At 37.7% G+C, this 570745-nt stretch overlaps 2 protein-coding genes and 2 long non-coding RNA genes across 4 annotated transcripts in view; all 4 read right to left on the reverse strand.

Moving 5' to 3' along the window:
• Window positions 1-13852, reverse strand: part of ETNPPL (ethanolamine-phosphate phospho-lyase) — a 19103-nt gene extending 5251 nt beyond the window's left edge. The window contains exons 1-8 of the mRNA XM_026499156.4: window positions 13646-13852; window positions 10481-10599; window positions 10049-10208; window positions 8160-8234; window positions 4684-4774; window positions 3645-3761; window positions 1660-1742; window positions 841-1066 (exon numbers count right to left, since the gene is read on the reverse strand). Of these exons, the coding sequence (XP_026354941.2) occupies window positions 841-1066; window positions 1660-1742; window positions 3645-3761; window positions 4684-4774; window positions 8160-8234; window positions 10049-10208; window positions 10481-10599; window positions 13646-13851 (1077 nt within the window). The 5' untranslated portion in view covers window position 13852. The remainder of the gene's footprint in view (window positions 1-840; window positions 1067-1659; window positions 1743-3644; window positions 3762-4683; window positions 4775-8159; window positions 8235-10048; window positions 10209-10480; window positions 10600-13645) is intronic.
• An 8848-nt stretch (window positions 13853-22700) lies between these two features.
• LOC130543325 (uncharacterized) lies at window positions 22701-25080 on the reverse strand. The gene is made up of 2 exons (XR_008958595.1): window positions 24996-25080; window positions 22701-24884 (listed from the first exon to the last, which is right to left on the reverse strand). It is a non-coding gene; the product is annotated as an uncharacterized LOC130543325 (long non-coding RNA).
• An 18729-nt stretch (window positions 25081-43809) lies between these two features.
• LOC130543326 (uncharacterized) lies at window positions 43810-51575 on the reverse strand. The gene is made up of 3 exons (XR_008958596.1): window positions 51432-51575; window positions 49035-49073; window positions 43810-45014 (listed from the first exon to the last, which is right to left on the reverse strand). It is a non-coding gene; the product is annotated as an uncharacterized LOC130543326 (long non-coding RNA).
• A 3192-nt stretch (window positions 51576-54767) lies between these two features.
• On the reverse strand, window positions 54768-481603 carry COL25A1 (collagen type XXV alpha 1 chain). Its single transcript, XM_057310227.1, is given in 35 exon segments — window positions 54768-54874; window positions 54877-54952; window positions 55851-55877; window positions 57313-57366; window positions 62078-62131; window positions 63700-63735; window positions 66448-66528; window positions 69577-69603; window positions 71723-71773; window positions 72410-72472; window positions 73585-73665; window positions 76566-76610; window positions 79890-79934; window positions 87218-87295; window positions 88221-88265; window positions 90619-90687; window positions 95185-95247; window positions 108605-108649; window positions 113368-113403; window positions 113832-113864; window positions 120590-120634; window positions 123011-123037; window positions 125114-125167; window positions 141256-141300; window positions 143326-143352; window positions 158549-158584; window positions 160923-161030; window positions 162588-162647; window positions 192118-192144; window positions 192291-192317; window positions 216600-216617; window positions 246377-246384; window positions 248370-248414; window positions 479533-479602; window positions 480690-481603. Coding segments are annotated over 35 exon segments (2010 nt in total). The 5' UTR covers window positions 480987-481603.
• Window positions 481604-570745: the final 89142 nt, after the last annotated feature.

Here is a 570745-nt window from a genome sequence, read left to right on the forward strand (position 1 = left end):
TACATAAGCAGGTAAAGATATAATTTCAATAAATTTTTCCCTTGTGCTGTAAACTTTTTAGTTTTAGAATATAATGTGATTCTATTTGTTTACGACTGAGTAAAAATTCATTCCAAATTACATTCTCCATGCTGCATAATTGGTATGGAGGACTATCAGGGAATTTATTAGTTCATCCAAACAAAAACCAGATACTGCATTGGGAACTGAGGATTTCAGAGTGTGGTTCAGTGAGGGGGATAGGGGCTTCTGTCCCTGAACAATTGTGTGAAAACAGCTAAGCAATGACATTTTCTCCAAATAATTTATATCCTTAGATTTGAATCTTACTTTTAGTTGTCACAAGTCCTATTACATATACGGCACAAACTATAATAATTTTTCCAAGCTTAAAGTTCATGACTTTTGGGGGTAAAACCAAGGAAATAAAATTTCCCAAAGATAGAAAATTTAGTATCTCCTGTGACAGCCATATAACATTTATAGTACTGTATCATCTAAACACTTTAGAAATGTTTGGGGAATTTAAATGTGATACAAAATAAAGAAGATCATATCATCTGTGGATGAAACATCATAACCTCTAGAGCTTAGCAAGGCAACCATCTATCACTGGAACAATTTATCATTTTAGAAAGGGGAAAGATACACAAGGAAAAATACAAGGAGAATTTATGCCAGATAGGATGAAATATGGTTAGATCAAAGTTTGGCTAAGATCCTGGGGGTGGTTAGCTGGCAATACTGAACTTTATTCTTTATTCTTTACTACATTGGCAAGAAGTGTAAGAACACACAGTATTTTTCCCTCTTAGCATAAACCAGGAGGCCAACACGTACCGTATTGAAATATTCCATCCCGGAACTGCTGAAGGCTTCTGCAATTTCTTTGGTTGTTACCACACATGCCATTGGGTGGCCATTGCCCATGGGTTTTCCCATTGTGACAATGTCTGGAACAAAGTCTTCACCATGCATTTGGAAGCTCCAGAAATGCTTCCCAACTCGGCCAAAGCCCACCTGAACTTCATCGGCTATAAACACACCTCCCGCTCTGTGTACGTATCTGAAAAGCAAAAGGGAAGTCTAACGTCTTCAGGTCACCGAGAGTCCCCAAACCCACCCACAAAGATACAGATTATGGAGGACTTAAAAAAAAATGTTAACTTGAGATCTGGAATCGTTGTCAAAAACATTTCCGTGCTCAAACCCCCAGTGACATCTACGTGATGTCACTGACTTTGAACTATAATCCCATAATTTCCAGAGTTGACATATTCTTATTATTTAGGTTTGTGCTGCTTCAAGTAAGCTCAACTGTGGCATTTTAAGTGGGAAGAGAAAGAAGTGAACAAGAGGTAGTGTTTCGCAGGGTTAATCTTCAAATGTTTCCTCATCGGTAAGGCACGGGCTGGAGAGGATGCCAGCTGGGGACTGGAGCAGAGCCCCGGAGGCCCCCCTCCACTGGGCCACGTGTAAATCCTTTATTTGCTGGATCTTGGGAAAGTGGAGGGTTCTGGGGAGCCCTGGTGTGGCAGGCATGCCGAAGTGGCTTTTGCCAGCTAGTCTGGAAGCACTTCAGTATTTTAAGCAGTACGGCCTCGCAGAACTGTCACAGAGCCTTCAGTCTGCCCAAGAGTGCCCAAGTCAAGTACATACTCCGCCACTTTCTGGAAGTAGCCTGCTGGAGGAATTATTTGTCCGCCACAACTCTGCATGGATTCAGCAATAAAGGCAGCAATCTATACAAGAAAAGATGGGGTCAAAGTCCATTAGGTCCCCCTTGAACCCCCTAGAAAAGAGGACTTCTTACAGAGCAGGTTATTTTCAAAATGGTTGGGAATGGCCCTGTGGCAAGTGGCAAATAGACACTTGATAACAAAGAAAAGAAGAGATGTCCATGCTGGAAAAGCAACTGATCTGAAATTCACCCGTTTCTGAAATTCTAGAGTACCAGTGAAACTACCACGAGAAACAGAGGAGAAGGCAACCTCCAGTTCCCCATTATTAATTCAAATGCAGTGTTTTCGGTAGGGTCAACTGAATGAGAACGATGTTTTGGTCAGTCTTTGACATGAACTTCTAAAAAATCACCCAGGTTCTAAACCCATTATCCTGGTGCCTGTTTCCTCAGCTGGGTATTAACTGCCTGAGCCTGAATCTGCTCTCAGGAAAGGGGAGGGTGACTGGTGGCCACACGCGTCAGTTATTGTGCTGTATTTCTAGTTCTTACCCTGAACCAGACTTAACGGAATGAGGCAATTCACAAGAGCCATTGCAGAGCAAACGCTCTAGAGGGAAGAAAGGAGGAGTAGAAAAGAATCAAGAAGAGAAAGCATAGATGAGATGAGATATGAAGTCAAGAGAACCGAGGTTTTCGTCCGGACTATAGCTCAGTAGCTATATTACCTTGGCTTAAGCTCTTCACTTTTAAATATTTCATTTATTAGCTATCAAATGAAGCCAGTGGACTTAAGACATTGCTTCTCTAAAAGCCCCTGACTTTGCGAGCACATCTAATATCCTGAAGCATCTGTCTTATATTTGCTCATTGCTTTCAGAATTGTTAACAGGACAGCATCGGGTCATAACTACTGAATGCTAATGTTCTCAAAAAGTTATCCAAAGCCTTTTAGCAGCAAAAAGACCATGTGATCTTGGGAATGTAAACGTTTTTCTGGAAGCACTCTTTACCATTTGTGTAAGGAGGTATGGGTTACCCATGAAGAAGAAAAGCATATGAAGGCCCCCATACCAGGGGCGGTCAGGGCTAGCTACACAGATATCACATCTGCAGACCCGACAAATGAACGGGATGGGAAGAAAACAGTTAAGAAATGCAAACGACTCTCCAGTCACTCAGATAAAAATATTTGCATTGGAAAAAGCAAGCCTTCATTTTTATCTCAGTTAAGATTTTTTATTACTGCCATGTTGATGCTATAAGCCAGTTTAAAGGCGAAGCACGTCTCAAATCTCTTTAAAACTCCACATAAGTAACCCCCAAACGGGCTGAAAATCTGTGTTAGGCTGAAGAGAGTAGGGTGAAGACTGAGAAAATGGAAACTCTTGTTCTTACTCTGGAGGATTCTGGTTCTGTCTTTGAAGCCCAGGCTCAGCTTGGAGAAGCGTTCGTTCTGCCTTAGCTAACCCAGGCTCTGCGGCTTCAGGCACATTGAACCAGTCTGAGGGCAGCAGCGAGGCTTCCCGAGCCCAGGAGCCCGCACTGGTTCAGAGGTCCCAGGGCCACCGTGCTTCCTCCTTTCCCTTCCTCATTTATCAGCGCCCCTCCCTCCATGCTACTTTCATTTGGAAGAATCTGTCCACGGGCCGTCGCCTTTCCTAACTCCCTCTCCCCCTACCGCTTTGGACCAGAGTCTGCATCCCACTGGGAATGTGAGAATTAGGCCACCAGTTCCGGAATAGGCATAGTGATGGTGTTTCCAGAATAAATAAAAATGCATAGTCTTAGAGGCATGATCATATTAATGCACTTTCTGAAATACGAACTGAGTGAAAGGTAAGCAGAGAAAAACAGAAAGGGAATGGAGATCTAATCCTTTTCCACCTCTCCAGTGTGTCACGGTGATTTCCATCCACTTTATAAAAGGTGCTAAGCTGTTTCCAAAGCTGTAAATACAAACCTTCCTTCCACTGTTATGAGCTTCTTCAATAATTTCCTTTACTTCATCTGCGTAAGCGCTGGCTGGGTCTGCGTGATCTTCCCTGTATTTGCCTCTGTAAGTATCTGGAGTTGGTGCCTGGAAACAACCAAAAGGTGGAGTTTCTCAAGATTTACCTTGCGGACGAATGAACTTTAAAAAAAAAAAAAGGCATTTCCCCACAAGAGCATATTGGAAAGGTGACCGTGCGGGTTTAAGTGACTCTCGGTTCTTTTGTTTTTTTCCCTTAACATTTCTGAATTCTGTGAAAACTAAGGTCTTTGCATTGTGACCAGGAGCCTGGATTTGCTCTGAGACCTCTGTAAGTCAAGACTACATCCCTGTTCGAATCAAGAGCAAATTCAAATCAACAAGTGTGATTATTGTTTTTGAAAATTTCAATGGATGAAAATTGTATTAACTATTCTACACTGAAGATAAACCAACACTTACCAACTATACAGCAAATTCTAATCATTCCAAAAACTAGAATGCCTTCGCCCTGGTGCCAGGTCTCACCATTTTGAAAGAAGGAATTGATTCTCTTAAGAGAGTCTACTGATCCTTAATTAAACCAAAGGAGTTTGAGAGTTTCAACAACAACTCGATTGGTTTCTTTATTTTCTTTACTATTTATTTGACTTCATTACTCTATATGATACTTAAGCGTAGAGCAGTTTAATTTTGGGACATGCATACACACTAGATTCAACTCCAAATTTCAGGCTGGTATCAGTAGACGGGAAAAGTAATTGAAGACCAAAAGGCGAGAAAAATAAAATGATAGCTGTGAATAATAGCCTTCACTACCACCATGCTAATTTGCTAATTGCGATACTCATCAATGGATTTTAAACCACATCCTGTCATTAACCGGATTTTTGACTTTAGTAAGTCACACAACCGTTCTAGATCTTAGTCTCTTTTTCACAGTTTCATTTTGATGAAAGGATTGGACTGGAGTATCGTTAGGCATCCTCCCAGTGCCAGCTTTCTGATTCTTGGACTCTAAGTTACTTACCACGTGCACAAATGCTTTCTTGACATCTTTGCCCTTTCGGAATTTATATGGACTGATCTCAATTAAAGATGATAGGTGACCATGATAAGCACTGAAAAGAGAAAGAACAGTAACCAAAATCACTCAGAGAAGAAGTTTTTGGAGTATAAGAAAAACAGCAGTATGCATCATCTAGGAGAATCTCAACTTTAGTGCCAGATTTAACTACACAGGATCTAATTCTTCATGGCAAGACTGGCCTTAATTTGTCCAGTTCTCCTTATTCATATAATAAAACACATAGGAAACCAAGTATGGATCCTCATAGACAATTTTTTTTTAAGCAGGAAAAAAAAAACTTGATTTCTTAGGATGATATTAGATGTGCTAAATTAGATAGTCTAAATGCAAAAATTATTTTCTATAGCATCGTGGAAAACTTGTTAAGTATGTGTTCTTTAAATGTATTTGACAGTTACATCTTAGTGTATTTTAAAAACAACTTTATATCACAGAATAGGCTGTGTTTCTGTCTGGAATGGTTTCTATGGGATATCGGACTGCATATGCTGGGCAAACACAAGTTGGTAAGAGCAGAAGGTCTCTTCGGAAGAGCTAAGATTGGGACATGACCAAGTGGCTATGAGATTCCTTTCTCTTGCTTAAAATACTGGTGGCTATGATATTTCCTTTCCTGTTTCTTGCCCAGAGGCATAAGTGGGAGATCTGGAAAGGAAATTTTTAAAAGTCCATGAATAGATAAAACAAAGAGAGAGGACTTCCATTAGCAAGATTAAAGATGCTACAGAACCACAGTAAGTGTCAGAAGGATACGTATGTATCAGCAAGTATGTGTCAGAATGAGAACAAAGAGAAAACTGGGCAGAAGGCCAGCACGGAGACACCGCCACACATAAATGTAACACAGTGGACACCAGGTGGATTTCATATGAGGCAGTAGAAGATAACGAAGAAAACATCTTTGTGATCTGGGGGCTGTGGTGGGTGTAGGGGGAGCTATATTAACAAAACTTAGAGCACATAAACCATACGACAAAAATTTTATCTATTTGATTTGATGAAAATTAAAGATTTCAGTTGAAGGATACCATGGACAAAGCTAAAAGACAGATGATAGAGGGAAAAGACATTTGAAATGTTGCAAACTAAAAGAGATTAATGATCACAGTGGTGGTTCTCAACTCTGCCTGCATAGTAGAACCACTTGGGAAACTGCAAAATATATACTGTTTCCTGGGATCCACCACTGATTTTCTTTAATTGGTCTGGGGTGGGGCTTGGGCATTGGCATTTAAATAAATCCCCCCCCCCCCCAGATTTTAAGATACGGTCAAGGTTGAGATCTTTTGATCTAGACTATATAAGCAAACACAAACCAACAAGAAACAGATGGAAATCTCAATAGAAAAATGGGCAAAGAATACGAACAGGTAATTTTTAGAAGAGAAATCACAAATGCATGTAAGTATATGACAAGATACCCAAATTCATTATTAGAAAATTGCAAATTAAAACAACATTGACACCATTTTATAGTTATTGGACTGTTATTTTTAACAAAAGAAAAAATGAGGAGGCAGGATAGTATAAGTTTTCGGTGAGGATAGAGGAAAATGGGAAATTTCATGCACTGTGTAGTGTTGCAATCATTCTGGAGACTGATCTGGCAATATTTAGTCAAATTAACAGTGTTTATAGGACCCCTATGGCCTAGCAATCCTGTTTCGGGGTGTTTATCCCTAAGAACATCTTAAAAATGTCCAGAAGGTCACATATACAAGGATGCTCATTGCAGAGTCACTTGTGGTAGCAAGGAGGAAAGGACAGTGACAGTGTCCATCTGTAGGGTGGGGGGAGTTCAATAGTTTGAGTTGCGTTGTCCCCTATGGCAGCCACTGGCCACATGTGGCTACTGAGTGCTTGAAATGCAGTTAGTCTGAATTGAGATGTGCAGTAAGTATAAGACGCACATTAGATTTTAAAGATTTAATTTAAAAAAAGGAGAAATCTTAATATATTTTACATTGATTAACTGTTGAAACGATATTTTGAATATATTGGCTATCAGAAAATTTTAAATGCCTTATGTGGCTCACATTATATTTCTAAGAGGCAGCACTGTGTCAGAAGAGTGGATGTACATCCAGCAATATAGTCTTGAATAGTGTTGAGGGAAAAAGGTTCGCAACGGAGAGAGATTTATAGCAATTTTTGTAAAATTAAAACAGATTCACATAAAATAATATACATTAATAAGAATACAAAAATAAAAGGTCGACATTTGACGCATTAGAATAGTCGTCCATAGGCGGGGGAGAATGGGAATAAAAAAGAACCAGAGGCAGCTGTGGTAGGCAGAACACGCCACCTCCTAACATGCCCGCACGCTAGTCCTGGGGACCTAGGAATAGGTCACATGGCAAAGGGGCCCTTGCAGATGTGATTGAAGTAAGAATCTTGAGATGGAGAGATAATCCTGGAGGGTCCAATGGGATCACAAGTCTTTACAAGTGAAAGGAGGAGGCAGGGGAATGGCGGTCAGAGGCAGGGGAAGCGAGGTAAGGGTGGCGCAATGGCCGCTCTGAAGATGAAGAGGGGAAACCCCGAGCAAGGAATGCAGGCAGCCTCTCCAAGCCGGACAAAGCAAGGAAACAGAAGAAGCCTCCAGAAGGAGCACAGTCCTGTTAACACCTTGATTTTGGCCCAGTGAAGACCCATTTTGGATTTCTGACCTACAGAACGGTGGGGAAATAAATTCTTGTTCTTAAGCCACTGCGCTTGCTGTAGTTTGTTATAGCAGAAATAGAAAGTGAATAGATGACCCGAAACAGAAAACAAGAGAAGCCTATGTAAGGGCAAGAAGTGAGTATGTGTTCAATTTAACCCTCTGTGTCTGACATTAGTGTGGTGGAGACGTAGAAAAAAAGGTAAAAGAAAAAATCTTAATAAAAATGGGGGTTGTCAGCTTTCTTGTTTAAAATGTACTAAATTCATGTTAAGGAGATGAGATTAAACAATGGCTGGTAATGGTTGCAAACTAATGAGAAAGTACTATCTTTTACTTGGTTTCTTATTTTCTTCAAACTTTTCTCTAAATTGTTATCTTTTAAATTGATTACAGTGGATAACCACAACACTGACGTGAACGTATAGAGTTTGAAGAAATCAATTACATTTTTATTTTGGAAAATATTGGGTTACTCACTATAGTGTCTCAATAAACAGTCGATGATTCATGCAAAGCCCATGAGGCCACGATAAGAGTGTCCAAGAGAGCCTCCCCTGTTTGCAGGAACTTGGACGGAATTAAGTATCCTCCGAGCCTCGGTTGGCCTTGATACCTTACTGCCTAATAAGATCGTTGTGCCGCATACCCGCCCTCCTCCCCGTGTGCTCGTAGCATCAGTATGGACAGGATCAATACAATGTTGTCTCTTGAAGGAGCTTCTGGCTTAGAAGTCTTGCCCCAAACTTACTGGTCAAGGGTGATCACGTCTTGGTGGCCTCTGAACTGCCGAGCCAAACGTAAGGCTAAGTCATTGGCTTCAGATCTATTAAGAGAACACAGAGAGGGGGCAAGGTGCCATAAGCTCTTTTTAAAATACTTGAAAATGTTAATTACAAAAGTTGTAAGATCCTGGTTTTTCAGAAATATATGGGGGGAAGAAGTGGAAGTCCTCTCTTTCCCTTTTAGTCTGGTCCACCCAGCAATCTCACTCCATCCTTCTAATACAATGTCTTTGATAAAGAATGAGACACACAGAACAAACCCAATTCAAAGGATACCCTGCTCGTTTCAAACTTCTTCCCAATTCAGCCCCATGAGTAGGTGACTAACTTTGAGGATGTTAGGAAGCCCGCATTAAGCCTGATCTCAAAGGGAGGAATGGGAGTGTGAGAGCCCATCAACTCGACCACTACACTATGTTGTACTGACCCAATATTTGATCGGCTCCTTCTCGATAAAATAAAAATCATAATTTTTCTATGTGGCTTAGATAGCCCATATATAGGACTCAGACACAGAAGAAGAAAATAATCATTCGTGGGATGTTGACTATCTGCCAGACAGCGTGCTGAGAGTTTTGCTTGCATTTATTCTCATAAGTCCTTGCAAGGCAAGTGCTGCCATCTCCTTTTTGTGGATGAAGAAAGAGCCTCAGAGAGGTTCAGGAGGCAGGTTAAGCTCTCACAGCTAATAAGAGGTAGAGGCAGCATTCTGCCTGAAGTCTATTTAACTTCAAGATTACCCTTTGTACCAGTCCAGGCTCTATCCTATCCAGTCTCTGGCGACTGTTCTTTGGGGCAACCCCACTTTGACAGTATAGGATTCTTTAGAAATGAAAGTCAAATGTTATGGTATTTAATTTATTGAAGGCAAAAATGCTTTATAACAACATGTTAGATCCTAAAATACCTTAATTCTTTACAAAGAAAAAGGGATGATCTTCTCCTTATAAATTTGGTTTTAAAATCTCATTGCAAACATGAAAGTGAATCACAGAATCGTATCCTCGAACATTCGCAGAATCTCTAATCGTTTTATTACATTTATACATATACATAATTTTAAAAATGAGTATACACTGTATGCACAGCTTTCCTCCCCATAAAATGTTGCATTGCGAGCTTTTCACATCATTAGACGTGTATTTCCAAAAACATATTTTTAATGTCTGCATCATATTCCACAGAATGGATATATAACTTGAATTTACAGAATTTAAAAGTTGGCACATATCTATTCTTTTGAATTTACTTCTTCCTTTTTTGTATTTGTGTTGAGGAAATGTTCAAGTGCCTAAGAAACAAGTCAATCAAAGGTCTTACGAAAGTTACAGCTCATTTAGTAGAATTCTTTCTTCGCTACAACCCCTCATTCATGCCTTAAAGAAACCATGTAGGCCCACTGATTCTCTAGCTACTTACTCCGCTTCCTGGGGAGGTGGGGCCATTTGACGGGTTGGGTTTTCTCGCTTGAACCCCAGGCTTGGATATTTTTGCCATGGTTTCCACCCAGGCACCTACCGTTCAGGGCTGCTGCAGCATGCCCGGTAAGCTTTCCCCATCTTTGCCCGAGGAAGCCATGGGAATAAGAAGTTGAGTGGCATGCACGTGTTAATCCTGAGTGGCCGGGTCAAAACCCCTAGAACACGCTGTTGGGGACCCTATGGACCCCAAGCTCATGAAGTGAAGCCAGAGGAACAGAACCATTAGGGCCCCATCGTGTGGTCACTTAGTAAACGTCGAGAACCTAGGGAAACCTTCCTAGATGTCTGGGCTCCACCAGGAATCAAGAAGAAAGGTATGTGTGAGAGAGTGAAAAACCAGATTGGTGGGAATGGGGGGGGACCTGGAAACATACCCTGAATTTGTAAAATAGCAGACAGAGAGTTTCTCCGGCAGGGTTGCCGAGAGGCGCCTGGCATACTCCACAATATTGTCGTGGAGGAATCGAGAATTTGTGTTTAGCAGTTCCATCTGTTTCAGGGCAGCCTTGACCACTTCTGGGTGACAGTGTCCCACTAAAATGCAGAAGACAAAAACCCAAAAAAGGAATTAGAATTCTAAATTCCTGAAGTGAGGGGGATTCTGAAGCAAGGGAAACGGGAAAAAGAAAAAAGCAGAGCTTCTCTGCCTCCCGCGCTGTGCTGTCACCTTTCCGGGCTAGGACTACTGGGCCCGTCCAGCCCAGGAGCAGCAGCCACTGCACCTCCCGGGGCAAACAGTAGTGGGGCTGTGTCTGCCCTCCTCCACAAACGCGCCCTTCGCAGCACAGCAGGGACAGGACACTCACCGTGGGCCACGTTGTTGACGCAGTCCAGGTACTGCTCACCTCTCTCGTCAAACATGTACTGGCGCCGGGCTCGCACTATTTTGATGGGATCCGCAGCAAAGAAAACTTTGCACGAGGGTCTAGAAATAATGAAAGGAAACACTTTGGTCTGGAAGGACTGCTCAGTGTTTTTCCTTCTCAATGAAGGTCAAGATCTGTGGAAAATTACAGTTACAAAACAGAAAGGGAAAACACAACCTAGGTGACATACGTTATTCTTTTTTTAAAATTTCATATTAGCCTGGAACCTTTTACCTTAACCCCCATTGGTGACCCGCTCACATTTCATGTGCCTCTATGTCAAATTGGCTATGGTTTGACAATGCTGTTTAGAGGCACACGGATCAACTCTGACAACTCTAATTACACAAACCAATAACTGATTTTCCTCTGGGAAGTTTCGTTCTACCAGAAAACAAAAAAAAAACAACAACTTTTTTTGAGGTTTACTATGTGTCAGGAATTGACAGATATTACAAATATCATATCATTTCATTTAATCCTCCCAATAATCTTATGAAATAGGGGTTTTATCATTCTCATTTTTATAGGTGAGGAAACTGAGGCACAGAAATATCAAGAAACTTGTTCAAGATTACACAGCCAGTAAATGAAAAAAACAACAACAGAATTTGAAAGTAGACTGTCCTATACCGCAGCCCAAGACTTGCTTGCTGGCTTGCTTTCTCTGTCTCCCCTTCTGATCTAATAGGTTAAGAAACGAATAGCCCTGAAAGCTAAATACAAAGAAATTGGGTATAAATACCAAAAAAGAGATTTTATAGGAGACCATTTCCAAGTCTTTTGAGTGACATTTTTCCTGTATCAAATGGATTTTCCATTCTTAATAATGAAATCCAATTATTGTTCTAACCTCTTCATCCATTATTTTGAGCATAATAAAAAGCCATCCATATTTTTGGTTATTTGGATGAATGTCTGTAACATAAATTTTAGCAACATAGAAACATCACAAAGGTTTCTGATGTTGGCCCTACGGACATGTAGAAACAAAATGGAATATAGCATTATTATTATTAGTAGTAGTATTTAAAGATTTTATTTATTTATTTGTCAGAGAGAGAGAGCACAAGCAGGGGAGCAGCAGGCGGGGGAAGAAGCAGGCTCCCCGCTGCGCCACGAGCCTGTTGCTGGACTGGATCCCATTACCCTGGGATCATGCCCTGAGTTGAAGGCGGATGTTTAACCCACTGAGCCACCCAAGTGTCCCTGAAATATATTATTTTTATTATGGTGATTTTGCATGCACACACACACACACACACACACACAAAGCCACATGCGTTGGAGGTATTTTGGAGGGACACTGGATGCTTCTATATTAAATTCATATGCAACTGTTTAGAAAGTATTTGAATTATTGTGTATAGGTAATCTTAATTTAAAATTGCCTCAGATTAAGCATCATCAGTTAAAATGAAAACAATAATTAGTGAGAATTTCTAATTGGTTCAATCCCAGCTGTTAGTTTATACCTCTAAGTTAAAAGCCAAAGAAAACCTTTGTCATGAATGTGGGCTGTTAACTGCAGACTTCACCTTCCCTTGCTAAGGGTACTTTCCCACCTTGCCACTCAGACTTTAGGTAAAATTCTTTCAGGTTGTCCATGGCTACATTCCTCCTTTCACAGAATTTCTTCAGTTCACGGTACAAGTCATTGGGTTTGCATTGGAATCAATGCAGGCTTGAAAACTAACAGAAAGGAGTGGTGACTAGAAAAGGACAAGGCGGTGACTGGGTAATGAGGGAGGAATTGGACCATTTTGGCTTTCCCTATGCGGGGATGAGAGAGCTCCAACCAGTCTCCTAAACGGCCATCTAGAAACCTCCCTGGCTGAGACCAAGAGATGAGTATGAGCAGCTGCCAAGCATTTCTCGGAAGAGGATACCAACTCTTTTCTTTCTTTTTATTTTATTTTATTTTATTTTATTTTATTTTATTTTAAGATTTTATTTATTTATTTGACAGAGAGAGACAGCCAACAAGAGAGGGAACACAAGTAGGGGGAGTGGGAGAGGAAGAAGCAGGCTCACAGCGGAGGAGCCCGATGTGGGGCTCGATCCCAGAACGCTGGGATCACGCCCTGAGCCAAAGGCAGACGCTTAAGGACTGAGCCACCCAGGCACCCCTCTTTTCTTTCTTATGTCCCCCAGTCCTCTCTCACGTTCACCGCGACACTGCTTGTTAATTACGTGTGACTATTGCAGGCCTTTGATTTGACAGTGGCCACAATCATCATTGATACTTACATGTGCCTTTTTAAAAACCAGATCACGCTTATTAATCTCACTTGCTTGCTCCTGTGAAGCAGAATGTTACTTCTACTTCCACAGAAGAGGAAATTAAAGTAATTTGACAGAGGTCACACAGGTAACGAGACACCCTAGTAGGACCAGAGCCCAGGTCAGACTTAACGTTCAGTCCTGTAGGCTTACCAGTGTTTTACCGAGGCGTTTATAACACGAGCAGAACAAAAGTAGACGGGAGAGAACGCTGCACTTTTTAATCGTAATGAGGGCACAGCTGGGGAGACCAAGGTGGGTAAGCGGCATTTTACCCTTAAGAAAGTGGTTTTAAGGAATTTTTTTTTTTACTGCCTGCGTTAATTAACCCCTTATCTAACCAAGCACGCAAGAAGAAAAAGTTCACCTTAAAACAAAAGCTGTCAGAATTAGTTTTCACAGACATTGTCAAAAGTATTTTTGAGTTCCCAGTTTGGAGAAACGTTCGAGTTGGTGGGATTTGGCGGAGAGCTACCCATCTTCCCTGGCAGCGCCCATCCCTGGACTGGAGCTCCCCTCCTGGGGCTATTAACCCTCGCGGGGCCACTCTTCCAGCCGCCGGCAGCCCCCACTCGTCCGCGGGGTGCCGAGCGCCGGGACCGCGCGGGTGGGGGGCGGCGAGCGCTAAGGGCGCGGCGGCACGGGCGGCGGGGGGCGGCGGGGGGCGGCGGGGGGCGGCGGCGCGCGTGCGCAGGTGCGGCGCGGTGGGCGGTGGCGTCGCCTAGCCCGCCGGGCATAGCCGCGGCGCCCAGCTTCAGCTCCCCGCCCCCGCGCTAGTTATTCCCCCCTCTGCGCCTTTCCTCGCGGCTCTGGAGCCCTCACCCGATGTGCTTCCTCCGCAGCGCCAGGGTGTCCTGCTTGCTGTACAGCTCGCACATGGTGGCGCGGCCGCCGGTCGCTCCCCCGGGCTCCCTCTCGCGCGTGTGCGCTCCCTCGCGAGCCCGCGGGCTGCCTCCGCGGCGGGCCTTTCCCGCCTCGGTCCCTCCTGGGGTCCCTTTGCCCTGGACGTCGGAAGTCACCGGTGGCATCAACTAGCTGGGGTCATCCCCCTTTTAAGTCTTGCCCTGCCTTTGCCCTTCGCCAAGCCCCACCCTCCCGTCCCCTCCTCCGCCCGGTGCCGGCTTTGGCAAGTCGCCGGACTAGCCGCTCGTTCGCCACCACCCTTGCCCCTGGTCTAACTGGCTCCCGTTCCTGCCTTGCCCTTCCCATTTCCCTCCTAATACTCGCTACTTCTTCGGACTCGCCTTTTAGTTCCCTCGCTTGGCCTTGCCTTCGCCTTGCTTTCTCTTCTGCCCGAAAATTCCTTCCTTCCCCCTTTCTTTCTCGTTTCTTTTTGGTGTATCCCATTAAGTTCTTGTAAACGTTCACAGATGGGCGCTCCCTGGAGTTAACCCAGCCTCTACAGTTGTCTCCTTTCTCACACTGAGCGTATTTCAATACCATAACCTGTAACTCAACAAAAGTTACAAGTCACATGCCCTAAGGATAAATAACAGGGGACTCAGCCCGGTACTTGTTGGGAGTGATTGTGTATACAGTATTCCAAAGATCCACTTTAACAGTAATTACACCTCTAATTTCTCTACCACTATACAGACTATAAAACATATACCTTACCTGGTTCAGTCCTTGAAACAATCCTGAGAGAGGATCAGATTTATCATGCCATTAATGTATAGGGAGAGTGAGGTTATTCCCCCCCCCACCCATGATTACATGTCTACCTGGTGGTGCCCTTGGAATTCATTCAAACCTGGTGGTTTCTTGACTTCCTTTGGGATGATCTTCACACACTGATTAAATTGGAAGTTCAATATCTGGACGGAGTTAACCCTAATTAACTATAACATTAAGACATGTTATTTTAAGAACTAGACATCCTCTGATTGAATTCCTCCGAACAGTGGGGCACAGGAAAGGTAGTCTTATTCAAGGTCATGCAACTACTTAGCCTTAGAGTTTAAACTACTTCATTTCATTCTTTCTGTGTTTTGAAAGGCAGCGAAGAAAGCTTAATTTACCTATGAACAACACACTTGAAAAGTGTTTGCAGACTATCTTTCTCCTGAATGAAGTTATTAATTGACATTAATGCACTGCGGAAGCAGTATTACTGCATTGCCTAAGATGAGTTGAGAAACCGAGTCCTATGAGGAACAGTGTGGTAAGAATTTTAGGTATTATAAATGAGGCCAGAAGGCACTTCGGAGACTTGCAAGAAATCCCGATCATGTAACCTTGGTCTAGTTCCATACTTGAAAGATAATGCCAAATGTACATGTATTCTCAAAACACCTAAACTTGGGGAAGTCACAGATAGCCACACTTTGTCTATAAACCTCCACGGTTTCTTATTATTCCCGGTGCTTTAAAATATGTTCTGTAAATAATGCTGGACCAAGAGGCTTAGGGCCTTGGGACGCCTGGGTGGCTCAGTTGGTTAAGCGTCTGCCTTTGACCTTGGCTCAGGTCATGATCCCAGGGTCCTGGGATCAAGTCCCACATCAGGTTCCCTGCTCATCGGGGAGCCTCTTTCTCCCTCTCTCTCTGCCTGCCGCTCCTCCCCTCTGCTTGTATTCTCTCTCTCTCTGACAAATGAATAAATAAAATCTTAAAAGAAAAAGAAAAAGAGTTTTAGGGCCTAGATCTGGTTCTTCCCTAAACCACTTGGGCTTTTGGAGGCCAAATGTCTTTGTACTAAAAAAAAAAAAAAAAAAAACTCTCTTTGACTCAAAGCATTATAAGGAGGATTTAACAGAGGTCATGACTGTGGAATATGTGGCAGGATCATCGTTAAGACCTCGATGCACCTACTTTTTTTTTTTTTTTAATACTTGACCTCTCAGCAGTTGACCACTCCTTTCTCCTTGAAGCATTTACTCTTTTGATTTCTCGGCACCACCACACTTCCCTGATTTTCCTCTTCTGTCACTTAACATTGAAATGTTGGTATCTCTGAGGGTAAGGTGTTGGGCCCTTTCTTTTCTGTGTGCTCTTTCCCAAGGTAATCTACCATGATTCCTTTGGATTGAAGACCCATCAGGGTGCCAAATTTACATCTCCACCCAGATCTTCTCCGTCCCAGACTCTCATATCTACTTCCTTTCTTGACTTCTCTACTTAGATGCTTCACAGACACCTCAGACTAAACGAGTCCAAAATGGAAGCTTTGATTCCCACCCCCAAAATGACTGCCTCTGATAGGGCCCCCCAAACCACGCATTCACGGGCTCATTCAAAATACATCAAATGCTCACTGTATGCCACTGAATGTTTCAGTTGCCGGAGCTGACAGTGAACCAGACTGAATGGACACACCCTTGGTGGCTCATACTTCGATGTGCACTGTCCAGCATATGGCCACCAGCCGCGGGTGATTTTTAAGGACTTAAAAGGCTCATTTTTGCCCCCTCCACGGTATTCCTTGTCCTTAATGACTTCAAAGACTGCATCAGAGAGGTCATTCTTCACTACTCTGCCTCAGATAATTTTCAGTTAATTAAAAACACGAATCTCTGCACTGTTTCTCTGTCTGAGTCCCCTCTTTGGTCTTTTCTGCCTTGTTCATCAGTATACTTCAGCACTGTCACAGCGCTTGGCCTATGGTAGACTGATGAATGTTTGTTGACTGACTGACTGACTGACTGACTGACTGAAACAGGAAAGACCTATTTAAAGACTTAATACCTTGTTTTGAAGATGAAAGTTCTTACCAGCCATATAGCCCTCGAAACTGTTCCCTCTATTTGCTGATTGATGGCCAACTTACATTTTAACCATTTCTTTAGGAGAGAGATGCTCAGATTCATATTTTTTTTGGAAAAGCAAGTTACTGTTGCAAAGAAGAATGACTTCCCCGTTGTTTCAGTTATTTCACGATGTGGATACATATTAAAGAAGTACCAAGGACAGTCTCCAAATAAAGAGCAAACATATCATAGCACCAAAATAAAGAAGGGTAAAAGTCAACAGCTCACCCTCTACAATGTGTTGTCAAAAAACAAATTTTAAGGTATTTTGGGGGTATTTTCTCATGTACTTCTCTATCGTATGACTATTTGGTAAGAGTGGGTGCTGCAGTGCCTTTCCTCCCAGAAGTAGACCTTTGCTCAGTTTTGGTCAAGATCCTATTGATTGGATCACCCTATTGAGTGAGTTCTGACCTGAAGACCACAGATTACTCACCCATCTAGGCTTGGCCAAACACACCAAACTCTGCATGACTGAAATGAGAAGACAGAGCATGCATGAGCTTGGGACAATCAGAATTCCACTCAGTAGTCCGATGAGAAGAGTCTAAATGGCAAGTTTCAATTTTCTCGTCAGTGAGAAACATGCAAAGGTGAGTGAACCCTATGTCCCCAACAACAGAGGCTCTCCAGCTTATTATACCATACTCAAGATGGAATGTGGGCATTTGACTAGTCCTCGCTCTTTCCTGTTACCCCGGCCTGCCCTGACCTACCCTGCCCTTCATGGAGATTTGTCTTTCCTGAAATCACACATCATCTGGGACAAATGCTGGGTGCGATGCTTCTCTGACATGACACATGATATCCACAGAGTGTCTCCTTTGCCCCGACAGACCTTGCATGAGCGTGCAGGTCACACATATTAACTTCCCCTGAGCGTCCACACGGATGTCCGCATGTGCGTAGAATTGTGCACACAGCCCCTAGTTCACATCAGGAAGAACCTGACAGGCCCTTCCACCCCTGGGACTTCAATGCCACTTTACTGGAGCCATTCGACCACTCACGATGTGTGTGTGTGTGTGTGTGTGCCCCTACTGTATACCTACAGCACATCAGGCTCATACAAACCTATTCCTCTCCTCTTTCCATCCTGAGGTTTCCCCCCAAACTAAGTCCACAGGAGTCTTCCAGGCTTGTGCTTGAGTGTAGCAAGGGGAGTCTTCTGAAGGGTGCGTGTGGTAATGGAGTAAGGGGATATTTTAAGTACCCGCGGTTCACCGTACACTTACTGGTGCTGTAGTCAACCCGGAAACCACGTAAGCGCGCAAGAGGCGGGGCTGGGACTTGTGACTTCCTGACGCTGTAGATGCAGACGAGGATCCGGAATACGGCCTCCGTTTCTTTCTAGTGAGCTTGTTTCTAGCGATGAAGGGGTCCAGAATGTGCCATTGTGGCTTAAAAATTATTTTGAGCTGTAGGCATTTGAGAAACAATAGAAGCAGGAGGGTTTTTCCCCCTGAACTCCCTTGATCCGTCCAATGGCAGAGTCTCGCCCCGCCCCCACCAGCCCGCAAGAGCTCAAGTGTCACGAGTCACCGCTTCGTCTTCACAAGCAGGGAAGCAGTCTTACCGCAGTCTTACCGCTTACGAGACCACCCGAACAGACACAGTCACAAAACTACCATATATGCCATCTATTCTCCTAGGGGCCCATTTAGCTTTCCTAAATGTCATTTGTTTTCCCATAAGTACTCTTTCTCCCCTTCCCTTTCTCCCATGAGGATGGCCTATAAGGTCTGGGGCCCCTGGGTGGTGCAGTTGGTTAAGTGACCGACTCTTGGTTTCGACTCAGGTTGTGATCTCAGGGTCGTGGGACCAGGCTCCATGCTCAGTGCAGAGTCTGTTTAAGACTCTTTTCCCTCTCCTTCTGCCCCTCCACCCTCTCTCTCTCTCAAATAAATAAAAAATCTTACAAAAAAAAAAAAGATGGTAGGGGCACCTGGGTGGCTCAGTCTGTTAAGCATCTGCCTTCAGCTCAGGTCATGGTCTCAGAGTCCTGGGACCGAGCCCCGCATCTCTCCCTCTCTCTCTCTCAAATAAAAAAATAAAATCTTTAAAAAAAGAAGAGATGGTATATAAGTTCCAGATTCTAACTGCCCCGTTGAGTCACATTTCCTGTGTGCTTCCCCATAAACGAATACAAATTTGTCTTGAGCGAATTGGTAGAGAGGATAACTGGATAGACTGCAAACGGGTTCCTTCTTACTTCAACTGGATAATGTGCAACCATGCCAGGACCGAAAAGAGTTTTCTAAGGACACAATCCATGTGAAGTCTTGATATTTTCCTCCAAGGAGCTGGCAGGGGTTGGGGGCAAGTAACAAAGTCCCAAGTTCAACCACTTTTGGGCTAGGGAGGTGCATTGCTCTGCAGGACGCTTCCAGAATGTAGAATGAAACCAATGTTCCATTCCGTTGCTCTCCGTTCCAGCTGCCCCTGGAAGCTTTTGCAGTCAGAGTGCCCACTTCTTGCCTCTCTTGGCAGCTGTATATCTGTCGGTGCTCAAAAAACTCCTATTTCAAGAAACACATTTTTAAAAAAACCACCATTATAGGTAATCTGAACGTTGAAAATATAGCAAACGAGGGGGGGAGCAAGAGGCGGTGGGGCTGGAGGACTCAGGGCTGGCTGGCCTGGCTCAGGAGCGTGGATTGTATTCCTAAGGAGAGCGGAAAATCATTAGGAGCTGCTGGCAGGGGAGCGGATGAGCCAGCTGTCACATGAAAGTGTCACTCTGGCTGTGTCACCGTGTGTCACCTGGTGCTTGATTTAGTTCTAATCAGGGAAAGTATCACGGGAACTAAGAGTTTACACCTGGGTCCTCCACTGGTTGGGGTCACAAATAGCACCATTTCTGGAAGGACCTGTTTCTTTTCCATGGGAAAGGACGGTATATTTCTCAGAGTATTCAGCAGGGTAGCGCCGGACACACTTGCTTAGTAAGAAGAATCACCGAGGAACCTTGTTTAAAGGACAGCGTCCCAGGCACCCTGCCAAGAACCACTGAAATGAGGTCTCCAGGGTGGGAGCCTGGGAACCTGTATTTTTAACAAGCTTCATAGGTTGCAACCCTCAGGCGAGTTTGAGAAACATTGTAATAGCAGGTGGGGTAAAGCCCGGGGCCATCTCAGCAGACGTCTGTTATTCCTGCTCTAACACGTCACTGTCTCTTGCTGGGATTATACCTCCAGCCTCGCAATGCCTGGGGCGGGCTTCTGCTTGGGTCCCCCTCCCGGCCCGTCCTCAAAGCAGCCTCATTGACCGTGAAAGCTGGGTCTTCCCACTGTCCTACAAATACTTCTAAATAATTTCCTGCTGGTTTTAGGAATACAATCCAAGATCCTGAGCAAGGCCTGCGAGCCCTGTGTCCTCCAGCCCCGCCTCTTGCTCTCTCTTTCTTGCTCACTCAAGCCCGGGGCCCTGGCTCTCCTCGGAGCTACCTTGTCCGGCCCCTCGGGCGGGAAACTGTCTTGAGGCCCAGGCTACTCCCCTTCTGCCCCTTCCCTCAGGCCTCAGCTTCTCAGGGTCAGCCACTGCCCCAACCCACCTACCCCTGAGGAAATCCTCTCCAGCCAGCCTATCTCTGTTTGGTATTGCCACAGGATCCCCTACTGTCCTCAGGAGCCCTTGTCACAACAGTAACTAGTTAATAAATGAGCTGTATCATTCCATGTTGAGGGTCTATTTTTTCTTGCTGAAATTAAAGCTCCCTGGGCCGGGGTCTGGGTCTGACCTTTTCCCACCGTACCCCTTGTTTAGTCCAGGGCCCGGCACATAGTAGGAACTCAGTGAATACTTCTAAAGTAAAGATCATATTTGCTTCCCGGGGAAACGGCAGTTACAGCTACAAATTATTACCTCCATTTTCAGAGAAGAGACTGGAGACTCGGGCCCTAGGATAGGCTCCAGGCCACAAGGCTGCCCTGGGGTAGAGTGAGGGCAGGATCGTGGCCCTGTCGCTCTGCCCAGCTGCCTGGAGCGCTACGTGGGGCTCCGGAGTTACCGACCTTCTTCTCGGAACTCCTTGCTTAGGACTCCCGGGTTATTTGCTTCCTCGCACTGCCAGTCTAGGCTGCGGAGCGAGGTTAACGTGGCTCCTGGCGGCTTTGCTGAGCCTGAAAGCAGCAGCTGTGTTTCCTGGAGAAAGTCTGTGTTGGAGGTCACGGTCACACCGAGGGACAATCGTGGAGGCCATCACTGGGGCAGCATTCAGCTGAGGTGTTAGCTTGCTTTTATGTGAAAAAAGTCCAGAAACATCAGTAAGTCTCTTGAGTCACAATTCGGGTGACCCTGCAAGAATAGGCATGGGACACAGGAGCACCGAGGCTTCCAGGCGGGCTGCCAGGACTCAGCCTCCCTGGGAACTGGCAGGCCTGGGAGCCACGTGGCTGCCAAGTGCTTGGCCAACAAGATTCCTTTCTTCCTGACTTGCCTCTGAGACGGAGGCCGACGGGGGCAGGTCAATCGCAGCCAAAGTTATATAAGATGTATGTTTAATTTTAGCAGTGGAGATAAAGCCGTGTCGAGCTTGATGTTATAGGTTTGGTGTTACAAACTTGTAAAAAGCGAAGTATCCTGAGGTTTCTGTGACACGAAATTTCTGTAGCCCTGACGTCACTCCCCAGCCCCGCAGTTTTCCTGATGATACAGACCTGCGGTCGGTTTGGGAGCAGGCTGTGATTGCCACTGTCAAAGCCAGGGTTGTGCCTCCTCTGGGGAAGCAGAAACCCCTTGACAGCGTTTCTAGATGTGAAATGATAGGCCTCAGGAGGGGGTCTTAAATAGGAGGGGCCCTGAGACTGAATGGCTCTGCCTGGCAAAGGGGAAGGAGTCCTTGCTCCGGAGACGGGGACCCCAGGAGAGAGGACAGGAGGGTGAAGAAGAGAGACGTGAGCATCCTGATGGGAAGCTGGGGCTTGAGAGGGAGAGAAGATCTGGGAACTGTTTTATTTTTAAACAGAAGAACAGGGCTGTCTGGTACATACACGCGGGACCACTGTGGAGCTCGTGGAGACAGGACTGGATTCCAGAACTGTGCCCACAGTGGAGAACGGGAACAGTGGTCAGCAGAGGCAGGACACTGGAGGCCAAGATGGCCGGGACAGAACGGCACCCCCTGACCTCTCCTGGGGCTTCTCCGAGATGCGCAGAGGGGTTTGTAGACATGGCTGTCTAGATTTTGCGGGGCAGGAGAAACCCCACTGACATCTGGGAGGCGTCCATAGAGCTTGTTCCCCAGACTGTCTCTTGTCTCCATCTTTGACACCTCATTTCTTTTTAGGGAAACTGGAGTAGAAGGAAGGGGGTTTTGGAGATAGACTGACTGGAATTTGAAGCTGAGCTCTGTTTCAACTGCTTAACCCGTTTGAGGTGCAATTTTGTAAGCCATAAAAAGGATCTTAGAGGATACAGGATTTTGGGGACATTCAAATGATCATATCTTTCTTTTTATTAAGTAGGCTCCACACCCAGCATGGAGTCCACTGTGGGGCTTCAACTTATGACCCTGAGATCAAGAGCTGAGCTGAGATCAAGAGTCGGACACTTAATGGACGGAGCCACCCGGGTGCCCTGGGGACGCTCAAATTAAACGGCATATCACGCTTGGGTTAGAGCTAAGGACCTGGAGTCAGACTGCTTGATTCCATCATTTATTGGCTGTATGAGTTCTGGGTGAGTTATTCAACCTCCTCTTATGGAAAATAGGGCAAATAGTAGGTCGTTGGGAGGATCAAATGAGATAATACAGTAAAGCATTTAGAATAGTGCCTGATATTACAGCAAGAGTTTAGTAAGTGCTAACCATTCCTATTGTTATCATTATTACATATATAAAATGTCTGGTCTTGGTAGGATATTAATTGCTGACTTCTGTTAATTTTATAGAAATAAAGATCTGAGAATTCCTATGCTACCAACACTTCTTTTCCCCAAAGGAGTAGCTAAAAGAGAACCGAATGATTGCAAACATCAGTGATGAAGGTTCATAGAATGCTGAAACCTCTCTGCCTTTACCTGAGCCTGTGTAAAGACCTCTGGCCATATAGATATATAAATATATTATACACACACACACACGTAATGCTGTTGACATGTAAGTGTATTTTATTTGCAAAAAATGCCATGAGTTCTAAGAAATATGCTTTCTGTTTTTCCTTGAACTTCAACAATATCCCTGTAAATGGAATCACCAGTGTCTGGCCCCTCCCTGCGAGAGGATGCTCTGACTTCATGCTCCTCAGTTTTCAACCACGTACATTCGTTTTGTTAGTATTGCTTTAGGTTGATTGTTAACTGCTTTCCATTGTTATCTGCAGCATACATCCACAAGCCAGAATTTTGAGTGCCATACTAAATAAAGGGGTTTAAAAAGTAGGTTCTGTAAAGTCGCTGTTCCTGTAGACCTCTGTTCCTTTCTGGTCTTTGTTAGTTTTGGGCTCTCTCCGCTCATAGGATCCCCTTTAATATTTCTTGCGGGGCTAGTTTAGTGATCACAAATTCCTTTAGTTTTTGTTTGTCCTGGAAACTTTTTATCTCTCCTTCTATTCTGAATGACAGGCTTGCTGGATAAAGTATTCTTGGCTGCATGTTTACCCCATTTAGCACGTTGACTATGTCATGCCAGTCCCTCTGGCCTGCCAGGTCTCTGTGCACAGGTGTGCTGCCAGCTTTATGTGTCTACCCTCGTAGGTTAAGGACCTCTTATCCCCAAGCTACTTTCAGGATTTTCTCTTTATCTTTGTTTGAATGCACATAGACGATGCACTCTGGGATGCATGGGATACTACTCAGATGGGATACTACTCAGCCATCAAAAAAATGAAATCTTGCCATTTGCAATAATGTGGATGGAGCTAGAGGGTATTATGTTAAGTGAAATAAGTCAGTCAGAGAAAGACAAATACCATATAATTTCACTGATATGTGGAACTTAAGGATTTAAGAGATGAAACAGATGAACATAGGGGAAGGGAAGGAAAAATAAAACAAGATGAAAACAAAGAGGGAGGCAAACCATAAGAGACTCTTAACCATAGGGAATGAACTGAGGGGAGAGTGTGGGGGGATGGGGTAACTGGGTGACGGGCATTAGGGAGGGCACTTGATGTAATAAGCTCTGGGTTTTATATGCAACTGATGAATCACTAAATTCTACCCCTGAAACTAATAATAATAATAAAAAAAAAAATAGAGGTGCCTGGGTGGGTCATTGGTCAAGCATCTGACTCTTGATTTCAGCTCAGGTCATGATCTCAGGGTCATGAGATCAAGCCCCACGTGGGGCTCCATGATCAGCGGGGAGTCTGCTTCTCTGCTTCTCTCTCTACCTCTCCCCATCCTCCTGCTCACACACACTCTCTCTCTCAAATGAAAAAATAAATATTTAAAAAAATAAATAAATAAAGGGGCGCCTGGGTGGCTCAGTTGGTTAAGCATCTGCCTTTGGCTTGGATCATGATCCTGGGGTCCTGGGATTGAGCCCCACATTGGGCTATCTGCTCAGTGGGGAGTCTGCTTCTCCCTCTCACTCTCTCTCGCTCCCTCTCTCTCTCTCAAATAAGTAAATAAAAAATCTTTTAAATAAATAAATACTTAAAAAAAAAAAGCAGGTTCTGGAAAAGAAGCTTCCCAGCCCCTTGTCTCTGTGCAGCACAACTGTTTAGTGCTGATTTTGAGGCACCCTCGAGGTGGAGCACAGCTGGGTGGGAGAGTTAGGGCTCTGATGGCAGGGGATCTGGGTTCAAGTCCTGGCTCTGAGCTTATTTATGCATGTGATCACAGTCAAATCATTTAATTTTTGTCTTTTTGTCTTTGGTTTTCTCAGTTGAAATAGAGCAGCTGATATCTATATCAGACGATATCTATATCGTCCTGACAAGCGAAAAATGCTCTATAAGGGCTGGTTCTTACTGCTTACTTGCTAGGATACTTCAGTGAATTATTTCAGGCTCCAAACCAGACTCTTTCCCACCCCTCGTTCAGGAAATAATTAAATCCAATAGTGCTGAATTACTGGGCAGGGCTGAGCACGGGTGACGGGTTGCGTTTCCCCCGCTATGAAAAGACGCCACGCAGCACAGCACTGTGATCTTGACTCAGTGGTTCTGAATCCCCGGTTAGAAGCGCTGGGACTCCTGACTCCCCGCCGACTGCTGCAGGAGAAAGATGCCGACGGCTGCAGGAGAAAGATGCCGGCAGACATCGGAAATCCCTCCGCCGGGTGCTGGATGCCAGTCCCCACGCCTCACTTTCTAGGGGGGACTTACAGCTGGGCCTTCACTTTCCTGAGTTTGTTTTTACTGATTCTGTAAAATTCAGCAGACATAATAGATGTGAGACGATTTTTAAATTGGGGGATATTAGAAAGATAAGTTATTTTGTAATAAGTTGATATGAATGTTTATAGAAATAAATACCTGGGCTCGCCTAGAACTTTTCTTTCCTCTGGAATGATGCAGGTGATCTCAGGCACCTCGTCTTTTCCTTTTACAGAGTTGCGACGTTTGGGCAAGAGCCTAGAGACAAGAAAGGCTATAACACACATATTTGCCAAATTTTGCTAATTATTAGCCACAGTAAATGATCTGAAGGAGAAAGAGATTTTGGGGGAATTACATGTGAAGTTAAACTCTCCATGTGCTTTCATTCAGATGACTTTGGAGAGTGTAGAAGGGACTTCATATAAGGCACAGTATTATAGATCCTTGATTTCAAGCTCAGAAATGAATGAAAATATACTTTCCTTTATTTCCGAATGTCTGGGTTTTTTTCCTGAATTCTCAATCCACTTTCTCTTTGTACCTCAGGAAATACAGCTAATAATTAGCTGAGGTCGAGGGAGAAAGTACATGAGGTTCACTTAGTCTAACTGTACTCTTGTCCTGGAGTGTTCGGAAGTTTGAGCGGAACTACTGGGTGCTCCATTTGCTGGGAAACCTCCTTACAAGTTCTTCTGGCCTTGGGGGTCACGAGGCCCCAGAGTCCAGTCCACCCCTGACAGGTCTCTGCTCTGGCCCTACAGTGTCTGACAGTAATGGATCGCCATTCCTTTGTTCTTCCTGTCTTTCCCTTCCTTCCTTCCTCCCTCCCTTCCTTCCTTCCTTCCTTCCTTCCTTCCTTCCTTCCTTCCTTCCCTCCTTCCCTCCTTCCTCCCTCCCCTCATCCTTCCCTTCCTCCCTCTCTTCCTTCCTTCCTTCCTCCCTCTCTTCCTTCCTTCCTTCCTTCCTTCCTTCCTTCCTTCCTTCCTTCCCTCCTTCCTCCCTCCCCTCATCCTTCCCTTCCTCCCTCTCTTCCTTTTTCTTTCTTTCTTTCTTTCTTTCTTTCTTTCTTTCTTTCTTTCTTTTCTCTCTTTCTCTTTCTTTCTTGTATTATATGTTACCATGTAGTTGAAGCCTCCTTCGTTCCAAACCCGTTCCCCCAATTCCTCTCTCTCACTCCTGGAAGGAACTCCTATCTGAACTCCAAGACTGTCTTTACAGCCCAGTTTTTATACTCTGCTTTATTCCTTATCCATAACAGTATAGTATTGCTTTGTGTTCAATTGTTTATCAATACCAACATCCAATATATAACATTCTGTAACGTTCTGCTTTTCCGCAGCATGATGTTTTTGAGATTTAGCCGTGTTTTACATGTAGAGCTAGTGAATTAATTTTAACTGCTGTACAGGATTCCGTCATATGATTACACTCCTATCCTACGGTAGCACGACACTATCATACTCAATAGCGTGGTGCGTCACTGCGCTCCTTCTATAGCTTTGTTTCTTTTAAAGTTAAGAGTTTTACTATTTTACATGTAGGTCATTAATCCACATGGAAGTTATTTTCTATATGCTATGAGGCAGAAATTTTATTTTCTTCCATATGAGTTGTCCCCATATTTTTTCAATTCTTTGACATTATGTATAAGAAAACTGAAGCCCCGAGAGATGGAGTGACTTGCCCGAGAAAACACAATGACCCTGTGGTGGGACTGTGTCAGAGAAGACATTTTCTTTTCTTTCTTTGTTTTTTTCACCTGAAAAATGCAGTTATTTTTATATTACACGATTCTTTATGAATTAGTAAAATTAACACGGCTTACATTCAAATAACTGAATTTTTAAAATTGAGGTATAATCGACATACCACACTATACTGGTTTCAGGCGTATGGCACAATGATTCAATATTTGCGTGTACTACGAAATGAGCACCGCGGCAAATCTAGTTAACACCTGTCACCGTAGGTCATTACGAAAATTGTTTTGTTATAAGAACATTTCAGATCTACTCTCTTAGCAACATTGAAATATACAACACAGTATTATAACTATAGTCACCGGGTTGTACGTTATATCCCCGTGACTCAGCTATTTTATAACTGGAAGTTTGTACCTTTATCCCTTTCCTACATAACATTTGTATATAAAGGTTTACATGTAGAAACAAACTGATTGGCAAGTGTACCGGAATCTCTGCTAAACTCTCGAGAAAGTCCTCGCTTGCTAAGAAAAGCCTGATTCAGGACTTAAAAACCATGACGATAATATGAAAGCACTTTTCTTCTGCTTAGGACCCATGAGTTCAAGAACTATTTAATATTCCTCCTTGGTTTCCCCCACAACACCTTCTTCGTGCCATCCTTACAGGATTTACTGTATGCTGCCCAGGGCATCGCAGTGGGTGGATTTTGTTGATGTAGATTGCAAATAGCTTGAGGGCAGGAGCCTGTTGTGTCCCTCATCTCCTCGAGGCTCATGTGTGATGTGTGCTAAAGGGTTTTTGACTTGAGAAAGTGTGTGGCTGGGGAAGCTAGATCGAGAAATATAGAGAAAAATATTAAACAAATCTCACTTTTGGAACCTAAATAATATTATGTTAATCAAATTGTTAGAGTTTGCTGTCCAATAAAAGACTATCAAATGTACTATTACTGTTTTTAAAAGCACTTACATAATTCATTTAATTTTTAAAAATCAATGAATTCATGAACATTAGGGCAAGTTCTTTCCATTGGTTTTCAAATACGTGGGCTTTTGGGGGGCAAATATTTTGTTTAGAGTTTACTTTAAACTGAAATATAAATCTTTAGGTTAATTAGCACACGGATTTTTGGATTTCATCAAACACACATCTTTCCTTGGATTTCCTGGGAAAACCTGCTAGTTGCATACCTAAGGTTTTGTACCAGTTCTTGTGTTATTTGGATTTGGGTCTTGGAGAAACACTTAGTTTGCTTATTTGCTTGCTTTGTGATACTGTTCTCTTAAAACAAGAGACCATTATATGAGAGAGAAGATGTGTTTATAAAGGAACTACATTTCAGATAAGTAAATTAGATTAGGGGTCGCTAACATAATCAGAAAGACTCGCAGCTGTAATTCATTCGTCTGTGAGTTTATGAGGAAACTGGTACAAGGGCATTTAAGGATACATCACTGTTCTGGGCATTCAGGGTCTGCCCTCTGTTGGTGAGATGTGTTGGAAAAAATGCCTTAATCCCTCAGAATTCTGCATGAGGTTGAAATAAATTTTATTGATTAGGCATTGATGGGAAGTCAGGTATGGATAGGGTAGAAAACTCTTTAAAAGCTCAAAATTGGATTTAATTTTTTCTTAGTCTGGGACTTGTTAATACAGGAGGAAAGATGGTGGGACTGCTAAAGAAAAATAAACAAATTATGGGAAAATTTCTTCACATTTAGAAGAATATCTACTTTGAAATCTTGAATCAAATGAGGGGTTGGACACCTTTACTGAAGGAGGAGTAAAGTTCACTCCGTTTACCTCCATGTACCTAATACACTATTATACTTTACATAAATACGCCTTGATCTTTCACGCATACCAGTTATTCCCTAATAGTAAGCCCAGTGCTCTTGTTACCAATGAGACTCTAAATATTTTGAGATACAAAGTTATTTAGTTCATTGAGGAATACCCCCAATTTAAGGGTTTCTAATTTACACTGAAGTTATAACTTCATGGAACAAAGTTAAATATAACTTCATTAAAAAAATTAAAGTTTAGTGGGCTCATTAAACAAGAAAACAGTGCAAAAATATTAAAATTATATACTATTTTTACCATTTTGCCTTCTATTTTCCTCTTATGTGATCTTTTTTTTGCATTCAAAAATTTAATATATATGAGAAGCTTGGAAGAAGAAAACCCATTTTTATTTATTACTCTTATGGAATAAATGCTACATGAGTGGGCTCAGAAACCAAACTAGGTTTACACATAGACTTTTTCATAGTTGAAAAACTGTCTTTTGTGATTACCATGCAAAGTCGTGAGTCATTTACCTCTTTGTTCCAGTTGTTGGCTTGTAGACTTTGGTGAAGTCTGAAGAAGTAAATTCCTATGTCAGCTCTATAAGAATCTCTTCCTCTTCTTCTTCTCCTTCTTTTCCTCCTCCCCTCCTCCTCCCTCTCCTCCTCCTTCTTTAAGCAGGCTCTACACCGGCGTGGAGACTACCATGGGGCCTGAATACACAACCCAGAGATCAAGTCGTGAGCCAAGATCAAGAGTCAGATGCTTAGCCCACTGAGCCACCCAAGCGCCCCAAGAATCTGCTCTTGATAAACAACCTCAGAGAATACCAAAACTGAAGTGTCTTTATTACGAAACCCCCTCTTTTTAAAAAGCATCCATCAGAAACAATGTGCTGTATGCCAAGCCCTTTATTTTAGAGTATCCATGCCACTCCCAGGACGTTACTCCAACGGTCACAGTAGTGTGCAGGCTGCCGTGATTCTTGGGCTGGAAAAGCCAAGCTCCCAGGGTGATACCTGTTATATTTGTATTCAGCTTATCTTTGTCTGTTCTATCTCCTGTTAGGGGATGAATTCTGTCCCCCTAAAAGATATTGCAGTCCTAATTCCCCCTCCTTGTGAATGTGATTTTATTTGGAAATAGTCTTTGCAGATGATTAGTTTGCGATGAGGCCATTAGGGTGGGCCCTAATCTAATCTGAGTGAGTCCTTGTGGAAAGGGGACACGTGGCCCCGGAGACAGACCTGTGGAGAGGGGAGACCATGTGAAGCCACCGGAGGAAAGTCATCCACCGCCACGGAACACCTGAGATGACCAGAAGCGAGGAACTCCTTGAAACTGTCACGAGGCCAGTTTTCTCTCTGTATGTTTTATTAGTGGTTCTCGCACGGGCCCCAGCATCCATTCATCTCTTTTACCTCTCATCTCCCTACTTCTCTATGAATCAGATTTGGATTTCTGAATGTCGGAATGTTGCATTCACTGGTGTCCCGAAATCCACTGCAAAGAGTTCCTGCTTACATTTCACTGACGCTCTATTTCCTTTCCCAGGTAGGTTCTGCTTGCTTCCGTCTTATATGTGAAGGTGCCCTCAGCACTTTAGAAGGCAAGTGCAACATGAATCCCAAATGGAATTATTCTTAAGAGATCCTCTGCAGGGAAGCACTGTGGCCCAGGGAAGGCTGGGTAATGGAAGCTTTATTGTAATGACCGGCCTCGCACGGGACATTGCAGTTACGTGTTCTAACTCAGAATACTGTCGGCGTTAACTAAATGCATTCTGAGCATCAGCTTTTGCTTAGGCATCCCTTTCCATTATCTGATTCACAGCTTTCATTCGTGATTTTCGTGCGGATGACTGAATATTCTCTGAGTATAGTAAAGATAACAAAACTAGCACCTTAGTCGCGTAATGAGACTTGTTCTTTATCGTCTTCTAGCCTAATGTTATTCTTGTGTATCTGGGAATATGGATTAGCTGCCGCTATACCTCAGGAGTGGTTTTTGTTGTGTTTCCAGCTATCCTGAGACCCCAGAACATGCATGTGGGTGTACACACACACACACACACACATTTACATACAATATTTACATATAAGCTGGCATTTGATGTCTGGGTTTCAAGTTACAGTTGAAGTTTGTGTCAGTCTAGCCACTCTAACTGGCTTCTTTCTGCTCTCAGATTTACTCTGACAAGAACTAGATGGTATCATACGGAAGGAGAGGTGTCATGGGCTATGGCTAGTTTTTGGGAAACTCATCAAGAGAGCGTGACACAATTTACTGCGGGATTTGATATGTGCAATGGAGGGCACAGAAAACATTTTTAGAGAGTATCATGAATTTTAATTTGGGTTATGGTCTTAGGAAGGGGAAGTTCATCCTCCAGTTCCCATATGGACCAATTGCAGATACTGGGAACAAACGTTTGCGAGGCCTCAGGGTTCTGGGTGGATTTTTTTACCTCCTCCCATGAAGCCAACCACAGCCTTTTTTTTTTTTTTTTTTTTTAGCATTCTTGAGTTGTAGGGTGAGAAATGGAGTTGGTTTGGCCAAATATTCCTCCCTTGCGCCAGGCTGTACCCTGAACACCCCTCTGACTTGGCACCAACAGTAAGGCCATTGGTTTTAACATCGTGAGAGAGGGTGTAGAGTCGGCATTTTGTTTCCAGTTCTGGCTCTGCTACTTCCTAGCTGTGTAGACCTGGAGAAATCACTTAACCTCTCTGAGCTTCAATTTTCTAATGTGAAAATGAGAACAATAAAGTGTCTAACACATAAGGTGGTCGTTAGTATTAAATGAGATAATATGTACCACGAGTTAGCATAACAGTGTGTGGCAAGCGCTCATTAAATGGCATCTATTACTATTACCTCTTAACCCGCATAGATCGTGAAGTTTTTTGTGTCTTACTTTCAGAGCTTGGCCGCGGCCCTCCGCGAGTTTGCTGAGCTGAACTAATTGATTGGAGTTTGATCACACGGTGCCCATGTTATATAAAGCCAAGGAACGAGTTAAGTTTGGACCTGTGAGCGGATTGCTTAAATTCATGCCACTGGCCTCAAAGGACCTTGAATAAGAGCATTTTCTTGGTTCATTGCAAAGCCATCACTGGTGCTCGAAAGCAGCTCAAGTGCATATGAGGAAGGGTCCTGACCGCTGTCCAGGAAGCATCCCCAGCGGTACTATTGACTGCTTGCTGTAATTCAGGGCTAGGCAGATTTTAGTCAGGTATCTTTAAGAGTCAGTGCCTTTAAGAGAACACAGCCCCAGGCGCGGTCGCTGCGGAGTGACGGGGCAGAAGAAAGGGTGCTGGGGCGTCTGCGATATTTTTCTGAGTTTGCTTTTACTGAGTGTCGATGAAGTCCTGCGCTGTTGAACTTAAACAGGAAGAGACTGGTCATGAAAAGCCCATTCTCCTGAGCTAGGTGTTAATAACGTCTTTGTCTGGGCTAATGCTGTAATATGCCGCATGGTGCCGGGCTCGGAGCACAAAGCGTCGGGGGTATGTAAGCGCTCTGGCGTGTGCGACCGCCTGAGAGACACTCGGGGCTCTACTTGCCCGGCGGTCGAACAGGACTGTGGGAACGACGTGGGTGAATATGTCGCAGAACGCCTCTATTTCCATGGCTCCTAATACAGCTGTCTTTTGATGTCCTTCCCTCTAATTGTTCCTTCCTGAGAGTCCCGTATCTCTCTCCTGTTAATAGTTCAGCATCTCTGCGCAAGGAAACATGCTAAGTGTGTTGGGGGGTGGTGACATTCACAATTTTTGAACTCAAGGTATTAGAAGAAAACCACTGTGGTATTAGTCACAGTAGCCAAGACATGGAAATAACCTAAGTGTTGTCAGTGGATGAATGGATGAAGAAAAAATATATATCACTTGGCCTTAAAAAGGAAAGAAACCCTGCCATTTGGACAACATGGTTGAACCCGGAAGATGTCACGCTAAGTGAAAGAAACCAGATACAGAAGGACAAATACTACATGATTTCACTATATGTGGAATCTAAAACAGATCAACTCCTAAAAGTGGAGAGTAGAATGGTGGTTGCCAGGGGCTGGGGGGTGGGAAAAATGGGGAGATGTTGATCAAGGGACCCAAAGTTTCAGTTATGCAGAATGAATAAGTTCTGGAGACCTAATGTACAGCGTGGTGACTATAGTCAAAACTATATTGTACACTTGAAAAATTTTTTTGGTGGAACAAAATATATTTTATTTCAGTGATACTGGTACAGTAAGGCCCAGAAAGGCCATGGGGTTGTATACTTGAAATTTGCTGAGAGAGTTGAGATTAAGTATTTTCACCACATTCACACACACAAAATGGCAACTATGTGAGGCGATGGATATGTTAATTAGCTTGATGGTGGCGATCATTTCACAGTCTACATGCACACTGAAACAACACATTGTGCACGTTAATGTATACACTTTTTATTTGTCAGTAATACCTCAGTAGAGCTGGGGACACAAGAAGAAAACTACGTAGATCCCACATTAGCTTTCCTTTCCCGACTGGTGCTTATGCTGTGTACATGGGGTGTACAGAAGCTTTTGGGACAGTAAAATAGTCACCGAAATGCAAGAAAAAACATTTACTTTTTAAGAACAAATGGCTCATGTTCTTAATATAGAATGAAACCTTCTTATCACTGCAAACTTTCCACTACGATAACAGATATGCAGAGCTTTTGTTCTGAAGAGAAGAATAGCTAGTGGTGTAAAGAGTACTTATCAGTGGAATTAATTAATTATTATTAATTAACTTAGTGTAATTATAATTACGTATTAAGGGAATGATTATTGTCATTTATCACATAAGGAGTTTTGTCATCTCAGAGCTGGAGGAAATGGTAGAGGCATCGACTCCCTCCCAGAGGGCGGACTGTGAAGCTGTAAGGTGGTAGAGCTTTCCAGAGCTGTAATATTTGTCCTGCATTGAAATCCTTGCTCAGTCACTTATTGCCTGGATAACCAGTGATCCAACTTCTCTGAGTCTCAGCGTTTTTTGTTTGTAGAAGAAGGAGAATAATAGTAATTTTTCAGTGTTGTGAGGAGTCAGTGTGACAGTATGTAATAGTATCCTGTAATACGCTCTCTCAGGAAATCCTCAAATAGCTTAAAACAACACAAAACAAACAAACAAGCTTTCCAGTTTAAATCAATAAAAACAACAAAAATGACACACCATAATATTTTGAAGATAAATAGAAGTCAATACATATTTAAGTATTAGCATAATGAGAAGAATTTCAAGTATTCTTAGTAGCATAGGATGTGAAACATGGGATGTGCATAGCATTTTTGCTTTACCTAAAAATATCAATGCTATGTTAACTGCTTATGATTTTTAGAAGATGTCAATACTACAAAATCTGATAATATGTAGTTTCTTTAGGTTTATCTCTATACACAATCAAATAACCTGTGAATAATGGCGGTGTGGTAGGCAGAATAACGACCCCCGCCCAAAGATGTCCATGTCCTTGTTCCTATGGTATGCTGTATGCTGAAAGAGAATTAAAGTGGCAGAAAAATTAAGTTTGCTAATCAGCTGACCTTAAACTAAGGAGATTATCCTAGATTACCCAAGTGGGATGAAAGTAATCACAAGTGTCCTTAAAAGAAGGAGAGGGAGGCAGAAGTGGAAGAACCAGAGAGGTGGCAGCATCAGAAGGACCTGGTTTGATGTTGCTGGTTTTGAAGACAGAAGAAGGAGCCAAGGAATGCAGGCAGCCACTAGAAGCTGGAAAAGGCAAGGATGTTGATTCTCCCCTAAAGCCTTCTGAGAGGAATGCCGCCCTGCCAGCAGCTTGATTTTAGCCCAGTGATAGTCATTTAGGATTTCTGAAATATGGAACTGTAAGATAATATATTTGTGTTGTTTCAAACCACTAAATTTTGGTAATTTGTTACAGTGGTCATAGAAAATGAATACAGGCGTTTTTTTCTTTTCTAATTGCATTGGCTGATATTTTCAATACAATATTTAATAAAAGTGGTGATATTAAATATCCATTTCTTGTCTTGATTTTAAAGGGAATGTTTCTAACTTTTTGTTATTAGGAAAGTTGTTTGTAGATTGTGATGACTTCATGAGTGTATATGTATCTCCAAACTGAACAAGTTGTAAACATTAAATATATGCAGTTTTTTGTATGTCAATCATACCTTAATTTTTTTTTTCAAGAAAGATGTTTACTATGTCAGGTTAAGGAAACTCCATTCCATTTCAATTTTTATCAAGAGTACCTATTGAATTTCATTAAGTCCTATATCTTAATTGCCCCTTTTTAATGTTTTGTATTTCTCCCCCCCTTTTTTCTATCAAGATCATAATATAATTAGGCTTTCTTCCCTTTCTTGTATTTTTGGGAAAGTTGATGAGCTAGGGAGGAAAACAGTCTTTCAAAATTAATAAATCCTTTAGCCCTGAAAGTAGAAATGATACCTTTATTGTTGTGGCATTCTCAGAGCAGCACCAAAATTGTTAGATGAATTAAAGAAAAGAAGTGAGAGCTTATATAGTTATGCACAGTAAATTATGGGTAGTTAGTTTAAAACAGTAAATAGTGCAAAATATGTGGCTGAAATTTATCCAAGGATAACTTCTCTTCTCAAACATCTTTACCCAGTTTTCCCACAATCACTTGCTTTTGTGTGTGTTTTTATTTTCTGAATGGAGGCAGACTAGACCAGGAAATTCCATGGTTATTGAACCGCAACATGCCTAAGGTATTTGATACTTTGTCCATCTACCAACGTTTCAGCCACAGGAAGAGTCAACAAGTATTTCTTCCACAATCTGACCATTTCTGTATTCCTACTTTCTCAATCAGTGACTTGATATATTGGCTCAATATAAATATGGCCCACCTTCTTTCCCTTTCCTCGTATTCCGACCTCCCCTTTAATTTGCAAGCACAAACTCATAATTTAGCAAGGAACACTGATTTCTGGTTGACTGCCTATTATGTACTCTGCTGAAACACATTTCCCAAATGGAACTTTATTACTCTTGGAACTTGTCATTGTCCTTGAATGATGGATTTGGGTCAACACTGAAATCAGGTTCCAATCCAAGTTAAGAAATGAATCCTAGTACATTTTAGGGTGGAGATATGAAAGGGGATTGAAGGTAGCAATGGGGAGTGGATAAGAGTGCCAAATAATGAGGCATTACCACTGAAGATAGCTTTGCATAGAGTCGCTCTTTGGAAGAACTCCTGTGACAGGAGTATAGCCTGCATACCTGAGCTGTGGCAGGTTTTGGGTGAATTAGGTCAAATAATGCTGTAGAGTAGCAGTGTCCAAACTGTGTTCTATGGAAGCTGTATCTTTTATCCCTTTCCTAGACATTCCGGTTCATATTCTTACATTTAATGACCTTATATAGTCACTCCAATTTCAACATGAATTTTATGCTTACTGTTGTATTGCATGTTCTCACACTCAGTTGTTTATATTATCCTTGGATAGCTTGTTCTGCAGTCCTTTGGGTAATTGCTTTCCTTCATTTATTTATTCAACAAATATTTATTGAGTGGCAGCTATATGCCAGGCATCATGTTGGAATGAAGGACATAAGAGCAAACAACAGAGACATACCTCTCTCTTTATAAAGCAAAACCATGTAAAAAGTGCTGTGATAAATGACAGACGAGATGTAAAGGGAGCACAGAGGAACAGTGCCTAATCAAGATTTGAGGACCTAGAGAAGTTTCCCTAGAGCTGGCTATGTCTAAACTGAGACTTCAAGAACTGTTAGGAGTTAGGGAGATAAAGTGGATTTTTAGTTTAAAAAAAAAAAGATGAAGAAGTGGCACAGATAAGACCTGGAAGTGATAGAGAGCCTGGATGAAGAACTGAAAAATAAGTATAGGCTGTTTGATAAAGTGCAAGGGAAAGAATGATGAGAGGTAAGCCCGGAGAAGTAGGTATGGGCTGAGGCTAGAGGACCTTATAAATCAAAACAGGAAGTCTGAAATTTACTCTGAGAGAAGTGAAGAGCTTCAGTTTAAAGAGTTTTAAGCAGGGAGAGATCATTCTGCTATTGTGTAAGGTAAGACCAACTACAGTTGATCCTTGAACAACACAGATTTGAACTGGGTGAGTCCACTTACATGTGGAATTTTTAAAATATAGGTACTGTAAATGTATTTTCTTTTCATTAAGATTTTCCTAATAACATTTCCTTTTCTCTAGTTTACTTTATTGTAAGAATACAGTATATAAGATCTAGAACGTACAAAATATGTAGTAAGTGTTTATGTTGTTGGTAAGACTCCTGGTCAACAGTAGGCTATTAGTAGTTGAGTTTTGGGGGAGTCAAAAGTAATACAGAGATTTTCCACTATGAGGAGTTTGGCACCTCTAACTCATGCCTCGTTCAAGAATCAACTGTATTGTAAGCTTTGCTACTATAGTAATCCAGGTAAGAGATACGAGTTACCTGATTCTCACCATGCAAATGCTACGAAGATGACAGGTCTGGTATATATTGAGCCAGGAGAATCAGTTGGCCGTGGAGAGTAACTAGGAATGGTGAGGGAGAGGGTTGAGTCAGACATCACGGGTAAGTTTTGGTCTTGCCGACAACGTGAGTGGTGATCCCATTCCCTGAGATATGGAGCACAGGAGGGAGAATACGGTCAGGAGGTAGAGGGCAAGTTCAGTTCTGTTTGAGGTGCACATCCGGAACTATGCAGTTGCAATCAAAACTGGAGTTTGAAGGGAAATTGGGGCATATTGATGGTAACTTAATTTATAGGACTTTAGGAATTCACTGTGGGAGAAAATAGTTAGGTGGACTGGTGGGGCAGAGCTTATAGGTGGATTGAGGAATTAATGAGAAGTGAAGAAGTGGGTAGGCTGGGCATATCATCAACTTCCAAGCTCTGAAGGAGAGGCAGCAAAGGGGGAGGGCAGCAGCTAAAGGGGTACATGGTATTGAGGAAAAGCTTTTATAAACATAGAAGATGGCTGAATATATTTAAATGTGATTAGGATGGAGTCTGAAGAGAAGAAGTTGGTCTAACAGAACAAGATCCCTGCAAAGCCTGGGGCGGAAGTGAAGCATCTGGAGCAGAGGTTAGCCTTAAGTGGGAAGAGTGACATTATTTTCTATCATAATAGTAGTGAAGAAAGAAATTAACGGTGAAGATAATTAACGGGTGCATTTTCAGTCTTGGTAGAAGGATTTGAGGGAGTCTGTTCTGTGGATTGTTTTTCTTTTGTGCATGCAAGACCAGCTACAGAGAGCAAGAAGGGTGGAGATTAGAGAAGAGAGGGAGAAGTTTGAATTACCCGTCTCCACTAGGGACACACAGACAGATTGTTCATTGTTGGTAGTTGTCAAATGCACAGGTGACTTCAAAGACTTTGAGTTTATGGTGAGAACAATCTGTACTACCGTGTGATTTTCTCCCATGGCACTAAGCGAACTAGACCAGCTAAAGAAAAAGAGAAGATGGACACATGGGTTATTATAGGAGTTGGCTTTTCTCAAGTGGGCAAATGGAAAAACCATTAGATAATGAAGTTATCGGCCTTCAAGGCAGATGAAAATTTGAACTGTGTAACCTAAGTCCAAGAAGAGAGGCAACGGACTTGTGTGGGACCTCGTAGGGAGGGGGCTGAGAGATAAAGGGATAAATATCGATATACATATTGAGTAAAGCAGTCCACACAGCGAATTCCTAGCATTCCAGGTTGTTCTTAAACTAAAGATGCGTTGTAATCTTTTTCGAGTCTAAATTAAAAATGTGCATGAAGTAGGTACGTCCTCAAATAGCTTAAGATGGAAAACCTTTGGGTGAGGGTCTCTGATCAGCAAGACATGATGTTACAAACTGCAGTAGAGAGTGATCCCAAAAGGCTGTGCGTTTTATACCAAAGTGAGTATCTGCATGATAATGGGGGACTGCTAGAGGATTTTAAGCAAGGAATGGCATGATTAATTCTCCTGAAGAGCTGTTCTCAGTGAAGTTGGTTCTTGGCACGCGCACTTGGCTTACCTTGAGGGACATTATAAAAATCTGCTGTTATGTTTATTGTAGGGATGCCCTAAAAGACAGTATTTTGTATAAGAAATCTCACATAAGCAATTACTTACCAATAGGCTTTGATTCTTTTGAGAAAGTACTATGGTATGCTTTTACTTTACAGATGATGTAAACATGTTACTGACTTATTTCTCTTTTTTTCAATGGACACTGTGAAGCTCAGAGCCATACAATTTTAAACCTTATATCTTTTCATCACAACTTTCTTTGTGATCTTGAACTTGGTTTAGACATGATTTTCTTGGTTATTTTTCAACTTATATATTTTACTTTCTTTATAAACATTCTTTTAATTTGCCTCAAATTCCATGTGAAATGAAATGGGAGGATGAACTCATAAGTAAATAAGACATGGTCACATTTGCTTTCTTTGAATCACCACCTTCAGGGTGACACAGAATATGAGCTGGAGAGGAAGTGGTTATTAGAGACAGGGAGGCCAATTAGAAGGCTTTTCTAAAAGTCAAGGGGAGGGCTGAACCAAGGCAATGGTAATAGGGATAAAAAAGAGGGGGAAGTGGATCTGAGAGCCATTGAGGAGGTAGAATTGAAGGGATTGGTAATGGATTCGATGCTATGTGAGGGAACGGGTGGGTGACAAGAGGTAGGCAGTATCCAGAATGATTCTGAAGTTTCTACCATGTTTGTTTAGATGGCAGGTGGGGATCACATGTTCACTCTAATATGGAAGTCTGGAAGAGAACCAGGGGTGCAGGTGAAGGTGATGAGCTATGTGGAACATCCAGCAGTATATGCCCATGACAGCTGGTCTGGAAGTTGGAAAGAAATCTGTGCTGGAGATAAAAACTTGGATTCCACGGGAGTGAACAAGCTTTCCCGGCGAATGTGTCAGAGAAGAGCAAAAGCGAAAGAAGGACGCAGGTCAGAGTTCTGACAGTCATCATTTAATAAGCAGGGAGAGGAGGCTGAACTGGCAAAGGAAAATGAGGAAGAAAAATAGGAGGAAATGATGAGTCGAGGGCCACGCAGACTAAAAAGAAGGGTGTTTGAAAGGACAGCTTCGACAACGACAACTTGTGGTGCTGGTGAGGGGAAAGATGAGGACTGCAAAGTACACCCTTTCAGTCAGGGCCGGGAAACAAGTGCTGATTTTGGAAGAGGGACTCGGTCATTCGTTATTCAATACATTTAGGTGATTACTTTGTACTGCCTTTTACTCACACAGTAATGATCGATTCAGTGCGGTACAGCCAAGAGTCAGTTGGGTATAAGGAAGCTGAATTCATCAAAATGGAGAATCCTGGAAAAAAAGTGAGTTTGGAAGGGAAGCCCAACCTAGAAGCAGAACCTAATAAACAGAAAGGGCTAGTTGTTGTTGTTGTTGTTGTTGTTGTTTTTTAATAGAAAATCACCATAGCTAGTTATGTGCACTAAGTTGAATGGTGACATCGCAATATTGTAGAAGAATAGAACAAAATTCTTTATGGACTGTGTTTAAATCAGAGAAAACAGGCCAAGGTGTTCATGAACATCAATAAAGCTTTATAACAATACAATTCAATACCATTGTTTGGATTAATATTGTAATAATTACACACTTTTTACATTATGAAAATAAGTCATAAATAGTGTAAAAATAATTCTGAAGATCAACTTCTCACAAACTAGGAACCCTGAAAACAAGTTAAAAAAGCAAATAAAAACAAATTAGAAACGGAACACAAGGCAATTATCTCCAAACTGCACATCAAAAACCTCACGTCTTTTAATTCAGCAATGTCAGCTGGAGAGATAATAGTGAAATTGAAATAAGAAATCAAACAGAAAGAACTTAATCCTTCAGTTATGTACACTATTGAGAAAAACAGGTTTGTGCCATATTTACAGTGATAAGACACAACACATTCATAAAATAATCAATTACATGAGACTGGCCCACAAAACATTAAGAAAAATATGCAGTGTAATGCTTGCCAAAATATTTTTTTTTTGCATTTTCCTCTTATTTTGTATTTATGTGATTTTTTGGCAATATAAAAATAGCTGCACATAGAGATGAACTTTAAAATGTAAAAAATACAAATAAAAATATAATATTTTCTAATGGAAATCAGATACATACATCTTTTTAAAATGTTATTAAGTTGCATGAAACATTTACAACAGTATAAAGAATATTCACATAAATGTCAACAACAGGTAAGACATTCTTTTGTGAATCCAATTTATTAACATTTCTGAGATATGTGAGAATATCTACTGCATTTTGAGAAATGTTGGGACTTTATCAATAAATCAAACATAACAGGTCAGGTCAGGTTGAAAAAGTCTTCCTATTCCCCAGAGGACAGTTCTGTCAATAAAGCAGCAAGGGAATCTTATGCATTAAATACATAAAAAAAATGAGAAATGCCATTAAAATGTTTCAGTCTCGGATTAACAAAACAAAATCCACCAAAAGTTTAGGTTGGAAGCTTATCTCTGCTACGGCATAAAGTAAATCTAGCCAATATGAAGTTATGTCCAAAAAGTGGGAAAAAGTAGTGATGGAAGGTCCTTACATTTAAAAATAATTTTAGCAGAATCATAATCGATCAGGTATGTTAATTCCACTAGAAATGAATGATTTTTTAATCATCAGAATCACATGTGCTTGTTCTTAATCATAATTTTTGAGAACGTAAGATTAGGTTGCTATGGACTTGACTTTTCAGAGATAGAGTTTTTTTGTTTGTTTTGGTAGAAATTAAAAAAGCTCATTTTAGGGTAATCACAATATAACTTGGTTATGAAGACATAGAGAAAAACAAGGTTTCAAATATCAATCTCCGCATATTCCTATGATCGCTTACTAGAAGATTAAAACACCACCCGCCATTCAAGCATAACTTATTTCTGGGTAAGATAATATATAGTGGCAAAAAAAAAAGGATGAAAAGCAGTATTAGCTTTTCATGGTACAATAGTAACATTTAAAAAAAACAGCCTGGAAAATTAAGCACATTTTTTAACTGATAAAAACATAAGATCCTGGACAATTTTTCCATAGGTCTTGACATGCTGATTTGACCATTTTCCAAACTAGAAGATATATGTACACATTGTAGACAGAGGACACGTAGAGAGAACTACGGATGCATATGTTCCTACTGTCCCATCAGAACATCAGGCACAGAAAGTAAATTCAAGAACAGACTTTTTTGTTTTTGGTAGAAATCCAAGATATTCTTATGTTTTCTATAAAATCAAGCAAGAAAGAAAAATCCTCCCCGACAGCTTCTCATAATGAAAATGAAAGCTAGAAGAAAAATTGGGGCATATTTGTGTATCAAGTACTCTATGAATGTGTTAGACTTCTCTAACATTGGTTTTATCAGACTTAATCAAATGAAAGAAGCTAAAAAATGAGGATGAAAGTTGATAAAGGCATATGGTACATGAATGTACACGAAATAAAAGGATCCATGATCCAAGTAAACACACGTCACCTATAGGTACACTGTTTTGTTTTACATTAGGAAAGACCGGTCATTGAACTTATTACAGCAAATTCATGACCTTTAAAAATAAAATCACACACTAACAGTTTAGGAATGCTATTAAACAGAAAAATGAAATTATCCATAGTAGAGTTGCATTGTCCATAAAGAAAAAAAAATGCATTAGCACCAACATGAATGGAAAACAATTTTAAAGCTAAAACACATACCAATTTGGCATCCTTAAAAGATGCTTATCAGAAATAGAAGTAGCTCTTGACTTATTTCCAATGTGTCTTTCATGTATTTTTTCTCACTCCTCTATTCAACAATACAAATTAAGGGTTGGAAATCTTGAAGAAAAATAGATATCTGCCAACGCATATATCAGCAGACATAAGTTATTAGTTCATTCAGCAATTATTTGAGGATTCTCTATATTGGTGACAAAATGGATGATGAAAATATTTAAGTAACCAAAAGTTTGAGATTATCCATGGTGGTTAAGACCTAATAATTCCACTGAACAAAGAGGAGTGCTATCATCTCTTTGTTTTTCCCAAGGAAATAAATGTCACAGGAGTCTACAGCTTCCTTTACTCATAGAATAAAAATCAATGTTGTCAAATCAGTTTAGAGCAAAAAACCCAATATATACATAGGACAGAAGAATATTCTTAAAGGTCTATGTTCACAATTTTTTTTTTTTGTATATAAAGTGTTTCTCTTTGATGTTGAGGTATTTTGTTTTGAAGCTGTGCAAGTTTTCAATAGTGATTCATCTCAATACCTTTTTCTACCAGAGGAGTAGAAAGAAAGATAAAAAGAAATATAGCCACCAGATTTTTCTCAAGACACTGCTGTTTGTTTTCCTGAAGAGACAGTAGTTCTACCTGCTTTGGTTCATTTTTCCAAACCATGTAAGACAAATTGCTTCAGACACTGGACAATACTTTTTCCTAACCACATACAACAAGAGGTGGTAAAGGCCCTCATTGTTTTAAAAATGCCGAACTGGCTTCAAGTGTGGAATGTTACTAGAAATGTTACCAATTAGATTGATCTAATAATTTGGACATCTTTCCAGTCTTGAAAAACTTATCAGAAATAAAAAGAAGGCATTTTGTATAATTGAACGTCTGGTTATATAATATGAAAGAGATCACAAGCATCTTAGGATCTTTGTCTTATAGTCATATCTTAACTGTTGTCCCCATAAGCCAGCGATGAGCTATTTTCCCCTCTGGTGGTGAAAAGTTATGAATGGAACTAGACATTTTCCCACAAAATGGCATCAAGTCAGGAGAGAAAGCATATTGTCCTATGGGCTGAAAGAGTGACTACTCCTCCTTGATGGTGTTTCCCCTAATGTAACCCTTCCACTCAGAATAAGCATTTCAAAACATATTACCAACTCTTCACTGTGCAAAGAAATGCTCAATCTAATACAATTCAGTAAGTTTTGAGCAAGTAGATGAAAAAATACTCTATGGCAACTATATTTCACAGCTTTCTGAGATACAGATTTGGTCTGTGCGTAAGACAAACATTTAGAAATATAAAAAAAGGTAAATCTCAATATGGACAAATCTTAGCTCTTAAAGAGAATGATAAGAAATAGAAATGAGTTAATACTATCAAATGTAACCAAATCTTGACGTAACTGATGATCACTATGTAAGTTACAGTCATCATATGAAAAAAGTCAAAAAGTACTCAAGAAATTGTTTAACTTTGATGCTTTACTATGACTGAACTGAAAGTGGAGCTTCTTTTATACTCTCTTCAATTATTCAGAACAAGAGAGAAGTTAGTAAAAAGTCATCTTGACTATTGCTACCAAGTTATTAGGATTTGAAGACTTTCTTTAAAAAAATTGTTCAAAACAAATGTGACAAAAACTGAAACAAATCTTTTCTTAATATTCCTGGGACTAGAAAAGAAAAGCACAAAAAATAATGAAAAATCTCTTTCTGTTTCTAGAACTTTGTAGAAAATGTTTGAAATGGGTTGGATCTCAGAGGGAAGGAGAACATCAGCTTCAACAGAGCTTGTAGGGTGAGCTCCCCTACAATTTCAGAAAAGGTTATTTCAGCCAACCTATTCTTGAGAGTGGTACCCCTTCTCTTTGGTGGGATGTGCGCATCCTTTGTCTGCAGGAACAGGGGCTGCCATTCCAAGAATCTCCTACCCAAAAGAAGTGCTATATGCCTCTGTCAGTTTCCAAAAGCACCCATATTAACACTTGTTGGAATTCAGTTTAATTTTTTCAAGTCTGTTGTTCTGGGCGCCTGCATGTGTAAACCTCTTTCCTACTTGGTCACAGGAGAGACAGCGCAGGATGCTGAACGGTACTCTTCCCTTGTCTTCACTGCCAAGGGCAGCCCAAGGAAAAATTGTGGCAGCAAGCAGCTCAACCCCTTGATGTTTCAACCAAGGTGGCCACGTGAGCGCGCAATACCGGAAGCTGGAGGTCTGCAGTTCGAACTGCAACTCCCTCAAAATACAAGACCGTGTGTGTGTGCTCTCCGCCACCTTATCTCTTTTTGGCAATAAGCCATGGTGTAACCCCCTTGAGATGACAAAAGAAATAAAAGCTCAGATGTGATCAAAGGACTCATTACGCGGCATGCTAGCATCTGAACAACAAGCAGGCTTGGCACACGTCATGCTTTTTTAGTCAGGTTCAGTGGGTGGTGTGGGCACGAATCAGTGCTAACAGTGAATGTGAGTAGGGATGCGATGATAAACTCTAAAATCAATAAAATACATTTTCATAGTTTTGAGTCCATATTTGGTCACAATTTCATGTAAACTATTTCATGGCACTTTTTGTCCATGCAATTAACAAGCCCAAGGTCAGAAAAGAGCAAGAACAATCATTCTGTATCACTGATGTATCCATTTAAATACATATCTTCACATAAGATAAAGAGATACTGATTTATATTTTTTTTGCAGGCTTCTTACTGGTTTCACATATTGCCCAATTTCAGATGTAAGTGGAGAAAAGATGGACACGTGTACTACTGCAAACAGGAAGAAGCAGCTATATGTAAACATATCTCAGATTTGTAAAATCTGCAATTCGATTTTCAACTATAAATATAAAAGTGGACCATCACATATACAACTTCATGCTCGGAAGGTTAGATTCATCACTGCAGAAAAACAAACAACAGAAAAGACGTACATAGAATTAGTGGTCTAGAATAAAAATTCCAAATTAACATTTATTTTAAGAAAACTGGTAGAACCCTGAATATAGTTTTTTTGTTTTTTAATTAATGAGCTGAACGATGTGTGTCCCAGACATTACTTTTCTAAAACTCCAGGGTGTTATTAAAATTTCCATCCTGGGTTCAACCCACATTTTTCTCTTGCCACTGAGAAGTTTGCGGTGTTTTTCTCAGTAATGATTCTGGGAAAGCAGAAAATTAGGATTTTATCACATATGGGCCATAATTTAGATACATGTTCTGAACTTATATGATCTTCTCCAAACATTAAAAGCCACTGGGGAAGAGGCTGAGGAGTCTGCCCTTGGTGGCACCGTTTACTTCACCCAACTGACTCTACTACTACTCTCCTTCGGCTCTTGTTTCCTCTTTCCTTTTGTTAGTTCTGTCCTGCTGTGGATGGTGTGCACTGCGGTAAACCTGCCTGCTCTCGGGTCTTCAAGCTGTACTGCAGGTTCCACGGTGACCTAAGGCACCCTAAATCTCTGGGTGCTCCTTTTGGACCGCCATAATTGTTAAGGTTTTCCTAGAACTAAAGTCTCAGAGAACTGAGGGACCATGGTCTTTGAGATATAAACTTATGGAGCAGATCTCGGGTACCTTGACTTTGACTCAAAAAACAAATAAAACAAAGCAAACCCAATGAGAAAAGTAGAATGCCCAGTTCATTAATTAAAAACATTTGTTTTTCTCTCTCCAAGAAAAATAGACGCTATAGTAGATGGGATTAAGAGGCCAGATACTTGTGATCTTTGAAGATGGCGTTCACTCAATGTTTCTGCATGTCGCCAACACCAGAGAATGTGCCTATGGAAGTATTCTTTTCCCTCAACCCTCACTTAGCTCAAAATTCAAACAGATGTATTTTTTTGAGTACCAGTGTTTTGTAAAAAATCTACAGAATTTTAAAGATTCTCTCTTTTTTCTTCTTCTTCCAGATTTTAAAACCTAACTTAAAAAAATCTGTCACCTTACTTTAGGAAGGTTTTGCTGCAAACCTGTCATTCCTACCTCACAAAATAAAGTTTAGTGAAACATTAAAAAATATGAATAAATAAGTAAAGGAATCTGATGGATAAAAAATATGAAGCCTATAGGTATTTTTCCTGTTACATAGTTTTTAATCTCTGGATGAGGATGGATAACTTTAATAGCCTGAAAGTACTTTCTTTTTTCTTTTTATTTAAGATTTTATTTATTTATTTGAGAGAGAAAGAGTGAGAGAGAGAGGGCACGAGAGCAGGGTGAGGGGCAGAGGGAGAAGCAGATTCCCCACTGAGCAGGGAGCCCGACTCGGGGCTCAATTCCAGGACCCTTGGGATCACGACCTGAGCTGAAGGCAGACTGCTTAACTGACTGAGCCACCCAGGCGCCCCCTGAAAGTACTTTCTTAACATAAATTCTGCCATTTATTCACTGTATGAATTACACTGTGAACTGGTACATCATTATTCTTCAACATTTAGAAAACAGAACTATATCTAGAAAGAAAAGCCATTTAAACAAACATCAAACCATTTTGCGTGAAAAAAATTAGTATTGAGGGTAGCATGACCCCTTCAGGAGACTTGCTCATTAATCACAGTAATTCACGTTGCTACCACACTCTGAATTTTCAAACATTCACCACCGTGCTCTAGAGGCTAATAACCATGTGTTTAACAGGGTAGTCCATGTAAAACAGGACTAACTCAACGTAATCTACTAGTCTTCTTTAAAAAATATCGCTTAAAAAATAATTTGAGATAGCTAAGTTGACCACATAAGAGATTTTTGAACATTTTATTTTTCTAATTGTTTCTTCTTCTTCCTCCTCCTCCTCCTACCCTTCTTCTTTCTTTCTTTTTTTTTTTTGGAGTGAGATGGTGTCGGACGAGGTTGATCGCCATCATGTGCATTTGTGGGTGCTGGAGAGCGCGGTAAGCAGTACTGAAGTGCTCGTATTAAGTTCTTCATAGAAGAAGTTAGAGGGCGCGTGGCTGAGTCACTTAAGCATCTGACTCTTGATTTCAGCTCAGGTCATGACCTCAGGGTCATGATCTCAGGGTCGTGAGATTGAGCCCCACGTCAGGCTCTGCGCTGGACATGGAGCCTGCCTGAGATTCTTTCTCTTCCTCTCCCCCTGCCCCTCCCCTTCTTCCCCCCCCACACTCACTCTCTCTTTCTAAAAAAAAAAAAAAAAAAAAAAAAAATAGTTGTTAGATTTAAGAAGTCCTTAATCCTATGTAGAATATAGTGTCTATTCTGTGGAAGAATGAGTCCTTAAAAGGGAAATTTCTGACTTTCTAATACTATTCGGATTACTAGTAGGTTTGGCCATTTCATGAACCAAAAAGACGAGTCCTTTGCTTAGTGACATGATTACTATGCCCTCACAAAAAGGAAAAGATTTAGAGGAAGCCGGTAATGATGTAAACTGAAGGTCTGAGTTCTGTCAGAAGGCTGGATAGAGTAAGCCTTTCAACATCTCCCTCTATGTAAAGTGTACCTAGGACTGTATTAAAAAATCATTACAGTATTAGATTACAGGTCAATGGTTAAAGAGTAAATGGTAATTCTAGCTCAGGATGCTATTCAAGATTCTGAGAACAGGGGTTCTGATGGTGAAAGGATACGTTCCTCAGGTGAAGAATATGATGAGAGGCCCACCTTCCTGAGAACCCCCTGACCCCAGCTGTGATTGAGCTAATTCTCTGACAGACCGAAAGTGAGTTTGGGGAGCTGCTAAGTAGATGCGTCTCCTGACAGAGGAGGTTTTCTTTCCCTGGCCGAGTGGGGGGATGCCGTGAAGCGGGAGAGTGAGCTACACAGGATCTCCTCACCAACAGAGCTGAGGAGATGAGACACACCGAGGAGAGTCAAGTTTCCCTTCATCTCTCTGCAACCCTAGACTTCAGTATAGTTTTGCCAATGAGGCATGCCTGTCAAAAGTTACTCAACAAGCCACAAGGTGTTAGAGAAAAAAACGTCAAAATGATCAAAGCAGCATGATACTTCCCCCTAGCTCATTTTTCCATCGGTGGAATTCCTTTATCTGTCAGTAGCATATATACGGTTCTTTATAATTAAGTTCACACCGCTATTGTGTACAGGGTCGGTATTCTTGGACTAGGACAGCGCCTACAGACCTCCTCCCTGCTTCAAGTCCTGCCATTGCTTTCCGCCGCCCACTTCTCCTTCTATCTGGGTACAGGCTCGTGCCCTTGGAAGCCACTTAAACTCTCTGAACTTCAGTTTCTTCATCAGCATCACTGAAGGTAATATACCCTCTAGGGTTATTGTGAGGCTTAAGTAAAATGCCATCCCCCGATGAAAGGGCTCCTCATACAGCCTTTGTACAGAGAAGGTTCTCTATAAAGTTCCCTTCCATACTGAATATATACATAGTGCCCATGGGTAGCCATACGAAGAGACGAGAATAAATGGATACCTTAAAAAACACCAACTTAAACAGTTTCTCCTAGATAAATCATCACTGAAGAAAAAAAAAATCATGCTTACACTTTCTGCTTTCTCAGCTTTATGTTTAATACTGGCAGGGTTCTACCATGTATTTGCATGTTTGCCTACGTAATTGATCATAAATAGAAAAAGAACACAATTAAGAATAGTTTTAAATAGTAGGAGGATAAGGAGTTTATTGATGTAAGCAGACCGTTGTCAAGATGCACTGCCCCTTTCCATTCCACAGGAAGGATTAGATAGGGAAGGTTTCCAAGTTACAATGTTTGTTAAGAACGGTTTTCACTCATCAGTTTAGAAGGAAATCAGCAGTAAACATATTAATCAAAAGATATTCTGGAGACAGAATCTTTTGCTTTTTAATGCCCAAACAACTTTCAAGAATGTCAAATTCAAAAGGTCTATTCTAAATGGAAAAAAACTCAGCCAGGGAAGAGATAGGGGGGGTGCGTCTTTTGGAGATAATTCTGTAAAGCCTACCTTTTGCCAACAGCCAGGCATGGGTAATCCATCTGGCCCCTGTTTTAAAGAGAAGAGTAAGAATTCCTCAGGCTCCACAGAAGTGAACGTACTTCACAATTCACATGCTCAGTGCCTGTAGTCATAGGCATTTTTTTCCTAACTACCAACTCCCAACAGAATACCCAACGTTAGTTAAAAGGAAGAAAATTCAAATGCTTTCTAGAGTGATGGCACATTTTGAAAATACATATAGAAAAAATTATGCCTAATTTAGAAAAAGTAATTTACAAAGGACAGGGGCCTACTCAGTTCTACCTTTAGACAATAAATCTGTACTATTCCTCTTAATTGCATTAAAACACATTTCACAATTATCTTTATTAAATAAACAAAAACAACTTCTCTTCCTGGTCCCTGTGATCTATGGTTGAATGCATGATAATGATGAATAATCAATGATGAACCATTTCTATCTGAAGTTTTTTAGCTCTTCACATGCCAGTCTCTTTTATTTTTCCATACTAAAAGCCAATATAGTAGAACGCATTCAATTAATTGAATTAAAAGACAGGCAGCCCATCTATGTCTTTATAGTAAGATGTTATCTATAGCATTCATCAATTTTTTAATTAAAAAGTCTTTAGAAGCCCATTAACCAATTCTGAATCAACAAGAGATTCCTAAACATCACACAATTTACTTTCATTTAAAGTGCAAGCACTCTTCAGATACAAATGATAGAAATAAGGCGGGGAGAGTCGATATATTATGAGGCATGCTCGTGTTTTCCCCTAACAAAGTGATTGTAAGATATTACTTATTATTAACAAACAAATAAACTAAAAGACTAGGCACTCATATTGAGATTTTTAATTGTAATTATTTACCAAATACATTTTTCCTATAAATTTAATCTCTTAAAAGGCTTAAGAAATATAACTTTATCTTTAAAGGATCATGCTTAGCATTGAAAAATAATATAAGAACATGCAGACCAAGAATAACCATCAGTAAGTATAAAACAACCCTAAAAAGTGTTCTTTGATACCTCAGAAAATATGAATAGACGTTCTTTTTAAATGTAAAAAAACCGACTTTGAAATAGCTTTCTATCTGGGAAAAACTTGGTAATGCCAGATTGGTACAAGGAGAGGATCACCCAGTAGAATTTTAGATTTTAGTATCAGAGGATTTTGAGTTCATGCCAATGGGGATAGGGGAGCTCTGTCTACTTTAGGAAAGTGAGTTTCAAAAGGAGAGACCATTAAATTGAAAAGGTTATGTGACAAAGAGGAGGGTTGGGCTGCAGACTATTACCATCTCTAGAAGCTCAGAGAAGTTTGGTTTCCTTCCCTATGGTCTCTTAACAGCATTCCCTTGAATGGTTAACTCTTGACCACAGATGCTTAACTCTGTGGGTCTGGCCTTATTTACGGCCTGACAGAAATGTAGTGGAAGAGGCAAAAATGCCTTTATTTCTTTCAGAAAAAGGGGGGAAAAAGAGCTAAATTTAGGGATAGAACCCGAAGTTATGGCCTAGCAGTTCCTTCGCGTAGAAGATGTTTATGTCATTTGAATGTGCTCTCCATATTTATCGAATAGGTTAATATTCCCCCAGAACGCAGACACGGCAGTGGGGTCAGTTGTGAGGACAATGTCAGGAGGTTAATTTGGAAGGGCGTGCTTGCTCTCTTCACGCTGCAGAGATGCCGAAGGAGCCGTTCATGCACATGCATGTAGCGTGTTTATCATGTAAAGCTTGTTCCAGAAGTACCACTTTACACTGATAGAGATGAATATGTAATAAACAAAGGAATTGCATGCAGGGTGGTAGGAAAGAGAAATACTGTACCAATTGGCAAGGGGCATCCAGCCCATCCAGGCCAGGCTGGCCTGGCTCCCCTTTTTCCCCCTTAACGCCACGGAATCCCTGTTTGTAAAGATTAACTCATAATGTTACTAACACAAGAAATCACTTAAGCACACATTCTGCTAAAGAAATAACTACAATACCAAAAGGCTGGGAGAGGAGCAACTCTGAAGGACAAAGTAACATCCACTGAAGTTGGATAAAATAAGAGCTCAACCTTTCCCTGTAATCAGGGCTTCTCTCGGAACCGTAACTTTCTCTTTTGAATGGTGTGGAATAGCACTAAGTCCTTTTCAGATGCTACAGTCACGTGCCAGTTGCACATCAATATCTGAGTGTTAAGAAACCAGGCAGAGCTGGTGGCCAGAGAGGAGGCATGGAATATACCGGGAGAGCCCGTGAAAGATGTGTGTGGTTCTTCGAAGTCTCTGTTAAACAACCCCAATTGGAACCCCTGCTGTTACGGGTCCCTCCAGCTTGCTCTTCTCCCAGTTTATTCCTTCACGCATGATATCTGGAGACAGAGTTCCATGAGTCAGACATACCAACGGGCAAGGTGCATCTAATCCAGGAGCACCCTGTTCTCCTTTCTCCCCTTTAGGCCCCTTTTTGCCTTTCTTTCCCTTTTCCCCCTGTGGATATAAGGGTTTAAATAAAAGACAGGTTTTATTTGGGGGGCGAAACAATGGCGAGTCAAAAGATGGTTTAGCCAATAAATGTCTGGAAGGGCATTTACCACTGTTTTCTTGTTTAGGTAAGGCATGAGATTATAAAAGATAACTTATACTTTCAGAGTGACAATGGATTCTGGGCAGTGCTAGGTGGGATTTTACTTAAGATACTCAACAAGATGAAAGAAGGAGATTTAAAAAGCCAACACATCGAGTGCTGACTTAGACCCAGCACCATAGTTTTGGTGAATGAGGTGTTTCCGCTGCAGATCTGGTGAGGATGACGGATCCCAAGTGTATGGGAGCCAGCCAGCGGCGGGTCAAATTCAGAGGAATAATGAATACTTTACCCAATTTTCAATACCTTGTCAGCTTACTTTTTTTGTAATCCTGTAACAGATGAAAGCTACACTGAGCCGGACGAAAAGGACAGAATATTAACAGCTTCTTTCTTTTGGAAATGTATCCAATTTTATGACATTATTTTTAGTAGCTCTATTTAAAAAATATTCAGTATATTAAAATATGCTTCTTTTTTTAACTTTTTTTAGGAAACTAAAAGCAAATGTTTTCTTTACTATATCAGGTAAACAAATTTTAAAAGTGCTAATACTTCTCAGCAATGCCAACTGGAGAAACGGACTTATTTATAAATCCAGGGATGTTCTTTAATTCACTCTTACAGATCTCATGCCAGGTGTTCACAATGGTAAATGGGTTTCCAGCTTACTCACAATGAAACAAAAGCCAAAAAATTAAAAATTCTGTTCAAGAGAGGAAAAGCAGTTTGGACTCAGTTGAGCTAATACTAAAAATGAGGTAGGCAGGATAATTACATAGTGGGAATGTAGCCACGGAAATTAGTATTTAGGAATCAAGGTAGAGGTTGTGGAAATCTGCATGGATCATGGGAATGGAGGAATTACGGAAAGGAGGCAAAAGGAGGAGAAGGAAGGAATGCACCTCAGCTGTTTCTCATTAACATAAATATCTGCATATTTATAGACAAGAAGTTGGTGCTGTACAGAATACAAAATACGGTGCAATACATATTTAAATTAGTGTATTCACTCTGCACTCAGGAAGGCAGTTACAATAAAAGTGAATAATTTCAGAGGTGAAACAACATGAATATTCAAAGACATATACATAAGATATATACGAGATAAGCATTCAAATTAACGCATTCATTCTGACTGTGTGAGTGAAAGCTCTTCATTTGTCTCCTGTGTGCCAAAAACATTGCATCAGAAGGCTCAGAATCAAGGCTCTTGGGTTTCTTGAATACCGGGGAAAGAGAGAAATTCTGTGTGGTTTAGTTAATCATGACCAAAGACGAAGACCTGAGAATCCAGGGTGAAATGAGAGCAGGTGTGACAGGAAGTAAGATGGGAGGAGCGGTCAGGACTAAATTGCTCACTCATGCAAGATCGGTCAACATCCTCAGCAAATAACTTCAATGCCATGATGTAAAATTGATTTAAACTTGTTTGGGTGAGCTCTTCCCTCCCAGGAGGCAATGGGCTCTTCTTCACATAGGTGAGACAGGTGTGTTGGGTATTAATTAATTTAGAATTCAATTCATTATTTGGTAAATCAACTGAAATGAATCACTCCACAGAAAAGTGCTGTTATATAAATGTTGACTCTAACAGGCCATAGGAATCATTGTTCAGTAATATGTTAGCGGACCTCAAGCTTTATGGAAAACAGACACTACTATACAAAGAATAATGAATCGGCGTTATTATGAACCGACACAGTTTTGTAACAGTTAGTGATTCCCTATGCAACACAAAACCATCTGCCCTTGTGTGTATGAGCACATGAGGGCTCTTGCTAATTTTTATCTCCCCTGTTAAAGAATGATATATATAAAGAATTCACATTTGGATCTAATTTTCCTAAATATAAAACTTCTAATCATGGAATCTGAAATATGGAAATATTTTTGCATGAGTCATTAACATTATTCTGAGGATTAAATTTATAGCTTCGTGTTTTCATAAGTTACCATACTGGTAATTTCTTCTTTGTTTGAAACAAGATCATTAAAATGAGTATCCCCATAACGGTGACATACTTCTGAGTGAATAAGATTTTAGACTCATACAACCCATTAAGTAAGTATAAAATAATGTCTATAATCTTCAAAGCACCTCCACCTTGGGCTAAAACCTTGCATGTACAATTTATCTCAAATCAACACATGTATATTTTATAGTTATCATTTATACTTTGGAATGAACTGTTTTTTATGTTTCAGTTTCTTTGTGAAATGAGGACATATAGTAAGTGTTCATAAAATGTGATGATAATGACGATGGTGCTTTTACATTACTGACAGGAGCTCCCCTACCAGCGGGAAGCCAGGTGATGTCTAAAGCCTAAGGAACACACAGCAGGCTTAATACCCTTCTTTCTTTGACAATTCTAATTTGGCCTTGCTTTTCAACAGCAATCAACTTCACTGTTACAGGGAATTTATAGGGTTTTGAAAACTGTGTTGTTAAGTACAGCAGGACATAAATTAATCTGAGAAACGGAATTGGTTTAAATTTGAAGTGGGAAGGTACAATTTCAGCCACTTTTACTTCTTTTGCTGTGTTCAGTGTAAAAGATTATTGTTCAAGGATCCAAGCAAAGGAAGAAATGATTTCAAAACTCCGTAATCCAAATTTTGCTTTCAGACATAAAACCAATTTGCCCGATATTGGCCACTATATACCCTGGGGCGGGTGGTCGCAAGATAGGACCTAAACACCAACCTCATAAAATACAGGAATATCTTCATTTAAAAATATCTCCAGCACCTGAAAGTGGCAAGTCCTAGTCCCTGAAAAACTCACTGGGGTTTATCAGTCACACTGCTTGCCCTGCATTTTCCAATCAAATAATCAGAATACGGGACACATCTTCTATCTCTCTACTGGGAATGTTGTGCATAAAACTGAGATGCTGGCTTTACAGGGTTGGATGAGCTCTGCCACAAGACCCTTGCAGATTTGTGCTATTTAATTTTACTTTAATGTAATAATGCCTTTTCATTTCACTTTCTAAGAATCCCTGGACATTACATCTTTCAACAAATTGGTGTCAGGTAAGCCTGGCTATCAGGCATTACAATTCCTTTCTTCTATGCTAGACTGTGCCTTTATTTCTAGCCCTGTAGCCTTCTTCATTCCTCTGCGAAGACCTGGTTTTTTTAGATCAGGCATTGGTGTGTTTTTGGAGCACAGGATGGAGAAAAATTAGATATATGAAAGAATCGCCTAGGTTGAACAGCAAAGCACACGGCATGAGAAAAATCAAACAGGCACATGCTGGAATGGAGAGGTCACCTTTTCTCCCTTTTCTCCTACATCACCCTTCTCGCCTCGTGGACCAGGGAAGCCCTGGAGGATAAAAAGCAAACCAAAAAGATCTATTGATGTAACTGTGGCCAAATCACATTTTAAAAAATGTAAGATTCCGTGCTCCTGAGTGCAAATATGAAGAAAAATGGCATGACCAAGATTCTCAAAACCTAGATAGTTCAAGTAGCACTTAGTGGTAATAATTGTTTAACAATTCAATTATCTAATGAAACACATTTCTTGCTTTTTCTCCTAAGATATATATAGTGGAAAGTATATCAGGATCCTAGTTTGAATCCTAGCAAGGACACTGGCTTGGGCGGCCTTGAGCAAATCACTTACCTCACAGCATTTTAAGCTTGCAAATAATAGGTGCTCAATAAAAAGTCAACTATTATTACTTTTGCTATTATTATTCTTCAAATAATAAGGCTGCTATTACAGTCACAAAAGAGAGATCATTTCAAGAGGCATTTACTTTTGCCATTCTCTATTTTTATAGAATTATGTTATTATAAAACATATAGATACTTTATGCTAAAAGGAAAAAATATTGCATAACAGCTTTGAGAATAAACATAGTATACCGTTTCCGAAGGTTGGCACGTGAAACATATTTCAATTTTATGCATATTTTTAAATAAGTGGTTCAACTACTGCTGTCCAGGGTGTCCCTAATTTGGGGAAGCATTTTGAAGTGCCATTATCAACTGTTAGTTATTAACTTTATACTAATTATGTGTTTTGTTTTGTTTTTTTCTGTTTATCTCATGCAGACACTAGTGGTGTGTTTTATATTGCGGTCTACACACACAGCAATATATGCCGTATGCATAACTATGTGCACGGAAAAAAAAGTATTCTTGCTGTTATTGATGATGGAGACCATCAGCATCTATCATCATAGGAAGACGTTCACTGTACATGTATTACTTACATCAAGACCAGGCTCTCCATCTTTCCCCTGCCAAAGAACCATAGTAGCTACGTTAGTGTTCCTACGTTTCATGAATAGGTTATTGTTATTGTCTTATTTAAGGCTGCCTGGACATGCAACACTAGTGTTAGAACTACTTCAGAAATCTGAAAGAGTCTTTATTAATTAGTAATGCAAATTTCTTTCACCAAATCAAGTGAAGTGACCGTTGATGCTGCAGTTAAGAGTCATGAAAAATTTTGTATTATAGATTAGTTTACATAGTCTGATATTTTGTTGAAGTTTAATGCGTGGCATCCAATTGTTCAATCCAGGAATAAGTTGAAAGCATAAATACCATTTAGTTGGTTTAAAAACATACCAGCACTAATGAACTATGCAAATCAGTACTGCTTCAACTTGATAACTTAGCACTTGGCTCATAAATGAGTAAAGAATGTGAAAACTGTTTATTGTTAAGTATAGTTTTCACTTGGCTGACTATTGAGGGTGTGAAGGTCACAACTGAAAAGCTGTTTTTAAGTAAGCTTTGTCAATAAATGATCCCCAGATACAAAGGAATCACCAGACTGTTGTGGAAGGATTGATAAATTCACCCCATGGTGTAGATTATCCGGGCCGTAATCCTATTGTGTCACACAACAGATCCATCCAAGTTACTGGGACGTTGCTTTAATTCTGACAATTAGATTTTGAAATTTATTTCAAAATCAGCATCTCTTTCAGCCAGCATGAATCCTGGCTTAAGTTTATTATTTTCGTTCACAAAAGCTGTAAGGTATAAAGCATGTGGTCGGTATATAGGGGTTAAAAACCTTGATACACTACATGTTTCTCTTGTAATCCTACCCGATCGGATCTCTTATAATTATCCCAAAGACAATGTTCTGAAGCACGCCTACAGCCTCAATTTGAAGACTGTATAACTGAGAATTTTCAGAAGACAGACCACTATCAACATTCTATGTTAAGATGTCTTGTCATTGCAGTGTGTTAGAAAGGTCAGAAACATCAAAGTCATTGTAAGCATCCTTTTGAGAAATCACTTTTATTAGCAAGATTAGTTTTAGTAAGTAACCTATGAGAACACTTCCACACCCGCTTTTACCAGTGACCTTCCCAGGAAGTGTCCATTCTGGGTGTCTAGTCAGATGGCGCAGGGAGGGTGTTTTCTGACAGTGGGAATCCTGCTTTCAGGGTAGTTCTGTTCATCTTGTGGACAGTCTCTGATCCTCTCAAACTCATGAAGTGTGTGTATGTGTGTGTGTGTGTCTGTATGTGAGTGGGAGAATAGGTGTGACTATGACCCATGAAGGACATGGTAACACTGGTGTTGTGGAGTATTAGTGGATAGTTCTTTGCTACTCTAACGTGATTAGTCTGTCCTACCAGGGAGGGGTTAACCGTGCCGGCGTCAGGCCATCTACGCATGCTGATGGTGGAGACAAAAGACACAACTCACAGGCAGACCATAGGGTCCTCTGGGTCCAGGCTCTCCCATAGCTCCTTTTTCACCCTAAAATGAAAGCCATAAAGTTCAATTCACATACAAATGCCTATATTCACACACTTTTCCTAATGGCCTGTGTATAAAGCCTCCAGGTGAGGTGCCATTCTATCAAGATTCCAATGATGCAGGCTCTTCTGGGGTCTCTGTCAGTGAAAAGGTGAAAGAAACCCACATTTGCATATTTTACTAAATTACCTCTGAAAGAAGGGCAGTAAGTAAGAGTGCTGCAGCCCAGTTGTGCAAAGGACTTGCCTATTCTCGGGTGCTGTACTTGGGTTTCTTTGGCATCCATGTGAAGCATTTACTTGTTACTCGTCATTTTAAGTTACTACATTTTTAAAATATAGGGATAAAATGTCTTTTTTTTCCTATCAAATGTCTCTTGTTTGGCAGCCTCTTCCTTGGCTGCCCTGGCCCTTTACAGAGGTGTATTTTACTTTATGGCCGCCCACAGCAGGAGACACCGGCCAGTTTTAGTCTCTGTGGAGCTCCTCACTGAAATATGCACACTGGGTGCCAGGGCCTCTAGTTGGTTCCCTCCTGCATCCTCACGGATCCTAGTAGTGTCTGGTGCATGAGGAAATACTTGTTGAATGAATCAAGTCAAGTCAGTACAATCCTGTACATGTTTTGTTTCCTTTCTGAAAAAAAGAGTTTAAAAACTTTAATGCCTTCTTCGAAATGCCTGAAAAGGTGGGTATATATTCCCTTCATCACCTGCTCTCCATGTGCCTATTTAAATAGAATATCTTGCCCCAGCTATAACAGTATATGTGACAATGATAATCTTGAAGACTTATTAAAGAATAATGTGAGATTGGAGGTGAGATTAGAGGTCGTCCCATGAACACGAAATAATTATAATAAAGAAATGTTCTGCATTTCAAGTAGTGTTTTCTTCAGCTGCTATCTCTAAAATTAGTGTTTATCAGGATTTAGCAGGGAAACTTCAGGAGTAATGGTGATATTTATATCAGGGGCCAGGAAGAAAATGTTACCTTCCCTTATCACACCCTTAAAGTTTAAAGGTTAGCAAACCTTTTTCATGGCTAAAATGCGAACTTCTGCTGGTAGCTGTGTGTGCTGATGTAATCAGTATTATGCTCTGTGTCTCCGTACTCCTGATTCCCGTGTGAGCAAACTTCAAGTCACTACTCACATTCTTCTTTCTAAACATAGGGGTTGGTGGAACTAATTAGCACTGTCACCTAGAGGCACATATCGTGTAAAGAGAGTACTGAAAATAAATACAATAAAAGCTTGTTGAACTTCTACTCATTACTTTATGTTTATTACCGGGACATCAGCAATCCCATTCAGTAAGGTGGCCAGCCTTTGAAATGAAACAGATTTAAATTTGAATTCCAGTTTGGTACTTACTGACTGTGTGGTCTTAGGTAACTTTCTGAACCTTTCTATGCCTGAGTTTCATTGGCTGTTAAATAAGAATAATACATATTCTTCAAGAATTTTTCAGAAGATTAAATGTGATTATAAAACATGAAATATGTCACCAAATAATATGTCCCATAAATAGTAGCTACCGTCATTAATATACAATTAGAGGTCTTGTTTTTAATGGAAAGAGTTTGGCAACCCATTCAAATTAAATTTCTTTCAGTTTGATCTGGCAGTGTGATTTATGATGTTTTAAAGATTTCATTTATTTCTTTATTTTAGAGAGAGAGTGAACAGAGGGAGAGGAAGAGGGGAAGAATCTCAAGAAGATTCCACGCTGAGCACAGAGACTGACGTGGGGCTCGATGGACCTGAGCTGAAACCCAGAGTCCGATGTTCATCCACCTGAGCCACCTCGGCGCCCCATTAATGATTTTTTTAAATGGTGGTGGTGGTGGTGATGGTGTACGTGTGTTCATATGTGGGGGAGGGCTGGTGAGGTGGGGGTTTAAAAGGAAAGGTCACGTGACCTGGAGTGTGTCCGCAGATTTTTTTGATAGACCTGTTCCCTTCTCTCTCCTCTGAGTACTTTCAGCTTTATTGTGTTTTTAAAATGAATATACCATGGCTTGTTTGAATTAAGCTGCCAGTAAAACGTTTGTCTGTGGAACTCCTCTGACAGAATTGCTCACCGCAAATATTTGCATTAAGGTCATGACAATTGCATTTCACTGGGCAGTGAATGCTTCAGGAGTGGACATAGGCCCCAATTCTGGCCGATGGGGAGGGTTTGCTCACTGCTAAGGAAGAGACACAGGAGGAGATGATGTCTGTTGGTTGTCTGCGGATGCCTCACTGGAGGTGAGGTGTGTAGGGACTGTGACCAGCTTGCCTGTGAGCAGAAGACCAAGCCAGCGTGTGGAAAGGGCACAGAAGCAGAGGCAAAAGTCCTTCCTTTGAATATTTTGTTATGTAAAACACTGAATTTCTCTATTGTTTAGGCCATTTTGAGTTGGGATTCTGTCACTTAGAGTCAAAAGCATCCTAATGGTCCCAGCTTGAAAACTTTTAATTTGAATATGTAATATGAAATGAAATAGGGATTTGAATTCCTCTCCTGGATTAAATAATTCCTGAAAAACTTTTGAACCTCTCAGATTTAACACCCTTCACGGAGTTCCTAAGCAGTTACAAGGCCGGGTGAAGAAATCAGCTCTAGGCATCAGGACCCATCAGGTCCTTGAAGGGCTCACGTGTCACTCATGCATTTAACATTTCTTAATGACATTGTCTGTGGAATGCCTGGTTTCTTTTAGGCCCATCTCATTTCTTTCAGGCTCTTTAATTTGCATATCTACACTGAGGAATTCTTCTCCAGTGGATTCCTGACTCCTTCCTCTTTAAAACTGGAAACTTCTCCAGGAGAGTCCAGATGGCACCTCAGTCAATTAACTTTGAGAATCGCACTCCAGTTTGGCACTTGGGGTGAGGGGTACGTGGAGAGCACTGATATATGATCCGGTTAAGATAGTTAACGTGCTGAGTAAATACAAGTGTAACACTTTACACTGCACACCATTTGACTTAAACTATGTCTTCAAAAATTCTTAGTGATTTCATTTGCTCTCCTGGTTAATTCTGCCCCAGCGCCGAGACCTGATACTCTTGTGACACTGTGGAGCTATCGGAAGTAGCAGCTGATTTACCAAACGGTAAACCCTCTTGAGCCCCAAGGGCATCCTGCCAAAAGACGACTTGAGATTTGCTGCTCCATTTTTAGTACATGGGCTGGGTTTCTTGATACAATGCTTGAGTGCGTCAGCGGCATGAGGCTTTTCGCTTTTAAATATTTTTAATTAAGATGATCTTCATAAGTCAGTTTGATTTTAGAATTAAGACAACTGCAGATTCAGATGATTTATTCCTTTAGGATTCACCTCTTTCTAGAAGCATTCTTGGATAAGCCAGACTTCCTCATCATTGTACGTACAGTCTGTACTCTTCGTACTCACTTTGGCCTCATTATCTGGCTATTTCTTGCTGATATTTTTCCCCCTCTGCAATTAGGTGTAAACTCTGCTAGGTCACAGAAAATAGCTGCTTCCTTTACGGTATTGAGTAAATATATGTAGTGTATTAGTCAAAGGTTATAGGATCACGAACCAATTATAATGCCATTATTCAATTCATGGCAGCAAATTAGCAAAATAGACTACACAAATGGGAGGAGAGTGCTTCCATTTCACACTAGGAATACACTGTGTTTTATAGATCATAAAATGTAATAAATATTTACTGAATGAATGCATTTTATAGAACACAGAATTATGGAATTGGGATGGATGCCAAAGAAATCACTCTGTGGCCCTCTATTTTTAAAGCAAATTACCCCAGACTGAAGAAACCTTATCTAGTTTTAAAAGACCGCAGCTTGCACAATGAATCATCCCAACATTTTGAAGCCCTTACTCTTAGGATACTTTCTTTACAGCCTCTCCTGGATGGTGGGGAAATTGATGACACAATTCTGCTCAGACACAGAAAAACTTCCAAGTTTCCCAAAGTGAAGAAAAGAAAAAGTGGGAGAAAAACAGAGAACAAGGGGAGAAAAGTTCCAGACAGACGACCAGCTGCCGAGGCTGCAATACATTTTTTGGTGTCAGATATTTATCTTCCGCTCTGAAGGTCTTTTTTCTTTTCTTCTTCTTCTTTTTTTTTTTTTTTCCTCCCAAGGATATGGAAACAGGGCCCAGCAATAGGGAGGTTAGTGGAAGGTTTTGTTCTATAGTGCACTGAAATTATTTCCTTATGGCTAAAGAAAGGCGGCCTATTCTTTTGCTAAAAAAAATAAATAAATAAAGGAGCATGTGTAACTGTGTGGAGAATACTTAGGTTTGGTAATTTCCTTTAAAAAAAAAGTTATAACTTACTCTGAAGGAATACAGTAGCTTTATATAAAAGATTATCAACCAGAATACATAGTCCTGGATATTTTAGCCCCATGGACTTCAACTTTCTGGATTGAGGCCCAGTGAAAATATCTTCCTTATGGGTTGAGAAGGAATGGTCTGAACTATTTATTTTAGCTATTTAGAGGTATGCATGATTTTTTATTAAGGCAGCCACATTCTATTTTAATACTTGGTTGTTCTCCCCAGTGTGATAACTCTGATTAGGACCTAAGATGGCATATTTTCATTTAACATTTTAGATGGTCCTTTATTTCTTCCAGGAAATGAACAGTTCAGTTCAACTAAAACAGAAAAGCCACACTGTGTTGTCTTTAGGTCACAGCTCAATAACCTTAGAAACAACTTACTCTTTCTCCTTTGGGACCTGCGGGGCCATGGGGTCCCATAGGGCCATCTGTACCCTGAAAAAAAAGATAAAAATAATTTGAGACATAGCCCAAGGGCCATAAGAAAAGCAGTTATAACTTATCCTGGACTTTTCCCGGGTGAATGATGCCTTCGACTTAGAGTGTCAGTAAGACGACTCATCTCCTTCCAAAGACCTTTATACTTGATTCTTTCAGGCCAGCGGTTTTCAAGAAACTCACGCAAAAAGGATGAGTTACATAAGTGCATATTTCAACGAAGGGCACACAGGAAAAGCTGGAAGTCATATGTAATTATATACCTCCTCCCTGACTTCACAGAACATCTTCAGGAGAGAAATGGAGTTGTTTCCCTTCATCTCACTTCTCCAAGGCCATTCCCCACCCACTTTCACGCCCAAGCTCCTGGGCCACGACGCCTTGTTTTCAGCTGGTTAAGAGGCTTCAACAGTTACACAAGTGGAAAAGAACATGAAATAAACGAGAACAGTGTTGAACTGTGCAAACCAAACTTCCTTGGCTCTGCGGGGAGTAGCAGGGGGCTTAGAGGGAAGGAATTATTCTCACAGGCTCTGCTGCGGCTTACAGGGCACAAACCGGCAGCGGCTGATTTAATGGCGTAATTGCCCTCTGGCCTCCAGGTTCAGGATTAGGATTTCTGTCTCAGACTGAATGGATATGGGAACACTAGGTCCAGTGAAAATAATGACTGCCTGAAGCAGGTTTTTAGAATTGAAGAGCTTGGAATTTCTTTTTGATTCTTAAACATGTAGCAAGGACTTCAAGTAATTTGCTCATTTTCAGGAAGACTGCGCTTATTTGCAAAGACTGTCCTAATATTTGCAAACGTAGGAACTATTCCGGCACAGGTTTTTAACATCGTCTTCCTATTTACGTTCTGCGGTTCTTGTTTCTTCTATCAGAGCTCTGCGCTGTGAAATCATTGAGGGCTTCAACTCATTCTGATGTTGGTGAATTCTCGGCACCTTATCTGATCTTTCTCTTACTGCCTGAACTCGAAGTTCATCTTCAGAAGACTTCTAGATACTGATTATCTGTAGCTGACATTTAAGAGATGGGGTTGTTAAGAACCAAAGAAAAGAGACAAAATGACAGAAGACAGACAGGTCATTTCCATGGACAGAGATTTAAAAGTTAGTGTCAAGGAAGAAGTTACCTTTTCCATGCGGACAGAAGCATCAAAGGAAGAGCAAGTTCAGACAAATTCACATTATTTTGATCCCTTCAGAGGAACTTGCTCATGGAACCGTAGGAAATGTCCATTAGTTATGGGGGAATTTGTCTGGGATTCTAGGACAGTGAGGCTAGTTAGACTGGTCATTCTTGACGCCTAGCAAGTTCTCCAGACTGGAACTCGGGCTTCAGAAGGATGTCCTGCCATTTAGGCTGTGAGGCAATCAGAGCTGCAGCCTCCGCTCTGCCACCTTTCCCTTTTGTACCAGATCTTTATACACCTTCTCCCTTCACTCCAGTCTTATGTCCCCCTCATCACTTGATGGGAGTACATGGGGCAAGACAGTCTGTCCCGAAGCACAAATTCATAGCCACAAAACATGCTGGAGCAAGATGAGGTGCTGACTCACCCGGGATCCTGGCTTTCCGTCTAAGCCAGATGCTCCCTGTGTATTTGGTTGGTAGCAGGGTTGGTGGGTATAACACGAAGGACAAGAACAGAGATTAGTATGAGGTGCTGATGAACAAATGTAACGCTTCAAACAACATCATACACAGTCACAGGGTTCTGGGATGAATATCAGATCGCTACAAATTGTTAGTTTCAAAAAAAAAAACACGTGACAATAAACACCCCACAGATGATGGCATTTTAATGACATTTCCATTCGACAAACTCTTATTTAGAAATCAAGTTTATAAAGTGGGCTTTAAAGTAGTTTCTGGTAACACTCACAGACTGCTAATTTCCATGTGATACACATTTTCTAAAGACTATACTATTGACAATACATTTCTTTAGGTTTTGAAAAAAACATAATGGCCAATATTCTAAGAAAGGGCTCATTAGAATAATCAATCAAAGATAGCATTTCAGAGAAGAAAAAGACTCTAGCTTTTCTTGCTAAAACAGCACTTATGCATAACAAATGCAGAATTTCACCATGCCAAAATGACTCTGGATTTTACATGAACAATTCTCATTGTTTCCTGGGTTTTCTTACTGTGTTCACATTAGTTACCACTAGAGGGACTTCTAGGAACAGGAAAAAGCAGGAAAATTTTCGTGAGTCCACAAACAAAAAATAACTGTCCCAAACAAAATTGTTCCTCAATTCACTTCGAACAATCATTGCATCAAAGTCTGAAGGGGAGATGCTTTAAAAATATAATGTTATTCTCAGGCAATGCATGCTTTTTTTTTTTTTTTTGCCTTGAACTCCAAGCTATGTATAGTGTATTATTAAAATATGACATTTTCAATGCTTGTTTCAAGAATAAGCACAATTACTTCTTTGAATATGTCTTTTGTATCTCAAAACTCAAATACTGATTTATAGTACTTTAAAAATATTGATTAAATCAAGGAGTATTTAAGAAAGACGATACACTAGCCCTATAAATTCTCTTGGCAACGTTGCAGAACTATGTTCCCATTTTATGCTTCAGATACAGTTAATAATAAAAAATGGGAGAAAAAAATCTATTCCAGCTGCAAACTCTACCAATAATGCTATACCATATCTACTTGAGTGTTTTTAGTTTTTATTTTACAATTTCTTCTGTATAGTTCTATTATGAGTCAGACTATAATTGCAAAATGCACCTTTAGTTAGCAATTATTAGAATTCTAAAAAATCTGTGTTGTTGTTTAATGCTAACATATGTAGAGCTTTTGGCTAAATGTTGCATAGAAATTATCACTACCCCTAAATCTGAAGTTAGGGAAAACTTTAAAGAAATCAGATTGAGGGTTTAATAAAACAGAAACCCAAACTTTTTTTTGCCTTTTGATACTTTGTTCAGAGTCACCATTATTATAGCATTTAAAAACAAATAGGGAGATGGCAAAATTTTGTACTGATAGTATAAGATTATATTTGCCTGGAATGCAAATTATGACTCACATATGTTACAGAGGTTTTGTGCCTTTAGTCCATTGGTCTAATTGGTGTGATTTAACCTATACTCTAATACACGGCTTATATCATTCATTCAGTAAACAAGTACATACTGAACACCACTATGTGTCTGATCCATGTGAGGCACTGGCTGTCAAGTAGAATAGTTTAGAACTTAAACTACCAACATTTTTTAATATGTTAAAATATGTGTATAAACTGTTTTCTACCAATTTTATGTCGTATTTTGATATTGTAATCTATCATGTTCTTTACTGACTTTTATCTGCATTCACTGAATAGTTAGCATGTTAAAACCTTGAAACTAAAACCTCATATTTAGGGGCGCCTGGGTGGCACAGCGGTTAAGCGTCTGCCTTCGGCTCAGGGCGTGATCCCGGCGTTATGGGATCGAGCCCCACATCAGGCTCCTCCGCTATGAGCCTGCTTCTTCCTCTCCCACTCCCCCTGCTTGTGTTCCCTCTCTCGCTGACTGTCTCTATCTCTGTCAAATAAATAAATAAAATCTTTTAAAAAAAAAAAACCTCATATTTAACAATTATTTTTAAAAATCTCTTTTTAGCTGTGGGAAGAAGACTGGCATACAGTGCATGGAAGATGAAAATTCCCTTTTCACTAAAAATAAAAATCTCAAGAAAAAAAATCTCAGAACTACTGCAAAATACTTCTTCCATCCTGTCCACTGTTGCCAAAAGAGCCATGTAAGAGGGCATTTTCAAAACAAACAACACAAAACATTTAGACCACGATTTGACTGATTAACGTGAGGAGCCACAGCACTGACCTCACACCATCAGCAATGGCCAATTGCATACCTGCCACCCAACAGAGGGCTACAATTTTTGGTATCAAAAGAGAAAAAAAAATTGAGGGAGGATTCTGAACTGCACTAAATTATAAAAATATTTGGCAGAAATTATGACACAATCAGCACAATGCTTTTTTTTTTTTTTTAAGCGCAGGGTGATGGGAGAGAATCATCCGTCTTTAAAGAGGAAGGTTGGCATGTATGTAATTGAACGACAGAACACTTACAGCATCGTTTGTCATGGGGTCTTCCTCTGACACAAGAGCAGGCATCAAACAAAACTGGGCTGAGCTCTGCTCTAACAGCATATGTTTTCCAATCACAGAAATCTCAAATGTCAGATCGCCACCAAGTAAGCCAGAGTTGTTACTTAGGGTAGAAAGCAAAGTCTGAGATTTGCACTGAAATGGAAAGTTTTCTTTACTTACTGGAAGACCAAGGGGTCCTCTGTCACCCTTTTGACCTGGTTCACCCTTCAATCCTTTAACACCATTTAACCCTGGTTCACCCTAAATGCAAAAGCAAATGCCAATTTTGGTTGCTATCATGGGTGTTTCAACTGCGAGAGAAGACAGCCAGTCTCTGAAATGGTTGCAGATTCCAGTTCTAGGTAACAGCAGAGTCGGGCTACACTTGTCTTGCATCCATTCAAAAGTCATTTCAGACATTTTAAAAAATTAATAAACTGAAATTGACAAATAATATTCCAGGAAGCAAAACTCCTGAGCAAGTGTACTCCTTACAACTGAAATGGGTATGACTGAGTTCCACAGTTTTCAGTTCTACATCAAAGAAACTGGTGTTACGCTACCTTGTTCTCGCCAAGCAAATCAAAGACAGAGTGGAGGATGTTGAAGGAGGTTCAGTAGGAAAACCCACTCTGCTGGAATGAAAAACTGGAATATGCAGGACAGTGTTATATACAGACATTTTAAGCCTTTAAGCATTTTGCCCTGGGGAATGAGCTCAAAATGTAGCAGCTGATGTTTGAAGTACTGCCATTTAGTGAGTCCTCATTCACGGACATTGCCAAGTCAGATCCCTACATGGATTAATGCACAGCATAGACAGCAAATAGCCAATCCCAGAAGAGAATATGAAGACTACTGTGCTTAAATGCAGTTTCACTAACTGTCTGTCTGTCCAATGTTAAAATAAAGGAGGCTGGAATTTAACCTCAGGTGACATTACAAAAGTCACAGTAAGTGAGAAATTCTCTTGACTCTGATATTTAAAAACCTAAGAATACAGTACAACTGTTTTCTATCAGCAGCACCATGTTAGAAATAAGAGTTCTGGCCTGTTCACGTTTCAACTTTTAAGTAAAGGCATTAATTTCATCACAAAAATCTGGAAAGATCTATGAAAGGAAGATGCAGTCCCAAATGCCCTATAGAGTCTCGCTGGGTAGGAGCAGGAGTGGGGAGAGAGTGTGCTTACATGGCAGGAGGAATTACTAACCTGGGCAACATTTTCCCCATTTGTTTGATTAATGAAAGTCAGTGTGATGTTTGTTAAACACAGAGTCTGGGGAGCCACTTAGCATTCGAACTTCCAAAGGGTCACAAAGTAATGAACACACTGGCATGGCCTAGTGGGTTGTGGGGATTCTGAAGGTAGGATGTTTGCAGTGCTACCACTATAGGAAGTCCACATGTGCTGTGGTGGGTAAGTGTGATCCTGGGAATGTCCCAGAGCTAAAGGCAATGTGAGGTTAAAGCCAAGGCTCAAGAGTCAACTTGAGTTAATTGGTCTCAACTTGAGACTGATGGCTTTGCACGTGTGTGGACTTTCAGCTAAAGGTCTTGAGATGATGAACAGGCAGGGCTGCCTTGCTGGGCCATGAAGTTCTGTGGTGAGGAATCATACATTGGCATGAGTGGGCATTAACTGAGAAGGTGAATTTATAAACAATTAAATGTAGTGGCAGAAAGACCAAATCTCAACTCTGGACCTAAGTTCTAGTCCCAGATCAGTCATTTAATTAGCAGTGTAACTCAGGGAAAATAATCTAAATTTCATGGGCCTATAGTTTATCACCTGTAAAATCAAGGAATGAGCACAGGTAATCTACAAGGTCTTTTCAACTTTACAATTTTCTGAAATCTATGATTTAAGTGGTGCCTTGAAACCCAAGGAGAAGCCCAGAATAGGAACTACTGATTTAGTTCAGAGCGGGAAAAGGGACCCAGAGAGGTTTAGATAACAACCAAGACCACAAAGCTGATAGATGGGCTCTCTCTTCTGAACCCAGAAAACAATGCCCTTACCCCAAACTAGAATCCACACTTCTGAGACACTGTCACTCACTGGCCCTCCGAGAAGATAGGGTGTTCTATGAAGAATAAAGAGATGTGAACTCTTCCTATTCTTAAGTTAGTCACCTGTCTGACCCCAGAAATGAAACTTAGGTTTCTGGGTTCAGACCAATACTTCTACACTCCTAAAGCTGGGTGGGCCAATGGGAGCCCCTAGAGGAGAGGGTGGACTGAATCTAAGCTTTCCGATTTCCAGCTCTTGCATTTATGTGTTCCCCTACCCCTCACCATTTAAACGTACCAACTCACTATCGAGGAGCTTTCAAGAGTGCTTTAACCTTCTCTCATGCATTTTTCCCCTGAATTCTTAAATTCAGAACAAAGCAACAAATCACGAGATACTAACAACTGACATTTTCTGGGTGTTTTATCGACAACTGCACCAGATATTTTGCTTAAGTATCTTATAAATATACCTCATTGAATTATCACAACACTAGGAGGTAAGTTGCCTAGTTGAGTAAGCGAAGGATCAGAGCAGGTAAAGAGTCTGCCCAAGGTGACACAGCCTGTCAGTAGCAAAGCTGAGATTAGAACATAGGAATTCACTACATATGGTCTCTAGAAGAAGGAACCTTTCTTTTAGGGCTTTTAGGGCTCATTTTAATCTTCCAAAATGTCTTCTTGGTCTACACAAAAGCAAAGAACAGGTGCAAACCATCCTTACAACATAAACTGCACTAATTCTGACAAGGAGGGGTATTCTCTATTGTTCTCTTGTTAATCCAGAGTATAAAATACATGTAAGTGATGTAATCTTCTCTTCACTAGAGCACACCTGATCCACCCCACCCCATTCTAGACCAGTGATCTCTGGGGGAGTACAAAATTAAGATGTTGGATAGTCAAAGCATTTATATGACAAACAAGGAGTATCAATAACATCTGAATCTGCAACCAACAATACATAATAAGAAAGAGCATCTGGACTAGTCTGAGAATCTCATCAGATTTACTTCTAAATGGTTATTTTGAGTGTATTATGATTAGTAGCTTAAGAAACTTACATAGTGTCATGGAAAAAGCAAAATGAGGAATAATTCATCTCCAGGTGATATCACTTAAATTTGTTGTAAGTCATTCTGTGTTGTGAGATTTAAACATCTGGATACTTAAAGGCTTAAAGATTATCAACATTACTTGACAGATAAATAAGACAGGACAGACATGCTTCCGTCATGCTTCTCCATGATTAACAGGGAAACAGAAATCAAATAATCAAGGGATTTTTTGGATTACCTTTGGTCCGGGAAGTCCATGGGGTCCCTGAAAATGAAAAACACAGATTTTAATTACGAATTGATTCACTATTTCCTAGCAGAAGTGATTATTGTATAGAGTAACCAAAGAGATATAAAACAAAAACCCTCCTGTTTGAGCTACAGCTAGAGGCAGACCAGTGAATGCTAACACCTAGTGAAAGTTCCTTTTAGCTCTCGGATTGTTCTGTAATTGGAAATTCATTAACGGCAGTTCTTTCTGCTAAATAGCTGTGAGAGGGAGGGAGAAATCTGCCAGGGATATATGGAAGAAAAAATTCTTTTTAAGTATTGTGAAACCACACTACTCCTATTTCTCAAATCTACATTTTAATAAAATGTAGGTGGAAAAGGTGAAACACGTTATTAGTTTATATGGAATAGAGGTAGGTCTTAAAATACAGAAATTTGCCAAAGAAAAGTTCCAGACTTTAAGTACCAGTGACTAGGAAACCTTTTGCATTATTGAGTCCTCTAGACCCAAGAGGAATCTAAAGGAAGAAGGAATGAGGAGATGACAGTCAAGTTTGGAACGCTGTTGCAATTTAATTAATTTAACTAATTAATTTAAGACTAAGGAAAGATTCTAATACAGGAGCACTAAGCATTATTAGTTAGAATGCACTTGTTCTTACAAAGATGAATTCTTCAAGGCTCTCACAACAGTTGTTTACCAATAGAAAGAAGTTATAACGCATACATGAATCAGGGCTTTTCCCCTGTATTTTGTGGAAAATCTAACTATAGAGACTAATTTCCAACCTAAATTACCTAAAGCTTACTGTGGATTGCTTTAAACTTTTCAAGTGATTTAAATGAACTTTTTGGAGAGAGGAGTATTTAAATACCCAACAGCGAAATCATACAACAGTACGAAAAAGGTTTTTTTATCAAGCAATATGCAGATATTTGTTACATATTTAACATAATATGTAATATTATGTTGAGTTATCAAAATATTGGAATAATATTTTCCCTTTAGGTAAGTGGTGGATAAGCATTTTCAGGAAATGGCTGTTAATTTATCAAGTAGTCTTGTTTTAGTAATGGTGTAAAATCCCTTTAAACTAATTAATTTTATATGAACAGAATATAACATTTTAAAATTTAATTTTCTAACTTAAAGTGGAGGGAGTATAAAAAAAGCCCAAAGTATGCCACTTGCTTAATTCTTAATGAACTGTTTAGTTTTAAGAAAATAGGGTTAATTATAACTGTTGTGTGGTATTAAATAGAAATGGCAGTTAGTAAGAAATAGATGATTGGGTCTACGGCTATGCTTTATGGCTTAGATCATTTAAGTGACACTCTTTCTTAGAGCACAATAGGAAGAAATTGACCCATGGTTTATTTAATCTGTATGATTGAAGACATGAGGTTTATTGAGACACCTTAGAGATGAATGTGACCTTAGAGGCTGCCTAGCTTGTCCAAGTCCTGTCCAGTCAAAGGCATTTGAAGCACTCTGCCTTCTACGTTCTAACCTTAACACTCATGCTGTTAGGTGGACATTATAAGAATTACACTGGTTTAATGGCTGCCTTCAGCACCAGACATGAGTTCTATGAGGGCATGGCCATTGACTCTGTTGGTCACTGAGGGATACTTGTAGTAAACACTGGATCCACCAGAGTACCATAAAGATGAAAAGAAAAAGAAGTAACAACATATGCCATCCGTTCAAGTGAGCTTCAACTGTTACCATATTATTTTAGAAATGTTCCTATTAAACATCTCATTAAAGGATTTCAACCAAAGTTGGTTAAATACATTCATTAATGGCTACAATTATTAATCTTGTTATGCTACTAATGATCTAAACAGTGGTTGGTTAAGCTGATTTTTTGGTGTTCATACTGTAGGTTGGAGGTTGGAGTAAAGCTTATTAAATCTATCTTTAAGTCTCCTATCACAAAACTACTCAATCTCTTTTCAAGAGATGTGTTTGGGGGAGTGAAAGACAACACTACAAATTCAGTATATCTCAAAACACCTCGTATTTTCTGTCCATTCCATGGAGAGTAGCACAAAATTCAAACTGGCTGTTTTGAGGGATGTGTTCATGTTTTTTTCTAGTAGCATGCTTGTAAGTAAATTATTACATTTTGTAGAGAAGAAAGGCTTACCATGGGGCCTGGTGGGCCATGGGGGCCTGGTGGGCCTGGTGGGCCTATGATCTGTATGTCCAAAACATAAACATGGATTTGGTTACTTCATTTAGATAAGGCAGTTTGACTTGAATCTTATGCTGGGGTTCTGCTAAGGTCATTAACAGCTGCAGTGGAGGACTACTAGCAGTGATGCATTTGATTCTTTACGTTTAGAAATTCTTTCATGAGAACAACAACAACAACAACAAAACACTTAAAAAAATACAGTTGTTTTACAAAAGCCAGAATAAACTTAAAGTACATTAAAAGAAAAGACAGCAACTGATTACCAAGAGATGCCATAATGCCACAACCGCTATTAAACTCTCAAATTATTTCACCGAGTAGCAAGAGGGCTCTGGAGGAAAAAGAAGTTATGTTCTAGATTCACAAAGCTCTACCCAAAAGCATTATGGGAAAACCATTGATTTTCTCCTTAGGGTTAGAGAGTCCCCTAAAAAACTGTTTTTAACTAAGACCTCTGATACACGTTGTCTCTCACTGTACAAGGCCGACAGACATATTCTCTACAGTTTGACAAACAAAGAGGTTCACGGTCTTTCTACTGTTGACAAGCCATCTGGCACAGGTCGAACAGGGTAAATAATAGGCCTGTTTCAGAGCTCCGTAGGAGCCATGGGAATTCAGCAGCTACGGACTTACAGAAGGGCCCTGAGGACCTGGCAATCCGGAGTCTCCTTTTTCTCCTTTCATTCCATTGGCACCCTACAAATAACCAGTAAGAGTTGAGCCGGTAAAGTTGTTCCCAAAGTGTAATAAACTACTGAATTTTCTCCCCAGACCCATCATTCTTTTGAAATTTATATATTATTGATATATAAAAGAAGGATTTATCCTCTTGCATTTTAGTCTCAAGCAGCAAGCTTCTCCCAATCTCTGGGATTGTGGGTGATATGTGGAATAATATATAAAGTAAATAAAAACTAGGTTAGGCTTGATTGGTTAAACTTACACACTGTTAAATATATCAGATTTTAAATGTTATATTTTTTATGGTGGTGCTCACTTTAAATAGCAAAGGTTAGTCTTTTAAAATTTAGTTTTCACTGACATTTATTTATACACTTCCTTGTTCTAAAATAGATCTAGGGCAGTGAAGTTTTCTACACTTTCTTCTATTTTCCCTTCTAAATTCTCGGTAACAATTACGGGGTAAAACCATAAAAACACCATTCCAAACACACAAAGAGAGCACTTTCAAGAGTAACTTGTTTTTAAAATGTTTTATATTTTTATTTTTTATTTTTTATTTTATTTATTTTATTTTTAAGATTTTATTTATTTATTTGACAGAGAGACAGCCAGCGAGAGAGGGAACACAAGCAGGGGGAGTGGGAGAGGAAGAAGCAGGCTCCCAGCGGAGGAGCCTGATGTGGGGCTTGATCCCATAACGCCGGGATCACGCCCTGAGCCGAAGGCAGACACTTAACGACTGAGCCACCCAGGCGCCCCATAAATTGTTTTATATTTTTAGTTTAATTTTTTATTATTATAGTTTATTTAAAAATGACCAGTCACCACCATTTTGAGCGTACAAAATAAAGTGATCACCTATATTTATTTTGCTATCATCTGATGAAAATAATTCAGGAAAACATGAAGGTTTGTTTTATAATTCATTTGGTTAGATGCTTTAAAATTTGTTTTAGTGGCCCAGTTGGAGTAATTAACCAATAATACCTCAAATATTTAAAAATAAAAATATTACATTTTAGTGTAATATTAACCAATAGATGAGACTTCAGCTAATCATATAACTCTTTTCTGATTATTTAATTTATCTTAATATGAACACATTCAAAAAAGTATAAACGTACCGGTAATCCAGGAAGTCCGATTCCTCCTTTTTCACCTGGCATACCTGGGTCCCCCACGTCTCCCTTTGAGCCTTTAAGTCCCTACAAATAAAATGGTTCGCATGTAAAAATCATACTCCCCCTTGATAGTAACATCCTAGGGCAAACAGAATTCCAGATCAGTTTTGTCAATGGGTGGTTCTATGCTGAGATGATTCGGCTTTTCACTGTTAGGTAGAGTTATTTCTTACAGCTCTCCTACATTGAATCAATACTATTTCCTCATGTAATGAAAGGCATTAAGTTCTACTACGTGGGGCATTTAAATATGAAAATCATGAATTCAGGTGTTGACATAATCTATCCTGATTCTGTATTTTTGCCTGTCAGCTAATTCAATACCACTGCTCCTGACAACAACTTACAGGATTGAATTCTCAGCAGTACTACATACATTTTGAACCAGGGCTAATGTTATAATAACAAAGGTTCAAATAAATTTCTCCTATCTCTATCCATGATACTCCCCTATCCCTCTCAAAAGCAGATGGAAGTTCCAGTCACCATCAGTTTCAACGGTTCAATATAGAGAAAGATAAATAATGTAGGCACCAATCATTAGGTGTCTAGTCGTTAGGCACCAGTGCTCAATTAAGCTTAGAAATACTTCAACTGTTCCACAATGTTCTTATTTTATTCTCACAACATCCCTATGAGGTGATCCATGATGTTATTTTTTTTTTAAAGATTTTATTTATTTATTTGACAGAGATAGAGACAGCCAGCGAGAGAGGGAACACAAGCAGGGGGAGTGGGAGAGGAAGAGGCAGGCTCATAGCGGAGGAGCCTGATGTGGGGCTCGATCCCATAACGCCGGGATCACGCCCTGAGCCGAAGGCAGATGCTTAACCACTGTGCCACCCAGGCGCTCCCCATGATGTTATTTTTATTCTTTTGCAGTGAGGAAATAGATACATGTATTTTTTGAGTGCTAACAAATCTGAATTTTGTAATAATAATACGGAAGTTAATTTATATTGTTTAGCATTTTCATCCAAGGGGCTTCACTATTGTATGACAGATGGCCCATTCTTGAGCAGGGATGATCATAGTTTTGATAGTCAGGGGCCCCTGGCTGCACAAACCTGTTCATCTTTTCCATACTACAAACTACTTAAGGACAGGAACGCGTCTCTTCTTTACTTATACCTATAGCACTTCGTTCAGAATCACTCACTAGGTGGTTGGGTAGGTGTCTGAATGGGTAGATGGATCTTACTGGTTAATCAGTCCCTGGTTGGTTTTAGGAATCTAGTGATGGAAAGCAGCAAGGTAGCCAGTCTCTGCTATTGGACTTAATAGCAGAAGAAGACCTTGTAAAGTCTATAGAAAAAATCTATCTATTGTAAATGTAGGGACCACGTAGTATGTTATTTTGCTCGATGTCGAATTAATTATTTTTAATGAATAACATTGGGAAAGGTAATACAACTAGCTTTTTTTTTTTTTTTAAGATTTATTTATTTATTTTGAGAGAGAGAGAGAGAGCATGAATGAGAGGGGTAGAGCAGGAGGGAGAGAGAATCCCAAGCAGACTCCAAGCTGAGTGCAGAGCCCAATGTGGGGGTCTATCTTAGGACCTTGAGATCATGACCTGAGCTGAAACCAAGAGTCAGACATTTGAACAACTGTGCCACTCAGGTGCCCCAATACAACCAGATTTTTAAATTCTAATGTGATTTCTGATTAATAACAGCAAATCATCTAAAGTCTCTTACTTTTTAAATTATCACATTTATTTAATGTGACATTAGAGGATTTCACTCTACAATTCTGATATTAAAACAACTTCTCTTAATTTCTTTTTTTTTTTAATAAAACAATTATATGTAGTACGGATGGGCTGATTTATTTATTTATTTATTTATTTATTTATTTATTTTCTGGTTTTTAAAAAAAAATTTTTTTATTATATTATGTTAGTCACCATACAGTACATCCCTGGTTTCCAATGTAAAGCTCGATGCTTCATTAGTTGTTCTCTTAATTTCTTATCTAATACTGTTCCTGAGGAGCATACTTTGCCAGCTGTATAAAGAGTCCTTTTGATTTCTTATGATAGTATTGATTTTAGCCATTTCTTGAATAAACAGTGGAAGCCCAGAAAACATAAAGTATCTTGAAGCTAACCATTGTGACTTGACTCTGAATTTCCCATAGTGTCCACATTCTCCTAGTCAGATTCTTTTTGGCCAGAGATAAACCACAGCTTCTAGGCCAAATCCAGTCTATGGATTATTTTTGCACAGGCTGAATCTTTGAAAAAAAATTTAAGGGGTGTTCAGATAAAAAACAAATGTGACAAAGACTTTGTGTGACCTGCAAAGCCTAAAACATTTACTATCTGGTCCTTCATAGAAAAAGTCTGCCAACCTCTGTTTTAAGGGAAACCCTTGGAGTACCACCATATTCTGTGAAGGTACAAATGCCCCACTTGTTTCTGTTTTTTCTAATGATCTTGAAATTTAGGTGTAATCTTTATTGCGGAAAAAAATATTGACAGACGAGATCGGGCACGTTCAGGGTAGTATGGCCGTAGACAAAAAATATCATCAAAATAACATATATAAGCAATATCTAATTTTGTGGAAGCTTTTAATCTTGAATGATTTGTATTCACTGACAAAAATTAGCCTATGCTTACTAAATTGGTAATGATCTTATAAGTCTACTAAAAATTTACTGAAGTGCCATTGGTAGACTGATAAGGAGTATTAAGATAAAACTAAAATGTCATATTGCTTGTACGTTTCTGCAAAGAAAACTAATGTCTAATTTAAAACCAATTGCTTTTTAAAGTTAATGTAATCTCTACAACAGATGGTATGAAAAGAGAGAGGCTATCATATATCAACACTCATGTCTTTCTGGCTCCAAATCTATAATAAAAGCAGTGATCCATTATGATGCTATAAATGACAGTATGTATCTTTGAAAATTACCTGCTCTCCATCAACTCCTGGGATTCCTGGAGATCCTGGCTCTCCCTGTTAAGATAAAAAGTGATGGCTTGCCTCCATTTATCATTGCTAAATAAAAGTCACGTTAGCTGGTGACAGCACAATTTGATTTTCAGCAAATGCATCACAACGCAAGAACAGTTCGTTACATCATACACATATCAAAACTAAGTGAAATAACATTTTCTTAAAGATTATTTATAACAATACTTATATGTAGCTAAGATCCAATGTTTTTATTTTTTGCCTCAAGTGAGATGTAGGCTAAAGGAAAAAATGGTGAAGAAAGTTGAGAGAGATCATTTGGTGGCTGACCTTATTCTAGAACAACCTACATGCCTTAGTTAATTTTTTTCTCCTTAAAAAATCTGTATGATTTCTCTTCATTTTCCAACTTGAGAAAAAAGCAAAAACACAACAGTTGACTTAAGAACAGAATGCAAAGCCCCATAAGTTTACAATATTTTAACTGATACCAATTGAACAATGGATACAAGTTCATGATTGTGAATGTGCTATTTCCAGATAAAATCAATCCGATAATATCTTAACCCACACAAAATTACTTTTGGATTGATTCAGTTACCTAGACTATGCTGGAAATGAATTAAAGGTTACTATTCATATGACTTATTAGAAACCTTGACAAACCCAAAATCCATTTATTTTTTCTTAACTGAAGATGTACCATTAAAAACAAATGTAAACAATGTGCTAGATATTTATTCAAACAACAAATGCCCAGTCACTTTTCATTTGGAAAGGTACTGAACAAACAAATTCTTTGAAAGGTAAGATACCATTTTAGATCAATGCATCACTTTTGTAGATCCCATTATATTGAAATTGTTAGAGATCCTTTCCCTGGTAAAAACTTTAAGAGCTATCAGCCGCAGCATGAAATTTGAGCTTTCCAATGTTTAAAGAAAGCCTGACAGACAAATGCAAAAAAAAAAAAAAAAAAAAAAGCCTGTCCTTACTCCTGATTTCCCGCTCTTTGTGGTAACAGCGAAGTTTATTTTGCCACAAACAAGTCTGCTGAGGTTGGATGCACCTGGCCAAGACCTAATTTCATTCAGTCTGAATATTGTCGGCACTCTGGGTCCTATAATGATTGTTTTGCTAAGCTTTTACCTTCAAAATGTGACCTGTGAGTGTTTAAAAGAAAACATAACTCATGACTTATGAATTTATCTTTCACTCATCAAATGTAGTTTGTAAAGAGTTACTTGATGTGTAAGAAGTCAACTGATCCTGGTTTGATAAAGGAAAGAGAAACACAAATTGAATAGGTTCCCATTCAGTCTGAGGTTGTGAGTCCCCAGTGCAAATGGGTTCTATATTTGACTCAGGCTGCATTTGCTGATTCTTGGTCGTCGGCACATTTCACCTCAATTATCCCAACTTTCTCAAGGAGAGATCATGGAAAGCATTAAAGACTATATCAGTCAGTCCAAGAGCTCAATTATGAGATCATTGTGTGTTGTGGGGGTGCGGAGGAATGATAGCATAGTGGGCAGGCTGGCAGGGATGAGAGGTAAGGGAGTCTGACCAATCCCTTCCTACAGCCCACTTGTCATGACATTCATTTGGCCAGCTTCCTCCTATCTCAGTTTCGGCTCAAAGTCATCCTTGATTCCCAAGACTGAGAGCAGCTTTCCCATATGCACATGCAGAGCATGTGCTCTTCATCAAAGTACTTACTCTATTTATTAATAATTGTGCCTTTACTTGCCTATCTCCTGTTCTAAACTGTAAGCTCCTTATTGAAACCCCTTACTATATCCAGGTATCTCTGTTAGATTTTAGTCCTTATCACAGAGTAGAGGCTCAAAAATTACTTACTGAATAACTGAATTAAAATGAAGAGCAATTGAAGTATAAAACAAGGAGGGGGTATAGGTTTTAACACTCCATAGACCCTTCATGGCTAGGTGGTTCTTTTTGTCTCTTAGGACAAGGGATGGGTACCCTTTGGAATCTGTAGATCCTTTGGACTTTAAAGAAGGGTAAAATCCTAGAAGCTTTTGAGGTATGTTTAGCACTGGGGCCAATTTTGGTTCTGAAGACTTAGTCAAGGGAGGAGAAGAACACGGAACTTAGATCCTAGTCGACTCTACACAGATGAAGAAGGAACTGCCGGTTTCCTTCTTGGTTGTCTAATCCAGCTCACCAAGATATTAGAGAGTAGGGATCCAGGCTGACTTGCTTACCAGGAACAAAAAGCTGGAGCATTTTTGTGTTACATTTCTTAGGGACCAGAATGGGATAGAGAAATAGAAAGTTAACAAATCCCGAACCTTACATTAATGTTTTACATGAGATCTGTTTGAAATTAGGCTCCATGTTCTAAATATATGGGTAAGGACCTCAGCAATATTTTACTCCTATACTCCTTTTTTTATAACAGAAAAATTACTTTCTATGTGCTAGCTTTCTGTTTTTAAGTATCTTGAAAAAGGAGGGTACAAAAGCTGGTGGGCGGGTGTGTGTGTAGACAGACTTAACAAATACACTGCCTTAAAAGGCACCAACAAAAGATGGATTTCAAAACCACTTGAATCTCCTACAGAACTCCAACGATGAAAGTCATATTTCAACAAACATAGCTCAGTTCTGAAAAGCTACAGACATTGGCCATGTGTTAACTGTCAAATGTGGTTAAACAACTAAGTTTAAGTTTTGAGGGATAAAGTTAACACCACTAATAAATTTGAGATATAATCAAGTAATTCTAAGTTTCTGCTATCCATAGGTGGTATGCTTCATTAGGTAAGATTTACATGGCAGAATGTCTGAATCAATATAATAGGATTTGTTATAAAAATAACTCAAAAATGATTCCTCAAATTGTCATCTGTGAATACATCATGCTCAAGCTTCTCTTGTTCTTTTTATTACAAATGAATTGAAGGGAAAAATCTTTTTTAGTGTTAAATTTTTCTTCAATCCTCCTCTATAGAAATATTTTCCTTTTTTCATACAGTACATTTAGTGGTTCTTTTACCTTTATGATTTCTGTAAAACTTGTTTTTCTCTTGTTTAATACTCTGTTTTTCTCAGGGTCCCCCCTCTAAATTTAATGCTATTCTCATTTCTCTCCCTTCTTTACTAATTTTCCTTTTTTTTTCCCAATCCCGCTTCCTTCAGCCCAGACTTCCATGTCTATTCTTAGCTCTCTTAAGCAATACTGCTGATCTCAGCTTTCCAGCAGTTTGTAAGAATGATTTTTCGAAGGTACATCTATTTAAGGTGGGATTCTCTGTACCATACGTGGTAAAGGAAACAATTAAGATAAAGAATAACCTTTGGCCCTTGTAGTCCTTGAGGTCCAGGTGGTCCAGGGGGGCCCTAAATCAAGAAAAGACAAAGTTTTAAAAAGTAGTAAGTATATGTATTACAATTTATGCTTTAAATAAAAAGTACACTACTTCCCTTATTTCTGTCATAATCAAACAACCCCCAATATTAATTTGCAATGAGGACGAATTTCACCAGCCATGGAATTATAAAAATGACCTACTTATATGCAAAAATATCAATACATTTAGGTAAAGTAATACTGAAGATGCTTTTGAGTTGATTCTATAAGATAAGGCAAAACTGCTGCTGTGTCCCACATTCATCTCCTTGGGAAGAGTTAGCTTACTAATATTACCCATGTTTCTAGACACCTGGCCTCCCCCATGACACAAAGGATTTGATTTCCCAAATACTAAGCCAAAAAGCTATACCATTACAAGGCCAAAGACTTTGAGAAACTTAACAATAACTTTTTTTTGGTCTTTTTCACTAAGCAAACAAATGATTTAATTGGGGCAAACGTTGTAAAAGGTTATTAATATAAGGAAGCATAAAACTAAATATCAGACAAAGACAAGTGCTACATTAGTACCATTATGACTGCATGCATCAACACCAAACATGAAGTCACAGACCACAGAGATCATGCAATAGGAGTTACCGTGACAGTTAAGGTGGTAATCCTCTGTTGGGAAAATGTATTGACAAAGACAGCGTTACCTATTTTGTATGCTTAAGTACAATAATACACTTCTGAAATAATCAATTTTTTGAATATGTTCTGGCAAGCCTGATGTCTTATAAGGAACTGACAAGACACTGAAAACATATTACCCTATTTTTAAATGAATATAGTATAGTTATAAAGATTTTGGGGGGAGCAGGGGTCAGAATGCCATTCATCACCTGATAGATTGTTTCTTAAACTATTTTTAGATTTTTCCTTAAAAAAAATCCATGTGTAAAGAAAAAAGAAAATGTCAAAATTTTAATTCACCTGATTAAAAAATTTATGTAGTAGAATGGTGTAACATAGAGCTTTGCTGGCATGACTGTGAACTGAGAAACTGTTATTCACAAGAGGTCCATTCTAGAGCGCTTCAAATAGAGAAAACGGAAATATTCAATTGTATGTGTAAGTAATATTTTTTTTCTTTTTTAGACTTTGGCTTATTTGTTGCATTATAATTAGCTTTTTTGGGTGCTATGGCTACAGATAGGAGTTGACGTGGAATTCATCCAGTTTCTTACTGTAAAGTACTAGAGTACGGTAACAAAATTTATTCTGTCAAAGTATGAATCTCCACAACATTTCATCCTTAATCCATGAATTATTTCTGCATTAATGTTTTCTAGTCTAAGTCTCACGCTAAAAGTTCTTTTTGTGTGTGTGTGAGAGAGAGAGGGAGAGCACGTGCAACCAGAGGGGTGGGTAGTAAGGAAGGGCAGAGGGAGAGAAAGAGTTTCAAGCAGGCTCCACACCCAGCTTGGAGCCCCAGGTGGGTCTCGATCTCACCACCCTGAGATCATGACCTGAGCTGAAATCAAGAGTTGGTCATTCCAGGTGCCTGGGTGGCTCAGCTGGTTAAGCATCTGTCTTTGACCTGAGCCAAAGACTCCCAGGGTCCTTGGATCGAACCCCGCATTGGGCTCTTTGCTCAGTGGAGAGCCTGCTTCCCTCTGCTGTTCCCTCTGCTTTTCTCTCTCATGCTCTCTCTCTGTCAAATAAATAAATAAAATTAAAAAAAAAAAAGAGTTGGTCGTTCAACCAACTGAGCCACCCAGGTGCCACTCGTGCTAAAAGTTCTGTAGGGCCCATAACCACCTGATGTGGTCATAGAGAGATCACATTTTTCATCAGCAAGCCTGGTCACAGAAAAACATTATCCAGTGGCATGTAAACTTGTGAATATCGGCTTAAGACCTCCTTTTTGTTTTCCACTCCTCCATTCCAATTTCTGATTCAGGTTGCTGCTCTTGTTTATTATTGTTGTTGTAAAAAATAATCTTAGTATTACTGATCTTGCTTCAAACACTTGGGTCTCTAGTGATGTGGCATCATCATTCCTTAGAAAACAATATATTTATGCATGTGTACAAATGGTTGAAGTTTGTATTCCATGATAAAATCAGTCATGGTCGCTACAGTCTCATGGAAAACACAGTAGGGAAAAAAAAAACAGCACCAGTGCTTCTAAGACAAAAGGAAAAGTGGTCACAAACTGGGGGCAAATTAAAAAAAAAAATCAAGGCCCAGGTTTTTATACTATCATATTTGTGTAACATAAGGCACCACTTACTTTATTCGTAAGGGATTCACCTGGAGCAGGAGTCAGATTTACGGTTATGAGAAAGCTACTTCTTTGCTCCTATAAGTTGGTGAGTCATTTTAAAAAAGGCCATTAGACTATTATAGAGTAGAAATAATTTCTTTATCACTGCCTTCCAATTATATATTATATTTTTAACTACAAAGCAGAATCATAAAACCTTAGAAAGGGAAGGGACTTTACAATTTGAACTCTCTGAGGTTTTCCAAATGTACCATATTTGAATTCATTTTCCACCTGGACACAAAATAGTTTGTCTTTTTAAAATGTAAGGATAACAACATGTTTTATAATGAGTTGCCTAATAAAGGCATATTATTAATGGTAACTGAACTATGTAACAGATGGAGTTTATGTCATCTTGTTAAATAACTATATTTTGTGAGACCTAACAGTTACATAAGGTGAGTTTCATCTAGCTAATAATAAAAGAACAAATGACAAACTAAGCTTAACTTCTCAACAACATAGTTTTTACCACCATCCTGAAGTACCCATGTGCAGACATACAGACACATCCTCAAGATGTTGGCTCCCTCTGGATTTCTTCTAACTGGTTCCTCTAAGTTAAACCTGGGTGAACTTGGCAGCGTTCTCTCTTGAACTCCACAAATGATTGGAAAACCAGAATTTTTGGTAGTGATGGAGAAAGAGATGTTGTTCTCTATGAGGCACGATGTGAACTGGGAGGCATGAACTGAAGCAACTATAAACAGATTGAAGTCTCACAGCTGTTTTATTCCATGAGATGCTTTTGTGAGTCTCTTTAGAATAAAAGGTTATTTACTTTAGTTTATCATAAAGATGTGAGCTGAAAATCATCCATATTTACACTAGAAAACAGGTTTAAGTTAGATGGTATTGAACATTTTTAAAAACTCGAGTTAGGAAATAGAGAGGTTTTACTGCTAATTTTGGAAACTTAAAAATCAAAATAAATGGCTTATGGCAGATATTTATGTAAATAACAATTTTCAATAGAGGCAATGGTAAAATTTTGTATTTCTAAATGTGATATTTTTATAATTGTAATATACAACTATTAACCTAATTATTTTAGATTTTTTTTGGCAGATTTATTTTTAGAGGAGGTGATAATAAAATGAAATCTGTGGGGCACCCGGGTGGGCTCAGGTTGTTGAGTGACTGACTCTTGATTTTGGCTCAGGTCCTGATCTCAGGGTTGTGAGATTGAACCCCATGTCAGGGCTCCACTCTCAGTGGGGAGTCTGCTTGAGTCTCTCTCCCTCTCCCTCTGCTCCTCCCCTGCTTGTGCTCACTCTCTCCCTCTCTGAAATAAAAAATAAAATTTTTAAAAAAATGAAATCGGCAAAATGGTGACTATCCATTGCTGGTTAAGAATAGAAGAAAAGATGTCTACTACCTCTTCTCAGGCTAATGGCTTAATTAATTTTATTAGGGGCCCTTGTTCCAGTAGAGTACTATATTAGGGAAAAATAGTTTTAAAAAATAACTATAAGCTATTTACAAGCATAACACATAGTTGCCCTAACATCCCTATTAAAACAATAAATCTTTAGGCTGAGATACAAACACGAACTAGTTGCTCTGATGGATATTGACTGGTTTACTGTCGTACAGAACTTGAGGTAGAAGAAGAAACAGCACATATACCATTTCATATCAAGACCTAGATGCCAATTTCTTAAAAAGTACAGTGCTTTTATGCATATCAGCCAAGAGTGTTCAGAAGCTCCTAAAAAGTGACCCTAAGCATAATACTATATTATATGGACTCTTAGAAAAAATCTATTCCAAAACATCTTTACTTTACAAATAAGATCAATGAAGTATAGATACACTAAGTGATTTCCCGGAAGTGACTCAGCTAGTTGATAGCAGAGGAGAGGTCAAAACAGATTTTGGGTTTTAGGCTGAGAGTAGCTTGCTTCATGCTTGGCTCTGTTCATGCAAAGGATACTTTAAAAGACACAATTTTTCCAGAAATGGCCATAGCCTATAATATCAGAGCATTTCTTGGAAGCCAAGAGAATGTATGCCTTTAAAAAGTGGTAGTAGGAGTTATAGTGTCACTGAAAAAAGTTGAAGGGAAATTTATAACATTGCTAATAAATGAAGTTAAAAAATATGTCCTTATATTTTATAAGTAAAAGCTTTGAAAATATGGTAGGTATATCAAAACTCCTTATTCTCTTTCCCTCTTTCCTTCCACGTGCAGTTATCAATTTGTGGGAAAAAAGGAACAATTTAGAAATCTGGTTCTAGAACTTGACAATAGCCTAGAGGCTACTGCTTATGTCTAAACTACTTGCATCAGGAGCATTATTTCAAGCTGTTGACCGAACATACTAACCAAGCAACATACCTCCAAGCAGTAAGCATGCTTCTCTTTGAATTTTACCAGAAGAAAAAGAATGAAATGAAAAGAAAAATAGGCTGAGGGGCTCCTGGGTGGCTCAGGTGGTTGAGCATCTGACTCTTGATTTTGGCTCAGGTCATGATGTCAGGGTGGTGAGATGGAGCCCTGCGTCAGGCTCTGCGCTCTGCATGGACTCTGCTTGTCCTTCTCCCTCTGCTCCCCCGCCCCCGCCCTCGTGCTCTCTTTCTCTCTCTCAAATGAATACATAAAATCTTTTTTAAAAAAAGATTTTATTTATTTATTTGACAGACATAGAGACAGCCAGCGAGAGAGGGAACACAAGCAGGGGGAATGGGAGAGGAAGAAGCAGGCTTCCAGTGGAGGAGCCTGATGTGGGGCTCGATCCCAGAACGCCAGGATCACGCCCTGAGCCAAAGGCAGACGCTTAACGACTGAGCCACCCAGGCACCCCAATAAACAAAATCTTTAAAAAAAAAAAAAGAAAAATAGGCTGAGCTGAAGGCAGATTCTGCAGAAACTATTTAATAGATGCTTTACTAGTTAAAAATGGTAGTTGTAGCAAAGGACCCATAGAAATGTAGATCTACCATATTAGATACTGGGAGTGAAATCATAAAGATGGGGGAAATAATTCAATCAAGTACAAAATGGCAAATATTTAATACTAATTTGGCTTTCAAGGAAAGAAATGGATTGTACATATATGCTAAGTGTACTCACTCATCAATCAGTAATTGTTCAATTTTTGTTCAATATTTACATGCCCAGACCTGTGCCAGGTGTATTGGGGCATATAAAATAAGCACGAGACATATTTCTGTCACCAAGAAACTTACAATCTGGTAAGAGGCAGGACTAAAATAAATTATGTGATTTGAAAACAATTAAAGGTTAAGCTACTGGGCCCTGACTGCTAATGTTTGAAAGGATTAAAAGGAGGAATCATCTGGGAGGCAGCAGTATATTGTTGGATGGGATTTAGATGGAGGAGAGAAAGGGAAGAATGGGATAAACCAGGCAAAAAGAGGGTGATTTTTATGGATATGGTAAATATGACCACTTTTGGGTAAAATCTGTGTTGCAGAGAAATAGAAAATTCTATACAGGAAAGGCAGGATTATAGAGCTTTGACAGTTAGATGAAGAAGGTCAGACTTGATAAAGGAGGTAAGGGGTCATTGAGGTTTCTGAACAGATCAGAGCCATTGAAAAAGTGATAGTTTAGGAAAATTAGTCTTAGAGTGATATGCAGGATGGGTTAGAAAGGGCAGGAAGGCACCCGGGCTAGAAGAATTGGTCAAGGGCCTGTTGCAGGGTTAGCCCTGAAACAAGTAGGATGTGGACCAAGTTGGGAATGCAGAGCATGAGACAACCTTAGGAGACACTTTGAGAAAGGAAATAGTAGCATGTGGTGAGATGTAAAGGACGAAGGACTGAGAATGGTTGAAAATGACTCTAAAGTTTCTATCCCAAGAAAGTCAAAGAATTATAGTATCACTAACAGACAATGATTAGTTAAAAAAGGGAATCATTTGATTGGTGGGAAAAGTGACCGATATAATTGTGTGTGTTGGTAGGAATTGATAAGGCAACGGTGCATCCCTAGTGGAAATACTCTTAGACAGCTGGAGGTACTCGCAGCTCAGACCTAGAGGTGCAAGATTTGGAAGCCACGACACAGAGGAACACGGAACTACTGAACCAAGAAAAGAGCAGAGACTTGAGGATACCAAAAATTAGGGATGACAGAGAAACCGGAAATACTAACATAGCATGGATCTATCAAAGAAGAAATCTAGAAGAAATGAGAGCAGAGGATTAGAAAAACCAGACAGAAAAAATTTCAAAAGGAAGGTGGTTGAGTAGAAACGTCACAGAAAATCAAGGGTGAGGAGTACAACGGGCTTGACCTAGAGGTCACTGATGGCTTTTATAAGAGAAGTTTCAACACAATGTTGATATAGGCTAGAATGGAGGAATCCAAGCATGAAAAGGATGAATAGGAAGCAAAGGTGATGGAGACAAGCCACATGGTCTACGGATTTTTACTCGCTAGGCATTTCTCTATGGTAATACATTATATTATGAATGGTAACAGTAATAAGAAATACCTTTAGAGGACTTAGTATGTGCCAGGTACTTCTCCAAGTGTATAATATGTATTTAGCGATTTCTTTCTTATAACAACTCTTGCGATAGGTACTACTACTATCCTCATTTTACAGATGAGGACGCTAAAGCACAGAGAAGTTAAATAACTTGCCCTCAGTCATGCACTTAGTAAGCAAGATATTTGCACCCAGGCAGCTCTGACTGTAGAGCCATGGGCTCTTAATTGCTTTGCTAGGCTTGCTTTTGGAGCAAGAAGACAAAGACTGGCAAAATGAGCACAAGGTTTAAACCAAATAACACTAAAGCATATCTGAAGGCCGAAGGGAAAGAAAAGGAAAGATTGAAAAATGCTAAGAATAAAGAGGATACACTGGGGTATGGAGAAGGGGATGGGCTCAGGAGGAAGATGTACTTTCAGCGGTGAAGCCCTCAGGGATCCTGGGGCGGGGGGTGTGGAAGCTGATATTTATGCATATTACATGGGTGTTCATTAGTGTCACTGTGTCAGGGGAGGGGGCAGTCACTTGCCTGCAAGGCTTCGTGGAGGTTGCCATTGTAGTCTATGATCTCAGTGGCTCCCTGATCTCCCTTTTGACCAGGTGGACCCTGTGAAGAAAGCCAACAGAGGGAAAATCATGGAAGTTAAGCTAGGCTGTACAACCGACTGTGGCAAAAACAAAATAGCCACGTGCAGCTCTCTCTGACCATCCATTCCGTTGTATGGCTCAACTGCACTCCAGAGTAATCGTGTTCAAATTTTGTCCTTATTGCAAAGGAGACAAACACTTTTAGCTTCCTATGGATTATAGATTAAAGATACAAAATCTGATTTTCAAAAAAAAAAGAGATGATTCAATCTCTGAAACTGTTTTCTGAAAATTAAAAAATGTAGGCTAATCTGATTTTACTTGAGACATTTTGTTGGCTTTAACAATATTTATCAAAGCAATCTTTAATAATCTCTACTCTTCTACATCTCACCGATTGTTTCCTTATTCTTTAAGAAGATAGAATACTGTTCTGTAGGAAATGCTTGGCTTTCTCAATAGGAACAGAATTCCATTAAAATTAAACCAAATAGGGAATCGATATAAGATGTCTACCCTACTCATTAGCTCTGCCACTGAATTTCCATTAGTTATGTCCTAATTCTGTCTTTAAAAAAAGTCTTTGAAAATATGGGCTATTGCTTTCTTTATAATTGGCTTAATTGAAAAATGGAAACTTCTATTAGCTGGATGGTTATGGGCTTGCTATTGCTCAGTTAGTAGAGGGAAAGTAGATAGAAAGAGTTCTTTAGACTTTCTTCTTGTGGAGCTTATTTCATGTGTTAGGATTACACACTCATTGCTCCTGATGACTAAAATAAAAAATAAGAAAAAAAAGGGGGAGCAGCAGAAATAATCAGTATTCCACCTTCAGTGCTATTATTGAGTAATATTAGTCCAGGTGGTTTGTAAAAAGCCACATGGACACATGAGTCAGATTGGGGCTGGTAAGGGCCAAAAGCTTAGATGAGAAATGTACTCACCCTTGGTCCCAGGGCTCCAGAGTCCCCTTTCTCTCCACGATCACCCTTTCCCCAGTGAAAAGAGAAAAAACTGAATTAGTAGTGGGGCCAACGGTCCAGAAATATCTCAAATCTAAGGATGTATTTAATTCCATGCAGCAGCACCTTTGACGTGAATTTCTGAAGTGGAAATAACAACTAGAAGAACAGTAACTACTGACATAGTAAATGCTTCTTTAAGATGCACCGTAAATTCCCCTTGTAGATGACAGAGGATCTTGGAACAACAATATATATGGAAACTCTCTTACTAGAGATTTTCAAAAGCAAAGCACGTGGTTTCTATGATGCCCAAGGTAAGCTTTTACCTCTCAGATTGAGCCATCTTCTTGTTTTTATATGAAGAGATTTGGGGCAAAGGGAAAAAGAGCTAACCAATTGGGTTGTCTGTTTTCCGAGAAAAAAAAAAGTGTGTACATAATCTGGACAGAGAAGGAATGGAGAGCTCAGTCTAGGGAGGGTTAGAAGGGAAAGGTAACCGGTGAGGCCTCTCTTTGATGATGATGAAGATCTAAGGAAAAGACTATAAGGCCTTATAACACTCAGAAGGTGCTGAAGTGGACAGCAGCTAGCTAGAGCAGGTTGGCAGGGCTGAAGGTCAGGGGTAGGGCAAAGCCAGCTTTGTTTTTCAAATGTAATATGAAAAATCTCTAAAATTCCATTCATGGTGTTATTACCCAACCTGGAGAGAAACCAGGAGTAGTCCAAGCATCAAACCACATGGGCATCACTCCAAGAACACTCCAAATTCTCATAAGGCTAAAGAGAAACTTTGGAGAAGAGATTTGAACCTGTGTAGATTTGAAAGTTCTTTAAGACAGCCTTAAATTTGTAGTGACCTTTTCCGAGGTGGAATTTAAAGCATTTTAATATGCCTTTCTACATATTTCATAAAATGGATGTGGACCAGTGAAAGTAAGCAGGAAAAAGGATTTTAATTTTTTTCTATCCACATTACATTAATAACATTGACGATAATAGTTAAATTTGCTATGAATAGAGATTAATAATTTCTGCTCTCTGTTTTCCTCATTTGTTATCCATGTTTTCATGTTATTAGCTGATAACATCTTAAATAACATGATTCTGCTAATAGTATATAGATTATGGCAAAGAGCATGATAAAGGAAAGAATTTCAATCGGTGGTGAAATTTTAATGCCATGGAGAGAGTCAACAAACTTAAAAGCAAAGTATAATTTGAACACTTATCATAAAGACAACCAGGAAATAAATAAGATTATACTCCACATATTGTAAATTGAAGTCTTTTTTTCCCCCAAAGAAGCTATTCTTATGAAATAAGAAACACAACTTCTCTCAAAGAACAGTCTGAAGCACAATAACACACAAAAACAAGATGAAACAAACCAATTGTTTTGAGATAGTATCACAGGGATGCAAATAATTCGATCCCAGTGTGTGAGAGTTTAAAACATGATTCTCTGTGGAAGAGGCAAAAGACACAGCTCTTGAAGGCCTCATGTGACATTAAAATCGTTACTTGGTTACTGACCTTTGACCCCTTTGGGCCTCTAGTTCCTGATTCACCTTGTTTCCCCTATTGTAGGAGAATATGAAGATGGAAAAGAGAAATGACAGAGGAGATAAGAACAGAAAAAAGAAATTAGCAGTGACTCAGAATAACGAAGAAGAATGGAAACACTTTATTATAACTGTCTCAGTATATGGCTTTAAGTAACTTTGGCTATCATAACACAAAGCATAAGTAGTTATCACCATATCACTAGCTCATTCTCTGGTCTCACCACCACCTTCATTCCATTATAATTCTGAAGACTGCCCACCCGTCAGTGGATAGGAAGAGTTCTGTGACTAATCCTCATTAGTCTCAACAGTGTTGGCATAAACTTCTTTTTCATCAAAGACTAAACCATTTCCTGTGTCTCTAGGATGGTTATTAGGTTATTAGAATAAAGTGTTACCATATTAGTTTGCAGGAAGTTTGGAGGAATAAAGACTGAACAGTGAAATAAATCCTTAGCTCTGATATTTTCAGGGTGTTCCACACCTTCAAGTCAGCACAGAAACTAACACAGCGTGTATCAACATTTTTCTAAGTTTTAATACACACTGAGTGATAACATGTTAATATGACTGACCTTCCCCCCCCTTACATTTGGAAGTGTTATTAAATTTGTTTACTGGACAGAACAAACTGGAAAGGTTAAATTGTAAGATTCCTTTTGAAAAGAACCAAACAGTGTGCATTTCAATAAATTGTGATTTTTGCTGTTTTAATACCTGTTGAGGAACTGTATTTTAGTTTCATGTTCCAAAGTAAGTAGGACACATTTCCAAACCAAAGAAAGCTATCTTCCAATGCAAGAATAACTGACCTTTGGTCCAGGGGCTCCAGGCTCCCCTCGCTCACCTCTTCCAGGAGGACCTGCCTCCCCACGTTCACCCTGTCACAAAATACAAAACAAGTAAATGGCAATTCCTCCTTCCCCCCAGGCTGGTCCCTGTAGATTAACAAGCGAATTCAATAAAATCAAGGAAAGCACAGAGTTGCCATTTATTCACCATTTATCCTGCATTGTATTAATCTCAACATGGATTATCTCATTTAATAATCGAAGCAATTGTTCGATGTTTGTATTACCATTCCTATTTTATACACAAGGAAATGGTTTGGTAATGCCTATCTGATACCTATGTTGGTAAATGGAAAACCTTTAAAGGGAATTGATAAGAGCCATCATTATATCTCAAGACAGACATGAACAGTTTTCATTTTGTAGCCACTTTTTAAGATCTGCCAGGGAGAAGCATGGTAAAGTGTCTAAATGCCAGGTTTTGTAATCCGACGACATCCTGAGCGTTAATCCTGGCTCTGTTATTTACCAGTTCTGTGTTTTGGGACAAATTAGTTAAGCTCTGAAAGCCTCAGTTTTCTCTGTAATGTGAAGAAAAGTATAGTACTGATCTCAATTTATGGGGGGCAAAGTGCTCAGAATGGTGCAAGATACATAGGTATTATAGCTTTGAACTATATTCATAGCTCTATGAAGTATGAACACGATCACCGCTCTCAAGGAAAGACAAGAGCCACATGAACAAAATACTTAAGAATTAAGGAGTAATGTAAGGCTAAGATGTGAAAGAGGAAATCCCATAGGGTTTTGAATGGTCCAGATTGGCTCCCTGGAGGTGAGATCTGAGTCATGTCCTAAAGAATGGGTAGGGTGTGTTTTAGAATTATTGTTATTTATGACTGCGCTGTTGATGAGTCCAGCAGCTGCCTAAAACACTTCACATGCATTATCTTACTTAATCCTTGGGACAAAGGAGAAAGGCGTTGGTTCCCAGAGTCTACGGATGAGGAGACTGCCTGAAGCTCAGAGAGGTTAAGTAATTTGGCCAAAATCACAAAGCTTTTAAAGTGGGAGAGCTGTGATGTTAAACTGATTATGCTCAATCTTCAACTTTTGCATAAATATTTCTATATGTATATCTTTTGCACATGTCTGGTCATTTTCTTTTTTTTTTAAGATTTTATTTATTTATTTGACACAGAGAGAGAGAGAGAGAGAGAGAGAGAGAGAGAGAGATCACAAGTAGGCAGAGCGGCAGGCAGTGGGAGAGGGAGAAGCAGAGTCCCCTCTGAGCAGAGAGCCTTGATGCGGGGTTTGATCCCAGGACCCTGGGATCATGACCTGAGCCGAAGGCAGACACTTAACCCAGTGAGCCACCCAGGCGCCCCTGGTCATTTTCTTAGGATAAATTCCTAGTTGGGGAATTACTGGGTCACAAAGTACAAACATTGGAAAAGCTTGCCACATGACTCTCTGGGAAGACTGTGTCATCTTCCATTCCTGAACACAGAATGGAGAGTGTCGGCTTCCTGCGTGATGGGTAGAATTGCAATAATCAAACGGGTTTGGAATTCAGACATAACTGGTGATGGCTTGTTGATGGGTGAGAAAGTCACCGTCCTCACCGAAGGAACTGATTCATCATGGAAAGGAGATCCGTCCTGGGTGATTTTGGGTTCTGAATCCCAAGGTCGTTATCTGTATCATGCCCATTCTGGGAAGCCTGGGGGGTTTTGCGGGGGAGGTGGGATAGATTAGGGCAACCATTAAAGAAGACTCAGCAGGTTGTTCAGCATGAACTGAAAAGAATGTGAAAGTGGAAGAAAGGCAAAGACCTGTCTGGATGGAAGAGATGGAGGGGATCTTCCAGAAGGGATTTTCCAGGGATTAGAGATGGAAAGGCCTCTGTTGATATATGGAATTTTAATTTTTAAAAAATGTACCTTATTGGGTCTTTCTTTTAATATTTTACAGAAGAATTCTAAAAGAGTAATTATAAGCTTATTTTAAAGAAAAGCAAAAGCCTGAGAAAATCTTTGATCTATAGCGTACTACAGGAGTGAGGCCTACATATCTTTACCCAGAATCACATTTGTCACAATGCCCCTGATTAGCTGCTTGCCATCCTATGGAATTATACTATTTATGTGTTTACTACTATCTCTCCTTCCACCTCTGTCTCACACATACTGGAATGGAAGCTTCAGGAGAGTAGAGACTTTTTGTTGCATTTACTCTTCATCCTCAAATATTAGAAAAACATCTGGCAAAAAAAAAAGTGCTGAATTAATGAATAAACATTTTATTCAAAGTATTCTGAATTATTCATAATAAAACCCCATTTCTTTAGACTGATACAAGTTTCTCTCCGACACCTGATACAGATGCTGAGGATGCAGCAGTACATAAAAACAGGTTTTTAGACAACATTACCCATCTTCCTTCCTTACAATCTCTTCACTGTGTTGGGGATAAAATATGCAGGATTAGTTTTTTTTTTTTTAATCTGAACTTAGTGGTACAAATCCAGACTTGCCTACACAACTGGAAAAAGGCCACTGTTCAGCTGAGAGAGAATTTTAAATAAACATGACTTTCCCATTATGATACCAAATTCATGTTAGGCAGTTCAGCCGAAAATTGCTAACATTGTTAATATAATTGTTAAAATATTGTTAATAAATTTCCTGTCCGCATCCCTTCTGTGACTATACGAAACAAGTACAGTACATTCTTTACTTTTTTTGGGAATTCAGAGCAGTATCTATTAAAATCAGGCTGGGATCTTCATGAACAAAAATCAATGTTGATTCGGCAGGTTTACATCTGGATTTTTTTTTTTTTTGAAACTCCAGAGTAGTTTATTTTTTATTTTTATTTTTTAAAAAGATTTTATTTGTTTATTTGAGAGAGAGAGACAGAAATAGCAACAGAGATAGCGAGAAAGCACGAGCGGGGAGGAGAGGAAGAAACAGACTCCCCACTGAGCAGGGAGCCCGATGTGGGGCTCATGTGGGCCTCATCCCAGGACCTTGGGATCATGACCTGAGCCGGAGGCAGACACTTAACCGACTGAGCCACCCAGGTGCTCCAACTCCAGAGTAGTTTAAAGATTTTATTTTTAAGTAATCTCTATACCGAACGTGGGGCTCAAATTCACAAGCCTGAGGTCAAGAGTCTCATGTTCTACTGACTGAGCCAGCCAGGCGCCCTGAAACTGCAGGGTAGCTGAAAATCAGTGGACTAAAGAAATGATATTTAGGAATGAACTCTATTCCCTACTACCTGTGTTTCTTCTACTTCCCCATTTTTAGCAAACAAAATGCCACAAACATTTGAAGATCTAGTTCACCCCTGGTTCTCTCTGACATTGACCAAGTTTTCTATTTCTTTGTGCTGATCTCTGAGGCTGGCTTCTTTCTTTACCTGGCTCTGAGGCTGCAAACCTGAAGAAATACAACAGTTCTCATATGAACACGGAATCCTCATTATTCTCTTGCTTCCTCTCTCTTTATTCCAGAAAGCACATTTCTTGTGTGAATCTGTTCAGGCTAAAAGAGGCATTCCTCATATTTTGTTAATAAGCCTGACAGCTCATTATGTGAAAAAGAAATTGCTTGAGAAAACAGCCATTTTGCATAAATTCTACTGAATTTCAGTCCCCCTTAGGCCACACATAGTTTCCATTTACTAGGATTAGAGTTATTTTCTCTCGATCAGCGGAAATGAGGACCCGTCTGTCAAAACAGGCCATGAACATATTTCCCTAGCTCTTAGAAATCATCCTGGCTTATTTCTGGTGAATGCAATACACATTGAGGCAAAGAGTTCTACGGTTTAAGAATAAAAGAATGTAGTTTGATCTAATTTTGCCCCTTCGATTCGTGAGTCTGTCATGAGTAAAGTTCCATCCTCAGAGCTGTACCTTTTTATGTCTTACTGAGTAGATAAAAAGAGAACTATGGGTCCAACTACATCCGCCACAACATAATTTTTTATATGGTGGCATATAGATTTTGCTTTTAGGGCCCTCTCGAGGGTTGCCAAGTGGAAGATCATGACATGGTTTCATTACAGGTTCCTTCTGCAGACATTATTCAGGAAAGATCCTTTTGAGATTAGACACTTAGGAATCTATATGACATCAGTACTTGCCTTTGAAATCTAGGGAGTGTGCGGGGGGAATAGTAATAATGTTTGATTTACAAGTATATCCTAAAATTGGTGATAAGGAGCAGAAGTTAATGTGTTCTATCTCTCATCAGAATCCCCCCACTTTTTCATATGGTCAGGAGGCAAACAGCATCATATCAATTTAGGAACAATTTGGGGGACAACAGGAGCAACTAATATATTTCATTATCCTGTTGTCTTACCTGAGGCTTTCTGGAATTAAATTCCTATTACTCCATTTAATGTGGTATTCCCATTAGAAGTGTTAATAGATGATAGGTGATTTAGTTCTCTATTAGGCAAAAATATCTGGTCACCTAAACAATAAAATCACTCTACACTTCTTTCAACGCAATGGACTAAAATATATAACAAGATACTTCAGAAATAAAGGAAGGAGAAAACCCCACTTACCTTTGTTCCTGGTAACCCTGGTAAGCCCGGTTCTCCTTGAGGACCAATGAAACCTGGTTCTCCCTTTAAAAAAAGATGGACATACGAGATTGTTATTCATTTGGCAGTAAATAAGTAAAGTTAAACTGATTTACTTTCACTGGGATTTTACTCCTTTGATTGTATGCAGCTTTCCTGCTGAGACCCAGCTACTGAGTATAAAATTAATCGGAATTTGTTTTGGTCAGTGAAAATACTCTAAGCAAATGTTTAGAGAAACTTGAGAAAGTAACAGTAAAAACCAGACAGGTGTCTTTATGTTAGGGTGGATGTGGTAGGTGGCCTTTAAGATAGGCCTCAATGATCCCACCTCCTGGGTATTCATGCCCTTGCGTAGTCCCCTCTGCTAAAGTGTAGATTGGACTTACTGACTCATTTCTAATGAACAGAATATATTGGCTGATGTAATGGGATATCACTTCAGAGACTAAGTTATAAAAAGACTGTGGCTTCCGTCTTGGGGGACCCTTCTTGTTCTTTCTCACTTGGATCACTTGCTTTGGGGAAAGCAAGCTGCCACGGCAAGCTGCCACGCTCTGAGCAGCCCTATGGGGAGGCCCACATGGTGAGGACCAAAGTCTGCCAACAACCATGCGTGTGAGCTTGGGAGTAGACGGTCCACCCGGGTGTAGTAGAGTCTTCAGATGAAACCACAGTCCCGGCTGCCAGTTTTGACTGCATCCTCGTGGGAGACACTGAGCCAGAGGCACCCATCTGAGTTGTGCTCCAATTCCTTTTCTTCCAAATCTGTGAGGTAGTTGTTTGTTGTTAGTTTTGGGGGTAATATGGTAGGCAGCAATAGATAACTGATATACAGGTGTGGCTAGGGAAGAGATTCAGGAATGTCCAGCGTGAAAGGAAAAATATCTCTCCTTGCTGTACCTCCACAACCTCTTCCCCACTACCTGCAGGAAACCAGGTTGTGATATAGTAAAATATATATTTAGTCTTGTTCCTGGTTCCTTGCACAGAGCTCCCCTGGAATTTCCTGAGTGATAAAGAGTAATTGGAGTATCTTTTGTTATTTATAACAAACCCCTTTCAAACATACCTGAATTTATGCTAATGAGGTGACTTGGTGGGTTCTTAGATAGCTTCAGGATGGGGGCTGTGCTAAAGTTGGAAGTTTCCGTCTTCCTCCCCTCACCATCTCCAGAGAGGGCAGAGGGGTTGGCGATTGAGTTCAATCACCAGTGGCCAATAATTTAATCAATCATGCTTACGTAATGGAACTTCTATAAAGATCTTTACATGGTAGGGATTGGAGAGCCTCAAGTTGGTGAACACGTCAATGTGCTGGCAGGATGGTACATCTCAACTCCACGGGGACGGAGGCTCCTGTGCTTGAGACTCTTTTGATCTCACCCTACCTAACTCTTCATTTTCATCTTCTATAACAAACTGTAATAGCATGGCATTTTCCTGAGTTTTGTGAGTTATTGTAGCCAATTATCAAACTTGAGTGGGGTTAAGGGTGGGTTGGTTGTTGGTACCCTCAAATTTGTGGCCAAGTCAGAAGTGTAGATAACCAGGGGACACAGTACTTGTGACTGGGCTTCTAGACCATCCTTTATATAGAGGGTGAGAGTGAGGGCAACTTCGTGGGACTGAGCCCTTAAAACCTGTGGAGTCTGATGCTAACCCTTAATAGTTGTTGTCACAATAGGATTGAATTGTAGGACACCCAGTTGGTGTCAGAGGATCAGAGAATTAGAGAACTGGTGTTGGAAAAGATACCATGTGTTTGATGTCAGAAAACACCTGAGACCAGGGTTCATATTTTCTTCAATATCCATAAAGTTTTATTTTCTTTTTAACGATGTGAGCTCAAATGTAAGGGTCTAACTTCCTGAAATCCATAAAGAAGTTTTAAAGCAAAAATGTACTTACTGCTTCCCCCCTCCCCCCAATTTGGATTATTTCTGGAGCAGTTGCTATGTTATATAATACATTTGATTTTTTTCTAATGTAGTGATATTTCAACATTTGTTTTTTGATACTTAGAGTTGAGCAGGAAGATACAAAGAGGATGTTTTATGGAAAGTGCTTAAATGTCATCAAATATTTTGAAACATATGAGTTTTAAAAATAGGTGTATAAAACCTTGGGTACTGGGTGGGGAACAAAAGGCTACAATAAGATAATAAAAATAATAACAGTTAACAAGAAAAAAAGGCTATCACTACCACAAAATGTATAGAACTCAAATATATTTATCTCTAGCTCTGATGCTCATTGTACTGGTTTAAAAAAAAAAAGGTGGAGGCTAAGTAATGCTTTAGGCTTATTGTTTGTGAATTTTTTGTGACTCTAGTCTACCTGTTCCCATACCCTTACACATAATGGAAAGGAAACTCTGAACAAATAATTTTTAGATGATCTCTTAATGGTCTAAAATGAAAATCAACAATATTCGGAGAAATCAATGATGACCATTCTACTTAAAAAAGTTTAACTTATTATTTTAAACAAAAAAATCACATGGAATACATTTATTTACAAGATACTTCTCTCAATAAAATTTCATATACAAATACATAAATAAATATTCTCTGTCCACCCTCAAGAAAAAAGTTATAATAAAGTCAATGTGTATCATTAGTAATGACTTACTGTCATGAAAATCTAATGTGAGTTAATAGGTTGAAAATTTATAGGTAGAAAAGACTCTTGAATATCTTCAAGTAGAAATAAACTGATCTCACTATTTAGCAAAGCAAATAGAACACCGTTAAAGCGTACTAGTAAAAGAGAAGAAGAAAGAGTAAATGTTGAAAAAAAAATGTACTTCTTATTCATGTTAGTGTTTAGTTTATAAAAAAGATGAAGCATGCAGTTTCAAAATTCACAAATAAATAAATAAGGCTTTGTGATCTCAGTGGTCAGACAAAAGTGATTTTTCTTCCCTTAAAAAAATAGAATATACATTAAATTCTCCTGAGGAAAGTATAGTAAGTTCCCTTAAATAGAATGTTCAGGGAGAAATTTTTTATTTCAAGATACACAATTAACAATGCATTTGATAGTCACAATGATTTTAGCACTGCTAATATTGGCTAATTTTAAAGACTTTGAGTATGATTAGTTTTACCTTATTTCACTCTAAGAAAACATCTATCATATTGATGTATTCATTTCTTATTTCAGTTTATTCAAGGGGAAAATAGCATACTTAACTTTAAGATCACAATTTTATGTTTACTTAATTCCAGAACTCTCAACCACTATGGAGACACTATCTTAATCCTCTCTGTATTTTGCAGAATGGGGAGGAAATAATCATTGGTCTCTTTTCTGTCTCAGGCTTAAAAGACAAATTGTTGAAGTAAATCATGCATAAATATGTCTACTCATAGTCTTGAGTTGGTCGGGTTGTTTCTTAACTTCCTAAGCTAATGCCAGAGGTCCTCAAAGTGCCTTTTCATTTACCTGTATTAGTGTACACAGTAGGAAAAGTTTACTGATATGGTTTCAGATTCCACATTTCATTTAACCTTTAAGAAACTACCATTTGTAGAGTTTGGGGTAGTACTGAAGAAGAATATCCACAATTTTATGAAAAGTCTATTAAAATACTCTTCCCTTGTCCAATGACATATCTGTGTGAGGCTGTTTTTCTTCATACACTTCAACTAAAACAACAAATTGCAGCAGATTGAACGCATAAGCAGATATGACAATCCAACTACCTTCTGCTAAGCCAGACATTAAAGAGATTTGCCAAAAAAAAAAAAAAAGTATAACAATGCACTGTTCTTGGTAATTTTTTGTTTTGTTTTGGAAAATTCAGTAATATTTCATTAAAAAATGTTATTTTATTAACAAATAATGGGTTTCTTAAATTCCTTAATTTTAATTTCTAATAGGAAAACATCAACAAATATAAACCTACATAAATGAAACTGAATTAAATTCTTTCAATCCTTGGGGCGCCTGGGTGGCTCAGTCGTTAAGTGTCTGCCTTCGGCCCAGGGCGTGATCCCAGAGTCCTGGGATCGAGTCCCACATCAGGCTCCTCTGCTGGGAGCCTGCTTCTTCCTCTCCCACTCCCCCTGCTTGTGTTCCTTCTCTCGCTAGCTGCCTCTCTGTCAAATAAATAAATAAAATCTTTAAGAAAAAATTCTTTCAATCCTAGTTCTTAGGTGTGTAAAGGAGTTTTGAGACCAAGATTTTTGATAACTATTGGTACAAAGGTACAGAATTGAGTTAAAGCCTGGCTTTGCAAATTGGAATCCTGAGGGGCCCAATAATGGAAGATTCTGCTGTTGTTAATGGGTGGTATGCAAAGTACTTAGTGCTGTCTCTAGAATAAAGTAGATGAACAATAACTGTTTGTTATTATTGTTGCCCTCATCTTACAGTCTCAAAAATGCTAGCTATCATTATTATTGTTGTTGTTAGTAATAGTATAACAACATCTCTGCAACTAATTGGGGATACACAAGGTGACTTCTTCTTTCTCTATAACCTGTATGGAGCTATACTGAATACCTTTCCACTTTCTTCCAAGAAGTAACCCTAAATTTTCTCATGTGAATATATTGTCGTTTCATGAGACAATATCCAGCTGTCAGAGACTTTAGGACTGTAAAAGCAGAAGTGTATAAGGTAGAGAGGTGACAGGTGTACTAAGAATGAGTTTTCTTCCTGTAAGGAAGGAAAAAGAGAAAATGGTCATACCTACTGAATTTCTCTAAGTAAATGTAATCCTTTAAAAAAACATCTTGCCACTTTGACAAGGACTGATTAAAAGTTCTAACCTCCTAAAATGTTTAGGAGAAAAGCCATGACAACCTATGGTTTTGTGGCAAAAAAAATTAGCAATTGGTTTTTCTACTATAGTCACATTTCTAGTTAACCAGAATAGAGGAAGGAGACTGGGTTAGGGGAGGTAGGGGAAAGCAGCTGAAATATGATCCAAGCACAAAACACTTTTGGGAAAAAAAAATCTCTGGAGAAAATCAGACTATACAAAAATGAGGTTATATAAGTTTTCAGGGCAATGAGCAGGAGAAGTAACTTTTTCTTTTTTGGACTATATAATAATTCTCAGAGCTATTTTTATACAACTAATCTGATTTAATCAATGGGAAATAAGATTGCTAAATTGGAAATTATTCACACACATTTGTTTGAGTACACAAGGTAGGGGAGAGAGACGATAGAGAAAGTAGGAGCCACAGTGCAATTAAGCCCTTACACTACTTTTAATGAAGGGGCAACTAAATGTAGAGTTTAAAAAAAATTTATAAGACAATTAATTGAATTAGAAAATCCAAGTTAGAATTTCTATGAGCCATTTCAGGAATAACATGCAAACATGAGGCAGAGATCCTTTGAAAAGGGCAGATGATGCCTGTCATAATCAGGGAAAATGTATTTACACAGGTAAACAGCATGTAAAATAGCTCCACCATTGAAGTAAAAACAATAAAATATGACATTTTCTGAAGCAATATTAATCTTTTCAGTTTATGATGTGCTAGTGCTTTTTTAAATAAATGACAACAAAAATATCTAAGGAAAATAGGGGAAAGGCAGAGCTTTGAACATTGGTTTGTCTTAACACCAGGGCCTCAATGAACAGCATAAAAATGAGTTGAGAAGATTCGTTACTTCAGAGCCACTTTAATCTGTTCTCCTCTCAAGTTTCATATATATATTTATTTTCTCTCATTTCATATATATATACATATATATATACACATTTACATTTTCCTTCATCTCTCTTCTCACTCACCATCTCTAGTGAGATAGCATTTTAGGTTTTTACTTTTGTTCCTATTGAGAACAAGATTACAAAGCCAATTGGGATCCCCTTGCTATTGGTGCTGCTGACCCTGCATGGAAGGAAATCAAGAGTGAAGGCAACCAACTGACAGATCTTACAATGTCATTGCTTGTAAAGTTAGTGCCCAAATACAGGGAAAGAGAGAAGTAAAAATTAGAGAGAGAAGGAGGAGAAGGAATCATGGAAGAATGTAGGGACAGAGCAAGGAGAAGACAAGAGAGAAAAGAAGAAGAATGGAGAGAACAAGCATCTTAAAATTTTCTGTTCTTCTACCATGACCGTTAACTATTAAATCCAGGTTTAATCTGTTATTTTTGTCATTGTGTTTTCATGGGTCCTGGAAACATCCAACTAGATCTATGCCTGAGACAGACACAGGAAAATAAAACAATTTAATATCTAACTCCTTTTTTAATTTTTTAATTTTTATTTTTTTATTTTTAATATTTTTTATTATATTATGTTAGTCATCATACAGTACATCCCTGGTTTTTGATGTAAAGTTCTATGATTCATTAGTTGTGTATAACACCCAATGCACCATGCAATACATGCCCTCCTTACTACCCATCACCAGCCTACCCCATTCCCCCACCCCTCTCCCCTCTGAAGCCCTCAGTTTGTTTCTCGGAGTCCATAGTCTCTCATGCTTCATTCCGCCTTCTGATTACACCCCCTTTCTTTATCCTTTTCTTCTCCTACCGATCTTCCTAGTTCTTATGTTCCATAGATGAGAGAAACCATACGATAATATCTAACTCTTAAAGGAAATACAGAGCTCTGATTTAACCAAAGCTTGGAGATAAAATATAGACAGCACTATTTATCAGAACCCCTTAACACAACCCAGAATTTTCACTACTGAAACACAATTAAGAGCTGGCACAATATTCTGCTACCCAAGCCACATGCTAGCCAGTGATTAAACGGTTGTCAGAGAAATAGAAATCTCAGCTTTGTTAGTGCTATTGTAACATGGCAATAATGCAGCATTGAATTCCAAAATAAAGAAAAATTTGGTTTAATTTTCTGCTCTTGTCTTAGATGTTGCATCTGATTTCTTCCTGAGTTGTTTCATGAGTTTTGTCCTTTGTTTATTCTTTAATTAATTAGCTCACCACCAATGAGTTCAAAAATTAAGTCTCAATACCAAAACCGTAACATGTTTCCCTGTGTTAAGCTGGTAGAAAAAAATCAATAATAGAGTAGCTGTGGTTTTGGCAACTAGACTGGGATTTGGGTTGGGCAGAAGAAATGCTATTTATTCAGAATATAGCACAGTATAGGCCTAGTAGTACATTGCTGGGAACAGCAGCGACAGCAGCAAGCAGTCCCATCTGAAAATCTGACACAAGTTGCTAATTTGAATGAAAGTTTTAAGCAGCCAGGGCACATAAAGATGCAGACCCAAGTCTACAGAGAATAGCTGTAGCTTAGATCAAAGATGTATCTTCACATGACCAACTTTGGAGGACCTAATGGTCTCACATTGCCCTTTCCAACTGTAGCTAACCATTTCAGCAGCCACAACTTTGATCTTGTAGTATGAAGCTCAGTGAAAATAAGTCACAGTAGCTAGTGAGTACTGTATTCAAACAATTACCCTGTTTTTGCATCAAAAAGTTTCCTCGCTGATGAGGGTGTTAGTATTAGATCTCTCTTTTTTTCTCTCTCTCTTTCTTTCTATCCACCCAGAATTCTTTCATAAATTGGCAATGTGTGCATAAATAAGAAAATTAAGCTGTAGGTAGGTGGGATCTATTCACTCTATAAGATTAAAAAAGATACAAAGAAGGTAAGATTTTTGACTGAAGCCACTTCTGCTTAACTCATTTGTTGTTACTTTTAAAAACTTTAAATAGCCTAACGAGTTAGCTTAGATTCTGTATATTCTGACAACTCCCCCCCAAAATGAAACTCCCTAAAACAAAACAAAATACCCCAAAACAATGCAAACAATTACTTTCTTTAACAACAAAGAGGGTAACAAAAACTGGCCTCTATGTTACAACAAGGCAAAGGAAAGGTAGAAAATTCCCTAAGAACATGACCTTTCTGAAATCTAACAATAACCATTAAAGGTCTCATTAAGTCTCAGAATTCCATAATAAAATTCAGACTGATTTTCCTTCAAGCTCACATTAAATACATGGCAATAAAGTATTTGAGATCACCTTCCTTTATCTTCTAAATGGCTATTGGGACAGTCCACTGAATGCTCTTCTGTCAAATGTACATAAAGAATCCTTCGTATACGTGAGAAGAGTCAACAAATACATAGATGGGATTACTGGTCAGGGTCAGAAAGGAAGAGACAGCTTCATTCACACAGAACTGGCTCCCCGGGTGTTTCCCTATAAACTTCCAGAACTTACCATCTGTTAAATGGAATGGTGGCCAGAAAGTCCTAACTGATTAGCTCTTGCCCACAGAAAAATCTCTGGTTTTTCATTTATAATCATTTGTTTTATTTTTATGTCATTATCAATTAAAGCAGTAAAAGATATTATTTTTTTAACCTGTCTAAAAAAGCCTCTAACATACCAGCTTAAACCAAGTCATGTTTTCCATGATATTTAGTACTCCCAAGCAGAACTAATTTTCATTGCCCAAAAAATAGTACAATAGGGCTTGAAAAATATATGCTGGTTTGCCTGGGTGCTAAAGCATCACCAATAATCTTGATTAATGTGTCTTGACACTGAATGCATTAGCCATACAATATTCTCCTTGCGTAAAGGCTAATTAGAATTCAAGTCAGCATGATACCTGCTTCTGAGGATTACAGCAAGAACATTTGCTGTAATAAGAACGTCCAGGCAGCTAGTTTTTGTAATGATTGATTTGTAAAATTATTGAGGGGAAAAAAAAAGGAATGAGAAAATAGAGTCTGTCCCCAAAACGCTATTTCCCTTAAGGATAAAATTTGAGTGTAAATTAAGACATCTTGGTGATATGATGAAAATGAACTGCAACAGCAGGTTTATTTAAAACTCAGAAAACATACCTTTCTTTTTTTTTTAATTCTTAACAGGATTACATCATGAAAACACATTCAGCATATTTATTAGAGGTTTCATTGTGGCTGCTAAAAATCTCTGATTTCTGGTTGTATGACTTTCCTAATTGGATTCTTAAGCTACTCAGCCGCTCAGACACGCTCTGTGCAGGCAGGAAATAATTCTAAGTAACAATAACACAACCTTATCCTTTTAAGCAGTATTTCTTCCTTTTCTTTTTTCCTTTTAGGAATACATTTCACATCCTATGTTACTTCCAAAAACTCTCCCCTCCTATTTTTAAAATGAGATTTGGTGTTTCTGAGGAAGGAACGTTCTCTCCCGTGGATTTAGTTGGTAAATTTCTATTAGATTATTGAAAACTGTAATTAACCCTAAGAATGCCAAAGTAAATGTTCCTGCCACCTGTAAAACTTAGCCTTTATATGATTTGGTGTCAAGGATGATTTCATATAATGAGGTATAAAGAACTGGTTACTGTCTCATACCCTCCTAATCTTTAAATTCTTAATCTGAATGTCCAATTTTCACTAATGTGGAAGCCAGAAGAAAACTATCAAGTTTGAGGGAAAATACTTAAAATTTTTTTGCCACCTAAATGATTTTTTTCATTTGATGTAATTTCTACTGTATTATGTTTCCCTACTCTATTAATTTTACTGTGTTATATAAATTTTTCCCAATTTACTTTCTGAACATGATGAGATAAACTGGTGGTCTCTGTTGAAAGGAGAAAAGCAAGCATTGAAAATCCATATTTGTAAAAAAATGTCTTGGTTCAGGCAACACTATGACTGGGGCCTAGAAAATTTTCCTCATTACATGTCCAGTTTCTTTTGTGAACAGTGTAAGGAGAATTTTGACAGTACTATGTCTGATGCCCAGAAAGTTGTGTTCCTTCATCCTTTGTTCCTGGAATATATTTGGATTATAGGAAAAGGGGAATAGTGTGATGTTACAAGAGAAATTAAGGTTCCTTACTGCTCTTAAAGGTAACATTCATCCATCACTGCAAAGGAGTTTTCAGAATCTACCTCTATTAACCCACAGAATGTAAATGGCTTTACATTCTCCAGGTTAAAATGACTCATATGAGGAAAGACTATATTGAACATGTACAAAACCAATATTTCCAATATTCTGAGCTGCTCCAAGAGAAAGAAAGAGTAATAGCTAAAATGTATATAGGACTTACTATATGCTTGGCAATATTTTAGGAGCTGCACATGTATTAATTCACTTAATATGCACAACTCTCTAAGTTATATACAATAATGATTCTCATTTTATTAGGAAACCAGAGGACAGGGAGATTACTGTAACTTGCCCAATGTCATGATACAGCTTCATTAACTGGTGAGGGGTAGAACCAGGACCTACACACTGGTGGTCTGATTCTAAAGTCAGGTCTCTTGATTACTGCTCTATACTGCTTCATTACTAGGATAATGTAATCATAAAAGGGGTAAGTAATGTATTTACATTTTTCAAAATAAGTGTGGAGAAAAAAAATTTTAAATATGAACTTCAGATCTTACCCTTTTATGTGATATCAGAAAAGCTTGTTACAGTAAGTTTTACCCATGAAAAATATATTTGAAGGTTTGTTTATAAAAATCATTTTCTGAGCTCAAATCCTATTCCAGAAGATCAATGTCTGCATGGTACATTGTGCATAATTTAATTTTCCCAGTTGAACATCTTGACACTATATGAACCATGAATGCATGAAATAGGAATTCCAAATGTCTTCCACATGGTGAGAGAACCTTCCAATACTTGTGCAGGAAACTGAAGAGTAGTTTGAAATTAAGTTATGCCTGTTCTTGGTGACTTTTATTGTGTATGCCCAAGGTATCAGCACTTTTCCCTGAGTAGGACTCTGAGGTGATAGATAGATGAGTCTGCTGTCTGTATTTAGGCTCTTTGCTCATTTCCTGAGAGCTGTGTGGAAGGCATTTGGGTGCTTATTAAGTTCCCCACCATTCCCTGGGAGCAACAGGTGGCGAATCAAAGCTTCCCTGGTATGTCATGGCTGGTTTCCTCAATGTCTTCGAAATAATGGATGGCATTTGCATGCTCTCTGTAGTACCAGCAGATAAGAAGGGGATGAATAGCAACAGGAAGTATTTCCAAAGCATGAATTCTCACACAAGTTCTTGCTACCACACGTTCTAAATCCATGCATGTGGTTTCCTCTTTTAAATATTGTTACTCATTCAAACTATGAAATTACGATTAACTACCCTGCGGTTAGCAACCAAGTAGAAGCAAGGTATATCAAAGGAATAAAGAACATCTCAAGTTAATGAAGCCATATCGTAAGGTTATAAACTTGAAACTCTACCTTTATAAATACCCAAAGCCTGCTAACGACTATGTGTTCTTAAATTGTCTCCTTCACAAAATGACATCTGTATTCTGAGCACCTACTACGTTATAAAGAAAGAATATTGCTCACATCCTGAACTAGAGCAAGAAGACAAAGCTAATTAAACCAAAACCAGAATCTGTGATTTAAATCAAATACAGGGTAATTCCCCAACAGTACTTGATAACTGCATAGAAAAGTATCTGTAGTGAAGGATAAAAAGATTTTGTCACTTGATAGCTTCTTGTCACAACAGTTACAGTCAAGGTTTAAAAAACAAAGGAAAATATCAGCTATATTATCTGGACAAAATACTTCTGGCAACGTCCTAGGACCCTCGGAATAAAAGTGTCTGCAGGAGGTGGCAAATAACTCTTCCCAATTTGAAAAAGTTCAAAACATTTGAACTAGTTCACATATGACTAGGGAAATTCCATGGGGTATTTTTCATGGTGGAAGCCATAAAAGGAATAAGAGGTAATGATAACAAATAGAGTAATTCAAATTGGGTTTTGTTCATTTTGGAGGGAAAAACCCCAACACCTTCACCCTTACATAGTCTTTCTCACCCAGACTGTGCCTCAGGAGAAGAAAGCACATTTCAGTGCAGCCCTGAGGTTCCTGCCACAGGAGCACAGCCCTGCTAACTTACAAGTAAGTGCTGCAAGAAGCCCTGCCCCAGCCCTTCCCAAATGTCCCTCCTTTCCAATGCCTCCCCCCGTATTTATAGCGAGACCAGGTTTGTTTTTTTTTTAACTCATGTTGAGTATAATTTTCTCAAATTTGTTTTTAAAAATCTAGGATCTCCCAGTCACTTGTAAAAAAAACTATTTTTTTTAAAGCATGGGAATTACTAAGGAACTGCCATAAATTAACTCTACAATATGAAATCACATAGTTAATTAAATTATTTTGCTAAATATCAATTGATAAGGAAAAGACTTTGACACTTTAGTAAGCTGTTCTCATACATACTGAGGAAGCCAAAGACAAAATATATTAAAAGGACATATCTGAATGTCCATGATACTAATCTGGAAACATCAAACAAAAAGTGGAAATTTCTGACTGCCAGCCTGAAAACCAGTTTTCATGTCTGTTACTTATACGAAGTACAGTCATAAAATATATGATACCATATGATGTCTGGGGAACTCAATAATTTAACGTGTTCATTCTAAAGCCATATTATTTCATCCGCCATACTTCAAACACAAACTTCATCAAACAGTATAAATAACCCTCACATTGAAACTAGGATTATTAATTTTGGAATGGTCTAATGCACACCAAAGATTGATTCAGAATCTATGAGAACAATGAAGGAAAAATATACTTGCATTATGTTACTCTGTCAAACGGTTCTAGAATTTAAAAAAAACTAAAACTTTGAAGCTTTAAAAAGCAGATCTTAAAGGAGTCAGTACTGCTAAGGCAGAAGAACTTTAAGCCTTGTCAGTTGCCCTGTGAAAAATTTTAAGCATTTAAAAAAATGTATGCTTCTTAACATTTCTGATGGTTTTGAAACATGTAAAACAATGTTTTCAAGCTAAGCTTTAAGCAATTATTTCAAAAGATACACACAAAGTTTATGGAAATAGTATATGGGACAGAATAGTTTAGTCATCTGATTTGTCCTTTGCAGTGAGAGTTCTTGACAGGAAGTGGAAGGAGAAGATATTTTAGAGTGATTGTTATAACGAATGAACTACAAAAACAGCTGCCTAAGTGTTCGATTTATGGGGATATGAAGACTCTGATTCCAGTCAGAATCTGATAGGATGTTACGAGTAAAATTAAAACGTGGAAGTAGACATTCTAGACTTTAAAGAATTCCTATGTGGCACTTACATTTTCTCAAGGGGCATAGTAGGTTCTAATAGCAGAATATACAGCCCAGATAGCAGTGGCAAATGTCAGCAATACCTGTGCCTAGTTTGCAATTTAAAAATGCCAACGCAGGGCTCAAACCCACGACCCTGAGATGAAGACCTGAGTTGAGATCAAGAGTCAGATGTCCAACCGACTGAGCCACCCAGGCACCCCTTGATTTAAAAAATTTAACTGATTGAGATGGCTGGAGAGTATTTAAATAATAGCATTGTATTTTTAGTTTTCATTTTTTCCCTACTTTCCTTTGATTTCTGTGGCTTCACAATTACAGTTCTATGAAGCTGAGACTGTCAGTGCAGTATTTACCTTTATCCCCGGAAGTCCAGGAAGCCCAGGAAGCCCTGGTTCACCCTACATAGGAAAATCACATAGCATTATAGAACAATAGTCACTCAGTCACAGTATCTGGAGAAAAACACGGCAAATGTTCCTAACTGAATACTTGCTGCATATATATATATATACATACATAAATACTGTCTAGTTTTAAGAACTTTGGTGAGATTATACAGTTCAGTCAACTCTTGATTCAGGAATTGGTTGACCATTTTGCAGATTTTTCAGGATTTTCTCTCTTCCTGCCATCTCACTGCTCATTGGCATCTTGACCACAAGGTAAGCAAGAGAAGGAAAAGGAAAAGGAACTCCTACGTTTTATTATTCCCTGGTAAATGATTTCTCTCAGAAGCTGAAGCTCTTTGCTGAAATGAGGATTATGTATGCATTTGAATAATGCATCCTGTTCCCGGGCTCTCTTACCTCAGATAATCAAGAGTTGGCTGTGTGAACAGATGGTCACATCAAAACAATATACATTAAAAGTCTTGCTCACTTAAAAGTATAGTAAGATTTCTTTTCCATTCCTGAATGATGAGAAGATAAATGCATGGTTAAGATTATACTTAACTCCAGCTTGTATCTCTGACAATTGTTGAGTCTGGGTAACCCTGCTTAGCAATTTAGGGCTAATGGTACCAAGCGTGCAGCTGTTCCTGAATACAGGTTTGAGATTAAGTGGCACATTTTGTGTGAGCACACTGGAGTCAAGCTAAATCTCATTTTCACAGAATTGTCTACATTATTTTAAGTACAAAGCATAGTGACAAGAGGTTACATTGCTTAGAAAATCTCCTGAATTCCACTAAAGAAGCATAAAAGAATCGCTGAGGAAAGTGAAAGTCCATCCTACGTTGGACTGAGGTGACTATTATTTGTGGAAACAACATTTGAGGGTAAAAGGCACACACTGTTTCATAATGGTCAGTCAGTGAGGCATTAAACTAGATATAAGTGGTAAAAGGAGACATTTCTTTTAATCTAAATGCTTTAACAATCCTCATTCCAAGGAAAACCTACTAAGAACAATCAGATATTTTCTCTTTAATAGTAGTACTTTCATATCATGAAGAGACAGAATTTGCTCTGGTATTATCAAAAGAAGAATCCAGATACTGTTTATTAAGCTGTAGGGTCAGACATAGAGGGGACAATGACTTTCCTGATGGTTTAGGTCACAGGTGCTTCAGGAATGCAAAAGAAAAACTATGCTGTTTGAAACTATATAACTTAAATTTTGTACTGTGAACAGTAAGACTAAGATGAAGTCACGCCAGAGAAGAAAGAATGATCATTAAGAATTTGAGGTTACATTCAAAGAATACTTGTCCAAGTAGATGAACTTTCCAAAGAAACACTACATATTTGATTTTCTTTTTTCTTTCCCCTTTGCCCTTCATTTGATAAATTTAAGAAGATCCAGTAAATAGGGCTGCTTCCATATTTTACTGAAGATTCTTTTTTACTTAAAAAAAAAGTACAAGGCCTTCGAATATACAGTAAATTGCAGTAGAATATACAACCAATAAAGTAAACCTATTGGTGACAAATCTATACTTTTGTATTGTTTTAGGAAAGGCCCTCAAAACTCAGGGCATCCTATTCGAAATGTGTGAAAATACAGCAGTCATAACACTGTTTCCCTGCAGGAGTTCTCACCATATAATGCCCTCCCACCATATTAAAAGGATTGTATGACTACTTTGAAAAAGGTATTTATATACACATGTATACACAGACACCCATCCATGTTTTCTAACAATGAGAACTATGTATGAGACATTATGGGATATTTTATAATGTAGATTGAATACTCAGAGACTTTAGCATTTAGCTGTTCCCTATATCACATGTGTGTGTATGTAGGTATGTATTTATATTACATTATTAAATGGACTTTTTAAAGAAAAATATTTCAGGAACACATATTTCATAGTCTCGGATTTTTGTAAATTTGACCTTTCCAAATTTACGTTTATTTAATGTAGTAGTCAATGCAATGAAAGATGATAAAATATTTGTTACCCTTTGCAGAACATCTCAACATTCTTAGGAAAACTTTTCTTCCTACATAACTTCCCTATATTTATACCATGAAGGCTTGTCTTCCAGTAAGACACAGTTTTTGTTGACGTTCACTCTTTCCTATCTCTCGGCCCAGGAGCTTCTCTGGGTTGAGTTCTTGGGCATGCATGGCCCAAGGTCAGATCTGGGTCATAATTAGGAATTGGTTTGTTATTCCATTCAAAGAATACTTGTCCAAGTAGATTAAACTTTACACACTATGCTTTGGGTTCTCTTTTTTCTTTCCCTTTGACTCTTGACCCTCCATTAAAGGAGACCCTTATTGCTGTCAAGTTTGGGACTCTGCTTTTGCCCCCAGTGCCTTGTACTTTTAGATATACTTCAACAGGGAGGGTCCCTTCAAATGGGGAAGAAAGTATTTTTATTCCTTGAAAACTAAAAAATATATTTTAAAACGATACGGAGAAGTTAGAAAGAAAGAACTATGTGATGAAACACAATACCTATTTTTATAAATCTACACATTCAGTTTACAAACATAAATACACACTCAAACTCATGTATCAATCACACACTTTACTGCTGAATCTATCAAAGGAAAAAAAACTATGATGAAGTCATTCTACATTATGACTGTTACACTAAATAACAAATTTTCATATTGGACAACACCAGACAGGGGAAAGCTCATCAATGGGCTTTTCATTCTGTCACGATACTCTACATTTCTGGAATGTCCCTCACGCAGAAGCTTAACCACGGACTCCACAACACAGTTCTTCTGAGGAAAATGCCATGGAAGATCTCTTGAATTGATTCTGTACTCAGTTCTGCTTGTCATTTTCTAATCTTAAGTAAGCAGCAAGCATGGGAATACTCTATTTTTAAAGCAATGTTGGGGTAAATATTGCCAAATCCTAATATTAGACAAAGGAAGTCATAAATACTGTGGGCAAGTGAGTTGCGTCAAAGGCTAGAATCTGGCCTGAATATTGATGGAAAAGATGCTGTTCATTTCAGGGCACGTACTCATCCAGATAGGTTGTGAGCTTTTAATGAATCCACCCCTTCTCTCGATATAATTTAGAGCAGATTTTTAATGAAATACAAAGGAAATCCAATGTTTCCATATGTAAACCTGTAAACTTCCAGGAATGAATCTAAACTGTATTTCTAAATAATCATGATAAGACAATATTTTGTTAAGCAATTGAAAATCATTTTGGATCTTCCACTCTGAAAACGGTGGAACCTGTACAAAATTATAGCAGATTTGTTTTGTTTTGTTATGTTTTATTAAAAAGGCATAATAGTCTTACAGACATTTCTTTCAGTATATCACAGATGTGGAGAGCAGTTGAAATTCAGTTTTTAATTTTTAAATTTTTTTAAATTTTTAATTTTTTAATTTAATTTTTAAATTTAATTCTTAAAGATGAGGGGACCTAAAATTAGATCATCTGAGAAGATTATTTGCTTTTTCAAACCAAAGCAGACCACAGATCTCTGATGATACCACTAATTTCAAATTTTTTACATAAAGAATCGGTAGGAAATCTTAGGAATTAAATAGCAAAATTTGCAGAATTCTGCTGGGCTCCTTGGAAAAATCTGAACTTTACCTAAAACTGGGCCTGATAAATCATTACTCTTACAGCCTGAGTTTCAAAAGAAAACTCTATTTTTAAATCAGAGGAATTTTAAAAGAACATGAAAGACCTTCTCAAAAATTACTTTGATCCTAAGTGTTTAAAACAAAGCAACCATCCGCTCAATGACTTCAAGAGTGTGGGAACATTATTTTACCACGTCTCAGGATTCCAAACTCCTCTAATGAGATTTATTCTTTCTCTTCCTTTACACTAATGAGGTAAATTCTATGTCTCTAATCATATTTTTTCTACAACATCAGCTATTGCTAGATAAAGGTAGAGTCATGATCTTCAGAGATTTGACCTAATGTGGAATTCACATTTACTCGTTAGCTACAACACATCTGTTACCTGAAATCTGACGGCACTGGGCACTGATAGCCAGATGCTCAAACTATAAATGGCTAACAGTTGTTTCCTGCATCAGACTCAAATGAGAATATGAATCTAAACATAATCACTGCATATCCTCTAATTTATCACTGAGGTGAAGCACAAATGATTAAAAAAATTCATGTACGTGTTCAGGGATTGGTTACAGTGCTTGGCTAGTGTCTCCAATGAAAACTTCGTTTATTAACAAATCTGGTTTGTATAACATTCACTGCATAGGTAGATAAGATTCACATAAAAGATTATCAGTAGGGAAGTATTTGAAATGAAAGGAAAAGGAGTATAAGAAGCTATCATTCCCAACTGAAACAGTTTAGTAAACATTCATTTCTTCTCATGAATGATAGAAACATGCAGAGTAGCTTTAAACATGCAAGATAAGTTGTTGGCATTCCAACCCGACTGATTTTTGTTAGCCTCAGACAGCTGAGTATATGCAGACCTTAGTTTATAAAGCATCTTTTTACATGTACGGAGTGTTTCATATTTTGCCATGGTCAGCATCAACCCTTTTAAATTGCAAAACAATCACTAACACTCTGCATGCAAAGCACGAAAACTGCATCATTTTCCAATAATTGTTTTCATATCACACAGTGGATAGTAGGTATAAAATGGCAAATATGAGCCAGTACAAAGAACACACTAGAATAGAGGTATTACCTTTTGTCCTGGACGACCAGATTCTCCAGGCTCCCCCTGGCCAAAAGAAAACCAAAGATGATAAAAACAATCTTACAAGAATTTTCCAAAATCTTTAGGCCTCTGGGCACTTTCACACAGATGGCCTAGCCTTCTTGATCACATGCGTTTCGTTCACTATTTTCTATAGCTCTACACCTCACCAGAGACAGGAAACTGTTTTTGCTGTGAACGTACCTAAAGCTCACATACAAATCCACATTTCTTTAAAAACCAACTGCAGAGAGAAGTGATGGCAAGACCTCTTATTTAAGCCTTTATCAGATTTCCAACAGATACTCCCTGTTGTGTTTGGAAGCTGATAATTGCAGAAGAATAGAAACAGTTATAACCAACAAAATTGGTACCAAAAAAGAGAAAGCAGAGGCTTATAAAATTCAAAACTGTAACTCCGGGGCTACAAACACTCTCAGGGTTATAGTTACCTTAATTCCTGCAGCAGATGATCCAGGGTCACCCTAAAAGAAAACCCATGAGAGATTATTCCACAAGTTATGAGAACAGGAAACATACAGACAGAGAGAGCCGTTATCAACATGGCACTCAAAGGCGCCCCAAGACTAACCACACCAGGTCAGCTGTTAAGATGTCAACAATTTCCAAGGTAAACAATGCACTTTCTAAAAACACAGGTTTCTTTTGAATGCAAAATACTTAAGGACTATATTCCTTGAATACAATAGAAATCTGTAGATATGTATCTCTTCCCTAGATACAGTGCTAAAAGTGTATTCTAAAGTAAGAAATTACAATGTGGAGACCTGGAATTTGGGTTTTCTCTATTTCTGGAATTTATTAATGTCACGGGCTCTCAGTTACTGGGAGTTCCTTGACCCTCTCGGTCTTCAGAAAGTCAGGGTTCAGCAGATGAAGTCAAAGGGTTAATGACACCGATCTGGAAAAAGCCACGTAGCAGGTCGGATTGTTTTCCTCACGAAGCGCTGTCACAGTTATGGGCGGCACATTTTCTCTAGCTTTACACTTATTTCATTGTGACGCAGTCACCGGAAAATTACAGGATGATGGATGACTCCTGGGTGGCAGGGACATATGTAAGACCTGAGAGAAAGTCTTGAGGTAGAATGTGCTTTCCTAAAAAGCACGGTATGCCATCGGGATACCACAGAGGGTGACTACACTCCCAAAGCAAATATGCCGTAATATCAGCAGAGAGGGATTCGTGGAAAAGAATACGGAAGTTAGTTAAGGATGTTGCATTTTTTAAAATTTAAATTCAATTAGCCAACATATAGTACATCATTAGTTTCTTTTTTTATGTTAATTAATCGAATTGAATTTTTTATCATGTTATGTTAGTCACCCTACAGCACATCATTAGTTTCGGATGTAGTGTTCCATGACTCCTTAGTTGTGTGTAACACCCACGGCTCATCACATCATGTGCCCTCCTTAATGTCCATCTATTTCTAAAATGAGGCCAGCAAAAGGGCCTCAATTTTGCAGCTCCTTCTAGCCCCCTGTCCCATGAACATGCTACAAGGCCAAAAGAAAAGGGGGGAGAAAATTTCGTCATTTGAGACTGCCGAGAGAATGGGAACCGCCACAGGTGGAAGGTACGTATTGGAATTTCCTCAGCTGTCGTATCCATGCACGTGCTCAAGAAGTTCCAGGGGTCTGGTTCCTTGCTCTGGATTTAGGAAGCGGCTCGCCACTCTCTTTTAGAGACACGGAGGAGGCCTCAGGCCTCTGTCCGTGGAGCACGGTCCCCTTCACCCAGTTCTTTCCACCTCTTCTCCGGGCTGGCCCCTTCTCTTCCTTGAAGTCTCAGCTTACGTGGCTTTGCCTCAAAGAACCCTTCGCCTACTAACTTCAGACACATGCCCCTCACCTACAACATCTTACGGCGCAGCCTTGAGCTCTGTTCATGTCCTGCATAGCTCACCTCATAATTATGCATTTATGTGTTCAGCCCATTCGTTGGCTGCCCCTTCATCAGACAATCAACCATACGGGGGCAGAGTCAGTGTCTATTTTTACCCAGTGCCTAGCCCCTAGGAGGTGCTCCATACCTATACGGCAAACGAGTGGACGCATCTCAAAAAGAATGTTTTAAGCAAGTTAGCAGTCAAGGATCAAAGTGAAAAAAAAATGTAGGAGGGAAAAAAGCTTAGAAAGGAGAAGGAAATCGTAAACTAACTTGCTGAAGAAACTGATACATACGTGAGCTTCTTTGATGTCTGTAATTGTTATTACCCAAGGAAAAATTATAACATGACAAAACATAAGGGCCCTAAATACTGTCTTATACTGACTTCTCATTCTAATCATTAACATTCAATTGAGCTCCAAATGGGGAGTGAGATAAATGTGGCTAATAAAATAATACTTATTTCTACTAAATCAAATCTGAAAGCCGTCAACACCAATGAATCAGGTGTGCAATACCTTGCACAATAAGACCTCTGTATTCCTAAAAGCAATTTTGACTTTGCTAAGTCCCTTCTCTCATCTCATTTATACCCCATAAAACTCTGATGAGATAGGGCAGATATTACTATTTTCACTTAATACATAAGGAAATTGAAGCAACTAGAGGATAAGTGAATCTTGGACTTCCTAAATTCCACTGCCATGTTCTTTTTATTAGAATAAGAATTATTGGTTTATTGCATTTCGACAACAGGGCATAAAAGTTGCAGTAAACTTGTAAATAAAAGGAAATCGCTTGTATTAACTGCAGTTTAAAACCTTTTTATTTTTAGTGTCCTAATGGATGGCTGGGTAGTCTACCAATGAGACTAAGGACTAGATTTAGTTCTTACAGAAAGTGGATGGAGAGAAAAAGACGGTTTCCTGAAAGGCTGATTATTTGTGGAAATTGGAGCAGTTTCATTTGAGAGGACTATGAGTGATATTTTAATTCTCTTTTTAAAAACTTAGACTGTGAAATCTCGAGGAATTTTTATAACTTTTAAGTGGCAAGACAACTGCTGAAAGACAGTCATAAGTTAAACATTTTAAAGGATAGTCCTGCAAATAGTGGAAATAAAACAGTCAGTGCTTATAATCCTCATTCCTGCAAAAGTGAAAGTGAATATAGGATTAAAGTAGGAAAAACCCAGCTATGTCTTAAGTATACTCTTTGCTTCACAAGTCGGTTGGTCTAGAAACAAGTTTCCACAGGGTGAGTCAAAAATGGGAAAATCCTCTGAGAAGACACTTGAGATAAATGAATTTGACTTTTCAACATTCAAACACAGAGAGTTTCTGGTTTGGGTCGTGATTGTTTTCAAACACAATAGTTAGTATATAATGTTATGCATGTGTTAATAAAGTCTAAGTGGATAAATGAAGTGAAAGTGGTGACATTTCTATCATTCATTAATTCATTCGATAAAAGTTTGTCGAGCACTGATTATGTGCCAGCTGTGTTCTGTTTGCAGGGATGCAGGGAGCTGAGTAAGAACAGGGAGCAACGCAGTTACAATCCCCATCCTTGGCCTGTGCTCACAATAGTCACATACTAATATATATACACAAAAATATTATTGATTGAAAGCATGAAAAATACTTTCTCTTTCTTCCTTTCTTTCCTTTTTTTGTTTTTAAGAAAAATCTGGGCTAGGAAGAGATTCTCATGTTTGGGAAATCCTGTGTCTCTGTATATTCCAGAAGATATGATAAACAAATGCACATCACGGGAAAAAGCTCTACCACTCCATGAAAATAAAAAGCAGTTGAAAGGAAAACCAATTTTTGTAAAAAGGTTGTTCATTTGATAAATATTTTTTTGTCTTACAACTATGTTCCAGGAACTTGGATTGGTGCTGGGAAGTTTGGTATCGTATAGTTTTTTGTTTATTTAGTTGTTTTTTCTTTCTCAATGAGCTGGATGTCCAGTTAAACATGGAATTACAATAAACGTTGATAACGGTTATGAAAGGGATTTTAAAGAGTATTGTGGGAGCATAGAGTAGGTAACCTAAGCAATCTGGAGGAGACCGAAAGGCTGCCCCAGGGAAATGACTTATAAATTAAGGTCTCGGAGGAGTGAGGAATAGAAAGTGGAGGTGGGAGTGGGCAGATAGTAAGAGGGTTCTAAGCTGAGGTAACCACATGTGCCCAGTTAGAGAGGGCCCACATTGACCAGGCGTGTGGGGGCCCACTGAGATAGGCCTTCACACATGATTTTAAGAAGAGACAATTTGATGGTAGCTCCAAATATGGGTGTGGCTTCTGAAAAGCTCAGAGGATACAAATCAAAGATGCCACGTGGGCATAAACCAAGAAGGCAGTGTGTTTAGGGGAATGGAGACTGAGGGAGCAGAGAGAGTGAAGGCACCTGTCACGTTGTCCCAAGACCGTGAAGCTGGAGCTTCCAAATCAGCAGACTGAATTGTGAATAACAGAGTGGTGTGACCAAACCATTCAGCTTGCTGCACAAACATCTACTTTCAAGTTGGCCGAAAGAGATAACAAATCCATTTCTACCTTTGTCGGTGGGACGAACGCTCCAAAGAGCAGAACATACCCTTTGCATAGTAACTCCACACATGACTGAAATCATTCTTTGGCGTGTTACTCTCAAGCCTAGAGTGCATCGCAGTTGCTGGCCACGGACAAAACCCAGCCTAGTGGTTTTTACAGTTCCACAGCATTTCCAGATGACCAGTCTGGAAAGGTTTAGATTGCTTTACCATCCAAAGGCACTGAGTTGGATCAAAAGGAAAAAAATCCTATTAAAGTGAATCAGTCAATGACGTAATTTACTACACCAGTGGCAGAAAAAAAGCGTTTTTTGATTTTACATCTCAAACTTGGTAAATGATGAATGAGTTTCACATACTGAACCCAAAGGCCATGAGAAGAGTGTTTCCAACATACTGGAAACAAATTATATGACAGAAGCAGGAAATGTTTTAAAAAACACATCAAAAATTATATTCCAATTACAGCATTCTCGGGATGAATGCTGCAGGTCAGATTACATATTATACGTTACAGATTCCTATTTACGATCCCCCGTTTAGGTCCATTGAAAGTTTATAGAAATGATTTCCGTTTTAACTGAAGCATTTTTTGTACTTAATTTCAGTTGTCTAATAAAACTTATTGATAAAAAAGAAAACAACCAATCTAGTTGATTTCAATTTCCTTGTGGTAAGAAAGCTAACATTTATCGGGCGTTTACTCTACGCGAGTCAGTATGGTAAACGATTTGCATTAATATAAAAAGTAAGAACAGTATTCCCTTGAGATGGACTTGGTCTTTTCAGAGAAAAAAGTTGCTTTACTGCTGGAAAACTGAAATTAAAAAAATGTATGATTAAAGAAATGATTATTAGCCTACATTCCAAAAATGAAGTTTTAAAAATACATCTTCTAATAGAAGCATAAAATTCTCTACAGAAATCCGTTAGGTGTAGTTCAGACTTGGCATAGACTTTATTCGCCTGAAAAAAAACTGCTCTCTGTTTAGCAGATTTGCTTTCTTTAAGGAGAGACTGTAAACTAAGGCCAGTGGGCCAATTCCAGCTAGCACCTGTTTTTGTGTGACCCATGTGCTAAGAATGGTTTTTACATTTTTATATGGCAAAAAAAAAATAAAAGAATGATAATATTTCATGACACAGGAAAATTCCATGAAATTAAAATTTCAGTGTCCAGAAATAAAGTTTTATTGGAACAGGGCCATACTCATTTGTGTACATGTTGTTAATGGTTGCTGTCACCCTGTAAGAAAGGAGTTGAGTAGTTGTGACAGAGACCACAAGGCCCAGAAAACCTGAGATATTTACTTTCTGGACCTTTATACAAAGTTTGCTGACCTCAGGTTTCAAATATAAATAAGAAAGTTAAATAGAACATCCAGGTTTATATATATGGGGTTCGAAATTCTGACTTCGAGAGTGATCGAGGTATATCATTGGTCTCACTAAGTATTAAGCATATGCATGCCATAATTGATTGCAGCATGATAATCAAATTTGACAGGTATATGAAATGGGTCTACAGCAATGGTTCTCACCTAGAAGTGATTTTGTCCCCCCGGGGCCATTTTTGGCAATGTCTAGAGATAGGTTTTGTTGTCAGAGCTGTTGGAATCTAGCGGCCACAAGCCGGGAATGATGTTAAATATCTAACAGCCCCCACAACAAAGAATTATCTGGCCCAATATGTCAATAATGCTGAGGGTGGGAAACCCCGCTCTACAAGAGACTGAGGGTCCACTTTAATTTCTGGACTGCTTCTCGAATACAAACATAACTGTGACTTGGTGACAATAATTCATTCCTACCATCCGTGCCATATTTATATTAATATTTATAAGAATGAGAAAGATAAATTTCTCTTTATTTTATGGGGATGCTTTTATGACTAACCATTATCCATCTGTACTGTAATAATTTTCAAAGTGAAATATTTTTATCTTCAACTCTAAGCTTAAATGAATAAATCTTTTTTTTATCACTCAATTACTTAGCTTGATTTTCATGAAAATCTGACTATTCTATTTTCAGTTTCTTAAAAGATCTTTTCCTTAATTCTTTGCAGCACAACTGAAGTGAAATACCCTTCTTATGCCAGAGATATCTGCGAAGTATGAAGCCAAGTAGCAGCTATAATGATGGACGGGGAGGGAGGTGAAGAGAAGAGGTAGGAAGATGAGCCACAAGACCACTGTAATATAAATGCTAATAATAGTTTAAAAGTTAAAAAAAAAAGACAATGCAAAGGCTGACGAAATATCTGGACTTGGTAGACTTCAAGTTAAGGCAAATTTTCAAGATTGCATTAGAGGCTCTAATCAAATGACTTACTTTCAAACTTTTAAATCTCATCCCAATTCTATGACTTGTTCTCTCCCCAAATTGGAACAAATGGAATCAACTTTAGAAACTTTATTTTTATATCCACTTACACATGAATAAATGGCTTTCTTCCTTGGAGGCCATATTACTACAAACCAAGCTACACATTTTCTAGAATTTGTGACATACCATTTTACTTTTAAAATATTTAAATTTGTAGCTAGGGGTTTGTGGAACGACCACCTTTATAAGTAAGATACTCAAATGTTCTCTAAACTTGTAGAATTATTTCCTATCTTATCATATTAAGCTACTACCACTCACTTACCTTTCTCAAAATCCGTGTTCACATATATGGAATAATATTTCTTGCGCATACACATACTCTTTCATATTTCACAACACTGTACCTTTTCGCCTGTGTCACCTTTGGGGCCGTTCTCTCCAGCTTCTCCCTAGGGGTGGGAGGGAGGGGGAAGTGATAGAGTGAAATATATCAGCGACATTACACACAGTAGCTTTCCTTATTTGGAGTTTGCTTTCATGTGCACTATATATTAAAATCTGTTGCAAATGTTCTACAGAGCTAACGTATTTTTACTTGAGCAGCTGCCTGATATCAAGTGATCCAAATAAAATTTATTACAATGAACATAGCTGAGCAGTTTTACACTACTCTATGGTATCAACAGAGAGCAGTACTTTCTCTGACTTCTAGTAGCTCATTCTGACACGTAAAGCCTCCTTAACCTTCTCTGTCCTCCTCAGGAAAGCCTTTTTCCCGACCGTTGCCTCAGTATGCCACATGCCTTAGCACCTCTGTGTCCTTCCTTCCCGCCATTCCTGCCACCTGAGCTCCTGCCCCCCCCTTTCCCTTCTCTCTGTGTAAATCCTACTCTGTCTTCAAGTTCAGCTCAGCTCAGATCTCCAGGGCTTCAAAGTGCATGACCCAGCCCTCAAAACTGTGGGCGGAAGATTAATTTGTCTGCGCCTATGTGTTTTGCATTTGTGAGATGAACACTTTGTATTTTATTTGAACACTCTCTCTTTTTTAATTATAGTAAAAGAAAGTGGAGAGTTTCTGCTTTCTGGGCTATTTTTGAGATTTCCTGTGCTTATTCCCTCCCTGACATCTCCTTTCTATCACAGAGCAATGCGTTTGGGAAAAAAAAAAAAAAAAGTCATTCACTCATTATCCATGCTTTGATTCCTTCAATGCTGAATTCTTTCATTTAAGTCTTACAGCATGTTATAGTGGAAACATCATGGACTTTGGCGCCAGAGAGACTGAGCCCAGCTCCAGCACCTACTGGGCAAATGAAATCCTCCCTACATCACGTTTCGCATGTGTAACAGAAGGGCAAGAATGCTTTATGGGGTTATAAGAAATAAACAATATGCTGTGTGTAAAGCAACGAGGCCAGTATCTGGTGCAGCATAAGCTGTTAATGATAGCCGTTAGCGGTAACAATGCATTATTGTTCATAGATTCCATTAGCTGGAATGCCCTTCTGTTTAGCTTCCTAAGAGGTCACTTTTGCATCATTTAAAAATTTCCTTTAAATAAGAGATAAAGTACTGATGATGGTTTCCCTGGAAGAGGAAAGAGATGTGGGGGAGAGAGACTTTTACTTTTTTCTCTTCATTTTCTCTTCTGGTTTCAAATAAGTACGAAGCTAACCTGCTCAGGCTTTTTGTCTATGGTGATGGGAGCCTGAGCTGCTCTGTCTGATGAATCCCTGGGACGGTGCTGGCACTGCTCCTTTCCCTTCCTTAATTTCAACACAAAAGAGTGATCTGAGGACTAATTAATTTCAAGTTAATTACAATGAACTGGATGGATGCCGAATAAATGTACTGATAATCTGTTATGAGGAACCTTTGACAGGCAACCTATTAGCATACTTTTAAAAAGATTGCTTGGGAATCCCTTTATTAAAAAACAAAACAGACACAACAAACTTTCTTATTAGGAAGACTGGCTCAGAGTGGTCACGAAATGAAGGGTTTGAGCCATCCCCTCTGCTTTGCTCTCCCTGCATTTAAATAAATGTCTTTTTAGTTTTTGCTTCACAGTGCCAAAAAACACAGTTACATTCAGGAAGTGTGCTAGGTCTCTAGATGTACTTCTTTCAGGATCAGAGGTGACGATATTAATTTATTAGAATGATCAGATCACTTCTGAAGAGCATGATGCAGTGTCTTGGTAGCTTCCTACGCAGGCAGCACATTTCTCAAGCATTATTAAAGTAAATAGCATGAGAACCAGGAAAATTAGCACCACGATATGCACTGAGAGTTTAAATATAATCTGGATGCCCCAAAAGTAGTCAGGAAGGACGTCTGTGAGAAATTTAACATATGGCACTCTCCTCCTCCTTTTGTTTCTCTTTTTGCTTTTTTATAGGAATTCTTTGTGGGGCAATTTCCCGTGTATTTGTTGCAGGTAAACATCTGTATTCCTTTAACTTTGTGACCTAAGAAGCAGTAGGGAAAGACATGGGTGCATTGGAGTGGCACTAGCAAGCAGGCAAAACAGAAGTTTTGCAGGCCTAGGGATTTTTGCAACCATTTAGAAGCTTGACATAGAATGTCCAGATTTGCTCCCTTTCCCTCCATTTCTTTAAACCTTTTTTACCCAAATCTTGTCCATACATAAGAACTACACTGTTCTCTCCTTCTACTAATTAACAGTTTGACAAGAACAGGGGTTGTTATATCCATCTATATCTATGGGTGTATATCTATTGCTATCTAGCCTTCTGTACAGTTTGGTTTGATATCTCTTTAGGGGGGAAAAGAAAGATAATTACAGGCAGAATCATTCTTACCTTTTCACCTTGATCTCCAGGTTCTCCCTGAGCAAAAGAACAAAGATTGAGTGACACATTAAATTATAAACACCCAATTAAACACCACCTAACAAAATCAGATATCGAACATAAGTCAATTATATGCAACATAGAATTGGCAACATAGAATTGTTATGTTGAAAACAAATGGTAAAATGAGTTTCCTGAAGAATTGGGCGTGGGTATCAATATCAAATGTAATCTTAGTTCTTTGCTTTTAAAGGACTAAAGAAAAGTATCTAAGATTATCATCCAGCTTTTGGGGCATTAAGAACAATGTGGTACCAATTCAATGTCTTGAGCAGCTTCTTAATTTTCAAGTTTTTATTCTGCCCAATCAGTAAGGTGGGCTAGCACATCCTTTCATGGTCTTTTATTCAAAGCAGCCCCCCGTGTATAGATTATTTCAGGGATCTGGAGTGTGTGGAGTTCCCTCATTTGTCTTCTGCAAACATGGCCGTAAACACGGTCCTGAACTTGGACCCCATCAGAATGTCATGAACTCTCTCTGACGTGCTGGTAACAAGCATGTTCCAAATCAGGGGTATTTTAGGCGGCATTGGTACCTTCAGGAAAGAGACTAGAATAGGGCAGAGTCAAAGTGAGTTTAGGAGAATGTCTTTAATCCAAATGGTGACCAAGACAGCATAAGAACTAACACGCAAAACTGTGCTTTGAAGAGAATCCTTAGTTTCACTTTACCCAGGAAGGCACAGGTAATGGAGTGGGAGAATTCTAAAAGTAAATCACACACATCATGATAATATTCTTCTTATGAGAAGCATCAGTAAGTGTTGCCATGAGATCAGGCTGCTTTAAAAAAAATTGGCTTAAGATGATTAATGTGTTTTTTAAAATTAAAAACCCCTCAAAGTCAGTTTGGAGGCAAGACCCTTTTCATTTGCTGGGACTCAGTCTGACCCTTCGGCTTTCTGAATTTCCAGCTACCTTTCAGTGCTCAACATCCATCCTGATGGTTGCTAGGCAACAGAAGAATAGCACTGAGAACATGCATTAAGCATTAACTCTTATCATTTGGCTTTTTAGCATGGAGCAAGAGAGGGGAAAAGACAGGAGAATGGCTGTAGTCCCAGAAAGAATATTTTCTTTCCTCTCCTGCAGGAGAAGGACAGGTCTATAAATTTTAGGTCTGTCCTGGGTGCCTGTCAATAGCAATGTGATCTCTAAAATCAGCTGACAGGCATCTGTGGGTACAGATACATACCAGCACAGCTGATGGGATTAGACATTAGTTATGTACTTCAAGGGATGTTCACTCATCAAAGGGTTTGGGATTTGTCTGTCTTTTTGGTTTAAACTAAACTGTCACCAATCTTTTTATATTTAACAGATTCATTTGTTCTTCAAAAAAAAAAAAAAAAAACAAAGAAAATTTGCAACCCCCCCCCAAAATCCTTATTACATTTTTTCCCTATTTAGTAATTCAGACTATATCCATTTTTAAATTTTAAACATGCTGCATCTTGGGGCACCTGGCTGGTTCAGTTGGTAGAGCATATGCCTCTTCGTCTAGGGGTTGTGAGTTCAAGCTCCATATTGGGTGCAGAGATTACTTTAAAAAAGTAAACATCTTTAAAAAAAAAAGCCACATGTTTATTCTGCTCTTCATTTGAGTAACTGGTTATATTGTGTAAGTGTTGGAGGTGACCAAATATTGAAGAAAGGCCACAGTGGCACTGTGAAAATCATCTTTAGTAAGTCTTGTAAATATTATGCACATTTTAGGCAGTATGGACATGGCCTACATTGTAATATGCTCAATAAGTAGCAAAATGACAAGAGTCATATTTGAAATATGGGCTTTTTCTCATGTTATTGAAGTATCCCAGAATAAAAATTTTGACAATCGTTATCTTACTTGTTTTTCTGCATTTTTAATGCTAATGAGAGTTACAAACATAATTTAGTCATTAGTCACAAACTTCTATACTGCAGCATATGATACTACTGACAAATATTCCATCCAAGTAAAACCAGTGGGATATAAAAAAATTGTTGTAGCTTACAATTTCATGAAAACTCATATCTCAATTGGTTCTGCTTGGTTTCATTTGTACTAACCTTTGGCCCTGGTATTCCATTTTCTCCTACTGTTCCAGGCAACCCGGGCTCACCCTCATGAAAAAAATAGATACCGTTAAATAAAATACACAAAATCCATACATTATATAGATCATTAGAGGATATAGTTATCCAATAATGCTCTAGAAGTAAAAAATAAGTGCCTATGAGTGTCAATACAAATTAGCTTATTTGGCCCAAGATTCTATATGCTAGGGGCCAAGGATAAAACAGGGTTAATTTCCTTTGTTCAGTCTTTTCTCCATTAAGAAAGCTGAAACAACTTACTGACGGAAATGAATATCTAGCATGGTGCTGGGTACCTTTTAGGCAATAAATAAATAATTGTGGGATGAGTTAAAGACATCTGAAAACATAAGCTCTCTTGATGGGAGACTTTTTTTTTTTTTTTAAAGATTTTATTTATTTATTTATTCGATAGAGATAGAGACAGCCAGCGAGAGAGGGAACACAAGCAGGGGGAGTGGGAGAGGAAGAAGCAGGCTCATAGCGGAGAAGCCTGACGTGGGGCTCGATCCCATAACGCCGGGATCACGCCCTGAGCCGAAGGCAGACGCCCAACCGCTGTGCCACCCAGGCGCCCCTTGATGGGAGACTTTTAAGTGGTCCATCAGCTCAGGAAAATAAAGACTAAACATTATATTAATGAGACTTCATCCAAATCTAAAGCTTAAAGATCACACATATCTTTGAACACCTACAAAATTGGACACATTTGACACAAAAGTCAAAAGTAAAAATGGTTTTGGTTTCTCTTCTCAATTTCCGTGTAAAAAATAATTAGAATAAAACATTCAGAGCTATGGCTCTCATTGTCCTATTGAGTGATAGGCATTTGGGAGAAAGACGATGGTTACTAGGTCAGAAAATTTTCCCATCTCAGAAAGAAGAGATTGTGTAACAGTCTTCCTAGGTTCTGAACCAGCAACTGTTTTCCAAAGAGGAGAAGTCATGATGTGCCCAGCAGCAAAGGTAAGATACTCTGGCTCTCGATGCTTCCATGTGGCTCCAAGTCATATCAACTAGAATTTCATTTTCATTTAAAAACACTCCCCAAGCCCTCGACAGTGTGCACCAATGATGGGATAGTCTTCTTCTTTCCAATGAGGGTAGTAAAGTTGCTCCTTGGTTGATTTAGAAAAACTAGACTTTATTTTTAGAGCAGTTTTAGGTTCACAGCAAACTTAGTTGATTTTTAAGCACGTTTTCTAAGTCACCTACAGGTGACTACAGGGATTGTGCCATTTTAATATTTGTGCTCTCAGCTTCAAAAACATGTACATTAATAATAATAATAATAATAATAATAATAATACCATTTTTAAGTGCCAGGAACTTTACATTCATCAATTCACTTAGTTCTCACAAATCTCTATGAGGTATCACCTTTATCTCTATTTAACAGATGAAGGAATTAAGACACAGCGAGGTTAAACAACTTTTCTAGATTTATACAACTCTAGCCAAGATTTGAACTTTCATGATCTAGCTAAAGAGGTTGTGCTCTTAACAATACGATGCATTCCAGAATGAACAAAAGCATCTAAAAACTGGGAGAGAATACACAGGAGTATTTCTATCCTCATTATCATTTGGTTTATGCTTCTCATTTATATATGACTTTTCATAATGTACAGAAACCTGAATTAAATATAACTTCTATAAAGATGATTTAGATATACCTCCCAGATAAACGAAGAATATGAAGCTTATGTTATCCTTCTAGAAGAGGAGAAAATAGTTTACTACTGTACTGGACTATTATAATTGCTCAAGTCTTGCCTTCCTGGAAGAAATTCTGCTTTGTGTATAAAGTTACACTATAATTGTAACTCTTGCATTTTCCATGGATTAATGGCCAAAATGCTCACAGAAGAGCAATAGCCATTATAGGAAAACTTTGACTGGCCATTTGTACATCACAAAGAGTAAGAACTGAGAAATAGAACATGCCCGGAAAGAGGACTATCATTTACTCTGCAAGAGAACAAGAGCTATCAAGTCAGCTTTCTTCAAAGACTCCGCAACAGGATGCACTAATATCATAACTCATGGTTTAATGCAAATAAGAGACACTGCCAGGAAACAATACAAAGGTTGTTTAGACTTTCGAAGAATGACCACGGTAGCCGGAAGAATGATAAAAAATGGTAAGCGCCTGGAGCTGAACAAAGTACACGCTGAGATTCTGAATCAAGGAAGAGAGACGTTGCTGAGGTATCTGGTTAACATCCTCCTTAATATACGAACAACGAGGGACTAACACTTGATCTCATTTTAAGATTTCTAGATACTGTTAAAATCATCTTTTAACATTGTAGGGAACAAAAAATACACTTTCGATTCTATCAGCCTATAATAATTGTTTTCATTTTGTCTTGTTTCCTTCTAGTCTTTTTTATTTATTTATCTTTTATTTATATATTTTCAAGCAATTGTAAGCTTATTACGTAGTTTGAGCTTCTGATTTTTTATTATTTGATGCTATGTATTTGTTTTCACATGGTACTCATGATTGTCTTGTGAATAGTTTATCATCTGTCAAAGGCAAGTGTGATCATAGATTTAAACTGTCCCAAACAGTTGAATACTTGGTTGTTGCCAATCTTTGTTATTAAAGATAAGCTAAAACACCAACCTCTGTAAATATTTCTAAATTGCTTTCCAAAAGGATTCAAGTTTTATCTGCCTCGATAGGCCCTCACTCGGTGTTACTTTTTTACAACTTCATCAGCACTGGATATCATAATTTTAATTATTTGGGGGGCAACTTTAATAAGCACAAATGAGAGTTTACTGTTGGTCAGTTTTACATTTATCACTTATAAGGTTAAATACTTTTTCACGTGTCTATAATTTCAATAGGTATCTCACGAAGTTTTAAAGCTAAAAGTGAATAAAGCTGTTTCCTGAAAGAGCCAGGGGAAGATAGAAAGAAGGAAAAGTGAGAAAGTGACTCATAGTATTTTACCTTTCTAATAAGTTATATCAAGAAGAATAAATTCAAACTCAGATTAGGAGGCTATGGAGCATTCTGCTACTATCCAACCTTAGTTGTGGGAAGGAATTGGGAAAGGTTGTGGGAAACGCATGTTAAGGATGAAGTACTGTATAACTCTGAGCACCAAGTCTGAGCTATGGATTCTGGAGGGCATTAATTCATCCAACTAACATTCCGTGAGACTTTTCTACCTGTTCTACTCTGGGCTGAGTGTTCCATGGGATATAAACATGAAATAGGCATGACAGGCACCTGTGCCGAAAGAGTTGACTTTTGAGCCAGAAAAAAATAATACATACAAAAATAACTTAAGAGGACATCTAATTGAGGTCATAGAACTTTTTTTTTTGAGCAAAGTTTTCTTGCATGTCATGAAATAAGACATAAATCAAAAGGAAGTGTTGAAGAAGAATGAACCATATGTCATGCAGTGTATTAATATTTTCTGGTGTGTGAGGATAGAATTTTATGAGTCCCCTTCAAATAAAATTACAATGATATTACATCACTACATAATGTAGTAAAAATATACATATGCAAAAATGTCAGAAAGGTACAGACAAAAAAATGACAATTAGGTTTCGCGTGTGTAGAGTTAGCCTCCTACTTGTTAGAGAATCTGTCCATTTATTTCTGAATGCATTTCACAAGTACTGAAGGGTATTCCAAAGATAGTAATAATGAAAAACAGCAGCCAACATCTTAACTACAGGTAGATTGATAAGGTTTTCTCTCTTATACTTTAAATTCTAAAGCATTCCCTGTGTTATTACAAATGACGATGTGTGTATTTAAGTTAAAAATAAGTTGGACTGACTTTTAGGAAAGCAAGCTTTCTACTTTCTTTTCTTTCTTCCTTCCTTCCCTCCTCTCACTCTCTTTCTCTCTCTCTCTTTTTCTCTCTCTCCAAACCAATGCTCTTTAATACTCTAGCGTAAGACATCACTCAAGACTTTTACAATTATGTCAGGTACTGCTAATCAGGGGGCAGCTTGAAAGAATACTGAAAGGTAGGAAGGAATGCAGTTGGCTTATGAAATTGAGTCCTAAAGGGAAATAGGTCATTTAGAGGTAATATCACTTGCCTGAGGGCAATTGTTTCTGTTCTGACAATGGGAATTTACAATGAGTTGTAGCTTAAAAGTTTTAGCATCATATAATTTTACATTCACCTGTCAAAACTGATTTTGTTTCTTTTAAGTACTGCATTTTCAAAAAGAACTCATCCAAACAGAAGAGGAAAATAACTACAAGGAACATGGTGGACCAGCAGTGGATGGAAAGAGTGATACTGAGCAGAACATGGCATTGGTCTTTTTTTTCCTGGGATTTTCAACTCTTCCTTAGGTTTATTTATTTTTATTAATTTTTAAATTTTTAATTTGAGTATAATTGACACACAATGTCACATTAGTTTCAGATGGACAGCATAGAGATTCAACTTCTCTATTCATTATACTGTGCTCACCACAAGCGTAGCTACGATCTGTCACCATACAACGTTATTATAACATCACTGACTAGATTCTCTGCACTGTGAACATGGCTTCAGTCTTAAAGTTGTTCTCCTGCCTCTGGAGTTAGGGGTGTTGGTGTGCCCATGCGACTGATATCTACCTGAAACACTGGGTGTGCTTTTCTCCTGACGGTGACCATGCACAGAGGGATCTCAGTAGCTTGAGGGGTGAGCAGGACTGGCTTTTAGTCCCCTCCTGCAGGCAGCCATGGTGGGGAGTGGGTGTCCTTTAATGAGACTTCGGGGCCTCAGTGGCTTTGGCAGCAATTGGGTAAATAACACCTGGTAGAGGAAGATTCTTTGAAAACAGCAAGGCACCCAACAGGGACTTCTAGATACAACTGTTTGGGGAAGAGTCAAGAAAATGGGGTTTCTGCTTTCCATTCCAATTTATTCTCTCTAGTTTACTTTAGTTTTCTACTCTGGTTTCCTAATGGCAAATGAATATGAACACAAAAGGCACAAAATGACTACACATTTTGAAATTTATAGGAATGTAGCATTTTTCAATACAATAAAATAAAATCCTAGCCCCAACCTGTAAGTGTTATTAATGTTTTGGAAAAGTCATTTGTCTTTTTTGCACACCTCTCACGTCCTTCAGCCTTGACTCAAATGTCCTCTTACTACCGGGGTTGCCTGGATACCCCATCACCACTTCCTATGCCCACTATCTTATTTAATTTTCTCTATTGCACTAATTGCCACATAAGGTATACTTTTTTGGTTTCAAATCTGTCCCCCTTACTAGGAATGCCAGATTTGAGAAATAAAAATATAGGACATTTACTGAAATTTTAATTTCAGATAAACAACACAATTTTTAAGTTACATATATCCCAAATATTGAATGAGACACAGTCATATCAGAAATTAGGGTTGTTTATCTAAAATTCAAGTTTAATTGGGCATCCTGTATATTATTTGGTGACCCTATGTCCCACCTCTACCCTCTCACCACACTAGAATATGAACTTTGTCTGTTTTGTTCACTCCTCATTCCACATTGCCTGGAAACTGTACCTTACACATAGTACCCACATGAACATGTAAAGCCCTTACAGACCTGGTGAGAGACAAAGACAGCAATTCTTCTCTTCTGGGAATTTGAAAAACCTATAAGCATGGTGGCAAGAGATGACTCATCTCAGCTACAACATGGCAGCCATTGGTGGGAAAAGAGAAGGGGACTCAGGAAGAAGATGGGAGAGATGTTAACCCAGCTGTGATACCTATAAGTCACATAGGTCAGTGTGAAACATTCAAGCTGAGGAACAGAGGAATAGCTCAGGGTACGTGAAGGGCAGGGTGCACTGCGGGGGGGGGGGGGGTCCCTCGAGGGGTGGGATGCCTTGAATGAGCAGAACTTTCATGGCTTCCGACGGGCTCATGTCCCTGAGCCCCACCAGAACTCCATCAGGGAAGAGTGGCTGACAGCACTGAAGGCTGCCATAGTTGTGCCTGTGGGTACAGAGACTGGGCCCTTCTATGTATTTCCATATATTCTTCCATCTACTCCTTCCTGCACCCCATGTGCCTCGGGGGAAGGGCGAGCTGGAACTGGGGCAGTGCTGGTTATATGAATTATCGTGTCATCTAAAGTTCCCACAAGACCCTTTCAGAGCTTACACGTGCCGTCGTTTACCTCATGACCTCACCCTGACTGACATCTGCTCTTCCCTAAGCAGAAGCACTCACAAAACTGTGAAATATTTTAGTTGAAAGGAACCAAGCCAGTCATTCTTAACAGATGAAGAAACACATTCAGAGAAACTTTTCCAGAGGCAAATACCTGCAAAGTGCAGATGTAAGATCAGAGCCCAAGTCTTCCAATTCCCTATCTTGTGTTCCTTCTATTTCAACAACTTGTGTCTAAAAAAAAAACGCGTTCATTTTTACTATGTTTCTTTTCTGTTTAGTTTGAGCACAAAAGAGGAAAGTGGCTTCAGGAAGCCTCCAGTCTAATCTCAGGTTTTCCACCTCTGGTCTTGTGACATAGAGCAAATTGCTTAAGCTTCTGTGGAGCTCAGCTTTTCTTCTCGGAAGTGTATGGGAGTAGATTAAATGCTTGCTTTCTCTTCGCTTTAAAGGACTAAGACCTGGTTTTATTATTGCTTTAAATAGGAATTTAGAAAATTTTATTGAACTCATGATACCTACATAATATTAATATTATTACTATTTGTTGGACTCAAGATGTCACCTGGTGATGCCTTATTCCTCAGACTCCTGATTAAACTCGGCTCAAGACCCTATTTCACAGGTGAAGGAAGTCAAGACCTGCTTCCCTGGACCCTTCTGCTGGGGTTCAGTCAATTAGTTAGACAGGTCAGTCAATTCTCTCCACCAGTTACCTCCAGAACCTCATTCTCCCAGGCCTTTTGTGAGTTCAGGATTGAATATTTGGTGTTCCTGGGAAGGTGTCACATCCCAGAGCAGGCAGCTTTCCTCATCTTGCTACCTTCCATCTCGCCTTTCTCCCTCCCCGCTCCCTCCTAGACCACCCTGGGCATTCAGCTTCACTCTTTCTTACCTAAAGCGATTTAGTAGATTCTAAAAGGCTTCTGCTTCCAAGCCCAGTCTCCAATTCTTTTCCTCCTTCTTGCCTACAGGCAGAGTAGCCTTTGTAACTTGGCGAAAGAAAAACCAGAAACCTGGGCGGTTGAATTGGTTATACGTCAGAGAATCCGGTGTCCTGTAGAGGGCTCTGTCTTACTTATCTAATAAAATCCCTCCCTAAAATTAGAATCTCTAGTACACATTGGTAATACAAATACTAATGAGTAGAAAGTTGACAGGTCTATTAGCCAGGAGTCTAATAAAAACATTCTATTTCAGATAATTTACTGAAATGGGTCTTAAACTGATTAAAGCAATAACTAAACTGAACCTAGTAATCAAACCTTCATTATGCCTTTTTAAAAAAGTACAAACGTCTAAAAATGTGAAATAAGTAAACACAGCAGTTGTATCAATCATATTATGGCATGGACTATTTCAGAAATAAGTCTTCTAGTTATGACTATTTCAGTTTTTGTTCTGCTAAGACGTATAGCAGAAATGTACAAAATATAATTTGAACACAGAAATTCGAATGTGAAGAGATAGCTAAGAATTTAGTGGTCTCAGAAAATAGCTAAGTTGCATTAATTTGGGTGAAAGTTACATTAATGAAAATTATGTGCCTTGAGCATACCCCTGAGCTTTGACGGTCTGGGTAGAAGTACACATGGATGACCCCACTTTGCACCCCACAGTGCTAATATCCTCCCTTCTCTTCCCAACCCCAGTCCTACACTTCACCAAGAAGGGCCTTGGGAGCTGTGTGTGAACATCACAGCCTGCAAGCTTTGGCCACAGCTCCCCACCCATAGCGGCTCTAAAGCCACCCACAGGCTTAGGGGTGCACACATCAGCTGTGTGGTCGCTCATTGGACTATGGACCTGCAGAAGAGGCCAATACAAGCACTAGAAGCAGAATCAGGACAGTTGAGGCAGGAATTCTTGGGTGGTGGGTACCTGGGATGTGATCAAGAAGTGGGGAAAATGGGCTTTGAGTAGGCATGCCTCCTTGGCTCTGTGGACTCCTCAGTCTGTGGGGAGGGTCACACCACAGGAGGAACAGAGGAGGCATGACGAGAAGCACTGCTTGCCTGGGTCTAAGGGAAACACCATCCAGTATTTCCTTTGTAAATAACTTCTGAAAGGTACCCAAATGAGCAAAAACCAACCAGAGAGCATGATGTCACAGAGGATTGACTTTTCTGTATATATATAAAAAACTGTTCACCATGTATATGCTTATAGGGGAAAAAGATTAAGAACAAAGACTTATGTTTTAGGAAGAAATAATTAAAATGAATAAAGTGGTTTATGTGAAGTGGAAGAGTTTCTTAGGACCAGGATGAGTCAGATATAACACAGTTGTTCCGTTCCCTCGTGTTACATGAATCTCTTCTTAATTAGACAATTAGTGATTCTTGCAACTTTCCATGTGACTGCGGCTTCTAGAAAAGAAACTGCAGTGGCGGTAGCTAACAGCACCTGACGTTTTCCAAGCCAGGGGAAGAAGGGGAGGCCAAGACCTCTGCGTCCCCATTGACAAAGGAACTCCAACGTTCTGTGGGATGTTTGGGGGAAAAGTCGTTCAGTCTCTGCATGTTGATACGAAAGAAGGAAGCCCCAGGCGTGACCGGCAGCCACCTAACAACCAAGGGGAGAGCAGGAACTAGGATGAAGGCAGCAAGGAGGGAGGCAGGGTGACGAGATGAAAGAACCTGGATTCCTAGTGTTGAGGTTTAGTTGCCAGAGAAGAGCAAAGCTGAAGCCTGCATTAGCTTTCAAGTTCCATGACCAATAAATACCTTTATTCTAAAAACTGGATCTGCTAAGTATTCTAGGACTTCCAACATAATGTGCCCTTGATATTATATTGATTTTTTTAAGTTTTAAAACCCAGCTAATTTCCTCTTTCTTAAAGCATGTCCTTAATGGTAAATCTATGTATAGTTTGAATGATAAATTATTTTTTTCTCTTGGGAAGAGAATGTGCCTAGTTATTAATAGAAACGTTAAGTGGTTATGTCCAGCTGGAAAAATTCTAAAGATCAGTGAAGAGTAGTAGAAAGAAATAATAGTTCTTCCTAACATTTACTTATACACCTAGGAGGCTTCTGAGTCATGGAGTTACTAATGCCCCTAGTACAGAGAGGAACATAGTCCATTCTTAAACTTAATATTTTAAGAATATTTTAATAAAGTGACATTTATTACTTTATTTTTTCTGATTCAACTTTGAGGTAAATATTTGAATCTTCATTTGATGAACGAAGACACTAAGGCTCAGAGAAGGTGAGTAACTTGCCCAAGGTCATACAAATACTGGAAAGCAAAGCTGGGATATTCTGAATTTAAGATCCTATTCTTAATGGTGGAAGTGGAGTTGTGTGCAGTGAGAACAGACTGCCTGGCTTTGAGGCTGAACTCCACCACAGACACCTCGGTAACTCTGGGCAAAATGTTTATCCTTTCTGTACTCCCGTTTGCTCATTAATAGTGTGGCGATGCTAGTTCCTACTTTATAGGATTGCTGTGAGGGCTAAGTGAGCTACACAGCACTAAGGGTAGAAGCTGCCGGTGAATGCCGAATACATGTAAGGAATTATTACACACTGCGCTCTTCTGGTCTCTGCATTGGGCAGAGAGGACAGAGAAGAGAATCCTGAAAGAAATTCAACTTCTCATAAATTAACCCCACTGATGCTGTTTCGCAGTTGGAAAATGGTTACTATCTGCTTGGCAATGTAGCCTCACACCAAATGGATGGAATTGGGTAGATGCTAACCTGTTAGGATTGTCGCAGTAAGTTATTTCATCGCAGCCCTTTATTTATGTATTTGTTTATGTATTTATGTATTTATTTGAGAGAGAGAGACAGCATGAGTGGGAGGGGGAGCGAGAGAGGGTCATAAGCTTGGAGAAAAGGTAGACCGTGATGAATACAACAGCCCCATCGTGACTGATAATATGGTGTTTTAGAAACCAAATTCTAAGACCAATGTTGTCTTTAATTTAATTTGTAAGTACTGCACCATTGGGGTATTTTCTCTTCCCTTGCCAAATCCTGCCCGCCTGTTAGGTTTCCCCTAAAGTCACCTATCCTTTCAGAAAAGCATTGCTTGGCATTACTTGGCTCTGAGCACTAGGCCAGGCTGCCCTGGGCTTCTCTGCCCCAGTCCTTAACAGAGCTGTAATGTAGCAGGCTTTCAGTATAACTGTTCATGTAATGTCCCCATCCCCAATTAGGCTGGAAATTCCATGAAGACTGACAGAGATGGTGCCTGGTGCTTAGTAGTAAGGGCTGTATGGATGACTGAAAAAATCAACAAGTGGGTCAGTGGACACATTTATGGGAAGTTTTTTTCAAAAAGCTTTCCCAGATTACGTATACAATGGAATCAGATGTAGTAAATCTGTAATTTTGTGATCACTTCTATAAAATACAGTGTCTTTTCAATTAAAATGGAAAATAAGTGGACTCGATGATATCATAATTCAAACACATTTGCTGTGTTGTTTGTTTTGGGACAGCCTGTGAGCAGCTTGCCTTCTCTCCCATCCCTTTCCCCAGGAATCCCTTTCCCTCAACATTTTATTCTTCCTTCTCCCAATATTTTAGTAGAATGATAGAATTTGGTAGAATGATAACTATTAGCAAATTCTATAGTAACGTGCCTAAATAAAGTCAGGGGTAAAGTGGTTTAAAAAAATCATTACCGTACTTGACTTCTTTCAAGCCAACACTAAAATACCTCTTGAAACTAACTTTTCATTCTTCTCTAAAGGAATTTAAAATTAATTACATAAAGAATGGAAATATCGTTTGTCCCACTTAACAAGTAAAATTGAGTGAAAAGTCTCTTTAAGAGCAAGCATGTATATAAAAATGCCTGAGAACGTATGAATCACACTTAGGGATAAAGTGATTTGACTACATGAAATGTTCGGTAATAGGAAAATGATGATTTTTTTTTTAGAAGAAACAACACATCCTGTTATTATAGTTACTAGAGAAAAAAAGTCATGTATTCTGAGATTTCTAATGTACATAATCGTTAACTTTAGAAGACAGGGAAATTAATAAAAAATAATTTGTCTCAATTTTAACTTGCAAAATGATTGAATTGATGTAAGATACTTTCCCTGAACTATTAATTAATCTGGAATCAGAAATCAATCTCTTCATTTAGTCTAAGTAACTTTTCTTAAGGTCTAAATTGGAAAGTCACAACTATATTGGGTAATGGGACCACTGAATAAATTCTGCTACAGGAAATATTTTAAGCTAACCAACCAGAAAACAAACAGAACTATACCATATTCACATCCTTCAGGAACTTAATTCAGACTCCTTAGTGATAGAGCCAAGAAGCCAAAGAAGAGAGTGTATTTATTGTTACCGTAAGTGAATCAAGAATAAAAAATATTGAGTTCAATGAACAGTCCACTGAATAGACTTAAATAAACAGCTTGACCTTTGGAAGTCTGAGAGCTTCAATTTATCTGCTCTCTAAATACACTTACAATAAAAATGCCATTAGAAGTATGCTGTGAGGATTAATGTCAGTGAAGAACCGTGAGATCCATGGATAAGAGATGAAAAGGAACTCTAAATACCATAACTATAAATTAATTAAAATTTAATGTTCCTTAAAAATCACATAGCTATCTGGGATAGATTCATAGATGATATGCTAACATCATTTTTTCCTTATATTTTGAAGTTTTAAAAATAATAAATTCTAAAAAATACTTGAAAAATCCATGAATAAGATCTTCTGATATTTGTCTTTTCCTTTGAAAACAATCCCTATGACTCTGGGGCCTCAGAAATATTCTAGCTTGCTTAGACAAAATAATTGGTTTTTAATCCTGAAAATCTTTATTGTTATTTTCACAGTAACAAACAGACAAGGGTGTTAACTGCACCAATTAGATTTTTAATGTACCCTATTTCTGTCCTCAGATCTCCTCTTCACTGGTATTTGCACAATGCTGGGCATTGATTGTTATTCAAGTAAAGGATGATTTGTTTTTATGGGTGGTGATTAATGTGAAAATGTGGAAAGAGTAGAAAAATATAGGGTTCTAATACCACCTAATAAAAGTTGAGATTTTAAAAGTCCTAATATATACATATATACAAAAATTATTTTTTTATTATGTTCAGTTAGTCAGCATATAGTACATCATTAGTTTTTGATGTAGTGTTTAACAATCCATTAGTTGTGTACAACACCCAGTGCTCATCACATCACGTGCCATCCTTAATACCCATCACCCAGTTACCAAAAATTATAGACAGCAGTTAATTTTGTCAAAGGGACAAAAGTTTAAAAGATAGTTTAAAAGATGTTTCAAAAGATAGTTCTACCACAAAATTATTTTAAAATATGTATCAGATATACATCTCTTCATGTATGCATGTGGGTGTGTGTCAGACACAGAGAGACAGAGAGAGCGGGATAATGAATAATGGAGCACAAATAGTATGTTAATTATAACTTTAAACTAGCAAGATCTATTCTTGAGAATTACACAATTTTTGTGTTCAATACAACTAGCTAAGGAAGAAGAGGACAACATTTATATTTTTGGGAAAGACTTAGCATTAAATCCACCCTAACTGCTTTGGCTGCTGGCAACAAATCTAAATTATGGAAACAACAGCTTTCAGAATTGGGAACAGCGAATGTTAGAAGCAGGTTGAATCGAAAATGAGACAAGAGTGACTTTATCTCTTAGAGACTTAGAAATAAATTAGTACAGCCCACAGTCTCATTGCACCAAAAAAAAAAAAAAAAAAAAAAAAAAAAAAAAAAAAAAAAAAAAAAAAAAAAAAAACCAAACCAAACCAAACAACTGCCTTGAGCCCAGACAGGAAAAGGGTTTTTCAAAGGCTGCACATCAGGTGGAAGAAAACAGAGCATCCGACTCCAGTACAGCACTCTTGGGCGGGTGAGTGGGGAAAGAACTGAGGGACAGAGAAACATTTTACCTTCCTGTGTAATTCTGCATATTCATATCCTTCCTATCATGATTCAGCTGGCTTCTCCTCCCTGCTTGAGGGTAAACTTAGGGCTCATTTGCTGAAACTCCTAAGTGCGATACTATTCCTACGGATACTTGATAACATGTATCGAGCATCTGTAACATTACCTTCACTTTAGAGACATTATCTAGTTAATACTGCAAGGTTTGTATTTATATTTTACACCTGAGCCTTAGAAACATTACATAACTTGGCCAAATGAGAACTAGGATCTGACCCACTCATTCTCTCTCTGACTACAGAGTCCACACTTTTTCTTCCATCCCGCACTGCCTTCCACATTTTACAGAAGATGCTCAGGAGCCCTTTGTAGATTGTGATGCCAAAAGAGCTAGATCGGGGTTTAATGCCATGTACTGCTTATGTAAGTCCTTTCTCCTAGTACAATCTGAATAACTGGAAGACCATTACAAAATAAGAAATACTCAGATTAGCACTCAAGGTGATCCATGTTTGAAGGAAAATAGTGTAAAAAAATAATGTCACCACCAAGTTTGTTGGCCAAAGCCAATCACCAATTTTGTCAATCTGAATGGATGGAAAACAAATAAAATACTTAAAAAAATATTTTTCTTTCTTTTTTGTAAGAGAAAAACCTATTTTCTAGTTGTTATTTGGTGTATTTCTGATGGCTTAGAAATCATATTCTTCTTTAACCATTATCTGAAAAATATTTTCTAAGCCGCAAAAGTACTTCTTTGGAAAAGTGAAATTGTAATGTAGAAAAAATGTCTTCTTACGACAGTTTTGAGGACATTAAGGTGCTTTAAAAAATTATGTCATTGTAAGCTCTTTTCTTAGAAAGACAAATTGTAGAGATCCAAAACACATTTCATATGCTTAAGTACAGAATTATTACTCTATTTCCAGCTTTGTTTTTACTGCCTAAATGACCTGCTGTTTCAGTGAAGGACTCATGGTTTTTGCACTTTATTTTCCTAAAGAAGATAAAGCAAATATTACAAATGTTAGATAATGACTAGTGTTAACAGAAATTTCATCCACAAAGTTTTAGGTTAAATTCTATGGAGTAGGAAAAACAATCTTAAACTATATTTTGTTAATGCCTTCATAAAAGTGTGAAATTATTTAGCTTCCCTAGGTCTTACAGAAAACACTTTAAAATGCCACAAAGATGTATAACAAGACATAAAACTGCAAATATTAACTGTCTATTTCCTTGAAATATAATTTAAACTTGGTGACTAGGACAAGAAAATGTCACATTCCTTTCTCTTGCTAAGGAAATTGCATATTTCCTTTGCAAAAATAAAGAATATGCAGTCTTCATAAACATGTATGTGACAGTTTTAAAGTTGTTTTGTTTCAGGTTAAAGGTTTCCATAAATTTTCATGATTGTCCCAAAGTTGAAAAAAGAAAAGAAGCAAAGAAGAAAGAGCAAAACATTAACCTTACGGGTATAAGCTTTGTTCTTCACCGATGTTAAAAACATTTCTCTTATATCCATAGTGTCCTTTCCAAATATTATCTTGACTTATATAACTTTAAAATCCATCTTAGAGTGAATATACTTCCAAATTTTTATGTATCCCTCCATGATCTGCAATGTTCTATATAGAAAGTTAATCTTCGCTCTTTACCAGGATTTGCGAAGCAAACAGATATCTATTTTATTAAGTGGCAAAAAGGGCAGTGAGCTGGGCAGTTCACTCCTGAGGAGTGTGCCACATTTGGTTTGTGGACTAAAGGATGCCAGAAGCCTTGGCTGAGGACATCAATTTCCCTGGGAATTGAGTAATTGTGGAAGCAGAGAGCCTTGTCCAAGATACAGATCACATTTCCAGAATTTCACCAAAATGAAATGAAGGAAAAGTTTTATTGTAAGATCACCACTGTCATAGGGCTTTATGTCCACTTACCGTTTAACCTTCACATTGACCCTAGTAGGTACAAACTGTTATTGTCTTCCTTTTACATATGAAGAGACCGAGGCCAGAGAATTCAAGGACTTTGCCAAAATTCATGTGGCCTGTAAGTGGCAGACTCATGCTTTTTGCTAGCCACTGTAGGTTTTAAATAGTAATCATTAATATCTTATTGGTGAAGAAAAGATGGACAAGATGAGAAAAGGTCACTAGGAGGTCTATTCTCTCTGTAAATATTGGGCTCCTTATGATTTCAGAATTTAATCCAGAGTGCATGGATTTAAAAATTTTCCGTTGAACACAAGCTGTTGGATCACAGGATTTTATAGGGCTAGTCCAAAAACTCTGAGGGAGACAAGAGAGTCCCTAGCTCACCTTCCTGGCTCCTGGTAGACTGACTTTGTTAGCTGCCCCTATGGCTTTCCTGGTCTCTGTAGAGGTTTCAGATTGAAAAGCGAGTCAGCACTTTTCGGAGCACAGAAGAGCATACCCACATGCGGGATGATACTAGATGCTTTGTCCGACCAGTAATTGGTTGCAGAAATAGATGTAACCACACACAAAGATATGCCTATGTAGAGTTGTGGGGTTTTCTTATTTTATTTTCCCCCTCATTATTAACAGTACAATAAAAGTGTAGTACCAGAGCTTGGCAAGTCTATTTTAATTCTTCCTAACAGTAAAAAGAGCTTGCTCCTAAGTTCAGAATATTCCAATAGGTTCCCTCTGTAAGAATAACTTTTGTTAATGAAAGAAATAATACATGTTACTTTTGCCATGACAAGAATAAACTGGAGTGTATTTTGTTTATCACAATTAATATTAAACACAAAATTTTTCTTATTCTATGTATATTTATAAGAAAGATATAGGTGTATCTCCTACAAAATTTATCAAAATAAAATGGAAAATTTTCTAAGAGTTTCTGACTATTTAATGCATCATTAAAAATTAAATGTTTGATCTGTTGCACCATAATTTCCTTGCATTTCAAAAGTATATGTAGTGTTTTTATAAGTCTGTAAACTTTTTACTAACATTACTGACTAGAATAATTCTGTGATTTTAATCCTTTTAAATTATCAACAATATTCTATAGAACTTACCTTTGGACCATTCACCCCTGGAATTCCAGGTACTCCAACAGAACCCTAGGAAGACACATGATTAAATTAAGCAGATAGAATCACAAAACATTTCAATTCTAAATTTGTATTGTATTAATTATGTCAGCCTTAACTTTACCTTGCTAAAACCTGTGTGAAAGGCTAAGTTTCTCAGATCTTATCCATGGTATTCAGATATAAAATAATGTAAGCAGATTTGTCAAGCATTCCCAGAAACTACAGAGTTAAATTTAACCATGTTTCTAAATATCCACTTAACCCTAATATGATTTTAAAGAAATTCACATCATAAATTGGGATCCACAGCTATCAGAAGGCCACATGGCTCTAAATTTTGGTGCTTTTGAGAAATAGACTTAGTTCCATCTGGAAAAGCCCAGCAGTAGCAGTAACTCTTGCATTTCATGAGTTTAAATACCATAAAACAAAAGGCAATTAAAATAACAACCATTTGTTCCACAATTAGTCAAACAAGGCACCCACACTGTAAACTCAAATGTGTTGTATTTGAAGCATTTTCCCCTGGACTTTCAGGGAGTACATTTAAGCCAGGTGAGTGTGAGTATGTCTTCCCAAGACTAGAAAAGGTGTTACAAATGTTAAACTCTGACTAGGAATAATACAACAGCACATCAAATGTTAAATTAAGTGTGTGTGTGTGTGTGTGTGTGTGTGTGTGTAGACATGTGTGCACATGAGCACTGGGGTGGTTATGAATGGGGGGGGGTGAACTGAGAGTAAGAAAGCTAATTATCACCTGCAAAAATCTATGACATTTACCTGGATATAGAAACATTAACAAATGTTTTCAAATAGTGATGTCATTTCCCCTTTCAGGCTCTGGAGAAACCATTTTTAAATAAAACGTGTTTATTCTTTGTCTAGCCCTAGAAAACAGATTGTTCTAAGTTGATGTATGATATTTAAGTTCTTTAATAAAAATGGGAAAAAGTCTTTTTAAAGAGTAAATATAAACCTAAAACTTCTCTAAAAAATAAACATTGTTAAAAATATAGTCATTAAAAATATATAGTCATTATATGCAAAATAAATTGAGATGGCAAGTTCCTTAGTGCTTTTGGTAATTATATTGAGTGGGTCATTAAAAGACTTCCTGAAGCCTCAGGCAGTAATTTTACCCTGGTCGCATGTGGATTAGGGTAGCTTTACAATTTCACACCATGCTTAATAGAGACATTATTGCGAAGGACAAAGTGTTCTTATACCCAAGTTGTCTCACAACTCATTGGCTTTGGACTTGGTTTGCAGGATTATGTTTCAACAGATGCCACATGCCCAGCGCTTGGGGGATAAAAAGTCTCTATCTTTGATGGATTCCAAAGATAAAGAATAATCACTTTTCCACCTGTTGTAATACAATTGTTTTCTCCAGTTTTCTGCAGGTTAAATATCCCTTTTCCCCATTGTGAGGTGGGAGTTGTAACAGGGAATGGGGACTTTGCAATATTTTGTTGGCAAAGGGCCATCTACCTACTATTGATATATTTACTACTGTAGTATTGATGTAATTTTAGAAGTGCTAGACCCTCTCCATCAGAATGTAATGGTGAATTCTGATGACTGGGAAATGACAATCAGGAAGTCACTTTTCAGATTACCTCACCACAGAAAAACACTAGGGGACCAATGGAATACAGTCATTAAACAACAAGTACATCTTTTGTTCTGGTCCGTTCTACGATCATTTGGTCATAATACTTGAGCAGGACCATGCACTCAATCTGCAATGTCATATGACCTTTCAAATTCTAAGTTTTGCCACAATGTTTTACCAGTATTTTAATTAAAAATTCAATAACCTAGTTCAGCAGACAGCTTAAAAAGAGTTTACTCTGGGTTTATTGGATTTTCTATAATGGAGTTGATTAGAAATCTAATGGCTCACATTATAGGACTGTATTTTTAGAAAGGAGAATGCACAATCCAGATGCTTCAGCATGGCTTACGGTAGCTAATTCTGTTCACCTCTCAGGCTAGCCATTAGGCAATGCAAGTATAATTACTTTCCCAGTACTGTTTATACTCTACCTTTTGTCCTGGAGGCCCCACAGGACCCTAAAAAAGGAAAAATTATTCAATTAACATAATAATGTAACCATTTAAACTTAAACGACCAATTAAAACTGTCCTAGTCTGCAAGGTTCTCTATGCTGTACAGAAATATGCTGATGTTTTGTACGACAAGGAAAATGGAAATTATTGGTTGGAAGTACACAATAGGTCTTTTCTTCTCTCTTGTTTTCTTTTGAAGAACATTAAGCATATGCAGTAAGATTCTGATTTTTCCTTTAAAAAAAGAATCTTTGCTGTTCCTGTGCATCTGTCTCTTCGAATACCTGCGGATCTATCACCTCAATCGCATTTAGAAGGCTGGAGAGGTTATGCTGCTAGAAGCAGTGAAAATGCAGTGCAGTTCCCCAGCAAGCTGCACGTCATGTGACTTCTGCATCTGCAAAACTTCAGTAAGCAGATTTGCAAAGAGAATCATTGAATAGCATTACAAAGAAACATGTTTTGTTCTATTTTTCCGCTTATGAAATGTGGCCAATTGATTGGCACAAAAACTTGTTTATAAACTAGGGGATGCCAAGGTCAACTGTGACACCTAGGGTGGACCAGAAAAGGAAACAAAAGATGCTGTCAGCTGCCGATAACCCAGGACACTGGGCGCATGGGGGGAATAGAGTATTTTGGAAGAGGGATGGGAGCATTTACATATAAAATGGAAATACGGCAGTTCTGAGATTTATCTGTTTTTCAGCCACAAAGTCAGCATTGGGATTCTGTTAGCTTTATGTAGAATTAGGCACAGTTTTGGGATGGTGGAAGAGAGCACAAAGACATCCAGCTATAATTCTGAGTGTTTATGTCTATTTTTACATAAAATATTGAACATTTCTCTTCTAATTCTTTCAAAAATACTTCTAATTTTAGTATATTTTAACAAAGTTATATTTTATAGATGATACTAAATGAAAGTTGATCACTTCATGTTAACTATCTCTGTACTCCATTACACCTAATGAACGGCTAGCCTATTTTCAATGTGTGACATTTCAGTTAATCAGCATCTTAATTCACATTTTGCAACATTAAAGAGAGCACTAGAGTGCACATTAGAGGGAGAATTAGTCATGCATCATTTTTTATTAAAAATACACTACGTTTAGGAACATTCAGAGAATCTGTTCCTCACAAATTATTTTGTAATCCTCATAGGAAGACTAAGAATTTCCTCATAAAATCAGCTTTAGGTCATTGAAAGTGCACTGTGCAACATCACCTGTTTATGTTCCTTTTCAATTTACTGAACCAACTAACTTCTTAATGAGCTGGTTATTTGACATATCTGTGCAGTCAGAGAGCCTCCCTCCCCATTTCACCCCTCCTATTTAAATTTCTCCCTGTTTTAGATTTTGCAGAGAAAATAGAGGCTATCAGGTGTAAATTCCCTCACCATCATGTCTCTCATCAATCCAAACCCACGTGGACCTCCTTCCTATGTCAGAGGGAGAAGAGGCACCCCTCCTCTGCAGGCAGATGCATCCAGTAGACTCTGGAATCCATCCTTGCCTCTGTCCTCAGGGATCTTTCTCCATCAATTATCCCTGCATCTGTATCAGAGCCTCCTGCTTTCCACTAGTTCCTTCCCCTTAGCACATAAACAGGTTTAATCAGTTCTCACTTGTGTAAATTGTTTGGGAAGTGAATGCTAATGCTAAGTAAAGGCAGAATTTGGAAGTTACAGCGATGGGAGAGCTGAAAGTCAAAGAAGACGTGGGTTTTATCACGGTCTCTGATTCCATTTGCCCCAGCGTCTCCAGGGCATTTCACTTCTTAAAATGTTGATGTTAGAAAGGAAATCATATAACACAAAGTACATTAATTCAATGTTTAGACTGAGAATGGATATGTTCAATTCAGAAAGGTTTGTTTCCATTTAAACTTAAGTTTACCACTTGAAAAAAGATTGTACAGTACAATTGAGTTTCTCACTACATTGATGGATAACCCAGCAAGGGCATATTTCATAGAAAAATCAGAGCAAATTTGAAATCAAGTGCTTTAACTAGAGACTAACATTTCTGTATTTTCTAATTTGGTCTCTGCTGCATGACCATATTAAAGATTTAGAAAGACTACCCATAACTGTGAAATCTACAAAATTATTGTCTATTTTAACACAGTATTTCATGAAAATCAAAAGATAGCTATAGAGAAAATAAATACAAAAATTTTCTTGACAGTTAGGAAACTACTTCTCTATTTTTGCTAAACTCTAAAAATAAAAGCAGTTTTAAAGCTGTAACATTAACTTTGAATTGTGAATACATTGTGGATTATTCATAACTATGTTGCCAAGGATATATTCTCAGCTACCAAAAATGTGCATAAAGTCCTTTGATCTCACTGGCAGGAAAAATGGTAGCAAGCCAAGGATAGTGTCGTCTGTTACTAGCAGGGGAGTGGGAATAGACTGGAGTCAGATATAAGGCACAGACATACATTCGAGTAAGTATAGACACACACACACACACCCCCCAAATAGTTATTTTGCTGACCAAGACTTTGCTTATATGTGTGTTTTGAGTGTCCTTAGATTAATAAATCCATTATATATCTGTGACATTGTAGTCATTAAATTTAAGTGTATAAATGAAAACTTTACTGCTCAAAAACTGATTTTGACATTAGATTATGTTGCTACCAGTTATTAAGACGTTTACATTTGACTGGTTTTGTGGCTTCTAGAACAAATATAAATGAATAAAGTAATGGGCAAATGCCATACGATCATCCACTAACTTATCTAATCCTCTTAAATTTACTTATATTTTCAGCCTCCTCAAAAGTCATTATGAATAATGACTCAGATGGACAATGTCATGAGTTCATTACTCACTAGTCAAATTGGTGCTTTTATTATTCCTAAAATTAAAGCCAATCGTTCTAGTCTTTTAAGATTTCTAAAATAACTCCATTATTATTGTCTTCATGACTTAAGTTTGGATCAAATATTTTTCCAAACTAAAGAGTCAATTTTTCATTCCATTTTTATTGATCAAAAAATTGTTCTTTTTTAGGTATTTTCTTGGTGGGCACCTTTATGTTTGCATATACTTTGTAAAGACTCAGTTTAAATGGGAATGATCTGGTCTCTTCATTTTTCAAAATAACTTCCGTTTATATGTCTCAAGATGAAAAACTGGGCACCATAAAGAAAGTCAACATAGCAAACTGTATATCTTTAACTCCTGAAGTGTTAAACTATAATTTAAACTAAAATACACTTACTTCAGTACAGGTTCTAGGTGACATATTCAAAAGATAAAAACCAAATGAGCCACTGAAAAATTCCACGTGCAGAGTAGTAAAACCACTCATCTGCAGACAACTTTTTAAACCAAAGTTTTCATGATCTTTTGGAAGAGGCCATGAAGAGCTCTGCAATGTTGTTAGAACTTACAAACAAGAAAGAAATTACACAGCGCCCTTGATTTTCTTTCCTGTTTACCTTCACCCCTGCTAGATTCCATTTTTAAATATTGTAAAATATGTGGACTATGGTGAGCAAGTAGTCTGAGAAATATGATTGTCCTTTTTGGTGATTGCCTTCACCAAAAAGTGTGTGACTCATGGCCTGGGAGTGATCCTTTACTCCCCCTGCTCCAAGTCTATCAGATAATTACTCAAGAATCTCTCCAGCCTGCCCTCTTTATCACCTGCATCACTATGCCCTTGTTCAAACCCTCTTCTCCCAGCTAGCTGATGGGCGTCCACTTGAGGGCCACTCTGTCTTTAATATCCTTCCACCTCTCTGCACAGTGCTGCCTGAATGAGCTTTCTAGAAGGCTAACGCGTTCATACCTTTCTTCTACTAAAAAAAATCCTTCAATGGCTTTCCATAGCTTTTGAGAAAAGTTGGAGCTTTTGTAATCGTGGTCGTTCACCACACGAGCCATGCTTTCTTGTCTCTTGCACTGCTATACCTCTGGCTGTCTGTTCCTGCAACTTCTCTTTGGTTCCCCTCTCCTCTACCCACTCCATCATTTAGAGCTCAGTGCCCCCACCTGTGGGACTGGTCCCCTTCTTTTGCTCTTTAAAGCACCCCTACGATAGCACTTCCTTAATAAAGTTTACCAACAGTATTGTAATTGTCTGGTTACTTGTTTCTTCAGACTAAATGTCTTTTGTCATGCACAGTAGCTGACATATGGTAATTGTTCAGTGACTCCTTTTCCATGCATTCATTAAGTCATGCACTTAATAGTTTTCTAGTACCCATTGAGTGTCAGGCAATGTTCTTGGTGCTGAGGAAACAGCAGTGAACAAAATAAGCACAAATGCATGCCCTCCTAGACCTCATATTCTAATGAATGGAGAAAGACAGTAAACAAATAAATGAGTAAATACAAAGTGTGTCAGGTGCTAAGTGCTAAAGCAAACGGGAATAAGGATTGGGAGAAGTAGATGCAGTAGTATTTTAAAGTGGGGCTGGTGGGAAGGTCAGTGAAGTCCTAAGTGATAAAGTGACTCTTAGACAGTGCTCTGAAAGAGGTCAGGCAGAGGCATGTGCATAAAAGGGAGAAGAATATTCCAGGCAAGGGAACTGCAAGTATAAAGGCCAAGAGGTGGGCATATAGTAAGTGTGTCTGAAGAACACCAAAGAGGCTATAGTTAGGTGGTTGAAGGTGGGGATATGGACAGGGAAGGGAGACTGTTTTGTATGGACTTACAGATTTTTGTAAGCACAATAGTGTTTACTTTGAGGATAATAAAAATTATAGGAATAAATAAACACATATAAATCAAGTTTTTCTTGTACCGTAGACAACGGTGTCTCAAGATGGGAATGAGATTTTTCACCCTTGCATTTACCCAAGTCATTCCAACACTACTGGAATATTCTAATAGGCTCTAGATTACCTGTAAGTACAAAAATGAGAGGAGGAATTCAGTTCATGCCTTCTATATTAAAACAGCCAGCAAAAATCATCTTAGTTACATAGTCTCATTAATATGGAAAGTGTTGTGGATGTGGACGTAGGTCCAAGGTCTCTAATGCTCTTCAGAAAGCCATTATGTAAACTGTGGCTAGAATTATCAACCCAAATTAATCTTCAAAGACACAGTTAAGAAATGGATGTTTCTATAACCATTATGCATTGGCTGCACTTTCCAGTTTGTAAAAATTTTTTAAAAGCATTTTTTAATTAAAAAAAGTCTTTTTTAATTAAAAAAAGCCTGATAGATCATGGAGTGGAAATGGAATGGAAAAGAATTAATGAATTCTTCTGACACCACCAATGTTAGTCCAAATTTGATTGAGGTATTAATTACTTAAACAGGATGCAGAGCTTCTAAATGATGTGCTTTAGGTTGCCTCTTGGGAGGTGTTTTAAGGCAAGTTCTGGTTGCCTGCTATTAGGAAATGATGTTCTGTGTGAGCAGGGGGCGGACACAGTTCCTGTTCTGTCCCTGATGGCTAACAGTAAAATTTGAAGCTCTGAAAGCTGCTGGTCATTTCTGGATACAAGAATATACAGCCAGCTTCTGTAATAAAAAACACAGGGAACAAAAAAGAGGTGGTCCATCTGTGAAGGGGAGGATAAAAGCCCCAAACTATTAAGCCATTTAAAATTATTTCCTTTTTGAGTTAAAAATCTTTCCATGATTTAATAAAAGTTAGGAAAAATGAAGAAAATACATTAAAGTCAGGTTCTATAAGGAAGAATGATAACATATATAATCTAACTTTTGGAGTCATAAAATGTTAACACCAGAATTTCTCAGGGACGTGGGGTAACAGACTTTAATCATAACCTTTTCAAAGATACTAACCTGGTCAAATGCATCGCAAGATCAGAAAATGCATTAACTTGGTTTATAAAGAGTAAGAGGAAATTTGAAATAAATAATGAAAATTTGTCTTACATAAGAAGAATTCATTTCAGATATACTTTTATAAAATTCCATATTCTACTTGGATGTTTGGTGACGGAAGGTCAAGAAACATAAACTCTAGCCACTATTATATGTATGTCTGGAGTATAATTCAGGTAATGTTTTACAAGATTCAGATTTCATAGCTTAAGTGCGTGGAAATGCCAAACTAGGAACTATTGGGAAATGTTTAGAATGTAAGAGAGTGTGCTGAAATGTTTTCAGTGTAAAAGCCAATGATTTAGTTGAACTGGGTATGAAGGAATACAGCATAAACAAGAAAGAGCAGGATAGTGCTGAGATGGGAGAGCCTCATATCTTGTTTTGAGTCTTTCATGGACTCTGTCTTCAGTCACACTTAATCATTTATATTTTCCCAAGCAGTCTCCTATTAGTCTTCACGTGAAGTTCTTAATAATTCTTCGAGGCTCAGCAGTCATAACTCACTTCCTTTGTGAGACTTCTCCACTGCACCCAGACAGAGCTGGTTTTTATCCTCTGTGTTTCTCTAGCACATTTTAACTGGCTATATTTTAAAATATTCACATATTTATAAAATCTACTTGACTAGGCAGCAAATTCTTCAGGTCATGTATTTTGCATCCTCAGTACGTAGTTACTACCTAGCAAATAAGTATTGACTAAATTGAAACCATGCATTAATGAACATAAAAATTATTAAATTCCATTTATCAGATCTCCTCCATAATTTTACCACTCAAAACCACCATACCTCTATCATGGGAAAGAGTTCCCAGTTTTGAGGCAGTTGTTCCTCTTTAACTATCTGGGAGTTTTGTGTCAATAATATAACTCCATAATTTCTATTATTTGAAGTAGTTCTTTTTTTAAGAAAAAGATTGTATTTATTTATTTGTTTGTTTGAGAAAGAGACAGAGAGAGAGAGAGAGAGAACATGGGGGATGGGGCAGAGGGGGAGGGAGAGGGACAAGCAGACTGCATCCTGAGCACGGAGCCCGACCTGGGGCTCCAACCACCCTGAGATCCTGACCTGAGTGGAAACCATGAGTCAGATGCTCACCCGATGGAGCCACCTAGACACTCCTGAAATAGGTCTTCTAAAACAGATCTACTTTAGAGACTGTCAGTAAGATGGCATGTCGTTCTATTAATTCATGAATATTTGACCAAAAAAATGGAGTAATTATTTTTTAAAAGGAATAAATTCTTTCTGACTTCTCTATCTCAAGTGCTGAGTTTCTGGGGGAAAAAAGGATGAGTCATTCATTGGTGTTTCTCAAGATGATGAAGCCGTGACCTCTGTAAGGAAGGTCTCTTAAAACTCAGGAAATTAAAGAAGTGATCTATTTTTTTTTTCACTACTTAACAAAACCAGGACCCAAGACTAAATATTGAGCATTAACTACTACCTCAGATTAAAGACAAATCAAGGTATTTGAGAATCTATGTCCTGATTAGGTCCCAAAACAGAGACTCTATCACCTCTCACCAGATATCCAGGCTGAAATTAGCTCATTTCATTCCTTCTAAATATTTAATAAATTGTTTCTTGTTGCTGAACTCAAAATGGAAATGACCCGGAAAGAAAGAAAAATTAACAGGCTTCCTCTGCCCTCTGTGATTAAGCACACTTCCCTAGTGTACCATAAAGGAAACAAATTTATGGTTCACAAAGGCCTATCACTGTACACTACACTCAGTAAAAAATATTTCTATTGAGTAAAGTATAAGTGCTTTTCCTATTTTAAATCAACAATGCTGAGAAACACTAGCTGCTAAAATTTAAATATCCCATGATCAGCAGAAGGAGGACATAAATTTAGGACTATAATATATAGTCATCTACTCTTCAGGTCTATTTTTCACCTAGACCACCATTGCCCATAAGAACTTTCTGGAATGATGGAAGTGGTCTATTTTGCTCAAGCCAGTATGGTAGCCGCTAACCACAAGTGGCCATGGAACACTGGATGTGTGGCTAATGCAACTGTTAGGAATTGGATTTAAAATTTTATTTAATTTTAATTAATTTACATTTAAATAGCCACATGTGGCTAGTGGCTACTGTATTACAAAATGCAAATCTAGACTTTTTAAAACACATAAGACTTCCATCAGGTGAACTGAATTCCAGCCTACTTCTGCCACTGACTGCTTTGGACCTTGGTCAAGTCATTTAACCACTCTGATGCTGTTTCTTTATCTGTGAAGTCATAAACTAGATGATTCCTAAGATTTCTTCTAAATCTTTTACACTCTGCTTTAAAAATAGCCACGTAGTGTGACTAGAAATTGATACTTTTCCACTATTCTCATGAAAATCAGTATTTTAGTTACACCATGCATATTCACTCACGCACATATGCTCCAAATAATCTATAATACACAAATAAATTTAAGAAGATGAAGGAGAAAAAGCAGTTTTATAGTAGTTCTGTTGGATTTATGCTGCCTACTCCCACTCCTGACGTGCAACGACCCTTGCTGGGAAAAAACTATAAAGCTGATTCTTTTGTATTAGTACCTGATTTATTGGTTCATTGATTCATATAATTCAGTCATTTGGTTTATGCACAATAAGTACCCAGCACAATTATTGTATGACATGATAAGTGCTGTGGAGGAGAGGAGAGGGCAGCTTCTAACTTAGCTTAGTGTGGTGCTCAGCCGCTCATATAATAGCTTAGTGTGAAGGGGTGTGAATACGTGAGTGTATGTGAAGTTTTCTCAAAGAAGGTGAAAAAGCAGAAGTCTATTTTTTAACGAATCCATTCAGACACGTGGACTCTGTTCTGCCCTCAGCCCAGGCCAGAGGGCTTTTGCTTTAGGGCCTCTGCTTTAGAGAGTTCTTCTTGGGCTGTACTCGTCATGCGTAACCCACCCTCTGACCTCAGACTCTGCTTTGGGCAATAGGGACCCTGGAATTCTCTGCCCCAATGACCGGAGCTCATTTCAAGGACTCTGAGTTGTCTCTACCTCAGGTCTGTTTCTCCAAAGGTGAACCACACTACTGGTGTGCACAACAATGAACGTAGAGAAGCAAAGAAGTGGGTATTTTGAGGCATGTGGACGTAGTTTGATCTTTGAACATTCCAGAATGTCTACAGGTGACAGCTCCAGTCTCATAAAGTTGAGGGATGAGGTAGGTGTGGGAAGGAAAGGGAACCGGCCAGGTCCAGGGGCTGGGACTGGGTTATAGCTCTCCGCATGCTGCCACACTCTGGCTTGGATCTCCAAGGAGTGCAACAATTTCGCATTTGAACTTTCCAAGTCACTATGTGGACATACCTGTGAAGGTCACGGGACATATTTTACTTGCCAGTTTATTAGTTTGGTTAATACCTTTTAAATATTTCAACACATTGTATGAGGGCATCCATTTATATTCTTGCCCTAAAATGTGCACATTTGCCCTTAATCTGCAGACGTAAGGCATAGGACTTATAGGGACAAAACTTTATTTTGAGAAGCTTCTTCTTAATCTAATAATGAGATATGAGAATTTGGTAAAGAGATTTCAATGTCATTAGTATCCTCATACAAGAGTGATTTATTTTGCCTCAGTATAGCTCTGCAGTATGTTAGATCCTAAAGTTAAAAGAAATGATAACTAGAGAGGTTGATGATATACTTGAAGGAGACAATTTTTAAGGCTTTTTTCCACTAAAGCTAAATACACGAGTGTTGTTTACTGTACCTCGGTATTTACAGAATGTGTGGAGGTGCGTATGTAACATGGATAGTTGGCTGTGTAACAGGTGTCTGTGCACTTACGATGAAACAGAACAGAATGACAGGACTTTAGATCTGGAAAGGGACTCAGATATCATTTAGTCTCACCACTTCTATAGATGAGGAATCTAAAACAAATTTAGATATCTAAATTTGTCTAATATCACATAGCTTTCTAGACCTTTACTTGGAACAGAGTAAGATAGTTAAAAATAGAGCTGATGCACATCCTAGAGGTTGTTAAGAAAGATAAAATGAGATAGAGAAGAATACAGACAGTAACCTAGTCAGCGTTGTAGACGATCTTTTCATACTTCTGTTAACTTGATTGTGCTCTTAAACCACTACTGCAAATGCCCCCTTTAAAGTCGACTTTTTGTTTCTAAGACACTGAGCCAGCTTTAAAGGAAAGTCAAACTTCACACTCTCCTACCACACCAAGGTGACCTTTCAACATCTCTGTATAAGTCCATGCAGCCAGGAATCCAAAGTGAGTTCCCCTGAGTTGGGCAATTGGACAGGGCAGTGGGACAGCACCAGGAGAAGGATGCATTGCTTGTCTACTTTCTCTTGGTCCATTTGGAAAATCAAACATTATAGGCTCTGGACTAAAGCACCAAGGAGATGGGAAGGACTCTGTTGTGACATTTACTTGTACTTCATGGACGATCAGATTAAATGAGGATAACAAAGCATTAGAACGGTTGCTAAGGCATCCCAGCAGGCAATGTGCACAACTGAAGTAAATGCAGTTTTACTCAACAAGATTCCATGGTTAAAATCTAGTCTAATAGCTAAATATCCTAGGATGATTTTGGTCATTTTTGTTATTTGTGATTTGAAGGTTTTGGTTTTGCTTTCTTCGCCAGATTAAAATCACAAAGAGAAGCCTGCTGTTGTCTCCCACGTCTACCATCCTGCTGATCAAGACAATTGGCAGAGCAAAGTATAATGAAGTAAAATGATGAGTTTTAGATGTGGGACAGCAATGCATTATAATTAAATATATTTAAAGTAAACCTTCACATATTGATTATTTCAATTTTATTTTAAATGAAGCAGAAGCAATTATTTATCCTTATGTTATCAGCTAACATAAAATGCATTACGTTCATTTGACCCTAATGTATTAAATGTGTTTGCAGGCAAAATTAAAATAAACTAAAACTATCTATAACCTGTTCAGATATAAGTCCGAATTTCACTTTAAGGAACAATAACAGCAAAAGTTTTTCGGATTTTTGAAAAAAAAAAAATCTCTGACACCACCAGGGCCCAACGAACGACATTGTAAGTACTCTTATAATTCAGAAAGACTTGACTCGATATGCTGTGGAGTTTGCATATATTTGGAAGGAGAATGGAGATGAAGATAGGTTTTCAGAGTAGAGAAAGTGATTTGGTCTATAAAGCCTTGGATGTAGACACTTTGGGCCAAAAAATAATTTCCAGGAAGTTGGGATGAGTTGGCATATTAACAGATATTTATAAAACATCTATCTTTTATGCTTTTGAGAACTCCTACCACACTTGCCAAAGAAAAAAATAGTAAGAATATCAAAAGAAAAGCTAACTTCAAAAATGCTATTTGAACAACTATTTAAACCTCTGAAGAACTTGAAAAATAAAGATCACTTGTGCCAGGGTTCAGAACTTTAGCACTTCCGATTGTGGTCAGTCCTTACTTTGATTCTTGGGTCTAGTTCTATGACTCAGAGCCACTCTCTTCTTGTTTAAATGTAGTCCAATATATTTTAGCTCAAGATTCCATCTTTTAAAATCTCATCCTGAACTTCTCAGAAAACCCAAAGGTCATGTTTACAGAACAGACGCACAGCGGGACTAAGTAAATGTGGACCTGCTTGAGCTGCAGGCCTTCTTCTTTATTCTATCAGAGATGCTGTTAATCTTCAGATGATTATTTTTGCAATATAAAATACATATCCTGGATTATGGAAACTAATTCCCCACCTGACACACTCATAAACAGTTTTGTAAGAGCTAATTTTAGAATGTTCCCAGTTTTTTCATTTCATCATCAGAGACATTTTACATTTTAAAAAATACTCCAGTGTCTCTCAAGATCCTCTTATAAGCAAACCTTCCTCCACGATACAAAACAATAAATGTAGTGAGTTTTGCATATTGTGGAAAAGATGAGAGCCATGCTTTTTACTACCTTTCCTTGTTCTAACTGATGGATAAGAAGAGGATTGTTAGGAAAAATAGATAATGTAAGATGATAGGAGAAGGCCAAAAAAAAAAAATGACAACAGCAAATAGGACCAGAGGAATAAGGTGCACTATCAATCACAGTATTCGATACAGTACAATTTAACTGATAGCTATAATCACACTGTGCTTAGTCCTTACATTTCACAGAGCGGCCTTTCTGTATGCTAAGTTATGTCAGCAGGGATTCATCTTAACAGCCATACTTCTCGTTTATGGAACTCTCTGTCGTTCATAAAGCATTTTCATATTATTACTATTTCACTTGCTTCATGCCATAACCCAGTGAAATAGATGAATTAGGAATTACTGCCTATATGTTATAGATCAGTAGAGAAGATCATAGACTATAGTCACACACTCCTAAGCAGTTTTGAGGCCAGAACTACTGATTATGTACTTTTCTCTCTACCAGACTTCGAGTCAAAACACACATGAACACACACACAAACACACGCATAATATTTAAAAGAGAAAAAAATTTCCAATGAAATTTTTCTCCCATGAAAACTGCTTTTTTCCAGGATCCTCTTCTTTCTTTGAGATGGGTTAAAATATAGGGGTGCTATTTAAGTTAATAAAATATAACTAGTGGTGTTTTGAGAAAGACTGTTTTTTAAACCATAGAAATATTTCACTTTAAGCAAATATAAGATATAAAAATTCAGTTTGCTGGGAAAAGGAATTAGAGGATTATATTGCTTTACAAAAAGACTCTGAATGGGATGGCTTTAAATAGCAAAATTCCCCCAGAACATTTAAGATATGTTGATTTATGAAAATCTGATTCATACAGAACTTTACAGGAATACATCTGTTATATAAATCCGTGTTCACCTGTAATTTACTCTAGGGGGAACAACTGAGTGATAATAATAATAACACACTCATATAGTTCTTCATTATGTATTTTAAAGTGCTTTCCCCTAATTTATTGCATTTGTCTTTGGCAACTTTATAAGGGAGGCAGAGAGGGTATTATTATCCTTTCTTTACAGATGAGAAATTGAGAGGTTAAGTGACTTGCCCAAGGTCAGACAGACTATTCATTCATTTACTGCTATTTGAATGATGTAGTTTTAACAGGTTAGTCAAGAAAGTAAGGTTCTTCCTCCTAATTCTTTTTTTAAGCAGCTGGGAAGGCTATTAAAACAGAGGTGGATGATCTCACAAATATAATGTTGAACAAAAGAACCCAGACACAAAAGTGTACATACTGTAGGATTCTATTAATATAAAATACAAATGCAGGCAGAATTAATCTATGGTGGCAGAAGTCAGAATGGTGGTGAACTCTGGGAAGAGGTGGATGGTGACTGGAGGCGAAAGGGGGGTTTCTCGGATATGCTAATATTGTACTTCTTGCTCTCGTTTTTGGTTACATAGTTATGCTCACTGTGAAAAGTCACTGAGATTTTTACTTGTGATTTGTTTACTTTTCTTTATATATATGGAGATATAGATATAGATATAGATGGAAGTTTTCTTTTAAAAAAGAGTTTTATTATCTTTAAAAACAGTACAGCACTTCAGAAGATCATTACATTACACATATCCTTTGAACATTTGTGATTTCAATTAAGTTTCTTAGCCACATTCTAAAAATGAAAATATGAACTAAATTAGAAGAGTTTAAAGAGAAGTAAAAGTTTATAAAAAAAAAATCCAGGATCATCTTCACCTGAAAAATTGTTGTATGAAATGGGAAATCAAAGCAAACTAAGATAATAACATAATTTATTTAGGGCCAGTGGGACGTTTATGTTTAATGACATTAAGCTAGGAATTGTAGAGAAATGACATTAAATTGTGATTCACATAGTATATTCTAGAGTATATGTATGAATTTAAGGAAGATAAGATTTTAATTTTTTAAAAATCCTCTTGATTTTAGAATTTGTATATTAGGATGCTGCATTGGGCATCAACATAGAAAGCCAATGGCAATGATAAAAATCTGAGGAGAATGTGCATACCTGGGGACAAACATGGGCCCTTGAGAATCCCAAGTAGCCTTCAATGTAAGAATATTTGGGAGAAATGTGTTTTGACCATGATCCAGGATAGAAATTACAGGGGCATTCAGTTGCTTACAGCAATTTCAAAAATTTATATTGTAGTTTTCTAAGAATCTTTCACCCCCTGTGGCCCTGTAACCCTGAGAACTACTGCTGCACTTGTATCCAAAGTTACCACTGATGAACTTGTATCCAAAGTTACCACTGATGACATATGTTTTGTTTAATTTTCACATATTATCTTTTTGTTGTTTTTTTTCATTTTATTTTTCTAAAAAAGAATCCATTATAGTACCTCCACTTTCAAGTCATCTGAATCAATTTCCTATCTTGATATCATTGGTTGGGAACAAAGAATTTCCAGGTGGGTAGGGGGGCAGACTCCTTTTCAGGGTGCCTTTCGCCAGTGATGTCTCAAAGCCAACTCCACCATGGCTAGGACTACAGCTTGTTGAGTTCCTCCCCAGGAGGGCTGTTGAAGGCATCCTGTTCAGGGAGAAGCCTTTAACCTTTAACCCATTCACTCATTTGTTTTAATTCCTGATCAATTGCCGTATTCTTCGGTTAGTTGCTTTAGGACCTAGCTAACTAATTTTTAAAAATAAATGTTAGACCTTAAACTCCTGTAAACTGCAAGCCGCACATTGTGTATACGGCACACAATCAAGTTCATTGTGATCACTGCGTCCGGGATGAGTGTGAGACATAGCTGTCCTCTGGAATCTGGGTTATTAGAAGGTCAACCCATGTTCCCCAATATTGTTCATGTCATAAAATAGGTCGGCAAGGTGGCTCTAGAGATATGGAGGAAGAGATAGGAAGAGGTAGGTTGAAGGAATTCTGTTCTTCAAGGCTCAGCAAGCTGCCCCAACTTCTCTTTCACGGGCAAAGGATAAACAAATCATGAGTAATGGGGCATGCATGTCTACGGGCAAGTCCATGTGGAATTATTTCATGATCTTTTTTAATGACAGGGATCAAGAAGGCACCACTGTTTCTTTCTGGGGGGAGCCCTTCAACAACAAAAACTCCTTGAATCCCTGTGGAAGGCTCACTATACTAATTCACAGTTAGTCATATTCCTCTGGATGTGACTTTCGAAAACTTTGAAACTCACTCCTTTGAAACTCATTCCTGTTTAAGCTAGTATGCATATCCCTGAATTTAATCTTCCTTAGAGCAGCTGAATAAAGCAAATTCCATCCTTTAACCTTCCTCACTGTCTCTGTCATTCCTCACACCTGGAATCTCCCACTTTTTCCTTATACATAATCTGGACCACAGTTTTGAATAATTTAGACTTCCATTATTTTTAGTATAGAAAAAGAAACTGAGATACTTGCCATCAAGCCTTGTTCTCCTGGTTTCCCTGGTTCGCCCTTAAAAAAGAATAGTGATAATTTTTATTAATGCTATAAACATTAAAAAGCAATTTCAATCTTTTTTTTTCCTCTTTCACAATACCCACCGGGGTGCATGAATGTCAAATGTACTTTTCAGGCTAACACAATGCAATAAAAAGAGAGCCAAGTTCTTTCTTCATATGCATTTTATAAACATTTTAGGATTTAATAAGATGAGTCTAGATCACAGCAGAGATTTAAGAATTATGCGAAGAATGTATTCTAAATAAAACTAGTAGGGGTGATTATATTGTAAGTCAATAAATGTTCCTAGAAAAATATTTAATTGTAATTCCAGTAACATCTCGTTTTTTAGGTTCTGTTCATGATGACATAAAGATGATGACCTGGGCCTCTATATGAGAACTTCCATATACAGGACAGAGAGACAATTGCTCTTAGTACAGGAATTAAATAATAAAATGAGCAGAGATTGATTTTGAATTTTGGTTTTCCTGGATTAATGATGGCTGAAATAACATGTTTTATTAAAATTAATAGCATATGTTAAAATACATAGAATTTTGTGTTATATCATACCACTATCATAGTTTTCTAATACTTGGATTCATACAAAATTCCTTATTATGTTTTATTGTCATATTATTATATTGATAGTCATTGGCAACAAATAGCTTTTAGGAAAACCATTCTTGTAATGTCAATAGCTATAGAAATTGTTGGACTTTAAAAATAAGTATTTCTCAGTTTGTTTTTATAAAACCTTTTTCTAATGGTTATGATGATATATAAAAATTAACTGTGAGACTATAAATCCAGTTCAATTTCTCTTTGTGGAATTAAAAAAAAAACCTGTTCATACTTCCATGTAAAAAGCTCAAATTCTTACTGAGATGAATAAACTATATTTATTTAAAGGATGACATAATTTTTCAATTATTTACAGATTGTCATACCTTACCTTTATCTTATTTCTTGAAAGTAATCTATACTTTGAATTTTCCGTAGAGTATACAATACCCAATGATCTGACTAATTTTGTACTATCAAAAAGGTTTTAACTGCTCTTCTTAGTTGAAGAAACACTCATTGTATCTTTCTTGGCAACCAGCAATTATTTGGGAAGGTTTAAATATCCCTAAAGGTGTGCTGTCTCATCATTTGGGATATCATCCCAGGAGAAGGTCAGACCTTTGAAGACAGTTTCAAGATGAAACCACTACCTTTGATGGTTCAGTGAAAGCCGTCCTAACAACTAACCAAGCATAGGTTGGGAGTCAGTCCTTCATTTCATTTGACAAATTTGCAGCCACTTTCAGAAAGGGAAATGGGGATTCCAAGAGGTGGTCTCAGAAAAGCCAGAAAGTACTCTATATTCTTACAAAGAGAATCACTCTTTGAAAAAAATATGTAAATATATGATTATAAAAATGAAATGCACCCAAACATTAATGACTATGGCTGATTTTTTTCTTTTTGGTTCTTTAGTTTGAAAAACTTTCTACTTTGTGGATAAATATTTTCATTATTTTGTACTATGAAAACACCCATGGAAATAATTTAAGTCAAAACAATAGATAAATTAATTAATTCAGCAATAAAAACTTGAATTTCAAGTCTTAAGGCCATAATATAAGTGTAAAATTTTTTACCTTTTCCATATATTTCTTTCAATTGCTGGGTGGTCTCTACCAAATCAAACCATGTATCTAGTGTCCTGTACTACTGTACTATTGACGCTTGACCAATCTTAGTAACTAAGTACTTTGATCTAAGTATTGAGATTGCTTTTAAATCATTTCTATTAATAAGCTTCACATATAAAGGACAAATGATATTCAAACCATACCTATTGATGTTTTAATCATTAATGTTACCGTTTTATTTGCATTTTTTTCTTTTTTTGATCAATTTCTCTACAAGGTAAACATTAAAAAGATTTACCTCCTTTGCTTTCCATAATTCATATGGGACTTTATTGTCTGCCACTGATCCTTTGGAGAATGTTACCAATCTCTCACCTAGATTTTCAAGCTATTCTCCCATTTAAGCCAAAGGCACTGATGTACTCTAAGGCAGTCAAGACACAAGTAAGATCAGGCATGCTCAATCATGGACTTCTCGAGGCTCACCTGAAATCCAGTTTAGTTGCCTTCTCCAGGTCTCTCTTTGTGGTTCATGTGGGTTCCTCAGGGATTGAGCGTTAAAGCGGACTCCTGTGGGCAGTGCCCTCTCTGCTTGGGGGCTTTCTATCACCCCACTTCCTGCAACTCCCTAACCCTAAGGCCCCTCCTTACCCCACTTTATCCCAGTCCTCAGCCTTTAAAACAAACAGATCCAAAATGCAACTCACGGGCACTCCTGGCATTCCACGGGGGCCATCTTTCCCTGTGTCCCCTGGAGGTCCTCTTGGGCCAGGAGGGCCTGGAGGTCCTGGAGGCCCAGCCTGTCCTTGGTCACCCTATAATGGAAAAGGGAACAGACCAACAATGACCATGAAAGATAAAGACCCAGGTCTTCTTTTCAACACTTTAAATTGGTATTATCTAATCCACATTTACACTATGAAAAGAACCAGAACAATCAGAAACATGAAGCCTGTAGGCAATTTGCCTGCCAGCAGGGAGCAAATAAATATTCATGCTGGGGGAGCTGAGTAGATGCTATTAAAATCAAAGCAGCTCAGGAACCAGCACTCTCAGCTCTTGGAAATAGTGTGTAAGTTATCACGATATTCAGAGCTGGTATAAAACTTTTGCATAACTTGATTCATGACAATGCTGCATCGGTTATATTCACCTTGTTTAATAAAATGGCTGCATTTGCGGTTGGACAAATGTGTTTACTTTTTCACAACCTATAAAATTAAACATACAATCTCTTGTCAAACTGTGCAATAATTTATAAATTACCAAAGCCAGAGAGCTTCAGAACTGGATCTACTACTGGATATAATTTCAGCTGCCTTTCTTTTTTTAATTAAGAAAAAATTAGGCATTCTAAAACATTTTACTTTGGTACTTTCGTATACATTTCGAACAAATGCAGCTCCCTAGACATAGTTTTGCTCTAGGATATTTCCAAATAAATAAATACCCCCACCCATGAGAGATAAATGGTAAAGCAACAGTAAATGGAGTAATAACTGAATGTTAAGAAGCAATCAGACTTGAGCAAGAATAAGCACTACCTTAATGAGGCGGCGTTTAATGAGCTGCTGATCAGCAGAGAGAAACCCATGATTGATTTTAGGAAACACCATCTGATCAGTCAGGTGAGGTCAAAGGTTGAAGTTCAGAGGTGAGAAAATTGGAGAATAGACATCAGAAGGCCCCAAGAAAGAAATAAAGATATACACATTAGACTTATAATGATCATTAAACAAAATGGAACTGGTGCTTGTGTCTGACATCAGACTGTCCGGCTCTTCTTGAAAGAAACATAATCCTAACATGGGATGGTGAAAACAGATTTTTAGTTAGAGAGGAATCTTTTGCATACCCATCATTTTGCGGTGGGTGTTAGGCCTCTTTAATGAAGTATATTAAAGAAGCAGGAAAGTTCCCATCACCTGCATCCCTCACACTGAGCAGAAAGTCTAGAGACAAAGCACCAGTTCAATTTCCGTCAGATTTGTCAACCAGCATAACGTGGCACGAACGCCACCGCCATTTTATAAATGCCCTAAGTCCAGAATACTGAGGATTATTTAATTGACACAGAGTGTTGGCATGCTTGCAAATTAAACCAACGAGGTGTGCCACAGTCCTAGAGAGTCACACCTGCCTCTCTTCTTTATCCTTGCTCAACTTCAATATCCTTCTCTCTTATATGTTCAAGATTCTCCTTCTCAATAGATATGTGACCTCGCTGACGTAGGTGAGGTCGCAAGGATCCAATCCCTCAGTGAGTATGGGGAAAGAGAGCAACTGGACTTGGCAAGCCAATTTAGCTGTTCTTGCTCACTCTTATGCTGATTGCGGGCTCTGACTGAGCAGCTTGGGTGCCAGCCACAAACCTTGACGGTGAGGATCTGATTACTGTGCAGAGCAGCAACTGTGGGGAAGCCTGGCAGGCCCTATGGACGTGGGACAGCACCAAAACAACACGACACAACACGTCACACAGACATCCCACTGATGGACAAACAAAACAAGCATGTACCTAATGCCACCCTGTCCTGGCTCTAAGTTGTGTCTTGTTTGACACACTGTAAAGGAAATCAGACACACAAGGCCCCAGGCAAAACATTCCTTTAATGGAAAGGCCAGATTGAGAACTCATTGTAACTTGCCCTTGTGGCAGTTACACTGGGATGCGTGTACACACTCTTAACATTTCTGGAATCTTACACACAAAATGTTAGCACAATAGGGAGATAACTGCAGACACTGTTATGAAAACAACACTAATTTCCCTCCATCGATATTCTGTTTACCCTACAACTCAGGACATACACATATTAATTCTTTTTTGGACAACAGTGAACAGAATTTTGCAGTCTGATCAGAAATATTCCTCAGAATAAATGCAGTCTGCCTCACAAAAGATAATCTTACCACCCACATATCAAAATTTCTCTCTCTAATCATACGATGATTCTCAGGTCTTTCCTGTTTCAGGAATTCCTGCAGAGGTGGTGGGTGGAAATCTGTCTCTTATAACATGCGTATTTCATGTCAGAGGGATTTACGGTCACAGTCTGCAGTAATCGCTTCTGTCACGTAACTTTTCCAAAAGAACTTGACAGTTCACACAACCCCTTGAAGCAGAAAAGTAGTTTTGAATTCCTTAACCAGGGAGAACGGGGGAGAGATATTTCAGAGACTCGTACTTCATTCACTAAATTGTACTAACTCGTATTCACAGGTATTATCAATTGGGTAGGTCTGAGAGAGAACTTTTGCCTTTGTTCTATTTCTTTTCCAATAACATGAGATATCGGAGCCTTTTATTACATTTTTTTTTCACACAGAACATGTTTATCATACAAATAAAATAAATAGCAACCACAGCTTACATGGCCTCAGATGTCTATTCCCTCCTCATTGCCCTTCCCCTCTTCTGTCCATATCTATTCTGAGGATATTTTTAGTTAAGGCCAGTAACTTTCTAGTTTTTTAAATTTTATTAATCATAGTATATTTTTCTCCTTTATTTCCCCCCTTTTTGGGATATATTTTTCTTTTTAAAAGAACCAATAAAATTATGTCTGTGGTATGAAGATATCTCTTCAGCCCTAATGCCTTTCAGTTTCATTCTTTAGAGCTGGGACTTCTCAGGAAGCAAAGCAGAGAAAATCTTATCTGTTTTGCCAAATCCTTTCTGATAAGGCTATTAAGTGTCTGGGTAATTTTGAGGTGACCTGTATCCTCTTTTTCTTCTCTCAAAGTAAAAGTCCTTGAAACATAGACGTTACCCAAATTCAGAAATGCTACAAGTTGGAAAACAGATGTGTACAATTTGCTTTTGTTTTACTATGGAATATGAGTTTAAAATGTTATTAGATGGTAATGTGCCAGCATCTTTCCATCTGTGACTCATTAGCCCTATATTACACAGTCAGAATTTTATATATAAATCTCATATTTATGTAACAAAGAACAAAAACAGATACAAATAAGAAGTCTATAAGGAATCAGAATCTTGACTAGTGGCGATAAATCATAATGTCACTTTGAACAGGATTATCTAACAAAAATAATTTAAAATTAAAAGCCTTTTAACAGCACACATGGTAGGCCTTACAAATGTTTTGAAATTTGAATGTAAAAATAAGTCACTTCTTGTACTCCTATCTGCAAATGACCAGCTTGCTCTTTGATCATATTTTCTAAATGCTCACAAAAAGCATAGTTTTATAACTTCTCAGTTTGGTTTCCAGTGTTAACGAGATCTAAAGAGGAAAATGGATAGGTAATTCTCTCCTTGGACAGATCCTTTTCATCAAACAGAAAATCTCTATTTGAGGAAGCTGATTTTATATTCCTCAATCATCTTAACTGTAGAAAATGCTACCAGTTACATGCTTAGAGCTACATTTTAAAGATTTTATTAGTGAGTTAGGCAAAAGGACCTCAGAAGTTTATGTGTAACAGAGTAGAAAGAGACATGTGGAAGAATTCTTAAATTCTAACAAAAATCCCATGGCCTGGGCTGTAATATCCTAGAACCCTGTGCTTTTCAAACCTAGGCAATGCTTGAAGGGTACATGCCAGTGTTGGGGGGTGGTGGATAAGGGTTATTTAAAGGCAATAATAAATATGGCACATCTTCCTTAAGATTCAAGTTTGATAAACATTAAATAAATTTAAATTTTTAATGTAAAACAAACATTGTCATATTATGGGGTAGAATGTAAAATTTGTACAAATTTTTAACAATTTTAACATTTGCTGGTGGTAGATAATCTTATCTCACGGGGGATACCTCTAGGTAGATTGTTAGGTAGATACTGAACTGACCCTCTCCTTCCCACGGGAGGTCCTCAGAGGATAAGTTTGAAAAGTACTGGTGCTGAATACTTATCTTTAAGTCATGGCTTTACGTGGCCATAACAGTTAGGCTCCCCGGCTGTTCACACAGAATGTACTTTTTCATTAACTACACCATTTTTTTCCCACAGTATCATTAGTCATAGTCTTTTCTAAATAAATGGAATGGACATATTTCCCTTGGTTTTACATCTTGGAAAACTTGCCTGGTACACAGATGGTTCAACTGGGTGTGGGGGAAAACTTTTGTCTCTAGAAAAACGTGGAGAAAGAGTCCAGGAATAAGCTGAAATGCTGAAATAATGTGTACAACTTTTACTCCCATATATCTTGAATTCTTAAGAAATTGGATGTACAAGATTGTAAAACTACCTTACACAACCCATTTTCCTCTTGAGAGCTTACTCAGATAACTTCATGGATCTTCCCAACATTCTGTAAAGTGGGTTACCATCTTGGACCTGTGTTTTAACATCATTTTAGGAGGAGCTCTATGTCCCTTCACTACCTTCTAAAAGCAAAGAGGCAAGCGTACCCCAAAGAAATGCTGAACAAATATTTCATAAGACATGCTTCTAACTACTTAGAAGCCATAAATTCAAGATGCTATTACTTATTGTATACTCAGTAATGGTGTTATATGATTACATTATAGTGAGAAAACTTTGTGTTTTGTCAAAAGTATTCAATAAGGCAATATTACAGCCAGGAATTTAATCCATGACTTCTAATTCCAGACTTTGTCATCATGCAGTTTATGTGTTTATAATTTCTTTCTACTTTTACACTTTGAATAATAGAAATATCAACAATTTATAAGAAGTATTTACTGAGTGCCTTCTGTACAGCATTCACTATGCTAGATGTGGGGATTGAATGGTGAGCATGACCACAAGCTCACGTGGGTCAACACCTAGCGGAGAAATGGGAAAAAATGAGCAGGCTGTAATCATATGGAGGGATGACCATTTTGGTGAAGGAGAATGGCTACAAAGTAAATAAAAGTGTACCTAATGGCAGCTTTTAGGAACCCTGGAAGACTTCCCAAGCCATGTGAATGAGGGGATGGGAGTTGGTATAGCAAGAGGAAAATTAAAGACAGAGACCCCATTTAGGAAAATGTTACAGTAGTCTAGTTGAGGGACTGTGCCCTAGAACTAGAGAAGGGACAAATCCATAACTTGAAGTAATATTAAGGAAGGAGGATTCACAGGACTTTTAGTCGGCTGAGAACAAAAGGGAGAAGGAGGAGCAATGAGTGGTCCTAGGTCTCCAGCCTGAGCAATGGAGGATGGTAGAGGAAACACTAGAAGAGAATGGGTTTTCTGGGACAGCTAGGTGGTTGACACCAGCAAGTGTCAAATATAAGGAAAACTTCCTAAACTACACATACTGAAAAAGGCCCCATTTGTTGTGTATAATCTCATAAGGCACTCCACGGGTGGTTGTAGCGTTTGCTAAAGACGTACAGCTAAGAAAGGCCGACAGAAGATGAGAGCCTATGAAAAGAGGTAAGATTCCTAAAGAAAGGCTCTCCTGTCCAGAGGCAACCAGAGAAATGTAGACACAGGGAACAGGGAGCAAAAATAAAACAGCCTTGCAGTCTGGGAGACTGCACAAAAATAAAATTGTGTCAGTGTTATTTATATAAATTTAGCTATCATCAAATCAGAACAATTCTCCTGAAGTGAATGTCAAGAGAACAGTCCTGTCTTAGGGGTTCTTCACAATAAAGATAATAATGATGATGACGGTAATGCTAGTGGCCAGTATTCACATGATCCACACTATGTCAACTCCTTTAATCCTCACAACAACCATTTGCCAGATGAGGCATTTGAGGCACGAAGTGGTTAAGGGTTTTGCTCACCTAACCGTAAGTAGAGGAGCCAAGATTCACACACTGGCCATCTGCTCCAGAGTCTATGCTCTTCATCATCACACTTTCCATGAATCTTTCATAGTTCCTGAATTTCTTTCCCATGTATTCATTCATGGACAAGGAGAATTTAAAGCATCCTACTGGGAACAAGGCAATATTTGGACATTGAGATGAGGAAGCCTTATCCCAGGCTTAATGGAACATAGAGGGTAACCAAGAAAGGCAGATGGTAAACAAGCAATTATAAATGTGGCTGAGGTCTCTTTTGAGATATATATGTACACACATATGTACACACACATTCACACACACTCTTTTTCTCATATATTTTTTCCCATTCCTTTGCCCCTCAGTCAAGTTCTTAGTTGACGATCTACTATTGCCTCAGAAGAGGTATAGGGAGGCAGGGTGGAAAACAAAACTTGTCTACCAACATGTCTAGAAACCAGAAATATCTAGGAAGACACTCCCTTAAACCGGAAGAAAAGAAATAGGTCTGTGGTCCCTAAGAGCAGAGGGAGCCTAAGCCCTTCTTCCCAGCGGCACTTCCAGGAAGCAATACTACCTTGAAGAAAAATGGCCATGTGACAAGTCTGGATGCAGGACACCAGGGGCAGCCTTGCAAAAGATTCCCCCGTATTAAGCACTGCACAGAAGCAGCAGAAATGTTCCCATGCCCTATCGATGCAGCAGCGACACACTGGATGTGAAGGCCCGTGCAGGTCACTCAAGCCACGCTGGCTTCTCAGCAGCAAACTGTGTGGACTGATGACCAAAGACCAGGTGCCCCTCAATTTCCACCCCAAACCTTTGGATACTACAAGACCTCAAAAGTGTGAATCAGTACAAAAGGAGGAGGAAAGTGTGGAAATCCCAGGAAAAGTGATGTCTGGTTTTTTTGTCAGCCCAGAGGAGGGAGGATGCAGCTTCAGAAATCAAGGATTCAGATTTGGAAATCAGATTCAAAAATTAAATTATTATGGAAAATTAAGTCATATTGCTTATTCACCCGAGTTTTTGGATTGAAAATCATACCTCAAAAGTGAATATGATGACTGTTAACAAAACAAAAATTATGAGAGTGCACAGAAAGTGACCTAATCCAGGTCAGCGGGTCAGGCAGGACTGCCCCAAGGAAGTAGTATTGAAGTTAAGACTTGCAGCACAGAAACGCCACATGGACCCTCAGTGTCTGGTCACTCTCTAAGGGCACTGATATCTTTCCTTCGATAGTATCACCAAGGTGAATACAAAAACGAAAGAGAAAATATATTTTTCTTTTCCAAAGAGATACTGAACATACACTTGGAATACAAAGGTTGGGTCCTGTTTTAGGTATTCCCTTGAGATCTAGGTGTCATTCTCCATTTGGGGAAGGTTAGGATAAGGGCAGTGGCGATGGCTATGGGGTGTAGGATTCCTGTGGGAGGTCCAATTGATGAGAACGAGAGCGAGATTAACTAAAATATTCATTCCTTTGTATAATAAATGTCTCTTAAGTACATTCTACATGCCAATTACTGTGGGGAAAAAAGCTGTGGGGGTTTAAATCTAGTGGAGAGGGGAGGTTATCACAAGAATACCAATTTAAATGGAAAATATACTATACTAGTGCTGTAATTAGAGAGGCAGACAGCAGGCTATTTAAACACATTCTGATTGGGAAATGGAATAAGGCTCCTGAAAAGATGGTATTTGAGCCATGGGAGGAAGGATGGATAGGACAAAGGTATTTGAGGAGGGATGTGGATTTGGGCTTGGGAAGAAGGTATTCCATTCTGATGTACAGTGAGCAAAGAGGTGGAAAGTGGGGATTGCTGGTAAGTTGAGTTTGGTCGGGGTGAAGCACATACTTTTTAGGGAAGAGCCTGGAGAAGTTGATAAGGTATAGATGGGCAGGTCTTCAAGGGAGCTCAAAGAGGGAAGTAATGGGAAGCCACAGAGATATTTACAAAATGAAGGTGCCATGGCATATGTAGGTTTGGGGGAGACAACCTGGTAAAATTAAGAAGAATAGATTAAAAATCAAAATATAGTTCATGATCCCTTATCTGCAATTTCCAAAATCTAATTCAAAGTCCCTGAAAATAACATTTCTTCATAAGTTTAACTAAAGGTTTTCTACGTTGGCAGCAAACTCATTTGGTGGCAAAAACTTATTTGAACAGATGTGAGGCTATTTATGGTCACTAATAATTCTTCTTAGTGTGAACATGCATGTGTTTCACTGCAGAAATTGATGGTTTGATTACAGGGAGCCTCAGGCCTCTCTAAGTGTGTCAAACAATATGCAATGTATGAGTAATATGAACTGTCTAATGTCTAACAACTAAATTATGAAATACATTTGACTCTGAGGGTTTCGAAAAAGGATTGTGAACTTGTTCCAAAGTTGATGACAAAGATTCCCTTAACAGAATTAAAAATTATAGAAAGAATAGTAAGATTTAAAGTTAAGGCAATAAATTTAGTTTTGAACAAGAAAATTGGTTAACATAGGCTAGTCTGGCAAATGCCCTGTCTAAACAAATGGCAATCTGAATCATATATTATAATTTAAACCAGTTTATAGTAATTAAAGTCACATTTACTTTTATGATTTCAATTTTATATGTTAATCAGAACTATCCTAATCAATTGCTATCTAGTATATCTTTTAATTGATTGCTTTAATGAATAAATAAGCACATTATAACTAGCATATGTTTTGCAAGTAATTGTGAAAAAAAAAAGACCTGTGAAAATGTTGCTCTTTTAGGAAATTAAAAAAAAAAAACCCTCCAGAAGTCTTGTTTAGAACATTATTTGATTACCAAACACTGCATAATGATTTACTTAACAACCTCCATTTAATAATAATAATAATAATAATAATAATAATGCAAAAGTAAGCTTACATTCCACCCCATCAGAATTTCATGCAATTTGCATCTGAAATACAAATTCTTAATTATGGAGCCCAAATTTAATTAATTTTAATTTTCAAGGAATCCTCCCTCTAGTATGGTATAGCATCATGATAGCGTGCAATAAAATATTTTACATTTATTCTTCTGTAAAAACCAAGGGTGTTTTGTAGTTGAGGGTGCCAGGTAAAGGACTCAACATGAATATACTCTATCCATGTTCTGAAAGGAAACAGTCTATACTGGGGAGAGGAGCACAGCATGTTTCAGGAAAGGACAGTGCCAAAAAAAGATAGAGGATTCATTAGCAGACAGGGCACCTTATACTGAAGGGAAAATAAGCATTTGACCAATAGTCTGTGAGAAAAATTCAACTTTTTTTGCAATATTCATTCTGGAATAAAAATCAGAAGTGTCTTGTTGGTCCCTAAAAACTCTAGTGTCTGGCTTAATGGTATTTGCTAAACTTCCTTTGTGTGATATTAGATTGAGTTGACTCTAAAATTCATTTGGCATGCTCCCTGGATGGTAGTCTCTTTTCTCCTTCCCACAAAAGAGGTAGAAGGCTGGAAGGCAGCCTATCAAAGAGCTGATGAGAGTCCCAAGGGGCTCAGTTACAATGAGTGGAGAGTTACCCTTGTATTTCCTGTTCCACCTCTGAAGGTCATTATCTCCCATAAATAAATTTAAGCCCACAGCAAATATCTGATAGTCCTTTGGGATAATGGAGCTCTTCAAAATGATCTAGCACCAAAAAAGATAATAGAGTACTTGGGCAAGTTCACCAGAGAGTAATGTTACTTTGATGAGGGAACAAAACTGAGGCAAGCTGAGGACAAGGCAGAAGCTGACACCCTACAACCCCCCACCCCCCTAGGGATGTATGTGACATTCCTCAGGCACTCCTGGCTGCCCTAAAGGAAAAACAGTTAACTAATAGAGATCACAATCTTGCAAGACCTGAGTCTCCCTCAGTTTACAAATGTTTTAGCAATCTACAAGAACAAAGCATTTCTATCAATGGTCTACTTTCCAGAAGGGAATGTAAATACAATTAAATGTCCTTATACCCTGCAGCCCATGGACAGATACTTGCAGTGTAAAGTTCCTCCAGGAATCTCCCAACTATCTTAATGTTAATGTCTTACTAGAGGGGTAAACAACCTTAACTTGACAATGGCAAGACCTCTGGGTATCCTGTGAATCTTCTTTAACATATGAAAATTCAGCATCCCTGAAATTTTCCTTACCTCCCTTTTCCTGACCTCCCCTAACCGCACAGCCACCCCTCACAACCCGGGGCAGCAGCTCTTTCTGCCACGGGTCCTGTCCCCGTGCTTTAATAAACCACCATTCTGCACCAAAGACTCTCAAGAATTCTTTCTTGGTTGTCGGCTCTGGACTCCACCCCACTGAACCTCACCTATATTCCCAAACTACATCAACTTGAAGTAGAACTACTCTAGATACCTTCCTCCACTAGTCCTCTTCTAGATACCTTCCTAACTGGTCCTGTTCTCTAATGTCCTCCTTTAGTCTACATCCTAAATTTTTAGTGTTTTCCCAAGGGCTGTTCATTTACATAAAACTGGACTGTGACTTGAAAGCATCCCTGAAATTTTCAGGTTTCCACACCAGACTAAAATACTGTTTGCAATTTAGAACATGTTTGAATGCCCTATAGTTACCTTTGTCTTTGGTGTCACTTGTACATATGGAGTAAACTCAAATGACTGTAAGGACCAGGCCGATGACATAGATCAAAGAACAGGTTTATGACAAAGAGAAGTGGGTGGACTTAGCTGAAAGGAGACAACCCAGGGCTAAAAGGCAACAATGAAGACTCAATTGATTCTGCCTCAGGGGAAAGCAGACTTGGGGCTGCTACATCTTCACGGGCTTCAAGAGAAGCCAGAAATCCAAGGATTCTGTTTTAAATGAATGCTTCAGATACTAAATGTTTGTAACGAATTCAAATTTACTTTAAAAAAAATTATAGTCCAGGGGCGCCTGCGTGGCACAGCGGTTAAGCGCCTGCCTTCGGCTCAGGGCGTGATCCCGGCGTTATGGGATCGAGCCCCACATCAGGCTCCTCTGCTGGGAGCCTGCTCTTCCTCTCCCACTCCCCCTGCTTGTGTTCCCTCTCTCGCTGGCTGTGTCTATCTCTGTCAAATAAATAAATAAAATCTTTTTAAAAAAAATTATAGTCCAAACAGAAATACATTTGAAGGGAGGATTTGGCCCACAGAACACCAGTTAAAGGTCTCTGATCTAGTCCTTTTGAATGTTGAATTAGAAACAAGACAAGTGTAGAAAGGCTTTGCTTCAGAAAGGAAATAATCGACTGAAGGAACTTTATTTTGTTGTATTAGCATTTGAAGAAAGGGTTACAAGTTCTCATTGCCTCAATCACATGTTGTAATTCAGAGTACTGGTTCTTAAATCATAAAACCTTCAAAATGTGGTTGTTACACAGGACCTCTAGGAGGAAGAACAGAACAAGGTATACTTCCTTTTTGAAAAGGAAGTACTGCATCCCATAGTGATGGATCCATCTGGGAGGAGTCCCATGATTTGAGCTCCTAATGAAAGAGGCTGTTGTAATCTATGTGAGAGTTATGGGTTCTTTGGGAATCTCAGAATCGAATTTCCTGACTTCTGTGAAATTAAATCTAAACTTTATAATGATATGGATATTGGAAATCATAATATGAACTACTTTTTGGTTTTAATTTCCTGGCTGTGGTTGATGATAATGTTATTTAATGAAATGCAGTACACTTTTAATCCTGAGTTGTAACATACTATAATGCTTATTATATTTAATTTTTAAAAGTGGTATATATTTGCACATACAATTTAGTTGAAACATCTACACTGATCGTATTTAAACGTTTTTTACCTCAAATTTCTTTTTTACCTCCCAATTTCAAATATCTAGATAATAATATGTCAGCCAAAAATGTTAAGCATAGATATTAACTTGTCTTGGAAAGTTACTGAAAATGAGGGCTCAAAATAAGCGGTAGCTGCAGTTTCTGACAGGGTCAATTCTCTATTTAAATGTACTTAATATTGCAACTATCAAAGGAATTTGCCATATACAACAGAAGCAAGATTTTTTTTCTTCCTATGATTAGAAGACTTAATTCAAAGTGTAACATGGTCTTTTATTTTAATAAACATTTAATGAAATATTTGCCTTATTTGCCAGTAAAGAAAAAAGAAGAAGAAAAAAAAAACAACAGTGAATAACCGTCTTCTGTATTTGAGCACATGAAGTGATGATATCACACATAAGTAAGACCAAGGGAAAATATTTCTCTGATGTCTTAGACGATCTGAAAGCAATAGCCCAGGCTCCAAAACACAAACATATTTCATAGGTCTTATTTTTTTCTTCAATGGGTCTTCAATTTCAGCACCACAAGGAGCAAAGTTTACATTTTAAGAACCAGGTGTCATCTGGTTTACTCAGATAAGTAACCAGTTCTGCCACTTCATCAGCTACAACTTTTATGATTCCCATATGTAGCTAAAAAATTACAGGATGTGTGCCTATCATATCATTATTGAAATTAAATTACTTATTTACACATAAGGCACTGTCAACCTTTCTCCTTTTGTGATAAGGGATATTAGTGATTATAGAACACAAAAGTGAGGAAGAATAATTTATCATTTTCCAGTACTGGGATGAAGCTTCTTAACATTAATAGTACAATTATCTGTATTTCTTGACTTATGAAATGGGAAAATTATTAAAATGGCACAAAAAATGTTACTAAGAAAAAAATATATTTTCAAAGTAACTACCACAATCAGCTTTTCCAAGGCATCATTATCCAATTTGTGAATTACTGGGCACCTAATTTCCCTTCCACTCTTCTATTCTTTGTAAGTTTTCATTTGTTATGATGAACATAATTAAATGTAAGGAAAGAAAGAAAAAAGGAAGGAAAAGTCAAACTGAGGATTAATACAAGAAAGTGGCATGGAACATTTAAATTTGTGTCAGGAGCACTAAGATCCCACTGATTGGGAAAAAAACTAAGGGCAAAATGAACATTTTTAGTTGGAATCAGAAAAAGAATAATAAAAGAATAGACTTTTACCCCCTCTTTGGTCAACTGAGAGTAAAACATTAATAGTTGATAGAAGAAAGCAACAGCAACCAGTTCCTAGATACCTTCTAAATCTCTCTCAAACAGAAAAATGTACAGATATTTTGATTAAAAACTGGCATTCATGTTGGTAGTATAAAACACCAAAAAAGTGAGGAGACTATAAGTGAAAACTTTGGGAATCTAAATCAGTCTGAAGATGGCTTTCAAAATACTGAGCATTTGCCACAAAAATTATAAAACCAAACGGATAATTTTTCAGGAACGTGAATTGTAGAAGTAATAGAAGAAAAAACAAGGAAGAAGATAAATCCTGCATAATATAGACAGATTGGTAAAATTTTATTGACTTAAGTCAAGACTAGAATAAATCATTAAAAGGTTTGTTGGTGAAATTTTGCAAAAAAAAAAGGTGCTGTTTTAAAATATTTTATTTCCTTTTTCAAATAGGTAAAATAATAGATGGATACACATATATAATCAGATTACAGCAAGAGGTATGTCCAGGTTTCTTATATCATCCTTAGATACTGAATTGAGAAACGTAACTAAAAGTCAATAAAAATAGCGAATTTATAACCAGTTGAACAGTTCACTTACATAATACTGCTTAATTGGTCACGTAGTTCCTGTTCTGAGTCCTGATCCATTCAACATTTAACATTTGTATCAATGAATTAGATTAGTCTTCCCAAACTTTGTGTCTGAGAACAATTTCTCTCTCTCTCTCTCTCTCTCTCATCTGTTTTTATATCTATGCCTCAGATCTCTAGAAAATGAGACCGGAAAGAGACGTAATATTTGTTGAATGGCAGAATCAAAACCCCAGAGAGAATCTCAACAGGATAGAGTGTACTAATACTATGGAAATAAAAGTGAGGAATAGTGTTTGGAGCCAATAAACAAGCTATATAAAAACACAATTGAGGAGCTAAGGGTTAGTGACAGTGAGAAAAAAGACTTTGGAATTTAAGTTGATAATAAACATATGCATTAATATATGATACGACTGCCAATGTTGTTTAAAGCTACTCTAATTGCAGGCTATACTAACGTAAACAGAAGCAGGTAGGCTACCTCCCACTTAACCAAACTGCATTAATGTGTTTAGTTTCTGGCCATTACCCTTTAAGGAGGACACAGACAGGAACATATGCAGAGAATAACCAAGACAGTAAGAAAGCACATAATTGTCATGTGAGGAATGGATAAAGGAGCTGGGGCTGGAGCAGGGGAGGATGAAACAGGATATAAGGGCTGCTTTAAATAGGTTCAGAACTGCACGTGGAGCAGAATCGCCTCCACGCGGCAAGGCCCGCTGTAGTGCATGAAGGTTTGGATGAGAAGGGCTTTGGGGTTCATTTTAACCGTAAGCTTCATTCACTGTTTCTATAAAATCACAGAAGGGTTGTCGTGTGGAAGAGGAATTAGTTCAGAAGGCAGGACTAAAACTAAACGTAGAGGAAGTAGAGAACAGCACATGTTGATACAAAAGAACAAATATCTGTTGAATAAATGATTTAATTACTTTGTAATATTTAGAACTGTCTATAATTAGTGGTGTACCTTCTAATATTCAGAATTGTCTGTAATTATTAATCTGCTTTGGAAGAGAGTGAGTGAGCTCCTTGCCACTGGCGGTGTTTGAATAAAACTCAAGAACCATGAGCTTAGCATACCCTATAGAAGTTTTTAGGCAATTGGCTGGCTACGAAATGGGTTTATTTCATAGTTATAAGATAAAATTTGATGTAGCAGCAAGTGAAATCTGTTAGCCATATCGTCTGCCTCCTCAGCACCTTTTTAAAATTGAACAATCAAGATTTATCTAGAAACCCTTTCTGGCATTGGCAAAAGATTTATCATTCTAAAAAAAAGCAAATTTTTAGTTCCTATACTATCTAACAGTTAAAAACACTATAAGAAACAACTGTTTCAAATGCATACAACTCTTTTCTATAAAAAGAAATAGAATCTATCTTATAGGACCCTTTTAATGCCATTTAAAAAAATCTTCTGGACCACACCCTCAAATTGTGCATTTGTTGCACTCAGAAAAATCAGGTTTCAATTTAATTTTGTATCAAGGAGGACACCGGGAAAAATAGATCAAATAATACTCGCCCAAATTAGTTCCTTTTCTAAAGATTTGTCAGTATAGCTATAAAGGGCAATTCCAAACAATTCATGGACTTGTTTTTTATTAGTGTGCATCAAGACTATTTTGTTAGAAATGCTATAAGGGGAAACGTTTCCATTAATCCAACTCTGCAACCACAACGCCAAAAACCCAGAAAATATACACAGTGCCTTAAAATAAGAATATTTCTAGAAGCACACTAACATCATAAAGGAAATTATTTGGGTCCAATAAAAAAACATATGAAACTAGGTTTATATTATGATTTTAAATATCTACAAATTTCAGCTACAACTTATATAGATGTCTAACCTATATGATCTTCAGTAATAAACCAATATCTATACTTTCAAGGAAAAAAAAAAGGAAATTCTAAAATTTGGGGCCAGATTTTTCCTTAAAGGAGTGACGCTGATGTGCAAGCCTTCAGTCTGTGTTATTTCTAATTTTAAACATCTAAAACTAAAGGACTAAAATTTATCTTTTCACTATTAATTTGCATATTATTTAATTACTATTCAATACCATATACAACTGGGGTAACTTTGAAAATTTTCTGTTATTCTACAATTCATACTTCAACAAAATTCTTAAAGATAGCATAAATTATATTGACATCTTGATTAAAAAAATACAAAGTTTGAACTAGTATTAAGATTTTTCATTTGAATATAGCTGACACACCATGTTATATTAGTTTCAGGTGTACAACATGATTTTTTTTTTTAAGATTTTATTTATTTATTTGTCAGAGAGAGAGAGAGCACAAGCAGGGGTTGCGGCAGGCAGAGGGAGAAGCAGGCTCCCTGATGAGCAAGGAGCCTGATGTGGGACTCGATCCCAGGACCCTGGGATCATGACCTGAGCTGAAGGCAGACGCTTAACCGACTGAGCCACCCAGGGATCCCTCAGCTATGCTTTTTAATTAAAAAAAATTTATATGAAATTGCCCAAAACTAAAATGTTAGCAACTAATTTGGGAAAGACAAAATTTATCTCCTCTCAGAATCTGGTCCTCAAGCTACCAGTTTGTAGCCTCTCATCTACCTCATGAGAATTATTACTTCAAAACATAGAGGGAAGTCGCACAAAATAGTGTATATATTTCAAAAATAAGGAAAAATAAAGACATTGAATTCCTTCCCCGCTACAACCAATGGTGTTACTCGCTACCTTAAAAAGAAATCCCGTATAAATTGTGACAGTTTCTCAAACTACAACCCTGTTGGCACATGCCATTTCATTTGACACATTCTAAAAATCTTGAGTTATTATAACAGTTACTGTATAAAATTCAGGGTAGATACCATGACTCAAACTTTGCATTCTTCTCTGACACATTTTATTAGAAAGACAGGGCTCCAAAGTGGAAGTAATACTACAGACCAGTATAGAGTTACAGCATTAACGTTCGACATTGTGCTGGTGACATAGCACGCTTTCTCTATTTCGATTTTGTTTGACTTTTCTGCCTCAAAGTGTAAAATGAAGGGTGAAGTTGTAAATCTCTACATTAATTTTCTGAACAAATCTGAAACGTCTAATAGATCTCCAGATATTTCCCTCTTCCTGTAACTCTTCAAAATTAATTTCCTTTTATAATATTATTGAATAATTGTGAAAGACTACTAAACAAAAGTTTGCAAGACTGAAAAGTAATTTTGTACTAAGCAAAAAAAGACAACACAAATGGCTTTATTAAAAAATGGCTTTATAAGGTTATAATCTAAAATTTCCCAACACTGAAGATTCTTTAGAAACTTCACTTTGTCAAAATCAAAATAATGTGTGTTTATCTATACCAGAAAATGAAAGTGGTGAGTGTAGGGGTGAAGTTTTCAATTTAAATAGAATAGTTATCTACTTGGCAGTGAAAGGATAACATATAATTAAAAGGTAAAATATTCCTTACTATTGTTTTCATCATCAAAATATACTGTTATGTAGATTATAAAGACTTTAAACAATAAAGACATAATATCAAGGAAATGTTTAAAAAATCAATAACAATGGTTAATTTGTAGCTAGCAGCTTTTTACCATATGATGGATAACAGCTATACTAATAAAGACAAAATAGTTTCCGATTTTCAAAACACCTGATCAAACTATACTAATGATTTACAATCTTTCCAATGTTTACTTTCTCAAAGAACAGTTCAGTGGGATAAAAAATAAATCAAGAGTAAGGAAGAATCAGGACTGAAAAATTACAAGGTGCAGCTTTAACTTACATTAAATGCAAATAATATATTTGAGTCCCTTTCCTATCAAAAAGTTTATATCCATAAAAGGAAATTCTGATGCTGACATTCTAGAACCTTATGACTTCCTCAACTACTAAGAAATATAAGGAAGTGAGATAGCTAAGAAAATGCTGCTAGGTTCTGAGCTAGGTCTCAAACTTTTCTCTGATATTCAAGTCAAGGCAAGTATTTGTCAAATAATTAATTAATTGGTATTAAGCAAAAAAGCTTAAGCTTAATCAGTAGACTCCACTACAACATCAAAGCCAATTTTTGATGTGCTAGTCAAGAACTGTCGTCATGATGGTTTTCTTCTTACTTTGTAAAGGAACACTGAGGACAGTTTTCCTTGCAGGCTAAGACATGCAGGAAGAAAAACTAAGCATTAAATTATTAAGAGTTAATTTTTATTCTCTTTAAACAATTCTGCAATGCTACACTGAATAGAAAGGTAATTTTTAAAAAGGAGTTAAGGAAGATATTCAATTTAATCCAATAAAACTTCACAGATTGCTTTGAATGTTTGACCTTCCTTCCTTCCTTTTCTCTTTTTTCTTTCTTTCTTTCTTTCTTTCTTTCTTTCTTTCTTTCTTTCTTTCTTTCTTTCTTTCTTTCTCTCTTTCTCTTTCTTTCTTTCTTTCTTTCTTTCTTCTTTCTTCTTTCTTTTCTTTCTTTCTTTCTTTCTTTCTTTCTTTCTTTCTTTCTTTCTTTCTTTCTTCTTTCTTTTCTTTCTTTCTTCCTACAATACTTTGCCTATACTCTCTATGCTGTACTTTTTATCTCCGTGACTTATTTATTTTATAATTGGAAGTCTGTACCTCTTAATCCTCCGTATCTATTTTGCCCAACCCCCCCAACCCCCGGCCCCTCCCCTCTGGCAACCATCTGTTTGTTCTCTGTATTTAAGAGTCTGCTTGTTTTTGTTGCTGTTTGTTTGTTCCTTTGTTTTGTTTTTTAGATTCCACATATAAGCATAATCATATGATATTTTTTTTTCTGGCTTATTTCACTTAACATAAGACCCTCTAGGTCTATCCATGTTGTCACAAATGGCAAGATTTCACTCTTCCTTTTGGCTGAGTAATACATGTACATTGTGTGTATATATATATATATATGCACATTGTGTATATATGTATATTTGCACATCTTCTTTATCCATTCTTCTATTGATGGACACTTAAGTTGCTTCCATATCTTGGCTACTGTAAATAATGCTGCAATAAGCAGAGGGGTGCATGTATCTTTTTGAATTAGTGTTTTCATTTTCTTTGGGTAAATACCCAGTAGTAGAATTACTGAATCATCTGGTATTCTTATTTTTAATTTTTTGAGGAACCTCCACACTGTTTTCCAGTGGTTGCACCAATTTACATTCCCACCAACAGTGCACGAGGGTTCCCTTCTGTCCGGATCCTTGTCGATACCTATTATTTCTTGTCTTTTTGAAACTAGCCATTCTGACTGGTGTGGGGTGATTATGTCATTGTGGTTTTGATTTGCATTTCCTTGAGGATTAGTGATGTTGAGCATCTTTTCATGTGTTGGCCATTGCCTATCTTTTCTTAATGGGAATTAGAGAATAAACAAAAGTAGGTCCACATTTGAATGTATCTAGATCTTGTATATGTGAGTAACAATCTATACTCATGAGGAACTGTTTCATAAAGATAGTATAGGCAGCTGCAATTTTAAGTAAATACTCACACATGCTATATATGTATATAAGATATCTCTATAAACAGAATAATTCCTTAATGAAAATTGATATATGTACAAACACCTATGTACAGTGATACACAGTGTAATCTTTTAATCGATTGGCTGTGTAAAAGGTAAGTGTTTGGTAATTCTTAATATGAGAAACAACTTCTAAGCCTTTGAAAAAGACAAAGTAACACAGCCTACGCAACTTAGAATCAGGCATGTTTTAGAAGATTCTCTGGTGTGCTCTGGGCATGTCTCCATGAGTCACACCCCTCATTCCGTACTTGCTAACTTACCAGCAGAAGAATTTCCCTTCAGCCCTCCTGAAAATCTCACAAGATGATGACCTCCTTTAAGCCACAATAGGCTCAAGACTTAGGTGAGACACTGAGGTCGGGCCACAATTTTAACAGATTAACTCAGCTTCTGAAAATAAGCTTGATGAAAGGCCCAAGGAATAAAGAAATTAAAACAACAACAAAATGTTATCTTAATAAAAAATTGGTAGTATCTCATTCAGTCTTTTTTCTCACCTGCCAATAAACTCAGAATGTTCAGGCTGATATGAAGACATGGGAACAAGGCAGGAATTACCACCTGTTGATGCCCTGTACTTCCTAAGGTTATGGTTAGTTTCTCTATTTCATATCACATCACACGGGCTTCAAGCCTTAACAGCACTGACACTGTGCCACACCAATTTCTCTCTCCTCTTGCTCCCCCATCATCATTTCCCGATCTTCGCTCTTAATTCTAATGAGTTCTTTCAGGCCTGTCGCTAACTAAAGTTCTTGTCTTGGAACAAATGTTACTAGTTCTTTGATTTTTTTTTTTTTTAAGAATTTATTTATTTATTCGACAGAGACAGAGACAGCCAGCGAGAGAGGGAACACAAGCAGGGGGAGTGGGAGAGGAAGAAGCAGGCTCATAGAGGAGGAGCCTGATGTGGGGCTCGATCCCATAACGCCGGGATCTCGCCCTGAGCCAAAGGCAGACGCTTAACCGCTGTGCCACCCAGGCGCCCAGTTCTCTGATGTTTTGAACACTACATTAGAGGGTTTTGATACCACCTTTTCCACCACTAAGGTTCCTTTATTAACAGACTCATGCTAGACTCACAAACTGATAAAGCATGATAAAACTACCTATTTTCTTGGTATATGGAACTATGAAAACAACAATGTTACATTATTACTATTGTTATTATTTTTATTCTTATGACTGCTGTTTTTATTATTTGTGTGTATGTTAAATCATTCAGAAGTGTATTTGTGCAAAATATTAAAAAACTAGTGATCAGTAAAGACTTCTCTGAATATCAACATTTTTCAAACAAAATTTAACTGGCTTCTAAGAGATGAAAATCAAAGCTTCCTGCCTCCCTCTAAAGTCACTATAGAACTGCATTTGAAGTAGGACTTTGCAACTGACATTATTTTTCGACAAAGCCAGTCCTGTTTGCCACTTGTGATTTACAGGCTATGTCTGTTACCAGAAGCTGCCGGACACATTAAGGCAGGTATGCTTATGAAAGGGCGCTGCTGTCTGGCACTAAATGACTTTCCAGAGACCCATCTCATTCAGACCTACAGGAACTGCTTTCCCTAAACATGATCTGTCAATGCATAAGCCATTATTCCACCTATTCTGAAGGGAAGAATCAAAAATATAGTCCTGTATTCTAGTCCCTTCTGCAAATCCTGATGCTCCATTAAAAACCTGCTGTCTCATACTTTCTTGACTTCTAGTTGGTGAATCCACTTCATTAACATTTTTGTTGCCGCATTTAGAAGTGATGAAAAAAAATGGGGGGAATTGTTTTGGATTTTGTTAGTGTAAATTGCTTTTAATTTTCTGTATTTCCTACTTGAAATATGCTCATTATTCTAGGTATTACCAACTACAGTAAGTTCAGGTTTTGTCCATTCAAATACAAATTTTAATATATTTACCTAAAGGCTTACTTTCTCTTCCTTATCTAACATTGAAAATCACCAACCCCAAATCGATCTTTCCCTCCACATTTTATTATATGCTTCAGTGACAGGCATTAATGCAAACCACAGCTTCATACTATATGGATTAATAAACATAAGACTCTTATATCTGAATTCATGTGAAAATTTACTTGCTTAAATTCACAATAAAAAAGAATAAAATATGTATAGTTTTGTATTTGATAGAAGATCATGAATGTATCAAGGAATTCTTTAAATTATTTAGAAAATACCTGTAAGCACTTATAAAAATTCAAACAAAAATATAAATGGAATAATATTAAATATATATGCATGTATCCTTTTCCATCTGAAAACGTTCATTCCATTCATTTTTAAGAAAAATGTGAAATGGTGTACATTGGCCTGAAAAGGTTGAAAAGTATATATCCTTTCAACAAATCATGTATAAATAAATCATGTACAAAAGTAAAAGGAAACTACTGCAGTTTATTTAAGCAATGAGTACAAGACTGGGGACAAATTAAATCTTTCCTTTACTTCATAAAATGGAATGAATAATTATTTTATTGTGAAGGTCACTACATTAAAAACATTGAAAGAAAACCCAATGGCTATTTAAACTGGTTGGAATCATTTTCCAGAATTCCTTGTCAGAGGGTATGTTTAGGATGGATTTTTAGTTAATTTTAATACACCCGTGGTCATTAACAGAATTTTCAGTTAAAGGCTCAAATCTCAAGCTTTCCACTACTTTGTTGTTGTTTTAATATAAGGGTTTGCAAATTGCTCACTTTTACTTCCAAATATTTTGTATAAAATTTACCCTACTGGATTACTATATTTATAGGTTTACTTATATAATTTTTTACATTAGACAAAAATATACAAGACCTAAAGTGTTTTCTTTTTCTTATTTGATGAGCTCAGCCGTACAACCAATAACTGAGATATAATTTGCAACACTGAATTCCAAGGGAAATATTCTCTACATATCAACAATTGTTTGCAAAAATAACTTACTTTTTAAAATTGACCCACATCAGGACACATTTACAAATGTTCCTAGGTTTAATTCAATCCGAGTTCTTAGTGGTTCAGAGTATGACAGAGAACACTCAAAAGAGAACTCTGATTATAAAAAATACAACACGAACGTTTGCAAATCTTAACGAGCTTGCTGTTTCCATGCCAACTTCTGCTGAATCTGGAAAGCATTAAAATAATTTTCTCACAATTTATTTCTTTCCATTGTGTTATATCCCTTCCCTTTTCACAGGCAATACATTCAGTACCAAATGAGGAGTGTATTCATTAGGGCTGAAGAGAAAGGCAAGGGTTAAGTAAATAAGGACATCAAATTAATATCCAGGCCTAAATGTTTTAGCAGAGCCAAAGAATCTGTTTAATCATTCAAGTCAACAAAGGTTAAGATAATAAAATAAACTTCTAAATGCTTTCTTTTTCTGGAACTTAATCTGTCTTGCCGAAGATGTTTTTAAGATGCTATCAGTTTTGCGTAGTCCCAGCTGTTATGAAAATTTACTTGAATACACGGGGAAGAGAAAGAATTTTATGAAAATAGTTAAACGGAGCTCCTGGGTGGCTTACTGAAACTGTGAGAGCCCAGGACTCATTTAAAACCAGCTGTTGGCTGATGATGTTAAGACCAATAACCACTAAATCTTTTACTTATCAGGCCTCTGTGTTATTTGGCAAGGTGATGGTAGCCAACTGATTAGGAGATTAATGTATAGTCAAAAGATAACTTCATGATGTTTGTTCATTTTATTGCCTAAGTTTGATTGATAAACTTGCCACAATTTCATAGCAACATAGTACCCTAATTTAAAAAGACAGTATTAAACATTAAAACAGTTTTGCTTATTTTTAAAAATATGTTTTTAAGTCACTAAGATAGGGAAAAGAAATATGAGCCATTAACATCAAAGCCTCGAGTACCATTGTGATTCCCAGGGCTGTGGTTCATGACAAGGACAGAGGCCCTTAAGAACTGGGCAAACAAGAAGTCCTTTTTGAAGAGCAATGGTAGTAGTAGTAATGGGTGCAAACAACAATAGGAAAAGCCTTGAAAGTCTTGAGTCTTTTACACTTGACATTCAGGTTCTATGATGAAGAAATATAAAGCAATCTTTTGCAAAGAGGCTCAGAATAAAAGCAGAATCAAAATACCTTGTAGAACACATAAACATAGCATTGTGAAGAGCAGAAAACAGACTTTATTCATCTGGTTATCTATCCTAGAGAAAAAAATCACTAAAAAATAGCTAATATACTGGGATCTTGATATTATACTATAATTTTCAAATTGGTGCCATCAAGTTGAAAAGAAAAATTGTATTACAGTAAGGTAACTGGGTATTCTGATGTCCCTTGGATGGGGACCAGCAGTTCCCTGTCCCCTCCTGTGACATGAGGTTCCTGGGTATGACTATGGGGCACTCACTCATTTGTTTTCTGGAGGGTCAACAGTGCATGAATTGTAACGACTGAGCCTATCACGATTGCAAAGAAAAAGGTACTCCTATTTGCACTTGTGTTCCCCAGATTTTTCACTCTTATTCACAGAGGCATGGAACTTTAAAGTTGAAAAGGTCTTACCGGACACCTGAAGGTAGTTTGCTATCATGGAAAGAGAGCAGAACTTGAAATCTGGGTTTGACCCCTAGCATTGTCTTTCGGTAGATGCATGTACAAGGATTTGTAGAAGTCATTTAACCTGCTTGAGCTCAATCCTCATCAGAAAAAAAAAAAAGGTCATATTATGGGGTGTCTGGGTGGCTTAGTCAGTTAAGTGTTCGACTCTTGCTTTCAGCTCAGGTTGTGATCTCATAGGCGATGAGATCAAGCCTCGAGTAGGGCTCCGCATTCAGCGGGGTGTCTGTGTGAGATTCTCTCTCTCCCTTTCTCTCTGCCTCTGCCCCCACTCTCACTCTCTCTCTAAAATAAATAAATAAATCTTTTAAAAACGGTCATATTATTATTTATGCTACTAACTCACAGAGTTACTTTTGAGGATAAATGAGAAAATATATGGAAAATGTAACCTGGAAGTACCTAGCCTCAAATCCTGGCTCTGTTATTGTGGACAAAATATTTAAACTTTCTAAATCTTGGTTTCTTCATCTGTTAAGTGGAAATAATGAAAGCAACTATTTCATAGGATTGTTGAAATAAGGTATGTCTTCATAGAATGGCTAGTGTATTTTAAGAGATCAATAAAATTGCTTATCATTATTATTGGTGTTATTATTTGAGCCATAGGCATTTTTGTCATCCCTGTTGTTTTAGATTGAGGTTGATGATTGTAACAACTATCTTGTTGATAGGGGAGCAGCCTGACCCACTGCGAAAGGTACAAACTAAGGGCTGAGAGAGCTGGGTGTGAGTCCATTTTCTTACCATCACAAATTATGTAAACTTGGGCAAGTTACTTCACCCCAGATTCTTCATATGCAATATGGAGAAAATGGTCAGCTATGATCTGTCAAGGACTTGTTATAGATTTTTTCATACATTATTTTATTTGATCCCTGCCATACCCATAGGTATGGCAGAGTTAGAATTTGGTGGTAGAGTTAGAATTTGGTCCCAGTCCAGTCTGATCCCAGCCCATGTGGATATATTCATCTCACCCCACTGCATGCAATTTTCCTACTTTTCTTCCCCATATTCTATCTTGCTGAACTGCAGTAAGGCTTGGAGATGATATGTGCAACTTATACAGGAAGACGTTCGGCAAGTTGTAAGACTCAGTAATTATAATTATGATGTGTGAGGTGTTACTTCCTGGTCCAATGTTTGCTAGGCCTAGAAATGCCCCTACAACTCTCTGACAGCAGGTCTCCAACCTCTGCTTGAATACAGGGTACAGTCATAGCCTCAGAACTCTGTAACACAAACTTATGAGGATGAAATGGAGTGCAGGCTTGGTGACTGACATCACAGAAAAAGCACCATCCCCACCATACAGCCCAAAGGCCTAACTGCTAAAGTACAGACATTTGCACAAATGCACTGAAGATTACTGGCAAATCTATGACGACATCCCCCCAGGAAACAAGGAAGAAAGTGCAATTCTAACGTCAGGATGCATTCATCTGTGGAAATTTAACGCTCAGTGTCTTGTAGAATAAAACCAAACGATATTTATGGTTGCTACCTCAAACATAAAATTGTAAGCTCAAAATTGGTTCAATGTACACTGACAGAAAGCTCATGCCAAAAAAGTTAGCCCACTTTCTTCTGCATTAAGACATATGCCATCAACAGTATTCAAAGATAGTCAACTTTCCTCCCGTTTACCTTATAACTTCTTGCAAACTGACTTCCACTGCTTAACAAAATCTACTCCCTTAATAGCTCATGACACCAGAACATTAAAACCATAGGCTTTTTATAGAACTCACCCCTATGGCTTTCCTTTTATTAAGAGCATTTTGTTTGCCACCTTTTTTTTTTTTAAGTAGTTCCTCCTTTAGTGTTCAAATTTTGTAGTGTCCTGGTTTTGCCTTTGAATAAATGCTCACTCTCTTTTCTGACTTCTCTTCTTTGTCCCACTCCCTAAAGGTGGATATTTCTAAAGTGATTGTCACTTCGCTCTTTCATGCACCATTTTTCCACTTCCACAATTTGAATTTTCACTCTGGGACAGTCCAGCTATGGAACTGTTATGATACCATCTCAGATTCCCAGTCTCACGCTTCCAATAGTTTGCTATGTTATTCCAGTGAAATAATTCATCCAGATCACAAATCCAACCATCCAGATCACAAATCCAACACGACAGAAATTTAACTTATTTATACTTCCGACTGTCTTCTGACCAATTTATCAAGCCAGAAACTTCAGCCCTATCCTTATGCCCTTTCTCAACATCAGCCCCTACATGCAATAAAAGATTTGTGCTGAATTTTCACCTCAGTATCTTCCTATTTCATTCCCTGACTGCATTTTTTTTTTAACTTGACCCTGGCCACAAGTCACCAATGATCACAGCTCTTGAATGTAAATCCAATATGGATTGAATTCACCTCCCACCCTCTACTTAAAGACTCTTTCTTACTAATTTCTCGTCTACTAGTGTCATCCCTGGTTTTCCCTCTCTGAGTTTTTGCTTGGCACTTGTGGCAAATCCTATCGGTGAGATTGAAACCATTCCCATAGGGTTAATGAAGTTGAAACTAGCAGAAAGTTTAAAGCTTGTTTTTCAGAGAACTATTTCCCCCTAATCAGCTATTGTGTCTTTTCAGACCGCACTAACAGATCCACTAGCAGTCTCCACAGAAGCCTAGACTCAAGGTCAACTGATATGGTTCCAGCATATGAACAGGCAAGGCCCTGCATTCAAGCAAGGCCTTGGAGAGATAATGAGTCCAAGATCCCATCCAATTTATACTAACTCTTAGAGGATTCCCATAGCCCCTTCCCCTTGTCCAATAGTTACCTCTGCCTCTGTATAGTGTTAATGTCTCTTCCCAAGGAGGAGCATAAGCTTCATTAATATAATGTACAATGCATGTAAAGTCATGTTTTCCCAGTACGCCTGTGCCACCTTATGCCCGCCTTTAAATGTGATGGCAAATCTCTCCTTTCTGAATATTCAACCCAACCCTAAATAAAAGGAACCCACTCACCCCTGCTCAGGGAGTCATAGCTTTGGAAGTTATTCCTTGTGATCTCCTTATTTGCTGCAAATAAAGTTTCCTTTATGTGACAACTCCACTTGGTGTAGTTGCTACCTGTAACTTACCAAGGAGGGAAATCACATTGATTTGGTTACAAGATGACCCAACTTTCCTTTCAACCCCAATCTCTTTGGTTCATTTCCAGCTGTGAAATAACTACGTGGCACAGTCTGGCTAATGAGACGTGAGCTGAAGTCTACTATGAAATTCATGAGAAAATTTTTGTTTTCTTGATACAGACTCCTCTCCCTTGATTCTCCCTGCTGATACAGATGTGATGGTTGGACTTGAAGCAGTCTTCTTACAATCATAAAGAAAAGGCCAAGAGATTCACAGAAACGTCACAGTTATATCATTGGATTATATAATCGTACCATAACTACCTTCTCCAAACTTCTCATTATATGAGAAAAATAAAGTCATATGGCAGGCCCCATCAAAAACATGGAGATCTCTCCCATATTTTGGTGACTCCTTTGAAATTTCTTCTTTGGCTCACCAACATAGTCCCTCCTCAATGCTGAGCTTCTCATTCTGACACTGAACTCTCTGCTGAGTGTGGGCCCTTACCTCCAAAGATACCCAATGTTTCAGACTGAGCCAGCCAATCCTCTCTACTCACTTCTCCACTGAGTACTGGTCATTATCCTTATAGACCAGGTTCTTATGACCTTGTCCAGGGTGACTGACAGTTTCTGGTCTCCTTTCAAGTCTCTTCCAATTCCACTCCATATGAAATACTATCATCAAGTAGATTTTCATAAAGAACATTTGGTAATAATACCAAAGAATCTAGTGGTAATATACATCAAAACATAATGTACTAAAAAATCTTCAATGTCTCCCTTCTGCCTATCACACTTAAACATTCAAAATGCTCCATAATACAACTTCAATAAAAATTTCAGCCTATATGATGTAATTTTTCTATATTTAACTTATATCCTTGCAAATAAAAAATATTATTGCCCTTAAATGAATCCCGCCATTTCCCACTTGTATAATACTGTTTGTATTATTTCTTCTTTCTGGAATGTGTAATGTCTTCCTCTTCTTTTCTAAAGATTATCCATTTATCAAGTCCTAGCTCAGGTGTCACCACTTCCACAGTGTCCAATGATTATTTAAAATGGAAGAATGTTCACTTATCTAGCATCTCTTGGTATTGTTATTTAAGGCATTTAACACGACCACATAGTTTTCTTATTCAGGCACCCATGAGATTATTAGCAACTTGAGGGCAGTAATGATGTAATGATATTTTATTTTAACATTCAACAATTATTTATTGAGTCCTAATTGTTCTAGCTGATGGTGGTATGAACAAGATAGACCAAACCCTTGCTCTCATAGAGTTTATGTAAATGGTAGAGCATGTTTTACAGATAACAAGCAAGTAAATAAATACACAAAATAGGAGAATCTCAGATTTAGATTGCATAGTTGGGGAAGTTCTCCCCAAGGAGGTATTTGAGATGAAATCTCAGTCATAAGAAGAACCCAATCACCAGAAGACAGCAAATAGAAAATTATCCAGTTAGGAACCAGTATGATGTGTTTGAAGTACACATAGAGGACTATGTGGCTAGAGCACAGTGAGGGGAAGAGAAGAGTGGTGTGACATGAGGTTAGAGAGTTAGGCAAGGGCCAGATCTTGAAGGTTCATTAAGGCCAAGAAAAGTGGTTTGGATTTCATCTTAAGGTTTAAAACAAGGAGTAACATGATCTGATTTACAATATAAAATGATCTCTCTGGCTGCTGTGTAAAAAATGGATTATACAGGGTAAAGAGTGAAGCAAGATTACTTGGAAGGCTGCCACAGTAGTCAAGAAGATGAAATGATAGTAGGTTGAGTTTGGTGGTAGTAGAGGAGAGAGAAAGTGGATCCATTTATAGTTTCTGTAGTATTAAGCATGGTATCTTGAAGATAACAGAAGTTCAATGCATATTGCTAAATATATGTACAAGTGTTTCAAAATAGTTTCACCTTCTTAATGTCTATATTATCTTCAATACTTTCCTGCTTTGAATCACATAATATGGCTTAATATATTCCTGTTTGACACTTGGGAAGCCAAAAAGAAAAAAAAATGGAGCCCATATTTAAGGAAACAGTGGAAATCCTGTAACAATAGGTGAGCTAACAAAGAACTGAAATGATGGAGGGTCATATTGCTAATTATGGAAAGAAATAAGTTACTTGAAACAAATGGTAAAAAGTCGAATTAAAAAACTATGATAGGATAAAAATGGGCAGGGTATTCAAGTACAAAGATCTACATTTTAGAAAAGAGAGTCTCCATGAGCATTAGCTGGAATACTGTGCCTACAGATGATGTGAGTAAAGTGAATTCTCATTAAAACTGAAGACTTTTCCAGTTTTAACTTACTTTTGATTTCTCTGGAAATATAAACCCTTCATTTTACTATCTGGATATGATAAATTTCCTAATAAGTACCTAATACTTTCTTACTAGAAAGTAAGGTTTATTTTTCAGAGAGCGCTACATGTGACCTGCCTTGTTTCTAAATTAGGAATCTGAGAAAAGACAGGCAATTTGGTGGGTTCTCTTTTCTTCACATATACTTCCCAGGACATTTTAGATTTTCACCCGTGAAGATTCACCCTGCATGATAAAATCAATCCAAATTCCTTCAACAAAAAGCAAAATCCTGGGGAAAATGGGATCAATTTTTGCCACTTTCCACCTGAAATGCTAAATGGGCCCTGAATCGTGTGAAACTTGGCCTCAGTCAGTGTGAAAACTGGCTGAAATCTGTATGGAAGGCAGTCTGGGTTCGTCAAAGTAGTTCATGAACTTTGGCCAAACTTGCAAGGAACCTGGTCCAAGTCTTAGTTTGTAATGCAACATGAAACCAGGTGAATTGCACATGGTTTCAGGTTTCATCCTGAAAATTTGGCCTGGCTTTATAATCAATCATCACTTTTTGGAACGATGAAAGCCAACACACCTTTTTGAAAATGAGGACTGCATGCATACTGATGACAGCTAAGCTGTGAACCACCCCTTCACTTCCTTTGCCAAAAGAAGATTTCTCAGAATGGAAACAGTTTCCCCCTTAACCTGGAAAGGGCAAGTTGAGTGATTTTGATATTTCGTGTAGAAAGAAATGATACTCAATACATGGAGACATGCCATGTGAAATAATCACCACATACAGAGCAAGTGGCTATACTCTAATCATTTAAGGTTATGAGAATTTTATTCCATTCACATCCATGACAGATATCATGATGTTTAATCTCCTTGACCATTAACATGAGCTTTTAGCTTGAAGTTAGTCATCAGCTAGAATAACTGCCATGAGAAACGAAATGCTCTGAGGCATGGTCATTATTTTTATATAAAGAAATGGCTGAAGAATGGAAAGGAAAACAAATCAGAGCATACCTTTTATCTAGCTTAATAAACATGCAGAGATAAAACTACAAATTTTTCAGGTTTGCATCAACTGCATCTTTTGCAATAAAACCCCTACTGCAGTATAAGTGAATTCAATAATTAACTATACACCATGCATTTTACAAAAATACTACAGTTTCTGTTTTCAACCTGAAAGTTTTAAGTGTGCTTTTCCACTGTAAAAAATGACTCTTCAACCAAATACTCGCTTTTGTGCATAGTGACATGAGAAAATTGAGAGGTATGTCTGAGCGGAGCCACTACATCATTGGAACAGTATGTCTGAACATTTGGGTAATAAGGCACAGATGTGAAGCAGAGGACTTGGCACTACCAAGGTAACAACAAAGCATTCACCATTGTGTTATAGTGGTTAAAAGAGCCACATTTGAGAAGAATAAAAGAATGACCCTCCTCCCTGGAATGCTAAATTATATTACACCTTTTATCTGCTTAAAAATCTATAAAAAATAAGAAATTCAAATAAGTATTATTCAGGTTTATGATGAAGAATAAAAAATATAAAATGCATTAATATTTTCATCTATAATATAATATATTTATGCAATAGCACATAAAGTTTAACTGCAGAAAAAGGCCAAATTCAACAGAAATCCGAATGGCCTCTATACTGCAAAACGATGCGTGCAAATCTGAAGGACCCAATAGCCATTGGAATGGTGGTTATTATTGACTTTTTAGTAGTGATTCTGGTCCTTCATCAGTAGGGCGAATTATTGTACAGTGTCCTATGTACAGGTCTCAAGTTAAAGCAATGCTACAGGAGATACCCATTAATTATTATTAAGGCTATTTCACTTATAAGTGGGATGGTATTTTTTGCCAGCTCTTACTAAACCATGACACAAAGGCAGTTATAAAGCCAGGGCCACTTTAATTCAATAAGTTTGGAGCTGAAAGCCAATTTTCTGCCCAGGATTGGAAGAATACAACTTACCCGAGGTCCCTGATCACCTTGTTCTCCCTGTAGAGTAGGAAGATGAGATGATAGATAGTTTTAGCATAAAGTCTGCGTGTGGTGCTCATTACAAAGACCGAAATATCACATAGCATAGATCGCATCAACAGATTTCCACTAACGTAATTTGCTTCTGCTATACATTGTCTTACCTTATCACCTTTTGGACCAGGAGGGCCCTAAAAAAAAGAAAAAGAAAGAAAACAATTTGTAATAAATTTAAAAAATTGTAGCTTGAATAGATCAGCTAGTTAGATGTAAGATTCATGCAAAGGGTAAAGTGGTATACCTGTCAATGAGGTTTATCAAGGAATTTTGGGTTCTAAACTATAATTGTAAGATGGTTAGAATGTGAAACTGGTATAATACATATACTATTATATATATATAGTGTAATGGTATATATAGTATGGTATGTGCCATATACCCATAAAATATGGTACTATACCATAGTATGTAGTATATATACTGTTATACTACACACACACACACACACACACACACAGAAAAGTGCACTAAGTCCACATGTCATAAGTATATAATATGCTGGATAAATTTTCACAAGCTAAACATACCTATGCAAGTAGAACCCAGCTAAGGAAACCAAGAAGGGCCTGTGGTGACATTTTCTTGTCATTACTCTCAACCAACAGTGACTACTATTTCTGACCTCTGACAAAACAGTTTGTCTGTTTTTGTACTTTACAGAAATGAAATCATACCAGTATGCATCTGACCTCCTTTGCTCAATATGTGCAAAATGTATGCATAATTTTTTGTGTAGCTATAGATCGTTTGTTTTTACTGCTTTATGATATTTCATCATATGAATAAACCAGAATTTATTTGTTTATCCTACTTGGTTGATGGCCAATTGTTTCTAGGAGTTTCTGGGTCTTCACTACTGAAAATAGTGCTGCTATAAATATCCTAGTTTATGTCTTTAGATTAAAAACTGTATGCATTTCTGTTGGGTGTAAATCTAGTTATAGAAAATACCTAATAGGTTCAGTTTTAGTAGGTAATGACAAAGAGTCTTCCAGTGTGGTTCTAACAACTTACACTCCCATCACCAGTGTACAAGAATTTCAGTTCCCCTATATCATCACTCATACTTGGTATTTTCCAGCCTTTCTTGTTTTAGACATTCTAGTGGGAGGTGTAGTATTTTCACACTATTTTAGTTTGTATTTCTCCAATGATTAATTAGCTGAACTCCTTTTAATGCATGTGTTGTTCATTTTGCATCTTCACCCACAAGGTGTCTATTCACGTCTTTTGCCCTTTTCTTATTGAGTTGTCCTTTAGACTTACTAGAGTTCTTTACATATTATAATATCTACACATATCGAGAGAGAGGTGTGAGAGTACTTTACATTATTCTGAATAAGAATTTTCTAGCAGTTATTTTTTGCAAATATATTCTCCCACGTCGTGTATTGTGTTTATACTCTCTTAACTGGGTTTTGATGAACGGAAGTTCTTACTTTTAATTAAACTCCATTTAACATTTTTTTCTCTTTATCTTTTTTTGTATGCCCCTTAAGAAGTCTTTCCTTACTCCAAGGTCATAAAGAGAATCTTCTATGTTTATTCTAATAGCTAAAAGCTTTTGAAACTAATATAACACTGTATGTTAATTACACTGGAATTAAGCTTTTTAAATTAAAATAAATAAAAGATATAGTGTATACATACATATGATAGAATATCACCAAGCCATAAAAAACATGAAATCTTGCCATTTGTGATAACATAGATGGATCTAGAGGGTATGATGCTAAGCAAAATATGTTAGAGAAAGACAAATACCATATGATTTTACTCATATGTAATATTTAAGAAACAAAACAAAAAAAGAAAAAAAGAGACAAAAGAGCAGACTCTGAACTATAGAGAACAAACTGGTGGTTGCCAGAGGAGAGGTTGGTGGTTGGTGGGGGGATGGGTGAAATAGGTGATGGGGATTAAAAGTACATTTATCATGATGAGCACTGAGTAATGTATAGAATTGTCAACTCACTATATTGTACACCTAAAATAAATGTAACACTGTATGTTAAACGTATATTGTTTAGGATGGCATGTGCCAAATTGAAGGAAAAAAATCAACGATAAAAAGATAAAATAAAAAATAGAGGCTTTATTACTTTGTTTTTTATGCTCAGACCAGAATGTGTGTGGAACTGATTTTGTGCATGATGTGGGGTCAAAGTCAAGATCCTTTTTTTCTCCTATGTGGATATCAAATTAACCCAATACCACTGATTGTAAATGAATCTTTCCCCCATTGTAGTACAGTGTTATCTTTGTCATAAATCAGATAACCATATAGATGTGGCTCTTTGTAGGATTTTCTACTTTGTTGGGCAGCTGTCCATTCTTAAGCCACATTGAGATTTTCTTTATCTTGAACAAAAATGCCAGCAGGACATACTAATTCTAGAGGCATCAATGCTTTTTCCCCCCCTAGTTCTTAAAGATGAAATCATGTTTCAGGGTTCAGCCTACTTGAGGAATTAGAACATGTCAGAGTTACCTTCAATCTCTCAGTTTCACCTTTAGCAGGGCTGGGAGACAAGTGTTAAGTCTAGACTAGAAGCCCAGCCAAGGTTCTGGCAAAGTACTCCTTCCTAAGTCCTTGCAATGTCACTTCAGGTGGAAATGTGGGAATACTCTGTCTACTCAAATATCTCCTGTTAAGTATCCACTACAGAGGAACTATACTAAATTCCTACTCTCACTTGTGACACTTCTGGTAACAGCTGTGAGGTTATCATGAACTTAATAATAACAATAATATCATGTCTTGTAGTTTATATATTTTACCATCAACAAAGAACTTTCACCTGTTATTGTATTTAACCTTGTCCCAATCCAATGAAGACAGTATTATGATATTCCTTTTATAGATGCCAAAAATAAAACTCAAAGATTATCAAGGTTAGGTCTCTTGCAAGTGAGTTAGCTAGGACTTTAACCTAGTCTGTGTGACTAAGTTAGGATGATAAGTGTTGGGACACAGCTCTAGAACTAGATTCTCATAAAGAATGACTACTGTGTGCCTTCCTTCAACAGATGCCTTCTGAAATGCCTCCCAATTACATTTCCCAGTATCCTGGGTAGTGATCCCAAGATCTTAAGTTCAAAATAAGAGAAAGAATAATTGTGGAGGGTTGGGGGTGGGGAGAGCTAAGATAATGGAATCAACTAAACAAATCCTTGTTCTCTTATATCAAAAATAATTTTGCCATTAAAACAAAGAGAAATCAAGGAAATTATTTTCTTTATGTTTTCAGTTAAAGTTTAATATTTTATTAATGTTTTCAGTGAATCAAGTAGTGAGTAATTGGTATAGACTGTGTGTCTGCCTCTGTAAAATTAAGTTCAATGAATTTATTTGGTCATTTTTAACACACATAAAATGTTCTCTAATGCGCTACAAGTAGGGCTTTATTTTTGGTGGGACAAAGGAAACCCCCAAAACGAGTGAAAGGATACCTACCATCAAGTTTAAGAAATACAATGGAGATTCTAGTCTTGATTTAAATAGCATGTTATTTGGGGCACCTCGGTGGCTCAGTTGGTGAAGCGTCTGCCTTCAGCTCAGGTCATGATCCCAGGGTCCTGGGATCACATCCCACATCGGGTTCCCTGCTCCATGGGGAGTCTGCTTCTCCCTCTGCCTCTTATCTCTGTCTCTCATGAATAAATAAATAAAATCTTAACTAGCATGTTATTTAAGTCTATTTTGATTTTTATATACATTTGTCAAATGCCTATAAAGAGTTTGGCAATGTTCTAGGCACTGGTGGAAGATATGGTAGGAGAAGCTGATTTAGAAAACTTGAATGGTCTGTTTTGGGAAAGCTTAATAGTCTAGTGCCACAGTTAAACACTTCTCAATACTAGCATTAAGAAAAACTCCCCTAGAAACACAGCTACTATAAAGTTACTTACAGTCACTATGGAGCCCCATCCATTCCTCCACCCCTTTCCCTCCAAAAGCATCTTCTCTTCAAAGTTTAGTTTGTTTTTGCTGGTGAGATTTCAGAGGCCAAGCCTCTCATTGTACCAGTCCTCTAATGGCACTTTATTAGGTTATATGGCATGTTTGAGGTCAAGGCTTTTCTAAAACAATTTTACAGTGGGGAGCAGAAATGACTTTTTTTCCCCAAAGTCCAATAACTAATGCCAAAGCCACATATGAAAACTAGACCTCTTTAGACAGCTTGCCATAAGCAAGGCTCCTTAATACACGAACACATAAAAATTTGCATTCACAATTGAGGAATAAAATACTGCTGCTTCAAAAGGGGATGTTTCTGAGCAGACAGGATGGCGTCCTGGCACCTGCCAGCTCAAGACAGACCCGAAGCAGAGGTCAACCTCCATTCACAGCTGTGGCGGCTGCTTCGGACACTCCAGACCCCACTTGTGCTCTTGGGATTAATGGCAGGTGTTTTCTTCTGCTCTGACTGAAATCCCACTCTTCTTTCTGAATTGGATCCTCTTCACTGCAAATATGGATTGAATTTGAAGAAAAACGTGGATGACCTTAGTGAACACAGATAGTATTTCAAAATTTGGGAGCCATGGTTTTCTTTTAGGTCAAAATATTACAAATGAAAGAAAGGTTTCTTCGATCATTAACTTTTAAAATTAAAGCTGAGTCACTGTTTAAGCTATTTTTGTCTCTAGATTGATATTAACTAAAGGATAGGCAACAATTAAAATTAATGAATATTTGAATTACAGTGTATTTTACCATGGCATTTTGTTGCTTCCAACTGCACCAAGTTAACAATTTAATAGTTAGTGGACATATTTATTATTCAGGTATCAGTACCAGTGACTCATTGGTAACTATTTGAAAATACAACTTTATTGCTAAAACAAGGTTGAGGTCAATGGTAAGTAAATATGGTAAAATTAGTGGTCATAAATAAGGGAATAGTGAGTCATTATTTATGACTCTTTATGTAAGGCTTCTTTTAGGATTCTTGTCCTTCTGGTCTGGCCCAATAGGTTGGAGTCAGATCTTTTATCATGTCCATTTAAATAAATAAATAAGAATATTTGAAATGGTTATTTCTAGTTTTATCTTATTAGCCCTAATTACATAAATTTTAAAAGTGCTAACAAAGCTTTTATTATTAGTGTTCTTACTCAGTAGTTCGAACATTTCTTTTAGAGTATTGTTAGAGTGTTATTAATTTACTACCAAAGTATTTATAAATAGCAATGGCAAACTTCAAATTAGCCCCTCTTCAAATGATTTCAAATTCAGAATTTATGGCAACAATTCTTCTGTTTATACCAAGCCTTTAATGTGGATCTTGGCCTAAACCAATTTCAGTCTCCCCAAGTCTATTTCTATCGAAGTAGCTAAGATTTTAGATCTTTTTCCATGCTCTATTACCTATTTCCATTAAATTATAAAACCAAAGTAAAAGCATTATGAATGAGAGGAGCAATAATTGAGATTCAGTAAAATGTTGGATTTCATTCTGCATAAAAGTAATCAAAATATAGCTGGAAAAGACACATATTCATGGAGCCTGGATATCCCAATTAAGAACTTTCATTCACTAGAACTGTAAATGTTGCCTACTTTGAATGGCAAAAGCTAAAGGGGGAATGATTTTTTTAAAGATGGCAATCATGAAAATGAAATTAAATTCTGCTGGAAGTTAAAAAAAAAAAAGGAAAAAGAGCAAACCCTGGACATTCTTGGCAGTCAGAGCTGCTGGAATAAGAATGGAATTATGATTTTTATCCCAGAAAAGTCTAGATCATTTTCATTTTTGAAATATAACAACCTTTCTCTGATTCATCTTTTCATTACCATAGAATTATGAAGACCAGCAAGTTTCATTTTCTAAGCTTTTACGGCCAACTACCAGCCAGTCAATGTGCCCTGAGTCTGGAGGAAGGTTATGTAACCGTAATTGTAATCAGTGGAATGAATGCTGTGCTGTGGCAGTACAGAGAGAAAAGTAAGTGGGAGAACTGGAGCTCCAAAGATGATATTGGAACTGGCTCTTGAAAGTTGGCCAGAGATAAAGGGGACTGGGCAGTGGTGAAGCAGTTCAGGCAGAAGGGGAGAACATGCATAAGTGTGAAAGAACATCATGCTATCAGAAAAGACAAGGAGTTCAGGGGAGTAAGAACATATGTGGTGTAGGGAGTGGAAATGGGGAATAGTAAGATTTGGGAAAGAGATTTGAGAAGGTTGGCTAATAATACCCAAGTCCCTGGGCTGAATTCTGTTATCAATTTAACAAGGGAGTGGTAAGATCAAGTGTGCTCTGTGGGACTCTGAGAGCATGGAATGTTATCCTTCTTAGGAAGTTGTTGCTTTGGTCCAGGGGACAGATGATCGTGGGAGCAAAGGAAAAGTTCTAGATTCAAAAGACATTTCTGAGATAGAACCAACAAGACCAGTTAATGGAATAGACATGAGAGCCACTGACAGATCACCAACATGGTGATTCATTTGAAAGTTCATAATGTAGTGCATTAGTAGAAAATGGTTGACCTACACTGCTTCAACTCTGATGAACACAGGAGCTCCAGAGCCAAATGAACCACATAGAATTTTAAATCTAGTTTTAGGGGTATTCAAATCCAAACTGACTGTTGGCGGCCTTGGCTGGCCCAATCAGAAGTAGTTGAGAAAAAGAGAAAATTCTCTATCATCGCTGTTGGGTAAAAGGAGCACAGATGACATATGGCGGCCATATTGCGCAGCCATCCTTCCTCTGTGTTAACTTATTAATAAAGTACACCTTTATTACGTTTCTTCATCTGCTTTTTATACTGTAAGCTGAACATGGGCTTACTATATTTAAAAGCTATAATTTCCCCAATTTTTTTTTAAGGATAAGGAAGACAAAGTCTACCGCATTGGCTGTTCTCAGGCATTCTTGCAAACATTACCTTATCAATGTTCACAGTCTCCTACTGAGGAAGGAAACAGGGAATATCCCATTTCCCCTTGTTCAAGTAGGATAAAAGCCTCAATTCTACAGATGGTACGATTTCTGCCTACTTTCTGACCATTATGCCAATGAGATGAATGTTCTAAAGCCATACCTTCATGAATAAATTGAATTTGGTAGTTTTTAGCAGGTATCTGAAACTCACAAAATCATACTGCAAATAGTATTAACAATGGAAAAAAATAAGGACCCTTGCTATTTTCATGTCAATAAATCTACCATACTTCTGAGTAAAGTGTTTTGTATATGCATTTAGCTTAGGCTCATTTCTAACTAAAATGTGAACATGTGTTCTTCCAAGTATATACTTAAAACCTTGAACTCTAATATGTAGTTTTTTAGCTTTACTAACATAATACATATTTTTAGGGACATTTCTTCCCAAAATCACTTTTTTCTGTTTCATAGACTTTTAACTTTACAAATAACTTCAACAGGTAATGTGTAAATTTTAAACTTTTTATGGAAAACCTGACATGACATAGTGAAAAGGAGCACATGCTCCCCAATGTTCATAGCAGCATTGTCCACAATAGCCAAACTGTGGAAGGAGCTGAGATGCCCTTCAACAGACAAATGGATAAAGAAGATGTGGTTCATATATACAATGGAATATTACTCAGTCATCAGAAAGGATGAATACCCACCATTTGCATTGACATGGACAGAACTAGAGAGGATTATGCTAACTGAAATAAGTCAAGCAGAGAAAGACAATTATCATATGGTTTCACTCATATGTTGAACAGAAGGAATAGCACAGAGGACCACAGGGGAAGGGAGGGAAAACTGAATGGGAAGAAATCAGAGAGGGAGACAAACCATGAGAGACTCTGGATTCTGGGAACCAAACTGAGGGTGACAGAAAGGAGGTGGGTTGGGGGATGGAGTAACCTGGTGATGGGTATTAAAGAGGGCACGTGTGGTGATGAGCACAGGGTGTTATATGCAATTAATGAATTGTTGAACACTACATCAGAAACTAATTATGAACTGTATGCTGGCTAACTGAACATTAAAAAAAAAAGAATTATACCACAAAATTGTAAATAACCTAAATGTCTATCAGTAGGGGTATGGCAAATAAAGTATTATCTACCCACACTGTGCAGTTAAAATAAATGAAGTAGAGCTATGGTGCACTAATAAAAGATTTTCAAGGAAGGAAGGAAGGAAGTTAGGAAGGAAGAAAGGAAGGAAGGAAGGAAGGAAGGAAGGAAGGAAGGAAGGAAAAGAGTAAACCTGACATGAAAATGTAGGAGGTCCTATATGTAAGTATAGATCTGTGTGTGTGTGTGTGTGTGCGCGCGCACGCGTGCACGTGCACGTGCTTGCATATAATTTCTTTTTAAATGCTTCAGAAAAAAAAATAAAAATAAAAAGCAAAAGTTTAGGGGCACCTGTCTGGCTCAGTCCCCTAAGCGTCTCCCTTCGGCTCAGATCATGATCCCAGAGTCCCGGGATTGAGCCCCACATTGGGCTCCTTGCTCAGTAGGGAGGCTGCTTCTCCCTCTGCCCCTCCCCCTGCTCATGCTCTCTCTCTTTCACTCTCTCTTTCTCAAATAAATGAATACAATCTTTTGGAAACTTAAAAAAGCGAAAGTATAATTTGGAGAAATTATTTCAAAATAAAGTACATCAAGTGTCTTGGTGGTTAAGAGCTCAAGCTTCGGAGTCAAACACAGTCAGACTGAAATGCTGGCTGTGATCACTTGTGTGAATTCTGGTAGGTTAATTAAACTCTTTAAGCCCCAGTTTCTTCATCTGTAAAATGGGGAAAACAATGCTTATTATTTGGCTAACATAAAACACTGTCCATGAAACAATTTGTGGAATGTCTGACTGACCAATGGTAGTGATTATTAAGTACACAGTTAATGTTTTTAATATTTTAATTACGATAAACATAAAATAAATTTTTTTCTCAGATATTTGACCTGAGGGCAAAGAAGGTAAACATACTGATTTCCTAAAATCAAGAGTCCACGTGGTAAGAAATGTCAGGCATATGGTTGAAAATGTTTGGAGAATACAAAGGTTTAATACAGCTCACCTCGATATTTAGGAACTATTACCAAAAGAAAACCAAAGCAAGACAAAAACAGTTCATTGTAGTTTTAACCACATTACTTTAATGACTAACCAAGACTATATTTTAGGCCCTAGAACTACCTAGTCGCCTCCAGCATACAGTAGGTGCTCAATCAATTTTTGCTGAATTGAAACACCCAGAAAGAAAAGAATGCAATAAAACTCTCGGTGTTCAAAGCACCAACATATGAAGAATTATACAAGAACCAGATTCAATGTTGCTGCAGAAGAACCGTGTTTATTACAGTGTCAAACTCTGCTAAGCCAGGGAAGGGAATTATAGCTATAAACAGATTTATAGCTTCAGACTTTACACCTTTCATTCTGCATTGAAGATTAAAAGAGACCCAGCAGAAAAGGGGGTAGGTATAAACAGAAATTTCACATATCAAAACCAGCCCTACTTATTGCAAAACTAATTTTTACAGCTATTCTTTTCTGGGCATTTTCTGTGGTGAGATCGTAACTTTTAAGTTTTTTTGTGATGTCAGTTCAAGCCCTGAACGAGGGTCTATATGTGCCCACGATCAGTCTTAAATCATAAGCAGCTGCCATAAGGAAACAATTAGTGGGGTCTAGCACTAAAAGAAAATTTAGAAACAGCAAACACTTAAAAAGGACTCTCAAAAGTAAGACTGATGTAGCTCAATGGAGTTAAGGGCTTATAAAACAGCAGGAATCGGGAAAGCTCCCTCTGGCTTTCTTTTCTAACACAATACAAATTAAACACAGCGAAGTTACTGCTCCTGACAATCAAAACCCAGGGCTCCCCTCTCTCTAGCCTCATCCCCTATATCCAAATGTCTTAAGTGACCGCTAAACTTTTTTTAACTTTTTTTTTTTTTTTTTTACCTATTTTTAAGAGGTCAAATAAAATGAACTCCATGGTGAAAGACTTGGAATCCCAAACATTCCTTTTGTTGAAAGAAAGTATCAACTTGCTCTCTAAATGCCCACAGTAGCCCCTGTGATTTTATAGCTAATGGTGTAAGCTATGGTACAATACTCTTACCCTCCTCAGTAGAATTCAAACGTATTCAGAGGTACACCCATCTTTAAACTTGGGGTTTAATTTACAATAATTTATTTCAGCGTGCTTCCTATTATACTATCCCAACCCAATTTTGCCCAGGCTACTCGGGAAAGCCTGGTTTGCAGGTCAGTTCGATTCTTTGCTTCATTCGTAGTATTTTATAAAGCAATGCAGTTTTGTGAAGGGCAACTGAGCACAACACAGGGATAAGGACAGATATCTCTTTGAGTCTAAGGAGATATGGAGAAGGAATAAAAATCAGTCAACTGTCAAAGGAGACCAGGAGAGGCTGAATCTCAGGTCTTGTCTATGATTCTCAAGCTTCCCATATAAATTAGAAGCCCAGTTTCTCTCACTCTCAGCTGATGACTAAAAAGATCAAAAGCTTTTAACATAAGCTTTGTACAACTACTGTGCTCTCCATCTCCGGATTCTTCTGTAGCTTCATCTCCTCTCTCTGTGGAGCGAAGGTAATATCGTACCTATGCACGCATGCCTCCTCCCCAACCTTGCCTGCTATGTATCATTGCTCTCATTGTCTTTTCAACCAATGCAATTCCCTTGGGTTCTTCCCCTTGCTCCCCAAACACATCCATTCACCCTCCCCAAAACTCAAAGGGAAGAAAAGTTGCTTTCGCCCTCTATTCCCTCACTTTAAGGTCCTATCTTCTCCTGACTACATCCATCAAACTTGTTTAATAATAGGTTGGCCATAGCAAAGAAAGAAAATTGGATTTGAAGAAAGAGAAGGGAGGTAGCAGAGTAGAAGTCATATTTTTACAGTCTGGTTTTAGGAAAAATAAAGTAACATGAGTTGAAATACATATTGGTCTTGGGGGCATTTCTTTCCCTTAGGAAGAAGAAAGCTGAGCTATGAGAAGGGAAACTGCTGAGCCAGTCTTTGGGGCCCTGGAAAGGAGTCACCCTGGGTTAAACTAAAACTAAATAAACCAGAGCTTTGGGGAGGAAGGGTTGACAAAACTCAAATATGTCATGATTGCCCAAATTTGTGTCTAAACCTTTTGTCTTTTCACTTTACTCCCTTCATCAGCTATCAAATGTACCCTCAAGGCTTTAATTATTACCTGACTTATGTCCTCAATTCTTTTCCAGCCTGCAGTACCGCATTCCCAACTGCTCACCAGATGTCTAAGCCAAGATATGCCATCATCAGCGCAAACTCATCATTCTCAAACCAAACTTCTCAATTTCTACTGCAAGCCACTCATGACCCCTGACCTTCCTGTTTTTGTTAAACACACCACTACTCCTTCAACTCTAAAAGGTCAGTGTTATGTCGGATTTGGCAAATGGAATCGATTGCCAAGTCCCAGAGATTTCACTCTCCACAAAATCCCTTGAATTGATCTTTCCATGTTTGTTGCCAATATCCTTATTCCTGGAAAACAAAACAGTCTACAAGTCTCTCCAGGTCTTCCCTCACTTTATTCCATCCTACATACTTTTGTCAGATTATGTTTCCTAAAGCACATTTCTGAACATTTCCCCAGCCCCAAAACTGTCAAGGCCCCAGTGAAAAAGTCATTATAGGCAACAATTCTCCATGGAAACAAAGGTGTTGCAGGAAAGGTTGCAGAGAATCAGGCCAATACCACTTGACCGACTGATCAAAAGAACATTACCTGCCTCTTGATATAATGAAGAAGGGAGTATACTATATCTTCATAAGAGATTATTCCTAAAAATTGAACCAGAACCTAATCAAACTTCTAAATGGAACTTGAAGGTTACGAGAAATACAGAAGACAGGGGAACAAGTCAAATAGCACCACAAAGAATTCGTTAGAGCAATCCAGAATGTGGGGCATTCCATATACAGGTCAACTGTTGTGGGAAAATTGGTGACGTGAAAAAAATTTTTTGAAAAGAGGACTAGAGAATAAAAGAGACTGAAGAGCTATAGCAATTAAATGCTAATTGGATAAAACAAACAAACATACCATCTAGAAAGAGACTTGTTTGAGACAACTGGGGAAATTTGAATATGGACTGGGTATGATGATAATAAGAAATTACTGTTGATTTTATTAAGGTTGATACTGGTTATATTTTAGAAAGTCCCCATCAGTTAGAGATTAGTATTTTAGTATTTGCAGATGCAATGACATGATATCTAGGTTTTGCTTTTAAATACATCAGCAAACAAAACAAAACAAGAGAAACAAGGGAAAGGGATTCATGAAACAAGATTAGCCACTGACAATTCTTGAAGCTAGGTGACAGTTCCAGGGCAGTTTATGATACCATTTTCTTTTCCTTTTGAGTATGTTTGAAAATTCCCCCAAAGAAGTAGTTACATGATTAAAAAAATGTTATTTTAGGCGAATCTTCAGATTCCTATCAAATAAAGTGTTAACACTTCTGCCTGTGTCCAAAGTTCTCTATGATCTGCTCCTAACTTTCCTTTTTTGTTTTATCCCCTCCCACCCCTGCCTCAATTCCCCACATGAGGATCCTGTCCTCCAGTCAGCCTTATTGAATACCAGCTGTTCTCAGAGGACTCTTTACTGCTGTCACCACTGTATCTCTGTTTATGCCATTCTTTCTACCGAATAAGCATCCTTAATTATCATTTGACTTGGAATAATTATAGCACACCTTCTTGAAACCTCTTACCTGGCAACTTGAGCTATGGAGCTATTTGGAAAACAAATAAACATAGTAGAAATTTGAGTTTCTGAAAGAAATGTTAGTCCCAGTACAAATGTTAGCCCAGTAAGCATCCTGTCTCCACCCTTCTACAACCTCACTGTCATTATGGCCAGTCATTGATGGCTCATCTCAGTGACTTCTCTTCCCTAAGATTTACTTGACCTTCTTTTGGAAATGTTTTCTCTGTTTTGAATTCCTAAAGCACTTGTGACTCTTATAAAACTCACCTCGCCATGCTAGGTATAAGATTTGTGCTTCATACTAAGTTATCAGGGTGCCTAAGGGCAAGAAGAAAGTTATATGGGGAAATATAACAAACGATGCCTTTTGAGGCCTTAACATGTACTAAAACGCAATCTTTGGCAGGTCACTTAACCTCTCTGACCCTCAGTTTCTGCATCTGTAGGATGGAACAAACGTTTATCTCCCACGGGAGTTGCAGGAAGTCATTAAAAGAACATACGATCTGTAAATATTATTTCCTTCCTCTTTTCTTCCTAATTCAAATGTAGCCTTGTACTTTATACATGGTAAGTATCAATAGATAGAATATCAGGTTTCCTGCAACAGAGGTCTCTAAGAAGTTATCAGAGTTAAAATTAGTCTTCCCTGAATAGCCAGTTGACCTTCAAAAAGTCAGAGATATCTGTATGACCAACATGCTTCCAATGAATGTATATGAGGATATATTTGATTTCAGCTAAAAGTTGTGCTTTTTGGGGTCACTATAATTTCTCATCTGTTGACTCATAAATCTAGTTCAGAGTAAAGACTAATAGTAAAAGGAATAAAACAACTTTGCACAGTCTCTTGAAGATGAACTCTGCTCAATGAAAGATATTTTTTCTTACATCTCAAATATGGACAGATGTTTTTGGATCCTGTCTCCCTCCTGCCTGTGACTCCCAACTTTTAGAAAGAATGCTCTATTTTTCGCTCTCCCACATTTTCAATACTGAGTCATTCCTAAAACTATGGCAATATTGCTTTGAAAACCACCAGGCCACTAAAGTTGCTAAGTAACCTCATAGTTGGAAACCCGGTAACTATAGCTCATAGAACTGACGGCTTCTCCTCTAGCTTCTTTGGCAATGCCTTCTCCTGGGTCTTCCACTGTCTGATGGGGGTTTCTCTGTAGGAGACCTTCTTTTTCCTCCCTCTCTTTGTACTTCATAACTAACCCTCCTCCGCCCATGACTTCTCTTACCCTCGATACACACTTTCTGGTCATCTCACTCAGTGCCACAATTTCAGCTGCTACTTGTCTATTGTACACCCAGCTGTGGCTTCTCTCCAGGATATGCCTACTGCCTACTCCATATTTCTTCCTGAACACACATTTCAGATCCTAATGCCCACCACTAAGACTGGTTAATTTTCTTTGAGTATGTTGCATACACTTCATTCAGGGTTCTGATGGTCTACGCTGAGACTGTATTAATTAGATAAGGAGGCTTTCCTTCAGGTAGATGCAGACCCATGCCAGAGCTCATAGCTTGGCAAGTGAAGCATGAGCTGAATTTCAGACCTTCCCTGTCCCTTTGCTGAACAGCCTTGCACAGTACACAACTGGCATGAGTGTAAATGGTGGCTCTGAGTTTATTGTAAGGAGTAAGATTTCTTTCAGAAACCGAAAACCCCACTGTGTTTATTCTTTTCCAAATAGCTCCATAGTTCACGTTGCCAGATCAAAAATGATACTTGATATTTATTCAACTATATCAATTAAGGATGCATCACCTTTGATTTGTTTTCAACTCTGTATTTTTTTTTAAGATTTTATTTATGTACTTGAGAGAAAGAGCACGACAGAGCATGAGTAAGGGAAGGGGCAAAGGAAGAAGCAGGCTCCCAGCTAAGCAGGGAGCCTGACACGGGGCTCAATCCCAGGACCCTGAAATCAGGACCTGAGCCTATTAAGCATTTGTCTAACCCACTGAGCCACGCAGGCACCCCTCAGTGTATTTTTTATAGAAAGACTATTTACTGAATGTGAATTATGGCAGTAGATTATGCCTGATCTAAATCTTAAATAGTTAACATTGAATATACTGACCATTTGAAAAAAAAAAAAAAACCTGAAGTGTAAAGATTCACATTAACTTAGGGAGGTAATAGAGTCTCCCGTAGTTATTATTTAAACTAAGTTTAAATGTGGCCTACCCAAAAGAAAGAAGGTAGAATAAAATGTTTCTGGAGCTATTTTTCTACCTACTATCTTATAACATTCTTCCACTTTAATCTCCACCTGGTGCAATAAATACATTCTATATTTAAAACATGGTATCAATTAAATATCACTAGAGATATTTAGAGAGAAAATAAATTTAGCTGATTAAGAATTTTGGTTAGGATATCAAAATTGTCAAACCAAGGAATCCATAAAAACATACATGTGAAATTACATACACTTATATAATATTATTTGAGAAAATTCATGAATAATTTTTTGAAGTGAATTTTACCTCACTGAAGAATAATATTTTTAACTAAAACTCTTCATTAGCTTTAGAAAGAATCAGACACATAAGTGTGCACTAAAAATTTGTTTTAGATAAAGAATCCTATACTAGACTCATAACAGTGATCATCACTTTTCATGAATTTCTTAATCTTAAAATTGAACTACTTAACCTAAATTTCTATATGACTTGAGGCAATTATGCTATTGGATGTTGATCCAGCAGATGAGGTCCCGTTATGAGGGTTCTGTGACATCATGGCTGTCTCCGTGCGAGCGCTCCCGTGAGGGGGCTTGTATGCAGATATTTATATTTGCATAAATAGGACTTGAATAATAATGCATGTGCCATACACTGTTCTAAATGCTTCATTAAGTCATGTATTAAGTCAAACCAACCATCTTTTACATTGAAAAACTGAAGGAAAACATAATTTGCTCAAAGTCATACAGTTTGTAAATGACCAGTATTTAAATGCAGGTGTCTGCCCATGTAGCCCATTCCCTTAACCCTACTCAATGTATTCTGCATGCTCCCTTTAAAAACAGACTGCTAAAAGCTGATATTTTCAGTTGTTTCAGTCCTTTCATCATTAAATACACATAAAACTATCTTTAAATCTGAATTATTAATTGTAGGCATTTATTTCATTTTTTAAAATTTTATTTAATTATTTTAGAGAGAGAGAGATAGTGCAAGAAGGGCACAGGGGGAGGGAGAGAGACAAGCAGACTCTGCGCTCAGCATGGAACCCGATCTCTCAGGACCCTGAGATCACAACCTGAGCCAAAACCAAGAATCTGCCACTTACTGACTGAGCCACCCTGGCGCCCCAATTGTAGACATTTATTCAATAAAAATTTATTGTGCATATATCAAAACCATATAAAAGAACTGAGATACAAAAATGAGTAAGTTCTGGGATTGATAACAAACTTCAGCATATGTAAATCAAAGTTGGATTAATTTAATTACTTGTGAAAGTCTATGTGCCACTCACCTTTATTCAGGAGAATTAAAAGGAATACATTTGATAAGAAATAAAACATAAAGTTGGCAACAGAAAGTAGTTCTTCAATTAATTTCAGTGGGAAAGAATTTTAAGCTAAAATTAAATATTGAGATGATGTTATACCATATCAGTATACAAATCACCATGTTAAAAAAAGATATATAGATGACAGTAAGATGAATAAACCATTATACTATGTGTATAGTATATAAGTTTATATTTATCTAGTATTAAGTATATAAATATATATAGGTATTAGCTAAATGGACTACAATGGAGTCTTTCAATTAACCAATTACTTAATCAAATACCAGAAAATCTAAAATCTTTTGTAATCATTCTCTCCATCATATAACTACCACATAAAATACAGATAGTGGGGAATGATACTGCTTTTTCAGATCTAGCATAATTTATTCAGGAATGAATACGTTACTAGTTTAATATGATAGTTCTATTCTGTATTGAGCAAAATAAATACTTTCTACGCACACACACACATGCACACACACACACATGCTTTTCAAATTTCTTGGAGAATGTACATGTCCTCCCCCTGCCCCCAAGTGAGACTATGTGGATCTGAAAAAGGCTGGACTGGAGCACAAACATGAAATATGGGAATTGCTAAAGTGTTAGGTTAGAAGGAGCTTAGTATATAATTAAAAACATATGAACAGAAAGTTAAATACTGTCCCAAAATATACTATTTTATTTGGGAATAATTCCTTACAAGACACACACAGCTTGATTCTTGTACATTTTAGTAAAATATTGTGAAATGGCAGTGACAATGTCAGAACAACAACAAAACAGCAAAAAGGGATTTGGGGGGAAAAGGCAATATGACATCTTCTACGTCTTCTCTAGTGCATTTGAAAAAATACAAATGGAAGCCACACGCCTGCATGTGCAGTTGTCTGATGGTATTTGCTTGTGGTTTTCTCTTACATTTTTTTCTCACTGAGTAATACAGAATTACAACATACAGTCCTCCAAATTCCTAAGGGAATTATATCTCCTTCATGTTCACATGCAACTCCAAAGGAGAGTTATGAGGAGGGCTTTGAAATTCTGAAAATTTTATGCAAAAGAAATGCCCTTGGTACAGAAGGAGTACCTTTCCCTTAATACAGTGGTTCCACTATCTCACTGCCTTCTACTGAACGTACTGATGGAGCTATTGGGGGTGAAGAAAAGGCCACTGTATCTTTGTAACGCATACAAGACGGACTCCTGAGAAGGTTTTTTTAAACTAGTTTCTGTAGTTTCTGTTCAAGTATTTATTGGTGGAAGAATATGATTGTTTAAGAAATGTGGCATGAAACACAACCACCATAAACTGCTTTCCATAACTGTCTTGATTACTAAAAATCAAAGATAAGCCTTGAACCCTACATATAAATGGCTAAAAACAAAAATAATACATCATAAGTATGGCCCTGCATTAAGGCTGCTTATTTTACCAAATACTAAATATCAGTATAAATAAACTACTATAATGAAAGGAAACAAAAGTATCCAAGCCCTCCAAACCGAGTAGAAGTGAGATATGAAAACTGACAAATGTTCAGTAAAATCTCAGAGCTTAGAAACCTCAGAGGCCTGTTTTAAGTGGCATTATTGATGACACATGGTAATACCGATGGGGTGTTTAGAATCATGAAGAGCTGATAGTTTCTCTCTTCCTTAGCTTCCTCTTCCTTAAGGTCTTGTATACACCATTCATAACTCAACAACATTTGCTGAACATCTACTATGTACCAGGTACGAAGTGAAGTGTTATGGAGGATATTAAAGATGAGAGAAAGCGTAGCTCTGCCCTTGAAGGCCATGAAAGCTAGTAGTCATGAGAGAAGGGATGTGTATAAATGACTACGATACAACAGAAAGAGGAAAAAGTACAATGGAAGGAGGAAATTAATATTTACTACATGCCTGTCATGTACTAGGCACTGCATTAAAAGTTACACATAAATTATGTTATTTTAATCCTCACAGTATCTGTTGAGGTAAGAAATTATTATCTCTGCTTTACAGATGGGGAAGATGAGACTCAGTGTCTGAGTAACTTGCCCAAGGTCACAGAGCTTTGACCTGCAGTCTGTCTGGCTTTGCTGTCTATGCCCCTCCAGTGTAAAGTAGTATAAAAAGTTGCACACCTCATGTGTTGTGGGGATTCAGCAAAAGAGACAGCAGATATCTTGATGGAAGAAATGTCATGTAAGTAGGAAAGGTGACCATATCTGAATGTGTGGAAACTGGGTATATCTAGGGACTAAGAGGGAAATAGTTCTGAGAAAAGGCTATTCTAAGAAAAGACAAATGAAGAAAAACAGATTGGAAGAGGAAAAAACTTACATGGTCGTATTTGGTTTGGATGAAGCATAGTGTTCAGAGCGTTAAATGAAAACTTAGCGGGAGAGAGGGCTAGAAAAACAGGCCAAATCAAAGGATTTAAATGTCAGGCAAATAATTAGATTTCGTTGACCTCTAAGTGGTAATCGTATTGAAATATAAAGTTTTGGGGTCAGAAGAATGACATCATCAGAAGCATGATGGAAAAACTACCCAGCAGACATATGTGGGATGATATTGGCCGCTGCTATGCTCCCTCCTACCCCTCGGTATCTCCACCATAGAGACAGGAAAAAGCTGAATGTTCACTTTCCTGACTCACCTGCCTTGCAGCCGTGACTGGCCAGGCGGGTAGCAGTCATGTCCTCACAGCGTGCAGAATGGTAATGGGGACGTCAGGATCAAAGACACAGAAATGTGGGATTCTGCCAGGCAGGCAGTGAGCTAGAGGATTTCACTGCGGTTGCTCAGAGCATGAGCACCATGACTCTCGTACCTGGCAGTAGAGAGGAGAGGAAAGGGAGGACCTGGGATGAAGAGCCTCGTGTAGACAGGGAATGTAGGCATGGGGAGCCAGGGTTCAGCTCTCAGAACAGGGGCACCTGAATGTGGGCAGCAACTCAATCATTAGAACTAAGGCACGGCAGCAGGACCACACTTAGAGCAATGGGTCACCTGCATGCTGGAAAATAGTCTTCCTAAATGCCTCACGTTTAAGGTCCCCATGACACCTGGGGATTACCGGATGTGCAGGCACAGGGCAGGATTTGCAGGTAGGGTTGAACTCACCCTCGGAATGGCAGGTCTGCGAGAGTTGACAGAACTTCAACCCTCTCCTTGACTACGAATATTAAAAGAACTGCCAAAAGAACAGAGACTGGGTCTGTCTTGTTCACCACAATTTCACAGCCTTCTGCTGTGCCTTGTACCCAGGAGCTAAATAAATCCTTGAGGTACTGACTGAAACTGTGCTAATATGAATTAATGAGCAAACAGTAGGGTGATTTTTATTTCAATAGATTAATTTTGCCCCACCTCCCAAATAATTCTCATGACCTCTAGTTTGAAATACAAACGCACATCTGTCTTTTTTTTCTCATTTCCTTTCCTCCTTTCTCCCGACTTGCTCTCTCATCACTTATTTGTTCTCTTCTTACGCAGCCATTTTTCCCCAGTCTCTGTGACATTATTTACTCTACCCCATTCTTTTTCCTCTCCAAGGATTTGATTTCCTTTGAGACAATGGATTCACAGCAGCATCCTCTCCATTCACTTCCCTGCCTCTTTTCCCATCTTAACCACAGCTGCTAGAATTGCCTTTTTTTTCCCTTCCTAATACCCTTTCACCATCTCATTTCCCTTGTCAAGAACCATTTGCTCACCCATTTAGGTAAATGCAAAGACCCACCTCTCTTCCCTAAGGCCTATTTTCGTATTCAGTTTCATACTATCACTGCCATTTAGCTTTGCGGTCCTCACAATTTCTTAACAATCTAAGCTAAATCCATCTAGGCCGTCTTCAGCTTTCAGAAGATAATCAGAAGAACTCCCTGAATAATAGACATTTTCCCTTTTACCATCGGTCTACAAAATAAAACCTTATTAATCTGGAAGTCCTAACTAAAGAAGGCGTGAAACCAAAGACGCAGAATCGAGCCTTTCCCTCTCTAAGGGAGAGTTTTGCACGGAATAATACTGTGAATAAGATGATGTGGGAATGTTCAACCTATGTGAGAACACTCTACTGACATAAACATTTGCACATGAATAACAAGTTGCCAATTATAATTCTGTCCAAGTACTTTAGTAAACTTTAAAGGATGTGCAATCTCTCAACTCAAACATTGACAACTCTTTTTTTGGAAGTTAGTTGTTTGGAAATCTGATTGTAATCTTCCCACAGGAAACCTAATAAAATATGGTTTATGTTCCCAGCTCAATTCACAAAAGCCTGTTTCTAATGCACCAAAAAAAATTCTTATTGTACAATAGAAACAGTATAGGTAATACTGTCTTAATGGAAAATCACTGTCAATTGGGATTTGGGATTTTAGAAATGTATCTCTCACAATGCTACCCAGTCAGAGGGGGTATGGATTTTCAGTGGAGTAGGTAGTCCCGCTAAGGAGTCATCCCTCAGTGACATGGTTATGACTCAGGGAGCGGGTGAGAAACATGGGTTTGAAGACTAGTTAAGGGAACTTGTTTGGAGAAATCTTGTTTAGGCAGCAAACTTTCTTCTTCCTTTCCCCCCCCCCTTTTTTAAAAAGATTTTATTTATTTATTTAACAGAGATAGAGATAGCCAGTGAGAGAGGGAACACAAGCAGGGGGAGTGGGAGAGGAAGAAGCAGGCTCATAGCAGAGAGCCCTTTCCCCATAGTTAACAATATGTGCTAAGAAGACACAGGGATAAGGAAGGCGCAGAAGTAGCAGGGAAGGAATGTGGCACCTTGGTTGCATTGAAACTTACATATATAAATAACAAAAAATAAGTTATGAAGAATTTTAGCTCAGAAATCTTATAAAATTAGGGAAATTAAAGAAGTAGATTATCAAGAAAGAAGTGGATATCATTTTAATTCACCAAAAAAAATGAAGGGAAAAAAGGGAAGATATACACCCCAAATTATAAATTCTTGTACACGCTATATATACCGTATGTGAATAAAATCATTTTTAGTAAGCCAAAACACAGAACATGGACATTTTAAGAGAAACTTGGTCAAATAAAAGAAACCTTTCAACCATTTAAAAACCCATAAAAATTTCCTAATTTAGGTTTTAAATGTACCTTGCTTGTTTATTCACTGTATGTACATTATAAATATATATTAAACAGATTTAATGTGTACTTTATATAAATTTACTCAAGGAAAAAGTGGATTCTTGGTAACATGGTAATGTAAGACATAATTGTATAAGATACCGTAACTCTCCTGCACATATTGATAATCACATTTACTACATCGTTTCTAAGTGTTCATACTTTTGGGTAGTCAAATTTGTTCTTGGAGGTAAAAGCCCATTTAGTTTGTACTTTTTGCAGAAGAAATTTCCCAAGAGTAGATTAGAGGTTGGGAAAGTAATACATTGTGATAGGTGGTAGGGAAATTAAAATACAGAATGGAAAGGAATCTGTATACCAAATACTTCTATAACTTATAAAAATCTCAGTGCATAGTTAATAATCATTAAGCACTAAATGAAAAACTCCATTAAGAATTACTTATTTTAAAATCTAAAATTGGAAGTTTCTTTTGAAAAATGCTATGATGGTGATGTAGAGTTAAGAGGTAAGTCAGACTTTTCCTTGGGGACAGACCCAAAAAACTCTTTGCCTATTTTCTGTGCCATAGAAAGATGAAGTGAGGTATTTCCTGGCTTCGCATTTCCCCTCATGCCTATTCTTCCTGAATCCATGGCTTATCCTTTTGCTGTGACAAGAGGGAGACATTTTGAATAAAATGATCATGTGATTCGAGTGTCCACTAAAGGCAAACAGATAGTCAAGATGAAGGAAAACCAGAGCAGGTCACCATTTTAAAATGCCAATTCTCTCTTCCTTGAAAGGTTCCAAAGTTTTCAAGTATAGGCAGTTAGATAAACTTTACTTTTTAAAGTGCCATGATATATTTTCAAATCTTGGTTACAGTGATCCATGATGTTCTGCCCATTCTTGGCTTCCTGCACTGGTTTATCACTGGTTTATCATCTTTCTTCTTCTCATTAACTGTGGCTGCGAACTCAAGATTTATTATGAACATATTCTTCTTCTTAGCTATTTTCTTTAACATCTCATTAACTAATATGCTTTCAATGCTATCATTTTGTCCAATTTTCCAAGGCTTTATATCCATATCTGAAATTTCCCCTCTTTGTTTTGTCTGTAGGATTCTTGCCCTTGGATGCTGTCACAGATGTAGGTGCCAGCCCTCACCACTGCCTCCCTCCAAGGCGACTCGATAATACAGGTCCTACACGTCCTAGTCCTGCGGCTGCCTCCATTCCTCTGGGGCAGACCAGAAGTGCTGGGGAGTTAACACCCAAGCATGTTTCTCAACAATAGAGGAAGGGAAATTAGTAGACAAATACATCAATTTCCCCGGCCTTTCAGGGGCAATTCTGAGACAAGCTCTACAGTCTCTCACAGCTTCCTCAGGAATACATCTGTTTTCTGGCCATCTTGCCTCTCCTGTGTCATTACCGCATTCCCTCACAATGCTTCCTGGGATTGTCTCCCAAATAAATTATTTATACCCAAATCGTTATCTAAAATATTGCTTTAGGGTAGACAGAGGTGATCTAGGCTAAGACAGAGGTCCTATTAATACTTAAAATATGTTACAGATTATAATAATCTCAAAACCAGCACTCCAACTTCTTTTATCCTCTGTTACCTCACCTTTTCATCTTCTCTTGAGAGATGAGTGCTACAGGGGTAGAGGTTTTCACAGACACACTTGACTTCTATCCCCAGTTTTATGGGGTCACCCCAGGTGAGTCATGGATCTCTTCTGATTCTGTGTGAGTGTATGTGTATAAGTGTGTGTATGTGCATGTGTGTGTGTGTGTATGTGTGTGTGTATAAAATAGTGTTTTCCAGGGCTGTTGTAAGCATTAAATAAAATAAAGCATGCAAAGTACCTTTTACTTGGACTTCATCCCATTATAATGTAGCAGTTTCAAATTTAGGAAATAAGCTACAACTTTCTTTTGTAGATTTTTTTCCCTCCAATAAGTGAGCCAACTTAGAAAATAAGAGTGGAAATCACAAATAATAAGAGTATTTTCTGATATGAATATAAATTAATTACATCCCGAACTTTTTCTCATGAGCGTGCTATGGAAAGGATTGCTCTAACTGAAGTATGTGGGGTTTTTTGTTTGTTCTGTTAGATAGCCTTAGACACCGAGCTCATAAAACTATAAATAATATTCGCATGGTCTAGTATGAGAATTAGTCCACAGCAACCAATTTGAATATTGACTAACAAAGATATCATCAAAATTGTTTATTTACAAAATAATCTAGGGCAGAAATAGCATTTGGCATATCAAGGGGAAAGAGACGTAAGAGGAACTCAATAAATAGCTACATTATTTATGGGTATTATGGTGTTAAAGGTAAAACATTAATAATGGCTTTCCCTTCTCCACAGCTTCCTAACAGAGCACAATCAGTAATATTGAGTGTGTTGTTTTTTACTGACTCTTCATTTCTGACAACTCCCTTCTTTTGTACTTTCATCTTTCCTATACATTCCTCTCCTTCCTAAAATTTCCTCATTTTCTTCAATACAATTTATAGCTCCAAAGATTTTTCTGTTGACTGCATTCACATTTAATTATAAATCATGTCTTCAGCAGTTGGTTTATATTGAAAATGTAGATGAAATTCCGTATCTGTCTGTAATGAATCAAAAGTTGCTGGTATGATCACATTCTAAATAATCAGAGTCTGTGTGGATTTACGGCAACATTATTAATACATGATTAATCAGTCCCTAACGCAAACCAGCTCATGCCCGACATCTACTAAGTCATTCTATCTTACATTCAGGTCCTGTGGCACTGTTTCCGATCGGTTAAGAGTTTTGCTTTGTATGATAGCACATTGTTAAACTTGCCATCTGGCCCAACAGCTGATGTGGCTCACACAGCCCTGGAGAGGCCCCAGAGCTTTACTCCTGGGAAATATTTGGTCTACTGTGTGTCATGATTACTGGTTCATAGCTTTTTTATAGACTTGAAAAGAATTGCAGAAAAATCTCCACACTGAGGAAATCCTAAATCGAAATTAATTTGTTAGGAAAAGAGTTCACTTACCTGAGGACCAGGTTGACCCTGAAATTGTAAAGAAAAAAAGAAAAAAGGAGAACAATTACAAAATTGCCTTTATTCTCACTAGCAAAACTTAAACTAGTTCTGAAAATCTTTACAAAATGTTTTCGAAGATAATAATACCTATCTACCGACAAATTTTACATTGTGGTTTTAAAAAATCGTATTATATCTTAATATTTTTATTCTATGCTATTTATCTAAAATCCTGCTATTGTGGTCAATTATATGTTAACTCCAAAATGACCCAAGGGCTTTAGTATGCTCTAGAGTTAAACTGGAGAAAAAGAAGGTAAAAGGTGAACTACGTTATCGTAATGAATGGGTTACTTCCCCGGAGGGCTTTCTAGCACAGACTATTACTATGAGCTACATATTCAAAGAGCACAGTGACACGAAAAAAAGAGGCAGATATTTTTAGTTTTAGTATTCCCTGAGTCTTTGGATTTCTCATTGTTTCAATAATCCTTTAAGTCAATTTTAAAAATAAACACCTATCTTTTACTCTGTACAATCCAACCCAAGGGCATTTTAAAAGAATATCAGAAGACTTAGGCTCAATTAAAGTGCATCATAACTCCTCACTCGGTCAATAGATCATGGAACCACTGGACCACCTCATTCAGTTTGAATGTCACTTTCTTGTTGTTTAAGCTGATAAAAATTTCAAAGCAGCATGACTGTAAATGCTTCTCAAGAAAAATCACCTGTGAATAAAAGTATTGATTACACACATTGCCTTCTTAAAACCTCTAATTGGGTTTCATAGAAGACGAGATGAAAGAAAAAGTGTACACCAAGTTAAGGAATCTTTAAAAATAAATTAATAATGTACAATCTCATTGTACCAGCTCTATGCCACAGGGTATCAATATAGAAAAGCACAGAACTAATACAGCTCCAAAGAACACTCTCCTTCTCTCTCCCTTCCTCCCTCTCTCTTTCTCTCTTTCTCAGACCCTCTCCAGGTTTGGACTTTCTCTAGGTACTTATTCTCTAACTGACTGGGGATAGAACAGATGATTTGTAAGAGCGGTTAGCCAGGTTTTATCTAATCAAACCAGGAAAGGGAGCTAAACCAGTTACCGTGGCTATTTCCCACAACACTCCAGTGTTCTAGGGGTGGTACTTTCCACATACTGGGGACTTTTGGACATGTTAGTCCATTTATTCCTTATGACTGCTCTGCATCTCACAAGTGAAGAAACTGATGCCCATAGAAATAAACTAACAGTCACACAGCCTACAGGTGGAAAAGCCAGATTTTAAAAACCCAAATCTGATGCCAATGTTCATGCATTTTCCACCAGGTCATTCTGCCTTTCACTGACGTTTAAACTTGCAGTTGTACACAGACTTGCTCAGATCCACAATGATATCAGAGCACCCACCCTTCAGCCGAGTGGATGCTCTAAACTTCATAACCACCCCTGGACTGCAAGCAACAGTGTGAATCTCTGCTTGGAGATGTAGACCTAGAACCAGCAGTCTCCCAATCTGTTAACTGATACCTGTACACAAAGCAGGTCAGCCGAGGTGCTTGAGGGTAACAGATAACCTAAAATTAGCACTAAACATGGGGGACCTACAAAGGCAAGGCTCCCCACCTACATGTGAATGCAGATCTTCCCAGATCCATGTAACGGACAAATTACAATATGTGCTCACTCCCACCTACACTCCGCTTCTCTCGTCTGGATGCTTTAAGCCTCTGACCTTCCTGAAGTTTCAAACTAGTGCAGACTCAGAAATGTGAACATGCATCTTTTAGAGAAACACAGAATACATTCCATCTTTTATATGGTTTTTCTGGTGAAAACCCAAAGGTAGAATTATCTAAAATCAGAAATATTTTTGACAAAAGAATAGAGTTTAGCATCATTGCTGAGATCATTTGATTCCCACGATTGTTCTACAGATGACAGACTTTTCCCGTCTATCTTTAAAATGTGGCTTTCCTGGGGTGCCTGGGTTGCTCAATGGGTTAAGCGTCTACCTTCAGCTCAGGTCATGGTCCCAGGGTCCTGGGATCAAGCCCCACATCAGGCTCCCTGCTCAGTGGGGAGTCTACTTCTCCCTCTGCCCCTCTCTACTGCGCATGCTCTCTCTCACTTTCTCACTCATGCTCTCTCTCTCCCTTGAATAAATAAATAAAATCTTTTTTAAAAATGTGGCATTCCTGCCATTGCACTGAACAAAAGATTTTGTACAATGTATGGCTATATTTCTGTGTTACTATACACAAATACACATTATGTTCTGGATTTTATGTTAGTGGTGGTGAAATCAAACAATAAGTGACAGTAAAATTAGAAAGTTGACTGTTACATAGACATTAAAAATTATATAGTACCAGGAAACAGAGTACTGTAATGTGTGACATGAATTTTCAAGTGTTTTATGGTGTTCATGAGTGTGTGTGTGTGTGTGTGTGTCTAGGGTGGGAAGCATGAAAAGGAGGGCTGGAAGTGGGTTGGTAGATAGGTTTCCCCTGAAATGATGCATATAACGTGACAAATTTGATAACTCTCCCTAAAACATGGATTACACAGTGCAAGCCTTACAACTGTTACACAAGATTCCAGGACTGCCTGCATCAAATCTTCTCACTCAGTAGGACGTAACAAAGATTCCCCAGCAGACACCTAGAATACTGTCGGGAAACAGTCTAATGGCTGGAGACTCTTAGTCTTCGAAATAGAGCGATCTGGATAAATGAAGAAAGTGATCAGAGGACAGGTGTCATGGGCATGGTCATGCCAGCTTCCCCTATGGGAGTGCAGAGCATAGGAGACTGGACAAGAGCCCAAAAGTGAAGAGCATCTCAGAAACTCCCTGGTGATTGAGGACACTGGCCATGAAGACTTCTTCACAGACAAATCACCAAAAGAAATATCTCAGAATTTCTTTAAGTTGCTTCTGAGTAGTTCATTGAGAAATCCAAGTATTCTCATTCATTCATGGATATTTTTCTAGTCTACTCTAATTTACAGATAGTGAACCTTATCAGTAATCAACTGTGAAAGTTAATTTTTTTCAGTTTTCTAAAACACACTCTTAATGAATCATTATAAATTGTGACTAAAGTTTACAAAATACAAACTATGTTGGATTTTTTAAAATGGAATTCCTTAAAAGGACCCTTTTCCCAAGCAAACCACCAAGCTGTTTCTAAAACTTAAACCTAGGATAACCAAGAGCCATTCCAAGAGTTAAGTCACAGAAATATTGGAGTTTGAAAAATAGATGCAAAGGTGGAGAATGCTGAGTGCCCAGGAGTCACTGATCTACTGTATGTCAACAGCTCGATGCAATACCCTCCAGGCAGCTACGGCACCAGCGTGAAGAAAAAGAACAGCAGGAGGAGTGACTTTAAAAAGTGGTAATCAGAACAGCATGGTGGAAAACAATCAGCCAGTAGCTGATGCCTGACAGAAAAGTGTACAAAGCAAGTTGAAAGTTTTGTGAGGCAAATAAACCACAATGGAGCATGATAAATAAGATGACATATCACTTGAGTATGTATTGTTACTTTAGGCAATTAAAGAGCCATATTAACCATTCCCGGTTAGGCTGTTATCACAATTATGGCTGCCAGAAAGTGCTAACATCCTTCTCTAAATCGACAAAGCCATTTAGAGTTCTGACTGAGGCAATTAGTTTCACTACATGATATTTTTTTATAGATGGTAAATCTGTGTCACTCCTTTTCAGATGGGAAAAATGCTGTTTTTCCATTAACAACAGGCACAGCTAGGCATACAAATTTGTGCTTTAAAAGTACAATCTTACTTTGAAATACTAATTAGGATAACAGACCCACATACATCTTTACTGTGATAAATTTTGAAATAAAAACACACTCATTTACAAAAACTTGAGAGAATATTAGTATTGTTCACGCAACTCTGAAAGGTGTTACCTCTGCTTCAAGGTAATGAGACAGAAATTACTTCAATAACTGAGTAACTCATCCGTAACAATCCCAAGCTTGCTACTATGGTTAGTAACCTCAGATGCAGATTCATTTCATCCTCTTGAATTGAAAGAAAATACTACAGAGTAATAATTCCTAGGCTTTGCATTTTGGAACCCTTACTGTCTAAAAAGATCATTGGAAGATGATTACTGTAATTTCATTATCTCTTGAAAAGACTCAAATCCACACATTCGATGTCAAGTTTATTTTTCTTTTCAGATGAAAATAGCATCTAAAGTAGGCATCTAGAGGCGCCTGGGTGGCACAGCGGTTAAGCGTCTGCCTTCGGCTCAGGGCGTGATCCCGGCGTTCTGGGATCAAGTCCCACATCAGGCTCCTCCGCTATGGGCCTGCTTCTTCCTCTCCCACTCCCCCTGCTTGTGTTCCCTCTCTCGCTGGCTGTCTCTATCTCTGTCAAATAAATAAATAAAATCTTTAAAAAATAAAAATTAAAAAAAATAAAGTAGGCATCTAGGTAAAGCTTTAGAACATCATAGGAACTCTGAGTGGTAACAGGATTGTCCTGGTGGCAGGATGTTTTGAGGACCAATAGATCCTAGCATAAAGCCATCTCAGTGGGATTCCTTAACCTTTTAAGAATCGCAGCCTGACCTAGAGTCGGTGCCACTATGTGGAACAGATACAGGCTATCCCTGCAGTACCAGGAAGGAGTCGTGACCATCCTCACCACATGGTGAATTTGTTGACATTTCATCGCCAGTATCCCAGTGCCCAAGTTATAAGGTACTTCCGAAACAATTATTGAATTGCTAAAAGGTGAGACTATTTTGACTAGTCCAAAGATGGTTTCCAGTATCTGTAAGTCTACTATTATTACACTACATGATTATATTTTCAAAATGGTCCTTCTCAATCTAATAGCCTCTTCGCTTCTGGTCACTACAGAATAAACACATCTATGTCAAAGAAGAAGTCTTTCCCCTCGATGGAATCTTATTCAGGTAACAGAGATGGAACTAAGACAGAGACCTGAGGAAGCTTCAGAGGAGGACGTATGTACTTATATACATGCCACCAAACAAAAGGCATGAGAGTTCCATCCTGAAGAGAAATCCCTCCCTAGTTTGATTAAGCCTCCATAGCCAATTAATGTGAGAATATTATATTCAATTACTTTGTGAATTATAAAATGCTACACAAATATAGCATGGCAATTTATAGTAGCTTATAAAACCAACAATTCATCCTGCTAATTCAAATTTAGATAAAGTGTCTATTAATTTTTAAAAAATTAACATGCAAATGATATACTACAGAGAAAACCAATTGAAGAAATAAAGCATTATGGATTATGTGTATTCATTAAAAAATGACTTTGCAAAGACTGCATAATCTCTCAATATCTGTAAGCTGCTCAGGCTTCCAAGGACTTACACACTTGACTGAAATAAACATTATTCATAATTTATATTGCCTGTTGTGTTACCCTACAGGATACATATTAATAATTCGTACTTTAGCCACATTCACATAATACTACTTAGATAAGAGTAATTCAATTTAAGGTTTTCTTTTAAAAATTACTTAATCCCTAATGGTTTTAATTCTGGGAAAGAAAAGCCATATTCTACTCCAGAAGAAAAAAATAGCTATAGTCTCAAGCCTGGTGGTTATATCTTCTCTAAAATTTGAGAGAAGGAGTGAGAGCCAACATGGAGATGGTTTCGTTGGGTTCAATATAAAGAAAACAAAAATTCATTCAAAATGGAAGATTTTGGGGTCCCTGACTGGCTCAGTCAGTTTAGTTGTCCGACTGGTGATTCAGCTCAGGTCATGATCTCATGGGTTGTGAGATCGAGCCCCATGTCAGGCTTTGCACTCAGCGGGGAGTCTGCTTGAGATTTTCTCCCTCTGCCCCTCCCCCTACTTGTGTGGGTGCTCTCTCTCTTTCTCTCAAATAAATAAAACTTTTTTAAAAATGGAAGGTTTCAGGGCACCTGGGTGGCACAGCGGTTAAGCATCTGCCTTCGGCTCAGGGCGTGATCCCAGCGTTATGGGATCGAGCCCCTCCTCCGCTGTGAGCCTGCTTCTTCCTCTCCCACTCCCCCTGCTTGTGTTCCCTCTCCTGCTGGCTGTCTCTATCTTTGTCAAATAAATAAATAAAATCTTTAAAAATAAATAAATAAATAAATAAATAAATAAATAAATAAATAAATAAAAATGGAAGCTTTCTTCCATGATATTTGCCTTTCACAATTAAATAACATAACTTAAAGATTTACTCTTACATACAGCTTAACAAGACGTCACAATAATTACAAAACATTATTACATTTTCTAACACAATACCATATTTATCTTTTCTTTCTTAAGATTAAACCTTTATAATGAGAACATAGAAAAGTAAAGAATTTTATCATGTTCATGTTCTGTTATTAAAAATTTCACACAAAAATATAAGAAAAAGACTCTACATTAATTTACAATGTTAGAATTTATTGGATGCCTACCATTCTACTAAAGTTGATTTGGATTTGTTTTTAAAGATTTTATTTATTTATTTATTTATTTGAGAGAGACAGAGATAGAGAATAAGTGAGAGGCAGAGGGAGAAGCAGACTCCCCACTGAGCAGGGAGGCCCATGTGGGGCTTGATCCCAGGACTGTGAGATCACGACCTGAGCCAAAGGCAGACAACCAACTGAGCCACCTAGGTGCTCCAATTTGGATTTTTGCTTACATCTTTCTATATAAATATTTATATTTATAAATATAAAAATATGTTTCATGTTTTACTTTCATTTTTATTTTTTATTTTATATTTATTATTTATAAATACATATTATTTCCTTATGACACAACACTGAAAATTCAGTGTTATTTCAGTTATGAACTTCATATATTTTATTTACTTATATTGTTGTATATAAAATACAGATTATACACTTTTTAGGATATAACTTTACATGTGTATACATATGTATTCATTCAGACATATATTTGTAAATCTATCTCTATGAAGAGAAAAAAGGAAGGAAGGAAGGAAGGAAGGAAGGAAGGAAGGAAGGAAGGAAGGAAGGAAAGAAAAGAAAAGAAAAGAAAAGAAAAGAAAAGAAAAGAAAAGAAAAGAAAAGAAAAGAAAAAGAAAGAAAGAGAGAGAGAAAGAACGGGAGAAAGAAAGAAAGAGGTGGGAGGAGGAAGAGAGGAAAATGTATAATTCTGGGTGGTGGACTTATGGGTAATTATTTCCATCTTTAGAGTTTTCTATACTTCTCAAAATGTTAGTAGCCCCATGTCTTGATTATAAAAATATTTATCACACAATACCTAATTCACTCCAGAAAACTTTTAAACAGAATCTTAATTAGGTTGTTAAATTTTTTCCATACTAAATTCATTCATTCAAAGACCTAGGCCAGTAATTTTGAATTCCATTTTCCAACTTCTCCCAATTCAGGCTGTTTTTAATCACTTGGAAGAATGTTGTGAAATTATTAAAACTATTCTTCAAAATTTGATAAGTACAGGGTTTTTTTTTTAAGATTTTATTTATTTATTTGACAGAGACAGCCAGCGAGAGAGGGAACACAAGCAGGGGGAGTGGGAGAGGAAGAAGCAGGCTCCTAGCGGAGGAGCCTGATGTGGGGCTCGATCCCAGAACACCGGGACACGCTTAATGACTGCACCACCTAGGCGCCCCAATAAGTAAAGGTTTTGAATTCACTTTCAGTGTATGTCCTACATCCCTTTTAGGAGTAGATTAGGAATAGGGAGCGAGAGGGGAAAGGGAGCTCCAGATTCAATCACCCAATGATAGGAAGTCATGGATCCACATAGTATAGGAATCCCTATTAGGCCAAGTTGGTTAGAACCTTTGCTATTTTGCAAAGGTTTGGGGATTTAGCTGTGTTCTTTTATGGAGTCATTTGAAGAACTTATGCTTTAGGCTATCAGACTTCTAAAACATAATACATATCCAAGTCTCTTCACCAACCGGCATGGAATCAGGAAGGGCTATCAAGGTGTAAATAAATGACAAGTTTTACAAACATATGTTTAGTAGGGCACAATAAACATAGAATATATGTGAGGAGAAACACCTGCTCAGCTTCTATAGTTTTAAAAACACATGCTTTTTGAAGAATGCAAAGGCAATTTTTACTGCTTGCCAATTTTTATTACATTGTATATAATAAATAATTTGGTTTCTCCAAACCAGAAAGATGTTTATTAACATCTTTAAAAGTGTGCTATTTTGATTATTCCAGATAAATACTGGAAACGAATTTATAAACATCTGTCAGGCTTATTAAATTTATGTAAGTGCCCAATTCCAATTTTCTAAATATTATGCGAAAGACAGGCGTAACAGTGCTCTCTGTAGCTGCCTGTTCTAGATGTTTTGCATTAACAAATGAGTACTAACAGAGTCAATTAATTCATAATGCCTGAGTCACATAATGCTTGTTGCTCCAGTGAGAAAGAACCCTAAAAATGGAAAGAGGTTCTGCAAATTGAGATGCCTTAGGATCCGAGATGTTTGGGGTTGCGTCATAATAACTACCACTTACGGACTATCATAAGGCACCAAGAGCATTTTAAATGACACCTGTGTCAGTAAATGGTAGGTATTCATTCTCTGATGGCTAAGTAATATTCCATTTTAGATATGAACCACACCTTTTTTCTTTATTATTATTATTATTTTTTTAAGAACTGGAGGGTATTACGCTAAGTGAAATAAGTCAATCAGAGAAAGACAATTATATGGTTTTACTTATATGTGGAACATAAATAGTTCAGAGGATCATAGGGGAAGGGAGGAAAAACTGAATGGGAAGAAATCAGAGAGGGAGCCAAACCATGAAAGACTCTTGACTCCGAGAAACAAACTGAGGGTTACAGAGTGGAGGAGGGTGGGGGAAGGGGGTAATAGGGTGATGGGCATTAAGGAGGGCACATGATGTGATGAGCACTGGGTGTTATACACAATTAATGAATCATTGAACACTACACCAAAAGCTAATGATGCAGTATATGTTGGCTAGTTGAATTTAAATTTTAAAGAGAAGGAAAAAAAGGAGGTTGTAAAAAGATAATAAATAAATGACACCTCTGTTACAATAATCTTGCAAATTAGGGATCATTTCCATCATTTTATCATTGAACAATCCAAGTCTCAGAGAGCGTAGGGTCCCCCAAGTCACACAGCTTCTAAAATGGTAAGCTGGAACTATGAACATGGGTCTGACTTGAACTACTTGTGCTCTCACTTATGTCACAGTGGTGGCTGAAGCCATGGGTTTGGAAGAGATTACCCAGGGGAAGCATGAAGCAGTGATTCTTAACCCTCTTTTGAATTGAAAGAAGTTACTGTTGCTGTGAGAAATATCCATACATGAAACAGTTAAAATTTTACACATACACACACACAAAAAAAACTCCTTAAGTCTATCCATCAATTGTCTAGTGAATCATTCATCCCAGGATAAGAGAAATATACCCCTGGGTATAGAAATAGAAACATTTCAGAAACAAGAGAGGAATAGTGTCCCAGAAACAAAACGGGAGGAAAAGAATTAAAAACAGCAACAAAGTAGAGTTATAGAAGTCAAGATTGGAGAGAATTTCAAAAAGAGAAATTAAAATGAGGACCACAGAAGGTCCATTGCATTTAACCAATAGGAAGTCAGAATCTTTACTGTAATTGGTTGAGCAGTGAGGTGAGGAAATTAAGAGAAGAATAAGGTCCTTAGATGGCAAGCAGGTGTTATCTGAAGTGTCAAGTGTGATAGGTTATTAATGACTGCCTGGAATAATGGGTTACAAGAAGGTTCTGATTAGGAAAGTTGCTGGGATTGACCAGCAAAGGGTAAAAAATAGAAAGTATGTGTACCAACAATTTGCCAATCTGTGTGGACAATTCTTTTGAGGAATTGTGTGTGAAGTGAAGAAAAGAAATAGGATAGTAGCTAAAAGGGACACAGGGCTGAAGAACAGTTTTTTTCTTTGTTTTTGTTGAAAATTTTTACAAACGGACAGAAACTTAGCTAAGAGAAAAAGAAACAGCTTGTAAAGCAAAATAAATATGTAAGAGAACACAAAGGAAGTGATGTTAGAGAATAAGAGTCAGGAGATGGGACACCATTTTGTCTGAGAAGAGGAGAGAGGGAGAACAGATACAGATACATTTGGATATACAGAGGCAGAAAATGGAGGTATTCCATGCCCTAAATCTCAAGGGACTCTGAAGAAGAAGTTTGCTGGGCATGTGATGGGTGTGGGAAGAGTAAGGCTGAATGTTTATTCATTCAGCTAACATTTGTTAAGCACCTCCAGAGTGCCAGGCATTCTTTGGGTACTAGGAATATAATGAATAAAACCAAGTCCCTGCTATCATTCTTGTTGGGGGAGATAAGACTGTAAGAGAATGTTTATAAAGAATGTGGCAGGTGGTGATAACAGCTAAGAAAAATATGCAAAGATAAGGAGACTATGAGAGCCATTTAGTGGGAGGGTGCCATTTTATAGGGTGGTCACAAAAGGACTGTCCAACCAGAGGAAAAGGGGGGAAAGGAACAGCAAGTGGAGTGCCTGGTAAGGTGGAGATAGGGTGTTCAAGTAACTGCCAGATTTGCAAATAGATTGAATGGGGGAATGGGTGGGGGCGGTGTGAGAAAAAAGAGGAGTCAGGAATGACCCCAAGGTCTGCCTGGGACAACAAAAGGAATGCAGATGCCGTTTCCTGATGGGGAAGGCTGTGAGAGGAGCAGCTTTGGAGAGTAGAGGCTCAGGAATTGGTTTTGGACATGTTAATTCTGTGATGTCTATGAAACATACATGTGGAGACGTTGAGTAAAAAGTTGGATATACAAGACTAGAATTCATAAAAGTCCAGGATAGAGATATAAATTTGGGAGCCTTTGAGATTATATGAAATTATATGAGATCGCCTACTCAGTAAATAAAAATAAGGAAGAAAAAAGGCCCAAGGACTGAACCTTCGAGCATTCCAACGTATACCGACCATGAAGAAGAAAAAGAACTAGCAAGACTGAGGAAAGGGCAGTGAAGTAGGAGGAGTGCCTTGAAAGAGTTATATCAAGCAAGGGGATAAGCAGGGAAAGTGCTTCAAGAAGGGAGCGATCAACTCTGTAGAATATAGTCCAGTAAAATTCGAACTGAACCCTGACTACTAAATTTGTCATGGTGAAGATAATCAGTGAGCCTGACAAAAATGTTTCCAGCAAAACAGTAGAGATGAACGCCTTGTTCGATTCAAGAGAGAATGAGAAAACAGCATTTTGATGACTGTGGACAACTCTTTCTACGAGTTTTGCTGTGAAGAGCAGTGGGAGTAAACAAATGCAACAGTGTCTGGGAAAAGGTATGGGGTCAAGGAAGTTGTTGCTGTTTAAGATGGAAGATATGGCTTCATTTTGTGCCAAAAGAACTATCCAGTAAGGAGGAAAAACCACTGATATGGGAGAGAGGCAATTGCAAGAAAATGCCTTGAGCAAGGCAGAGATTAGCTCATCTGCACAAGTGAGGGGACAGTTGATCCCTTGTAACAGGAGGAGAGAGGGTACAGATTTGAGTAAATTATCGGATCTGGTGGTGGGAGTGTATAGAAGCTATATTCCGATTGCTTCTACTTTTTCAGGGAAATAAGAAACAAGGTTACCAACAAAGTTAAGTGGGAAGGAGATGCTGGAGGATTCAGGAGCAAGAAAAAGGTTTGAAATAGCTAAGAGACAGTGACTGGGTTATGAACATCGATCAGGGGACTGGGCAGCATGATGGATCCTCATGAGATTAGTGGTGCGAATTTAAAATCAAACCAGTTAACTGGGTTGTTTTTCTCCTCCCCTCATTCAGTGACGTGGGTGCAGGTGCAGAGTAGAGGGTGAGCTGTGTTTTACTAGGCTCGGGTTTCCCCAGGCCAGGCCAGAGGGAGAGAGGAAGGAGGGCGTTTACAGGTGTATGCAAGAGCATGATTCAAGTGACATCCTACAACATCTCATGTATTAAGGAGGAAAGTGAGGGTATGGGAGGCTTGTAGGTAGTGGTCTCCATTTCTCTGTTAGATACATTTTTCTGTTCTTCCCCATTGCTTTGGTGACATACCCACTGAACTATATTTAATAAGTTCAATTGTACAAATGCTTTTGTAAATTAGTAGAACATATGATGCGTTGATCTGTGGTTATAGATTTTACCAGCACTGTTTTAACAGTTTCTTTAAACATGCTTTTATTTTATTTTAGTTATTTTATCTTTCTATATCTTTAGACTTAGTTGTAGGAATATAGTCTCAAAAACAAAGGATAATAATAGTAACAATGTTATCTATATTTATTCAATAAGGACTCAAAAATCATTGAAGTATCGAGTAATTACACAAAACATTTGCCTAAAGTACTCAAGATTTTCTTATAATTCTTAGTGTCTTTAGACCTTGTTCATGACAAGCTACCATAGAATTTATATGAATCACCCATTTCCTACATTTTCTGTAACAAGGATAAATAAACTTTACCAACCAAGTCACAAAACTTTAAGGGTTATGGTGGCTATGCAAGCAAGGCACTGTGGAAATGCTAGAGAAAGAAATATGGCCCTTAGAGCACTCAAGCCCTCTCAGGATGGACGGACCAAAGTTTAAAACTTCACTTTTACTCTATCGAAGGGAATGACATCTTATTTTGACCAAATCAAGGCTCAGGTAGACCTGGTAGTCAAAACCTGTGGCTCAGCCTCCAAAGAGACCCTTAGCCCTCATGACCTCCCTGCAATCGCTCCAGGCTCCTAACGTCCAGCACAGCCTTGCCTGGTTATCCCCTCAGTCTGCTGCACCCCTTGCGCATTCCTTGTTGAAATCCCGTCCAACATTACACTAGATGTTAACTGACTAGAATTTAAATAAAAACTTGAAACACGACCAAAAGAAAAAGAAGAAAGAAAAAAATCCCAGCCAGGCTTTAAGGCTGTCACAAAGGTTTGTCTGCTTTCCCACAGCAGATGGGAACTTTATTTCTTAATATCCACAGATTGTTTTCTTAATTCCTTTACAATATTACATTCTGCCTAAAATTATAGCTATCAGTCCCTTCTCTTCCCGATAAAATGGTATGCTCCTTGAACAGCTAACACTCACCATGCTGTTACAACATACCAGGCACTGGGCTGTTGGCTTTGCACACATTACTGGGTACCATTATTAGCCCATTTTACAGCTGTGGAAACTGAGACAGAAAGAGCTTGAGTGACTTACCCAAGTTCACACAACTATTAAGTAGAAATACTGAGATATAAATTCAGGTCTGGCAGATTCCAGAGCCTATACTACACCTTGGACGGTGGAAGGCAAACAAATACTTGGTTTTAAAAAAAATTCATCTTTATATGATTTTTCATTCCATCAACCCACTAAATGCTAGGCACTGGGGTGGTGCCAGAAAAAACAAGGAAAAATATGGCATGGGCTCTTCAACAGGGAACCCACAGTCTCAGACAACAGAGAAGTGACTACACCTTCAGATTCCCATACTCTACTGGGCTTTCTCTTCCCATACAACTAAAAGGCCTTGTGACAAAGGCTCAAATTGTGAAAACTAGTTATAGTGCTCTCTTGTCACTGCAATAAAACTGATTGTATTAAAAAAAAATAAGCCACCTTAATTTATTTTAACGTTATATGGTTGTACAGTTAGTGATGCTGGGACTGAATTAGATACTATAATGCACTCTTCACGAGTATATTGAATACACTTCATTTCTTCTGTAATATAAATGTTCTCAGTTGAGACGGGGAATGTAACAGCATTTTCAGAGCCACTGGCTAAATTACCTCTATTGATGAGGCTCGGCAGGTTCTTTCTGAATGATTCTAAATAACTGCCAAGGGATAAAAGATAGTGCTCCGTGGGCTGTAGTCACAGCATGCTCAGAGCCTACTGGGGAGAGAATAAAGCACAAGCTCCCGTGCATGAATGGTTCTATGTTCTGCCTGGAGCATGGCTGACTGACCATCCCTGAAATTGTATAAATGAAAGGAAGTAGGCCAAGCTAGACATTTGTATTAATAATTGGCGTGCATGAAGTAAATTAGGCTATCCCATCAGGTCTTTCCTAAAGGAGTGGAAAGGCAGTACAATCTTCCAGAAATAAAGTCTGCTAAAGCAATCTTTTCAAAGCTTTTGACAAACTGCAAACCTCAGCCATTTATTTTTTTCTCATTGAAAGGGGAGTTCAGGGAGAAGTTTCAGTTCAGTTCACACATGTGCGCGCACACACACACACACATAATGTATAGGTGTATGAAGCATGAACTAGGACATCAGAGTTACATAGCATTGTCCTATTCACAAAGGAAGTCAAGGGACCTGGTTCTGCCATTAAGCAGAGGGAGGATTGTTCACCAGTGTCAGAGGGCAGGTGGAGTGCAGTTCCAGGTTCCTTTAGCTCCTGTGTATATTCCCACGTGCGCAATCTGTAGTACAGTGGAATCTGGTCCCCTTGTTTGTACAGTTATGTTGAGACTGCAGGCAGGACCAGCAAGAAGCGTCCCAATCAGAAGAGAGAAGTCAAGAAATTCAACCAAACCATAACTAAGATGTCCAAATTTTTGAAGAAAACAATAAATTTGAAACCGTTTTGCTTTCTGATCCTAGAGAATAGAGTTTAACCTGACTATTCCCTGGTGTAGAAATTTCCCAGGTTTCTAATTCTTCTTTTCAACATTTCCCTTTTGTGAAGAGCCCAGAACAGGGAAAGAATGGTGAGAAATAGTAAGCCCATTCAATTATGCTATAAAATAATGTTTTCTTCTAACCTCTGTAGAAAAACAAATGAATCTATTTGGCAACAATATCCTTTACATCAAAAATATGTATCAGTCTTATGTCATTTCATAGTAAATTTTTATTTTCACCTGCACAAATATTAACCATGTCTAAATAAGATTTGAATCCAAAAGAACAATCAAAGTTTATAAATAATGCCAAGTCATTCAAATATTTTAAGTCAATTCATTAATAAACAGATGCCCAAACTTTCTCTTTACCTATTTTCATTTAAATTGGGGTAAAACATAAGATTTAAGTAATTAAGGAGTACTATTACTTAAAAGTAGGAAATAAATTTCCTTCATGATGTTATTCTATTTCTTAACCATACAAGCATTTAAAAAATAAGAATGTAAAAGTTTATGGATGATTAAAACCTGAAAGACATTATTACCTAAAAGCCCTTGTTTTTCTTAAGAAACTGAAGCCTCCATGTGCAGAAACAGAATGCACATGACTAATTCATCTTAAGCACTGCTCAAGAAATACACTTGATGTGGCTTGTGCCATGATGATGAGAGCACAATAAACTGTGAAAAATGTCATTTCTGGAAAATTATTTGGCTAGCGTTCAGCAAGAGACCAATCTTTGTAACAGATGTGACATGATGACTTTGATGAATTGAACTTACTAAAATATGGAGCATTCTAGAAGATATTCCCTTAAAATTGAATTAATTTATATAGAATATACTGCATATCATTATTCATACATCCATTTTCATCACTGCAGAATAGTTCTGTGTCAGTGAGATGATGGCTTCCTTTAAATACCTGCTTGGAGTCCACTTTTAGTTCTCTAAATGAAAAAATGAAGAGGAAACTTGGACTTACTCTCTGAGGTTTCCACCAGCTAAAATTCTATAATTTTTGTATTTTATGCACTCTGAAACGTTCCATGGTTTGAAGATAAAAGTATCAGAAAAAGATCCCTCTTCTGAAAAAAGGTTCTTTTTCTACTTAGCAGAAAAGTCTGAGCTACAAGGCATTCTGACTAAAGAGTCAATATCTTGGTCAATCGTTACATACATATCATTTTTCAATTTGTTAGAAAGAAATTAAAAGCCCATAAATACAAATATTAGAACTTAATACTCTACTATGGGGCTTTAGTGTCCCATAACATATATCATTGGATGTTAGCAAGGAGCCAGTTTTATATAAGTACATATATTCATATTTCTGGGCTTCATATGATACCCTTAATGGATCATGCCAAACCACATTTAGCTAATTTTGGTTATAGTTTAAAAGTAAGAAGTTTGAAGATCTGTAATTTAGGAATCTATTTAGATATCATTCTTGGTATCCTAAAGGATTTAAAAGGCTAGCCAGCACAGAGTGAGACAAGGTGAGAACAAATATGTAATGAAAGAGATGTCATTTTTAAGAGATTGATCATGTTGATTTTAAGAGTAAGCCACTGCTGTAGCTACTGTCAGCAAGCAAAAGCAAGACACAGCAAAGAAACATTTCACACTTACAATGAAGCTGACTTCCAGTCCCCAAAAAGAAACATTCTCATATCAACTGTCTGCTTTGACTGTTATCAAAACTCTTGCTAAAAAGAATGCTTAATATTGTCCATGGCACCAAATTACCGACAATACCATAAGGGTATTATAAATCTCTGAAAAGTACTAAAGTATGTTACATCTTAGCAATCATCGTACTTTACCATAATAGACTGAGTTCCTGCTTCTACAGAGAGATAAGACAGATCAATTTTCACTAATAATTTACAATGAATGAAGGCATTCTTATTTGCTCTATTTTTAACAGAAGTCTAGAAGATGATCAAGGTACTTTAGTTACTAGAGTTTCCAGAAAGTATTGGAAATTCTAAAATTAAAAGAAATTGCCTACACTTTAATGACAAAATAAAAGCTTCTCCTTCTTCACAATGACGAATAAGAGGAGCTTTCTCAATCCAAATTCATTTGCCTTGTGGTTTTGATTAAATATATGCACATAGGAAACTTCATATTACGGAGGATGTACAATTTTTGTAGTGAGATTCTTACAAATTATGATATTTGATACGAGGTCAAGCAATCTTCCATTTTGTTCAAAATGCTCCAATGATCTGAAATTGCCATCAGTTTATGTTCTGAAAAGTCTCTCTGAAAGTCTATTACTATCACCAAACTAAAGATAAAATAAAGAGTTTTCCCTCCCTCTAAAGAAGGGAGCTAATGCCTCTGACAAAATAACATTTTTAACAAATAAAACCCAGGGGATCTAGTCGGGCAAAGGAATAAATCCTCATCCTTCACACAACTTTCAACCTGGTCAACAATATAAGAATTCAAAAATCGCTTCTTTTCAACTCATGCCATATAATGTACAAAGTAAGTTTTATGTAATGGCCATGCCAGATCCACTTTGCAGTCAGACATGAGAATTCAATGGTTAGAGGCTTAACTTTAATATGCAAAGTAGAGGGTTGGGCGGAAATGGAGGGGGGTATCAGGATAAATAACCCACACAACTGGAAGTAGAAGTTCAGGTCATTTCCTATCTGAGGATATACAGGGCATATTGGAGAACGGTCAGACTACCTGAAAGGAAACCACAAGCTGATTAGTTCCACTCCAAGGGATGGTTTTTAAAAACCCATTCTTATTCTTTACCATTGATTGGACGCTTAAATGGAAGGCTACATATGGTGAAAGATATATACATTCAGTCATTACAACAGAAGGGCGATAAATTATTCGGGGTGCCTGCAGAGAACTCTGTAATCCACTCTTTCCATTTTCACTCTCACCTATGAAAAAGCCTGAAACTGTATGCCAATTGGTTGTTAATAATGTGCTCTGGAAGAGAGCGAGTTGAAATTGTTCCCAAAACTGCAAATCAAGAGACAAAGTATGTGTGTCTACTACTGTTGAATGAAATTATATATCAGAACAAAAGACCGTGTCTGCAGTACAGGACTAAAGTATGCTTTCATGTGTCCTACAAAATCTAAAGCTCTGGGCAGCACAAAGTTCTGAAGTGCTTATATTTCTACTCCCAGAAGAATATCCTAACATAGATGTAGCTAACGGAAGCCTCCAAAAGGAAGTTTGTGATATGAAATTTAAAATAATTGTTTTTTAAATTTGTAGTTTCCAGATTGAGTTTCTACTGTGCCTGCCAAACATTCTCCTTCTTTTTCTGTGGCTTAGCTACACAAATATGGATTTCATTTGTTTATTAAGAAAAGGAAGTGGTGATTCAGCCACTTTGTATAGATGCCCTAGTGTTCCTGTTTCTGTTCTTCCACAGGACACTGTAAGAGATGACAGGACAGGTCAAAAGCTAAGAGGAGGGAGAGCACAGTGGGGCGGTAATGAGGAAGAGCGACCTCCTTGCATCTCTGGCTTGGTCTGCAGCCCAGGCTGCCTCCCTCAGACCTCTTGACTCACCTCAGCGTCTGGCCAGTCCCTACTGCTCCATTTTTGTCCTTTTCCTCGGTCTGATTGGCTCTGGGCAGCAGAAATGCTATTACCAAATTCTCTGTCTTTTATGTAGGTTCCAAAAGCCAGTTTTCCAGAAATCTTTCATCCTCAAATGTGTCAAGCAGGAGAGACTCTCTTGTTGTCTGTCTCTAAAAAGTTTGTGGATCTGTATTTATTTGCTACAGGAACATCAAATATAAACATTCCAAAGCTTAGTGCTGTCCACATGCCACTTATAAGTCATGTGTCACAAGTATGTTACTCCCTTTCTCTGAGCCCCGCTTCGAGCTGGCAAGTAAAACAGAGCAATACTAGCAGTCCTGTCTACTTCACAGGGTGGTAGCATCAAGTGATCTCTAGGAAAGGGCTTTGGATCACTAACTTCCAATTAAATGTATTGCATAATAATTAGCCAAGAATGCTTGCAAATGAAGGATGCACGTATATTTACACATCACAGGCAAATTTATAAGGCTATGCAAATGGAATATGAAAGCTGAATCAACTAAAGGGACAAAGAAGGAAGGAGGAAGGATTCACAGAGAAGGGAGAAGACAGAAATACAGAACAAGTGCGAAGGTGCCTGTGCATATTCAGCAGGGATCTGAAGTAGTACAGCTTGAAGAGGCACTTGGGTGAAAACATCACTATGCTGGTTAATTTTGTGTCAGCGTAGCTAGGCTATGGTGCCTGTTTGTTTAGTCAAATACTTGTCTAGACGTTGCTGTGAAGCTATTTTATAGATATGATTGACATTTACAATCAATTGACTTTAAGTTAAGCAAATGGTCCTTGATTATATGGGGGGGGGGGACGGGCTTTATCCAATCAGCTGAGGGCCTTAAGAGCAAAAACTGGGGCTTCCCAGAGAAGAAGTAATGTTGCCTCGAGCCTGTAACATAGAGACCCTGTCTCAGTCTCCAGTCTGCTGGCCCACCCTACAGATTTCAGACTTAGCTCCTACAGTTATGCGGCCAATTCCCTAAAATAAATCTCTCTCTGATAGATACTCTATTGGCTCTGTTTCTCTGAAAAGCCTTGACTGATATAATCACCAAAGCCATTTTTATTGGAAAACGCTGTGGATTCTTTTCAGCCTTTATCTTGTTTGCCATTTTTAGGAGTATCTGCACTCCAGCCATGCCAGCAATACAGAGTAGAGAGAATATAGCGCCAAGTGAATGATCATTTTTGGTCACAGTGAGAAGAATTTGGTATCTTCTAAAATCATAACTATCTCCACTTAGATATCTTACCAATAACTCCAACACAAAATACTCAACACTGACATATTTTTTCTCCATAAAATGTTTCTTTTTTGAGCTGCTGTTCCCATGGTGTCCAATTCTGTCTCCACTGTAGAATCATCCTTCACTTTTCCTCTAGTTCACTCCTCATATTCATTCTATAAATCCTATAACTCTTCTTTGGTAACATCTCAAATGAAGCCCATGGTAGGTTTTCTTCATGTTTCCTCCAGTAGCTACCCTGAAATTACTCTCAGATCAATCATTCTAAATAGGTTTTCATTTATTGCTTACCAACTGCCCATAGCTTTTTCTATTAAAATTGAAAATCCGTGTACTGCTAAGTCTGGCAATCAAGGGTCTCCCTGTGGAATCCTGACTAATCCTTCCAGAATAATCTCTACTACTTCTATCAAGAGCCATCTACTCCAGACACCTTAGTCTCTCTAATGGCTCATTACCACCTCTTGGCCACCTTCTCCTTCTTCACCAATCTGATTATTTCCCATCTTTCAAGTCTCAGCTCAAGTTCCAATTTTCCTAGCCATTCATATGCTTAATAGAACTTCCTCATTCAGAACTAGTGCTGTGTCTATCTGGCGCATTCATTTGGCATTTAAGTATAAAGTGACTTGTATGGTTAATAAATAGTAAATATAGGTGAAGACTATTCTCTTCAACCAAATTAAAAGCTGTCTGAGACAGGACTATATTTTTAAAAGAATTTAAGGAACAAAAGTAGGGTAGGAGGGATGGAGGGAGAAACTAAATGAGAGACCTTCCTTTGTACTCATAAGCTGTGAGTTACAACCTGGCACTGCATGTATCTTCCATCCAAATGCTATACTTATTTCCCATTGTGGGAATAATCAAAAGAGACATTTTAATAAAATGTGCTGTCCTGAAGATACGTGAATTTTCCAGTTGTGGTTGATTTGTATTACATCCATTTTACCCGCTCTGGGCAAATGGCTGATAGGTATAGACCATAGTCAGGGAACAAAGTGATGTTAGTTAATGTGCTTGGGGACGCTCTGAAAAACAGCACCAAGGCTTTTTGTATTGGTAAACACAGTGCACACTTTTCAGTCTTCATCCTATTTGCCAGTTTGCAGTATCTATCACTGTTCACCACTCTCTTCATTTTAAGACTTTTCCATTGTCTCCCTTGACTGTGGTATGTCCTGATTCTCCCTCTACCTCCTTAAGCACTCCATCTCAGTGTCCCTTAAGGGCTCCGATTTTTCCACCCATTTCTTAAATGACAAACTCTAAAGGAGATTTGGGGAGTGTCTCATCTTCATGAGCTGAATAGCCTGATAACTTCAATCACTTCAACAACCAGCTATACTTTCATTATTCCTAAAGCTCTCACTCCAGTTCAAACTTCTCCCTTGAGTGGAATAACAACGTAGCCAACTGGCTACTGGGTGCTTCTATCTGGATGTCCCATATGCATCTTAACTCCCCATCAGACCAAACCTCCTCTGCCTTCTTTATTCCCGGTCCCTGCACTATTATTACCCAGAGCAAGACCTGAGAATCACTCCCACTTCTCACTCCTCCTCACCCCTACATCTAGTCACAAATTTCTGCCATTTCTACCTCATTAATAGCACCTGAATCTATCTTAATCTCTACTTCTCTCCAGGCCATTATATTTCTCACCTAAATAACTGCAACAGTACTTTAATCATAATCATCTCTCACTTCCCTTTTGTCTTCTTGTCCTTTAGCAAGAATGATCCTCCTAAAACGTTTATTTGACCATGCCTCTCTACTTCTTAAATCCTTTAGACTTTGTATACTCTTAGGGTAATGACTTAGCATGGGCTGCATGGTCCTTCACAGTTTTATCCACTCCAATCTTTGCCCTCTTGACTTAAGGCTCTGAACTGTACATTTCAACCTATTTAAAATGCAGTTTCCCCAAATGCCATTCTGTCTTGTGCCTCAAAGTCTTTGAAAATGCTAGCCTCCCTGAAAACATTGTATTACTTAAATTTTTCATGTCAACCACTCTGTGATTTATCACAGATCTGGAGGTATCCCTGATATCCTCCCCCCAAATCTGGGTTATTTACCCTCTATTGTTCTCCTTTTGTACCTGGACATAACCAGAACTTACTTCTTCTCACATATTATTGCTATATTTTTGTTTGTTTTGTTTCCACTAGACTCTTAAGTTCCTTGAAGACTGCAGCTTATCTTGTTATTTTATCAACACCATATACAACAGAGGGCATGGCCTACATTAGGTACTCAATATGAGTTTAAAAAATGAATCAGTGATAAGTGGCACTATATTTTAAATAACTGCATTAGTTAATAATTAATAACACTTTAAAGTATCTCCTGACTTTATATCCTATGATTCCATCCTTTGTTTCCTTGACCATAAAGAAATACTTTCTAATAAAAAATTCTGCAGAAGTAAAAGCTAGAGATATATATGTATTTCTGAGACTGAAATTATTAGCAAGTAAGAAAACAAGAAAAAGCTTTATTTTATTTAACCCTAAGCAAATTTCAAGAAAGCATGGTGACCTGTGAAAATAAAAAAGGCATTAAAAATATCATCCATAATGATTTTTTAAAAATCATTTAAAAATCGTATGAACAATTTAGGTAACCCGAGATGCTTTAGATTCACGGCTTAATGTCTTTTAATTCCACCAAAGCAAGAACTAAAGTTCATTTAACATCTAGATGAGGGAATTCTTTCTATATTATAGTCTAGGCCTCCATTCAGATCAAATAGGTCACTTAGTCAACTGAGGCCAAATGTAGGCCAACTTCATGGTGTCCCCATCATCAGAAATGAAGCAGGAGCCACCCTTTTATAAGAGGAAATCATAGCATTTTAAGTAGCTAGTTTGAAAGAATGGGGACATTGAGGACTTCCCTGTAATCACGTGCTCCACAAAGATTATTAAGTGTATAGACATTCACAAGGAAACAATGATGTACCCTTCAATCACTTGTTTGACCTTATTCAAAAATGCTAACATTCAAAATGAGTCCAAAATGCTTTCTAACAGCACTTTATTTTAGAGTGGCTTTCTTGACCAGGGCTAGTCACCCCCCAAATCCACAATTGGGGAGGTCATATAAACTACCTTCCCAATTTGTCCCAGAAGCTATCTGCAGGCCTGCATAGGCAGACTTTCCTAGGAATTCAGCAACATGACTAAGTATTTGGTCACAAGAAAGTCACACAGGAAAGAGTGGTGTGACGCCCCATTTGTTTGTAGACTGGACATTTGAAAGGTTTGCAGGTGTCTGATCATCAACTGACAACAAAATCTTTAAAACTGAGAGGTTCTTTTTTAATAATTCTGACTGCCTTGTGCTACTTGTTCTGTTTTTTATTTTTTAACCTAAAAAGAAATACTCTTTTAGCTCTCTCTTATTTCATCTACCAAGTATCTTTGGGAGAGAGAGGACCCATGTCTAATCTCTCTCTGGTTTTAATCATCTGTTTCCCACCAAAGAGTGACAGTTGCTTACTTTTCAAACCTTCTAAGAGTTGCTTTAAAAGCATTAGTCATTTTTTTTTTCATAAAAGTATTACTAAACATTAAGCTTTCACCTGAAACAATTGGGAATATGCAACAAGATAGACAACCAGAATTGTTCCTAGTTGAGGAAGTTACCCTAAACGCAATACTGTTGTAGACACAAGGTAATGAAGTCACTCAGTGGCACAAGAAACAGTAGAGAGAAGACAGAGAAAGCCATAACAGAGTCTGATGGTGCTTAGAGATTTTGTAAGTGCTTAAAGTTAAAAAGCCCTCGTTATCAACAATGTTATGAAGTAACCTGGGCAAGGCTGGGGCTCATGACCTGCCATTAATACCCTACTCTTCTTAAAACCAGTCTCCAACTTAAAACAAAACAAAACAAACAAACAAAAAAACTATTCCTTTTTACTTTTTTTTCCCCCTGTACGAGGATTCTAGTGATAATAGGTTTATTTTTTTTTTAATTTTATTTGTTTATTTATTTGAGAAAGAGAGTTTGAGTCAGGGGAGAAGCAGAGTGGGAGGGAGAGGAAGGGGGAAAGAATCTCAAGCAGACTACATGCTGAGCCTAGAGCCCGAGATGGGGCACGATCCCACGACCCTGACATCATGAGCTGAGCAGAAACCAAGAGTTGGACGCTTAACCGACTGAACCACCCAGGTGCCCGATTCTAGCGATAATAGTTTTGACGAATGTTTTTCTTCTCTAAAATGTTACAATAAGACAGAGGTTACATTATTACCCAAGTGACATACCTATGTACATCTCTCTGAAGATTTCTGGCTCTTTCTATTCCTTTTTTTCCCCTTCTATTTCTTAAAGAATGATTTCCAGACAGGGCAGCAGAGATTGGCTGTTTACCAAATGTGTTTACCTTCTCTTCTGAGCCCGCAGCTACATTTCTTGATCTCTCTTGCAGTTACATGTGAAGATGGAAGTTGACTCTTGCCAAAGGAATGTGGTCAAAAGTGATATAAACCATAAAACCCTGTACTTCAAGTGCTGGCCAAAGAAAATCCTTCTATCTAACCTTTCACGCTCTTTCCTTATTTTTCTTATCTGATGGCTGCATATCCATACTCAGTGTAACTTTAGAACACTTGGATGAAAGATAGCAGTCTCCATCACTCTGGGTCCTTGAAAGATTGTCCCTCATCATGCATAAGAAATAAATGTATATTGTGGTAGGCTACTAACATCAGGGTTTGTCTGTTATAATAGCTACAGTTATTCTACAACAGATGGCATCTAGAAACAGACCACATTGCAAAGAAAAACACTGTCAATATTTTTGTATGTCTAATTCCTCCTCTCCCCTGCTTTTTAAATTTTAAGACTTATTTACCTCAATTTGTGGGTCTTTACCCATTATCTTGCCCTTTTCAAGAATTCCAAAGTTCTGCTTAATCTGGCACTAAATCTACATAAACAACACGAGAGGAAGTACTGAAACAAATTGCCACTGAGCACAGTTCCCTCTTCAAACATGGCAGCTTGAATCACTCAAAAACAGAAGACATAAAAAGACATTGGGGAATCTATTCTATCTAAGAATTATAGTTATATCCTCTTTTTCTACCTTTTGTTGCAAGAGACAAACCTGTGTTCAGTGTCCCAAAATGAACTACCCATCTGTGATAGTCTATGCTCATTCTATTATAGCCCTGTCCCCAAACAGCCTTTAGACGCAAACTAATTCTCCAGGCTTGTTTTGTCTGTTTCTTTGGTTTGTTATGGTGACTACATCCAAATTTTATTTAGCCATCCTAGTATATTGTAGTGATTCTGCTTCCTATAAGATAAATGGTTTGCTCTATCAACAATAATGCCCTATTATTATAGAAAAAATAAGTCACGACACATCCAAAAGCATATTCTTTGAGCCCAAATAGAAATAAAAATATGTTAATGATTAAGCAGGAATATAACAAAGGAGAAATTAAAAGAATATTTGCTGAAATATTCCAAGACAATTTTATATTTAATTTTCTTGACTCAGAGGCAAAGCTCATATCACCATACATTAGATGTGAATTAGATGTTTTATAAGCTTGTTTTGAGTAACCAGCAGTATGAAAGAGCACATGAAAGATGGGAGATCTACAGATAACTAAGAAGAGCTTAATAGGAACTATAGGTAACAGAGGGTAGGATAAGACACAACGAAGAAGGTATCTGCAAATAAAGTGGTAAATCTTAAACCTTACTTGCCTGGAAAACATCTTATAGAATTATTGGGTGGGGGGGAACGGGCTTTGAAGAGAGATCGAGATGACATGGGCTCAAATTTTGGTTCTGCTTCCTGCTAAATGCGAGTGCTTGGGCAAAATTCCCAGTCCTCAGTTTCTTAGTCTATAAAATGGGTATAATAAATCTCTGGGGCTGGTATGAGAACTGGTCTGTAAAGTGACACAAGGTAGGAAGTTTATCATAAACTGTAATTATTAGCATATCTGGAAAAGATTTACTATTGACTTAAAAGTCGTATTGTTTTTTCAATATGAAGTAAAGATATCAGAGTTTTTCATCTAAAATTTCCTCAGAGACTTCTTTTCCTAATTCATCTACCACATTGGCAGAAATAGCATTGTAAGCTTAACTTGGCTAAGTCTGCTTCATTCATCTGTCAACAAGATTCTGGGCTTCAAATTGAGTTGACAATTGCTGAAGGTAGATGGGACAGAACGGGCTGCACAAGAGCGTCATATTTCACACCTCAGAGGGTTCTGTGCTACCAACAATAACATCATATCTCTGTCAGTCAAGCACAATTATATGGCTTGATAGACTGATACAAATAAAAAGCCAGTTAAAACAGGTCTCCTGACTCTTTTCTGGCTGCAGTTACAGGACTCGTTTGAATCTGCTATCTATGAATATTAGAATAGCACCTCCTTTCGGGACAAAAGGACAGAGAAACCACATCCCCCATTGACTCTAAAAATGGTCCAAAATAGTGCAAAATTTGCTACATTTGAAGACTTTGTCACTTTGAAAATTTCAATCTTACTTGTTGCTTCTTATTGAAACATGAATGTATTTTTAAGATATCCAAAATAGAAGGTACAATTTCATGCCATATGCAATCAGGTAACGTAACGCTCTGGCAAATTATTCTAGCAAACATATTCGTGATATCTGAGCTAGGTGCTCAAAGCACTTTCATGGATTCCTTTAGAGCAATGTTTTAATACACGTTACCTTTATGGAAAAAAAAATAGAAAAATACCTGATATTCATGTAAAAGTAAATTACATACGTTGTCATAAAATTACTCCATTGTAGCCTTTTATATTAGAAACTCCTATGGTAGCAATATCTTTTTGTCAAATTGGGTAACTGAGTAATAAGCGGGATAGCTTCTTCCTAAAGAGTAAATTGATATGTGGGGTCTAATTCAAGGTGTATTTCAAGCTTTCAATTATAAATGATCTCAATATGCAAGACATAGAAACTGACAGAGAAAAAACACTTTAGCCGCACATAATTCTAGTGTAATGTATCCAAGTTTTCCAAAATACATCAAATGAAGATGTAAATGTAAGATTGTTAAATTAAATTTTATCATTATGTTTTTCTTTTAAATTTTACTTCAGGGTATTACTTCAGAAGGGCAATGAAAAAGGTGACTCTTAGTGACAAAAGAGATCAGTTACTGCTCCTCAGGTCAATCAATCTGTTACTCATTTGCTTCATAAGTGCGTGAGCGCTGTTTTTTGCAACACTGAGCACATTTCATAACAAGAAAATACACACCAGGACACCAAGTTACTTCATAATCTTTCTGTACATGTGAAGCCATGGGACCACAGAAGCTCATGGTTAGAAGGAGCTCAAGGAATTTACTTTTGCCACAGATTCTGGCATAGGCTATGTGTCACGGATCGCTCCCCAGAAGCAAGACCATGGAACTTCTCAGACTAAATATATTTTTTAAAAAATACAAAATTAGGAAAATAAAATTTCCCTAAAAATAAAATTACAGAAACTTTCAGATTTCAGTTCATGGAAAAGAAATGGATGGGGAAAATACACATAAAATTAAATGATGCTAAAACTAGGACGTGTATGGTCACTTCAAATTATAATTGTCAATAATTAGATATTATACCTCAATAAATATATCATTGGTAAACCTATTTAATCATAATAATATCGCTGTTCATTAATTTTTATTCAGATGCAAGAAATATAATGAAAATATTTTGTAACTCTAGAGTTGAATTTGATAAAAGGCAAACACTACTTCTTGAAAATCATATATAAGAGTTTAGAAATTAGAGGTTCAAGACAACTTCATTATAAGGTATTTACCTATAAGGGTTCCCCATGATACGGGGTCCCAAGTAGTATAAGACTCCATTGTATTAGTAAAGATAGCATAATCGATATATATTCTTTCTCTTTTTCACAATCAGTGGTTTTTCATCTTTCCAAATGTGAGTGACCTGAATTATCTTTTAGTCGGTGTGAAAACTCATAATTATACCTTATTTCTTGGATTTGATGCAGTTTGCTAAACACATTGTAACTTCTTCAAAATGCCATTGAGATGGGACAGTATGAATGCTCATTTCATAGATTAGCCACTTCACATTTTTTGGACATGTTTTTATTATATATAATTATCCATATCAAGGAATATGATTTGACCATGGCCTTCAAGCCTGTGTGACAATGAGCCATACTTCATAAGGGATAGGGATAATGTGGTTAAGTGGAAAGCGTTTAAAATCAGACACATCTACTTGAATTCCAACTTTGTAAACCCTCTGTAGAGGTGCGACCATTGATAATTAATCTCTATGAGTCTTTTCCTCACTGAGCAATGGGAATGGGAACACCAGGATTTATGTGAGACAAAATGAAAGTATGCGTATGACGTGTCTCGATTACTGCTTGCTATATACAGACATACCTCATTATACTACAGTTCACATTACTGGGAGCCACAGCTATAGTGATTTTTTATTATAAATTGAAGGTTTGTGGCAATCCTGTGTCAAGCAAGTCCATAGGAGCTACTTTTCTAACAGCATTTGCTCATTTTGTGTCTCTGTGTTACATTTTGGTAATTCTCACAATATTTCAAACTTTTTCATTATTATTATATCTGTTATGATGATTGGTGATCAGTGATTGTGACTCACTGAAATCTCAGATGATGGTTAGCATTTTTAGCAATAAAGTATTTTTTAAATAAGGCAGGTACCTTGTTTTTGTTCTTGGGAGGTTTTTTTTTTGGACATAATGCTATTATACACTTAAGAGACTACAGTATAATGTAAACATAACTTTTTATGCACTAAGGAAGCCAAAAACTTCATTTGACTCACCTTATTGTGCTATTCGCTTTACTGTGGTAGTCTGGAACCAACCCACAATATCTCCCAGGGATGCCCGTACTCAGGGCTTAAACATATTAGGTCTATTTTCTATTTATATAATAAGAAAGGAAAGAACAATTAAATCTTTAATGGAGAACCTGGACTAATAGATGGCCCCAAGAAAGGAGGGGCTATATGGCTGCTGATACTTCTACAAGGTCAAAGAGGATATACCAGAACCCGAAATGTCACCGTACAGCAGAAGCAAGATTTAACAACCTCTTGGCATGACTAATACTTACATCCACTGAAAAAAACCTTGAATACTCTATTCTGGCTGTAATCTCCAGAGTTTCCTCTGGGTAGTAATGGTTTGTTTCTAGTTTTAAAGACAGAGGCTTACATATGAAGCCAAAGAATAAGGCTCGTAGACCTGGGCCATGCCATCTGCCTAGCATTAAGCAGGAGCTGAAAGTCAGTTACAGAAGCAAAGTCACTTCTATCATGATTTATGTTCCACCCTTGAACGTGGCAGGAAGACTGCAAAAGATATTTGGAAGCCAAAGCTTCCTCTGAATAAAGTAAACGAGTATACGCTAAGCCCCTCTCCCTGGACCATGCTGGCCTGTTAGATAAGTTGCCAATGTGGAGTCTTTGAACCCTGGAGCAAACTGGCTCTTCGGGATGAGAAAATATCTCAAGGCCAATGATCATTGCTACCGTAAACGTACAGTGGACAATGCAAACACTGGGGTCAGACAACAGATATCCAGGATATTATTACTCAAAAACACATCTAGCTCAAAGCTGACAAGATAATCTGTTCCTGTGAGTGCAAAGCAGGCTGGAATGCTACAGCTCTGACCTACTCAAGGAAAGAAAAAAGAACGTGCAACTCTCCAAGGGCTCCATCTCATGTTCTTTATGCAGGCAAACTCCAACGGACTTCAAAGGGAATGTTGCCTGAGGAGGGAGTACCGGACCAAGCCCACGGGGGGTATCATTTCCATGATCATGTTGCCATCTACATTTGGTGGACTGGCAAATGCAAATATTTCAGATACAAGTTTAAACAGATGAAAAAAGAAGTGCGAAATAGCCTGGGGATTTGCTTGCAAGAGAAACCTCAGAATTCCAGGAAAAGTATTTAATATCAGGAGCTTCATAAGTTACTGCAAAAGTCCCAGGAGAGTAACTGGTTTGTGATCGTATTAAAAATAGAGTGGGTTTTTTTTTAATTGACACATTTTGCACTTCAACATATCCAAAATTATGTACTTAAAAAATAATTTCCCAATGTTAAATACTCTTCATAGGTCAGTAACATTTTTCTAATTGAAATATAGACTATATTTTGATGTCTTAACAAAGTTTTAACATACATGATCCCGATTAATGTACAAGAGCCCAAATACAGCAAATATACTTACAGGAGGACCTGTGGGGGGAGGGATTGGAGAGAATAAGAGAAAGGGGGAGATGAATTAGTGAAAATGCAAAATATTAACATTAAATACAAGATGAAAGCATTGTCATAATCATCAGCAAAGTACAAGATGAAGAAGTCATCTAGAATTCAAGGATTCTTAGTCTTTTTTTTTTTTTTAGGTGATAGACAACTTTGATAACATATCAGAAAAGTGCATTTACATCTATTTGCACACAAAATTTTACATAAAATTTCAATGGATGTTCAGATTCCCTGAGGGCTGTCTATGAATTACTGAGAGGTTCATCTTAAGACGGCCTATTTATACCTAAAAATTAATAGAAAATATGAATCAGGAGGATCTTGGATCATTTATGACAACCAGTTAGAGAGAACTGGCATATAACTTTTCTTGAGTTTGGTAAAATGGTTCAATGAGAAATGTACCCATTATTTGTTCTAAGAACGTTTGTTCATTCAATAGCATTGTCAACATATAAGACTAAACCTGGATATTTATGTTTCTTTAAAACTGCGTATTCTCATCAAAACACAGATGAAGTCTAAGAAAATGTCAGTATTTCCACACTATATACTCAATTAAAACACAAGTTTTTAGTAGGCAAGAAATTAGAAACTGACATTTTAATTTTTCTATGAAACATTTTTACTTTTCCCCCAATCCTTTTTATTTCTCTTGACAAAAATAAATTCACTGATTGACTCCACTAATGTTTCATTATTTCTTATGCCTTAAAACACATTTATAAACCATTCTTCTAATATAAAACTTTATATGTGAAAGGGATACCTATACAACCATCCAATTATTTAGATTAAATGAAACTTAAAGATAAATTTTAAGAACACTCTTAAAGAAATTAAGCAGGTATACTGCCCAAGTTACTGAATTTTCATAAATCCCTTTTACTTCGACATTTTTTTTTCAAAAGGAAGAGGAAATGAGACAAAAAACCAAAAACACAACAAATTGATCTGCTGCTTTTTTTCGTAGGTTGGTATTTTTACTATTTCAACACTTAGAAATTGGTTGTTTTTAACACTGATAAATACTTATTAAGAAATATTGGAAAAGAGCATTTCTTAGCACACTAGAATCAAACCTTAAATTACCTTTCAAAGTGAAGAAAAAAACTCAAATAAAAAAAATTTTTTTGAAACCAAATATCCAAATGAGTGTGTGCACTTACTGTCTTGCTTGTTTTACAAAGTCTTAGACTCCAAAAATGTAAATGACCATGTGAAGTCTTATCAGGCCATCAATTCTTTCTTGCAAGGTAAGAGGTAGAAACACATAGCGAGCTGGCCTGAAAGCAAAAGCTCACTGAAATGGGCGTCAGGACAATTGGTCCTGTTTCAAATTCTACTCACAAAATATTGCATGGCCTTGGCCACCTGACTAATCCGGGGCCTCTATTTCCTCAACTACAAGATGAAAATGCTGGATTGATTACTGAGGCTGCTGTCATCAATTCTAGGGTTATACAAGAGGAATAAAAATTCCAAATTTTGAAATGAAGGAGAGTAAAAGCATGACAAAATTGTACCAGTTGGATAAAATATCGATAAAGCTTTCCAAGACATGTGCCCCGGTGTCCCAAAGCAGATGCTTTCATAAAGATCCTGCATTTGCTATCTATGGAGACGGAAGCATGGGTGCATCGCCACACTGCATGCAGCTACGATACCCTCTACTGGAGGCGGAAAGACAAACTTAACCTTACGCAGTAAATAACCCAAAATTGGGTGCCAGGGGTTATCAGACATAACAAATTAACAATATTTTCCAACTTCTACCTACAGTTTGATGGAAATAGGAAGATTTAAAAAATTCTAGGTCTAGCAGAGAAGATGTAAACACACGCATTTACGCGCAACATCCAACAAGACAATATAATCATTAATTAGGAAGAACAGACGCAGGAATCTAACCAAAACATGAATGACAAGGAGCAGCTGAAAGAGAGACTTACCAGATTCTCCTCTTCGGCCCCTCTTACCTCGTTTCCCTGGAGGGCCTAAAATACAAAGAATAATTTTTTGAACATGGCTTAATATTTTGTTTCTTGTTCCAAAATTGGCTAGTAAATAATTTCTACATATTTTATCACTGTTTTTAACTAACAACTTCAAGGACGGGACCAGACATTTATAAAGGCCAACATTATCCTATCAGCATAATTCTTAAGCTTCATTTAATTATAAAACCTATGCCAGATGTCTAATGATCTAGCATTACTTAAGAACCCTAAACATTTAGAATTTTTATTTATCCTGCCTGGATAACAGCAATAAGGAAAGACTTTAATTGCAAATTGGTGCTGTTGAGATTTCATGTTTCTTAGGAAAATTTCTTTTCTAAAGGTTGGAGTATATTAATAATTAAAAGCACTAAGTACAAATGACTATAGTTTCTCTTCAGTCAGGTCCATCGTGATTCCCTTAAAAATATTTAGTTGGCAGTTAATTAAATGTATATATTTATAATGGAAATAATCCTTATAATATTTCTATTTTATTAAATATGAATTTTCATATATTAGAATTTCTCTAATTGAGAACCAGCTGAGTTAAAATCATAGTCTTTTCATTGGAATGTGTTTAGGTACTAACTATAGGTCTCATTTTTCTAAGGAGCTAGCTCATTATTGTCAGTCAGTAAATATTTAATCTTTATGATGATCTCACTTTGACAGTGGAACAAAAAACTTTTTTTTTCCAGTGAATTGACTATAAAGACCACCAAGCTAGTATGTATCAGCCTTAACACAGGATTCTAGACATACATGGCTTTCAAGCCATTATTCTCAATTATATAATTTCTGCCCTCATTTCCTTGAGTAGGAATAGTTCCCACTGAATTATGGTTCAGGCAAATAGAAGAGAATAATTAGCCCACAATGAGAATTAAGGTCTTATAATATTTGCTGGAAGAAAGAGGCCAAGGAAAATACAGACCCTCCTGGTTTTAAAGAATGAGCTGCTAAGTTGGACTGATGACTTCCAAACTCTAGAAAGTTCAAGACACAAGCAGCACAGCCCTTAGCAGCCAGCCGGCTCTTGACGTGATCCTGAGCTACCAACTTCCACATGGGAACACTATCATGAGAATAGAAGCATCAGTGGGCCAGTTAGTTTCCCCTCAAGCCCTTACACAGAATAAGTCTGGCCATCTGTGTTTTGTAAGAGGTTAAAAACAATCAAGCAATAAAATTGATTGAAAATGTTAGAAGAATTTTTACAGCAGAGTCCAAAATTGTCATTCAAAATTTCAGATTTCTCTCTATTCTGGAATAAAGATCTTTCTTTCTTTCTTTCTTTCTTTCTTTCTTTCTTTCTTTCTTACTTTCTTTTGAATAAAGAAAAATTTCTTGGATCCCATTCAGGATAGTCTTAGCCAAACTGAGAGCAGAAGGAGAATCACATAAATAGGTAAATAAACTCAGTAGGACCCCAATAGGTATGAAAAACATACTTGTTCACACACACTCAAACACACATGCTCAGAAATGTATTGACATATTCTGATATATACAGTGTCCTTAAGATTAGGAATCAGAATTTCTTTTCTATACAAAATCACTTAAACTAAGAAGTAGTTAGCAACAACTATATATTTATGATGTCTGTGGTCTGCATAGTAGGGGATATAGGCTATGTATAAGATGTATATCTGCCCTGAAGAGGCCAAGAACCTGAAAAGTTTCAAATAATACATAAAAAAAATTCATTAGTAGTATGTTGTGAAGATGACACCATGAGTTTAAGCTCCGATTTGTTCCTTCTACTCAAAACATAAGGTCAATTATAAAAAGAGAAAAATTTTTTAGACTAATTTGTATTCAAAAAAGAAATGGGCATGTCCACAGGCTGGAAATGGACCAGAAATGCAAAGTGGAAAGCAGAGATAAAGCCATGCCTGCTGGGCTCCAGTTCTAGACATAGGAATGATGGCCACAAGTACTATTTCTGGAGAATAAATACTCGAAAGTTCTCTAACCAGAGTCAGAGTCACTTCTTAAAGCCAGTGGCTTAGAAATGCTGAAGACAAGCTGAAAAAAACCCAGGTCTCTGGCTTACAGGCTGAAGAATACAGACATAATCTCTCAATCACAAAATGAAGTAAGCATCTGCTGGTTGGATGCCTCACTCTATGATATCTACAACATAAATCTGGGACAGAAGTCCAGAAATGTTAGTTTAGGACCAATCTGGTCTAGAAGGCTGACAATGTCAGGTAAAGACAAACATAAAAGGGCTAGGTAAGAAAGGGTGAGTGCAGAGAAGAGAAAGGTAGTCATAGTGAGAAACTACAGCAAAAGAAAGAAAATACCTCGTACTCATAATGGGTACATAAAGCAAAATTCCAAAACATATGAAGAAATCTAAAGTTAAGAAAGGCAGTACTCAACAATAGGATCGTGAATTCTTTCCAGGTAAAACTAATTTTTTTTAAACCCATCGGACAGGGGCGCCTGGGTAGCTCAGTCCATTAAGCGTCTGACTCTTGATTTCGGCTCAGGTTATGATCTCAGGGTCATGGGATTGAGCCCTGAGTCGTGGGCTCCACTCTCAATGCAAGTCTGCTTGGGATTCTTTCCCTCTCCCTCTCCCATTGCCCCTTACCCTGCATACACACACACCCTCTCTCTCTCTCAAATAAACAAATAAATAAAATCTTTAAAAAAATCAGATATAACTTGCTATGTTAATGTACTTTAAGAGATAAATGAAGAAGTAACATCCATTAAAGAGCAAGGGATTTTAAAGATAAATAAGGAAAAAAATGTATTTGAAAGAACCCTTTAGAAACCTTGAAGATAATAAAAAGAAAAATAGTCATTGAAATTAAAAAAAAAGAAGAACAAACCATTCAAATGCTAGCCTGGATATGGCAAAGACAGAATTGATGTAGAAGATGCAGAATGCAGCCCAGAGACAAATCTAGTATTGATCTTATCTATCTATCATCTATCTATCTATCATCTATCATCTATCCATCCTGCTCGGAATGCTTGTGTGCTCCCAAGGTTCATATATTGAAATCCTAACTTCTAAAAATGGTGGTATTAGAAGGTGTGGCCTTTGGGAGGCAATGAAGTCATGATGCTGGGGCCCTTATGAATGGGATTAGTACCTTATAAAAGAGATCCCACAAAGACCCCCAGTCCCTTCCACTCTGTGAGGATATAGTGAGAAGACACCAGCTACGAACCAGGAAGGGGGCTCTCACCAGAAGGTGTCCATACCACCACCTTCATTTTAGACTTCCCGCCTCCAGAACTGTGGGAAACATATTTCTGCTATTTACAAAGCATGCAGTCTGTGGTATTTTGTCATAGCAGCCCAAACAGACTAAGACGCTATCTATTCAGATATCTATCTACTACCTACCTACGTACCTATTATGTCAAGAAGCAAAATTTTACTTATATCAATAAGAGAACCCCAAAGAAATGATAGAGAAGCCCTTGTTTAAGAGATAATAGATGAGAATTTTCCAGAACTGAATATAAGAGTCCTGAGATTGAACTTATACCCCCAATGGCAATAAAAATAAATCACACTTACACTTAATAATGTTCAAGAATAATGAGAAAATGTTAATAACTACCAGAGGGAAAACTACAGTGGAAGGTACTTAGACTGGCTGCTGTCTCACCCACGAAAAAGATGTCAGAAGAGCCTAGTCCTGATTTTCATAACAATCTCAGAAATCTCTAATTATTATTTGCTTATTGGAATTAGTTTCTCATTTTCCCCTGAAGAATGTTCCTTTTAAACAGTAGAATCTATCAATAAAAATAAATTGCATTAATGTTTAAAACTAGTTTGAAATAAACTATAAAAATAATTTAAATATTAAATTTTTAAAAAATGATTAAAAAAAAGCAATGATATCTTTTGAAGGAATCAAGAAACAAAGAATGTTTCTGAACACGTCTGTCTTAAATACTCAATCAGAGGCTTAAAAAAATAAACCAAAGGCTCCTGAGTGGCTCAGTCAGTTGAGCATCCAACTCTTCATTTCAGCTCAGGTCATGATCTGAGGGTCCTGAGATCGAGCCCCACACTGGGCTCTGCACTCAGCAGGAAGTCTGCTTAAAGATTCTCTCTCTCCCTCTGCCCCTCCCCCCACTTGTGTGCACTCTCTTTCTCTCTCTCTAAAATAAATAAATAAATCTTTAAAAATATATATACCAAATGCTGTAGGAAATACATCTGCTATATCGAGAATTGAGAAAGAACAGAATCTAAGGAAATGGAAAAGATATTTGGCAAAACATACCTATTGAAAGTCACAAGGTTTTACAAAGAATTTCATAATATGTGAGAGAGAAAATGAAGCTAAACTAAGTTATGATAAAATGAGAATCCAAACTCTATGGGATTTACAAAGAAAATACTAGATTTGATAAGAGTATGTTACAGTTACTATAAAACAGAAGAGTGGAGTGAGCATTATACTGGGCTTAGTGAAGTAATAAATTACATAAAACTCTCAGAAGGACATAGATACAGATCTTGCTTAAAAGAGAATAAATAGAAATTTTGAAAAAGTCTACTGCGCAGATAAGACAATTTGATATTGCTTGTGAATTTAAGGGTAAAAATAATTTTTAAAAATGATAGGATGGGATGAATTTAACAATAGACAGCTGGCAGATCACTACAGTGAGAAAATGAAAAATCAGAAAAGACAAATAATAGATGTTGCCCAGACAAAACTGATGTTAATAATAGTGGAGAAAGATAGTGACCGTTTCCATTCCAAACTGAGTGATGAAGTGTTGGCCAGGCATGAGCTCTAAGAACAAATATAGAAGCTAAAACCTGACTCTTATTCACTGAATTTGGCCAGATCCTTGAAGCAGAAATTCTCAGTGAATTCTATCAGCAGAAAGACATGACTCTGCAAAAGAAACTGGTTCAAGAATATGAATGGGAAGCTATCAGCAACAGAGGAAGTGAAAATTTACAAGCAGAGAATTCATGAAATGAAGAATGAGTTATGGAAAACAGAGGGAGGCTATAAAACCAGATTGCTCTTTTTAATAAGAAAATTCATGACAATTGGTACTGTTCATGTTTCAGAGTTTTTGCTTGAAAGACAATGCAAACTGTCAGCCTAAGATAGACATTAATAAAAATTAGCCATGATGGTAATGCTTTAAAGACCTGCGTCAACAAACCCAACTTGAGACAGAGCCAGATCATCAAATCACATCATAGCAAGGTGTCTTAAGCCAAGCTAATTCTTTTGGCCCCAAATTAATATTGTTGGAGCACTCTACTCTTTACTAATGGCATACCCACCCGTCACAAGGCTCTATTCTAAGGTGAGATATGTGCCAAGAAGTAAACACATGCTTATATATGGGCCTTCCCATGGTCTTTGGGTGTGGGTGGTTATGGCATATGTCTGAATACCCTTATCTGGTTTATCAGATAAATTACCAAAACCTGTCAATTCTACTCCAGTTACTTGAATATATTCATTCTTCTCCACTTCTACTAGTATGTCATGGCTGAGCTTAAACATAACCTTTCTGGGTACTCAGAGAAGAGATTTTTTACTAGTCTTATCTTTTACTTTTACTTTTTACTTTACTTGTCTTTTAAAAACATTTCACCACCTATAAACATTTACAGTTAAACAAACAGGAAGTGTTTGAGAAAAGTTTCAGAACTCATAATGAGCTGGGGATTTTGTTTTGTTTTGTTTTTACCTCTTGTTTCGTATTTCAACACACGTTTCTGGCTGTCTCTGTTTTGGGGGCAAAAGAAATAATGTGTATAGAAACAAAGGGAAGAAATCAAATCAAAATGGATTAAAGATTTAAACATAAGAACTGAAACTATAAACTCCTAGAAGAAAACATGGTGAAAAAGCTCCTTGACATTGGTCTTGGTGATGATTTTTTTGGGTATGACACCAAAAGCACAAGCAACAGAAGCAAAAAATAAACAAGTGGGATTCAATTAAACTAAAAAGTTTTTGCACAGCAAAGGAAATGATCAACAAAATTAAAACTCAGTCTATGGAATGGGAGAAAATATTGGCAAACCATATATCTGATAAGGGGTTAATACCCATAAAATATAAGGAATTCCTACAATTCAATAGCAAAACAATAAACCACCCAATTTAAAAAATGGGCAAAGACCCTACATAGACATTTCTCCAAAGATGACCTACAAAAGGACAAAAGGTATATGAAAAAGTGTTCAACATCACAGACCATCAGAGGAATGCAAATAAAAACCACAATGAGATATCACCTAACACCTACTAGGATGATTATTATTAAAAAACAAACAAATAAAAAAAAACATGATAAGCATTAGTGATGGTATGGAGGAAAAAAAGCCTTGTGCACTATTGATGGGAATGTAAATCAGTGCAGCCACTATGGAAAATAGTATGGAGATTCCTCAGAAAATTAAGGCTGGAACTAACCTATGAACCAGCAATCCCACTTCTGGGGATTAATCCAAAGGAACTGAAATCAGGATCTCAAAAAGAAATATCTACCGCTATGTTTATTGCAGCACTATTCACAACAACAAAGATATGGAAACAACCTAAATGTCCACCAACAGCCAAATGGTTAAAGCAAATGTGGCATATACATGCAATGGAATATTATTCAGCCTTAAAAAAGAAAAAAAACCCTCCTGCCATTTGTAATAATATGGATAGACCTAGAGGGCATTATTCTATGTTAAATAAGCCAGATACAGAAAGACAAATACTGTATAATCTAATTTACATGTGGAATCTAAAATAGTCAAACTAACAGAAGCAATAGTTATTGCCAGGGCCTGGGAGGAGAGGGAAATGGGAACATGACAGTCAAAGGTACAAAGTTACTGTTATGGAAGATAAGTTCTGGAGATCTACCATACAGCACAGTGCCTATAGCTAACAACAGTGTACTGTATGTGTAAAGTTTCCTAAGAGAGTAGGTCTTATGTCAAGCATTCTTACCACAAAATAGTAATAATAGAGTGCAAGGAAACTTTGAGAGGTAATGGATATATCTATGGCCTTGATCATGGTGATGGTCTCACAGATGTATACTTATCCCGACATTCACTGAGTTGACAGATTAAAATTGTACAGTTTTTTACATGTCAATTATACCTCAGGGAAGTAGATGTTTTTTAATTCAATTAGCCAAAGTATGGTACATCATTGGTTTTTGATATAATGTTCAATGATTCATTAGTTACGTATAACACGCAGTGCCCATCACATCATGTGCCCTCCTTAATACCCATCACCAAATTACCCCAGACCCCCACCTACCTCCCCTTTCGCAACCCTCGGTTTGTTTACCGGAGTCAAGAGTCTCATATGGTGTATCTCCCTCTATGATTTCTTCCCCTTCAATTCTCCTTCCCTTCCCCTATTGTCCTCTGCACTATTCCTTATGTTCCACATATGAAGGAAACTATATGATAATCGTCTTTCTCTCCAAGACATACAAATGGCTAACAGACACATGAAAGAACGGTCCACTTCACTTCCCAAATCAAATCAAAACCACAATGAGATACCACTTTACACCAGTTAGCATGGGAAAATTAACAAGACAGGAAACAAGTGTGTTGGCAAAGATGTGGAGAAAGGGGAACACACTTAGACTATTGGTGGGAATGCAAGCTGGTACAGCCACTCTGGAAAACAGTATGGAGGTTCCTCAAGATGTTAAAAATAGAGTTACCCTACCACCCAGCAACTGCACTACTGGGTATTTACCCCAAAGATACAGATGTAATGAAAAGAAGGGGCACCTGCACCCCAATGTTCATAGCAGCAATGTTCACAATAGCCAAACTATGGAAAAGAGCCAAGATGTCCTTCAAAAGATGAATGGGAAGTGGATTTTTTAAAAAGAAACAAATGGAAGGCTCATTCCCTGAGTAATCATGCATAGGTGTGATGTCATAAAAACCTGAGAATAGGGAGAAATCTGCTATCTTGTTATGAGAATAACCTAATGGTCACTAATGGTCTCTAATGACATGGGTCATTTGAGAACTAATTCCTGACTGAACTTCTACGAAAAAGGTAATGAACATATGTAATGGCACAAACTAGGAGCTCAATAAATACTATCTCTATCTTCTGCTTTATTTATATTTTCTTGTTATATTAGGCAATAGTAATAATGCATTTGAGTATTTAAGAAAAGCTGAGTGTGTATATGAATAAGATGGTGAGAAATTAACATTACCTTCCAATTAAAATATTCAAAGGGGCAAGTTAGTATAAAGAAAGAACATAGAACACAAAGTTAAAAGACTTATAGGTTTTCACTACTGTGTAAATTGAGCTTCCAATTACCCTCTTTGATTTTAGTCTACTAAAAGATCGGTTAAATAATACTAATTCTACCCCATCTATATAATAATTGTGAGGATGAAAATGGTAAAGTGCTATATACATATGTTAAGTGACTGTTTCCTTTATTTCTCATAAATTCATTGAAGCTTATAAACTATTCCCATGCTATATTACTGCCATATTCATCAGTAAAAGTAGTAAGACTTCAAAATTCAAATTAAACAATTTGACACATCTTAATAAGAAGCTGATTTATTTTTTAGTCAGAGGTTTCATCTCCAGAGGCAAAGAGACTCTTCAAGGATGTCAGAGAAAATTATGTAAAAATACCACAAACAACAGTAAATATTCAAAAAATCAAATACTCTTATCCAGAGCTCTTTCTGGAGGCAGAAAAGAAGAAATGTTAAGGCAAAGGAAAGAGGAGGAGACTAAGCTGGTGGTCAGGGAGAGAAAGGGTAAGTAGGAAACAGGGAGCAGATGTTGAAGCCCCGTGTGCCCATGCATGCTGGTGTAGGGGGCCTACAGGAGAAATGTGTGCAAGCCTAGGATGCCCCTCCCCTGCAACCGATCCCAGGAATAGGTCTCCAACAGCTGCAGATGGCTCTCGAGGGAAGGAGGAACCTGTCTGGGCACAGCGGAGACGGCAGATCAGCCTTCCTGAACCATCCTCCCCCATCCTCCAGCTCCTTTGAGAAGACTAAATCAGGTTTACCTTCATTCAGACCTTCTAGATTAACCTTGCAAGTAGGCACAGATTAATTTCAGAGCCTTTCCCAAAGCCCTCCCACCTGCTTGCTTGCTTAATGCCTGAAATTCTTTCAACATAGACCAAAGCCTTTCACTCCACAATTAGAAGTAAAAGGCTTAAACGGCAAATGCTTGGTAGAAGTACAACATTAGCTAAAATGTATTTTCTCTATACTCATAAAATGTCTATACTACAACATACCCAAGAGGTCGTACAGCCCAAAGGTTTTCACACTGTGCTTTATACCCAACTATATGAGCAGCTCCAACTTGCCATATTGAATTGCAACCATTTGCAGTAAAAGTTCATCGGCTAAAACAAGCTTATAAATCTATGATTCATATTTCTGCAAATGTAAGATTGGAGCCAAGAGAGGTGAAAACAACCTGCTGAGGGTCCCACACAGCAGACACCAGCTTCCTGATTCCAAGCTCAGTGCTCTCTGACTCAGCACGCCACTTCTCACTTCTGATCTCATGCTCCATACATTGCAAGACTGGACACAACCAGCGCCAACTTTCCAAACTGCTTCATTTTTTCAATGGCCTGCTTCATCTTTTATAACATGGCTACTTAGGCAGATGTACTATTATTACTTGTTCTAGTCTCCCAGTAGACTGTAAGCTCTTGAGGGTACAAATTCCCTTGTTCATCCTTGTACCTCTAAAACTGGCATAGGACTTAGCACTCAATGAACCTTTAAAGGAATACTGCCTATGCGTTATTTGGTGCATGCCAATATTATTTCATACGGTGTTAATTTTTAGAAGAAATAACTTTTTTATTCAGGAGATTTATTTCCCAAGATAATTTAGATCAGCGGGCACTGCACTATATGTAACACAAGCTTGTTTGTTTTAAATATCTTTTAAAAGTGTGTGTTTTTGTTTCAAATTTCCTCAAGTTTCTAATCCCCATGGAATGTCAGTTTACAAAAGAAAGTTAATCATAATAAATGATAGGTAATAATTTAAGTTTATAATAGCCAAGCTCCATAACCCTCTACAGAGTGTTATTCAGATATACATTATTTATTTTAAAGGCAATGAGTTCAACTGAAAAGTTGTAAAAGTATGTTTCCTTTTTTTTTTTTTTTAACAACACAAGAGACGCACTAACAAATGTTTCAGGGGATTCTATTCTTATGAGTTATTCCAGTAATAAAAAATAGAAAAATTAATAGTTTGTTAGCAAAAACAGCTCATTGGCATTTTAGTTATAAACAACAATTTTTATTTTTGAGCCCTAACCAGACTATATCATAATTTCAATAAGGCTAGGGATATCTATAAGGTACCAAACTCCTAAGGTTAGTAATTAGAATGGTTTTGTCAAATTTCTAGAGGAGATTTTAAAAATCACACAAAAAGATCAAATCCTTAAAGTAATCTTATGAATATTCCTTTCAGAAATCTGCTTACTTTCTAGCTTTTACACCAGCAAGTTTTTCCTGGTAATGATTTCAAGTAAAACTTATGAAACATAAAATATGTGCAGAAATGCCCCTCTGGCAAAGTATGTTTTTATTTTCTCATGAAATGCATTGAGAACAAGACTTTTGTTTTCTCTCTTTCTACATTTTTTTCAACGTTAAAATGGACATTTTAACAATTGCTATTTAAATGTTTTAAATAAATATAAGTAAACTACATCAGAATTGTGGTGAATGTAATTCTCAACATTACTATATCATTGGCATTTTTTTAAATTGGTTGAGTTTGTATGCCTCATTGAGGGGGTCCAATGGGCCAAAACTGACTTCTGAACCTTCTTCCCAATTATCTCAATGTAAGTTCAGTTCTAGCTTGAGCTTGGTTTAAAAGAAGCACTTTAAGTTTACTCAAGAATTAATTGATATTTGTAAATTTTATAACTAAGGAAAAATGACCATATTTATGAGACAACTGGGGACACTCGCAAGAACATACTGGAAATCAACTGCACTTACACAATTAAAGGAAAGGATTTCCAAACCAAGTGCAATGGAATCTTTTCTGGGCTTTATGTTGAGGCTTTGTTTCCAGAAATGGAATTCCAGCAAATGAGGAGTGTCTTTATTGCTGTTTTCAATATTTAGATAATAAATATAGTACAATAGTCAATAGAAGCTGTTCTAGACTACAAATAGTCCCATGTTACAGTTCATTGACTTTAATGAGGTCTGATGTGGCACAGTTGTTATTTCTATCATTCGTCTCCCACACGTTAAGTGTTTCATTATTATGGTACTAGAAGTTTTACTCCATGATCCTACAGGGGATTTGTCATGACAACCTTTTCTATTTCTACTTACAGGGTAAGGGGCTGCAAGATGTCAGAGAGAAGGGGTTGGGAACGAAGAAAGATGTGTTTCTTTGTGAGATTACATGCTATATAACAAGTGGTTATTACATATACAATGTCATATATCAACATGAAAAAAAAGTTTAGTTCCCAAGCTTGCAGAAAAATTTAAATGAGCTCTCTAGATTCCATGTTTCTAATGGAATACAGAGCAGTGAACAGATCTTTAAGGTAAAGAGAATCTTTAAAGTAATAGAAAAAAAAAAGATCAATGGTTGAATGTAGTTCATTATATATTCAATAAATAATGTTAACTCTTAATTTATCAGAGATTGAAACAATGGAAAATGGGGGGAAAGGTGGGCTAATGGTAACTGGGATTTTTCATTAAGGGCTTTGCAAAATCACAAGCTTTTGCCAAAGAGATGATGGATGAACTAAACACAGCAGCACCACATATCACCATTACACACATGTCAATGGCCCACATTTCTTTCAGTTGGTGCTAAATGAATTATTTAGCATGCCCATTGCTAAAGTTAGTCACCAATGGGAAAAACGATCATAAGAGAACTGGCTTAACACTGAAAATTAGTGATGGAAAACAGTAAACAAAAAGTCAAGAGGAAGCCATCAGGATAGGAATAGAAGTACTTCAGGGGGAAGGGGCGGCGTGGAAGTCCAGATCTGATGAAAGGAGCATGAAGGCAACCAGAGCAGACGTGAGAGGGCAAGGGTCCAACTGTGCAACTCAGCCAACTGATGGTCCCACAGTGTCATGGGGGAAATACAAGTACTCAGACATAAAGAAAGGGATAATGACGACGGTCAGTATTTACAAGTGCTCATCTTCTGTCTGGCAGCAGACTAAGTGCCACCCATGCATCGTTTCATTTATCTACACTAGCTGAGTGATCTCCATATAATTGTGGAAAGCAATACTACTATAAAGAGGTTAACTGTCACAAATCTAGTAAGTGGTAGATTAGGGATTTATACCCAGTCTGACTCCTAAATTGTCAATTCCAAAACTAAAGACTTGCCTGCTTACTAAGCACACCATATGGATCACTCCATTTTCTGATACAAACACACAGAGCTGCCATTAAGGAAAACAGAAGCTTTAAGTGAAGTTGGAAAGAATTGGTTCATAAGTATTCCTGAAGGTCTCTGTTTACAATTCTAGTTTATAGGCTTATTTTTAGCTTCCCATTCTAAATGTAAAATAATCATGAGAAATTACTTGCCAAAAGTTAATAAACTTTTATTTTATAAAGCTAAAAAGGAACTCTTCTCTCTTCATACACTGAAAATACTCATGGGGTAATTTAGGTGGATGTGATTAGCACATATTTATATACATGCTCGGTTAATATACTCTTATACCATGTATGCCAGTTTTTTCTTTTTTTATTGATGGTAAGAACACTTAATGTGAGATCTACCCTCTTTACAGAGAACTTTAAGTGTACAATACAGTATTGTTAACTATAGCATGCATACCAGTTTTAACAAGCCTGTTACATATAAATATTGAGAATGAGACAAATAAAAAAGTATTGGTCTTTAAAAATGAGGGATAGTGCCTTTTTCACTATCGTGTTCTCTGTACCTGGAACATAATTTAATATTAGTTAAATGGATGACTTAAAAACGAAAAGCTAAAATAACAATAACAGTTTTGTAGTATTTCTTCTGGTTAAAAAAGCAAACAAAAACCCAGCAGAGTAGAATTTTTGAAACCAGCCATAGGGATACATGTTTGAACCTTATTCTGCAACACATGGGCTGTGTGACTCTGAACAGACTAACCTTAAAAAACCCAGTTCATTATCTACAAAATGTAGATAATATCTACCTCAGAGAGTTTAGATCTTTGCTTTTTAGGTCTCAATTCCCTTTGAGGTCTCTCTCAGAACCATCTGCATACAAGGACAAAGGTAATTCTTTTAATATATTTTCATCATATGATTCCGTTTATCAATAAACTTCCACAGAAATAAGGGAGGAAGTACTTACTGCCCAACAGACAAGGTTTTCCCACTAGGAAACCCAGTCCCACTATTTCTCAACCCCAATTCCCCATGCTTAATCCCTGCTCTTTCTAATTCTTGTCCTCTCCTCACTTAAATTTAATTTCAAGAAGACGATATAATAGTGACAATCCTTTCTCCTTTGCCACGTATTTGGCCCATTTTTCTGTCCAGTCTTTTTTCCAACATCCCCCAAAACTAATTGTGTTGCAATATAAATTCTGCCTTCTTGCAGTATCACTACCAGCTTAATAAACATTTTAACATGGCTGTGAAGCAAAAGTACACAATTCTTTCTTTTTTTTTTTACCATTACTCTCAGTTTCCTAAATAGGAATAGGAATGGCATTTCATACTTAAAATTACAGTTTAGGGAGGAGCTGCTATTTGCCTGTGTAAGGAACTAATTTGCTCAGTGCTATGATGTATTGGAAATGTCATGCATATGAAAAGTGCTCTACAGAATGCCAAAGCATCTTGTTAAACTAACTGAGAACAAAATGTAGTACAGGTTAGGATAATGGCTGGCCTTCCATAGAAACGCTAACATAGGTGATCTTCACCAGAGAATCCAGTCCCAGTTGGCCATTAAAAAGATACTTGATGTACTGTATGGTGAATAACATAACATTATAAAAAATTAAAAAAAAAAAGATACTTGAAATCTCCTAACCACCCCACAGAGTTTCACTGCCTCCTTCAAAACAAACACAGTTGTTTCCTTACAGTTAAACCTCAGATTCATCCTGACAGGCAAATTCCCTAGAATACAAAAACATTATGAGTAGACTTCTATGAATAAAATGTTTCCCCATATGATTTCACAATAATTCTGGCACTTCAAGGCTGCTATATCCATCCCACAGCAAGCAAACATTTTCCAATGAAACTGCAGAAGGGCCAATCCAAGAATACAATTTCAACTTTGCAAATTGAGGTTTTTTTCTATGTTGTATAGGAACTAATACAAACTTAAAAAAAAAAAAAAAAAGAAAGCCTTTTTGGAAGACACACATTCTTATGGCTTTAAACAATAGGGAAAACATCCACTAAAATCATATTGGCTTTTTATCTGACATCTTTTGTTCTAACCAAGATGGGAACCTCAAAGCATGCCAACGTTCAGATGTGTGTCAGAGGCCAATAAGTAAAATGTCTAAGACTCAACTACATATGCCAATCAACTTTAAAGAACTTATGAAAGACCTGTGATAGAGTAGAGCAGGAGCTCTGGAACTAACTATCAGGGGTGAAAGTTCAAAAGTTATAACTTAGGTTATGAGGGAGAGAGCAATTTCAAAGTAGAATTTGAGTACTTTTATTTTGCAACGTGCTCTCATAACAGCTTTACATAAAACAGAACAGTTTCTAAACCTGGCATTTTATTATGATACCAGGTAACATTAGAGGGAAAACTTCCAAGGGAAATATTAACTGTGGTAAATACAGATGGAACCATGATGCTCAGAAATGGAATCAGTACCATGAATTCTATTTTATGCTCTTTAGTAAAACGACTCATATTTTTCATGTGCCAACAAGTGGGCCCACTATGTGTCTTTCAAAACACAAAAGATTATGTCTTGAATAAGATAAGTGTACAATATCAATAAAATAAATTTCTTACACAAAGAGCTTTATGTAAAATGTTCAGTAGAATACATTTTCATTTTTAATGGTTCTCTATTTCCATATTTGAGTGTGAACAAAAATGAGGAAATTAGGACCTTAATCCATTTCGACACTACCTATACCCCCTCCACATGCATATTTATGAATATGTATGACTTAATCAGGTCATATATCATTAATCATTCTTCATATTCAACCTCTTCATTTCATAATCATTATAAAGAAGTTCTTAAGTTCTACTGGTAAGCTTTGAAGTTAGTTTTTAACAGCATAAAAAAGGATTCCTATAAAGGAAATAAATCCCCTAGATATCTGATTGATTTTTATTGTTCTCTGAATATTTTATGCTGAGATAAAGGTAGGCATATCTAAAAAAGTTGTTGACTTTTAAAATATTTTAAGTCAAAGAACAGACAAGAATTCCTTATGCTATCAACAGTGTGTATGTATGGTTTCTTCCTGAAAAGATCTCATGATCTTGTTGGAGACCTAAGGTCTAAAACAAAAACAATTAAAGAACAATATTAATCAGTATATAATACAGTGTTATACTGTACATGGCATTGGTTATACCGCAGAAGCTCGAAAAAGAGAATTGGGAAAAAAGCTTCTCAGAGAGGTAAAACTTAGCTTGACTTAAAAGAGTAGACAAAAAAAAAAAAGAGGATAAGGCAGGATATAGAATAGGCATGAATAAACCCAGCTAGTTATGTCCAGTGTGGCTAACCATGAGACTACCTTCACTGGAATATGATTTTTTGTTTAAAATAAGGTTAGATAAGTAAGGTGGGTCTAGATTATAGAAAGCCTCAAGTGGCAAGAGATGAAGTTAGGAAATAATGACAAGAAGAAGGTATTTTGGGAGGATTAACCTTTCAGGAGTTAGCAAAGTCAAATGGAGTCTCTTACAAGAACTAAGGCATAAAGTAATAAAGAGTATAGTGGCAGTGAGACAAAAATTAGATACAAAAAGTAATTTTGATAAGAAGAATCAAGCATGGGGGCACCTGTGTCACTCAGTCGGTTAAGCATCCAACTCTTGATTTCAGTTCAGGTCATGGTCTCAGGGTCATGAGATCAAGCCCCACATCAGGCTCCCCATCCCAGAGTCTGCTTGAGATTCTCTCTCTCCCTCTCCTTCTACCCCTCCCCCACTCATGAAAGTGCACATGCTCTCTCTATCTCTCTCTCAAATAAATAAATGAAATGCTTTTTAAAACAAAAGTAAAATCAAGCAGGAAGGCTCAATTTGATGTACGGAAAGAATAAGAGAGGTTGAATATCAAAGACAGCTTCACAGATTTGAGTCTTATAGACTAAAAAATAGGTGGTACTACTTACATTTGTTGTGTAGATTAAACAAAATGTCCTTCTATCATAACATAATAGTCAGATGTCAACCTTGGAAACAGTATCAGAATATTGGCATGTTAATATGAATCAGATTCCCTGCAGCCTGCATTTCTTCTTTCAAGATGTGATGCAAAGACCTTTACAATGAAGTTGTAAGCCCCCAAATCTGGAAAACATTGCTCTTGTATTTGGACATCTATACCATTCAGGTCAGTTTTACAGAGGTAATTACAAAGTTCTACCAAAGTAAAATGGCTAATAACTTGATGAGGATATTATAGACTATATAACAAATCACAAAACAGGTTAAACCTGGAAGCATTATTTGTATCTTTCAATTGATTGCCTTTAAAGCCTATGAAATTCTTTCCAATATTTCCACTTACATACCATGAGTTAATTCAGGATTTTCATCAGTGGAATATTGATTTGAATCATCCTTGAAATAAAAAGACAGTGGGATAAGTAGACTGAGAACCAAAGACCTCCAATGCCTTGTGGTCACTAAGTTTTGCAGAATTAAGTTTTGCAGAATCTTAGACTTCTTATCTGTAATATGAAGAGATTGTACTACACCTCCTTCCAACAAGATGCTTCTAGGAGAAACAGATGAAAATAATTCATTTCCTAATTAATGGCCACACCTGCTCTTTAATATCATACAAAAGTTGTGGTACCACTAAGTACACCAAGGTAAATACAAGAATACAAGTTAAGTCAACTGATTTCACGTCAAATAGGCAGGTGTATCATTAAGTGGATACAATGATAGCAGCGGCCGCCATATTTTTCCGTATCAGGCACGGAGGTCCTGCCTTGAGGAGGCAGAAGGTAGAGCAGCGCAAGGGAGTATCGCATACAGTGGCAGGGAGATCAGGCTGAGCCCGTGATTGTTTGGCTATTCAGAACTGCGGCAAGAAGGAGGCAGCGGTAATGAATGAAAGCAATGTGGTCTGCTTCTTTCAGGCTCATCTAACCCCTCGGACTGATGGCTGCAGCTGAGAAATTCCGCAGGGATTGAGGAGGGGAAGTGCCCAGGGCATGATGCAGGCACACAAATCCCCCTGGAGTCCTAACCATCCTGCCTGAGTACACACAATCGTGAAGCACAGTTGTTTGATCTTGCTACACACTCCACCTCCCGCGCAAAGAAATGTTCAGAAGTAGGAACACTTCCACTCAGTTACATCACACGTTGTAATAAATCAATAGCCAGTCTTTGTTCCATTGTGTCAATTATAATCTAACCAGATAAATTCTACACTACAGAAGAGTATAGATTGCCTGACAGAAACATTTTATTGTATTTGTTGTGCTGTAAAATATTCACATAGTAACCCCCAAAATGCCAAATGGCTGGTAAATACCTTTTTGTGCTTTATTAGTGTGTATGTGTGTGTTTAAAGAATAAATTCCATCCCAAACTTATTCCTTACTTCGATGCTATTGACTGAAATAACCAAAAATATCTAATATTAACTTAAAAGAAATCATACAAGGATAACAACTGAATAACCTTTATTTTTATTTAAAAACTGTCTCCAGTTTAGTCATTAAGCCCAGATTTTTGAGCCAAGACTGACAAGGCCTTCTTCATGCCGACAGATTAAAGTATTCACTGTATGGCAAGGTTTTTCATTTCACTGCAGCAACCAATGATGAAATGCAATATGGTCAGATTAAAGGTGGTACATAAGTACTCTTTTGTAATAGTAATATCTTTGGTGAACCCACACATGCTATCAGTCATTTAAATCCAGAACCTCAAGCTGAGTAGAGTCCCATCAAAGTCTTTATATGGCCCACCTGCCCTAGGGTGATACATACATCATCTGAACCAAAGCTTAGTGACAGCTGCAGAAATGTACTCAATGAATTTAAAATAGACAGCAATCTAGATTAACAGTGATGGAAATATCTGGACATTCATCTTTAAATGAATTGTAACACTCCAAATCCAGAGCTGATTCGCAGCTGGTACACATCAGCGCTACCACACTGGTAATTAGCCAGTTTTGAAGGTATCTCCCCGCCAAAGTACCTCTCCTTTTAATACCCTACCATCCTAACTTCTTCCTTAAAGCCCTCCTGCAACTCCACACACAATGGCTATTAAAGGGAGAAAGACCAGGCCCCACAGCAGATCTCTCAAACTCTCAACAGAGTTGGGGTTGATATCTGGGGTTGGTATCTATTCAGATTTGTTGGCGTGTGCACCGTACTATTTGGTCAGTATTTTGAATACCACCCTGCCCACCTCCATCATCATTATAGCATTTATCACGTTGTATCACAATTCTCCCCGTACAATTCAGTTTCCATCTGCTATTCTCAAGCACTGAGGACAGGGAACCAATCTAATTCATCATGGAGCCCCAGTGCCCAGGAGAATAATACTGTATTAATAGATGTTTGGTAAATCTATGAATGAATGAGCCATAAAAATCAAATTTCATCTTGTCACTTTGGTAATATAACATTTACAGATAAAATTATTCTCATTCTTGCACAGTATTTGTGATTTCTTATCTTTTCCTGTAGACACATGTGGCCTTTAAATTTTCTTTGGCTTTCATGTAACGAGACAGCAATAGAGAAGTAAAAATCCCAAGAGAGAACACTTTGGAGGTAGTTGTGCTTTTTATCTTACTATTGCAACTTTCCAGGAAGTATAATAAGGTTTATAAGAGACCATCCTATGAGAAGAAAAGTATAAAAAATTCTTTAAAAACCTCTTTCATCCGACTCACTATAGAAATCATCCTTACAACTCATGTTCTTCAATGTCCGTACTTTTTGGATGGGTACGATTCCTGAGAGTCTCCACTGTCCCGCCACGGGCTCCGGCCCCTCCCCCACTTTAATGGGCAGCCTCCTCATCTAAACACAGTGTAACTCTGACTTTCGGGGGAGAAGTCCTGAAAATGTTTTCTCTTCACAGCATTTTAAAATTGGAGTCACTGAATTTTTTTTTAATGCTATGGTGCCAGACGGGAACCCAAATTTTGTTTCATCACATTGGGAACCATTTAGGATATCAGGAAGCAAACTGGAAAAAAAAATTTCTTTACAGAAGAATACATCTTCCATCTCCTGGTGAACAATTTTTGTTTTCTTTTCCAGGGAGTAGTTTATGTGCTATGTTTAGGCCACACATGAAAGTAATATCTCCCTCGTGAGACTGACTTTGGCTTATGCTGATTTTTTGAGGCCAAGATTATGGTAATAATTTAAGAGGGAAAGAAGCGAATGGAATAGGAGGAAAACACGGAAGAAAAGGGATTAGTGAGGCAAAAATTTTCTCAACCTAATACAACACAAAGTATGTCTTAGGAAATTGAAAGGAGAGTCACATCTCAAATAAAACCAAAGATATTGGGATAGCGTCTTCATTAGGTAAGCAATACAGTGTATTCTATAGCCCGATGCGCCAAAGGAATGTCAAAGATTCCAACAATAATCTAAGACCAAAAACTTGTTTTCTAAGTTTAGGTCCTATTCTATGAAATACCCAGAAGTCTACTAGGGCACGTGCCGTTGCTTTCGGTGGCTCCTCCAAGGCCAGCTGTGCATATCTTCAGTAGCTTGGAAGCTGGCCAGTGCAGTAAGCCCCATGCTGGACTTGGTAAACTAATCCCCTCTATTATTGCTTTTTCACAGGTGGGACACCTGCCCTTTTCTTTTATCAAGGTCTTTCTAATGACATATTAAAGGCTCCCCAAACTCAACACAACATTTGGAGCATTATATTTGGATGAAAAGATAAATGCAATGAAAAAACACCAGTAACGGATAAGTAGGATATTTAGTCTAAGGGCCTGGTGCACATGCAACAGATCTATCATTTTTGACAGCCAGACTGAAAAGGGAGGGAGGGAGGAAAGGTAGAAGGGAGGACAGAAAGAAGGATGGATGGATAGATCAGGGCATTTGGCAAACCCAAACAAGCGTACTTTTTAGGCTCTTTGTAAATGAAATACTCTATCTATGGCTTTATTTTCTTTTCTGGGGGAAAAACAAGAGAACTAGGATTGTCTAGGAGATGTGGAAGTTGCTCATTCTTAAACATTTGAAAACTCTATTCATTTATAAGGTCGGCATAATGCTACTTACCTTAAGTAGCTAAGTTTTATAAGATGCAATTTAAAAAGTAAGAACAAGATAATCATATGATATGAAATTAGGAAATTAAGAAAATTTTTAAAAACTCTCTGTTTCCTAACACAATGATTATTTCTTTCTGGTGTATTTTCATGACCATATTTGCTTAAGTAGGTATTTCATTTTAGAGTAAATGACATAATCCTTGATCCTGTTGAACATTTTGGTTGCCCACCCATTTTGACTACTGCTAACAATATCATGATGAACATCTTTGTACATATGTTTTGCTATGGTCTGAAGGTTTGCATCCCCCTAAATCCATTTGTTGAAATCCTAACCCACAAGGTTGTGGTATTAGAGAGGTGGGGCCTTTGGGACATGATTAGGTCATGAGGAAAGAATCTTCATGAATGAAATTAGTGACTTTATAGAAGAGGGTCCAGAGAGATCCCTTGCCCCTTCTACCACATGAGGACACAGTGAGAGGTGGGCAGTCTGCAGTCCAGAAGAAGGCCTTTACCCAAAATTGACCATGCTGGTGCCATGACCTTGCACTTCTAGTCTCCTGAAGTGAAAAATAAATTTCTGTTGTTTATAAGCTACCTGGTCTATAGTATTTTGTTATAACAGCCTAAACAGACCAAGATGGGTGTTTTGTTTTATTTTGTTTTCTTAACAGGGACTATTTCCTTGGGCTAGAGTCTCGGAAATACGACTCTTAAGCTAACGGAGTCAAAGATTTTTTTTGCGGAAGTTGACCAGAAACATGTGATAGTTCTAGTCTCCACATCTATGGCAGCACTAGGTTATCTCATTAATTTTGAAATTTTTAAGTTAACAGATGAAAGATGTGACCTTAATTTCACACATTTTTCTTTCTTTACAGATTAGGGTGCACGTTTTGTATTTAATAGTTCTATCTCCTCTTCTATAAACTCAGTTTATGTCTTTCGTATGAGTGAGCTTTGAGAGAGAGTGAAACAAGGAGAGTTCTTTGTTATTTTCAAAATTGGTAGTTAAGGTTATTATTATCACTGAAGTGTTATTTCTAGTGTGAAGCATAATCCAGTCATTTTATAAAGATCCTATATTTTGAAACTTTGCTCTTCCTGTAATTATAGGATCAATATGAGCCTCTTAAATCTGGTGGTTGATAGTGATTTCACCGTTTCTGTCCTCCCTGAAGTCTGTATTGCAGATCCACCCACATTCTCAGCTTGCAAAACCTTCTGCAAGTCTTCTGTCTTCTTTTTAAAACCTTTTGATTACTCTGAAATGACAAGCATCATGACCACTACAGACCCCCAACCTCACCAACATGTCTTATTTCTCAATAATAAATGTTGCAATCAGTGTGATAGTTGCCAAGCTATTTCTTGCCCAGATGTGCTAAATCAGTTACATAACTCTATAGGGGGCCCACATAAAACTTTACACTGCTCAGCACCATCCCATTTCAACCCCCAACATGAGCAGCCCTGACTCTGCAACATGGTGTAGGCTTATTCCATTCCTCACTGTGTTCTGGCTGGTACCTGCAATCCAGTTTTATCAGGTTGGAGCTTTATTCTGTGGACAAATTACTGTTATTCACCACATTTTCCAGATGGGATCACTATACTATTATACATACAATCTGGGCTATCTCAGAGAACCTCTGATAAACTCTGTGTGTGTGTGTGTGTGTGTGTGTGTGTGTGTGTGTGTGTGTGTGTGAGAGAGAGGTGAGTGGGAGAAGGGTGGTATAGGAAGCAGAGAAACCAAGCCCTAAGCTTCCTATATCAGAATAAACAAACACCTTAAACACTTTTTAACTCCTGAACATAATTTCTGCTACGAATCTTCTATTAAAATCCCTCTAGGGTTTGGAAATGCTTCTAGAGAGAACCTCCATCATGTGCATCATGAAGACATTGAGATCTATTATACCAGAGAGTTTATAAGAACTCATTTTCATTCTTTGAGCTGGCTTCTCTATTTGGTATATATTTATTCAAAAAGAAAAAAAGATCTTTAATAAATGTCCCCTGGAATTTTGGCTTTATAATATAGCATTTGATTGTTGATTTTAGATATTTAAGGTTTAGCTCTAAACCACAACAAAATATATCCTTTGGAATATTGCAGCCTGATCTGTTTTTGTAGCCTACCAATAATCCATGTTCTTGTACTCATTCCGGCATTAACTTACATACTTTAAGATGCTATCATACCTCTCCTGGTTGCTTTCTGTCAAGGGTGGCAATGCTCAATTTTTACAAATATCTTCTCATAGATCATATCTTTTTTTAAGATTTTATTTATTTATTTATTTGACAGGAAGAGAGAGAGAGAGTGCACAAGTAGGGGAAGTGGCAGAGGAGAGGGAGAAGCAGGCTCCTCACTGAGCGGGGAACCTGATGGCTGCACTCAATCCCAGACCCTGGGATCATGACCTGACCTGAAGGCAGATGCTTAACCAACTGAGCCACACCGGCACCCCCTCATAAAGTGGCTCCAGAAAATAAGGCCAATTCTAGTCTCCCCTCCCCCCCCCAACCCCGGCCAAAGCCCCATAATACAGTATTACTGGCTTATTTTGCTTCAATGAGGAAATAAGCAACTACTCTGGAAAATTACTATTACTGTCATAGAAAACAGAGTGTACAACATAGGTGTGCCAAATAATAGAAAATGTTAAACAGGGTTAGCTAAAGTATAAAATCCGAAGAGTTCTCTCAAGCTACGTAAACTGCATCCAAATCTAATTCAAAGGCAAATGGATTCCTGATGACATGACTTAGTTTAATGAAATTAACATAAGATCCAAAGGGAGTTCTGTGTATGATTAATTATGAGAATATGATTAAATGATTCATGCTATAATAATACCATCATTTAGGCATTCAATGGAGACTTAAAGTTCAAGAAAATCACAAAACTTTCATTTTTAAGAACACTGAGCTTGTTTTAGCAAATTTTACAAAGTTGCTAGAATGCCATTGATATTACTCAGGCCTAGTAGCATTAGGCTTTACTAGCACAATCTTTCTTTCTTAATAAGGCTGCAAGGAGTATGCATGTGACTTTAAAAAATCGGTGACCCCGATTCATACATTCCTACTTAAAATAGTTCCTTTAAGACCAAATAATAAAGGTGAGGTTTTTCTTTTACGTATCCTTAACAAAAAAGACAAAGAAAATGCAACTTCGCCAAAATAGGTGATTGAGTTTCTCAGTAACAGATGTAGTCAGGTCCTCTAAAGGGAACATTCCCCAGATAGCAACATCATTTCACACTTTTATGAAGGGAATGTGATAGTCAAATATCAAGTCAAAATCCAGAAAACACCAACATTTACTGCATTGTTAGTACCTATGGTGGCAGACTCAATAACCAGGACAGAATATCGCTAATTAGTCTCTAGTTTGTTCTTTAAAATTAAATTTTCAAGTAATTTATAGGCACTTTCTATTCTATTGTAACAAAATACTTAATTACTAGATTAGTAGTCTATACATACTTTAAAATGGGAAACATTTTAAAACTAGGTGTACATACTAACAGATAAAAACGAAATTTTAAGTTATTCCATAAGCTTGGGACTAACTCCAACACATGACCAGAATCATGTTTGAAGGAGGAATCGGTCATAAGAATTGGTATTAGGTGATCTGAAAAGGATAAAGTGACAAAATAAACAAAAATAAAAGAGGATTAAAACCCCACTTTTCACGTGTTATATCTTCTCATGAGCATGCACTTTTATATTTTCCCTCAAAGACTTTCGTTAATATTGAAAAAATACAGCCCCAAAGGACAAATAGTTAACACAATATGTAATAAAAATTCATTGATAATTTTAACATGTATTTCATTTTCTTTTTTTCTTTTTTTTTAAAGATTTTATTTATTTATTTGACAGAGAGAGAAACAGCCAGCGAGAGAGGGAACACAAGCAGGGGGAGTGGGAGAGGAAGAAGCGGGCTCCCAGTGGAGGAGCCCGATGTGGGGCTTGATCCCAGAACGCCAGGATCACGCCCTGAGCCGAAGGCAGACGCTTAACGACTGAGCCACCCAGGCACCCCAACATGTATTTCATTTTCTGTGCATATTTTACTCTCCAAATAATCCGTTTAGACTTAGTCAGATCAACAATCTGCATGATCTTATATGTTCACTTGAAAGCCCACAAAAATGCCAAAACATCATATGCTTCTTGGGAATTCTGGCAATATAAAATATAAATGTTTAAACATTCAAAATAAATATTTCTATATTGTAAGCATTCAGAAGAATTCTCTAGATAGAAGGGTCACACAGATATAATTTTTCAGGTGTTTTAAACTATGTAAGCAATACCTGTTTTGTACTTCACAGTAAAATTGTAACTCCCCCTTTAAGTAGAACTTGCTCTCTTGACCCACTGTCAACCTTTATTAACCTTAGTAACATATTCACTTACTAATCAATTTAGCATTTTCTGAGTGCTTATTACTTGCCTCACCCTGGTGTTCCGTAGACTCCTAATTGAGAAAACAACAATATTTTGTGCATCCTTCCCAATAAGAATACTTGTTACGCTGGGGTGCCTGGGTGGCGCAGTCGTTAAGCGTCTGCCTTCGGCTCAGGGCATGATCCCGGCGTTATGGGATCGAGCCCCACATCAGGCTCCTCCGCTATGAGCCTGCTTCTTCCTCTCCCACTCCCCCTGCTTGTGTTCCCTCTCTCGCTGGCTGTCTCTATCTCTGTCAAATAAATAAATAAAATTAAAAAAAAAAAAAAGAATACTTGTTACGCTAATAAGTAGAGCAAAGGGTCTTGCAGTGATCCCTATTGTTGTGCTTAAAGTAAATCGTCAAAAAAAAAAAAAAAGGTACGTCATCAGGTAAACTAAGTGGTACATTGCCTCGTAGTAAGTGAACAGTTTGATAAATGAACATGGGCTAAATGAAAATAGAAAATCAAATTAGGAAGTATTAAAGTCACATAATGCTAAGCGAAATAAGCCAAGTAGAGAAAGACAATTATCATATGGTTTCACTCATTTATGGAACATAAGAAGTAGGAAGATCGGTAGGAGAAGAAAGGGAAGAAGAAAGGGGGGGTAATCAGAAGGGGGAATGAACCATGAGAGACTATGGACTCTGGGAAACAAACTGAGAGCTTCAGAGGGGAGGGGGGTGGGGGAATGGGATAGGCCGGTGATGGGTAGTAAGGAGGGCACATATTGCATGGAGCACTGGGTGTTATACGCAAGTAATGAATCATGGAACACTGCATCAAAAACTAAAGAGGTACTGTATGGTGACTAACATAATATAATAAAAAATATTATTTAAAAAAATAAATTAAATAAAATAAAGTCATATAAGGAAAAATTTTAAAACAATAAAATTTTAGAACAGAAGTCTAGTAGAGAATGAAAGACTGGGAAATCAATATCCTTCTACTTAGGGCGGGGTAATGTCCTGATAAATCCAACATAAACTGAAGACGTCCTAAGTAGGAAATGCATTTAGTGCACCTACGCTGCTGAACATCCCAGCTTAGCCTAGCCTACCCGAAACATGCTCGGAACACTTACAGTAGCCTACACTTGGGCAACATCATCTAACATAAAACCTATTTTATAATAAAGCACTCAATATCTCATGCAATTTTTTGAATACTATACTGAAAGTGAAGGACAGAATGGTTACGTGGGTGCAGAATGGTTCTATGTGTATCAGTTGTTGACCCTCATGATCCATCGGCGGACCGAGACCCATGGCTCATTGCCCCTGCCCAATATCTCAACAGAGTATCACACTGCATATTGCTAGCCCTGGGGAAAGATTCAAATCAAAATTTGAAGTACCGTTTCTACTAAAACGGTGTATCATTTTCCCACCATTGCAATGTCAAAAAATTGTTTAAGTCAAACCATTTTAAGTTGGGGTGTGTGTGTGTGTGTTTACTCAAGCACAAGGCCAGGCCATTGCTCTAGGGAGCATGGGATCAACTATCAGCTTGTGGAACTTCTTTCCAGATCTATATTTCCATAATTCCATTAAAAACAAAACTAGCTTCCCACCTCTTGCCTCTTCCCCCCTTTCCCACCAAGGAACAAAGGCAGCAGCATAATCTTTAAACGGTCCAGCTAACACTGACAGCCACTATTGCGTCTAGCTGTGTAGGTCTAAGGACAGCTTGAGGATTTTGAATAGCCATAGGCCCCATATTAGAACCCCACTGAACACGAGCCCCAGGCACTTCAGCCCCAGAACAATGGGCGGCCATTGATACGTGATGTCAACTGTCTGAAGGGTAAGAATGAAACCATTTTAAAACGGAAACAGACAAAAAGGCAAACTCCCTCAAGCATTTTCAAACTATATCATAATCAATGGTGTTGAAAGCTGCCCTGAGATCAAGTGCTGAAGGATAAGACTGCGGGAGAGAGCGAAATCTGCAATGTAAGGAAGTCATTTATAACCCTGACAAGGGTAGTCTCCCCACTCACTATACTTTCGGTGACTGAATACACAGTTAGAGTAGTTTGGTAGCTATATATTCAACACTTTGGCCATCACCCATAAAGGGTAGTTCTGGGAGGGAGGGAGATGGCCATGGTGTCTGCATAGTAAATGGTGGTGGGAGTGTTCTCTTGTCTCTTCTTGACTCATCCTGCAAGGTCACCGTTACCTGAGTCTGTCCAGAGGGCCTCTTGACTCGTTTGTCTCTTAAGAAGCTTTCTGCAATGTTTGAGTTTCTCTGTTAAACTAATTTTCTCCAAATTTTCCTATACCCTCCAGAACTCAAAGAAACCCTGGGATAATATTATCCATAACTCATTTCCTACAATGATTTGGAAGTTTTTGTTTTGCTTCATTTTTTAAACAAGAATCAGGGATCTCTATATTATTTAAAAGTAGCCTCTAATATTTATTAAGATTCTTTAGAGCCTTATCATAGTGTAATTAAATCAGTTGTGCTGGTTTGGGAAATTTTAGCATTACTTTAGGTCATTTTGGAGGTTAGCTATTTATCATATATTGCCATACATTCTCAAATCTGCATTTTTTTAAAAGATTTTATTTATTTATTTGACAGAGATAGAGACAGCCAGCGAGAGAGGGAACACAAGCAGGGGGAGTGGGAGAGGAAGAAGCAGGCTCCCGGTGGAGGAGCCTGTTGCGGGGCTCGATCCCAGAACACCGGGATCATGCCCTGAGCCAAAGGCAGATGCTTAACGACTGAGCCACCCAGGTGCCCCTCAAATCTACATTTTCTAACCGAACAAAATAAAATAAAAGACATGAAGCATTTCTATCATCAGAACTGTCAAGGACGCTTTTCTTAAAAAAAAAAAAAAAAAAAAAAAAAACATAAATAAAGCACATTTTTAAAAAGTTTTTGTCATAAAGCTGCTTTTCATAGCTTTCTAGCATCAGATTAAATACACATTTATTGAAACAAAATAGATCAAGACTTCAGTGCATTCTGTGGGGGGGGAAAGACACCATTTGCCATAAACCCATTCAAATGTGGCAGTAGGGCTAATCGCATGTGAGAGAATTATTTCTAGGTGGCATGTTAAAATGCTCAGGGGAAGACTAGAAGGCAGAAGCATAGTGTGGATGGTTGTGATGGAAGCAGCAACACTGTAAAGTGCCTGCAATTCAGCCTCACGTGTTACTTCACACTGGAGTCCTAGAGGTGTTCTTCCTACCTGCCCTTGTCACAAATCCTGAACACCTTCGTGGTGTGTTCAGAGCTGCAACATGCTGGCTCCTTGGGACGATTTTCAATGTGAGTGTTGGGGGAAGAGCAGCCTACAGAGCTTCTGAAATCTGCTTACTACATGGCACACCAGATGCTAAAGACTAGAAGAAAAACATGCATGTTTTCACTGGCAAACGTACAGAGCCTGGTCAGAGGAATCTTCTAATTTCTGCTGATGCTCCTGGACACAGATTGATGATCTAGGTGTGTGTGTGTGTGTGTGTGTGTGTGTGTGTGTGTGTGTGTTTTCAGGAAGTAAATGAAAGAATGGTGTTAAGACAGATCATTCTGAAATATCGTTTCATAATAATTCTGAGCTCAGATTGAACTAAAGCAAAGCCTCGCAATTTTTTAGGTGGATTTTCTTCTACCTAAGATTTTCATTTGTTTTCATTTGTTCTTGGTGTCCAGACAGATTCCCCCACTACTCAGTTGAATGCTCTCATTGTTCTATTGAAGAATATTCTCCATTATTCACTATTAACCCACTTAAATTGTATAGGATGGAGTTTAGTATAACTGAAAACTTTATAATTATTTGGGCAATTCTTTTGGATTGGTTCATAAATTCATTCCTTCAACAACAAAAAACGTTGGCACTTTCTGGGCTAGGTACTATGCTGAGCACTGGGGATGAAAAGCTGAAAAACAACACACTGCCCTTATCCATAGAGGTTAAGAGCCATAAAAAATTCAAGTCCAGAGAGCGAAAAAGTACACATAGTAAAGGGAGTTAATTCTGTCTTATTGGGGGCAGTAGCTTGAAAAAGTCCTTGTCTTCCCACTGCAAAAAATAAGAAGAAAAAATATTTTTATTTATTTAAAGTAGAGTTTTCTGAATTTTGGAGCTGACATAAAAATTTTTATGTCACATGCTTCCAATGCTCCTGCAAAAAGTCTTATTTTACATTTCCAAGAATTGAAGTGAGTTAAAGGGAGCAGTTTTGAGAACTTGATCACATCTCCTGAAATAACTAAGACAACAGGGGCAATGTGGAATAGCAGCCAATGATATGGAATTCAAACCCAGATCACAAACAGGGTAGAAATGAGAAGTGAGTCCATTGGCTTTCTTTCCCACCAGCATACAGCTGTTTACACTCGCAGCAGGTGAGTGCTTGCTTAACTCGAGGAAACTGGACCTGGCCAGCTGCTGTTTGCCCGTCATAATCATCACCATCACCACAATTCACATGTAGCAACAGCCACTGCTTTACTGCAAATGCTACTCATTTCATCCTCACCTGAACTTTATGTGACCGATATCACTATTATCCCCATTTTACAGACAAGAAAATTGAGGCATAGGGAAGTTAAATAACTTCTTAATTGCTTAGGTAGTAGTGGAGCTGAGAAATGAACCCAGGTAGTCGGATTCCAGAGGCTCAGCTCCTAACTACTATACTAAACTGATTCTCTGTAGATTTTTAAAATATGATAAATACAAGTACAGTAATATAATATTTACCCGAGAGAATTCATCCTAATTGAAAAAAAAGGTGAAGTTTATATACAAGAAGCAAGGGATAAATCACTTCTGAGACTCCGTAAGTCTATGATATCCTTACACAAACATGTTCTACTGCAAAAACCGACCAGTTCTTTCCCCAAAAGTCTTCTTTCTCATCTAAGTGTACCTAATTTTTAAAAATATTTTATTTATTTATTTATTTGAGAGAGAGCGCGCGCGCGAGCGCACGAGCTGGCGGAGGGGCAGAAGGAGAAGCAGACTCCTGGCTGAGCAGGGAGCTGAACGTGGGGCTTGATTCCAGGACCCCAGGATCAAGACCTGAGCTGAAGGCAGATGCTTAACCAACTGAGCCACCCAAGTGCTCCTAATTGTACCTAATTTTTAAGATTAAATTTTAAATATGTAATTCATTAAAATTGCCTTAAAAATGGTAGTAAGCAGCCATTTTCTTGTGTAATTCTCAAAAGATGTTAAACCCAGAGTTCCAATGCGTATCAGAGGGCATTCCTACATTTTATACTTTAGACAGCTCAGGCCCACCTGCCTCCTATCTACTATTATTCTTTCATAATTCTGCTACCACTAAATTTTACCTCTTAGGTTTTATGAATATTTCTCAAATATATCCCTTCTTTCTCATCCTCAAAGTGCTCTTTTTTCAGCTTTTACCTTTCACTTCAATTATTGCAATCAAATCCCTTAAATTACTGAGCACTAACTATAGGCCATTCATTGTGCTTGAAGCCTATCTTTACCTCATTTGATGCTCAAAAATCTCTGAGTGGAGTAGTAGTATCCACACTGAACGGGTAAAGAGAAGCTTCCCAGAGATGAAGTAATTTGCCCAAAGTCACAATACTAATAAGTGCTACAGCTGGGAGGACTCAAAACCACTTCAGGTATGTTCCATATTTTTCCCAAAATACCGTCTTATCTCCTCTGCCTCATACATATGAACTGATAAATACATGTTTGATGTATAATAGGAAAAATGCACAACGTCCTTCCAATCTACTACACCGTTATGGCTTAGCTTTCAATACTTTATCATCCAGAGTTTTTGCCTCATATCAAATAAATATGTTCTGGATCATCTACTCAGAAAAAAAGAAAAAATATGAGTAAATGTCTTTAGATTTGAAAGATAGAAAATTAAATCCATTTGTTTTCATTTCTTACTCTTATAATATTTAGTAAGCATTAGGAATGAACCCAGATCTAACTGTACCATGTTTTCAGGATTGATATTTTCAACAAAATAATTTTTTCTCTAAAGAAAAGAATCTCTCATGAAATATTATTGGATGAAAAATACAATACAATGAGAGAAGGAAGTTTATAAAAACTGTAGTATATAAAACAAGTCTAACAGAGATTTCTAAAATAAAGTATTCTAAAGGAAGCAAGCAGTTTTTAAAATCTGATATTGTAATGAAAATTTAATGGGACTTCCAAACAAAGAAGCATTCATCTTTTTCAGGACCTTTGGAGAAACAAATCCAAGTATTTGCCTAAGAAGCCCAATCTTGGAGTTTTTGATATTGTTAACTCCATAATAGTCATCTATTTGACTTACTAATATAAATTAGTTTCTTTAGTTATTGCTTCTAAAAGTCAAAAAATATGATTAACAAGCTAAAAAAGAAAGTCTAAATAATGAAGTCTAAAAACAACTTCTAAAGGGAGTATAATAACAATTTGCACCACTCTCCACATTCCAGAGTGCTTCATTTCTTCTTAATTACATATTCAGTATGACCAAAATACACAATGCCAAGAATTATCCTACTAAAATAAAATACTTCTATGCAGTACCTGTATGCAGAGTAAACAGGTTTCTGTGATAACCTTGCCTAAAGATACAAAATAAGGGGACAAAAAAAGAATAACTTTCATCTCCCCAGTTTTTCATGGAAGTTTCCCCTCCATCTTTTCCCTCTATCATCTATTCTCTTAAAGTAAGCAACGGAAAAGCTATTTCAATTTTTTAAAAGATTTTTTCTTTTTATTTTTTCAAAGATTTTATTTATTTATTTATTTGAGAGAGAGAGAGAAACTATGCAAATTAAAGAAAAAAGACTACGTGTACTTTTTTTTAAGAAAGAACATCACTTACCCATATTTCCGGATTTATCATAAGGGTCACAAACTTTCCAAAGCTTTTTCCTGATGACCCTATACCCACGAGTAGAACAAACCCCCTTTGTTTGTCATCCTCTTGAAATCATGTACATTCGTCTTAGAGGCTACACCAGATTACCGTGTTCACTTGTTTCATCTGTCCTCACTACAAGATTGAAAGTTCCTTGAGGGCAAGGGACAGGTCTTATTTATTCACCTCTGAATCCTCAGTGCCCGGTACGGAGTTTGGAAGGGACTTCATTAACTAATGTTTGTTGAAAGAAAAAAATAATTGTAAGTGAAAGAAAAATAAATAAATTATATTCATTTTTATTTATAATCAGCAATATGAAGAAGAAAAAACACATTTTCCACTGTATATTTTTAAGATCTGATAATTCCTGGTGACCCAGATGGTTGAAGCATTTGCATTTTCACATCACACAATCTCTGTAACACTACAGGGGAGCCGAAACCACTTTTTACATTAAACCGAATTCCTTGAGAATTTATTCTGGTAGGTTGTTACACAAGCAATGCTTATACCAAGAACCACATTTATGCCTCATATCCAAGCCTGTATTCCATTATGTTCTGGAGGCCCAGCATGATTCATTTATAATGCAATACCAATCTCTCACTTTATAGAAATCAGCAGTTTTCACACCTGAGACCGACCTGGTTGGTTTTCAGATTGTTTCATTTCAGTTTGCTTTATTTTGTTTTCTGGGACATAGTGTTTAGTGCTCCTCTGTTTTCTCAAATAGTAATCACAGTAACAGTTTCATATGTGCCCTATTCTTTCTTGCATTTTGGTTTTTATCCCCATAGTTTTAAAAGAACTCTTTCAAAATCCACCAAGAACTTTCCAAACTCAGTGACCTTTTTCTTTTTTCGTCGTCCCCATTCTTAGACTTCACAGCAGCATTTGCTGCTTCTCTTTCTGGCTTCTGTGACACCAGATTCTCCTGGTTCTCATTTCACTCCTCTCCGACCACTGCTTCTCAGTCCTCTTTGATAACACAGTGCCGTTCTCCATGTGCTGGTCCCTATCCCATTTTCTTCTCTGTTTATACTCTCGTCCTCTGCATCCTGGGCTCCATCACCTCTAGTTGACCTAGTCCTGGGCCCTATACAGATGCAAGCCTGCATTTCTAATTGTTTTATACGTTTACCTAGAAAACCTTCAAACTCCTCAAATACAAATTTTTGAAACAGAGCTGATCTTCCCTCAGATAGAGCCCTTGGATCTCATTTCTGTTAGTAGCCACACTGTACTCCTTGTGCCTCGGGCTCCGGTCTTGTAAACTTTAACTACTCTCTTTGGCCCTTGTTTATTCTGCAATTTATCTTGCACCAAAGCTTTCTTCTGCTTCCACTTACTTCACCTCAATTTAGGTCTTCAATTCCATCCACCTGGACAATTGTAAAAGTCCAAGTGAACCTCAACCTTCCTTCCCCTCCCCGATAAAATATGCATATTGCTCTTAAGTTCATCTTCCTTGAGGACATGTCTGAGTTTATGTTTCCACTGGACAAAAAACCATCAAGGGATAGAATGCAAAACCCTGAGTCTAGTGCCCAGGATCCTGTGCAATATCTACCACTTTTCCAACTTTATCTCGTTCTCTTCCCCCTTGGGCATTCGGCATTTCAGCAGGACCAACCTACTAAATCATCTTTGTGCATGCTCCAAGTGACTATGCTCATCTTTGCACGGCTAGCACCAAGAACACTGCCTAGCACATAAAAATGCTCAATAAGTATTTGCTAAGAGAATAAATGATAGCGTATTAGAGTCTTTTACCCTGAAAACACATCTAGTATACTTTATAAGGATGAGGTAGAAGTTACTATAAACTTTATTAAATGCAGAGAGTAGAAGAAGCCAAAGGAGTAATGGGAGTGGAAGCTACTAAGGAAGCCCCAGGAGGACCCTCTCCCTAAAAATATTACTAGCTTTGTTGGAAAGCACTTGAGTTTTCTAGACTTAAAGTAAAAGGGCAAATGGTAACTTGCCAAAGAAGCTCCCAGTACTACACATTTTTTAGAAGAAATTCAGTTCCTGCGGTTCTTTATTTACTTAAAAATGGGTGTGACCTATCAGAGTCATTTGTCAAGGACTGAACAGTTGCAGCATAACAAATTTGAACCTTTCACTATGAATAATGCATAATTAACATACTAGCCAAAGGATCCTGAATGTTCGACTTGAAAACATTCTGTTACCAAAAGAAAAAAGGAATCTTATTCGGTAAATTAAAACATATGTTGCGTGTTTGACTCTCCACATCCATAAAACTGAAGGAATAGATGCCAATTTGTCTAATAATGATGATAAAGTTGGGAGAATAGAAGGAGATCAGCCTTTAAATGACTGGACTCCAGATAACCTTTCTCCTAACCTTTGAGAATGATTTGTGGTGAGATCTTTATTTTAGGTTCAAACCATATAACATAAAAATATTGAAAAATAAACAGAAAACCTGTGTGGGCTGTTCTGTAATTGGCGCTCTTGATTCTGTCTTTATAACAAATAGAGCTTTTAAATGTTTCTAAATAAGAAACCAATGTTATACCATGCCCTATGAGTGACCATTGAAATTATTTCTTGACTATTAATAATTATTCACTACCTGCACCTGGCTATTCAAATAATATTCTTGTTAACTCTTCTGGGAAGAGTCCCCTCTTACTCATAACAATCTAGTAAAGCTGCATTTTCAATGCAGCAGGGTCCCATTACACACCTTTAATGGAGTTAGTTGAATGTCCCTTGAAGTACCCAAAGCATTATCAAAATACCACAAATACGGAGTATGCAACCAAGCAGTACTACCAGCTAGGTGATTAAGGTCAAGATCAACAGTCATAAGTCATGTAGCTGATAAGTGCCCTTGATATGTTGTGATGAAAATGGTACTTTATAGTCTTCTTCCCTGAAATCCATAATCCCAGTCTAATTATGAAAAACATCAGAAAAATCACAACTGATGGACATTCTACAAAGTACCTGGTAAATAAGTAATCTTCAAAACAAAGTTACCAAAAACAAGACAATTCTGAGAAATTGTCACAGAAAAAAAAAAAAAAAGCCTTAGGAGACACAATGACTAAATGTACCATGGTATCCTGGATGGAGTCCTGGAACAGAAAATACACATTAGGTATAAAGTAAGGAAATGTGAGGAAAGTACGGACTCTGGTTAATATTCCTGAATCCATATTATTCATTAGTTGTAAAAAATGTATCATGCTAATAATGCAAGTTGTTAATAATAGGGGAAACTGAAGTGGCAGTGGATAAGGAAACTCTATACTATATGCACAATTGTACTGTAAATCCAAAACTGTTCTGGTAACACCTGTTAATTAAATGAAAGTACCACAAATAAGTTCACTGATAGGACCTCTGACACAGGGTGCTGTATTATATGGTTCAGCAGGGTGAGGTTGGGGGAGGAAGAACGAGAAAAGGGTCTGACAGACAGTGAATAACAGGACACCTGCTGTCACCTAGCCTGTGGGGTATCCCTCCTATACAAGACAGGAGTGTGAGGGTAATGAGGGCTGAATATGGACCTGCCTATCAACCACCCAGTGTGTGGGCAAAATGGTCCAAGAAGCTAGTGGAGACACAGCATTCAAGTCATCCAAGAGCCATGGCTGAAACCAAGCCCTCAATAATGCCACTGTTCATATCCATGCTGTGGCATTATTTTTTATTTTAGCAAAAACAAAGCCCAAAAACTTTCTTTGGAGGGAACAGCATATACAGAATGATTAAGTTCAACGTCAATCGTCGTACGTCCTGTGGACAGCAAGTACCTTAGGACCTTTAGGTTCATATAAAGCTTTTGACCAGGCAGAGCAAATAAAGGGTTCTGCCCCTATAACGTAAATTTAACCACATTACCTCTCCCCTGACCCTTGCCTTCCAATTGCCCTCTCCCGCACTCCCTCCAGCCGCAGAAATAGCACCAGACATAGAAACAAAACGGCCTAACGCATGCCTTGAAGTCTAATGGCCTTCTCTGAAGTGAGCCATGCACCACCCTTGCCTGAAAGACAGAAGTGGACTCTAACTAATGCGCACACAGCAGAAAATAGACTCATCTACAACGTTCCCGATCCCTGTTTCACATTCTACGGTCCTCTGCTCTTCCTGACACCTTCGCGTTCAGGATTGTATACAGTACAGACTGAGCTGGTTGTGACGCCTCCAGGAAGGCATGGTACTTTCCTTCTACCTCCTTTATTTTAATAAGCTCTCTTATTAAGTGCAGACATTCAGGTATGCACACTAGGACTTATATTCCTCAAAAATTTATTGCTCTCTGCATAGTATGTCTCACCTGTATTTTTTCTTGAATAATTAGGATTCCCATAACAGTTAAATATTGGGTCAAATAGCTGCAGTGGACTGAGATAGGCCCTGTTCTCTGATTATTATTTAAGCTTCATTCTATACACTATTCATATCATTATATTTTAAAAACAACACACAAATTGACTGGCATCCAAAATGTTAGTGGAGGAGATATTTAATACCCTGAAGCTTCTGGGTAATGAATAGACTCTAAGTTTCCCTTTTTTCATTGAAAATACATTTTTACAAAAAAACATATTTGAAACTTAAAATTACGTTTTAAAAATAAACAGCATACATAGAAAGGCATATTTTACGTTGCTCATTTTAGTATGAGATAAATGTTTTGTAAATTTGAATCTTAGCGATCTTGTCTGACACTAGGGAGGGTTAGTTAACACAGTTGAGGGGCTGTCTCAGTTGAGTTTAATAGCTGAAAAGCATCTTACGCAGGGCTCTAAACAGGTGTTCATCAAAACACTATTGTGCAGATACAAAGAGAAGATGATTTATAAACTAGAGAAGATACCTTTAAACGAAAACCTTTTATCTTAGATACTAACTCATAAAAACATCTATAAAAGGCATTTGGGGCAATGACATATATAAGGAATGTAGCTGGTGTCACAGATATTTTATGTAGTCCATAATTATCATAATGGTAATATCGGTGACTCTGCTTTTGAATTTGTAACCTCCTCATTCTCTAAGTTTCAAATATAGGTAATAGGTATGCATCCTTCATTAAAAAATATTTTTTTCCTAATCTGCCTAGGTATAAATTTAGGTTGAAGGTTCCAGAGGAGAGTTAAATGCAAACAAAAGCAAACTGAAAATGTCATTTATTTTCTCAGCTTCATGAGCCTACATTTCTAATATCATTAGATTACAAAAATAATTTGGAATTTCTTAAGCATTGGAATAATTATGGCTCCACAACAAGGGTCAGACATGGGGGCACAATTTAAGGTTCCGATAACAACTGTGGCCAACCCGAATTGAGGTTCAAGACAGTGGATCCTTATCACATACAGGTTGCAAGAACCAGCTCAAATTTTGAAAGTCCGCATGAAACCATACATTTTTAAACTTTCTAGCAGTAAGAGGGCTGGATTGCTTTCAATCTTTATATATAAGACAATCCCAAGCCTGCTAATAAAGATCTCATCTTAAATATAATTCATAATGAAGAAATTGTTAAACAAGACCAACTTCACTTTTCCAATTTTATTGATCCAAAAATACAGCCTTCAAACTGTATAAATGAGAACACTTTGCATCGTCAGAGTCTACGGGGGGGATCAAGGCAAAGGGCATCAGTGGTGAATAATTCTACCATTTCATGAAAACACTACTACTTTTAGTGCATTTTGTAATAGCTCATATTTATTATCCATAATGTTCCAGGCTCTATGCTAAATTTCATATTCATTATCTACAGAGGTCACAAATTGGATGCCAACCCAGTCTCTCCTATCCACTAGAGACAGAAATAATAATGAATCTAATGATAAGAAAGCATCACGGTGGAATGCCTGGGTGGCTCAGTCCATTAAGCATCTGCCTTCGGCTCAGGTCATGATCGGGCTGCCTCTCTCTGCCCCTCCTCCTGCTTGTACTCTCTCTTTCTCTTTTTCTCCCTCAAAAAAATAAATAAAATCTGAAAGAAAGAAAGAAAGAAAGAAAGAAAGAAAGAAAGAAAGAAAGAAAGAAAGAAAGAAAGAAAGAGAAAGAAAGAAAAAATTAAGGTATATTTTAGGAGTGCTACTCAATTTTTAAAGCACCTCATTTTGGGGCGCCTGGGTGGCTCAGTTGGCCAAACACCTGCCTTAGGCTCAGGTTATGATCCCAGGGTCCTGGGATCCAGCCCCGGGTAGGGCTCCCTGCTCAGCTTCTCCCTCTACCTCTCCCTGCCGCTCCCCCTGCTTGTGCTCTCTCTCTCTCTCTCTGTCAAATAAATAAAATCTTTTATAAAAAATGCCTCATTTTAACTTTGCTATAATCCCACAAATAAGAATAGACCAAGCACTTATCCCCATGGGAAAGATGAGCAAATCTAGATAGATTTAATTCATCACTTTATTTTTATTTTTTTTTTTTTAAGATTTCATTTATTTATTTGACAGAGATAGAGACAGCCAGCGAGAGAGGGAACACAAGCAGGGGGAGTGGGAGAGGAAGAAGCAGGCTCACAGCAGAAGAGCCTGATGTGGGGCTCGATCCCAGAACGCCGGGATCACGCCCTGAGCCGAAGGCAGACGCTTAACCGCTGTGCCACCCAGGCGCCCCTAATTCATCACTTTAGAACTTGGGGACAGATCCAGGACTAGAATCCCCTTCTCTTTTATCTAAAATGCATTGAAGATATGAAAATTAAGTCTACTATAAAAATAACAGTGACTATCAATAGGTTTAAAAAAAAACACCTTCCTGGGTTTTCCAGGAATGGATTTAGATATTTGTTCTTTCAGTGAACCCACTGGATATCTCTATTATCACAAGAATCCTACTGTAGTAAAATGGGTGATTTATCTGTCTGCTTCCTTCACAAATCTGTAAACTCAAGAGAGCAGGGACCTTGTCCAATTCAACTTGGTCTGGAGAAACTTAACAACTCTTTATTGACACAAAGTTGCAGAGAGGACTGACAAGGGAGCTGTGCCTGTACCTGACTGGCACCTGAAGATGGGGGCTGGACACAGTGCGAAACCTGGAAGTGGAAGTTCAAGGACGTCTTAAACAAAAAAAGCCCTGAATTAAAAGGGTCGTTATGTCCCAGGAAAAACTGACACAGAACAATCAAAGTGGAGACATAACCTTAAAAAGCTATAGATAAAGAATCATTGAATCATCCTGGCAGCAAGATCAGGTCATTACTAAGAGGGAAAAAGAATATCAGACTGACCTCACCCTTCCCCGAGGCAAAATTCAATAGTAAAAGATAACAGAGTCCTGCCTATTACAAAAATCCAGGAAGGAAAAGTTGTTACAATGAAACAACTTTAATTCATTTGCACTGCACAGGTCAGTTTCATCTCTGATCTTCAATTTCTTCACTAGAATGCCTACCTCACTGGACCTAAGGAAGGAACATGGCAACACTTCTTTATACTAAACGTTGGCTTCTCTTCCTTTCTACAAAGTGGAGAATTCAAAAGTGCTTGGAAGTAAGTTTTTATACATAATTGTACTGATTTTATTTATTCTGTTCTTTTATCCAAAAAATGCAAAGGTAAACTTCACCCCAGTCTTATACAAATGATTGTAGGTAAACAATGAGGTCAGATCTATTTGAGGCATTTAGGACAGTTAATATGACTTATTTGAATATGTTTTAGAACCAAATTGCTGAATAGGTAATGTTTTCTCAAAGATTCAGTGGAACTGACATAATTATGAAGCACTGTATCTGCATGAGGTTTGAACTTACAACATTTATTATATATATGTAAAACATTTCTTTTTCAGAATAAAGTGTATCTATAAATATAAAATGTTTCTACTTTAGAATAGAGTGAAGTTATTTTTGAAGCAAATTGCTTTTTTGCTAAATATAGTTTGTTTAAATTCATACATTGAAACTAGAAAAAGCATAGAGAGCTGATGATTTCACACAATCTCTTCTATAATACACATCTTTGATAATTTTTATTCATGAAGGTTTAAGCTGAGTCTTCATCTTCTACTATTTCCCTGTTAACAGGTTTTCTTTATTTTTCTTCTATACTCTATCTTCACCTAATAATTTTTCCCTTCGGTAAATGACTTTGCATCTTAATTAAACATAGAGGAAGATATCTGTCATCAGTCATTTCATTGCATTTATCAAAAATTCAAGAAGCTGTTAGGAAACCCTGAAATTGTTTTCAGAAATGAAATTTAAAATATACAGTTCGAGAACTTATAGAAACCAGAACTAAACAAATTGCTTGCAAGTGCTGAAATGTAGTTATGTTATGTCTGAATGTCTTATTAAAGATAATATACTTATAAGCAAGTTCTATTTTTAAAAAAACAAAACCTTCTTTCCTCCTTAGGTTTCATACACTTACTCTTGGTCAGAATGCCAAGTAGGACATATCAGTTTTAAATTCCACTTAAAAGTTTATTTTCTGAATTAACATCATTGAGAACTATAGTGAGTCACATGGTATGATGTAACAAGGGCAAAAACTGTCTTTTGGACTCAGCATTAGTGATTGATGTCTTTAAAAGATGAATGCACATCACCCAAGTTAAATCAAGGTTGCTAATATTCACAGCCTGGATTGAACAAAGATACCTTTTTTTTAATGAAATGGTCTGAAAAGAGTTCTCTCTTCAGCAAAGTCTGATTTTTTATGTACAAGAACAGAATCTACATTTGCTGATTTCCTTCTTTTTCTTCCTCACTGTGAAGGGCAAAATACAAATTTGGCAACATCCTCGGAAAACAAAGAATCATGTAAATAGTTGAATAAGAAATTGGAGGCAGCATTTTTTGAAATGCTTTGGCATAAAGTCAGGTCCGCAGCCTGACATCTAAGGGCTTCTATAATCTGGCCCACAGCCTTAATTTCTACTTTGTTGCTTTGATTCTCCTTCCTGTAACCCCTTAACTATGTTAGACCCTTCCCTACTCCTCTAAAAGGCTTTCTCTTTTTCTGGTTTTCTCCCGAAGACCCACCCTCTTCCTTTTGTCCCTCCAGATCCCATCTCTAAAATGCAGCTCCAACTAATTTCACTGAGAAGTCTTCATCAGTGCAAAGTACCCCCACCTGCTCTCAAAACCCCACAGCAAATGTCTCTACGATTTAATTCTCTATTATCACGCATTTCTTTCTGAGATGTCCAGTATTATTGCTTAAAAAGTTATTTTAATCCAAATTGTCTTTGTGTGTGTATGTGTGTCTGTCCTATATTTTTACCCATATCCACAACGCTTAACACAGAGTTCACAACAGAGTGCTAAAAAGCATCCATCACTTCCTAAGAGCCCCTTTAGAAGTCAGCCAAAGCATTTCCAGGACAATTCTTCCCTTTCCTGCTTACTAGTACTGGCTCACATGGCTAACTAATAACTCTTTGGGTGAAAAAAGCCCTGTGCAATGCTGTTGTCCTTAACACCAGACTCAGAGGGAATCCATTTTAATCTGAAATAGGCCAGGACACATCACCACTTATTCTGAAGAGTCTGGCTGCTCTGCATGAACACACAAGTGCAGGAGAAGTTTTCCAAGATTCACTGAGATGTGAGCCCACGCTGTATACCTCAGATTAGAACGAAGCCCGACACTGAAAGAGCTGCGGACTCTTCAAACATTTATGACATGTTGGTCAGGGGCAATGGAAACAGTAATGCGACACTGAGCTTTTCACCTTGAGGTGACTGGTTAAAACTCAGCTTGGGATCACGAAAAATTTATAGGCCTCTAATGCAATAAAGGAAGCTATTCATGACCAAGGGAAATTAGCCATTGGACAAGTGACTAGCACTGGTCCATGATGAGATCTGAGACAGAGGCACACAGCCTGAAAAGAAGTAAAATGTATATAGGCGGACGTGTGCACACACAACCTACCACCCCCACACGGCCCCCACACAGAGTGGAATAAATATTACTTTCAGACGAGAATAGACTTCTTTTGGGGCAATCCTCAAGGTTCAATCTCTCACCCTCTCACTCTTTTAGAAGCTAACTTGTATTTTAAGGTACTTGTACTAAATGATGGATAAAACAAAACTGCTAAAACGTGATCTCCTTACTCAATCAAAAACAAAAGTGTGGTGATAACTATATAGGTAAACAACAATGTTTCTAAGACCATTCTAGTGCCTCCTATATGTATGGCATTTTTTAAGCCCCAAGATTTCTTGGAAGTAGCTAAGTTGCAATGAAAAAGAGCAAACAACTTGGCATGAGCAGATTTGGTTTGAATTGGAGCCTCAGACTTCTCATCTATAGGATGGGAATGACATACCCTAAGTTCAGAGGCTGGAAGGTTAAATGAACTATCATCAGAAAAAAAAAAAAAAATGAACTCTGACAACCACTTTACAATTCATTTAAACTACAGACACATTTTTTATCCTCACTGGAAAGTTACACTGAACATTGGTCAAATTTCCTACTCTGGGCTGAACAAAACCAGAAATCTTAGACTTAGGAGTTCTTCCAGGCACATGGAGAGCTTGGATGATAAATTAAAAGGGAACTATCAGACAGGATTTTAATAATGCTTTGAAAAAGACAAACTAAAACTAAATTCACATTCCCCTTCCCCTCATCAGTCTAAGATGGAGTTCTCAATCATTTTGTGAATTACAGCTAAAAATTCTTTGACATCTCAACTAATTAAATCTTTCCTCTAAAAAAATACACACGGCCAAAAGATAGGTTTAAAATAAAATGCTGTGGTCTAAGGACTAAGAAAAATTTCCAGAACTAACGACAATCCTGTAAAATAATATCTAAGGCAAATCCTACCGGGGCCCAAAATTTTTAAAGCATGTTTTTGCACTAATTCTTAATGTAATCTAGATGATAACATTTTGGTTACTTCAAGATTATCATCAAAAGACTTCAACATTTTCTAAATCTATCGCAACTCTTCCTGATTTTTTTCAGTATTCCTCACTACAAAAATGTTTTAACTACTTAAATAACTTTATTGGAAAACATTCATAACAAATAAAAAAAGCCATAATTTTAAAGGCCTTATTTTTTATAATATGTCTCAAATCAAATTCACATAATGCCTGAAAGTGATTTAAAAAATATATGTTGAATAAATGAAACAATAAATGAATGAAATAATGAACGAGTGAATGATGACTAAAGTCTGTCTTCCAGGGTTTTGTAAACCTTTCTACAAGTGTAAAATATCCTTTCAGAGAGGGATAGTGACCCCTTCCTTTCTCCATTGACAGTTGCATAAAAGTGCAGAGGAAATCCATCCAAACCACAGGCACATGTTGGATAAGAGATAATATTTAGGGCTGACTAGTCAAACAAGTCCTCATTCAGATCCTGCCAGAAGAACTGAGGTTTCACAAGGCAAACTCTTGAATTTAATTTTCCTCATTTCCATTACATTTGCTTGGCCCTAACACTGAACTCCATCATAAGAGAGCCAGCCATTAAATACATCACCATAACCCTCTTGAACATTCAAGTTCACTTTGTACCATGATTTTTTTTTAACTTTTCTTCCTTCTTTTTTTTTAAGTTTTAAAAATGATTACCCAAGATAATGTGGAATCTTCTATTCCTTTACATGTCACTACAACTTTCTTTCGGACTTAGCTTGATTCATATTCATACCTGGTACTTGACATAAGCTTCTTATGTTTGGTAGCTGACTGTCAACTCAATCAAATCATTTACATCACACAGCATTAGGATACTACATTTTGGCAGCATACTTCATGCCACATGTCTGAATACTTTAGGATTTCAGACACTCATCAGTGGAAATGTGGGTTGTTGATGATTAGTTTGCAAATCCTCCCCTGAAAGTCAAAATAAGCCTTCCTTTAAGTCATCTGATAAGTTACAAAGACAACATTTGAAAACAGGTTTTTCAAAAACCACAGAAGGTAAAGCAGGGGCTTCTAACAAATTAGACAACAAATTAGCTAAAACCTATACTAATCATGCATTTGAATCCTTGGCCATATTTCTGTCTTTGTCTAACTTTTTCAAGTTTTTAAAGAATACCATTTACTTTATTTTACTCTTATATAACGAACCATTCGTTGTTAATATGGCAAAACATTATCTTAAATAAAACTGTTTTCAGCTTGAATATTGTTGCAATATACTAGAAATTGGCACATGTGACAAAACGAGTTAAATATTCAACATGATGAATTAAAATTTCTGATGCTCCTCAAATCCTACTTCTTCAGATGACAGTGAGTAGACATATTATTACTATATTGATACTAACTCATTAATGATTCTCATGTGCACTGAGAATCCATCCCATTCTACATCTGTCAAAACACCAAAGACACACTTTCTGAGGACTCCGCTTCCATCAGAACAAAGTAGATGATACATGTATTTCTCCCCTAAAAATACATGGTGGGTTTTTTTTTTAACTTAGGAAGAGTGAAAATTTGGTGCTCAGACATACTTTGGGGAACAAAGGAAACTCACCCCATTATTCTTTATTGGAAGAGGGCATAGCAATGCAAAACCAAAACATGAGGAAATGGATAGAGGACTGTGGGTTCTCCCTGACTTATCTTCTTACCACATGCTGCTGGAGAGCAGCACATGTGCAGCCAATATGTCTGGGCTCAAGGGCTTCATACCAGGAGATCACACAAAGACACTGCGGCTCATGCCCCTCTTGGGAAAGCTTGGAGGATCCTGAACCAAACCCTCCCAGACTGTGAAAATCAGCTGCCCTTCTGAAAACCGTTTGAAAAGATCATTCTGGGTAAGACAGCAATAAAATGAACCACGATGGGGTAGGAGACCAGAGTGTTTGGAAAACAAGGCCTAGCTGGACTTGATAGTTACCTTCTTACTACTTATAGGCTCTTATCTAGAAAATGAGAAAGGAGACTAAGCTGCCACATCCTGGCAACCCCTCGGGGACACGACCACATGCTCAGAATTATGTAAAGGAGCAACAGAATTTGTTTACCAAAACTAGAAATTTGTTATTTGCATACCCAAGATCCAGATTTATACAGAAGTTGAAGATAAATGCATTAACTGAATGGAGGTTTCGGATATAGAAACAGAGTGTAAATGAGTGGAACTGGAATAAAGCTATGAAGAACCGCAAACTGGTGTCAGGAGAGTCAAATGGATGTTGCCCTCATCACTCAGCATGTAATGCACACTTTCTTCAAGCACATTAGAATAGGGTGTTGGCTGTAAACACTCTGCCCTATTATCATCACTTTCTCAGCAGAGAATGAAACTTCTGCAGTTCACTATCAAGAGACTTGTTTTGTTATTATTATTATTATTATTATTATTATTATTATTAAAAGTGCTATAGGTTTAAATTCCATTTGCCAACTCCTTCACCTGAGAGAAATTTTTTACAAGTTCAGCTTCTTCTATTTGTAATTTCGTATAAACACACCAACCAATAAACAGGCCTGTAAAAGCTGCAGAACTCCTAACAAACAGCTCTTTCTCCTATCTGATTATGGGAGCAATGTGGAAAACAAAGGGAGAAGAAAAATTACTAAATTTCCTTACTACCTAGAGCCCATTGACAAGTCCTTGAAAGAGGCGGAGTGACCTTCCTCTAGGGACTCAACTGCCTCGATGTTAATACTTTGCTAAGTGCAAAAGGCAATCCTAGTCTGAACCACCCCCTCCACCCCCGGGATCCGGTGAGTCTACTTTAACATATAAAAATTCCTTTGGAAACTTCCTTTATCTCTAAACCCCCCAAGATACCTGTTGGCAATCATCCCCCAAGCATATGGCCCACCGATATACATCTGAAGGGTCTCATGCCTCAGGTTTTATTAGACGGTAATAAATGACTGTTCCCCAACAATAGCTAGCCCCCTCAAGGTCCTGGAAACCTTGCTTCCAAAATTCCTTAGAGACACATGCTATCCCTAACCCCCTCCCAACCTGAAAGTATATAGTGAGCCACTCCTCATGACCTCATTGTAGCTCTTTCTGCCCATGGATCCTGTCCCCATGCTTTAATAAAATCATCTTTTTGCACCAAAGATATCTCAAGAATTCTTTCTTGGCCTTCGACTTTGAACCCTATCGTCTTTCCTACATCAGGAGCAATTGCTGACAGATGAACCATGTTAACTGAAATTATATTACCTTAGGTAAACAACGAATTTCGCTTTTTAAGATGTAAATAACAATCATTTGAAATGATGAAGTGATCACATTCACTAGGGACAGATGGTATATCAATTTTGTGAAGGCCTCTACTTCAGTAAACTACGTCTTTCTATCACTATATGAATGTGCATGCATGAAGGTCTTTTTGTTGCTCTAGACGGCACTTTGGTGATCCTACATCAACATCAGATACTTCCTGAAAATGTTCTCGATTTATGGCGTGTTGCTTTTCTTTAAGCAAACATAGAAACACTAAATTGCTTAAGCTGATGCCTAGTTCCTAAAACACAAGCTGTCTTACAGATAAGCCTTTGTGAGCCAGAAGAAGGCCCTGGGTAATCTGATGCAGAATGTGATGGCTAAGCAGAGGTGCTCTGAAACACAGGGAGACTGGGGCTGAGAATCCACACCTCTGGACAAGTGCACACTTCTGTTCATGATACCAACACTTGCTTTAAGTGCAGAGCCCCATAATAATCTATGCAGATGTAAGGCTTTCCAAAAGAAGATAAAGTAACCTGTCATATTTAGTTGAACAAATATTTTTCCATATGATAGATGCAATTTAAGTATAATTCAAGTATCTTTGATATTATGAATCATTTTCACTCTCTGAATGATCACTAAACCTTCTTATTCTCAGAAAAACATAAAATGAAAGTTTGATCTTTAACCATTAAAGTTTTCAACTGTCTTCTTTATTTACATTAGTTTTCTTTACTAATTTAAATAACTATACTGTCTAGGTCCGATAGAAAGAAATATAATTCATAAATAAGATAAAAAACAAAATGATCCCTTCCTCCCAGTCTACTTAGAGCACAGGACATTTATATAATCACTGTCAAATGCAAAATCTGAAGGATTAGAAAACCAAATGAAATAATTTAGAGGCCGTACTGGGTAGTGATTAAAAATATGGATTTTGAAATCAGACTGTCATGACTCATTTCTGGCTCCAGCACTTCACCAGTTTTGTGATGTTGGATGGGTTCCTCGACCTATGAAAACCCTGTCTACTTATCTGTAAAATGGGTGTGATGACAAACTACTCCAAAGGAGGTAATCCACGTAAAGCATTTAGGGCATACACGGCTCACAGCAAATGCACAATGAATGTTAACTCTATTATTATTTTACACTATTTTCTAGTGATCCAAATATGTTTAACAAGATGTTTTCCTTTAAGAGGCTTTATGTACAGCAGGGAAAATGTAGTAAAGTCAAAACTACCAACCTAAATCTTCTGTAGAACTTTATAGGTAGGTAGAGGAATGACGGCTTTGTTTGCGAAAAGGTAGATTTTAACAAGTAAGGAACTAGAAATCCACATTAACATGAAGGTTATGTCAAGCTAATTTGGAAAAGCCAGCAATAAACAGATTTCCGACTGGAGGATCTGAATTTCTAGACAAGAAGCAAACATATAGTTAATGTTATGTAAAAGAGAAAATGTAGCAAAAATACAGTATTCCATTTTTACCAAAATTTATATTTAATTTCCATGAAAGTGATGCTTCGGCTATATTACAAATGGAATATTTTCTGTGTAATGTCATAAAGAAATGGTGAGGAAAAAATTCAAGAAATTATGACAGCATAAAGGAAATGTGCAAGTTTAACAAAGGAATCCTTTGGGGGACAATGCAGCTTATATAATCCCATCTATGAGGGTAAAGACTGTTCACAAAGAAAGTAAGGTTAATTAGATTTAGGTTACATGCAGCCACCCTCATCTTCAAATATTGTTTCAAAGTTCCCCCAGTCAACTCTAAAGTCATTATTCTTTTCATCAAAATCTTGCAGTATACAATTATAACTCCTCTTTTCCGATCCTACCATAGAATTTTTAACACCCACCACTGTTAAGATTCCCACTTTGGTTTTCTCTCATGCATGTTTCCTTATCAAATATAATCCATCAGAGCATATTGACTACATGTTTAAGTCAACCTTCAGTCTTGAACCTCCAACCCCACCCATAAGATCTGCCCACCTCAATTTCTAAATGCTTTCCAATCATTTCTTACACATTGCCCACCTCGCAATTCAAGAACTTTTATTTTAAAAGACTGGGAAATTGCCACAAATACCTTTCAGGGCATAAGGGAAATAAAATAATGAGATACTAAACCCCATGTCCTAATTGCTCTTCACCTCTAATGTGTCCTGTGCCATCAGGAAACAGTTCTGGCATCAGTGATGACTTATTTCTAGATCAGGAGAAGGGACAAGTTTCAATGGCCAAAGGTTCTGAAAAGGCAACTCTCTTCAACAGAAACATGCATCTTGCTCAGTATCGTATCTATCATATTAAGAACGGGAGAAGAGGGGCGCCTGGGTGGCACAGTCGTTAGGCATCTGCCTTTGGCTCAGGGCGTGATCCCGGCGTTCTGGGATCAAGCCCCACATCAGGCTTCTCAGATAGGAGCCTACTTCTTCCTCTCCCACTCCCCCTGCTTGTGTTCCCTCTCTCGCTGGCTGTCTCTGTCAAAATAAATAAATAAAATCTTTAAAAAAAAATGGGAGAAGATATAAAGTGGGTATTTAATAAATACTTATGAAATCAACAATTGAATATCAGACATAAAACAGGATGGTGAATCTTTAAAGATTTACTTTATTTATTTGAAAGAGAGCATGTGCACAAGCAGGGGAAAGGGCAGAGGGAGAGGGAGAGAATCTCAAGAAGACTTCTTGCCGAGCGTGGAGCCCAATGCAAGGCTTGATCTCATGACCCTGAGATCATGACCTGAGCCAAAACCAAGAGTTGGACACTTAACTGACTGAGTCACCCAGGTGCTCCAGATGGGGAGCCTGTTAAAAATACGTTCCCTCAAAGATTAAAAAATCAGAAAGAAAAAGAATGATAATTTGAACACATGAAAGCTATATATTCTACATACCTAAGAACACTGTAAATAAATCTGAAAAGTCAACAACTGGGAGAAAAAAATATAATTAATATATAAAAAGTTCTGATGAAAACATAAATAGAAAAGTAAACAAAGAAATGAACAGTTTATTTTTTAAAAACTGAAAAACCAGTAGACATATTTTATTTTTTTAATATTTTATTTATTTATTAGAGAGAGGACAAGCAGGGAGAGTGACAGAAGGAGAGGGAAGCTGACTCCCCACTGAGGAGGGAGCCCAACACAGGGCTCGATCCCAGGACCCTGAGATCATGACCTGAGCCAAAGGCAGAACTTAACCAATTGAGCCACTCAGGCACCCCCCAATAGACATATTTAAAAAAAAAGATTTGAACTGTTAATATTTGGGTAACTATCCTTTGATCAAATTTAAAAAATAAAGAGTACTATTTTTTCTTATTAAACTGGCAGATTTAAAATGGTAACATAAATGCACAGGAAATTGGGCACATTCATACATTATTTGGGTAAAAAGTGCTGCAAGTTTTCTGAAGGGCAGTTTAGCAACTTGTGCATATCCTTTGATATATTATTTTTAGTATTTCAACCTAAGGAAATAATTTGGATATACTTGAGGATTTGTCTACAGGACTTCTCACAATAAAACATGCAGTCATAAAAAAGGAGAAAACACTAAATATTGAACAGTGAAACATCATTCAATAAATTATTCAAAGAATACTAGCTCTCTTTAAAAATTACAAAATAGAATGCCAGTTAATAATATGAAAAATGTTATCAAAATATTGCTAAATAAATCAAAGCCAATTACAAAAACTACATACAATATAAGCCTACTTTTGTAAAAAGAAAAAGACTAGAAACACAGGCTCACAAGTTTATAGTAGCTCTCTTTGAGCAACTGAAATAAGGAGAACTGTTATTTTTCTATTTGTTAACCTTATTCATATTATCTAAGTTTTCGACCATGAAAAGAAAAAATCGAAATATTTGTATTTCCCCTATAGAGTTTCTTTTCTTTCTTTTTTCTTTTTTTTTTTAAGATTTTATTTATTTATTTGACAGAGAGCGACAGCCAGCGAGAGAAGGAACACAAGCACGGGGAGTGGGAGAGGAAGATGCAGGCTCTTAGCGGAGGAGCCTAATGTGGGGCTCGATCCCAGCATTCTGGGATCATGCCCTAAGCCGAAGGCAGACACTTAACGACTGCTCCACCCAGGTGTCCCTCCGCTATAGAGTTTCTAAACCTAAAGAACAAAAATATGTGTAAAAATCCCTTTAACACTTTTAACACCAAGTTTATCTTCTCCAGCAAAAAAAATGTTAACTAATAATAATTACTGCTAATAGTGAATTCCTATACAAATAACCCTGGAAAGATTTGTTTGATGGGCACAGAGTTTGGGGTGTGATACTGGAGAAGGGTGTTGTATACTACACACTGCAATCCCAACGACAGTGAAATACTCCCAAATTCAACCACCACCTAATCAGACTTCAGAACGAAGGTTAGAAGACCACACAGTGATAGCTATGAAAAATTACCTCATTCACACTTAGGTTGGTTTTCTTTGACAATTTTTTAAAGATTTTATTTATTTATTTGCTTATTTATTTATTTGGCAGACAGACAGAGAGCACAAGCAGGGGGAGTGGCAGAAGGAGAGGGAGAAGCAGGCTCCCCGCTGAGCAGGGAGCCAAAGGAGCTGGATCCCAAGGACTCCAGGATCATGACCTGAGCTGAAGGCAGACACTTAACCGACTGAGCCACCCAGGTGCCCCTTCTCTGACAGTTCAATAAAAATTTATTAATAGCTATTTCTGGTCCCAGAATTCTGAGTCAGTATTGCAGGGAAATATAAAAGTGGCCACTTCGAAGGGGCCTTAAATGAAGATCTAAGTGAAATATAAAAGAAATAGGTGACAATTTATAATTTCCCTTTTAAAGTACGCTCAGGGCATATTGTTTACATCACAGATTTGCCCTAGACAACTTGAATATACTTCAAAATAGAATTCAAAGGGAGTCAGGAAGAACCACTGTTATTCAACAGATTTGTCCAACACTATGTGATGTAGCCATGATAGCAACTGAAGGGTAGAGGTTGAGGAGGAATGGACAGGTAAAGCCAAATCCTCCATGCTTAGAGGTATAAGAGGACTAGATAGGTGAAGAAAAGCTGCCGTCAGTAGCAGGAGAGTCTGCTAAATCATCTACAGTTAATGGTTCTTGATGCCCCAAGCCTCAGCTTATCTGACCGCTTGGAAGAAAAAGTTGGAAAGAAATTTTCGTAAAAGAACCATGTGATTGGGCAGGATAATCCTTAAGATAGAGATTTCAAAATATGTAGAAATGTAAAAAGTGTACAGAAGAAAAAACCCCATCTTTTTCAGTATAACCACTTTGCTTGCAGAAGCTAGTACAACCCTCCTGCTTTCCCATAATACTTACCAATTCCCTTTCTGCAGAAACAAGTCTAGGTGTCTCTTGAACTCGTCTATGCTCTCCTCTGATTGCCTTCCTCAATAATTTATTCCATATGTTTATTATCTCTTTCATGACATACTCTACCCAGCTCGGAAAGCAGACTCTTCAGGCTGACATTTGGCTGTCTCTCTCACAAAACTAAGACCCTTCCAATGCTTCTCTTAGATTTCCCCCTCATCCACCCTGAACTAATTGAGCCACTGCTGAAATGTTCTTTCTCATCTCCTATGAAAACCCACAACCAGGGGTTCAGCGAACTTCATTCTATAAATAAATAACCCATTACACATTATCCAGGCTATTATTTTTATACAAAGCTTAAAGAGTAACATGAAATGTATGGCATTTATATTTTTGTGATATTTTGTGCCTCTTGGGAATTAAATTCTTTGTGAGGAGCAATTTCTATCATACAGAGCTGCAGCATAATTATCACGTTTGCCCTATAGAAATCAATCAGTCATGTTCAACTATTCTAATTCCATTCATTTCAAATAAGTTCAAACATGTATGAAACTTCAACTATAAATGCATGCATATGTGTATTTATATGTAAAATGTGATACATAAAACTATAAATGTATAAATAATCATTTACACAGGTAGAGAAACGTGTTTAATTGCCTTGTTAAATTTTTCTTAACTTTTGTGTAATTTAGAAGTGTTACCTAATTTTCATATATCTTTTATTGATCTCTGATTAAATTCATTAATGGTCAAAAAATATACTCTATATGATTTCAATCCTCTTTAGTTTATTGAACCTTGTTTAATGGCTCAAAATATAATGTAGTTGGTGAGTGTACACTTGAGAATATTCCTCTGTGGAATGGAATGTTCTACGAATATCTATAAAATCGTTAGTTGAAAGTGGTTTTCGGGTCTTCTATTTCCTTACTGATTTTCTGCCTACTTATTCCATCAATTTCTGAAAGAAAAAAAAAAGTGTGGAAATCTTTAACTAACATTGTAGAATTTTTCTATTTTCTTTTTGCAGGTCTATCAATTTTTACTTCATATATTTAGAAGTTCTGTTTTAGTTGCGTATACACTTAGGATTGTTGTGTCCTTTTGATGAATTGACCTTATCATCATCATGTAATATCCTTCTGTATCCCTGGTACTCTTCCTTGTTTGAAAATCTACTTTATCTGATAGTAATGGTCATTCCAGCTTTCTTTATATATATAGTGGATGCTCTTACGGCTGAGTCTTGCTGTTTATCCAATATGATAATATCTGCCTTTTAATTGAAGTGTTCAGACTATTTACATTTTATGTAATTACCATGTTTGGGTTCAACCTACCATTTTGCTATGTATTTAAGTAGATACTTATAAGTCATATAAATAATGAAGTCATCTCATTGGTTTGAGATGGCACTACCATTCAAAAAACAAAAAACTTAACACAAAGAACTTTAATTAAGAGTCATAAAATACACTGATGTTCTGAAACACTCATTCTTGTATTTAGAGGGTTGCTACAAAGAGATCTAATTCCATCAACCTCAATTAAGTTCATGCATCACTATGCAAAACAAATAAGAGACCATGATAAAAAAATATTTGTTTTCAGATATAACAGATGTTGGCAAGGATGTGGAGAAAGGGGAACCCTCTTACACTGTTGGTGGGAATGCAAGTTGGTACAGCCACTCTAGAAAACAGTATCGAGGTTCCTCAGAAAAGTTAAAAACAGAACTACCCTGTGACCCATCAATTACACTACTAGGTATTTATCCAAAGGATAAAATAATACTGATTCAAAGGGGCACAGCACTCCTATGTTTATAACAGCATTATCAACAATAGCCAAATTATGGAAAGAGCCCAAATATGTCCATTGATTGATGAATGGATACAAGGTGTGACATGTGTGTGTGTGTGTGTGTGTGTGTGTGTGTATGTGTGTGTGTGTAATGGATATTACTCAGTCATCAAAAAGAATGAAATCTTGCCATTTGCAATGACATGGATGGAGCTAGAGTGTATTATGCTAAGCAAAATAAGTCAGAGAAAGACAAATACCATGTGATTTCAGTTATACATGGAATTTAAGAAACTAAACAAATGACCATAGGGGAAAGGGGGAGAAAAAGAGAAGGAGGCAAACCATAAGAGACTCTTAATTATAGAGAACAAACTGAGGGTTGCTGGAGGGGAAGTGAGTGGGGGGTGAGCTAAATGTGTGATGGGTATTAAGGAGGGCTCTTGCTGTCACGAGCACTCGATGTTATAAGAAAGTGATGAATCACTAAATTCTACTTCTGAAATGAATATTACACTATATGTTAACTAACTAGAATTTAAATAAAAACTTGAAACAAACAAAAGAAAAGAAATAAGACACAAAAATAATGTTAAGAATGAAAAGAGGGATATAACTTCAGATATAAGAAAATGATATGAAATATTTTATGCAAAAAATTTTGAAATTTAGATGAAATAAATGATTTTCTAGAAAAAAATTATTTTCATAGAAATCTCCTTCTTCTTCTTAGCAGCCAATTATAGTTTCTAAATGATAGTTTCACAAATCAAATGTCCATATTAAAATGTAAACTCTCTAGACGAACTTAAGGGACTTTGCAGTTTATAGTCTTTTGGCACCATTACCAAATACTTTTATCTTCTGCGCTGGTCAATTGTTCCATTGTTAAAATAAAAATTAATTACCCATTTAACTTTTAGGATCACAAAGGAAGTCGTATAAGCCTACCTATAAAGCACTAATATTTTATTTGCATACATAAGCCATATCTACTCCCTCTTAAATTAGTGAAAATTTCAAAGTAATTGTTCAAAAAGCAAAACAAAACAAATAACGAGAATTGTGGCATTAAAATACCGTTTCACATAAAAAGGAACCAGGATTTCTTGGAATAATGTCAGAACTTAGGTCTGGGGTAGGAAATGAGCAAGATGAACCTGAAATATTTTGTCATACTATGTTAACAAGGAAGCTATCAAGGCTACCAGAGTTCAAAGGGCTAAGAGCCAACCTAGATAAAAGGGCAATTTAAGTACTAATAAGGATGATAACTACAAAGTATTGATACATTAAATTCATTATTTTTTCTGGTAGTAGAACAAACACACATATTGATCATTTTGGGCAGATGCTAGGAAACCAATTCATTATGTTGAACACAGACAAATAAAGGGAAAGAATTATGCACCGATCCTTCCTTTGCTATAGGAATTCTAGCTCCATGTAACTTTAACAGATGATGATGGGAAGTTTCTCTTTATAGAAATATTTCAACTAATAAATGAAAAAGAAATACTCAAATTAGAAAATCACTTTTTTCTGTAACCCCTAATGAATTAACATGCCAATGAATGTTCATCCAAGTCAGATAATGAGAGAGAGAGAGAGAGCAAAAATCAGACATTATTTATCTCCTAACAGAAGCCCAAAACTCCCATTATGACATAGTCTTGCCAAAACATGAACTTTATTCTGATCAGACCTCTAGCTCTAACTACCAATTTGAAGGAAATACAGGGAACAGAGGGACACATTAAAAGACACCTTTGGGAATGCAGTAACAAAATCCAGACTGTGGGAAACTCCAGGACAATTACTTAATTTTTTCATGAACAGCAACAAAGAAAAAAAGAGAGAGAGAGAGAGAGAGAGGCAGCCTATTGATGAGAGAAAACTTAAGGGAAATGTCAACCAATTATAAGAAGTTTGGGTCCTGATTCAAACAAAAGAAATGCTAAAAATTTACAACTCAAGGAAATGAAAATACTGTTTGGATATTTAATAATATTAAGAAATTATTGCCGTTTATTAGGTGTGATAATGGTATTATCATATGGCAAAGAAGGATTCCTAAACTCTTAGAGATAAATAGAAACATCTGTATATGAAATGATGTTTTACCTTGAATTTTTTTTTCAAAATAATCCTGGTGGTGGTAGAAAGTAGGTAGGGATAAACACCTAAATATTGATCATTGTTTAGGCTGGTTGAGGATAAATGAAATTCATTTGGCTATTCTCAATACTTTTACATTTGTTTGTAATAGTCTGTGATAAAAAAAAGTTCTAAAAAAAATTGTGCTCTCTCATTTTATCCAAACTAAATGATAAAATAATTGAAAGTCATGAAATAATTTCATTTGTGATAATTTCATAACATGTAACAGAAGGGAAAAATGGAGTGCTATGAAAAGGTGAAATGGAAAGCTATGAAATGTCTCCACTCCTTGGAAATATGCCATTTTCTTTGTTTTAAAGACTGTAAAATGACCTTAGGAAGAGCTCTGGTACTTGTCCTTAAGGCAGGTTCTCCCAAGGAAACAGAAGGTAAAGATATTAAATAAAACCCCAAATCCTCTTCAGCAAACTTTAATGTACCAAGCAGCAGCTTTTCCTTTCAAATATGCTTCAGTTTCCCTCAAAAAAATCTATCAATTTTATTTCCATTTATTGAATATGGTTAATTCTAGAAGTAAAATTTTCTGTCAAAACTACTTTGCTCTATAATAATCCTAATTACTAATTCTACTCAAGAATATGTTATTGCTAAGGATGTCAGTCACGCTCTTCTGTTACATTTGGTGATGAACTGCTTGCACTTGCTACATTTTTAGTATGAGTTGATCTCTCTCTTACAAACGGGATGAGAACATAAAAGAGGGAACATTCTTAACCTCTACGTAAAAAAACAAATTTTTAACATAGAAATTAATTATATTTTATCTTTCGTCTTTGTCTCCCCAATCCCATCCCACAATTTCTTATTAGAGATTATTGTTACAGTGACATAGGACATCTTCTTAAGTTTTTGATTAAGATGGACAGTGAAATTTCTACTTCATTTCCTCTTCATTCCTCAAATTTCCACAAACTACACCTACCTAAAATCAACAAATCTACATTTATATTTACTTCAAGAGTACAAAGGGTGTTTTCTTTATCTTAAAATTTGTCCAAAAAAATAATTCAGGAAATTCTGAAATTACACCCGTTTGAGGAGAGACTTGCCACGAAGACTGTTGTTTTTTAATCAAAACTCCTTACAATATTATTCATGACACATGAATACCTTGAAGAGGTAGGTATTCAGCTATCTCAGAAGCTACAGAAAATCAAATAAGGAATGCCATGTGGGAAAGTACGACTAAAATGTCTTATTAACAGTGGACAAAATATATTAAAGTATATAAGATCAAGAATTAAAAGTTCTCACCAAAATGGGGCAAAATTTCAGTCCAATGAGTACTTTGGGACAATACACATGTGATAATTATCAGTATCCATTTGAAATTTAATAAATAGTCCAACAAAAGTGTTTTTTAAAGGCAGTTTAGTATAAATCCTAAGATAAATTCAGTGTCTATCATAAATCTCGATGAAGCAATTTAGACAAAAAGTGATATTTAAAAAAATGTAAGGCAGTTACTAAAAACACTCTTTTCCTTGCCTCCATGAACTACCCAAGGACAGATTTTTTTTTCTAGGTTTCCATATACCTTAATGAGGTCTTCAAGAGTTATTTTCCACACAGTCTGTATTTACAGATTTTTCCCCATTTCATCCTCAAAGATGACTAGACATTTTAAAGTTTATACCTCAGCATAACAATTCAAAAGTGAGTAACATGCATTATAGTTCCCTTGAGGTAATATAAAATGTTTCATTTATTTCTACTGAGAAACGAAAACCAACCATTTGTCATTTAGTGAAATAATAGAATATTTTTTTTCACCATTGACAAGTGAAACTTAGAAATGTTGGTCATGGGGAGAAAAAAAAAACCAGAGCAACATGGAAGAGATGAGGGTCAGATATCCCACCTCTTTCATCACAAAATTTCACCTAAAATAAACAGAGAAAGAAAAGAGAGATACCAACCCCTATTCAGAGAATAATGCTGACAACTCTAAAGTCAGACTAACAAATATAAGAAACAAAAGAGGACCCCTGATATGACTCCTAATGACTTACTAAAACAAAAAACATACTTGAAAATAAATCCAAGCTCTTTGCTCTTTTTCTCACTATGGGTGCCTCCTGGATACACAATTTACTATTGAGCAGAGGAAGGGATCAATATATAACAATATATTTTTTTAACATCCCATTTAACTTTGAATACTAAGTGATCAACTCTTCCCATTCTTTTGCTTTTTAATAAAATATCTGAATGGTATCAGCATAAACTTACTACCTATCATAAAAACCTATTTATGCACATGGTCAATTGTCATAAACCCTATATCTTAAGTGAGAATATAGATAATTATTTATAGCATATGGTAGGAAGTCTCTTTTTATTTTTATTTTATTTTTGTTTTTTCAAAGATTTTATTTGGGACGCTGGGTGGCTCAGTTGGTTAAGCAGCTGCCTGCAGCTCAGGTCATGATCCCAAGGTCCTTGGATGAACCCTGCTTCGGAGTCTTTGCTCAGCGGGGAGCCTACTGCTCCCCCTGCTGTGCATACTCTCTCTCTCTGGCAAATAAATAAATACAATCTTTAAAAAAATAGGTTTTATTTTTGTATTTTAGAGAGAGGGAGCACACGCACATGCATGAGTTGGGGGAGGGGCAGAGAGAGAGAGAGAGAGAAATCTCAAGCAGACTTCCCACTGACTTCAGAACCCAATGCAGGGCTCGACCCCAGGACCCTGAGATCATGACCTGAGCCAAAATCAAGAGTTGGCCGCTCAACTGACAGAGCCACTCAGGCGCCCCAGGAAGCCTCTTTCTAAAATTGTACATGTTAAGTTTAAAAATGCCACCGATTATCTGTGGACATAAGAAATCAAATACTGTGTTTAGGTTGTATTTATTTCTATGTACAGTCTAATCCACAAAATACATGCATTTGCATAAATTATAGAAACATTTAAATATATACATCTAGTATTAAAAAGTCCAAATAATTATTTCTGATATAGACACGCTTTGAATAATATGAGAAGATACAGAGTGAGCATGTGCTATAGATTCAAAGGAGAAATCATCGCTCAAAAGAGCTCTTCTCTTATACCTTTGTGTGAATTTATCATCCTTCAGGGTAGAAGAGGGTGATAGCTATTGATCATCAAAAGTGTTAAAGATCAACATTATATCCACGTATACCTTGTCATGTATATCTCTATTTCTTGTCCTTCCAACCATACCACATTGCTTCCTTTAAAGTACAAATTAGAGGAAATCCCTTACTCCACCATTCAGAGATGAGCTTGTGCTCTTGAGAATGCCCAGGACGCCCACCACAAAGGCCGGAGGCACTGCAAACTCTGTCACAGGAGCGCCCAGAGATTCGAGGGAGCACCAGCTGCATTTTTCATCTTCTCTGTTCTTGCTGACTTATAGCTATGTGCTACTTATTTTCTGTTGACCAAAAACCATTTTCACCCTTTAGCTTTGGACCTTTGTGTTTGTTGCATTATTAATAACCCCTCTCCTTTCCTCTAGCCCTCATTAAGATGATTTCTTAAAACATAAAATTGTTCTTCTTCTTGCTTCTTTTTATACTAACTAGTGGCCATGCTTCCTCACACTCTGAAGCACAGGCTGGAAGTAAGTAGATGCTCCCCAAAAGGTACCAAGTAAGTGTGTTTTGATCCGTCACCCAAGGTTGAATTTTAGCTGGTACTTCTCCAGAACGCCTTACTTACCTACTCTCTGCAGTGCTTATATTTTTGCAGTCTCCTTGAAATGTCTTTACTCTTGGTTTCCATAATCCCATTCTGTTCTTTATAGACTTCACGACTCCACTCGTGCTCACCGTCCCTGGAGTTTCTCAAAGTTTGTATCCTTTATACTCTTCTCTATTAATGTTTTTTCTTGTGGGAGTATATACCTACCTCTAAGGCTCATCCTAAATATTCATGCCTCCCAAATCTGTAGCTTTAACTCACACATCATTCCTGACCTCCAGGTCACTTTTAGCAATTTCACATGGCCAAACTCTCCAAATGTCTCAAGTATAAGGTGCACAAAACTGAATGTTTTAGATTATTCCTTCATTCATCCCCTTCCTTGCACCAAACTCACACTCCCCTCGTTTATCCTGCCAAATGATAAATCTTCTAATTTCAATCAAGAGTAGTGTGGTACCACTGTCCCCCAAGAAAGTGGAGATTTATCCTGGACCATTACCTCTGTGTCACCTCACACATCTATTAGGTCTCCCAAATCTATAGTGTTTGGACAACATCTATTTCCCATTCCCCTTCCCACGTCAACTACCCTGTCTCAGCTTAGCCCTCTAGCTGCTCTCGTCTGCACCACTGCAAGAGCATCCTACCTGGTCTCCATGACTCCGCTCCCATCTCCCTGAAATTTTCCTCCAAACCAGAAACAAAGTGATCTTCCTAAAAGTCAAAGCTGGAAACACTTACCCCTCGAGGATTCCTCATCTACAGGATCAGTTCAAAACTCCCCATGCTACACTAGCCCCTTCAAAATCTTTCCCTGGCCACTGTTCCATATTTTTCTCTAACCTCTCCTTGTACATCTACACGTGGAATCTTCATTGAGCCATAAATTGTGTTTCTTCAGTGCTTGTAACTACTGTTCATTCTGTATGAAATGTCTGGCCTCCCACTCTCTGCATCCAGCAGGAATTGACAGCTTTACAAGTGTGATTCACAATCTAGTCCAGGAAAATGAAACCTGGACTGACTCTATGCCATGGTCACTTTTCAGTTGCCCTTAGCTTGCTCGGAATTTGAAGTGCCAATGTAGCTTCCTGGTTGCCCTTTTATATTTAGTCATCTATCTATGGTTGTTCTTAGCTTCACAAATTCTTTAGCCCACAACCCACCACTTCACCTCTTATATCACAACTTGTTTATGTTTACCTGGACCAGTACATATTAAACAGCAATGTGCCCTCTTTGTCTTGGCTTTGGCATCCTTCATCTGGATTTCTCTCGTGATACTATGATGGGAGCAGCCCAGTACTTCCAGTCTACATTCACCCCAGCAAGTTGGGCAATGGCTAGATCATCTGGCAAAATTCTTCTTATCCTGTAGGTTGCAGCTGGAACGTTACACGCCTCGTGAAATCTTACTGACCTTCTCAATGTTATCAATTTTTTTTTAATTTGAGTATAGTTGACACACAATGTTATATTAGTTCAGGTGTACAACTTAGTGATTTGATAAGTTTATGGATTATGCTATGTTCACCTCAAGTCAGCTACCACCTGTCCCGCTACACCACTATTACAGCATCATTGACTGGACTCCTTATGTTGTGGCTTTTATTCCAATGACTTCCTCATTTCATAACTGGAGGCCTATATCTCTTAAGCTTTGCATAAACTTCTTTATACAGCCTTCTTATTGCTTAACTGCTTAACTATTGCTTAATTAAGTAGATGTTTAATGCTTAATCACATAATAATTGAAAAAAAATCATGTGCAATATCATTTTTTTCCAGTGGCTATTCTCCTAAAACTAAAGAAATTCATATTCTAGTACATTTGAAGAATCTCTAAATATGTAATATTTGAAACTAAGATTATGGTTTCCCCAGGCTTCTGGTTATTCCCTCCAATTTCTGTTTGCCTTTTTTCCTCTTAGACCCTTTGCTTTATCTTCTTATTTTATTTGCACTAAATAAATATTATTGAGTGAATTAAAGAAATAGTAAATGAATGACTGAACTGATTTAGTAATACAAATTAAATTATCTCACTATATTTCCATTTTATTATGAATAAACAGGAGCAATAAACTCTGTTCTGGAAGACTTTCGGAATATTTAATTAAGATCTGAGACTCCTCCTATTCTGTAGTGATACTCCTTCTCATGAGAAGTCAATGGGATTAAAAACAGTAACTACAGTCTATTTTTCTTAGGATACATCGAAGCACACATATCTTTCCCAAGCTAAAGCTTATCTGTTCATAGTAAATATGGTGAATTGTGGAATGAATTTTCTGTAACCTAAATTCTTTTTTGTTTGAAAATTACACATTTGCTTTTTAGAATATATGATTTTATAAAAGATTAGAGAAAGCTGCATTAGAACCTAACACCAAACTTCTCAAAGCAAGTTGGCTAAGAGCATAGGCTAAGAAGAGACAGTCTGTCTCAGAAGGTGAACAGAATGGGACTTTCCTTTGTGAAGGAAAATTGAGGGGGGGAGTGGGGAGCATATGATTGTTGGAAGGGTGGCCAGCGATGTCTGAAAATCAGATAACAACTCATTAACTATACGTGGCAGACATCGCTGGCCACCCTTCCAACAATCATATGCTCCCCACTCCCCCCCTCAATTTTCCTTCACAAAGGAAAGTCCCATTCTGTTCACCTTCTGAGAGTCTATTTCTAGGAGAGGTTGAGCCCGTCTCCTTCTCCAGGGAGTGGATCTTTGTTGAATTAAGCCAGTTTGGTGGTGGTTTTCTCCTTTCCTGGTGATTGGTTTAAACCTGAATATATGATGTGATTCGGGCCAATGAGACACCAGTAGAAAACTGCCTGTAGAATTTCTGGCAAGGGATTCCTCTTTCTTAAGAAGAGAGCTCAGAAAAGGACTTTCCCTTTTTTTTCTGTCTAGTGACAAAGTTTTCTGTCCATGATGCCTGAAAACATGGCAACCACTTTAGAGGGCAGCTGATCTGGGAGGACAAGACAATTTACTAAGGACAGCAAAATAGAAAGATGAAAAGAAAATAGGTCTTCAGTGCTGTCACTGAGTTAACCAACCCCGGAGCACACCTACCTTTAGACTTCTTCTTGTTAGGTAAAATAATAAATGTCCTTATTGTTTTGGTTTCTTTTACTTGTTATTAAAAGCATATTAACTGAAATGTTGTGTGAACTTAGAAAAATTTCTTGATTTCTGTTTCAATTTCCTCTTTTATAAAAAATAAATAAAAGTTTAACTAATCCTCATAGGACTCTTGTGAAGATTAAATAAAACAATCTATACAAAACACTGACAATAGTTCCTACTTATAAATATTAAACATTCAATAAATTATTATTGTCATTATTGCTACTATTAATACATTTAATGTATGAAGCTTTAAGAATTTTTTCCTTACTTGATGTCTTCAAAGGTTACCTAAATGGATGAATAAATTATAAAAACTAATATTTCTGGGGCGTCTGGGTGGCTCATTTAGTTAAGCATCTGCCTTCAGCTCAGGTCATGATCTCAGGGTCCTGGGATGGAGCCCCATGTTGGGGCTCCCTTCTCAGCGGAGAGTCTGCTTCTCCCTGTCCCTCTGCCCTTGCTCATGCTCTCTCTCTCTCTCAAATAAATAAAATCTTTAAAAAAAAAAAAAACAATTTTTCCATCTTGCTATGCTATCTATAAAAAGGCAAATTTTATTCCTTATCCTTGGAATATCCTTCCTCAGTCTATACCAAATTTTAAGTATAACTAATACACAAATATTTCTTATTAAGAAAACTTATCCTCAAAAAAGGAAAGAAAAATGAGAGTCATTCCAAAGAAAGTACATTTTATGTATGTAACCTGAAAAATTCATATTATTACAGAGCAGAGAAAAATGAATAAGTGTATGATATAAACTACTCCATCACTTCCACAAAGGTTTTTTTATTCTCTATGTAACATTCTTTCTGTTCTTATCCCAGATCTCTTAGAGGTGGAATCTTGCCAAGAATGCAAAAGTCTGTTGAACTCTAACAGTTTTGAAAAATTGGCAAATGTCCACAAAGACTTGGAGAAGGACCACCAAATTCAGCTGAGCTTTGAACTAAAGACCCCTGTACAGTTAAGTTAAAATCTGATTGATATGGGGAAAACCAAAGAACTGAATCAGCAGTAGTGGCAGTACATGGGAGCAGTTCTTCCATTTCTTTGATAAGTGGAGAATAGGAAAGGCTTCCACACCGGAGAGAGAAAAAACAAACAACTGTTTTAGTAGCACTGGGCCAAATGTGAATAATCTGCTCCTCTGATGTATTTCCCTGATCTCTTAGGGAAAAAAAAAAAAAAAAAAAAGTCTCCCAACAGCACAGGAAGAAAACTGCTTCTTTAACCCCCTGATGACAGAAACAAATTGTTTTGCAGCTTTGGGAAGAGATTTGTCACAAATGTGCAAACCAGACCCTGTATCCTGGACACTGTGCAGAGCTGTAATATCACGTTTTTAGGGAATTCCAAAGTGATCCTCTAGTAACACAAGAGACTTTTTTAACACAAAATTCTGTCTTCATGGTTTAGCATGTATGGATTTTGTGTATGTGTGTGATAACAAATGTAATTTTGGTTTTAGTTTAAGTGTTATTATTAATTTGCTGTAATTCTGAAAGTATCTAGGAGACTGTCTACCAATATTTTTTGAAAATGCTCACTTTATTGTTGTTTAATGAATATGTTTAAAGCCAAACATATTTAAAACTAAACAGCTATTCATGGTCAATCGGGCAATACGTAAGTGTTGGTGACAGAGCTAACTATTCTATGAATCACTCTTTTAATGTTATTTCCATAAATGAAAATGTTCTTATAGTAACCTTTCATAAGCACTTCCTAGGCATTCTAAATACATCTAAATAAATACTACATACATACAGAGTACAAAAAATAGGAGCTCTAAATAATAGATAGACCTAGAATTCAAACACTGGCTCAGCCACTTACAAGATATGCAATTGGGCAAATTACTTACTATCCCTTAGTGTCTAGTTTCTCAGTTGTATAATGAAGATGATAAAAACCAATCTTAAAGAACCATCATAAGCATTAAATGAGAAAATATATTAAGAACGTAGTAGAAGGTCTAGCATATAATAGATGTTCAATAATTGTAAATTTCCATTCCTCACAAAAAATAAAAATAACAACAATGATAATTGTTCTAGAATAAGATCTAAATATATTAAGAAATAAAAAATCCTTCCTATAGGATCTGAGTAAACCGGTATAACAGTAAGCTCTACATACATCATCCAGATACAATAGAAAAACTAGAATGAATACTCAAATAAGTATCTTCAAGTCATATTCAGATCCATTCATTAAACATCAATTGTCCAAATACTATGTACTGGAAATATGGAAATAAATGGCATAGCTCCCAAGATCAAAAGGTTCACAATTTAGGATACAGATTAACAAAACTGTATACTTGCAAAGACAATAATTATGTATAAGTCTGAATGTAGGATGGACATTCAATCCAGACTTGAAGGAGAGAATAATATCAAAAAAAGCTTCCTAAAGGGTATGACAACTGAGCTGAGTTCTGAAAGACAAGGAGTCATCCAGGTAGAAGGTGATGGAGAGTGAGTTTGAGAGGTGGAATGTGACATCTAGGTTGAAGGAGCAGTGTGTGAAACTCATGAGGACATAAAGAAGTCTGTACCCTGGTAACTCAAAATACCTCCGAAAGGCTACAGCACAGGACTCAAACACATTTACCAAGAATATCAATATGACACATAGGAATTTCATTTTTGGCAGGTATTCGAGTGTGAGGTTGCCAACGCTAGATAATAGGGTCTTTTCTTTATACAAGGCATGTGCAGTACTGGTAGCAACTAAAAGTGGCAATCTGGATACTAAAATTACTCTTGAATTCAAATTGTGGTAGTGCTACGTCATCAGGACCACCCAATGTTTTGGTCTTCTGAAGAAAGGAGTGGCTATATATTTAAGGCACAAGAAAATAACCAGCAGAGTGAAAAACAGCTTCAACAAAATATTTGTTCAGGCAAAAATCAAACTGCAGTCAAATTAGACAGCTAGACCACTAATTGCTAGAACAGTAGGAAGCAGGATATTATTAAAAATTTATGAATATAGGCATCCAATGAAATACTTGTAAAATAGAAACAAAATGCACTGAAATGGTTTTGGTACAAAATCAAATTCATATGTTTAAATAAGAGTCAAAATAAGGTATAACATATTTGTAATATTACTTAGAATCATAAAATTATATATCAGAAATTTCCTTATAAATCATCTTATGCAGTAGAGTTTAAACAGCAACTGAAGAATACCCCCACCCCTACTTCTGGGGGATTTATTTGAACAGAAAAAAAAATCTTATTTTTCTCCTTTCCATTTCCATCAATTATTGTACATAACATGTTAACTCAAAATTTGAGATGGCATAAACTACAGAAAAGTGTAATTTCAAGACCATGCCAAAAGAGCCAGGAAGCAGCCACCAAGTGGCAGAAAAGAACATGATAATGGACCCATTCTTTATGCAATATTGACCTCTGGGTTCAAAATGGTAGTATGAAGGTTGTGGGCAAGGGAATCTGCAATTTAGACTACACTTAGGGAAATATATTTGTTTGGTATGGATCTCTACTGCTCTTTAATCAAAATCACTTTTACATTTGGGAAGTGGTGTCCCTGTGTGTAGGTATGTGTGGAGATAAGTGTGTGTTTGATCCAATAATTGTCCACTTGACTGTAATGAAAAATAAAGGGGCAGAGCAATACTTTGCATTAGCAAGGAGACCTAAAAAGGATACAGAATTGAATTTAAAAAACCCACCTAGACCTTTCTCTAGAGCTTTACCGCTTCACCTAATATTCCCTCTCTCATGCGGAACTGAATATTTCAGGCTGTGGGAACTGCTGTAGGAGTCGTGCATCTTAAAGACTTTCTTGTATAGAAAGAAAAATGAATTCTAAGAGATCCAAACTCTATGGGATGGGACTGGGTGGGGACAGACAGAAACTCAAAATGTAGGATTTTGTCAAAAGTCAAAGGGTAGCCTTCAAGTCACAGAGTAAAGCTAGGAAAGTAAGTAGATGAAAAAGAAAAAAAGAAAGAAAGAAAGAAAGAAAAGAAAAGAAAAGAAAGAAAGAAAGAAAGAAAGAAAGAAAGAAAGAAAGAAAGAAAGAAAAAGAGAAAGAAAGAAAAAGAAAATGAAGTAGACAGGACTTATTTTTTTTAGCTTTTTAAATTTCAACTAGAGAAAGAGTCATAACGTCAGTTTTATATCTATCTTCCTCTATGTTCTATCAGTCATTCCCATTCTTTGGGTAAGATTGATAATAATTTTAGAAAGTTGTGTGGAGACGTGAGGGGGGGTCTAGTGGGGAAAGGACTGAAGTATTAGGCAATTACAAAAATTGTGTCTTTTCTTACATAACTCCCCCTCCTGAGGTCAGGATAAGGGCAGTTCATCAAGAGTCAACAGTTTCTGAATTCTAGCTCCTAATGTATCAGTGTGAGAGGCAGCTCCAGCAGTGCTTAGATCTACAAAAGGAGCATAAAATGTGGAAAACCTGCTGCCAAGATGACGTCTCAACAGCACACACTCCCACTGTTTACTGCGCATCTTAGAGAATGTGACCTTTACGTATAAAACAGATAAGATATAGTTTCCATGGTAGAGGCTGAGACAAATTCCAGTTACATATTTCAATTGTGGTAGATTCAGTGTCCAGACATGCAATAATGAATATGTCACACTTTAACCAGATGAAAGGGGGAAAAAAAACAACAGAAAGAGAATTTCAACAGTAGAAACAGATCATTAAAAAAAAAGCACGAAAGTGTAGACACACTGTCATTCATTTGAAAGCATTTACTAAAAACCAACTATGTAGAAGGCACTGTAAGTTATTTAAGAAGATATATAAAATATAACAATGAATTAGACAAAATCTGTGCTTTCAAGAAATACAAGTAACTTTCAGTTTCAGTTTAGCATACAAGGAACCTAGAAGTCACCACTTTGTCCTAACAACAACTAAAAAGCTGAACAAACTGAACAATCAACGACTCTTCTTAAATCTTTGAGAGAAGTAAGGTTCCAGGGTAAACTGCTGCCCCCAAAGTTGGAAGGACAGACAGGCAGATACAGAGAATCACAACTTTCACGACTTACCAAAGCAGGACCCCACAAGCAGAAACCACTACCGGAACTAATGCCAGGGTGGAGAAATCAAAACTGTAATTGATGAATTGCTGGAGGCTCAGTGTGGAAAAGTCTGAGAATTAAAAACTCCAGAGGGACCCAATCATATGGGGGAGCCCATACTTCTGTGAGTTTTACCTCTAGGAGCTCTACCAAGTCCTCATAATGAATATTGGAAAAACATCCTCTCAATGCTTCTGGCAGGGAGAGAGAAAAGGAACCATTTTTAAACATGCCAGAGAATTCTGTTCTTAACAAAGGCCTGTCCTCAGGAGAAACAATTTTACCAGAGCAAAATCTGTTGAGTTTATATCAGGACCTAACTGGCATGGGTTGCGGGGAATACCCAAGCCCAGCCCACTTTAGCCATCCTGCCACACCTTAGAGGGGGAAAAAAATCTTAGAAGCTTTGATGAAATTCATAGTCCAGAGCAGAGGCTCACCAAAGACTGAGACCTAATCATAGGACTATGGAATGTTTCCCCTCCCCCCACACCTTATCACTACATTGCTAAAGGCGTATTTACCACACTTCCTCCATCCCAGAACATCATGTCCACCTTGCAACAGAAAATTACAAGGCATACTAAAAGGCAAAAAACACAGTTTGAAAAGAATGAACAAGCAGTGGAGCCAGAGTCAGATATGGCAGAAATGCTGGGATTATCAGACTAAGAATTTTATAAGAACTGTACTTAATATGCTGAGGTATTTATTAGCAAAAACACACAACATGTAAGAACAAATGGATAATGTAATCAGAGAGACAGAAATTTTAAGAAAGAATCAAAAAGAAATGGTAGAGGGGCGCCTGTGTGGCTCAGTCGTTAAGCGTCTGCCTTCGGCTCAGGGCGTGATCCCGGCGATACGGGATCGAGCCCCGCATCAGGCTCCTCCACTGAGCCTGCTTCTTCCTCTCCCACTCCCCCTGCTTGTGTTCCCTCTCTCTCTGGCTGTCTCTCTGTCAAATAAATAAATAAATAAAATCTTTAAAAAAAAAAAAAAAAAGAAATGGTAGAGATCAAAAAATGCTGTAACAGAAATGAAGAATGCCTTTGATGGGCTCATTAGTAGACTAGACGTGGCTGAGGAAAAAACACCTCTGAGCTTGAGAATATGTCATTAGAAACTGACAAAACTGAAAAGCAAAATTAGATTAAATAAATAAATAAATAGCATTCATCTTTGACAAAGGAGCAAAGGCAATCAATGGAGGAAAGATTGTCTTTCCAACAAATGATACTGGACATACACATGCAAAAAAAAAAAAAAAAAGAATCTAAACCCAGACCTTACACTTCACTAAAATTAACTCAAAATGGATCACAGACTTAAATGTAAAATGCAAAACTATAAAAGTCCTAGAAGATAACAGAGGAGAAAACCGAGACGACCTCAGGTATGGTAATGACTTTTAAATTGAATACCAAAGGCACAATCGATGAAAGAAATAATTGATAAGCTGGACCTCATTAAAATTAAAAACCCTGCCCTGCAAAAGATACTATCAAGAGAATGAGAAAGCAAGCCACAGGTTGGGAGCTCTAGTAAAGGGCTATTATACAAAACATACAAAGAATTCTTAAAAGCAACAATCAGAAAATGAACAATCCAATTTAAAAGTGGGCCAAAGACCTGAACAGATACCTCACCAATGATATACAGATGGTAAGTATGCATATGAAATTATATGTCAATAGACAATTGCAAATTAAAACAACAGTGAGATACTACCTATTAGAAGAGCCAGCATTCAAAACACTGACAACACTAAATGCAGATGAGGAGTGGGGCATCAGTAACTCTCATTCAGTGCTGATGGGAATGCAAAATGGTACGGCCACTTTGGAATAAAGTTTCACAGTTTCTTACAAAACTAAATACTCTTGCTGTATGATCCAGCAATCTCACTCCTTGGCATTTATCCAAATGAAGGTGAAAACTTATGTCCACAAAAAACCTGCACACAAGTGTTTATAGTTGCTGTGTTCATAACTGTCAAAACTTAGAAACATCCAAGATGTCCTTCAGTAAGTGAAATGAAAAATTGTGGTACACCTAGACAACAGAATACTATTCAGGAATAAAAAGAAATGAGTGGTCAAGCCATGAAAACACATGGAGAAATCTTAAACGCATACTACTAAATAAAAGAAGCCAATCTGAAAAGGCTACATATGATTCCAACTACATGACATTTGGGAAAAGGCAAAACTACGTAGAAAGTGAAAAAATAGTGATTTCCAGGACTTAAGAGGGATGAATAGGCAGAGTACAGAGGAGTTTTTAGGGCAATGAAACTATTCTGTATGATACTACAATGGTGGTTACATGTCATTATACACTTGTCAAAACCCGTAAAATGTACACCACCAAAAGTGAGCCCTAACATCAACTATGGACTTTGGGTGATGATAACGTGTCAGTGTAGGTCCATCAATTGCACCAGATGTACCACTGTAGTGCATGATATCCATAGTGGGGGAAGTTGTGTGTAGGGGGAATGGTGGAAGGGTGAACAGGGGTATATGGGAAACCCCTGAATTTTCCACTTAATTTTGCTGTGAAGCAAAAACTGCTCTAAAAATTAAAGTTGTCAATTTAAAAAAAACATAAATTCAGTGGCAAAAGTAGACAGAATGAGATGTGCTCTACATGCTATGGGAATTAGGAAAGGAAGACGTTTCTTATAATATGTAAGTTACAATCTATAGTAACTCTGATTACAGGATTGAAGTGAAAAATTCCCAACGAACTTTCTAAGGGAAAGTGTTCATAATTCTAATCAAGAACGATTTGGGGCTATGAGTGTATAAGGGGTAGGAAAATAAAAAGAAATACATGTATGATTTTTAGATATACCAAAAAGCATATACTAAATCTACTGAGCAATGACTTTCCAGGAAAAATATTAACCATGAACATGGCGATATATACTTCTTGAATTATTCATATACTTTGACAGTCCTCTAAAATAAGGCAATTCCAAGGAAAGAGGGTAGAGTAGAAAAGCAAAAGGACAGCAAAGATTTCTAAAAGACTTCACCATATGCTGTTCATCTCTACCCATGTTCACTATACACAGGCAATGTAGTTAGTTCTCTGCAATTAGATTATTCAATAAAAGAAACTAAAATTTAACCATTGCAGGGCCTCTAAGGCCATGCAAGAAGAATCAAATATTCTTATAATTAAGCCCACTATTTAAGAGTTGTGAAACTTCTTCCCAAAGATCCCAATCATATTCATTCAGTACCTTTCAAGTATGGAGCAGAGTATAATAATTGATGTTTAGGGTGTTAAGCCAACCTTTCTCTGCTAACAAGAACTTTAATAAGGATGTCTTCCCTCCTTAAAAAATGAAGAGCAGCTAGAAAAATAAGGATCTAGTATTAGTGGTTATCAGATTTAGTGCCCCAAATCACACTCTTTGCTATAAAAATTTATAACTAGAGATCTTTGCTTAATAAAGCAAAATCAGGGATTCCTGCGTGGCTCAATTAAGTATCAGACTCTTGATTTTGGCTCAGGTCATGATCTCAGGGTCATGAGACAGAGTCCCACTGCCGGCTTGATGTTCAGTGGAGAGTGTGTTGGAGATTCTCTCACTCCCTCTCCTTCTACCCTCCCCATGCTCTCTAAATAAATAAGTAAATAAATAAATATTTTTTAAAAAAATAAAGCAAAATTGTATCATTCTATTAAATATATCCTTCTAAATGAAAACCTATTTTTCATTACTTTCACAATCTGATCCATATTAAACCAAGAAATAAGTTCCTAACCCATATTAATAATGTTTGTTGAATGGGTGAATAAATGATTAAGTTGCTATGATTAAATTGTGACAAAAATAGGGCCTGGATAAATCAATAAATACATGGAAATTCAAAAGTAAAGTATATTAAACTTCTCCCAAATAATATATGTATGTAGTAATATGTTTATTTGGAGGCCAAAGATTAAGAAATAAGCCATTTCACAATTACGAAGAAAAAATATTCTATTGATGATATTGGAATTGAAAACTGAAATTATTTCCACATTTGTGTAAAGAATCATGATAATTACTCTAAGGTACTTGTTGGGGCCAGCTATTGTTCTTGGACATGGGCCGGGGCCCTAAAGCCATCATGGATTACTTCTGTCTCCCTAGGATTGCACCTTCATCTTGAAACCCCCACATCTCCTGATCCTTGCTCACTGCCTCTGACACACAAATGTAAACAGACAGCAAGGCAAGTTTATACAAGTTGAGGGATAGATATATAAAATCCACACACTACTTCAACCCATTCTCTCCAGTACCAGATTTTATACTGATGGCTTTACATTAAAAGTTCGGAGTGTTTTTGATTCATGAAGAAAAAAATGAAGGAAGGAAGGAAGGAAGGAAGGAAGGAAGGAAGGAAGGAAGGAAGGAAGGGAGGGAGGGAGGGAGGAGGGAGGGAAGAGGGAGGGAAGAGGAAGAAATGAAATGAAATGAAATTCACAAAATGCAAAACTAGAAATATAAGAGGGAAAACATTTTCTATGATCATTTTTATCATGCTGTTTCAGGCACTGACAATGACTTTAGAACATATCAAATCAGCATTTTACTTTGTGCAAGATGGTATTTTTTTACAATCTCTGCTTCCTATTTAATCAGTGTTTAATTTTATGTATCAGCTTCTATCCCCCTCATATATTTCTCAGCATTTTATCCTGACTTAAATTGACAGTTTTAATTAATGTCCTAAAATGCAATGTTAAATTACAGCATGTAATTATGTGGGCAGAGTACTCAGTGGAGGCTACAAATTATTATCTATCTTCTAAATTTTTATCTAAATTATTATCTTCTAAAATAAAAGTTTAAAATATACGATTTTGAGAAATTTTCCATTCTGGCTACAATTTCTCCTTAATGATTCACAAACTTTTTATTGTATTTTCTGTTCTAAAAGATTTTTTTTTTAAGATTTTATTTATTTATTTGACAGAAACAGCCAGTGAGAGAGGGAACACAAGCAGGGGGAGTTGGAGAGGAAGAAGCAGGCTCCCAGCAGAGAAGCATGATGTCGGGCTCGATCCCATAACGCTGGGATCACGCCCTGAGCCAAAGGCAGACGCTTAACAACTGCGCCATCCAGGCGCCCCTCTAAAAGATTTTTTTGAAAGAAAATTTCACATAAGAGAACATGAGTTCACAAAGATGGACAAAAAAATTGAAATGTTTTATTTTCCTTCCTGAGTCCAATCTTTTATTGCTGGTGGAGAGTGAATGGTTACCGTATCTTTTTAAAGATTTATTTATTTGAGAGAAAGAGAGCAAGCGACCAGGGGGAGGGGCAAAAGGAGAGGGAGAGAATCTCAAGCAGACTCCCTGCCAAACGTGGAGCCCAATGTGCCGAAACCAAGAGTTGGACACTCAAACAACTGAGCCACCCAGGCACCCCTATCATATCTTTATTAAAAAGGTATGTTAACAGTTGAAAATAATAAAATTTTCCTTCTACAGGAATTAACAACAATAAATGTGAAATGGTCCTTCTCTACTTTATTGTCCTAATTCCAAGAGAGGAGGATTTCTACCTATATCAAAGAAGCAAAACACAGACTTATATAGCCAAATAATCTAGTTCTACTACTTCATTATCATATTTGGATAGAAACACATAGCAAAAGATTAAAAATATTATTTTTATTCCCCCTTTTACTATAACTGGGAATTTCTTGGTGAATATATTTAACTGTATTAAATAAATTAACTGCATTTGATTCTTGGCCAAGTGTCCTGAAAGCTTGGAGTAGCCTATTTATTTATCATATTTGCTTAATACTTACAGAATTTAAAAAAAAAAAAAAAACAATTTTTTCTCCTAGAATAACAACAACAAATTAAGCAGAAGTATTCTGGACTTAATTCCACCTAACAAGACCATTCTTTCCAATAGAAGCTATGTCTACAGATGGGAAACTGCTTTCCTAATAGCTGTCAAAGGGATATATAAATTTAAACTTTATTCCTACAATGCATGTGTGGAGGGATGGCAGGTAGCAGAGTGCTATCCCTCAGGGAAAAACCATCATGGTAATTACATCACTAATGATTACAAGAATTTTTTCAAAGCAGTGCTGCCATCTAGGTAGTCCATTCAATACACAGATTTATCCCCAGTGAAGGGGAAAATAGCATTCTCAGGAAGTAACACTTCTAAATTACAGGAACTTTTTGCTAAGTACAGCTGGAAGGGTACTGAACAGCCGATTTCTCTCAATAGGTATATTTTCATGCTCAGTCTAAAGCTGCCCTGAATGCATCTTCAAAAATTGAGACTAAATAGGCAATTTCAATACATCTTCTTAAATGAAGAACTTACGGAGTATAAAACTGTCCATTTTTTACTTCATTTCTCTATGAAATTATTAGCCCTAAGGTTTTTGTGCCCACGATCATTGTCTGAGAAGGTTGGTAGTTGTTAGTAAAGTATTTACGCATAATTATTTTTGTTGTAATCACCATCAATTTTCAGCACTTGAAATCAATAATCTGCTTCCATTAAAGAGTAAAATGGAGATGGAATGACTCTGGTAGAAAAAATAGGTTTCAGTTGTCCCACTTTTGAAGCCCCAGAAGGCAGATAAGATGAAAATTGCAACTGATAGTAGATATAAACATAGAAAGAACAAGTCATTGTACATGATTTCAACATCAAATAAAATCGTTTGCCATTTTTCTGTTAAGATTATTCACAAGCAATATTTTGTGACTTTAAAAATACTGCATATTAACGGTTCCTCTTTTGGAGGAAACAAAAAATGGAACAAGATGCACATAATGACTCCAATTCATATTCCAATACAAGTTTTGTTCTCATTCACTGAACTCTGCAATTATTTCCTATGTGCTTTGTTATGCAGTAGTATTCATTTTTAGAAAAAATATAAGCATGTGCGAATTTCATTACTTCGTTAATTGAAATGAAAAGAGGTATTTTAAAAATCCAAAATTCTTTCAAAAGTCTTCTGGTAAACAAGTATAGAAAAGCATCCAAATGAAAAACATACTTTCTTTATAAATGTTGACATTCTTTCTGATAGAAGACCAATTGATTCTTTAGAGGCCAATTTATTTCATTTTGTATATACCTTCTTTTAAATCAAGACTTTCAAGGAACCAGGATATATATGCAAACAATGAGATTCAACATCTTAAATTCATTCCTGGAAAAACAAGAGGGTAAAACAACATTTCCTAACCTGGTCTGCTCTGATTTGAGAAAAGAATTCAAGAATATTTCATTACCATATCACCATGTCCTGCCCTGACAGTAAAAACAAAGCACAATAATGATGTTAGAATGTAGTGTAAACGCAAACCAGTGCACATTTTGATGATGTTCCAAAGTGTAGCAGCTCTACGTGTTTTCAGGACAAAAGAAACTAAACTGTACCATCCATCTGCTACAGTCTAACACAATGTCTATTGCATTTATTCCAAAAAGTAGATAAGATGACCTGTTAACTTTCATTTTAAAAGCTATGGGAGGCAACCTCACAGGACACTTCTCTTTTCACTTCCCTTTTGCATTCTCACTTTCCCAACTCATTTTTTCATTCATTAAAGAATTAAGTGAGAGCATAACAGAAATGGAGAAAGAGATGAAAAGCTTCCAAATACTGAATAGGAATCACTCATGAACGGGCAGAACACTGTACTCACACAGCGTATTATTTCCTAGCCATTAAATACCCTCAAGTGTTCTGATATGTTTGAGTACTAGGACCATACCTTCATTCCTTAGTATGTGCTGCTCGAATTAAACAATTATGAAGCATAATGAAACCTCAGCATTGTTTGGTCATAATTTGGTCAGTTATTCCTTCCAATATTCAAAGAGAGGATTGGTTATTGATGCATAAGTAAATTCTAGTTGAAACAGTATGCGAAAATAGAAAAATCATTGATTTTGGATTCAGACACATGTGGCACATAAACACAGTTCCACCATTTTTTAGTTGGGTGACCTCAGAGAAGTTACTCTCTGAGCCTTAGATTCTTCCTCAGTAACACAGACTAAAATAGGAGAGTAAAATCAACCTCAGAGGGCTGGTATGAGAATTAAATAGACTAAAAATCATGTAGTACTTAGTAAACAGTAAACGTTAGTTCCTTTTATTTGAGATATTGTATATTTATATCAGGTACCTATGTACAACATGGATCTGGTTAGTAAAAATATATTATTGACTGTGAAGTGTGGTGATGTATGGTGGCCATAATCAGCATGTGAGTGGGGAACAGTGTATATTGATCTTGTCTGTATGCACCACAAGCTTAAACGCAATCCCCAAACACTTGTGTAAACAAAAGGGTAGGTATGGAAACACTCATAATCTATGTGTTACTCAATTTAAGTCATTTTAAACCCTATGGAAAAAAGAAACCTTATATAGTATTGAAATTGTCCAAAATAATGAGAAATGGCAAAATTATTCCCTGAAATGCCTCTTCTGGCATCTATACACAGCTATATTCTATTTTAGCAATTGAGTCCCTACCTTTCCAAGGAATATCTCTGCCAATAAATCATGGTGGGCACTTAGCATTGCAGTTAAGCTTGAGAGTTAAGCTAGTCCTGGGAACTGATCATGATGAGACTGCTACCTTGCTGGGCATCCTAAAATAGGACTACATTCATGCTAGACTAAAACAAGGGCCCATGGTACATTGAAGAAACCTTACAACGGTGATTTCTGGGGTCTGTCTGCTATCCAGTCACCCAAGTCTCTTCTGAAGAAAAGAGAATCTGAGAAGCTCGTGTCCAAGGTCCCTTCCGACTTCTCTGCCCCAGACCAGTATTCCTTTTAGAACTTGTAAAATCACGGTAAGAATCATGTGCTGTAACAATGTGTCAAAAACTGGGAGTAGGGGGAACAGGGGACTTCCAAACTGGGAGATCACAAAACACAGGCTCCAAGGCTGAAGAGTATGATTCAATAGGTCCAAGGGAGGCCTGGAGATGTACATTTCATGGAAGTTCTTCAGGTGATTTTGATGTACAACCAAGTTTGAGAGTAAGTGAAATAAAGCATATCTTTATTTAGTTATATTCTTTTTTCTCCCTCTTCTTGTTTTGTTTTTAATTGTGGCAAAATACACATAAATCTTACCCCCTTAACCACTTTGAAGTATACAGTTCAGTTGTACTAAGTACCTTCACCTGTTTGTGTAAACATCACCATCATCCAACTCCAGAACTCCTTTCATTTTGCAAAACTGAAACTCCACACCCATTAAACAATAACTCCCCAACCCCCGTTTAGTTGTATCTTGTCAATAATTTCTACAATTTTTCTGTAATTTTCACTCAAATCCCAATTACAATGTGCAAATGTAACATATATTATAAAATAACTTCTCATTTTCTTCAAGACTAAAAAGAATAAATGTTCTAGAGAGATAACACAGGAGTGTTCAGGGAAGACAATTTATGATTAACATAGGTAAAATGTGAATTAAATGGTGATTATACAATGTGATGACACTGAAACTTTGATTTGTGAAATTGGTCCCATTCCCTTGACAGATGTCAAATGCTATCTTTTCCCCTATACAATGTAACAGCATTTCTACCACTAAACCACACTATATTTCCATTCTTGCTGGATTGTCATACCAAAATAACAAGTTATGAGAGATTATGTAGACTTGGCCAAGCATATTAAGTCTTAATTGTCCCTCTCTTTTGCAAAGACAAAGTTGTCTAAGAGTAAAAGAAGTATGGAGTTCTGAGATAAGAGAAAATGCAAGCAATTAATTATTTATTAAACTCATTTTTCCACAAAACATATACATATTAATCAATAAAATCCCTCAAGACCATAGAGACTAAGATAGGCCCTACTGATGAGGACGATTAAAGTTAAAAAAAAAAAAGAGAGAGTATTTAAATCTTAATTTTGTATCAGCTAGTATTTATTTATATAATATTATGTAGTTCTCTACACTATAATAGGCACTAAAAGGTCACACAAAATATATAGGAAGTCCCTGCTTTCAAGATATTTAAAATTTAGTTGAGAAAACAGAGCATAGACTAAAAATAATAGTAATAATAATAGTAAAGATAAATAATAGTAAAAGACAGTCTGTAAGTAGAGGTCAAAATAAACAACACAGAAAAATAATATAAGAATTCAGGCTAGAAAGACAGAAATATAAGATGGAGTGATCATTCAGGTATGATATCCGGGAGGTAGAATTTGTGCTGAATCCTAAAGGATGAACATTACTTCTATAGCTGAAAAGTTGAAGGAGAGAAGCAAACATGAAAATAAGTTTAAGCAAAATTATAGACATGAGAAATTAAGTATGTGGGGTGCAAGAAAACAAGAAGGAATATCTGGCATTTATTGGTGGACTTGACTTAGAAGAAGCATGGGGGAAATGCTGGTAGCTTCACAATGGGGTTAATATATAGGCAAGGAAAAAGAACCTTAAAAACTAATCTGAACTATTTGGACTTTATCCTGTATGCCAGTGGTCATCATCTATTTGACAGAGAGAGAAAAATAGTGAAAGAGAGAGCACAAGCAGGGGGAGCAGCAGAAGGAGAAGTAGACTCCCCGCTGAGCAGGGAGCCTGATGGACCCTGGGATCATGACCTGAGCCAAAGGCAGATGCTTAACCGACTGAGCCACCCAGGTGCCCTGATCATCAAACATTTTTGATCATGTATCCCTTTCAATTTTGAACCTGAACTCATAATATACATTTATTTATAAATTATGTATTACTGAACCATTGGTTTGTAATTCATATACCAAAAAGTTATTTTTAAAGAAATTATATGAAAAAGAAATAACAAATAATTTTAAATATCTTGTTAATAATAGTTTCATATCATCATTACTTAATATGTCAAAGCACAATATCTACTAGGAATGAGTTTCAGCATAATGGTAGTGAATGAAAGTTCATATTTCTAACAATTTTATTTCAATTATTTGGAAATAAGATCTGATTTAGACAATCACATTTAACCTATATGACAAGCTCTTAAGAGGACATACCAAATCAGTATGTTTTTTACCTGAAACTAATGTAACATTGTGTGTCACCTATACTTAAAAAAAGAGATAAATAAGAGGTGGCTCTGCTAATTTTGAAGACTTAATATAAAAAAAGAATTAAAAAATCTCATTAGTAATGTTTTTCTTGATTGTTGAAAAGAATATTTTGGATACATTGCATTTAATAAAATATATTATTAAAATTAATTTCACCTGTTTCTTTTTACTTTTTTAACTGTAGCTATTAGAAAATTTTAAATTGCATTTTTGATGAGCACCAGGTGTTTTAGGTAAGTGATGAATGACTAAATTCTACACCTGAAGCTAATATTACACTGTATGTTAAGTGGAATTAACTAACTTGGAACTACAAAAATAAATAAATAAACAATAACAGTAACAATAAAACAATAACAACAATTTTTAAAAAGAAAACTTTAAATTGCATATGTGCAGAACATTGTATTTCCATCAGACAGCACTACTGTAGATAATGAAGTGCCCGAAATGTAAAAGATGATTGAAAGTAAGATTATTCTGAGTAAAGTTGTAAATACACTGCTGTATTCACTGCCTGACTTAATGAAATTGTGTTTGGTAAGGTACATGTTTTATTTTTTAATACCACATATTTTACAAATATTCAATGAAAACATACAAAGAAAAAAGACGAGAGGAGTCCGTGAGTATGGTACAGGGAAACGAAAGATACGTTATCAATATACCACCAACCAGGGCAGTAACATTTTTCCTCTTATGCATCACTATCTAGATATAACCTGTATTGGGGAGAGGAAGAGTAGGGTGCACATGGAAAAGTAGGGCAGCACATAACCAAGCCAAATCCATCACAGAAGCCAGTCTTCCTTCACCTCCACCTCTACCAGGAACTCAGCCAGTAGATGTGAATGGTGACAGTGCACAACCAGACACCCTACAGGGCCAGATGGAAAACAGTGGCACTGCTGGACAATGTCAGCACACTTGCCAATGACACCACTTAACAGAAGACAGACAGTGATGCTTGCTGTTCTCCCCTAGCTGTCAAGCTATCATGGAGTCAGATAGACAGGAGCATTATCCTTTGATAGAGATGAAGGTCACTAATTAAATTCATCATAACCAAATATGGAGACTCATGGTGCTGAAAAGTGCCAGTGATTAAAATTAAGATTAAGGGGGAGCACCTGGGGAGCTCCAACTGGGTGGTTAAGTCAGTTAGGCATCTGACTCTTGATTTTGGCTCAGGTCATGAACTCAGGGTTCTGGGATTGAGCCTTTGCTCTCATCAGGGAGTCTGCTTCTCTCCCTCTACCTCTGCCCCTCCTCCCAGCTCATGCTCTCTCTCTCTCAAACAAATAAATCCTTAAAAAATAAAATTAAGATTAAAACTTAAGATATTAGATTTAAAAAAGAAAAAAGAACAAGGGTAGAAGGATGGCTAGTCACAAATGCATCAATAGACAGTGTCACAGAGAAAGACTGGTTGGTGCTCACTCAAGCATCTCAGAGAGAAAGCCACTAGAATTTAAATTAACTAGAGTCATATATGTGCATCTCTCTCTCTCTCTCTCTCTCTCTATATATATATATATATATATAACACTTTTCTTGGAACCAAATACTACAGGATTGGTTATGATTGGTAAATATGAAATAAGGGTATTATTTCAGATTTGCTTTTACCCACTTTATTTCTTGACAATATGGAAAAAGACTTTAAATAAAATCTCAAAAAGCTGTTTGGTAATTTGATTCAACATTTTAATGAATTATATCACAACATTAATTTAATCATAGAATCTATTTTTTAAAGTAAAAGGAGAAATTTCTACATTCCTACTTTCAAAGATAATTCTTCTCTTTCTTAAGATGATATTTAATATGAAATATCAGTAAGGAAACAAATTTTACAATTTTCTTTATGCAATTTCTGAAGAAATAATACATTTTGTAGTTATATGATATTAAAGGAAGGTTTGTTCCTATGGTGCAAGAGTAGTAAAAATTTAACTGAAACACTAGGTCCTATTTTAGTACTACTTTTCCCTATTGTCTAATGCTATCTAATATTTACTATTATGACTTACATTTTTTTCACAACCCCACCTAATAAGTACTTGCCCAAGAAGAAATGTTTAAGGAAGAAATATCATAGTACAAATTAAGAAAATAATGAGCAGAGATTCAATTATTCACCAATAAAGGGTCTAACTTTTTCAGTCTTTATCAGGAAAGCCCCTCTTCCTTATCAAAATGTTCATGTAACCATCAATGGTTATTATATTAACCTGTATTAGCAAATTAATGTAAGCTCTATGGGGGTAGGGATTTATTACCTTTTTTAAAAACTCATTACTATAGTACTCAGAGTGCAGAATGGTAGTTGGCATGCAGCAGGAACACAATATATACAACACATATTTAGGTGAAGGAATGGGTAAAATGCTTAAATCTATTAATCCACCCTTTCCTTCAACAAACATTTATGAACATATAGAGATACTATATAGACATTAGAGATAAAGATGAATAAGATATGGTCTTCAACCTCAAAAAACTCTCATTCAATGGAATGAAAATTTGAAAAAACAGATGATAACAGTGAGTTACAGCAAGTGCAATGATTTTGATTTTCACAAAATTCTATGTGCACACATTGAATATATCTTGGGAGGACAGTGGGGAAAGGGAAGAGAGGACAAAATGTTTTTTGTAAGAAATGAGTATTAAATGATGAGCGACTGTCAGCCAAATAAAGAACAAAGGAAGGAGCACCTCAGACAAAGGGAAGAACAAAGATGAGAAAAAGAAGGGGATGCTCAGAAATGACACATTCCACATGGCTGTGGATTACATGAAAGGCAGAGAGTTGGAAAGAGAGACAGAGGCCAGATCACAGAACCTGCTTTTTGTTTTCTTATGGGTAGTAGAGAGCTTTTAAAAGTGTTAAGTAGGAGATGATGGGTTTTTATATTAGATAATTACTCTGGCAACTGTGTAAAAGGTAGACTAGACTGAAGTTGAAGTAGTATTCCAGTTGTCAGGCAGAGAATTGATAAAGATTTGAACCAAAACAGTAACATCTGTAAGCAAAAGAGAATCTGATTCCCACAATGCTTAGGGTGGCAATTCTCAATTTCAGGAATCTCTTATAACCATGTAGAGGCCTGGCCCCTTCACCTGCTCTAAGGATTTCTCCTAAGGAGTGCACTCCCCTCCTTCAGTGAGAATCACTGACATTGTGACCTGTTATTAATGATGTTTATAAGTGTGTCATAGCTCTCAGGTGTCCAGGGAAGAAGAAGGTTGGGAACCACATATGTAGAAGGTAAGATCATCCAGACTTGAAAAATAAATAATTGTATTTGGATGATGGAAAAGAAGGAATCTAGAATCATTGTGTGATGATACAGCCATCAACTGAGATAGGCAACAAGGTACAGGAAAGAATCAAGTTTAGAGTCTGAGATGCTTGCAGAACATCTAGGCAGAAAGGTAAACAGAAGGTAGAAATGGAGAAGTCTGAGTTGGAGATCTGAAGTCATCAGAACACAGACAGTAGATAAATGCAAGTAAAAAACTCTTACAGACCAAGAATAAATGGAGGGTCAAAATAGAACATGTAGCATCCTCTTTAAGGACTGGGCAAAAAGGAGCTCAAGAAGACAGCTGAGAAGAAATTACCAAACAAAAAACAACAACAACAACAACAACAAAAAATGTGAAGAAGGAGCAGAAAGAGTAAGAGATGGAGAACCACAACCAGGAGAGTGATATCCTGAAACCCCCTGGTAGAGAGAGTTTTTAAAAAGATGTGATGGTCAGGAGTGAAGTGCAATACAAAAGTTCAATTAAATAAGCACTGGGAGCCCTCTGCTTTTGGCAGTAAGGTGGTATTGGATAGTTTTGCCAGAAGACATGTAGGTGCAAGACAGGTTAAATTGAATTGAGTAGGAATTGAGGAAATGACTAAAGTGAAAACAGACTTTCTTTGATTAATTTGTTCTTGCTGCACTGCTTCATTGTGTTTACTCACTAAAAAGAATTTGTTCTTCTCAAATGAAAAGATATACCATCCTCATGGATTGGAAGAATTAATATTGTTTAAAATGTCCATACCACCCAAAGCAAGCTACATATTCAATGCAATCCCTATCAAAATACTAACAGCAGGGGTGCCTGGGTGGCTCAGTCATTGAGCGTCTGCCTTCGGCTTAGGGCGTGATCCCGGTGTTCCGGGATTGAGTCCCACATCAGGCTCCTCTGCTGGGAGCCTGCTTCTTCCTCTCCCATTCCCCTGCTCTGTTCCCTCTCTCGCTGGCTGTCTCTCTGTCACATAAATAAATAAAATCTTTAAAAAATATATATACTAACAGCATTTTTGACAGAACTAGAAGAAATAATCCTAGAATTTGTATAAAACACAAAAGACCATGAATAGCCAAAGCAATCTTGAGAAAGGAGAACAAAGCCAGGGGTATCACAATCCCAGATTTTAAGACATACTATGAAGCTGTAGTAATCAAAACAGTATGGTACTTGCACAAAAACAGACACATAGATCAATGGAACAGAATAGAGAGCCCAGAAATAAACTCATGCAGTTATGGTCAATTAATCTATAATGAAGGGGGCAAGAATATACAATGGAGAAAAGATATTCTCTTCAACAAACGATGCTGGGGAAACCAGACAGATACATGCAAAAGAATGAAATTGGACCACTTTCTTACACCATACACAAAAATAAACTCAAGACAGATTGAAGATTTAAATGTGAAATCTGAAACCATAAAACTCCTAAAAGAAAACATAGGAAGCAATCTCTCAGACATCAGCCTTAGCAACATTGTTCTAGATATGACTCCTGAGGAAAGGGAAATAAAAGCAAAAATAAACTGTTGGGACTAGATTAAACCAAAAAGCTTTTGCACAGCAAAGAAAACCATCAACAAAACTAAAAGACAACCTACTGAATGGGAGAAGATATTTGCAAATGCCATCTGATAAAGTGTTAGTATCCAAAATATATAAAGAATTTATACACCTCAACAACAAAAAACTCAAATAATCCAATTTAAAAAGGGAAGACATAAATAGATATTTCCCCAAAGAAGACATAGAGATGACCAACAGACACATGAGAAGATGCTCAATATTACTCATCATCAGGGTAATGCAAATCAGAACCACAATGTGAAATCACTTCACACCTGTCAGAATGTCCAAAACAAAAAATATAAGAAACAAGTGTTGGTGAGAATGTGGAGAAAGAAGAACACTTGTGCACTGTTGGTGGGAATGAAAACTGGTGCAGCCACTGTGGAAAACAGTATGGAGGTTCCTCAAAAACTTAAAAATAGGTATACCATATGGTCCAGTAATTCCACCGCTGGGTATTTATCCAAAGAATACAAAAACAGTAATTTGAAAAGTTATATATATGCACCCCTATGTTTATTGAAGTATTATTTACAATAGACAAATTACAGAAGCAACCCAAGTGCCCATCAATAGATGAATGAATAAAGAAGTGATATATATATATATATATATATATATATATATATATATACATACATATACAATAGAATGTTTCTGAGCCATAAAAGAGAATGAAATCTTGCTATTTGCAACAACAGGGATGGATCTAGACAGTATAATGCTAAGTGAAACAAGTCAGTCAGACAAAGACAAATATTATATGATCTCACTCATATGTGGAATTTTAGAAACAAAATAAATGGACAAAAAAAGAGAGAGAAACCAAGAATCAGACTCTTAACTATAGAAACAAACTGATGATTACCAGACAGGAGGTGGGTGAGGAGATGTATGAAATAGGGGATGGTGATTAAAGAGTAGACTTATCATTATGAGCACTGACTATAGAATTGTTGAATCACTACATAATACACCTGAAACTAATATAACACTGTATTTTAACTACACTGGAATTAAAAATAAAAATAAAAATAAAAATAATAAATAAGATATGGAGATGAAAAGTACAGTGCAGGGATTATAGTCAATAATATTGTAATAATGTTTTATGGTGACAGATGGTAACTACACTTGCCTTGGTCAACAGAGTATTGTATGAAATTGTTGAATCACTATGTTGTACACCTGAAACTAATATAACATTAAATGTCAACTATGCTTCAATAATAATAATTCGTTCTTCTCATTTTTAATTTTAAAAAACTGCACAATCACATAAAGTTGCCCCAACAGTCAAGCCAAGAAATACAGACAATTTTATCCACTTTTCCAAAACAAATATTTTAATGCCACATAAGAAGCCATCTAGATGGAAAGAAAATATACCGTGCTCAAACTCAATTCTTTTGATCCTTCTTAATGTAATTGAGTATCAACTGTCAAAACAAGTGAGGACAGTTTAACTCAAAACAAGGACTGGTTCATACCAAAGAATTGCAGCTTCACTTTAAATAGAGCTTTTTTTCTTAATCTTAATCTTATTCTCTAAACTCCAAATTCAGTCTGCAACACAGGTCCACCTATTTAGTCATAAGCATGACGGGGAAAAGAATAAAGTTATATAAAACTGAAATCTGGCTTTTTTTTTCAAAGTAACAAATTTGAGACCTGGCTCAATAAAATGTAGTCTGAGGCAGTTACAAGTAATGGCTGCCTGATAGATCCGTATGCATGAGACCACAAGCTTGTTGGTGATATTGACCATATCTTATGCATATTGATATTCATTTAGCCACTTATTCAACAAATATTAATAAGTGTATAGTATTGCATCAAGCAGAAGCCCTAGTGTTAGACTTTACAACTGGCAGAAAAGGTACACAATTTAAAAAGTAATAATCTTTTTTTTTCAAAGATTAATTTATTTTAAAGAGGGAGAGAGTTTGCGTGCATGCACACCCAGGAGTTAGGACAAGGAGGGGCAGAGAGGGAGGGAGAGGGAAAAGATCTCAAGTAGACTCCTAGCTGAGTACAGAGCCCCATGCGGGGCTCAGTGTCATGACCCTGAGACCACAACCTGAGCCAAAATCAAGAGTCAGTCGCTTAACTGACTAAGCCACCCAAGTACCCCAATAATCTTTCTTTTAAATAATTTCTACACCCAATGTGGGGTTCAAACTCATGACACTGAGATCAAGAGTTGCACGCTCCACCAACTGAGCCAGCCAGGCGTCCCAAAAAGAGATAAACTGAAAGTCTGATATATCTAAAATTGTGGAATAAGCAAAAGTTCTTACTCTAATTTGGGGAAATGAGAAAGAATAGACAGAAAATGCCTCCCCAGGGAGTGATACTTAAGCTGAAATCTATGGGACACGTAAGTTAGCCAAGTGAAGAGGAAAGGTCTGGAGGCAAGAGAGTGGAGCATTTCAAGAACTGAAAGAAATTTGATTTGGCTGGCGTCTAGTGTGAATGGAAACCTGGCAAAGCATGAAGCTGGAGAGCTGGTGGCCTGGGTCCGGACAATGTGAACTGTATGTAGCAGGCAGCCTCTGAGAAGGCCACAAAGTTCCCTTGCCTGTGTAGTCTTCAGCCCTGGAGTATGGGCTGAATTATTGCCTAAGTGCTAATGAACAGTATACAGCCAAAGTGATAGGCTGTTTGTTCCACAATTAAGTTACAGAAAGGTTGTGGCTTCTGTCTTGGATGTTCCCTCTCCCTCTGGATCAGTCATTCTGGGGGAAGCCACGTGCCATGTAGTGAGGCAGTCCTTTGGAGAGGCTACATGGCCTCTGAGACTTACATGAGTGAGCTTAGAATTTTTACCCAAGTTCCACAGTGAGATGACGATAGCCCTGTTTGACACCTTGACTGAAGCTTTATGAGAGACCAGGAGTCAGTGCCACACACTCCTGCACACCTGACCCACAGAAACCGAGATAATAAACGTGTAGTGTTTCCAGCCACTAAGCTTTGGGGTAATTTTCTACCACAGCAATAGGTAGCTAATTTACCATGTTAAAGAATTAGATTGAGCACTAACCTAAAGGAATAAGAATTTATTGAAGGGTTTTAAGCAGGAGAGAACATTAAACATGTCCATATTCACAATTTTCAACATTCAGTAAAACTGTCATAGCAAGCTTGAAAGAATAATCTAGAACCATCAATGAAAATAAACCTTTAAGCAAATCACAATTTCTGCTACAAAATTCTAGTTCTGAAGTTCAATATCCTATAGAAAAACTTCCACCTCACTCTTCAAATCAGTCAACAATTAACCCGATTAATCTCTTAAAAACTGTACTATCTCTCCTTTCCTCTTCAGATCCACTGGCTCACTGCCATAATTAAAGCTCTACCATCTCCAACCTAGAACACTGGTGATACCTTCCTAATCATTTCCCCACCTGGAGTCTGGTGCTGTTCTAAACCATTCCCAAACTACTCTTAAAAGGGTTGGCTAATTACATTATACCCCACCAGATTATAAGGAACAGCGTGATTGCTACGCAAGTCACACATACACCGCAGTGACATGCCTCCTGCCTCTTCCTCCATCATCTCCCAATTGAGTACAATACTCCAGATTTAGGCTCTCAAAAAATATCTGTGGAGTGCTTAGTAAAACTTTCATTAAATTAAAAGAGCTGAACCCATAAATCAATGAGTAAATTTGTCCCACGTGCATCATCTCAAAGAAGGAGCCACAGTGTTGAAGCACTCTTGATTATTATCATTGTTTTCAAATATACACTCCAATTTAATGAAATTAAAATACTAGGAGAGGGGCGCCAGGCTGGCTTAGTCAGTAGAGCTTGGGACTCTTGATTTCGGGGTTGTTGGTTCAAGTCCCACATTGGGCCTAGAGCTTACTTGAAAAAAAAAAAAAAAACACGAGGGGAAAAATAAAAACAATTCTATTCTTTTTTATTATGAAGCCAAGCACATTTGGGAAAAAAATTTCAGACTCACATCTCATCGGAAAACTATTCCATTTGCCAGTTTGACACTCTGAGTAGCAGTTCACAACATAGGATAAGTCCATGGCCCGCTCGGGGAGATACATTTTGTAAGTATTCAGAAACAAGGCAAGATTAGTACCTCAGGACCCATTAGCATTTCCAAACGCATTATATGACTTATTCCTGTGTGAGACATTTCATTGTAAAAAGGAAACTAGTAATTAATTCACAGTCATTTCAACTGCATGATTATTTCAAGTAATATTGATGTTGTAAAACCCTTTAGCCAAATAACAAACTGTTAAATGAATCTGGGAAGTTCCAATAATGAAGAAAGGAAAGGTCTCTTTTTCCTCTAAATCCAATGACCCTAACTATGCAATAAAAGTAGACAGAAGTTTTCAACTAAAATCTTAGTGTTTATTTATTTAAATTATGTAGCCACATTCTATGAAGTTTAATGAAAAACTATACCTAATCCTTTATCCTTAAAAATGCCTTTCACTGATCAAAACTCCATTTCTTTACTTCATTCCTTTTATAACTTTTGAGAAGATCAAATATTGAAGTTCAGAGGTACTATTGAGATAGAAAGCAAAAAATACTTTTCCTTTTAACCACTTTGATATATCTCCAAATGTGAAATAACTATCCATGCTCACATAATATTAATTAGACTATAAGGTAATTCTGCAAATTAAAACCCATATTTTTCCAATTTAAGTGCACAGGTCAAAATTAATGTCAGAAACATCTTCTGTAACTTATTAAGTAAACAAATAAATTCTTCCATACCATATGAAAATATTAATATCAAAAGGAAATATTCACCTTGCTGTAAATTCAGTTTAGAATGACTTTTTAAAAATCTTTTTTTTTTTTCTAATCAGGATTAGAATAACCATAATGAAGAAGTTAAGACAAGTGTTAGGTAAACATATATATTCTAACATTTCGAGAAACTGTCAATAAGTAATAACACCTCCATAAATACCACAGAACAAGAAAAATTCATTTACATCTTGCAATTTACACTTCACTTAGGTGGTTCAGAATCGTAAGAGCATCCATGGAGAGAAATTTTAAAAATCATTTTACAACAATATTCGTTTAATAGGAAGTGATGGCTTAAATGTTACAATATGTTTCTTGAATATCTTCGCATTAAATAGTAATTGAACAAAAAGCCCCCTGGTTCTGCTCAAGGGCAAGTCCCACAAAGCTCCTCATTATTGGAATGTCCAACTTGGAAGCCAAACTAAATAACAAGGAGTAATTTGCCAATTAGAACTTCCTGCTCTTTTCTCTTTATTCCTTAAACACCATTCAGGGGCTGAACTGGTCAAACACTTTTAGCTTCAAAACAGCAACTGAAAGGATTTAATTTGTGTCTCTCCAAGGTGAACCTGTCAAGAGGCAGCGGTGATGTAGTCCATGTCCCCCTGCAGCGATTTCCCTTAAAGACAGAGAAGTGGGTTTCCACTCTTGCAGAATATGGAGTTTCCTTTTCTCATTTCCCATTATTTCATTTCAATTAATGACCTCCAAATTTTATACTTGCGTAACTACTGGGCTTAAGACGGTTGAGTCAACATGTCCCTGAAATCTGCTAACATCTTCAGACCAAACCTGTTTATACACTGGAAATAAATCACTTCACAGGAGGCTGACACAGACGGGAATGAGGACCACAAAAACTGTGTAAAACCCAAAACTGGGTGGACCTAGAGAGAACCACAGGATTCTCTTATTCCTGCAGGCCAAGGCAGGAGAAGGGGTAAAATATCCAGCACTTACAGACCCTTGGCGACATTTGCATTCCTCACCTGCCTTTTCCTAATTGCAATTCAAGCTTCCATCTCAGCTTGTTACTCAATTTAAAATGTCCAGTGATTAACAGAATTTAGATGCAGACTTCTAAATTGCAAACATATTCACAGATTAACACTAAATCAGTGAAAGCCAGTCCTCTTTTCCAACCTAAGGAGACGTGACATGAGGCTCTGGGCTTTCTCATCAAAGACCCACTCGCACTAGAAACAGAGGCTTGGCTTTGCTCACTGTAAGCCTGCACATGACCCCACAGGAACTGCTCACTTCTCTGAACCCTGGGTCAGGAAAATTAATGAAGGAGAAATTGCTTTTCAAATGTGTACTTGCAGAAACTATTTGTAATCAGGTATTTGGCTTTTTTTTTAAAATTCATCATATTTTGGGTCTGTACTGACAATCCTTTGAAAATACAGTAGCACATTTCTTTTTGTATATTCAAAAATCAATCTTAAAAGGAGAATATGTTGCTTCTGTCAATGAGTTGCTTGAATGGTTACCCAGGTCAAGAGAAGAAATTGTTTTTACTGTGGAAAATAGCAGGATCTTTGAGCTAAGAGGTGACAAAATTCTCTCCATGACCAAACTTTAGGCTCCTCTGAGCTCTTTTTCAATGAGGCCTCAACCTTTGGCTTTCATGTTCGTCTCTGCGTTGTTCAATTTTAGCAAGAATCATGGTAAGCTGGTTTAGCCAGAATCCCCCATCCTCTATCCGATGACTCTCAAAATCTGACCCACCAGGAGTGTGTGATCACTCTGGCCCCCCCCCTCAGCAAGAATCCCCATCCTGCTCCCTGGCTACAAATCCCCACCTTTCCTTGCTGTCTTTGGAGTTGAGTCCAATCTCACTCTCCCACTGCAAAACTCCATTGCAGTGGTCCCTATGGATATCTTGGCAGTCCCCCTGGATAAAGTCTGCTAACAGCATCATGAAAAACTTTTTCTTTAACAGAGATCAGGAATGACTAAGTCTTTTTAAACTGGTTATTAGGGCAAGCTTCCACACTTCCTAGGCAGTTTTAAAAGGGTCCAGGAAGTATACATTAAAGTGAAAATAAATATGGTAGAGATAAAGTATAAGAACTTGAACTTCATACCACTGTCTTACTATTATTGTTCTACTATGGGAATGTTTCAGTTCAAATAAACTAGATCAACAGAAATTTATCGTCACAGAATTTAGAACTTTAGCAAATCTTAGTGATTGTTTAATTCTTAACCCAAGCTACACAATTTTCCAGATAAAGGATTTAAACTTGAAGAAATTGGATTTAATAACAATATTTTAAGACATTAGCAAAGGTCGATCTTATGCATATGTATGTTGCAATTAATTCCAAGTATTACTTGACGTGCAAAAATAGTTTGTTCTTCCCTTTACCAAAAAAACTTCAAAATCAATTTATCCAAAACAAATATCTATTCTACCATCTCACCAGGTGCCCAAGGTAGAAAAATTGAAACTCTCTTGGATGGCTGTTCGCCTATCACCACTCACAGAACATTTCCTGCTCTGTGACCTGGGCTCTCTTGATACTGCCCTGCTCTTTCCCAGGGCTCATCATGTATCTCGCTGCCACCAGGCTTGCTCCGTTCCAGTGCATCCTCCACACGGGTGCAATCATTGTTTCTCAGTTTTGATCTTGTCACTCCCTCACTTCCCAAGCTTTGGTAGCTCCTTGTCACCACACTTTAACATGGTATTCAATGACTTCTCGTGCTCTGGCTGTAGCCTCTGACCAGTCTCCTCCTTGCCCCTGCTCCATCCACATTTGGGGGAGCAGCTGCACCTGTCTTCTTACCATTTCACGAATATCCATGCCTCCAAGACTTGGCTAATGCTTCTCATTCTTTTGGAAACTTCTTCCCTCCCACTTCTCTTCTCCCCCTTCTCTATCTTACATATCTTCACACATCTTCACCTCTTCTTTGAAGTTTTTTTCAAAAACACACAAAATAAATCTATGGATTGTTTCTCCACAATTTATTATTACAGCACATTTTTTGTATTATCATATCTGCCTCTCTGAAATGTCTTCAATCTCGACATACACTCCTTAAGTTGTGAGCTGTGTACTTATTTTTGTAGCCCTGCTTTCCAGCAAAGTGCTTGTATATAGTAAGTATTCTACAAACATTTGTGGAATCAAATCACTTTGGCAATGAATCCATTAGTTGCCAATAGACTGCTCAAGAGCCATTTCAGAAATGATTTCCTACAGGATCGGTTGCCATCATTAAAGAAAAGTTGAATAATACTGAACAATTTAATGTATTTTAAATTTCAGCAATTGAATATTGAAATACATGGAAAACTACACTATTCTTAAACGTTCATCAGTGAATATTGATTGAACCTACTGAAGTGAACGACAGTGCCGCGCACTAAAGTGATTTTAAATAATATTAATAAAATATAATCTCTACCCATGGGAACTTACAACCTAAGAATTATGACATTGGCAACATACACAGTTCTGATTGGAAGCATAAGGATAATATATATGCTATGTCATTAAGGTTAGGGGTTGCTTAGTATAAGTAAATCTACAAAGCACAGAAAATCAGACATCTATATGGATGCTGAATTGAGATCATTGTGAAACATCTGGCTCCGTGCTACCTGTATTTTATTTTATTTTCAACTTCTTTCTTAAATAATTAAGATTTTTAATTGGATATACATATTTATGAAAAAATGATGGAAAGCATATAATAGCTGGCTGTTCTACAGGATCAGATGGATGATAATGTCGACACATACAAATGACCAAGAAGTCATTTCTGGTTTTTATACTTAATGGAAATGTCTGGATTGATAGTCTGCTGGAAGTAATTTTATATGAACATGTAATGAACGTGTGATGTAAACACACACACACAGAGTCTCTAATTTATCTAAGCTACTTCAAACAAATCAGCTATTACTTTGAGATACAGGAAGTAAAGCCACACATAGGCCATTGCAATACTATGAATGATCACATTCTGATCTATTTTTCTATGATTTTTCTACAAGCTGTCTAGCCCCATTGCAATTCTTAAAAAGAGAAACTATTAGGCTTCTTAAGTTTCTAAGGTCTTTGGCAGTTCTCTCCTGTCTAGTTGATCGAGTAATACCTCCTAAGCGTTCTTACAAGATGAGTAAAAACTATGGTCATAATTTCTAGACTGCAAGAAAATGGGAATTTATACTTTGGATAACCCCCAGGGATGTTACATAGCAAGTTCTATTTCAGGCTGAGGGTGGGGGGATAGAGAAGAAATATAGAGGTGTAGTGAAAATTTTCTTGCAGCTATCTTGTCTTAACAGTGTGTTTCAAAAAATTACTATTAATATAATTAATAGTTACATGAAATAAGAAAATTACATCTATAGTTAAAGCGTGAAAACAACTGTCTCTATGAGAACTAAAACTTGACACTGGGACCTTCATGTCTACTGACAAATTTGAACACTGATATATATTATATATATATATTGACATTCTTTACTATTTTGCCATGAGTGATCAATTTTAGATCCCAAGATAATCTACATATTTAATTGTCACTGAATTTTGTGAAAGAAGCTATTTACTCTTGAGATTATCTCTCTTGACTGGAAGCTTTGAAAAAGTAAATTACATTCTCTATTCATTTATTAATTTAATATTTTTTATTGTATCAGCTCTGCAAATGCAAAAGGAAATGATTATTAGGTATCAATCTCTGTTTTCCTTACTTCTGCTTTGGTTGGTTGAAAATTAATTAGGTAGGACCTGCAAAAACAGAAATCTGAATTTTTTTTAAGGTTTTATTTATTTATTTGAGAGGGGGAGAGAGAGAAAGTGAGCTAGAACACAAGAGCAGGAAGAGGGAGAAGCAGACTCCCCAGTGAGCAGGGAGCCCAATGTGGGGCTCAATCCCAGGATGCTGGGATCATGACCTGAGCTGAAGGCAGATGCTTAACCAACTGAGCCACCCAGATGCCCCAAAATCTGAAATTTTTTAAAAGCTCTCTAACTTTGCAAAAGTAGTTTCTTAGAATGCCATAGATATTAATATTATTCAGCACTTAGTAAAAAAAAAAAAGTATGGTTTTCACAACGTTGTGAATGTACAGAATACCACTGAATTATATGCATTAAAATGGTTAATCTTATGTGAACTTCACCTCAATTTTAAAAATGTATGAATGTCAATAGATGTCATTGCTATTCCATTCACATTTACCCACACATTAATAAATGCTCTAAAGAATGATGTCTTCCTAACTATAAAGAATCTTCTAGAATCGCTGACCATTTAGTGTCTTTTCTAAGACATGCTAGGCTTAGCTGATATTGTCTTCAACAACTTTCCCATAATAATGTAACTGACATTAACTACAGAATAATCACAGAATAATGAATTACTTTATGTCCATTAGAGTCTTAGCATTACAGTTCTATTAAAATTCCTTAGTGAAGAAATAATCTGTGTTAGATAGATAAGATATTTCCAGTAGCCTGATCTTTAAGTTCTTCATTTTCCTAAAAAACAAAATTTAAAGTCCAGGAGCAAGATCGAAAATTCTTTAGTTAGTATCTGCTGGTTCTAAGAAGCCCTCCAATTTCTACCTAGAAATCCTAGAATATTGGAAATAAAATCTCACACTCTTGGGATATATGAATCACCATTTTCTGTCTTATCTTTCAATTGCTCCAAAGCTGGCTAATCTCTCATCAATTCTTAGAAATAGGATCTTTCATGTTTCTAAACATGCCCTGGATAGATGACTAAACTTTTATCTAGTCTGATTACTCAGGCAATATAGGCCAAGACTTAAAGAAATGGTTACTATCCAGTGAATAAAGTGAACTTAGCTGGCATAAGAAGGTATTCATTACAATTCTATGAATTTAAGGCTAGTTGCTAAACTCCACTTAATTGGGTGCTTGACTAGATCTAGTCCAGTATTCTCTAATGATGTTCCTAGATGAAATGTATGTGTTTAGAAGAACTGCAATTTCAAGCTTACCAATTCTCTATAGGAACAAGTAATTTCCAAGAGAAAACTTGACTTTTTAATTAAAAGGAAGTGGAATTTGCTCGTACTAAAAGAAGAAAGAGGACTCAATTTCTTTTTTTTTTTTTTTTGAAGGACTCAATTTCAAGTTTTTTGTATAACTTAGAAAAAAAACCTCAATAATGAACACAAAGAAGATTAAAAATCCTCAATATCTACTGTAAAGAAACACAAATGGAACAAAATTTAACTTAGTAAAATACAATTGCAGAGTTCAAAAATTATACTTGAATTCCGATTAATTTATGTTACACAAACTCATCAGCATATATTTAATTATAGCTAGTATGGGAAAATTCATATTTAGCAGCTATGAAAGACACGGTACCCTACATTCAAATCAAATTTGCACATTTTTCCTTAAAATTGTTTCTCTCCTGATAACATTAAATGTAAAAGTACTAGTATTTCACTGCTAGTGATATGGAATGTATATATGTAAATGGTGCCTAATTATGCCATTAAAAAACAAAACAAATAGTATTAGTCATCATAACAAAAGGTAGAAGCAACTCAAGTGTCCACTGATGGATGACTGAAAAAGCAAAACATGGTATATACAGACAATAGAATATGATTCAGCCTTACAAAAGAAGGAAATTCCGACACATACTGCAATATGGATGAACCTTAAAGACATGCTAGGTGAAAAAGGCCATCACAAAAGGGCCAATATTGTATGATCCCATTTACATGAGACACCTAGAGTAAAAAATTCAGACGGACAGAAGTGGAATGGCGGTTGCCAGGGACCTGGGGAGGAGAAGCAGGGAATGGGGAGTTATTGTTAATACATACCAAGTTTCGGTTGAGGGAAAATGAAAAGTTCTGGAGGCGAATGGTGGTGATGGGGCGGTCAGTGGGGAGGGCTGCACAACAATGGAGATGAACTCAGTGCTACACAACTCTACACTTACACATGGTTAAATGGCAAATTTTGTTATGTATATTTTACTCCAGTGAAAAAATGCAAGTACTTTTGGCACTTAAAAAGTACTCTATACATTTTTTAAAAGACCTGTGTTTGTTTACAAAACAAAAACAAAGAAAACAAGAGTAATAACACTAGGGTAGCTAAATTCTAAGCCAAAAGGAAACATTTGACAAAAGATAGCTCTGCTCCTTTTTACTGTAAAATGTGTGTGCCTCTAAAGAAAAACCACATATTTTACCACTTGCCTTAACAAACCTTAATAGTCACCAACAACATCCTCCTTGGGTGACTTTCATGAAGACACAAAATATTTGAAAATAATAGAAAAAGGAGTTAAAATTACTTCAGTAGAATTTATACATGATTATGTTTACCAACCAATAATTATTTAATTAATACATTTCCACTGACTGTCTTCTGTACGCAAGGTTGTAGGCTCTACATAACTTACAAAAATTTAAGACCAAGCAAAAACTAGCTTTTTATTAAGTGGCTCATTGTATACCAAGCACCATACACAGTTAGCTCAATTAATGTTTACTACAACCCTGTAAGGTCAGTGTTATCATGCCTCTTTTCAGATGAGGAATCTGAAACACAGGGAATCCGTAGTTTGCTGAGTAGCTCATACAGTGTTTGAGGGAGATCTGCCTGCCTGAGTCTGACGACCAACACACGACCCTGCCCCTAAGCAATCAGAAACCAATAGACTTATACAAATGGAAATGTAGAGCAGTAGCAAGAAAATTTTTTAAATAATCAATTTGCAAACTAGGAATATTGCAGGGGCTTTGACTATCATCATTAAATTAAATCTAGGTTAAATATATTTTATGTGTAGGTAGCAATGAAAGGTTACCCAGGGAAATGAGGAATTTCTACATATGGGACTCTTTAAGAAGACAGCACAGACAAAAACAACCATCTGTCTTATACAGCTTATATACAATATTACCTAAGATCACTTCTTGAAGTCCTTAGCCACTTGAGAACTCTCTCGAGATTTCTATTAATCACGTATGCACTTTCTGTGTGTTAATTACAACTCCAACCCAACTGCTGTCCAGTTTATGTTTCTTAAAATTTCTCTCTCTCTTTCAGTTCCTCTTTCCCCCTCCCTCTCCCACACATGCATAATTACCCATTGTAGTTGTTTCCAAAGCCCCAGGGGAGAGGGAACTGCTGAGGGGAAGGTGGGTGTGGACAAGGTAAGGGACTGTGTGGTATAACTGTGAGAGCATGACTGTGGACACTTAATAGAGACCCCAGCAGGCCAGCTGTTCATCTCCACACCTGAGGCGGTTCTCTCATCAGCAACAACATGAAAACAACACTAAACATGAGTGGGAAAGAAAACATTTAGGATTGTCATTAGTAAACAGATGCAAAAAAGCAATGGGAAATTGAAATCATGAGCAGAAAATGAAAAACATCTTCCCTGAGGAATTAAAATCCCAAATTGTGTCAAACCAAGGTATACAGAAAATTCCTCTTCTTTTAATTTAACTTCCCTCCTCTTGACACTTAAATCAGGAGAAATCCTTTCTAATATTTAGATACTCTGTCTTCTTTCTTTAATGGACAAGAGAGAAGGGCCTGGCAAATGTATCCTTAGCTAGTGGGGGTGGGGGGGTGGGGGGGCACACAGTGAGATAATCCTATTATACCCTCTCTGAGTCTCTATTCCCCACCCCCACCCCCAGTATACTTAGATCTTTCTGACCACAAAGGAAGCTCTGATATCAAAGTATTTCAAAGCAAGACAAGGAAGATGTTTATGATGTTAAGTATATCCATAATACTAAATTTTCCCTTTTTAAATAACTCTGGTCAAGGGAGCAGAATGCTAATCAAACTTTGCAGTACTTAAAGATAAGAGTCACTTGGCACCCTTACATCCACTGTTCAGAAACAATTCCTCTCCTTCTTCTACAAGAACACTACAGAACCCAAGAAAGAGAAACAGACTTAAGTTGTCTGACCTCCTCTGCTATGCCTCAGGCTGCTGGGAAATAGCAACACATACTTCACTGTCCAATTTATCACCCCTATTTTTGCCATCATAAATTATTTCTCAGGCTTTAAAACAAGTGGATTCTAAAAGGACACTGTAAGTTACTTAAATTCCAGTTACTAAACTCAGATGTATGGAGCAATTTAAAATCTTTACAAAGGCTTCTTGTTTCAAAGTTCCCCAAAATGGAATCCTAAGAAATCTGTGCAGCAAAATGCTATAGAAATAAGATTAAAATTAATGCCTTAAGCATATCTTTAAAAAAAAAACTTGGTACATGGTAGATAATCAATGGATCTTTTGAAAGAGTCTTAGATCACATCTTATCTTTGCTAATCAATTATATTTGGTTCTTATAATACGCAGTATAAATTATCACTCTCTAGTCTACTGTACATTATCTTCATCAACAGACCAACACAATAATTCAGGTGTTCAAAGTTCTATTTTGTTTACTTAAGCAGTATGAAATTTCCTAAGAGGTTAACAAATTCTGGAGGTTGATTAAGCCAGACACCATTATGTAAGTATGCTAGGTATGATACACAAACAAGGAGGTTAGCAAATGCTTTTGAACGAACTGAATCATGGCAAAAAAAAAGGCAAAAGGCAAAAGCAAAAAGAACAAAGCAGAAATAAGGTGCTTGAGGAAAAACGATGGTTTTGGCACTGATCCAGAAGAAAAACAAAAAAAGTCTATGAGGTACGCAATCAGAGTAGGGCCATTTGTCAAAAGTCTGTAGGAACAAACTCTAAGTGGCTGTCTTGCATGTCTCAAGATGCAGAATTGAGCGGATGCTGTCAACTGCCAGTGTTGTAGCTCCAACCACAGGAGCTCTAATTTGACCCTCCTGAGAAAGAATCCCAATTAGAAACACATAAAGGAAGCCGTTTAGACATGGTGCTTTGGGACAAGTCTGACCCAGTGTGTCAATGTCAACTGAAACAAAAAGCTAAAGGAACTTTCTCAAGCACGTTGTCTGTTCTAGATAAAAGCTAAGGACCTTTGAGACCCAGTTTTTGAAGTAGGCCTCCCCAGACTAAAACGAGGACAACTAAAATACTGGCTTGCTTTTTTTTTTTTTCCCATGCTTACTAGTGTGCTTATAAAAATTGAGGAGTACCATTCAATCTATATGTCACAGTCTAGCAAAATTAGCTAGTTAAAAATGTTTAATTCTTAGTGGTCTAACGGCAAGCAATGAAGAGTACTCATCTGTAAGATTTTAAATCTGGCTTCCTATAGAAAGTTGCCATCACTGACAATTCCTCAAATCTATACTACGTTGCTACTGTATCAACTGCAAAGCAAACTTACCTGTTGAGATACAAAAACTAGAGCCTGGTTGGGTATTTAAGAGAGTAAGGAGTATGGGGGAAAAGAATAATTTAGGATTTCAAATGTAAATCACAAAGAAACAAGAAAATATCATGAAACAAAGCAAAACTTCATTCTATTTCACCCAGTTCTTGTTACCAGTGAACCACAGATCAAAGGTTCTTTCTCACACTCCACCAAGTCTTTTAACCTCCTAAGATTACAGTCAAAAATTGTACATGTGTACTTATTCCTGCATATAGGTACCATAGCTTTCATTAGATTCTCAAAGGAGTCTGTGACCCAGCAGTCAAGAGGCACTGTTCTAAACGTAACGTGAATTTGCACGTGGATTCTAACATCTGGAGTGCCTCTTTCATTTTCAACCTAAGCTTGACAAAAGCAAAAGCATTGTAGCAAACAAGTGCACAAGGTCTAGTGCAAGATCATGCACCTACAGTCAAGTTCTTAAGTGACAGCTGATGGCCTTGCATATAGCTCCTGAACTGGAAGAACTTACAATGCATTCCCAGGAAGGGCCAAGTGATCAGAAGAGTAGAACTGTGTATTCAATAGACATTTTCCATTGATAAGGAAATTGAGATGAAGGTTCACGAAATAAATTTTTACTTAACAAAAATTACTGGGATTTTAGAAATATCATGTCTTTAAGCTCAAGTCTCAATTTAAAAATATGAGTTAAGACAACCAAAATCCAAAGAGCACACTCCAGTAAGACCATAACAATTTTCAATTAACTCAGCTGAGGAAACTATCCTTGGCAGGTGACCTCCAGAGTCCAGTGCAGACAGTCAAACTCTTCCATAATTTAGTCAACAAAATAAGTTCTAGTGCTTCCTGTGGGGTTTCTCCAATATATTCACCTGTACTATTTCATAACTCCTCAAGGGAACCCTGAAGACAATATGTACAATGTGTTTTAACTTCCCTAAAGAAAGACAGTAATAAATTCAAAAGCATTTTTCTACTATTGCTGCTCTTGATATATAGTCTTAGTCATAATCAACCAAACGGAAATAAAACCATTGTAGCAATTTTGTTTCATATTTATTTTTAAAATCACCAATCCTGTGTTGTAAGAATTTTGAAGTCTATTGGTAACAAGACAACCATCTAGTATATAAAAAATACCACTTTTACAAGTACAGCTGCCAATTCCTGCCCAGGAGGCGCAGTCTCAGCCGCGAGAAACCATCCCCCTGGCACTAAGCACACAGCCCTGCAGCCCCTGCTGCCGAGCCCTGCGTGGAGTGCTGTGCCGTGCCCGACACCAAAGCACACACAGGATCAAAGCATGCACATAACTGGCATGCCATCATCTCCAGTGCTAAAGCCTCTGAATACTTCTATATAAAATTACATGGATGTTGACAAACCACCTGTTGGACTAAAGAAAAAATAAATTAAATTGTGCACCACTTTCCCTATATGCTCCTATAAAACTTGTTCTTTGGTTTTTTTTCAATGCATATGTTTACCTTAAATGCCTTGTGGTATCCAACCTATGGAAAATCATGACCACTTAAGAACAAAAGAAAGAAAGAAAAATAGTTTTGTCTTAGTTTATCAAAATGCTTTAAAGTTGGCAGAGGGAGGGGGAAGTGCAGGGGGGGAACTATCTCTGTTATTTACCAATCTGTGTACCTTCCTATGAATGGCAATATTTTAAAGTTCATGAAAAAAAAAAAACAGATAAAGCATTTCTCAATAATGCCTCCAACTATCCCCACTAAACGTTTCTAGGAAATAGCGTCAAAAAGCTGCAGTCTTCTATACTGTATAGTCTTTTATTTAGAACATGTTGAATATACAGCACAATGAAAATAATGCAAAGGAGACATAAATATAAAAGATAATTAAATAAGATGTTTATTCATTCATTAAACAAATATATATTTAAGTACTGACAACATTCTAAGAGCAAATCTGGGATCTAGAGATAAAAAGAATGAGTCATGGCCCTACTCTCAAAACTATCTGTAAAGGAGACAGAAATATGAACAATTACTGGAATTAAATGTAATCAGTGGATTAATAGAAGTATGTGCAAGGTGTTGTGCTTCAATGATTTATGGAAGGATTTATAGGGAACGAGGCTGAGAATTCTAAAGAGAATACTCCAAGTTCTAAAGTTTTAACACTATTTCTAATATGTTATATAGTCACCTGGTTCAAAATTCAAAAAGAACAAATGGCTAAATGATGAAAACATTCCTTGCCACGCCTACCCCTAGTCGCCTACTTGCTTTGCCTATTAACACCCAAAGTTAACATAGGAGTTTCTTATAATAAACCCAAATATTGCTTTGCTTAGACTTTGTCTACCAATGACACTCTTCTGAGTCTACCGTTACGTAATTATGTATTGATATGTTACGCATTTTGTTATATGACTAAAAGCAATTCTGTAATTGGCTGTTTAATTAACTAGAACGGGGGACTCCTTTCACAATGTATATGTATATCAAATCATGACGATGTACACTTCAATTATTTTACAATTTTATTTGTCAGTTATACTTCAATGAAGCAGAAGAGGGGGGAAGCAACTCTGTAGTAAGTGGAATGACCCATAAAAACAGACTTGCAATGTTACTAAATATCAAGTAAAAATCTCTCTGTATTAGTTAAACATGCTAAAATTTCTCGTAGTACTCCAAAATAGAGAAGATAATGAACAGGAAAGAAATAGAGGAAAATAAAAGACATATCCTAGATTAAAAAAGAAAATGGCAAGAACGTTGTAAAGAGTATTCCCCAGTATATGAAGCTTTAATTAAATCTCAGGTTGCTGTCACAGATTCGATGGAATCTATTACTCACATGGCTCTTACTACCATCTCACAAAATGTTTTCAATGCTAGTCTGGTAATAATTTTTAAGGAAATAAAAAGATAATTTCTACGAAGAGTCAGTTCTCACTTTTCCTCATAATGGAGGCATGCATGAGAACACGAGAGAACCCTCTGTTCCCCATTGCCTCACCATCAGCAGTATCCCACCATCCTTCGCTTTGCCTCCACTACACTAGCTCCCCTCAGGCTTTCCTCCAAAGAACTACAGTGTCTGACCATTAAGTAACTGGACACTGTGAAGCAGGGTGTGCAGGACAGAATAGATGATTAAAAGAGAAAGAGCTATGGAAAACATTCATTGTGAAGGAAACAATCAGGAAAAAGCCCTACTCTTAGATATTCTAAACTCACAAGATAGGGTCCTGGATTTGGGGTTGGAATGACAGCGGGTTTGGTGTATTACCAACATTTCTGGCATTTTGCAAGTGTAGGAGTGGATTCCTCAGCAACAGAAGAAATATTCATGAGCTGACAGGATCGAAGGTATGAAAGTAAGTAGGCTTGTCACATCAGAAACAAACAGAATAATCTACATAAAATAACAAAGCAATCAGAACAAAGAGATAGGTAGCAAGGAAATAAAACTGATTACCAACATGTAAATAGAAAAAAAATAAATATTTGAAATCATGCACTTTCAAAAAGGCCAAAGTGTAAAGTAACAAAAATCTGTAGCTAACTAAAATAATGAATCATGGAACACTACATCAAAAACTAGGATATACTGTATGGTGACTAACATAACATAATAAAAAATTATTATAAAAAAACTGTAGTTAACTAAACGAATTTCTCTGAGAATATATAAATAAAAACACCATAAAAGGCATCATGCTTGGGTAGGAATAGTGTAACAAAATCATGACTACAGTTTAAACATAAGGGCCAAAATCCATGTTGCTTTTTCTAACTTATTTCTATTACAGACATGCATATTGGTTTTTTTTAACAGTGTCAAGATGCATCCATAAATACATAAAGATCTGAGTAAAAATATAATTACATTGCTCATATCCAAGCTCTCTAAAAATTAACAATTTGTGTAAAGTTGAAGAGAAGAAAAAAACACCTCTTCAGTTCATTTTTAGTAATGTTTGAAGAGCAAAACGATGTCAAAAATTTTGTTATGTTTATAAATAGAGCAAACTATTTGAAGAAAGTCACATTGTCTTGGAAATTGGCCATAATTAACCCAAAGTAATAAATATTATCACAAGTTTCTGTTATTCCATTTTAAAGATATAGAAGCCAAATTGTCTTTAAATTCAAGGTAAAGAAAAGCAAAGGGGACTTATGCTTACTTTACATTTTTATATCTAAGTTAGCCCTACTTCAATCTATCATGGATAAGCCACTACCACCTAAACGTTCTCTTGTGACCAGGCTCTGTCCATCTGCACAGTTTAGCACATTTGCTCTAATTACTACAAGAGTGGCTTATTGTTGGCCTAACAGACAGTCAGTGAGCCAGAGGTCAGCAGGAAGATCTGTATGACCCGATCACTGACCCTAAAGGACAGCCAGTGACCTGTTGGCCTGACCTGTAAGTGAGGAAAGGACTAAAAATTCTCATTAGGATTCACTGTTTTTCAAATTCAAAAAATAAAGTTTTAAAGTAAGGATACCCCAAGTCCTTTTATCATCCTAGATACTGTGTAATTGGCTTACTTTCTATCCCACCAATAAATCAGTTTTTATAAATTTGAATATTGTGAGACTGGATATTTTACATAATCAATACAAGAAATATTTATAATACTGTGCGTATTTCAACATCTTTATATGGATTTCAAGTAGAGCATGTTCTAGTTCAGTGGTTTCTCAAGATCATTTTGCTCCAGGAGACATCTGACAACCTCTAGAAACACTGATTCTCACAACTGGAGGGTGCTGTTGGCATCTAGCGCGTGAAGGCCGAGGATTCTGCTAAGCGTTCTACCATGCACAGAGCAGTGCCCACTATGTTCTAGTTGATACAGAACCAAACCAGTTCTTATTACTGATTTGCCTTATAATCTCATAAATCAACCTTTCTTCCTTTACCCCCGAATATCTACATCAAGTAATATTATAGTATACCTATAATGACATTACCTGGATTGATTAAGTATAAGCTTCCTGAACCCTTAACATTGAATCTGAACTGTTAAGGAAGAGATAATAGAATTTACATTTATATCCAGACCTACTGCTTCTCCTGCACTCCAAATTCTGAAAGCCAAATCTTTTCTTTGGTACAATAAAGCATTTCTTTCTCACACTTAAATTCTAGAAGTTATGGTCTATTTCCTTAAACATTTTAGAAAAACAAAAACAGGTACATCATTCCAATCACTACATTAATATTAGTAGTTTGAAGTTATACTGACACTAGACAAGAAGTTGGTGTTCACTTATAAAATGTTCTTATTTTATAGATGAGAGGATTAGGAGGGGAAGTGCCTGAGTTCACTGAGCCAGGTATCTTGTGCTAACTAGCTTAAGGTATGAAGAAGTAGTTCAATCAAAGTCTCGGGTAACAGGTAACATTTAGTCAATCTTCTCTCTGCAGAGCCCTGAAATTTCATGGGTGATCTCTGCCAGTCACGCCAATACTTTCATCCAAGGCTCTGCTTATGGGGCCAAGAAGGCAAAATTGAATAAACAATATTAAAAGAGACTTGAAATCTTTTTTTCCCTTTTGCCCATTTCAGCCATCCTCTCACCCCACTCCTTTGGCAACCACTAGTATGTTCTCTATATTTATGTCTGCTTCTCTCTTTTTTGTCATTGTTTGTTCATTTGTTCTATTTTTAGATTCCACATGCAAGTGAAACCGTATGGTATTTGTCTTTCTCTGTCTGGCATATTTCACTTAGCACAGTACCCTAGGTTCACCCGTGTTGTAGTAAATGCTAAGAGCTCATCTTTTTACGGCTGAGTAATATTCCATTGTGTATGTATACCAAAACTTCTTTATTCATTCATCAGTTGATGGACACTTAAGTTGCTTCCATATCTTGGCTATTATAAATAATGCTGCAGTAAACAGAGGGGTGCACATATCTTTCCAAATTAGTGCTTTTGTTTTCTTTGGGTAAATACCCAGTAATGGAATTACTGGATCGGATGCACTTCTAGTTTTATATTTTTGAGGAACCTCCTTACTGTTTTCCACAGTGGAGATACCACTTTACATCCCCACCAACAGCACACAAGGGTTTCCTTTTCTCCACATCCTTGCCAACACTTGTTTTTTCTTGTCTTTGTGATACTAGCCAGTCTGACTGGTGTGAGATGATATCTCATTGTGGTTTTGATTTTTCATTTCTTTAACGATTAGTGATATTGAGTATCTTTTCATGTGTCTATATGTCTTCTTTGGAAAAATATCTATTCAGGTCTTCTGCCCATCTTTTAATCAGATTATTTGTTTTTCTGGGTTGAGTTGTATGTTCTTTATATATTTTGGACATTAGTTACTTACAGATATATCATTGCATGTTTTTTCTCCCATTTAGTAGGTTGCCTTTTCATCTTGATGGTTTCCTTTGCTGTGCAAAAGCTTTTTAGTTCTTCTATACCCACTTTGTCCAGAGTTTTTAACATGAATGGATGTTGAATTTTGTTAAATGCATCTATTAAGATGGTCATATGGTTTTTATCCTTCCTGTTGTTAATGTGATGTATCATGTTGATTGATTTGCATATATTGAACCATCTTTGCATTCCTGGAATAAATCCCACTTGATGATACTGAATGATTGATTTAATGCATTTTTTAATTTGGCTTGCTAATTTTTTGTTGAGGATTTTTACACCTATGTTCACCAAATATATTGATCTATAATTTTCCTTTTTTTTGCAGTGTCTCTGTCTGATTTTGGTATCAGGGTAATGCTGAATTTATAGAATGAATTTGGAAGCATTCCTTCTTCTATTTTTGAAATAGTTTGAGAAGGATAGGTATTAATGCTTCTGTAAATGTTTGATATTATTTACCATGAAGACATCTGGTGCTAGACCTTTGTTTGTTGGGAGTTTTTTTATTACCAATTCAATTTCATTACAAGTAATTGGTCTGTTCAGATTTTCCATTTCTTCCATTTTTTTAAAGATTTTTATTTATTTATTTGACAGAGAAAGACAGCGAGAGAGGGAACACAAGCAGGGGGCGTGGGAGAGGGAGAAGCAGGCTTCCCACCAAGCAGGGAGTCTGATGCAGGGCTCGATCCCAAGACCCTGGGATCATGAGCTGAGCTGAAGGCAGAAGCTTAATGACTGAGCCACCCAGGCACCCCTGATTTTCCATTTCTTCCTGATTCAGTCTCAGAAGACTGTTTCTAGGAATTTATCCATTTCTTCCAGGCTGTACAGTTTGTTGGTATATAATTTTTTATACTAATCTCTTATAATCCTTTGTATTTTTGTGGTGACAGTTGTAACCTCACCTCTTTCATTTCTGATTCTATTTATTTGATTTTTTTATTTTTCTTGATGAGTCTGACTAAAGATTTATCAATTTTGTTTATGTTTTCAAAGAACAAGTTCTTAATCTCATTGACCTTCTCTACTGTTTTTTTTTAGTCTTTATTTCATTTATCTCTGCTCTGTTCTTTATTATTTCCTTCCTTCTATTAACTTTGGCCTTTGTTCTTCTTTCTCTAGTTTCTTCAAGTGTAAGGTTAGACTGTTTGAGATGCTTCTTGTTTCTTGAGATAGACCTATATTGCTATAAACTCCCCTCTTACAAAATTATTTTTGCTGTGTCCCAAAGATATTGAACTGTTGTATTTTCATTTTCATTTGTCTCCAAGTATTTCTTGATTTCCTCTTTGATTTCTTCATTGACCTCCTGGTTATTCCGTAACATGTCATTTAGCCTCCACATGTTTGTGGTTTTTTCTTGTAATTGATTTCTAATTTCATACCATTGTGATTAGAAAAACTGGTTGATATGATTTCAATCTTCTTAATAAAATTTATTGAGATTTGTTTTGTGACCTATTATGTGATCTATCCTGGAAAATGCTCCACACACACTTAAAAAGAATGTGTTCTGCTGTTTTGGGGTAAAATATTCTGTTTATATCTGTTAAGTCTATCTATCTGATGTATCATTCAAATTCACCATTTCTTTATTGATTTCCTGTCTGGATGATGTATTCATTGATCTAAGTGGGGTGTTAAAGTCTCTTACTATTATTGTATTACTGTCAATTTCTCCCTTCATGTCTGTTAATATTTGTTTTATATAGTTTTATATAGTTATATAGTTGTTTTATATAGTTATATAGGTGTTCCTATGTTGGGTGCATAGATATTTATAATTGTTGGATTGATTCCTTTACCATAATGTAATGAATAAGATAATATAGAATTCAGTTCAGATTAATGTGGTATAATGAAACTGAAATAAAAACAGGCAACTGAAGATATAACAGGGAAAAATATATCAGGAAAGTCTTTGTAGAAGGTGAGTTTTTAATCAGATTTTGAAGGAGGAACAGGAGAAAAATTAACTAGGAAGAGGTGGAGGCCACTTCTTTTTAAGATTTATTTGTTTATTTGGGGGGGGAGGGAGTACAGGGAAGGGCAGAGGGAGAGGGAGAGGGAGAGAGAAATTTTAGCAGACTCCACACTGTGCATGGAGCCCAAAGTGGGGCTTGATCTCACAACCCTGAGATCATGACCTGAGCTGAAGCCAAGAGCTGGACCCTTAGCCCACTGCACCTCCCAGGGGCCTGAGATGGAGGCCATTGCTATTCAAGGACTGGTATAAGCACAGACCCCAAAATAGAAATTAGCAAATCAAATTCAGAGGATTTTAAACAGTTTTAAGTTTCTGGAGCAGAAAGACCATATTAGATTGTAACAGAAATTAATTTGTTGAAATTAGCAAGGCAATGCAGAGAAGGGAAAGATTTGGTAAAAGCCTCTAACCGCCAAGCTGTATGGATTCTCAGGAAACTTAACCAATTACTATACATGACCCAGTTTTATTTCCTACATGCACTTATTACTTCATGAAATCATCATATTTATTTGTTTGCTTGACTTTTGCTGGTCTTCCTAACCACAATGTAAGTTCAATGCATGAAGAGTTTGGATTGCAATGAAGAATATCTAGAGTCAAGGAAACCACTTTAAAATGAGTTGGACTAGATAGTATGGAAGATACAGAAATCCGAATGAGTATGGGTAAAAAATAATTAGATGGAAAGAATCAAAGTTAACTAAACTCAGTTGATGTGTCATCCCCCCCCCCCCCCCATCTGAACACTACTTCCTGGCCAGAGCAGCCTCAGCAGCACCAATTCCTGAGGTTTGGGAGCCAGACCCCTACTACAGATGACACCTCCACTCAGATGTGGTGGCCGGCAAGGCAGTGTCTGGAGTGAACTCTTAAAGAACTGGTATCTTAGCAGTTGCCTGGAGATGTAAGTGACACAACCTGAAGGGGCAGAGAAGTTAACACTCTGCTCTCAGGGAGTGGGGGAGGAGAGGAGTGGTGAATTCTAACTCATAGGAATTTTAACTACATTAAAAGTTAGAGAGACCATTCTGACATGCAGTAGTTCATATGCCCTCTCTGATAACAGCCTATGAGACTGAGCCATCTTTGGAGAGCTTGCTAGAAAGCTGTGGCCACACAGCTGGGGTGTGGGAACACACCCCTTATATTTATTTACCTATCTTCCACCCTTCCCGCCTTGTTCCACTTTTCCCCTCACTTCTGCTTCCCTGGGTTTGCACTCCCCGTGAAAGTGCTAACAAGTAAGCTTCTCATTCAGCGGTTTCCTGGGCATCCCGGGCTAAGACAAAAGCTATCCTATCTAGCAAGTGAAAGGCAACCCAAGCCTTTAGCTGTATTGATTTCCAGTCTATTTGAGCAAACCCAGCAAGGTTTAGACATTAAGCTGGCGGCACAGATTTTAAGTTGCCAGCTCATCAGCCCAAAATTGTTTCCACCAGACTCTGGCCTTTGCTGCAGCCATGTAGCAATCAATTTTCCAGACTTTTTTGTTTTATATGACTAGAGGATATGCAAGATGGGATTTGAAGGAACTGAGGGTGAAAAAGAGGTGGGCTAGCAACATACAGAAGAGAAGCAATGGGGAAATTGAAGGAGACTAATTGCAAAAGATCAACCATTTCCCCTCAGCAGGAAATTCTGCTAGGAGTGTTGCACAGCAGCCTTTGGAAGCCTACACAGCATAAATGGCTAAAGGTGTTTTCTGATGAATGAGGCTTTACTTCTTTGGCAGGTAAGTGAGTTCTGACTTTGGGAACAAGAGCACCTGGAAGCCAGCTCACTTCTTGAACTGCTCCAAATTCCTCATATCGAGTTCATTACGAGAAGCCACCTGTGCCTCTGCTCATCAAATCCTGCCAGTTTCTGGTTCTGATCTGTTGCAATACACCAAAGAGTCATTTCTAATTACAAAAGTAAAATAAATAATTCATGGGGATTTCCTGACCCTTCAGCTTAGAGCCAATGTGAAATTGGTCTATGTTGATGATCACAGAATTGCAAATTGCTTCAACACTTCTGCTAAGTAATCACCTAATCCAAGTAGTAAAACCTAAGTAGTATAGATTAACAAGTGGTATGGCTCAGTTTTAATTAGCGAAAATTATGAATTGCAAAATGTTTTCTTAGGAAATGCTTATGGAAGAGGATGCTATGTATTCACCAAACATTGTTTTCCTTTTTTCTTAGGCACGCAATGGAACGTGGGCAAAAGTAAAATGGACCGCTTTTACACCCAGCTTGTGCAGAAAGCCATCTCTGCAAATCCTCAATGACTTTTCTCTTTTCCTATACATTGCTTGATAAGAGAGGAAGACAAGGCCCTGAAGGGATGTTAACCCAGAGACACAATGAAAAGAGCCTGGATCCCTGAATGAACACATTGAACAAAGGCAATCCCTCCACTTCACACCTCCATCCCCCACTTTGACCTCCACAAGAAATATACATTTTTATGTTAAGAGACTAGATTTGGGGGATTGTTGGTTAAAACAGTGAGCCAATCCTGACTAGTGGAATACAATTTCAGATCAGTAATTCAAACTAGGTTATTAACATTTACTTAATCATTTATTTAGCAAGGGTTATTCACCTCATCCATTCATCTATTCAACAGGTCTTCAGGGATCATGTTTTAATGAACGGATAAGACAGAATAAAATTAGGCAAGCCAATTTCTCTAAATGGTTCTATGTTTTATGAGGATGCTTTTGTCTTCTTAAATATTTTAAGCATTTCCACAATTTGGTTTATGATATTAATTTACAATATGAAACTCTCAGCCCAGTCTCTATCTCAATAATCAGAATTAAGTCTAGTTTGATATATCAGCATCTTCCTGCTTTTTAGTACTTTGCTTATTACTAAGCCTGGTTGGATATCTCAGAGAAATATGATCCCTGAACCTTTTAGCTCCACTTCATTATGTGGTTTTAGACTCTATACTTAAACTCAGAAAGGCATCTTTCAAATATTTGCAATAAAACCCATTACCTCCAAGTGGAAAAACAACATATGATGATATGTTGATATGATAATAGTTATGTAACACCATCTGCTTATAAACTAGATGATATATTCCTGGGTTAATGAAAACAAGAATTTAAGTATGCACAATAAGTTTGGGCATTAACTTCAATAGTTAAGAAATTTTTAAATTTTTGAAATAAAATTTTAATGACTTTGAAGCAGAACATGTAAAGTGGTCACACAGTCCCTATGCATTAGGCTGAATATGAAAAAAGTTCTCAACTGTATCTAACAACAGTTGAAACCCAAAATTGGTTATTGGGATCATCTCTATTTTAAACTATGAACATGAAAAAAAGAAAACCAAGAAAACATGGAGAAAAATTAAAATTAGTGCAGAGATGTAAGTTTTAAAGATCTTTAAAGGGAATTTTGGATATTCTACATTGTTAAAAAAAATTATCAGATTAGTGGTCATGATGGTGTAAACTCGTGAGAAAAATAATTTACATTAAGCTTATGCTATTTCTAAGGCATTAGGAACTTTTTAAATAAAGTAAATGTAATATAAATATTGTGTTTACAGAAAGTTTGTTTCTAGAAGAGGATTTGTACATAAAAAGGTGTTCAATATAAATGTTCCTTGAGCTGAAGCATCTTCAGCATCTGAAAACTTCTGGAATTTCCACATTAAAAAATACATATTTCTTGAGCCCTTGCTTTAAAAAGATGGCTTATTTAGTTTAGATTGTCATTTTTACTTTTTAAAAAACTTGCACAAAAGATGAAATTAGTTCAGATTTTCTATTTAATAAGAGTCATGCACATAGTACAAATCAGTGCAGTCTATTCAAAAGGAGTTATGTATGAGTGTGTGAAAGTGTGTGTATTTTTAGTTACAATTTACAAGATGAGCTACAGGTATTCGCTGGCGTATTCCAGATCCCCCACCAAACAACAAATGTATTTCATTTGGCATGTCTGTTAGATCAATTATCCCAATCTCCTTCCTTCCATCACTACTTACGCTTAAAAAACCTTAAAGCTTTTCTTTTAAATACAGCTGGGACTCATTAGCTCCTTTCTGCCAATCTAACTCCTCATTCTGTCACTTTTCCTTCTTTCCCTTTATGTCCTCAACCAAATAAGTGTCATTTTCCTGCTTTCATTTTGGCTGGGAATTCAACTGAATCAGCTTTCTAACAAATCTGGTGTGTAGAATTCTAATCTTCCCTGTTACTTTCGGCTCACAAATAAAAACAATTAAGCCATCTTCCAGAGGTGCTGTGACTCCGCTGTTTATTTCGTTCTGCATTCAGAGTTGGAACAGGCGCCATTTCTTCCTAGGGCCTAAACATCAAAATATTTGTGAACTGGGCTTTGCCCTCTACTGATCTGTGTCAATTCATAGTTACAGTGAAACATACTTACAACAAAAAGATTTTCTGGCACTGTGAGAACACAAGTCTTATTAAGGTTCTAAATGTTTCACTTTGCCAATGTTTTTGTCTCTGGAAAGTAGTGCCAAATAATGCAGTCATTGAATATGAATCAAATATGCACATTATAGCTTGTGACTAATGGCTTTTTCAAGAAGTCTGAATTCCTTTTTTTTTTTTTTTTACTTGTTGCATGATATTAGATATTTCTACAGGATTTGATATATCTGACAGTTTTCTTTGGTTCCACCTAGCGATTGGGAAATCTGTAAGAAGAAAGTTATTTATAGATGTTTGAAATAATATGCCTCTAAAATTGGAAAATTAATTTAAATCAGATTTCTAGAGAATGGATATGCTCAATGAGGTCTTTTTAAGTAATTTTTTAAACAAATACGCTATTCATGAATCTTATAAAATGGAAGGAAAATGAGAACTTTATTAGACAAAAGTTTGTAAGGGGGGGAAAAAACCCTATAGGAATTTGTATAACATCTTAAGTAGGTTTAAATAATCCTCGAAATAGAACCAGAAGTACATTTTATAAAACTCATCTTTCTCTCTCAAGAGTCCCATTCAGGATAACATGTGTGCAAATCCTAGGCAATATATGGCTGCAAAGTGAGGCAAGGGACACATCAAGACTTGAGCCAAGTTCTTTCTGAGTTATACCCCATAACTCCTCTCTATATTCAATCACTAATTCCACCTAGATAGCACAAAATAAAGTCTTTTTGTCTCTGACTTATTGAAGAGATAAAGAACAATTTGGGGAGCATTCAAGAAAAACAAATATTTATTGTGCCAGCCATTGTTCTTAAAATATATCATTATATCGTTTTCCACATTTTAAGAGTAACGTCAATATCATTACATTTGGAACCGTAATTGAAGTGATGAGATTTTACCCTGTTCTCTACTAAGACCAGCTCCCTTCTTTCCTCTCTCCTTCCCAACCTCCTCCTCCCCTTCTTTTGAGATGTATTGAATGTGCATTAGCTTGGATGGGCAGTGTGTTAAGTTCTGAATATATCAACCAGATAAGTATAGTCTCTTACAGTCTAGTAGAAAAGACCATCACTGAACAAACAAAAGTAAAAGAAAAGAAGTTACTAGATATAATGGAGCAAAGAACAGAAGGAGATCATCTATAGTAATGTAACAACTTATCAATGATTTCAGATAGTGGGGACGGAAGGTAGATTGACTAATGATTTCTGAAATGAGAGAAACAACTGAGTCAAAGTTGTTCTTCTTGGCTTCCATTCATAAACCCTTAATACCTTCATCCAATAAATTTGGCAGAGATAACATGGATAACAGTAATGAGTTGAGCTTTTATGTGGCCATTTCTGAGGATCCTAAAAAAGAATGATGAACTAAGAACTGAGAATTAACTCTCCCATAATGGCTCATCATTTCTTTTGAAGGAGAGTCTGCATTTTGAGGAATCACTACATGGACTCTGACAGTCCCTTGGCTAGGACTGTTTTCAGGGTTATATGAAATTTCAGTGATATCCCTCTGAACTGTTCCTTCACATTCTTGCTTTCTCTTCTGACTTTAAAATGCTGAAGATGTGAAGTGAATTTACTACAGCACTCTCACCACCATGGACCGAAGAAATACTACCAAATAAATATAAGAGATTAAAAGCAAGTACCAGAAAAAGAGTGAGAGTTTTTGCTCATTCACTTTGGAAATGCAACGTATTTCTCTTACTTTATGGTTTCTCTAGAAGTTACAGTTCTCCCTTAAACTAACAAAAAGGTAATAATTATCGTATCATCCCAACACATTTTATTGCATCGTTTCACATGCAAACATATACATAAACAATCCTCAGTCAGGAAAGAGTCACAAATTTATATTATTATTTATATTATATCCTTTGCTAAACTCAAAATATACCTATGAAGTTCCAGTTCTTGCTGACATATATGACTCTCAGGAGTGGTTATATATCATATTAAAGTCTCCTTGCAGGGGAGGCTATTTCAAAGCTGTGCCAAAAGTTTATCTGGAACCAGACTAAACTAAACCAAGCTGTGATTCAAACTACTACAAATGTGAGTTAGAAAGCTTCACAAGCTTATAAAACAAATGAAATATTAACCATTCTAAAGAGAATCAAAACTTATGGTTGCCAAAGGAGTTGAGGGTGGGGAGTTAGGCAAAATGGGTGAGGGGGAGTGGGAGATACGGGTTTCCAGTTATCAATGAATAAGGCACGGGAATAAAAGGCAGAGCAGAAGGGATACAGTGAATGATATTATAACAGCGATGTAGTGGGACAGATGGTAGCTATATTCGTGGCGAACACAACATAACATATAAAGCTGTAAATCACTACGTTGTATACCTGAAAGCTAATGTTCCATTGTGTGTCAGCTCAAATTAAAAAAAAAAAAAAAAAGATATCTTGAAAAAATACATAAGACTTACACATTTTTAAATATATATTAAGACTTGTGTTATGCCAGGGGACCTTTTATTTTTATCAGGGATGGCGTTGCTGGAGTCACGCTGCTGTTCTGGTATGACTGCTTCGAACTCTGGCCTACCCTTCCTCCCGGGGTCAGGCCTCCAGAGATGATGAGGTGTTTACTAGGATTCCCAGCTCCTTGGTGGGTTCTGAACTACGGTATTTATTTCCTAAGCCTTGCAAAACTGCTGAAAACTCTGATTTTCCAGCGTGCCACAGCTTATCTTCTTAACCTCTTGTCTCGCTGCTACAGAATCTGGTAAAGGACTTGAGAAAACTGTGAAGATTGCCCTCCCTTTTTTACCATTCCTGTTTCTCCAGGAACTTAGCCTCTCAATTCCAGGCTGCCTTGGAGACCCTGAACTCTAATTTTTGTCTCTCCATTATTCTGAGACTGACGGCACTCTGCTGGCCTTTTTGCTCCCTGGCCTAGATCTCGTACTCAAATTTTCACCATTCCCCCAATGCCAAGAATCAGTAAAAACCCAAGGTAAAGAACGGGTCATAGAAGTATGCTCATCTCTTCCTGGTTGCCTTCCCTCCAACAGAAACCTCCAAGACCTTGGCTCCTCAATTCCTGGTTGTCTCAGGAGCTTTGTGGTGCCTTCAGACTTTTGAGTTGTATTTTTTCTGGCTTTTCCAATTGTTCTTTTTTTTTTTTTTTAAGATTTTATTTATCTATTTGACAGAGACAGCCAGCGATAGAGGGAACACAAGCAGGGGAGTGGGAGAGGAAGAAGCAGGCTCATAGCGGAGGAGCCTGATGTGGGGCTCGATCCCAGAACACTGGGATCACGCCCTGAGCCGAAGGCAGACGCTCAACGACTGTGCCACCCAGGCACCCCTCCGATTGTTCTTAATAGGGGTATGCTACTAAGGATGTGTGAAACACCATCAGTAATAGAAACCGTGGCACAATTAACAACATTTTTCACTAAGCTTTTTTGAGTCATATTTGTAGTGTTAAGACCTCTTTTTAATTTAAAAAAAAGGTGATTTTATTGCCTTGTAATTATAACTTGGATGAATATTGTGTTATACATGATAATAGTGAGCATACTTTGTCTAAATGTATAAACAAGACTTGAGAAAACTTATTTATGGGTAGATTTCAAAACATGATATGTCTTGACATTTGTAAAATCCCTATCCACGTACATCAAAACATCTTAGTTATAGACCTAGTTTTATGAAAACTAATTTTTATCAAAAAGCCACATATAGATTTTTGTTTTGGGTTATTATTATTGCTAAAACAACAATACTATTAACAAGCCTTGTTCCTATTTCAGCATCACTTTTAGTAATCAATATCATATCTCAGTCATTACACATTACACACCAGGAAATACTTCAATCCCTGATTTTTAGTAAAATAACCCATTAAATCTACTTTATGTATATAAGTAAGGTATTTGTCACAGGCTCACTGACAAATTTTGACAGTCCCAGAAGGTGATAATGGAAAAATAAGATTTTCAAGCCAATTAGACCCAAACACGGTATTTGGAGGTAAAGCTCTGGTGGAAAAAGATTACACAGCCCTACGTTAATTCAGCCAATAGCAAAGCCCAGTTGCCTTTGTTTGAAAAATATTGATTGAAGCTGGTTGATAGACTTCATGGATGAAAATAGAAACAGATTATGGGAACTGAATAGATCCACTCATGAAGTTAAGCTCACTCATTAGAGAGATGTGAATAAAAGTTTTGACATTTTTAAAAAAATAAAGAGAGTCAAATATTTTTTAAACTAAATTTCTTAAAATCGCTTTATAATCTCTTGACAAGTATTCACTGGAATGTCCAAATTTGCCATTCTCCATCTGCACACCTGGTGGCTAAGCATCGTTCTTGGCATCTCTCACCTGCACTCCTGCACGTGTCTCTAGTCTACCCTCCCCTCCTTCTCCCTCCTCCACACATGCTAAAAATCTGATAACATCATCCTCCTAGTTAAAAGCCTCCACATGCTTCCCACTCTCTACAGAATACATTTTAATTGTTTAACTTGGCATAAAATGTCCTTCTACAAATGTATTCTCCAGCTAACTCTCCAGCCTCAGCTACTATCTCACTTCACCCACTCAGTGTGTCCAGCCACATATAAAGCCTCACTTTGGCCCATATGAGCTTCTTAGTAAATCCTGTCCTATACCTTGTTAAAAATTTCCTTTCCCTCTATTCTTTACCAGGAAACCTCCCTAACCCAGCCTTGTCTAAATTTAGTGAGGAATGGTTAGCCACATTATCACAGGAATTTGTTCACCTCTGTTATGATAGTTACTCATATTGGCCTATATTCCCTTCCCCTCCACTCGCTGTAGGCTTCATACTCTGACAGCAAAGGCATATCCTGATTAGCGACTCGTGTGTGTATCTCTATCTACATCTGCATCTAGAGCTCTCACCCTCTTGATGTTAGTATAAGTATTCAATGACAGCTGAAGAAATGAATTTTCTAAATGCATACTTAGACTGAGTTGAACCACTTTGGCTAAGCTAATCAGACTTCATCATGGCTCTAGAGACCTTAATTAAGACTAAGTAGTCCAAATTAATTTATACAACAAACTATGTCCATCATACTATAATGAAGTGAACCTTTTCTTCAACTAATTTATTTGGATTTATATATACATGTTTACCTGAAATCATACAAATATTGTTTTTTATTTCCAAAAGGGCAAGGAACAGTACAGGCAAATCAAAACATTTTATATTTTATTATTACATAACATGTCTCTTTGCAGCATATCATTATGCTGGTATTGTCTAATTAACCACAAGAGTTACATAACTCAATATTTAAAATTTCCTGACTTCCTTAAAAACTATGTTATTTCACGTATTCATGCAAATAAAAGCGTATTATATATAATAGGTGAATTAACTTCTACATTAATTATACAAATCAATAAATATTAAAATTAAGAATTTGGTATTTCTAGCTATGAACATAAGTTTGAAAGAAAATATGTCTAAAACTAATCTGAACTTATTAGTTCAGATCATGAATTCGTACTTTATTTTCCATAGAACAAAATGCAAGTAAGGAGGAAATGAAACAGTATATATATTTTTTATTGATATTTTATTCATAAGGGAGAAGAGACAATTCCCTAATGAAAATTACAAATAAAATTTTGTTTATATGCTAAAAAGTATAGTTCTCGAAGTAGGAAATCCCTACCAGATCCCTCTAGTAAGCAGCTTTCACAAGCTCTTTTGTCTAGTGCAAGTACAGAGCTGAATTTACGACAGTGCAGTGCAGGCTATGCAATGCATACATCTTGTTAGGTGTTTGAATACTTATATCCAGTGAGAACTCGGTAGTGCCAGGAGCTGAGGGGAGAGGGAATGGGGAGATGATGGTCGAAGGGTATAAAATTTCAGTTATACAAGATGATTCCAGAGACCCAATGTACAGCATGGTGACAATAGTTAACAATACTGTATTATATACTTGTAATTTGCTAAGAGGATCACAAAATGGTAATTATGTAAGGTTAATGAAAATACAGTTTCCCCTCAAGGAATTAGGACCTGCCATAATAGCCCCAGGCATTTTAAGGACTTCTATGTCCTTCAGGGTCACCTGAACCACCAGCTCTGGAAGCCTGAGACTATGTAAGAGATATGCTTACTGAGCTCACTTCAAGCATTCTCTGGTACACATACTTCTCTTTGCTTTTCTCTCATCCACTGTTCAGCAAATATTTATTGTGCAAGGCACTGTGCTAAAGGATGGGGATAAAAAACAGTAAACCACACAATTACAGTCTTTGCCCTCATAAAGTTCATAGTCTAGCAAGGGAAATAGATATTTAAGCGTGCAAATATAATAAAATGTGATTAAAAAAAAAAAGGAATAGAGAAAGAATGAGGTACTTGGCAAGGACACAACCCCAAGGGATGGAAGTAGGGGTTAAGAAAGGCATCCCTGAGGCAGTAATGTTTAAGTTGGGACCTGAAGATGAATTTAATTGATTTAAGCCTTTCTACAAATTCACTTCCTGACCACAATCTGATCCTTCTTGCCTCCTGTGGTCTAAGTGTCCTGCCGGCAGGACCATAATCCATCTTGATTATAATCCATTTTGATTATACCACTTTGCCACAAACTATTTAAATTCTCCAACTAATGACTGGACTCCTACTTGTTCTATTAGGACACTAAACTCCAGAATCCCTCTCTGAGGCCAAAATTCAAAAGTGTCTTTAATGCAGTTCAGTTGAGTAAACAGCATCGTAGGATCTCTTAAGGCTGAAAGTAGCAATACAATGTTTTGTGGACCTTTAAACCAGCCACATCTCTTTCTATCAAGCACTCACTACATATAAGTAGAATAGGAAAATAAATCAAACTTAGGTCACGGAGAGATCATTATGGGCTAAACAGTAAACATGATGGGTCAACAATCAACAAATATAAAATATTATGCAAATACTTAAAATTTCATATTTAAGCATTTAGAACACTTTAGGAAAAAATTAAAAAATTAAACATCTTAGGATAGATGAACATTCTATCTAGTAGCTTTCAACATAGTAAAGCTTGTTCCTTAAGAAAATGCTACTAGAAGTTGCTGGGGTTCTTAAAATTGAACATGATGGAAACATGATAGAAACCACGCATTGAGATCTTAAGATATTTTTTGATACATGTCTTTTAGTTATGGTCCTATCTAACTAATATATTGTGGGAATATTATTTTGAATTTACCAGGAAATTGCATTAAAGGAGTATGTAATTTGACTGCATAGGAGGGCATGCAGTTACACTCTTTCTTAATAAGAAATTTGAAGTGATGGTTTCCCCGTGAGTGTCCTCTGTGAGCTTCTCTACGAGCCACCAAATGGCAAGTCTGAACTGGCAAAAATACCAATGTAAAAGAAATTTAATTATAGAAATTCTCACAAAGAACTCAGTTTGTTATAAAATATATTAATAATTGTAGTAAGTTTAAAATAAGTCATTCAAACTCAAAAAATATAATTATTGTCAGATATAATTCTTATATATACTGTATTATTATATTTTCTAATTTTATAAGGATTAAAAAGTGTGGAAGAAGTGCTTAGAACATGCAAAACATGATCTTTAGGCCACTTTCTAAATTCTGTCTATAGACTACAAGTAAAAACTTTTCACCTTCTAAGTCTCTGAAGTTTATGAGAAATGAATACAACTCTGTACCTAAAAACATTTTAAAAAGCCTATGAATCATAAGTAACAAGTGTTGTATGAGGACTAAAATTAAGGCCCAACATTATGTGTTGCCTTGACATCTGGTAAAAATGAGAGGGCCTCAAAGGGCCTATTTGCAAGTTCCCCTCCCCACTCTGCTCCCACAGATACAGCCCCCTAGCCAAACAACCCCTTTCTATCAAGAGGACCAGGCATAGTTCCTACTTATCCCTGAACAGTGGTTTCAGTTAAATCTCAATCCACAGAATTTTCCAAGCAAGCCAATCACATCCTCCCATGAGAACCAGGGGCACCCCACCTTCTTGATACTATTAGCCCTGCCTCTCACGGTCTTTGATTATGCAATCCCTGTGTGGTCCTGCATGGCCTGTGGTATCCTCCTCCAGCTATGAAAATATGTGACGAGGAAACTGCTCTTGATCTCATCTGTTCAGTGTTAGGTGTTGTGTGTTCGGCCATCCCTAAAACTCTAAGGCAAGAATCCTTCCTTCACCAATGGGGTGAAAAGGAGGCAATTAAAACAGCAACTTAATTGGTTGTTCTAATGCAAAACCACATACTTGCCTTTCATTCATACAGACTATCGTTTTAGTTGAGTGGTAAACTCTATTGACAGAAAAGGATATAAAAGCTTCCAGGGTCTTCTACTCCTGGTCAAAGTCATGAAAAACGACATAAAGTTTCTAGCATTACAAAGCAAATAGTCTGTACCAAACTCAAACCTGGGCTTTTATGCAGCTAATATACTTTAATTTGAAAATTGGGGTCCTGAGAATAGATCTTTACCACTCAATGACTATCCCATGAAGTAATCATTATTAACCAACTTTAACTAGTTTATATGAGTGTAGGCACAGGTAAGCCTTGTCTAAGCCACAAGATTGGTGAACTATACAGTACTCCAATGTGAGTTCTTCAAACATAACACGTAATTGTGATTATATCTTGGAAACATAACACACAATAGTGATTATATCTTAAAAACACACAATGGTGATTATATCATAAAAAGTTCTTCATACATAACACACAATTGTGACGTTTTTCTCCTCATACTTTTTAAGATTAAATATTTCCCTGCTCGTACATAAAGTTAAGCAGCCCAAGTAGTCACAAAACATAAGGATTTATTTATTTACTTATCCCAAGATATTTAATTTTTTACAAATAATTAGTCTCAATTTTCCTGAGAATAAAATACTTCTGTACTTATTGAACTTCTAGCATTCAATAAATATATCTAAGGCCACACAAAATGCCATGGTAGAGCTAAAATACAGGTCAAATCCTGTCTAATGAAGACCTACAGATGTCCAGTTCCACCTAATAAATTATTATAGGAGGCCCACAGTCTCAGTATTTCCTAATTTTAAAATATTTTTAGCTTGTATTTCATGATCTATCAAATGTCTTTTCCAGTACGAGTCAACTCCTATATTGAAGATACTGTTTGATGTAACTGCATTAGAGAATAGTACAACAGGTCATAAAATGTTTGAGAAGTTCTACTAATTATCACACCGTCATTCAACTAATCAAGAAACATTCATTGGACACCTACCAGGGCCATCTACTGAAGCTATATTGATGAAATATACAGCACCTGCCCTTAAGGAATTCACACTGAATCTAGAGAGGGGACTTGTCTTATTAGAGGATCCAGGGAAAGCGCTGATAATTAATGCTTCTCTCAGGGACTAGAAAGGATCAATAAATAGAGACTGGAGTTAAAAAAAAAAAAGTGAAAATGAGAAAGTTCCTATAAAGAGCGAGTGTGGCGGAATTAAGATGGCTTAAGAATGGTATAGTGGGTTGAACTGTATCAAAAGATACATCCAAGTCCTAAACCCAGTACCTGTGAATGAGACTTTGGAAAAAACAGGATCTTTGCAGATGTAATTAATGAAGAGTCTCAAGACAAGATCATCCTGGATTAGCCAGGCAGGCCCTAAACCCAATTCAAATGTCCTTATGATAAGAGGAGAAGACACAGGCAAGAGAGGAGAAGGTCAAGTGAAGAGGGAGGCAGAGATAGGAGTTATGCTATCACAAGCCAAGAAAACCCTGGACCTAGCAAGAGCTGGAAGAGGTAAGAGGATTTTCCCTTAGAGTGCAGGGGGGAGCATGCCCTGCTGACACCTTGACTTTGGACTGCTGGCCTCCAGAACGATGAGAGAACAAAGTTTGATTTTAAGCTACCAATTTTGAGGTAATTTATTACAATGGCCGCAGGAAACCAATCCTGTGTATGGATTTCCTGATCTGGGGCAGACAGCAGAATCAAATATGGAGACCAACAAAACCAAATTTCTAAATTGGAAAATAACGTTCTCTTCTGCGATGACAAGAGATGGATGTAGAAGAGCCTGTACTGGCCTAGATCAGAAGTCCCATCTGTCACTGCCTAGCTGTGTCACTTGGACGCATTCCTCTCAGAGCCTCAATTTCATTGTCTGTAGAGTGACTGAGACTGAGGAAGAAAATGTTAAGGTTAAAAATGTAGCGTAGGGACGCCTGGCTGGCTCAGTTGGTAGAGCACGTGACTCTTGATCTCAGGGCTGTGAGTTAGAGATTGGCTGTAGAGGTTACTTAAAAATAAAATCTTAAAAAAAAAAAAAAAGTCATGTAAACAAAACCTGAACAACGGCCTGCAGAACCACCATCACTGCTCTTGGGGACTGTTGATAAAAAAAATCTATACTCAAAAACGTTAAACGGACGTTCTTATTTTATTCCAGGGCGTTCTTATTTTATTCCAAAGCAGACTATAAAACTTTTATTCCCACAAATTTCCTCCTAGCACCCTCCCCGGCCCCCTCCCTTTTCCACCATTTTGATGCTGCAACTTTAGGCCAAATGTAGTGGGCACCATCTGCTATCAATACAGCCTACACTCTCCCCAGCCAAGATGAGTTCCAGGCCAAGTTTATCTTGTGAGTTAACAGGAGGTGACAAGCCTGGCAGGACAGGAGTTCTCCCTGCATGATTGATTCAGCCTGGCTGACCAACTCCATGCTAATGAGGATGTGCCAGAGCTCACAACAAAAACGTTTTTGAATAATTTAAAACTTCGGAACATGATTTGTCAGATAATGTGATTCACTGTGCAATTATAGCCCGGGTTGACTCCGCTTCTGTGGGTGCCTCCACAGCAAACATCAGTGACTGCAAACTGCCTGTTATCAAAATTAACTATATAAATAATGCAAAAGAGCAGAGACATGTTAATCTTGTGGGAAGACAGTGAGGGCAAAGCCGGCCTAAGCCATCACAAACCACGGCTTTGTAAAGAAATGAGTAGTATTTCATATGTAGTAGTACTTTACAAAGCGTAAGGAATTAAATGCAAGTAAAATACCTCTCAGTCCACTATAGTAGGCTTACGTAAGGACTGATAACTAGCAATTTCTGGGGAACTGACTTTAATTTTTTGCCCTCATTCGGTTATCTATTTAAAGAAGTTTCTTTTTACCATTCTGGCAGCTTATGTTCCCTCCTTTTTATGCCAATGATTCAAATAAGGTATAACAAATTCAAATATCTGAAACATTCCTTAAAAGGGGGAGCTGTCAAGTACCTGTCTTCTAAGGAATGGAAACTCAAAAACTTCCTCAACTACCTCAATGTGGTAGATAAAGTTTTATTAACTACAGGCCCAGAGTTGTTTTTAAAAACATGTTCCTTTAGCGGTGACTGGGTGGCTCAGTCATTAAGTGTCTGCCTTCAGCCCAGGGCGGGATCCCAGGGTCCTGGGATCGAGCCCCACATTTGGCTCCTCTGCTGGGAGCCTGCTTCTTCCTCTCCCACTCCCCCTGTTTGTGTTCCCTCTCTCACTGTCTCTCTCTCTCTGTCAAATAAATAAATAAAATCTTTAAAAAATTAATTAATTAATTAATTAATTAAAAACATGTTCCTTTAGGGGGTTTTTGGGTGGCTAAACTGGTTAGGCTCAGGGGTCCTGGGATCTCGAGCCCCACCCATGGGGCTCCTCACTTGGAGGGGAGTCTGCTTGTCCCTCTGCCCCCCCCACCCCACTCCAGTTCATGCTCAGGCTTTCTCTCTCTCTCTCTCTCAAATAAATAAATAAAATCTTAAAAACAAAAAACGAAACAAAACAAAACCAAAAAAAACCACACATGTTCCTTTAGCCTGAATATTGGGGAGTTAAGGGGAAAAAAATAATAACCAAAACTTTCCATCTAGAAGAGCCTAGTATGGTAGAAAGAGCACAGAACTAAATGCGGAGCCAAATGATTCAGATTTACGTTTGACCTTGAATTTGCTAGCTCTGATGAGGCTGAGGACAAACTGCCATGTCTCTAAGCCTCAGTTTTTCATTTGAAAAACAGATTTCATAATACCTAGCCAACCTTTAAGCTTCAAGTCTAATGGAATACTGTATGTAAGAGTTTTTCTGTAACAATAGGCCTTCGCAGGATATTAATAGTATCCTATATTAATAGTATCCTATATTAATTATTTGAGAAGTAACATTGAGGAAAATACTCATTTAAGCAATGTTAAACTTGCATTTTAAAAAAAGGGGGGAGGGAAGAGCTGTCTAAAATGTTCATACTGGTCACCACAGATAAGAATTCAAGAAATTACATCCTCACCTCCTAGTCTGAAGGCACAGCAATCATCTGCAACCAAGGACAGTTGGAGGACCTTCAAGGTGACAATCACCACCTGTGTCCCTCTCTATTAAATCAACATCTCTGAGATTCCTCCAAATTGGCAAAAGCAGCACATCCTCTATTGAGTCACAGAGAGCCTTCCAAGCAACCTGCCTTCACTGTCCTCACCTCCCCCCGCTGCACCTGACGCAACAACTGTTCGGGCAGCTCCCACAAGAGCTGCTGATTTCAAAGCCCTGTGCGGTGCAACTATGCGCGTCCATCCCATCCTGGGACTCCACAGTCATCTGAGACTTCTGATATGCGTTTGTGATCCTAAACACTTGCTCCTCACTTCAACTTCTCTGAATCTCAGAAACTAAACTCCCTGTTAGAAACCTTGCCTGAGAGGGTAGAGAAAGGTAGCTCCCAGGGGAAGATGCTGTCATTTCTCTCAATTTGTTTTATGAATCTCATTATTTGAAATAAACAGTCACAAAAGCATTTAACAAACCCCTGTCCTATGGATTACTTTCTGTGTTATAAACCTTTTTTTTTTTTCATATTTTCTGCAAAACCAAGTTTGACGTTTTTTGAAGTTGTATTTCTGTTAATGCAGTCTTCTGTAGAGTTTGGAAACTTGGGAACTTACTAGAAGACTTTATCAGAATACTGCTTTATTTTTCAATAGACGTTTAGAAAGTTCTGCGTGTTTGTTATTTAATTAACAATTAAAACTCAATGACTAAATGCTTTGCATCTGCAATCAATAGGGATTTTCCATGAGCCATGACTGTAAAATCAGCCCATTATAAGAGATTTGCATATTTTAATTCTTGTGTTCTAAGGCTTTTGTCAAACGGATGCTGCAATGCACTAAGCACCATGCGGTTCTGGTAAAAAATTAACTCTCTGCTCTCGGGGTGTGCGTGTGCGCACGCACGTGCGTGTGTGTCTATCATTAGAAGCATAAATATGTTAAGATAGAAACATACCTTGTTAGAGTGAGGCCTTTATTTTAGCTCAAGTATTCGATATCTTACTCTCAGAACTTCTTTAGAAAATGGAAACTTAGGAAGATTAAAATGTAGATAAATGGCTTATAGCCTCAAGTTAATTAGTAAATACACACAAATGACCGTAACATAAGACCTTTGGCAATACTGCCAAAGTGGCCTCAAGATACAAAACTGAGGGACGCCTTCATGACTCAGTCTGCCTTCCTCTCAGGTTGTGATCTCAGGATGTCAGGGTCCAGGCCCCCCTAAATGTGCCTCTCTCTCATCTTCTCTCTCTCCCCTGGCCCCTCCTCCCACCCCCTCCCCTACCCCCCTCGTGCTCTCTCTCTCTCAAAGAAATAAATAAAATATTTTTTTAAAAAAGATACAAAACTGAATTCTGAAGTAAGTTTGACTTTGAAGCCCAGATAAGGAGTTAAATGCTTAAGCATTAAGCCTTTTAATACTCCAGCTGTGATGACCAGATATAAAAAGAAAATGGAAGGATAGTGAAATTTAACTATTTGCTCATTCACTCATTTAAATTATTTAGAGAGTGCATGTTGGGCAAATTACCTAACCTCTCTTTGCTTCAGTTTTCTGATCTATAAAATTGGGTTAATAGTAGTCCCTACTACACAGGATTATTGTAATTAAATGAATTAATACACAAAACATACAACAGTGCCTGAACAAATGGCAGTGGTGATGGTTACACAGAAGGTTTCGAGGATTCAAGGATTTTTTTTTTTTGAAAACCTCTTATATTAAGGTTTCCATTAAGGAGTTTATAAGACAAGCTTCAAATGTACATTTTTAACGTTTGAAGATCCCTTTGAAATAATGTCATAAAAGGCTGCAGTTTTGGAAAACAAAAGCAGTTTTTGCAAGTTACTTAAATTTTCAATGAGAAATAAAATGTTGGTTGCCTAATTTTTAAATATTTGAAATATGTTACCAAAATAATATGTTGATATACACACATCTATAACATTTCTAAAGATGTGTTTTTTTCAGAAAGAAAGAAAATTGAACATGTGATGTCGTAATTCTTAACACTAACTTTGTGCAATGCAAGTTTCCATAAAGACCTTGAAGAAGGTCTGCATTGAGGGAAGTACCTTCTGGACACCAAGGAGCACTTACTCACTGAGCTCTAGGTCATTAAATAACAGCAAACTTGGAAATAAATCCTTAAAGCTTTTCACCAGCCCACCAAATTTTACCAGCTCCTTCTCCTTAATCCTCTGATTCTTGAATTTTGTATGTGTTCAAGGGTGGGGATGGGGGACAGAACCTCTTTGAGAAATTGATAAAAGTCGTGGACCCTCTCCCCAGAAAATTCATATAACATCATTTCACATTCAATTTCAGGGGCTTCACAGACCAGAGTTCCAAGCACAGTGCTCCCAATTCCAAATGGTGACAATTTGATTTTATCCTGCAATTAAGTTTAGTAATTCAGCAAAACATCATTTACCCAAATGAAATATGGATGAAATGAATTGGCACAGATTTACTTCCTATGTAAAGGTATTAGGTTATATTTTTATCTACTAAAGTTATTGCTATCTATCTCTTGAAAGGAGACCAGTTACTTTCAAGGCTATGAGTTATTGTCTTAAATTGTTTGTACAAAGTACAGAGGAAGAAGTATGAGTAAAAGAGTACGTTCTGTTCGATGCTAAGTAAAGGTAAACTATAGTATGATCACATTGATCCCGACTATATAATATAGTGTTTGAATAAGCTAGTTTCCATTTTAAAAAACCAATCTAAGTGCTTCAAAATAACATATTTGACAAACATGGTAAAAATGTGGGCACTTCCCTGGTGAATAGTTTCTAGCTATCTATCCTCCCAATAGCACTACCTAGGTAGAAAGCACCAAGAATGTCCAGGTATTGGCTGAAAAGAAAAATTCATTTAGATAGCACTACATCAAATTTATCTAAAATTTGCCTATGAAACAAAATTGGAATTACAGACGTTTAGAGTTCTCTCACTTAATACTCAATGACTAAAGTCACACACACCATAAGCCCATTAGAATTAGAGGGAGATTCAGAGCCCCGATGGCTGGCTGCCCCAGCAGGTGTTAAGATAAATTGCCAACTTGGAGTCTGAAAACGTTTAGTATTATAATATAGAAAAGACTTCCTATTTGCCCTTCAAGCTTCAAGCTGCTTTTCTGGGAACAATAAAGGTCACAACACAAAAAAACAGAACCAGCCTAGCTTTAATCAAAATCCTTCTTGTCCCCACTTCAGTGTTCATTATACCACAACCTTTTTACCTTCGTGTCAGGAATATTTAAAACAAGGATTGGCCTTGTTACTTTCATTACATTCAGTTATTAAAAGTATCATGTATTAATCTTGTAGGACTATTAACCGAAGTAATATGGTAACAGAGGGAGACGATCCCCACCCCCCACCCACCCACCCACGGCTACAAACATAATAAAGGAGGTTGTAAAATGCATGAACACAACCAGGTTGTTCTCCATTTGCACCAGCATTTTGATTATACAATATCAAGGATTCTGTTCCTTTGCCCCCATACTCACCTGTCACAAATCTAGAAAGGAGGAAAAGAGAAGAAAATGAAAGGCAAGGTGAGAGGGAAAAACTGATGATGCAAAGTTTGTAACTATACCAAACGGGGTACAGAAAACTCTAGTTCATCGATTTCTGTTCATCAACCACATCTCAAGCCCGAGCAGCAAAGAACGAAGCATTTGTTTTGTGATTAGTGGGAGAAATGCAAAGACTTGTATTTCATTTTACAAGACTTACTTTTCTGTGCTTTTCTCTTTCTTTTTCCCCTACCCCAAGTGATTTCAAATATAAAAGGTCATTTTAAAGATGATTTGGAGATAAAGCAGGCAGCTTTTTATCTTTATATTAATCAAGAACTATAACGAGGCCTTTCAGATCCTCTAGGGCATCTTGGAAACATTTGAAACTTGAATGTGAAGAAAATGCGATGTACTTTAAAGCGTTCTTTGTCATTACAAACAAATGCAAAACCTAAAAGCCAAGTTTTCAAGGAGGACACAGCACGTGTGTCCATCTGCACATTCCCTTGGTTGGATTTTAATAAGACGGTTAAAATACTCAGAATAGCCTTGTGATTTACAGTGTCCAAGGTGAAATGATAAAGAATAAACTGATTTTTAAACTTAAAGTATTATGAAGCCCATACTACTAATACCTTTGAAACATACAGCAGCTTTAAAAAATGATTGAGCTCCGGAAACTCTTTCAAAGGTTCTTTCACAAGTCTCCTTTGAAGCCCACTTCATGAAGAAAATGCTGCTGTCTAAAATTCTTCAGCTTGGAGAATACAATGTTATTATTGTCTTGTACTTCAGAGCTAGGAAAAGCACATATTAGTTTTCTTGGCTCTAAGTTTCCATCCCTGAGCAAGCATATGGCTTTGTTCCAGATAGAAGTTTTCAAGGAATTTTGCTTACAAGGAAGTGCTAAACCAGATATTTTAATTAATATTCATATTTACTTTGTTGCTAAATGAAGTTAAGGATTCTATTGGCATGGATTAACTGTCATTCCCATAAATCCAAAACCTCTAGAGGATTTTACTGCGGGAAGAGAGTCAGATGCATTAACACTCCATTAATATCTTCCTTGGAAACATTCTTTTTAACATTTATCTCGTCATCATTTCCTGATTCTGTAATGAAATGCTTGTGCTGGCATTTAACAAAAGGATCATGTCCAGAGCCTAATGAAGTGTTAGACACCAAGGTAAGAAGCGAGACACTGCCGCACTGGCTCCTAGGGTCGGATACACAATGGTACTTTCTAGACTATATTTAGCTCCAAAGTCATGGTCAGTAGCCCTAAGACTTAAGGTACAATCTGAAAGAACTTCAAGTTCCAGGGCTGCCTGAACAGGCACACAGAGTTCTATTTTCTAAGTCATAAGCCAGACACTGAGGTAATTTCCATGTGTACATCCTCTTTTAAAGTGAGAGATTTCCTGAAAGTGACATTCTATAATCACAGAATTTCGGGGTGGAAGAGATCTCTGAGAGGTCACATAGAGCAGCTTCCTGTCCATTTCTTGAAACCCCTACCACAGTATTCACGCCAAGTGATCCTGGCTCAGAGAGGAGGAACTCACCACCTCATGAGAAAACGCTTTCCTTATTCAGACAGCTCAAATTGTTCTACCGTTTTTTCTGTAGTTGAGATTAAACTTTCTCCTGGGGAATCCCATCTCTTGGTCCTGATTCTGGTCTCTGGGGCCCCCATAATAAGATGAGTTGTTGGAATCTTCACTGGTATAAACTGGCTTGGGATTTTGACATTCAAAGATTTTTAGAGAAAAATAAAGTGTTGTAAGTCGTCAGAATTTTGTTAATGTTGAAGAAAGTCATTTATAAAAGCATTAAAAAAAGATATATGTAGCTTAGCTTCTTCCCTAATTATATACTTTATAATAATAGCTTTACTTCTCCTAAGATTATTCATATCATAAGACAGCCAAAGACTAGGAAGCATTTGCTTATGATCATTTTACTTGGACAAGGCAAATGGAGTCCTGAGCTATACTGAATTTATGGGCTAATAATAATCACTTTCATATATTGAGTACTTTACCATATGAACAACATTATGCTGGGTGCTTTATACAATAGTCCTGAAGCATTATCATCCACATTTTACACAAGAAAAAACCAAGGCTCAGAAAGATTAAATAGCTTATCCATAGTCACATAAGTACTAAGTGAAGGAGCCGCAGGTTCAAATCCAGATCTGCCTAACTCTGAACCTGTTTCTTCTGCTCTTCAAGCCTCTCTTGCCCATTTTTTTTTTTTTTTTTTTTGGATGTAGAGTTTCTGTAGTGCTCTCCATTCTCTTTATTAGAGGATACTACCTGTTTGTTGTGGACTGGATGTTTGTGCCCCCCAAAATTCATATGCCGAAGCCCCAGTGTAGCTATATTTGGAGATGTAGCTTCTAAGGAAGTAAATAAGGTTAAATGAAGTCATAAGGGTGAGGCCCTAATCTGCTAGTATTAGTGTTTTCGTGAGAGGAGATACCAGACGGATGTCTGGGTGGCTCAGTGATTAAGCATCTGCCTTTGGCTCAGGTCATGAACTTGGGGTCCTAGGATGGAGCCCCACATCGGGCTTCCGACTCAGCGGGGAGCCTGCTTCTCCCTCTCCCTCTGCCCACAACTCCTCCTGCTTGTGCTCACTTTCTCTCTCTCTCTCTTTTCAAATAAATAAATAAAATCTTTAAAAAAAAAAAGAAGAAGAAGAAGAAGCGCGCCTGGGTGGCTCAGTCAGTTAAGCGTCTGCCTTCAGCTCAGGTCGTGATCCTGGAGTCCTGGGATCAAGTCCCACATTGGGCTCCCTGCTCGACAGGGAGTCTGCCTCTCTCTCTCTGCCCTTCACCCTGCTCATGTTCTCTCACTTTCTCTCTCTCTCTCAAATAAATAAATAAAATCTTCTAAAAATTTTTAAAAGTTTTTAAAAAAGAAAGAGAGAAAGAAAGAAAGAAAAAAGAAAGAAAGAAAGGAGATGCCAGAGAGCTCACTCTGCCTTCACAATGCAAGGGCACAGCAAAAAGGTGGCTATCTGTAACCTAGGAAGAGAGCTCTTACCAGAAACCAGCCTTCCCAGATCTCGATCTGGAACTTCTAGCGTTCAGAACCATGAGAAAATTCGTATCTGTGTTTAAACCACCCTGTCTATGGCGTTTTGTTATGGCAGCCCAAGCAGGCAAGGTCTTTCTGCCATTTGCCACCATCTACCAAATATATATCGAGAAGAATGGCAAAAAGGCGTCTGTCTCACCAGGACCTTGATTGCTCTCCTGACCTTCAAGTGACTGTGACCTGGTGGAACCAAAGAGAACCACACTATAGTCTCCTTCCCATGGCCCACTTGCTCACTTTAGAGAAACCACTTGAGTTCTTTACAATTCTGTCTTCTCTGTAAACTGAGAGATCTCAATTCTAATACTCCATTATCTTATATGCATGAAAACAAAACTTTTTCTAATCTCTTTTCATTTCCTGATCATTTTTGTATTATTTATCCCACTTTCCTCTTTTCTCAGATATCTGTTAGTTCTTTGGCTTTTTAAGGTTAAAAACCTTGAAGAAACACTTGATCTAAATGGTAGAAATTTTCAGGAAAAAAAGGATCTCTGGTTTTAAAGTTCATTTTGCTTGTGAATTCATTCCAGTCCTCATCTTTTATATTATTGTAGGATGCCTATAAAAACATCCCAACATAATCTTTTAAAAAGCATCCTAAGACTGTTCTAGTAGATTCAGGAATTTTTGAAAATGCAAAAAAGCTCATCAAAGACAATGCAAGCCCTTCTGTGATAGCCCTTTCAAGTGGTCCCCTCCAGAAGGGTAGCTCATTCCATAGTCTGACAAATGAGACATGGTTACTACACCCATGAGATAATAAAATGTAGACTTCCTCAACTGGGGATAATTCTGAGTCCCTCTAAAGAAATGTGGGAAGAAGAAGCATTTACATAATGCTTGCCTTCCAGATGTAAATAATCTGCTCCCAGGAGCTGATTTGATTAGAGAATGTTTCTGAGGCGATCCAAGGTCATGAATTCAACATCGATGTATGATTTGCTCTCTTCTCTGGCCAAAAACTAGACTCAAAACTGTTCATCCATCTCACAAATTCAAACTATTGATGGTCTGTGGAAAGTGGTATGAGAAAATGAAGAATGAGCCAGTGCAATTTTATCATTGTTTCAGCGGGAAGCTCTTAAAGCTATCATATTGGGAAATCATTGCTGTTATTTCTATATACCAAAGAAGGTAATGATTTTAAAACCACTTTCAAAATAAATACTTGAAAGAAAAGAGAAACTACAGAAATCATTGTAGTGGGATACTATCATTTTTAACGTTAATGTATACAGAGTGCATTTCTGTGTGTGTGTGTGCGCGCGCACTCGTGTGTGTGTGTGTGTGTGTGCGTTCTCTCTGTGGATAGATAAGAGATTTTATGAACTTTTCCATTCTTTCTTCTTCTCAGAGACTTCTCCAGGTATCTTCACTTGTACTTGAATTAATGACATTCAAAAATACTTGAGTTTGGGATTTTAGGATAAAAGTTCAGTCATTTAGCTTCTGGTTTTCTAACATGATGATTAAAAGCATAGATAATGGAGTTATACTGCCTGATTATAAATTCTACCTCTGACACCAGCTATAAAACTTGGGGCAAGTTAGCTGACTTCTCTGTGCCTCAGTTTCCTCGTCTGCTAGACTTTGAAAAGACTACTTACCTCATAAAGTTGGTGAAAGAATTAAATGAGTTAATATACACAAAATGTTTCAGACAGTACCTGGTGCACTGTAAGAGCTACAGTTATTAGCATTATAAACTCACGCATCGCGGCATAGCTTCAAAATGAAGCAACAGTACAATTCCATGTAATCGTGTTTTTTCCACCCTCTGCGGTTGGCAGCTACATTTGATTGCAGTGATATAACATGGCAAAATCACTGCAGTGAAGAAATGTGGTCATTTTATTAAAATCAGCTGGACTGCTTACCCAAGCAAGAGATATGATGTCTTCTCTCCCATGCCATGGCAAAGAATGTATATCAACTGAAGAAAAAATGGTTTAAGGATTTTTAAAAAATCTTTTTATGTTTTTAAACAGGCCCTGAACCAATCTTTTCCAAATTCATAATAAAGCACCTATGGAGACACCCTACCAAAAGGAGAAAAGTCACATAATTAAAAATGAGAATAATTGGAAACCTATAATTAGAATCTGGAATAATTTGCCACTAATTACAAAGCCAATGAAACTAATCAGGAATCAATCAATAGATCATTACTGCAGTGTCAACTCTAATGTGGGTCTATGGAGCCCATGTTCCTCATGTACCACCTGTTCTTTGGTTTACAAACACAAGGGCTACAACAAACATAAAATTGGCCAGCTACCCTTTTCCTCAGCTGCTTCTCAAGCCAGTCCTATCTTGTTCTCTGCTCAATAACTCCCCTTCCATGGAGACCGAGCTAGAAATAACTGGGCAACAAGTTTGGGAACAAGAGGTGGAGAACAAGTGGTGGTATATTGCATCCTATAAGTGAGGCAGACATAGGAAGCTCTCTGAAAGCAATGGACTCCATATTGCAGTTTTTCGTGATTCCTTTTATGCACAGTATCAAAGAAATGTGGGCTGGGAGAAAAATATAAAAGAAGACAGTATTTCAGCCCAGCTGAGCTATACTAGATGAAAACCAATTAGACATGAAAAATTGGGCAAGAAGATGTATGTATCAAACTTCCAGGGAGTTGCAGATTTGAGAATGGAATTGCACCCATGTGGTCTGACAATGGGGACAAAGGCAACTCATTGGCAATCGTCAATTATAGGTTGATCTCTCATCTCACAACTGAGCAAAGAAAAATCAAATGTGCAACCTAAGGAAATAGGCACTGCAAAACAAAGCAAGGAGACCATCAACCTATAGAATGAGAGACATCAAAACATTATTAACCACAGGAAACCCTCCATAGGATGTAAGACAGCATGTCTTCCATGAAAGAAAAGAAATCCAGAAGAGAATATGGTGTGATTAAAAGATCATAGGATAAACTAAATAGTTGAAGGCAAGTATGCATGAGTTTGCTTGCTTTTATGTGTATGTATGTGTGTGTAAAGAGAGGAAGAAAGTTAATGATAATCATGCACAATTTTTATTCTTTTTTTTCAGTTAACATTAAAATGAATAAAAGGAATGTTTTCCCTGTATCACTAAATTCAATTTTAAAACAGGGTTTTTAAAAAGATGCATAATATTACAACACGTATGCATTCTATTATGTATGATTCTCTTAACATCAGATATTTAGGTTTTTATGTTTCCCAATTTTAAAGCATAATGAGCATCCTCACGCTTTCAATTTTCATAATATTTTTTCGTTTATCTATTTAAGGTAAATTCTCACAAGTAAGATTGCTGGGTCAATGAATTTTCTCCGTTTTAAGATTCTTAATACAAATTAACAAACTGATTTTAAGAAGTTTGAAGTTTGCTCTCCTATCGGAAAAGTTTATAATTATCCATCTACTTTACTAAATCTACTTCAGCATTGTGTCTACATTTAATCTTGAAATTTCATATTTAAAAGTATTATGTTGGTTTAAAGTTTTTACTAATTAGGTTGAACACTTGACTTGTATTTGTCAATTTGTCATCCTCCATGAATAGCTTGCAACTGCCTCTGCTAGATTTTTTTCTTAGGGTGTTGTGAAATAATAGAATAAATATTGGTCTCTGTCCCTGGTTCATGGCACAGGCTCCTAAAACCCTTGTAATTTCCTAAGTGACATACTAGAAGTATCTTTTGTTCTATATTTGGTCTTTGACTCCTACAGGGTCCTGACACAGGGCTCCTGAAACCCTTGCACTTTCCTGGGTGATAGGAATGTATTTTGTTCTAATCAAACAACTCTGGGTGGGCTCCAGGATAGCTCCTGGATGAAAGCTTGTCACCAGAAAAACCAACCCATAATTAGAAGCTTGAGATTTTCAGCCTCATCCCCCATTCTCTTGAGAAGGCAGAAGGGCCGAAAACAGAATTAATGATCACCAGGCCGATGTGATAATGTCTCCAAAGTTCCCATAATATCTGTTTAGAAGAGCTTCCAGGTTGAACACATACATGTATTAGGTTAACACACCCCAATCCCATGAGGACAGAAGGTGCTGTATTCAGGAACTTCCCAGACCTGACCCTTTGTATATCTTTATCTGGCTATTCATCTGTATCCTTTATCATAACCTTTAATAAACTAGTAAACATAAGTAAAGTGTTTCCCTCTATCCTGTGAGCTGCTCTAGCAATTTAAAACAACCTGAAGAGGGGTCATGGGAACTTCACATTTAGAGCCAATCAGTCAGAAGCAAGGGTGACAACCTGGACTTGCAATTGGTATCTGAAGTGGGGTGACAGCAGTTTTGTAGGACTGAGCCCTTAACCTCTGGGATCTGATACTACCTCCAGGTAGATAGTGTTAGAATTGAGTTAAATTGTAAGACGTCCAACTGGTGTCAAGGAGAATTATTTGGTAGGGGAAAAACCCCATACATTTAGTGATCAGAAATGTCAGCAATGAAGTGTTCTGTATGAGTAATAAAGGAGACACACAGGATAGAAACACAGGAGGAAGGGCTGGGTTTTTCCCTATATAGGAGGGAAGGGCTCTAGGTTTGTTTTTGGTTTTGCTTTGTTTTGTTTTTTAAGATTTATTTATTTATTTTGGGGGGAGGGGCAGAGGGAGAGGAAGAGAGAATCTTAAGCAGACTTCTCACTGAGCACAGAGCCCGACACAGGGCTTGATCTCATACTCTGAGATCGTGACCTGAGCCAAAATTAGGAGTCGGATGCTCAACAGACTGTGCCACCCAGGTGCCCCAGGACTGTAGGTTTCTTAAAATAGGTTTTGAGGGGCACCTGGGTGGTGTAGTTGGTTAAGCATCCAACTCTTGGTTTTCACTCAGGTCATGATCTCAGGGTCCTAGGATCAAGCCCTGCAATAGGCTCCACGTTCAGAGGGGAGTCTGCTTACAGATTCTCTTTCCCTCTCCTTCTGCCCCTCCCCCTGCTCATGCTCTCTCTCTCTCTCTAAAATAAATAAATCTTTAAAAACAAATGAAATAAAATAAGATAGGTTTTGATATTCTTTTCAGTTGAAAGAGCTTTTTTACATTAAATTTATAAGTATTGGTGGCATTTTGCCCCTGCCAAATATTTGTCCTTGCCTTTCATTTTATTCATGGTATTTTTTAATGGTATTTTTAAATTTCATGTTACAAAGAACTAGTAAAGCAGGGATAAAATAAATTGAGCCTAGGGGCGCCTGGGTGGCTTAGTCATTAAGTGTCTGCCTTTGGCTCAGGGCATGATCCCGGGGTTCTGGGATCGAGCCCCGCATCGGGCTCCTCCACGGGAGGCCTGCTTCTTCCTCTCCCACTCCCCCTGTTTGTGTTCCCTCTCTCTCTCCCTGGCTGTCTCTCTGTCAAATAAATAAATAAAAATAATAATAAATTGAGCCTAAAGGCAATAAAGAAGCAAAAGAATGCTTAATGAAATATAATCAGTGATATGAAAGAAAAACTTGAGATGTTCTCTATTAATGCAAAAGAAAACAAACAGAAAAAAGAGAGAGAGATGACATGTTTGTAGACAAAAGAATGGAAAGACAGTCAATTATTGTGGTATTTCACCAAAGCAATAAGAACAGAAACAATAATAGAAGATATAATCAAAGAAAAACTTTCTTAGACTGGAAGAAATCACAGACATTCAAATGAGCTCATCATATTTCAGGCAAAATTTCCGGAAAGAGACCAATACCAAGAAACATAATGGCAAATATTTTAACCATAAGAATAAGGAAAACATTTAATAAACATTTAAATAGAGAAAGAAGAAAGGAAGGAGGAAGAGAAGGAAGAAGACACACAGCTACACACATACAGCACAAATATATATGCACAACCTCAGGATCTAGGCAGTTCCAAAGGGGGGAATCACCTGATTCTCTATGGAACATAAACAATGCAACTGTGGCAAGAGCAGATGAAAGACTGAAATTGTAAGTAGGGCAACAGTTTGGCCAGGTTCTAAGAGAAAGTCATGTGCGATATTAGCAAACTTAACAATATGAGTGGGTACAATGGAAATGTTTTAAGGGATGAAGTTTTACATGCCTTTTCCTTTTATGAGTCTGTAGATTGTAATGCTAACTAATAAAACTGGGTACACACATCAAACCCAACATTTAGAGCTACAGAGAGGCCTCTTTCATCTGTTGTTTCACATTAGGAAGAAAAATATTCAAAGTAAGAATTTGAGAATGGCCTTAATTTATGAGTTCTGAAATTATTTCATATCTGTTGCATAAAGCATATCATCCTTCTGGATTATGGTAGTTTAATTTTAAGGGAAATTTTAAGGTGTTAATTTTAAGGGAAAATAGCAAATGGTTTCAGCATTTTCCCGCAAGGTTGCTAATATCCACCAGATCACTATCCCAAAGCAGACAGCTTGCCTGCTTAGTACACAGAAAATAGTGTTTTAAATGGGCCGCAAACCATGATTCTTGGTTTTGTTTACATTGGTTCCACACATTAGGAAATCAATTGGTTTCACAGTAAATTCAGTGATGAAATAAATAATGCATTTGCCCATCAGGTTAGGGAAAATACATTCTTGTGGGAAACCAAGAAGGACAATGCAAGAGGGAGGAGAGAATTTGTGCTATTTGACCAGGGTGACAAATTCAAACAGCTGAGGCCATGAACCCCAAACTCTCATTTTCATTCCCTTGCATGCCTTAGAGATTTGGTACTTGTCACCCACAAGAAAGGAACACACGAAACACAGAGAGCTCAGCAGCTGCTCAAAAAGATTGAGGGCTAGTAGGCCGCTCGCATTTAGCCACATTTCTGAAAACCTCTCACTCGGACCAACCACCTTCAGCCTTGAGGACTCCTCTGTTTTCCATAAGAAATGCATTCAACTCTCAGTCTTCACACATTTGGGGTTAATAGATCCAATATTTGTTGTCCAAAAAATGGATGTCATTGTTTAAATCATTCACTGAATGTTGATAGCAATAAGAACTATGAGCACCTGCAGCAATATTCTGTTTTTTAAAAATTATACCACAAATTATTGAATCTCTAAATAAGATATTACAGAAAAAACATCTAAGTGAGTTTATATTCTACAAACTATAAGAAAGCACTGTGGGTAACACAACATGCAATCTCTGGTTCCAAAGGTAAGTAAGAGTCATATAAATTACTGTTATCAAGGGAAAATGAAGCAACTTCTAAGAGAAATAAAACTAAGTGTAACACAAGTCACGGTCGAAGAGGAATTCATTCCAACAGAGTGTCAAGGAGAGCTACATAAGTTTAGTAGCCATTTAAGCTGAGGCTTGAGGGGCAGGTAGGATTAGAACTGGATAGGGACAGCCAAGGGAAATGCATAATCTGCTTGGGACACAACAGTAATTTAGTTTGACTAAAACAGAGGGTATGTTAAGAAACGTTGGGAGCCAAACCTGGATAGACAGACATGGCCCCATGGTGGATGGCCAAATACGTCAGTCTAAGTGATCAAGGTGTCACAGAAGAAAACAAAATCTTTGCTTTAGACAGATTAATCTAGTGATCACAGTGAAAAAATAGTCAGCAAACTTTAGGGGTTAGGTAGTACAATAGACTTTGCAATAACCAAAATAGAAGCACAGTTGACCCTTGAACAGCATGAGAGTTAGAGGTACCACCCCCAGACCAGTCAAAAATCAGCAGATACCTTTTTACTCCCCAGAAACTTAACTGATAGCCTACTGTTGCCCAGAAGCCTTACCAATAACATGAACTTATTTTGTATGTTATATGTATTATATACCGTACTAACAGTAAAGTAAGCTAAAGAAAAGAAAATATGAAGAAAATCATAAGGAAGAGAAAATACATTTACCATACTGTACAGTATGTTTCAAAAAAAATTCATGTATAAGTGGACTCTTGCAGTTCAATCACATGTCCTTCAAGGGTCAGCTCTAATAAGTTGACTAAAGGTTACAGTAGGAATGGGTAGTGTTATAGGCTGAATTGCACTCCCCCCAAATTCATTTGTTGAAATCCTAACCCTCAGTATTTCTGAATGTTGTTATATTTGGAGATTAGGTCTTAAAGAGACAATTAAATGAAAATAAAGTCATTAGGCTAGGCCCTAACTCAACATGAATGGTGTCCTTATAAAAGGAGGAAATATGGAACCAGACACAGAGGGAAGACCATGTAAAAACAAAGAGAAGATGGCCATATAAGCAAAGGAAAGAGGGTGCAGAAGGAACCAATCCTAACAACATCTTGATCTCAGACTGCTAGCCTCCAAAATTGTGAGAAAATAAATTTCTGTTGCTCAGGACACCAAATCTGAGGTACTTTATTATGGCAGTTTTAGCAAACTAATAGAGGAAGAAATAGATCTGACAGATTTGGGAAAAGACTAATTTAGAGCTGTGGGAAACAACTAGACAGAGGTAAGGGAGAGGGGTAAAAGTTCATAAGATATGAGTTTGGACAGCCAGGAAATAAGAAATAGTAGACATTTAGGAAACTGGAAGAAGCTGGTTTGAGGAAAAACGATAATTCAGTTTGGAAAACATTAAGTTTGAATTCTGACAAGACATCCTTACAAAAGCATAAATTAAAGTAATTGCAATTGTAGCAAAAGAGCTCAGGAAAGAGCTAAATTTTGGAGTCTTCCTGATGTAAGTGGAAGTTGATGCTATAGGAACAGAGAAGGTTTTCAGTATGGCTATGAAGAATGAGAATAAAAAATCGAGACATAACTTAGAGGAGGACCTAAGTCTCACTGACAAAATGAAGGGTCAGAGATTGAGGGAAAGTAGTGGTCAACAAACACTGAGTCTTCAGGTTTTATGGCCTCAAAGTACAGAAGTGGCTTAATCACTACTTCTACTTCATTCTTTGTTCTGATGTTCAAACTTCTGTCAAAGACCTGATGTATTTCACTGCCTTTGTTCACTTGTTACTGGGTAACTAGATGCTGAGTGGGAGTTCTTCAGTGCTCCTGTGAGACTCTCAGTTGAGCCCCAAGAGGCACTAAGTATGTCACATTATACAGCTGCCACAACCAGGGCTTGGATGGCTTCCCCATCTTCTTACTCAGAAGCTGTAGAACCAGCCCTGCTTTACCCCAACAGATACGCCCCCAGCATACATGTCCTAGACAAACTGAAAACTATGAATGAGGGTGAGTGAAAGAGCTGAGTCACCGCCTTGTTAGGGAGTGACATGTTTGCGGTGAAAGGAAGAGGTTACTTCCCTACCCACCTCTATTCAGTGTACCACAGGATGAGGCTGGAATGACACACAGGAAAAAAGCCTGTTCTGTTCTTCAATTAGTTATCTACTTGGGCAGTGGACTTGACCATCATCCTTACCTGTGCCTGTCCAAACAAAACAGAAGGTACCTAAAGTATGATGATAGGGAGAGACAGGTACCCAATGAGGCAGTTGGACCTCACACCATCCACGGTGGAAAAGGAAGTGTGAGTTTCCTGTGGTCTAGTGGACACTGAATCAAGTGGCTAGGCTTGAGGCAAACTGCTGGTTCCCACATCAGAGAACTACTTACTGGATGAGGGAACTTCATCCCTAGAACCTTTTTTCATTCTGCATATAAATTTACTAACCACTTATTATGTCCTCAACATTATGCAAGCTTCCTAGAATAAACAGGTGCATGGAACACAATGCCTGGCATACAAGGATTTGCACAAAAAACTAGCTTATTGGGCAGTCACAACTTGTGAGAGTACCAACATGAAACACTAGGGACCTAACATCAAGGAGCTGTGATGGTGAGAACTGTTAAGGAATGCAAGAGGTTGATTTATCTGGATCCCTCATCTCAAAGTGGGGCAGTGAAATAAATTCATACCTGCCCCCAGAAGACAGCCAACGTCTGAACCTTAGCCACATCGACAGAAACAAGTATCAGTCACTACTGGTCAGAAAAACAGCGATACCAACAAAGTGAGGATAAGAGCTGTTTCCCCACCTCAAGAGAGGGAAGGGTGGAGCTGGTGAAGTTCAGGCCACACTCTCCCACCACCACCCAGAAGTGAAGAAGTGGGATAAGGAATAAAAAGCAGATGACAGCCTCCCTCCCAGTTCAGGTCCTGGGAGCAACTGGTCAAGTCATCTATAGACAGAGGAGAGGACATAAGCTTTAAATCAAGTTTGAGATTAAAGTTTTTAAACTGAACTAGATTTTTAATAAATGAAAGTAACCAGAAAGTTATGATATCTTTCCATGTTATCCTTGAGAAGTTAGAAAAAAAATTTAATAGGACATTGTAGGTAGTGACTGGAAAAAATACTTAAGTTTCATGTTGTTATTCTCACAAAGCTGTGATGCCCCAAATAAACTAGTTTTAAATGCAAACACTTAGATGCCAGGCATTGTGTTTTATGCACCTGTTTACTCCAGGAAGCTTGCATAATATTGAGAACACAATAAGTGGCTAATAAATTTATGTGCAGAATGGAAAAATGATCCAAGGGACAGTAATTTTTGGCAACCACAACAGAGAAGCAGGGATGACACACCTTAAAAAAAGGATTTAGATTAGAAACCTGATCCTCAGTGAGCAGGGGCGGAAGTGGAGTCAGAGTCTGGAATAAGAAAGTAAAAGATGAGGTGGATGAAAGGTAAGGAAGTAGAAACAGCCTATAAATATACTTAACTTCCAGAAGTCTGGTAATGTAAGGAAGAGACATGGGATGGCCCTAGGAAGCCAGAAAGTCAAACATTTAGGATATAATCAACTTGAGCCTTTTTTACATCTAGAAGAAGAAACTACTGAAAAGAGAAAGAACAAAGATTTGAAGACTAAAGATAGTAACTGATGAACAACATCTTTGATTAATATCATTCTTTTTCTTAAACAATTAGACTATGTCAAACAATTTGTTTTAAGCACTATAAAGTATTTTAGCTATCTCTAATTTAATTATCAAACTCCTTCAATGACAAGATCTCAAATATTTGAGAAAAAGAACGATTTTGCTAGCAATCAAGCCACAACTCCTCATCCTGCCAAACGTTTCTGTAAACTGTAAAAAGAGGGTTGCAGTTGCAAAAAACAATGTAAAAAAAATGAATATTTCCACACGTATTTTATTTCCTCTCTTTGAGGTCAGAGGTTATGGCTTTTACGATGTCATATCCCACAAGGTGCTAATCAAAAGAAGAAATATCTAAGAATAAATTTGAAGAGGTAAAAAACCTGTTCACTGACAATGATAAGACAACGATGAAAGAAACTGAAAAAGACACAAAAGATAGCTAGGGTTCATGGATTCGAACAATTAATATTGTTAAAATATCCATACTACCCAAAGCAATCCACAGATCCAATGAAATCCTTATCAAAAGTCCAATGATGTTTTCACATAAATAGAACAAGCAATCCTAAAATTTGTTTGGAACTATGAAAGACTCCAAATAGCAGAAGCAATCTTGAGAAATGAGAACAAAGCTGGAGGTATCACACTTCTTGATTTCAAGCTATATTATAAACCCCTGGCAATCAAGACAGCATGATATTGGCATAAAAACAAACATATAGGGTGTCTACATGTCGGTTAAGCAGCTGCCTTCGGCTCAGGTCATGATCCCAGGGTCCTGGGATTGAGTCCCGCGTCGGGCTCCCTGCTCTGCAGGGAGCCTGCTTCTCCCTCTGCCTTTGCCTCTCTCTCTCTCTCTCTCCCATGAATAAATAAAATCTTGAATATATATATATATATATATATATATATATATATATATATATATATATACCAATGGAACAGAGCAGAGAAGCCAGAAATGTCCCCACATATACATGGTCATTAATTTATGACATAGGAGCCAAGAATATACAATGGGGAAAAGACAGTCTCTTCAATAAATGCTGTTGAGAAAACTGGATAGCCAGACACAAAAGATTGAAACTAGACCTTAAATTACACCATACACAAAATTCAACCCAAAATGGATTGAAGACTTGAACAAAAGACCTGAAATCATTAAACTCCTAGAAGAAAACAGGTGGTAAGCTCCCTGACATCAGTCCTGGCAATGATTTTTTGGATTTGACACCAAAAGCAAAGGCAACAAAAGCAAAAATAAAGTGGGACTACATCAAACAAAAAGCTTCTGCACAGCAAAGAAAACCATCAAAAAAAAAAAAAAAGAAAGAAAAGGCAACTTGCTGGGTGGTAGAAAATGTTTACAAATCATATATGTGATAAGAAGTTAATATCCAAAATATGTAGAAATCTCATAAAACCTGGTAGGGAACAAACAAATAAACCAATTAAAAATGGGCAGAGGATGTGAATAGACATTTTTCCAAAGAAGATATCCAGATGGCCAGCAGACAGATGAAGAGATATTCAACATCACTCATAATTGGGAAATGCAAACTGAAACCACAATGAGATGTTCCCTCACACTCGTTAGAATGGCTAAAATCAAAAACTCAAGAAGCAACAAGTGTTGGTGAGGATGTGGAGAAACAGAAACCCCCATGCTCTGTTGGTGGGAATGCAAACTGGCGGAGCTGCTGTGGAAAACAGTACAGAGATTCCTCAAAAAATTAAAAATTAAACTACTATATGATCCAGCAATTCTACTTCTGGGTATTTATCCAAAGAAAACAAAATCACTATCTCAAAAAGATATCTGTTCCCCGACTCCTTGTTCATTGCAGCATTATTTACAATAACCAAGACATGGAAACAATATAAGTATCTGTTGATAGATTAATGAATGAAGAAAACATGGTGTGTGTATATACATACATATACACAATGGAATATTATTCAGCCATAAAACAGAAGAAAATCTTGCTATTTGAGACAACATGAATGGACTTCAGGGCATTATTCTTTTTTTTTTTTTTTTTTTTTTACAGATTTTATTTATTTACTTGACAGAGAGAGAGACAGCCAGCGAGAGAGGGAACACAAGCAGGGGGAGTGGGAGAGGAAGAAGCAGGCTCCCATCAGAGAAGCCTGATGCGGGGCTCGATCCCAGGGTTCTGGGATCACATCCTGAGGCGAAGGCAGACGCTTGACAACTGAGCCACCCAGGCACCCCTGAGGGCATTATTCTAAGTGAAATAAGTCAGACAGAGATCTGCTTGATCTCACTTATATGTGGAATCTAAAACTAACCAAACTCATAGATAGATAGGTGCCAGAAGCAGGAGGTGGACGCAATGGGTGAAGGTCATCAAAAAGTACAAACTTCCAGTTATAAGATAAATAAGCCCTAGGGATATAATGTACAGTATTGTGATTAGAGTTAACAGCACTGTATTGTGTATTTGAAAGTTGCTAAGAGAAGAGATCTTAAAACTTTTCATCACAAGAAAAAAAATTGTAACAATGTGTGGTAATGGAATTTAACTAAATCTATTGTGGTAATCATTTCACAATTTGTCAAATCATTATGTTGTACACCTAAAACTAATACAGTGTTATATGTCAATTATATCTCAATGTAAAAATCAATCACTATATTATCTCAATTGATTTTGGGAGAAGCCTAGCTTTAGATAAAATTCACTGATTCCTTGCAGTAATATAAGCTGAGCTTTCATGCCAAGAACTATTCTAGACCCTAAGAATAAATGGTGAATAAAGAAGATGTCATCTTTACTCTGTGGAGCACATAGAGGGAGCAAGAGAAGGAGAAAAATACATATAACATGCAATTATATATTCAATCAAGCAAACGATTGGGATGCATTACTTTATAAACTGCTTCCTTTGGTTCCATCAATCCATTCCATCTATATGCTCTGTTCTCATTAATACAATGAAAATAAGTAATAACCCTTGTGATACATTGTGTTAATGGCCTCAATTCTTTGCCACTCCCTATATCCATGTACTTTACAATTCCCCCAGTAAAAAGCATGATATTTCTCTGCTCCTTGACCTTGAATGTGACATATTTTGACCAAAAGACACTGGTGGGTGTAATGTGACTCTCCCCCCTTTAAAACATGGGTACGCACAGGCATGACTAAGCTGGCCCTCTTACACTTCTACCATTGCCATAAGGAGTGCATGCAAGGCCTAGCCTACTGCCCCAGGAGGAGGAAGAGAGGTGTGTAAAGCAGAGTAGTCCCAGCCAGTTACCCTACATGAGCCTAATCTAGATCTGCTGGCCTCCATCTGACCCCCAGACACAGGAGTTTAGTGTTTTTTGTCTTATGTCATTGACACAGTGTGACTGCTTGTTACACAGCATTATTAAAGCAATAGTTGACACAACTTTACATATACTTATCTTAATAGATCTTAACGCTGTGTTCATCTGATAGAATAGAACAGGCATTTCACTGGAGTGAAAAAAATAATGTTGCAGGATGTGAGGATGTGCCTGGACATGTAATAAGGTGCTGCAATCTCAACAGTGAGAAACTAAAACCCGATAATATGAATCACATAAATAGAAGAACCAAGTAGAACATCAGTCCACTTCTCATTACCAGACTTCTTATCCTGACCAAAATGAAGTTCATGACTTAGCCTTAAGACCTAGTTAAAATTTACTATTTCCCAGACTGTCATATTGAACAGATCACGACATACAGAAGCCAAGGAAAATATATGAAATTCATGTTTTGCTGGGTCCCACATGCTGTGCTGTTTTCAAACCCACATTCATCCACCAAGAAGCACACAGAATGTTTAATTCTGAAAACAAATCCATAATAAGAATAGAGTACAGAACAAAAATCAACTCAACAAGTCACCCCATATGTTTTTCATTTTCTTGTATTCTATAAAGGAAGTGAATGTGGTATTGTATACTTGATTCCCAGCATAGAAACTTCCAGCTATTCTTTTTAATTTCATATTTAAAGAGAGCCCTGTGTCACCCTCTGCCCTGTCTCTGAAATAGCAACAGAAGTGAAAGAGATAATTCAGAAATAAATGTTGTATCTTTCCTAGTGTAACAGTTTGGACTCGTGCTCCATGCCTAACAAAGATGTGCTATGTGTATTGTACACAGGCTGCCAGGATCCACCAGAGAAGATAATGTACCTCCATTACAAGAGATGAGACCTCTGCAAATCACTATTGTAATGTCAAAAGGAAACTCACTCAGGCAGCTTTCTTTGCTCTTTAAGTCCAAAGTAATATTTGAAGATATGCACTCAGTCTGGATGCCTATTTAAAGTTAGCTATCTAGGGGTGCCTGGGTGGCTCAGTTGGTTAAGTGTCTGCCTTAGGCTCAGGTCATGATCCCAGGGTCCTGGGATCGAGCCCCTCGTCAGGCTCCCTACTCAGCAGGGAGTCTGCTTCTCCCTCTGCCCCTCCTCCCACTTGTGCTCTCTCTCTTTCTCATTCTCTCTCTCAAATAAATAAATAAATAAAATCTTTAAAGTTAGCTATCTAAACAAACAAAAATTTCTCTCATAGCTTGGAATGTATAAAAAAATATGTATTATATGTACGCATTTGTGTGTATATACATACATATATATTATACATATATTTTGTATATTAAATGTGTTAACCCTAATATAGCTATAAACACAGACACAAATCATGTATCTTTGATTTCATTCTACCAGGATTCTACAATGAATATGACAGCACTCTACACTTCAAATCTTTCAGAAGAAGGTTGTTGGGTTTTTTAAAAATTGTCCTCAGAAATATGGAGTCTATCATTTATAAAAATTTAGTACAGCCCATGGGTAAAGTGAAACCATTTCAAAGCATTCTTCTGTGCATGTAGAAGTAAGAACAGACAAGGGTACTCCATCTTCCATATCTTACACATCAAAACCACTATTTACATAGTGAATTTAACAAGAAAGCCATGGTGCTCCCAAGCAGCACAGAAACCATTGCTGAGACATTCTGATTATTAATATGCAAATACTGATAGGTGCCAGAGTTGTTTTTTTTTTTTTAAGATTTTATTTATTTATTTACCTTACCCCAGTTGTTTCAAAGATGTTTGGGGTTCTGACCAATGCTTACTTCTTTTGTAGATTCTAACCCAAAACAACACTGGCCTGAAGGCCTTCTTCAGAAATAACTCTTCTCAGCTTCCTTAGCCATAAAGTCTACTTTATTAACTATATCAGACTCTACCTGTCCACACACACAAAAAGACTTATGTGTAGCTGTTAATATTATGCACTAATCAAGAGAAAAACAATGTTGAAGACAAATTACCTTTTATCTCTCTAGCAGACTTCTTGACATCTGATTTCACTCTTTTTAAATGTTCCAAGGAACTCTATTAGTACTATAGAGAAACACTCTTATTCCTCTTAAATTCACTGATAACTAGGTAAAATCCATTGAACATTGAGGTCCTACAGAGAGACTCCTGAAAGACTACAGAGGACATCAAGGAAAGAGATATCACCCAGCAGTAATAACACCCGAACTGCATTCTGTGTTACCAGTGGAGCCTCACCCTTTAACAGACACAGAAAAGTATTACAGATAAATCTGTTTCAGCCGTGATGAGAAAAATGTTTCATAATCCATAAAATTACTACTCCTGCCATGCCCACACTTAAGATGGTTTACAATTTAAGTAACCTTAATAATGCTACAAATGTCTAGGATGCCTACTTGAAGACTTCTAATATGTGCATTTGTGAAGAATCTGTCAAATTCATGAGATTATGCTGGTACTTGAGACTAGGATCATAAAGGATAGCTCATGCTTTGAACACTAAATACTTCCCTGTACAGCATTTATAAATTGCAATTGGTGACTGAATCTATGCTAAACCAAACATATGTGGTCACTTATTCAAAAGAAATGTATCCTCCTGGGATAACTGAGAATGTTTTACACTGTGATGACTGTACAGTTAGAGGGAGCTGAACTCTGTACCCCCAGGAATTTGATTAGTGTGGCCAAGTTCAGATCTTTGATTCACCTTCTATTTTATTCCCTAACAGCACCTTACATTGTTTCAAAATTTTTTTCAGACTTTTTAAAAAATGAAAAGTGTTGTTAGTCAACTAGTTCTAGGAAAAATGTTTGTTAATAATTTTATTTAACAAATTTCATTATGTCTACCTTTAAATGTAAAGTGATAATTGGTAAATCCAATGTATTTCTTTCACATTTCTACCAGCATATCATGAACTTCTGGTACATAGTTGAAATTACATTTCTAAAAATGGCATTATAAATGTAAATCAGCTATAATTCATATTTCCCCCCTAGAAACAATGCTGTAATATAGGATTATTTTCCTGAAGAAAAGTCTAATACCCAACTTTTTATAGAAATTTTGATAACTATAATTCAATATAATAGTACAAGTCAGTATACTCCTTGTTGTAGCCATTAAGGAATGTTTGCAAATACTCTCATTAGATCTCCTCGCTGCATGTGTTAGGATTGTACTTCCCCACCCTTGGGAAGGCAGCATTGTCATGTGACTTGATTTGGCCAATGAAATATGACTGCAAAGTCACTTGCAGTTGGAAGCTTTAAAAGCCACTCTATAATTCAACGTCTTTACCCTCTACAAGGTGCCTGGCAATGCTCCGAAAGAGAACTGTTCTATTAGCCAGGATCCCAGAATACTAATAAACTGCAGCAAACCCCCCAGCTGACATGGTATTATAATATACATGGAGTGTCAGCAAGAAATACACCTTAGTTATTATAAGCTGCTGAGATTTGAGGAATATGGGTTATTGTGGAGCAACCCAGCCTAAAGTAACTGATACACACCTTTATATATTAAACTAGTATAAAACTCTCTAAAAGGCATCTAAATCATTTGGTAACCAATCACATAAATGTTGACCTATTTTGAGGCAGCAATTTTTGAACAGTAACCTCATTCTACCTATGAGTCCCTTTCTGTCTTGCAGCTTCAACATCTCTCTCCAGTGGCTCCTTTCAAAGGTAGTCAGACAAGCTAAACGCCTCACTGCTGGTGAGATACCTCCTTTAACCTTGCTATGTCTTTGAGTTCACTTCTCTTCTCTCTTCTCTTCATTGCCAATATTTCTGAAAGCATAGACTCATCATGGCCTCCACTTCCCATTTTACTTCATGCATGCTGGCTTCCACTCCTTATACTTTAAGGAAAAAAATTCTACCAATAAGCTTCTAACTATCCAATCCATGGCTCTTTGCTTGCCCCCATTTTTAAATTTTTCTTTCATATTCAAGGTTGATTACCATCCCTGATTCTTACAATTACTCCTTTTCCTTCTGTGATATTATATCATTTTAGTTCTCCCCTAACATGTGCCCTCTCAGTCTCCTTTGTTGGTTCTTATTTCTCTTCTATTTCTCTATGTGTAAGTATTCCCTAGGGTCCTTTCAGATCTTTCATTTCTTTTCCATCTCTCCCTTAACAATATCATCCACTTGCACAGCTTCAACTGTTATTAATACACATATGATTCCCAAAACTCTCTACCTTCAACTTGTTTCCTGCTTATTCAGTTACTTGCTATATATTTCCTCCTGGCCATAATGCTGGAGCCACAAAAATAAGTATTTTTTTAATATCTTCACAAAAATATTATATTTTTACTATTTCTCATCTTGTCTTGTCTTTCGCCATTAATATTCTCAACAAGTCTCAACAGTGTAGAGTGATCTTCAATAATTTCCTTTCCCTCATTAACCACATTCAATCAGTTTTTGAATCCTGTCTGTATTTAGTATTAATTTAACACAAGACTACTATGAAAAAAGGCTACATTTTTTGTTGGTATGACTTGGCTTAATAATTTATCATAAAGAACAGAGTTACACATAACAGAAAAATTGAATCCAATAAAGCAGAAAAAGAATTATATGCCACAACCAACTGGGATTTATCCCAGCTATTCAAGACCGGCTCAATATTAAAAAATCAGTTACTATAATCCATTACATCAACAGGCTCAGGAATAAAATTCGTGTCATCACATCAATAGATGCAGAAAAAGCATCTGACAAAATCATAAAAACTCCCAGAAAACTAGGAATAGAGGGAAACTTCCTCAGTTTGAAAAAGAATATCTACATAACACAAACAGCTGACATCATACTTAATGGTGAGAAACTAGAAGCTTTCTCTCTAACATTAAGAACAAGACAAGGATGTGCCCTCTTATCATTCCTATTCAGCATTATACTGGAAGTCCTAGTTAATGCAGCAAGACCAAAAAAAGATAATAAGAATTATATAGATTGAAAAGAAAGAGACAAAAATGTGTTTTTCACAGGTGGCAAAATTCTTAATGTAGAAAACCCCCAAAATTGACCAAAGCAAACAAACAACTCCTGGTACTAATAATATAGCAAAGTTGCAAGACATAAGGTTAATACACAAACACAACTGCTTTCCTATGTACCAGCAATAAACAATTGCAATTAGAAATTTAAAACGAACACCATTTATATTTGCCAAAAATAGCAACAACAAAAAAAAAAGTAGACATAAATCTAACAGCATATGTATAAGATCTATATGAGGAAAACTACAAAACGCTAAATCAAAGAACTAAATAAATGGAGAGATATTCCACATTCATGAATAGGAAAACTCAATACTGTTAAGATATCAAGTTCTTCCCAACTTATCTATAGACTCACTGTAATCCCAGTCAATACCCCAGCAAGTAGGGGCCTGAGTGGCTCAATTGGCTAAGCATCCAACTCTTGATTTCAGCTCAGGTCATGATCTCAGCGGTGTGAGATCAAGTCCCATGCCGGGCTCTGCCCTGCTTAAGATTCTCTCTCTCTCTCCTTCTGCCCCTGCCCACCCCCAAAAAAACATATTTTGTGGCTTTTGACAAAGCAATTGTAAAGTTTACATGGAAAGGCAAAAGACCAGAACAGCCAACATAATATTGAGAAAAAACAAATCTGGAGGATTGACACTACCCAACTTTAAGACTTATTATAAAGCCACAGTAATGAAGACTGGTATTGGTGAAAAAACAGACAGATCTATGGAACAGAAAGGGGATCCCAGAAATAGACCCACACAAATATTGTCAACTGATCTTTAATAGAGAAACAAAGGCAGTACAATGGAGTAAAGGTAGCCTTTCAACAAATGGTATTGGTACAACTGGACATCCACATGCAAAAAAAAAAAAAAGAATCTAGACACAAACTTTATACTTTTCACAAAAATTAATTCAAAATAGATCATAGACCTAAATATAAAAGACAAAACTATAAAACTCCTAGAAAATAACATAGGAGAAAATATATGTGACCTTTGATTTGACAATGACTTTTCAGATAAAATATCAAAAGCACAGTTCATGAAAAAAAAATCGATAAATTGGACTTCATCAATATTAAAATTAAAAACCTCTGCTCTTCAAAAGACACTGTTAAGAGAATGAGAAAACAAACCAAAGACTGAGATAAAATATTTGTAAAATACATTATATGTATCTATACCTATATTTTTATATATGTGTGTATGTAAATGTGTATATATATAGAGAGAGAGATTAAGTATCCATATGAGAGATTAAATATTTATATACCTATATATGAGAGACAGAGGAGGATGAGAGAGAGAAAGAAAATATGAATAATGGCAGAAGAGGGGCAGGAATAATTAAATAAATAATAAGCCCTCCCACCAAAAATCTCAGAACTAGGAAATTATAGATTGAAAAGTGCCCCCCACCACAAGTATCCATCTTAGTGACTGACTAAGACTCACACAAAAGCATTTCATACTAAAATTTCAGAAAATTGTGAAGAGAAGCTTCATAAAATTACAGATAGAAAAACAGAACGTATGTAAAGTATAGAGAATCAGAAATGCATTAGAATTCTCAGCTATAATAACGGAAACTGGAAGACAAATGCGGCCATGCCTTCAACATTTTGAGCTAAAATGATTTTCAACTTAGAATTCTTTCATAACTAAACTAAAAAGCAAACATGGCAACTGAATAAGGACATCTTCAGACAAAAAAGTCTCAAAAATTCACTTCCCATATACTCTTTCTCTGAACTGATGGCTGAGGTAGTCTGCTAAACCCAGACAGTCACCCAAGGAAGAGGAAATGAGATCCAGGAAGAGGGAGAAGGAGCATGGAGAATGCATAAGATGAGGCTGAGGGGAAGATTCAGGACAACAATTTCTCTGGCATAGAAAACACCAGTCCAGAAGGGAGGATTGAAAGCTCTAAGAAAAGTGTCACCAAGAAAACACACAAAAAAGAATCCTATAGGTAGTCTGAGGTTTTTTTTGGTTTTTGTTTTGTTTTGTTTTGTTTTGTTTGTTTTTTTACCACAGTGACATGAATCTGATAGCTTTGGCAAAGTATCTTAAGGTGAAGTGAATCATAAAAAGTATAGAAAGAAGTAAACAAAACTAAAGCAATATTTAATTCCAAGGGGGAAATGTAATCATAGAACACTATATAACTCACTTGTGACAAATTTCTATGTAATCATTATAAAATAATCATTGAATAGTGATTGAACCACAAAAAATAAGACAGCTATATTTAAAGGGTAGGAGGGAAATATATATGTGTATTGTGGGGTGAGCAGTTGCAGAGATAAGAGAATAAAATCTTCATCTTAAAAGGCTAGATATCAATGGAAAATGTGTGCAGACTTTTTAAAATAAAAAATAGTCCTGCCAGCATATTACTTAGAAATAGGGAGATAAATAACAGAAATAACATCTAAATAGTTTCAAGTGGTTACTTCTATGGAATAGAAATTAAGAGTGGAGAGAGAATGGGGCAGGGAAAAAAAACTATTTTATCACACATTCCATGACTTTTTAAGCTATATTCCTATATTAGCATAATTTACTGGCACTTGTTGGTTATCAGTTTTGCTTTACAACTTGAGCTTCTTTTTTGACATCAAATGGAAAGAGATTTAGTACTTTCATAAGTTCTATCCTACAGGTGATGAAATCTCCTAAGGTATGTTGAAAGAAATTTATTTTTAAAAGGTGGAGTAATACCTACAAAATAAGAGACAAAAGAAGAAAAATATATACCTACAACCCCTAAAAACAACTCCTGGTACCCTATCCCAATAAGAATTTGTTCATTACCTTCTTTTGCAGCTAACTGGTACTTCTGATTGTACCATTACTGATAAATTTGATTTTGTAATAGAGTAGATAACTAAGTAAATTCTTAATACTTCCTCCAGACTTAACTATCTTATGTATGTGTGTGTAAGTAATTTCTTAATTTCTTAATTAGTCCAAAGCAATTAAGATTACTCAATGCAAAGTATTAAGGAGCATGGCAAAGAAGTACTGAACTTGTATTTGCCCCTTTAATATAAGAAATACGTAATTCATTATCTTAACGATTTAGTTACATCATTAGTCTCAATTGAATCAAGGAAAATCTCTCAGAGAACATGTACTCATCAGCAATGTTGTCTAGAATATATGTTGAGTAGCATTTAGTGCTAAAACAATCATAAAGTTGATATATCTTAAAATAGATTAAAACTCTGCCACCCCATGTTTCTGTGCTGGAGACTGCCGGTTTTCCCTCACTGTATCCATTCTCACCCACCTTGCTTTAGGCATCAGCTCTTCACATTTTAGCTGGGCATATGGCTCCCTGGCTGAAGACTACATGTCCCTGAAGCTAGACATGGCCGTGGTCCATGGAGCTGCACGACTTCGGCTTGTGCACTCAAAAGCAAGGAGCAGGTTTTCCACACTTCCCACTGATTAGAATATGGACATGATATGGGGAAATAAGAACCATAAAATGAAAGGTTGCAGACAAGGATCCTGGGTTCCTGATAACTGCCAAGCTGGCAGACCTCCCAGACCACTTAACCAGACCTACAAAAGAGAATAAAAATGTCTATCTTGATTGTCATTCTATTTTTAGATTCTCTATTGCCTTAGAAAAACCTGCATCCTATCTAATAAAGTTCCACCTAACACTTTCCTCAAATAACGTTCAGGGGCTCTCGACAACATATTTATTTTACCAAACACCTTTTTCCTAAAGAGTCCAATTCACTTTCCATAATTTTTCATCGTTTTTCTTCACAGCGTCTCTGATGTAATATAGTAACAACGCTTTAAATTTGGCTCAACCTCTATATCCCATGACCAAGGTGCTCATGTCAGACTGCTTTCTGCCCTGGAAAATAACATCTGGTTTTATTTCATTACTGCAAGCAAGCTAAGTTTCCAGTGTTCAAGGACCAAGAACAAGATTATTTTAACCCATTTTTCAGACAAATTTATTTTCATTCATAGTCCTTTCAATTCACCAAAAATAGATTTAATATATAGGAAAAGTGATTTAACAGATAGCTTTTCCCTAAAGTTATGGCACAAAATGGTTAATATCCTTCTGTACACAACTCACCCATAATTAATATCTTCTCACATAATAAAAGTTTAAAAATAGTAAGTTTAGATATCTATTGAGTATTTTCATCTATTTGGAAAGAAAAACACTACAAAGCATAAGCATTCTGTCCCTTTTTAGTTTCCTTTGGCACCCCATTTCTTCCTCCATAAAAGGGGTAATTATACCTGCCACAAACTATTTCATGCTGATCTTATGAAGATAAATGAAATAACCTATATACGAAAGCATTTTGTGCTTTTAAGAAGAATAAATGCATCTAAATCCAAGATGGTATAATTCTTTATAATGTTTTCCAGGGACTTTCTGAACAGCTCCAGAGAGGTCATTACCCACAACAAACTTCTGGCACCAAAGGGCCACCTTTCTAAAAAAAATTCATCCCCTGCACCTGACAACACTTTTCCATTAATTGAGGGTAAGTCCAGATGCTGTTGTGTTTGGTCATCTCCAATGTTCTAAAAGGATCCAGATTTCTCACTTCAATTTCTTGTACCAATGAAATGAACAAAAAGCCCTCTAAATCACAGAGGTTTCAGTTGACAGGTTAACAGTGAGACCCACTTCAATCAATTTCAAATGCAAAGCAGATTTGGCAAGAAGCAGGGAGGGGGATAAGTGGGAAAAGGAAAGCCCCGGTGGCAGACTGACGACTCCCTCATGTCTACCGTCTGCTGTAATACATCAGCCACCCCCAAGGACTGGTCCAATCAGCTGAAATTGGCCTCAAACTTGACCAAATGGGGTTCTTTTTTTGATACTCCTTAGTTGTGTGCGGAAATCTGCTTTAGGTACCTAATTTCTGCAGAGAATTTGGAAGTAAAATTTATGATTGCACACAAGAAAAGCCAGAATTTTATCAATCCAACCCATAAATTACATCCCTTAACCTAATACCCAACCAATCAGTGACCCTAGTTAACATCCTATTTACCCTCACAAGGGGTTCACTAACAGACTTCTTTGCTTCTTGGTGAAGTGCCAAGTGTTTCTGTGTGCCCCATGCTGCTTTAGGAAGTTGCCAAACAAAGAAATCAGCAATGAGTATGCCAGCTGCCTCTGGACCCCACTGTGTGTATACGTGATATGGCTGAGTCAAGGCATCCCATATCAGATCATCAATTAGCTGTGGGGGCTGGAGGGGAAGGCTGTAACATCTTGGCAGTCTTCCTGGAGCATGGTCATAGTGATGTAAGCTAATATCAGAGTCTGAGTGGATTGGAGAGGATCATTGAGGTCCTCGATACAGTTCTGTTCTCACTCCTGATGGCTTGTCCCCAAGGCCTCTGTCACTGACAAAGCACATAGGATACAGCTCAGGTGGTAAATGTCACGTTTCATCAAAATTTCTCAAAATTCTAATTTTCCGTGGCACAGTTTTTTCCTTAAGAAAATGGTGAGGATACAGCAGCTTATCCATTTAGATAATGTGGAAGAAAACAGAAATAAATGGTGAACTGTTGTTTTGAAATAAGCACTAAACATTGCACCATAATTCAAGGTTTGTCCTAATCTTACTTACAATGACTTAGTGATCACTAACCATACTCATTATTGTGTGTTAAAGAATATTCAGTGTGTTGAAAAAGCTAAAAACAAATGAAAGTGAATATTTAATTTACGATTCGTCCAACTGGACATGTAGAGTTCTGCTTTGCAGATTAGTACTACCTACACGTGTTACCAGTAACAGCAGTAGAGCGTGCTCTATGAAAGGGCTGGTTTTCAACACGACACCATGACACCAGCGGCTCACACATTCTTAAACTCCTCCCAAAATCATCAGAAGGCCCTGGCTCATCTTTCCAAAGCAGGCCCCTTATAATCACCACTTTTCCTGGTCATAAACAAGGTGTTTTGGGGTATAAGAGAGCATTATAGAAAGCGGCACCCATATACCCTTTCTGTTTGTCCTCAGCTAATTAGAATATACCATGCAATAAAATGAAAATTATATCATTAGAACAACTGAAATATAAGTAACGACCGTGATCTGGGCAAAACTGCTTTGACTAGAGAAATGGGTTCCTCCAGCTCTTATTAGCTAACTGTCACTCTTCTTTACACAGGCAACGCATACACCAAAAATAATGAAATCACTTAGCATACTACGTTCTTTTGGTCAGCACACATTCATTCAACAAACATACACCAAGGCATTTCTTTTTAGCAGGCACTATTCCACACCCTGAGGCTGTACCCTCTACCCCTCCCCAGTAGAAGCTGCAGACCCCTGCAGGCAAAACATTTTTTTCCAAGAAAGAAAATATTGTCCATAGGAAAAACGTACATTTTTAGATCTCATTCAGGTAGTTTAAAAATGGACATTTTCTCAAAAAGTAATCAGTGTAGTGATTTTAGAATTTTTTCAAAAACCCTCATATACTGTTTTGTAAAAACTATTGCTTTCATTGAAGACCCTACAAAGAATCATATTATGGAGAAAAGTGATAACTGAAATATTTTTGTTTCCATCTTGGCGAGAAGAAGGTACATATACATATACAGGAGTCCACATAGCTTTCCTTCATCGAACCATATTGGATTTCTTTCATACTAAGCTACAGACAAGACAGAACCATCTCATACGGATCTGAGCAAGATCATTTCCCTCTCCATCTTCTCTCTTCTCGTTTATGCACACAAACATAAACCAGACTACTTATCTACCTCCTACTGTTAGCACTATCCTGAGAAAATACATGGCATATGATGAACAACAGTTAATTGAATGAAGTATTTTATCATTGTACTGTTGATTAGAGTCAGTATTTCTTCCATTCCTATGACAGAGAATGTTTTAAACAAATCCTCTTCCACTAGATATCTGTTATTAAAGCAAGATGAGTTTTTATTAATATTTTCAAGTAAACTTAATAGCCTAAGTGAGAGTTCTAGGCCACAAACGTTGGCCTGAAAGCAATGATTGTATGCTGCTCCATACATATTCAGAATAAGCTAGTATCTATTTCTGTTTCCAAAAGCAGGTGAAGCTAATCACATAATGATACTGAATGGTAAAGACGTTATTTTTATTATACCAAACAGCTGATAGGAGATTATGCCAGAAAAAAAATGAGAGGTCCTGATATGCTCGTATTTGACTAGACAACCCAGTAAACTCCAGAAATAAAATCTCATCCAAATCGATAAGAATATTTTACTCAATAAAAATAAAGGCAGCATTAAAATGTAAAATAAAACAAAGAAGATTAACTAATAAGCTGTATTTCTTTCCAGATATGTATTATTTTGACGTCTTTGGGGAAGATACTTCATCTACAAACCCAAAAAATAGAACAGGAAATGTTATCAATAACAACATTAATCCATTCCTTTTGTTTCCTTTCAACAACCTTTGGTAAATAAAACACATTTGTTATCTTTCTAAGCAAGCTCTGAGAATTTCTATGTAACATATCTATCTCACTGGAAAGGTTATATGATTGCCCACTCTTTGCTAATACTAATCTCTCAACAGAAACACTTGTTCTCAAGAATAAATATTAAAATATAATGTATTCCCTGTTAGATATTAATTTTATTATAGTTCAAAGATGGACCAATTTCAGAAAGGAAAAGGGAGGGTGCAACATAAAAGAAAGAAGCCGCAAAAAAATCACTCAAAGAGCTGAAAGCCCCCTAATAATAGAGCTATCAAAACAAATTGCAAGTCACATAATATGGTCATCAGAAGACTCCATTTTATATTGAATAGCTGTAACATTTTATACTAACATTTTCACAATTTTAATAAAAGGGTATAGATTTTCTGAGTTCTCTGTTTATACCAAAAGATCTTCTTTTGCTTAAAATTTTAAAATTCACTTCTATTCCAAAAGAAACCATAGTCTAACCATGTTCAAAATAGTAGCTCTCTCTTTTAGGTTTCTGTGCAGGCTATAAAATACTGCAGTGTCATCCAGCTGCAAGATACCTTAGGATGACAGGTGACTTGGACCAGCTTAGTTCAACAGCATCAAATAGCAATATGAACTTGTTTTGTTTCCCTCTGTCTCTTTAGAATTATCACAGTGGATCAAGCTCTTCCCCTGCCCCAGATAGAAATTCAGATAATCATGACCTTTTGGATGACCCTATATCATCCAAAGAAAATAAAAATGCCTATATTTTCTTTAAGTTGAAAAATATCTCAATCTGATACCTAGAAAGTTAGTCCAGTATTATAATTAAGGCTGCCAACATCACCTCATAATCTAGCTAGTTCACCCATACCTAAATAAACCCTACCACCTGGGAAGGGGGTAAGAGGGACTTCTCTCTTTCTAGATCACCCCCTATCCTTTCTCGCTGCTTATTCTGACCCTCCCAAGGTGGTGGTTTGACTGAGAAATGGGTGATCATAATTGCAAAGAAAGAAGAGATATCGGTAGCAGAATGTTACTTAACTGGCATTGTCATAGCTGACTGTATGGTCCGCTCTATGGACATGGAAGGTGGCTAAAAGATCTTTCTTTTGCAGGGTGTCTATGGGGGTTTTGGGATTCACACCCATTGCTGGGGGTCCCTGATCCTGCCAAATATGTTTCTAGTCTGGTGGTTTGTTTTATCTCTTTCTAAGCCCTGAGGAACCCAAAAATCCAACTGGAACTTCTATTTAACATCCCAGGCAACCATGTTGAATAATATCTAATATTATTTCACAATGGCATGCAGCTTGACCTGAAGAATGCTATGGTAGAAAGAATATGGGCTTTTGTATCCCAAAGACTTGCATTTTGAATTCTAGGACCTTTATTTTCCTGTTTGCCCTATAAGAGATATAATTAACCTCTCAGAGCCTCAGTTCCTCTGTCTATAAAATAATACACAAATTTCAATGTTTTTAGTGAGGATTCTCTAGTCACGACTCATAGAAGGGCATTAATAATTAGAAGACCTAGTAAGAGAACAAGGAGAAATGGTGTTCTGGTTACTATCACTGCATAACAAATGACTCGAAAACTTGGTGACTTAGGAGAATAATTTATTATTTTGCTCATGGTTCTGGAGGATCAGCTGGATGGTTCTCTTCTGTGACTACAGGTGATGGCTGGGACTATAGTCATTTGAAGGCTTGACTGGACTGGACATCCAAAAAGGCTCACTCACCTGGCTGGCAGCTGATGTTGGCTCTCAGCAGAGTGTTCAGCTGGGCTGGCAACTAGAGCACCTCCACAAACACCTATGACTTGGCATTCTCACAACATGGAGGCTGAGTTCCCAAAGCGATCATCCTACAAGGCAGCATTCCAAAAGGCCTTCAGGCAGGTTGCAAGCCTTCCTAGAACCATCCTCAGAAGCCCCACGACATCATTTCTGCCGCACTCAATTGGTCAAGAAATCACCAAGGCCAACCTAGATTAAAGGACAGGGGAACTGGACTCCACTTCTCGACATGAAGAGGAGAATGCTTATATTAGAAGAAAAAGGATTACTCTCAGACTATCTGACACAAACGGATAAGAGGAAAGTGGGAAGTCAAAGAAGGAGAAAAATAGTACTCTAGAGTTCCCTAAAATAAGGTGCACAAACCCAAGCACATGAGGCTAAAATATTGTGACATCTTAAGTTTTCATCTTTTATTTTTTTTAATTTCTATTTTTATTAAGTAAATAAAATATTAGTACTCTGAGCATAAAGGGTGTATGCTCAAAAACTTTCATTAAAAGAGATGGAAGGAAGGAGTTATCTGTTCTCTGCTGCAAAAATGATAGAGTATAAGAATTAGTGACATAAAGAGCACTTGGATCGCTCCGTCAGTTAAGTGTCTGACTCTTGATTTCAGCTCAGGTCATGATCACGGGGTCATGGGATCAAGCCTTGTGTTGAGCTCTAGGCTGGGCGTGGAGCCTGCTTAAGATTCTCTCTCTCTCTCCCTCTGCCCCTCCCCCTCACGGCTCATGCTTTCTCTCTCTCTCTCTCTTTCCCTTTCTCTCTTTCAAGAAAAAAAAAAGAATTCATGAGATAGTCTCTATTTAACATTCTTCACCATTTAAATAGAAGAAATACTTTCTTTTTGAAAGTACTAATAGAGATGCATACTAAAAAATACTTTGAAACAACTGAGAAAGAGTCTTCTGTCTTCTGGAATACTTGCTCTTAGAATCCACTTGCCATGCTATTGAGGAAGCCCAAACAGCTCAGTGGGGAGGCCCATGTAGAAAGAAACTGAGAACCCTGATCAACAGCCCCAGTTAAACTCCCAGCCAACAGTCAGCACCAACTTGCCAGACCTGTAAGTCACCTTAGAAATGAATCCTGAAGCCCTGGTTGAACTATTCTAGTTGACTCCACATGGAACAAGGACATGCTTGGTAAAAACTGCAGATTTATGAGCAAATGAAATAATGGTTGCTATTTTGGGAATGTCTTATTACATAAAAATAGGTAACCAGAACAATGTCTTAACCTAAGTTGTCCAAACTGTAAACCTACTTTAATGCTGCCCTTGTTCCCACATAAATTAAAGATAATGAGTCTTATTTAACATGAGAACCCATCATCTCTTATTTTATGAACTCTGCTATAACATGACATTCTATCACATAGATAGGAAAAAAATAGTGTCCTTTATACAATAATCTTCATGCCTGACAGTGACCCTACTGTCGCACATCAGAATCTGATGTCCCATAGTCAGGATAAATTAGCCTCAAGATATTGTCATCCTTTCCTGGATTCTCTCTGTAATCAATAATACATATTGGTGAGATTGCTGATCTGTGATTAAAGGGACAGTGTGCAGTCATGAAAGACAATACAACTTTGGACTCAAAGGGGTCAAACCTGTTTCCTTGGTCTCATAAATGGTTCATTTTAACCAACCTAATCCCAAGCAGAAAAACAAAAAATAAAAGTAACAGCAAAATACATTGAAAATTTCATAATACCAATTAGGCTGGTTCATACAGCAGCATTAAAATGAGATTCTACTGTAGCAAACCAAAAAATTCTAGGAAGAATATAGACAGTATCATTCCCTGACTTTATAATTAATATTTCATATACATAATCCATAGGAAACTGGGAGTGGCTGCAAAAAGCTACATTGTTTCTGTGAAAGATGAGTAAGACTAAGAAAAGTCCTAGATTATCAACTTTGTTAGAAAAACCAATAAACAGTAGTTTTGTAATTACTAAAAAGTATATATTTTCTTTCTTAACAACAGGACTTTGACAGTCTCAGCTTAGATATAAAAAAATCTGTATAACAAGTTACATGCTGGAGAAGCGCCAAGTGGACAGAAAGTATCAGCGTCAGATAAAACACACCACAAAAGGGAAGCATCTGTCCTCAGCTTCAGTAAAGCTGGAGAGCATCAGAACCGGGAGATGTGAGTTTGTCAAAGAGGCCAGACAGGAGCCTTACTAAGTGCTTTAGTGAATGCCATGCCATCATAGCATGGCTGGCACAATGCTAGTAAGAAACATCTTGTGGGGTCCCATTCTGGTTTAATCTGGTTTACGGACTAGTAACAGATGCATTTCATAATTTTTGTTTTAACATGATATACAAGAAAATCTAAATGTACAATCTGCCTGTGTGTCTGGAGATTTTTCCCTTTAGCTTGATGCATTGCCTTTTGATGAATATTTAGCTCAGCAATTTTTATTTCTGTACACTAAGGAATTTTATAGTTCTAAAAGAGCTTTTAAATCCTTTGGCAGCAATTCATTCATCTTAGTAAAACAATAGCTGGCAGATATACGCAGTCTACAGGAAATCAGGGTAACAGCTTGGGTCCTTTTTTAGGTGAGCTGCTCAGCAAACTTTGATTTGTCCTCTACAAAATGAAGATTTGTTTTCCTAAATGAAAGTACATAATTTCTTTTTATTTTATATTCTAAAAGTCAATAAACAAATCATCAAATAAAATTTGGTCTATACCAGCTTTCATAATCCACATCTGGGGCTGTGCAGCTTACAATATTTTCCACCATAATATTTCTGTAAAAATAACCCTTCACATATTAAAGTCAAGGAAAACAATATAGTTTATCTGGGGCCAGCCATCAACACTCATATTAAAAATATACTAATCTCCCTATTTTGATACATGACCTTTAGTCAATAGGGTATGAATATTTAGGAAATGTCTTTAAACAGCTACTGAGATTATATTCAATTTTATCTAGAGATGAGCAGAAAGGATGTAAGTAGTGTCAGATTCAAATTGACTCTTTCCCATATAACAATCAGGGGCTGGTTCTTCTTATCTGCTGTTCTTTGTTATGCTGATTCTTTGTTTCCGCATTACATCAGGATTTTCAGAGGTAGCCCTAAAACACACAGTTCTTGAGGGCAAAAGCTGCCTTTTTTTGCTCACAATTTTGCATGCCTGTGTCTAACACAGTTCTTGGCACACGGAATACATTTAGCACATATGAGTTGAATGAATATAGCAAGAGACATTCCTCAAAGCTGTCCTTTCTACCTTCTAAAATCAAATCGGTATTTGCACCACTCCTTTGATTTAAGGGATTATTTCTAGAAAGATCTTTTTAATATACTACATAAGTGAATCAACACATTGGGTTACTGATATGTAGCAATAGTTTCAGATATATTTGTTTAGCAGAGTAGATATCTAGTACTGATCATCCTATCCAAAATGTAGCTCCCATACACATGCCATGCCTATCTACCCCCATCTCTTGATCCATTTTCTATGCTTTGTCTTTTTAGAAGTTATTATCAAAGATGTCTTATACATTTGATGTCTTAATTGTCTATCAACTGCTACTAGAATGTAAGTGCATGAGGGCACAGATTTCCTTTTACTCTATCCTGTATTCCCAACATCGATGATAATGCCTGCCACAGAGCAGATCTCATTCCATTTGCTGGATGGGCGGATGGATGGGTGGATGGATGGATGGATGGATGGATGGATGGATGGATGGACGGATGGATTGATCAAGCAAACAAAATCCAAAGATATCAGAAAATAACTCAGTAGTCTGCCATGAAAGAGCTTAAGAAATTAAAGGTAATACCTGGTTGTTTTGGATTGAATTGTGTCCCTCAAAAAAGAATTGTTCAAGTCTTAATCACTGGTTCCTGTGAATGTGATTTTATTTGGAAATTAGGCATTTGTAAATATAATCAAGTTAAGACAAGGTCATACTGGATTAGAGTGAGTCCTAATCCAATATGACTGTTGTCCTTTGAGAAGAGAAGAAACAGACACCTACAGAGAGAACAGCCATATAAGGATAAAGGCGGAGACTGGAGTTATGCTGCCACAAGCCAAGGAACACCTGGGGCTAAAAGCTGGAAGAAGCAAGAAACAATCCTCCCCTAGAGGCTTCAGAGGATTCAGCCTGGTACTGCCAACATTTTGACTTCTGACTTCTACCATCAACAACTGTGAGAGAATACATTTCTGTTGTACTAAGCCACACAGTTCATGGTATTTTGTTACAATGGCCCTAAGAAACTATTACTAATAGTATTACTAATAATTTTATTATTCTGTTACTAATACTAATGCTAATAATTTTATTATTCTGCTAATTTTCATTACTTGGAGATATTTTATATTTTATTAAAGTTATTTTCAATTAAACCATTAAAAAGCTTTTTCCATTCTAATAAAGTCAAGTATTATTTTTCAAACTACTGAGCCAATAAAAATAGTTGGTCCCTGCTTTCGATTAAAAAAAAAAAAAGCTAAAATATACCCTTAGACAAAACAGGAGGTTGTTAGGTTTAAAAAGATGATTAATTTTATAATGATAATCTCTGAGTGGTAATCTCAACTGATTTATTTCAAATTATTCTACTCACAAAAATTTAATTTGCAATTTCCAGGAATATCACTACTTTATGTCATAAGGTACAAACATGGGCTGGATATATGTTCAAGCCACTCCCTTAGCTATTACACAGAGAATTAAATAAGCTGATGAAGAGAAAATCAAGACTGCGACAAAAAACTAGAGAGATAGTTCGCTGGGTCCACTTAACTCCAGCTGATGAGGTCCTTGAGAATACTTTTATCACCAGCTTCTTCAAATTCATAAAGGGTGTCTGGGGAAATGAATTTTAATCAGTTAAATAAAATCTAAAATAATCTAATATTTCTAAGGCATTACTAACACAGGAGTAGAGGAGTATGCAAATTCTCTTTTATTTAGATTTTTCACTGACATCTCTAAAAGGAAGAAAGCTATTTTAACTTCATTTCACATTTCCCTTTCATTTTTGCTAAATCTACACAAAATCTCCAGAATGCCTGGTGGAAATTTTGCCAATAGCATTAGCATATCGAGACATGAAAATATTAGAGGTTTTTAACAGCTCAGAAAACAAAAGATGTTGGCAAGGATGGGGAGAAAGGGGAACGCTTTTGCACTGTTGGTGGGAATACAAACTGGTGCAGCCACTCTGGGAAACAGTATGGAGTTTCCTCAAAAAGTTAAAAATAGAGCTACCCTACAACCCAGCAATTGTGCTACTAGGTATTTATCCAAAGGATACAAAAGTGCTAATTTGAAAGGGCACGTGCACCCCAATGTTTATAGCATCATTATCAAGAATAGCCAAATTATGGAAAGAGTCCAAATGTCCATCGACTGATGAATGGATAAAGAAGATGTGGTATATATGAAATATATGATATATATATATACACATATATATAATGGAACATTTTATATATTATCTATAATGGAATATACACATATATACATATATAATGGAATACACACACACACATACACACACACACACACACACACAGGAATATTAGTCAGCCATCAAAAAGGATGGAATCTTGCCATTTGCTCCAGTGTGGATGGAGCTAGAGTATATTATGCTAAGTGAAATAAGTCAGTCAGAGAAAGACAAATAGCATATGACTTCACTTGTATGTGGAATTTAAGAAACAAAATGGATGAACATAGGGGAAAGGAAAGGAAAAATAAAATAAAAACAGAGGGGGAGGCAAACCTTAAGAGACTCTATAGTTAAGAGAACAAACTGAGGGTTGCTGGAGGGGAGGTGTGTGGGGGGCTGAGCTAAATGGGTGATGGGTATTAAAGAGAGCACTTGTTGGGATGAGAACCCACTGTTATATGTATGTGATGAATCACTAAATTCTATTCCTGAAACCAATACTACACTATATGCTAACTAACTTGAATTTAAATTAAAATATATATATATATTTTATTAGAGGTTAAGTTAGAAGTTGTAATTGACACTATGATCTTGGTAATACCAGCTTAAAAGATGGGAGGGAAAGGTGGGCAACTGCAAAGGTGATATCAAAATTTTGGCAACTGACAATCAAACAGATGTTGCTGGTTTTTTATAGCCTTTGCAGAACCTAGATAAGACAATGTCTCATAAAAATGAAATTTTAGGGAATAATAATAATCTGTAATTTGAGTGTATTGAGGATTACAAAAAAGACAACAGGGGAATTTCTTAAAATTTTAACTCTCTTTTGTAAATTATATTAAATCTTTAAATGAATTTTCATCTAAGAGCTGTGAAAGTTCTCCCAATCTCTCTCAGGTTACTAAAAATATCTGTTGATTGTTATCTTAATTTGGTATATTTTAGGTGTTTATTGCTGCTATTTGTTAAAAGGGATTGTTTATTCTTATTTGTTTTTTACAAAATTCAACATTTTAATTATCCAATCCTATACAAGCAAATACTTTATCCTAATATGTTAATTCTTCAATATAAAAAGCCTAGGACTTTAAGAGTGAGGTTAGAGGGGCGCCTGGGTGGCACAGCGGTTAATCGTCTGCCTTCGGCTCAGGGCGTGATCCCGGCGTTACGGGATCGAGTCCCACGTCAGGCTCTTCTGCTATGAGCCTGCTTCTTCCTCTCCCACTCCCCCTGCTTGTGTTCCCTCTCTCGCTGGCTGTCTCTATCTCTGTCGAATAAATAAATAAAAATCTTAAAAAAAAAAAAAAAAAGAGTGAGGTTAGAGTATAATCTATGTAACTGAGATGTTAGCCAAGAAAAAAAGAATACACTAGATGGAAAGCTTACAAGTAAAGGGAAAAAAAAAAATTTAGGAATTTAAACTAACAAAAACTACACTGCTTCAAATGAGTATGATATTTGTGGAAATTCTAGTTTAGTTTACCACAAATGAATTAAAGAACTAGAATATAATGGACTGGTAACTCAAATTCTTTTGTTAGCCACAACTTCCATCCAAATTAATATTTTTCCTCTGAATGTAATAAGTAACATCTAAACAGAAGATTAATTTAGTAATGTATTGAAGAACAAAAATTATTGACCTCTAGAAATAAAAGAAGTTTCAGGTGACACACAAAAAAATTGGCATAGTAATAACAAAAACTGCCCATGATAATGATTTATCAACTGAATGGAAAAAAAGAGAGTTTATTATATAATATCTTTAAGAAAAATCACACCCAGTTTTCCATTCAACAGGAACAAATTAGATAAAGTCCAGATTTTGAAAAGGATATGGGACTTAAATTTACAGTCGACTGCTTTTTGATAAGAATGTCAAAACCAGGGATGCCTGAGTGGCTCAGGCATCTACCTTCAGCTCAGATCATGATCCCAGAGTCCTGGGATTGAATCCTGCATCTGGCTCCCTGCTCAGTGGGGGGCCTGTTTCCCCTTCCCTGTGCTGCTCCCCTTGCTTCTGCTTTCTCCCTCTCTGACAAATAAATAAATAAAATCTTTAAAAAAAAAAAAAAAAAAAAGAATGCCGAAACAATTCAATAGGGAAAAGATAGTCTTTTCAATAAATGGAGCAGGGACAACTGGATATCCACATGCAAAAAAAAGAAGTTGAACTCTACCTCACACCACATACAAAAATTAATTCAAAACAACTCACAGACCTAAATGTAAGAAGTAAAACTACAAATATTTTAAAAGAAAAAAAACAGAAGCAAATCTTCATGACCTTAGATTAGGCAATGTTTTTTTTTTAAATATGACACCAAAGGCACAAAAGACAAAAGAAAAAATAGCTAAAGTAGACATCATCAAAATTAAAAATTTACATTTCAAAGAACATCATTGGAAAATGAAGACAACCCACAGAATGGGAGAAAATATTTGCAAATCATGCATCTCATAAGGAACTTGTATTTAGAATTTTAAAAACGTTTAAAATTCAACAACTAAAAAAAATCTAATCTTAAAGTAGACAAAGGATCTGAATACACATTTCCCCAAAGACATTATACATATAGCCAATAAGTACATGAGAAGATGCTCACTAGCAAAAGAACTCTGTTTTCTTTCAAGCAATGTAACCACAATTGATGTGGAGTTCTCTCTTGTGCTTGGACACAGCCTTCCTTGCTATACTTTGCCACCAGGATAGAAAACAGTAATATTTCGTATGGCTTGTACATAAAATGATTTTAACAATCAGTCCTCTACATTTCTTTGAAATGAGATTTATATTTTCTTTGACCATATTTTAAGGCTAATTTTATTTGTTCCTTTGGCTATATAAACTTAGTGCAATATTTATATAATAATATGACATCTAATATTTTTAAGCACTTATGTGCTAGACACACATGTAAGCCTTTTTTATGGATTAGTTTTTTAAGTCTCAAAATAACCCTAAGAGAAAGATATATTATCTTAATTTAGCAAATAGAAACACTGACGCTTTGAAATGTGTAATACAATGGTTTCAAGGATGTCAACCTGATTATACATAGTATCTAAGCCAGGAATTTAGTCATGTGAAATCGCATGTAATCTGTCTACATTCCCACAGCTAGTAAATGGTGGAGCCAAATTTATGATCAGGTGACCTGGCTCCAGAGCCTACACACTTTTGCACTAGTCTATATTCATGTCTTCCTTTTGGAGGTATGTGTTTTTCCCAAAGTTGGCTTATTCATACAGATAATTGAGAGTAATACCATAGATCAACTAAAAGTTTTACAGTACGATCATTTCCCAGTTGCCAGTAATGATGAAGATGACACTCATTTTTAGGATAAATCCTGTAATAGGGGTTGTTCTGTTTGACAAAATTTGATTTTGAGGCTCCACGATACTTTGTAGATTAGGAGACATTGTTTATTATTGTACTATAGTGGAAAGTGTTACTAAATACTAAAGCTCTGTAGAATCAATTGCTACTTTTGTTTTTTTGGCTTTTTGGCTTTTGAACTAAACTTTCTCTTCATGGCAGCTAACCAAGAAAGCCCCGTGAAGGTTCTAAACTTTATCCAAACTCAGGACAATCCAGCCTCTGTCTAGATTTTGCTCCAACCCATTTCAGATTTTGATATAATTTGTCACTCTGCCATGTCTTGTTCAAACCATACAGTCTATATTCTCAGCTCTCATGCCAGAAACCACCATAACTCTCCTAACTTCAGGAAAATGTTGGATACATATTCTCACCCAATAAATTGCTTTCAAACTTTAATTGTTTTGATCCTAATATACACATCACTAATTTTCACTTTCTTCACTTGAAAAAAAAATTCACCTCTTTTTTTTTTTTTTAAGATTTTATTTATTTATTTGACAGAGATAGAGACAGCCAACGAGAGAGGGAACACAAGGAGGGGGAGTGGGAGAGGAAGAAGCAGGCTCGTAGCGGAGGAGCCTGACGTGGGGCTCGATCCCATAACGCCGGGATCACGCCCTGAGCTGAAGGCAGACGCTTAACTGCTGTGCCACCCAGGCGCCCCAAAAATTCACCTCTTTAAGCACATATTCCAAATATATAAGCCTTGTACTCATCTAGCAAAAGACCAAATTTCAGTCTGTGAAAATGGGAGTTTTTTGTTTTGTTTCAAGTTTTTATTTAAATTCAAGTTAGTTAACATATAGTGTAATATTAGTTACAGGAATAGAATTTAGTGATTCATCACTTACATAAAACACCCAGTGCTCATCACATCAAGTGCCCTCCTTAATGCCCATCACCCATTTAGCCCATCCCCCTATCCTCCTAACCTCCAGCAACCCTCAGGTTGTTCTCTATAGTTAAGAGTCCCTTATGGTTTGCCTCCCTGTCTTTTTTCCCCCTCCCCCTATATTCATCTGTTTTGTTTCTAAAATTCCACTTTTGAGTGAAACCATATAGTATTTGTCTTTTTCTGACTGACTTGTTTCACTTTGCATAATACACTCTAGTTCCATCCCCGTTGTTGCAAATGACAAGATTTTGTTCTTTTGACAGCTGAGTAATATTCCATTGTCTACAGGGGTTATATGGATCTCTACAATTAAAATCTAAAATAGATTTGGATTTAAGACCAAAGTAATCATTCTTCCTCCTTTATAATATTCATTACCAAAATAGGTTGAGCTAGAATACCTCCACAACACCCTAGATGCCTTATAAGACTTCTGTAAGCCAGACTGTGGAAGGAGCTGAGATGCCCTTCAACAGATGAATGGATAAAGAAGATGTGGTTCATATATGCAGTGGAATATTACTCAGTCATCAGAAAGGATGAATACCCACCATTTGCATTGACATGGATGGAGCTGGAGGGGATTATGCTAAGTGAAGTAAGTCAAGCAGAGAAAGACAATTATCATATGGTTTTGCTCATATGTGGAACATAAGGAATAGCACAGAGGACCACAGGGGAAGAAAGGGAAAACTGAATAGGAAGAAATCAGAGAGGGAAACAAACCGTGAGAGACTCTGGAAACCAGGAACTAAACTGAGTGTTACAGAAGGGAGGGGGGTGGGGGTAACCAAGTGATGGGTATTAAAGAGGGCACATGTTGTGATGAGCACTGGGTGTTATACACAACCAATAAATCATTGAATGCTTCATCAAAAACTAATGATGTACTATATGCTGGCAAACTGAACATAATAATAAAAATTAAATTAATTTAAAAAGACTTCTGTAATCCGACAGGTCTCAACACGTCAGTTTAGCTCTAGGGGGAATCCCACTGGCCAGTTATAAATTCTAGAAATTAGTCAGGAGCAAACAAGCTTAAATTTAGATTAATGACTTAATATAAACTTTTCCTGGGCAAGTTGTTTATGACTCTCAGCTGGAACCCTGCAAGTGAGAAAGCAAATACACCTGTCCCAAAGCCCTTATTTATAGAATTGTCAAATCACAATAAGATAGAACTAGAAGGAACTGCACAGATAATCTATAAAATTTTTGTTTTACAGGTGATAAAACGGAAGCCATAAAAGACTGATTACACATGACTAGATTTCTGGGTTCCTTTATTTCTAGCCCAGTGTACTAACCTCTAATTCATACTGTTTCTCATTTCTCAGAAACCTGTACTGTGAGGCAGTTACTGTCAACGGTCACAAAGAGAATGAGTTTTGTTTTGTTTTGTTTTTAAGGGTCAAAGAAAGTGTGAGAAAAAAATCATTTAAAACTTTTAATTACCAGCTTTTAATCTCAATCTCCATTCCATGTTATCTGCCCTTCTTCCCACTCTATCTACCATGCTTATCCCCCAGACTCCCACACCACCACCCTCTATGCCACTCTCCCAAAAGGAAACCTAAAGCTGGGTATAAGTTTTTAGTTATTTTGGGGGAGCCTGGGTGGCTCAGTCATTAAGTGTCTGCCTTCAGCTCAGGGCGTGATCCCAGCGTTCTGGGATCGAGCCCCACATCAGGCTCTTCTGCTGGGAGCCTGCTTCTTCCTCTCCCACTCCCCCTGCTTGTGTTCCCTCTCTCGATGGCTGTCTCTATCTCTGTCAAATAAATAATATCTTTTTTAAAAAAAAGTTTCTAGTTATTTTTTTACTTCTCCTATAGCATGGCTTTATTTCCATTTACACCTGTCTGTCCTTTTTGATGAGCTGAAGAGGAAATTACACATTCGAGTACAAGCAATCTCCTGTGACTTTGCATAGTTTACTTTTGCTTAGCCTGAGGAAAATGTTAATTCCTTGAAGTCCAAGCTATAGCTATAATTTTAGTTTCTTCTTGAGATCACCTTCTATATGAAAATACAAAATTACAAAAATGTCAATTAGCTTCCAGTAAATCAACTTCTTTTGGTACACTACTAAACAAAAAGTCGTGTTAGAAAAAAAATGATCTTATGTTTATTGTTTCCATACTATTATAATCTCCTGAAAACCGAGTCATGTTTATTTGTATCTGTGTTCAATAATGCAGTGGGAAATCTATATGTATTTTTTATTTTCTAATTTGAAAGTAGGCTAGAAGATACCATCCATCATTTATAGCCTTACTTCTAATCTAATAAGGCAACAGACTCATATCATAGCCACCAGTCATTTAAATTCTCAATCGAGTCTTTGTGTGTTCTATACGGGAAAAATTCATCAAAATCATACTATGAGAAAATCTGTTTTCTGGAAGACATTTAGTATGATGTCAGCCACTTGAACTGTAGCTCTTTTATTGGTTCATTACATTTTATTTTAAAGATTAACTGATTTTGCTCTTCAGTGAACCCATATTTCTGAACCTGAGGATTCCTTGAGATTAAGCAGACATCCAGTTCACTTTAGGTACTTGTGGTTTATATCAACTGATGAGATATTCAGAAATAACTCTACACAACAGATTGTTAGGAACAAAAGTAACTCAAACTAGACACAAAGACTATCTAAAAGGTTTTTTGCCAGGCATTCTGTGATTCCCTCAATGGAATGCAGAGAATTTTAATGTTACTTTTTAATGAAGATTTAAAGACTGAATAAATTGTACCATGTATCAAGCACAGCAGTAACATTTTTAATATATGCCTAGACTATCTATAATAAGTAGAGATTTTTTTCATAAGTATACAGAAATGTGTTTTGCTATTATGACCAAACAAAACCCTACTGGGATAACATCACTAAGATTACAATAATAGAAAAAAGTTCAAAAAAGTTTCAAAAGTACTTTATTGAAATCTAAATTCTGGAAACTAAATTCAAATTCCTTTAGACACATGGAAACAATTTTCTCTCTTTTTTAGTAACCAAACATATGATTTATTTTCTGTAATATTGTTATTTCATTGTTTTTGGTGTCATATTGTTTATGAGTTTTCTTCATTCATAATTCCTCTGAAAACAATATAAAATAGACAAGTATCTTATTGGCATATGTGAATATTTTTCCAGAAAATTTATGTCTGGAATATAGAACCAAGACTGAATAACATACAAAATGAATATGAGGGTCGGTCTTTAGAGCCAAAAGTTCCGAGGAAGCAAGAGTCTCCTAACTGAGCACAATGTCTTATCTACGTCAAATACTAAGTAATTCAGGTGAATAACCGACAAAATTCTAGAGGGGAAAAAAAAAACCTGAATTACTCTCTGTGTGAATAACTTTTCAATGAAAGCTGACACAGTTTCAAATTTTTTTTTTTTTGGTACTAGAATGTATTATTTCCTTTTCAGCTCATCAAGAATGATAGACAGGTGTAAATGAAAATAAAGGTATGACATAAGAGATATATATTGCAACTTCCAATTTAAGTGATATTACAAAAATGAAGAAATCTTTGGCAAAATAAATCATTTCTCCAATCATTATCCAAGTTTTTGTATCTTGGTGGTTTTTCTTTTTTTTTGAGCTCTTGTTATTTTACAATAGGGTAGAAGAGAAGAGAATGTAAATTAATGTAAATTTTTCTGATGAGTTCTGTGTCAACCCAACTTTCAAAATCTTTATCTGTACGGATCACATCAAATCACTAAACTTGTCTGAAATGCTAACAGATGAAATCACGGTTAATGTTACAAGAGTATGCAGAAATAGCTCTGAACCCAGGAGGCTTCTGCTGTCCTTAAAACTCATTATTTAAGTGCTTCATTTTTACCCTCAAAAACATATATTCATACCTGTTACAACAAGAAAGTGGAGTTAGAAGGCAATTCAGACATAAATACAAAATAACTCCTTTAAAACTTCTATCATTTTAAGTAATACTGATTTTGAGTATCAGATTGAGGGCACTGCAATGCTGTTAACAGTTATGAGACCCACTTTTACCTTCTGTATAAAGGGCTCCAAGCCAATGTTATCAAACACCTAGCTGTCTTAGCCTCCCTTTCACTGATCAACCTACTAAATATATGGGCTCTTGATCATATCTGAAAGGTAAAAATGTTATTATTCAATAACTATCTTAATATTCCTTTTATGTCAGTCTTCTTCAGCATTATAAATTTTAAGAACTTTGTAAGCAAAAAAAAAAAAAAGTAAGGACAATCATGGGCCAATGTTGCTGCTATTATAACCCTGAAAAAAGGGGGGGGTGGATAAAGTGGGTGTAAACCTTGGTATAATAAGCATAAGTGCTTCAAGAGAAACTTACAAAATTTAAAAATAAAATCAACCATTCCATCATGTTTTTGTAATTTTACTGTTTTATAATTATACTTATTACCATGTTTTATAATTCAAGCATAGTATTCCAAATAACTATTTATTCTTTAACCTAAATTCTAATACTTTGTAACATTTGAAACAAATATATTTTTTACAATGCTGGTTTTCAGAGAAAGTTGATAAACTAAACACTCAGCTTTTTAAGTTTTGGGCCTACTACTAAATATTTATAAGAATTAATGTTCCAAATAATTAATATTAAACTATTTAATAATCAGTTTAGTGATTATTACATAAATATTTTAATGTTATCTTTTTAATTCCATCTCCCTTTATATTAATGCTAAATGTAGAATTTAGAATTCTTATTTTACACACCTAGTCAACTATTTCCTCAGTGACCCAAGAGAGTTTTAAAAGGTCACGCTGTCTTCGCAGCTATAAACCAGACATATTCCCAAAGGAGGCTGTCAGTCCTGGGATCAAAATGAAGTAAATCTATATTGCTGAATGGAAAAGCTGCATTGTTGTCTTTTGGGTTTTGTTTTGAATTGTTGTAAAGAACTTCCTGACTAAAAAGATTCTCTATGAATTCACTTTATTGTCTCAGTAACTCTGTCTTCTATACCTCTGGAAAGAAATGTAATTAGTTTCACTAATTAAATAAAAATCTTTAATTAAATAAAAATTGATTAGAACTTTAAAAAATCCTAATGCGTGATTGTGTATATATGAGAATGTGGGTACACGGGTGTTGTATCAGGAGGTTAAATGGGACCGCAGAAGCTGTCTTCTTGCCTTCAGTTGATATTACACATAAACCAACACAAATAGATCAAGAATTAATTTCTGAATGAGTGATATTTCAGTATATTTTCTTAAAGATGCTTTAAGTCAGGGTGCTCATGTGGCTCAGATGGTTGGGCGTCTGCCTTCGACTCAGGTTATGATCCCAGAGTCCTGGGATCGAGCCCTGCTTCAGGCTCCCTGTTCAGTGGGGAATCTGCTTCTCCCTCTCCCTTTGCGCCTTCCCTCTGCTCATGCTCTCTTCTCTCTCTCACTTTCTTTGCTCTCTCTTTCTCAAATAAATAAATAAAATCTTTTTTTAAAGATGCTTTAGTCCATAAATTATCAGGAAATGCTTCTTTATTCCCAGCCTAAATCTTCCCACACTGTAATTTTTCATTTTCAACTATACAGTAATTTATAGTATAGGTGTAAAGAAGTAGTAAAATTTGAAAGTGAGAATGAACAAAATTGCAAATAGCAAAACTGACATCTTAAGGAAAATCCCAGGAGAGGCATCTGGCAAAAACATAAAATAGTTTTAAGTTGTGGGGTTGCCACCCTCCTCTAAGAAAAATTGACTTTTAAATAGCTACATTTGAAAAGTCTTCCTAATTATTTTGAAGGCATTTTCTTGTAACTCCAACTATAATCTATTCTTGTTATTCACAGTCATTAAGTTCTATAATGTTCCTACAAGCACTAAATTAGTGAATTCTGAGCCATTGCTCGTAAGGTAAATACACGGTTAGGTTCCTGTGAGCCTCTGATCACATCATTTTGGCCAACTGTTCAATACATATCCCTGTCTTATGTATGTTTCTGTTTAAAGATATTTTATTTAATAGGCATTTCTAATTCATTAACATTAAACACAGGTAACAGCACTGTTACTCATGACTGAACAAAGCTTGTCTAACATAATTTCTCCAAAGAGCATGTCCCTGCCTTCTTATGCTTAGGAATACTACACAGCACTTCAACACTATTCTTGGGGGCCCTGTTGACAGTGAAACAACCAAGAAAATGAACAAAAATACCCAAAAAATTGACACTAAGTGGACTGCAAAAAGGATGCTTATTTGCAGTTTAAGAGCTGAACCAAGAAGGTCAAGAATCACCCTGTTGGATGTCAGTTGGAAATGGGAGCATGGGATGACTCAAATTTGTTATCACTACGTGCATGTCCACTAATGACTGCAAAAGTGATACAGGTATTGATTTGGGGTTACAAATAAATTTCTGCAAGTAGATGAAATGTAAATACGAAATCTGTGAATAATGAGGGTTTACTCTATTTTTACTATCAAGGTAAAAGTCCTTAGGTTTGATATACACACAGTAGCATTTTCTAAGGTTCTTTTTCAGTAATATAATACTGAAACAAAATATATTATTATACCATAAATAGTGTTACTTGCAACATTTTCAATGATTTCCTGCCTCAGGACAATCAACAGTTCTATTTCATCAAAAATTTCTAATATAGTATTAATTATACATGTACTTAACATTTAAGTGTTTAAGTGCCCAGAAGAGGCTATAAAATTTGCCAATATATGTTAATAGCCACACACAAGCTGTTTAAATTGTCAAAAAGGAGAGCAACTTTGCTTACAATCTTTGCCAATCTCAGTATGCCAATCCAAGGGTTCCATTTCAAAAGCACTTAATCAAAAAAAGTTTAAAAGTGGAAAAAATACATTCAAACACATTGCTTAAATCAGTAGCACAGAGAAGAAATTGAGGTTAGATGATATAGAAATATATTTCTATTACTGAAAATACAAACTTGATGTTGATAAAAATTAAGTTAATCAGTAAAATTATTCACTCTCACAAGCCAGCGAGATTTCCTCAGTATAACAACTATTACTACATACTGGTTACATTTCCATATTCAAGACTACTAAAAACTCATAGTCAAGTCTTAAGTGACAAACTAATGTATACATCTTGGAATTCTACAATATAGAATTTCCAAAATTTAGCTATTATTCAGTTCAACTTCCTCATCTTACATGTAAGACTTTAGTGACTAGCAGCTCAGCTTAAGCCAATCTCAAGCTGCACCACATTCTTATTTGTGGTGTGTGATATTATATATCAAAGACGGCAAAAATTCACAGAGAAATCCAGGAAAGACAACTGCTGGGAGACAGTGGGTCTTTTTACATGACATGAGGTGTGTGGTCAGGGATACGATGAAAGAGGTCTAGCTGGATGATCACTGTAGCTATTCTTACTTTATTTTTGTAATCTACTATGAATTCCATCCTGATCACCCAAACCAAGTGTGATTTTCTAACCAGATTTATCAGTGTTTATTGAGAGCGACGTCTCTTTATTGCTGAAAGGCAACATGACAGAATGGAAAAGAGTTGCCTTGCAATTTGGACAGACCTGGTTGAAACCTCAGCTCTGCCAGTTACTTAAAGTGCAATCTTAGGCAAGTTAGAAACTTGCTGATCTTGTTTCCTCATGTGCAAATAAGGAAACTAAATCCTTACACCAAATGGTTGTGTTGTAAAAACTAAACAGGTTAAAATATAAACAGCATCTAACGTAGAACTTAGTTACATATGATTGTTCGATACATGATAGCTCTTTGGCAGGGGATAATGTCAAAGAATTCTGAAATCATCACCTCAGTATCTTAGGTTACCAGATGTTACCAAATATCTAAATATGATTGCTGTTGATTTCTGAGGTCATCCAGTTTTATATACAATTAATTTGTAGAGTATGTGAACAAAAAGAAAAAAATACACCTTCAACTCATAAGTACAAACACCAATACTTTGTCAATAAGCCACACCATGAGCAAGAGAACATATCATAATCCATGCTGACGATTTTTCTCTTTGGGTCTTTGGCACAAAATACTCAGAATTCATCATACGCAACTGATTTTCTAACATGGTGCACAGAAAAAGAAGCAAGATAGTTAAGTATTACTGTTTCAGTCAATAAAAATTACAAGATGACTTTAGATATTGAATAAAAAAGCACAGATGTTAAGCAATCCTACTATAATTCCGCCTGAAATTTTGATTCACTTTTTGAACATAGAGAGTCAATAAAACTTTGTCTTCAACAGATAGTCTTTCAGACTAAATTATCCTAATAGCTGTGTCATCATTTCTAAGCACTTGTGTAGCTATCAAGAAAGACATCAAGAACCTTGCCCATGATAATTCCCTTATGTAAGACTGAATTCTCTTTTACTACCAAAAAAAAAACAAAAACAAAAACAAAAACCTTTAAACTGTTCTTCAGTCACATCTATAGAATTTTTTTTTAAGAAATATCCATAGGTAGCCTCAGTGACAAATCAGGTAATGTGGTCTAGACCAGAGTAACAATATATTATAAATCAGTGTCTCATTTTGCTATAATTGCCTCCTTAAAATAGCTACAATGGGATCAATGTCTAAAATTCTGTTTTATTGTACACACATTATTAAAAGCATCAATGACAAAATGCTAACTGAGTAAGGCAGAAGAGCAGCTGGTTCCACGGCTCCATGAAAAGAATGTTCTGAAAACAGTTCAAGAATGTTTGATCCACTTCACAAGGATTCTGTTCTAAAATTTCAAAGCCACATTAAAAAGTGATAATTGCTATGTGCAGTGGAAAAGAGGAAGTCCAAATGTTGGAATTAGGCCAAACATTAGCAACAACTATCTTTTGGGTACTTAATGAATTTTGCCTTCTTCCTTCCTACCAAATATGGCTTTACCCTACATATTATGAATTGGAGGACCTGGGGATGTTTTTATTTCTTTAAGGGAGGCAGAGCTTTTGAAGGCTAATCAGCTGTATAGTGTTCCGATTCACTTAGCAAGACTGGGGAATGTGCTGCCTAATGAAAATATAATCACTCTCATAATTAAGTACTTAATAAATGTATTACTTATAATTTTATTTTGAGACTGCTAAATCCACGTTCTCTTTCTCTTGTTCTTTCTTTGTCCCTGCATATTAATTACATTTGGGTTTCTTTGTATAGTACCCTGAGGGCCATATTCATTCTGGTTCAACTAATCCAAAACTATCTCACCTTATGAACATCAGGAAACAGAGAAAATTAAAAGATAGCATGTGAATTTTTTTTCTTTTCCCGACTATTGGAAGACATCATATTTAAGTCCGTTTATTGAAGGAAGCTCACTGAGCATTGAGCAAACACTGGAAGAACTAATTCAAAAACTTAGAATATCAGCTATGTGTGTGATCTATAGTAATGTGGTTTATATTGTTGAGATTCAATTTATCCATCAAGTAGGAGACAGACAATGATTATAATAATACTGATCCACTTCACCAAGATATTGTGAAGAATGACGAATAAATGAGCCAACTGACATTACTACATAGAACGTGAAGCTCCATTAGTCATGCTGCAGTGTTCTGCAGAGGGTAATTATAAGCTTCTAGGGGCCAAAGAACATAATGTGCCATACTTAGTGCCACTTGATAAGTACACCTCTGTCACCCTTTTCCAACTACTGAATAATCCCATGCTCTGCAGGTCATACTACTGGTTCCAAACGTAACAATGCACGCTTAACAAGCTCCCCAACCTGAGTAACAGAAATGCAACAGAATACTGCTCATTTTCAAACATATTCTGATTTCCTACTTACTTAGTCCTTACAAACTTTTTCTCAGTGATGCATTCATAAGGGACACCTGGGTGGCTCAGCTCATTAAGCATCTGCCTTTGGCTCAGGTCACGATCTTGAGGTCCTGGGATTGAGCCCCACATCAGGCTCCCTGCTCAGCAAGGAGTCTGCTTCTCTCTGACCTCCCCCTGCCGCTCCTGCTCTCTCCCGTTCTCTCTCTCTCTCTCTCAAATAAATAAATAAAAATCTTTAAGAAAAAAATGATGCATCCATAGCCCCACACAATTTCTCTAAGTAACTTCATTCAAAGCCTTACTATGTTCCGGGGGGGGGGGGGGTGCGGGGAAGTGAGTAGAAACCTCCTATATAGACAATATTTTTAATTATTCCATAGTGTGACTAAAGTAAATATTCTTTCTATAGCAAAATGCATTTTACATGAATAAAGGTGAAGGCGAATGCTGAAGACAAGGTGTGAGCAAGAATACTCAATCATTGTCGCCAGTCTTCCCTTTCTGAGTGGTTTTTCTCCTTCAAGACTGTGCCTTCCCCTCATCTAGTTATTCTCCGGAAGTAACCCTGCCTACAGTGTGGTTGGCTCTTCAACATCCATTCCTCCTCCAAATGTTCAAATCAAGCCAACTATGATAATCTCCTCCCCCTTGCCAGCAATTAACATTAAGTTCAGAGAAGAGCTGGTCTACCTCAATTTGGTTTGCTCAGAGAAGATAGTTTCCCCTCCCTCTCTCTCCTGCCCTGCACCCCACAGTGTCCTTTGATGAAAACCAGGAAATATGTTGTTCCACTTGCCGAGGGCAGCCACCTTAGACCACGAGAGAAATTTGCCTCAAAATAAAGGGATACTTACTGGTTCAAGGTATTTGGGGAAATCTCTGCCAGATCATTAGCTGACCGCTAAGCTAGCTGAGCACTTCAGTGGCAGCCTATGACAAAGTACAGACCTTACAGAAGTCATTTAGTAAAATCATGAAACAAATAAACAATAAGGGAGCGGTGAAACCCAATCTATGGCACAGATTGTGCAATGAGGTCGTGAGTAACCTCTTGTGTGGCACGGATTTTCCAGTTGGGTTCAGATGTAATCTTCTCTATGGGAAAAGTGTTTATCATTTATTTATGGCAGAGTTATGTCTAAGTATAACCTCATATTTGGCAAGATTAGGCAGTAAGCTCTAGGTGTACACTTTCTCTGCGGCACAATCGACACATCCTATGGTGATTAGGCACAAAGCTGAGTGCAGTTTTGGCTTAATGTAACACTGATTTCTGTATATTGCTTACACTTTGTAGTTACTACATTTGTATCCTTCATAAAATTACTTGAAGATAAAATGCTATATCCTATTGTAAAATAACAAGAGCTCAAAAAAAAAATCACCAAGGTACAAAAATTTGGATAATGGTTGGAGAAATGATTTATTTTGCCAAATATTTCTTCACTTTTGTTATATCACTTAAATTAGAAATTGCAATATGTATCAAAAACATCTAATTTATAAAACTTTATGTTACACGAAGTGTTTCAAGAGTACATCTGTTGGGTATACCTGAAGCTAATATAACACTGCACATTAATTATACTGGAATTAAAAAAACAAATAAAATTTTTAAATGTATCTGCTGAATAAAGCAAGATACGTTTAATAAGAAGCTAAGATAAATTTTCTCTAAATAAGAGTTATTTTAAATTTTCTGGTTTGCCAGACATCAGAAGCGGAGATGCCTGGCAGAGAATATTAGTCCTCAATTGGATAAAATTCAAGTCTTTCTCCAAACACCTGTAACTTCCCCAGTTCATTCTTAAAAACTCTCATAAACCTTATGGGTACAACCATAAATGGCCACTTTTCCCATTCAATACTTTAGGAAATGAATAAATCATGTTAAGTCTATAAGCTTGGCACAAAAAAACAGTTGATTGCTAAATACTGTTTATATTGAAAAAGTTATCTTAATCCAAAAACAACATTTTAATTCTGATTCTCCTCCAAATAATTATTTTTTTAAAATGCCTTGTTATTTATTGCCCCACACCACTTTAAAGATTTTTAGAACATTTTTTGACTTAATAGTTCTCTCTAATGATATTTACATTTTCTAAAATCGATTTATAAACCATATTAAAAAGCTATAAATATTGGATATTATCTCTTTTATTGTATTTAGTTCTCAACAGAAACTGATATGGAAGATAGCTAGACTGCAGTGGGCTCTTTTTGCTCCTCTAAAAAGTTTTTATTGTAAAAGGAAAACTTTCTAGGAACATCATTATAGTTTTAAATTATGTAGAACAATCATTAAAAGTGAAGGAAAAGCTTCAGAGTATTTTAGAAACATATAAAATAAAGTCTGATAAATAAAAATTTTTAACTAGCAACTATACTACCAGTTGGTCAGCTGAGCATGCTAAAAAGCTAAGCGAGTGTGATCTGAATCAATTATGTACAAGGGATATAATTTACAATATAGCCTGTTTGTAAAAATGCTAGCTATTACCCCAGCACCCAGTAGCAGTTCTTTGCTCTCCTTCATGGATACTAGAAAAGAGATATAAAAACATTTCTACAATGATCTATACATTACAAACAATAAGTGCTGAGACATGAGTGCTCAAATAAACAGCACAGCCAGGGAAACAGAAAGCAAGGGAAATTCACCCATCAGTGGAGATGAATAAAATATCTCATGCCTCAGGCATTTTGGAGAATTCTCTCTCAGAATTCAACATATTTGGGGGGGGGGGAATTAGGGTTCACTCGGATGGAACTTTTCAAATGCAAAATTTACAAGGGTATAAACCTCCAATTAGGACAGTAAAAAGAGAAATAAAAATATGAATAAACAAGGGAGTTACCCAAAGGATCATTAAAGTCAAAATAGGTAAATTTCCACTCATATTAATGCACAGAACATATACTAGTAAGAGAATGGTGTGATGGCAATTTATGAACCAACTATTCTTGAATCCATCCCATCACTGCCAAATGAAAATACAGCACCCTTAAACTTTTGACGAACATACTTCTCATTAATATCTGTCTAAAATTTACTTCCCTCAAAGGCCATTACAAGGGCCACCATCTGGTAGGTAGCAGACCTACCTTCAACCCTGCCCTCCACCTTGACAATAGTCATTTTTCTCTAATCTTTGAATTCCACATACAAGGCTCTATACATCTTTCTTACTATATGTTAGTATTTTGACTCGTATAATCAGAGGGACACATATGTCATAGCCATGAACTGACTCTGTAAACAGACCTGGCACTGTCGCTTGAGCTAGTGATTTAACCTCTCTGTGCTTCAGTGTTCTAAGCTGTTAAATAGGGAGGACAACAGTAACAGCACTTTATAAGGTCACAGCAAGAATTAAATAACATACGTAAATTGTCTGCATAGTCGTTTGGCAGTCTATTAAGTTCAACCACTGCTACTACCTTGAGATCACTTACACATGTTTTTATCTTATATTAAATTATAAATCCTTTCTGAAACAAGCAGAGTGTGAAAAAATAATTCCTTGAGTACTCATTTGCTTTCCTTAAAGTCAATTTGCTATTATTTGCTAATCTGAGTGGAGATTAATTCTTCCAAAACAGTACACAATGCCTCCCACATTTGCTTTTTGAATAAGTGTTTACTACCTTAGTATTCATCCCCCCAGCCTTTCATTAGAAAAATAAGCAAAAGAAAGGGAGACTTTCCTGCAGATCAAAAGTCTTTTTGTTTTTCATCTATAAATTTAAAGGCTTCAGCTACACCATCTCTAAGATGTCTTTCAATTCTCATATTCAAGAAACCTGTAACACCTATTGGAACTAAATCGGTCTTGCTCTATGCTGAAGCTACTCCTTTTGAGTTTTGCCAACATTCTTTGCCTTCTTGCTTCAATTCCCTCTTTCCAAAATGTGATCTCTGTGGTTTGCATTTTCTGGAGTGCCATGTTACTCCACTTTCCCTTTGTCAATCCCTAAAATAACATACATTGTCATAATCTTCAAGATCTATTGCTAAAAACTGTCTTAAGTCATATATACAGGGAGGGTGGTCTTGTTTTCTAGATGGTTTCTGAATACACCATCATTAAATCACCTGTTAGCCACTTAATGGGAGACCTTTAGAGGAAACAGGTCATGTGCTAACTCAAATCTATGAAATATTTGTCTAACAAAAAATATTTGGCCTGAGGAAGAAATGACTCATATAAACACCACCAGTTTTCACCTTGGCACTCCTTTAGTTCCCAAGTCCTTCTGAGCTTACAGATGGTCTTAATTAAAAACAAGTAGTTTCTAATTTACAACACAGGAAACATTTAGAATTTGTTGTTGAAGTAGAGTTAGTGGAACCTAGTAACCCCAATCTCACCCCCAGACAACTACCTCCATGACTTTAATTCATTTGTACAGATTCCTGATGTGTTCACAAGTCTCTTTTATTACAAGTACAATATACTTCTTTGCACTTTTTTTAAAAAAAGAGTTGACAGACACCATATCAAGTCTTATCTTTTTTTCACTTTGTGTCCTTGAGTTGTGTCAAGCTTGTAATGGGAGCTGTCTACAAAGACCAGGAAGCATGAGTCTAGAATATTAATGGCTGATGGGCTCCATCTTTCATATAGGCTGCATTCTCTAACTGTGACACCAGTGTCCACAGCCTTTACAAAGCGCAATACTGCTTGTTTTGCACACACTTGTGTGCTTGTCACCCAGTTTTTCCTACCAATAGTCCGATAGCTGCTGTGTTTCACAGACACGTTTCCTCAGCTTTATATCATTTGTGTAACAAGAACTCAATTCCACCAACAATTTTCCTAACAGTCTATTCTGCTTGAAAATCCTTAGCCTCTTTTTTTTTTGGAAGGCAAACCCTAACATTGGAATAATGAATGTCCTTAACCCATATGCACTCCACTTCACTCCCTGCAATAAACACACACACCAACACACAATTTGTCAAAGTTTGTCAAGAGGTGAGGGGATGAGGTTGAAGGTCAAATTAAGAATGGTAGTTTTATCGTCTGGGAGACTAGCCAATACTAGTGTTCATAAAATGAAGCCTGAATTGGACAGGACTTACGGTATTATCCCAGTAGACCAGAAGTTGCATACTTTGTTTCAGTGATTCCTCCCTGCTACTTAAAACTCACATTCTGGGGCGCCTGGGTGGCACAGCGGTTAAGCGTCTGCCTTCGGCTCAGGGCGTGATCCCGGCGTTATGGGATCGAGCCCCACATCAGGCTCCTCCGCTATGAGCCTGCTTCTTCCTCTCCCACTCCCCCTGCTTGTGTTCCCTCTCTCACTGGCTGTCTCTATCTCTGTCAAATAAATAAATAAAATCTTTAAAAAAAAAAAAAACTCACATTCTATGTAAAACTTGATGTTGACATTTTTGCATTTAGGTACTCACACTTTTATAAGAATAAATGGAAGTAATTGGCTTTTTTATTTTACTGAAGCTATCTTAATGCTTTTATTTCCAAAGTCTGAGGAGTTCTTTACGCAAAATAGTTACTCATTATTAACTTAGCACATGTACTTGTATTTTTTTTATTAAATTGAAAAAATTTTTCTCTAAGTAGTTTTCAGTATCTTTAAAAACTTTAATTTCTCAATATTAACAATCTACTTAAAATATTCTTTCCACTAATAGTTATATTCATAAACTAAGTGAAATTTTTCAAGGTAGGAAGAGAACATAGGAACTAGAAGGAGTACGGACTTAAAATTAAGCCTTCATCTCCTTTTGACCCCATTAGTTTCCATGCCATCAACACACGTGGAAGAAATCGTTCTGTAAACTTGGAATGTCTAAGAACCAACTCAGCTTCTGGGATGAAAGGGGCCTCTGGGTGCAGCTGTAACCCTGCCAATAGCTTTGCAGGATCAGATAGTTACTCTTTATTTTAAAAGTAACAGTTTTTTAAAACCTGTACCCAATTTGTACGGTTCAAATTTAACTCTACTAAGATGGAGAAGAGCCACAAAGATGATTAAAGGGTTGGAAAGAAATATGTAGGGGAAAGATTAAAGAACTGAGATTATTGAGCCTGGTAAAGGGAAAACTGATGGATGATTTAATAACATTCTTAAGGTATTTGGTCAGTTATTCCAGTGACCAGTTGCTCTCTACCTACAATGAAGACAGAACCAAAGAAAATAGTAAGTATGATGGACTTAGGTTAGACCTAAGAAAGATTTCTCCCAAAATGAGGCTGTTTCATACTGGGACGGACTATCCTCTCCAAAAGTCCTCCCATCTGATGTAGATGGTCATCTTCCTAGAGTTGGTAGTTGTAGTGCTGATGGAAGGTATGAGGATAAATCCCCTCATGCCCCTTCTCTACCTATGAAATCTAGGATTTTATTTTATTTTATTATTTATTTTATTTTTGAGAGAGAGAGTGGGGGGAAGGGCAGAGGAAGAGGGAGGGAGAGAATCTTGGAGCCAGATGCAGGGCTCAATCTCACAACCCTGAGATCATGACCTGAGCTGAAATCAAGAGTCAGATGTTTAACAGACTGAGCCCCCCAGGCACCCTTAAAATCTAGGATTTTGAGTCAGATTCTCTTACATCTATTTTAATACACAATTACATATGTAAAAAGGTACTGGGGGCAGCAAAGTTACAAGTCAAAATCGAAACAGGTCTGGAAGATAGACACTCTTTCCCATATAAAGGATTCTCAAGCGTTACACAAAGCAGCCCTGGACTACAGTAAATCCCCCTTTGTTGGTTTTACAAGCATACAAAAACAATAGTCACTTTACCCGGCTTGGAATAAGCAGAAGGATATAAGAAGAAAACAAACAGAAGCAGATTTTTTTCTTCATCATGAAAACTAGCCCAAATGTAGACATTTAACTCCCTAGGTCAAACTAAGAAAGACATGCACAATGGAAAAGCAGTTTCTATACTGTAAACTATGTTTTTTTCCTTTTTCCAGTATCTTACTACCCAATGAAATACTAAGAGAAACGGGATAATAAAATCTGTAAAGTTCACCAAATGTATCAGAGAAAGTGCTGTGTCACCTTGTAGACCTTCCTATGATTATTTTTCATTTAAATGTACTCATATGATCACACTGTTCCCTTTCTATTGTAGTAATTTGCAACAATTTTAGAGGACTTTACAAAATGAATGAAAAGGAATTGAAGTATCTGCAATTCAAGGCATTTAAACCTTAATTCACAGAAAGCAACCCTGAGAATAATTACCAGGGTCTCCTCATTTTCTGCTACACTGCTCATGAAAGACATGCCATCACTGTTTTTGAAAAAAATACCACAGATGCAATATTTTTTAGAATTGCTATCATTTCTCACTTTAGTGATTCAATAACTGTAGCACTTGCTTTACGGTCCCCAAAAGAGCTTACATAACTAAACATATACAATTATAGGCACTCAAAATTAAGTGTCTAAGGCAATGTGTTGCTTTACAGAGTATTTGAGGAAGGGCATGAAACAAATCTTCTAAAACTGGCTTCCCAGAAATTCTTAAGCCTATGATAATACAATGCACAGAAATTGTGTGAGCCTTGAGAAACTTTTTTTGCATTGTGATTTGTCCATTTTTTATATTTTATAATCTCTATTCAAATAGCTACAAGCTCAAAATCACTTAATTAACTAGATACTTTATGTTACCTGATTTAAAAAATTGAACTTCACCGTTTCTCAATATGACATTAATATGGACACAGATAAGACAAAATATAAAAGTTCAGTTACTATCATATCTTAGGAAGAGGTTAGATGAACATATTATATAATTTATCATCCCAACTGAGATACTGTTGAAAATGAAGAGAGTTCTATTAATAATTAAACCATAAGAGCAGGTGGAAACTAGAATTGTCCTAGGCAAACCAGGAAATATAGACAACCCTGTCATAGAGCAACATGATTCAGTTTGTGATAGCCGAACACAGAAGCCTGCAAGGTCTCCAGGGACTTGGCCCTCTAGGTCTGAACTGGTATGCACGAGATAATTAACTGGTATGAAGGAGTGCAAAGAAAGTTTATTTTGAAGGTCAAAGAATCTATCAAAAGGCCACCCCAGAGAAGCCAGCAACGATGGAGGCCCAGCCTGAAATAACAGAGGTGTCCTACCATATGTGTGCAGCACTGCGATGGGCAAAGGCAGGAAAAACTCAGACCTTCAGGGAAGCCAATCAGCAAGCAGTAGGTCTGACTAGAGTTCAAGAGCTGGTCCCATTCATCCAATCACTGCACAAATATTAAATGAACAACTACTATGTTAACCCTGACTACAGGGACTGAGAAACTAGAGCACAGTGATGGTTACCAACAGAAGGTATCAGATAAAGACACAACACATGATAATTTACCAAAACTACAGCACAAAATAAGGATTCAGTCTCAAAGAAAAAGAGAAGCTTTATCTTAAGAACTTTGCCCGTGGGGAGGGAAGGTATGGAGAGGCTGGGCCTGACAGCTACTGTTGCTTTTTAATAGATGATCCTGTAGTCATATTCTATTAAATAACAAAAAATATTTTGCTGAAAAAGTATAACTAATACACAAAATGAAAATATTTCCCACAGGGGAAAGCAAGTGAAGAGAGATAAACCCAAGGGTGCCTGGGTAGCTCAATTGGTTAAGTGTCTGCCTTCGGCTCAGGTCATGATCCCAGGGTCCTGGGATTGAGCCCCACGTCGGACTCCCTGCTCAATGGGGAGTCTGTTTCTCCCTCTCCCTCTGCCCCTACCGCCACTCGTACGTGCACACGCACTCTCTTTCTCTTCAAATAAATAAATAAAATCTCTAAAAGAGAGAGAGAGAGATAAGCCTGAAAAGATAGTAAGGAGACCAATCATGGAAGGCTCTGGAAGTCAGGTAAGGAAAGATGAAGTGAATTCAATTAATGTTTTCCAGTAGCAAAGCAGATAGCAATTACAACCAACTCAAAGACTATCAAAGGGCAGATGTAATGCTGTTCAGGTACAATTTCAGGGACTTCAAAATGAATGAATAGGAAAATCACAGGAAAGGAAGACCTGGATATTGTCAATCACAAAAAGCCAGCAGGTGGCTAGCAGGGAGGAGCAGATTCGGCAGATGAAGTTAATCTTAGACGTACTAAATATGAGGGGAAACTAAGGCATTCTGCAGGATAACCACCAGGTAGGTAAAAATGTGGGCTTCAACTCAAAAGATCGGAACTGAAAGCAAAGATATGGGATTCATCTGAATATATGACACTAAGGGAAAGAATATAAAGACCTAAGAGATGAGATCCAAGTAACAAACCATGAGGTACCCTCACCCAGCATAAGAAAGCAGAGGATCTAGAAGGGAGAGATCAGAGAAAGAAGAGACCCAAGAGTTGATTGCCACAGAAGCCAAGGGAAAGAACGTTGACAGAAGACAATACAGTCAACAGAGTCAAGTGTCAAAAGGGTTGAAAAGAACGAGAACCGAGAAGGTTCCCTGGTCAAGGTAATATGTGAGAATGTCTTGCCTGCCACACAACTCTATATAAATTTACTGTTATGATTATAAATACTATTATTCCCTAGTCCTCAGCCAGGGTAATCTGAAACCTTTTATTCTTCATCTAGCTTGATCAAAGTTATGATTAATCAAAAGATGATTAGGGGCGCCTGGGTGGCACAGTCGTTAAGCGTCTGCCTTCGGCTCAGGGCGTGATCCCAGCATTATGGGATCGAGCCCCACATCAAGCTCTTCCGCTATGAGCCTGCTTCTTCCTCTCCCACTCCCCCTGCTTGTGTTCCCTCTCTCGCTGGCTGTCTATCTCTGTCAAATAAATAAATAAAATCTTAAAAAAAAAAAAAAGATGATTAATATTTCCCTTTCTCAGACTCTCATCATTTCTATCATTAAACATGTATCTATTCAACTTGTGTGTCCAGCATATGTCTTGATACTACATGGAGGTTGAAATCTTCATTGGTTATCTGAGCAGTTGTGTCGAACAAGTCCCTCGCGCCACCTACTCTTTCAATTAGCAACAGTAAAGGCGCATGAATCTCGAATGGCACTGTATGAGGTTCTGCCCTATACCTGCCTCCAGGAAAGCAGCATTTCAGAGCTGTCCCACAAAAAATTATCAGCATCTCTCTAGCCTCATAACTGGCTTGAAAATAACTATCCCTCGGGCGCCTGGGTGGCTCAGTCAGTTAAGCATCTGCCTTTAGCCCAGATCATGACCCCAGGGTCCTGGGATCGAGTCCCGAGTCCGGCTCCTTGCCCAGCGTGAAGCCTGTTTCTCCCTCTGCCTCTGCCTGTCACTCCCCCTGCTTGCGCTCGCGTGCTCTCTCTCTCCCTCCAACTCACGCGTGCTATCTCTGTCTCTGTGTCAAATAAATAAATAAATAAATAAATAAATAAATAAATAAATAAAATTAAGGAAAAAAAAAAAGAAGTAGCCCTCAATCTCCACCCATGCAATGCAATAAGCCCAAGCCAGAGCACCAGTCCCACCCCCCCACACCCCCAGCTGCTGGGCTACTCCTCTTCTCATTCCCTGCAGACGGTCATCTGTTTGTCAGATATCAGTCCAGCTCTCTGGGGAACAGCTGATTAGTGAGGGTTGGGTGAAACAGCCACCAAGCAGCTGCATCATTTTTCTGGGACAAAGCATGATGGCTAATGTTTATGAAGGGTGAATGTGGGAAAACTAAGCATTTAAAGCCCTTGATAAGTGCAAAAGCACTGCTCAAGTCAGCACCTGGGTAAAAAATTTCTGATTACTCTTCTATCAGGAAGATAGCTGGCTAGTGGCAAACAATTAACTACGAGGTTCGTGCACTTATTATGCATACATCTATTGAACACCTACTAGGTGTCAGACTTTGTAGCAAGAACTAGATATTTTAGCCACCTTGACTAATTCCTATATATGATGGAAAGTATCTAGAAATATCTTCCTTTTATTCAAATCTAGCCTGACCTTTAAGAGTCTAGCTCAAAGACCAGGTCCCCTAGAAAAGTTTCCTAAAGTTTCCCAGGCAAAAGTAACAACTCTTTTCTCTAAATTCTCACAGCACTCTATTTGGACCTCTTTTATGGAACATGATATCTCCCGTTATAATTATTTACATGTGTCATCTCCTAATAGGCTATAAGTAACTTGAAGCCAAGATTCATGTCAGCTTAATATACCATCATCTTCATATTCCTCAGGGCATAATGAATATATTAATGAACTACCTGTTGTCCACCTTGGTCCAACACAGATTAGATGCTTGGGAGAAAACATTTTCTTATTCCCTACACTGAAAACAATTTTAAAATCTAAATGGAGAAACAAAATAAACAAAAAAGATTATATATTTGAGTGTAATCTAGTAATAACTCCAATGCCAATAATAGTGAATCTATCATACTTTGATCAAAATGAAATTTAGGTTCACCTTTGCATCTATTAAAGAAAAGGTTAATTAAAGAGAAAAAAGTACTAAAGTAAATATTCATGACCTACTTAAACTTTCTAGGTGAACTATTTTTCAGTATTTTAGAACATTAATTATACTTGAAGCTTACACAATCATTAAAGCAGGCCAAATAAGATTTCTACTTTCCCCATCAACAAAACATCTGTTACCAAGGAAACTGGGTTATATTATGTACGTGAAACAGTTTTTTAAATTTATGCTTAGTTATAAGTAATTTATAATTCATACAGTTTGCTAATTCATGCATATGTCCTTCAAATGCTCTAATTTGTGAAAGAAAGCTTAAAGTTTTGGAATTATTCCAAAGAACTTACAGGCTACACCAACTAAGTAAATGGGAGGTGGAAATTTAAACCCACTTTTTCTTGAGGAGTCAAGCACCCAGTAGTAGAGTGGTGTGGTATAGTGGAAAGAATAATGATGTACAGGTTTGGAAACCTGGATTCTACAGGATGCTATCTATACGTGTGTGTGTTTATATGTCTATATATGAATCTGTATGTATATACATGTACATACATTTGTGTACATGTGCATATATATAATATTTTAAATATATGCCCCCCTCAATTTCACCAACCCTGGATTATAAACTCCTTGAACACAAGAACAATGTACTCATCTTTTTATCCCATTCAAAGTCTATACAAGTACCTTGTTTATAGTGGATAGTAAATAAATTTTGGTTAAATTGAGCTGAATTGAATGAAATTCCTTTAATAAGCTTGCTCATTACCATGTTTTGATCAATATGCTTGAAAATTAAATGCAATGCCCAGCAGAGAGATTTTTCTAACTTTTTGACAGGCTTTCCAACCAATAAATATATTAATTCCTTAAAATGAATTCTGGATATTTTTGGATATCTCTTGAGAAGAAAGAAAAGGGAAAAAAGAAAATTAGCATTTCTTGATCTACCATACACCAGGCACGGTGTTAACTGCTTTCACAGAATTCTTAGTTTCAAAAAGCACTGACGTAAATAAAAATGCTTACAAAATAGGCTTCTGTGAAATTGGAAAAAAAATAGGTTATAGATAATCTGTTAGGGATAAATTATGGAGTCACTGGACCAAGAAAATGCTGTCTTTTTCTATGATGTGAATCTGACAGTCAAACTATTTAAAAAATAAGTATTCTGTTTGGGTGAGAAGATACCTCTTCTCAATGAAATTTTTACTTGACAGGAGGGTTCTGTCACTTGGAGCAATAAGAATACTACTTTTGTAATTTTTCAAGAATTCTAAGCTTAGTCATAATTAAAAAAAAAAAAACTATTTTGCTCTAAAATAGTATCCTTGCAGTATTTAAACTCATATTTCAAGAGTAAATTCCTCTCATACTACAGTTTAATTTAAAAATAAAACTTAAATCATCAAACCAAAAAAGTACCACATTGCTAAAACAAACCCAGACTCCAATGAAGTTGAAAATTTGGTGCAAATCTCACAGGCTTCGTGGTTTGAGTGTTTTCCAAATTTATTTTAACTCACTGCTCCAAAGCTTTGGTTCTCCCCCAGGCAGAGGGTCTCAGAATGGGAAAGAGATTGAGTATTTGTGGTTGAGAAGAGCTAACTGTAGAGTCCTTCCGTGTAGCCCTCTCCCTTCCCTCAACTCCATCCCTTCCCAAAGGAGAACCACTGCTCACTCATTTATTCAAATCTTTATCATTATGTACTAGATTGTTTTAAAAACCTCTTTACCCTTTTTCTGGTTTTCCCCTAAACCAGGAAAGTACAAGTGAGAAGCTAATGAAAAATCAAAATAGCAACAAGTAAATTCGTCTCATTAAAACACTTCGTAACTTCAAAATATTGATGCTTTCTGACAATTTCATACACATTTACCTCACAATGAATACTACACCTATTACACACTCCTACAAAACTCGCTTTGAGTTTTAGACACAACAAAGTTTTCTGTTCCATTCTACTTTTATGTCTTTACTTAAGTAAAATGACTATTGTATAGATTTCAAGTGACAGTTCAGAATTCACAACTGGGCTTTAGAACGGAGCACACCAAGTTCCCACATTGTCTGTTCATCAGTGCTAGTCTCACCTTCCCTCATGTGAACTTGAAGCCTTTGGAAAGGAGCCACATAGAGAAACTATACACAGATATGAACATTTTAAGAATTGCTGTGTGTGTGTATGTGTGTGTGTGTGTCTGTGTCTGCATGTAGGTGTGCACACGCTAGTGTGTGTGCGCGCGTGTGTGGTATTTGTATAGATTCAACCTAGACAGGAAAGCAAAGGAGTTTACCATATTGTTTTAAAGTGGCCTTTTGGTGCTCGATTTCCAATAATTTTCCGAAATAAAATAAAATCTGATCAACTGTTAAACGGTAAGGGTTTTTTTCATTCAGGATATATGTTGATAGCTAAATTAATTTTCTTCAGATCAAATTCACCTTGGGTGAATGCTTACAACTACAACTAGCTTGTCCGTCAGTGACCTCTGAGGCACCTTCTCAAACTGGAGCCCATGTCCTCAGCAGAGCACCGGTGCTCAGGGTGCCAATGTGATGCAAACTCTGGAAGTACTCACTTCCTGTGAATACTTGAGATGTTCTTGAATTTCTGGGATCTCAAAGATTTTTAAATTTGTTTTAAAAGAGAAATGGAGTAGAAAGAGCAATCAGTGATAATGATTGAAGAAGTTTTAGTTCCACGTCCTATTAACTATTTTTTTCCAATTTCACAGAAGCCTCATTCCTAGACCAGTGTTTGGATGAAGTAGTGTTAATAGCCAGGGGCTTTTGCGGCAAAGTGGTGAGAATCCTGGGAATTGAGAGAGCTCTGTTTGACGTTGGACTTGCCACTATCATTATTGGGAGTTTTGGGTAACTCCTGTTCAATCTTTAGGCCTTGTTTCTTCCTCTCTAAAATAAAGTGGCTATCCTGGATCAAACCAAAAGCCTCTTCCCACTCTCTGTTCTGAGATTATTTTTAATATTTGACTCTTGACATATTGGAGTCCAAGAAAGTTAGGTGAGTCAAGGGAAAGACTCCTGTGGGTCATATCCAAATCCCTAACGATTAAACTTAGCTAACTTAACCACATTGACCACTTCCCCATAGCAATTATTATCTAGGCTCATCTATCTATAAAAAAGGTGCTTATTATCATTCTGTGTAAGTCAGTATTTTGCTGAGATACATTCTCTTGACAATAGCATCTGTTTAATCAAATGAAATTCCTATTCTAATTGCTACATAAAAGATCAATCATTGTATCATTCATAACATCTGTACAAATAAAATTTCTAGATATGTAAGGGGTTTGGAAAATTTTATATTTCATATATCATGTTCCCACAGCTTGTCTTCATATTGCACTTAAGAATCCAATTTGAAGATAAATTTTCACCCCCAGTCTGAAGTGTAATTTCGCATAAAACCCATATATTATTACATCTCTTTGTAGTTCATATCTTATATTTGTAGAGTATTAACTCATTCCATGTTTAAAAGAGAAAGACAATCACTGTGTTATTTATCCATGAAAGATGGTAATGTACAGTTTCACATCTGGTAAGCAAAAGAAAATCATGACTATTCCTCTTAATGTAGGAAGAGCCCCCTTCAGGGAAGCAACCTGAACTGAAGGGAAGTATTTGAATAGGAGGAAAGAGAACAAAAGGAGCAAACGTAACTTGGTAAGAGACTACTGTGTTTGAGCCTTTCCCCTAGACACATTTCATGCTCATAACTCCATAAGGTAGGTATTATTCTCGTTTATAAATGAGCAAACTAGGATCAAAGACATTGTTATTCCACAGCTAATAATGTGTTGTTGGGATTCGGGCCCAGCCCTGTCTCCCTCCATGAGGTTATGCTGCCTCCAGATTAAAGGTAACTGGACAGCATATACACTCTATAATGAAGTGGGCATGTGAAAGACAACGTAATGAGTTCCAGATTGAGACTTGAAGACTGTGCACCATCGGAAAAAACTCTGAGGAGGAATTAGGTAAGAGGAGAATGAAGATTTAACAAAAGTCACCAATATAAAGAAGGAAGGAGAATTTCAAAAGTTGGCTGAAATGTTAAGCATTCGGAATTGGCTATATATGAGGGCAGACTGAATACCTGTTAATGATATCACCATTACCCTAAGTGAAACACCTGCAAATCATCATTGACGCCTTCTTCTCCCTCACCAATTAGGAACAGAGTCCAACTGAATCTTCCTTTCCATCCCTCTACTCTCCCCCAACTTCAGACCCTTATAATTTCAAAAGCTGCAGTTACCTTGGTCTCACAGTTTCCAATCAGTGTCCTTTATATTCTCTAGCTTAATCTCCCTAAAACACTGTCTGACAATAGGATTCTTCTGTGCGGAAATCAAAACAGTTTTCCATTAACCATACAATATTCATCCTTATAGTCTTTTCCATTACCCATATGCATTCTTATATTTAACTGCTTCCCATTATGCTGTACGCCTTAAAATTATATGCCAACTGTATCTCAAAAAAACTGGAAATATAAAAAACGTTTTAAAGAGTGAGAAAACTAATAAATAGCTTCCCAATTTGGCCCTCATTAACCTTATGAGCTCTATGACCATTACACTAGCTGTTTGGCCTTGGGCAAGTTCGTGTATCTGTACCTCAGTTCATTGTCTGTAAAACTGCGATAAATACTAGTACTTATCTCATAAAACTATTTTGAGAATATTTTGAATTAAGTGTGAATTAAGCGCCAAGTAAATAAGTGTAAAACACTTGAAATAGTGGCTGTACTCCTCAGTAAGTGCTCAATACATTTGTCACTAAATATTAACCATCATTACTGTCATTTTATTATTAATAATAATAAAATTGTTTTTATTACCTTTTCAGCCAAATACTGTACAATACCCCAACGTAAATTTATTAATTAAATATAATAGCAGTAAAAACATCAAAACTTGAATGTATATAATCCGGCCCTAGAGTTATGCTTTAAGCACTATACTATACAGCCTCTAAACTATAACTCCGAGCATATGTTTTTGCTATTGTTTCTATCTGAAGGATCATCCCATTCTCAAATTATCATATACTTAAATATAATATTAAAAATCCAGTCCAATCACTACCTTTTTATAGACACCTTCTCTGAATTTTCCAACCAAACATGTTCCACCAATTTCGAATTCCATTTGTACTTTTATCTTTATCTCTGATACACTAATTCATTGTTACCAAAATTCTAAATCACAATATAACCTGCTATATTTTCATTTATTTTAAAGCTTACAAATCACTTTCAAATACATTAATGCTTATGTTTTAGTTCCCTGGTTAAAGCCCTTGTAGGGAGGGATGGGGACATAAACCTTCCAAGTAAATTCAGCATTCCCTAACACAGTTCCTTAGAAAGAGTAGATTCCTACAGATATCTGTGTGGTTACCCATGTATAAGCAGTTCCAGTAAAATGATCGTAAAAGAAAACAAACTAATTTTCACAATGAGAAAAACTGGTCAAGTGTCTAGAGAGTAAATCCTATTTCCCTTTAAGAATTCCAATTTCAAAAAAATCCGTTTTCATTTACACTGTCAGTTGCTGCAAACTATCATCTATTTCTTCCAAATATACCATTGATACTTCTTAATTACTAGAAAAATGGGGTTCATTGCCATAGTGACTAAAAGAAAAATTCTGTAGACAGGAACTACAATTCTCTCCCTGACACTAATGGCATTTTCCTTTCCCACATCTTCATTTTGATTTAATATAGAAAGCCCAAAGGTTCTGTTGATTAATTTCAGCCACATAGGCATTGCTCTCATTCTGATGCACTAAGAATTCCATGTTAAACTACAAGAGCAGAGTCTTCCCCATGGTTTTGGACAACCCCCAAGGATTGCAGTTAGAATTACCAAAAGCATCGATTAAAATATGAGACTCATATTCATGTTTATACTACTGAGTATTTACATTCATGTAAATAATCTTTGATGTGTGCGCAGGCAGGGAGCTACTATCTATTTCCATTTTTTATAGCTATCTCTGGCATCTTTCTCCATTCAATCCCATTAAAGCAATGCTAGTTTAAAACAACAAAAGAAAAACGGAAAGGAAAAGACACAAGCAAAACAGTGAGAGGTGGCCCTATCATCATTCATGCATTGCAAGCACTGCAGGGACAGTCTTGAAAATAAAGATCTACTGTGTGATTAAGAAGAGATGAATGAACTCTTTCTGAATTTTGTTCTTGGAGAGCTAGAATTTCAATTTCTGATTCAAGATGCAACTGCACCAGGTACAAAGTGAAAACTGTCAAGAAAATCCTCCTTATTTTAACCCAGTTTCTTATGCAAAGCTGCCTGCATTATTGACATCAATATTTTAAAAGACGTTTTCTTTGAACTGCTGGGTATTGTATTGTAAACTCTTTGAAATATCTCTTTATTCAGCAAATACTGAGCAACAGGGGACAAGAGAAGAGAGATTTTCGTAATAAGTGGATTCCTTAATTTGGAGAGAGCTACATAGCTAAGTGAACAAGGAAAACAGTCGATCCAGTTATAAGAGGTAAAATGGGGAAGGAGTAAAGCTTTTGCAACTTAAACAGGAAAAAATATTTCTACATATACAAAGAACAAATATGGCTTTGAACATTAGTTATCTCCTCCAAAAAGTTTTACCTTGAACTATGCTATTTTTTAGATGTCTAAGGAAAAAATGTATATGAAATAGGTAGAAGTATTATATAAATCTTTACCATGTAAATACTGACAATGATGTTTATAAAGATTTTTAATAACATGGGAAATATTTACTGAATAATGTTAAGTGAAAGAACAAAATAGTGTCTCCAGCTTATGATCTCAACTACATGAAAACATTGAACATTTTTTCAAAAAGGAAACATGTTAAAACATTAACAGTTATTGCTTTGGGTAGATGAAACTTTCTCTTCTATATATTCTTACATTTAAGAGCATATTACCTTCATAATCAAGGGAGGAAAAAATCAAAACTAAAAGAAAAAGATTTTCAAAATTTTGTTCAAGCAGTAAGTACTAGCCAATTCATTTCTTTATCTAAATTGAAACTATAAATTATAAAGAATGATACAAATTACTGCTATTACTATAATCATTTTAAAAATAAAGCAACCAAGGGAAATTTCCTATGAAAACTAGGAGGTAATGAAAAACCACAAAAATGTTTAAGCAGACTTATTTCAAATTATAGCATTTCAAAGTTAAATTTCTTTGAGATTTAATTATTTTTAATTCTTAAGGTCAAAAATAACATTCTTCATGCTAATACTATTTAATTTTTATAAATATTACTACACCATTGTTTAAGACATGGGTTTCCTCCCAAGAGTGTTCAATCTAGTGCAGAACCGAGCTACAACCTCATGAAATAAACAACATTGGAGGAAGAAAAACTGTTCAGGACCACATCAGAGGTCAATACACAAGTCTAGAGTCGAGGGAAGAAATCAGTAAGGGCAGGATCTGTCAGGAATGCTTCATTAAGGGGGTGGGAATGGGGAAAATAAAGCAGACTATGTCAAAGTAGGATCTGAGGATCATCTGTGGTTGAGCCATTGGGCAAACTAGCAAAAATGTAAAACCAGATGGTGACTACAGTTAACAACACTATATTATATATTTGAAGGTCACTAAGAGAATAGATTTCAAAAGTTCTCATCAGAAAAAAATTTTTAATAACAATCATTATAGTACACAGCTTAATGCTTATACACATTGTAAGTGCTAAATAATACTTCTTGAAATGAAATCAGCTTTTAAATATAAAGAAATTAATTATGTTCCCTTCTAACAGGCAGCATTTTCCCACTTGGGCATCTGTCAAGGTGTTCTCATAGCAAATTGTCAATGAGGCAACAATAGTATGTCATCTAATATTTTGATATCTAGCAATTTAAAATGTCCTTGGCCCATGTTATTTGCCTTCTGGTCCCGTAGGGCACTGTTTGTCAGTGTACGAAAGAGTGGTAAGACAGATAACATACCTTACGGTAAGCCTGATCTTGATTTCTGACCTGTGTATGTTCAGAGCATTTCCTCATCTCCCATGTTTTTACCTACTATATTCTTAAATGTATGATATAATGCAAGCTCTAACTAAAACTCTCCCATATTAACCATAACCAACTTTACCTATTAAAAAAGATTATGCTATATAATAACTACATCATACTCTCTATTTATAACCACTGCAAGCCTGAAAGAGACATTCCTCTCATTCACTAACAAAAGTTATTAATTAAAAAAAAGAAAAAGAGTGTCCAACAATTTGCAAAGTACATATTACTTTCTGTAAAGTTTCTTTGACGAAAGAGTCATAATTAGGCCCAATCTGGAAAAAACACTGAAATAGGCATATATATTAACATCCTTATGGATCAAAGTGATTCTAAAACTTTATGCAAAATCATATTTTATTAGAAGGAAGGATTTTTCTGGCAATTTGTCCATCAAAACCTTTCAGGCTGAGGGGAATAATTTATTTTAATTGCACATTATGAAATCCCTTACAGTGTATCATATGGAGATTGGCTGGAGGTAAATTTCAAAAGAACACAATAATTAACCTTTCAAGGGTAGTAATCCTTTCATTGCATTCAGTACTTGTTGGGTTTTAAATATTCCCATTTATGACTTAATGTGTGGCATAGCCAGAAAGGTTCAAATACTAGTAATAGAAATAATTAAAAGATAAGAAAATAAGATTGATATGAAAGGAAGGAAAAACCCCTTAGATATTGGAGAAAAACAGGAAAAATTTGGTAATAGCCTAAGTATGTGTATAGATTTAATTTTACCTAAGGAAGATCAGAAACGAGTTTATATTATCGTAAAGAGAAATTTAGGTTAGATGTTAGAAACAACTGTCTAATTTGAAGTTTCTTGGCTCCTATAATCCATTACTGTGGAAAACTACAGATTCTGTTCCACTGAAAATTGGTATGAGGTTGATGGACAGATTGATAATTTAAACACTGTTTAAAACAAAGCCCTATCTGGGGTGCCTGGGTGGCTCAGTTAATTAAGTGACCAACTCTTGGTTTCAGCTCAGGTCATGATCTCAGGGTGATGAGACTGAGCCCCAGGTCATGCTCCATGCTGGGCGTGGAGTCTGCTTGGGATTCTCTCTCTCCCTCTGCTCCACCACCGCTTATGTGTGCACGCATCCTCTCCCTCTCTCTAAAATAAATAAATAAACAAATAGCCCTCTCTGCCACTGGAATTTTATACTATACAACTAACTCATTTTCTATCACTGAGCCTTGTGCACTTTACTACTCACATTTTCTAAATTCTCTTCTTTCATGCTACCTTGGGAATATATTTTGCACAGTAACATAAGAGATACTGTGCTCTACCAAAAAAAAAGAAAAAAAAACAAACAATCATTTATTTATTAAATAAGTATTTACTACATGTTCTCTATGGGCCAACCACCATGAAAAACTCTGGGCGTACAAAGATGGGCAAAAAAGAGTCCCTTCCCACATGTACCTTAGAATCTAATAGAATAGAAAGGACAAACCGTCTAACAAGAAATAGCAAAAAGGAATTATAAATGCAAATTTTTTAAGTACTGAGTTCTGTGGAATTCAGACAGAAGCAAATAAGCAGAGAACTTAAGCTTCAGGAAAAAGGAGAAATTTAAGCTGTAACTGAAGGCTGAGAAGGGCGAAGAGTCTCCCATGATAGCAAAGATTAAGGCCCAGAGGTTGAAAAGAGCACACAACAGGAGAGAAGAGAAAATATTACAATAGATAAAGCCCCGTCAAAGTTCCTGTTAGCCATGCACACATTTTTGGATTTGTTTTAGGATTTACCAGATTTCACTTTAGAAGGAGCACTCTGGCTATGGTGTGCAAAATAGAATAGAGAAGAGCAATAATGTATTAGGGGAAAGCAGTCAATAGGTTGTTACCGTCAGCCAAGGAAAGATACGCATGGGCAGGACTAGGTAGCAGCAGAAGGAGCAGAGAAAAGTAGACAGACCTGAGAAATTTAGGAGGAGAATAGATAGGAGTCAGTGAATGAAAATTATAGGGAGTGCAGGGGGAGTCAAGGATAATTCTCGAGTGACTGATGTGGACCATGACCACCATTCATCGAGAGAAGTGCAGAGGGAAAAGCAAATTGGATGGGGGAAAGGAAGCGATAAATTCTGTCTGAGCCATTTTGACTTTGAGATGTCCAAATAGACATCAGGCCTACTGATCAAATCCCTCTAAGGAGATTTCAAATGAAATCCAGCAACATATGGTATTATTGGTGCCACCAGGTTCACAAACATGTTCAGCAATCCGACCCATTCACAATAATGAGTCCTGACTTCTGCTATTTTGGACCATGCAGGTTTTGCCTCTGATGTTGTGTAACTCATTAAGTTTATTATATTGTATAGAAACCAACGGCACCGATGTTGAAGGAAGTAAATGTTTTCCAACTTAGAAACAGTCTTGCTAAAAAAACAGGTTAATAGGTATACACCATAATTTCTAGTTAATCTATCTATAACGTCTTTTTTTAATAAAGAAAATTGAAAGTGAGTTCAGGTTCAAGTCCATGAATCACGATCTTGGTCAGACATTTTTGACATTTCCAATTTTAACCATGTCACTAAGATGGAAAAATTCATGATTTAGTAAGCTGCACAAAGCTCACTGATCATCCAGTATTTAATTAGAAAATCCTCAAATTTTCACAGCAAACCATGAGCTATATCAGTTCAACTCCCCTACTCTAATCTATTAACCTATTTATTGAAGCTAGAGAACTGAGACGCTAGTAAGTATCCAGCATGGACTAAAACTTTGGACTAATGATCATATCTGCAATAAGTACTCTGAACTGAAAACCAAGGAACAATTTAAACAGCAGTGCTTTCTGTGAAGAAAGTAACTACGCTTTCTCTTTACTGTTTCTTTTCAATTAATAGTGAAATTTTCCTTATACTTTTCAAATGAAAATGAGCTTATAATTAAGGCAATAAATGCCTATTCTGGCACGTATTTTCTTGATGTGATAACAGAACATAGTAAGAGGAGCAAGAAGTGTTTGTGTTTTTATGTCGTTTGAACCATACAAAGAATTGAAGATAAAACAATTTCAGAATGCCAATTTTGGGATTCTTCTCCAAAATAGCCACTGTTTAGCCCTATGTTACATACCACCAGCCCTTCCTAAATTTTAGTTTCAGAATAATCCATCTTCTCTTTCTGATTATCTACCTACAAAAAGGCTATTAAAAAAGAGGCAACATTAAGAAGATAAGCAGTGAGAAAGTCAATCTATAAGAAAATTAAGGAAGAGGGGCGCCTGGGTGGCGCAGCCGTTAAGCATCTGCCTTCGGCTCAGGGCGTGATCTCGGCGTTCTGGGATCGAGCCCCACATCAGGCTCCAACGCTGGGAGCCTGCTTCTTCCTCTCCCACTCCCCCTGCTTGTGTTCCCTCTCTCACTGGTTGTCTCTGTCAAATAAATAAATAAAATCTTTAAAAAAAAAAAAAAAAGAAAGAAAGAAAATTAAGAAAACAATTAAGTGATGTATCAAATTGTACTGGTCACATGTGTTTAAAACAACAGAAACTACAACCCAGCCATCCGTGAATATAGCACTTTCTTTTCATAGTAACATAATGCTTTTCTACAGTTATTCTCTTCTTCCAAGTACTTTTCTATTCCCTACCTGTCCTCGGTGCTCCTACCTCCAAACATTTCCCTGGCTAAAGCTTTTTTTTAATAGGGTCTTCCCTTCAAGAGTAGTAGGTGTACTAGTTAAGAGCTAAAACCTTGGACTCCAGAATCAGACAGAACTAACCATCACTTTAAAAGTTATGTGATATGTGAAAGTTATTTAACCTCTTTGGGGCTCTTATCCCATCTATAAAATTGGAATAATGGGTCATTATGCAGATTAACTGATATAATACATGAAAAAGAGTTAAAACTATGATTGGTACATGGTATAATAAATATCAGCTACTACTTTTATTATATGCTTGGAAGGCTATGGATGAGCAGCTGAGGAAATGGGACAAGCTACAATTATTCTCTGGAAATGAAATGAAAATGAATGACCTCCGAAACCTGTACATACAATGAAGTGGTTTGAAGAAAGAATGCCAGTATCAATGTGATGCCTTCAGCACAACTTCCAGTACCCTAAAAATGCTCCATTGATCCCAAAATGTACTTTATAGACTGTTGATGTGATTGACACTAAACTAATCAATATGAGAAGGCCAGGAGAAAACGTTATGAATAACCTAAGGTTGGCTTTCATAAGTAAATTGTTGCATCCTAACCAGTCAGCATGACTTTGTCAAATTTGTAATGTTTATATGCAAGTCTACCAACTTAGAAAAAGTATTCACTGTGGGAAGAGAGGATAAAGATTACTCCCAACCAAAGGGGATAAAAAGACATAAAAATGTGGATACAAATCTCTTTCTGTACAGTTGAATTACATCTTTCTTCCAAGCAAAAACCAAGTAGCAATTATCATTATAAAGTCAACCCATGACTTTTGTCCTGTCAGCCTTTTGGGAGTCCTCTGAGAGCCTTCACTATTGTACTCCAAGCTTATTCTGCATTATGTCTTAATTAGATTAAGCTGCATCACTTGAATCTGAGATCATCCTAAATCACATAGTGGAGAAACTAATGAACCCAAATGCTGAGCTACAGCTCTTAAAACCAGATGGGAAAAATCTACAGAGTTTTTTGGTGGGTTTGTTTAAAATGGTCAATTTAGTCACCTTTCCAAATATACTGTCAGAAAACCCTATTCATCTAGCCCTACTGGTGACAAATACGAGAACAAATTCTCACTCAGGTTAAATCCCATATTTACCTGTTTTTTGAATAAAAGCTTTCCAAACTCATAGTAAACAAAACCATTTTCACATTCAAAACATTAAATGTTCTTTCCTATTCAACTGTATTTATAAAGATCCAGGGATCTAAAAAAAAAAAAAAATCAAAGAAACCATAAAATAACTCAATTTTTTAAAAAAATGTTCAATGTCCCTGGTCAAACTAAACAAAATTCCATTGCAAGTTTTGAGCACAGTAATTAAACAATAAATTTTAACTTCATGTTTTTCTTTAGTCAGTATGGCTTTGTACATCTCCTTAATGGATAACACAGTATAAAACAATTTTTAAAAACTTTATTCAAATCTGATTTATCTGAAGTTTGGATTAAGCCCACATGATCTTTTCTTACATATGACACCCACGCATCAGGATCATTTCATCAGTATGGAAAAATTGTGCATTGTGGAAGAGATTATTTAGGGAGAGAAATCTAAAACTATAATTTACCATAAAATCTGGACTGCATGTAAGTCATCACACTAAAACTCACATTTGAACATTTTTTAAACAAGTGTGAGTACCTGCAATATATTACATTATTTTAACAAAACATGATTATTCTCACCACAGGTAATACTAGATGCGTGGGAGATCTGAGTGACCAGAAGATGTCTACAATTACTTGAGCATTTCCTTTTCATGCCTTTTTTTCTTTTCCTACACTGTTAAATACAATGTATGCGTGTACATTTAATCACAATGCTTATATACTTTTATGTTGTAAATTACTGCTGTTAATGAAGTCAGAAAGTGGTGACCACTGTCCAAGTTTATAAAGCATATGGAACATGCATACTTCAGGCATAGAACACCTCTGGAAAGATACACAAGGAATAGGTTACTGTGATAGATGAACAGTTTAGCTTAGGGAAGAGGTAGGAAAGACTTCTTTTCTCTTTTTATTCTTGTACACTGAACCTGTGTAACCCATTCAAAAATAACAAAATATTCTAAATTGAAAGATACGGAACCAAAGACATACAAAGATTTAGTCCTATTGTTTATGAAACAGCAAAAGATTACAGACCAATATGATAACCTAATTATGTATGAACCATAAAGGGTATTTGCTAAATAGGACTACTTCCACTGCTCAGGGGGTCGAATCCAGATGTCCCAAGCCTTAGCAAAAATCTGACCCCACAGGTGTGAGTGGGGTCAACAGGAGGACAAGCTACCTGACCTTGGAGACCTGCAGACTCCCACCTTCTAAAGGAGATCACCTCCTCAACCAGGTGGCTTCTCTTGGTTCCCTCCTTCACAGTCACCTCACTGTTGCTGCCTCTCAACCCATCCACGTAGATATGTAAAACCTTGAGGGGCAGGCAGGTCCCTCTCCTGGAGCCCTCCCTTGAAGGATACAACCCAGCACTGCTTCATGACGGCTCAGGGATTTTAGGGTGCTTCTCCACCCTAAAACCCATCGAGTTTTTCCTTAAATATCCATCCCTATTTCACATTTATACTACATGACACTAATGTATATGTGATCAAGCACTTTTTGCACAAAATTATACTAGTTCATTTACTCAATAAATATTTATTGAGATGCTGCCATGTGTCAGGCTCTATGTTAGGCACTGAAAATCTATGACATAAAATTCCTTCAAAAAAACCCAGAATTTAGGGACCCCTCGGTGGCTCAGTTGGTTAAGTGTCTGCCTTCTGCTCAGGTCATGATCCCAGGGTCCTGGGATCAAATCCCACATCAGGCTCCTTGCTCAGCAGGGAGTCTGCTTCTCCCTCTGCCTGCTGCTCCCCCTGCTTGTGGGTGCATGCCCTCTCTCTCTCTCTCTGACAAATAAGTAAATAAAATCTTAAAAAAAAAAAACAACTAGAATTTAAAGACCATAATTATCTAAGACTTAGGCAGCACAATTATTATATTCTATTTACTAAACATCTTCCGATGTGCCAGCATTATGCTAGATGCCTACTGTACATTGTTTCTAATTCTTCATGGATATTAATATTTCTATTTTATGGATGAGAAAACTGAAGCTAGAAGGATTTAAATAATTTGCCTAAAGCCAAACACTTGGTAAGCAGCAAAGCCAGAATTAGAACCAGTTCTCTCTGGTTCCAAGCCTGAGTTCTTCCCACTTGACTACACCACTGCTGCCTCAGTGAAAAATAACCAACTTTTTTTTTTTGCACTTAGAATATGGTATTATTTTTCTTTCTATTATTTTTACTCAAAAACACTTAAATTCAAAATTCCTAATAATGTAGAAAAGCAAAGCTAAAACAATTTTAATGAAAGCAAAAAAAATAATGTTGGCTGTTAAAGGAAGTTGGGAGAGAAAATGCCAAATTTACAGTATACTAAATTCTATTTCACCTAGCTGAAAATGATATTATTTCTCCTGGTCTTCTTTTCTCTTCAGCCCTAAAAAGTGGCTATTAAACAGAATAGTCTTTCCTTTGCTAAAATAAATTAGGTGAATATAGTTCTTTCACTTATGTGATGAAGCACCCCCAGGAGACCAACTATGTCAACTTCTACCTTGTTCTCACAGTAATGTGAAAATCCCATCTACCATCTTGGATTTGGTCTTCAGAGGCCTACATTTTCAAAGCCGCTGTAATTCATTATATTAAATATTATTGAGTACCAGTTACATGCTATGAACTATGCAGAAGAGAAATCTGACCAGCACCTTTCAAGGGAGTTCTTTATAGAAAAAACTTCGACCCTGGACACCATAGTTATTTTTCATGCTGATAAGTTCCTTTTTACTTCAAATTTTAAGATAGGGTTGAGAACTTGGGAGAGATTATAGAACTTTTATAGCATTCATGCTAAACTTTTTCAAAGAATTAACAGGGAAAAGAATCCCAGATCTTTTCAAAATTCAATATTTTCATTGTAAATGCTTTTTACAGAAAATTTCAAATCAAGTTGTCATGTAATGTGTTTTTGTAAATTTTTGAACAGTTAAGAATCAAGAAGTCTCTTTTCATCTGTAACACAATAAAACTATGTGAGGGAATGAAGTTTTTCATTAATATGTGCAATAGTATGCAAATAAACTACCACTTTCTACATGCCATTATTAAAATGCACCAAATTGTTATGGCCCTTACATGGCCAATTTTAAAGCAACTTAAAAGCCATATAAAAGCCAAATTTGACCGTGTAAGGCCACTTACTTTGGAAATCATTTAATCCAACTCCATTAGTTAAAAGATATAGAAACAGAGGTAATTATGAGAAAGCAGAGGTTTTCCATCAAATGCATACTGAGTATGTAACTATAAGGGAGATGCTGGGTAGGCTAGATAGGCCCAGAAATAAATAATTGAGATGCAAAGAGGTTATTATTGTGAGAATGATATATCAAGTCTTCATGTAGCTTCTAACTATGCCTAGAAGATGTGGAGGAGGTTTATCATCTGGACTGACATTTGTGTGGGTCTTGAAGATCGGATGGGCATTTGCCAGGCAGAGAACAAGAGCAAAGAACATTCCAGACAAGGACACAAAGTAGAAACTCAGCTAAGAGCCACACATATAGTCCTGTGGACCCAACTGGCACCGAACTACAACAGTAAATTAGGCTGTTGAATAATCGATAATACACAGAAAATTAATGTTTACCTCTGTATTTCTTTCTTGCCAGAAGATAATAAGATGCCAAGATTTCAAAATAGTGTTTTTATATGACTATTACTTCTGAATAGATATAATTAGTTGGTTGCAAGCAATTATGCTTGCCCAATAGTTTCCAACATTATTGAAAGTACTACAGACCACCTTTCTCAGAGTATCAACAATCACTCCGTACATCAGCAGAAGACCCATTCTAAGGATCAGAAAAAAGAAAAGGCTAACACCTCTATCTTGGGCAAGTGGCATTACCACAGGGTCTCAATATTCTTATATGCAAATTATGATAGTAATGCCTGTCATACCCGCTGTCCAGGTTGCTATAGAGATCAATTAACATAAGTAATGTGAGATCAATTATAAGCTTAAAAACTATAATTATACACACACACACACATAAATAAATAAACTAAAGGATTTTTAAAGAGCACTTCTTCTATATGTAGTGAAAAGCAGGATTATCTGACATACAGATCTGAATCCTCTTTCCTCTGAATTCACAGAACATATAGTCAGTACCATCAACTGAATAATCAATCATCATGTATTATGTTTCTTCTATACATTACATGATTCCAAATTTTTCAAAGCATTTTTTATTTCCTGTCAATCAATTGTTCTATTTTTCTATTTTAAAAAATCTTAATCAAAATTCAATTCAAAATCTGTTTTTCTGAATCTCTCATTAAAAATGCCCTAATTCACTATGTAGCCATTACTTTCATCTCAGATTTCCAATTTTGGATATAACAAAAAGAGATCAAAAGAAAAACATTATTTAATAAGATTCTAATAAATTAACAGCTACTCTTTTTAGCTTTAGTCTGGTTTACAGAAGGAGAAATCATTTCCATAGATTAGTTGACAACTATGGAAAGCAGAAAATTGTCTTCCATACAATGAATACATATAAAGATTCTTTCATCTAATATTTTATATTAATATTATTGAATCTGTGAGAAATATGCCAAAATGACCTAGTGGAAAGAAGCAATCCATTAAAAATGCTACAAGTTATCTTACCAATTAATTTTTGTTAAAACAAATAGGTTAAGAATTCAGAGAAATATATAAAACTATTTCTTTTTAGAGTTACATTAAGTGCTTGAGGTTCTTGAAAATATTATTGAAAAAATCATACTCTGTATATAACCAGAAAATAATTACTAAACTCAGCAAGTAAAACTAATCTAATGGATATTTAAGTAGCTTGGTGCAGAACATATGGTTATAATACTTACAAATTGTCTAGGAACATTATACTGTTCATCTTTTCACATAATGCACAGACAATTAACTTTCTCTATGAAAAATTTCAGTATGTGTTACCACAGGAAAAGCCACTGATATCTCCTACCACAAATAATTGAGACCCAGAGTTATTGGTTGTTCAACTTTCCTTTGATTGTGTTTAACATACAAAATTAGTTTTTACACAGAAGGTACATATATATACAATGGCCCTTTCTATGGAGCTAATGTTTTACTAAATCCCCTTTTTGTCATTCTACAAAGGGACAGTTTTAGCCTCCCAAAAAAACAGCTGAAAAGAACAGTAGCAATGAGTAAATGTCCCCCCACTGGGTTTATAAAAAGTGTATGTTCCCATCATGAAGAAAGCACGCCTATAGCATGGTTGGAAAGCAAGTACTGGAACTATTGTATATTGTGTATGATCTCAAGTTGAGAAAACCATCTGTCCTTTTGCCCTGAAAAAGGACCCCCTGTGAGCCTCTTCTCATGGACCATTATAGTTTCCTTCAACCCTGACACTGCCCAGGCTTTGAACTGATGGCTGTCTGTCACAAAAAGTTCATCTCAAGCCACTTATCCAGAGAGGTTTCATTGGGTTTAGTCTGAGGTGACCAACCATGGCTTAACAAAAAGATTAGTGTGTCCGGGCACAAAGCAAGACACAAAAATATGAGTGACCCTCTTTGTAACATCTTGCCACACAGAATAAAGAACAGTGAATGTAGTCAACTATAGAATATGCAGGGATGCCCGAGGGAGAAGAAAAGAGGACTGGAGAGGGGATCTGTCTTCTCTAGGAAACAAGTGCTCTTTAATGCCAACAGGCATTCTCCCAAAGAGTTTTAATGATTCCGTCTCCTTCACTCTTTATACAAGAAATATTAATAGAAATGACAATTTCTATTCAACCCCAGGCGAAATTAAGAACAGAGTGCAATATTAGGTTTCTCTCTCTGTAAAGTTATTTTAGAAGGCAATCACCGGGTAGAGTTAGAGAATTATAACAGGCCCAAAGGGTTATCTACCCACCAACCTGATGCCAAAGATAAAAGCCTTCCTACAAAGTCTTTGACAGGACATATGTGAGCATTTTTTTTTCCCTCTCAACCTCCCTCCACTGGCAAACACCTATGCATTGTTCAATGTTAAACTCAAAGTTAATTCCTTCTATAAAGTCCTCCCTAGCTCACTGTTCTCCATATATACTGCTCTCCTAGAACAGATAACATTTAATGATGCTTATGACATATGTGTTTCCTCGTACCAGATGATAAGCTCTCAAGGATAAAGATTATTTCACATTATTTTGTACACCTAACATAGTGTTTGACACATAACAGGCATTTAATAATTACTTCTACTGTAATTCTTGAACTCTCCCAATGAAGAGGAGCCAACCACACCAAAACAAAGCCATTTTTAAACAATCATGTTGTTGGGTGGGGTGAAGCACTGGAAGACAGAAATTTGTTCCCTGTCATTCACATCACTACCACCATCTCTAGCTCCTACCTTTTCAAGCTAAATGTTCCCATTTTCCTCTGCTGTTATTCCTACAAGACAAATTTCAGATGCTTTTTACCCTCATTGCCATCCTCTAGAAGTGCTCTAGTTTGTCAATATTTTCTTTAAATCTAAATACAATACTGCGTGCATGGTTCTGTACATCACTTATTAGACTCCCACCTAACTTTGTCCCAGGCACAATACTGTTCTGTGGCATAGATGTCCCTTAGCTTTCCCCCCAGTATCCCTCCATCTTCTGAGAGCCATGACTGGAAACTTCAGTGAGATAGGACCTCTGTTGTCTCAACGACCAACGTACTTAACCAGACAGAAACTTCTATAGAAAGTTCCTCACCATCCACACATTTGTACTAATTTAGAGCTTTTCTTAAAGGGCCCACGATTATAAGCAGTTGCTTCGGTAATTAGCTGAATTGAAAGACAAGAGTGAAGCAAGGGGGGAAAGGGAAACAAAACATTCTGACTTGATTTCTTCTGCTTTAAAACAGAATTTTGAAAAATTTCTCTTCTCAAAGTATCTAGCAACTAATTTGGATTCTTTTTGCCTGTAAATATTATTTTTTAAATGTCCCAAAAAAGTTTGTTTTTTCATACACTTCAAACAACAAATAGGAGTCTCTGTTGAAAATATTAGTGTGTAGATCAAAGAGAAATTTTACTCAATAGCAAATACCTGGAAATCTTTCAGAGAACTTAGATGACACAGCATCACCATGCATGGGATTCTGCTTTGTGGCCCAAGTAAAACATTTTATTACTCTTATGTTACACCATGACTTGCATGTGAATACTTTCTTATTTCTAGAACTGGAGTATTGTTCTATTATGGTAATGAACTTGAATTGAATCAGCACATCAACTCAGGCCACCTCTTTGCAGCACAGTAACAGAACTTGACTTATATAATTTCAAACCCAGTATAATTTACTTCCTGGTCAGACCACATGTAAACATGTTTAAATGTTCTATAAATGTTCAATGATTATATCCTCTGTCTATTCATATCTCTTACATGTTGAAATAGTATATTAAAATAAGAAATATTTGGCAGTTTCATCAAATAAAAGGGCTGGATGCCTTAAAATACTAATTTTTGTTCAATTTAGGCTTATAATTCCTTGGGAAATATTTTTTATGTTTTTCCTATGAAATTACGTTTGTAGAGCTGAATGGTCATTTACCAGCTCCTACAATATTCTGAAGAACTAAATATACATGCTACCAAATCAAGAGACACACATTTCTTGAAAATTTACAATATGCTACACTGAGTACTTAGGTCTGCCCAACTGTGAGAAACTGCCTTCTGTTAATGATGTAGTTAAAATAAGCATATTGTTCCCACGGAACACCTTTCAGTTTCAATTCTATTCATGAAGAATTTGGTGACTTGGACACGATGTTCACTTCTTTTGAAGAACTCTCTCAACAAATGATTTTCTTAAGAAAGTAAACTAATTCCCCAACTTGCTACAACTGGCTTAATATTCAATTTCAAGTTCTGCCTTAATTACAGCAATACGATTTTCATAGTCAAGGTTCAAGGAATCCAACTGATGTCGTGATCAGCTATCAAGAAGGTAATTTTCTGATTTTTTAAAAAATGTACCTCTCTCATAACTAGAAACGAACGGTGAGTTCTTAAAAAGCATAAAACGTATAAAAGCAAATAACCATACAAAGATACTTTATAAAACACGTTTTCTGGGGGGCCTGGGTGGCACAGCGGTTAAGCGTCTGCCTTCGGCTCAGGGCGTGATCCCGGCGTTATGGGATCAAGCCCCACATCAGGCTCCTCCACTGTGAGCCTGCTTCTTCCTCTCCCACTCCCCCTGCTTGTGTTCCCTCTCTCGCTGGCTGTCTCTCTCTCTGTCGAATAAATAAATAAAATCTTTAAAAAAAAAAAAACAAAAACACATTTTCTTCAGAACAGACCAGTTCCGAAAATCCTACAATAAAGAGGACAGACATGAACAGTCTGCTCTTATAAGGAAATCCCAAACTAATGATCCTAAGGGTCCTGAAAGATGAGGCAGGTTCCAGGAGGTAATAAAGACTTTATATCATCTCATGAGGAAGCTAGGGCTCCTAGAGTTCTTCCACAAGCTGATCTCCAACCCCCGATTTCAGAGCAAGCATATTTTCACAGAAGTCTTCAGACCAGAGCCAGTGCAAAAACACTTCAACACTTGATCATCATCCTTCTAACGGCTTTAACAAAAATCATACTGAGATTCAAGTATTTGCCTTGGTCTGAAATTGGTTTTTTCACACAAGTGAATGCTAGCTTTCTGGCTTTGCCATAGGATGAAAGAAAACATAAAAATATTCAGCACTTCAATAGGACTGATCAAAGAAGATGAAAACATGAGCAGATTTGAGTATTCCCCTGTCTTCACCAAAGTATATGTTTTAAAAGAGGTTTTAAGATGAGAAACAACCCAGATGTCCATCCACTGAGAGTATTTTTTTTAATTACACATCCATTCAATGAAATTCTATTCAGCTCTTAAAGCAACAAAAAATAAGACGGTATCATCTATAAAATATTCATGCCAAAAATTTTAACTGAATCTTAAAGGAAACACACTCTTTTGGCTCTCTGAGCAGCACCGTGGTTGTTACCAAGAACAAGCACCTTACAAAAAAGGCAGCATTTGCCTTGGCTCCACTCCAAGAAGAAAGTAGTTGATACATTTTCTAAGAAAGATTGGTATGATGTGAAAGCAACAGCTATGTTCAACAATAAGAAAGACTGGAAAAATACTAGTCACAAGAACTCAAAGAACCCAAACTTTATCTGGTATCAGAGGTTGCTATGAATTGACTTTGTCATGCTCTGAAAATTGGTATCTTGAACAAATTCCTGACATCGACTTATTATATTTTTAAAATTTTTCTCTTTTCCAAAAATGATAAGACATCTAGATTCCAAATAAATAAGATACTTTAAAAAGTTGGAGGGATGGGAAGAGCAGTTATTTTGACACTGTAGGTCTCTTTTGAATCAAACAGTAGAAACTCTAATTTTGCAAGGAATGACTAACACTCTACCTCTCGAGTGGATTTTAGAATGTAGAGGTGGCCAGGTGGTCCATTCTAGAAGGCATGTGGTTATGAGCTGGTTGTGACCTAAAGGGACAAGTTAATGGTGGTTTACCACTAGTAAGCTGCTCAAAACCGTATTTTACAAGCAGGAACCTCAATAGCATTCAAGAACAGGAAAAGGCACTTCCAAGTTCATAAATGGTTATAAAATGGTTATAATCTGGTTCTTTCCCCCAAAAAAGAAACTGCTTTAAAAGATTATATCCAGCTACTTAATAAGGAGCACCACTAAAGTAAAGAGAGCTCCAGAGGGTGTTTTGTTTTTAAGACGATAGCTTTATTTTACAGCAATATTAGCAATTTGCTAATCACGCTACTAAACTTCCCTCCTGGAAACACTTCACCTCCTTGAAAACCCTTAGAACAGGAACTGTTCTAAGTTACAGCCAAATCCACTGTCATTAACATAATCATAGATTCACCTCGCTGAGCTTATGGGTTATGTCAATATGTCATCCTGCAGGCAGCGGAAAACCAACCTAATAGGGAAACTAACAAGTCGTACATAGTTAAATCAATTTTGCTTCATGTTTTTAAAACTAGTTCATCTCTCATTGAAATTGTGCTGTTATATGAACACTAAAGTTCAAGCTAAGCAATTCTTCAGCTACTCCAAAAAATACAGTAGGATGTTGATGGATTTCTGACTGGGTTTTAAATCCAGCTCCCCAAAGAATAAGAGCAACAGAAACCAAAGTTTCTGCAAAGCCTTCAGAACAAAACTTCAAGAAGAGAAAAAGTGTTTCAAGAATGATTATTATAATTAGAATACGCTTTTGTACTTAGAAGACTACCATATTTTTTCCCTCTACAGCACAAAAATTGAACCAGGAGCAAAAAGTGGGGAAAAAAAAAAAACCCAAAAGTTGGTTCATTCAATGAAAGGAAAAAGGAAAAAAAAAAAAAAAGATTGTTAAGACCGTACCCACCAAAACATTACTGATTTGAGCTAAAGAGTGAAAAAATGAACAGACTTTAGAAGGAATTCTGAAAAGATTTCACTTAACTATTTATAGAATGAAGAGCAGTTTAAAATATTCTTAAATATCATTTGCTAATTTCTTATACTGTCCTTCTGTCGCACCCCCATCAAGAGCTCTCTATAACATCAGTGAGGGTACGAGCAAATCAGCACTAGGATCCACTTTCTTTTTTTTTTTTTTTTTAAGATTTTATTTATTTATTTGACAGAGATAGAGACAGCCAGCGAGAGAGGGAACACAAGCAGGGGGAGTGGGAGAGGAAGAAGCAGGCTCAGAGCAGAGGAACCTGATGTGGGGCTCGATCCCAGGACGCCGGGATCACGCCCTGAGCCGAAGGCAGACGCTTAACCGCTGTGCCACCCAGGCGCCCCTGGATCCACTTTCTAATGTGCAGTTTGACTATATGCGTTATGGGCTGCGCAAATGTTCATAACCTTTGACTCACTAATTCTACTTATAGGTTATTACAGCAATGCACACAAAGACCTATATTAGATTATTCACTGCAAAGTTATTTATAAAAGCCCTGAAAGTAATCTTGAGACATAAAAAGAGAGAAAGTATTAAATTATGGGAAATCCACATGAATATCATACAGAGATTTAACATGGTTCACAATGAATGTATACTACCTTTATCAGAAACTATTTTTTCTACTTCTAGAAGAAAAGCTTTTTTAAGTTTGCTGTGTTCTAAATTTACCTTTACAGTCTTGAGAATATTCATCTGAGTTGTGTATTATTAGGTTACTTGATACAGACTTTACATAAAAGGCTTTGATATACCTTAAATATTTTGTTACTACTCATGTCCAGTTACTATTTAAGTTCTATTATTACTGCTCTATCCATAGTGGATCATCAAAGAAACAAAGGATAAAGATCACAATTTTTGGGGGGGGATAAAGATTATTTTTTTAAGGAAGGAAAAATATCATAATAATAGTAGTCTGCATAGCCTGAAATGTATCACAAAGAAAACTAAACAGAATTAATGAGACAGGGTAATTGTATTGAAAAGGAGGAAGTTTAAATAAAATAAAAGTTCTTCAATTTTTCTCCAAAAATGAAAAGAGCATCTCTGTGTGTGGCTGAGCCAGGTCGCGGCTACCATGAAGTTCAGCCCTTAGACCAGACTAAATGACACACAGTGATTTGCTTTGTTTGGCAAAGTGCTTTTTAATAACATATTTAAATGCTTTTAGCTGGGTCTTAACACCCCAGGCTGACGATAGAATATCTGAGTCTAACAAACCTCACATAAGGATTACTTGCCTGGCATTTGAGTTCGCCTTCCAGCTTTAGACTTAAGTCCTACTTGGAGTCTCCCCAATTACACCAGGTTTTGTTTCTCCTTCCTCTCCTCCATCTCCTTTCTACTTACTCCTCAAACTCGACTCCTGCAAGTTGGAAACCACTTTCCTAATTAACCTTGGACAATCTTAGCTGAAGTTCTAAAAACCTCCAAACAGCTTCTCTGTATTTTAACCCTTCTACGTCAACCCATAGAACAATTTGCTCTTAGCCATGTTATTTTTTCTAAAAGGAAAAAAGTGTTCCATGACCAAACAAGTTTAGAAAACATGACACATCATATTCCCCATTTTAGAGAGTCACAATATAAAAACCCTACAGTGAAGAAATCTGCTTTTATTTGTTTAACCCAGTGTGTCTCTAATTTGTCTTGAAAACGTTCTTCCTCAGAAAATGTGTTAACATGAAAAAGAAATGGTGTTCTCAGGAATACAGCTGGACAAACTGCAATACAGTAAAGACCCCTGAGTGGATGGATCACTGGTAGAAAGACAATTCAAAGGTGCTCAGAAATAGATTGACGGCAACCAAAAGTGAAAGACTACTAGAAAGTCACTGGGCTCTTTATGAACTTTTTCATGTTCAGACATTTCAGCACAGAATCAAGAAAAACACTGCTAGTCAGCTCATCAAATTCCTAAGTCATATTAAGCCAAGAGGAGTTGGAAATTTATTTTTGAAAATCATTATCCTAACAAATCCTGATAAGACTGGAGCTAGGTTTTATGAAAATTTAGTGAAAATAAATATAAAGTCTTGATTTGCCTTCTTCTTCCAAAAACAAACAAAAAGGACCTATACAATAAAAGGAAGACAGGACTTAACAGCAGCAAACATAAAAAATACTTCGGGTTTTCATCAACGTTAAACTCAGTGTTGGTAAATACGATTATGGGACCAGCAAGAAAATTCCTGTAATTTTCAGGCTGCCTGAGTTAGCAGTATAGTATCTAGAAGTAGGGAAATTTTCATCCCTCACCCTCTCTTTTATTTGCCAGTCAGGACCTATCAGAGCTTTTATTCAAATCAATATTCAACACTTTAAGAATGAAGTTGACAAACTGAAACACCTGAATGAGATAAGACATTGATTCCACAAAATAAAAGCATCAATAGGAAATATAGTAAATGATTTCCAGCATTTGAAGACTTGTCATAGTACAGAGGTATTCAATTTATTTTTTATGATGTGGCACGAGGATGCTGATGGTGTACAAAATCACATGATGGGTGCTCATAAGGAGATAAATTTCAACCTAACGAAAAGATGATGCTTTTTAACAAGCCAGTATGAAGACTGAATGGTTTATTCAAGAGATAATTACAAATTGAATAAATAATTAGCCAGAATGGCACTGAGGGAATTCAAGCATCAGACGCAACGTAGGTCTAGCTAACCTTTAAAGACCCTCCCAAAACTGAATACCATCAGAGACAACATTACCATTTGGAGACAACATTACTAAAAACAATGCAATATACTCTATATGGAAACGCAACTATCAAAGTCAGTGGGTGCTAGAAGCTGAGTCAGGAGAGCTAATTGTTCAATTTTCAGGATTTTGCAAGCCCATTGTTCAATGCAGTCATTAGTATAATTTTAATTTTATGAACTTACAACAAAATAAATTGTATTAAAACAAAGTTAATAAACACTCAAACCTATCACTTCCTAAGGTCACTTTGTTTAACTTGAAATCAACCTTGTTAGGATATTTACACTCAAAAATCTGCAATTGCTACAAATCAGGACTTTTTTTAAGAGCAGTTGTTAAAGATTTGTCATCAGCACACCACATCAATAATACATTTAGTTAAGAATTATTTATAACGCTCTCACAAATACCATTTGAAGATATGTCGAATAGAAGTAGAAATCGAAGAAATCTTCCTCATGAAACAGGAGAACCAGAAATAAGAAGCAGCATCTGAACAGGAAAAGTGATCTGCTTTCTCATTGAATAATAAATTGTGGTGCATTAATACAATAGAGTTACTCTACCGACTTTAAAAACAATGATGTGAATCAATCTGTGTAGGAGAGATAAGCAACAAATAACACTAGACTCATCTGGAGAGAGATGAGATACTGTGTACCACTTTTAATTCAAATGTTTGCATTTCTTGGCATATGTATTATTTTGATAATAACAACAATGGTGTAATCAAACACAAAGAAAGGGGTCAATCTTGAGCAACACCTTGACCAGAAGGCAACAAACAAGCAGCAGCACAAAGACAACAGACGAAAGCAGCCTTGACAAAGGTAGCAGAAGCAGAGAGATATTCTTAAACCCAGAGAGCACAGCACAGAATGCCTCCTGCTGAGGGGAAATAACATATCCTGAAAGTTCGGATCACACTGCATTTCCTGTTCTTCTAGGGGAGCCAGCAGAGATCTTGCTATTCTTGCCTTCCTTATTCATGGGATATCTTTAAAAGAAAGGTTCTCAACTGGGGGTGACCCCTAGGGGACATTTGGTAATGTTAGAGACGGCTCTGGTTGTAGAAACAGAGGGGTGCAACTGGCATCTAATGTGAAAAGGCCAAGAATGCTGGTTAACATCTGACAATGCACAGAAGATCCTCACACAATAAAGAATTATCCAACCCAGGGGCTCCTGGGTGGCTCAGTCAGTTAAGCGTCTGCCTTTGGCTCAGGTCATGATCTCAGGGTCCTGGGATTGAGCCCTGATCAGCAGGGAGTCTGCTTCTTCCGCTCCCTTTCCCCTCCCCCCTGCTCATGCACACGTGCTCTCTCGTTCTTGTGCCCTCTCCCTAATAAATAAATACATAAAATCTTTAAAAAAAAAAAAAAAAAGGATTATCCAGCCCAAAATGTCAACAGTGACAAAACTGACAATCCCTGCACCACTATTGCTTAAGGCCACCTGAATGGATCTCTATTCTTTATAACCCAAGGGAATCTAGCCAAGACCCAGAGATTCTGTCTTTGCTAGAAAACATGGTCATCAAATCTGAACTGATGTTCAAGAGAGCCTACAAGCCTTCTTAAAAATAACTTCCATGAAAGGTAGCCTGGGGAGAGGTTAAAAATGTTGCACTTGACCTAACAACTGACAGAGATCATTTTTCTTCAGAAAAACCATCTAATTGAAGTGGTGTTAGCATTTCTGCAAAGTATCGTAATATTTATTGGAGAACTTCTCAATTTTCTTAGAAGAAAGTAAAATAAATTCAAACACCATCTTCTCTAATAACATGTTGCTATTTTTGAAATTGTGAAAGTAAATGAACTGGAATTATGAGTTCAAATAACAATTATCATTGTAATTTTAAATCCATTAAAATTAGATACAGTTGGCTACAAGCTCTACTTTTGTAGCTTCTCTTTCAGTCTTCAGTCTGCATAACTGACACCATTACTCCTCCACCAGAGCTTTGCAGCCTACTATTTCTTTAAATAGTAAGGTTCACCGCACAGGGTCTTACCCATAGTAAATCACTTTATCATGTAAACTTAATCGTAAATACTTTATCAGTTAAGTGAACAAAAATACTTTCAAAAGACTACTATACATGATCCTTTCACCTTTGCCAGAGCTGACTGATGTTAGGTAATACCAGAAATCAGTTACCACCCATGATATATAATTTTTAGATACTAATATCTAAAAATTTAATATTTATAATTAACTCTCTCCCCTACCTGATAATATGAGACTGCCAGAACATAAGCGGCTTCTGAATGAAGGTAAATATCACTCTACAAAAACCACCAATAACCATGTGGTTTCAATGTATCCCCTCCCATTTCCGGCTGCCATTCTAAAATATTCTTTCTAGAATGTATAGGAATGGCCATTATCTAGCTTGAGATATTCTTCTGACAAAATCTCAGTGGGCTGAGCCAAAAGGTGTTAGCAGCTGAAACAGGTGGGAGCACAGAAAAGCATGCATATCCCTGGGCCGCTGAGGCTGACCTGTTTTGGGTGCTAGTGAATAAAGTGAACCTGTGAGTTGGTAGCAATAGAGGTTGTGGGAGATCAAAGAGGCAGGGGCCAATGGGACAGGCAACCGGAGAGGAATAAACAAATATAGCTTAGAGTGTGGACTAAAGACGAGTCGTTTGAAGCAGTAATACATGAATATGATGGGCGTACCCAAGGAAAAGCCAAACTAGCACATATTTGAAGACAAAGCCAAAATGGCCAGAATAGCAGCACATAATCCCCGAGGCAACCACGTGCTCACAGCGGATAAGCCTATATAAGTAATATAATTGCCTGGATACAGTATCCCAAAACACAAAGGTAAGGTCGGCAACTTTCTTTAACATTAATGAAAGTACTCCCTGATAGTGAAATACAAGAAGCTGAGTCTTCCAAAGCGGTCTATTACCTTAAACAAATATTCAGTGTTATGAATTTAAAGTCCACTCATGCAACTCGCGCCAGTCCTGTAGGCCTAGCCATCAGCACAACCCTCATGGGGCTAGTGCATACAGTCTATAAAGCTACAGTGAAAGGATCTGTCCTTTAAATAACGAATCTTAGCAACACTAAGAAAATTAACTACTGCATAACCCATAAGATAACAACAAGGACAGAGACAGGTTAATAAACAACCATTACTACACTGAAGAGTAATCAAAAAAGAAAAAGAAAAAATTTACTTACTTAAAGAATTTTTTTTCCTACGAAGTTGCTTTAGTAAAGCAGGGGGAAATATGTGCTTCAGTGGAAAACGGTGCATTACCTAGAGCATGCCTTTCCCACTTATCTAATTCTGATTCTTTCAGAGCTATTTAAAACTGTAAGTTGTAGATATCTAATTGCAAAGCAAAATAACTCTTGTCATAGGCATGCATATTCTTTCTAAGTGCCATTGACATCCCTCCCTTACTGTGGAAAAAGTCCAGTTTTGCCTCCATTTATACAACAATTCCAGTATTCTAGAACTATAAATGTGTCTGGTTTTAAATTCTCCTTTGAACTAGTTAAAACATCTTATCAGTTACTTCTTTAATGATTTAAGTCAAATCTTTCTTTTTAAAGATTTTATTTATTTATTTGACAGAGAGAGAGAGACAGGCAGCAAGAGATGGAACACAAGCAGGGGGAGTGGGAGAGGAAGAAGCAGGCTCCCAGCGGAGGAGCCTGATGTGGGGCTCGATCCCAGAACGCCGGGATCATGCCCTGAGCCGAAGGCAGTTTCTTAACGACCGAGCCACCCAGGCACCGCATGATTTAAGTCAAATCTTTAACCCGTTTGTTTTATACCTGTATGAAAGGCATGATTTTACCTTTTTTGAAAATTATCTTAACAGTAATTTTTGAGAAAACAGTTCCTTTTGGAATTTTGGGAGAAATATTGACCTTTATCATTGATTATTTCCTCAGTTACGCTGCTGGTTTTCATCATAAGAATAGCTCTTGCCCAGGAAAGGCATAGAGGTTTTGAGACCCAAGGGTGATAATGCCCCTGAAAGAACAGATTAGAGGGGGTCTATAAGCCTAGTAGAGTGTCACCAACAGAATGGGGGCAAAATAGAGTTTTTATTCGTGCTAGAGAAGGTAAGGGAGGGAAGGAAGATAGAAAGCAGAGTACTGAAAGCAGAGAAAGCAGAGAAATCTCTTAGGCACCCCGCTATAGAGCAATACTTGACTCGAACGGGAGTTCTCGTTTAGGAACATGGAAGATACTCATTGTTTGTAGTTTCATAGAAACATAGCTGTATCCCAACGACAATCCTGTCTACTCTGTTTGTCAACCACAGATCCCATCAGGCCAATGCTTGTTCATTGAGAACCTGACAGAGCATCATGTCTCTACAGGTGTGTTTGCTGTGTTTGCTTTTGGTTTTCAGGAGTTCAATGAACATTATTCATCTCATCACAACCTATAACTGTGAAAGCTACGTGAATGCTACTGGCACAGTTAAAAGTGGAAACTTGTAACAAATTGAAAATGAGGAGAAAAATGATGAATGATGCATAATACAAGGGATAAAGTGTGACTGATTAGAAAATCCCTCTACCTGGGTTTCCTTCTTGAGGACTGATACTGGAAGAAAAGGTTTTCTGCTCAAACACATGAAAGGCTTAAAAGAATAAAACACATTTTGAGTCTCATGTGTTACGGGCTCACACACAGAAAACAGGAAGTATACTTCAGACCTCTCAATTCAAGGATGGTTTTGACATAAAAATAAATTGATTTCTTTTTTATATTATAAAAATGGTAACATAAATTTTACCACCAAGTCATAGCATTCCTCATATAGAACTTGATTGTAGAACCAAGCCAATATCAGGAAAGTAACCTCAGAAGAAGCTGAAATTTAGAGCATTAAATAACTTTGCACAGAAGGAAACTATATATAAGAATATAAAAGCCCTGGTTTCTTTATGGATGTACTTTTTCAATGCTCGAGTTTTTCCTTTATTAAACACTTCCAGATGCATAACATGTATGGTGGTACTAAGCCACCACTGTCCGTCTTGCTTCTTAAACTCCTGGGAAGTTGTCAGCATAACGGTAGGACTTGGGAAGTAAATGTAGGCCATACAATTTGTACAGTTAAACCTCTTTTTTCTAGCTTATGAGAGTTTGGGTTGGTATACATGATCTCTCCAGCTTTTAGTACCTGGTCAGCCTTCCTATCTTTGCTGCTTTACTGCTAATTGTCCTCTCTTAGAAGGTAAAGTAACTAAAGTTAAGTTAAAAAAAGAAAAGTCATTTATCTCTTCAAGGACTTCCCCAAAGTCTATAGGTTGAGACTATATATTAAAGAGAAAATAAATTTCTCACCAAAGCTCAATCACTTGTACAGTTGCTGTGTCATTCTATTATCTGTCCAATAAGACAATTGAGGAAAGTGTTGCATTTGGCCAAACTACTGTCCACAACTAGCTATTCAAATGGTAAATAGCATTGCTGATGACAGTGGACATTCATTTCAATGGGAGGTAGAGTATTGCTTTTCAATTGCCTTTTGCAATACTTGTTACAATATGATTGCAGCCAGATTTACACTTTCTCTGTGAAATGTACTGTACATATCATTCACTATTGGATAAAATATTGTTGTTAATTCCTAAAGTTTTTCCCTTTTATTATTTAAACATAAACGTCCAATTCACATATTCTCATTATACTGTAAATTTCAATTTTAATACGTAAACATTATCAGTTTAACACACAAAAATCCAATCAAGTAAAAAAACCTCAAAGATCTTAGAAGCATCTTTAACAACTCTCTCAAAATATACTACTTGCGGAATAGTTATTTTTCATTTACTACTTTATAAACTAAGTATTAACCATTAGTTAAAAAATCAACTGCTTTAGGGGCGCCTGGGTGGTGCAGTCGTTAAGCATCTGCCTTTGACAGATCCAGCGTTCCGGGATCAAGCCCCACATCAGGGTCCTCTGCTGGAAGCCTGCTTCTTCCTCTCCCACTCCCCCTGCTTGTATTCCCTCTCTCTCTGGCTGTCTCTCTCTGTCAAATAAATAAAATCTTAAAAAAAAAAAATCAACTGCTTTAAATATATATATATTTAAAAGGTAATGGAGTGCCTTAACTTGGTGATAAGGCCCCATATTAATATCTAGAATTAAAGAATAAAAATACAAAGAAAGAAATTTGGAAAAGCACAGAAAACTTAATAAAATCTTTAAAAAAAAAATCAACTGCTTTAAATATATATATATTTAAAAGGTAATGGAGTGCCTTAACTTGGTGATAAGGCCCCATATTAATATCTAGAATTAAAGAATAAAAATACAAAGAAAGAAATTTGGAAAAGCACAGAAAACTTATAAACAAGAATAATATTGTGACTTGAAGGCTTAAAAAAATGAGTAACTTCAAGAAAATGGATGAGGTGGGATACTGATTTTCTGATGAACAATGTCACGCTCAGTCATACTGTGCACCTCCCCAGCTTCCCAGTGCTCCTACCAGTATTACACCCCCTTTGCTGGACAGCTACAACCCATGAAAGAGATAATATTACATTAATAGTCATTTCTCGATTCTATTCATTTTTAACAGATAACTTTGCCTCTATCATTCCTAGTAATGTTTCCAGTTACAGAATTTTGGAGGTGAGTTCTGTGTTAACAAGTATATGGTATCCTTAGACACGGGAGCTGAGATCACACTGGCGATTGGATTTCCGGTGATTTTCTCTCAGTATCCTATGGAGTCCTGAGGTTCTTTGGATACTACCATGGGGGAGGGGGCTGGGAAGCAGAAAGAAAGAGCACGTAGGGTGCTGGCCACTGTCCCCTCAGACCTCTGAGGTCAATCAGTGTAGCTAACATTGTACCTGATTTCATTTACTGAGTTTCTTCATACGATTAAACAGTTCAGCCTCTTTAAGAAACATTGGAAAACACCTGAACTACTTGATTTCCAGGATTTATATTAGCTTTAATACATTGTGGCTTACAAAGTCCTCAGAGAAAATGTTAAAAAGCCATGGGGATAAGAATATTAGTGTATGTAACGAGATAAAGCACAATAAAAGTCCTCAACCAGGTCAATTTGACAAATCTCCATTACAACCATTATGAACTTTTATAGAGAATCTTCTGTAGAGAACTCTGCAATAAGCCCTAGAGATTCACAGATACAAACCAGAAGCCTGACCATGGAGCTCAAAAATGACATTCGTAGTTATGGACTCCCAACCCACTCCCTCAGGAAGTAGAATATAATTATACCGTGAGACCACTTAGCAGTCCGGGTCAGGATCTGCCCACAGGAGTCACCTGATCTTTGACCCACTTCACTCATCTGACCCCCCAGCCAGATTGATAACCATCCCCAGAAAGGCAGTTATTTAAGAAGCGTGTTTCCATTCTAGCTTCATCTGCTCAAACCTTGAGCCCTAATTCTTTCAGTAAAAAAAGATTTTTCGTATTTCAAAGTTCACTTAGCCCTAGAGTTTGCCAGAATTTCTAGCATGACTTTAAAGTCAAAAGGTTGGTTTTTTGCGTGATTTGTGGAAATGTTTACCTTACGATCATATCATGTACCTCTAAATAACGCCGGCTGGATTCGAGAGCCCCTGAGACAAAATTTGGAGTTTCATAATTCCTAGAACGGTTATACAAACAACTTACCTTTGACAGCTGCCAGAACTGACCTAAGATACAGGAATGCTGGGAAAGAACTGCATGAATTTTCCAGGCTAGATATTTCATTCTAGCATCTTAAGGATCAAAAATAAGAACACAGTTCTGGCCCTGTAACAGACTTGAAGGAGGGACTCCTAAGAGATCTTTCTCTCCCTTTCACTGTTACAAGAAGCCGAACAGAATGCTGGAGAAAGAACTATAATGGAGAATTCTTCTGACTCCCTTTACATTATAATAAGAACTCTAAAATACCAGGCTTGCTAAAAATGAAAGTAAAGCTATATGATTCCAAGAGATTACGGGATATAGGTGGCGTTTTCCTCCTCCCCTTTTCCTCCTCTTACATGTGAACTCTTTGGTAAAGAAAGAAAAAATAGACTCTACCCCTGCCACAACCAACCAGTAAAATTCTCAATATTACCATAATGCGCAAACTAGAGCTGGCTACAATTCATCCGCTTTACTCTGCCACTTAGCCTAAATGTGAAAATTGTATTTAAATATGTGCTGACCACATTTCAAATATAAGAATAAAAACTTTGCGTATATAAGCCAGAAGCCCAGAGTTTCTCAAATCTGAATTATTAATATCCAAATGAACAGACACAGTTTTTGGCATTCCTGACAATCAGACTAAGCAATCAGGCTAAGGAATACAGTATGAGAAAAATAAGGAACACATTTCAACTATCATATGGTAACTGAAGTTGAAATGGACACTACAGATGAAATGATGTCAAAATCATGATAGTGGGGGCGCCTGGGTGGCACAGCGGTTAGGCGTCTGCCTTCGGCTCAGGGCGTGATCCCGGCATTATGGGATCAAGCCCCACATCAGGCTCCTCCACTATGAGCTTGCTTCTTCCTCTCCCACTCCCCCTGCTTGTGTTCCCTCTCTCGCTGGCTGTCTCTATATCTGTCGAATAAATAAATAAAATCTTTAAAAAAAAAAAATCATGATAGTGATTCCAAATGATTCTTGATTCTGAAAAATTACAAAAGATGAGCACAAAGTCCCCAACTGGTAAATTCAATTATATTGAGTTCATTTATTCTAGCTATTGGAATACTGGCCTCAAGTTCATACCTGTGAATTTAACTACTAAATAACCAAACTTTCGACTAATACAAGTGTGAAATTTACTAGATTGTTTTAAATATCTTAAAGCTCGTAGGATAATCTAGTCTTCAAACAGAGATAGAAGAAATTGCTTGCTTCCTCCATTAATCTTTTCCATTGCAAACAGAAGTCAAGAAATCAGCTAGGAATTTAACCGGGAAGGAACTGACAGAAGTCCCACTATTCAGCTCAGTTCCTCCTCCTTGTGGTCACAAAGGGAAGGTGCCTGCCATCTGGTGGCATTTCTTAAAGGAATCCTATATTTAAATGACTTACAGAATAGTCCTTTGAAAGAATGTATGATATCAATGAAAAGTGCTCAATTTTAATTTGTAAGTGATTCCACTTACTTCTGCTTCCCACTCTCCTGCATTCCTCCTTTTCAAAAGTCAATTTAAAATATTTTTTAACTGCAACAGTGCTGAACACATCTAAATGAAACAACACATACCTAAGAATTCAATATGCGGGTATGCCACCATCATTGTTAACACACATTGGGGGGAAATGTGTTAACAATTATGATTCACTAAACCACGGCATGGAACTTCACCCATATTGGCAAATCAGGGAGAGTGGGGATGCTTCTGGGTTTAGCCATCACATACAGGGCTCCAGCCTGCAGCCCAGACCAACTCATGCATTGTTTTCACATTCTCAGCTTCCATCAAATCACCAAGCGGTGTATATAAAGTGGTAGGATGAAATAAAAACACTTTTTCTTAATAGGTTTTGGATGGTTTCCTCTCAAGATAACAAAGATTGATGTTATTTTGATGAGTGTCTAGTGAGGTACCCCCTGAAGCAGGAAATGCCCCCCCCCGAAAGGAAAAACAGTCCTCATTCTGGCATGTTTCCCCACCAGCTCTCCATTTACCTAATTTTGTCTGAGAAGATGCCTTCCTTCTTCATTCCTAGACCTTATTTTGACATTCAAATAGTGTTTTTTTAAATGCCATGTAATTGATTTTGCAGTTAGAAACCAATCAGAAGTACAAAAGGTTATAATGGCCCAGCAAGGCTCGTTCTATCTATACATTCATCAGATGAGCTAGAAAGAATTAACCCCTATGCAGAATGTATGCCCTTTCCTTAAGTAATTCCCAGCTCATGGGAAAACAGAATTATCCAGCTAAGTCAGAGAAAAGAAGATCTGAAGAACTCGCTTTTTAGTAACTTTTAGACAAGAGAAAACAGAAGAGAAGCTAAGAACCAAGAACACTACTTCAAGAGGCAATTTGTCCCTGGTCCTTTGGGTGACAGGGCATTTTGCCAGCTGTCATTACTGGACCAACTAAAAGTGTTACACCCAAACTGTTGTCCCCATTAGGACTAAAGCCATTTAACATGAATGCTTTGAGGTGCTTGGATGTCACGTTGTATTGTCTGGCCTTACCAGAGAAGAGGAGAGCCTGCTATTCTCATTTAAATAGCATTTATAGCATTTTAATTTGTTTTCTTTCTGCAAATCATTTCTGACTATTCTTTGCCTTACATAATTGAAAATCTACACATTATTATACCCTTACTTGATGCACTCTTTCCATTCATTGTGCAGCTGGTTAGGAAAAATGTACAGCATAAGTGAAAAACCATGTTAGTAGGATATACAAGTTTTATATGATAAAGTAAATTTCTGTTAGCAAGGTAATATAAAGGTCTTCTCATATGATGGGAAAGGGTGTACAACCTTAAAGCTACACTTAACATTTATTTCTACCAAAAATTGAGAAGATGCCTCAAGGCCACCGGAGGCTGTATCACTTACATATATGAATCAGAGGTACTTTTATTTGCCTACATTTATTCTTCTTTTGTATACAATCATTTTCATAGACTTGCAGGGTGTATAGGGACCTCAAAAGTCATACAGTCTATCTTTATTATCTCTAGCTAAATTCCCCAAGCAGATGACTAGCTGTGCTCCATTTCATCATCATCAGTGAATGGAGAGGAGCCAGGTCCAGGGGCACTGTTCAATACCACCAAGCAGGAAGTTTTGACTCTTATTCAACCCAAATCTCACTGTTTTCAGAAAAAAAGGTAGAATAAATCACCATCCTATTTACCACAAGATTTTATATATTCAAGTCACTTTTTTGCTTCAGTTGGGTATCAGTATAGGTAAATCAGGTATCAGTGTACCTTCATCTGACCATAAGTTCTTGGAAAGCCAAAAGCTGCAGAGCAGCTTTTTATCCATTGCTAGAGCTTTTATTTGTAATCAAAAGCCATATTTTCTTATATTATGATTTCTCCTGTGAATTTCTCCACCCACCTATCCCTCACCCCAAAAAAGAACAGAACAAAAAAGTCCTTAGGATTTACAACCTGAAAAAATTGTGGGCATGTGCCCCAAAGCACACAGTTCTTTTTCTAGGTTGCACTTGTCATGACCATAAATTCATGACATTTACAAATAAATCCCTGTCTATTACCCTCATTGAAATGTAAGCTCCATGAGGGCAGACAACGTGTCTGGTTCGTCAGCATATTCCCAGTATCTACTGTAACACTTGGCACACAGCAGGCTCTTTATACCTAGGGGGGCAACATATGCACTTGAAAATCGTTCTAGTGCAATACTCCTATTTTGGGGCTATGAAAATAGTCTATAAAAGTCATTCTTGGAAATCACTTGCCCAAGATTGTATAACGTGTTAATGACAAAGCCAAGATTATAACTCGATTCTTTATTGTCCATCCACATTTTCTGTCCATTACGACACAGAGGTTCTTGTATCTAATATCCTGGGCAAACAACACTACCGATGAGTAGGGTACAGAAACATTTCTGATCTAAACATCTTTTGGTTGGTTGCCTGGCTCCCAGTGTTCCTTACCAGTTGGAACATAGAGACCCTCCTATAAATATGCCTGGTTTGTACATACTTTATGAAGGACTCCAAGAACAAAACCCAACACAGGATTCTACAGCCATAGCAAACAGCCAATTTATTCTCTCTTATGAGTGTCAAGTTTTACAGAGGCCAAGCCTCAGAGGCCAGCTGAATTTCTATGGTTCAGCTACTACTAACTCAAATATCATGCTAAGTAGAGCTTCACTTTGTATGGCTTTTTAAATTTTATTTTAGTGTTTCTTTAAAGCAAAGATTCAAAAAATAGAGCTTCCCCTGAGCACATGAAAAAAGGAAATGTAAATTTTCAGGGAGCGACGAAGGTAATTTAAAATTAGATTATGGTGATGGTTGCCCAATTCCATAAATTTATTTTAAATTTTTTTAAATTCAGACTTAAAATGGGTAAATATCATAAATCATATTTCAATAAAGCTGTTTAAAAATAAGTGTGAAAATGAGTCAGACAGTTGAACCACTTCTTTTAGAAAACATTTGGTATCAAAACTGTAAAGACATAACTTCATACTCTTTTAAGCACAAATTCTATCTACCTCAATCATGGTTTACCTACAAGGTCAAAAATTTTTCTTTCAAATTTGGTAAAAATAAGTTAGTAGACTAATATAGATATGTGCAAAGAATGAATCTCCATCGATGTGGCACTAAGAGATATTGACTCATTTGATTATCTGCATGAATGAGCTACAGATATATTTGCTTAATTAAGCATAGTATTCTCAACCAAAACCTGCCATTAACTAGCTATTGGGTTTTGAACAAGCTATATACATTTCAGGGCTCAGTTTTCCCACCTATATCATGTGTCCCCATGGATCAGATTAGAGTTAAGTAGTATACAATATATTTAAAAGAATAATAACTGCTATAATCTAATGAATAACCACTAAGAAACCACATTTTGGTAAATTATCAACCTCTAAGGAAGGTAGTATGAACCACTTTTCTGCAGACGAGGAACCTTGAACATGAGAAGTTTGACCAAGGCCCTACGGTTATTTAGTAGTAGTCCCAGGATTCCAATCCTGTTCGGGTCCAAAATCCGTATTCATTCTCTATTGCTCATTGGACTTTGTGCTTTTGATTTTGTCAGATGTGGGCATGAATCCTGACCGTGCCTTTACTATGCTAAGTCGGTCACCTCCTCTGAGTCTAGTTTCTTCATCTGTAAATATGAGATTACTAATATTTAACTTCAAGGTTGTTGGGAAGAGTAAATGAGAGTGCTTCCCCTACAATTAGAAACCATTCAATAATAGTCTTTCTCATCCCTCTCCCACAAAAGTTCCTTCCTGTGTTAAAAAAAGGAAAAATCTATAAATTCTATGACTTCCTTGTAGCCTACCTGGGTAAACCTCACTGGGACTGAGTTCTATCAAAAGCAATTAAAGTGAACACAAACAACACAGCATTAGTCCTTTGCTATCAGTCTTTGGCTCTGTGACGGAGACTGTCAACAAGAGTGTCAACTTCAAGGGGTGGGCATCTGTCCACAGGAACTGAGCTGAGGTCACAGACTTGTCTCACTCTGCCCTACAAACAGATGTCTGGGTGACAACTCTTAGTCACTGCAAACCAGGGTTAAAGCCAAACCAGGTGGGAAGCTCCGTATCTCCTTTCTAATCCACTTGGCCAGGCCATTCATTCCCTAAGACAATACCTCACTGACCATAATTCAAAATAACTAGTTTTCCCTGAGGGTACTATTTTCAACATAAGGCCTTTATTTTGGTCATGTCTAATTATTCTACAAGCAGAAAAGAGTGTACCTATAACAGTGATTTGTCAGCAGGAAACCTGTTTGATTCTGCATATTGGAATGTGCACCTTCAAATGTTTACCTTGCAAGTAACCTGGTGAAAACTGATGTAATGTGGAGCTCTAGTGGTGGCAAGAAAGTAAAGCAGCCATTAGTGAGAGCCAACAAAAAGCCAAGGAAACCACCTTTAATTATTTATGTATGTGTTATTGTGGTAAAATCACCATGTCTTATTAAACTAATACGTTAAGAAGAAAATGGTTCAAAATTATATTCCAAGATAAAATAAGGTAAACTCTAACTCTAATGGCTTTCCTCCAGATTACAAATTAGACCTCAACAACTAACTTACATCAAACATCACAAAGCAGATTTAAACACAAAAAACAACTCAGTGCTGTGGTTGTCACTTTTCTACTTTTTACCAAGTTCACTAAGAATCCTATTAATTTAACACTAGGTATTTTTCACATAGCTAACAAGAACACCGTATACAGAAAATTCTGGACTCTAAGTGGTATGATCAGTGAAGTCTTGTACCAACTGTCTTGGGAATTTAAATAATCCCTACAGGCTGATGAGGTTGTTGGAAGTTAATTCCTGCACTAGAAAAGTGCCTTCCTTGAATTTCTAACTTCTGAGGTCTTTCCCAACTTAAAACAACCAAGAGTGAAGCCTACAATGTCAAACATTAACTCTTTGTTTTCTTGTTATCTAATGTATATGTATTCTCAATTAAAGGGCTTCCTTTAAAAAAAAAAATACAGCTCCATTATGGTCAACAATGTAGCAGAACATAAATAATAAAATTTTTATGATATACAACCAGGAGTTGACATTTGAAACTTTTAAACATAGTGCCTGGTTTAGCTGTGTCAAAATAAGTTATCATGAAAAAAAAGAAAAAAAACATTCAGAATATGAAAAAATACAGGATCTAGCCTTTCCATATATAAGTATCTTAGGTATCATGTTTCTGAACATTAAAGAAAATGTAACAGATTCATTTTTCTGTAAGTGTTGATGGAAAAAATGAAAATGCTCATAAATGCATTAACAACATTTATCTGAAATAAAAATCTCAAGATTCATAGGGGAGATTTTCATGGCTTATATCGGTTGAATCTACTAGATGTTTTCCAGTGGACACATTCCAATGGCTCCTAAACTGTTAGATCTACAGTTGACTGACTACCAAGCCTCAGAGGTCTGTGAATGTAGATTTAATGATTACACAGGGGTTTTTATTCATTGATGTGTCTCTTCTCCATCCATCTATTAATATGCTGTCATTAAAACAGTTCCCAAATGCTACACAGAAAAATGAAAAAATATAACAGCCTTTTCTGAGAAGTTATCAAGAATGCAATAGCTTGTAACGAGAAGCTCAAGATAAAGAACTAATTTCCTTTCGGCCCTCATCATTAACTATAGGATAGGAGAGAGAACCTTTTTGATAGAAAAGAATAAAAGCAGGTGTAGAAGTTAAGGTAATTTACTAACATAACTGTATGTCAAAGGGAACAAATGGAAATCTGTACTAAGGCAATATTGGTCACCAGGGAATTCAGAATCTAACATGTTCTGCAGGCCTTTTCACCACAGACATGAAAACTGAATAAAAATGAAGAATATGTTTCAATCTGTGAATCTAAGAACTTTGTCTTTGTATGCCATCTTGCCTGTATTTTCCTTGGTGATTCTCTCCTTTGCTTTCCCATAACAGGCCTTGATATGCTGCTTAAAATAATATTTGGGGCTCTATTTGCCATTCTTTTGACTGAGACATGTTGATTTTATTAAGTAAGTTGGGCCTGCATTCTTTCTTTACTATTATTACAGGTAGACTTGACAGATACAGGACTTTTGTTTTAAAAGTGCTCTGCTATGGAGGAAACCTTGTTAAATAAGTTCCATTTTACCTGCTGGGCAGTTGCATTCTGAAGGTGCTTCTCTCGCGATTCTTATTTTAGCCATATGTTCATAGGATTTCTGTAGGAAAAGAAGAGGTATTATCATCAGTAGCATGGTAGAGAAATGGGTTCTTTAGGAACTCTTGGCCATATGCTTGATTTACCAGCATTTGAGAGCCTGCATAACTAACATTTACATATGTACTTGGACTTTAGTCAAAAGGTAACAGTACCCAAGCCCTAAAAAAAGAAATGACTACTGACACTGTATCAAGACTGCTGGACTTGTACAATATCTTCCTCCATTCTTCAACAACCACCACCCTCGTCTTTCTCCCTCAGCTCAAGCATATGTAGTCAATGCAAAAACCTGACTTTAACACGTTGTAGTTTTAGGTAAGCTAGGGATTTTAAAACAGCCACTATCTTATACATGAAGGTCAACTGCTTATCACGTTGTGCTGCAACCACTGCCAAACAGCCTCTCTGTTGGAAGAGCAAGTTCCAGAAAACCCCCTAACTCTAGTCTAATGCCGCCCCTAGTTGTGATAAATGTAACCTAGATTCCTTTCAACTCTCAACTGCAATGGCTCTGCATTCATAAACACCCCTACCACTGCATCCTTTATAAAAAATTAAGCTGCAATTTTTTTCTGTTTAAAACATTGAATATGAAAACATTTAATGTGTGAACCGATCAATTTAAAATCACATATAGGCTTATTTCACTTCTAAGAGTGATTACCATTTGTGTATTAATAACACCGATGGCCCTAACCTTCTTATAACAGATGAAGGACATAACAGATGTTACCTCTGGAAGGAATATTCTCCACAAGGTTGGAAAAGATTCTTATGTCTCTCTAGAAAACGAAAAACAGATAAAATGCCACCCTGCCATTCTGGCCACCCTTCCCTCTTCCAGTCCTCCCTCTATGTTCAGCATGCAAACCTTAAGAGTGAGGGAAGATGATAGAGACAGAGAGGGTGATATCAAAGGATGCGCATATCCAAATATATGCTACAGTGAGCATAGATGGTCGCCTAGCATATGCACACTCAGCCACACCAAGTATGCACAGAGTAAGGGTAGAGGCTGGTCGTGTACACAGAATCACACCTGTGCAAGATATTATCCACGTGCAAAATACCCCAGCCTTTCACACCTGAGCCAGAAGTTGCTCCACTTTCTCTTGCACCATTGCTTTGAGCTGATCCAGGCCATCAGGAGGCAGATGGATGGAAGGGTCCCCTTTTGCGGATTCGAGAGCAGCGATCCTCGCCTGCAGGTCGTTGGTTTTCACCCCCAGGTACAGACAAGACATCAGGGCCACCACTGACAGAAGGGCCGCCAGGGCCGTACACGGGGGCACAGTCCAGGCACAACGCTGCCCAGCGGGGCTCGGGTCCTCGGAGCCTGGCTCCCGACCCCCACCTTTCCCTGCATGCTTCTTCACCAGCATCGTGGAGGGATCAGCTGCCTCGGCTTCGCCTCCCACTCTCTACCACTTCCAAGAATCTTGAAAGGAAAGAAAAAGGACGATTCCTCCAAAGTTCAGTCTGGGTGGCTGCACAACTAGTTGGCGGAGATCGAGCCGGGGCGCGGAGATGGAGCTCCGCTTTCCTCAGCGCCGAGACCAGCAGACGTGGACCATCCTCTCCGCTTTCTTCTCTCCCCCCAGCTGGGAGTGAAAAGCACCCTCAGTCCGGACTGGTGGCAAAAAGGTAAAAACCGGAATGAAACCCTGCCGGTTGGCCCTCCTGGACCCTCAGAGGACGGACACCTCGGAAAGGGTCCTCGAGAGCGGCCGCCCAGGGTCCAAGGGACAGAGCGAGAGGCGCAGCGAGGGGCCGCCGCTCGCCCTCGCCACCGAGCACCCGACCTGTTGCGTCTCTGTTAGTTTGCCTTATTTCTACCTATTCAGTGTTTTTCCGCACGCCGACCTGTTTGCCACCTAGATTCAGCTCCAGGCAGAAAGGCTGAGAGAGACCGCGAGAGCGCAGCGCAAAAGAGACGGCTAAGAGGGAGAAGAGAGAGAGGAAAACGAAATAACCCAAGGAGCAAATTCGAGTGGCGAGGCTTAAGTCGCGGCTGCCCGAAGTATCTCCGCAGCTTCGCGTGTGCGAGCCTTAAATACCCTTCGGGATGCTCGTGTGTGAGCGTGTGTGAGTGCGCGCGCGCTCGGAGCTCGACGTCCCTCCCCCGACCCCCTCCCGGCGCCCGGCCTCCAACCCTGGGCTCCCGCAGCTTTGCGTCCCCCCTTCGAAAGCCCCGGCAGAAGCCCACCTCATTAGCATAATGTATTCACCTTCGCCCTGCCCGCGGGCTCCGCCGGAGACCCTCCGAGGGGGCGGAGAGCTCGGGAGGGAGCTGAGCAGGAGGTCTATATTAGCATAATATATGCAAATAGCGGAAGCGGCCACCGTGATTGGAGGGGAGCCTGGCGACCCCTCCCCCTCCACGCAGTAACTTCAGCGTCCCCTAAGGCCACATCTCCCGCCTGGGCCAGGGGCCGAAGCGGGGTCTACTGTGGGGAAGGCGGTAACTCCGGTTTATCCTGACTCGGCCCAGCGCCCCCTCTTTATCCCTCTTAAATGTGGAGAAATGGCCTCCAGGAGGGAAGAAGTGAAGCAGAAAGCTCTAGCTCTCCAGATCTTCCCTCAAAAGCAGCGGCGGGAGCTATTGCGATCTCGCTCTGGTGCAACCTTTCCCCCTCCAACCTCACTTTCCCACATGCCCTGAGGCGAAGTGTCTGACTGACGCCTGAGGTAAATGTCCCCACTTCCCTTCTCTTCCCACAGCCGCGCTGCAGAGTCTCCGACTAGGGGAAGTTTTCTCTCCCCTCCCCCAGTTTCCTTCTGTCTTGATGGGGCTGAGTCTCCTCCCCGCTCGGTGTTCCTAGTCTGTACTAGGGTGCTAATGCGTTTTCCTGATTCCCTGTTTTGTGGGATTGAAAAAGGTACACGCATGTCTCAGGATTTAGGAGAGGACTGAAGAATGAGGTCAATTTTTCCTCTTACCTGATTCTCCGCCCTCTGGATCATATTGCAAGTTTTCTGATGGGATTTTTTGAAAGGAGGTAATAAGTAGCATTTTAACATCTAATCGATTTTGAAAAAAGTATCTCACATTTACTCCAAAAAAGTCCCTTCTTATCTCCTCTTCCCCATATATTTTTCTTATCCTTCTTAATCAAGCTAATGTCAGGTCGATGCTCATTAATGTAAACAATCAAGGAAATACTGCACTAAGCTCGTCTTTCACAAACGTAAAGAATATTGCTAGGAATGAAGCAGGGTAAAGATGTTTCAACATTTGTTGATGGAGAATACAGAAATGAAAAAGGAGTAAGGGATGAAACAGACACAACATCGAAGGAAAACAGTGAATTGTGTTATAAAAGCAAAAGCAAAATTCCTTACAGTTTGTATTACACAGTAGTCTCAAAGGGTTGTCCCAGACTGGCAACATCATCAACTGGGAGCTTATGCAAAATTCAAATTCTGGGGCCCCTCCCTACACCTACTAAATCAGAAACTACTATTAATGATTCAAAAACGCAGAGATCTGTGTTGTAGGGAGTCCTCCTAATGATTTTGATGCAAACTTAAGCTTGAGAATCCCTGGCGTACTTTACAAGTTTTTTTCAAATACATTTTCTCATTTGAACCTCATAACCCTGTGAAGCCAGTAGGGAATCATTGGCCCCATTTTATACATAAGGAAAAAATTTTCGAGTCACATTAAATTGTGATTAAACATGTTTCCAAGTAATAGCACCCAAGGAATGGGTACAAATTATTTTTAATATGTCAACTCTTTCTGATTTTCCAATTATCTCTCTAACCATTCGTTGGTCTCCTTTGCAGGTGTTTTCCTCTGCCTGTTCTCTAAATGTTGGTGTTCCTTACATCTTTATCTTATGCCATCTTCTAACTTTATACACAATCTCCAGTGGTACTCTCAATTACCATCCATAAACTGATGAGTAATAAATCCATAGTGCAAGCCCAAACCTCTCTCCCAAGCCTCAGACGTATATAGCCAGCTGCCTGTTTGCTAATTCTACTTGGATGTCTCATAAGCAATTCAATTTAACCTGCATCTTACCTGCAAACCATACTTTTTCCTTTGTTTCCCATCTCGGTAAATGGAGTTGCCATCCATCCAGTGGTCCCAAACCAAAATACCACCAATAACCCTTGACTTCTGCCTTGCCCTCCTCTCCTCATCTATCTTAATTCCTTCAATACTTTCTATTGTCCTTAGAATGGAAATAATATGTCTTACAAATCACCACCTGGTGTCTGTCATCTCACCTTCCTCATTGCTCATCTTCCCCCTCACACTCTCCATGTCAGCTTCTCTAATGAAAGTATGGAGACAGAGAATGAAGAACTTTCTTTGGGGTAAGGCACTGCCCTTTTGAAATTTCAGTGGAAAGGCCATTTTCTGTGTTGACTGATGTTGACAGTAGGTCACACATTTAATTTGAATGATGCAGTGTTCTTATATCATGCTTTATGGAAATTGACCATTAGAAGGTACATTCAAGCTCTCAGAACTGTCAGATCTTAGCGGAGAGATAGAGTTGGAATTTTGTGGATTTGGGATCTTTAGTTAGAGAATTAGTTTTGCTTTATTTCTTTGGTGGCCACAATACCCCAGAAATGTACCAGTCATTAGCACTAATATTTCAAAACCCAGTAGATTTTCTGCATTAAGCTCAGAGAAAGCAAGGATCAAGAAAGTTCTGGGGATCTAAACCCATATCGTTCTATAGATTCATCAGAGCACAGTTGTTATTTTGATTCCTATGTGGAAAAGGATTCAAAAAAGTAAAAATAGCACTAAAAGTGATACAGTCCAGATGACTCTGATTTGCCTAAGACTGGTATCAGTAGTAAGAAAAGGCAAGCAGCTTGTTGCAGAATAGGTATGTGATTGGAAGAGTAGTAGACCCCAAAAATGTCCACATCCTATTCCAAAACCTGTAAATGGGGAATGTTTGGATTTGCAGATGTGATTAAGTTAAGAATCTTGAGATGGGGAGGTTTTCTTCTACCACCAGTGTAAGGACCCAGCGTAACCACCAGGGTCCTTATAAGAAAGAGACAGAGTCTCATAGAGAGAGGAGATATGACCACAGAAGCAGAGGTCAGAGTGATATGAATACTAGCTTCAAAGATGGAAGCAAAAGAATATGGTCCCTAGAAGCTGAAAAAGTCAAGGAACAAATTCTCCCCTAGAACCTCCAAGGAATGTAGCCTTACTAACCCTTCAATTTTAGAACTTCTGACCATTAGAACTATAATTAATACATTTGTGTTGTTCAAGACCTTGAGTTTGTGGTAATATGTTACAATAGCACTAGGACACCAATAGTATCTCAATCATAAGAAATCAGTCTTCATTTGCTACAGCATCATAAGCAGTGTTATAACCTCTATAATGCCCAATAACCCAAGTAGGCCCCATAATAACAGTCCCTGTCTCTCAAATGTTTATGCATTCCTATTTTACTGACATGCCCATTGGGAAAGAATTGGAGATATATGCCTTCTCCCATGACATATAAAATTAGGACGCCCTCTATTGAAGCATATTAAACAGAATAAAATATGTTCTATTTCTTTGATGCTTCCCATTGGTGCAACTCAAAAACAATAAACCAGTCAAGTTGTAAAGCTGTTCTCATCTCTCCTCCCTAGTGTTAGCCTAGCCACAATCATGACCCAGGACTCAGCATTACTGCTAGCACTACTGTTACCAATCTCCAGGCCCCTGAAAAAAAGAAACAAACAGACTTCTGACAGAGAAACATGGCAGGAAGTTGAAGTGAGAAAGAGGGTGTCCAGGAGAAAACAAAAACGAAGAAGATAGAAGAAAATTGCTTTTTAAGTAGGTAGAAGTGTTGATTTTTTTTTTTTTTTTTTAGAAGAGGCATCATCCACCCCATTTGCCTCTAAAAGGCTGATCAGTAGAGGATATATAGGATGAAGGTGAATTAACACGTACTCAAAATTTCGATGTCTTATGTGTATTTTTTTTTTAAGATTTATTTATTTATTTATTTGAGAGAGCAGGCAGGTGTTCCCACCAGCAGTGGGGAGTAGCAGAGGGAAAGGATCTCAAGCAGACTCCCCCCCCCCAGGGTGGAGACCCACCCAGGACTTGATCTGATGACCCCGAGATCATGACCTGAGCCGAAATCAAGAGTCAGTCACTCAACCAACTGAACCACCCAGGCCCCCTCCAATGTCTTATCATGTATTTAGAAAGATTCCCTGACCAAAAAAAATAGCTGGAATAATCATGTTATACTATTTTTAGATATTAATTATATGACAGAAAAGTATTTTACTTGGTTAGAAAATATCTTTTAGCACCACTAATTTTTAAGGCTGATTAGGTTCCTAAGACCACAATTTTAACCAAAGTTCACCACCACAGTTCTCTAACAGAAGTAAACGTATGAGGGGATTTGTGGCCATCTTCTACACCCACAACCACCCGCTTTGTACCTTAATAAAGAAAATGGTGGAATAAATTATGTGTTGTATTGAGCATGCTATTTCATAAACTTCATATGAGAATGTGCTCCCAGAGAAACATCTTTTAAGAAGACAACGTTTCCCAAATAGAATGGAGTAGGCAGTGAAGTGAATTTAGAAGATGCAGTTCTCCCACAGCCAGGCAAATTTCAATAAATCACAAACAAATTATAAATATCTTTAGGAGTAGAAGAGCAGAAAAGTAGGGATTTGGCTCTAGTGACAGGCTGAAAAATTCCCTTTCAGACAGATCAAGGAACTGATCCCATTTACACAAGCCTGGTTAAGCAAGGGGTTTACAGCTGTATGAGTCCAATAATCTAGATAATACAAGCCCTTCAAAATCCCATTCCTCTATGCAGAGTCAGTTTTATGTTTGTTTGTTGTTCTGTTTTTGTTTTGTTTCATTTGGAGGGAGGAGATGAACTTTTTCTCAAACCTTAAAAAACAAGATAATAATAGATTTTCCCAAAATTTGCTAGTTTAATTGCTGGTTCTAACCAAAGCAACTTTTCATTGAATTTCCCAAATCAACCTTGTGTTGTAATGCTCTGTGGACAGGACATGTTTGTAGCACTGATTCAGATCATGGTTGCAAGTACAGACTCTAAGGCCATATTGCCTGGTTCATAACCCACCTCTGCTATTGAGCAACTGTGTGACTGTGGGCAAATTACTTAAACTTTTCTGTGCCTCAGTTTTCTCATCTATAAAACAAATATAACACTACTCGTTTGCAGTGAATAAATGGGATGATATGTATAAGGCATTATAATGCCTAATATTAAGTATAATGTAAATCTCCAAATGAAGAGACAGTAACAAATATAACAAATGTGGAGCAACGGGAACTCTCACACACTGCCAACTGGAATGGAAATTTGCACAAGCACTTTAGAAAACTGCTTGGCACGATCCATGAGACCGAACATCTGCAAACCCTTTGTGGAAGGATTTTAAAGGGAGTAACAGTAAACGTCTGAGAGTCTAGAAATCTCTGTCAGTAGTTGTCACATGGCCTTCTAGGAGGCTTCAGATGAGGACTCAAAGGAGAGTGAGAAAAATGTCATTGGAAACAATGAGGAAATAGATTCTCGTTATGTAGTAGTGGACGTGGCAACACTATTGCCTATGGTAAAATGGAAAGTAGAAAAATGTTCTTAATGAAATGTGTGGCTTAGCCAAGAAGATTCCATTCAGAACCCTGAAGATGCCAACAGGTTTCTTCTTACTGTGTGTAGTAAAATTTAAAGGAGATAGATACAATAAAGGGATGACTCTTAAAAAGAAGCCAGGAATTGTTGTGACTGAGACATTTTCCACCCTCTTCAGGTGACAAGTGATACTAATATTAAGAAATAGCTTTTGGACAAGATCAAATCCAGAAACTCTCAGAAAAACAGAAAAGCTGAGTATACTATCTTTTGTTAAGATCTCAGAAATATCTAAAGTGATACCTCAGAGACCTGCTTAATCAAGCAATACAGCACATACAAAGTTTGAGGACGCTATTCCTCAGTGGTCTCAGTATAAACCCAAAGTCGAATATGACTTATCTCAGTGAAATGAATCCCAATAACATTTATAAGTGACCAACAAACCTTTAAAGAAAATGATACTGGAGAAAACATCAGCTTGAACTGAAAGAAGAGAGACAGTACAAAAGAAGAAGAAGCCTTTGGACTCTAAAATCTTTACAGGCAGGAACCAGGCTAAGAAAACTGTGGAGCTGAAAATACAGGATATATTTCATGGTAAAGAGAAAATAACTCAGAGCACAGAACTAAAGTGTCAAAAGGCAGAGCCAAAAGTTTGGAGAATCATTCCCAGGAAGGAATAAGCCTCAGCCCTAATCAAAGAACTTCTGACATGTGCCCAGGTGAATTACAGAAACTCTGTGAACCAGTGATTCCTGGTGATATTTTTTTCCTACATTGAGTAAATAAGAATGATTAAAGCAGTTATTCTCTGCCTGTCCCCCTATCATATGTTGGGTAGATATTTCTTTAGTTCACAGGGCTTTATATGGAAAATAACTGTACTTAGAGGAACTTGAGGTTCCTCATCAAGGAACCACACCTGAAGAGCCTGATTCACACCTGGATCTGATTTAGGTAATAAAATCCTTGACTTCAAGCTGATGCTGTTATACAATGTGAATTTGCAGGCCTCAGGAGAGGATGAGTGTATTTTTCTCCCTCGGAGGAAAGTAAGTCATCATGTCATGAAGATAGTCAGACAGCCTAAGAAATAACCCATATGGGCAGGAACTGAAGCTTCTTGTCAGTAACTAGTGCCAACTTGCCAAACATGTGGATGAAATGGATCCTTCTGCCCCTTTTAAGCCTTCAGATGATGGAAGTGCCAGCCAATGTTTTAAATGAAACTTCATGAAAGATCTAGAACCAGAAGTACCCAGGTAAACTGCTCCCAAGTTCCTAACCCACAAAAACTGTGAGATAATAAATGTCTATTATTTTAAACCACTTTGGGGGATAATTATTAAATGATAGATAACTAATATACCACATCCTGAATATAATGCTTAATTTCCCTTGCATTTCTTTCATTTTATCATATGCATATATACTCATAATTGATCTAGTATTTAGCTTTATCTGTTTCTTAACTTCATATAAATGTAGTATTTGTATAAATGTGTTATTTTTTTCAACATGTATGTGAAGGATCTGTTCAAGTTGTAACTCTCTTCAAACATTTTTACTACTGTACATATGCCATTGTATGATTATACCACACGTATTTATCCATTTTTCTGTTGGTGGACTTTTGGGTGTCTCTGTTTTTTTTCCTTTTTCCCTTCCATTTCAAGTAACGCTGCTATAAGCATTCTTCTGTGCATCTATTTTTACACAGGTGCAAGAATTAATCTGGGCTATCATATTAGTTCTCTCTTGTGCAACAAATTTTCCCCAAATTTAGCAGCTTAAAACAATATAATTTTATTATTTCACAGTCTCTGTATAAGAGGAATTTGGAAATGGCTTAGCTGGGTGGTTCTTGCTCAGTCTCTCATGAAATTGCAGTCAGGGTGTCAGCTGGGGCTGTAGTCATCTGAAGGCTTGACTAGGGCTGGAGAATCTTCTTTGAAGAAGGCTCACTCGCATGGCTCATTCACATGGCAAGAACTTTTAATTTTTTTTCTGACTCTTTTCAGGAGACTGCAGTTCCTTGTCACTTCGGTCTCTCCAAAGGGTTGTTTGGATGGCCCTATGACATGGCATTGAGCTTCTCCACAGAGCAAGTGATCCAAGAAAGAGGGTAAGGAAGAAACTTCAATGCCTTTTATAACCAGTCTTGGAAGTCACACACTGTCATTTCCATCATATCTATCCACTAGAAGTGAATCACTAAGTCTAGTCCTTCCTCAAATGGCTGAGAACTAAGCCGCACCTATTAAAGGGAGGAATATCAAAGAATTTGTGGACATATTTTGAAACCACCAGAGCTATATTTCTACTTCACAGAATGTATATATCAACTTTGGTAGGTAAGCTGTTGTACCAATTAATATACCCTCTATCAATACATAACAGTTTCCCTTGCTTCATATCCTCACCACAATAGGCACTGTACATTTTAATTATTTGCTTATCTTCACATATTCTAATAAATCTGTATTAGTTGACATTTCAGCAAGACTAGCAAAATTTACTCAATTACAGCACTTATTTCATTGCATTGACCAAAGACCAGAAGATGATGATGGAGTGAGACATGTGGATAATGTGAACATCTGGAGGAAATGTACTGCAGAAAAGGGGAATCGGCTAAGGCCCTGAAGTGGGTATATATGTAGTGTCTTTGAGGAAAAGCAAAGAGGTCAATGTAGCAGGAATAGAGTAAGCAAGGGGAGAGAAGTAGAGACATTGTTAGAGGGATCACAGGGTGGGAGATAGATCAAAGAGGACCTTCTAGAGCTTTGCAGAAAATTCTGTCGTACAATAGAGATCCATATTTGGGAGCCATCAGCAAGTAAACCAGTGGTTCTCAATTGTGACTGCACACTGAAATCACTTGAACTGTCTAGAACCTCGATTCTCACTGTCACTTGAGTTCCTCAGCTCTACTGCATGTTTCCTCAGGGCCTCTCCCCCTGCACTTAGTCTTTTTGTGTGGTCTGTTCATGTAGTCTCTCCAGCAGGATAGCTGGGCTTCTTCTCAAAGAGCAGTGTCATTTCCACCACATGTTAGTGGTTAAAGCAAGTCTTCTGGCTAACACTATTTCACGGGGAGGGGACTTCACAATGACATGAATACTGGAGACATGATTCACTGGGGTCTATTACTCCAACAGAGTACCACAAAGGGAAGTATGGACACTAAGGGTGTGAAGGACAATGAAAAGATGCTAAAATGAATGGGTTGTAGATCGCAGTAGAAGATTTGTTGGAATGAGTCCATTTAAAGCAGTGAGATGGAAAATTAGGGGGTGGCAAGTGGAGAGTGGAATACTTGATATAAGGTAAGTAGCAAAGTTATTGGTAATGGCAGTGTCTGGGGCAGTGTTTCACAGTCCTGGTGGCATATTAGAAATAATGATGCTCAGGTCATATCCCAGGAGATTTTGATATAATTAGGTTGGAGGAGGACTGTCACTAATATGGCTTAAAATCTCCCTAGCTCGTCTAATTGAGAGTTAATTCTAATTCTATTCAAGGACTACTGATCTAGAATATGACCTTGGATGCAAATGACTGAGGTAAGCTGTACAACAAGATCATCAGGTTAAATGAAAAACTGAGACACAAGGGTATTAGAATAATCATATGCATGGACATTGAAATCATTTTTTAAAATTTGAAGGGAGCAGTGACAGAGACTGGTGAGCCTAGGTCTAAAACAATTCAAAGAAAAAAGAAGAGTAACTCCAGGTTTCCAGTTTGTGGATGAGTGATGGTACCATTGACAGAAATGAAGAAATTGGCAGAAAAATTATTTTAGAGAAGAAGTTCAGATTTTTACAAAAATAATATAAAGATATAATATGACTTGAACAACTGGATATCTACATGCAAAAGAATGAAAATGGACCCTACTTCATAATGTATTAAAAAGATTAACCCAAAATAATTAAAGCCCTAAATCCATGAAGTCTTTAGAAGAAACATTGGGATACATCTTCATGACCTTGATTTGGGCAATGATTTCTTAGATATAACGTCAATAGCACAAGCAACAAAAGAAAACTAGATAAATTTGGCTTCATCAAAATTTAAAACTTTTGTGTTTCAAAGATCAAGAATGCAAAGACAATCCACAAAATGAGGGAAAGTATTTGCAAATTGTGTATTTGATATGAGGTTTGCATTTGGAGAATACAAAGAACTCTCACATCTCAGTAATAAAATGATAAATAACCCAATTTAAAAATGATCATCTGAATAGACATTTTTCCAATGAAGATACACAGATGGCCAATAAATACATGGCACAACATCATTAGCCATTAGGGAAACATTTATCAAAACTGCAACAAGATACTACTTCATACTCACTGAGTGGCTATAATAAAAATTACAGATAATAACAAGTGTCATCAAGGATGTAGAGAAAAATTGGAACCTTCATACACTGCTGATGGGAATGCAAAATAGTAAATCCACTTGGGAAGACTCTGGCACTTCTTCAAAAAGTTAAACATTAAAAAAAAAAGTGAGTTCAGCATAGAGTTGCCATATGACCCAGCGATTCTCCTAGGCACTTCCCACGAGAATTGCCAACATGTGTCTACACAAAAACTTGTACACGTGTGTTTATAGCAGCATTATTTTTAATAGCCAATAAGTGGAAACAACCCAAATGCCCATCAATGAATGCATGCATGCATGAATGAATGAATAAAACATGGTATATTCATACAATGGAATATTATTCAGCCATAAAAGGAATGAAGTACTTGATACATGCTACAAAGCAGATGAACCATAAAAACATCATGTTAAGTGAAAGAAGCCAGACACAAAGTTCTCATACTATATGACTCTTAATGTAATATATCCAGAATAGGCAAATCCATAGAGACCAAACATGTATTAGTAGTTAAGAAGACGGGATGAGAAAAAAGGAGAAGTGACCATTTCATGGGCATAGGGGGTTTTCTCCAGGGTGATGAAAAAGTTCTGAAACTAGAGAGGTGGTGATTGCACAACATTGTGAATACCCCAAATGACACTGAACTATACAGCTCAAAATGGTTGTGTGTTCTGTGAATTTTACCTCAGTTTTTTAAAGCCTTTATTAAACCTCTTTCCATTAAACCAAGTATTCAACAGAATGAGAACATTAAGATCATCAAAGTTTAACATCTCATTCATATATCTACCACAGACATGTATGAAAATTGAAATATAATATGTAGTTAGAGTTTATCATCTTGGGAGGGAAATTTTTTTAAATAAATTTTATTCAGTTATCCCAACATGATATGTTTGGCATGTAATTCCAAAATCCCTAAATAATGATCATTAAAGGCAAAAGTGCTTGTTTGTGAAAAGCATATAATTTTCCCGGGAGCATGCTGACATCACAAAGAAAATTGGAGGTCTCACTTTTTGAGATGTCATTTACTGTAATTAAGAGAGGATAGTTAGCTCATTGCTAACATGATGTACATGTTCTTACTCTTGTCACTAACATGTCTGGATCTGAACATGATTAAATGACTTCCTGGAAGTTAGTGGATAGAATTTGACATCAGGAAGGGTCTGGAAATGGGCCGTGGGCTAAGATCCAAGCAGGCTATATATTTTAATCACATCATTTATTCCATTTTCCAGGCCACCCATTATACAGACAACTATTATACATCTCGAACCTGAATAGGAACTTTCTCTGATTTAGGGATCCAAGTCTTACAACAAGACCGATGTTAAGTACAGTTTTGTCAATATGAGTTGCCTACTCTCATGTTATCGTAGTAACAAGTTCAATTCAGGGAACCTTACACAACTTCAGCTTCACAAAGTTCCTAGATGACTGAGTATTTCTTATTAGTTACCTGTTCTGAGTACTATAATCAGTTCTGAGTACTATAATCACTGTGTGCGGTCTTATGGGCACCTAACCTCACCGCCAAAAGTCTGTCCACACCTGCCACCACCCCACATGCAGACATACAACTTACCTCTGACGAGAGGTATGCAAATGCACACCCCAATGACGAGCTATGCCCTTTGGAGGATGTGCCCAAGGAAGAAGCTTTGGGGGCCTGGGAGATGGGCTTTGGCACAACTTGGTAGGGAATTCCACCGTCCAATACCCTGAGCATGGTTGCAAGAAGGGAGAGTGTACAGAACCAGCCATAGTTGGGCATATGGCCCAGTAGACCTCTCACTCTGGGGGGGAGGAACTGGCTGGAGAAAGATGCAGACAGGTGCCTTCAAAAGGTGAAGACTGGGGGCGCCTGGGTGGCACAGCGGTTAAGCGTCTGCCTTCGGCTCAGGGCGTGATCCCTGCATTATGGGATCGAGCTCCACATCAGGCTCCTCCACTATGAGCCTGCTTCTTCTCTCCTATTCCCCTTGCTTGTGTTCCCTCTCTCACCGGCTGTCTCTCTCTGTCAAATAAATAAATAAAATCTTTAAAAAAAAAAAAAAGGTGAAGACCGAATCCTAAGGTTGGTACTACCTCAGGCTAAGGTTCAGCACACTCTGTAGAGCTTTAACAGTTCCATTAACCACAGGCTCAAGAATTATTTCACTTAAGATTAGCCTTATCAGTGAGTTACAAAAGAGGGAAGCTGAATGGGGAAAGCCACATCACCAGCCTGTACCAGGGCAAATGGTATGAGGTTTCTTTTTTTTTTTTTTTAAAGATTTTATTTATTTATTTGACAGAGATAGAGACAGCCAGCGAGAGAGGGAACACAAGCAGGGGGAGTGGGGGAGGAAGAAGCAGGCTCATAGCGGAGGAGCCTGATGTGGGGCTCGATCCCAGAACGCCGGGATCACGCCCTGAGCCGAAGGCAGACGCCTAACCACTGTGCCACCCAGGCACCCCTGGTATGAGGTTTCTGACCTCAGCTTTTACTGAGCTTCTACTCTTGTCCCTCCAAAGCCCAAAGCACTGCTCAGCTACTTCCCAAGAAAGGCCACATATCTAATGTAGGGGAGGCAAGGACGTGGGGAGAGTCCCAGCCAAGGGGCTGCGGGTGAGTCTCCAAGGTCTCCGTCTTGTTTTCCAGTCTTACCCTGCTTATGGAGCTCTTCCTCCTCTTCCCTGTCACCTCCTACACATGGCTAATGCCCCCAGGATAGAAGACTCCACAGTTCACCAATTTATGCTCTTATTCTATCCCTGTTCTCTCAAAGAAATTCCTCACTATCTTACTTGTTAAGTCTTTGATGCTATTAATAAGATGTTTTCTATATTTTGTAGAGATATTTTAGTTTATTTTATGAGAAATTTGGGCTGAATTGTAGTCAAATATCGCTGGAGGTAGAAATCCCAAGATGGCTTTCACATCTTTGTTTTTTGGCAAATTGTGTTTCTGTAAATGGACCCCAAGTAGAGCTTCAAGTTTCCTTTGACCAGCTTTGAAAATGCATTATTGAACAAACATTTGTTTAACCAGTCCTTACTGAGTGTCACACTATTTAAAGCACTATAGTAATCCTTAGAGAAGATACAAAATTGAAAAAGATGCAAGCGGCACCATCAGAATAAGGTATAATCTTGAGGGGGAGTCAGACATGTGTGTAAATAATAAAGGAGTGAAGGAGGAAGGTGAAGTACAGAAATGAACTGAGTCTGGAAGTAACAAGCCTGGAGATTACAAATTGGAACAGAAATGTCATGTTTTGTGAGGACTATAAATCAAAGGTCTCAAAATGGTAGGCCACAGACTGAATTCAGCCCACAAACGTGTTTGGTTTGGCCCACACAGTGTTTTAAAAATAGGAGATTTCCCATTTTAAAAAATCTGGATTTCCATCCTCTGAAAACTCAGAAGATCTGGCAACTGTCCTCATTGCCAACTGGCAGCCATCAACTGAAGCTAAGTAGAAGCAGCTTCCTTAGGGAGAGCTTAATTTCTTCAACTCACCGCATTTCCCATCAGTCCTCCACTGCCGTCCTTCACCTTCCGCATGTTTCACTTTCTCCATCTAATGAAAAGCGTTGTATAAATGCAGCGTCCAGCCCTTCTCCTTGGAGTTAGAGAGCAGTAGCCTTCTAGTCCACACACACATTTAACCCTATCTTTCTATGTAAAAACTGGAGATGACAAGGCCTCGCCACCATCCTCTTTCAGTGATTTGTCGACTTTCCGGAGGTATTTAAGTTGATGACCTCTGTGTGTGTTGGTCCTGTCCCCACAGAGATGAAGTAATGGTGCACTTAAAGATTCACCACTCCTGGTTCTTTCAAAAAGGGAAAAACATCGGGCTCTAGTTTTCCTAGACTATGAGGGAAAGAAAAGAAGAGAATACAGCTTGCACTGAGGAAGGATGCAAGAGAAACTGGACCCTGCATGTGGGAGTGGGGAGAGAGGAAGGCCACAGGCAGCGCAGAGGGAGTTCCAGTAAGGGGCGCCTTTCAGGTGTGTGGGAGCTGTGTTATGCTGACGTCTTTGTCAACTGATCACCCAGCCTTTGCCTGAGAAAAACCTCCCACCGCCTCTTTCACCTTCTGTGTACTTCCCATGGATATATTTCAACTTTCATCATTGGGGGGAAAAAAAAGATCTAGCTGGGTGGTGAGGATGGCCTTCTCTTTTTGGTAAGGGCTGAGCTAAGGGAGACGTACAGGTACATTCACTGAGATTTCAAAGCATTTTTATGTGTGATGGTTAAATATAGTTGACAGAACAAAACAGCATACAGTTTGAAGTCAGACTAACCTGGCCTTGAACCCTGACTCTGCCCCTCATTTCTGGCCACATTTTTTTCTAAGTTTCGTGGTAGCTGTAAGGATTAAATAGGACGATATATGTTAAGTGCTAAGGACAGAGCCTAATGTACAGCAAGTACCCAATAATCATTAGCTTTATTATTGCTTCACTTTACGGAGGATCAATGTAGTGACCATGAATCAGTACAAATTTTACTTTGGGTCTCTGCCCATCTTAATTATACTCCTACATTGATGAGAGACTTAGAATTAAATGGACAGATAAAAGCTGGGGTACTCGTTACACCATGTTTTACATGTAGAAGTCAGAACACAGAAAAAAAGGGGGAAATTTACAAGTATAGGGCATGACTTATATGAGTAAGTGATTTATAGGTAAAATGGTAAGTCACGTCACTTTTTTCTCTAGCTTTCTGTATATTCCGTAAAAAGTTACCAAGGCCTCACTCATGGGCAAAAGAACTTTAAACCCAAGTAGGGTTTGGCAGGCCATTCTAAGCCACTGTGAGACACACTGCTCATACCGCAACAGAAAGTTTTGCTTTCTGAATTCTGGCATTCCAGCTTGTCGCAGCCTCTGGTCTTATTCATTTGAAATCCATATTTGTGTCTATTCTGACTCAAGATTGGGTCTCCTTATCTTTTGAATATTAATAGTCAGTCTATATTGTTATTGATCATGACCTAAGATTTTACCCAAATACTAATTCTATTCCCCTAAGTGATATAGACTGGGTACATTGACCATACCACCCTCCCACCTTTACTTCCTGTTCAAAGCTCTACATCACCCTTTCTTCCTAAAGTTCTTCCCTTATGGCTTGAGTTCCCAAGCTTCCACAGGACCTATATTTATTTGAGGAGGAAAGAAGAATTTTTATTGAAGGTTAACACAAATACAAAAATAGAATACTGCACAAACCATAGATTTTTTCTTCTTTTTTTCTTTTTTTTTAGAGAGAGAGAGAGTGTGCGAGTATGTGCAAGCAGTGGGGGGGAAGCAGAGGGAGAGGGAGAGAATCTTTTTTTTTTTTTTTAAGATTTTATTTATTTGACAGCGCACAAGCAGGGGGAAGGACAGAGGGAGAGGGAGAATCAGGCACCCCACTGAGCAGGGAGCTGGACATGGGGCTTGATCCCAGGACACTGGGATCATGACCTGAGCTGCAGGCAGCCACTTAACCCACTGAGCCACCCAGGAACCCCAGAGAGAGAGAATCTTAAGCAGGTTCCTAGTCCAGTGAAGAGCCTGATGCAGGGCTTGATCTCACAACCCTGAGATCATGACCTGAGCCAAAATCAAAAGTCAGAAGCTTAACTGACTAAGCCACCCAGGCATCCCAGTTCCATAACTTTTTAAAAAATGAACACTCTTGTGTGTCCCATGCTCAGATCAGGAAACAGTCATAACTCCCTCTCACCATTCCCCATTTGAGAACCACAATCTAAACTCTGTTTGGATTGACACAGTTCTTTTTAACTTTTTATAAATGGAATCAAACAATACAGATTTGTCTTTCCCTGGCTACTTTGCTCAATACTATGTTCGTGAAATTCATTCATATTTTTTCCATATGGTATGCATATTTATTCTTGTTACCTTATGTATTTCTTTGCTTGAATATCACACAATTTATTTATCCATTTTACTATTGATGGACATTTGGGTTCGATCCAGTTTTTTGGCTATAACAGATACTTCTGCTGCATATGTACCTAAGAGAAGGCTGGTTCATATGATTTGCAAGTGTTCAGCTTTAATGGCTATGGCCACACACTTTTTCAAACTGGTCGCAACAATGTATACTCTCAGCAGTTGTGCAAGGGAGTGGCTCTGTATCCTCCCTAACACTCGGTGTTGCAGAGCCCCTTTTAATTCCTTTTCCATTTATGCTGCACAGCTCACCCACCTTCCGTTGTATTGAGATAGTTTTCAGCTTCCCATCTCACCCTCTATCCCTGCACCCTTGCAGCAGCCCCAACTCAGCAGCATCCCTGCACTAGTTAATATTTACATTAAAACTAAACCCACCCTTGTGTTTCAGGTACTACCTTATATATACTATCAGTAAAGCAGTGACATTACTCTTATATAGTCCTCTTAGACTTCCCATATTGAATTTTGCCTAACTTGGAGCTAGTTGACATGAACAGTCATAGACATGTCTTTACACCTGGTGCTAGTCCTGTGACTGTGCAAATTTTACAAACCTTCTATTTCGAAAATATTGCTGCATTAGATCCTAAAGTATAAAGGACCTTTTAAAATGACTAAAGATAAAGTGACTGGGAAGGAGATAGCCATCTTTGGGACTTACTACTTTGCAGCAAGCATGACTTCAGGGCCATAATGTTGCAGATATCACAGAGTGAAGGATTAAAGCAAAATGCGAGTGTATGGTATCAAGGCCCTCCAAGATCTGCTTCTTATTAAACTTAGCCAGAAGAGAATCCACTCACATTCTTCTCCTAAATGTAGTTCCTTTTACTAGAAAAGAGATCACATAAATTCTAATGTATTCAATTTCCTTCTAAAGCATTTCTCAGTGCTAAATTCAATTTTTTTCCAAAAGCAGAGGACAGATGAAGCACTTCAAAGAAAACACGTCAGGTAAAACGTTATTTTTTTTTCCAAATCTACATGCATGCTCATGTATTCTCCTTTACTCAAATGTTTGAGTACCTACTTAATACACAGAATTATGAGGAATAAAGTGGAGGATTACGACACGCCTGGTTTCAAATAACTTATGGCTTATGAGACATAAGTAATAAATATTCGTAAAGAAAACCTTTATTTGTAACTCCCAACTTTTTGCTCTAAGGAAAAATGTCCTTAGTTTTCTATCTCTTCTGGATAAAAACCTTTATAATTCACTTGGACTAGAGCAAAGTAATCTCAAATTATTCTTCCAGAAACAATTTCTCTCTTGATTAAGAGATTTCCATCTACTAGTTTCCATACCATTATGCATTTTTCCAAAATCTGGCTTGATTATGCTCTCTTTTGTAATAACCAAAAGCCAGAATTTTATCTCTATGTAAGTGACTCTCTCTCTCTCTCCTTTCTGATTGTGAAAGCTAGAAAAAATGGTCAATGGTTTTTTAATTCCTTATATAGCTCAATATTCCAATTTGAATGTGAATTGTAAATCTTTCAGAAAGGGTCAGTTCTGCCATCTGGAGTGCAATAATACAACCCTTAACTTTAAGCAATGATTCCGAGAGCTAAATTTGGGCTCGTTTTCTCTTTGCCATTTTAATAACTTTTGTCTATAGCAAAAGAAAAATGCATTATTCCATTGATTAGATTAAATGCCTCTCCTCCAGATATCTGTAAGTCTATTAGACTCCTAAACCACCATTTGTGGCTTTTAATTGACTTTTCCTAGACTTCATTTAACCACATACACACAAGTCACTCTATTCTCCCCTTGAGTCATGCATTTAGGTCCTATTAACACTAATGGAATTTATATGCATGCACGCTGAGGGAGAATAAGCCCCTTAAACACCTTTTTAATGGAACAGTTTTGTTTCTTTCCATTCTCTTCACACTCTCAGTTTGGACTTTCTCTTGCCAGAATGTGCTTCCAAATAATGTAGTTCTGATTTCCTTAATTGATCATTCCTGGAAAAAAGCAGCATGACTAAATCATTACTACTGTATTAGATTTTCCGGTTTCACAGTGAAATTCACATGTTGCTTTCGTTCCAGTCCCGTAGTTCCCAGCAAACACATTTAACCCACAGATTTTTTTTTTATCCTCCTCAAGACTTGACTAGCCAGAAGTCAATTAAGATAATGAATCTTTACCCAGGAGGCTAAAGATTTTTCCACCTTAACATGAAAATAAATAGGCATGTTTTCAGCCTCTCCCACCTTACAGTGTTTTTATTTGTTTACACTTAAGGGTTTGTTTTTTTTAAGTACCTATGACAAAGGACTTCAGCAACATGTTCAAATTTAGAACAGTAAAGTAACAGGAAAATAAATGGTGCCACAGGAACCATAAATCTGTAGGAAGTAAAACTACACCTCCAATGCGTATGCTAACAATTCTTTTTTGTTTAGCTTGTAGAAATGTATTGTTCTTTATTGTTCTTATAATGGCTTTATGGATGGTCTTTACAAGCCAGCTTTGTTTTCTTTTCTCATTTGTAAAGTGAGGGACTGGATAAGACTCTCACAACTAAGTGCCCTGCAGAGTGCCAGACGTACAACACAATTTGAATCACAGAAAATTGCCATTTTGGTAGATCCAAAACAGTTGATCAAGTGTTGAATGATATCTGTTGAAAATATCTGTTAAAAATTGAATGAAGGGAGGAGGGAAGGAAGGAAGGAAGGAAGGAAGGAAGGAAGGAAGGAAGGAAGGAAGGAAGGGTCTTTCAAGTCTAGAACTAAATATTCTATTTTCAAAAATTAGAAATATACAGGTATTAGTCTAAGTAGCAAAAGTATACATAAACAGCAGACATTCCCCAAACATTCAGTGGAATAAAACTAAAACTGACTGGTCTCTGTTTTATTCTCTTTCACTTTTTGGTAAACAATAAACCCAGTGTTGATTATTTGCCATGCTGAAGTAAGTGGAATCTTTACATTATAAAGAGATAATATCCTGATATATGTTAGCATTTGGGAAATCAAATTTATGTAGACAGATTCTGATGGTGCATTTGGAAAGGATTGAGAATAAACATATGAAAAACTTCATAAAAATTTCAAAAGTAAAAGTTCATGAAAAACATTATGTGAGAAAGGACTCAAAATCACAGTGTATTTCTTAACGGTTTAGTGAATAATATTCAGATATCACAATAATATAAAGCTGTTGATTTATCCAGAATATTGTCTAAAAATATAAATGTCAATACCAGCAGGAACAGCTCAAAACGTTGAAAGAGGTTATGTCTGGGGACCGAACTAAAGGATATAAAAGGGTGAGAGAAGAATTGCTGCTTTTAACTGTGAATTTTGGGATTACAGGAAAACCCCTTGATGACACACCCCACAATAACATGAATTCCAGTGTAATTGAATGAATTGGTGATTGGTTCCTGTGATCTGTGCTAGAATCACCCTAATCATTTTGTTAACTTAACAATGCTACAACCCCATATTACATCACACAATGGAATTTTTCTGGACTCAGTCGAGAGTGTTGTGTGGAATTTTATATCATTTACATAAATTATATCATTTGCATTTAACTATGTACACATATTAATTTGTTAAGAATAAAAATTAATTTAGAAAAGGTTGAATTTTATATTGAGCCTATCCAAGTTTTACTTTTTTAAAAACTCAACTCCAGTTTGGAAGGTGAATGGTTATAGTGAGAAAAGAGAATTCGGCCCTCTCCTTGGTGACTTTAACCTGACTTCCCCTCTGTCTTTCTCTGATTCCTCACTGTTTCCAACCACCTTCCTTTCACAACTGACTAGAAGGATAGGTTGGGGCACTTTAGGTGGTATGGCCAGAATGAATACAATAAGAATAAAGCACTCAGTTTCCTCAGTTTTCCTGCTATAAAACTCAGTGCAAGCTCATTATTTTGACATTAAATTTTGCATTAATGCAATAAAATGACTTCCATCATTTGTAGTGATATAAAAAGTGGGAGAAGGTAATAGATTTCATGAAAACTATGACTTTATATTCTCTGACTTTCAAGGTTAGAAAATTTTAACTCTACAATAATGTATCTACACATTTTTTATTAATATATTCTCCATTATGTATAACTTATTATGGAAATAAGGCTTTGTTAGAATAATTAATCAAATCAAATAATTTGGGGTACATTCTGAAGCTGTCTGGAGTCCTTGCATACAAAGATGAGCATTATGCATGAAGTATGGTACTTAGTACTTACTTAATCAGAAAAGCTTTTAGGTTCAGTCTTGGAGTTGAAGGAGGAGCATAATTAAACAATGGCTTTTAGCATTAGCCTTTTGATGATCAGCTTTTGTTCTCTCTCCTAACTTCACTTCCTTCTCTCTCTTCTCCTATGGAAGGACTAGATACTCATACTGTAAATCTACCCCCAAAGAATCTTCTGTTGCAGCCTCTTTGACCTCTATCATGTACCATGTCCTGATGGGGCAATCCAGCATCTCCCATGGCACATGGTAATGACTGGACATGTACTGTTTTACTCTCAGCCTTTACAGCCTCAGTGAAAACTGTGATTGGAAAGGTCCTATCTTATATAGCACTTGCTTTTAACAACTGCTCACCTCCAAGCCACTCCATAATCCCTGAGGTCTTTGACTGCTGGATCAATCGTCTTCTACATACCAATGCTTTTTTCAGTAGAGAAATTTAATTTATGTGAATTTAATTATACATGACTGTGGAGCAGTAAAAAGATAAACAATAATTTAAACAATGCCTGCATTTCTGTAGCCCCTCCTTTCAATTTATAACCCTATGGCAGCTCAGGTTGGAGTGGGATCTGCTATTTCCTAGGACATATTCTGTTCCTGATACTTTCTCAAACTATGAGCATCTCACCTTACTGGTCATGAGTCTATTATTAAGCCAACTATTACCCATGGTTCTTAATAAAGAAACATTGATCTTTTCTAAAGATGGAAGGAAAACTGAAAATTAGTTTAAAAACAGAGAGAGAGAGAGGAGAATGGGAATAATCAGCTCATCCTGGTTTGCTCAGGACTTTGCTGGTTATAGCACTGAAAGTCCCACGTCCTGGGAATCCTCTAGTCCCAGGCAAACTGGCATGGTGGATCATCCCATTAGTAGAGTCCAGGCACCAGAAGGAGCAGAGGTTCTTGGAAGAGTGTGAGGCTGAGTGTGAGCACACTCCAAGCCAAACTCCAACTCTCCTCCACCATGTCACTCTGTCCAAATTCTTCTCCTGCCTTCCTCGGTGTTTTTGCTTAGGGTAAGTGAGAGAAAGATAGTAAGCCTGAGCTGAGTCTTGACTTAAAGCAAAGGACTAGAAAGCTAGGTTACTGATATTTTATGCAAACTTTTTTAAAAAGGGATCTCTATAACTTTTCACTGTGCATTACTCATACTCTTTTATACAACGAGGAGGAAATGAGCCACAGATAGTAAAGTGGTCTACCCTCAGCCACACAATAATGATGGGGAAGATCTAGGGTTTCGTGTTCTTGGCCTGGCCTGCTGAGCCATTTTGTCTTGGTAAGTTGCTTAACCTTATCTGGGCTTCAGTTTTGTTTTGCTTGTTTTTTTAATCTTTAGCCTTTTTTAAAAAAAGACCATCTATTTCTGGATAACTGACTGAATGATGGTAAGGATCAAATAAAGAAAATGTGATAATTCATGTGAAAAATCCTTACTCAGACCTCTTTTCTCCAACCTTCCAGGGCTCTCACCCTGCCAGCTCATTTTGGCCTAGACCTATGCTTATTTTCTCTACCCCAAACATTAACGTTGCCTGTCTGAGATTCCTTAGAGGTTTTTTTCTCATTGTGATTGTCAAAAGAAACAGTAATATGAAAGGAAGTCAAATCCTTGGCTAATGAGAGAAGGTAAATAGGTTTCAGTATCCTTCTAGTTCACATCATGGGCTTCCTTCTACATTTTTCTGGTACAGAAGGGGTTACCTAATGATGGGAATATCACATCAGGTAGGACATGATGGCAAAAAATAGATGAAAGAACTATCTGAGGACAGCAGATTTTGAAGAATTTTCTAAAACGGCACTGACATCCATCACTGATTCCAACTCCTAGTTAACATCCTGAAGTGATACAAGGGTTCAGAGCTAGACACCCAACTGACAGACCCGAGAAGTCAAATTGGGGATATCGGGTGAGTTTTGTTCTACTTCTAACAAAGTTTATATATTAGCATTAGATTTTCTAAAACTATGGTGAATTCCAGGGACAAGTATAGTTCAAAATCAGAAGAACAAAAATAAAACATATTCCAAAATTAGAAATATGTATCTGAAATTTTCACTTGGAAAGCTAAGCTGCAACCAGGTTGGGAATGTTACTGCATAATACTGATGTCAACAAGCATTAATTAATTAGCCAGAGTAACTGAGATATGGGTCTATTCAAATGACAGTAATCACGTTTGTACAGTGTGCTGGCTATTCTTCCTTTACCTTACAAATGCATTTTGTAAGAGGAAGCATTGCCAGGATTCCAGAGAGATACCCATTTCCCTCTTCCTCCCGGCCGGGCTCTAGCTTGACAATGACTGCATTACTCTGTGTAGGGCCACAGCTCCTGTTGAGTGGTCCTGGCAGCATGTCCATAGCACTCATCAGTTCTAGTAAAACCACTTCCTCCACTTGCCCCTCAGGCCTTGGGGTTGTAATAGTTTCCCACGGATGCTAGTCTCTGGGTAGTCACCATTCCTTGTTGGGACTTAGCATAATACCCTTTAATTCCATCCACATCGTTGCAAATGGCAAGATTTCATTTTTTCATGGCTGAGTAGTATTCTGTTGTGTATATATACCACATCTTTATCCATTCATCTGTCAATGGACATTTGGGTTCTTTCCATAGTTAAGCTATTGTGGACATTGCTGCTATAAACATTGGGGTACAGGTGCCCCTTCGGATCACTACCTTTGTATCTTTGGGATAAATACCCAGTAGTGAAATTGCTGGGTTGTAGGATAGTTCTATTTTCAACTTTTTGAGGAACCTCCATACTGAAAAACCCTAGACTTTAAAGAGCAAAACCCTAGACTTTAAAGAGCACTGTCATAGAAGACTAAAGACCAGTAGACAATAGATTCAATATCAAAGAGAAGCACCTATAATCCAACTCTTTAATAATATGCCTTTACTCTTATAAAGCTCTGTGCAGTTTAGAAAATGTTTTTATATATGTGGAAGCTTGCTAATAGCTTCCCAACTGCAATTGTCTCTGGCCTTGGAAATAGAACTTGAAATCTGGTTTTTAGCTAAGGATATAGCTACTAATCCTAAACTATACAGTTTATATTACCTGATCTAATTACAAGCTAAATTATAAATTGTGTGAGGGCAGAGACCATGCCGTTCTTTCCTGCTAAATTTTCACAGGACTGACGAGAGTAAATACACAATAAACATTTTGCTGATTAAATGAATAAAGGAATCATCCATGATAAAAACATTATTTAGAAAAAAAAAAAAAGTATTATTATTTGGGTAGCTTTTCCCAGAAGGAGGAAGCGTAGCACTGTGGATAAATTTGTGGGTTCTGGAACCACTCTGCCTGGGCCCATTACCTGTTCTGATACTTACCAGCTGTGGATTAGGAAAGTTCATTTCTTTCTGTAACACATAAAATAGAGAAAATATTAATACCTACCTTATAGAGCTTTAACAAGAACTAAATGAGTTGGTTTTAAAAGCTTAAAATAATTACTGGCTTTGGCAAGTGATCAGCAAATATTAACTAATAGTAAGTATGTATATAATCAATCCTCATCATTTGTAGATTCCATACTTGCAATTTTGCCTGCTCACCAAAGTTCATTTGTAACCTCAAAATCAATACTGACAGCCTCTCACAGTTATTCACAGACAAGCAGAGTGGGGAACATTTTAAGTTGCCGGACACACGTGTTCCCTGCTGAGTCAAACAAAGTGAAACTCTGCTTTCATGTTTTGGCTCTCAAAAGTGTCCCTTTTCTCGGTCTACTTAGATTTTCACAATTTTTGTCCTTTTTGTTGGTGATTTTACTGTTTAAAATGCCCGCAAAGCATGAGGATGAAATGCTGTCTAGAGTTCCTAAGTGCAAGCAGGCTGTTATGTGCCTTGAAAAGAAAATGCATGTATTAAAAAAGCATTATTCAGGCACGAACTACGGTGAGGTTGGCCATGAGTTCAATGTTAATGAGTCAACAACACATCGAATAAAGCACGTTTAAACAGAAACACGCACAAAACAAGGTTATGTATTGATTGGTTGATGAAAATGTCGTGACCAGAGGTCACAGGAACCTAACCCTATGATTCCCCGAGGTTCAGTATTCAATAATTCCATTTTTGTGGTAACTTTATAGAACATAACTAGCACAAATAACAGAATTAACTCTGTGTGTCTGCATAGAACAATAAGGAATTTTTTCCCTAGGACCCATTTATGGCTGCCCTCAATTTATATATTTTGTTCCATGAGTTTTCAGGAGGAAGATGGGGTGATCCTTTCCATGGGGAGAAAATTTTCTAGATGGTCTAGATAGACACAAAAGGCTAATAAAACAGAAGATGAAAATGCAAAAGACAAAATGCAATTTTAGTGAAAATAAAGATCAACACGTGATCCAGAGCAGTAGCTGATAGACTGAAGGGAGAACCGGAAATTCCTGGATGAAAGTGGGGTCTTTTGTTGTTTTAAACTTCTGTCAGGGGCGCCTGGGTGGCGCAGTCGTTAAGCGTCTGCCTTTGGCTTAGGATGTGATCCCGGCGCTCCGGGATTGAGCCCCACATCGGGCTCCTCCACTGGGAGCCTGCTTCTTCCTCTCCCACTCCCCCTGCTGTGTTCCCTCTCTCGCTGGCTGTCTCCCTCTGTCGAATAAATAAATAAATATTTTTTACAAAATAAATAAATAAACTTCTGTCAAGTTACTCAACTAACGCTAAGACATCTTTTGAAGTTAATTATACGTTGGCTTTAGCTAGCAATATAGTAAACAGTAGAAAAGTCCCAGAATTGACAGTGTGAACTGGGGGCAGGAGAAGCGGTGGTGACCTCTGGGAAAAAAGAAGGTAGAGCAAGACTGTGAACTCAATCTTATGGTTATAATTATAAGTTAAATAAACTCTTAAAAAGTTAGGTAACTTATTCCTCAAAATTAAAAAAATAAGTGTTGCACCCTGGCATTAGCTCCAGCATTAGCAGACCTAGGTTTGAACTCCAACTCCATTATTTCCTAACTTAGGAGTCCTAGACAAGCTACAAAGCCTTCATTTCCCTATCGGTAAAATCAGGACCTATTATTTCCCTCAAAATACCGTTTATGTGTTTAAATGACGTAGTCTGTGTATAACAAGTAATGCACTACTAGGCCTGCAGTGAGTTCTCAGCAAGTGGCAAGCATCATATATACTCCCCGGCTTTATTTTTCTCTTCAGTACTCTTGGCTAGTATGTATCCTAAGATATGAGTATTTCAGGACATACTGCAATACACTTTGAAAAGAGCATAAATAAGTTGGGGCACCTGGGTGGCTCAGTCGGTTAAGCATCTGCCTTTAGCTCAGGTCATGATCTCAGGATCATGGGATCTTGGGATCTCGGGATCGAGCCCTACATGGGGGGGTCCCTCTCCCCTGCCTACCGCTCTGCCTGCTTGTGCTCTCTTTCTCTTTCTCTCTCTGTCAAATAAATACATAAAATCTTAAAAAAAAAAAAAAAAGAACATAAGTATTTGATGAGTTCCATCTCGACTACAAGAATCACAAGAATGTTCAATCCCTGCACCTCTTAATATCATAGGAATGTGGTGAGGAAAACAAAAATAACATTTTAGAAGTTTCTAATTATAGGCATCTGGAAACCAGCTCAGGATACCTTCTTCTAGAGAACTTTGGCTAAGGAGACCATAATTTTGTCACTGAGGCCAAGGGTCATATTTATCTATTTATTTATTTATAAATGAGCTCTTATAAATAAGACATGTCAAGTTTTCACATGCCCGTCCCCTATTTCACCCATCCCCCCCCCCCGCCCCATAACCATCAATTTGTTCTCTATAGTTAAGAGTACATTTCCTGGTTTGTCTGGCTCTCTTTTTTTTTCTTTGCTCATTTTTTTGGTTTCTTAAATTCTACATATGAGTAAAATCATATGATATTTGTCTTTCTCTGAGTGACTTATTTCACTTAGCATTATATTCTCTAGCTCTATCCATGTTGTTACAAATGGCAAGGTTTCATTTTTTTATTGGTGAGTAATACTCATAGATAGATAGATATCTTCTTTATCCATTCATCAGTCAGTGGACACTTGGGCTGCTTCCATTGTTTGGCTATTATAGATAATGCTGCTATAAACATTGGGGTGCATGTATCCCTTTGAATTAGTGTTTTTGTATTTTGGGGGTAAATACACAGTAGTGCAATTGCTGGATCATAGGGTAGTTCTATTCCTAACTTTTTGAGGAAACTCCATACTGCTTTCCACAATGACCCAGGTGATATTTAGAGATTAGAAAGCTAAAACAGAATGGAACAGAATTCATTTATTCATTCATCCTTTCAGTTATCACTTGCTGAGAGTTTGTCATGGGCCAGACCCTGTCCTACAGTCTGGGAATTAGCTCTAAACAACACAGGTGTGAGCCCTGCCCTCATGGTCTTGGGAGCAGGGGAAGAAAAGCAAAAACAATCACACAAACTGTATAATATAAACATGATACACCTTAAGAAGTGTTGTTCACACCAAGACACATGCGATCCAGTCTCTGCATTGTTGCAAAGAAAGCAGTCTAGGAACTAACAGGTAATTCTAGTGTCACAGTGGAAAGGAAATACGGACGCTCAGCAACACTCCCACAAATTCCCTCTCCTCTGTCACTTGCCCCACTCCTCTGAGCCACAGAACATCTCATCCCCTAGCCCAAGGTCACATCAGTCCCCTCCTATTTATTCTCCGTTTCCCACCTCCCCAATTTCTTCCCCACTTCCACTTTCCCCCACAGTCTCCCAGTATCTTCCTTGAAGGTGGGAAAGTGGAATAAAAAGACTAGCACACTCTTTAGCAGTTGACAGAGAAAAGGTCAGGATCCTCCCATGATATAAGTTTTTATCTCTGCACAGAAAGAAAGGAAGAGGGTTTAATGTAAGCGTTCGATAAGAAGACCGAACCAGTCTGGTAATGTGCAGAAAGGTCCCTGGGAAAATAACATTTAAATTGAGAAGAAGGGGTTAGCCAAGAAAAGGAAGAACATCAGACATAGTGAATGAGAAAGAAAGGAGCATGGTGTTAAAGAAACAAAAAGAAAACCAATGTGGTTAGGGGAGAGGGAGGGGAGAGATTTGGGGAAAGAGGTGGGATAGGCAGAGAAGGGCCAAATCATGCAGGGTTTTTTATCCCCAAAGCAACAGTAAGCCACTCAGGAGTATTTATTTTATATTTATTAAGTAAATATTCTTTATATTTTTCAGAGCATATTTTATTAGTAGTATTTTTGGTAAAACAGTTGAACCTTGAACAACATGGGAATTAGGGACACCAACCCCCTGCACAGTCGAAAAGCCATAGGACTTTTTTTTTTTTTAATGATTTTTTATTATATTATGTTAGTCACCATACAGTACATCCCCGGTTTCCGATGTAAGGCTCGATGATTCATTAGTTGTGTATAACACCCAGTGCACCATGCAATACGTGCCCTCCTTACTACCCATCACCAGCCTATCCCATTCCCCCACCCCCCTCACCTCTGAAGTCCTCAGTTTGTTTCTCATAGTCCATAGTCTCTCATGTTTCATTCCCCCTTCTGATTACCCCCCCTTTCTTTATCCCTTTCTTCCCCTACCGATCATCCTAGTTCTTATGTTCCATAGATGAGAGAAATCATATGATAGTTGTCTTTCTCTGCTTGACTTATTTCACTTAGCATTATCTCCTCCAGTGCCGTCCATGTTGTAGCAAATGCTGAGAATTCGTTCTTTCTGATAGCTGAGTAATATTCCATTGTATATATGGACCACAACTTCTTAATCCAGTCATCTGTTGAAGGGCATCTCGGCTCCTTCCACGATTTAGCTATTGTGGACATTGCTGCTATGAACATTGGGGTGCATATGGCCCTTCTCTTCACTACGTCTGTATCTTTGGGGTAAATACCCAGTAGTGCAATGGCTGGATCATAGGGTAGCTCAATTTTTAACTTTTTAAGGGACCTCCACACTGTTTTCCAGAGTGGCTGTACCAACTTGCATTCCCACCAACAATGTAGGAGGGATCCCCTTTCTCCACATCCTCTCCAACAATTGTTGTTTCTTGCCTTGTCTATTTTTGCCATTCTAACTGGCGTAAGGTGGTATCTCAGTGTGGTTTTGATTTGAATTTCCTTGATGGCTAATGATTTTGAACATTTTTTCATGTGTCTGTTAGCCATTTGTATGTCTTCATTGGAAAAGTGTCTGTTCATATCTTCTGCCCATTTTTTGATTTGTTTATTTGTTTCTCGTTTATTGAGTTTGAGAAGTTCTTTGTAGATCTTGGATACCAGTCCTTTATCTGTAGTGTCATTTGCAAATATATTCTCCCATTCCGTGGGCTGCCTCTTAGTTTTTCTGACTGTTTCCTTGGCTGTGCAGAAACTTTTAATCTTGGTGAAGTCCCATAAATTCATTTTATCTTTTGTTTCTCTTGCCTTTGGGGATGTGTCATGAAAAAGGTTGCTTTGGCCGATGTCGTAGAGGTTGTTGCCTATGTTCTCCTCTAGAATTTTGATGGATTCCTGTCTCACATCGAGGTCTTTCATCCATTTGGAGTTTATTTTTGTATATGGTGTGAGATAGTGGTCAAGTTTCATTCTCTTGCATGTAGCTGTCCAATTGTCCCAGCACCATTTATTGAGGAGACTGTCTTTTTCCCACCGGATGTTTTTTCCTGCTTTATCAAATATTAGTTGCCCAAAGAGCCGAGGGTCCATTTCTGGGCTCTCTATTCTGTTCCATTGGTCTTTGTGTCTGTTTTTGTGCCAGTACCATGCTGTCTTTGTGATCACAGCTTTGTAGTACAGCTCGAAATCCGGCATTGTGATGCCCCCAGCTTTGTTTTTCCTTTTCAACAGTTCCTTGGAGATTCGGGGCCTTTTCTGTTTCCATACAAATTTAAGGACTGTTTGTTCCAGTTCTTTGAAAAATGTCCTCGGTGTTTTGATCGGGATAGCATTGAAAGTGTAGATTGCTCTGGGTAGCATGGACATTTTAACTATGTTAATTCTTCCGATCCATGAGCATGGAATATCTTTCCATCTTTTTATGTCTTCCTCAATGTCTTTCAAGAGTGATTTATAGTTTCTAGAATATAGGTCCTTTACGTCTCTGGTTAAGTTAATTCCAAGGTAACGTATGGTTTTTGGTGCTATTGTAAATGGGATGGATTCCCTAATTTCTCTTTCTTCGGTCTCGTTATTTGTGTATAGAAATGCAACTGATTTCTGAGCATTGATTTTGTATCCCACCACGTTACTGAATTGCTCTATAACTTCTAATAGTTTGGGAGTGGCTTCTTTTGGGTTTTCCATATAGAGTATCATGTCATCTGCAAAGAGAGACATTTTGACTTCTTCTTTGCCGATTTGAATACCTTTGATCCCTTTTTGTCATCTGATTGCTGTTGCAAGGACTTCTAGTACTATGTTGAATAATAGTGGCGAGAGTGGGCATCCTTGTCGTGTTCCTGATCTTAAGGGAAAGGCTTCCAGCTTTTCCCCATTGAGAATAATATTTGCAGTAGGCTTTTCATAGATGGCTTTTATGAGATTGAGAAATGTACCTTCTATTCCTACACTCTGAAGGGTTTTAATCAGGAAAGGATGCTGTATTTTGTCAAATGCTTTTTCGGCATCGATTGAGAGGATCATATGGTTCCTGAGTCTTTTCTTGTTGATATGATGTATCACGCTGATTGATTTGCGAATATTGAACCACGCTTGCATCCCAGGTATGAATCCCACTTGATCGTGATGGATAATCCTTTTAATGTACTGTTGGATTCTATTAGCAAGTATCTTGTTGAGGATTTTGGCGTCCATATTCATTAGGGAAATTGGTCTGTAATTCTCCTTTTTGAGGGGGTCTTTGCCTGGTTTGGGGATCAAGGTAATATTGGCCTCATAGAATGAGTTTGGTAGCTTTCCTTCTGTTTCTATTTTTTGAAATAGCTTTAGGAGAATAGGTATTATTTCTTCTTTGAATGTTTGGTAGAATTCCCCAGGAAAACCATCCAGGCCTGGAGTTTTGTTATTTGGAAGGTTGTTTATCACTGACTCAATTTCTTCATAATTAATTGGCCTGTTTAAGGAAACAATTTCTTCCGGTTTCAATCTTGGTAGTTTATAGGTTTCCAGGAAGGATTCCATCTCTTCCAGATTGCTTAGTTTATTGGCATATAGCTGTTGATAAAAATTTCTACTAATCCTTCCAATTTCAATGGTGCTCGTCGTGACCTCTCCTTTTTCATTCATAATTTTAATAATCTGGGTCCTTTCTTTTTTCTTTTGGATAAGTGTTGCCAGTGGTCTGTCAATTTTATTGATTCTCTCAAAGAACCAGCTTCTAGTCCTGTTGATCTGCTCTACTGTACTTCTGGTTTCTGCTTGATTGATTTCAGCTCTAATTTTGGTCAACTGCTTCCTCATGCGTGGATTAGGCCTGTCCCTCTGTTGCTGTTCCAGCTTCTTGAGGTGAGAATATAAAAACTGCATTTTAGATTTTTCTATTCTTTTGAGTGAGGCTTGGATGGCTATGTATTTCCCCCTTAGGACTGCCTTTGCAGTATCCCATAGGTTTTGGACTGTTGTATTTTCATTCTCATTGGTCTCCACAAATTGTTTAATTTGATTTTTGATTTCCTGGTTTATCAAGTCATTCCTGAGCAGGATGGTTCTTAGTCTCCAAGTGTTTGAGTTTCTTCCAAATTTTTCCTTGTGGTTGAGTTCCAATTTCAGAGCGTTGTGGTCTGAGAATATGCAGGGGATAATTTCAATCTTTTGGTATCGGTTGAGACCTGTTTTGTGTCCCAGAACATGGTCTATTCTTGAGAATGTTCCATGGGCATTAGAATAGAATGAGTATTCTTTGGTTCTGGGGTGTAGTGTTCTATATATATCTATTAGGTCCAACTCGTCGAGTATGGCATTCAAAGCCTTTGATTCTTTGCTTAGTTTTTGCCAGGGTGTTCTGTCTATTTCTGATAGTGGAGTGTTGAAGTCCCCTACTATTAATGTATTTTTATTTATATGTCTCTTTATTCTGGTTAAGAGTTGAAAAAGCCATAGGACTTTTGACTCTCCCAAAATTTAACTACTAATAGCCTTCTGTTGACCAGAAGCTTTACTGATAGCGTAGGCAGTCTTTAACACATTTGTACGTTATTTGTATTAGACACTATTCTCTTATAAGAAAGTAAGTTAGAGAAAAGGTTTTTAAAAATTAAGGAAAATACATTTACAAGATTGTTCTGTATTTATCAGAAAAAATCCACATATAAGTGGACCTGTATGGTTCAAACCCACTTATTCAAGAGTCACTACACTATTTTTTAAGCTTTTTTAAGATTTTTATTTACTTATTTGAGAGAGAGAGTGAATGCACAAGCAGGGGAGAGAGGCAGAGGGCGAGGGAGAGGCAGACTCCCCACTAAGCAGGGAGCCCTACACAGGGCTCCATCCCAGGACCCTGAGATCATGACCTGAGCCGAAGGCAGACGCTGAACTGACTGAGCCACCCAGGCGCCCCTCACTACACTATTTTTTAAAAGCCAAAATCTATAATCATTTACTCTGAACCTCTCATCCACTGTCATAACATTCACCAAAGGTTTTTATTTTGGAATGAGAATGATCTGTATCCATTTTTTTCTTTCTTTGGGGAAAAAAGAATCACATAGGAAGAATGAATGTATCCTACACTTGCACACACATTTATCCCAGTTTAAAGTGCTGCAGGCTGCACACTGAAGCAAATACTCCAACCAAAGTTACAGGGAATAGAGCGTCATTATAGCTCAAAACGTAGCTCTCCTTGACTGCGTCGTGAAACCCAAAATAGGCTTGTGAAGTTAGTATTTAAAAAACATCCAAATACACAAATTTTTATCTTCCTCTATGCTTGTAACAAAGATTCCTTTTCTGTGTTCACAGTGAACGGTTGTGTTCGGCAGGAAAGAAACCAGTCTCTCATACCATTCTTTTCCTAAACACCTGGTTGTTCAGTTTTAACAAGGTGACTGGTTTCCACCATAACTCAGCTATTTTTCCACTTGGCTGGGTCCCCCTGGGCCTTAAAGTAAAAATCTATGTAACATTAGCTTTCCTACTAACACTATGTGGGGTTTTTTGCCTACATCATGCCACTAATTTATGGGTGATTCTGTGAATAATGCAAATGGGGATTCCTTCCTCTGCTCTTTCTTTTAAATCTCTATTAGATATACCAAGAGGCGATATCATGCAGATCTTTTTGGCTCTGTGGTCTATCTCAACCTGTATGTCACTGAGTTCTAAGCGCAGGTGAACTCTGACATCTGCTACTGGCTCCTTTCCTAGTTTATTGTGCATGTGAAGTAACCATAAAGTGAAAGGCTTTTCCAAGTCCCCTTATTTATAGAATTAGAATAATGGTTGCCTTTTACCTTTCAGACCAAAGTCCCGTCAAATACAGTGAACCAGAAGGGCCATTCCACATTTGCAGTCACCCTTCCAAAGCCTATAGAAATGCAGGGAAGAATGGTCTCCATGTTGAACCACTGGGTTTTATATTTTATGTGCAGCAGTAAAGAGTTTACTTTGTCCATACTGAAATTATTCCCAGTTTGAGGGCAGATGGGTCATAAACACCAGGTAATAAGTATGGGCTTTAACCATTCTTAATTAAATGGAGAACTTAGAAGTTAACCACAAAGTCTTCCTCCCTATCTGGCCATAGCAGGAACGATATTATATACTTTGAGGTTTCAAAGAAAAGTATTGTCCTTAGACCCAGGTAAAAGGTCTGGGTCTGAGCCCCTTGCTGTGGAGGGCCCCACTCTGGCCCTCTTCCAGCCCTACCCGTCCCCATGTTGCAAGCAAAGGGGGTATGCTCCCTCAGAGCCTGAGCTTTTTCTTCTGGACTCCCTTCTGACCTCTAGGACCACAGAATTCCTTGTCCAAATTATCCTCAACCTGCTTCCAGAGTTTCTAGGCCTAAGGGTAACCAAGGGGCAGCTGTCAGAAAAGGGGTGTGGATGGAGCCTGGATATGTGAGTTGGGGTACACACACACACACACGAAGCCCCTTGCTGTGGGGGGTGGGGGGCAGCGATAGTAGGAGAAGGGGACTGAAGGGACTGGCTCCCTTCACGCCTCCAGGCTCTGCTAGAACAGTCCAGGTTAGGAGAAAGAACATCTCCTCCTTAACAGTTTGTCAACTTGATTTATAACTTGTAGATATTTAGTTATATGATATGTGGATCTTTTTTTTATATTCTTGCCCCAGACTTCACAAATATGAGGGGTGGGCCTTTACAAGAACATCCTGAGTTCAGAGAAATCAATGATAACTAACGATAAACTGGGAAATTATATTCTTTTCTAAACATAAACCGCTGGGACTGTAACACAAAAGATGTAAGGGAGGGAAAACTCCCCCGTTTAGATCCAACAGTAGCTTCAATCTCCTACGTTGTGCTCTTTGTTCACAAAGCATGGGGAGCCAGATAGGACATTCTTCTCTCTCCCTCAAGAATTCCATCTGTAGAACAGTGGCTCCCAGGCTGCCAGCTGCTCTTCACTCCCCTGTTGTAAGAATGCAGCTGAGGTTGAAAACTTGTCACCAACTTGGAGCCAATATCCACCTGTCCCTCTTGTCAGTCTCTTTCTGTAAAGTCCTCCTGGGATTTAAAAGTTAAAGCCATAAAAACGGGATTTGCCTTGACTCTTTCTAGAATAGCTATGCACCATGCCTGCATGCATCATAAGTCCCGGGATAACGGGTCCCTTTAAAATTATGATATTTAAATAAAATTAAATAACAACTGTGCAAAACTATGAACAGCCATTACATGTATTCTTAGGAATTATTTTCTTATTCAAATCATTGGGTGTGGATTTTATTTTTCAAATAGAAACTTTTCCAAAAAGAAAATGATAAACGGTGAGAGATATTCACAGTTATAATTTATCCAAACATCGTATCAGTAACTTAAGTCTATTCCTCATAAGTAAAAAGGTAAATATGTACAATTACATATGTCATGAGTGTAGGCTTTTTCTTTCTATAGTAGGAAAGAAAGTGCTTTTGTAGAATGTACATATTAACATACCATTATTTTAATACCTAATATGTTTTGAAAATATATAAATCTTTAGTGGATTTTGGTTCAGTTTTTAAATTACATTTTAAAATAAATCTTTTTCGTCAGATCATTGATAGGAGGATATGATTATGACATATGTAAAAAATTAAACTGTAACTCTTTGGAAGTAGTATATAAGATACTTTACATAATCTCAAACCTTGTGTCTAAAATAAAGAGTAGGCTTACCTAAAAATTCGTAAAGCATCAAAATATGACAGATCAGCCTGGAGAATCAACCTGGCTCCCGGTGTGAACCAACACACAATGCCATTGAGCAGGGCGATCTGATGTTTCAGCTGGGTCGCTGCCGAGGTGCAGTGAGCAAGTCATGCACACATTTTGGAATACTTTCTTTGTTCCGTGACTACCCCTGTTGCAAGCAGATGCTGCTGCTAAGTATGTGTATGTGTTTTATTTTTTATTTTTATTTTTTTGAGAGAAAGCATGCAAGCAGGGCAGGGGGGAGGAGTGGTGTGGCAGAAGGAGAGGAAGAGAAAATCTTAAGCAGACTCTGGGCTGAGCACGGAGCCCCACACAGGGCTCGATCGCTTGACCCTGAGATCATGACCTGAGCAAATCAAGAGCCAGCGCTTAACCGACTGAGCCACCCAGGCGCCCCTGTGTGTGTTTTAAGCAGCTTTGTAAATGGTTATCTGTCCAAACCCTCTTAATGGAGAAATCAGAAGAGAATTTCTATACTTTCTAGTGCTATATATAACTCTTATTTAGAAGCCAGCAAAAGTGGAGAGGGGAAATGGTCATCCAGTTAGGTATTGTGTAGGCTAACTTTGTTAATTTTGATCACACATAAGTGCATTCCCAAAAGGACATTCTTTTCATATCTCTTAACGATGCTCAAGCCACATATTATGAGGATATAATAAGGATTCCATACATTGGAATAATTAAAATAAAAGAGAACAATAAGAGCCAATAGGTAGACTAAAGTGAGACGTATCACACCTGCTAACACAAAACTAATATGACGCAGAGTTGTGGGTTCAGACGCTTAACAGGGTGCAGCCCCTAAACTCTTCTTCAGAGTGAAATCTTTAAAGGTGATGCCCAATTAGCAGGTTTTGATTGAGTGCAAGAGAATGACTGAATAATGAGATTTATCCAATTTGGATATATATTAATCTTTAGAGAACTATCTAATTTTAATTTTTAAGGAAGAAAATATATATTTCTCTATCTGAGAGGTTCAAAGTAGGTAGGTATGCCTCGGAGAAAATATACAGTGGACTCACAGAGCCTCTTGAACACGTGCTTCCTGTTCTGCTGACACTGAGATCAGAAAGCAATAAAGGAAAGCAATTACATTTATTGACTCCATGTAGCTTAGCCCTTCCTGAAACAGAGCTTATCAATGAGAAATTGGCGAGGAAAGTCACTTTTCAGTTCTCAACATTTCAATCATGGAAAGTGACGCAAATGTCACAGGCTGTGATTTTTCTAACTCCCTAATTTGTTTTCCCTCATGCATACCACTGTTTCCTTTGGAGAGGAAGTAGCAACTGGAAGCCAGCTGCTGAACGTTAGTTCCTCTCAGTGACTGCCTCACTTCCCACTCCTCATCACCCCTCACCTCACCACCGCCTTCACCTTTCATGCCGTGAAGTTCTAACCTGCCAGGGAGCCAGGATGAGCTTTGTAATAAAGGTTAGGTTTAACAAAACCTAAACCTATTATATCCCTTCTTAAATCAGAACATGTAACTCCACCTGGCAAGAAATCACATCTGCTTTTAAATTATACACTGTGCCCAACTACAATGGGTGCACTCAGTACCCCACATCCATGTTAAGCAGTAATAACTTAAACATTTGCCCATCATAACCTCCGTGTATGTTCAAATAATACGAGCCACTAAAATTCCACTACACATGTGCTTTTCTACCACCTCTACTGCACAGAAAGCTCATTCAAATTTAAGTCGCAGCAGCACTGGAATGTGTTTATTTATAAGATTATTTTCCAGTTTGGGTGGAGAGCCAATTTACACACTTTCAATAATTTTAATAAATAAATAGACTGTATCCTTCCTATCACAGTGTTTATGGTAAGTCCATTATCATATATAGTAGGACTATTTTTTTCAATATCGACCAGGCCACACATGTGTATATGTGCAAATTGATACAGATATAGGTACAGATACGGATGCAGATAGCTGCCAATCATCAAATGCTTACTGTATGCCAGGCAGAGTGCTAGTCACTTATGTCAATGGTTTAACAGATATTTGTCGAACACCTCTGACGCATCAGGCACTTGGGTTGGGTAGTAGGCAAGTAAGAGCTAGAAAGACAAACATGGCCCTAGTCCTCAAGGAGCTTATAGTCTAGTAGATAGGACAAACATTAAAGAAAAACAATACAGAAAGGCATCTAACCAGGGGGCCTGCCATAATGATAAAACAGCGTTTAAGGTGAGACCTGAAGGATAATTCAACAGATGAAAAGTGAAGGCAGAACGGTTCTGTCAAAGGAAATGGTCTATGAGAATGGGAAGTGAGTCTTAGGAAGTAAAGAACTCAAGCAGAAGGAGAGTGGTTAGTGGTGACGCTGGAGAATGGACAGTGGTCAGATATAAATAGACTTTTTTAGGCAAATTAAGGAATTTGGACTGTACCCTGAAAGCAATGGACAGCATCTAGGGAATTTAAGCAAGCTAGTGTCACCGTCAGATTTGTATTTCCTAAGATTACTCTTCTCTCACTGCAGAGCAAGGATTAGAGGCAGAGAGACCAGTTCAAAGTCATTGCAGGAAGCCAGGCTGGAGGGAAGATGACCTGGACAAGGATGCAGAGGTGGAGAGGAGCAAAGGCAACGCATTCAAGAAATTGATTCGGCATCAGTAGGACTTGGGGAATAGATCAAACTGGAGGAGCGGGGAGGGTAAGGGAGATGTGTAGGAGAGAGGAATCGGGGTCTCATCCATTGTCTGCTGGGTACAATTGTGGTAGAGAGCCAAACCAGATTCTTCCACTCAGAACACAGCCAGTGTTTTCTTTAATGTTGTGTCTCAGTTATCTGAGTTCTCGATTTTGATGACAGATACTCCCAGAGAAACTACCATGAGGAAGAACCTTTCAATTAATGGGCAAAAACAATCTTCATTTCATCATGGAAAAACATATCTTATTAAAAAAGAATTATTCCACCCTTAGCCTCATCTGAACCTTTTGTGAGGGCGTGAATAGAAATTAAGACCTAACTCCCACATGAGTGTGTTTTCCTAACATTATATTTCATCATTAAAATTGTCTTGTTTTCCTTCTCAGGCAATCTGGGTTCTAATGTTGGTTTGAATTATTACGAGGAACCATAGAAATATGTGACTTTGAGACTCCAATAAGTAGACTGTTAAACAAAATGTAGTTGTTCAGTGATCATGCTCATAGCATCATAAAAGCTAAGGTTGATGAGAAGCCAGCAGAGCCTATTTCAAAAGCCAGCAAAAATCTATTCCAATAACTTCCTGCCAGCTTCTAAAATTTGAAAATTAGCCCTACAAGACCAGTAAGAGATTTGAGTGAAGTGAAAAATTAGAAGAGACCCCACAAAGCACACTTGTTAATAGGATAAAGTCCCATTTCATCTGAGTGTGGGTAGATTTCCTATAGATCAAATGTGAGAGTAGAGAAAAGAAAGTAAAAGTGTGACAGCTGGCACATCAACAACTCCATCTTCTCTAAAAATATACCAAATATACATTGGTAAGGTGGCTTGATGATGGCTGTTGTCAATTCTAGTGATGTCATCATAAGAATCAACTTGTTTGTGAAAACTCCCCAGAGTAGAGTTCTAATCCCTGCCTCTGTGACACGGAGAAGATACAGGTGCAATGGGGACATCTGTGAATGTGTTTTCTTATTCTACAAACAATTCCCCCAAACAGTGTAATGCTGACTCTTCAATTACTTACTGAATGAAAATAAGAAAAAATTAAAATTTAGCACAACGCCATCCAAAGGGCACACGCACAGGAAAAACAAGTCAAGCCAAATAATTGAAATGTTCTAAGAAGACAATATATATATAAAAAAGGATTGTCTAAGAAACTAACTAAACAGGCAAAGATGGATATTATTCATAGCTGACCATGTAGGAGAATATAGAATTAGCAGGTGGAAATATCTAGGAGAAATATACACAGATACAGATGGCCATGTGCTCTGATTGCCCTGAAATCCTGCAGAATTAAACTGGCTCTTGTTTTACTTACTTTTTAACAAAAGTGTTTAACTTTTTGTTCTTACGTTAGCATTTTACAAATGTGAAAATGCATCAATTATTCTTGGGACCATCTTCACAAAAATTGCCCTTGGGGGTTTTTATGTGTATAGAAAAGAACTGGTGTCAGATAAGCAGTGTCAAAAGAACAGAGATCACCATCCTAATCAACAAGGATGAGAGATCAACAAATCTGCCTCCCTCAGGGAAACCACAAAACCTTTCTCTCCCCTGGAAAAATGATGTAGAGATCTTCTTTCTCAGGACAAGTCCTTTAAGTCACAACCCACCATAAGCCAAGTTCCAAAATATTATTAACATTGATGAGTGAATTCACCAAGGGCTCAATACAACTTTAGTGCTAGCAGGAAAGTTCCTTATGGCAACTACTGCAAGGCGAGGAAGAGAGGAGTAGAGAGAGGAGGAGAGGGGAAGGGAAAGAGAAAAAGAGAAAGAAAGGGAGGGAAGGAGGAAGAAAGGAAGGGAATGAGGAAGGGAAGGAGAAAAAAGGAAGGAAGGAAGAAATTTTACATTTAGGAAATAGAAATGGTCCCTCCCTCATCTCCAAGTTGCCTGTTGAATGCAGGTGGGTGTGAATGAATAAATTGCTTCTCTTTCCCACACTGATGAAGCGGTTCTGACCTTACATTGGTCACTTCCTTGCACTGCCCTGGGCATCAAAGGACACCACGAGGTAAAGGACAGGTGAATCACAAAATCGCAAGTTGGAAAGACAAGTCTAAACTTTCACCTGAAGAATTGTATCCCTGAGATGGTCATCCAGTGTCTGCATAAACTTTTGTGATAGAGAAGTTATCACTTGGACTATTAATTGTGTACAAATCTAATAGTTAAAAAGTTCTTTCTTGGTATTCGGCTAAAACCTGCTTCTCTGTATTGTCTCGATTGCAAGCTCTAGCTCCTCTTCTGTAGCAATATAAAAATTTTGTTCTTCTTCTACCTCATGACTTCCCACCCTGGAAAATTGTCATGTCACTACAAGTCTTCTCTTTTTTGAGGAAAATGCCAGTTCCTTCAGCCTTCTGTCATGAGACATAGTTTCTAGAATCCAGGCACATTGCTCTAGATACCCTCCAGCACTAGTGAGTGGTTAAGAATGTGGGTTCTGGGGGCACCTGGGTGGCACAGTTGTTAAGCGTCTGCCTTCGGCTCAGGGCATGATCCCGGCGTTATGGGATCGAGCCCCACATCAGGCTCCTCCGCTATGAGCCTGCTTCTTCCTCTCCCACTCCTCCTGCTTGTGTTCCCTCTCTCACTGGCTGTCTCTATCTCTGTCAAATAAATAAATAAAATCTTAAAAAAAAAAAAAAGGAATGTGGGTTCTGGAATTAATTGTCTTCTGAATTTGAATCCTGATTCTGCCATTTCTTAGCTGTATAAATGGGAAAATTCATTCAAACTTTCTGTGTCCCGTTTTCTTCATTGACAAAGCAGAGTACTACCTTATAATACTGCTGTGAATATGTTGTATAATAGCGTATATAAAGCACATAGTTAAGTCCTCAAGAATTTTAACTCTTATCTTTACTCCAGAGCACAGTGAGACTATACCTTCCTTCTTTGGAAATTATGATTCTACTAAAGTAGCCAAAAATTTCTGTTTCTTAACAGCCAATTATTTACCTTTCATTCAACAACTACTTGTCATGTTCCTACTGTGAACATTCAGAGGAAAGGGTAATTTAGAGGGAAGGATGCTATATTAATTTCATCAGGGTAGACCTCTTTGAGAAGGTGATATTTGAGTGAAGACTTGAAGCAAGGGAATTAACTTTGGGTCCATATATCAGGAAAAAGAGTGTTTCAGCAGGATCTGTGGTGCACAGATTCTAAGGTGGGATGTACATGGCAGGTTCTAGAACAAAAGGAGGTCATCGTAGCTGGAGTGCAATAAGTGAGGGGAGGCAGTAAGAGAGGACATCCTAGAGGTAACAGGGGCAGATCAGTTGGACTCTTTGGGTGGCAGGGGAGAGCTTTACTTTGAGGGAAATCTAGAGTCCCTGAAAGATTGGGAACAGAGTCAATGATGTGTTGTATTTTGGATAGATCATTCTGGATCCCAATTCTAGAAAAGACTTAAATTCCCTCCCCTCATACTGAGGAGAAACCATGTTAGATTATTGCCGTATTGGGAGAGAGAGGGGATGGCAACTCAGACCAGGGTGGCAGCAGTGGAGGAGATGAAAAGTGATAGACTCTGGGTCTACCTTAAGGGTAGAGTCAAGACGATTTTCTGATGGATGAGTTGTGAGGCATGAGAGAAAGAGGGGAGTCAATACTGCCAATTTTTCAGCCTGAACACTCAGAAGGGTGGAGCCACTACCAATGAGCTGAGGAAGGCTGCAGGCTAGGCAAGCTTAGAGACAAAAAGTGAGAATCAACTTGGAGTATGAGGAGTTTTAGCTGTTAACTAAACCTAAGAATGGAAGTGTAGAGCAGGAAGTTGAGTGTGGGTATCTTGAGCTGGGGAGAAATTCTTGGCAGAAGACATATATTTGGGCACATCTCGGGGCAGGATGAGATGAGGCAGGAGTGAGGGGGGACTAGGTGAAAAATTAATCCAATTACTGAGTCCTGGGGTACTCGAATATTCAGAGATTGAGGGAGGAAAGGGGGAACCACAAAAGGAGCCCAAGAGGAAGCAAGGTAAGGCAATGTGCTGCTCCTAAAGCCAGAGGAACAGAATGCCTCAAGTGGGAGAGAGTAACCAAACGTACCAAATACTGCCGACAGGCAAGTAGACTGAGGACCAGGAATCAGATGTAACCACCTGGAGATCAGTGATGACCCAGGCAGTACAGGTTCAGAGGATGTTCTGGAAACAAAAGTCTCACTTCCTCTGCTTCCAGCCATGATGACATACTAGAGATTGGACTTACTTTCCCACCTTAAACGCAAGAATAGGTGGGATCCAGGGCACAAATAGAGACGCATGCTGGCGATAATTCTGTTGCCGGCAGAAATAGGTTGGTGGAGATGCTTAGAGGTGGGTAGACGTGGTGGTGGGAAGCCTGCGGAGACTCTCTTCTGACTGCTTCCTTTTTCCCAGTTAAGTAAGAGGCACAAGCATCAGCCAAAAAGGAGGACAAGGGAGGAAATGCTGAGGGTTGGAGGAGAGAGGAGAATGTGTGAAATAGTCCTTCAGCAGGGTGACACATGGAAAAATCCCAGTGCACCCAGCAGCATTTATGTGGTTCTCTGACTGGCAGCATTAAGGGCCTATTTGGTCATGAATTTGAAATGAGGACCTCCAGTGGCAGTTGTATTTTTTTTTTCCAGCCACCTTCAGGTGCACAAGTACAAGCTTAGCGTGGTAGGGGTTGGACTTCACCTGGATTGTGGATTTGCTGAGTGACTTAGATAAAGGGAGAAAGGGTCAAGCAAGCCATGCATCATCACAGTTGACTGGGATTGAACATGTAGTCCTTTCTGGTTTTTCTCCTACACACTGCTATTAAGCCAATCCTCTCTCCATTATATTTGTGTGATTGATTCTTTTGAATCTAAGGCCATTCTGTTCATTCTGTTATTCCATCACCCGTCTCAACAGCTATCCTTCCAACTTTGGATCAGTGAATGTCTCTCTTTCTTCAGCCACCACCAGAAATATTGAACAGGAAAAAGTCGAGGGCAGAGTCTGTTGATTCCTCTCTAAAGACACTTGTCAGGGTGCCTGGGTGCCTCAGTTGGTTAATCTGCCTTTGGCTCAGGTCATGATCCCAGGGTCCTGGGGTCGAGTCCTGCATCAGGCTGCCTGCTCAGCAGGAAGCCTGCTTCTCCCTCTACCCTTCTCCCCTTCTCGTGCTCTCTCTCTCTCTCAAATAAATAAAATCTTTAAAAAAAAAAAAAAAGACTTCTTCTCAGGTTAACATTAATCCATTTGTCAACATAGTAGGTAGATATATTTAACCAGCTTTAAATTCAGATATTCTACCACCGTCAAGTTCAATTTCTCCATCTTTTTTGGAATGACATCAAGAGAGTTTATTAAAAGCCTTGCTAAAAGCAAGACATTATATGTACAGCATTTTCCTATCTTTTTCAATCTAATTTTTAAAAAATTTAAGTCATGGAGTTAGTTTGGCATGACTTGTTAACAAATCCGTATTGTTATTAGCAATTAATGTTTGGGGTTTTTTTCTTTTCTTTTTTTTTTTTAAGATTTTATTTTTAAGCAATTTCTACACACAACTTGGGGTTCGAACAACCCTGAGATCAAGAGTTGCACACTCTACCAACAGACCCAGCCAGGCACCCCTGTTTTGGGTTTTTTTCTAAGTGCTTTAAATCAAGATAGCATTCTTCTGGACAGGCCAGCTATATTCACTTAAAGTGGAAGACAGAGAAATTGTGATGGCTGATGGCCAAAATACCTTCCCTTGAGCCAACCAAACACCTCTTACCTCCATGCTGGTTTTGATTTTGATCAAGACTAACTCAAGTTACCCAAGTGGTAGGGGTCTTAGTATAAGGATGCTGAGGCACACACTGCTAGTTGTTTACCCAATTCTCACCACCTTCTTATTTACAGGACTCCCAATTTTGTCCTGGGCAGCAATGCACTAAGATAGGAAAAAAGGGAGGAAGGAAGGAAGGAAGGAAGGAAGGAAGGAAGGAAGGAAGGAAGGAAAGAAGGAAGGAGTGCAAGGAAGGAAGGAGTGCAAGGAAGGAAGATAAAGTAAGAAAAAAGGCTATATTTCCTACCCTTTTTGCTGCCAAGAGTCCATGTTACTATTCAGGACAGTGAGACAAAAGAGGTTTTAAATTCCTGATACTTACATAGGGAAAACACATTTCTCTTCATTAATTCCTTCTTCTGCCGTGGAAATGGATGTGATACTGGAAGCCCTGAGATGGCAAATCTGAGAAGCAAGCTCCCTGTCAAGGATGGTGAAGAGGAAAGCTGGAGGTGCCTACGCCCTGATGGGGAGCCGCTGTTCCAGCCCCAAGCTGCCTGCCTCCAGACTTCTGTTATGTGAAGACTACAAACCCCCTTTGGGCTAAGTCACTAATGCAGAGTTCCTGTTCCACGCAGCAGAACTTATACATATATACATAGAGAGAAGCTGGAAAGCTGCCAGTCACCAGGGCAGCCCTGGAAACTGGCTGCGCTCTCCATCTTTCCCCCTCTCCTGATTGCTGCATGGTCTGTTTCTCATGGTGTATTTTTTTCCTCCTGAACATTTCTTTATTTTTATTTCTCTAACTACTTGCTTTTTTATCTGATCACCCTATCTGTTCTCTAAGCCAAACCTTCTACTTACTAGTAATTTTTGCTCTCTTATAACTTTAGTTTACTCACAACCCACCACGGCTTTTCCAGAATATCTTTATATCATAACTTTCAACTCTCAGTTCCCATGCTAATTATCCTGTTCTTTATTATTCTAATTTATGGAGAGAAGGAGTATAGTTGTTCCATTTCATTTAAGCTCCAGCCCAACCTATTGATTAGCCACCCCTGGGGCTGGTGTCTATCCAGGCAACTGAGCTTTAGGGAATGGATGGGTTTAGAAACATGGTAGGAAAATTGGCCCTCCAAGGCCCTTCTTGATGGGGACCATGGGCAGGAGGGGCATGGCAAGCATGAGGATGAACCTCAGGTCTGGTAAGTTGCAGCAACAGAAATCATAGCCACCCCTGCAGACCAAAGCCAATTAAAGTCTCATTTTAAATTATTCACATTTTAGAGAATATAACCTAATAAACTATGGCTGGGAAATTCCAGGGCTCGAGCCCTAATCCCAGTTTTTCTATTAACACACTATATGAAAGTTTGAAGATCTCCTTGTGCCTTACTTTCTTCATCTGTAAAAATAGGCAACTCATATCTATTACCTTTTGAGGTTGCAGAGAGGAACAATAAAATTGATTTGCAAAGTGTTTTATTGCCATAAAGCGCTATGTTGAAAATGGCCTGTATTTAAATAGCCTGATTTGTTGCAGTAGGTAATAAAAAGAGCTATTTAAAGAATATATTTTAAATATATACATGTTTAATTTGTTTTCTTTCTGTTGTTACTTTTGCGAAAGTCATTAAAATCAAAGAATAATGGTCTGAGATGCTACTTAAAGTCTTCAATCACACTAAATTTTTCTTTACCCAATAGACAAAATTCTAGCCTATATCCTCAGTTTGCTCTCGCAGAATTCATTCAGCAAACGTGTCATCATGGCTCTGTCCCGGGCTTTATGCTTAAATGGGTAGAATCAGAATTGATGGGTGGTGCCGGCACTGACTCTGGAGAATAAACTACACTCATCTCCCTGCTCCATTTCCTGTTCGTACCCTGAAATTGGCCATGGTGGGAGTACTTACACCACAGAAATTAGCAAATCCTATAAATGAGGCCTTTCCTATTCTTTTTCCAGATAGCTGGTTGTTAAACATTCACCAGCCCATCACTAGAATGGATGTGCCTAGAACAGAAATACACAGATACAAACATACATCATCGTCGCCAACAAGGACCACAGCAAAAAGATGCCTAAAAGCGTCAGAGAGATAAATTTTTAAAAGGTTATATTGTCTCTTTTTCTAAAAACTTTTTTGTGGAAATCTGTAGGAACACTTTAAATATTTGCTGCAGGTAGATCCAGACATTTTCTTAGCCAAAAGCAGTAACTCTCAAACACGAGGGTGCCATCAGAATCACCCAGAGGGCTTATTAAAACAAATTGGGGAGCTCCAACCCTCAAGCTTCTGATTCAATAGGTTTGGAATGGACCTTAAAATTTCCATTTTTAACAAGTTCCTAGATGACGCTGATGCTATTTAAGGACAAGTGGAATAGCACAAAACAAAACAAAGAATGAACAGACAGATTAGAGGATGGCACTGATAAGTGTGGATTGGACTAGTGCAAATTTAGTGACACAAACAATGTTGATGAGTCTAATATGCTTGAAAACTGTATAGAAGGCCAGTTTAAGATGCTGGCAACTCCAGATTTCTTTGTTTCTAGGTCTCCTCACAGTAGTTGAGATTACTAACTAGTGTTTGCTCTTAACAGATCTAAAATGTTGTAAATTTGGAGACAGGGTTTTTTTGCCCTCATCAGAAAAATCACTTTACTTGGCTGGGCCTCAGGTTCCTTATTTGTCAAAAGTGACAATTTAATTCCATGTTCACATTTCTCTGTTAGCTTTAAAATGAGAAGAATTCATCCCACATTTCCTTAATTAATGAAGATGTGTTGTAAGATGATGATAATAATAACAATAATAAACTGAGAAATAGGAAGTCAGGATCTTAGGCCCCAAATACATCCACAAACAGGACCTCCAACAAAGCCAGCTTTTGGAGACAAATGGAGTTTGGGAAGTGGGAGGTCCTTCAGAATCCAGTGTAGCTTTTACAACCCAGCTACCATGATGTCATCTCATCACAGGCATGTGGGGTGCTGGCTCCAGAGTCCTAATGTTACCATGACTGTCATTCCTCCTCTCTACCTCTATGTTTCTCTTCACTTCTCTTCCCACTGCCAAATGGATGTAACTCTCTCCCTCCTGTGGCTTCTGCATTTCTGTGTAATATATTCATTGTGTACCTCCCAGCTTTCGCCACCGCTTCCTGCTTGCCATTTCTGTAAGTCTTGCCTTCAAAGCCTAATAAAGGATGAATTTAAATCTACCTTGTTCACGGTTATACCCAAAATGCCTAGCATAACGGCTGGCACATTGTGGATTCTCAGTAAGTATTTTTTGAATGAATGAACACTTCATTTAGGCCAACTTACAGAGTGGCCCACTCCAGATACATCTATATTCGTAACCAAGAGGGCAAGGCTACTTCGTTAAAACTCAATCAATTACGTGTAAAAAACTTGAAAATTTGCTTTGCTCAGCCAGAGTTCTCAGAACATGAATATTCATCTATGGATATTTACCTGTGGAGCTCCCTTACCCTGTTTGGGTCCAGCAGCAGAGGAAAGAAACATTGGATTGGTCAAGGAGTGTTGGGGAATGCAGAAGCATTAATACAGTTCCCCTTACCAACTGTCTGGTATCATCTAAAAGCTTCCTTCAGTTACTCACTCTGTAGAACTCTGTGAATCAAGCCGCAGGGTTACCCACAGGAGGAATGAAGGGCCTGGGGTATTTTTGCACCTATTCCCTCTAGTTATTGATGGGTCTGGGGGTTGGGGATGGGGACATTAATTCTCTGATGTACCCTGCCTGCCCACACTGCCACAGAAAATTTTCAGGCTGTCACAGTGATACTACAATGGTAACGTGGGGAGGTAACGGGCCAGGCACTGACAGTGGCTGGTACAGACTCTCTTCCACCTACGGTCATGCCTGAGAATTTCACCGCCCTAAGAATATCAGAATTCCATCCCTAAGCATAACTCTATTTTGTTCCTTAATTTTTCTGACCCTCCACACCCATACCCAGCAACAGGTCTGGCCCTCACAATCCCCTCCTCCAGAAATTTTAGTAGCAGTCAAGGTACCAACCGCCTCGACCCCACTACAAAATCCAAAAATAGAAAATAAAAATCATGACAGCAATTGCCATCCACTCATGCAACATTCTCCTTACTTGCTCTCCACCCAAACCTCTGCCCCTTCCACAGACCCCCACACGGTGAGGTCATTGAGAGAAAGGCCTCTTTGTTACTCATTCTTAAATCCCCAACATGTAGATTAGCATTGGGCAGGTAGTTGGCACTCAAACGTTTCTTGAATGCACTAACTAAATTGACAAGCCCAGTTTGGATCCATGGAATCACGACGTCCAGCCTCAGAATCCCACACATGCTGTTCCGGACATTTAGTTCCAAAACAGAGTATGTTTGCTGCTTTGCCAAATTCAAGCATTAATTCTGATAGTTGAGAACATTGTTACTTCTCAGACAAAGCCATGCTGCATATTTTATTAGGAACTATGGTACTACATTTACCACTCTTAGCATAAGAGAGAAAAAATACAACATAGATACCAAATACTAATACTTTAATTTCCTAAACACCCAATGGTATGTGTTACTAGTGCCCTTGACAGAGAAGCAACACATCTATTATTAAGGGCACCAAGTACGCTGTAGGGAATAGAGCTGGTTTTTGTCTCATCTATTATATTTACAGGTTATCTGCTTGTGTTTTCTCTGGTTCTCTCATTAAATTGTATACCCCTCAAGAGCTTACCATTTAATGTGTATCTTCTGCTGCTTTCATAACCCTTCAAAGCACCTGGTAGAGGGTTTGTCATATGAAGGATTGTCAATAAACCGTGGCTGATGGATAAAATCTCCCTGTAAATAGGTGGAACAACCCTAAGCAAGCATTAATAGCTAGAATTTCTTCAGTCTTGAAAGTAGTCAGTGTCTAAAACCTGGAAAACAGGCTGTTCTGGCCACATCAGTACTCAGGAATGACTAAACATTTCATTTCTGCAACCAGTGTGTTTGTTTTTTTTTAAAGTCATCTCCAAAAGTAAGTAACCATATAGTGACCTAAATCTTTCATTTTTATGACCTGCTGGTATATAATAAACAGTAATCATAAGGTAGACTCAATGTTTCGTAGTAGATGGCATAAGAGCATTCATTTTAAAGGTAGGCACTAAAAGACTCAAGCTTTGGAAAATAAAACTGAATTCTGTGAATGCCTATTAGTTAGCATAAATGAGGTTTCAGTGGAGACTTCTCCACTCAAACTGCTGAAATATTCATCTTTGCTTTTCAGACCTTCTATGAGCAAAATCGAAAGCAAATGTGTAGAGTAAAATAAAAATTAGGAACTCTAACTCCGGAAGAGTAACTCCTGCACTGTGATTTGACAGGGTCGGGAGCTAGGAGGAAGGATTCAATTTTCAGCAGCTCTGCTCTGTCCCTGAAGCCTGCCATGTGTTTCAGCTTGGCCTTGATCTGCAGCCGTCCCTGTTTACTATGTGACAGACAGCTGTTCCCCCCCACTCCACCCCCCGGCTCTCTGCCATCATTCCTCCATCTCACACGCCATCCCTGTGTAAAATAAGGCACTTGCAGAAACTGCAGCCCCGTGCGAGCAGTAGTCTTTGGCTGGAAGGCTCAATATCAGACAAGGACTGATCAATCAAAGGGACAGATAAAAAAGCAGGCAGAAAAGAAAATGCTCTGATACACAAGACTACCAAGACTCAAAGCTTCCAATATGCCACCAAAAATCTTCTTGTACTTTTTATCATATTTGGTTCTATTCTCAGCTGTGAAAGCTTTCCCTTCACCTGCTGGTCTCTTTTTGAAGTAGAGCCACCAGGAGAGGGAAGCTCAGTGCAGATCATGATTGAGAGCTCCCTACATGGACACTCAAATCACACCTGGAGACTGAGACACTATTGTGTCTAGCAGGGACCGCCATTTGTGAATGTCCCGTCCTCATTATCAGGCTCAGGAGTCTCACCACCACATTTTTATTTAACATTTCAAAAGCTCTTTACAAAAATAATTTGAGGTGGCCTGAAATAAGGCATTTAAACGCCTTTTTGTTTGTGCATGCATATTCCTTATTGGCATATGTGTGTATGTATATTTACACAAATGTATGCCATTAGAATAAAGAAAAAATTAATGCAATCAAAAATAAAAGGAAACACTATGTCTTCTTTCAATTCTACAGGTATAGATTTTTTTTAATACAGTTTGCTATCATTTTCTTTTAGATTTCCTGTTTCTGGAAGACAATGGTTTGAATGAAGTAGAGGATTACAGAGCCCAAAATACAGAAATACACCTTTTTCCTTAGAATGGCTTATTTTATCATTGTGAATGAGGAAGAGCATAGTTGGCCATCTGTTAGAGAGACTGTAGAGGGTATGCCTGCTGCAGCTAGGAGGTCAGACCCATGATCTCTCCTGTTCCTCCCAAATTAGCAATTCTATGATCTTCATGTCCTGGGCAAATTGCTTTTAAAACATTTTTCCAAGAAAATTGTCAAACTCAAAAGCAGCTGGTTAATACAGATAATCGCCGATACTTTTGGTATCTTTTCTGTTCAAGCAGGAAAAGAAGAGTAGGGAGGAACAATTGCATGGGATTCCATTCCATCGAAAGTAGAGAAATCCATTCAGGCCGTGACTGAGTCTTTGTCAGCTTCACATTTGCAATACTGCCATTACATGTTTGAGTTGTAGTTTCCATCATGGCTCCCATTTTCAGACTTTGTAATTCACATCTAACTTGACATTACTGACTTCAACCAGGGAAGAAATATTCCTATGAAAGACTATGAAATTTATTTTATCAATTTGCTTTCGAGATGAGAAAAAACAAGCAGGAGAGTATTTAAATTTCAAGAAATCTCTTTACCATGTCTAGTTGCATTAACGTGCTATGGACACGGGTCATATTTTCAATTAAGAAAGGAATACATAAATACAGCCATGGCCTCCCAAGGGGAGAGTAGAACAAGTCCTACTACACTGACTCCCATCCCAAAACATTTTTATGCTGGTGAATCCTAATGAAAATTAAAATCTTGGCAACTTTAAAGAGTGAAAGTTGTTTGTTTGTTTATTGCAACTTATCCTCTAAAACAGTGGAATGGAGGAGAGTAAAACTGTTGTTAACAGCTAGCACCAAACCTGGCAAAGCAAGTTTAAAGGATAATTGTATGGACTGTTTATGACCATCTTGAATTATTTTTAGCACCAGCTGGTAGGATCAGCTTCCTCTCCCTGTAATGGTGCTCCTAAATACGTACTCACGGCACAGAACTTGGGCAATTACCCTCGTGAAAATGATCACCATGGAGCATTCCCACCACATTCGACACCTTAAAATGCATTTTCTGTCATCCTGAAGGGTAAGTACTTACAGTACCAGAGAGTTAAATCATTGATATCATTTCTACCATTACATGAATTAGGAATCTGAAACTTAGAAAGATTACTTAGCCTTGCCCAAGCTACACTGCTAGTATTGACAGAATTTGAAATTCCATTTGACTGATTGAAGCCCATGCTCTTCCCACTATACCAGACTGCTTTTCAATCACTTCTCCCTGCCAAGGGGAGAACTTCATAAAAAAAAGTTGCTTTGTTACCGAGAGGAATGAGTTTCTATTCCATTGAAGTGCATTGATCTTAAAGCGAGTAGTGGAGACTCCTTTTTTTACTTAAAAACAATCACTAAAGCAGAAAAAAGATCTAAACATCAGAAATTAATGTATTTAAACAGTTGTTTATTTAGCTATGGAGGCATTTCTATTTGCAGAATGAATGTTTTGAGGCACAAATTTTATGCTTAATTTTAGTAACACATTTTAGATAGTAGCCCTTGAAGAATTTTTCTGGTAAAGCTTTATTTGTTTTGTTTAGTAATGAGATGAATCAAATACATAAAACATTGGATGATCACCAAGTCACAAATGGGATTTGAGTTGACAACTACAGTGAGTAGCATTGTTTTGATTACTTGGACAAAATAGAAAAGAGCACTCAGGCAAAGAATCAGGATTACGTAGGATCTAATCTTGGCTTTCCACTGACTACCATAGTCAAATGTCTTAAGCTCAGTAAATGTAAAGTTCTTGTTCTATACACTGCACTAAATAACACCTAGCTCCACTAAACTATAAATTTCTATGATATATTCAACACGCCCACTTACTGTATGAAAGTTTCGGTTAGAGACCACATGTGAACAGTATTTTTAAGAAGAAGAAGAAAGATTTGAAGAATTCATCACTAACACTTTGATTGCATTCACATATTCAAACATATTCCAGTAACACAGCCTGTCTAACTTATATCAATGAACATTCTATTCCATGTTTTAGTCTACCAAAAGCTCCTTCAAAGTTAATGAGCTGACTGTGACGGAAGGCCATCTTTGGAGCCCCTAGTCACTGTTGCTTCTCTTTCCATTTTCCACATACCCACTAGTTAAAATATATTGGTTGTATTGGTTACCAATACATATAAAGTATATTGGTTTCATAATTAAAGGATATTTTATAATACCTGACTTATACTCTTCAAAAATACCAAGGTCACAAAAAGGTTGAGGAAACTATTGCACATTAAAGGAGAGTAAAGGGACTTGACAATTAAATGCAATGTATGCTCTCAGATTGAATCCTAGACTAAGGAGAAACTAGCTCTAAAGGATAATATTGAAATAATTGATAAAATTTGAGCATGAACTATAGATTATAGTATAAAATCAATAATGAATTTCCTCATTTTATGACTACATGTAAATTATGTAAGAGAATTCCTTGTGCTTAGCAAATACACCCTGAGGTATTTAAGGGTAAAAGGGTATGATACCTCTAACACACTCAAATGGTTCAGAGAAAGATATCTGAATATTCAAATATGTATTTATACACATATATAGAGAGAGTATGTGTCTATACATTTACACATATATATGCGTGTATAAATATATAAGAACCTACATACATATAAGCATAGGCTTATTAATGTATGTATAAATATATATGTGACAGAAAGAGAGTATTTTATAAAAATAGGACCAAGGGGCGCCTGGGTGGCTCAGTTGGTTGAGCATCCAACTCTTGATTTTGGCTCAGATCGTGATCTCAGGGTCCTGGGATCAAACCCTGCGTCAGGCTCCCTCTCAGCAGGGAGTCTACTTGAGGATTCTCCTTGTCTTTCTTTCTCTTTCCCTCTGCCCTTCCTTGCTCTCTCTCCCTCTAAAATAAATAAATAAATCTTTAAAAAAATATAGGACCAAAGTTAAACTATTGTTAAATCTGAGTGGTAGGTACATGAGAGTTCCTTTTACGATCCTTGTAGATTTTTGTAAGTTTAAAATTATTTTAAAATAAAGTTACAAAAAAATTGGCTCAGAACAAACATTTTACAAAATATGTTATTAACTACCTTACGGGTAAAGACCTATTGTTTTATATACTCAACCTATGCATCATCCAACACATATCCTATCTTCTGTGATTAATATCCTCTGTGTCTTGGACCTGCTTCTTCTCTTCATTCCCTTTAGCCCTGACTCTGAGTACTTTTTCTGCTATTCGACCCATATGATAGCTACCATGTCCCTGCCCCCATGGCTACAACCAATTGGACCATGGGTAGGCATTTGACCCAAGATGGGCCAATCTAAGAATTTGTCCATGAGTTTTGCAGTGGTCGTAAAGGATTAAATCAGTTACTCTCTGATGGATGTCTCAGCCTGGATTCTTCCCAAAAAAGATTGTGAAAGAAGGATTTGGTTACAAATAGTTTATTTGGGAGATGATTCTAGGAAGTGTGGTAAGAAAAGTGAGGAAATGAGATGAGGAAAAGAAGAAAGCAATAACAAAAGATGTTGAGTCCTGCTAGGGACACCTCAGAGGCCCATAGTACAAAACTCAGAATGAGGAGAGTGGGTTGCTTATGCACCGCTTCCCATCCCTCTTTGGCTGAAGCTAACTCCTGAGCATACTACCCACCTGGCACTTTTGGCCTGCCCTATCTGCCATCCCAGCCTATTCCTCCAGCTTGTGTTCTCAGACAGAAAAATGCAGGTGCTCAAGGTAGGAAGCCTGGGACAGATAAGGGAGTAACTCTTTAGCCAGAGGTAACTTCACGGATGGGCCGAGGGCATGGCCAAGGCAGCAAGAGTGGCTAGTAGAGTGGTTAGTGGTGGAAATTTAAAAAGTTATCAGTCATGTGGAAGAGTGTGGTCTAGAGCAAAAGAGCAGGAAGACTTGCAGTGAAAGAAGAGGGAGAGTTGCAGCAATGGAGGCCCTGGGCCCTGGCACTGTCTGTTCAACCTTTCCTAGGATTCAGTGAGCAATTAAAATCACCTTTATAGCTCAACAAATTTGAATTGAACATGAGTTCTGTCATGTTGTTCTTTGAATATGGTGAATGATAAAAATTAATGCCTCCCTCTTACTTTATAGACAGCCAATGCAAATATGATTTTCCTTTCTCTTCTTCATTTGGTACAAGACACTTAGATGTCTCTTTCTTTTTTTAAGATTTTATTTATTTATTCGACAGAGATAGAGACAGCCAGTGAGAGAGGGAACACAAGCAGGGGGAGTGGGAGAGGAAGAAGCAGGCTCATAGCGGAGGAGCCTGATGTGGGGCTCGATCCCATAACGCCGGGATCACGCCCTGAGCCGAAGGCAGACGCTTAACCGCTGTGCCACCCAGGCGCCCCTAGATGTCTCTTTTGAAAAGCAAAAGAACTCTATTAAACTTACTAAGATATTATCATCTACATCCCTGTGATGAGATAACAGTACTTTCATCCTAAAACCTCACCATTTAAATGTGACCAAAGTAGAGTAACAACCGTGAGAACTTCAGCTGGGACCTCTGTATTTCCTTTTAATTTGAGGCCATTTTTAAATTTCCTCAAATATTTTCTTTCTTGATCCACTGTTGCATATATCTTTGTACAACCAAAACTCAACAGACTTCATAAAACATTCTCCATCTATCTTGAGGATAATCTTGTGAAAAAAATATATTTGATGATTTCTATCTCTAGAATGGACTTTTCATTTTTTGGGAAAAAAAAATCTGTTTCCTAGGTATAAATTTCACATTAACTGAAAAAAATGTCTGGTGGTAAAAAAAAAAAAAAAATCTGAAAGGAAGTGAAATACAATTTAGCTTGGAAAAACAACTCAGATAATTTATTTTGTGAGGCAGGAAGCAAAAACATATTTATTTCCTGATCCTGAGAACACAGCAGTGTTTTGAGACCTAAGGAAGATGGATGATTTTAATGTGCAGCTAAGTTGAAAAAAAGTGAAAAAGAAAAAATATCAAGATATATGCCACACACACACACACACACTGTAAAGACAACCCATTAAAAAAACATTCCTCAGAACGCATTTCTCATGAGATTCTGGAATTTATACTGTAAAAAGATATATGGAGTATGTCCAAGTTAAGACACAGACAAGTCAGTGACACAGCAATGCAGATCATGGGATGACCACCATCACCAGCTTTCCCATACCCATCCTGGCTGCTTAACTGTGAAGAGTCTATTCTTCAAGCTGTTCTCAGCCTTCCTAGAGTAATATTTCAAATCGCTATATGGATCTATATAAGATATCCCCTAACAGTAATACTTATAGATATGAACAGCTCAAACAAGGAGCTCTTTTTCATGAGATTTTCACAAACCAGTCATCCTCTTTCTTTCTTAATTTTTATCTTATCTACCTTATTATGGATATGTTTATACAAACAGGAAATTGAGAGTTTGTTTAATTTTGAAAATATGAAATAGTCTATCCAGGTTGCCCATGTCAAAGCCATTATCTGAGTAATTTTTTTAAAAGACAACTCAAAATCAAGACGTTTTCCTGAATTATCTGGATAGCTCTCAACTTTATAGTTCATTCTGTCAGCATTATTTTCATTCCTCTTCTTTATTTTCCATCCCCTGGTGCAGGACACCGAGATGTCTCTTTTGGAAAACAGGATAATGCAGAGTTTAAAAACATGGGAGTTCTGGAATTACAGTTAGTTATTTAACCTCTATATGCCTCAGTTTCCATACCTGTAAAACTGGGGTATTAATAGTATCTGATTCATAAAACTGTATTAAGGATCAGTGAGGTAAATTCAGTAAAGCACTTAGAAAGTAATTGAAAGCAGAGTGTCAAAGAGATATTCGTATACCTATTGTCATAGTAACCTTATTCCCAATAGCTAAAAGGTAGAAGTAATTTAAGTGTCCATCAATGGAGAAATGGATAAACAAAGTGTATATAGATACTGCAAAATATCCTTCAGTCTTAAAAAGGAAGGAAATTCCTTTTTATTTTTTTAAGAGAGAGAGAGAAAGAGCGTGCGGGGGGGGGAGGGAAGAGGGAGAGGGAGAGAGAGAATCTTAAGTAGACTCCACACCCAGCACAGAGTCCTGGGGTGTGGGGGGTCTTAATCTCACAAACCTGAGATCATGACCTGAGCTGAAATCAAGAGTCAGATGCTTAACCAAGTGAGCCACCTAGATACCTCAAAAACGAAGGAAATTCTGACACATGCTAAAACATGGATGAACCTTGAGGACATTCTGCTGAGTGAAATAACCCAGTCACAAAAAAGATAAATACTGCCTGATTTCACTTACATGAGGTATCAAGGATAGTCAGACTCATAGAAACAAAGGAGAATAGTGGTTGCTAAGGACTGGGGGAAGGGAGGAATGAGGAGTTGTTGTTTAATGGGTATAGTTTTAGTTTTGCAAGATGAAAAATTCTGAAAATCGATTGCTCAACAATGTGCATCTACTAAACACTATTGAACTGTACACTTAAAAATGTCTAAGATGGTAAATTTTGTTACATGTATTTTACCACAATAAAAAAATGAAAAAAAAAGAAAAGGAATTTTTCTTAATAGAAGATTTTATTTTACCTTAAAAAAAGAACACTTAGAAAAGTACATGGCATAGAGAGCTTCAATTAAAATGGGCTACTATCTTTGTTTTTCTCTTTCTTTCTAAAATTTCCTGATTCAAGATGAGGCTCTTTTGCATACTCTGTAATTGTGTATAGATACTTAATAAACATTGGAGCAATTCTCTGGGTTCAAATGGAAACAAGCAATTGACATTTCGTAGGGTTGTTCAGGGGGCCCTGGGTGGGGATAAGCCGTGCGAGGAAGGAAGTGCCTGGAATCAGATATCCAAGCAGGGATGAGAAGCACAAGTGGTGCGCTCTCTGTGGGGTAGCACTACAAAAGCTGGCAGCCAACCAGTTAGCTGTTTATGTCAGTGAAGGAGAGCTACTACATACAGATTCTGGTTCTTGATCCACCAGTGGGTCACTATAAACTCTCTCCAGGCCATAAAAGGAGACTAAGAAGTGGGCAATTCAAGCATGAGAAGAAGAAATAATATCCACCAGACCCATGGCATGCAAAGCTCCTGTCAACTGCTCTGACAGCGGGGATACTACCAGGAGCTGCAGAGATGCTGAGTGATAGAACATGACACAAAGTTGAAAGGACACAATAAAGTAACCCAATCATTGGGGAAGGGGTTATAAATTCCAACACCTTAGAGTAAACTCAACAAGAAATATGCAGTGCCTACATCAAAAAAAAAAAAATTCACAATTTTACTGGGAAATATAAAAGTGGTCTTAAATACCTTGATAAGAAGAATTCATGTTGTAAAATTTCAAATCTCCTAAATATCATTTATAAATTTCATGTAATGCCACTTAAAACTCCAATTCCAAAATTATATAACAAAAGAATAAAGAATGAAATTAGAACTTGTAAGCAAAAATAACTAGACAATGCAGTTCTGCCATGATACTAGACACAAAGGTCAATGAAACAGATTCTAAATTCTGTGATGCATCCAAGAATACATAAGAACTTAGAATTAGTGAAGCACTTTTGTAGTCAGTAGAGAGAGAGTAGATTTTTAATAATGGTTGTTCAAAATTTTGTTAAACAAATTCTGGAAAAATACAGTTAGATTCTTAATGCAATGCCAAATATCAACATATTTGCATATTTCAATATAGTTGTATCCTATATCAGGAAAATGCAATCAGTGTATTACTCATGTAATTAAAAAAACAAAAAAGATAAAAAAGAACTCAAATGACCAATATAACTTTGAAAAAGTGTTTAAACTTACTACAATTTAGAACATGCAAGTTAAAATAATGAGATAGGAGTTTAACCCATCAAATTGGAATTTTAAAAAATGATAGCACAAATACAATGAGAGTTTAAGAAAAGGGTCACTTCTATTAACTGCAAGTGAGAATTTAAATTAGTATTACCTCTCCAGGAGCAATTTGGCAATATGCTTCCAAAGTGTTAAAAAATGTTTAGACTCCTTTTCTTTGCCATCTTGGTCTGTGCAGATGACTGTTCCCCGCTATGTCTTCTTACAAGACTTTCAGGATCAAGCAATTCCTGGCCAAGAAACAAAAGCAGAATTGTCCCATTTTCCAGTGCATTTGAAACTGGTAATAAAATCGGGTACAGCTCCAAGAGGAAGCTTTGAAGAAGAACCAAGCTGTGTCTATAAGGGATTGCGCATGTGATAGCACACATTTATTTATGCTGCCTGAAGGTCACGTGCCCATACCCTACCACTCTGTAAACATAACTACTACCTGAATCATAGACATGTTTTTTCAGGGAAATGATTTTTCTCTGTCACTTTGCTTTTGTTTAAAAAAAAAAACACCGTTTAGACTTATTCCCCCAGCTTCCACCTCCAAAAATATGCTAAGACATAATGAGGGCTTCAATCTAGAAATATTATGAACTATGCAACCTGAAAATACAAAATATTTTTCTGCTTCAAAACACCCAGGAATGTTGGATTAAAAATAAACTTATTTTTTAAATGTTGGTGGAAAGAATGAGGGGAGGGAGAGGGAAATATGAGGGAGAACTGTAAAACAAAACAAATTCATTTATGAGCTAAAACTTCCGCAGTCCCAGAGGGGTTCGTTAGTTTTAGTAATCAAGGGGCTTTTTTCAAACGTAGAAAATACATTCAAATGATTCAAGATTTGTGTCTTATTTAAAAAAAAGAAAAAAAGAGGTAGGAAAAACACTTACTCAAAACCTTTCTTCAAACCACTCCCCAGAGGCAACCATTGTTACCCAGTTACTTGTGTGCCTTTCCATGCAGTCTTATGTTTATTGTGGCACATATGCATCCGCAGACTTATTTTTTTTTAAAGATTTTATTTATTTATTTGAGTGAGAGGTAGCATGAGCCCAGGAGGCAGAAGCAGACTCCCCACAACACAGGCTCAATCCCAGGACCCCAGGATCATGACCTGAGCTGAAGGCAGACGCTTAACTGACTGAGCCACCCGGGTGTCCCTGTAGACTTATTTTTAATCCATATGGTAGCACATTATACACACTGTTCTGTACCTTGCTTTTTTCACTTAAGATGAGATGATTTCATTCCTACTTATAAAGAGCATTCTTATTCTTTTTAACCAATGCACAATACTCCATTTAATGGCTAAACTATAATTATTTAACCAATCTCCTATGGCCAGGCATTTAGATTATTGCCAGTCTTTAACTATTACAATAAAACTTCAATGAATAACATTGAACAAAGGTCACTTTGCACTTACACAAGTATGTCTATAGAAAAAAATTCCAAGAAGTGGAAGGATGTAGAAGGATACAGCATTAGCTAGATAGATACATATTATTAAATCATCCTTCTTAGCTTTTGCACCAGTCCATGCGCTTACCATCTATGTGGGAGGGCACCTGTTTCCCAGACTCATGCCAATATTGTGTTTTATGAAACTGTTGGATATTTGCCCATTTAAGAGCAGTTTTGTTTAATATCTAAACCTACAAGTGTGGGGGAAATGGTAGAGGAAACAGCAACAAAATTTTAGAAGTTGGAAAATAGGTGATGTGTGGAAACTGCTTTAACATCCCCAAGGAACCCAAATCCCAAGCTGGCAGCAACAAAGGTTCAAAATCAACATAGTTTGCACCACAGTCTCAGAAGGACGAGAAATTGGCAACACCAGAAAAATCTGAAACAGACTGTGAGAGCTGCTATGTGGGTAGTGCTCTCTTTGGCAGCACATGTACTAAAATTGGAACTGTACGGGAGGTGTGAGCAAAAGCTGTTGGAGAAACAGTAAGATCCCAGGTCTCTTACTCCAACCTAGAAAAAAACAGAGAAGGGATGCCATGAGACCATATGTCTGGTGAATTGCTGAATGCAGACACCCCTAGACTTCTTTCCCAACACAATTCCCAACACGCTGACAGCCAGAAAAGAAACTGAAAAACTCTTTTCCACAGAATTTGACCTTCCTAAGAGCAAGACCTTAAGACACTGACCCTGGAGGTTCCCCTGTAAATGGCCCACCCAAATTCTGAGTCAGTGAAATTCAAAGTTGAAAAGTTCTTCCCACAGGCTCAGTCCAGGAATCAGTTTTCTAGGTTCACACTTACCCGATGATGAGCAGAGAGCCAGGAGATTACAAACCTACTGAAGAAAGCCTCTACCAAAGAAAATGGAAATCATAATAAGCAAACAGTGGGGGAAAAGAGAAAGCAAACATGGAGGAAAGAAAAACTTAGGAAAATACATCATTAAGTTATTTAAAAGAAAAAGGAGAGAATGTATTGTATCTATGAAACAAAAATAAGATGCCAGAAGAAAGAGGAAGAAAGAAAGAAAGAAGAAAGAAAGAAAGAAAGAAAGAAAGAAAGAAAGAAAGAAAGAAAGAAAGAAAACGAAAGAGAATGAAAGAAAGTGAAACACAGAAAACACAGAAAAGAGCCTTAAGACATTAAAAATAGAACAGCAGAAATGAAAATGTTGATAGATGGGTAGAAAGATAAAGTTGAGAAAATCTCTCGGAAAGTAGAATAAAAAGTCAAATAAATGAAAAACAGAAAACAGAAGAAAGAAAGAAAGAAAGAAAGAAAGAAAGAAAGAAAGAAAGAAAGAAAGAAAGAAAGAAAGAAAGTTACAGTACTGTTCCAGGGGGGCTAGCATTTGAGTAATGAGGGAAACAAATCATCAATGAAACAATCTAAGAACAATTCATGGAACTGAAGACCATGACATTACTGATAGAAACAGCCCACAGAAACAAGCACATTTGTTGTAAAATTTCCGAACTCTAGGAACAAACGTAATTTCCTAAAAACTTTCGGTGAGAATAAAACAAATTACATATCAAGGATCAGAAATACCACCCTTTACCTCTTTTAGAGATAATTACTGGATATTCACAAGTGAAACAGTATGATGTCTAGATTTTTATTTAAAATAATTGAAAGTTGAATAGGAAGTGGGGAATGAGCTATAGATGCAACATTATTGGCTAGGAATTGATAATTGTGGGAGCAGCATGGTAGATATGGGAGGAATCATTATATTACTCTTCTTTGTAGATATTTAAAGGAATTGTAGGAATGGCTTGGATTTCTCAGCAACACTAGATACAATAAAAGACAATGAAGCAATGCTTTCGAAATTCTAAAAGAAATTTATTTCCAAACCATAATTCTATACCTAGACAAACTATAAATCAAGTGCAATGGAAATGCCCAAGTAGATAGTGGCCTTAGATGAATCAATGGCAGCCCATTCATTGTACTAGGAAGTAAGACAGAGTGTTTGAGTCCAGATACAGGTGAGTTGTATACTTGATAACAGGAATAAGTGCTACTTCTCTTCAGACTGCTTCTGATTACTTTACTCTGAGGAGCTCCATAGCCTAGTGTGGGATGTGGATACACAGATAATGTTTAATGTACTAAAATAAAATGTACTGAGTTCTATAATAGAGCTATGTATAGGATCTTCTGGGACCTCAGCCATATTATGGCTCAAGAGAGGCTTTATTGGGTCGGTGATGCCTGAGATAAGTCTTAAGAATAAGTAGTAGTTATACAAATGAAGAAGAAAGGCAAAAACATTCAAGGTGGAAAGATCTCCATTAACAGTGGTACAAAAGAATAAATATGGTGTGAATAGAATATAGCACAGAGCCAAGCACAAGAAAGTGTGCAACAAATACTTACTGGCATTCGTTAAATCACTTGGTGTTTTCATGGACTTGGCATATCTAGCATTACTGCAGGCCAGGGGTGAAACCAGAAAGTATTATGCAGCTGTCTATTATCCAAGTGTTAGGCTAGTCGTTATGAAAGAGCAGAGTCAAGAAACAAGGTGCTGAAAACTCTATAGGATGCCTCATTTTATTGTGCTTTACCTTACTGTACTCTGCAGATAATTGAGCCTTTTACAAATCGACAGTTTGTGGCAACCTTACGTTGAGCAGGTCTGTCGGTGCTATTTTTCCAATAGCATTTGCTCACTTGTGTCTCTGTGTCACACTTGAACTCCAAATAGTTCAAACTTTTTCATTGTTATTACATTTGTTATGAGGATCTATGGTCAGTGATCTTTTTTTTAAGATTTTATTATTTTATTTGAGATAGGGAGAGTGTGTGTGTGCTCATGCACAAGAGAGAGAAGAGAGAGAGAGAAAGAGAGAGAGCACAAGCGGGGTCACGGTGCGGGGGAAGGGGGCAGAGGGAGAGGGAGAAGCAGACTCCCCACTGAGCAGGGAGCCAGATGTGGGGCTCCATCCCAGGCCCCTGGGATCACGACCTGACCCGAAGGCAGAAGCTTAACCGACTGAGCCACCCAGGAGCCCCAAGTGATCTTTGATGTTACTATTGTAATTGCTTCGGGGCATCACAAATCACACCCATATAAGACAGTGAACTTGATAAATGTGTTTGTTCCGATTACTCCACAGAGCAGCAGTTCCCTGTCTCTCTCTCCTTAGGCCTCCTTATTCTCAGAGACACAATCTTGAAATTAGGCCAAGTAATAACCCTACAATGCCTGTAAGTTGTTCAAATGAAAGGAAGAGTCACATGTCTCTCACTTTTTTTATTTTAAAGATTTTATTTATTTATTTTGAGAGAGAGAGCCTGTGAGTAGGGGGAGGGGCAGAGGCAGAGGGTGAGAGAATCTCAAGCAGACTCCATACTGTGCATGGAGCCCAATGTGGGGCTTGATCCCACAACCTCGAGATCATGACATGTCTCGCACTTGAACTCAAAAACTAGAAGTGATTAAGCTTAGTGAGGAAGACATGTTGAAAGCTGACACAGGCTGAAAGCTTCTTGCACCAAATGGCTTGCCAACCTGTGAATGCAACAGAGGAGTTCTCGAAGAAAATTAAAAGTGTTATTCCAGTGAACACTGAATGATAAGAAAGTGAAACAATCTATTGCAATGGTCTAGATAGAAGATCAAACCAGCTACAACATTTCCTTAAGCCAAGGCCTGATCCAGAGCAAAGCCCTAACTCTCTTCAATTCCATGAAGGCTGAGAGAGGTGAGGAAGCTACAGAAGAAAGATTGGAAGCTTGCAAGGGTTGGTTCATGGGTTTGAATAAAATAAGCTATCTCCATAACATAAAAGGGCAATACGAAGCAACAAGTGCTGATACAGAACCTGCAGCAAGCTCTCCAGAAGATCAAGCCAAGGTAGTTAACGAGGGCAGCCACACAAAACAACAGATTTTCAATGTGGATCAAACTCCCTTACATTGGAGGAAGATGTCTTCTAGGACTTTCATAGGTAGAGAGGAGAAGTCACTGCCTGGCTTTAAAGCTTTCAAGGACAGGCTGACTCTCTTGTTAGGGGCTAATGCAGCTGGTGACTTTAAGTTGAAGCCAATACTCATCCACCATCCTGAAAATCCTACGGCTCTTCAGAACTATGCTAAATCTACTCTGCCTACGCTCTGTAAATAGAATGACAAAGCCTGGAAGACAGCACATCTGTTTACAACACGGCTTACTGAATATTTTAAGTTCACTATTGAGACCTGCTGCCCAGAAAAAAAGATGCCTTGCAATATGACTGCTCAGTGATGATGCACCTGGTCACTCAAGATTTCTGATGGAGGTAGGCAATGAGATTAATGTTGTTTTCATGCCTGCTAACACAACATCCATTCTGCAGCCTGTGGATCAAGGAGTAATTTTGACTTTCAAGTTTAAGAAATACATTTCATAAGGCTCTAACTGCCATAGATAGTGATTCCTCTGACTGACCTGGGCAAAGTAAATTGAAAACTTTCTGGAAAGGGCTCACCATTCTAGATGCCATTAAGGGGGTGCCTGGCTGGCTCAATCAGTAGAGTATGTGACTCTCAATCTCAGGGTTGTGAGTTCGAGCCCCACATTGGGCATGGAGCCCTTAGAAAAATTTTTTAATTTAAAATCTAGATGCCATTAAGAACATACGTAATTCATGGGAAGAGATCAAAATATCAACACTCACAGGACTTTGAAGAAGTCGACTCCAACCCTCATAGAGGACTTTGAGGAGTTTGTGAGACTTCAGTGGAGGATGTAGGAGTAACTGCAGATGGGGTGGAAACAGCAAGAGAACTAGAATTAGAAGTGGAGCCTGCAGATGGGACTGAATTCTACAGTCTCAGAGCATAAAACTGGAACAGATGAGGAGCTGCTTCTTAGGCATGAACAAAGCAAGTGGTTTCTTGAGATGGAATCTACTCCTGATAAAGATGCTGTGAAGATTGTTGAAATGACAACAAAGATTTAGAATATTTTATAAACTTAATTGATAAACCAGCAGAAGGGTTTGAGAGAACTGACTCCAGTTTTGAAAGAAGTTCTACTGTGGGCACGATGGTGTCAAACAGCATCGCACGTACAGAGAAATCATTTGTGAAAGGAAGAGTCCATCTTCCTTTTGCAAACTTCACTGTTGTCCTATTATAAGAAATTGCCACTGACACCCCAGTCCTCAGCAGCCACCTCATCAGTCAGTCGCCATCACCATCAAGGCAAGACCTTCCACCAGCAACAAGATGATGACTTGCTGAAAGCTAAGGTGATGGTTACCATTTTTTAGCAAGAAAATATGTTTAAATTGAGGTATGTACATTGTTTTTCTGACATAACACTATTGCACACTTAATACAGTGTAGTATAAAAATAACTTTTTTATACACTGGGAAAACAAAAAATTCATTTGACTTGCTTCATTGAGATATTTGCTTTATTGTGGTGGTCTGGAACTAAACCTTCCTTGGCTAATATTCCATTTGTTTAATTCAGCAATGTGTATTTATTCATTTGTTAGTTCATTCTACAAAAAAAAAAAATTTTTCTTACTATAAAAAATTTTAAGCACTATTTGTATAGACACTGTTTACACAAAATAGTCCAAAGATTATACTTTCAGGGATCATTTCTATAGTTTGCTATACTGAATAGTCCTGGCTTATAGTCCAATGGAAGAGGCAGATATTAAAGAAATAAGAAATTATGTGTGATTAAAAATAAAATATTTTTTATAACGCACAAGGTCCCTGCCATATGACACAACTATAAGGTTCAAGTAATTCATTATCAATAAGGTCAGCTTCAATCTTAAAAATTCTTCCAAAGTATAACAGTGATTTTTAGTGCATGTTATAAACAAGGACCAGGATAAAAACTGATTTGGTCTTTGTTTGTTTATTTTTAATTAAAACACTAACCACCATTTATCTTTTCATGTTAAAACTGAATTTTTGTTCAAGTTGAGTCTAGGCCGACTGGATAGACTCTGAGTTAGTAAAATTATAGAACATACTACAGGGAAAACATAAGAACATATAGATTCATTCTCTTTTAAGTCTGAAAAAAGAAGTCATTGACTGAAATGGAACTTCTGTTTGGTGAATTAATGGGTCACTATAACCAAACGATTATAAGTCACAATTTAACTGAAAACCAGAAGGGTAAAAATAGCAAAGACTAAACATATAATATCCTTCTTTCTTCATCTTTGCTTCTGGAAGGTGTGTCTTTCCTGCACGATGAATCACTGCCACAGACCTTGCAAATTTGTTCCATAAGAGGGAACTACCAGAGCAGCAGTAATACTCTCACCGTGGGCCTCGCTGCTCGGGAGGGAAAAGGCGCGCAGTCTGCAGTTTGCATAACTCTCCTTCCCCGTAGCCTGCATAAAATGGAAACTAAGTTTAAAAGAGAAATATTCCACGTTGTTTCAACTTTACCTCTCCCTAACAACTGCAGCAATTATACTAGTGATTACCATAGAAAGCAAACTTTTATTGCCTCCTAGGTTTCTTTTTATTTTTCAAGGTTTTATTTATTTGTTAGAGAGAGAAAGAGCGAGAGAGCGAGAGCGAGAGCGAGAGAGAGAGAGAGAGAGAGAGAGAGCGCACACGCGCACAAGCTGGGGGAGGAGTAAGCATCGCAGGCAGAGGAAGAAGCGGACTCCCCTCTGAGCAAGGAGCCCTATGCGGGACTGCAGATGCGGGACTCAATCCCAGGACCCTGGGGTCATGACCAGGGCCGAAGGCAGCCGCTTAACTGACTGAGCCACCCAGGTGTCCTACCTAGTAGTCTTCTTGAACTAGTCTTGGGTATTTCCATAACACCACCACCATAGACCCTTCAACATCTCAATCCTAAAAGGTAAATGAAAGCATGGTTCATAAAGTTTACAGTGTATGCTTAAGATTTTGGCAACTATCACTTCTCTACGAGCCTGGAAATGAAATGAAAAAGTATTAAATTTGAACCAGAATCAAAATTAAGTTTTTCTCTTTCAAGACTTAGCTTGATTGCTACAGAATTTTATCAAATTTCCAGATTAATAGTTGTTACAGTAACCAAGTGTTAGTTGGTTATTACTAAAAGCATAGCATTGCCTAAAGTCTATGTATATATTTTATCTCTGATATTTTTGTGTTCTCTAAAATTTTCATTTTTATATATCCCTTTTGTTGTTTTATTTAAAAATGAAAATCAGTATTGGCTATTTTTAGCTTTTCACCTAAGACTTTTTTTCTTTGCATCTATGAAACACAAGTTGCAAATAACAATGTCTTCAGAGTTATACAGAAATAAGTTATGTACCACTTATTTTCTTATTTGCCTTTCCAATAATGATTGCATAAACAATTACGATAAAGAGTTCGTGGGTAGAATTATTAATATTGTGTATATCTTTAGGCTCTTTTAGCTAATTCAGTGTACAGCAGCAGCCCCTAGTGGACATTTTTGTACTCAGAGAAGAATCATTTCATTACCTTTCAAAGTATGGAATTGGCTAAGGAATGCAATCTGTACAGATGTTACTAATGGTTATACTTCTTAATATTGCTCTGGTGAGCAAATATGTGAGTTTATAGAGTTCATCTAATACAAAGAATGATAACCAGCCTCAAAACTATTGGGTATTTAAAGAGAGAAGTATTTCAGGGGCGCCTGGGTGGCTCAGTCCTTAAGTGCCTGCTTTCAGCCCAGGGCTTAATCCCAGAATCCTGGGATCGAGCCCCGCATCGGGCTCCCTCCCCTGGGAGCCTGCTTCTTCCTCTCCCGCTCCCCCTGCTTGTGTTCCTTCTCTCTGGCTGTCTCTCTCTCTGTCAAATACATAAATAAAATCTTTAAGAAGAAAGAAAGAAAGAAAGAAAGAAAGAAAGAAAGAAAGAAAGAAAGAAAGAAAGAAAGAAAGGAAGGAAGGAAAGAAGGAAGGAAGAAGTATTTCAAATGTGTGAAATGTGTGAAGATACACATATAGTTTTTGCTTCAAATTTAATGTGTCCTATTTCTTCTCCAAAATAGACTTTTTAAGGAAAAAAGCCAATGCCCAGATTGCCAGTAATAAAAATTCTCAGTTAAGCCGTTCATTCTCACTCATATCCTGGATATCTATGGAAAGACGCTTAATAGAGGTAATTAATGCTGTTGTGGTAAAACCAAGGCACAAGGGAGAAAATAATATATGTTATCCCAGGTGTTGATATGTAAATGCAGTTAACGAGGGAAAAAAGCTATGCTAATACCAACATTCTCAGTTTCTTTTGTCACACTAGGTTTGGATTTGTCAGACATTCAATTAAAAGCAGCGTGGGAAACAGGATTTTACACATTCATGAAGAAACAGAACTAGCTGCCATCAAAATGCAATAATACATTGTTTAACTTTGTTCTAATACTCTTACCACTTTCCTCCTCAGAATAATTTAACTTCATGCATACACGCCCCATTGCTGGATTGGTTTAGAGACCCAGAGAGGCACAGCCTTGTAGAAGACAGCTCATGCCTGCCTCCACACTTTGGGGGCTTCATCCAACTTGAGGCTAGGATCTAACACATGAAGAGTCAGGACTTCAAATGGTGCAGCGTAGAAGGGAGCAAAGTAGAGTCATTTGCAAGAGGTAAAAAAGAACAGAAGCACTCCTCTAGAGCTCAACCCTGTCACCACTCAGTCAATGAGACAACATTCTTCAGTTAACTTTTATAGGCACAAAGCACTGATCTGGGCACTTGGACTACTTAGCAGGGGTCAGCAAATTATGTTTTTGTATGGCCTGTGAGCTGGGGATGAAGTTTGCATTTTCAAAGACTTTTTTTAAGATTGACTGATTGATTTTAGAGAGAAAGAGAGAGAGCTCTAATAGGGGGAGGGACTGAGGGAGAGGGAGAGAGAGCAGCAGACTCCCCTGCTGAGCACAGAGCCCAACGAAGGTGGTGGGGCTCGATCCCACTGCTCTGAGATCATGACCTGAGCTAAAACCAAGAGTCAGAGGCTCAACCAACTGAATCACCCAGCTGCCCCTCAGAGATATTTTAAAAAGAAAAAAGAGGGGCACCTGGGTGGCTCAGCGGGTTAAGCCTCTGATGCTTGATCTCAGGCCAGGTCTTGATCTCAGGGTCATGAGTTCAAGCTGCATGTTGGGCTCCACGCTGGGTGTGGACCCTACTTAAAAAAAGAATACATGTATGGGGGGGGGGGTTCCTCCTCTTAGTCTCCTTTACTCTTACACTACGACCACATTCACAACCAGATATGGAAGTAGGGGGAGTTTTCCACCAAGCAAGCCGCTGACACCAGCTGGGCGTCCTATGATTTCATTCAAGTCTGACCTTGTTTACCCAGAGATAGCCTCACATCCCACAAGTTAATGGCCCATGAGACTGCCCCCGACTTGAGATGCAAGTAGTAGGTCCCCAGGTTACCCACAACCTGTGTCCAACTTGACTACAAATTGGAGCCAAACCACAACCCCCTCATTGGGTTCAATTATGTTACTAGAGCAGTTCACAGAATTCAGGGAAACACATTTACTGGTTTATTAAAGAATACGATAAAGGATACAGATGAACAGCCAGATGAAGAGACACGTAGGGCGAGGTCTAGGAGGATCCCCAGCACAGGAGTTTCTGTTTCTGTGTGGTTCGGGTATGTGGCTACGTTCACCAACCTGAAAGCAATTCAAGCCCCACACTATTAGGATTTTATGGAGATTTCCCGTCATAGGCATGATCAAGTATTAACTTCATTTTCAGCTCCTCTCCCCTCTCTGGAGAAGAGGGGGTTGAGTTGAAAACTCCAAGCTTCTAATCATGGCTTGGTCCTTTTGGTAACCAGTCCCCAACCAGGAGACCACCCAGAGTTGCCTCATTAGAACAAAACACACTCACATCACCCAGAAAATTATAAGGGTTTGAGGAGTCCTGTGTCAGGAACTGAGATCAAAGACCAAATATGAGAACAAAAGACGCTCCTAGCGCTCCTATCACTTAGGGACTACAGGGCTTTCAGTTGTTCTGTGCCAGAAGCCAGGGGCAGAGACCAATATACGTTTTTCCTGTTATTTCACAATATGTGACAAAGATATATGTTGCCTGCAAAGCCTAAATTATTGACTGTCTGGCCTTTTACAGGAAAAGTTTGCTGATATCTGCTATACAGAGAGATTTAACCCTCAATAAAGTTTGAGTCTGGAAAGAAAATTAAACAACCATAATAATAAACAAAATAACATAATTTTTGACCACTTACTATGCATCAAGCACTGAGTTAAGTGTTTTACATTCATTACCTCATTTAATCCTCATCAAAAAAAAAGAACCTATGAAATAATTATGATTGTCAATTTCCCAATGAAGAACTCAAGACTTAAAAAGGTTAATAACCAAGGTCACAAAAGTGACGAGTCGTGGAATTAAAATCCAGGCTGTCTGACCCAGACAGTGCCTCCCCCCTCCGCAAACACACACACACACACACACACACCACACCACCAGTTTTACTGACTAAAGGTCCCCGTTTTAGTTCTCTTGATAAAGTCATTCCTTGCTATTTATTTTAATGGAATTTCATCTGAATAAAAATGTCAACATTTGGAGTTTGCGTGGGGAGGCAGAGGGAAGAACGCTCACGCAGTGTGATTTACCAAGTCTATAATCCCCAGGAATTGTCTTCTGAAAGGTGATGACATCTGAACGCAGATCAATGGCTCATACGTCCTGACATACAGGCCGTGGTTTAATGAATCTGTCAGTTTGTCACTTAAAAAATTGAGTGTCTATTCAGCAAGGGAAATAAGAGAAATGAAAATTCAGTCTCTGCCCTTAAGAAGCTGAGAGTTTAATATACATACCAAATGAATCAAATAAATCAAATGTACATCTCAAATGAATACAGAACATGTTAATACAACTACATGTTAGTACCATCAAATCATATTTCTTTGGAACTCTTGAGGAATGGATTTTTTTAAATAGCTAAATAATATGAACAGGTAAGTTTACTCACCCTCACATTCTCCTTTTACATATTTTTTGCATATCTACTTTTATATAGCTCTTTATTTCAACCCCGTTGAATAAAAAAGTTCTTTTAAAATATACTGTCACTTCATGGGGCGCCTGGGTGGCTCAGTCAGTTAAGCATCTGCCTTCGGCTCAGGTCATGATCCCAGGGTCCTGGGATCAAGCCCATATCGGGCTCCTTGCTCAGCGGGGAGCCTGCTTGTCCCTCTGCCTCTGCTGCCCCCCCTTGTGCTCTCTCTCTCTCTCTCTGACAAATAAATAAATAAAACCTTTAAAAAAATAAAATAAACTATCTCTTTAAAAACATAACTGTCACTTCTTTAACATACCTGGTTCTCACTGGAATGCGACTGTCCCAAAGGGCAGATATGGTTTGTTAAATCTTGAGAGTGAAGCCAAGCATGGAAGGGCACTTTACCCTGACACTGTCCGTGAATGCTTCAAGATAGAGAGGAGACATGAAAATGTGGCTGAGGGGAACAATAAACTCAAAAGCCAAGAGAGGCTATTTATGCATTGAGCTGAAGGAGTAGAGTGAGGACCCAAACCCCAGAGAGGCATCAATGTTGAAAGCCAAAAGGGAGAAAGAATGTGTAAGGGCTGGAGCTGGTGGGTCAGGCATTTGGGACAGGAGGTCCTTGTACAGGAGCATAGTGAAGTCTGGCCTGCCCGGGGGAGAGTGGCCCCTTGCAGGGGACACCAGACTGGAGAGCCCCAGTCTACTGACCAGATATGTGTTCTGGACTGGTCGATGTCATAAGACAATGGCACTAACGAATCTAAATGCGTACGTGCTGAAAGAACAACAAACAGTGACAGCTGACGTAATCAAAGAAGAGTCACCAGGTATATTCTCACAGGGGTAAGTTTGGACTCAGATTTTGAAGCTGGTATTCCAGAACTTCTTTGTCCTTGTTGACCCATCCAGTCCACTTCCCAACAGCAAGTTCTGGCTTCCTTTTTGCCCTATCGTGCCTTTGATTCAAGTCTCACTGCCCTCCACGCATGAATCACCGTTGAGCCCACGAGGAAGGACTCCAGTAAAGGAAGCAAGCTGAATTGTTAGAGGAGCTATTCTGGGAGACTCATGCTTCACTGGACACTGCTTATTTCACTTTGCGGATTTACAGAGCAACAGCTGTGTTTCAATTTCTCCTGTAAAGCTAGCTGCAGAGAAATATCACGAATTAAAACAGACAAAAAGAGACCAAAAATGACTTTACCAGTTACCCCCAAGTTGACAGTCTATAGATTACAACCCAATCTGAAAGTGGTTTGCTGGTCAATTGTATTATTCTGTAGCTCAAGGGTCTGTTTGAAGACCTAAAGCAGGTGATGTTTTCGGCCCAGATCCAGGATTTGAGACTTGTGTAATATAATGTCAGCCTACCTACAGTTTTATGAGAATCGCTGTTAAGCTTTTGGGGGTTTGGACTGCATGCTGTCATCCTTCGTTTTCAACGAATACATTTTTTTTGTGTGATGGTGTTTCCCGTATCTACTTCCCATTGTCTGCAACAACTGCCCTGAGTTATTTATAAGCTGCTGTCAAACTCTCAAAACGTTTCTGCCTCACAGCATACTGAACTGATTCTTCTCCCTCCCGCTCTCACTGTGGATGGAGAAACAGGTGATCACAAAGCTTTAAGAGGCCCTTAGCGGGTTTGTGTGGCAGGAGAGGGCTTGGGGAGAGAAAGGAGGAATTGGACTCAAGACATAGAAACAATTCCTGGGAAAATGGCTTTGCACAGGAGTGGCTCCATCCGGGTGATACCCGAGTGCAAGCCTGTAAGAAGAGAGAGCGGGCCATGTGCCACTGGGGAAAAGGGATGTTTCCTCTGGACCCAGAGTGGTAGTCCGCCCCGCCCCTTCCAAATGTGGTCAAGAGACTCTCTGCCAATGAGTGCCTCCTTGGGCCACTGAACGGGGCACACAAACCCACATGTATGCCCCAGGTGAGAAGCATAAGAAAAAGGTTTCCTCTCCCCTGTATTTAGGAGACCTGGGTTCTAGTTCTGATTTTACTCCTAGCTGTGTGGCCCAGACTACAATCTCTTAGCATCTGTGAGCTCCAGTTACGTTTTGTGAATCAAGAGGGGATCTGAGTAAATCAGCCCCCGGCCCTAAAATCCCCTAGGCCTGTAATCTGTCAGTGTATCTGGTAGTCTCTACAGAAGGAAAAGTCTGGTGCAGCAGTTCTTCTGAAGCTTCCATTGTCTGGTCATGTCTACGATCGGGCCAAGTCCTCTAGTTTGTGGGATTAACAGGAGGCACAAAATAACTGAGTGTCATCAGAAACAAAGAGTTTGGAAAAGACATTTCCCCTAACTAAATTAAATATCACTGCTCGAAAATAATAAAATGCTACAGAAAGAAAGTATCAACGCCACCACAAATCAACATCTGAAGAACAGCTCTAGAAAACATCTGGAAAATAGCGGTAAGTTAACAAACCACTAGATAAAATGTTTGATTTCCCAGTCACTGATGTTACTCACTGCAAAAGCAGTTAAAAGGTCTTATGAGGAATCCCATCTTGGCACTGCATGAACAGCAAGAAACCCAGCTGTTTGCACTTGCCGTGTAACAAGTGCCAATGTACATACTGTAATCCACACGGTCTGCTGAGGAAGGAGCAGCCAACTGCGTGATGCGATGCAAAATCCCGATCGGGTAGGAGTGATCAGGCTACTGGGACCGAGTAATAGGCAAATGCCTCTTTTTACTCCAACAGCCCACTTCCAGAGCAACTTCCTTGTGAAATGTTGTTTCTTGCTATATATTCATTCATTTGCTTTTACTAGAAATTTATATCAGGGCCTGGAAAGAACTTCTATTTCCAGGCAAGCATCCCTCTAAACCATAACAGATGTTGGGAAGGCTATGGGACTGGCCAAAAAAGAAATAAAGGAGGGGATATCAGCAGGGACCCTATCAGCGACAGACACGAAAGGAAGGGGCCCCCAGGTGAGTGGACAAGAAGACAGATTAGCTGATGAACACGACAAAACAAGATACAGTGAATCCTTCAAACTCCTCACCTCAGAGGACCAGAGGATTGTGTCCATTCTGCAGTTGAGATTTTTGACAGAGACGAAAGTAAAATTGCAAGCAAAGGACAAAGGTGGGAGTGTTCAGACATTCAGACATCAAGACAGTAGGATTATTTGTAATCCTATGTAAGCACTCACTGAAATCAGCAATTCTCTGGAATTTCAAAGGAGAGGTCTGAACAATTTTGCTATTGCTCATTCAATGATTTATTGTTAAGCTCCTTACTATGTATCAGGAAAGCTTTTAGGTGCATGTGGGGTGGGGAGAATCAGTAAACAAACCATAAGGTCTTCATGGAAGACACATTATTCTGGTCATCATATGAGTAAATAGTCACCACCTACAATCAATGAGATGAAAACAAACCAAAAAAGATAAGCAGAAAAGGGGTTTCTTCTCTTTCCTTCGTTCACACACAAGAAAAGATAGACAGTAATCAAATAACCACAAAAATAAATGCAAAATTGCAACTATATGAGTGTCGCAACGGAGCAGTCGGGGTTCTAAGAAAGGACAATTACAAGATTAGAATTTGTCAGAGGTAAGAGATGACTTCCTTGAAGAAGGACATTTGAATTTTAATTTGAAGGGTGAGTGCGGTTTAATTAGGTAAAGGAGGGACTGGGATGCAGGTGGGGAAGAGTTCTCTAGGAAAATATCAAAAGAAATGGGCTGATCAAAGAGCTCCCAGGCCAGTGGTCAGGAACAGAGCATTCATACGGCGCATGCCGCAGACCGAAACTGGGAAAAAGTGTTAAGAGCAGAATTTGTAGGAGTCTATAGATCATATTTGTCTTTATTCTCAAGGCATTAAAAGATTTTTTTTATGGGGGATAACATGATGAGCTTTGGTGTTGAGAAGATCGCTCTGGCTACAGTGTGTAAAATGGATTACAGGAACAGGAATGGATACAGATTGATGAGTCAGTGGATTATTTCAGTCCAAGTGATAGAAGACCATAGCCTGCACTGGGCTGGTGGTGATGGTGGAGGAGATAGAATTTCATCCAAACTCAGGGCCAGGACAAGGTGAGCGTGTTGGGTCTATGATTGGGCAGGTCAGGGTGGGGTGGGAAGGTGGGTGATGCTAACAATTCCAAGAAGCCACACTTTTCAAACAAGAACTTGCTTTGAATGCAGAATGCAGAAACACGGCAATGACATTCTAGGCAATACACAACCAAGGAATCCTACCATATCTTTTCTTATTCACATAACTCCTGATATTAGCCAACAATTTATGCCCAAAAATGATGACATAGAAGCAGAAGGAAATATAGGAGAACCCATAGTTCCTATTCCTTTTAGTCCTTCCTTATTCATCAGGAAGCTGGAATGTTTTACAGAGTATTGGTAGGCTGTACACATACAAATAAGTGCAAAAAAGAATTGAGTTACCAACACCCAAAAAACAAATAATCCAGTCAAGAAATGGGCAGAAGACATTTCTCCAAAGAAAACGTCCAGATGGCCAACAGACACATGAAAAAATGCTCAACATCGCTCGGCATCAGGGAAATACAAATCAAAACCACAATGAGATACCACCTCACACCAGTCAGAATGGCTAAAATTAACAAGTCAGGAAACAACAGGTGTTGGTGAGGATGAAGAGAAAGCGGGACCCTCTTGCACTGCTGGTGGGAATGAAAGCTGGCGCAGCCACTCTGGAAAACTGTATGGAGGTTCCTCAAAAAGCTAAAAATAGAGCTACCTTACGATCCAGCATTTGCACCACTAGGTATTTACCCAAAGGATACATAGTGATTTGAAGGGGCACCTGCACCCCAATATTTATTGCAGCAATGTCTACAATAGCCAAACGGGAGAGAGTCCAGATGTCCATCAACAGATGCATGGATAAAGATGGTACACACACACAATGGAATATTACTCAGCCATCAAAGAAAATGAAATCTCACCATTTGCAATGATGTGGATGGAACTAGACGGTGTTATGCTAAGTGAAACAAGTCAGTCAGAGAAAGACAATTATATGATTTCACTCATATGTGGAATTTAAGAAACAAAACAGAAGATCATAGAGGAAGAGAGGGAAAAATAAAATAAAACGAAATCAAAGAGGGAGACAAACCATAAAGAGACTCTTAACTGTAGGAAACAAACTGAGGGTTGCTGGAGGGGAGGAAGGTGAGGGGATGGAGTAACTGGGGGATGGGCGTTAAGAAGGGCACTTGATGTAATGAGGACTGGGTATTCTATGCAACTGATGAATCACTAAACTCTACTTCTGAAACTAATAATACACTGTATGTTAATTAATTGAATTTAAATTTTAAAAAAAGAATTGAGTTAGTTTTATGCCGCATTTCCACTCTTCTAGTAAGAAGAAAATGCATATGCATGTACAAGCTAAGAAGTAAAAATTGTATAATTTGGGTGATTTCACAAGTCTAATGCTCCTACATTTGCATTTAAACTGGTATTACACTTGGGACGCCTGGGTGACTCAGTTGGTTAAGAGCCTGCCTTTGGCTCAGGTCATGATCCCAGCGATGTGGGATGGAGCCTGCATTGGGCTCCTTGCTCAGCAGGGAGCCTGCTTCTCCCTCTCCCTCTGCCCCTCCTTCTGCTTGTGCTTTCTCTGTCTCTCTCTCCCTCTCTCTCTGTTAAAATAAATAAAAGAAGGAAGAAAAAAATAAGCTGGTATTGTGCAATATAGATGAATGGTAAAGTTCATGTCAATAATTAAAACTTTTGCTATTTCCTTACTTCAAATGACATGAAATAATACTCAAAAGACATCATAACTAGTTGAGACAGACAAAAGACAAAACATATATTAGTCTCTTTAATGGTACTTTTCCCCTGCTCGTTTGAATAGGGCATCCAGCATTTTCATTTGCAGTGGAACCAAAAATTATGTAGCAGGCCCTGCATGCTGCATTCCTTCTTAGCTTGTAATTGACTGTTTATTTGCATAATTCCTACTAGATTGCCGCACTGCTGAACACACCATAGGCAGGAAAGAAATGCCCAATAGAAACAAATCTGGACATAGGTTAAGAGAGACTGTATTTAAAAGGATTATCGCAATCACAGAGGGACTTCGGCAGTGGAGAGAATGCTCTGCCCAATCAAACCAAGTGTGTCAATGGTCTTTCTAAGAAGAGGAGACTGGCGTGCCGACATGTGTACCCGCAGAGGAAAGACTGTGCGAGCACACCGAGGAGGCACCATCTGCAAACCAAGGAGAGGCCTCAGAAGAAATCAGACCTGCTGACGCCTGGCTCTTGGAATTCTAGTGTCCACACATTTCTGTTATTTAAGCCACGCAGTCTGTACTTTGTCATGGCGGTTCAAGCACAGTAATGCCATCTTCTTATTTTAAAGATACTTCACTATGTTCTGTATAAAAGTTTGTGCTTTCTGTAGGGATTGTTGTTGTTGTTGTTGTTGTCAGATGTATGTATTGCAAATATTTCCCACTCCATTGACTGCCTTTTCGTTTTTTTCACGGTGTCTTCCAAAGAGCGGAAGTCTCTAATTTTCATGAAGTCACATTATTTAATTCTTCTATATTATGGTTTGTGCTTCCTGTAGTCATTACCAATTTCTCCTGCTGCCTCACTCAATCAACCAAGGTCCAATCAGGAGATAAAATATACATCAGTTATTTCTCTCTTTTTTTTTTTAACGCATCAGTTATTTAAACAGAAATGTTCAGTATAAACGATTGTTAAGCAATAAAATGTGGTGAACCACTAACAGAGATTCTAAGAGTTTTCTGAGCGGCAGATGGCAGCTACTTCCTCTAAAGCCAATGGAGAGCGAACAGGGAAGGAAATTTCAAAATGTAGAGGTGTCTCTCCCACCAAGGCTGAGATTGAGACCTCCAAGGGGAGGGATGGCTGCACAGGAGCCTTCAGCCTGCTGGTGACAGTGGACTGCTGGAAGGCACTAGGGGACAGAGAGAAGTGATGGAGGACACAGACCTCACCTGGTCAACAGGACTCCCTGACAGCAGCTCAGGTCTTAAGCTAGGTGTTTGTTAGTTACAACACTCCTAGCAAGACAGCAAGCAAAGACAAGGAGAGGGAACTCAGAACCCGGGAGGCTGAGAAGAAGCCAGGCAGGAGCCAGGAAGAAAACAGAACCCAATGCTGCTAAGAGAATGATCTCAACACCAGGTTTTTGTATTTGCAATTTCCGGCTCAGGGATCTTCTTTTCTAGCCCATCTCCATTTAATCCTATATAACCTTCATACCTTTCAGTATCAGTTTAACACGTCTCCTCCTCCGGACGCCTTCTCAAATCCAACACATGGTTAGCTGCTCTTTTGGGTGCAGAATGTGTTTGCACTTACCCTGTGATAAAAGTCAAGAGCCTCGAAGTAAGACACTATGTGTATTCTGCATTGTATCTCCAGATCATAATACACTTCCCAGCACATTGTTGGTATTTTGGCATTCAACAAATGAAGTTGTTCTTTTTTTGAAATCTGAATAACGGCCTCTTTTCTCTGTCCCAAATCACTTTATTTATACTTCTCTCATGGAATGCATTGCCGGTGATTACTTTTCGATGCTATTTGCTCTCCCAAAGAAGTATTGTTCCTACTAATCTTTGCATTCCTGTGATTGATAAGCACTGCGTTTTGCACATAGTAAACATTTTCTGAATATTTGCTGTATTAATTTCAGCAAATTCATAAAAGGCCCTTATAATGTAGTAAAACTGATTTGTGTTTGACTTGTGAAGACATTTCCTTTTATAACTATATCATATAACCTTGGAGGTATTGGTTTAAACTCATTGGGCTGCCAGAAACAAAAGAGCTTAAATAGGAAGGAAGGGAGTGCTTTGTTTTGTTTTGTTTTGTTGAGGGGAGTTTTTTCTATGAGTAACACTGTGGTTGAAACTCTGGAATGGGGGGGGGGGGGCGCCAGGGCAGCTCAATCATTAAGCCTCTACCTTCAGCTCAGGTCATGATCCCTGCACCAGGAGTCTGCTTCTTCCTCTCCAGCTCCCTCCCGCTTGTGTTGCTTCCCTCGTGCTCTCTGTCAAATAAATAAATAAATAAAATCTTAAAAAAAAAAAAAGGAAGGAAGGAAAAGAAAGAAAGAAAGAAAGAAAGAGAAAGAAAGAAAGAAAGAAAGAAAGAAAGAAAGAAAGAAAGAAAGAAAGAAAGAAAGAAAGAAAGAAAAAGAAAAACTCTGGAACGGGCTGGAACGGAGCCCTTCATCACCGGCACTGCCCACTCTTGTGTCCTCTGGCTTTGTCCCCCACTTACAGCAGATCTTTCATTCCTCACTGCATGTGTTTCCTCTTTTCCTTTCTTCCCTCTAACTGATGAAATTACAAGGCACAGGAGGGAAAGGCTGTTGATAAGCATTCCCTACGGTTGAAAATGGCCTCCCACAGCCCCAGAATCCACAGCTCCTCCGCTGAGACAGATCCCACACTGAGGTAACTGAGATTGGATTATCTTAGTCGGTCGCAGGTTACAAGTGGAGGGACTCTGACTTGCTCCGCCTGTGTCCAGTGCCCACTCCTAGTTCAGTCAGCTGTTGGGTCCTGCCGTGCAAGCCCGCTAGGAGCGACCCCTGTGACTATGGGGCCTGGAGGAGGAGAGCAGAGAAGTTAGGAAGGAAAGAAAACTAAATGGAACTAGACAGAAGGAAGCTAACACGTTATCCACCACCCCAAGCCACCCGGGTGAGAGGTTAAAAGGAAGAAACCATGTCTGTGTGGGAGGAGGGATTCTACACGACGGTAGGGCTGGCCCTAAACCGAACAGTCAGCAATATGACGTAGGGAGGGTAGGGTCAGGTTTGATGAGACTTGTGGGACTCGAATGGGCCTAAAACTTGCCCCTCATCACATCAGATATGACCACTCCGGGGGCTGAGGGTTTTTTGGCAGCTCCCACCTTGCTCAGTAGTGGCTCACTGATGGGTGAAGTCTGGCCAGCAGGCGAAGGCACTGGCTGGACACAAATAGAGGTTTATGATTTCTACCGCATTCGCACGCTAGCAACGCACCATTGCCCGCAATGACCGTTTATGAAAGGCAGCATGTATTTATATAGATAAGTATGTTTTAGTGAGTCTGGAAAAAAAATAATTTTATTCTATTTTATCACATCTCATACTATTTGTTCTATATTTATTATGGGAGAAGGTAACATTGAGCCAGCTGCAGATCTGATCCTCTGTTTTATTAATGGAATAATAACAAAGGAAAATAAATAACAAAGGAAATTAATTTTTTGAAAAACCTGAGTTTTCCAATCTACTCTGCAGTCTATTGTCAACTGTTAAGTACTTTCCTAGAATCATATGGACTTTTAAAATCTTAATTCATATTCACTTATTGACCAGAAAGCATCCCATGGTCAATCTAACCACCAAGGTCATTGTGCTGAAAGTCAGGGTTTTGGAACAACTCAGTACCCAGCATTTCACACTGCTGTCCCTCTGTCACCCACATCTCTGCCCTAACACTTTAAGGCTTATCTGAATTTTAAAATTAAGAGGAAATAGGACAATCTTATCCAAAAAAGAGTAGATCCTTCATGTTGAGATTTTAGGTGTAAGAGAAGTGGGATTATAGAAATAAAAATGGATGCAGAAACAGAACTTCCTGTCCTCTCAAATGAGACCACTGGATAAACATCTTTATTTAATTTGGTCCATGGTGCTGAGATTGTTTGTGGAGTGATATACACTGTGGAGGGTGGAGTTGAAGGACTCTAATTCTAGCAAAATTAGTTAAGGAATATTTTCATTACTTTGGTTCTGTATCATCCTGCTTTGTGATCCAACACCTAAAAGTGATTCCCCTTTCTAATTACCAAGAAATAGACCATTTTTTAAATCCCTTTGTGTTTATATTCCCATGCACTTTTCAGATTCGTTGCATTGTAAAACTCTTCTCATTAAATATCACACTCCTCAGGGGCGCCTGGGTGGCACAGCGGTTAAGCGTCTGCCTTTGGCTCAGGGCGTGACCCCGGCGTTATGGGATCGAGCCCCACATCAGGCTCCTCCGCTATGAGCCTGCTTCTTCCTCTCCCACTCCCCCTGCTGTGTTCCCTCTCTCGCTGGCTGTCTCTATCTCTGTCGAATAAATAAATAAAATCTTAAAAAAAAAAAAAATCACACTCCTCTTCATGTGCTGTCTTCTCAAGTCAGAGCACATCTACACATTGTCCACCAGATGGCGATGGAAGCCCACCAGCCCTTTATACCACAAAGCGGGAGAAAAATTAAGTAAACCCAAAGGGAGAAGGGGAACTTTCTAATTTGTTTTTAAACTTAATTGTTCAATGGAAGAGGGCTATTGCATTTTACAGCCTTGAATATTGGGCTTTTTGAAAAGCCTGATTTTAAAAAAATTTAGAAAGACATGCTAACAACGGAATGTTTTTAGGGAGCTCACTAGATTACATTTTCTGGGATCTTTTAATGAAACGAAATGTTACTGAACACCACTGCTTGGGTAAAGTTTGCGAACATATTTTTTTAAGTTCTCAGTAATCTGCTTATTGAAACTTCTTGGCTGGAGAGGAATCAAAAGTGGCATCCCTCAATATGATTGAAAACTCTTACACTTTTTACATACTCAACTGTAGAATACAAGAGAAAATCTCCATAATGGATATCATTAGCTACTGGAGACTGGATCAACCACCTTTGTACCTGGATTCTGGAGTCTTTCAGGCAACCCTCCCTTCTTTCTTTGTGACGTCCCCCATTTCTTTTCCCACTCACTAAATTATTGAGATAATTATGATCTTGGGGTAAGTTTCTTAATCACTTTGAGTTTCAGATTTCTTGTTTGTAGAATTATAATTTTTTTAAAAGATTTTATTTACTTATTTGTCAGAGAGAGAGAATGCACAAGCAGGGGGAGTGGCAGGCAGAGGGAGAAGCAGGCTCCCCTCAGAGCAAGGAGCCCAATGCAAGACTCGATCCCAGGATGCTGGGATCGTGACCTGAGCTGAAGGCAGATGCTTAACTGACTGAGCCACCCAGGTGTCCCTATAGAGTTATTTTTTAAGTGTCTACTATTTTGTGGAATTAATATACCAGCATAGCTAAAGCAATGCTTAGCACATGATTAGTGCCCCAAAATGGCAACGATTATTATTTTTATCTCCAACTTTTCCCTTATTTTGAAAGTGAACATGTGGCTTATTACTTACAGTGATTTGTACACTGTTCTTATCATTTATGCCTAATGATCACAGGACAAAATTATGACGATGCCTCTTGTTTATGTACACGCAGATTAACTATCAAAACGACTAGATTTTGTATCTATGAAGAACTTGTGTATTTGCAGCCATTACAATTTTTCGTTACTTTATCCTGGTTGGCTGATTACAATGACAACATAATACACACAACACACACACACAGAAGAAATGTTACCTAAGCCCAGAGTGTGTCTCAAAGCACATATTTTCCAAACTTCAGCCTGGGGGGAAACTAATAGATACCAGACCCACTGACTTTCTCTGCCTTGGTTATAGAGAAAGTACATGGATTATATGACCTGATTGCAGCTATACAACTTACATAGCTCTACTGGAGTTCCACGGAGAACAAAGTAAGAACTCTTTGTCTCAGACAGTAGACAGGAAATCCCCACTTCACTCATATATCAGAAATCTCCCAGATCCAGGAAATAAGAACAGCTGGGCCTTAGGGATGCCTTTTGGATGAAGTTTGTGCAGTCTACAACTGGGCACCATCTGTCTGGTTTCGGTGGGGAGTCTTATTCAAAGATAATAAGATAATTTTGATAAATAATAAAGATCTTTAGTAGGTTTCCTTAAAGATATAGTACAGAAATCTTTCACAGAAAAAAAAAATAGAAAGTAAAGCTTCCTACCACACCTTTACGTACATTTCCTCACTACTTGTGACAGTTAAAATTCTCCTCCTCTTTCAGTCCCTCAATCCCTCTGTGTTGTTCTCTCAGTTTTGCTTCTACTTGGCTCACTACCTTCTTCCCACATGGTGTAAAAGTGAGAAGCCGTCAGTTCTTGTGGAGTCGTGCCCCAGCCACACGGAGGACAGTTCTCTTCTTCGTGAGAGGTATGTAGCATCCCTTAGAATGTATATTTCTCTCTTTCTGAATGTTTTTTCTCAAGAGAAATGTTCTCAGAGAATTTCTGGGGAGTAACATTACCCATGTTGTTATATTTAAAAGGAGAAAATCTCATGGGAGAAATTCCTGTTTAAAATAACCCTCTCCCATACCAACTTTGCTGTAGCTCAACCCCCAGAATATCGAATAAATTTGCTAGATTGTGATAAGGACTTGTTTTAGTCTATTACACAGCAACCGTGTATAGGAATCTACTTGATTTCTACTTTTCGTTAGTGGAGAAGAAAGTTGTTATAAGAAAAAAACCTTTTGGAAAGAAATTCTGAGCCAAGAAAACCTTCTTCAATCCTTGAACAAAACATAACGGAAAAAAAGACCCTAAGGGAAAACACTGTATTAGCTTGCAGGGCCACCATGACAAAATACCACAGACTGGGTGGCTTAAACAGTAGAAATTTCTTGGGGTGCCTGGGTGGCGCAGTCGGTTGGGCGTCCTACTCTTGGTTTTGGTTCAGGTCGTGATCTCAGGGTGGTGAGATGGAGCCCTGTGTCAGGCTCTGCACTCAACACAGAGTCTGCTTGAGATTCTCTCTTCCTCTCCCTCTGCCCCTCACTCGTGCTCTCTCTCTCTCTCTCAAATAAATAAAAAATAAATCTTTCTAAAAAAATCGATAGAAATTTCTTTTCTCGTACTTCTGAAGGCGTGAGGTCCCAGATTAAGGATTTAACAGGTTTGATTTCTACTGAGGATTCTCTTTGGCTTGCAGATGGTGGCCTTCTGTGTCCTCACGTGGTCTTTCCTCTGGACACACAAATCTGTGTCCTAATCTCTTCTTATAAAGACACCAGTCAGATTGAGCAGGGCCGATCCATATGACCACATTTTACCTTAATTACCTCTTTAAAGGTTCTATCTCCAAATACAGTCACATTCTGAGTTAGTAGTGGTCAGGGGGCTCTGGCAGGCCCTGGAGAAGTGTATCTTTGGCATACAGATTATTTTGAGCTGAAGGCAATGGAGAACCTGTGAGCCCAGGAGAAACTTTTGCCCCTCCCTCAACTACATAGAAGAATCTAAATTGGAGAGTCCTTCCAGAAAAAGGGTATTAGCAAAGATAAATTTTATCTGAGTGACCCATCTACGTGGCAGGGCAAACGTCTAATTACCAAACATCTGTTCTTCTTATCTTCCTGTGAATTACATTCCTTTCCTCTGAAGTCCCAAACCCCTACCCCCTTCTTAGTCCAGAATGACGCGTATATCTCATTTTGCCAGCCTTTGGAATTTCCACGTCTGAGTGGATTCCTTGTACATACGCTATTGAATTTTATTTCCTGCTGTTGATTTGCTTCATGTCAATCTGTTCTTTAGTCCAGCTAGGACCCTTGAAGGGGACAGAAATTCTTGCTCTCTGACATACAAATTACGAGGGGACACAATTCAGCCCACAACAGAGATTTAAATTTTGCTGGAATTTTAGTTGAATATGCTTCTAAAGACTTTAAGGATATTAATAAGCATTTTTGTAATTACTGAAAACATCAAACTAAATGAAATCCAAGTGGCAAATAGAATGACAGGGTACAGAAGCTGGAATTGGGAGCAAGTGTGGAAGCACATGCAGTTGAATTTCACTCCCATTGTGGGGATACATTTTCCAGAACTCCCAGAGTTCTGATTGAACGTAGCTCATGTATCAAAATTCAACTCATTTGTCCTTGTTCCGACACCCGAAATAACAGACTTACCACTGTTTGGAAGAAACTTTCTAATATTTTAGGAAGTTAGACTCATCTTCTCTAGTCCACTCCCCACCCACAAATTCTTACACATTTTTTATATGTCAACCTTCTTTTTTTTAAAGGTTTATTTATTTATTTGAGAGAGAACGTGCAAGTTGGGGGGGGGGGAGCAGAGGGAAAGAGGGAGTATCAAGCTGACCTCCCCACCCCGCCCCTCCAGCGCAGAGCCCTAAGCAGGCTGATCCCATGACCCATGAGATCATCATAACCTGAGCTGAACTCACCAGTCGGACACTTAACCGACTGAGCACCCAGGTGCCTCTGTATGTCAAGCTTCTTAAAAACCTTGCCATCATAGTGATTTTTAAAAAGTGTATCCTAACTGAATCGTATGTTTGACATTTTTAATCTGGCATGTTTTGAAGGGAATTATGTTTCACACAATTGACTTCTTTTATGTAATTGAAGCTTATCCTTTCAACTAGTTAAAAAAAATGAACTAAACCTGTAATATAGACATACCCCTTCTTAGGATGTTTTAGCTTACACGGCTTCTTGAGTAAAAATCCTCCTTCTGGAGCAACAGTACGTCAATTTTGCGAGCTTCCAGCAGATGGCGCTAGAGATTGTGCACAGTAGTTTTAGAGTAGGGTAGCCCTTCCCAGCCCCTCCATGGCCTAGCCCAGCTAGAAAATAAGAGAATTTCTGTGGGGTAAGCACACAAGGATGTAGCAGCCAAAGGAGACTAGGCTGGGGATCACCCACTGGCCCCCTCAGTTGTCCCACTGTCTGAGGAGGATTGATATTTGCCACATCTTTCAACCCATCGTGGCCCACAGTGTGCCCTGGGAAGGTGGGAAGTTCTGATCTAGGCCATCTTCTCATTAGTTTGGAACCTGTAATGAGTTTACATTTTTTTAAAGATTTTATTTACTTATTTATTTATTTGAGGGAGAGAAAGCACAGAGGGAGAGGGAGAGTGAGAAGCAGATTCCCCACTAAGCAGGGAGCTCGATGAAGGGCTTGATTCCAGGACCCTGAGACTACGACCTGAGCCGAAGGCAGACACTTAACTGACTGAGCCACCCAGGCGCCCCGAGTTTATATTTTTAAAGTGTATTTTATAAATATTAATCCCAACATTAAAGTCGGTGAGAGAGCAGCGAGAATTTTTAAGGTATTTAGAGTAAGGATTTGAAGATAAAGGGATTTAGGAATGGAAACTCATAATAATTAAATATACAGTGAACTGGGACAAACCACTTGAAAGTTGGGACAATTCTGAAGGGCAAACTGAATCATGCCATTGTGAAAACTCCATTTGTTATGGACAGAATTGTGCCCCCACTCCAAATTTGTGTGGAAGCATTAAACCCCACGTGACTGTACTGGAGATAGATCTTTGAGGAGGCGATTAAGGTTAAATGAGATCAAAAGATGAAGGTCTGATCTGATTGAACTGGCGCCCTTATGAGAAGAGGCACCAGAAGGCTATCTCTCTGTTATGTGACGACACAATGAGAAGGCCGGGTTCTACAAGCCAGGAAGGAAGCTCTCACCAGAGCTTTACCCTGCTGGCACCCTGAGCTCGGATTTCCAGCCTCCAGAGCTGTGAGAAAAATTTCTATTATTTAAGTCACCCAATCTATGGTATTTTGTTGTGGCAGCCTGAGCCATTTTTCCTACAACAGACAATGATCAGCAAGTGGAAAGATAATTGCCAAAATGGAAACATTGTTGAATGTGTGGCAAGAAGACCAGTGTCAACACTGGGCGGCCATTAACCCATTAGGAGCTGGTTCAGTATCTTAAAGGCCTAAGAAAGTACTGTTGCTGTAGAAAGCCAGGGAAATGCTGGGACCGGCAGCATTAGCATCCCCTGGGAGCTCCTTAGAAATGCAGAAATCTCGGAGCGCCTGGGTGGCTCAGTGGGTTAAGTGACTGCCTTCCGCTCAGGTCGCGATCCCAGTGTCCTGGGAGCGAGCCCTGCATCAGGCTCAGCGGGGAGCCTGTTTTCCCTCTCCCTCTGCCTGCCATTCCCTCTGCTTGTGCTCTCTCTCTCTCTCTCTCTCTCTCTGTGTCAAATAAATAAATACAATCTTAAAGAAAGAAATGCAGAATCTCAGGACATTCCCAAATCCACCAAATCAGAAACTGCCTTTTAACAAGGCCTCAAGTGATTCATATACACATTACAGTTTGAGAGGCATCACTTTATAACTTGCTATCAGCAAAAAAGAGAAGAGTAAGCTTGCTTCTAAAGCTTCAAAGATCTGGCTCACCTTTCTGTTTGGTGGTTATGTATAAGTGGCCTAAGATGGTAAACCTTTCTATTTACTCTGGACTTGTGAATATTGGGACTTAGGAACAATGGGGCTTTAGGGACCTAACCTGGTCATATGTATAAGAGTTTCTAAGGTTCTAAGATAGGTAGTAGATCCCTGCTGTCCCCGAACATCTCTCTGTGTATGTGTAAAGAGAGAGAGATGTCCTAAAGAGACTTCAGGTTATAGTAGGTGCGCAGTAAATGAGAATTCCATTCATTCAATTGCCTTCAGAACACCAGGTTAGAAATTCTCAGACGGCAGACTTGCGGGCTATGTTTACCATGTTCCCAGTGGGATATGTAAGGCTGTTCAATTTAACTAATTGCTGCAGACCGCTGTGCATTTTCAGTTCTTCCATTTTACCAATTTTCTTGTCTTTCCAGTATTTATTCTGCCAACAGCGATTGCTGCTCTCCATGTGCCTATACCAACAGCACCTCCTCCCCCTGCCGTGCGACTCGTTGTTGCTAACTTGCTATGGGCTGGATAAGTACAGAAATTACAGTGCTGCATATCTCAGATAATAGCCAAACATTCTAAATAGGAACCTGGTAGAATTTCCTGCATGCGCTTTTGTGCACAGGCTGACTATGTGGTAATTTGCCTAATATTCCCTTTTTTTTTTTTTCTTTTAGGATCTTAGCTGTGTCTTCGATGTTCGAGATTAAGTGATCGTTAAACGACATAAACATAAGCAACCACATAATACAACCTTGCTACTCACAGTGTGGGCCTACTAAAAATGCAGTAAATGTGTAAATAGATCAGATAAAGGAGGAGAAAGAAGAAGAAAATTGTTTTTCATATTGGGAGAGGGACACCTATTAGGGAATACTTCTAAAAGAGAAAAGGTGTTCCACATAGGTCAAACAGAATTTAAAAATTAGAGAACAAAAAAAAAAAAAAAGAAAACAAACAAACAAACAAACAAACAAAAAACACCTCCCTGAGGAAGATGGGAAGCCAGGCTACGATACAGAAAGAACCGGACTATCATCTTCTGAGATGCACACAGGTCTTTAATTGCGAGATCTCTGGCAACTTCTGTTATAGGGAATAGCAGTCCTAAGTTAGGGGTAACAAATAGTGGTACGTGTGTCAGAACTTCACACTCGGCAAAAATGTCCCTCCTGTACCTGCAGAAGGGCTTAATTTCAATACTAGCATTCTCCCACTGAGCACAGACTTGGAGTCAGCCTTGCCTCCACGCTGCCCATCAGTCAGAATTGACACAGGCACTACCACATTTGGCATTTCTGGCCCTGTATTCACACATCTAAAAACTATGACTTTTAATGATTGGTTAAAAAAAAACAGAATTGAAGAGATGTCCTGAAGAAAAGGAGCATCACTTCCTAATGTAAACAAACAAACAAAACGAACCAATTCAGCTTAACTTTGCTATTCAAAAGTAGTGTTTCTCCTATTTTCCTGTGTGTCAGAATCACCAGGAGAGATTGCTGTTGGGTGCTGTGTCCAGAGTTCAGTAGGTCCTGGGTGGGACCTAATAATTTGCATTTCAAACATTTTGAGATCCACCATTCTAAAGAATACTGTAACAAATTTTAAATATGTAAAACTGAAAATCCTTTGACCAGCAAAATAGTACATCATAATTAGCATAGCTTTATGAAGAAAACTGTAAAGGAACCCAGCATAGTTTGCAGTAAATAGAGCAAAGATTTTGGAACTAAATAGACCTTGATTTGATCTCTGGTTCTGCTATTTATAGGTTCATGATTTTTACTACAACTATTTGAACTCTATTAAGTCTTAGTTTCCTCTGGTAAAATGGGGATAAGAAAAATATCCCATAGAGTTATTGTGAGGACTAAATGTATCAAGTGACTAGTACAGTGCCTGGTACGTGGTTAAGTATGCATTCAATCCTTCATCCTATCTCTCTTTTTCTTCATTGATGGGAGTCGTGGAACTTAAAGTAATGAAGTGAAATAACTTGTTTTCATAAAGGCTGTAGGATCAGACATGCAAAAGATTCTTATAACCATGCTAGAAAATTCTGTGGTGAATTAGTGGACTAGTGGAAGCAGCTTAGGTCATAAGGACTGTGGGGAAGGTCGGCTGAAACATATGGCCCCAGTCCACCTCTTTAGGAGTCTCCCCTCAAGTGATAGGACTCACCTTCATTCCATATACCTCTGATTAAAATGGGCTTCTTATACCCAGGAACATACATTCAGGGGCAGAATGCCAACTGCCTAGTTACTCCCTTACTCTCGTAATAGTAGTGCTTAATCCAGGGCTTTTTCTTCTGAGCCTTTTATTCAAAGAACTCCTGGGAAGTGTTGGGACCTATAACCATGTAATCTCCTCGATAAGGCAGAGTGTGATCTCTTGCTCCTGTAGGGCTTAGGTTTCTGTGGAAAAGGTTCAAATGCTGTGGAAAAGAGCTTGCCCCTTTTGTCTATGTGGAGTATGATATATCCTTGAAAATCCTAAAACTCAAAAGTACAAATCCAACCACTGAAATCCTATTTGTAGTCCATTTGGTGCAATAAAGCACCAAGTACCATTAATTTATGGCAACAACGAAAGGCAAGCTTTGCATTATTCTAGAACACACTACCTGATTTCCATAATTATTCAGTAAATTAGACTTATCACTCCAGAAATAGCTTGCTAGATCCCACTTCGAGTTCAATAATGTTCCTGCACAATTTCATTTCTAATACAGAAAGATGGTAGCATTACTCAGAATTCCAAGATGGCAAAACGACTTGGCTAGAGTAGTCCAAGACTTGCTTGTCAGGTAGCATGCTGGGACAGGTCAGGGATTCAAAGATTTCCAAGTAGAGAAAGCAAACTGAATTTTTGCTTTGGATGCTATAGCTGCTGCTGCTTCTTCTTCTTCTTCTTCTTCTTCTTCTTCTTCTTCTTTCAAGATTTTATTTATTTGACAGAGATAGACATTCAGCGGGAGAGGGAACACAAGCAGGGGGAGTGGGAGAGGAAGAAGCAGGCTCATAGCAGAGGAGCCTGATGTGGGGCTCGATCCCATAACGCCGGATGCTATAGCTTCTTTTCTAAACATGAAGAGAATTAAGCAACCCTTGGCAAAAATCATAAAGAAGATAAAGTTTGTTTTCCAGTTCCTCTTACTCTATTTTCTCCTTCCTCTTCCCTAGATTTAAGTCATTGGGGAAAGTTTAGGATAATGCAATTCTTATTTCGATTCTTATG

Source organism: Ursus arctos, unplaced genomic scaffold, assembly GCF_023065955.2.
Source record: "Ursus arctos isolate Adak ecotype North America unplaced genomic scaffold, UrsArc2.0 scaffold_11, whole genome shotgun sequence".
Taxonomy (NCBI): domain Eukaryota; kingdom Metazoa; phylum Chordata; class Mammalia; order Carnivora; family Ursidae; genus Ursus; species Ursus arctos.